At 37.2% G+C, this 576,716-nt stretch overlaps 2 protein-coding genes across 2 annotated transcripts; one reads left to right on the top strand and one right to left on the bottom strand.

The window, feature by feature from the left end:
- Positions 1-141,873: 141,873 nt before the first annotated feature.
- LOC145674290 (glycosyltransferase 25 family member-like) lies at positions 141,874-390,652 on the bottom strand. The gene is made up of 5 exons (XM_081744144.1): positions 390,559-390,652; positions 313,731-313,788; positions 301,005-301,132; positions 186,541-186,744; positions 141,874-149,299 (listed from the first exon to the last, which is right to left on the bottom strand). The coding sequence occupies exons 1-5, from the start codon at positions 390,591-390,593 to the stop codon at positions 149,140-149,142; spliced, it is 585 nt and encodes a 194-aa protein (XP_081600270.1). The 5' UTR covers positions 390,594-390,652; the 3' UTR covers positions 141,874-149,139.
- Positions 390,653-444,037: 53,385 nt separating this feature from the next.
- LOC145674125 (uncharacterized) lies at positions 444,038-444,556 on the top strand. Its single transcript, XM_081743953.1, has one exon. It carries the CDS (start codon positions 444,038-444,040, stop codon positions 444,554-444,556), a length of 519 nt encoding a protein of 172 aa, XP_081600079.1.
- Positions 444,557-576,716: the final 132,160 nt, after the last annotated feature.

Here is a 576,716-nt window from a genome sequence, read left to right on the forward strand (position 1 = left end):
ATCCGGAATTTTTCCGAATTCCGGAATTTTCCGAATTCCGGAATTTTTCCGAATTCCGGAAAGTAAATTTTCCGATTCCGGAAAACAAAATTTCCGGAATCCGGATTCCGGAAAATTTTGGCCATCCCTACTATTTACTTTCAATGTTGCGTACGCAAAAGAGTACATAAATGTAATGAGACTAAAGGCCGGTAGAACATTATCATAATCGAAAGTAATTACATGTCAGTAATTGTTCCTAATGTACCGGTAAAAAGCCCTAACAATTCAAGTTCAATTACGATTAAACGCTTGTACTTCAATTAAAACATTCATTACTTCAACGAGAGTACTAAGAGTAATTTAGTATTCGATACTTCAATGAAAGTAATTAGAGTATATACTTAGAGTATTATCTGTCAGAAAAGTAAATGTACCTATATTTCGAGGCTGGCATTCCTGCGCTCCATCTGTGGAGAGTATGAGAATTAAATCAATTAAATGTTTACTGAGGGGCAACAAGAAAAGTCTAATCTGCATAAGACATTGCAGAGGGGCACAAGCTGTGAATACGAATAGTGCATAGTGTAAATAAAGGACGACGCCCAAAGAGAAAGCCAGAAACAGTTGCTAAACGGAAAAAAGGAGTAAAAATTGTCGAAGTGAGAACATAAAAGACAAACACAAGAAATACGCCGACAACTAAACGTTTACTACGCCATGGTCTTGGTGTAGTGGGTAAGGTGCCGGCTTACAAATGGAAAGGACGCCAGTTCGAATCCCCGGCAAGGACATTTTTATAAATTTTTGTTAACAATACATACAGCTCATGAGAGATGCTAAAAGAGGTCGTATTTAGTCTTTCGTAGCAATTATTATTGGTAATGCTTAGTACTGATAATACTGGTCAATACGTTTTGCAGCACAGGTGCGAGAAGGGAGAAGGGAGCAAAACACTTTTTCTCTCTTTCTCTGTGTGTCTATTTATCTATCTATCTGTATATATATATATATATATATATATAACGCTATTTGAAAATACCATAACCACGCTAATTTTCAGCGGATTGAGCCGAAACTTGGCACAAACATTAACTGTTGAAATATCTTGATGAGTTCGTTAACCAGAATAATCAGTTGAAAATGTTCAAAATGGCGGCCCTTCAAACTCTTAAAAAGTTCCAAGGGAACCAAATTTCTCCCATAAATAGGTATTCATAAAGTTTGAGTAACTTTTCCTCTTTTACTGAAATATTTGTGTGCAGGGACTTATCCTCTTTTATTGAAATATTGGACCCGATTAATCGCCTAAAAAAATTCACGCCCTTTCGCGACGGTCAGGCTATCTTTTGCAGTAGGGGGGATATTTTCCTATCGGAAAAAGATGATTGTTAGTGATGATATGAAATTACACATTGAAAGTGAAGTAACTTGTGAAACGTGTTATTTGAAAGAATAGTATAATAAATGTGCTTTCCCCTAACACAGAGAACTGTAAATCATGTATTTCGAGTTCAGGAGCGTGAATGGCGAGGAGTGTTATTTGATTTGGTTTTTAGTAACACATTGCATTGCAAATAAAGGTAGGCAACATTAGTGGTAAGTAAAACAACAACAATAATAATAATAATAATAATAATAATAATAATAATAATAATAATAATAAGTAATGATAATAATAATTAATAATAATAATAATAATAATAATAATAATAATAATAATAATAATAATAATAATAATAATAATAATAATAGGAGTTGTCTGTGGCAAGGCAATATCTTCCTCAATTCTTCTTCAAACGTAGTGATTGTAACGCCATATCTCCCTTACAAACAAAATATTACCAATTTATATAGAGAACGGGAAATTGTATAGGGATGGGAGCAACGTTGGACAGTATGCACTCATAGTACTCAGAAAAATAAGCAATTTCGATGCAAAATGAACGAAGAGTCATGTCATGGGGAGTCATGGGGCCACGACAGAGCCCTCTTTAGGCAAAATGTCGATAACTTATATCGAGAGAACAGGAGATGTTAGTGGAATGGTACCAACGTTGGACACCGTGGACCCATAAGGCGCATGGAAAAAATTAGGGGGCGGGCGCTAGCCAGCCTTACTTATTTCCACATAATAATATAAAATTATATTGTCGAAATACACACACGAGTTAGCTAGTAATACTTCATATTATTATTATTATCATCAGCGTCTTTTCATTACGTGAGCATGTTTGACATGAAACCAAAGAGAAGATCCATCATTCGTAGAAAGAATAAGAATAGCCAGTTACTTTAACTGTGAAGGGAATACGAAAAGAGTGACTACCTGTAGGGAAAAGAAACAATACTTACTCTCAAATGGATAAAAAATCAAGCCGAGATAGATTCGAACACGCATGGACGGCGCGAATAGCCAGTGCTTTATCCACTCTTTTTTAACTGACTCACCGAACGTGTTTGAGTAATTTACTTATTGCTAATTTTACTTGTTTCACTCGTTTAACTTGCTTTTTCTAATAACTTATAACGAAGGAACACGAACACAGAAACTTCGAGGACAGTTAAAAATCATAAATGCTCTCCCACCGGGAACCGAAAACGGGACACTATATACCAAAGGCGCACGTGCCAGCCACTAGACCAGCGGGGAGGACACCTGTCACCCCCTGTGTCGTTAAGGATTACGACCACTGTATTGCCAGCTATCACCTCTGTAGGTTGTAAACTATGATTACATGTTCCTTCTTTGCTGGAAGAATTAAACCTAAATTCTATTTAATACATGAGGTATTTAGACCTCCATGCTCTTCATATAATGTAATAAATGGGTCATGCTGGGAATAAGAAAAAGAACATTGTCTGGACAAAACGGAAACTATTGCCATCAGATATATTTATCTACGAGGCATGCGCAGTAGTATAATTCAGAATAGTTGCTGTTTAGTTCAGTAAACGAAGAAAGGGGTATAAAAAAGCAAACATGTCGCGATCAACGAGATCGACCAGAGTTGACAGAGGCGGAAGCAGATGTGTAATAATACAACAACTTGGTTAAATTGATAATTCCTTCTGTATCATGTAGTAGATCATATCACAACTTTACGGGAGAGCGGAGAAAGACTTACTAACGCTATCATATAATAAGCTTTAGTAACAAGATCATATAGACACAAATGGATGAAACTGTGAGCACCACAACTTGGATTTTACGAAATCCGTTTAGATATTCAGTGGTTTGCAGGGTTGTATAAGACACAAAAAGATAAGACACAATACAATTCTTCATATCTCAGCTTCCAGTAGCTAGATACATGCAATTTCTGGTTAGATACTGAAACTCGTGTCGGATTTTAATACATGACGTATTGGAGGATACAAAATGCTTTGCATTACTTGTTTGTTTGTAAACAGATACTTGCTTATTGTTCTGAAAGGTTGTGTATAAACTAGGGATGGCCAATTCCGGAATTTTTACTTTCCGGACTCCCGAAAGTAAAACCGGACAAATTCCGGAATTCGGAAAATAGCGATTTTGGTATAATTCCGGAATTTGGAAAAATCCAGAATTTAGAAATTTGTGACTTCGTTAACATTCCGGAATTCGAAATCCGGAGTTTTTCTCAATTCCGGAATTTTCTAAATTCCGGATTCTTTCCGAGTTCCGCAATTCTTCTGAATTCCATAATTTTCTAAAAACCGGAAAGTGAAAATTCCGTTTCCAAAAAAATCAATTTATTTTGGTTAATATGAATCATGGCGGAAATAAGTCTTTGACCAGGTAATGGCGACTGCTTTGAAAGAAATGGAGAGTATGAGTATTCAATCTGTCATATCTGCAGTTTCGTGTGGAGTAAAAAAAACTTGTGAACCATCGGTTTAAGAACAACTCAAGTTATTAATGTAAACTTTGCCGACATCATGAAAGAAATACGAAAGACATTTTGAATCAAAGAAATATAACATACAAGTTTGCAAGCGGAGACAAAGAAACCTAACGTAACCAGACTAAAGACGAGACGTTTACCGCGTAGTGATCGCGGTTCAGTAGTCAAGGTGCTTGTGGGAATCCACGTCGCATTTTTTTTACTTTAGGGTTTTTGATGTCGATTGATCGGCGATGACATACGTTTTATTATATTCAGATGTTTGAATACTCGGATGTTTCAATACTTGCACTATCAAATCTTCAGGAATAATAATAGTAATAATTATAAATTAATAATAATTATTATTATTTCGTAGAAGATTAAAAGCTAGGAGATAATTATCGCTCAGGTCATACCGTTACAAGCAGAAACGTGACATTTGGAAAGAATATTTCGGTTTGGTTTAATGATGCCCACTAGAAGAGGAATTTCTCATCTCGTTTCTAAAACAAAGAAAATAACATGAGAATTAACATTTTACATTCGAGACGGGACAAGGCTTACCCAAAATTTTCATCTCGCTTTGGAGATGAGAATCAAGACGAGACGAAAATTATCGTAAACATTTCCCGTCTTGTCTCGATTCCCGAAATAGTGTATGTCCATTCTTTAAGTAACAATTGTAGACTGAATCGCATAGGCTATTGCGTTGCATTGTATTTCAGAGCTCATTGAATTATGGTCGATGTAGGTATTTTTGTAGCAAAGCTTTTATATTTACCTCTGCATATCCTAAAATTTAGTATATTACATGCCTTACTGTTGCGTGATATTCAGTTATTTTTATTATAGTTATTTTCCTTAAAACATACAGTAGAATACAGTATGAAACTTCAGTGGAACGCTCTAGTTTAAAATGTTGGTAGTTGCAGAGGTGTGTCTTGAATTTACAGAATCCTTTTCCCGGAATCTCTAATTTAAGTAAGTTTTGCCTAATTTTAGGGCAAGTTTAAAACTTTTAATGCCATTATTATTATTATTATTATTATTATTATTATTATTATTATTATTATTATTATTATTATTGTTATTATTATTATATCAACACCGTGTATAATCTTTAAAAGATATGTGGTTTGTATCTGAATAGTAAAAGCTAATTGACTGTCGATCTCGGTCGTCGAGAAGTCTTCAGGAGGCAAGGACATAGGTCACGTTTTGGGTTTGAGTTCCGAAGGGGCAAGCATTCGAGCTCGAGCCAAAAATTGTTAAAAGTTATAGGCTTCAGCCAAACATGTTCAAAACAGCTGGGACCGGGTTTAGGATTCTCAACGGCTCGAGGGGCTCATTCACTACCGAACCGAACCGAGAAGTGAGCCGAGCCAACAGCTCACCCAACCGAGCTGATGTGAGCTATCGGCTTAGTTGAGCTGAGTCGAACCGTGCCGATGAACTAGTTTCAATTTAGCTGGCTCGAAGCGGTTCACATAAGCCGAGTAGGTGACCCATCCCAACCGGGAAAGTTCGAGCCATCGGCTCAATTGAGCCGAGTCGATGGCTCGTTCCAACTGATCGAACAGTCATCCCAACCGAGCCGACTCGAGCTGTTCGCTTGGTTGATATGAGCCGAGCCGGTTTATATCACTACCCGGGTGGGTCTTTTGCTTGGGCTCAAGTATTCGACCGTGCAGGTCTCAGCCTTGATTTTAAGAACTACAGTATATACTTATATTGGTGATTACGACATTTGCGTCTGTCTAATAATAATAAAAAACTCTTGACCTCTCGTTATCTACACGAGACGAGATACACTAAAAGTATTCCACATTACTGCTTACATTTCTAATGGCTTTCTCTTTCCAGTATAATCAGGCCATTATTTCAAAACGAGTTAAAAGGAGCTGAACGAGCGAGCGAGCCATTATCAAACTCGACTCAACTCGAAACTCGACCTCGGAAACAGCGACTTGGCTCGGAACTCAACTCAAGAAAAATACCTTTGACTCGACTCGAACTGAACTCGAGTCGATTCGAATTTTGGCTCGACTCGTGCACATCCGTATTTGTATTTGTATTTTGTTTCCACTTCAATTTCTGCTCTTTTTTTCTCCGTTTGCCTGCTGTTTCTGGATTTCTCTGTTGATGTCGTCCTTTATTTACACCATACATTATTCTTATTCCCTGCTTGTGACCCGCTTCAATGTCTTATTCAGTTTAGACATTTCTCCTTACCTTGACTACACATGTGATATATTTAATTCTCACTTTCAGCGCAGGACCGATGAAAAATTATTATTATTATTATTATTATTATTATTATTATTATTATTATTATTATTATTATTATTATTATTATTATACTATTGAACTTGCACGGCGAAATTACTCTATAATACGATATCATTTCTGTAATTTTACTCCATTGTATATTATTTAGTTTATTAATGGGCACTAAATTGTCTCCATATCATCGAATAAATTAACTTCGGCATGCACTTTGGTGGAAATATCATTACAGGAACATTACCGGTTCGTTCCAAACATCAGGGCTGAACTTAATATTCAGCTTATGATGTTGCATGAGGAAATAATGTAGAAGTGAAGTGCTGGACTTGTGAGTAATACGGATAATCAATATAGCTTCAAATCCTTTTCAAGTTATTTTATTTTCAAATCAATCGTGAAGAATCAAAGAGTTACTTCTCATACTAAATGAGCAATCCTTAAGACAGTGGACGCGAACACTTGTATCATGATAGAGACGATTTACGCATGTTAATTGGGAAAAGGCAAGGAAATTACTAGGACATTCGAAACACTTCGTTCATCTGCAGTATGCACTTTTTAAATTATCGTTCTAAGGGAAAAAACACTATACCATTTGTTATTGTTAAACTAACTTTGGCTAGCGCAATCGGTGAAATATGATGGTCTCTGTAATAGGCATATTTTTGAAGAAGTTTGCCTATTGTGGAGACTCACATATGTGAAATTCGGAAAAATTTCGTTTTATCGATCACCGCCCTATGATTCATAACCCAGATTAGATATACTTGCTTCCTCATTTTCATTGTATCACTTCTCTAATAAATGTCAGTGGAATTTTTACCAAGTTTTCACTTAACATTTCAAACGGGTAATATGCTCTCTTTTACCACCTCTCACGTGCAGTATGTATTATTAAAACATCATTCTATTTGTAGTGGATTCGAACTTACGTCCTTTGTATTTTCAATCTAGCGTGTTAGCCACTACATTCCTACGTTCTAACCATCTAGAATGTGAGAATTAAATCAATACAGAGAAAGCGGAGAAAAAGAAAGTAGAAATTGTCGAAGTGGGAACAAAATACAAATGCTAACGTATATTCCAAGAACTAAACATTTACCAAGCAACGATCTTCGTGCAGTGGTTAAGGCGCTAGATTACAAATCCAAAGGACGGCGGTTCGAATTTCTCCAAGAAGTATATATTTTTTTTAGGTTTTAAAAATAATGCATAGAGCACATGAGAGATGGTGAAAGAGAACGTATTATCCGCTTAATACGTTAAGTGAAAAAGAGTTAAAAATTTCGGTGAAATTTATTAGAGAAGTAAAACAATGAAAACGAGGAAGCAGGTATATTTAATCAGGGGTATGTATCAAAGGGTGGTAATCTAAAAACTGCAAATTTTCCCGAATTTCGCACGTGTGAGTCTCTACGATAGGCAAATTTCTTAGAAACGTGCCTAGCGCAGAGACCATCTTGCCAGAAATGCCGTAAAATTTCTATGCAATTTTGCCCTTTTGTCTATCATCACATCGGAAACGGAAATAGGGAGAGAACGAGAGAGATGTTCCCGGAACTCAGAGTGAGGTGCTTCCATTCAAATCAACGAGTTGACAAATAGGCGCTTACATAATGAGAATGCGGAATACATACAACTATAAAACATCAAAGTGATAATTGCAAGCATTATCACCTAAAGTTTCGGAACCGTGGCGGCCCTTGAAACATGATCCGATGTCGGACATCGAGAAATAATTTGATAATGAAATGAAAACAGAACTTTAGAAAATAAATTATTATGATGCATAGACACAACATGATTGCCTGTTACTTCTTCTCATGTTAAATTGTCTCATTTTAGCGATGCGAGACGAAGCCTGTGTCTCGTCTCGTGGCTATCCCAGTGTCATCTCATGTTTCCGAAACGAGACAAATTGTTATTTCGTCTCCTTTCCTCTAATTTTCTTTCGTAAACCTCATAACAATAGAAGTATAATTGGAATCCATGTGACTTCGAAATGTAACGAAGTTTACAAGTTAGAATTGATAATCGGACAAGAGAGGGCTATGGAATGCTTTCAAGACATTTAAAACGCGACGAGTCCAGACAAGGACCTGTCACGTCTCGTCTAGGAAAACGAGACGAGACAGACGCTTTGTCTCATCTCGTCTCGGATTTAACAAAACCTATATTGTCTCCCCCATGCTGAATTGGAAACTTCTCACCAGAATTGAAGTGGGTCTTGTGTCAAGTGAGACATGTGGGTCAAGATGTGTAAGTCGGTTAGTGGGTCGTGGGTCAACAAGATGCTACCCACTGCAATCCATCACCCATCGTGACCCACCATAAACCATGACCTACAGACTCATTATGACCCAATGATACACTCTGCTTAGTACATTGTATATAGCATCCTCTGAACAGTGGTGAATATGTCTACATTTTACGTTTAGGGTCTCTATTTTCTTTCTTACTTTCTTTCTTTCTTTTTTTCTTTTTATTTTGCTATTTGTTTCTAGTTACTTACCTGAGATGACTATATCTTACAATGAAAAACAGACTTGGTTAAATGAACTTTCGCGAGGTAGTAGTGCATATTTAAAGTGTTAATATTACAAACTGGGAGAGCGCAATAACCAGAAATAGCCTAGAAAATGCATCTTAAAATTTCGACTCGCCGTATATATGATACGACGCCTAAAATTCCCAAGTGACGGTGTGCTAGAGAGTGGAGCATTCATGATTCACGCGTAAAGGATAGCGAGTTCGATTCCAGCTCGAGTCAACTTGTTTTTGCTTTTACCAATAAAGTAGTCATCTATAACTACAAGTAAAATATTAATTCACGATATTTTTAAAATGCATGAAACAATAGGAATTTTAAAATCAGTTGTAAAACTTTTCAATGTTTCATATGAACTAGATACAAATATAACCTATTTCGTAAAGTCGTTAAATGAAAAATTTTCTTGACGATTCGTGTCTATATCTGTGGACAGAGTGCGAATTGCAAGGGGGAATATTCAGAAATCCCCTTTGGCTATAGCATACATCCAGTATTCCCTAGTGTATTTCTTCCTCATCCCCCTTGAAATTGGCAAACTCTCCACAGATATAGACACGAAACTTCGGACACAATGACTGTGGTAACCGTAATACTATTAGTGATATCAATATATCTATGAATTATGTTATATTTTGTATCTAGTTCACATAAAATATTGAAAAGTTTTACAACTGATTTGAAAATTCTTATCGTTTAGAATATATGAACATATATTGAATTAATATTTTACTTGTACAGATGGCCATCAGAAAAATGGAAACACCTGTAGTTGGCAACACGTCAGATGTATGGGTTGACAGTGGTGTCTTGGCGCCCGCAGCTCCGGACCGCTGGTGGTAGTGTGTTAGGTCGGTCTCCATACTACGTCAAGTGCAGTGGAACAGCAGTGTCCAGTGGCTGCAGCAGACGGAGGTAGTGTAAAATGGGAGACCTCTCAAATTTTCAAAGAGGGCAAATTGTTGGTACGCGGTTATGTGGAGTGAGTGTGACGGCAGTGGCTACTGTGTTAGGTGTGTCGTGTGGGACAGTGTCGAAAGTGATGACGGCCAACACAACACACGGGAAAACCACATCGGGGAAGCGGAACAGTGGGCGGAATAAAATCATGAGTGACAGGTCACGCCGGGTATTAAAGCGCATTGTCACGCAGAGCCGTCGTGCAACTGCGGAGCAAGTGACGGAGGAGCTCAATCAGCACCTCCCCCACCCTGTTTCGACAATCACAGTCCGCCGCGAATTACATGAAATGAACTTACGTGGTCGTGTTGCACGGGCCAATCCGCTCATCAGGGACCATAACGCTTTCGCACGCCACAAATGGTGCCGCGACCATGCAACTTGGACCGTTGAGGACTGGAAACGTGTGATATGGTCGGATGAGTCATCCTTCACCCTATTCCCAACCACGGGCCGTGTTTATGTGTGGAGAACGCCCAAAGAAGCTTATGATCTGCAGTGTCTCCGCCCAACTGTGAAACATGGCGGCGACTCGGTGATGCTGTGGGCCGCAATATCATGGTTTCCATTGGATCATGTGGTCACACTTAGTGGACGAATCACTGCCAACGATTATGTCGCAATTTTAGGAGACTAGTTGTATCCTATGGTCCGGATGTTGTTCCCGGACAGTGACGCCATCTTCCAGGATGATAATGAACCCATTCCCACAGCTGGCGTTGTTGCAGCGTAGTTTAAGGAACATCGGGATGAAGTTGAACACCTCCCCTGGCCCGCCCAATCCCCAGATCTCAACATAATTGAACATCTGTGGTCCGTCTGGGAAACACGACTCCGGCGACGATTTCCACCTCCAACTTCTCTCAAAAAACTGGCCGATGCCCTGCACGAGGAATGGTGTAAAATTCCACTTGCTATTATTCACGACCTCTGTGCCTCCATCCCACGTCGCATCAAGGCTGTTCTGAAGGCGAAAGGTGGCCCGACACCATATTTTTCTGGTAAGTTGCAATTTCGTTAAGGTGTTTCCATTTTTCTGATCACCATCTGTAGTTTTAAATGATTATTGCTAAAAAGCAAAAACAAGTTGACCCGATTGGGAATCTAACGCTGGATCCTTTACACGAGAGTCGTAAATGCTCCACACTCTGCCACACCGCCACTTGACAATTTTAGGAGTCATACCATATATACGGCGAGTCGAAACTTTGAGACGCTTTTTGAAAGCTATTTCTGGCTATTGCGCTCTCCCAGTTTAAATGTGCACTACTACATCGGGAAAAATGGCCCCTAAGTTCATTTAACAAAGTCTGCGTTGTCCTTGTTAGATATACTCATCTCAGTTAAGTAAACAGAAACAAATGCAGAAGAAGAAGAAGAAGAAGAAGAAGAAGAAGAAGAAAATGGAGATCCTACAAGTACAATTGAGACAAATTCACCACTCTTCAGAGGATACTATATACAATGCACTAAGCAGAGTGTATCGTTGGGTCGTAGTCGGTATGTAGGTTATGGTGGGTCACGGCGGATGGTGGAATGCAATGGGTCACGTCCTGTTGACCCACAGCCCACGATCTACTTCATCTCTGGTGAGAGGCTTCCAATCCAGCATGGGCGAGACAATATAGGTTTTGTTAAATCCGAGACGAGACTAGACAAAGCGTCTGTCTCGTCTCGTTTTCCTAGACGAGACGTGATAGTTCCTTGTATGGACTCGTCGCGTTTTAAATGTCTTGAAAGCATTCCATAGCCCTCTCTTGTCCGATTATCAATTCTAACTAGTAAACTTCGTTACATTTCGAAGCCGCATGACTTCCAGTTATAATTATATTATTATGAGGTTTACGAAAGAAAATTAGACGAAACGAGACGAGATAACAATTTGTCTAGTTTCAGAAACACGAGATGACACCGGGATAGCCGCGAAACCAGTGGCGGATCTAGAAGGTAAAAACTGGGGGGCTGCCTGAATTTAAACTATGATAAGTATATCATGACCTTACTATAAATTTTCAAAACTATATAAATAATAGCTTAAACTATTTTCGTCAATCTGAAAGTGAGGGGTCCTTGGCCCCTCGCCCCCTAGCTAGATCCACCACTGCAAAGACGAAACACAGGCTTTTTCTAGCCTCTCTAAAACGAGACAGTTTCACATGACGAGACGAAACAGGCTACCATGTTGTGTCTAGCGCATCATAACCATTCTTTTTATAAAATTCTGTTTCCATCTCATTATCAAGTTATTTCTCGATATCCGACCTCGGATCATCTTCCTTTCATTGACTGTCATTGTTTCCTTCACTAACTTGTGTTCATAATTGTAATTTTAAAAAATCATTCTATTTTCTACGGTTTTCAGTCCACGGTCAGTCTACGGTTTTCATCCTACCACTTGTGAAGTGTAATTAACATATGATAGGTTATAATGGTGTTGTGAATGTGTATATTTAGACAATCGATATTATGCGGGGTTAATTGCACTCATCTATTACTACTTAACTGTCTATGTATGGTATATTTATCAGTGTTGTGTTCTACGTTTTCCTTCGTAGAACAAAGTTGTTTGAAGGCCCTGGATTAAGTGTAATGGAACTGTATAATAGTCTAGGCATGTAACGTTGATGGGAAAATGAAAGTTAAAACTACAGCATGAAGTGTGGAAAGAGGGATATTTCTTTTTTTCTTTTGAAATGTCTGTAATGCATTGCTTGTTCCGTTTACTGTATCGCTATCCTCGGTGCTTCCTTTAGGCGTTATTCAGCGTGCCTCGGCGACTAGCCTCTGCATAGCAAAATCACGAGTGTAATTTGCATGACTCACTGTGTAAAGCAGTGTTGCAATAACTTCGCTTTGTCGTTAACAAAAATAGTGCTTTTGCTGTCTTGAATATCAATAAAACTGGTTGTGGAAAAAAATAACTGAATACGAATCTGCTAAAAGTCTACTTATATAGTTTAATATTGTAGTCTCAATATGGTCCCTCATCCCAAGACTTGTGTTTGTTTTCACAGGACACATTTGGGGAGAGGGGGAGTTGTGTAAGTCACAATATTTTGGCATTCGGGATATTAGTGATATGTTGTTGGGATCTTGGAACCTTAGGTGATAACGCTTGCAATTATTACTTTGATGTTTTATGGCTGTTTGTATTCGGCATTCTTATTATGTAAGCGTCTATTTATCATCTCGTTGATTTGAATGGAAGCAGCACGCTCTCAGTTCCGGGAGCATCTCTCTCTCTCTCTCTCTCTCTCTCTCTCTCTCTCTCTCTTTCTCTGCAATAGGCACATTTCTGAAGAAATTTGTCTATCGTAGAGACTCACATGGGCGAAATTCGGGAAAATCTCCAGTTAATCCGGTCACCACCCTCTCATACAACCCCTGATTAAATATACTTGCTTCCTCATTTTCATTGTCTCACTTCTCTAATAAATTTCACCGAAATTTTTAACTCGTGTTTACTTAACATATTAAATGAGTAATACGCGCTCTTTTGCCACCTTTCATGAGCTGAATGCATTATTTAAAAAAATATATATATACTACTTGGAACAGATTCGAACCACCGTTCTTTGGATTTGTAATCTAGCGTTTTAACCACTACACCAAGATCATTGCTTGTTAAACGCTTAGTTGTTGGCATATTTGATGTATTTGTATTTTATGTTCCCACTTCGACAATTTTTACTCCATTTTCTACGTTTAGCAGGTGTTTCTGGCTTTCTCTTTTGGTGTCAACCTTTATTTATACTATGCACTATTCGTATTCACAACTTGTGCCCCTCTGCAATGTCTTATTCAGATTAGACTTTTCTTCTTGTCCCTCAGTAAACGTTTGATTGATTTAATTCTCATATTCTCCATGGATGGAGCGTAGGAATGCCAGAGTCAAAAAACAGGTGTACATTTACTTTCCTGACAGATAATACCTACAGTGTAAGTACCTTCAAGGTCAAAAACGGGGTACGGATGCAGATATATCTACTTATTCCTTGTTCAGCGTAAGCTCTAAACTCCGATAAACAAAATATTTGTATCATTCCGCTTATCACAAACACGAAGGCTACTGATGTATCACTCCCACTCCCCACCCCAAGGGGAGGAACAAATTATACGCGTGCATTTTGACAATACTATCTCGTGTTGTCCAGATACTTACAGAAGCAGCAGAAAAGAAAGGAAAAGGACTCAAAAGATTAAAAAAAAATAATTTCGTTGGTAAACAATTGTTGCTTAGGGAGTAAAGGTTTACTTTGTTGGTGTTCCACAACAAGACTCGCGGAATCGGGATTCATGCCAGCCGTCTTTCAGGTTTGGAAGCAATACACGCGTCCGCAGTTGAATTGGCGCCATAATTACTGCGCATGCTTAGTATTTATTTCTATTGTTTCATTAGCCACACTAAATTGCAGTTTTATTAGATAATCATTATTATATTTTTGTCATTTATAATAACGTAGCAGTTTTATATCGAGCTTCAGAGTGAAAGTAATAACCAAATCATATGAACTATTTTGCGGAGGAGTACAAGCGTCGGTAGGCCAACAGCAAATCAGCGAGATTTAATTTCACCTGGGTTTGTTTATCGTAGTTTACAGCTTAGGCCGAAGAGGGTTTAGGTCCCATAGTTTTGGAGTTACAGACCTTTAATCCTGTACCGACCAGAGTGTATTTGATGTCACAAACTACGTCATAACACTCAGTCTTGGGAAGCAACGTAACGCAAGTAACGCGCTACTTGTAAAGGCTAACATACACTAGCGTATTTTCAGCGCGTATTTTCAGTCCGTAAAATGATATCGTAAATTTCGGTCCGTAAGTTGGTCCATACACCTAGCGTAAAAATAGGCGCGTAAAAGAAGAAGAAAAAGAAGCGGTCATTTTTCGCTCTTCCTCTTGCCTGTTGTTTGAGCACGCGGTCGTTTTCCAGTTTGCTCAAGTTGTTTGAAGAGGACGCATATATCTTCTAAGTGCAGGTCCTACAAACATTATGCTATTAAGGAAACGAATAAAAAGAAAGAACAACAGAATAGATTTGGATTGGAAGTAATATTCAAATGTAGGAGTACTTTTTGTTTCCTTTTTGTAGTATCGGAATGTGAAATTCCCATAGAATGTTTTAAGAAAGTTAAATCAGATTTTTTAAAAAAAAGGAAAAAGGGAAAACAAAAGCTAAATGCATGATTTTGCGAAAGCAGTATTCAATTTAATAAATTTTCTCACTAAATTTGTTAGACTTCTCGAACAAATAAATAAATCTACTCTCTTGGCGTAACATATATCATGGAACCAGGGCCTACCATCCAGCTTGTGCCACTCATGCCTTTAGGGCAGGGTGCGAATCCCGGCCGGAATTTCCTTGTATTTTGTTTTAATTCCTTCCAAAAGCAACAAATTAAAACATTGATAGCTCACAAAGCAATCAACAATCTCCTGTTAGGAACTATTTTATTCCCCTTCAAATATACACAACCTAATTTGCTCACTGCTTTTGGGTAATATATGCTCAGCACATCTGCTGCTCTTGTAGAATCTAGTCCTTAATGAAAGGGTCAAGTAAAAGAAGGAAAGTCAACCGTCTCCAAGTACAAACAAACCAAGTTTTAATTTCGAAGTGTGACTTGACAAGCCATTTAAAAGTTACGAAGAGTATCTAGAATAATTAAAATTTAATATTTAGAAAACGAATTAACACTTGATCTCATAACCAAATGAAAAAAATATCAATTGTATTGTTGTAATTTACTAATATGAAAGGTGGCAACTAATTCACTCTCCTGTTTTCTTTCACGATCTTTGAAGCATAGCATTTGTTCTAACAGTGACGATATTAATGCACCATGCTACATTACATTGGATAGTACATTTGCTCATAATAATAAGTTGCTTGGAAGTTAAAATATCTTTTTAAGATAAAAAATACTTTACGTTAAATACAACTAATTTTTAAATATATAAGTGCTTGTATTATCTCTTATCCGTTTAGCAACTGTAGAATAGATTGCTTTATATTTAGAATAGTTCTCATCAGAGTCGTAACTAAGTTGGGGGGCCAGCGGGGCGGTTGCCCCGGGTGCTGATAGCAAGAGGGTGTCGAAGGAGCAAGAAGAAAGCAAAGCATTGGAAATGAAAATAGATTTGTTAAAAATTTTCTTGTTCGCTACGCCCGCAATCCAAATGTTTCAATAAGTCAGAACAAGTTTTTACTTATTACTTTTTTTTTTAAAAAAAAAGCTATTATTTCTTAATGACGATGTGACATACATGCTGCAAAGTAATGACTTACAGTGTAAACAAGAGCGTTTTCAAAATCAGAAACGGTCACAGTCTTGAATACGTACGAATTACGCATTTTGATGATGATGAGTTTGGTTAGTTAATCACGTTTTTCTACCCAATCGTTTTAATCACGACGGTGAGAATAAAGGTATGAAAAATGAAAGGAGGAAGAGACACAGAAGTTGGTGTTCGCGCTGGAATATTAAAAATGAAGGTAAACAAGGGGAATAATAACGTTCTTGAATTTGAAACAGTTGTAGAATAGGGGCTTAATGGGTCAGAACTTTACCCCACGAATTTCGTCTTTTTCAAAGACTGATCGCTACCAGTGTTTTTTTTAATTATTATTATTTCATTGACATATGAAATGCTTTCAATTTAAAGTAATTTATTGGGATTATTTCTGCATTAACTACTTGTATCGCCAGGATTCTTTTTTGTGCTTACGTATCTAATTCTATGATATTCTTTTATTAACCTTAAATTCACCTTAAATTCAAAATTTTCAGTCATTAAGAAATTAATTAAGTACTATAATTTTGAGCATACCCTATGTGATCAAAAGTATCCGGATACCCGGATGAAAATGACTTCATGTTCCTAGCGCCCTCCATCGGTACTGCTGAAATTCAATATGGTGTTGGCCCACCTTTAGCCTTGATGACAGCTTCCACTCTCCAGACATACTTTCAATCAGGTGCTGGAAGGTTTCTTGGGGATAGGCAGCCAGCCCATTCTTCACGGAGTGCTCAACTGAGGAGAGGTATCGATGTAGGTTGGTGAGGCCTGGCACAGTCGGCGTTCCAAAACATTCCAAGGGTGTTCTATAAGATTCAAGTCAGGACTCTGTGCAGGCCAGTCCATCACAGGGATGTTGTGGTCGTGTAACCACTCCGCCACAGGCCATGCAGTATGAACAGGTACTCGATCGTGTTGAAAGGTGCAATCGCCATCCCCGAATTGCTCTTCAACAGTGCGAAGCAAGAAGGTGCTTAAAACATCAATGTAGGCCTGCGCTGTGAGAGTGCCACGCAAAACAACAAGGGGTGCAAGCCCACTCCAAGAAAAACACGACTACACAATAACATCACCACCTCCGAATTTTACTCTTGGTACTACACATGCTGACAGATGACGTTTACCGGGCATTCGCCATACCCACACCCTGCCATCGGTTCGCCACGTTGTGTATCGTGATTCGTCACTCCACACAACATTTTTCCACTGTTCAATCGTCCAATGTTTACTCTCCTTACACCAAGCGAGGTATTTACCTGCATGATGTGTGGCTTATGAGCAGCCACTCGACCATGAAATCCAAGTTTTTTCTCACCTCACGCCTAACTGTCATAGTACTTGGAGTGGATCCTGATGCAGTTTGGAATTCCTGTGTGGTGGTCTGGATAGATGTCTGTCTATTCTCTCTTCAACTCTCTTCAACTGTCGACGGTCTCTGTCAGTCAACAGACGAGGTCGGCCTGTATGCTTTTGTGCTGTACGTGTCCCTTCACGTTTCTACTCCACCATCACATCAGACACATTGGACCTAGGGATGTTTAGGAGTGTGGAAATCTCGCGTACAGACTTCTGATACAAGTTACACCCAATCACTTGACCACGTTCGAAGTCCGTGAGTCCCGCGGAGCGCTCCATTTTGCTTTCTCACGATGTCTAATGACTACTGAGGTCGCTGATAATGAGTACCTGGCAGTAGGTGGCAGCACAATGTACCTAATATGAAAAACGTATGTTTCGGGGGGTGTCCGGATACTTTTGATCACGTAGTGTATGTAGTAGCCAAACTACATTTTGGATTTCAAGTACAAACATTAAACATATTATTTACCTCCATCGATCAATATTAAGAAATTCCCAAAGAAGGTCCCTTCAGAGCTTCCGTTACATTTCACAAAATATTTTTTACCGTAAAACAATCTAAATTAAAATCTTCTTTATGTGTTCACATACAGAATATCATAAAATTACAAAAGTTTACAATTATTACTGGAAATTGATGCTGTTACCCGTTTCGAACATTTTTTAAATCACATAATTTCTAACATATTATAATTTCATTTCTTATATATAGTATGAAACGTAAATAGTTGTAAATTTTCATAATAGTTCTCAAAGTGGATTTGTGTACAGCAAAGGCAGTTTTGTAAGTTTAATAAAAAGTCCAAATAAGCCTCTTGAAAACAGCTTTTATTTGTAAAAGAATAGAGAATGATCACTTTTGGCTGTTGCAATAATCTGTGCAAGCAGCATAATAAAAATTCAACTTAGCAGAACGACAACAGCTGTTTCTTTTATTTGTAAAAAAAAGAAAAAAAGGAAAGTTTGATAAGGTGAGTGTAGGGGCGCCGAATTCTACTTCGCCCCTGACGCCGAGATCTCTACCAACGGCTCTGTTTTTCATCCACCTTCTAAACATTTGTATTGTTTACTAACACTTATCGATTCGACTGTGATATTACTCATTGTTGTAAATATATATATATATATATATATATATATATATATATATATATATATATATATATATATATATATATATATTTATAAATTTCCGAACTTTTAATATTCCCCTTCACCGGACGCAAATTCTTATTAACTAATACACTGAGAAAAGTCCGTTATTCGGACAGTGGTATATTGTACAAATATACAGAATGATTATGTTTACTACAGAAATCTGCACGGAACATACGTAATCCATATGCTACAGACTTTCCCCGCTTAAATGTTACATAATTCCGTTGCAGGATGTATAACATCTAACAGTCTTCCATATATCACATACGTATACGTATGTTACATACGTCAGTTGTATGCTACATGCGTATAGCTGTATGTAAGATCCTGACCACCTATATACAGTTCTTTCGTTCGTACAGAAAGTACGTTTATTCGAAACATGTATGCGGAAAGTATGTAAAATATAAAATGTACTTTTTTCAGTTATACATTTGCTGTACGTTAAGTCCTAAAACTACATGATTTACACATGTAACCTACGTTTTTACGTACGCCACATACATTTTTCTCAGTGTATAATTTCACAATACGCCTTCTGTCCGCCTCTAATCTTAATGTATAAGATATAAGAAATTTACAGCATTCAATGTAGGGTCTACTGAAAACCTTGTGACACAGTAAGCAGACACTTTTAATCGATGAAACCAACCTTTAAATTAAAAAAAAAAAAAGATTGATTCTAATGACTGGACCAAACCACATGTTCAAATTAAATACAACAAATTTGGTGTTTTTTTTTAAAAAAAAAGGTCATTTATTTAATTGTAAACAAATTAATTTAAGTTGTTGGCCAATGTAATGACTATTAGTGAATATTCTACGTTTGAACGCATCGTTTGATGATTAACAGTTAATGAAAATATAATGAAATTAATTGTAGATCTGAAGTGAAGTAATTCAAATAAAACCGTATAGATCTAATTAAATACTACTAAAATTATTCCTCAACAATTTCTTAAAATTCACTTAAATTGGGAATATTATTAACAAGTTTGCTGTCCATCGGCGATTAGGGGCGTGGAGGTAATTGCTGCCCCCACTTTTTTGGCTTTACACTATAGCCTAATTACATGCCCCCTTACTATTAGTAGTGTTTTGTCCCCCTTTCTAGTGTTCATACCCAATTGCCGTCACTGGTACTTTCCATTACAAGCGAATAGACCTGTTTTTTTTTTTTTTTTTTTTTTGCGCAACTACAATTGATTACGGAAAGTAAGATAAATTTAACGCTTTATTAAAATTATTATAGTTATTTAGTATACTAAATACTAAATTTGTCTAAAAGAAAGATGTTTGGACGTGTATGTTATAAGAGAACATAAAAAACTGAAAATAATAAAATGTGAGGTTGTTACGAATGATTGTAGCTGTTTCATGAATTTGGCGTAGCTATGATATTTGGCATATTATCACAAAGCTTTACCATAATATAGACCTTAATTAATTTAATTTCGAACTTATAGTAGTCAAATTCCGTTCAAACATTAGCTATTCACAACTCTCTATTCTCCAATTCAACTCAGATTAGGTTATTTTCAAACAAAGTTAAACTATTTTGAACGACTGGTTTGTTTAAATTTTACTACATGTTGGTACAAACATCCAACTGCTTATTAAAATTAACTGAGAGCTACCCAATCTTAGTTTAGATTTTTTTCAAAAGAAGTTTAAACTGTTAACTCATTAAAGACACTTTGAACCAAATCAATTCGTTCGTTTAAATTATTTATTATTATTATTATTATTATTATTATTATTATTATTATTATTATTATTATTATTATTATTATTATTATTATTATTATTATTATTATTATTATTATTACATTTGTTTCACAACTTATGAACCAATGATTTGAAGCAATCTAAGTCGGAAGAGTTTCCATTTACTGGTTCAGAAAATAAACAGATTTGTTTTATTTTAAATTTTCATTTCTCTCAGTGTAAAGAGCCCGTCGTATTGTATGTTTTTAATACTCATAGTTCTTATATTCATTACATAAGGCATATTTCACTGTAAGAAAGCGTAGTTATAAGGAATTAAGCAGAAAGTAAAAAGAAAAATGTAAACAAACTTGTATGTTTAACAAACTGAAAATAATTAAATATCAATTAATTTCGAAGCTCTAGTAGTAAAAATGACACTAAAATAATAACGTATGGCAAGATAGCCCTTCCCCCCACTTTAGAAAATTGAAAGAATGACTAGGTCATTCGTTTGTACTACGTTTGTACCGAAAATATTTTCGTTTGTACCATTTTCCTTATAGGGGTATCTGAGAGGTAAATTGGGGGGGGGGGTATCTTGGCGCCAAGATAGCCCCCCGGTATCACAGCACAAAAAATTGGAATACACCATTCGAAAGCAAATCGTTTGTACCGTTTGTACCGAAAAGAGTTTTGTTTGTACCCTGATAGTTTTGGAGAAAGAGGGGATGATATTTGGGGCGGGGGGCTATCTTGGCGCCAAGATATCCCCCCCGTATCACAGCACAAAAAATTGGAATATACCATTCGAAAGCAAATCGTTTGTACCGTTTGTACCGAAAAAAGTTTTGTTTGTACCCTGATAGTTTTCGAGAAACAGGGGATGATATTTTGGGCGGGGGGCTATCTTCGCGCCAAGATAGCCCCAACCCCCGTATCACAGCACAAAAATTTGAAATACACCATTAGAAAGCAAATCGTTTGTACCGTTTGTACCGAAAAAAGTTTTGTTTGTACCCCGATAGTTTTCGAAAAACAGGGGATGACATTTTGGGGGGGGCTATCTTGGCGGCAAGATAGCCCCCCCGTATCACAGCATAAAAAATTCGAATACACCATTCGAAAGCATATCGTTTGTACCGTTTGTACCGAAAAGAGTTTTGTTTGTACCCTGATAGTTTTCGAGAAAGAGGGGATGATATTTGGGGGGGTATCTTGGCGCCAAGATAGCCCCCCGTATCACAGCACAAGAAATTGGAATACACCATTCGAAAGCAAATCGTTTGTACCGTTTGTACCGAAAAAAGTTTTGTTTGTACCCTGATAGTTTTCGAGAAAGAGGGGATGACATTTGGGGGGGCTATCTTGGCGCCAAGATAGCCCCCTCGTATCACAGCACAAAAATTTGGAATACACAATTTGAAAGCAAATCGTTTGTACCGTTTGTACCGAAAAAAGTTTTGTTTGTACCCCGATAGTTTTCGAGAAAGAGGGGATGACATTTGGGGCGGGGGGCTATCTAGGCGCCAAGATTGCCCCCCCCCCGTATCACAGCACAAAAAATTGGAATACACAATTTGAAAGCAAATCGTTTGTACCGTTTGTACCGAAAAAAGTTTTGTTTGTACCCTGATAATTTTCAAGAAAGAGTGGATGGCGTTTGGGAGGCTATCTTGTACGCAAGATTGGCCCCCTAACATGTACTTTTTCCATGCCCATTAATAAGTATTATGTGTCTATTCATGTGAATTTATGTGAATTTAGATCTCTTGATGTACATATCCAAATGAAAAGAAGGACTTGTTGGGAATAACGCAACGTTAAAACTGAATCGGCGAGTGGGAAAACAGTGTGAGTTCAAAATAAGCCATTTTCAGTTAAAGACGAAAATAACACTAAAGTTGTAGAACTACAAGTTGTAATGAAGAGCAGTACAATTTGGAAGACCTCGCACGTTATAACAGAATGCTATAATGTCGACTGTACATTTGTGGCATTAACAAACGAAAGTTCTTTCTTCAAACATCTCAAAATGCGTTTTGTGCACTAGTAGTGTTTTTCCGCTCAACGATTCAATTAAATTTAATCTATTTGTGCCGTTTTCCGGAAATAAATACCGTAAAAAGCATAACAAAGTGTGTACAAATTCAGAAAGAAACTGGATTTACAGAAATAATCTTAAACAAAGAAAACTAAAAGATGAAATGCTTGCTCACCTAAACTGCGTCCTTCCACGTTTCAGCTTTACACCAACTAAAAAAATTAGCTGTTTATATCTGTCACATTAACGGCTCGAGAAGTTTGCCGCTTTCATAGACAATAGACGAAAGCAAATAGGCCATTGCTGAATAATACGTATTTACTTAAGGAAAAGGGCAGAAATAGAGAAAATTTAATTGAATCGGTGAGTGGAAAACTACTATAGTCCACAAAACGCATTTTGAGATATTTGAAAAAATAACTTTCGTTAGTTAATGCCACAAATGTACAGTCGACATTATAGCATTCTGTTATAACGTGCAAAATCTTGCAAATTGCACTGCTCTTCATTACAACTTGTAGTACTACATCTTTAGTGTTATTTTTGCCTTTACTTCAAAATGGTTTATTTTGGACTCACACTGTTTTCCCACTCGCCGATTCAATTCTAACGTTGTATTACTGAAAAGTTAATTTTTTTATTTTGATATGCAGAACCAGGATTTTAAATACACATCAATTCACGTGGATAAACAAATGATACTTATTAATGGACATGGAAAAAGTACACTTTAGGGGGCCTATCTTGCGTACAAGATAGTCCCCAAATTTCATCCCCTGTTTCTCGAGAACTATCAAGGTACAAACAAAACTTTTTTCGGATCAAACGGTACAAACGATTTGCTTTCGAATCGTGTATTCCAATTTTTTGTGCTGTGATACGGGGGGCTATCTTGGCGCCAAGATAGCCCCCCGCCCCAAATATCATCCCCTTTTCTCAAAAACTATCAGGGTACAAACAAAACTTTTTCGGTACAAACGGTACAAACGATTTGCTTTCAAATTGTGTATTCCAATTTTTTGTGCTGTGATACGGGGGGGCTATCTTGGCGCCAAGATAGCCCCCCCAAATGCCATTCCCTGTTTTTCGAAAACTATCGGGGTACAAACAAAACTTTTTTCGGTACAAACGGTACAAACGATTTGCTTTCGAATGGTGTATTCAAATTTTTGTGCTGTGATACGGGGGGGCTATTTTGGCGCCAAGATAGCCCCCCAAATGTCATCCCCTCTTTCTCAAAAACTATCAGGGTACAAACAAAACTTTTTTCGGTACAAACGATTTGCTTTCGAATGGTGTATTCCAATTTTTGTGCTGTGATACGGGGGGGCTATCTTGGCGCGAAGATAGCCCCCCCAAATGTCATCCCCTGTTTTTCGGAAACTATCGGGGTACAAACAAAACTTTTTTCGGTACAAACGGTACAAACGATTTGCTTTCGAATGGTGTATTTCAAATTTTTGTGCTGTGACACGGGAGGGGGCTATCTTGGCGCCAAGATAGCCCCCCCCAAATGTCATCCCCTGTTTCTCGAAAACTATCAGGGTACAAACAAAACTTTTTTCGGTACAAACGGTACAAACGATTTGCTTTCGAATGGTGTATTCCAATTTTTTGTGCTGTGATACGGGGAGGCTATCTTGGCGCCAAGATAGCCCCCCCCCAGTCGACCTCTCAAGTAACCCTATAAGGAAAATGGTACAAACGAAAATATTTTCGGTACAAACGGTACAAACGTAGTACAAACGAATGACCTAGTCATTGTTTCAATTTTCTAAAGTGGGGGGGCTATCTTGCCAAACGTAAATAATACACTATTAAGTAAGAAGAAAAATAGTACACTATTAAGTCAATTATTATATAAATTCTCCTGACATGATGGACATGCTACTTATAAAGATAGTAAAACGATTAAGTTGAGTTGATTTTGAGTTTAACGTCCCTTTCACTAGCGAGGCTATATGAGACGAGACCTACTGATTAAAGTGGAATCCGAACCACATTAACTCCCACCGGGAAGCAAACTTGGCTCTCCCACGCCAAAGACACGTATGCTAACCGTTTAGCGACAAAGGAGCTCAGTAAAACTATTGAGTTGTTCGTGAAAGAAATTATTTAAGTGTCAGATATTCATTGTTATTTAATATTTTGTGATAATAGACCTTAAGTTAACGTTTATCTGGGAAGAATTGATAGTAACCACACCACAAAGGTTGAGAAATGCTTTAATGGCACACTACAAGTTAACATGAACTATTATGAGTGTAGTCTTATTTCCTGCAAATGGGTGTCATTTGAGTTTTGGCGTTAGGTATGTTCTGTTTTGAGTCTACATAGCTTTTCAAATAAGTGTTGGCACAGTCCCCATCATGACGAGATATAATAAAATGTTGAAAAATATTCAACATAGCTGGTACCCTGGATTGAACTTGAACTTTTAAGGCTGGAAACCAAGCACACTAAAACAAGTGGTACAATGATTGTGCTATTTACACTTAGTATGTGAGCACTAATGGCGAAATAGGATTATTAGGTCTATTAAATTTAAATATATGTACAATCTGAGGTTTGAAATAATTCACAAAAAAAGAAACACTAGCCTATTTATTGTGGTTTATCACATTTTCTTTTTCACGAGTAATCTTAAGATCACGTGAAAAAAAAATAATGACTTTCTGAACCTATTTTGTTACAAGTTCTTGTAAAATTGAGAAGGTACTTAAAATAACAATCAGCAGCTGGTCGAAATAGAAAAAAAAATTCAGCAAATTTCGATAGTCAAACGCAATTTTTTGCTCAGTTTTATCAGGCAGATATCGAGATAGTATCTTGTTGAAGTATCTTGGGACTAATTGTCAAATATTAAATTTAATGTTAAATTCGTAGTCGAAAGACATCATGTTCAATTGGATTGGGTTTGACTTGAGCGACCTCTTAGACATCGAGGCTATATGAGAAGTGAGATCCAAACTGCGTGAGCTTCTGCCGAGAATCGAACAGGATGTCCTGCGCCGGAGAAGCTTACGCTGACCATATAACCACGGAGGAGCTCTCATCATTTGCGAATTCTGATTCTGAAGTATTGGATTTAAATATCTTTTTCTCTATGCACTGAAAATTAATTATGAATTTTAATTAGGAAATAAGGTCTCGTTTTGTGCAATAGAAAATATTAATTTAGCCGAAATCATGTATTGTATAGAAAGACTGAAACTAGATTGGAATGATGATTTCTGGTGAGTCTACCAGCAAACCTCAGCAACGATTCGCGAGGTCAACACAAGAACAGGTTTTCTCTTCTGAAAACAATAAGACCAGACCAGGGAGAAGGCCGTGGAAAGGGCAAGAGACTACCTGCTGCTCGAAAACCCTTTCATCTGAGCCGTTTTTACGCGCCGTATTTACGCTCGAAGTTAAAAGCAGCCAGACTTTTCCAGCGTATGAAAATTCGGTACGTAAACGTACGCCAGGTCCCATACACTAACGTATTGACAGCTGCTAACAAGACTAGCGCATGAAATTTTATGGCTACGGCGGAAAAATACGTCAGTGTATGGCTGGTATAACGCGTTACTTTTTAAGTAAGGTTTCCTAGTAACGCGTTACATTTTTTCCAAAGTAACTGTAATGGTAACGCGTTACAAATTTTTAAGTAACGTACCTAGTTTGCGTTACTTTTTCGCGTTACATTTCGGATGAGTAACTACAATATATGTACAGGGTTTTCATAAAGTATGGACGGATTTAATTCGCTTATAATTTACATAAAAATGCTCATATTGAAATCAAATAAAGTGCAAACGGTAGCGGAGGGATTAAATTTTTACCTATAATCTGCACCAGCTCAGTTCATTCACCGCCACACCTCCAACTGGGCGCCATTTACGTCCACACATTCGCGTAGGACCGTCTAGGTATCGACTTCTGTGGGCTGTTGATGATGCTTTCCCTTACCCTGCTCGCTGTTGCAGGCGATGTTGGCGGCCTCCCACTTCGAGGACGGTCCAGGACGCTTCCTGTCTCCAAGAACTTAGCATGCCACTTTCGGATTGCACTCTCAGTCGGTGCCGGCTTTTTGAACTATTTGGTGAACTTTCGACACACCAGAATTGGCCTCGCCCTCCCTCTCCCTCTCTCAACGTGTTCAGAGTTGCCGCTTATCTAACAGTGTTGCCAACTAAAAATTTAATCCTTCCGCTACCGTTTACACTTTATTTGATTTCATTATGAGCATTTTTTATGAAAATGCTAAGCAAATTAAATCCGTCCAGACTTTATGAAAACCCTGTATATATTTTTTTCGGAAACAAATGTTTCTTTCCTGTAAGTGAATTTCTCAGAATGGAACAATGGAGCATGAACGATGTCAGTGATCGACAATTCCTGCACTATTCGCCTTTTCCCGTTTCGCCTTATGACCTCTAGCAATGAAATTAGCATGAAAAACCTGTTATCACTTTTCATCTTAATGCAAGACGGAACGGAAAATCTCGATGTGCATTTTCCCGTTTCGCCTTACGAACTTTACGTTGGTAGGCTTGCAAATACATTCATAGATACAATTTGATTTGTTTATTTACTTAACAAAATATAGTGCCACTTGCTGCTTTTGGAAGATGAGGACAGCCTCAGGGAAATCACGTGTACTGATTGCAAGCACCTGGAAGATTTTGCATTAGATTTTGACAGCTCCAAATCAATACATTCAGTGAGTGAACTACGAGTGCAATGGTACTGGTAGTCTATTTTACTTTGAATGGTGTTGAAGATGGAGAACGAAAATATTATATCGTTCGAACATTTGAAAGAATACTTTTACTTAAAAGCTGAAGATGATGGTGAACAGCAGTGGCGTATTTAGGGGTGGGGCTTCCGGGCTTAAGCCCCCCCCCCCGAAATCTTACTTACTATAGTAAAGTATATAAAATATCTTGCAGAATTTTCACATTTTCAGGTAAAGCCCCACCGAAACAAAATCGTAAGTACGCCACTGCTGACCAGAATTTAAAAGTAAAGGGGTACCCCGGAGGGAAATATTTATCAACAATTAGGGTGCCATAATGAACGACATTCAATAAGGGTTTAATATGAATAAACGGTGTTCTGATGAGCAAGCCTACTTTATTGATGTAATGTTGATGGTATGTAATATTAGGGTTCTTTTAGATCAGTTTGCATATCCTAAAGTCCCGTTGATTATAGAGTTTGGAACAACTAGCTTTAAAAAGCATGTATCGATTTTAGAGTTATTGGCAGTTTTGATTCACCCCCAGTTCATGTGTTCTCATCTCGTCAGTTGTAGTGTAATGTTTCTCTATATCCTGTATTTTTAATTTTACATAGCAACATTGTTATTATTATATAATTAGTTTAACAGAATAATAATAAGCAACCACTTTTTCTAACGCATAGGGATGGGCACGGGTCAAGCTAAAACTCGACTCGAATCAGAGTCGAGTTTCGAGTCGAGTCAAAAGTAATATTCTCGAGTCGAGTTTCGAGTCGAGTCGAGTTTGATAAGTGGAACGCTCGTTTTAACTCGTTTTGAAATCATGGGTTGATTACACTGGAAAGCGAAAGCCATGAGAAATGTAAGCTAGTGTTGCTCACGAGAGGGGACAATGTTCGCATCTCGTCTCGTCTCGATAGCGATACTACAAGAGATTTTTTTATAACAAGCTTAGCTCGGCTCGGCTTAACTAAGGGCTCTAGCCGACTCGGTTGGGTGAGTTGTTGGCTCAGCTCACTTCTCGGTTTGAGTCGATACTGAATGAGCTGTGAGCCGATCTGCTCGAGTCGTTGACAATTCTAAACCCGGGCCGAGCAGTTTTGAAGATATTTGGCCAGTGCCCTATAACTTTTAACAACTTTTGGCTCGAGTCCGAATACTCAACCTAGACCCTCAACCCAAATTCAGAAGCTCGTGAACAATGTCCTTTACTCCTAGACTTCACGACTACCGAGGTTGGCAATCAACTACTTTTTTAGTATTCATATATAAACCGACTATCTTTCATGTTTATACGCAGTGTTATAATAATAATAATAATAATAATAATAATAATAATAATAATAATAATAATAATAATAATAATAATAGCGGTAGTAATAGCAGTACGTACGGGAAACTAAAGTAATAAGATTTTCTCCACACATTCAAAGCTTCGGACCTAAAAGTAACGCGTTAGTAACGCGTTACTTTCGAAGTAAAGTAACAGTTACTTTTTTGAGGCAAGTAAAGCGTTACTAACGCGTTACATTTCAAGAGAAAGTAAAGTAACTTGTAACGCGTTACTTTTTTACAAGTAACTTACCCAACACTGATAACATTTCAGGTAATGTTAGCGGTGTATTCGCTGCGATTCTTCGTTAATTCTTGAGCGTACGGATTTGTTTTCAAGAGTCAGCGCCTCTACTGGACTACTAATGAACTATTGACACATGTGGAGTGTCATTTTTTGGAGATCCTTCACCCTGTAGAGCGATCAGCAGTATTATGAACTTGAGTTGTATTGATGTTATAAACATGTAGCGGAAGGAAAGAAAATTTGCTGTTGCAGGTATGTATCTAAAGAACACGAATTCGTAATTTGTGCTTTGATAAAATAAATAGCATTTGAGAAATTGATTGAAATAAGATTTGCAATTTACAAGTCACATTGAACGTTAAGATCATCTTTTCCTTCGCTGTTGCAGGGTGTGTTCATCTTTTCACTTCAGTTTGTACGGAAAATCCAATGTTACCAAGTCTTGACGATAAGATAAATATTTTAGCTGAAGAAAACTCAATTGCGGTACGTGATTTGAAAGTCACATCAACTGTCTGTGTCTTGTTTCAATATTTTGTGAATAAATATGGGTATAGTATGTATGGAGTTAACAATAATGTACATAATTCACTATTCTAAATGCTCAGGTTTTTGTAACACTAATGCAAAAGTTTTGAACAATAGATTTATTGTAACATATTAGTTGTTCGCGTGGATTTAGTTTCATTGAAATTGAAGCATTATTTTTTTTTAAAGTAATACTTCTTTATTTTAGAAATCAAAATACAAGGTTACTGTCCAGAAAGATAAAGTAGAAATGTAATGTTTTTTTTTTCAATTCTTTTGATTTACATTGTATATAGAGAGAATATTTTTGTGTATATCGATTGATTTCGTACAGTTTAGAACTCTCTTTCTTAAGGCCAACATACACTAGCGTATTTTCAGCGCGCATTTTCGGTCCGTAAAATGATGTCGTAAATTTCGGTCCGTAAGTTGGCCCATACACCTACCGTAAAAATAGGCGCGTAAAAGAAGAAGAAAAAGAAGCGGTCATTTTTCGCTCTTCCTCTTGCCTGTTGTTTGAGCACATGGTCGTTTTCCAGTTTACTCAAGTTGCTTGAACAAGATGGATCTATCTGAGGCCATGGTTTTAAGTGCAGGTGCTATAAACATTGTGTTGTTAAGTAAAAAAAATAAAAAGAAAGCATAGAAGAAACAGACTGGGAAGCACGCCGAAGAGGATTAAGAATTCACATTTATCTATATTACGTCCAAGCAGTTCAATCCACTTGGCCTAGTTTTGGTACAATCTTAGATCATTGTACTTAGTGATCTGAGATCACTAAATATTTATATAAATCGTACTTCGAAGGAGGAGGACACAGGACAGGGAAAAAGTTATATTCAATTTTTTACGATGTAAATTGCAAACATTTAAATTTCTAAACAGACACAATGATGATTTAATACAATCTGAACGAGCTTGATGTGTGGTTTCCTCTTACCTTCCGAAATAAGCCTATTGTTTGGAACTGCAGTTTACAAAGAATAAGGGAGTAAAGGAGTGTTCCGATAGTTGAATAATTGATTGATTTTTTTGTTATACAATGTTTTAGACTGTTGACTTTGGTGGTTAAAAAGTGGGCTACTGAATGATAAATTCAATTTAAAGAAAATATGATTTACTAATGGTTGCAGCTTTCGTTTTTTTTTTTTCTTACAAAATTAACCAAGAATATAGTAGTAACAAATAGAATAAATTATACCCTCACGGGATACCAATTTTTATTGTTATCCACAGCTCAAAATAGGCCAGAAAGGAAAAACAAGGCTTATACAACTACCTCCAGCCCCAAGGGCGTCGTTAAGGGGGGTAAGGGGGGAGCCTCCCCCCTCAAAGTTACCAATTTCTTGACAAGTTGGCAACTTGAAGAATGCCGTTTTGTTCAATTGACTTATTTGGTTTAACATTTTTTTAGATACCCAGTTGCTGTAACTTATCAGTTCTTTTATAGATTTGGCATAAATTTTGTGTAGTTTCCTATCTTGAAATAAATTGATATATTCGTTTAAAGCTCCTTTACTTGTTGCATGTGATCACACTTCACTTTTGTTCATTTGATATTCTTAAACATTTTGAAGAATCTTCAATAAAAAAATCGAGAAATTGTACCACTGACAAAAGCACAATAGAGGTGGCGTACAAAATTAAAACAAAGACAGATAGAAGAAGCTTTTCGGTGGCAGTTATATTGGAAACAAAAGCATTTGATACAAGAGCGTATACAAGACAACAGGCATATTGTGGAGATTAATGAAACTAATAAGAATTGATATTAATAAAACAAGAACAAGGCAGTGACTGGTTAGTATAAACTTTTTTTTTCAGTTCTGTTTTGCAGTAAGACTTTCTATTCACAGGGCTTTTCGAGTAGGGAGAACTGAACAGAAGTGTGTTTTGGGAATGGTATAGCCAGTGCCTTGTATAAGGGGGAGAGCGGGGCGACAGCCCCGGGCGCCGAAGTAAGGGGGCGCAAAATTAGGATAGAAAAAGAAGAGAACGAAAGAAAAAAGAAAGAAATGAAAAATTAGAGGAATATTACTAGTATGTACTTAAATCCTCTTTCTGCTTTAGGAGGTGGTCCTATAATGTTACTCATGTTAGGAAAATATATGGGCACATATAAAAAATGGAAGGGAAAAAGTAACAAAAATTGCTCAAAATCAAGGAAAATCAGGGTTTATTTCTGAAAATTTACTTACGCTTCGTGTCAACCATGGTGGCGCTTCGCAGTTGGTATGTCGATCTCACTCATATGTACGGGGGCGCCATCGTGTACTCTCGCCCCGAGGAAAATATATGCGCACATGTATAAAATGGAAGGAAGGTTTAGTTTTGAAAATTTTCTTACGCTTCGCGCAAACCATGATGGCGCTTCGCGGTTGCTATTCCGACCTCACTCATATTGTACGTGGGCGCCGTCGTATACTCTCGCCCCAGGCGCTGATTTCCATGGCACAGCACTGGGGGGGCACAGTAGGTTTCTCAGGCGTTCGATGGGGGGAAGCTATAATGGATGAGTCGAGTAATTTTGTAAACCTAAGTGCATGATTCCAAAAGTCACATTCTGGAGGGCCAAACAATACGTCTGCTGGGTGAAAGCATAGACCGGCGTGTCTTTCACTTCATTTTCATACAAATGAGTTGTCATTCCTACCTTATTTTTAATCCCGTAGTTGCTTCTTTCGGAAAGTTAAACAAAAATTGAAGTTCTTCCTTTCTTTATAGTACGTATTTATAAGTCAAAGCATTACGTAACCATTGCATGTTACGTAGTTCACAGGGCCGCAACTATGGGGAAGAAAGCAATTCACGTGCCCCGGGTGCGTGACTGGTGGGGCGCCTAAAAGGGAGGTTAAATATTAGTATTTTTCCTGCCGGTATTTAATACTTTTCATCAGAATGCGAAATCATGATATCGAAGTGGGAGGAGACTGGAGGACAGAAAAAAAGCTCTGCGCACTTCTCGTAAGGATTGGCTGGCGGGGATTACCTAAACTATGATAACCATGAGTTGTCAAATTAACAGTTGTGCATCATGGGTGATGATAATGATCCTGAATTGAGCTGTGAAATTGGACTCGAAACCGGGGGGTTATTCGTATTCATATCTCAGATGGGGCATGAAATGGGACGAATATGAAAATAAGGTTGCTGTAAAGTTTTCCACAGGGTTGGTAAGTGTGGCATTTTTTTTTATCAAGACTTGGCAATTTCAAGTTTCATTTATTCCCCCCCCCCCAATCTTGTAACGCTCGCTACGCCGCTGTCCAGCCCCATTCTTTAGAAATAGTTTGATCCTTGTTACCTCAGCTTTTGTAAGTTGAAGGAATCCTCCCCGCTGCTTCCACCTACCTTTTTTTTATTTCAAAGTTTATCTTGCCATTTAGTTTTTATCTAGTTGTTAAAAATCATTTAAATATTTATTTATTGAAAGGTTGGGTGTTAGCGGACTTGGGTAATTTCATCACCGGAATTTTCGTCACCGGTAATTTTGTCACCAAATTATTAGCATGTAGGTTATTTCGTCACCGGAAATTTCGACATAGTAATTTCGTCACTTGTAATTTTGTCACCAAAATATTAGCATGCAGGAAATTTTGTCATGGTCATTTTTTCATCTTTGTTGAACTAAGTAGAGACAAAGTAAACGACCGAAACAGCTGATCTTAATCAAAGTTGGAAAACAATTCAGTTAGTGTTCGACTCTGGAAAATCAAAGTTTCGGATACTCGAAGCAAGAACAAACAGCAGTAAAATAACATAATGTCAGTTTCAGCAAATGTTAAAAGCACAGGCAAAATGGGCCAGTAATGGATTTATATATCACTATTTACAAATATAAGTTTTGGCAATATTAAAATTTCAGAACAGAAAATTAGCAAACAAAATATAACTTGTATTAATGCAATAAATGGTTTACATGTTCACTCTACTATAGAAAACAACAAGGATTTTTTTGAAACATTTAGTTCCAGTGTTATACGTTAAGCACAAAGACTAGAGCCGTTTCTAAAAGATCTGAAACACTCTTCTAGTTTGCTGTTTGGGTGGTTGCCCCACAGCATCTTGATGAAGCACAGCTGAAACCGTTGCTTCAACTTGTTGAATTTCATGAATAAGCTTCCAAATAGTTGCGTGGGACATTCCTACTAGATGATGAAACTTCTAGTTCTACAATTCACAAATATTAATTATCCTAGAATTGCTGCTAAAGGTAGCCTGGTGAACGTTCCAATTGTCTGGGGGATATAGACGGGGCACATTACGCAAACAAATATTCCCAGACCGAGCTTTAACAGGGCGATACGTGTTTGACACGTAAGTGCTATCAAAATAGTCCAGAAGTTCCAGCTCTTCCTACGAAGTCACTTGTATTAATCAATGCACATCTGCTATTGGAAGAAATGCAAATCTGTTTATTTTCTCGCAAAATAGACGAAAATTTTCATTGCTTTTGTACTGTTCTAAGAGTCCAAGCTCTTGGACCTTCCTCCATGTTGACTGAGGCAGGTGAAAAAAGTAACGCTATAAACGAGTTGAATCTCCAAAAGTTGCATTTACAGCCAGCATTTACGCTATATCAAAATCCATTACCATAGTTACAGGTCCGGATATTCAGTAAATTCACTGCACTGATGCACCACCGCACGAAACAGTTCTTCATATGAATTTTGTGTCTTGGTCTACATTAGGGCGTATACCTAGTAAAGGAAGTCTCACCTCAAATAACATACACTTTTTTTTTGGCGCCATTGAAAAGTTGGCGTTCACCATCCATGTTTCACTTTTTAATAGCTTCATAAGGCTATATTTAAAGGAAACATCCGGAAATATTTATACGTTTTTCTTCCTTTATAGAAATTTGGTCTCCACATATATCCAATAACAATTTGCCCATGTTTACTCAGAGTTGAAATGTAATATAATTCTTTTAATAGCTCCTAAAAAAATGCCACTCTTTTCAAATGACTCTGTTAACTTGGAAGGTCCAAGAGTTTCGGAAGGTCCAAGAGTTTCGGCTCAGAGAACGGTACTAGAACGATGAAAATTTTCGTCTATTCTGCGGGAAAATTAACAGATTGGCGTATCTTCCCATATTTGTTTATTATTTTCTGTTCTGAAATTTTGATATTCGCGAAATTTAATATTTCTAAATAGTGAATAATGAAACCATTAGTGCCCCATGTTGCCTGTGCTTTTAACATTTGCTCAAGCAGACATTATTTTCTTCTACTGGTGTTTGTTCTTGCTTCGAGTAACAGAAACTTCAATTTTGCAGAGTTCAACACCAACTGAATTGTTTTCTAAGTTTTATTAAAATAACGTAAGCTGTTTGATCATTTGCTTTGTCTCTATTTAATTCAACAAAGGTGAAGAAATAAACGTGACAAAATTTCCTATATGACAATATTTCTGTGATAGAATTACTGGAAACTTTTATCTCTTGTCTCAAATACAATATCTAAAATATGTAACTCTTTATTTAATAATAATAATATATTTTGATTATGCTGCATAGTTTTGGCAGTTGAAGATTAAAGAAAACAATTTCAAAAACTTTTTCGAGTTCATTCATTGTACTTGTATTATGTTCTAAAAGACACTGATGATGAAATTATCGTGACATTATTTTCGGTGACGAAATTACCTATATGGTAATATTTTGGTGACAAAATTACCGGTGACGAAATTACCGTGACGAATTTTCCGGTGACAAAATTACCGTCGCCCGGTGTTAGCATGCGGGGTCAGGTTAAATTCAGTTCTACTCTGGTTTTCGTTTATTGCCAGTTTATCACTGTTTATTTTCATGTTTTCTTTAAATGTAGTCTTTAGTAATTTACTGTATTAAAAAAATGTTTTAAACTTAATGACTTTTTTCTTCGTTCTTGCTGTCGGGTATGTGACATGAGGGTAAAATCCACCCGAACTTGAGGGTTTCCACATATACATACAAATCAATTGAGTAGTAGTAAGGGCGAACTCAACATCGGATAATTTTCTTTAAATTCGAGTGATAAATTTCTAAACTTAATACATTTATCAGATTTCCAAGGGAAGGTTTTCGAATTTTCTTCCTATCCCCCAAAATAAAGGAAGTTCACTGATAGATGAAAATAAAAAGACAAACGCGATTTTATCGAAAATGACTAACGATTCTTCTCGTACATCAATATTTCATTACCACTTTTACTATTTGGCATAAGTTATTTCTGTGGTAAAAATACAAAAAGGTTAGTTTACTCTTGCCTATGAGTTTTTTCGAGATATTTTCTCAAACACGAGTCAGTTAATTTTGTTCGTAATTGATAAATAAATGGTTTATTAATAACCGGACAATATGACGTAACTAATTTTCCCTGAAAAGATCCACAACGGGTAGTTTACTCTTGAGGGAGAATTTTTTTCGAATTTCTGAAAAACGCCTTAGGTGATAGTTCATATTTCATAAATAAATGTTTAATTAATAGCCTGCAATATGGAAACATCCACACGAAGCAGTCTTGAAGATGAGTTTCTACTATGTTCAATATGTAATGTCTATGAAAAATATACACTATTAAGTAGCAGATTGCGTCAATTATGTCAATTCTCCTAATAATGATGCATATACTACTTACAAACATGGTAAAACGATTGAGTTGTTCGTGAAATAAATTATTTAAATGAGGGATCCTATGGTACAATTTGTACCATATGCACTTTTCATGGTACATTGCGTTATTTCTCTTCTATTTGAGCTTTTTCGTCCGGTTTTTTTTTTTTTGTTTTCCAAGTCCAGAGGCCTTGCAGAAGACATTACGTATGGTTTCAGACCGTCCTGCGTCCAGACATAGGAGGTGATGACGTCATAAGTCAAAAATTTATTTTCTCATTTTGTAAGCGTATGTTCAATATTTTTTGACGGGCTTATTTTTCTACGTAGAAGATTGAAATTTTGCACAAACATTCAGTCCACGGAGTAGTATGTACCAGATTTTTTGTTCTGATGTCAGTGCTAAAACAGGGGGGAACCAGAGGGGCAAAGGGGTATAAATAGGGATTTTTTAACCCCAAAAATCCCGTTTTTCGTCATTTTCCCGCCTTACATACATGATAGGACCACGTGAGTCATATCGTCTGAAAGGCAGTTCCATTCTGAAGAGAACGACGGTCGAATTATTATTCTAGGGTAATTAGGGCCGTCTCAGTGAATTTTTATCCAAATATACTTCTGTATAGGGTAAAAGTGGGGCATGGTAGGGAAATTTTTTCTGGCGGGTCTATTTTTTCACGTAGAAGATTGAAATTTTGCACAAACATTCAATCCACCGAGTAGTATTTACCAGAAGTTTTTTTCCGATTTCTGCGTAAAAACAGGGGGTCCAGAGGGGCAAAAGTTGAAAAAAGGGAAAATTTGCCCCAAAAAATCCCTTTTATCAGGAATTTCCCGCCTTAGATACATGATGGAGACATGTGAATGGTACCGCCTGAATGACAGTTCTATTCTGAAGAGAATGATTGGCGGATTATAGTCCTAGGGTAATTAGGGATGTCTCAGGATTTTTTTCCCTGAGATCATAGTGTTTTATGGTACTTTGGGGCATTGTGGGAATTTTTGATAAAAATTCTCCCGCCCTTACTATTCAAGATAGAAACTTGAAATTTGGCACACACATTCAGTATACCAAGTACTATTTATCAGATTTTTTTGATGGCTACGATCACACAGGGGGGGTCCAGGGGGGGCCAAAGTTCGAGAAAAAAATTTTCCCTACGAAATTTTCACTTTGACATTTTTTCCCGCTTCTGGTATATGGTATGAGCATGCAAGTGATACCATTCGAAAGCCAGCTCTATTCTGAAGAGAATGAGGTATGAAACATGATCCTAGGATAAATAGTGACGATACAGTAGCTGCTTGACTGAAAGTCTAAAAAATAGCCCAAAAAGCCAGGATCCGGAAAGGGTTATGTCAATTCTCCTAATAATGATGCATATACTACTTACAAACATGGTAAAACGATTGAGTTGTTCGTGAAATAAATTATTTAAATGGCAAGTATTGAGTGTTACATATTTTATGGCAATATACCTTAAGTTGACATTTATCTAGGAAGGTTTGATAGTACTCCCAACACTGAGATTGAGAAATGCTTTAATAAGTTAATTATATTTATAAGTGTATTTCCTGTAAATGGGTGTAATTTTCAATTCTGATCTTAGTTATGATCTCTTTTGGGCTTACATCTATTGTACTTTTCAGGTAAGTGTTCGTAAACATATCCCCATCATGATGAGATATAATACAATGTTGAAAAATATTCAACATGGCCGGCACCTCGAATTGAACCAGAACTTTTACGGCTGGGAAGCAACCATACAGAAAAAAAAACTGTACAGCGATTTGCTATTTGACAGTATATAAGCATTAATGATGAAATAGGATTATTATTAGATTTAAATATTTGCACAAACTGAGGTTTGGAACAATATACGAAGAAAGAAACATTATATATCGTGGTTTATTGAAGTTTTTTACGAGTAATATCAAGATCGCGTGAAAAAATAGTTACTTTCTGAACCTATTTCGCTATAAATTCTTGTAAAGTTGAGAAAGTATTTAAAATAACAAGCAGCACATTGTCAAAATAGCAAGAATCGTCATCGAATTTCGATATTCAAACTCAATTATTTGCTCCGTGTTATCACGAAAACATCGGATAGTATCTTGTTCAAGGTCAGGATTACTACTATTTAAACTTACAGATACAGCACTAGGCCATTTTACTCTGAAACATTTTAACAATTTGATAACAATTTAATAACAATTTGAGGTCAAGATGGTACAAGGCAACAGCGACATTACAAAAATAGCTTATTTATAGATGATCTGAAATTATACTCACTTGAAAAAACGTCTACAGTTTCTGGTAACTGATTATAGGTACTGATCTAATTTTGTTTAGAAGAGACCTTTGGATAATATTAACTCTCACAGCTCGAGTGTAAAAGAGATCACTAGACCGTGTTGTTCTCGCGGGTACGCGAAAATTGATCTGACTTAACAACTGTCCATATGATATGTGGCCATTTATAATTTTTTGGAAAAATATTAGGTCAGAAATTTTGTTTCTCACTAGGGGAAGTTTGATATTGAGGGATTTTAAAACGTTATTTTTTGGAAGTGTTCGGAGGTGAGGTACTCGGTAGGATACAATGGCTAAAAAGAAGTTAATTACGGAATTTAATTTTTTAAATGAGTAGGGCAGGCCATAGACCAGATAGAAGAACAATGCTCAATAGTGGGAGCAACATATGATTTATAGATAATTTTCAATTCGGCAAGAATTGGCCAAATGCTATTGACAGTCATGCTTTTTTTTTTAAAAAAAAAAATCATAACAGAGGGCCACAGCGGCTCAGTGCTAAAGCACTTATCTCTGGTGCGTGGGGTCCCTGGTTCAATCCCCGTGCAAATAAGTTTGTGTGCTCAACATCATGTCCGTAGGTTTTTTCAGGGTACTCTCGTTTCCTCCCAAATTTCATTCCACCAATTCTCTCATCATCATTCACTTGCCTTAATTGTATTCTTTAGTCTAAATGGCGTAATCGTGGGAAGTTAAACTCAAAGATTTCATTTCAGTATCACAACATGGGTAACTCTGAAGGTGTGACTTCATCTTTATGTGCGCCTTTACCTGTGTGAAAAAAAAAAAAAAACTAATGTCCAAATATTAAATTAAATCTTAAATTCCTAGTCGAAAGGCATGAGGTTCGATAAGTTTAGCGAGCCTATATGAGAAGTAGAACCCGAACTGCATGAGCTCCCGCCTAGTATCGAACAGGGCGCCCCGCACAGAGGACGGGTACGCTGACTATATAACCACGGAGAAGCTCTCATAATTTGCGAATTCAGATTAGGAAGTATTGGATTTAAATACCCTTTTCTCTGTACACTCAAAATTAATTATGAATTTTAATTAGGAAATAATGTCTCGTTTTGTGCAATAGGAAATATTAGTTTAGCCGAAATCGTATCTTGTATGGAAAGACTGAAACTAGATTGGAATGATGATTTCTGGTGAGTCTACCAGCAAACCTCAGCAACGATTCGCGAGGACAACACAAGAACAGGTTTTCTCTTCTGAAAACAATAAGACCAGACCAGGGAGAAGGCCGTGGAAAGGGCAAGAGACCACCTGCTGCTCGAAAACCCTTTCATCTGAGCCGTTTTTACGCGCCGTATTTACGCTCGAAGTTAAAAGCAGCCAGACTTTTCCAGCGTATAAAAATTCGGTACGTAAACGTACGCCAGGCCCCATACACTAACGTATTGACAGCTGCTAACAAGACTAGCGCAAGAAATTTTATGGCTACGGCTGAAAAATACGTCAGTGTATGGCTCGTATTTACAGGACTGTGACATGGATCCTAAATATAGAAAGAAAAATATTGCCTGTACAAAGTGATGATTCCGATCTTTCATAAGATAATAGTGACGCTGACCCTGATTATAGTCCGACCTAAGATGTAATTAGGTACGATTCTTTGCTGTTTACTGTATTTTACAATAATTGTCTTATCTATTTTGCTACATGCCTCCTTTCTCTAACTTCTTTATTCTGATGTAAGTCCCTCCTCACATTTTGGTAAAGAGCTCTTCAAATATTCATGTTTATGTTACTTGCTTTGTTTTAAAATTTATTCACACATCCAATATCGCAGTGTATTCGAGCTACAGTAATACGTTTCTTGCATTTTATTATATTTTATCACTCTCATTACACTTATCAGATCTAAATTGATTGGGTAAAACTTTTTTGTTCTTCCGATACACTATTTATCATACAAGTAAACACAGCGCCGTAACTTAGATTTTTTTGGGGGGGGCAAGCATTAATACGCGTATTTGGGCCCATTAGAAAAGTTGTTTTTCTAATTCTTGAGCCCCCCTTTTCATCTTTATCTTACTCTTTATGGGCCTCCGGGGCCTATGGGTCCTCCCACACTGCAAGATCTGCGGGGCATTAGTTCCATACATGGCAAATAAATTGAGGGGACATATTGATAAATCTCAAAGCCATACGAATAAATATTATTTCTAGGGCTTCTAATAGAAGCATTTTTATAACTAAAATGGGCCCACGACAAACTTTTGTTTTATTTAGCTTTTGTATGCTGGTTTGTTGCCCCCTGCCCCCCACAGGTTAAGGTCCTGAACAAACATCTCTGATCTAGGCTAACATGTATGGATTGCTTTTATTTATATAATATGATAAATACTCATCGATCGGGCTGCCTATTAGCAACAATTGAAAATTAGGAATCTGTTGTAATCTAGTTGTATGTCGTATGCTTCTCTCTAAACTGAAGTGTGCTTTCTATGAACAAATTCATACTCTTTATATTCTAATGAAAAGTATAACCAGTTGTTCACTTATTATTGCAGATTCCGATAGCCAAAGTAATGATTTAGACTAGTCCATCTCAAACATCAATTCACATGCCAAAACATCCCTGCATTAATGAATATCATTCTAACACCCAGGAACATCAACCCAGCAGCCAAGAATATCAATTCAGCAACCAGATAAATAGAGCAGCTCAGTGTGCTGAGTCAACAAGAAGTCCTATTTGGCGAAGCAATTCTGGAAAATGTTTCTGAAATATATATCTTAGAAAATGTTCCTGGAACATTTTTGAAGTATATTCCTTCTACAAATGTACACACCTGCTCACAAAAAGCTGGAAACTCGTTCAGAAACTAAGTCCGAAAACGTGATCCTAGATCCGTCACAGTTCCCGCAGATCTATACAAAGGGAATTGCATTTTCCCTCCGTTCTTTATATAGACACTAGTTGCAAACCATATTATTTCTTTTTTTTAATATATGGGAACATTGTTATAAATATAAGTTTCTACTTTGAAGTACTATATACATATGTACTATACATAAGTACTATATATATATATATATATATATATATATATATATATATATATATATATATATATATATATATGTGTGTGTGTGTGTGTGTGTGTGTGTGTGTGTTGTGTGTCACACAACTCTAAGACTTTTTTCGTGAAAAATGCTCAACTAAGAAAACGTGACGTATGCCTTGTCGCAGCAGACGAGTTTCTCCACTTAAGCCTACGAGTAACGAAATCACCCACAAACAGCTGCAATTCATTCATTAGTCATCGCTTATCGTGGTCAGAATGTTCGCGAGCAGCTTACTGCTCTTGTTGAATACGGTGGTATGAGTGTGAGACAAGCTAGCGAACGTCTTCGTGTGCCCTGTTCTACAGCTTGTACTTGGTGGAAGAAATACTCAGAAACAGGTAACGTGTCTAGAATACCTGGCACTGGCCTTCAAAGGGTTTTAACCCCGCAACAAGATCGGGCCCTAGTTGATGTAAGCCGTCGCCATCCTTTCATGCCATCCCGGCAGTTAGTGATAGCGTCTCGTTTTCCTGGCTCCTTCCTCACCGCTCGGCGACACCTTAAAGATACACCAAGGCTTTACGCATATCGAGCCGCGTGTAAGGAACAATTGACGGATAGTCATAAAGTTGGTGAATTACACCGTATAGAAGGCCGATTGAACAGCCAGAAGTATCTGGAAATTGTGCAGTATGGCTTGCTCCCCGCTGCGAGAAATTTATTTGAATACGGCATTGTAGAAGTTCAACAATATCACAGCTCAATACATGATTCCCATCTAGTTCAAGCCTGGTTTCAAGAGGAACCCAATGTTGAGCTAGTCGACTGGGTTCCAAGAGGATCTGACTTGAACCCATTGGAAAATCTATGGGTGGAAGTTACAAGAACTCTACTCGAAAATTGGCCTGATCCCCCACCAAGGACAGCTGACGCATTTTGGGAACTAGATTCTGACGCATGGGAAGAAATAGCACAGAGACATCAATACGTCGCTAGCTTGGTTAACTCATTACCAAGAAGATTAAGATGCGTCATCGAAGCTAACGGCGATTATACGACATATTAATACCTGAATAAAGATTTGTCTTCATAGCCAGGTGACCTTCGAGCTCTTTCAAGAGCTCACTAAGTTTTTCCATTTTTCCTTTAATATCGCTTTCATTGGGACGTTTGCGTTTCGTCGGAATGTTCAATATATATTTATTTCTGCTCCTTTGTTTACCCTACACAGATATTCCAGTGATTAGCACGTGTGCCTTTGGTGTACGGGGTACCGGGTTCTATTCCCGCTGGGAGAGGCTTGTGTTTTTATTTATCTGTGATAATTCTGTGTTCGTGCCCCAGTTGGTAAAAAGGGACTGCTAAAACTATAAAACCGAGTAAAACAATTAAAAATAAAAAATCAGTTACTGAGGAACGTTCGGTAAGTTAGTTTTGTTTTAATATCTAATGCCTAGCACGTTCGTTGTTGGGTCTTATAGTCGCGGGTTCGATTCCCGTTAAGGGTCCATTAAAATTTTACTTGAACTAGAATTTATTTGCATGAATCACCCGTCTTCTTTAGCCTAAAGGACTTAAACGTTGAGAAAAGTATATGTTAAAAATGAAATAAATAATAAGACAGTAATAATGCTATTAATCTGTATCTGTCTACATAAGATATAAATGAAAAAGACGTCGTCTATCAGAACAAGAAATGGCTTAACCGTTTGAAATGATTTTTATTAGTTAACACTTCCACCTATCTCTGACTCATGGGCACCCGAAGGGGGCAAGGTGGGCCGCCCTCTGACTCACGAAATGTATACAAACAGGAATACCAAACATAATATATAGCAACCATGAAAATAGCCCCTCCTAGAATATTTTAGGGTGCCATGCGCGGACTGGCTTCTTGTCACGCCATTTTTATTAAAATGAGTACCCTAACAGAGAGGAGTTAAAATTTATGCCAAAAATAGAATATCTCGCATTTGTGAGATGAAACTTGACCCCATACCGTTAACGTCGCCAATATCTAGTGGCCCACTTGCCGGTAAATATCGATCGTCGATATAGCGACGCATGAAATGAAAATGAAATCTTTGAGTTTTACGTCCCACGCTTATGCCGGTTAGGCTAAAGGAGACGGTGATGAGTAATGAATGAAATGGTGGAATGAAGAAAGTGGGAGGAAACGGGAGAACCCCGAGAAAACCCACGCACGCGGTCTTTGTCCACCACAGAGTTCACTTGGCGGGGGCTGGGATCGAACCCGGGACCCCAAGCACCAGAGGTGAACGCTCTACCACTGAGTCACCGCGGCCACTGATATAGCAACGCATCGAAAGATTGCCGCTAGTGTGTCCTTGGCGGCAGGATTTCGTCGAGCCGAAACAGACATCTAGAGTAGGTGTGTTGCAGTTACCACCACGTAGCGGCGATGACATCCTTCGGTCCATCTTTCTGTTCGTCGCGGAGAATCGGCGAAGGGACCGAAACGACATATCGTCAGTCATGTGCATGCATTTATTATTATATATTTGCTTTTACTGACGAATGTTCCTAAAGTGAGTTCCGGGGTCAAGAGTAACCCATGCTGCTATATCACAAGGTTGCTGTTTCGCGTCATTCTGGGAGAACTTTATATATATTTTGTAAGTGCTTTTTAGACTCATCTCAATGTAAATCAATCACGCATATAGGCTATTTATCATATTGTGGTGGAGTAATTTTGTAATTCATTGGCATTTCGTCACGTCTCTGCCACCGGTGGCCCACTGGTGGTATAATTTTCAAAACGAAAGTGGGGCCACCGCGGATCATTGCAGTGGAGCCATCAATTTTTGGCGAGAGGTCGCTAGTTACCCATCGATGGTCCACCGACGCTTACGGCAAGGGGTAATTTTAAATAAAATTTAATTAGAAATCACTATAGTTGTTAAGTAGTAGAAAATGGATCGATCTGGGCCAACCTAGCTCATACTAGGACAACTCACAAGCCCCTGGGAAATTGACCACCGTACACCGTGAGCCCACGGTCTTTTACGACCTCCATTCTAGGGGTAAATTTATTCCCTTTTATGAGCACTTTTTAGGGGGTGTACTCGTTCTCTTTTACGACCTCCATTTTAGGGGGTGAACTCGTTCCCTTTTATGAGCATATTTTTCAACCCCTACGAACACATAACAGAAGAGCAGATAACACATAAGACTCGTTCTCTTTTATGAGCACTTTTTCAACATAGCAGACAATGAACATAGCAAAGGGGTACGAACACATAACATAACAAGGGTGTACTCGTTCTCTTTTATGAGCATATTTTTCAACCCCTATTTTAACATAGGAGATAACACATAAGATTACGAACACATAGAAGAGAAGATAACACATAAGACTCGTTCTCTTTTATGAGCACTTTTTCAACATAGCAGACAATGAACATAGCAAAGGGGTACGAACACATAACATAACAAGGGTGTACTCGTTCTCTTTTATGAGCATATTTTTCAACCCCTATTTTAACATAGGAGATAACACATAAGATTACGAACACATAGAAGAGAAGATAACACATAAGAGTACGTAACACACAGCAGATTAGATAACACATAAGAGTACATAACATAACAAGGGTGTACTCGTTCTCTTTTATGAGCATATTTTTCAACCCCTATTTTAACATAGGAGATAACACATAAGATTACGAACACACAGCAGAACATAAGACTACCTAATATAACAATGGTGTATTCATTCCCTTTTATGAGCATATTTTTCAACCCTTATTTTAACATAGTAGAAATTACACTGAGACTATGAACACACAGCAGAACAGATAATACATAAGAGTACATAACATAACAAGGGTGAACTCGTTCTGTTTTATGAGCATATTTTCCAACCCCTATTCTGAACATAGCAGATAACACATAGAAGAGCAGATAACACATAGCACTATTTTAACATAGTAGGTAACATAAGATTACGAACACATATAAGAGCAGAAGACTACATAACATAGCTGGCCTCCATTATAGGGGTGAACTCGTTCTCTTTTATGAGCATATTTTTCAACCCCTATTTTAACATAACAGAAATGACATAAGAATACATAACTCATTCCAACCCTTATTTTAACATAACGAGCAAAGATTACAATCGAACACCCACGGTCTACAGATAATCATTTTAGAGGGTGTATTCATTCATTCTCTTTGATGACCATTTTTCCACCCCTAATGAAATTACATAGGAGAGCAGATAATACATAAGATTCGTTCCCTTTTATTAAACCTTTTTAGGGGGTGAACTCGTTCCCTTTTATGATTACTTTTTCCACCCCTATTTGAACATTTTAACATAGCAGTAATGACATAAGCATGTCCTCAAACTACTGACCATCGTGAACAAAGGTCAAACTCGAAAACGAAACAACATATCGAGGTGCTGTTTCCACATTTAGCAATTGGTCATCAAAAAAGTACTGACCATTAAGGTCAAAAATTAAAACTCGAAAACAGAGCCACATTTAGTAATTGGTCATCAGGTACTACATGTCCCAAAATTAGTGGCCATCGAGGTCAAAGGTCAACATACTTAAAACCCAATAACTCGAAAACGGAGCCACATACTCAGGTGCTGTTTCCACATTGAGTAATAGGTCACCAGGTACCACAAGTTCCAAAATAGTGGCCATCGAGGTCAAAGGTCAACATACTTAACACCCAATAACTCGAAAACGGAGCCACATACTCAGGTGCTGTTTCCACATTGAGTAATAGGTCATCAGGTACCACAAGTTCCAAAATAGTGGCCATCGAGGTCAAAGGTCAACATACTTAAAACCTAATTACTCGAAAATGGATCCACATATTGAGGTGGTATTTCCACATTTAGCAATTGGTCATCAGGTACTACAAGTTCCAAAATAATGACCATCGAGGTCAAAGGTCAACATACTTAAAACCTAATATCTCGAAAACGGAGCCACATACTCAGGTGCTGTTTCCACATTGAGTAATAGGTCACCAGGTACCACAAGTTCCAAAATAGTGGCCATCGAGGTCAAAGGTCAACATACCTAAAACCAAATAACTCTTAAATGGATCCACATATTGAGGTGCTGTTTCCACATTTAGCAAGAGGTCATCAACTAGTACAAGTTCCAAAATAATGACCATCGAGGTTAAAGGTCAACATACTTAAAACCTAATAACTCAAAACCAGAACCACATATTGAGGTGCTGTTTCCACATTTAGTAATCGGTCACAAACTACTACAAGTTCCAAAATAATGATCATCGTGGTCAAAGGTCAACATACTTAAAATCTAATAACTCGAAAACGGATCCAAGTATTGAGGTGCTGTTTTCCAAATTTGGTAATTGGTCATCAACTAGTACAAGTTTCAGAAATAATGGTCATCGAGAATGGTCATCGAGGTCAAAGGTCAAAATACTTAAAACCAAATAACTCTTAAATGGATCGACATACTGAGGTGCTGTTTCCACATTTAGCAAGAGGTCATCAACTACTACAAGTTCCAAAATAATGACCATCGAGGTCAAAGGTCAAAACTCGAAAACGGAGCCAAATATCGAAGTGGTGTTTCCACATCTAGTAATTGGTCATCAGGTACTACATGTTCCAAAATAATATTCATCGAGGTCAAAGGTCAAGAAACCACATATTGAGATAACGTTTCCTCATTTAGTAAATTTGTGTGATCTATTCAATTTTGTACAAAGCAGAAAAAAAAGTGAAGAAGGAATAAATTTGAGAACATAATTTTAACTAGCGCAGAATTTCTGTACCTTTTTGGGCTATTCAAAAGAAAGCAAATATATGCCATATTAACAAGCTGAGAATTATTTAAGCAAAACAACGAAAGCGAACATGGACCATTTTACTCAAATTTGGATGGAGTATTTATATTTGTATGAACCAGGAAAAAATGAAGAAGGTCCGTTTTGACTAGTTCAATATTTCTGTACAATTTTGTACTATCCAAATAATCACAAGAAAATCAAAGAAGGGTCATTTTAACTAGATCAGCATTTTATACCTTTTTGTGCTATTCAAATAATAGAGGCAACAAATTTCAGTGGTCTATTTTATTTCTGTACCAATCATAAGAAAAGCAAAGATGTGCCATTCTCAGACTTTTATACCATTTTGTACTACTCCAATAAACGAAGGAATACCAACCAGAAAAAAAAGAAGTGAAGATCAGGTGGATTATTTTCTTTTGTACCAACTGGAAAAGAGAAGAAGAGCTACTTTAACTAGCCCATTATGTACTGTTTAAACAAACGAAAATTGACCATTATGTAACTTTTGAAATACTGAAATGTTCTATTTTTGTATCAATCAGAAAAACCCGAAGAAGGATCATTTTAACAAGTTCATAATTTCTGTGACGAAAGAATAATTTTGATGTTCTACTTTTTATACCAACGAGAAAAAAATGAACTAGCTGAATATACGAAATAATAAATTTAAGTGACCTATTCAATTTTGTACTACTCAAATAAACAATGGAGTATTTAGTTTTGCACCATTTTGGAGTATTCAAATAAACAAAGGAATTATAACTTGTGTCAACTCTAAAATTAATTAAACGAAGTAATGCATTTGAAAAACCGAAGTTGAGTATTTTATACCATTTTGTATTATTTCAACAAACAAAGGAATAAGCAAAAGCAAAGGATCATTTTATATCATTTTAAACTAGTCTAATAAACGAAGGCATAAATATGAGTGAGCTATTTAATTTTGTAGCTGAGTATTTTAACGAAAGAACAAAATTGTACTAACCAGAAAAAACCGAAAAAGGCCCATTTTAACTAACTGAGAATTTCTGTACGTTTTTGTAAATTTGAGTGGCCTGTTTTTTGTACTAACCAGAAAAATCGAAGGAGGTCCAATTTAGCTAACTCAGAATTTTATACCGTTTTGTACTACTCAAATAAACGAAAGAAGAAACGAAAAAAGACCAATTTAACTAGCAGCTCAGAATTTATATACGTTTTGTTTAGGTGTCCTACTTTTTGTACCAGCGTGAAATGCCTTTTTAACCAGCTCAGTAGTATTCAAATAAACAAAAAAACCGAAGAAGGATCATTTTAACTAGCTCAGAATTTCTGTACTTTTGTGCCATTCAAACAAATGAAAAAACTAAATTTGAATGGAGTATTATTTTTTGTGCCAAGCAGAAAAAGGAAAGAATTTGTATTGACCAGAAAAGGCGAAGAAGGATTTAAAGAAACGAAGGAATAAATTTGAGTGATCTATTCAATTTTATACCAATCAGAAGAAAAGCAAAGAAGAGCCATTTTAACTAGCTGAGTATTTTTGTGATACACAAATCAACAAATGAATAAATTTGAGTGACCTATTCAATTTGGTATCAATAAGAAATACCATTTTAAATAACTCAGCATCTTATATCTTTTTGTGCTATTTAAATAAACGAAGAAAGCGAAGGAGGTTCAATTTAGCTAACTCAGAATTTTATACCATTTTGTACTAATCAAATAAACGAAGGAATAAATTTTTATGACCTAATCAGTTTTGAAAACAAGCAGGAAAAAAAGAATTAACATTTTGTACTAATCAAATAACCATATTAACTAACTCAAAGAAACGAAAGAATAAATTTTGAGTGGCTTAAGCAAAGAAGGTCAATTTGTACCTTTTGTGCTATTAAAACTGAGTGATCTATTCAATTTTATACCAAGTAGAAAAAATTTTGTTTGCAATTTAAAAAAACGGAGAAGGTCTATTTTATGTACATTTTGTACTACTCAAATTCTACTTTCTGTACCAACCAGAGAAAAAGAAAGAAATACCATATTCTGCTACTCAAACAAACGACGGAATAAGCTCAGAATTTCTATACCTTTTTGTGTTATTCAAATAAACGAAGGAATAAATTTGTGTGACCTATTCACTTTTGTACCAACCATGAAGGTCCATTATAACAAGCTCGGTATGTTTATACCATTTTGTATTAGTCTATTTCATTTTGATCCAGTCAAATTGATCCAGTTAACAGTTCAAGTTCTTCTATTCTTACACAATCAAATGCATATGCTACAGTGGGCTCAGTGTTCATTTACAGAATTAAATAATTGTTTATCTTTCTCTAAAAACATTTCTACTATTTTGTTGATATAATAATCACACTCTGTAATGTATTCATATACCAGATTAAATTTTTTCTCCAAAGTATAAGTGTTCTTAATATTACAACCTTTAAAATGCTTCTTTATATAAAGTTTATAGATTTTCTCTCTCATTTCACATTTAATTAAGATCGTCCACACCTTTTGCAATAATTCGTAATCATACTGCAGCAAACAGTTGTGATCTTTTTCATTCTCATTATGTTTAGAACATGCTTCACATAATAATACTGAATTTGGTGTATACTCATTAAATAATTGTATAACACATGTATGACTAATACTTTCACTAGTACACTCGCACTTATTAGCTTCCAGTTCAAAACAGGTAATATTTGAAACACTGTCATCATCACTTTCCGGGAGTATTTCATCATTATATCTATTATAGCGCCTAAAATAATACACTTCTTCTATTTCTTGTGTTGGATATATGATTCTCACTTTATCACGTAATTCATCTGGCAAATCGGGGTCAGACGGGTGAATTAACAGTATAGGTTTTTCGTTTTCACGCTGAATTTCTTTTTCTCTAGGTGAAACATAAACAATTTCCATGCTCTTCAGCAAAAACAAATTAAGTGTCATACATTTATTTATATACCTGGAACAAAAGCATTCTATGCATTCTCAGTGTTTAATAATATGTTTCAAGGCAATACAACATAATGATGTATGTTCTATTATTTTCCAAATATACTCCAAAAACTTATATTCCATTATAATTAAATACATGAATGCAAAAATATATATTTGAAGTTTCATGTAATTTACCTTAGACGAGGAAAAAGTTTTAAAAAATAATTGAATCGCTGAGCAATACGCAGTACCTTACAAGTAGACCTCACCACTTCGCCGTTGCGTTAGCAAAAGGAAACAACTACTGTCCTAGTGTAGAGTTGAATATAAGATATTGACAAAAATTTTAGCTGCTAATGAGCACTAGAAATATGGGAAAACGAAATAGAAACACGAATGTGGGAAAGCCAAGTACAATATAATTTGATAGTTGCAAGACCGATATTTTTTCGAAATAGATGGAGGAACAATAGTTATGACTTCAACTATGTAAATCGAGTTAGGAGGGATGTTTTTATGGCATTCCAGATCATGGCCGCCATCTTGAAATCCGCCATATTGGATCGACGTCAACTTTTTCAAATGGAAAGAGGGCCATGTGAGGTATCAAACAACAATGATTTTTTCCACCCAATCTCATACACTAATTAGTTTGTCCATATCTGGAACGGTTTACAACTTACAGTTCTTTCAATGTGGAAAAATTCGTTGTTTGTAGCAGATAACAGATAACTATAGTGACAATGAATATAGCTCCAGAGATAGCATTCTTACTGGACAAAATTACGGCAATGCAAGAAATGAAAGTCCTCAGCATTCATAAAATGGTCCACACAGAATTTTGCAGAGTACCATGAGCACCTAATGAAAAATGAAGCATCAGAAATATCACAAAAGTTCATGCCGGGAATATTGAAAACGTGCTTCTTCGGCACTTCGAACCTTTCGATCGGCTCATCAATATATACTGATTTACAAAATGCTTATTGAATCATTCCTGTTAAGCGAGGAGACTGAAATTGATTGTACGCAAGGGAATGCAGAGTGACAATAGTATCTCTGTCATGCAGTTTTCAATGGAAATGTTCGTCCTTTATTTTATAATCAAATATAGTACGCAAATGTTTTGTATTGTCTAAAAAAAAATACATTCAAAGGTTGAAATATGCCGGTGGTACCTTTTGGAATTTGTCACACTTCCACTGATTTCCCAGGTGGAGCTATTGTACTTCGCACCTCTTCATTATTAAATAATTCTCAGGTATCCAGCATAAGTGAATTCCTGCTCCCTGTATTCGACTAATAGCAATTCACATACCGTTCCGCTTCCACACTAGCTTCTTGATTGTTTATCTCATGATGTGCCACCTCTGGAATATTCAGAGTGTATTCCATTTCGAATTCCAATTCTTCATCCGCTAGGAATCTAATTATGTCATCTGCGATTACTCTTTCCTGTTCTGATATATTTGTTGCATTGTGCTTGAACCGTAATGTCTGTGACTGCTGCAGGAGGTACATAGCAATGTTTTCCTTATTTAACGCCATGGTGTGTCGTTTTTTGTCTATAATTGTTGCCTGCACACACTCTCCCTAACACACACACACGCACGCACCTCACAGAATTACAGGCTTAATGCAATAAACGAAATAACTATTTCTCAAGCACTTCCAAGTTCATGGGTAGAACTCACAGTGAAAATAATATATTTCCTGCACTTGTCTCCTTACAAAGAGTTTGTCGCTGTAGAATGGTACACGATGCACGTAAGCTTCTACATTATACAGTAGCTGCTATGACCAGGAATGCCATTGGAAACCAATATTGCTATTCTCTTCATCGTGCTGCCCCAACTGCTTATAGTTTCAGTTTGAATGTACAAACGCACACACGAAGTGGCGAGGTCAGAACCACTTTATGAATGCTGAGGACTTTCATTACTTGCATTGCCGTAACTTTGTTCTGTAAGAATCCTGTCTCTGGAGCTATGTTCATTGCCACTGTAGTTATCTGTTATCTGCTACAAAAACAACGAATTTTTCCACATTGAAAGAACTGTAAGTTGTAAACCGTTCCAGATATGGACAAACTAATTAGTGTATGAGATTGGGTGGAAAAAATCATTGTTGTTTGATACCTCACATGGCCCTCTTTCCATTTGAAAAAGTTGACGTCGATCCAATATGGCAGATTTCAAGATGGCGGCCATGATCTGGAATGCCATAAAAACATCCCTCCTAACTCGATTTACATAGTTGAAGTCATAACTATTGTTCCTCCATCTATTTCGAAAAAATATCGGTCTTGCAACTATCAAATTATATTGTACTTGGCTTTCCCACATTCGTGTTTCTATTTCGATTTCTCATATTTCTAGTGCTCATTAGCAGCTAAAATTTTTGTCAATATCTTATATTCAACTCTACACTAGGACAGTAGTTGTTTCCTTTTGCTAACGCAACGGCGAAGTGGTGAGGTCTACTTGTTAGGACTCTCATTATACTAGCAATACAAACGTTAGGTAACGCATTCGTAACGTTGTTTAAATATCTGCAGCACTCTTAATAGATGGTATGAAACATGGAACTTTTCATTTCCTTGATGAGCTGATTCTTCTGCTGTGATTCAAAATTTTCAAGTATGCTGTTTCTTCTTTTCTTCTTTAGTACGCAAATTGCTATGTAGTCTGTTCTACACAATTATGACTCAACTCTGGTTTGTTAAATCTCAGGTTCAATATTTTATGAGCCTTTCTTATTGACGGGAGAGTCAATATAAATTGTTCTCTGGATGACACAAAAATATACAAAATGTAAAACCACAAAGGTATAAAATTCTGAGCTGTTTTCTTCTGATTGTTACAAAAATGAAATAGAGTAATACAAAATGGTATAAACATACCGAGCTTGTTATAATGGACCTTCATGGTTGGTATAAAAGTGAATAGGTCACACAAATTTATTCCTTCGTTTATTTGAATAACACAAAAAGGTATAGAAATTCTGAGCTTATTCCGTCGTTTGTTTGAGTAGCAGAATATGGTATTTCTTTCTTTTTCTCTGGTTGGTACAGAAAGTAGAATTTGAGTAGTACAAAATGTACATAAAATAGACCTTCTCCGTTTTTTTTTTAATTGCAAACAATTTTTTTTCTACTTGGTATAAAATTGAATAGATCACTCTGTTTTATAGCACAAAAGGTACAAATTGACCTTCTTTGCTTAAGCCACTCAAAATTTATTCTTTCGTTTCTTTGAGTTAGTTAATATGGTTATTTGATTAGTACAAAATGTTAATTCTTTTCTTTTCCTGCTTGTTTTCAAAACTGATTAGGTCATAAAAATTTATTCCTTCGTTTATTTGATTAGTACAAAATGGTATAAAATTCTGAGTTAGCTAAATTGAACCTCCTTCGCTTTCTTCGTTTATTTAAATAGCACAAAAAGGTATAAGATGCTGAGTTATTTAAAATGGTATTTCTTATTGATACCAAATTGAATAGGTCACTCAAATTTATTCATTTGTTGATTTGTGTATCACAAAAATACTCAGCTAGTTAAAATGGCTCTTCTTTGCTTTTCTTCTGATTGGTATAAAATTGAATAGATCACTCAAATTTATTCCTTCGTTTCTTTAAATCCTTCTTCGCCTTTTCTGGTCAATACAAATTCTTTCCTTTTTCTGCTTGGCACAAAAAATAATACTCCATTCAAATTTAGTTTTTTCATTTGTTTGAATGGCACAAAAGTACAGAAATTCTGAGCTAGTTAAAATGATCCTTCTTCGGTTTTTTTGTTTATTTGAATACTACTGAGCTGGTTAAAAAGGCATTTCACGCTGGTACAAAAAGTAGGACACCTAAACAAAACGTATATAAATTCTGAGCTGCTAGTTAAATTGGTATTTTTTCGTTTTTTCTTTCGTTTATTTGAGTAGTACAAAATGGTATAAAATTCTGAGTTAGCTAAATTGGACCTCCTTCGATTTTTCTGGTTAGTACAAAAAACAGGCCACTCAAATTTACAAAAACGTACAGAAATTCTCAGTCAGTTAAAATGGGCCTTCTTCGGTTTTTTCTGGTTAGTACAATTTTGTTCTTTCGTTAAAATACTCAGCTACAAAATTAAATAGCTCACTCATATTTATGCCTTCGTTTATTAGACTAGTTTAAAATGATATAAAATGATCCTTTGCTTTTGCTTATTCCTTTGTTTGTTGAAATAATACAAAATGGTATAAAATACTCAACTTCGGTTTTTCAAATGCATTACTTCGTTTAATTAATTTTAGAGTTGACACAAGTTATAATTCCTTTGTTTATTTGAATACTCCAAAATGGTGCAAAACTAAATACTCCATTGTTTATTTGAGTAGTACAAAATTGAATAGGTCACTTAAATTTATTATTTCGTATATTCAGCTAGTTCATTTTTTTCTCGTTGGTATAAAAAGTAGAACATCAAAATTATTCTTTCGTCACAGAAATTATGAACTTGTTAAAATGATCCTTCTTCGGGTTTTTCTGATTGATACAAAAATAGAACATTTCAGTATTTCAAAAGTTACATAATGGTCAATTTTCGTTTGTTTAAACAGTACATAATGGGCTAGTTAAAGTAGCTCTTCTTCTCTTTTCCAGTTGGTACAAAAGAAAATAATCCACCTGATCTTCACTTCTTTTTTTTCTGGTTGGTATTCCTTCGTTTATTGGAGTAGTACAAAATGGTATAAAAGTCTGAGAATGGCACATCTTTGCTTTTCTTATGATTGGTACAGAAATAAAATAGACCACTGAAATTTGTTGCCTCTATTATTTGAATAGCACAAAAAGGTATAAAATGCTGATCTAGTTAAAATGACCCTTCTTTGATTTTCTTGTGATTATTTGGATAGTACAAAATTGTACAGAAATATTGAACTAGTCAAAACGGACCTTCTTCATTTTTTCCTGGTTCATACAAATATAAATACTCCATCCAAATTTGAGTAAAATGGTCCATGTTCGCTTTCTTCGTTTTGCTTAAATAATTCTCAGCTAAATATGGCATATCTTTGCTTTCTTTTGAATAGCCCAAAAAGGTACAGAAATTCTGCGCTAGTTAAAATTATGTTCTCAAATTTATTCTTTCTTCACTTTTTTTCTGCTTTGTACAAAATTGAATAGATCACACAAATTTACTAAATGAGGAAACGTTATCTCAATATGTGGTTTCTTGACCTTTGACCTCGATGATCATTATTTTGGAACATGTAGTACCTGATGACCAATTACTAGATGTGGAAACACCACTTCGATATTTGGCTCCATTTTCGAGTTTTGACCTTTGACCTCGATGGTCATTATTTTGGAACTTGTAGTAGTTGATGACCTCTTGCTAAATGTGGAAACAGCACCTCAGTATGTCGATCCATTTAAGAGTTATTTGGTTTTAGGTATTTTGACCTTTGATCTCGATGAGCATTCTCGATGACCATTATTTCTGAAACTTGTACTAGTTGATGACCAATTACCAAATTTGGAAAACAGCACCTCAATACTTGGATCCGTTTTCGAGTTATTAGATTTTAAGTATGTTGACCTTTGACCACGATGATCATTATTTTGGAACTTGTAGTAGTTTGTGACCGATTACTAAATGTGGAAACAGCACCTGAGTATGTGGCTCTGGTTTTGAGTTATTAGGTTTTAAATATGCTGACCTTTAACCTTGATGGTCATTATTTTGGAACTTGTACTAGTTGATGACCTCTTGCTAAATGTGGAAACAGCACCTCAATATGTGGATCCATTTAAGAGTTATTTGGTTTTAAGTATGTTGACCTTTGACCTCGATGGCCACTATTTTGGAACTTGTGGTACCTGATGACCTATTACTCAATGTGGAAACAGCACCTGAGTATGTGGCTCCGTTTTCGAGTTATTGGGTGTTAAGTATGTTGACCTTTGACCTCGATGGCCACTATTTTGGAACTTGTGGTACCTGATGACCTATTACTCAATGTGGAAACAGCACCTGAGTATGTGGCTCCGTTTTCGAGTTATTGGGTTTTAAGTATGTTGACCTTTGACCTCGATGGCCACTAATTTTGGGACATGTAGTACCTGATGACCAATTACTAAATGTGGCTCTGTTTTCGAGTTTTAATTTTTGACCTTGATGGTCAGTACTTTTTTGATGACCAATTGCTAAATGTGGAAACAGCACCTCGATATGTTGTTTCGTTTTCGAGTTTGACCTTTGTTCACGATGGTCAGTAGTTTGAGGACATGCTTATGTCATTTCTGCTATGTTAAAATGTTCAAATAGGGGTGGAAAAAGTAATCATAAAAGGGAACGAGTTCATCCCCTAAAAAGTGTTAATAAAAGGGATCGAATCTTATGTATTATCTGCTCTCCTATGTAATTTCATTAGGGGTGGAAAAAATGGTCATCAAAGAGAATGAATGAATACACCCTCTAAAATGATTATCTGTAGACCGTGGGTGTTCGATTGTAATCTTTGCTCGTTATGTTAAAATAAGGGTTGGAATGAGTTATGTATTCTTATGTCATTTCTGTTATGTTAAAATAGGGGTTGAAAAATATGCTCATAAAAAAGAACGAGTTCACCCCTATAATGGAGGCCTGCTATGTTATGTAGTCTTCTGCTCTTATATGTGTTCGTAATCTTATGTTACCTACTATGTTAAAATAGTGCTATGTGTTATCTGCTCTTCTATGTGTTATCTGCTATGTTCAGAATAGGGGTTGGAAAATATGCTCATAAAACAGAACGAGTTCACCCTTGTTATGTTATGTACTCTTATGTATTATCTGTTCTGCTGTGTGTTCATAGTCTCAGTGTAATTTCTACTATGTTAAAATAAGGGTTGAAAAATATGCTCATAAAAGGGAATGAATACACCATTGTTATATTAGGTAGTCTTATGTTCTGCTGTGTGTTCGTAATCTTATGTGTTATCTCCTATGTTAAAATAGGGGTTGAAAAATATGCTCATAAAAGAGAACGAGTACACCCTTGTTATGTTATGTACTCTTATGTGTTATCTAATCTGCTGTGTGTTACGTACTCTTATGTGTTATCTTCTCTTCTATGTGTTCGTAATCTTATGTGTTATCTCCTATGTTAAAATAGGGGTTGAAAAATATGCTCATAAAAGAGAACGAGTACACCCTTGTTATGTTATGTGTTCGTACCCCTTTGCTATGTTCATTGTCTGCTATGTTGAAAAAGTGCTCATAAAAGAGAACGAGTCTTATGTGTTATCTTCTCTTCTATGTGTTCGTAATCTTATGTGTTATCTCCTATGTTAAAATAGGGGTTGAAAAATATGCTCATAAAAGAGAACGAGTACACCCTTGTTATGTTATGTGTTCGTACCCCTTTGCTATGTTCATTGTCTGCTATGTTGAAAAAGTGCTCATAAAAGAGAACGAGTCTTATGTGTTATCTGCTCTTCTGTTATGTGTTCGTAGGGGTTGAAAAATATGCTCATAAAAGGGAACGAGTTCACCCCCTAAAATGGAGGTCGTAAAAGAGAACGAGTACACCCCCTAAAAAGTGCTCATAAAAGGGAATAAATTCACCCCTAAATTGGAGGTCGTAAAAGACCGTGGGCTCACGGTGTACGGTGGTCAATTTCCCAGGGGCTCGTGAGTTGTTCTAGTATGTTCCAGATTGATCCGTTTTCTACTATTTTGCTATAAAAACTAGTTTTTGAACTTGGACTGTGTAATATTGGTTTTTTGAGGCAAACATTTCCTAAGTTCAACTTCAAGTATCTTCGGAAAACAATAAACCAAAGATGATAGGTTCGAACATACAATCCTACGTTCACAATCGAAAACATTCTGTAAATCTGTATTCTCCTCTTTTAAGCGTAATAAGATATGTTGATCCGTTATTAACTGTACTGTAGAAACAATTCATCTTTGCAATACTTAAGGATAAAGTATTTCGAAATTATGTATACATGGGAACACATGGTAGTTGCCCCCATCCAGCTATAATCAAAGCCCTCAATTTCCTTCGTACAGTTCAAACCGATTTTCCTGCAAACTTTACACAACGACAATTAGTCTACTTGTCTACGTGTCGAACTGCTGAGCCAAAGGACGAGGGATCGAATCTCAGAGATGGGCATGAACATTTTTATTATTTGCAGAATTATGCATTTCCCCCATAATAAAATGAGCATTCAAACAGTTTGTGCTTCCGTGGAAAGGTAAGAATTTATTTCAAGTTAAACTTGTGAGCAGTAAGCAAAACGAATTGGGCTCACGGTTGTCCGAATACCTGACGATTTGAGTAAATCATACGACACGCCTTTAGTATGGAGTTAAAGAGCGTTCTGATACGTATAAAGAAATCTCACTGACCTAAAATCCATTACGAAATAGGACCTACCAGAAGCTTCAACACCACGTCTGCATCACTTCAGTGAACGCTGTATCGAAAGTTCCTATATAAATTCCACTCACTTGACGTCTAGTCAGTTGACCGTACTTGGTTTGTTAGCTAACTATATTGAAGGGGTATAGGCGAAAAATATGCAAATCCATTTTTCAGTTTTGTCAGGAAACGACGAAAATGTGACGCCCTTATGTTTTAGAATTGTTGAACTTTTTTTTGGGGGGGGGGCTAGATTTCACTCATCTGCTGTAAGTAGTGACTACTGCTGTTAACCATTGCTTTCTTTCATTTTTATTTACACATCCTATCCTCTTTCAAGTTCGGTTCCACATGCCATTCCATTTAGTTTCATATATTCTGTTCGATTAAATACACCTTTCTCAATCTCTTATAATATGTTCAAATTAACAAAACGGTTCTCTTGCTTTCTTTCTAATAATGATGATTTAGCTTTCAAGAGAGTTAATTTTAAATAAACTTGCAACCAATTTGTTAATCACTACGAGCATTGAGTTTTTCCTCTACGAAGGTTAAGTGGGTAATAAAACAGTTCAAGCCAATATCTTACTTCAATTTATATCGTAGATTACAATTATCGTTAAAAGAAATTGAATATTTGCATCCAAATTGTTTTTATCTAGGTAGGATGGATAGGGATGCGCACGAGACAAAATTTGAGACCGTCTCGTCTCGACAATATGCTGTAAAAGTGATGTCTCAACTCGACAAATGTATATTTTTCTATTGCAAGAGCTGTGTCTCGACTCGAATTGTGTCAGGAAAATTCTGTCTCGACTCGACTCTGCTCATTCTTAAGGATGGATAGTTTGAAGAGCCCAGTATTACAAATCTGGCGGGGTAACCAATTACACCATTACGCAACATCTATTTAAGATACAACCATTATTATACACTTCATTTTCACAAGCTTCTTCTTATAATAACTATATCGATTTCCTACTTAAATTCAATTATAGATAATTGTTTCTTATGTAGCAGCTAATATTCATGCTATACAGTATAAAACAAGTACACATTCAATGTAAATAAATAAAAATGAAAGGTATTACAGATTACTGGCATTGCGATTTTATCCGATTTTAACCAGTATATATTTTCTAAATAATTGTTCAAATTGCATTATAAGAATCCAGATTATGAGGTACCCTAAGTTTTTGTAATGCAAAAAAAAATAATACAAACATATATATATATATATATATATATATATATATATATATATATATATAGGTGTATTTTAGGAGACTTCCGGGCTTGATCCCCCCGAAATTTTATGTTTATTCAAATAAAATATTGTAAAGTGAACGAAATAACTTGTAGAATGTTCACATTTCCATGAACGAAGTTAGCAAAGCCTCCCGAAATATATATATGAATAATTTTCATTTTGGACGTGTGGTTTTAGGTATTCAACTGTGTTCACATTTCTAATTTTAGCGTTTTCGTATATGGATTATGGACATGGCGAGCTAGTAAATGTGGCAGGGATTTGAAAAGTGACAGTTCATCAGATAATGTGTTTACAATCACTTCACAGTAGAAATTTATATTTATAAAAATTTTCTCATATAATTAAAAAAAAGGAAGAAAAACTTCAAATTTCCGCACGGAGGCTTGAACCGTCGCCCTTTGCTTCAGAAATGTCAGTAGCAGTACTAAACCCGCTTGACCACAGACGCAACTTAGAATAGTGTGTGTTATAATATTGATAATACAATCGCTCCAAGCACAGGTTCCTACTTGGAGTTTTAAATATCCATTTTCTGTCGTTTTCAGCAATTTCTAGTTAAGATAATGGTTGATTTTGCATATTGGAATTGTGCATGAAGTGTGCAATCAATATTAATCTCCGAAATAAGTAGTATGATTTTGTTTTTTTACATTTTCACATCGCTCGGATGACAGACAGTACGGTTTGCAGCTAGTGTCTATATAAAGAACGGCGGGAACATGCAATTCCCTGTGTATAGATCTGCGGGAATTGTGACGGATCTAGGCTCACTTTTTCGGACTTAGTTTCTGAACGAGTTTCCAGCTTTTTGTGAACAGGTGTGTACAAAGAAGTATTGTCCTGAGTCTCTCTACTTTTATATTTTGTTGTTTCAGCATATAATATTTGTACTTTTTCAAGCATAAATGAAAATTTATGAAACGTGTCCGTATATGTAGATTTTACCTGTATATGTAACTTTACCGTCCGATGTGATTTTCAATACGCATAGCTATTTTTGCAAAGTATGCATTCATTTTTTTCCAAAATTCTAATTTTTTAGTTTCTAGGGAAGAAACTATATCCTAGAAACACGAAAAAGTTTTTTTGAGCGATGTTAAATAATTCGGCCGGTAGAGGATTAAAGTTCATTTTTTCATGTTTTTGGCAGCCTATGACACCGAAAGAAGCATTTGTGCACTCAGGTTGATCTATAATTTTTGTTTTATCTTGGTGTCAGAAATCACCTCCCAAGCGTTGTCGTTGTTGTTTTGAAATACTCTGTATATAAAGAGAACAGGTTGCTAAAAACTTATATATTCTTTTTTAAACTGTATAAAAAGTAATTTACCTTCCTGTCGTCTGGATTTTGATACTTGTTATTGACAGTCCAGTAACTCAGATTCTGCCAATATAATGGAATTTACTAGAATTATTACAGAAATATAGAGAATCAATATCACAACCAGTGATTGTTTAGGGGAGTGGCTGGTTTTACTTGTGTCAGTAACGCTTGGATATATTTGCCATTTCACTCGCTCTGTTTCAGCTGACGAAGGTTTTATTATTTACTTCAGTGACTGGATATACATTTCATTCTCAAGCAACCGCACATAATTTCCCATTTGCTAGTTTGTGGAGATTTAATCTTCTTGGCAAGGGACAGATAATTTTCTTACTTAATCACATTGTTACTTACAGTAATATTTTTTACAGATGTTATGTTTCTTGCGAGCTGCCACCGATTCAAACCAAGAACAACTCAGCCCAAGCATGTGGAAACGAACAATTTAATAATAACATTTTTGACAAAAAATATAAGCCGTTACAATACGTACCGAAAGTTTGTGTTAGTAATTCTTTCCCTTTATTTTGTCAGTGATGCTCGCAAGTTAATATATAGGCAGCGAAGAAATAACACTACCAAGCTCCGGGAGGTGATTCCTTATACCAACTGGAAGAAAAATCTAAAAAAAAGTAGCATGGTGCCTCAGTGGTAAAGCGCTTTACTCTTTTACAGGAGTGTATGGTGAACAACATCGTATCTGTGGGTTTTCTCGGGGTACTTCCATTTCCTCCCACAAGTTCATTTCATTTATTATTCTATCATCACTTGCCTTAATCATTCGTCTCCCTTAGCCTAATGGACATAATCGTGGGACGTTGAACTGAACAATTTAATTTCAATACTTTTTTTAAAAAAAATAAAGTAGATCGGAAAACATCTTTCCGAATGAAAGAAGTATAGACAGCCGAAAATGGGAAATATCAAGATTTAAAACATCATAGCTTGGAAACTATGGAACCAATTGTAAGCGGTTTAAGGAAGTACATAGGAATAAGTATGCACTCTATTCAAATATTCACATTTCAGAATTCTCCGGGTCGACGCAAGAAATCCTAAAAGTGTATTCTCGTACGAAAACGTCTTTATATGATTCGCTTTACTGGTATCGAAGAATTGCAAATTCTGGATTAGATAGACCACATAATAATGTCTGTGTAGTCTATTCCTTGACTCGCTTCTGATAGGTTCCATAATTTTCAAGCTAGGCCGTTTTAAAACGTGATATTTCACATTTAGGGCGGTTTATAACTGAAAGTGGGCGTGTCACGGCCCTGTTTATTAGAACCAAGGTTGCTATAAAATAGAGGATCTGTCCATATGTATTTTCATCTTATTAACTCAATGAAGCCAAAAAAGGAACCGAGCATCAGGATGTCTGATTGTCTACCTTCGTTTCCGCCATGAATGTAGGCTCAATACAGTGCGATCTTCCTGGACATAGAGAAACTGTAACGTATGGCTTCACGATTTTTTGTGTAGGCAGATTCTATATTTTATAACATCGTTGATTGCAACTTTTTTCCTTGTCAGTTCATATTAGGAAACTCCTCCTGTTTTTTTTTCGCAAACCTGCCATATTGCTGTTGATTTTGGTTGACGGCGCATGGTGTTCTAGAGCGACACCTACCAAAGTAAAAATAAACTTACGTGGTTTCAGAACAAAAATTTTAAACAAGAACGCCACGTGATTCATTCAGTTACGTTTCGCTTCAAAATTTCTACATTTGAATGCGTTATTCGGCATAGTAGTTATAATTGCTTTTTCTCATTCTTTGCGTTGCTTTTCGAACTGCAAATTTTGCGAAGACCGATACGGAATCAGCCCGCATGTTTCTGATTTTTCTGTGTTCCCGTTTTCTTTGCTTCTTATTCAACCAGGTGTTTCCTAATCATTCTTTGTTATTACTTTCCTTTAAGGTTAGTGTGAAGGGACAAGTTTGCCGATAGATGTCACTACAGTCTTCCTATCTCTCCAATGTATTTTTTACCTTTCACGAAAACTTACAATTTGTTTTATAAATTTCAACCTAGAGACTTCAAATTTTTAGAGAAGGAACTTCATAACCTATTAAAGGGAACAATCCGTGCCGACTTTTTATTTAGAATTTTCTTCCTTTGAGAAACAGTTTCATAGTTAAAGATTTGGATATCCATTTGAACAATCAAGCCATTTCAACAATGCGGAAAATTCTAAATAAAAATCGGCACGGATTATTGCCTTCGGTAGATCATGAAGTTCCTTTTCTAAAAATTTGAAGTCTGTAAGTTGAAATTTGTAAGAGAAATCGTGAATTTTCGTGAAAGATAAAAACTACATGGGAGAGATACGAAGACTGGAGAGCCATCTATCGGCAAACTTGTCCCTTTAAACCAACCTTAATCTAGGGCGCATAACACAGACAACTTTAAGCAAGTATTTCATTTTAATAAGAAGTTGGAACACACTAAAGAGGAAATTAACGTTCTAAACTTGAAGGGCCTCATGCAGAGTCGTTCTAACGCTTGATTAGTGTCATACTAAAGTATTCGACTAACATGTTTCTTGCAGTAGTAAGTCATTTAGTATGACGCTAATTATACACCAAAACTACTCTGCATAAGTTGGTAAGTTTTTAAGTGTTTTACAATTTCTGGTAATCCCAATATCCTAATTCTAACTGCACTCCGTTGTTGTTGTATTCAAAGCCATTACCGTGATTAATTGCAATTGAGTAAATGAGTCAGCTTCATCTCATACAATCGATATCCTGCAAGAAAACACACAAAACGAAAGAGATAGTCTCTTAGAAAATGACATATTTAACACAAAAATGTTTTATTGCAAATGCTATTTCACTAATGAAGCTCCTTACTCAGAATATATGCATTACAGAACGTACTGCTGTGTCTGCTTACTGTTCTATTCTGACAGATCTGAGTGTTCTTCCACAAAGTTCTACTCTATCTACCGTAAAGTAGCTACGTTTGGTCAATAAACGAATGGATATTTTTATTTTTTAAGGGTCTAAGGAGAGAAAAATCCCGTTATATAAATAAAGCTGTTTTTCAATGAAAATCTTAAAAGTTTAGATACTTTTAATTGGAATAGAAACTCAAAAGCTTATTATTCCAGTAGGTTTCTGAAACTACAAATAAAAATATTGCCAAGTACTAAAAAGACTGTTTTTAAGGGGTTCAGTGGAGTTTACAAAGCTTGACTCCGTGCATTTTAAATGGAAGTATTCTCACATTCCAAAACATTGAAATTAAAATTTTGTTAGCTTTTAGGTTTGCGGTGTAACCAACAGAAAAAGTTCGAAACGTGTAACGGCTAAAAAAAAAAAAAAAAAAAAAAAGTATGGTTATATTGTTCCATCACGATATCACCTAGTATCCATATTCCAAAGGGACATATGACTAGCACGAACTAAATTAATTTCGAAAATAAAAAAGTTATCATAAATAAATAAAATTAAATCGTAAAATCCGTAAATAAGTTATAACGAAATAAAATATACTAATACAGTAAGGTGACCGATGATGGTCACTCTGTGTATGATGGACACCCCCCTTGATATTTCCGCACACTCACAAAAGGTGGCAGTACTAATACTGTGTGGAAGTACGTGATGACACGCTAAGAAAGCTATCCAATTCGCTGGAAATTTTGGTAAGTAGTGTTAATGTAGTTGTGTCATAAGGTGTAAAAAATTTAAAGAGTATGTTATAAAATGACACATGAAAACATTGCGTGGTTGTAGACGTAATTTGTGTTCAACACTATTCTCCCATTTGCATCATCTTCACTGCAGTCTTGGGAAGTAACGTAACGCAAGTAACGCGTTACTTTTTAAGTAACGATTCCTAGTAACGCGTTACATTTTTTCCAAAGTAACTGTAACGGTAACGCGATACAAATTTTAAAGTAAAGTACCTAGTTTGCATTATTTTTCTGCGTTACATTTCGGATGAGTAACTATAATATATGAACATTTTTTCGGAAACAAGTGTTTCTTTCCTGTACTATATTTCTTAGAATGGAGCAATGGAGCATGAACTGTCAGTCAGCGACATACAGAGAAACAGATAAGATCTTACTAGTTAGTGCCACTTCCTACTTTTTGGAAGATGAGTGCAGCCTTATTTAAATCACGTGTACTGAAAGCAAGCACCTGGAAGATATTTTCATAGATTTTGACAGCTCCAAATCAATACATTCAGTAGTGAACTGCGAATACAATGGTAGTCTACTTTACTTTGGTTGGTGTTGTTTTTATAAAGATGGAGAACGAAAATATTTTACCATTCGAACATTTGAAAAAAAAAAGTAAAGCGTCTGAAGTGCCTGGCAGGAAATATTTATCAACAGCCAGAAGTTCGTCCGCAAATTTGAGGAAGCATCTAAAGTTAAGTTTATATATATATATATATATATATATATATAGTGTTACGCGTGCTCAAATATTGTATATACTTTACTTATAAATATTGTATATACTTTACAAATATTGCATATACTTTACTTATATATACTTTATTGTTGTATAGTGCTATTCTATTTATACTTGAGGAGAGACTAGAAGTTGCAATTTTTTCGGGAAAAATGTTTCAATTGCAACAAAGTAAGAAAAAAGGTAAGATATCATTTTCTCAAGATATTAAATAAAGAAATATATACTGAATGTTGGTGAAGTAGGAGATGTAATATGTTGATTGGTTATCGTGACAACGATATAGTGATTTTATGCGATATACTCTGTCAACTTGAGTAAGTAAGTTTTAAATTAGTCAGCGAAACGTCAAAACCTCGATATAAAAGATATTGTAAACTGTTTTGTAGGATATTATTATCTTTATAAACACACACACAATATATATTAAGATGGATCTCGCAGAGATAGGAATACAAAGTAGAAACTGGATGCAATTAGCTAAGGATAGAAGTCAGTGGAGAGCTTTTGTGAACGCGGCACTGAACCTCCGGGTTCCATAGGCCATAGAGTTAGTTAGTTTAGTTAGTTATATATATATATATACTTTTCAAAATATCTTTTTACTTGGCAAAAACATTTTTAGACCTATAATCTGCTACAGCATTTAACTAGTGCAACACACACTGTAAAAAAAATCCTACACTTTTTGGATCAAAAGATCCAATATATTTCAATCAAAATTTTTCTTGTACGCTTTATATCTGGAGAATTACATGTAGTGTAGTCAAGTCTAAACTATCAGTTTACTCAGTATGACGTGCTTATTCCGTAGAAAATACGAAAACTTGATTTAGGGGCCATTCACAAATTTTGTGGCTCCTGATACAAAAACTACTTATTGGCCAAGACCGCAATCTTTTGATTCATTTTTTTAGATCATTTCCAAATTCTTGTTGTACGCATAAACTGCAACGACCTTTGATCACCATGTATATATGCGTGCAGCAGGAGTGTAAATTGTGTTCAAAATGTGTGAGAAATGTGCAGAAACTTCCAAGGGTGCAAGTCATGCACATTACCCACACGTTTTGTTCTCCTTTCGAACCCCCCCTCCCCCTCTTGCTCACATATATACACGTAAAAGAAGTGATCAAAAGTAGTTGCAGCTTACGCATACGAAAAGTGTACAACAGTTTTTTACATTGCAATATAGCATTTCAATAATAGTTCATTGCTTATAGTCGCTATTACGTGGATATATTTGATGAGTGCCATAATTAACAATATACAGTAAGGAGTTAATATGAATAAACTGTGACTGATGAGCAGGCCTACTTTATTACTAGAAAGTAACTGTCCGCATGAAAGGATATAGCAACGCTACTATTATCAACTTATAGTTCTAAACATTTACGATGATTGGGGAAAATCAGAATGTGCAATAATAATAATAATAATAATAATAATAATAATAATAATAATAATAATAATAATAATATATAGTTGTAGAGAGAATTGAAATAATAAGTTTTTTTGAATACATATTCAAAGTTCTGGACTAAAAAGTAACGCGTTACTTGCGTTACTTTCGAAGTAGGGTAACAGTTACTTTTCTGGGACAAGTAACGCCTTACATTTTAAGGGAAAGTAATGTAACTTGTAACGCGTTGCATTTTTAAAGTAACTTACCCAACACTGCCTTGCTGTTACCAGAAGTTCAACAAGACTGAAAAGCATGGTGTTGTAGTCACGTGTGTACACCCTGTGACGTCAAGTGTGAGGGTGATTCTACAGGGTGAGGTGAGGGTGAAGTATCGCGATGATGGTTCCAGCGAATGGTCTGTATGATGGTCAGCGTGGCTGTCATAGGACAAGGTTGCCATGTGAAAGTTTGCAGGTACCAATGACGAACTTCATTAATATAAAGTGTGTGTGTGTGTGTGTGTGTGTGTGTGTGTGTGTGTGTATGGAAATATATGTACGAGCTGCAAGAATTTAATTCCCGAAATGCATTGTACTAGTTGTCATTTGGAACTATAAGTTCGAGGCCCCTGTTGTGCGTCAATACATGGGACTAGACAGTGATCCTAATAGCAACAAGCGGCCTTATGCAGAGTCGTTTTGATGTATGGTTAGCGTCATATTAAAAGCCTGACTACTGCAGGAAACATAGTAAATCTCTTTAGTATGACACTAATCACGCGTCAGAACGACTCTGCATAAGGCTCAAGAAGTTTCGTAACTCAGTTGCTGAAATACTTTTAGGGTATACTTGAAATTCTTTCTTGACGTTAGTCTTGAAGGAACAAAAACCTGTCATTATTGCAGATTTGTTATTGCAGATTTAAATCCTACTTCCCAGAACATTCCAAATCGAAGGGAAATAAGCTGTGTGAAGAAGCATGATGATGTCTATGTATTTGTGGCCAGAATTTCTCTCCCAGTGATAAGTCTAATTAATTCGCATCGCGGCTACAGATAGACTAATAGAGACTAAGTATGTGATTCATATCTATTGTTGTCCCAACAGTCAGCTAACAAGTAATTATCAACCTTATATTAACGCATGGAGATTCTAACAAAGGACGATCTCCCTCTATGCAAACGTTCAGGGAATTAAATTGATATAACTCGAACTGTTTTCTTAATTCTTCAGACATTACAACAATATTGACCTTTATTTATTGTTCATATTTCCAGTATATGATAATATGTTCCAACGAATCGGAACTACCAACAGGCAAAGGATTGAATGAAGACAATCTTAGTCAAGTATTGTCATAGGTAATAAATGGCCATTGTTCGGAGAAGAGAGCATCTATCATGTATAAGGTACCAAGAAGTATGCTGAAAAGAAAATTACAGCTGATTCGTAAAAATAAATAAATAAATAAACTATTGATCCCAATACAGCAGTTTTGAAGCCAAAGATGGGAAAATATCCCACATTAAGCGTGTAGTTTGAGTCGGAATTGGCACGACATCTACAGGGTTTGGAAGAAAAGGGATTTGGTTTGATGTCTAAAGACGTAAATCTGCTTGCTATCACGTTTGTTCAGAAATTAGTATAAAGCATACATTCGATACGACCAAGGAAACTGCTGGTAGAGAATGATTCAACGCGTTCCTTGGCCGAGATCCGGAATTATCTAGACGACAAGCATAAGGGTTATCTAGAACAAGGGATAAAAACATGGACAGGGATGTTGTTAATTCATTCTATGAAAATATTGAAGGTGATATTTTCGTCATTAAGTCCGCAATTAAAGGAGATCAAACACATATTTATAACGTCGACGCAACCCCAGTGGCGTCTCATGACAAAATTTTTCGGTAGTTCACAGCCATTAGAAACTTGTAATTCTAGAATTCTTTCAGTATTCTAAATAAGAAGAATTATCCATCTATCAATGAAAGTACCCATATATATATAGCCTATATATAGTATCCATTCATAAACAAATGATCCATTTCATTCGTATATACGCATATGAAATCACTTCTCATGTTCTTCTGGGCAATCAACTTGTCAATACAATAACTCTTCTTAAGTTTAATTTTTACAATGTTTTTCTCTGTTGATACTATAGCTAATGTACTGAAACTATTTTGAGCTACGACACTCCTTTAAATGTTTTTATATTCTTTAATATGGTAAAAACAACTTTCAATTTCTGAAGTCAATATTGGATTATTTACTATGATTTTCACGAATTTTGTTGTATGTCATTTTCTTTCCACAGACTCACTATCAGTTTCACGACAATATACTAAATGATATCTCCATTAGACTGCAAAGTCTGCTATCTCGTGTATTTGAATTGCTAGGTATGCTGTTTTGTGGACTGTTAACAGTATACACGAAACATGCAATGTATCAAATTATTATGATAGTTGCTGAGACACCTTTACGAACGCTCTGCCCATGTACTTTTATTCTCTGAAATCCAATAAACATATGCTACTATGAGACATGCACTTCGAAAGGTTAACCTTCAAATTTTAGTTGCCATGCAGTGTCTTGACTTTTTCGCGCTAAGAATCAGCAGCGCGCATGAAATTAATTGCTAATATTGACCACAACAAAGTACAAAAAAGTTTGGCAGAAGATAGGTTATCGGCTGTTGTATACCGTACGCGATGTGCTCACAATAGAACACTTGTGATATGTTTGAAGAAAACTTGGTACAGCTTACCTTACTTAGTACATGTCTCACAATAACGGTTTAATAGGTTTTACGGAATAAATTTCTAAACCCGAGTCCATCATTTTGACTTGACCTGTATACTCATTAGATTAAGCGTTTTTAAATCAGAATAAAAAGCGCAATTAGAAGTTTATCCAAGTGTGGGCAAGTTTTTCCATGGTTAAGACCGGTAGTTCTTTACATCGAAACACTGTACACGAAAATTTAATTATTTTTGCATGAATTATAATAATGTTTTATTTTACTTTTGTTGATAAAGAACGTTATAAGATATTCGTAATATAAGTGTTTAACATTTTTAAATTTATACTTTTTTAAAGGTAAATTATAGACTTTCAGTAAACAGCTACAGCATCATCCATTTTTATCCTATTGTCTTGGTTTGTACCTACTTTTATTTAGAATAAAGGAGCCTTTGAAACGATATCATTCCCATTTCCCTATTATGTCCCTGAAGAGGGAAATTTTGAGAGAAATCGAGATTTTTTATTTTCTTTTTCAAATTTTGAGTCCCTCTGGATCCCACTTGGGTTCACACACAGATCTCAAAAGTCAACTGAAAAATAGTAAGGAGTGTACGAAATGTGTGTACAAAATTTCAAGCTTCTATCTTGAATAATAAGGGCGGGAACATATTTACCAGTGAGCTAAGAACATCAGCACCATGCTCCAGATGACCCCAAAAGAACCGGATGTAATATAAAAATTTTCTGATTCATCTCTATTTATCCTAGGGTCATGTTTTGAACATCATTCTCTTCAGAATAGAATATTCTTTTCAACGGTACCACTCACATGTCCCTATCGTGTCCCTAAGGAAGGAAGTTTGTAGGGAAATAGGGATTTTTATAAAAAATATCCCCTTTTTACTTTTTGCCCCTCTGGCCCCCCTTGTGTTAACGCAGAGATCTGAAAAAAAATCTGGAAAATACTAAGGGGTATACTAAATGTGTGCACAAAATTTCAGGCTTCTATCTTAAACAGTAAGGTAAAAAAATATTTACCAATGTGCTACGAATATCCTCATAATACCCTAGATTCCCGTATAAAGCAGGAAATTTCCTGAGACCCCTATTTATCTTAGGATCATGGTTTGTACGTCATTCTCTTCAGAATAGAAAATGCTTTCAAACGGTATGATTCACTTGTCTCTATCATGTACCTGAGGCGGGAAAATCGCGAAGAAAGGGATTTTTGTTAAAAAAAATCCTTTTTTACTTTTTGCCCCTCTAACTCCCAGTGTTCACACAGAGATTTGAAATAAATCTGAAAAATACTGATCGGTGCACTGGATGTAGGTGCAAAATTTCAATCTTCTAGGTACAAAAACAAGCCCGCCCAAAATAATAAAAATAGGCCTAACATTTTTTTAAGTTATGACGTCATCACATCCTAGGTCTTGACACAAAAAGGCGTGAAACCATACGTAACGTGTTCTACAATGCCTCCTGGCTTGAAAAAGCAATCAAAAAGAAAACGAAGTAAAAATCTTTATTGATACTTTTTTAATTGAATAATGAAGAAACTACCCTAGTACCTAAAAATAGGCATCAAAAATTTAAAATGATTAGTGATGATACATGCTTATCAGACAATGCTAATTTTATTCTACAAATCCACAATTCTAAGAAAACAATGTTCTTTTTGAAATTAGTACAACTTAAAATTATGTTCTATAACAATATATTTGCATGCGATGTATTCACAGTTTCAACACATTATTTTAAAGTTCCATTAATGCAGAGTAAATAGTTCAACCACAGCTTCACAATTTCAGCCAAGTTGGTTGCATTTACCCGTGTTGACACAATCTGTGTTTAATTTTTCATGGGACAGGACTATCTTAACACGGACATTTGTTACGCAGTCACGTCCAGCATTTGTGTGTTAAAACACTCGCGAGCAAGAATCAAGAACGCCTGTTTAATAAACATTCGACGATCATATTATGAAGGTGAAAATCCATATCTGTGGACGACAATATATATTCACCGCTGTGTTGGATTCCCTTGTGATTTGTGCAGCCACTGAACACGATTATTATAAGGATACGGAAATTGATCAGTTTCCAAAGGGGTCGTGTCATAAATACAGGAATAGTCAAACTTTCGATTTTGTTTTGATTAGTTCAACAGCCTGCATTTAAATGATATCACACAATTGCTACCCTCCCTCTGTCTTATAAATCTGTACCTTCTCTACTCCATACCTACTCCCTCCAACTTTCTGCCATTGTCCAATTCGTTGGATATTTTCACCGATAGATGTCACGAGAAACAAAATATCAGGATTGCTAGCACAAGCAGGTCTTTCGATTTTTTTGTACTTTCTTTGCGCAATACCAAATTCTGAACTGAAACTGGATTAAAGTACACAGGCAAATGAAGGAAATAACTGGGAAAGTCACAAAGGTAACTTTTAGACTTCCATATTATACGAGGGACATCATTTTGAGAGGTCAAAGGCAATTGAGACCCCACTTAGTTTCAGGAACGCGTTTTTTAAAAATAAATTGTATAATTAACGTAACTCACTCTATGACCAGGTAACCCAGAGATTCAATGCCGCATTCACGAAAGCTCACAATTCTGCCTTCTCACGAAAGCTCACTTCTGTCCTTGGCCAACTGGATCCAGTTTCTACTTTGTATTCCTATTTCTGCAAGATCCATCTCAATACTGTTCTCCATTTGCGCCTAGGTCTTCCTAATGGTCGTTTTCCGATTGGACATCCAGTTAAACCTTTCAAATTGTTCCTACTTTCTTCCATTATGGCTACATGACCTGCCCATCTGACCCTTCTAGGCTTCATGACCGCAACATGTTTGGTAAACAGTATAAAGTATTCAGTTCCTCGTTATGAAGTTTCTGCCATTTTCCATTCCCTTTCCTCTTTGGTCCGAATATCAGTTTCATGATTTTGTTCCCAAAATCAGGCCTGGTCTCGTTTCAAAGGAGCTGGCTCGAGCCGATGGCTCACCTGAGCCCAGTCGGTGGCTCATTCAAACTGAGCCGGCTCAAGCCATCGGCTCAATTGAACCGAGTCGATGGCTCATTCCACACAAGCTGGCTCGAGATTTTCGCTGAGCTGAACCGACCCGAGCCGATTGATATCACTACCCGGATTGGGCTTCTGCTTCGAATCAAAAATTCGACCGTGCAGGTCTCAGCCTTGGTGGAAAGAACTACAGTATATATTTATATTCATGCTCATCACATTTGAGGTTGTCCGTTATAAAAGTTTATTGTCGTCTCGTTATCAAGAGGAGACGAGATGCGAATAGTGTCCCCTGTCGTGAACATTAGAAGTATCCCACATAATTGGTTACATTTCTAATGATTTTGCTTTGCAGTGTAATCAGGACAGTAGTAAGTGCATGACTTGATCCCGTTTTGGACTTTGACCACGACCTTTATGACGTCATAGGTCAAAGGTCAACAACCTGGGCCGGGTCAATGACCTAGGGGTACTTAGGATCACCACCTCTAGATTTTAGCAGGGGTACCTTGGCCAACCCTCTAAATTTTGGCAGGGGTACATAGGACCACCCCCTTAAATTTTGGAAATTGCCAAATCTAAAAATTGGGTGTTTTAGCATAGGACCATGGTATGTACCTCTATTAGTATTGGGGGTCTATCTCGTTCCCATTCATGGGTAAAAAATTGCCAAAAAGTTAAATTTCGGGGGTTTTTGACCTAATTTATCCCCTTTGATGAGGTGTTATTACCTTATATAGTTATATGGGCGTATACAGGGGTCCATTCCCTTTAATAAGACATGGGCATATTGGTGCACCGCTTTAAAAGTTTGGGGGGATACCTTGGCCCACCCCTTCCATTTTGGAAATTGCCAAATCTAAACATTTGGTATCATAGTATAGGACCCTAATATAGATCACTATAAATTTGGGTTTTCCATCTCGTTCCCGTTTAGGGGTACAAAATTGCCAAAAATATAAACGTAAGCAATACGTAGTACCACGTCTTTGGTTTTTGATATAATTTATCCTCTTTGATGAGGTCCTATTAAGTTATATGGTTATATGGTCATGTATAGGGGTCCATTTCACATCATAAGACATACGTACATTGGTGAACCCCTTTAAATTTTTGAGAGGGGTACAGAATTTTGTAGAAATTCTTACAAAAATTCTAAGTCCAAATTAATAACGAACTCTTGCTACGTTTTCTTATGCAATCCAGAAATACATGTCTCGATCCATTAGTAATTTCTTGTCTTCAATCCAACTCCCTCCCTCTTCCACCTCTCCTTGTCAAAAGCAGCGTGTGCGACGTAATAAACTCTTTCCATTCAGACGAAAAAAAAGCAGGAATCAAGTTTACAATGTTATACCTCTAAAATAGCCTTTTTCATTCGTTTGTTCTGAAATATCTTTAAAGAGCTTATTTTTTTAAAAAGTCATACAATCTTCCCATGGCTTTATTAATAACTTTAGGTTCATTCTTTCCCTTCTTTAAAGACTGCAAGCTAGTAAGATGCTCCCTAAGAAATCTATGGAAATTGCCAATAACGGCAGTAAGTTTTGTGCTTCCTAAAGTCTGTAATGCACGCACAGAGCTCGAGAATATCTACTGACAGAAATGAATGTTATTCAATGATTCATTTAATTTCTTTTCAGTAATTGCAAGCAAATGTTCCAAGAGCGTCATTTGGGCAAGACAGGAGGGTGTAATTTCCCCTCCCTTGAGCTTCATAAATACATATTGTTTGAGCAAATGTATCGTAATACACTAATAAAAAAGTGAAATTTTTTTGTCGGCGAAGACTCTCCCCCCCCCAAAAAAAAAATCTACAATGACACTGCTTTTAGCAACAAACCTATAGAGTTACGATAGCACATTGCTAGAGAGCTTACATTTGGTTTCAAGAGTCGAAGGTTTGATCTCAAGGCATATGAGTTCCTGGGCGACATTGAGAGAGACAGACAGAGAGAGAGATTGAAATATGGAGACGGAGAGGAATGATTTATATACACAGATTTAGAACTAGGGAGAAATGATCGCACAGCATTCGTATTATGACGAAAATTGTGATTTTGTGATACAGAAGAAGGGAAGGTTTCGTACTGCGAAGATCACATTAGGCAGTTGTCGAAATAAGGTGGAGAACTCTTTTGAGAGCATCAGATGATTACGAATGGAGAGAAAGATCTTCAGAACTGAGGAGTTAAGAATTTAAAAAATCTGAAGCTTCCGAGACGGGTTTCGAACCGCGAAGCTTGTAGTTATCGAACCATGACTTTATCCATTCTGCTACGGAGAACTCTGTACTCATGCATACAACGATAATAAAACATCCACTGGTTCTTTATAAATTATGATGTTACTTTGCTATTGAGCCTTTAAAATGATGAACTCACCTACCATAATCCTTCCATTTTATTTTTTATATCTTGTTTATATATAGTTGTCCTGCCAACCATGTATTAACAATCTCATTATTTAAAAACACTTGAATATCTTTTTACATTAACATTATAATTGGCATATCTTTTCTTTTTCTTCTTCTAATAGTACAAACAACCAGCCAGCCTAGTAAATATTTAAAATATCTTATAACCCAGAATTACAAGACAGTACAGATTTACAATACGAATATAGAACGTGCCGTTGTATATTATGGCGTCCGACGGACTTTTCTTTTTATTCATTAACTTTATAAAAAAGAAAAAGAATTCTGGACCGTTTACATATACCTGTTTATCATTCGAGTTTTCGAATGCACCTCGTATATTTACAAATTACAATTCATATATAAATATACATAAATATCATATTTAACTCTATAACAATATTATTATCATATTTATTTTAAACTTTATCATCATTTTCATTTATTTATACATTTCAACGACAATAAGGCACATTCGAAATTATATTTACAAGTTATTTAGGTCCTTTTTCGGGTTCATTAAATGCTGGTTACAAGCTACTAATTATTTATTTAGCCATCATGAAGAAGGTTTTGAAAAAGATGTATGGGATATTCATATAGTCGTTCTTTGAACGCAAAAATGATCGGATATAAGATGTAGTTAAACAAAATATAAATGAAGATTGAAATATCGATAATAATCAGGACATAGCATAAGAATTAATGTCTTATTAACATCATAACATGAATAATGTGATTGATATAGCATTTAGACAATCAAAAAAATCAAGTAAGGTATGAATAACAGACGAACTCATAATGATACTTGAAGCAAAACAAATTGAGTACGGTCCCCTCAGTCGCCGTAACTTTAATCTAAGTTACATGTCCAACAAATTCCTTATAGAAAACAAAACTTATTAATTTCAATATATATCTTCGCATTACAAATATGCTTTTAAATATACTTCAATAACATGAAACACGAATACTATTAATATTGCGTTTTCCAATCATAGTAAAACACATAAATAATATGGAGCACAAATATTAAAGAAAGCACATAACACTAAGACATATGGTGATATAAAGTGAATAATTACGATCATAGACATGAAGTTCAAGATTAAATAACATAAAATAAGATACAATAAACCGATTCACATATCCATAAAGTATGTTCATTTTTCCTCAACGCGGATTCAATCCATTTCACACCAACACAATCTATCCCAGGTCACGATGTCTCATAGCTTCAATTAGATCACATTGTATTCCACATTCTTGGGTACTTTCTTGGCGATTATGCATTGTTACAGCACTCAGATTCCTATGTGTGTCATTACTGCCATCTGTAAATCGATTTTGCATAAATAGGCGACGATTGTTGTTCCTGCCGAAATTCCGGTTGTTATTTCTGAAATTCCTATTTACGTTTCCAGGATTCGGTTGTGCCTGATTACCGTTAGCATTGTAATCGTTCATTCTACTATTAAAAGTGTTTTCTGGTTGTATACTTAAGTTACGAATAGGAACTTGTCGTTTATGATTACGACCAGAATTGCCCTGACCTCTGTCTTGTTCTCTATAGTTTTGTACTACAAATTGGCTTTCATAATTCTGGACGAGCATTATTAGATGTTTAAAGTTAACACATTGCGCAGACATTAGTAGCTGTTGTAATTTGAAAGGCAATAATATCCTTATAGAAGCAATAATTCGTGATTCTGGATGACCCGAATTTAACGCTCTTAGCTCGTTAAACGTCGAAACTACAAATTCTGTAATACTTCTATGTAACTTGGGGTTGAAGGGCTTCGTTCTTAGCAAAGCATCTATATTTGCTATCATAAAGTCATTTTCATAGTTAGCTAACAAAGCGGTTTTAAATCAGAATAGGTACGGAGATTATTCCTAATGGCCTTAAACCAGGTTAGACACGGTGGCAATAATATATGGGGTAGTAGCTTTAAATATTGAGATTCGTCTACGCCCATTAGTTCACACTCGTTGTCGAACTTTTCGAGAAATCCCCTCATAGTTATGTCTTCAGGTACACCACTAAATTTTGTAAGTGATTTTACATCACTTAATTTTAACGATTTACCTGTGCTTGTTCTCAAGTATCTGTAGTATTTACGCTTCTGATGGGATGATCGCCTCATTCTTCTCTCTCCTTCTGTACTATCTTCTTTACAGCTCGAGGATTGGTTATCTTCGAGAATTGTTCTGGGATGACATGTAGATTCCCAATCGACAGATGTAGGATGTACAGGATTCATGTGCCCATCATCTTGCACTGCACCTTCTTGAATACACTTTTCTTTAAGAAAATCCGCTTCATCCCGTAACTGTTTGATTTGATTTGCCTGCTCATTTACCGTCGATTCTATAATATCTACTGTGTCCTGAACTTCTGAGCATCTCTGTACTATTTTCTCCATATTTTCGTCATAATGTCCGAATTTAGCAGCAATATGCTGATTTACTTGGTTCAATTGTTCCTGAATTTGTTCCCATTTGTTGTCGTTGCATCGCTGCAATTGTTCCAATTTTTGATCAAAACGCTGATTCATTTTTGTAAACTGTTCAGTTTGGTGATCCTTAATTTGTCGGGACATTTCTTGTAACATCTCCAACATGGAAGAATTCGTTGCTGGAGTGTCCATCGTTCCATTATCCGTGACACTCATGGTGTTTCTGTATATAACACGGCCACTTCTTAAAATTGTATAGTTAGTATTGGGCTCAATATTGATCGTTTTTTTTACTATTCTTCAAAAAAGCGATACTAATTACAGTGAAACCTGTCAACTTGGCCACCACTCTAAGTTGGCCACCTGCTTATCTTGGCCTAGTTCGTCTTGAACGTGCATTTTCCCATAAGACATTCGCTACTTACTACTCTATAAGTTGGCCACCTGTCTATCTTGGAAGTTGGCCACACTGAAGCAATGTTTACCCTATGATGATAATGATAAATTTACCTGTGTATCTTGGCCACGCAAAATACAGTTTTGTTATTTTTCTTAACCCTTTCGAATTCCCACATGAGAAGCAGATGTTCTGTATTTGTGACTGGACACAAAGAAGCATAGATTTGCACATTTTGTTCTTGGAGGTCAATGGCCAGAACACTGCCCTCATAAAGGGGTGGTGAAGGAAGGTGTGAATAAGAAAAAGCACGTACAGGAATTCATGAAATGGTTATACGTATTTGTTTACCCTGTCTGTTTTGCTAAAATCATTAGCTATATCAACTCCTCTCATCAGTGGGGAGCTTTAGTAATTCCGGAAAATTCTCATGGTTAAAACTAACCATCTTAATTGTCAACTATTGGCACCTGTCGGCTTGTCAAAAGATAGCGGAGTTTTGAGGTATGAATTCCCTGAAGATTTTCTCAAAACAGCTTTTGCTCCGAGGGAAACACATCTAGCTCATTAACAAGAGATAGTTAACTACAATATTAGAATGTGCATATCTGCCAAAAAGAATAAAACAAATACGTCTAGAATGAACCACTATTCAGTAACAACTAAAAAGAAGTCATATAAATTGCATATGAATTTCTCAATTTATCTTAGCTTTTCTTGTTTTCAATCTGAATAACTCAGTGTGTTATAATATCAATTTCGATAAACTGCGGACATACGCTTCTATTTTATGGTTGTTTGTGTTATTGTGTTTTCAACCCGAATAATCCAATGTACCAGACTAGTTTTCAGGAAGAGAAAAGTATGCACATACATTAAACATACTATAGTAATATTTTCTAGCACTGTATATTTTTATGATTACTCTATATACATTATTTATAAGTAGCTGTCGTGCCACTGATTATAAAAATTTTACAATCAAATAATACTAGAAATCCTATTCTAAAAATACACAAATCACACTTATTTTCTGTAAGTTGGCCATCTGTCTAAGTTGGCCACTTTTCGATGGAACCGATGGTGGCCAACATAGACAGGTTTCACTGTATTTTTCACTTTCGGGTTCCGGCACCATTTACAACGATAATAATAATCATCCACTGGTTCTTTATAAATTATGTTATTTTACTAATGAGCCTTTAAAATGACGAACTCATCTACCATACTCCTTCCATTTTATTTTTATATCTTGTTTATATATAGTTGTTCTGCCAACCATGTATTAACAATCTCATTATTTAAAAACACTTGAATATCTTTTTACATTAACATTATAATTAACATATCTTTTCTTTTTCTTCTTCTAATAGTACAAACAACAAGCCAGCCTAGTAAATATTTAAAATATCTTATAACCCAGAATTACAAGACAGTACAGATTTACAATAAGAATATACAACGTACCGTTGTATGCACATACGTTTCCTTTAGCTACGTTGAAAGCTAACTTAATGAAATATTCCAAAAGTTGACTTTGAGGATGCGCCGTTCTGATAGGATATCAACCTCTTGTAACTTAGTTACAATATGCATAATGAACTTCTTCTTGTTCAGAACACTTTTTAGGGCAGTAAAATTTGTTACTATTGTGTTAAGTAGGATACATTTGACAGAACCATCTGATAAAGTGGTGTCAAACCCTGTGCGTCATCGTCTGTTAGGTGAATGGTTAATGTAAGTTATTCCTACGTGTATGGTCCGAGCTTCGAATCAAGACCATTCTTATTGATTATTTTCTTTGAGCTACGCTCATACTGTGCATTCCACAAGTTCAATTTTCAAGTAATGTAGTCACAGCTAGTTTAATTCGAAATTATTTTCAAATATGATATTTGTTAATACATGCGTTTCTTTAACTTGCGATGTTTCAAATTTGATATTAAATCTTACAACCTGAATGTATCTCATTTCCCTACGGCATATCATCAAGAATTTTTGCACAACGACGACAGTCAGGCGTTAATACAAAATTCAATTCTTACTGGAATGTATACATATATATATATATATATATATATATATATATATATATATATATATATATATATATATATATATATATATATATATATATATATATATATATATATTAGAAAGTTTGACTCAGATAAAAACGTAGAGTGCATCATTGACTCTTGGAGGAGTTTCAAACGAAGTTACTATACGTATAATTTACCATCTCAACAATCTACTGTGAGGGCTAAGACACTAAAACCATTCCAGGGAGGGAAAAGGGTTATAAGTAAAAAAAAAAAAGTAATAGAATACGAAAAATATTGGTGTCAAATTCATAGTTTTCTGATTCGAAGAGATGAATAGGGGCTACCAGATGGCACTCCTCACTTGTTTGTAGCCTTGTATAAATGAGAAATTGTTTTAAAAGTATATTTTACATTCAAGTATGATTGTTTAAAAAAAAGCCTGTCCTTCAACATTATGTTTTATAATTATTTTCTACTGTATTTCTTATTTATAATAACATATTTTCTCTATATATTGTATTCTATGTTATACGTTTCTAAATTACATATTACGTCTTTCATTTGAAGAGGAGCTTATGGCAATTCAGAGCAGCAGGGACATACTTAGAATACAGGCCTTGGCAATCCAGAGCTCCTGCCCCACGAAATAACTACTTTTCTGTAAATTATATCTAATTTTAGATATGATAATAGACATTTTAGTAAAACATGCCCTCAAAAAGCCTTGTCTACGCCCCTGAAAAGCAGTGAAAATTTTAGAAAGTGAGCAGTTAATAATGTTTCCCCAGAAGTTATATCTCCGATTTTTCCGAGTGTGATATCAGTATCTGTGCATTATCACTTTTCACCCGCAGTGTATTGAAACGTACTAAAAAGAAACTGTTCTGAATTCTTCACTGGTTCCCCCTATTACCTCATGGCAATAGGGTCAACCTTGGACATATTCACATCTAAAATATCAGCTTTTATGTCAGAGATCACGAAAACTATCCATTCGACACAAATAAAGGTTATTTTCGATTCCTTTTGCCTGTCACTCTCCCATTGTCAACTCTATGCCAACCAAGGCTTAATTTTGACTTACACAGCATCCACAGTGTCACTATTCATCTTTGCACATGAATTCGACACTAATATCGTTCGTATTTGACGTCTTTTACATGTCATCTTCACCTCTTGGTAGGGGTTTCAATGTCTCGCCCCCATAACTATGAAGAAATTTCAAACAGCGTAAGTATAATTATAAATTACCATTTGAAAAATAAGTGTACATGTGATCTTTTTCGGAGAGAAAATCGTTAACTACTTTTCGATATCAATGTATTGCCTTTTTTTAAGTAAGGTCCTATATTCAAACACAAATCATGTCTTTCAAAGCTCTAATGGAAAACGAAACGAATCGTCGTAAACATGTTACGATTTTGAAGACAAAAAGAGCAAAATATTGATTGCACAAACGTATAATGGAATCATTTGCATGCAAATTTATAACTTAAAAACGTGTTGGCTTGATAGATGAGGCGTTAGTGAACGGGTTTTCTGCTGGTGGTCCTACGTTCGAATCTCGTGCATTCTTTTTGCGTTTTTCTTTTAGCTACACTGAGTTTGTGCATTCCAGATCTTCAAGCATGAACCAAATTTAATACCAGTAAGTGAATTAAAAGTAGCTGACATTATTTTCAAGTACGAGACGTTATTACATGCTTTTCATTAGCTTACAGTACTCAATCCGCATCGGGCACTTTTTTTACTTTAGGACTTGTGATTGCGATTGATCGACGATGACACACGTTTTATTATATTCAGATATTTCAATACTCGGATGTTTCAATACTTGAACTATCAAGTCTTCAGGGATAATAATAGTAATAGTAATACATATTATTATTATCTCGTAGAAGATTAAAAGCTAGGAGCTAATTATCGCTTCGGTCATACCGTTACAAGCAGAAACGTGACATTTGGCAAGAATATTTCTGTTTTGTTTAATGTTGTCCACGAGAAGAGAAATTTCTCATATTGTTTCTAAAAAAAAAATAACATTAGAATTACCATTTTACATTCGAGACGGGATAAGGGTAACTCGTATTATCATGGTTTTTAGAGATGAAAATCGAGACGAGATGAAAAGTATCGTAAACATTTCTTGTCTTGTTACGATTCTCGAAATAGTGCATGTCCATTGTTTAAGTAACAATTGCTCTGTAGACGGAATCTTATAATCTTTTTCTTTCTTTGTATTTTACAGCTCATTGAATTATGGTCTATGTAGGTATTTTTTTTAGCAAAGCTTTTATACTTACCTCTGCATATCCTAAAAATTAGTATATTATATGCCTTACTGTTGAGTGATATTCAATTATTTCTATTACAGTTATTTTTCTTATAACATACAGTAGAACACTTTCTACATGAAACGTTAGTTTAAAGCTTTTGTCTAAAATGTGGGTAGTTGCAGAGGTGTATCTTCAAGGTACGGAAACCCTTCTCCAAAATCCCTACGTTTAAGTAAGTTTCCCAAATTTTAGACTTACTTTAAAACTTTTAATACCATTATTATTATTATTATTATTATTATTATTATTATTATTATTATTATTATTATTATTATTATTATTATTATTATTATTATTACTGTATATTTGAGACCTAAATATTACGTCTTATTCCAATGCAAATAAGCATACTGAAGTTAAGAAAAATCAAAAGAAGTTTTTTGGACACTATAAGGATGAATTGCCTTATAAGAGATACTTTGTCAAAAGAAGGTGTCAGCTACTGGACAATATGAAAATCGAATCTTCAATTGCCTTAACAGAAACTAGGTAGGTTTTGTCTTCATCACGATACATAGTAACGCACTTTCTTTGCGTAAAAGACATTGGATTATGTTTGCGTTATGTTGATATTTTAACAATATATATATATACAGAAAAATAGTTCGTATTTACGAATTTTGGTTGACCGAATATATGGAACGTGTTGAAGATGACGAACGGAAATATTATTATTATTTTTAGTAAGAGTGGAAGAACGTAGAAACAATTTCACAATGTCGTTTCAGACTAATTTATGACTCATACTAGACCTTAAGGATGACCGTTTTGTATTCATGAATTGTTTGCGAAACACGCCGTTTTCAGACAGTAGGAATCGAGAGTGTAGACTGTGACGTCATGTTAGTTTTCCCCCTGTGAAGGGAGTCGTTTCAACTCTAACTTGTAAGAACGAGAGAAATTGACTATGTTTTATGTTATTCATCAGAAATATCAACTTTGTAAATTATAAATTATTTCTGAGTTTCGTCGGCGGGACTCGAACCGCAGACCCCTGACCCACGAAACGACTGCTCAAGCCACTACCCTAAGACTGCTCTTCTAAGTAAGAGTCAAGAAACACTCGTATATATAATAAATTGCAAACGTTTACGATTGCAATGTTTTATTAACGATGAAACACTGATTTCAGTCATGATAAAATACTATAGTCCAGAGAATTTAAGTTTATTTTTTTAAAAGAAAGACCGAAAGTATCTCCGTAACTTACCTCTATTATATTCGGTTATTTTCGTGTTACATTTATTTCGAGTAACGTTGAACGACAGGGACACGAACACAAATACGTCGAGGACATTTAATATTTCAAAGGTTCTCCCATGGGGAGACCCCCCTACAGAACTATCTGATGGCTGGGGTGCCTGGTTCGTTCCCAAGGCAAGTAAGCTTGAGACGGACAACGTTGTGCTAGTGGATTTTTCTCGGGACACTCCCACTATTTCATTCCACCAACTCATCCATCATAATTCACTTGCTTTAATCATAGTCTTCCTCAACCTAACAAGCATAATCGTGGGACATTAAACGTAAAGATTATATTTTCTAGCTGTTAACCCAAACCAATCCGAATCGAGAAACAGTTGCATATTATTGCTCATTAACGTGTTTTCACAAAAAAATATGTAGAAAAGAAACGGGGAATCGTAATTCCATTCGAAAGTGAAACAGCAGACTCATAGTTCCTTCACCTAAAACGAAACACGATTACGATTCCCCGTTTTTTTCCTACATATTTTTTGTGAAAACATTTTAATGAGCAATAATATGCAACTGCTTTTTGATTCGGATTGGTTTGGGTTAACAGCTAGAAAATGTAATCTTTACGTCTAATGTCCCATGATTATGCATGTTAGGTTGACGAAGACTATGATTAAAGGAAGTGAATTATGATGGACGAATTAGTAGAATGAGAAAGTGGGAGTGTCCCGTGGATTCCCACGAGCACGATGTTGTCCGTCTCAAGCTTACTTGCCATGGGAACGAACCAGGCACCCCAGCCATCAGATAGTTCTGTAGGGGATCTCAGTTTCGATTCCCGATGGGAGAACCTTTCAAATATTAAATGTCCTCGACGTATTTGTGTTCGTGCCCCTGTCGTTCAACGTTACTCGAAATAAATGTAACACGAAAATAACCGAATATAATAGAGGTAAGTTACGGAGATACTTTCGGTCTTTCTTTTAAAAAAATAAACTTAAATTCTCTGGACTATAGTATTTTATCATGACTGAAATCAGTGTTTCATCGTTAATAAAACATTGCAATCGTAAACGTTTGCAATTTGTTATATATACGAGTGTTTCTTGACTCTTACTTAGAAGAGCAGTCTTAGGGTAGTGGCTTGAGCAGTCGTTTCGTGGGTCAGGGGTCCACGGTTCGAGTCACGCCGACAAAATTCAGAAATAATTTATAATTTACAAAGTTGATATTTCTGATGAATAACATAAAACATAGTCAATTTCTCTCGTTCTTACAAGTTAGAGTTGAAACGGCTTCCTTCACAAAGGGAAAACTAACATGACGTCACAGTCTACACTCTCGATTCCTACTGTCTGAAAACGGCGTGTTTCGCAAATAATTCATGAATACAAAACGGTCATCCTTAAGGTCTAGTATGAGTCATAAATTTGTCTGAAACGACATTGTGAAATTGTTTCTACGTTCTTCCACTCTTACTAAAAATAATAATAATATTTCCGTTCGTCATTTTCAAACACGTTCCATATATTCACTCAACCAAAATTGGTAAATGCGAAAAATTTTTGGTATATCTATTTTGTTAAAATATCAATATAACGCGAACATAATCCAATGTCTTTTACCCAAAGAAAGGGCGTTACTATGTATCGTGATGAAGATAAATCCTACTTAGTTTCTGTTAAGGCATCCGAAAGTCCGATTATGATATTTTTCAGTAGCTGACACCTTCTTTCCCTCCCCTCTTTTCCTTAAAAAGCATCTCTTATAAGGCAATTCATCCTTATAGACGGTCCAACAAATTTCTTTGATTTTTCTTAACTTCAGTATGATTATTTGCATTGGAATAAGACGTAATATTTAGGTCTCAAATATTCAGTAATAATAATAATAATAATAATAATAATAATAATAATAATAATAATAATAATAATAATAATAATAATAATAATAATAATAATAACAGTAATAATAATAATAATAATAATAATAATAATAATAATAATAATAATAATAATAATGGTATTAAAACTTTTAAAGTAGGTCTAAAATTTGGAAAAACTTTCTTAAATATAGGGATTTCGGAGAAGAGTTTCCGTACCTTCTAGATACACCTCTGCAACTAACCCACATTTTAAACAAAACTTTTGAACTAACGTTTCATGTAGAAAGTGTTCTACTGTATGTTTTAAGAAAAATAACTGTAATAGAAATAATTGAATATCACTCAACAGTAAGGCATATAATATACTAATTTTTAGGTTATGCAGAGGTAAGTATAAAAGCTTTGCTAAAAAAAAAAATACCTACATAGACCATAATTCAATGAGCTGTAAAATACAAAGTAACAAAAAGATTATAAGATTCCGTCTACAGAGCAATTGTTACTTAAAAAATGGACATGCACTGTTTCGAGAATCGTAACAAGACGAGAAATGTTTACGATACTTTTCATCTCATCTCGATTCTCATCTCTAAGGCGACGTGATAATATCAGTTATCCTTATCCCGTCTCGAATGTAAAATGTTAATTCTCATGTTATTTTGTTTGTTTTAGAAACAAGATGAGAAATTTCTTTTCTCGTGGGCAACATTAAACAAAACAGAAATATTCTTGCCAAATGTCACGTTTCTGCTTTTAACGGCATGACCGAAGCGATAATTAGTTCCTAGCTTTTAATCTTCTACGAGATAATAATAAGTATTATTATTACTATTATTGTCCCTGAAGACTTGATAGTTCAAGTATTGAAACATCCGAGTATTGAAATATCTGAAATAATGAAACGTGTGTCATCGTCGATCAATCGCCATCAAAAATCCTAAAGTAAAGAAGTGCCCGATTCGGATTCGAACCACAAACCTCAAGATTACTTACCGAGTGCCTTGACCATTTAACTACGATCACCACGCCGTAAATAAATCGTCTTTAGTCTTGTAACGTTATGTTTCTTTGCCTCCGTTTGCAAAGTTTTATGTTGTATTTCTTCGTTTCAAAACGTCTTTCGTATTTCTTTTGATGATGATATAAGTTGATAATCTTCGTCAAAGTTTATATTAATAACTTGAGTTGTTCTCAAACTTTGGTTCACAAGTTTGTTTCTTCTCCACACGAAACTACAGATATGACATTTAATTCTCATATTTTGCACTTGCTTTCAAAGCAGTCACCATTAAGTGGTAAAGCAATTTTTCCGTCAGGATTCATGAATTTTATAACAAAACACGTTAAGAAATGAGTTAAATGAAGGAGAGTTGGTATCAAAGTTGAGTTTTGTAAGCTAATGAAAAGCATGTAATAACCTCTCGTATTTGAAAATAATGTCAGCTACTTTTAATTCACTAACTGGTATTACAATTGGTTCAAGCTTGAAGATCCGGAATGCCCAATGGACGAGATTCGAAGGTAGGACCACCAGCAGAAGAATCCCGTTTACTAACCCCTCATCTAACAAGCCAACGCGTCTTATGAGTTATAAACCTCTACCAAGAGGAGAAGATGACATGTAAAATACGTCAAATACGAACGATATTAGTGTCGAATTCGTGTGCAAAGATCAATAGTGACACTGTGGAAGCTGTGTAAGTCAAAATCAAGCCTTGGTTCCCATAGAGTTGACAATGGGAGGGTGACAGGCAAAAAGAAATGAAAATATCCTACATTTCTGTCGAATGGATATTTTCATTTCGGAATCAATGAAATAAAACGTGATATTTCAGATGTGGATATGTCCAAGGTTGACCCTATTGGCATGAGGTCATAGGGGGAACCAGTGAAGAATGCAGAACTGTTCCTTTTTAGTGCGTTTCAATACACTGCGAGTGAAAATGATAATGCACAAATACTGATATCACACTCGGAATTATCGGAGATATAACTTCTGGGGAAACATTACTAACTGCTCACTTTCTAAAATTTTCACTGCTTTTCAGGGGCGTAGACAAGGCTTTTTGAGGGCATGTTTTACTAAAATGTCTATTATCATATCTAAAATTAGATATAATTTACAGAAAAGTAGTTATTTCGTGGGGCAGGAGCTCTGGATTGCCAAGGCCTGTATTCTAAGTATGTCCCTGCTGCTCTGAATTGTCATAAGCTCCTCTTCAAATGAAAGACGTAAAATGTAATTAAGAAACGTATAACATAGAATACAATATATAGAGAAAATATGTTATTATAAATAAGAAATACAGTAGAAAATAATTATAAAACATAATGTTGAAGGACAGGCTTTTTTTTAAACAATCATACTTGAATGTAAAATATACTTTTAAAACAATTTCTCATTTATACAAGGCTACAAACAAGTGAGGAGTGCCATCTGGTAGCCCCTATTCATCTCTTCGAATCAGAAAACTATGAATTTGACACCAATATTTTTCGTATCCTATTACTTTTTTTTTTTTTTTTTACTTATAACCCCTTTCTCTCCCTGGAATGGTTTCAGTGTCTTAGCCCCCACAGTAGATTGTTGTGATGGTAATTTATACGTATAGTAAATTCGTTTGAAATTCCTCCAAGAGTCAATGATGCACTGTACGTTTTTTTTCTGAGTCTAACTTTCTAAATATATATATATATATATATATATATATATATATATATATATATATTAAGGTGTTCCTTATATACAAGAAAATTTTTGTTATTAAATTATTCCGAGTCTTACCCCCTAAATATGTTCTCTCTTATGAAAAACGTAAGTAAACAAAATTTTAACTTCTTTATACAATTTTAAACCGTGCCGCATCGATCCTGAAATTGGGAAGTCCTTGTGAGGTTTAGATAGGTATGTGAACACTGGACACTTTTGCAGAATCGTGTTATTTATAACCTAATTAACAGAAAAACACCGCTTAAAACACTTGTTGCCTCCATTCATTCGCGCTAAAATGTTAGCATTGTCCTAGAAGCAGAGAATAAAACAAAGCAAATAATAGGTAAGCGAATCCCGAAATTTCGAAAAAACTGACGATAGATGTTTCACGTTGATAACCGCGTTGATAACCACGTAGATAGCCCCGTTGCATGTAGTATAGATTGTTCAGGTACCAATCTTGATACGACTGAAACTGTGATTGAATGCCGAACATAAAAAGGGTGTATACCCTAATGTTGCTTATGAGTATCACCTGTAAAACTCACTGTATATTAGTGATTCCAAAATGACTATTACCGGTAATACTCATGGCAGCAAAGTGGTTGTTCTTGTTTTAGTATTAGAAGGGTTTCCTTATAATGTTGTCGTAGTGGTAAAAGGTTTAATTGTGTAAAATAAAAGTTTACATTACATATAATTGGTCCACTGAGTTAGTGATCTTTTATACAATATTGAAATGGCCAACAAGGAGCCAACAGCAGGACCAAGCACAAGAACGCTGAGTACTCAGACATTACGGAGGTTTGGCTAATCGGAAAACCAATTAGCTCGATTGGTGGTAGGAAACTTCCTTCCAAAGGCGATGTCCTTCGACGTTTGTTTTTCTAATTCGAAAATACGGCCATATACTGAGAGACGCCAACACCTATTTGGTCAACGAGGTGCTGAAATTCTGGGAGATGGCTCGAGTACACACCATGCCATCATATAACACAATCCCGAAGGTTCCGAAGGAAAATGAGAAGTGGCAAACTCTTCAGAAAAGCAAATCCCGACGATCGGCATCACAGGTAAAAATGGAAACAGATTTTAAAGCGGATTTGGAAAATCCCTTTGATATTGCACATGCAAATGCCTTACAAATGATTAGAATTAAAGAGGATAGAAAGTTTCTGTTGGACCAGAGAGAGGAAGGAAGGAGAGGATACATAGCGGGAATTGACAAGAAGTTGGCTGACCAGGAAGACCGAAATAAAGAAAGAGAAGAGAAGTATCAACGATTCAAAGAAAGGAAACAGAAAGGGGAAGAAAGTAGTAAGGGGCTGAACACCTTAGCTGAACTAGATTCCTCCAGTAGCAGTACTGAAGACGGCGATGAGGAGAAAGGAACAGCGCTTTTTGAACTGAAAAGGAAAAAAACGAGGAACGAAATTCATTGTTACACCGGCTTTGGGAGCTGCCTTGGATCGTACGAAAGTGAGTGATCGCGGTGCTGTCCATATACTGTCTGCTGCTGCTTGCAGCCTTGGCCAAGACGTCGACGAACTGGCACTTAATCGAAGCACAATACTCAGGAAGAGGATGCAAAATCGCAATACAACAGCTGACGTTATGAAAGAATCTTTCTCCCAGGATATCCCCCTCATTGTACACTTTGATGGAAAGATCTTACCAGCTGTAACTGGCAACGATAAAATTGACTGCATTGCAGTACTTGTGTCTAGGGGAGAAGTAAACAAATTACTTGGTGCTCCTAGTATTCCTTCCGGTACAGGTTTTGGCTTAGCAATGGCAAATGCAGTGATGGGATGCTTGAAAGAGTGGAATTTAATTGACAAAGTACGAGGATTGTGCTTCGATACAACCGTCAGCAATACTGGAAAAAAGAGCGGAGCTTGCACTCTGATAGAAAATAAGTTAGGAAGGGAGTTCTCCATCTAGTATGCAGACACCACATCATGGAGATCATCGCAAGTGCGGTCTTCACCGAATGTCATAACTACTCATCAGGCCCCAACATCGCAATCTTCCAACGTTTCCAGCAGGCGTGGAAGAATATAAATTATGAAGCTTATCTACCGATCGAGGAAGAAGTTAATGAGAAAGAGCTCATAATTGATTTTTGCCAGAATCAGCTCATCAACACCCAACCTCGTGACGACTACCGGGAGATGCTTGAACTGGCAATAATATACCTGGGAGGTTCTCATAGAGGAATACGGTTCTATAAGCCGGGAGCACTCCACCAGCCAAGGTGGATGGCGAGAGTCATCGGTCTCACTTCTCTATGAATAAGAGAGAGCTCACGGCTATGCAAAGCTTCGCTTTGTTTTCCGTCAGAGTGTACATTCGCGCATTGTTCCAGGCCCCTCTTGCTGCAGCTGCTCCTTCCAATGATCTCTCGCTTTTGAAGCAACGTATTTCATATGAGGACAAGCATATTTCTAAAGTAGCTGCCACAGCCTTCTCCCATCACATGTGGTACTTAAGTGAAGTACTGGTCTCTCTCGCGTTCTTTGATCCGAATATAATTGTCTTGTTGAAAAGACAGATGGTTCAAGCATTACCTGAGAATGAGAGCTCAGGGGATGTGATGAAGAGGATCAACGTTGAACCAGAATTACAAAACTTAGGCGAAAAGACGGTCGCTAACTTTGTTACAAAAGCATCTCGTCGCTTTTCCGAAATTTTGGAGATTCCAAGCGATTTTCGTGCATTCGACCCGGAAGAATGGGAAACCAGACCTGATTATAATGCTGGTAGTTAGTTTGTACAAAAGCTAAAAGTTGTGAACGACTTCGCGGAACGGGGAGTTGCGTTGATGCAGGAGTTCAACTGCATACTAACAAAGGATAAAGAGCAAAAACAATACGTGCTGCAAGTTGTGGAAGAACACCGACGCAAGTTTCCGGACGCGAAGAAGCCTCGACGGGATAAGGTGGGTCAATAATGAACATTGAACAATGCAGTCATTACACATTACACAATATTGTATTTTCTTATAGCTTCAAATAAATACCACAGTAAGAATATTTTCCATTTTATTGTAGGCAGCGCATTTCCTCTTATTTCACCGAGCGTAATATTGGACAGTAATGATAAATTTCAAGGTCTGCTTGGCACGGTTTAAAATTTTCCAACCTTTCTTAAATTTTGCGTGTAGACGGTTTTCATCACAGAGAATAAAAGGATGAGGTAAGAGTTTAACATTTCATATATTATTTTTAAGGACCACCCTAATATATATATATATATATATATATATATATATATATATATATATATATATATATATATATATATATATATATACATTCCAGTAAGAACTGAATTTTGTATTAACGCCTGACTGTCGTCGTTGTGCAAAAATTCTTGATGATATGCCGCAGGGAAATGAGTTACATTAAGGCTATAAGATTTAATATCAAATTTGAAACATCGCAAGTTAAAGAAACGCATATAATAACAAATATTATATTTGAAAATAATTTCGAATTAAACTAGCTGTGACTACATTACTTCAAAATTGAACTTGTGGAATGCACAGTATGAGCGTAGCTCAAAGAAAATAATCAATAAGAATGGTCTTGATTCGAAGCTCGGACCATACACGTAGGAGTAACTTACATTAACCATTCACCTAACAGACAATGACGCACAGAGTTTGGCACTACTTTATTAGATGGTTCTTTCAAATGTAACCTAATTAACACAATATTAACAAGTTTTACTGCCCTGAAAAGTGCTCTGAACAAGAAGAAGTTCATCATGCATATTGTAACTAAGTTACAAGAGGTTGATATCCTATCAGAACGGCGCATCCTCAAAGTCAACTTTTGGAATATTCCATTAAGTTAGCTTACAACGTAACTAAAGGAAACGTATGTGCCTGACTAGAGAGTTCTCCGTAGCAGAATGGATAAAGCGATGGTTCGATAACTACAAGCTTCGCGGTTTGAAACCCGTCTCGGAAGGTTCAGATTTTTTAAATTCTTAATTCCTCAGTTCTCAAGATCTTTCTCTCCATTCGTAATCATCTGATGCTCTCAAAAGTGTTCTCCACCTTATTTCGACAACTGCCTAATGTGATCTTCGCAGTTCAAAACTTTCCCTTCTTCTGTTTTACAAAATCAAAATTTTCGTCATAATACGAATGCTGTCCGATCATTTCTCCCTAGTTCTAAATCTGTGTATATAAATCATTCCTCTCCGTCTCCATATTTCAATCTCTCTCTCTGTCTGTCTCTCTCAATGTCGCCCAGGAACTCATATGCCTTGAGATCAAACTTTCGACTCTTGAAACCAATGCAACCTCTCTAGCAATGTGCTATCGTAACTCTATAGGTTTTTTGCTAAAAGCAGCGTCATTTTAGATTTTATTCGGGGGGTGGGGGAGTCTCCGCCGACAAACATTTTTCACTTTTTTATTAGTGTATTACTATATATTTGCTCAAACAATATGTATTTATGAAGCTCAAGGGAGGGGAAATTACACCCTCCTGTCTTGCCCAAATGACGCTCTTGGAACATTTGCTTGCAATTACTGAAAAGAAATGAAACGAATCATTGAATAACACTCATTTCTGTCAGTAGATATTCTCGAGCTCTGTGCGTGCATTACAGACTTTAGGAAGCACAAAACTTACTGCCGTTATTGGCAATTTCCATAGATTTCTTAGGGAGCATCTTACTAGCTTGCAGTCTTTAAAGAAGGGAAAGAATGAAACTAAAGTTATTAATGAAGCTATGGGAAGATTGTATGACTTTTTAAAAAAAAAATAGGCTCTTTAAAGACATTTCAGAACAAACGAATGAAAAGGCTATTTGAGAGGTATAACATTGTAAACTTGATTCCTGTTTTTTTCGTCTAAATGGAAAGAGTGTACTACGTCACAGACACTGCTTTAGACAAGGAGAGGTGGTGGAGGGAGGGAGTTGGATTGAAGACAAGAAATAACTAATCGATCGAGACATGTATTTCTGGATTGGATAAGAAAATGTGGCAAGAGTTTGTTATTAATTTGGACTTAGAATTTTTGTAACAATTTCTAAGCCGCAGACTGTACATCGTGTTGCTTACGTTTATATTTCGTCCATAGGCGGGAATAGTCAAAACCAATGACGTAATTTCATTTTGACAATTCTCAAATTATCCTACAAAGTTTAAATGTACTAATGTCCTGGACTCCTAGTCCCATCATAGGTCAATAACAGATCACGTGACCATACTCATATTTGACAATGATTTACAAAAAGAATGAGATACCACCCAATTTTAAGAACAATTACCAATCATTAATTTAACAATAAGAAATGTTCCCCTCCCAAAATTTAAGATTGGTACACAAATACACCGGTGTGTTATGAAAAAGTAATAAATCCTGTACTCATTCAATAATAAAGCCCTATCAAAGAAGGTAAAATAGGTCAATAATCTTTAAAATATGTATATTTGGCCATAAGAGAGACACCAACATTTACAATGGGTCCTAGAAAACGTTTACCGAATTTTGTTAACGAGGAACTACATTATTTATATGGTTTACCCAACATTGTTAGGGTCATCAAGTCTAGGACGCTTAGGTGGGCGGGTCATGCAGCTAGAATGGAAGAAAGTAGAAACGCTTTCAAAGTCTTGACTGGAAGACCAATCGGAAAAAGGACCATTAGGAAGACCCATGCGCAGATGGGAGGACAATATTAAGATGGATCTCGCAAAGATTGGAATGCAAAGTAGAAACTGGATGCAGTTAGCTAAGGATAGAAGTCAGTGGAGACCTTTAGTGAACGCGGTATTGAACCCCCGGGTTCCATAGGCCATAGAGTAAGTTAGTTAGTTAGATAATTCCTAAATTTAAAAGGAAACATAAACATATAAAGGTAATAAACCTCTGTACATATCCATATAACGTCCTAAATCCTTATAAAAGGGAATAAATTCAGTCAATAACCTCCGAAATTTGATTTTTGGTAGTTCTTTACCCATGAAAGAGAACTAGGTGGACCATCCAAATTTATAGTGGTACATATTGAGGTCCTGTACTATGATACCAAGTGCTTATATTGAACAATTTCTAAAATTGAGTGGATGAGCCAAGGTACCCCTCCCAAATTTTAAAGGGTGCATGAATGTACCCATGCCTTATGATAGGAAATTGACCCCTATACATGACCATATAACCATATAAGGTAATGGGACCTCATTAAAGGGGATAAATTAAGCCAAAAACCAAACACATGGTACAACATATTGCTTATGTTTACATTTTGGCAATTTTTTACCCATGAAAGGGAACAAGGTGGACCACCCAAATTTATCATGATAAATATTAAGGTCCTGTGCTATAATACTGAATGCTTAAATTGGTAAATTTCCAAATTTAAAGGGGTGGTCAATATACCCCTCCCACAAATTTAAGGGGGTGCACCAATGTACCTATGTCTTGTGACAGGAAATGAACCCCTATACATAACCATATAACCATATAACGTAATAGGACCTCATCAAAGGGTATAAAATGGACCCAAAACAAAACACGTGGTACAACGTATTGCTTACGTTTATATTTTGGGAATTTTGCATCCCTAACAGGGAACAAGGTGGACTCCCCAAATTTATCATGATACATATTAAGGTCTTATACTATTATACAAAATGTTTAAATTGTTCAATTTCCAAAATTTAAGGGGTGGGCCAATGTACCCCTCTCAAAAATTTAAAGGAGTGCACTAATGTACCCATGTCTTATGATAGCAAATGGACCCCTATACATGATCATATAACCATATAAGGTAATAGGACCTCATCAAAGGGGATAAATTATATCAAAAACCAAAGACGTGGTACTACGTATTGCTTACGTTTATATTTTTGGCAATTTTGTACCCCTAAACGGGAACGAGATGGACCACCCAAATTTATAGTTATCTATATTAGGGTCCTACACTATGATACCAAATGTTTAGATTTGGCAATTTCCAAAATTGAAGGGGTGGGCCAAGGTACCCCTCCCAAATTTTTAAAGCGGTGCACCAATATACCCAAGTCATATAAAATGAAATGGACCCCTGTATACGCCCATATAACTATATAAGGTAATAACACCTCATCAAAGGGGATACATTAGGTCAAAAAAAACCGAAATTTAACTTTTTGGCATTTTTTTACCCATGAATGAGAACGAGATAGACCCCCAATACTAATAGAGGTACATACCATGGTCCTATGCTAAAACACCCAATTTTTAGATTTGGCAATTTCCAAAATTTAAGGGGGTGGTCCTATGTACACCTGCCAAAATCTAGAGGTGGCGATCCTAAGTACCCCTAGGTCATTGACCCCGGGCCAAGGTCATTGACCTTTGACCTATGACGTCATAAAGTCGGGGTCAAAGTCCAAAACGCGATCAAGTCATGCACTTACTACAGTACACGATTTCAAAACTATCTAAAATGAGCTGAACGAGCGAGCCGTTTATCAAACTCGACTCGAAACTCGACCTCAAAAATAGTGACTCCGCTCGGAACTCGACTCGAGAAAATTACCTTTGACTCGACTCGTGCCCATCGCTAAACACTACTGAATTATACGATCCATAAGTGTGGGTAATGTTACTCAAAGGATAGGTCCATCTGTCTCCCGAAAGGTAAGATCAACAACGGTCAGAGATAGCGGGAAGGTGTTTTCTTGGAATCGATAGCCGTGTGCAACTACAAAGTTTAAACGAGCGTTCACTTAAACGCGTTCAACATTAAACTTTCAAGCTTAAACGTGGTTCCCGGACTTTGGTTGCACCATTGAAATTCAAAGTTCAGTACACCTCGTATAAGTGAACTTCGGTCAATTTGTAAAATCAACTCTGATTGGTTGTCGTCTTTTGTCTCCAACCTCCGTTTAACAAAGTAACACATGAAGAAAGTTGAGTTGAGTTGATTTTAGTTTAGCGTCCCTTTCAGCAGCGAGGCTATATGAGACGTAGACCTACTGATTAACGTGGAATCCGAACCACATGAGCTCCCGCCAGGAATCGAACCCGGGCCTCCCACGCCAAAGGCGTGTACGCTAACCGCTTAGCCACGGAGGAGCTCACATGAAGAAAGCATACCGCGTGCCGGGGTTTTCGACTTTTGAGATTGTGTGCATCTCGAATGAATACAACATCAAATAATGAACTAATAAATTCTATCTAAAATAAAATAAGCGAGTGATACTTGGTGTTGCAATATTGGTAGTAGTTTTTAGATTAGATTGTAGCATATAGTTTTACTATATGAATCCATAGTATAAGTAGTAGTACTAGTAGTAGTAGGAAAGGTTAGAGGTCACGCAGGGGTTTTTTGGGTTCTGTTCTCGGTGCAGTTTTACTATACGGATACACAGATTGCAAAATGTATAGAGATATGGGCAAGTCTTTAATTTTCCCATTTTATGTCGAGAACAGAACCCAACTAACCCCTGCGGGGCTTGCCTCGTTCCTCCTCTTCCTCCTCCTCCTACTACTACTTATACTATGGATATGTATAGTAAAACTGCACGTTTTTCTCAGCACGTCTATTAAAATGGACAAATTAATAGACGTCTGCAATTTTTTCCGTATATTTTACAATCTCTGGATCCGTATGGTAAAACTGCATTATAAAGATTACACTAAACTTATAACAAAGAACAAATATAATGTGGATCTATGTGGACCAGTGGTGATTTCAGGAATTGGCGGGGGGAACTTCTCCGCGAGAACCATGAAATTCCCTCGGGACCATATATCCTGTCATGCTCAATGTGGATTTCCATTATTTTCGTTACTAGTATATTTCATTCCCAGTATATTGAAATTCACCACCACTACAAAATGAAAAAATATAAAAAAATTAAAAAAAAAACTGGAATCCACTGATGTGGAAAATTTGATTCAACAGTTATACATATTTCATCGTGAAAATAATATTCTAATGACTTTTACATCCTTTTCCCTGTTGGCGTTTGCCTACAATTCCCAGTTAGCATAGGTAAAGCTGAGGAGCGCTCCATTTATTCTTTCCACTTATGATTTAACGTCTTCTGCATTCTTAGTTTCTCACCTGTCCATCAGCTGCGTACACGTTCATAATAGTCTTGCAAATTTATATATATGTTATAAATACAATAAGTGCAAAAACCTGGGGGGCGCGGTGGCTCATTGGTAGAGCGTTCACCTCCAGTGCTTGAGGTCCCTGGTTCGATCCCAGCTCGCGCCGTGTGAACTTTGTGGTGGACAAGCACCGTGCTCATGGGTTTTCTCGGGGTTCTCCCACTTTCTTCATTTCACTCGTTTCTCATCACAACCGGCATAAACGTGGGACGTTAAACTTTCTTTTCATTTCATTTTCAAGTGCAAAAAACCACGCACAAATCTGTGCTAAGTGGCCAACAAAAACTAAGTTTCTATCTGTTTCGAATCGAAGCAGGGCACAATTTCAGGGATCGCTCGTGATTTTGTACACGAAAGCAGGCACATTAGCGATGGTGGTATGTGCATCAGGAAATTCAAGTATGGAAAATATTAACCTCCTGTTTTGTGCTGCAAATTCTCAAAATACATTCGTTAGACATCTAAGTAATCTGTGATTATAGAAACAGCGTTAAAATGTATGGTGCATAATTGTGCAATTGTAATGAAAACTAGCTTATAGTGATCACCTTTTTTGTATATCTCGTTTTTGTATATCTCCCCCTCTCCTAAGTTGTGCCTTCAAAGTGAAATTATAAGAAACATCCCAGGTCCGAACGTAATCTATGTTGAAAATTTGATAGGGTACGTTAAATCCAAAAAGTACAGGAATTACGCATGTAACCCACCTTTTTATTTACGCCACCTTCATTTTTTTCTCAGTGTACCTACTTTCGGAAAAGTAAACTGAAATCTTGCATTTCTAAGGCCTATCAATTCCATATGCTATAAAATGAAGAAGTCTATATGGTCTTTTCCGTCAATTCTACAGCTAGCACCCAGTAATACCGGCGTGATATACTAGACATCAGCTAGCTGGGGACTTTGGCCCGATACTCCTGGATTTGCTCGGCCTCACACTTCTCGTATAAATATATGTTTGTGACTTAATAACTCTTGAACCAGCCGATCTGTATCAAATTTTCAACATAGATGACGTTCGGGCCAGGGATAATTTTTATAATTTCACTTTGAAGGCACAACTTAGGGGAGGGGGAGATATACAAAAATGATCGAAAATGACCTATATTAGTGTCAAATCTATAGTTTTCGGCGTCGCCGAGATGAACATTGACACTTCCGATGCCGTTTAACTAAGCTCCATTAGTACTTCTAAGGGGAATGGTAACATGTAAAAGTAATCGAAAATTACCGGTATTAGTGTTGAATTCATAGTTTTTGGGGTCCCTAAGTTGATTTGTGACAGTTTCGGTGCTCTTTATGTCCAAAGTGAAAAGTATTTTCCCCGTGCGAAAACGAGCATTTTGCCAGTCCCTAATATGTCTCGAATCTTAAGGGATTTCGTGATTTGGTAACGTTATTGTAACAATTACAACCCCCAATATTTTTCTTTCCTTCTAAGTTAAATGTTAAGAAAAACACGGAAACATTTATTTAATTACCATGTCTATAATTTTCAGAAATTTCGGGATATGGCCATCTTATTGTAACAACTATGACCACCATCCTTTTTTCCTCCCATATTTTTCTTCCTTTTGAAGAGAAACAGCAAAGAAGGTTTAAACACATTTTTAATTATATATCTATTAAAATGCTACAAGAGCAATAAAAACGCTTTTTTAAGGCTAGCCTGCAGGCTAGCAGCCTGTGAGAGGGTTACGCCCTCTTTTAGGAAGGAGATATGGGAAGGATTGGCGGGATTAGATTTTATTATGGGTGGTCTAAGGGATGCTCTCTCTCTCTCTCTCTCTCTCTCTCTCTATATATATATATATATATATATATATATATATATATATATATATATATATATATACCGGGTGAGGCATTAAAAACTGTCTTTGGAAATATCTGGAAAACCACAAATCTGATTTTTAAAAAGTTGTAACAAAAGTTGTTCGTCTCGAAAGGGGACATCCAATGATACCACACTCGACCCCCTACCCCCACCCCCGGGGGCGGGAGGGGGTCAACTTTGAAATCTTAAATAGGAACCACCATTTTTTATTGCACATTCTGATTCTCCGTGAAAAAATACGTAACTTTTGTTTCGAACATTTTTTTGTTGCGTGATAGATGGCGCTGTAATCGACAAAAATCAAAATGGCTTACAAACACGAAAAATGAGGCATTTAAAACTGTTTTTCAGAATATCAGGAAAACTGCAAATCGGATTTTAAAAAAAGTTGTAATAAAAGTTGTTCGTCTCAAAGGGGGACATCCAATGATACCACACTCGACCCCCTACCCCCACCCCCGGGGCGGGAGGGGGTCAACTTTAAATCTTAAATAGGAACCACCATTTTTTATTGCATATTCTGATTCTCCGTGAAAAAATACGTAACCTTTGTTTCGAACATTTTTTTCGTTGCGTGATAGATGGCGCTGTAATCGACAAAAATCAAAATGGCTTACAAACACGAAAAATGAGGCATTTAAAACTGTTTTTCAGAATATCTGGAAAACCACAAATGGAATTTTGAAAAAGTTGTAATAAAAGTTGTTCGTCTCAAAGGGGGACATCCAATGATACCACACTCGACCCCCTACCCCAAGCCCTGGGGGCGGGAGGAGGTCAACATTGAAATGCTAAATAATAACTCCGTTTTTTATTCCTGATTCCCATTCTCCATGTAAAAAAACATAACTTGTTTTTAAAAAAAGAATCTTTTCCTTGCGTGATAGATAGCGCAGTGATCTTCAAACATCAAAATGGGTAAAAACTGTTAGGGATGGGCCAAGTCGAACTATGAGTTCTGAGCCGAGTCATTGTTTATGAACTCGAGTTCCGAGTCGAATCGGGTTTGATAAATAGCTCACTCATTCAGCTCATTTTAACTCGTTTTGAAATGATGGCCATATGAGACTGCAAAGTGAAAGTCATGTAAGATGTAAGCAGTAATGTGGAATACTTCTTGTGCTGCTCACGAGAGGGGACACTGGTCGCTTCTAGTCTCGTCTCGATAACAAGACGACAAGCGATTTTTATAACGACCTTAGTTCGCCTCGGCTCAACTGAGCCGATGTCTCGAGCCAGCTCGCTTGAGGTGAGCCATCGGCTCGGTTGGGATGAGTCATTTCCTCTGGTTTGTTGAATTGAGTCTAGAACTCGAGCAGGGTCGGTTGGGTGAACTGTTAGCTCGGCTTATTGTTCGGTTCGGCTCGTTAGTGAATGAGATGCGAGCCGAGCTGTTTGAGCTGTTGATAGGCCTAAGCCCGGTCCGAGCAGTTTTGAGCTTGTTTAGCCGGCGCCTTATAACTTTTAAGTTTTTGGCTCGAGCCGGAATACTTCCTCCTCTGGATCTCAAACCCCGATGTCCATTCTTCCTAAGCTTAACGACTACCGAGGTCGGAAGACAACTAGTTTCTAGTATTGAGACACAAACCGCCCATCTTTCATATTTATATACGGTGTTGTAATAATAATAATAATAATAATAATAATAATAATAATTATTATTATTATTATTATTATTATTATTATTATTATTATTATTATTATTATTATTAGTAGTAGTAGTAGTAGTAGTAGTAGTAGTAGTAGTAGTAGTAGTAGTAGTAGTAGTAGTAGTAGTAATATTATTATATGCAATAGTATCATTGATAATAATTGAACCACTGATTGGAAAAAGGGAATAAGTACAATTTTTTGCGATTTTAACCTGAGATAGCAGATGTGTTCCTTTAAGATAGTTGCATCGTTGAGTAGAAAATTGGAATGTTTGGGCAACTCTATGTGACCAATGTAGAAGACAAAATCTTTCGCTGATTAGAAAAAGGGAATAACTACGTTTCTTATTTTCTTCTTCCAGTCACTACAGGACACCACCACAACTGTGAGACTGTGTGTATGTAGACAACCACCAGAGCCCTCTGCTTTCGTTAGGATACTTCGCCTTCTTTTTGCATTGCACAATCTATGGAGAACTTTTTGCCCAAATCAGTTACAGATTTACATATTTTCAGTGATACAAGTGGTGGTCAAAACTGCAATCATTCAATGACATGAATGCTTTTCAGCCTGTCCATATCATAACGGTTCCCACTATACACCAATATCTGCCTGTCAGAGGTCACAGTTTTTACCATGTGACCGAAATTTTGCTGTAATCAAACCAGAACTCAAACGACACAATCGCATTTATTTACCAGCACAGCATAACCACATGATTACGAATGCAACAAATACTGATCCTCCATTTCAGGTTTACGAAATTGTCAATGAAGAAATCTTAGATTTTAAACATTGGTGGTAACCGCTTTAGAAATCTTCAGGTAGCATTGTGGACAAAACAGTGAAATTCCAAGTAAGTAAATAGAGACACTGTTTACAAAGCAGAATCTCCAGGTTATGTCCAAGCTCATAAGTTTATCAATGGACTAAGAACTGATATTTTTCGATTACTCAAAAGTAATGTCACAAACGTTGCGCTGCCAACGTCAAAGGCATACGATTGGCAAGTCTCGATCAATCAGAAAAAGATCAACGATTCTTCACAAATCATCAAATACATACCTGACCAATACAAACAGTTTTATAGGATGATTTGTTCATGGAAAACCACTGATCAAGAAACTGTAGAAGACGAAGATGCAGACGGATAGGACCCTATGTAAACCCATTCTATTGTGGCAAGGTATTTTGCTACGTATTTTGTTCAGTTGTCTATTGTATTACTTTTCTTGCTGTACGAATAACATGTGCTGTACAGAAAAACGAACGGTGACAATAAAAGTGTTAGAAGCCTAATATGCGTGATATTTCGAATACATATATCCAAGATTAACATACAACATTGCATTCAACATGTACATTTTCATAGCTTTCTATCATAAACTGCACATTACATACCCTACACACAATTACAATTGCACCCAACTTTAATTGATTGGAAAAAGGGAATATTTTTTCCATTTTTAAGCTTTTCTAACCAATTCCAGGGCTGCAATACAAGATTCTTCTTGTTGTCTTAGTGTTTGTTAGTTGTTTTGCTACAAGTAATCAATTATACACTTTTTGCAACAAATACAAACAACGCCTCTAGAAGGTTTTTTAGCGTTATTGAAAACTTAGGTCTGATGCACTTATTCCCTTTTTCCAATCAGTGATTCAATTATATTGTCTATGTAGGATACTTGAAGAGAGTACTTGAAACTACACACAGGATTTGGCTCGTTTTCTGTCGACGCGACTCGAAACTCGACCCGAATTCGAGTCGAATTGGAGGGAATTTTTCTAGTCAAGCTCAAATGTTTGTTTCGAGTAGAGCTCAAAGAAATCTATTTCTAGTCCAGTTGAGTTTCACAGAAAACTCTCTCGAACTTGCTCATGCCCATCCCTAAACGCCGTTGACAAGTGATAAGAAAATGTTCGAAATGGTGACTATTTTCTGCGATACATTCTTTATCATTCAAATTACAGACTAAGAAGCAAAGACTGCGATCGTGCGTCGCAATCCATGGTCAGACTCTCGCTGTACATGTAACACTTGCAATGTGCGTTGCAGAAAACGGGCACCATTTCGAACATTTGTTTCAGTAAACAATGGAGATGTGTGAGAAACAAGGAGACTCTCCTAAAACAAGCACCACGATTGTGAGAGGCAAGACTCGCCTTGAAACAAGCACCTCGATGGTCAGGGTCCATGACATTTGGGGGCGAGACGTTTAAGTATGGCCACTTGGGCGCAAAATGTTTGGACACAAAACCTTTTATATAAATAGGTTTCCTACTTACATATACTGTATTTCATAACTAGAATCCGGATGTTTAGGAAATAAAATATGAAAATAGGCAATTTCAAAAAACTTCCACAACAATTTTGCAAAAACTAAAAATAACATCTTGAACACAACAAAGTTCCTGCACGTCATGCACAACGTATCTGTACCAGTAAAAATAAATAAATAAATAAATAAATGCAGCAGATTCTCGACTATCCGCATCTCTAGTATCAGATCTCCGTACCAGGCCCGTATTCAGGGGGTCTAGGGGGCTTGTTCTCCTGTAAATTTTTCCTGTCCCACTAAAATTTTCACGGTAGGCTTGCAAATGAACTATAATTTGGTTGGATCAGGTCCCTCCTAACTTCAGCCGGGTCCCCCTACATTTTTGGGCTGGCTACCGGCCTGCTCCGTACTATGCGATTTAGTTTTGGAAGAAATAAATTAAGATATATATGTAATAAGGACATGTAATTTGTGTAAAAAAAAAAACTTTTTTCTTAACGTTTAGTTATTTTAAAAATGTGACCTAAAATGTATACAACACTGCACATATTTTCATTTTTGCATTTTCTTTTTCCATAATAAATTATTAAAACGAATGTTACAAAACATAGGGAATGTTTATTAAGTAATGAATAAGAGCTGTTTTTGGAATAAAAATTAAGTTTTTAATGCTATGGGTGGGTGTTTCAGGAAGTGAGTATTTATTGAATGCTTTTTTGTTACTCGATCTGCCCATTAGGCCGGATAGTTGAGACTATTGTATTAACAGAAAGTTATTTCAGATTTCATAAAAATAGGCACTAGCTATTCATTAAAATAGGAGGGTTGGTCCAAATAAGATTTACTGTAGGCAGCCTGTGACACCCCAAACTAAACTTCTGTCGTTTATAATATATCTAACATAAAGGAACGATATTGATCGAGTTGGCAGTTTATTGATGCACTTCGAAGGACAGAAAAAAGCAGAACTTAGTGTACGAGGCAATGCTTCGAGAAGAAACCCTCCCATGGAAAGAAGAAAATATATTCGGGCAGATGAAAAATTCGTACTGTTGTACAGAAATTTTGAAACTGTTGATATTGTAGAATACCGTAAGACACTTTACACATCAGGGGTTACTTTGCACAAAATATGATGAGTTTCACAGTTCTCTGTCGGCAAAAAATGAACAGAAAACAGAAAGTTTCAACTGGTACCGTAAGATAGAACATCTAACTGTATTTTGGCTATACTGTTGGCGGTTAACATCAGTTCCAATTCCAAGAGGGTTCATTGTTGTAGAGGTATGGAAAGCAGTCACTGTAAAGGCCGCCAAAATTTGAAAGATATCACGTACAAGATTTTCCGTCAAAGTTAAGTCAGTTTCGTAGAATACTACCATGTATAATGGAACTTTGATGCAATAGTTGAAATTGAAATGTGAAACGTTTTAAAGTCATAAAAAAAGTAAAACTGGGAGAAGGGAGTTTCAGTCTGGACTCGGGGTTACTTTGCACCGGTCCAAAATACCGCTTAGATAGGAAATTATTACTACTGGGACCTCCTGCATTCTAAATTTAGGTAAATTTCCTATTTAGGAAGATGCTGGAATGAATTTCTTGTTGGAAAATAAATTATGAACAATGACGGATTCAGAAAAGTAGTTTGAGAGAGGCTTTACTCACAAATATTTCGTTTTTTTTTTAAATTACTAGGATATCAGCTTATACGCATAGGAATGACTAACATTAGATTTTTTAAATAAGAAATCGTGCAATTTGGGTGGGTTTCAGCAGCCTGAAAGTCCCAAATCCCGTAAATCTCCCACTAATTACGGTTAGGATGATATTCTTGGACATAAGGAATAACGTAGGCAAATCACTTCACTGGATTTTTTTCTGTTCCTGAGTTGGCATTTTTGTGGGACATATGCTAAACTATTAGAATGTGGTTCCTGTGCCGGTAGCAGAACATACATAATTTCTTTACAAATATCGATAATTCAAACTAAGTACTGATACCAGTACCATCATTCTAATATAAATATTTGTAGACTGCATGCAGGTTTGTGTAGAAAGTAAAATGTATAAATACTGAAAGCCAAACATTGCACAAAAACGTTATGTTCGTATGTCGAACATACTTTTTTGTATGTTGTGCAAATTAACCTCAGCTATATTTCAATAACTATGGTTATACTGAATGTTTACTAATGAACTTGCACTAATGTTTTCCTTATAGGTATTATATGTTTAAAATACAGTGTTCTAAATCATTACGTTTGTAAGTTACATGCGATTTTCTTTAAACTGGCTTAAATCTTGTGCCAGTCTTACGGTACTTGCTGGGTTTGGCCCATAATTGCGTCATGTAATGATAATGTCATGGTAAATGTAACATAAGATTTTTTTCCTTCTGTATTAGTCATATACAAAAATTTACTAGAACAAAACTACGCTTAAGCATTTAATGCAACTGACACTTTCAGTGACTGTTTACCATAGAGCATACTGTAATAACGTAAGGAAAATTTAGTTTTTGAAGATTTATTTTCTAGAAAATTGATGACAAACTTCATCTTCCTGAATTTCTTAAGTTGTGCAGTTCTTTTTTATGACAGAGTATTTGTGATAGTAGTGCCTATTTTCAAGGCTTTTACTGCGAAAACATCCGGGTTCTCGTTATGAAATACATTATAATTATAACCCATTTAAGTAGATTAACCTATTTAGATACACGGCTTTGAGCTAAAACATCTTGCGCCGAAACGGCGTTACGCCCAAACGTCCTGCTCCGGATGGTGAGGGGCAAGGGAACTCATATTAAAAAAGCATCCCGAAGGGAACAAATTATTACTACATCCACGTCGTTGTTCCTGAAAAACGCTAAAACTAGATTTTAATACATCGATAAAAACAAACCTTAAGTGTTTCCAAATTTAAGTGACATCTGTGACAGAAATTACACTAACAATGTGGACATAGTAATGTATTAAGTTCTGGAGGATCAGGTGTTTTTGCTATAAAACACCGGTTTATCATTACAGATTTTAGAAGAACTGCCTTTCTAATATGAGATTGTAGAGGGAGAATCAACTATAGTGTAATTTGGTAGTATTTCCGAAAATATCACAAGTATTAACTTTTCTAATCTGATGTGTATTTTGTAACTTACTTTAATTTTGCCGAGTGCTTGTAACCCATCTTTATTTTGTACATTACAGTGACATCTATCACGCAACGAAAAAAATGTTCAATACAAAACTTACGTATTTCTTCACGGAGAATCAGAATATGCAATAAAAAATGGTGGTTCCTATTCAAGATTTCAAAGTTGACCCTCTCCCGCCCCCCGGGATGGGGGTAGGGTCGAGTGTGGTATCATTGGATGTCCCCCTTTGAGACGAACAACTTTTATTACAACTTTTTTAAACTCCGATTTGTGGTTCTCCAGATATTTCCAAAAACAGTTTTAAATGCCTCACCCGGTATATACAGGGTGTCAAAATAAGTGTTACAAGCCAATATCTCGCGAACTATACATCATATAAGAAAAATATTAAGAGACAATGTAGAATACAGAGGGGCCTCAGAAATGAGTCAAACATTAGGTTTCCCCCGCCCCCCATTTTTGGGGGAGGAGGGTGAACGTGAAATTTTCAAATGGGAACATAGGTCGAGTGATACCCCGTTCGAAAGAGCTTGAAAAATTGAACAATTTTTGTAGGAAACAAGTTTTGATATGGGGCACCGTTTTCAAGATGGGCCCCAAAAATGGTCCTGTATCCGATAAAGTTGAGTTGATTTTAGTTTAGCGTCCCTTTCAGCAGCGAGGCTATATGAGACGTGGACCTACTGATTAACGTGGAATCCGAACCACATGAGCTACCGCCGGGAATCGAACCCGGGTCTCCCACGCCAAAGGCGCGTACGCTAACCGCTTAGCCACGGAGGAGCTCCTGTATCCGATAAAATTTCCAGTACTTATAAATAAGTGTTACAAGCCAATATATCGCGAACTATACATCATATGAGAAAAATATTAAGAGACAATGTACAATACAGAGGGGTCTCAGAAATGAGTCAAACATTAGGTTTCCCCCGCCCCCCATTTTTGGGGGAGGAGGGTGAACGTGAAATTTTCGAATGGGAACATAGGTCGAGTGATATATCGTTCGAAAGAGCTTGAAAAATTGAACAATTTTTGTAGGAAACAATTTTTGATATGGGGCACCGTTTTCAAGATAGACCCCAATATTGGTCCTGTAGCAGATAAAATTTCCAGTGCTTGTAAATCCGAAACGTATGAGTAGGAAACGATTAAACAAAAAATGAAAAACGAAAACGTCATAGGCAATGTGGAATGATGTTGTCGTGGTGTCCCCAGGGCTCTAATCATGGGACCCCGGGACCAATTTCAAAATTTCAAATGGGAATATACCTGTAGGTTGAGTGATACCTTGTTTGATAGATCGTGGAAAGCCAAACAGCTTCGTACAAGATTTGTTTTCATTTTGGGCAAGCCTGTTTCAAAATGGCCGCCAAAATTGTTCCACATTCAGATAGAAAGTGCAGTGTTCAAATTTAGTATTAGACGCCAATATCAAGCGAACTACGCATCAAATAAGAAAAGTGTTAAGAGTCAATGTACAATACAGAAAGCCTGAAATTTGTGTTAAAGTTCCCTCGCCCCGCTTTTGTATGGAGGGGTGTACATGGAATTTTCAAATCGCAACATAGGAGGAGTGATACCTCTTTGATAGATCGTGAAATACCAAATAGCTTACTACAAAAGTTGTTTTGATTTCAGGCAAGCCTTTCACAACAGCATTACCATAACCTAATATCCTGTAAAGTAGTAGAATAACGTTTAGTAATTCTACGGGTATGTGCGATGTTAAAAATTGTAATTTCAATCACTGTAAAACAAATAATTTCAACACTTACCATATTACAAATGATGCTCGATATGTCCTCCATCCTGCTCCACACACTTCCGTAAGCGGCGGCATAGGGATGTTCGTACATCATGTAGCATCTCTGGAGTGATAGATGCACACACACCTTGGATACGCGCCTTCATATCATCAGTAGTTATTGGTACGTTGGACATTACCCGATCCTTAACATAACCCCAGAGGAAAAAATCAAGTGGGGTTAGGTCAGGAGATCGTGGAGGCCAGTGAATAGGACCTCGACGCCCAATCCATTTATTCGCCATACGGTGGTCCAATAAGGCTCTGACCTGGCGTGCGTTGTGTGCCGGAGCACCATCATGTTGATACCACATTCTTATACGTTTAGCGAAAGGAATGTTCTCTAGCAACTCCGGGTATAATACATCACTGATAAATGCGGCATAGGTATCACCAGTAAGACGTCCATAAAAAAAATATGGCCCAATGATATGGTTACCAAGGACGCCACACCATACATTAAGAGACCACCGGTGCTGATGAGCAACTTGTCTCTGCCATAGTGGATTTTCCCTAGCCCAATAATGCATATTATGTCGGTTTACGTGTCCTGTGTTTGTAAATGTAGCTTCATTGCTAAACAAGATGGTGGATATGAAGTTGCGCTGTCTGTTTTCCATACCTTCCAACCATAGACAAAATTGCAATCTGGCATGAAAATCATTGCCAGATAGTTCCTGATGTAAGATGATATGATACGGATGAAACATGTACTCGTGCAAAATACGCACTACAGATCTTTGGCTAACTCCACTGGGCTCAGCAAGGTGTCTCGTGGTAACATGTGGGTCTACATGCACTGCTGCCAATATTCCTGTTGCACGTTCTTCATTGGTTGTAGAGCGGTAACGACCCCTACCTCGTTCCCGGACAAGATTGTTGCCGCAAACGTCTCTCCAATCACAGAAATGCCATGTGAGATGTTTGTTGGCGTTGGGGATAGCGCACTGCATACATTAGTGCCGCGTTATGATAGTTTCTTCTACATTCGCCCAAGACCAGCAACACATCTACACAATGATCAAACACCGCCATTGCTCTATTCAAACGCTACCCAAACTAATAATATTAATGCGACAGTGTTCTTGTACGGAAAACTTATCACCAAAGTTGATATCCAGTTCTTTCTACGCTTTTGAACCATTCAACACACAACTACAGCCCCTACCTACAATATCCACACTGCCGCTTCCCTTTAAGTCACTAACACTCTCACTAACAGCTAGGCAATGTAACATCAATGATGATTTTACGTTGAACACTACTACTCAACAAGAAAAAAATAATACCATACTTTTCACACTGCATGAACAAACAACACACAGGTACAGTCAAATGTTCTCAGTAGAACAATGAAAATCACATTCCCCGTCCCCTGTGTGATCGGCTCTATTGACACTTGTGTATACCAGCCATTATTAAAGAGGTAGAGTACTAGCTATTGTTACGTTTCTAATGTCTATTTTCGGGTTTCCGGCACCAATTTATAATACGTTAAAATGTCTATTTTCTGGAGTTGAGACACCACTAATTTTACTACATTTATTTCTACGTAGTATCTAGATTGTATCCCGGTTCTTAAACTACGTGGCAAACACAATTTACAATTTTCTTAAATTGGTTTTAATACTTAATCTTGAGAAGCGTTTATATTCCACATTGACATATTTAACAAGATGTCTGCACACTTACACTTACATTTATTACGTTTCCATAGCGATTACATTAATAGTTGACGATCAAATATAAGCTAAAGATATTTCTTTGTAACTTTCTATTCTTTGTATAAAACGGTTCAAATAATTCGCCTTTGATCTTTTTTTTTTATAAGATGGTACAGATTGTTAATGCAATATACAACGTTATCGTTGTACTATGTTCCGAAGGCCATCGGTTCCATTCCCCAGGCAATGACGTTGACGGGCTTTCCTTACTCTAACTGGGCACATGTTGACATGTTGCCTACAAGTAGGGCCTAATAGGTACCTTCCTATCCCTTTCTCATAGGATTGTAGTGATTGAGAAACGACGTCTCTTTGCGCATACGTATTAGTATTATTCATCGTCTTATTATTTTCATTCATATTATTATTATTATTACTAGTTTTATTATTACTTTTCGTATTCTTCTTCTTCTTCTTCTTCTTCTTCTTCTTATTATTATTATTATTATTATTATTATTATTATTATTATTATTATTATTATTATTACCTATTATTATTATTATTATTATTATTATTATTATTATTATTATTACGTTAACCCTTATAGGTCGATTTTCCCCCGAACATTTTACTTGTTATTCACTTACAGTGTGATGATGGAACCTCGTGTTCGACATATTTTTAGGCCTGTTTGTATTGTACATTGACTCTTAAAACTTTTTATTTGATGCAATAATTCGCGGGATAATGGCTTGTAACACTCAGTTTGAAGGCTGCACTTTCTATCTGAATGTGGAACAATTTCCGACGGCCATTTTGAAACAGGCTTGCCCGAAATCAAAATTTTTTTTTAATAAGCTGTTTGGTTTTCCATAATCTATCAAACAAGGTATCACTCGACCTATATTCAGATTTGAAATTTTAAAATTGGTCCCGGGGCCCCATGATGGGGCCCTGGGGCACCACGACAACACCATTCCACGTTGCCTATGGCGTTTACCTTTTTCATTTTTTGTTTCATGTTTTTCTACTTAGCCGTTTCCGATTTATAAGTACTGGAAATTTTATCTGCTACAGGACCAATTTTGGGGTCTATCTTGAAAACGGTGCCCCATATAAAAAATTGTTTCCTACAAAAATTGTTCAATTTTTCAAGCTCTTTCGAACTAGGTATCACTTGACCTATGTTCCCATTTGAAAATTTCACTTTCACCCCCTCCCCCAAAAATGGGGGGCGGGGGAAGCCTTATGTTTGACTCATTTCTGAGACCCCTCTGTATTGTACATTGTCTCTTAATATTTTTCTCATATGATGATAGTTCGCGATATATTGGCTTGTAACACTTATTTATAAGTACTGGAAATTTTATCGGATACAGGACCATTTTTGGGGCCCATCTTGAAAACGGTGCCCCATATCAAAAATTGTTTCCTACAAAAAATGTTCAATTTTTCAAGCTCTTTCGAACGAGGTATCACTCGACCTATGTTCCCATTTGAAAATTTCACGTTCACCCTCCTCCCCCAAAAATGGGGGGGCGGGGGAAACCTAATGTTTGACTCATTTCTGAGGCCCCTCTGATTTGTACATTGTCTCTTATTACTTTTCTTATATGATGTATAGTTCGCGAGATATTGGCTTGTAACACTTATTTTGACTCATCCTGTATATATATATATATATATATATATATATATATATATATATATATATATATATTCTTTATTGTAATAAAGGACTTAAAGAACTTTGCGTCCTTTAACATGTTAAAGGAAAAGGAAGCAGGGAATTACACTTAATAACATTAAAAGAATACAATCATATACAAGAGAAGTGGCATGATAAACAAATAGGTGAGATAGAAAGTTCACAATAATATAGTAAAATGTATAGCACAAAGTGGACATGTAACACAAAAATTATAGAAGGGAGATGTAATGAGAATGCAGGATGAGGTGAAATGCGGTGCATAGGATGAACACGTGGGATATGTTAAATAGACGAATGAGACTACCTTCTGGTCTAGGGGCTACTCTAGACCATAATGGAGGACGGATGAAGCCCAAGTTATGACAATGGGGAGTTAGTGTGCAGAAAATGATGAAAAGATATGAGGAAGATGAGCATGAGTGATGTAAGCGTACAGAAAGAGAAGTTGTGGATTGTTTGGTGGTAAGGAGAGTTGATAAAGAGTAAGTAGTAAGGAAAGGAGAGTGTGATAGTATCGTATAGTGGAAGGATGAAGAGCAGTGTAATGCATGGTGTCGTGTAGAAGGGGATGTAGTGTTTGAAAACGGTTGCTGATGTACGTCTGGTGGAGCTTTTCAATGTGAAATTCAAGGGTTGGAAAGCTGATGAGGTGATAGAAATATTGGGTCGGACTTGGAAGCTTTATGCGATGGGCTATGCAAAAGGCGTGTTTTTCCAGGATGAGTAATTTTTGGTAATACGTGAGTGGTGCAGACATCCAAGCGGTGAAACCATATATTAATACTGGGCGAAGAAAGACCTTATATGTATTTAAAATGGTATGTGGTTTTAGGCCCCATGTTGTGCCAGTCAGTGGTTTAAGTAAATTTAAGCGGTTGTAAGATTTCTTAGTGACTTGTTGCAGATGTTTGCTCCAGGTTAGGTGTGGATCAAAAGTAATGCCAAGATACGTAACTGTTTTGCTAGGATAAAGTGATACAGAATCTAATGTTAATGAAAGACGACGTGGACTGCGTCTCACACGAGTGGTCTGTTTGGGAGGTAGGAAGATGATTGTTTGAGGTTTGGCGGCGTTGATGGTGAGGCGCCAGTGTGTAAACCAAGCGTGGAAACTGGCAATAGCTGTTTGAAATTTAACGTTGATTTATTGAATGGTGGTTCCTAATGCTAGAAAGGCTGTGTCGTCAGCATACTGAAAACTGTAGACTGGTCAGGAAGCTGTGGGATGTCGGCAACGTAGAGAAGATAGAGTAACACCTGAGAGTAAGAAAATTGGATGAGAGATACTGGAGTGGATAGATATGTACGTGATTCGGCCTGCAAGGAAGTGGACGACCAGTCTGATGAATTCGATCGGGAGCCTGAGTTTGTGTAATTTGTAAATAAGGCCGTGGTGCCATACCTCACCAAAGGCCTTTTCCAGATCAATTAGTACTATACATGATGGTTCGATGGAATTGCAATGTTGCGTGATGATACTGGTGAGACGTAATAATTGATCATTGATGGAAAAAGATGGTCTAAATCCTGCTTGGGTGTCTGGAAGAAGGTGCCTATCTGTGAGATAGAGATGAAGCCTTTTGACGAGGATACGTTCGAATATCTTAATAAAGGTAGAGATAAGTTGTATTGGCCTGTAGGAGCTGACATCTTGAGGAGGTTTATTTGGCTTAAGAAACATTAACGTTTTGGACATTTTCCAGGGCAGTGGAAAGAAGCCAGTTCGTAAGACGAATGTATATGCAGATACTAAGAGAAGAAGCAATGTGGGAGGGCACTCTTTGATGTGATGTCATCTGAACCTGGGGAACGTTGCGTTTCTTTTCTAGAACGGAATGAATATCATATAATGTGATGGGGGCTGATATGGGCGTATCGTTAGGTAAGGGATGTTGAATGTTTGGTTGTAATGAAGGACCAGGGAGGTTTACACGATCTGCTGCGTGTGGAGCAGCTTCGAGAGTATTTGGAGTGAAGATCTGCTGGAGGTGATTGGCGAAAGTATTAGCTTTATCAGTGGGAGCCGGCTGGTTGTTAATGAGAATAGGATAGAAGGTTTTTGTAAGTTTGCCGCATAAGGCATTGAAGCGTTTCCAGTAGTTTGTTGGGTGAGATATGTCAGCTAATGTGTTACAGGTTTCGACCCAACAGCGAAATTTGAAGGCATTGATATAATTGTGAACTATACTATGGAGTTGTTGATGATAGCGAAGTGACTCGGGATTGTGGATGCGATGATAATCGCGAAGGAATTGTCGAGAGCGGTGAATCATGGTGAGCTATTGTGGTGGAAGTTGGGGTTGGTAAGGAGTGGAATGACTGACTGGAATAGTAAGTGCGCTAGCTGCTTGGATTGCAGTGGTGATTGTGTCAACTGTGGTGTTTAACTCGTCCTCTGTGGTTGGAGCAGTGAGGTGTTGAGTATGTTGTGAGAGATAAGAACGATATTGTGGCCATTCGGCTTTATCGAATCTCAGGCTAGGGCGAGGTTATGGGCGTTCTCGGTTTAATGGGTGGCGTGTACGGTAGGGAAGTTTAATGCTGTGCGTGATCGCTGCCCAGAGGGTCGAGAACATCAATGTGGAAATTAGATGCAAGAGTGACTGATGTGATAACAACATCAGGAGTAATATTGGAGATGGGCCTTGTGGCTTTTGTTAGAGCGTAAAGAATACCAGTGGTATTAGTGGTAATAAAGGTGTGAAAATTGTCACGATCTTGTGCACTTCTACTGTGGAGATTTAAATCTGCCATGATGATGTGATGGAATAGCATGACATGGACGGACATAGATGGTAGCAAGGTTGATGATGATATAGTTGAAATATAAGGTGGTGAAATATAAGGTTCAGGTATTGCATAAGTGGTATAATGATGTTGACGATAAGGTAAATGAGGGCGGAATCCTATAGCCGCGCCGCCATTGGCACGTTGGGTCGGAAAAGAATTGTCATGACGGATGATAGTGTAGCCTGGAAGACGACAGGATGATTTTGGCATGAAGAACGTTTCGTTTAACATAAATACCATTATATGTTCTTTTAAGAGCAGCTGTTCGAAGAGCAGTGTGTTTCGCTCGTATGAGCGAATATTGAGAAAGAGGAATGTTAAGTCCATGATCAGATGTTATAGTCTTGGCGATCTTTTTGCGGGGTATGGAAATGAACTGTGATGCCAGAGTATGTTGCAGTGAAATTGGCGTTAAAGGTTAGCTTGGCTGTGTATATGATTTAATGTAGAATATGGGGGCGTTGGAATGGGTGAATGTTTTTCAGTGTTAGCGTCAGAAAGGTGAGAAGCTGCTTGATGATGATAGGAGCATCATGATCGTGAGGAGAGTCAGTAGCTGTAGTGGAAGTGCGTAATGGTACAAGAAGTTCGGGATGATCCACTGGAGATGCAGGCTTTGCTTTACATTTATAACTGTACGTTGGATGTTTGTCTTGGCATGTGGCGCAGGTAGGTGGTTGGTGTAGATTCGTCCAGGCACATGTGGTGTGCAGTCCAGCGCAGTATCCATATTTGGTGTTATTCTTGCAGTATGCGGTGAGATGGGTGTTCTATTCCTGGCATCGCTCACATAGAATTGGAAGAGAATCATTAGAACGGGATGGTTCAACATGTTTACGGTTGTAGATGTATGCTTCGTTCGTCAGTAGATCATCGATTGTAGCTTGGTGGGTAGTAAGCACTCTCATCATATAAGTTGGTCTCTTGTCATTGCGAATCCGCAGTACTTTTGCAATTGTGTGCCCTTCGAGCCTTAGTTCTACTTGGATTTCGTCTTCGGTGCAACTGGGTTGACCACTGATAGAAGCGGGGTCCGATGAGGAGGTGGTGGTTGTTTCCTTCTGCTGTCGTTGAGTGATTGTAGGTGTGCATTTGGCCCAAAGATGTCGATCGGGACTTTGTTCTTGATGGTGTTCAGCAGATTGGCGTCGTTGGTCTTCAGGATGATTCCATTGCGGGTATGCACTGAGTTATTGCTGCTCGAGGAAGATATCTTCGGAAGTGGAGGGCTGTGGAGAGTTTGACATCGTAGTTTGGCAGAAACATCGAGTAAATAGTAGAAGCAGGAAGGTCGGTGTTCTTGGTGCTGGTATCCTGGCTGGCATCGATGGCGTCCATATTTTCTGTGAATCTGGTAGAGTGAAGATGATGCTTCTTTTTTGGGTGGTGAATCTATCAGACGTTCAGCGTAGCTTGACCCAGCAGCTGGTGATCGCGATCGGACGGAATTCGTGGACAAAGTTGATGCAGTTGAGTCTCCAGAACTGTGCATTGCTTGTTATGGCTACTTGTAGATGGTTGGCTGGATGTCGGCCGAGGTCTTGCCTTCGCGGGGCGCTCAGCCGGTCCGGGAACAGTAGCCGGTAATACTTCATGTCGTCCTTTATCTTCGCTTATCTTTAGCCCTATTAGCGGTGCGTGGGTCAGGCATAGCAAGATATTTCCTGGGGCCAGAGCTCAAAATGTGAATGATGAAGTGTTTGGTGAGTGTAGATGCAAAGATGAATAGATAAGAGTACCCGTTTGGATAGTAATCAAGGTGAGATATTCCTTCTATCAGACTTGTAGTGCTATTCGCCCTTGGCTAAGATAAGTCTGACGGATAGTACTCTACATTCCGACGCGAGATAAAACCCAGGATGAGGAGCAGGTAGGTATTCAAAAGACAGCTGTACTGAAGTATGGTACGTCACAGCTGGTACGATCGATTAAAAGATCGATCGGAAGTCCAATAAAAACGATATTTTATCATGCAAAACCCGTATAAGTGAATACCTTCTCTTGGGAGTGAATTTAAGTGTAGAGAGTAATTAAGGATAAAGTGAAAGGGCAAAGAGGTTTTATTTCATTTATTTGCTATCTTTATTCATCCATTACATGGGGATCTTTATTCATCAATTGATTAATAATCGTCATTCATCGTATGTTAACTATTTGTCATGATGTATGTATGAAAAGATGCAGTGCAAATCAGACGCCGCAACATAGTGAAATTGGTTAGTTAGACAGATGAAGGGTTATCTTCTTGTGCAGGGGCGACTCGGCACATAATGAGAGACAGTATGATGCCCTTGTTATTGCGAATTAAGGTGCAAAAGATGGATAGATGTTGGGTGATAAATCTGGTGGTTGATATGGTAATAGAAAGTCGTCTATGTAATAAAAACACCTGAGCTCCAACCTTTAACTTTTGATTTCAAACCTTTCATTTAGGGTTATTTGTGATTTCCGTTTAACAAGGGTAAATATTTTAAATAAATTATTGTGTACTTTAAATAAATTATTTAAATAGATATTTACCTTTGTTATGTAATATATGTAATGTATTGTAATGTTATGTAATGAATGTAATGTAATGTTATGTGTATGTAATGTATTTGCTTATTAAATACTGCATGCAAGAAGAAAGAAAACACTGATCAGACATGAATTAGAAACTCCAACCGGAAGTAGGCTCAAATCTTGCAAACGGTGAGAGATATTGAGAAAAAATGAACAAAAAATCTCTCCTTTATGATACCACTTGACGATTTTTTTTAATGAAGACGTCTTTCACTTGTGTCTGTAAAGGGACATGTATAGATGTTGTGAGGAATGAGAAGGAAATTTAGGTACATATGCGAATGATGCGCTGTGTAGAGAGCGCAGGTTCTGCTAGTCTATCTCTTAAAATGCTACAAAAGCAATAAAAACGTTTTTTGTTTTTTTGTCTTTTTTTGCTAGACGGAGACTAGCACCCTGTTAGAGGGCTACACTCTCTTTGAGGGGGAGAGTTATAGAGGATTAATGGAGAGAGGAGTAAAGGGCAGATGGGCTAAGTGATTTCATTTATTTATTTATTTATCATCGAATATCTGGATATTATGACCTTTGCGATCATAATCATAAATTTAAGGAGAGATGAAACTACTTAACTATATAAGTATAAATTGACGCTAGACATTTTTATAAACACACAGAATGAGTGAAAAGTGAAATAACACTTGTAGTGAGTGAATATAGAAAGAAAGTGATCATAAATATATAAGGAAATTAATACGTAGAGAACATATGCATATATACTTAAACTCCAAAAAACAACTATGTATATGATTTGGTGATTGAGAAATCCTTATAGATTAAACTGCTAATAATTAGAAGTTATATTAAAAGAGAATGAAGGTGAATAATGGGATGAGGTGCGATACACGAGACAAACACAAGGGAAATTCGTATGACTAATGAGGTTATCTTCTGCCTAGGGGCTGCTCTAGGCTGATGAAGACGTGGCGAGCCCTGTTAAAGACAGAAGGTCTTACTGTGCAGAAAATGATGGGAATACGTGCGATAGATGGGCATGAATTTGATAGTCTTCCAGTAAGAGTAAATCCGGATGATCAGGTGGCAGCGTATAGCAGTAGAGAATGAAGAGCAGATTAAGTGGGGAGTAGGCATAGCGGGGACGGACAGGACGAAGAGCATGATAGTGCATAGTATCGAGGAGTAATGGCTGATGAGAAGTGTATCTAACAGTGATGAACTTCTGCCTAAGAGATTCAGGATGATACGAGATGTCGGGGAAGGTGATGAGATTATACAACTCACGGGTTGGGCTTGGTAATTGAATACGATGTGCGATGCGGAATGCATGGCGCTCTAGGATGCGTAACTTTTCATAGTATGTTGGAAGGGCGGAAATCCACGCAGTGAACCCGTACGCAAGCACTGGTCGCATGAACGCTTTATATGTATTCAGAACTGTTTTAGGTTGTAGCCCCCAGGTTGTGCCAGTCAGGCGCTTTAGAAGGTTCAGGCACTGATAAGCTTTGGCAGCTACTTTCTTGAGGTGGGGTTACCATGTGAGGTGAGAATCATAGAGAATACCCAGATAAGTAACGGATCGAGTTTGAATGATTGGTGTGTCATTAACTGTGACTGAAAGCAGCGATGGGTTGCGGTGTACTCTAGTGCGCTTTCGTGGGGGGTATAAAGGTAACGTCCTGTGTTTTTGCTGCATTGATTGAAAGACGCCACTTCGGGCACCAATGAGTAAACTTGTTGATGGCTTCTTGGAGATCTCAAGTGATCTAACGGATAGTATTTCCTAAGGCTAGAAAAGCAGTATCATCAGCATACTGAAATAAGTATACATCAAGAGGAAGTGGAGGGAAATCGGCGACAAAAATGATATATAACAGCGGAGATAGAGCAGAACCTTGTGGTACTCCTGACAGAAGGAAGATGGGATGAGAAAGCTGATTATTGATGCTGACGTAGGAGAGACGACATACAAGAAAGTGATAGATAAAGCGAATACATGTAATGGAAAATGCAAAATGGAGAAGCTTATGGAGAAGTGACAGGTGCCAGACTTTATCAAAGGCTTTCTTAAGGTCGAATAAAAGCAGACAAGAAGGTTTGACACAGTTATAATGATTCGTGATGAGACTGGTGAGGCGAAGGAGTTGATCATTGATAGAGAATGCAGGGCGGAAGCCTGCTTGGTGAATAGGAAAGATATTTTTAGATTCTAGGTACGGGTGCAATCTTTTAACGATGATGCGTTCGAGAATTTTGCTAAAAGTGGATGTCAGTTGGATAGGTCTATAGGAATATGTGGCGGTAGGTGGCTTGTTTGGCTTCAGGAACATAAGTGTTTTAGAAGTTTTCCAATCCGTTGGGAAGAATCCGCTACGGAGAATGAAAGTATAAATAAGGGCGAGATGCGTCAGAAGTACAGGAGGACTTTCCTTAATGTGCCGATATGTAATATTGTCAAAACCTGGGGCAGAGTTTCGTTTGCGGTTAACAACAGTGATAACTTCGGTTGTGGAAATGGGTGTTGTAAGCGGATGATTTGGAAGATTATGGTTGATATTGGGCTGTAAATGAGGAGAGTCAAGAGGTAGGTAGGCAACAGGATGCGGAGCTGTGAGATAGGAAAGTGGTGTAGGTGTGAAAATTTCCTGCAAGTAATCTGCAAAGACGTTGGCTTTTTCCTGATCACTTTGAAGTGGTGTGTTATTATGGAGTAGAGGATAATGAGGTTTTGTATGTTTACCGCAGAGTGCGTTAACGTTTCCAGAATTTAGAATGGTGGTTGGTTTCATTGAGGTTATTACAAGTTTTTACCCAGTTTCTCAGCTTATATGCTTTGAGGTAATTACGAACAGAGCGTTGCAGTTGATGATGGTGATGAAGGGTTTCTGGGTTTCTAGTACGAACATATTCGCGATATAGCTGTCGAGACCGGCGAATCATAGTTAAGTATTGAGGCGGTAGTTGTGGTTTGTATGGAATAGAAGCTGAACAGGGAATATAGAGTTCGGATGCATGAGAAATAGTAGAGCTGATTGTAGTTATGCGGTTGTATAGCTGCTCTTCCGTAGACGGTGGTGCGTGATTTTGAAGTGAACGGGTAATATGTTCACGATATTTGTTCCAGTCGGCTTTGTCGTAACGAAGTGATGTACGAGGAGGTGGTGCATTGACAGGCTTGTTGGCGGTTTGTGGTGATAAGTAATTTTGAGAGGTGCGTGATCGCTGCCAATGAGATCAAGAACTTCGACTGTGCAGTGGGAGGCTATGGTATTAGAAGTGATAACGTGAGACGTTGTTTGAGAAATGGGACGGGACGGTGTGGGTAAATCATGTATAATTCCTATTGTATGCGAAGAAATAAATTGTGGGAACGTAGAGCGTTCATTATCTGTTCGACTATGGAGATTGATATCTGCCATGATTAAATAGTGCTTATAGCTATGTGAGATGTGTTGGAAAAAGGCAAGGAGAATCTGATGTCCAGGACGGATATAGATGGTGATGACACTGATTGCGATATTGGGAAAATACAATGTTGTGATAACATGCTCTAGAAGATTGGGAAGTGGACAGGTATGGCGTCGAAATGGTAAAGCGTGGTAGAAGCCAATAGCTGCTCCACCATTAGCTCGGTGAGCAAGAAGCTGGCTGCCACAACAAAGTATGTTGTGACGGGGTATGTGGATAGTATCAATAGGTTTTAAGAAGGTTTCGTTCAGAAGGAAGGCGTTCACCTTTTCTTCCAGCAGAAGCGTGTCAAAGAGCAGCTTGTTTATGGATAAAGGATCGAATGTTCAGAAATAAGAACACAATACCCATGATATGAAGTATGCGGAGGTAGTTAGAAGTCAGGCGGAAGATTTGTTGTGTGACAGTAGACATCGGTGTTAGAGTATGCAGCATTAAAGGAAGCATGGAAGATGATTCGGGCGGCATGAGTAATTTGTTGTAAGATATGTGGGCGTTTATCAATAGTGTTTATCAATAGTGACTGGTGTGGATTCCACTGGAAAATCTGTGTTGGTGGATGAATCGTGTGTTCGTAATGGAGCTACTAATTCAGGATGGGAAGTTTCTGGTGGAGGTTTTCCTTTGCACTTGTAGCTATAAGTATGATGTTTTTCATTGCAAGTAGCGCACCGAGGTGGTAGGTTTAGATTAGTACATGAACGAGTAGGATGAGTGCCACTACAGTAGCCACAGACGGCAGATTACGACAGTTTGCAGTTGTATGTTGGTTGTAAGCTTGGCATTACTCGCAATGAATTGGTAACGGGGGTGAAAAACGAGAGGGTTCGACTCGATGCCGTTGCTTATACATAAAAGCACCATTTGCAAGTAAGGTATCGATTGTTTCCTGAGATGAAGTTAATATCCGCACCATATATGTGGGTCCTTGATCATTGCGAATGCGAAGTGCTGTCGTGATGGTAAGTCCCTCTGCCCGCAACTCTTCTGAAATTTCCTAGTCTGTGTACGACGGATCAAATCTCCTGATAACCACGGATAAAAGGGGAGGCTTCTTAGGCGGTGGAGGTTGCTTGCGCCGAGATGAACCAAGAGTTTCCATTGTAGCGTTCTTTCCAAAGATTTCAAAAGAGGCTTTGTTGCGTACAGTGATGGCAAACTTTGGGTCAGTCGATTTCAGAATAATTACGTTGCGAGTCTTAACTACTCTACTGACGTTGACGCTTTTTAGATATTTGCGTAGCTGTAGAGCTACAAACTTAACATTGTCGAACATGAGGTCAAAATTCTGGAGTAAAAATGAATGTAGCTGATTTTCGGATGTTGGAGTGATTATAGGTGATTGTGAAGATGTATGCGCAGTTTCCAGATCCATAGCATTGGATGCTGACAATGATGTTTCTGATAAATGCTGTATCTTAGCCGGTGGTGAATTTCTTACACGCTCAGCGTAATTCTCAGTGTGATGTGGTGATCTTGATCGGCTGGAGGCGTTCAAGATGGTGGAGGCATTGGAGCGCTCTGAGGCTTTCCGATGTCTATTGCCCTCCTTCCGCTTTTCCACTTTCGTGGCATGAGACGGTGGAGCGAGAAAGACTGGGGGTAATCCTCCGTGACGACCATCCATCGAAGCCCCAGTAATCTGAAGAGGATCCGCCATGGAGATCAACAGTTGGACCAAAGCCCGAACTTAAGGTACCAAAGAAGTGTACAATGATGTGATGAGAGATGATGAAGGTGAGGTGACCCGTTTGGATAGCCACCATGGTAGGAGGAAGTTTCCGGACAGACTCGTAGCACTGCACACCCTGGCTTGATCAGTCTGTAGAGGAGGGCTCGTAGGAATGACACAGAGAAGTCTCCGGGATATGGAGTAAAAAGGTTTCCAAAAGACACGATAGCCACGCTATTGCGGTTGTCGCTAGCAGAAAGGCTTGCGACCGAAAGTATCAAATGAATAAAAACGCCAGAGATCCAACCTCCAACTTTGATTTTAACCCTTTGATTTACGTTTATTTGTGATTTCACGTTTAAGAAAGACAAATATTTTAAATCAATATTGCACTTTAAATAAATAATTTAAATAGATATTTTTCATAAAGTTTATCTTATTAAAGTTACTGTTCAAAGCCATTATATTTGAATAAGACTTCTCCAAAATCAATGCAAATGAATTGTTCTGCTATCTTTGGAGTTCTTTTAAACTATACGTCTGTGTTCGTTTATATGTTTGTGGCCAATTCTTTCGACAATAAAATCTCGAAAAAGATGAAGTTTTCACTGATCGATTCCAAATTTTGCGTAGATTGTCCAGTTCTAATTAAATATTTAAAAAAACATGTCCATTATTTCATTATTACATTTTTACAGGTACACTGGAAGTATTGAATTTAAAAAAATAACTAAAGCATCATATCCTATACATTATACATTCCTACACCACATGATTGCATAAAGGGGTTGCATATCTTTTAGGTGTTTGTTTCATGGGCAAATTATAATGAAAAACGAAGGATAACCATTTCTCCAGATATAGGAAAAAGTAATCGAAAAAATCTTCCTTTTACGGTATCTCTTGCCGATTTTTATCAAGACGTCTTTGACTTGTGTCTGTAAAGAGACATGTATACGTGTGAGGAATAAGAAAGAGTTTCATGCTCATATGTGAACGATGCGCTGTGTAGAGAGCGCAGGTTCAGCTAGTCTATATATTAAAATGCTAGGTTTATATATTTGTCTCCAAAGAAAAGTTTATATGTTTGTCTCCAATCCTTTCGACAATGAGATCTCGAAAACCACAAGTGCTAGAAACGTGACGTTTTCACTGAACGATTCCAAGTTCTGTGTAGAATGTCCAGTTCTAATTGAATATTTGAAAAAAAAAAACGTGGCTGTTATTATTTTATTACACTGGAAATATTGAAATTAAAAAGACTGAAGCATCATATCCTATGAGTTATACATTGCAACACAACATAGTTGTATGTAGAGGTTGTATATCTCTCAGGCGTTTGTTTCGTGGCCAGGTGATAATTACAAACGAAGGATAACCTTTCTCCACGCTAAGATGAATCTTTCTTGTTTGGAGTGTTCTGTCCAATGTACACCATATATCACTGGCATTATAATTACTTGTATATGTAATGTATTTGCTTATGCAAGAAGAAAGAAACCACTGATCATACGTGAATTTGAAACTCCAACCGGAAGTAGGCTCATTGTTGAAAATGGTGCGAGATATTGAAAAAAATCTCCTCTTCATGGTACCCCTTGCCGATTTTTATCAAGTGGTCTTTCACTTTGCCTGTAATGGGACATGTATAGATGTTGTGAGAATGACAAGGAGACTCATGCTCATATGTGAATGATACGCTGTGTAGAGATCGCAGGTTCTACTAGTCTATATATTAAAATACTAGGTTTATATGTTTGTCTCCAAACTTTTCGACAATGAGATCTTGAAAACCACAAGTGCTAGAAACTTGCCGTTTTTGCTCGTCAATTCCAAATTTTGTGTAGATTATCCAATCCTAATTGAATATTTAAAAGTTGTGGCCGTTATTTCTTCATTGCGTTTGTTTTATGGGAACACCGAAAGTTTTGAATTTTTTTTAAAAAAGTAAAGCATCATATCCTATTTGCCACACATTCCAACACAACACAGTTGTATATATATATATAAGGCGTTTGTTTCATGGCCAAATTATAATGAAGAACGAAGGATAACCATTTCCTCAGGCTAAGATAAATCTTTATTGTTTGGAGTGATTTGCCCAATGAACACCATAGACCTATACCACTTACATTATAATTAATTGTGCGTATAATGTATTTACTTATTACATAATACATGCAAGAAGAAAGAAACACTGATCATACATGAATTAGAAATTCCAACCGGAAGGCTCAATCTTGCGAGATATTGAAAATATAATTTTAAAAATATCTCCCTTTTATCGTACCTCTTGCCAATTTTTAACACACTTTTCACTTGTGTCTGTAAATGGACATCGACAGATGCTGTGAGGAATGACAAGGAGATACATGCTCATGTGAATGATGCGATGTGTAGAGATCACAGGTTCAGCTAGTTTTAAATTAAAAGCCTATGTACAAATTTTCATGTCTCTAACCTTAAGGTTCAAGATGTAGTATCTTATTTTAACCATTGCAATAAATATTGTTTTTATTCCTTCCCGCCCTTTTCTCCACTTATACAGAAAATATCTAAAACCGCTTAAACACGACTTTGTTTTAAATGAAAAGTCTAAATAACAAATTTCATGTGTTTAACCTTAGAGGATTTCAAGATACGGTTATCCTGTAATAACAATCGTAACCTCACCGTTTTTTTCTTCTCTTCTAGGAAAAATATCAAAAAGGGTTAAACAAGTGTCTAATTATTTTAATGGTAAACTTACAGATGGAATGTACTTTGCCACGGTGTGGTTTGCCAAGACTCAATTTGGTGTTGTTTGCCACGATTTTGCCACAGTATTCGCATTCTAATTTTATCAGATATCATTATTGTGAAGATTCACACACACCTAAAGTGAAAGGAAGGGTTGCCAGGCAACTCTGTTTTTGATCCCTTGGAATAAGTGGTAAGAGTTCTCGCTTTTAGGACGAGAGAGGTCTCATTAGACTCGCTGCTGAAAGAGAACATTAAGCTCCAAATAAATAAACACGAAACATAATTATATCACAATAGCTTAGTAAATTGATATAACTGCATTTTCTCCAGATTTTATATACTTAAGAAAACTGAAATATTTCAGTTCATGTTGTGGCATGAATAGGAAAAAATTTCAAAATGTCAACTGTAACACAAGTATTATATACGTTAACTTACGAAGCTGAAAGTTGATGTCATATAGTCCTTCCGCTATTTCTAACTCCTTTCTAATATCCCGCAACAGACTTTCTATAGAGATAATGAACTATAGAGTAGAATTTATGCACCCAGAAGCATGAAATAAAGTAACGACTTTAGACCACATCTCATTTGGCTCATACTCCTAGACGGCTCTTATCTCCTATAGTTTTCCTCTGCATTCTGTACAAACTCCACGTCGTCCATAGGGTGACCCAAAAGTAATGGCAAAAAATCAAACCGCAGATTCCTGGAACCAAAACAAGAAAAACAGTTTATATGACACATAGTCCAGAAGTGGACAAGGGCGGAGCTAGACAACTTTGAATGTGGGGGAAAAGGAACTTCACACCTGCCAGTGGTATAATGATAGGAGCTAAGAAGGGGGCTCACAAATACATAAACTCATAACAGCTTGGCATGTTAAATGCATGTTACATAACTGCGACAGAGATTTTCCATACGTCATTTAGGGATCCAACGAATGCCTGTACGGAACGGGTAATGAAACGGTGCAGTAAACAGGGAAACCATACAGAAAAAAGTTGGTATCCGTGGCATGATTGCACGCACATTTACAATGGGAGTCAAAGCAAACATCACTTAGCAAGGTTGCATAATCTCAGGGGCAATGGAAAATAGTATACCAGATAGAAACTTGCAAACAGAGGACAGAAATACGAACAAGTGTAACCAGTCATGTCGTATAATGAAATAACAGGCAGAATACAAAACAACATATTGTATTTATAACGTAGTATCTTACACATAGTAGCACTACAAACTACTATGTCATACGTGCTATCTTACTTTTAGGACACCCTATATAATAGGTGAGTTAGCTTCTCTTATCCTAAAACAACTAATTTTAATGCCATTAGCAAAAAATCCCCACTTGAACGAATGTGTAGATGTCATTTTAAAATCAAGTGGAAGACGCTGAATCTAATGAAAATATGTCTAAATATATCCATACATGAGATCACGAGAAAAATTACCTTTGAAGTTGATCTCAAATGGTTTGTGATCTAAAAAATCTAAATTTACAAACACGGTGTATCCGAAGAAATTATTACACAATTCTCTCGCAGGACTTAACAGTTGATCTAGTTATAAGGGATTATGTCAGGGATTATGACAAGCTTTTACGTATAAGTAAAAACAACGAGAGGAAATTTAAAGAGTTGGTTTACTTTTCGAATTGTTTAGAGTGCACTGCATTGTTTTTGGTGGGATTGGTTGGAATAGCCATTAAGATGTAAGAGATCTCAAAAGGTGTCTTTTATTATTAAAATGTTTTACTCATTTTATTCATAGAGTCTTAGGAAGTCTAAAAGGTAGAAATAGCTGGCGAAAATGTTACACGTTTAAGTATTATAAAGTAAAATATATTGCTTTTCTTAGTAATTAGATTTTAATTAAACTAAGTACAGGAAGCAGAGCTTTTGAAAAAGGGGATATTACATTTTGATTTTCAATAATTAATTACATATTAATGTATTTTTCTTGGAAATATTCCTGTTGTCTCGTTATTTAATATGTTTTGTGTCAAATTCAAGTCAAAATTACGATAAGTTTAATTTTCACTCACAGTAAAGGGAAAATATATTTGAAGAACAGTTTCACTGGCTTGTACTTTTTCCACAGCAAAGTTATTCGAACACTAATAACGCTAGAGGTAAATATATTTTACGAAAGGGAATCGTATCATCTTCCATCATCTCAACGTAAATGAATCGGTCGCTCATAGGACAGGTAACAGTTCTTGTCGCTAATAGGACTTTCGCTTTGTTACGCTGTGCTCATGTGACTTTTCCGAAGTAAGCATGGACAGTCGCATAGGGTAAGGTGATCCCAGTCGAGAAATCACCCCACGTTCTGTTTTATTAAATTTTGCAGCTGAATCAGTGAGAAACAAATAAGAGTTCACTAAATTTATCGGAATATTCCAGAACCCATATAACATAAAACTTTTTTCACCACAAAAATTAATTGCTTGCCGCAAAAATATCAAATTATAATAAATCGAGTATTTCACTAAGTTCTCCATTCAGGTTAAATGATAAGCTCTTATGAATAAATATGTCTTTATCAGTGGCGTAGCAGCTGCCCCCGCGCCCCCCGCAGTGCGGGGGCTCCGACTTATAGGGGGCCCCGAAGTCTTGCGATGAATAAAGATTTAAAGAAGTAGAACTTCAATCTTACTTCTATCGGCTTTACAACTAGGGCCCCTTCTCTATACTATGCGGGGGGCCCGCAAAAGTGTGCTACGCCACTATTTAAACAAATGTATGTACAATAACTTCACAAAACTTTATCAATTGAACTTTTATCCACCACAAACATATGTATCAAATGCGACTTACCGCCTTCCACTTTACCGTCCAAAGAATCACAGAAAAACTAATAGTCCTCCTATTCAGCATTAATAATTCGTACCTTCCGTATATTTAGTAATCCAATTCATATTAAACAAGCGGAGTGAAATAACGCAACTTCATTACAACATCTGCTCAATTCGTCGTAACAATTTGGCTTTACTCTTAGTATGCAATTCTACAATTGATATCATGTTCCACCCTTGATATCACGAAATTCAGTATGAAGCGGCGTCTTACGTATTTCACATACCTGTTGGTTTAGTTCGTCAACCAACCACTTGGCGGCGCTAATTAGCTAGTGAAACAAAAATACTCAAGAGCGCAACTTTAATACAATTCACAATTACTCTTTTTATTTAAGGAAAGTTACGACACGTAACACGCTTCATTCATTCATTCGCTGTAATTCATTTTTACATGGTCTAAATTCTCCCTTCAAACATCCGAGAGAATTAAGAATTCAAAACTTAGAGAAATGTAATCTCCCCGTCTATTTCTGGTATAAGCTTTATTATCTCAATTCGTACGCAGAGCTCCCTTGTGGCTATGTGGATAACGTATGCGTCTGTGGTGTTAGAAAACCGGGTTCGATTACCGGCAGAAACTCATGTGGTTTGGATTCCATGTTAAGCTGTATGTCCAGGTCTCATATAGTCTGCTACTGAACGAGATGCTTAACTCAAATCAACTCCAATTCGTGCACATTCCAGCTTGTCTCAGGAAAACTATAAAATAATTTACCAGCAATGTATTTTAATAATATATAGTTTGTAATAATATGTTCGGGCTTGAAAAGTTAAGTAACAATACAAATGTTACTAAATGTTTGTGCTACCAATAGACTCAATTTCCTTTCTCTCACCAAATTAAAAGATTGCTAAATCCATATATTTAAATCTATTGTTTTAAATCTCTAGTCAAGTTGAGAATTATTATATATATACAGGGTGTTTTAAAACAACACCGACAACGTTTGGGAAGTGATTCCTGACACTAAGATAGGGGGTCTAAGACAAAAAGTATAGACCAACCTGGGTGCACTAATGCTTCCTTTCGGAAAATGAAAAAAAAATCTTTAAAGATCCATAGCTCCAAAACTATGGGACCTACCGTTGTCGAGTTAAGACTTCGTTTAAAAATGAAATGAAATCTTTGAGTTTTACATCCCACGGTTATGCCGGTTAGGCTAAAGGAGACGGTGATCATGATAATTGAATGAAATGGTGGAATGAAGAAAGTGGGAGAAAACGGGAGAATCCCGAGAAAACCCACGCACACCGTGTTTGTCCACCACAAGGTTCACTTGGCGGTGGCTGGGATCGAATCCGGGACCCCAAGCACCAGAGGAGTACGCTCTACCACTGAGCCACCGCGGCCCCAGACTTCGTTTAAGAACTAGTATGTGCCCTATCCAAATATCCAGGTTTCAGAACATTAAGGCACTCACACATTTTTTATACAGCGAATTTGGCTGCGGGCATATAATTTGAAGTACTCACCAACTGCTTTATAAAAAATCGTTGCGGAAGTACCGAAGGATTCTGAAACATAGATATTTGGATAGGGCACGTACTAGTTCCTAAATAAAATCTTGACCCGACTACGGTAGGTTCCATAATATTAGAGCTATGGATCTTGAGTGTTCATTTTTCATGTTTTCGGCAGCTATAACTCCGAAAGGAAACATTTGTGCACCCAGGTTGATCTATTCTTTTCGTCTTATCTTGGTGTCAGGAATTACCTCCCAAACGTTGTCGGTGTTGTTTTGAAGCAACCTGTATATATCATACGCTCTTCTGAAGGTCTCGGTCCCATTTGTCGGGATTGCCTTGATGTCCTGATATATTATAGGTAGTTCTGATGATATACCTAGATTCGTTGTTGGCTATACATTCGAAGATACACAAATTGTACGTTATATCAATTAGGGAGTTTCTAACTACACAAATGATTACCTCAAGTGCTTGCACTCAACTTGAATAAATTTAACTGTGGCGTTAACAGCACGTCTGGCAAGATAGCCCCCCGACTTTAGAAAATTCAAACAATGACTTGTTCATTCGTTTGTACTACGTTTGTACCGTTTCTACCGAAAATATTTTGGTTTGTACCATTTTCCTTATAGGGTTAATTGAGAGGCCAAGTTAAGGCTATCTTGGCGCCAAGATAGGCCCCGTAACATGTACCTTTTCCATGCTCATTAATAAGTATTATGTGTTCAATCATTTGAATTTATGTGTATTTAGAACTCTGTTTAGTCAGCTAAACTGCGTCCTTCGACGTTTCAGTTTTACACCAACTGAAGAAATCAACTATTTATATCTGTCACATTAGTGGCTCAAGACATTCGCCGCTTTCATAGACAAAAGCGGAAAGCAAGTAAGCCATTGGTCAATAATACGGTATTTACTTACGGAAAAGTTCAGAAATAGAGAAGATTTAATTGAATCGGTGAGAGGAAAAACACTACTAGTGCACAAAACGCCTTTTGAGATATTTGAAGAAAGGTACTTTCGTTTGTTAATGCCACAAATGTACAGTCGACATTATAGCATTCTACTATAACGTGGGAGGTCTTGCAAATTGTACTGCTCTTCATTACAATTTGAAGTTTTACATCCTTAGTGTTATTTTTGCCTTTACCTCCAAATGGCTTAGTTTGGACTCACACTGTTTTCCCACTCGCCGATTCAATTTTAACATTGAGTTATTCCCATTTTAAAAAAATGGATATGCAAAACCAGAGTTCTAAATGCACATAAATTCACATGAATATACACATAATACTTATTAATGGGCATGGAAAAAGTACACATTACGGGGCCTATCTTCCGTACAAGATAGCCCCGCAAATGTCATACCCTCTTTCTCAAAAACTATCATGGTACAAACAAAACATTTATCGGTACAAACTGTACAAACGATTTGCTTTCGAATGGTGTATTTCAATTTTTTGTGCTTTGATACATGTCAAATGTCATCCCCTCTTTCTCGAAAACTATCAGGGTACGACAAAACTTTTTTCGGTACAAACGGTACAAACGGTACAAACGATTTGCTTTTGAATGGTGTATTTCAATTGCTTGTACTGTAATACGGGGGGCTATCTTGGCGCCAAGATAGCCCACCCAGTTGACCCCTCAATTAACCCTATAAGGAAAATGGTACAAACAAAAATATTTTCGGTACAAACGGTACAAACGTTGTACAAACGAATGACCTAGTCATTGTTTGAATTTTCTAAAGTCGGGGGGCTATCTTAACAGCCGAAAGAGCAGTAACCCAATAACATGCTTGGAATCATTTGTATTGTGTGTGTTCTGTTTATAAATATAATAGATGTGATTGTTATAATAAGGTCATCTGGCAACCCTGAGCTTATCAGTCGATTTTGCATAAATCTCCAAAACTATGATATAAGATAAATCAGAGAGAACAATTAAGTGGCAAACAACACCAAACTTGAGTCGTGGCAAACGACACCGTGGCAAACAACACGTAATCAACCTATATAGCGAATTTCATGTCTCTACCCTTCACAATATATTTTACGATAACAATTGCTACATCCATTCCCCCCTTCCTCATCGAATTTCCAAAAATATCCTTCCTTCGTGGTACGTTACTTTACAAATCCCATTAAATGCCAAAATTTCAAGTTTCTCGCTTAAGAGGTTTGACTTCGGCGTTGATCAGTTAGTCAGTTACTTAGGGTGGCGAGCACCAACCAAGAGTAAGTGGAACTAAAGTAGTAAGTTACTAAGAGAGAAGGAAATCGGCGACTTCCAGTCGAGAGAACTGAACTAAAGGAGTAAATTACTACAGGAGTAAATTTTTCATTTACTCCTGTAGTAAACTTATTTACTCCATAACTGGTGGAGAGCACCATCAAAGAGTACGCTACTACATTAGTAACTTAAGGAGTAAATAAGGCCAAAATTTACTCCTAAGCAGTAGTAGGAGTAAAGTTAGAGAGTAAGGTGTGTTCTTTGGTTTCTGTGTATTAAATATCGAATTCTATGGATTATCTGGACTACGAAGAATATGTGGAGATGTAGGAAGAAGTAGGCAACCCAAGAATGAGGATTTTAATGGATAGAAGAAAATCATTTGCGATGTATAGCGACCATAATTTCAAAGAGCGCTTTCGGTTTCGTAAGGAATCTTTTGAGTCGCTGCTTGGTATGCTGGAGCCATTACTGCATCATAATTCTGATAGGAACCGTGCTTTGTCTCCTAGGCTGCAACTTCTTTATGGATTGCGAATCTTTCTCACTGGTACTTATCAAATCGTAGTAGGGGATCTCATTAACATCCATCGTACTACTGCTGGAAAAGCTTTTAACGGTGTGATAAAAATTTTAATTGCCTTAAAGCCACTGTATGTGTCCATGCCACAGAACAAAGAAAATATATATCAAGGTACAAAAGGAAATTTAACGAATTGGTGGATTCCGGAATGTCATAGGGCCATAGATTATGTACACCCATGTCCAAAATTATTGTCGCATGTCTATAAATATGTTATTCTAGGAATATAATTTGATAACGAATTCACCCGATATTTCTTATGATGTTCGTGTGTGTATAATCGTAAATAAGAACAATAAAACGAAAATAAAATTTTCTTGTCCACTTACCAACATTTTGTTTTACTCATTATAATTTTCGTATTTATATTTTTTTCCCTATGAAATTACCACAAATATACATTTCCCGATTATACACGTACTATCAGTATTAAAAGTACCCTGCAAAATCATTATCAAATTATATTCTTACAAGAAGACAGTTATAGATATGCCACAATAATTTTGGACATGAGTGTACAGTACATATACCCATACTTTGTCCTTCTGGAGCAAGCAGAGCTATACAGAAAATCAAGAATTTCTTTTCTAGTAATACACAAATCATTTCTGATGCCAATATGAAGATTTTGAACTTGGTAAGCCGTGACTGGGTTTCACGTATGATGCATGCATTTGGGACATTGGTAATATAGTTCTGTAGAATTTGAAAATGGACAGTATGATGGGTTGTTTGTTGGAGATAGCGGATATGCTCTCTCCAAACATCTTATGTCTCCTGAGTTTCGACCTCAGACAGGAGCCGAAGAGCGTTACAATAGAGTCCATATTGCTACAAGATGTATAATAGAACGTTCATTCGGTGTTTGCAAGAAACATTTCCAAATTTTCACTGAAACAATGCGATATGAAAAAAAAAACTAATGTGGAAATGTTATTGTGGCTGCTCCAGATCTGCACAACTCTGGAATAGAAGTTGGAGATGTGTTTCACCCTGTTGCTGTGCATGTGAATGACATCGACCAATATGCATTTCAGCCAGAAGAAGATGGTGCAGGCAAGCTGTCAGGTCTATTATACTTAATTATTTTAATTAATGTTGTACCTAATTTGCTAGTAGAATAAGAAGTTATTGTAAAGACTTTTCCCTCTTAAATGAATATAAGACACTGGATCGTCACTACTGCAGTGAAATGTGACCCATTTTATTTATGTATAATTTTATAGTTATGGTTCTCTGTTTTTTTTTTTTTTTAATAGGGATTAACATTTTCATTTTATTTCTTACTTCAGTACGCAAAGTTATACAATAAAGATGTTTTGATTATTTCTAAGAAAAACAAGATGTCTACTCTTATAATTTTGTTAATACAAATAAATATTAGTATGTGGTAATTAGAAAAATTAAATGTACTGATGCTGAAATAATAAACATTACGTCATGTGAAAAACAAGACCATATTGGAAAAAATATCAATCAAATAAAATATATTTCGTACACTTTACCATCTGGCAAGGAACTGGATGAGATGTTTATACTCTGAGAAGAATTGTTTTATATATAACAGTTCCTGGACAATAGTTTTTCTTTTGACGTTATAGTTACATAATTATTTCTGATTTAATATTTCTTGTTTCCGACCATGAATCGACATTAATATGTTCTTAACTTTCAAATACTATCGTAACAGTGTAATGTAATAAAATTATATTTTGAATGAAAATAAATATTTCGTACATATAAAACATATTCATATTCATTTACAAAAACATAAATTTCTCGAGCACATTGCCTGAAGAACCGGAACCTAAAATTTGCTCCATTTCGTTGTTGAACTTATTCATAACTTCCATTTTAAGGTTGTTTTTTATGATTTCTCTCTGTCTTTTTAATTAACAACGTTTTTGCATTATATTTCTCTCGTATTAAACGCATTTTGAACGAAAGAAGCTCATCTGCTTTTCCCAACAACTTCCTGTTCTTCACTACAAGAGCATGTTCTCTGCCTTTTTTCATAGGCGCATCTTTTTATAAGCTTCAGCTCCCGATAGCAAACGAAATACACGTACCAGTAGTGTGTAGAAATGGCTTACTTCTTTAGTAAAAAGGCGTTACTACTTTAGTTACAACTAAAGAAGTAAATATAAATTGAGCTCTCCAATAGTTACTAAAAGAGTATATTACTATGGAAGTAACTTACTAAAGTAGTCCAGACTAAAGAAGTAAGAGTTACTAAAAGAGTAATTTATACTAGTTTGGTGCTCGCCACCCTTAGGACATCTTTTATACATAAGTAGAAGTTATTTATACATATACAATATAAGTATACCATATATAATAAACATGAATATTGGTTTGTCCTTCACATCCTATATTTTAAACTTTGTTACTGTGGCAAAACAATTAGCTGCAAAATGATACGCCATATTCTTTATTCTCTTCGTCTTTCCATCTGTGACGGAAGGTTTAGATAAGGTAGCCAATTCTATGAAATACCGTAAGACGGGGTTCAGTGTTTCTTCCAGACATGTTTTCGGGAGGGGGCACTACCCCCTCCGTAGTTCTTAAAGTGTCCCGCGGAGGAGACAAAAATAATTCGTCTATAATACTGTATAATATTAAATAGAATAGTACCAGCAGTGCCCCCCAGAATACTAAGTGTGCCCCCGGAACATTGTTTCTGAAAGAAACACTGACGGGATTACTTTGCACCAGATTTAAGGAATTTTAAAGAAAATTACATGTAGCTTAGAAATGTAACGATTTGGAACACTGTATTTTAAATATATAATAGCTATACATATAAGAAAACATTCGTACAAGTGCGTAACTAAACATTCAGTATGGCCATAGTTATTGAAATATAAACTTTGGTGCAAAGTAACCAAATAGGTGATGATACTTTGCACAACATACAAAAAAGTATGTTCAACATACCAACATAATGTTTGAAATGAAATGAAATCTTTGAGTTTTACGTCCCACGGTTATGCCGGTTAGGCTAAAGGAGACGGTGATGATGAGAGATGAGTGAAATGGTGGAATGAAGATAGTGGGAGGAAACGGGAGAACCCCAAGAAAACCCACGAGCACGGTGTTTGTCCACCACAAAGTTCACTTGGCGGGGGCTGGGATCGAACCCGGGACCCCAAGCACCAGAGGTGAACGCTCTACCACTGAGCCACCGCCTGAGACCTGATCCTAGCCTTGTATAGAGGAGTTTTGACTGCTATCCACTAGTATTTCATCCATTGTGGTTCATTTTCAAGCCTCTGACAATACTGTCACTTGTTCACCCCCAGTAAATTATAAAAAGAAATTTCATTCCAAAAATATTAACTGAGGAAATTTCTTTCATCCCCCAGGATTTCGTACTTTGATGCAATATATTAAATGCAAACATTTTAAGCGTTCATAGTAATTTGGCACGTCTCTATGCAATAAATGATTAGATTAGCGAGACAATAGTTTCTTTTAATTACATACAGAGGTGAATACATACACATACACACTTTATCTTTCTGAGATTTGTAATCATCTGCATTGTTTACGATTAGCCGACACGAAACTGACAACTTGTCTGCAGAAAATAGCGACATAAAACGTTCAAGAATAAGAAACCTAGTAATCGATTGTGCATTCAAGCTTTGACTAACTTTGACCTTATTTTACCTCTGCCACGAGCGCATTTCATAATTAAGTAGGCCTTGAAACCTAAAGAATTTATAATAGCTGAGAATTCATTAGTAAATTGCATCCAAAGAATTTGTTACTTTTTTGACGTCGCACAAAAGTCCGGATGTCGTTGGTCGCACGGAAGTTTCTCCTTTGTTCTTCCACTTCCTGTTTATTACAGAAAACTGCACGTGTCTACGAAGGATAATTTCGGTATTCATCGCTGAGAAGTTTTGCTCTAGCCATACGGTTGTTGGATTTCCTGACTGTGAATAGTTAGGAATTTAGTCCAGTGCGTGAAGCTGCATGTGTAGCTGATTGCACAAAGGCTCAGACAATCCGAGTCTTTTTGCTGTCAACAGAGAATATTGAACTTCTATTACACAGAAGTTGCTGAAAGCTTGATTGCCCGTATTTCCCCTCATGTAATTTCTCTTTGAGCATCTCTCGTGAGGTATCCCATATTCAATTCTCTTGATAATCACACACTTCCTGTCACACGATATATTATAACAGATTTACTAGCGTACTGGGAAATAAGAGATAAAATCTGTCTGAATTCTCGGCATCAATTATACGTACCGGTAGATTACAATTATTCAATATATTTATTCATTATGACATTCAAGAACTTGCATGCGTGGCCTTGGATTCAATTAAAGATCAAGACCTTTAGGTGTTTCATAAAGAATCGTAGGGCAATTTGAATTATATTTGAAGGACAAAAGCTTTTGCAAATTTTGATCAAGGAACCCAAATATAATGGTGTTGTTGAAACTTATGCGCTGGTAATTTATCATTCAATTTGGTGTCAATCATTAGGCCGCCCGCACCTTGACCAGAAGACATGCCATCTGAATTAAAGTACAGTACTGTGTCCAATACAACAAAGGCTCGTATCGCATATTCACTCAAGGACGTGCTACACAAAGGTTGTGATTGAGGCACGCGGTCCTTGCACTCAGTCCTCTCTCCCTACTCCTTCTCTTGCCTACCTCTGCCTCGCGTTGGCTGTCTTGCTTATAGTTAATGTACGGTCAGTCTTATAGACACCACTACGTTCTGGAGTTTGTTACTGCAAATAATATATAAAGTGGCTTTTTTTTTTCCTTTTTGAAAGAACAATGCCGTATTCACCATGAATTTGTTATGACAGCAACTTCAACGCTTTTACTTATACGAGGTGTGTTTAAAAAAAGGCCGAACTTTTCCTATAAAATCTGGATTGCTCATTTTACATTTTAAGCATTGTCCTCCTCAAAGTAGTCCCCTACTGGCAATACATCGCTCTCAATGCTCTTCCGTTTTGGTAAAGCCTCCTGGAACATACTTTCTAGAATGGCGCGCAGGTCTCTTGTCTCATTGTCCTTAATCTCCTTCATGGTTTGGAAACGATGTCTTTTCAAAATGATTGTAAGTTTTAGAAACAGCAAAAAGTCTGTTGAAGCTAGTTCCAGAGAATAGAGTGGATGGAGCATACCTGGAGTCTGATGCTTTGCCAGATAACTGCCGACGAATTTTGCACTGACACAACGCATCTGAAGTTTTTCAGACAAAATTTGATGGCTTAATCCAATGATGACGGTTACTTCGTTAGCACTTCTCGAACAGTTATTTGACGACTTCCACGAAACACATCACGACCTTTCTCGGCATTGTTGTCATCTATTGATGTGGAAGGTCGTCCTCCCCGACCGACATTCTGCCCTTTTCAAAATGCTTAAACCACTCATAGCACTGCGTTCGACTCATACATTCCTCCTCGTATGCTTTGCTGAACAATTGACACGAATTTGTAACATTTTTGCCAAATTTGTAGAAAATTTTCACACATATACGTTGTTTTCCAAGCCATTTATTCTCACTTTGTCACTAATCCGACGAACAGTTTGTGCATGTGAACACTTCAGCGGCCGTAGGTCAGCGAGTAAAAGTTATAGCGAAACAAGGCAAATCGCAGTTCGCTGTCGAAGTCTGCTGCTAGGTACACTCAGTAGCTACAGCGCACGCCTTGTGCCTGTTGACGCGCAATTTCAAAAGTTCGGGTTTTTTAAACACACCTTGTACATCTTCCGACATAGCCCCATTGTCTGTAGAGGACTTTTTCTTTCAGTATCAACTGCAGAATTATAAAATCGGAGCACCCACGAGTCTAGATATATGCTAAGGTTAAACTGGATGAGACGCTGCCCTACTACATCAACATAGAGTTGAGTTGATTTTGAGTTTAACGTCCCGTTCAGCAGCGAGGCTATATGAGACGTGGACCTACTGATTAACGTGGAATCCGAACCACATGAGCTCCCGCCGGGAATCGAACCCGGGACTCCCACGCCAAAGGCGCGTACGCTAACCGCTTAGCCACGGAGGAGCTCTACATCAACATAGAAATTGTCCTTACAAGCAGAGATGACCTAAATGAAGATACTATAAGACTTACCTAAAAATCTTCTAGCAATCCTTTTCATATTCACTGGATGATATTGCAATGATGGCCAACGATACTTTGAATGAAGTAATATGCCCAGGACATTATTTTTCTCTATGCAACATACTCCCGAAAACTACGTGTAAGGAAAACTACTTTCACTTACGTGGAATGCATATGTTAACTTTTTAGTTTATTCTTGATGGTGAGTTTCTCTTAAAGACGATTTTCTGAAAAACGGCCCAGGCATTTTTTTCATATTTCGTAAATAAGAATCTCATCAATAACTGATAATATGGAATAACGCTCTTGTCTTGGAGAAATGTACAAGGATAGCTTATTCTTCGGGGTGAGTTTCTTTGGACAATATTCTCAAAAGCTACTCAGGCGATTTTGATAATACGTATTTCATAATTTAATATTTCATTAACAACTTGATGACATAATTAATTTGTCTCGAATATTCTATGAGTAATAGTTTATTCTTGGGGGTAAGTTTTTTTTTGGGGGGGGCTACTTTCTCAAACAATTCAGGTGATTTTGTTCATGTTTTATAAATATTTCATTAATATTCGTATAATGTTGCTTAAACTTCTTTCGTCAGAACATCTTTAAGGGTTAGTTTACTCTTAGGGTGAGTTTTGTAAATACGACTCGTCCTATTTTGCTGTTATTTTATTTAAAAAGTGACTAATAACGCTAACAAATTGCATAAGTCATTTATTATGGAAAAATATACAAAGATAAGTTTATTTTTGGAATGAGTTTTCTTTGAGCAAAGTTTTCCGAAAACGCCTTATAATTTGTTCGTATTTCAGAAGAAAATGATTCATTATTAATTGCAGTACAATATGATTAATTTACGGAATTGGAGACAGAAAGTTTAATGCGGTGGCCCGTACCTTTTATTTATTTCTTTTGTTTTCTTTTTATTTCTTTGCCCACAAACCAACATACGGTTACACAAATATTACTGCTGAAGTCCAAGTATGGTTACGGCCTTTTCGTATTTTGAAATAATTAAATGGGAACAAAATAGTTTTAAATCCGTAAATTCCCTGCATACTAGTGACATCTATTAGTGTAACTGTTTATTGTTAAAAATTAAGGTGATGTGCTGAGACATTTGCAGTTACATGTATATATCAATCGGGTGTTCTAAAAATGTCGTTCATGGACTACAGAGCACTAGTCTAGAAGTCAAAATTTCCCGACAAGGTTTCTCAAAAGTAATGGTGAAAAATAAAACCACAGATTCCTGGCACCAAAACAAGAAAATAGGTTTATATGACTATAGTTCGGAAATGGACAGGGGCGGAATAGACAGCTTTGAATGTGGGGGGAAAGGAACTTCACACTTAGTGACAGGAACTTGTCCATTTACAAAAGCGCATTTAAGATGTGTGTGGAAAGTTACACAACACACAGGGAATGATGGAATGCATTCGAATCTCACGATTAGCACGTTGCATAGATGTGGGGGGGGGAGCGTAGCAAAGTTGCATATAAACACTTTGAACATCTTCTGTAGGTACGTTTATTGTTAGCATGTATGACCTAGTAGTTTGTAGTGCTACTCTGCGCAAGATACTACGTTACAACTGCAGTACGTCGTTGCGGATTCTGCCTTTTATTTCGGCACAACTAGTTACACTTGTTCTTATTTCTACCCTCTCTCTGCAAGTTTCTATTTGGCATACCACTTTCAATTTGAACCTTGAGATTATGCAACCATGGTAAGTGATCTTTGTTTTGACTACCAATGCACATGTGCGGTCAATTGTGCCATGGATAAAACTTTTTTCGGTATGGTTTCCATCTTTACTGGACCATTCCATTACCCCTGCCGTACAGACATTCGGTAAATCCCTAATGATGTATGAAGAATCTCTGTCGCAATCATGTAACATGAGTTAACATGTCAAGTCCATATGATTTTTATGTCTTTCTGAAGCCCTTCCTAGCTCCTATCATTATTCCATTAGCAGGTGCAAAGTCCCTTTCCCCTCACATTTGAAGCTGTCTAGCTCCACCCCTATCCATTTCCAGACTATATGTCATGTAAACATTTTTTTTTTATTTTGGTGTCAGGAGTCCTTGGTTTCATTTTCCACCATTACTTTTGGGCACCCTGTATATATGAACACCCAAGTATACCCGAATGCAAGTTTGAAATTTCAAAACGGAGCGGTGACATATCGCATACTAAGTATCATCGACGTGGGCACAGAAATTAAAAAGTGTAATAGCTTATTTCAAGTCTTATATGGTTTGAACGTTATGAACAGTCAAAATTTTAAAACCGTCTACCAACGGCATGCTACAACACATGTTCTTGTGCTGGCCATCCTGTCTAATACACGAAATCGCAACATGGACTGCTGATGACTAGAAACTTGTGATACGGTCAGATCAAAGTTCATCTTAGTTCAAAGCACGGACCGAGTTTATACATGGCGGATGCCTAAGAAAGAGTATTATCCATTGTAATTTTGCCCATCGGTGCTACAATGCGGCGGCTCTGTGATGCTGTGGGCCGCAATATCATGGTTTCAAGCTGGTTCTGTGCTGACGCTTACCGGCACCCGTGATTGTGTCACCATTTCAGGACAGTGTTTCTTCCAGACATGTTTTTTGAGGGACACTGTCCCCCGGAGCTCTGAGAGTGCCTTCCGGAGGAGACAAAAATAATAAAATGATAAATATAATAGTATCATGTGAAAATAATATGTGCCCCTTCGAATACTAACTATGGCCCCGGGACATTTGTTTCTGAAAGAAACACTGTTTCATGGTACCATGTACATACGTCTTTATGCCGTAAACGTCGGCAACACAAAGTGGCCCACTTGCCGATAAATGTCGATCGTCGATATAGCGACGCGTCGAAGGATTGCCGCTAGTGTGCCACTGGTGGCAGGGTTTCGTCGAGTCGGTGTTTGAAGTTACCACCGCGCAACAGCGAGAGCTTCAGTTTGGTCTGCGCTCCTTAGATTCGGCGCGAAGAATCGCAAAAGGACCAACACGAACTATCGCCAGTCATGTCCACCCCGTTATTATTATTATTATTATTATTATTATTATTATTATTATTATTATTATTATTATATATATTTTTTCCTGACGAATTGTTCCTAAAGTGAGCTCCAGGGGTCAAGAGTAACTCCTGAATCAACATCGTGAAGTGAAAAATATTGAGATGAGTGTGTATAATTGTATGAGTTTAAATGGCAACTGTCGCCGATCATTAGAAAGTGAATACGGGAGAAGTATGAGAGAAAGTAATAAGACACGCGTCATTATGTTATAAAATTACATGGCGAACACATTTTATCCGATCCCAAACAGTTATCGTCGAATATACATGATTAAAGGAGCACTCTGGTTGGCCAAATTGAAAATACCTCAACGATTTATACCTCTACAAGCTATATTTTTTTTAATCGCCTCCGTGGCGAATTCGGAAGAATTCGCGCCTAGTAATCGTAAGGTTGATGGTCCGCGCCCATCCCGGGGTATTTTTTAAATTTCTTTTCTTAGTGCTTTCTAGACTCACCTTAATGTAAACAAATCACGCATATATTCGATTTAACATATTTTTGGGGAATAATTTTATGATTCAATGGCGTTTCGTCGCTGGTGGTATAATTTTCAAAACGGAAGTGGGGCCACCACGGATCGTCGCTGTGCGGCCACCAATTTTTGGCGAGGTGTCGCTAGTTGCCCATTGGTGGTCCACCGACAATTACGGCATGGGAATCCTATAGTCCAGAGGTTGTTTCCGGGCAATGACCCATGTTCGAGGATGATAACGTGCTTGTTCACTTAGCTGGAGCTCTTGCGGTTTCACGAACATTGAGATGAAGTTAAACAACTCCTCTGATCCACTAAATCCTCGGACCTGAACATGATTCCAATACCTGTGATCTGCGCTGTAGACACAAATCCAGCGCAGAAGTCCTCCTCCATCCTCTTTCACAGAACTGAGTAATGTACTGCTCGCGAAATGGTGTGAAATTACAACATTCACGCCCTCTGTGACTCTATTTTACGTCGCATCAGAGTTGTTCTGAGGACGAAATGTGGTCCAACGCTACATTAATCTGGTAAATTGTACTTTTTAGGTCCTTCCCTTAAATTATATGTAGTCCCAGTCATTTTACAGCAATAACTCAGTTCTTGCCAAACCAAGCCACAATATTATCCTCCATACTTATTGGGTTTGTTTCCCGATGACAAATTTGACACCAATGGTAAGATTTGAAACGCTGTATTCATTATTTTGACTGAGAAGCCGGTAACATATGGCAATGGTTACTTCTTTAAATTTGCCTAAAATTAATAATTATTGGGAATTAAAAGCAACAAAGGATGAAAAATAAAATTTATATTCCTATTTTAGATATAAACAATTTATTTCTCACATAACACAAAATATATATATTGCATCATACGTCGCTGGGAGATTTATATCATATTAGAACTCATACAATTGTATAAAATGTATTTAACAATATCACAATACAAAGCACATTAAGTTTTTTTCTTGTCTATGTAAATTGTTCTATGGCACAATTCATTACGTATAATGCAAAGACAGATTTTAAAGTGGTTGCTAGTATTGTCACATGAAACAGAAAACACAAACTATACTGAAGAGAAAATAAACACTTTTGTTTATTAAACTGAACATTAACGTACCTATCAGACATAAGAAGCCATGTGTTTTCAATCTCCGTTTAATTGTGAAATAAAGAATGTACTTTTGAGCAAATAATATAAATCGAATAAAGCACTTGTTTAAAAAAAAAGTGCATCTTTTTCAATACTTTTGGAAACGACAAACTAGGTTTCTATATTAGAGTTTTATAACTATGCTTATTAATACTGTATTTTTCAAACCTTGATCTTTTTTTATCTGTATATTTATCTGGTAAACCTCATCTGTACCCTGAAATGTAATACAATCAGAAACTTGCTCCCGAATTCCAATTAACTCACAATTTCATTAATGGAAAAAACATTAGAAAAAATAGTTTCTATGAATAGCCTACAAACTAAAGTTATCGAAAACCAATCTAAACATACTACAGACAAAGCTTTGATATGTTTAAAATCTAATTTTTACTAATTAACCTTATTATCTGCAAGCCACGAACGGAACCCACAACTTGTTTATTTCAAATGTCCTGAGGGAAAAGAATGAAAATTGATATGGATCCAATAAATGAAAAAAAAAGTGTAATTAAAACAGGACTCGGAAAATGAATCTCCGTAATCACGTACTTGAACGAAGATAGGAGCATAACATTAATCTCGATAAACGCGTTAATGTAGTAAAAATTCGTCGAAATGGAAGCAAAAACCGATTGTGAACACGTAATGAATGAATGATCCTAGATATCAATAATGGCAGTTTAATTTTCGTTCTTGCTATTTAAGTTTGACTATTTGACCTTTTGTTTTAACATGGGTTGATCAGACTTCCTTTTCCTTTTAACAGGGATGGTCTTAATTTTTGTAATTGGTTTTATTAAATCAAACAATGTTAACGAAACAGTAATATTCTGTTCTTTTGAACTGCAAATTTTAAAACAAAAACAGCTAAAAAGAAACTGACTTCACTTTACATTTTCAGTAACTGTTTTCTCTCAAATCCTTTCAACCTTAAGAATTTCCTTATCTATAGCTGTTTACATGTTCATTTTCGTACATAAATTTGTAGAGAAAATTTTTAGCACGTTTTTATATTAGTGTCATTTATCAAAGAAGAGTAGAATTAAGTATTAGAAAACCTCGTCGACAATTGTGCCAAATTGCACTAACGTCAGTTCACTTCTTATGAAAGGAACACGATTATCACGCCTTGTTGTTTCACATCTCATATAAAAGTTTATTTTAATAATGGAACAGGTGTAAACAAGAACGTGTCACATAGATAGTGTTCATAGGCTTCCACGAGGTTCTCCTGTTCTCTCTCACATATTCCATCAAACATATTATAATCGTTTATCTCCATGAATCAGCTTTTAGCCTACAAGGAGGTAAATTAGAAAATTCATCTGATTGCATTCAAGAACATGCCACAATAAAATTTCCTTGCAAAACTGATTTGTCTGATTCTAATGGGAATACTTTAGAATTGGTCTAATTACATGCATTCTACGGGATCATTCACATCTGTTTGTTATGGTGACTTTTTCCTGTCCTACGACAATGATCACTCGTCAGAAATAGTGAATCGTTGGCAAAAGAGAGGTCGTAGCGTTACGCTATCACCATACTCGACATATTTCCTTCTCAACGATACGATCTGACATCACGTGAAAGATTATACAAGATGTATTTGAGATCCTGTAAAAGACCTTTCCAGTAATATCAAGTTGGAAACATGGATCAATATAGGTTTAAATGGACGAACTTATATAATAGAATTGCGCCACATACTTTCGTTAAAATCTTTCTTGCAACTTTCGTTTTGCATCTTCCTTGTGTTCTTTCCTCGCCGACTTCCCGGGAAACTATCTCACGTTGAATGGTCAACAACTGCGCGACAATAATGGTTATCGTCTTTGTGATTCTAAAGCAAAATTATTGTGATGGATTGTCTCTGAAAAATAATGCCTCAAAAACTAGCCAATCCAGTAGATTTTGCATTGAACTGAACTCGTAAGTTTTAATAGCTCGTTTATGGTCGATTTTGAAGAACTATAGCCTACAGTGTAAAGCTGTTCCAGTGTTTAAACGACCATAATTTTGGGTAGTAATATAGTATTTCACTCAGGTTTCATATTTTTCTTTCTACCTATATATTTTTGTTCTTGCTAATTTTAATGCAACTTCATACATTTATTTATTATTATTCTACGGTCTGACCTAACATAACTTTTGTCACAGAGCTATGACAATTTCTTGCTGCCTCACTCCTCCAAACGATGTATTAAAATTGTTTTTAATCACGAATATGAAAGTACGTTGTTTTAACTTTGGGATGACTTTTCGTTAAAGAAAAGTTTGTACGACGTACTTAGTTTACATATTTATAAAATAACTTCTATATTATTATAATAATATCTAGTAAACATTATTCTAAAAAGTAAGTAAATTAAATACGTCGTAGAAACTTTTCTGTAAAGCAGTGTCATTCCAAAGCTAAAACAATGTACGTTCATGTAGATTATGTGACCATGTGTAAACATCAACAAAAGAAAACAGCACATTTATACACTGATTACTTGTAACACACGTTATTTACTTTTGTCGACGGATCAACACGTTCAGGTCGTCACTTTTTAACTATTTGGATATGAAATTGGGAACTTGGTAGTGTTATACAGCCAAATTCGTACTCATTATGAATACAAAATCGCTTAATACTTGGACTGGATATCGCAAGATTGAAAAGAATCCAAACAAACTTCAAAATCCTCATGATTTTTAAATTTCTTCTTCGACTTAGAAAAATGATGCTAAAATGTAGTACCTTGATATCGAAATGGAAGAATGTTACATTGCCTTCAAAACAAGGCTCGTTGTTGCAACTAGTGTGCAAGCTGTGAACAGAACTGCATTCTAAGGAAATTTACACTGTTCCTAAAAGTGTTACAACAGAATTGGTCCATTGATTATTTAGTTATAACGGGTCGATCATAAGTTATAGTCAAAACTACCGAAAGTTTAAGTAGTCTATTTCAATATGACAATTTTTCAAAACCTCTGTACATTGAGTGAAAAAACTATTTACATTTAATTGTTAAAAAGAATTACGTTTAATTTTTATACAACAAATATTTGTGAGAATATCCTAATTTCGAACTAAGAAAACACATGACTTCTGGTTGTACTTCACTGTAAAATCAAACACTATGTGACATATAGTGACAAAATTATGCATACTGTTATAGGCAAGTTGTATTAACACATACGAGACAAGCATTTGATAACAGAAGACACGGGGAGATATATTGGAAGATGTACAAAAATTAAATTTCATTACATTAATATGACTTCATATGACACACGTTAACTTTTCAAATGAATGTAAATGCCCATTTATGCTTACCTAAGACACTTTGTAATACACCTTACGGTATATTCTCAAAAAATAAAAACACTAAAATACACTAGAAATGTTTGTTTCTTACTTAAATGATACGCTTCTAAATAATAATAATAATGAGTCTCAAAATATTTTTACAATAAATAGTAACTATCATACTATTTCTGTCTTCAGAGAGACTTAAGTTGACTAAATAAATATGACAACAGTTTATTTTTCTATTATTATTGCTGTTGTAATTATTTTCAATTTTAATTATGTATTTGATAATACCAAATATTACTTTTGGATTATTGCCATCAATATTTATCATTATTAACTGTATGAGATACAAAGTGCCATGATAAACTCAAAGATAATACTTTTTTCCATACAGAGAGAGATAGTGTGTATTTCACTTTTATTGCACTATTAAATTAAATGTTAAACTATATGTTATTTACTATTATAATATTGGAAAAATTGTAATTTTTAAACCCGCATATTTTATGTTGAAGCATTACATGAAACATTCTTTCCCGAAAGTGCAATAATATGAACAGGTAGCATCTGAATAAATTTTTTATGGTATAAAAGCAATTAATATTTAATAAATGTCTTCCTTAGTATAGTCACACTATTATAATATTTGTTAATAGAATGACAAATTTACGATTTTCCATCAAGTTCACAGTCACAAAACAAATAAATACTATAAAAATGCCTTCCAGATATTTCTGTAACATTAATATATTGACGTCTCTCTGAAATCAGTGAATGAAACTTCAACTAATGAAACATTTACTTGATCTGCTAATGACGATAAATTACATGAAATGTTAATAACAAATATGAATATTTATATTAAAAGTTAATATGAAAACAATCTACTGATATTGATACATGTAAAACAACTGAAATAATTTATGGCACTACATTTATGACTTAATAAAATATTATGAACATCTTATCAAAGCGACCTTTGGTACTAAAACATTACTTGGCACAATAATTGTGACTAAATCAGAAACCGTAACAGGTTGTACTACAAAATTGTAGAATTATAATTAGTTCAATATTAACATATAAGGAATGTATATTGCTCATAAGCAGGGAACTTCCAATATTATTTTAGACTAAGTTTCACATATATTGGAAATTTCTACAATGAAGGAAGACAATCTGAATTTCAAGTAAATCATGTATACTTGATGTAAGACAACACATAATCTATTTAGATTAAAAAAATGGATAAGAATTACCATCATATACCTTTATTTTATTCTTTTCTCCAATAAAAATAGTTCAACAGAAGATCTCAAGATACTATTTGTTGATATCATAACCGATTAAGATATTACTATTAATTATGTAATACAGGGGTTGCTAAACTGTAAATCACGTCACGATGTGAGCCACCTTTAAAGTCCATAAATTCCCTTGCAATGCATGTTTAATTTTTAATTTAGTGTTAGTATTTAGTTAATTACACTTAATGAAATACTGAAACTGAAATCATAAAATATAGAACAAAATGTTTAGAAATGAACAAATCATACATCATGTGCAACAAAAATATATTTATCTTTTTCAACAATTTCTTCATAGTTCTATTCTAATTTTGTATTTTCGCAGTTAAAATAATGGATATTTGTAATATAAATAACAGTTTTTTCACTAAACATTGCCACAAATTCGAATTTGGTCAATTCTTTTAATTTTCTACACAGTAAATCATGTTAATTTTGAAAGTTCAAAATTTTAGAAACTCCTGATGTAATGAATTCGATTTTTTGTTTAATACACTATATAAACTTGAACAGGTCAACAAGATAAAACTATATTAAGAGTCTATATTTTTATCACATCATTTTTTTTAAAGTACCACATGTAAATTTTAAAAATAAAATCCAAATTACAACAGGTAATTACAAGCTCGTTATAAAAAGTGATATGAGTTGGTTGCAAGAAAGTACAAACAGAGTTTTATTGCTTGATCTTGCTTTTTATTGCAGAATTGAAACTTGAGCAGGAAATTCAATTTAATGACGAAACAAAACAATGAAAGTTGTTTGGGTAATAATTTAAAGAGACTGTTATTTCACAATGTATATTAAAGTATCATTTGCAACTTTTAAAATCAATAGTAGAAAAAGTTATAAAAAATTCGAGATTAACTACAATGTAAGTAAAATTAAAAGTATGCTCAGAGAAATCTATTAAGATATCAAGATAAATTAAGATAATAAAAGCAATGAAATATTAAGAAAGGAAATTAAGATTTTTAGTTTTACGTCTTCCATATATGAAATGAGAGGACGAAGGCAAGAAGCAAACTATGATCAAGTGAAAGAAAATGAAAATACTCTGAAAACTCAACTCAACAATAGAATATTTGTCAATCATTATGCTTATATGCTCTATTATTAAATATAGGATGTATTTAACATGTTAAAGATATAAAATTTTATAAAGAAACTTTGGTTTATTGGTAGCGCATGATCGTAAACAAATGTTACATATCTTTATTTTTTCAAGCAAGTTGGAGTTGATTTAACAGAACATTCATCTATCTTAAAAGTGTCATCTAATGTTCTTTTGATTGTGTAATGTGGAAACTTTCTGATGAAGAATTTCATAATTTAATTAAATTACGTCTGTGAGTTAAAATTTGCAAAATGTTAAAGAGACAATTTTATCGGAAATACGGTGTATTCTCATACTCTGACTATTAGTGCGTTTGTAATGAAACATATATAGAACATTATAATCTATTCTACTTACATTATAGAAGCAAAAATATAGTTGTGGGCGTATATGTTCTGTGTACTGTAGTAAAACACATTCTCAAAACAACGATTTTTTTAAAAATATTACGTAATGTTAAAGTATATAGTGACACTAATGGTTAGGAGATCAGTAGTTATGTGCAAGTCCCATAATTCAAAAGGAAAGATGTTACACGAAAAGTAGTATCATAAAATCTTCAGTAAAAGTAGATATATTATACTGACTGTATAGAAACAAAATTGAGTAAATGTAGTATTTTTAGAACAAAAATTATCTGTAAGTATTAAAGTCTCAGTGATACTGTTAGAATACATTGTGAACTGATTTCTAAGTATCCAGTTTTAATAACATAAGATTGTTCTGATTGCCATCTTTCTTGCAAATAAAAAGTTTTCTGTTTTATATATACTTTTTAATTTAAAATTTAAACGAACACCACCAGAATCTCTTTATTCTTACGGTGGATCTCTACATGTTATCATGATAAAATTCTCATGTATGAGAAATATTTTCTTTGTACAGATTGCAGAATACGGAAGTAAAACTATCGATTTTAAGATGATGTGAAAAAATATGTTTGTTTACTCATGAAGAATGTATGCGCATTTATAAAATCAAACTACAAATATTTCTCATACATATACTACAGGTATAAACTTACCCTACCTGCAAAGGAAGTTTTATTGCACAGAAGGACGATCTTAAGATCTTCGCAAGTACAATATCTAAGTAACGGTTAAGTAGTTTAAACATATCACGACGTAACAAGCACCATGATTTACATTTTCTCTCGTGGGTGGATGGACGAGCGACAAACACCGAATACTTGGGAATATTTAAGCAATGTAAGTCAAAGCTCTTCTTTTTCACTTGCTGCATTCAACACTTTCGCATCCTCTGTGTCGCTGATATAGCCCTCTTCGCCTGTGTAGTGCGTTGGGTATATAAGCAATGGAGCAGCTGAAAGGGCCACCAAATTCCTTTGAGGAAAATAACCTTTCCATTTGGTCCTAAAAGAATAAATAAAACAAATACGCGTGAATATACATATTGAAAATCAATATGTTTGTGACTCTAAATCTCCTGAACCGCCCGACTGATCTCGAACATATTTGTAACATGGATGAAGTTCGAGGCTGGTCCGGTTTTAGGTTATTCACTTTGATGGTAGAACTGAGGGGATTGGGAGATGGAAAAAGGTGTTTAGAGAAATAAATAAAACTTATTAAGGGGGCAGACTACTAAATATTTTTGAAAAACTAATAACTTTTCTTTTGTCCGTTTTTAGGAAGTGGAAAAAGGTAATAAAATGTAACTTACCACAATAATAGATAATGATATTCTACACCCAAAAATATGAATCCGAAAAATTTTCAGTGTTGCCATCTATAGAAATTACAGTGTGACCAGAATTTGAATTACTCAAAAATCTAGGTAAAGGCAGCGACTAGAAAAATGACGGTAATTGATGACTTATCATGCTGTCTATGTTCCTTGTTTACAACTTTTTAAATAATGTTTCTATTTATTTTGTAATAACTTATTTATTTTATAATAATTTATGTAAGTTTTATAAAATAAATAGAAATATTATTTAAAAAGTAGTAAACAAGAAACCTAGACAGCATGATAAGTAATCAATTACCGTCGAGTTCATTTTTCTAGTCGCTGCTTTTACCTAGATTTTTGAGTAATTCAAATTCTGGTCACACTGTAATTTCTACGAATGGCAACACTGAAAATTCTACAGATTCATATTTACGGGTGTAGAATAACATTATCTATTATTGTGGTAAGTTACATTTTATTACCTCTTTCTACTCACGAAAAACGAGCAAAAGAAAAATTATTTGTTTTTCAAAAATATTTAGTAGTCTGCCGCCTTAACTCCTGAATCTTTCTACCGATCTTGATCAGATTTTCAACTTATATAAGGTTCAGGCCTCAGATTGATTTTATGATTTAAATTTGATGGAGGAGCGTAGGGGACAAGAAGGAGGGGGAGATATATACAAATCAATTTACGAGTATATAAGACTGAAAGTGACTATTTTTGTAACTTAATAACTCTTGAACTACTTGACCGATCTCAATCAAATTTTCAAGATACATGAGGTTTAGGTCTGGAAATATTTTTTTTATTTTACTTTAACGGTAGATCCTAGGGGAGGGGGAGGAGAGGGGGCGTATAATAAAACTAATAAAACCTAATAACTTTTGAACCATCCAACCAATCTCGATCAAATTTTCAACATATATGAAGGTCGGGTCTTGGGCGTTTTTAATCGTTTCACTTTGACGAGCCAACGTAGGGGAGGGGGATATATATATATATATATATATATATATATATATATATATATATATATATATATATATATATATATATATAAAATAAAAATGACTGCTTTTGTGACTTCATCACTCTTGAACCACCCGACCGATCTCAACCAAATTTTCAACATACATGAGTTTAGTGGCAGGGATTACTTTAGGCTATTCAGTTTGACGATGCAACGTAGAAGAGGGGGAGATGGAAAGAAATTTAAAAATGATCAAAAATGACCGATATTAGAGTTGAATTCATAGTTTTCGGGGTCAATGAAAGAAACAGTGACACTTCTGATGCTGTTTCAATCCAAATTTAGCCCTGATGGTTGGGTTGGGAAGGGTACAACGTAGCGGAGGGGATAAACATTTAAAAATGATCGAAAATGACTAATATTAGTGTCGAATCCATAGTTTTAGGAGTAGCTGAGATTATCAGTGACAATTCAGATGCCGTGTGCCGCAGCGCGGAGGAGGAGGAGGGGGAACTATATATACACAAGGGGAGGGGGAGGGGAGAAAAATTTAAAAATGATCAAAAATGACCGATATTAGTGTTGAATCCATAGCTTTCGGGGTCGATGAGAGAAACTGTGACACCTCTGATGCTTTTTCAGTCCAAGTTTAGCCTGATAATTGGAGAAGGGGAGGGTACAACGTAGGGGAGGGGGATAAACATTTATAAATGATCGAAAATGGCTCCTATTAGTGTCGAATCCATAGTTTTAGGAGTAGCTGAGATTAACAGTGACAATTCTGATGACGTGTGCCGCAGCACGGAGGAGGGGGAAGGGGAGCTATATATAATAATAATCGAAAATGATCAATATTAGTGTCTAATCCGTAGTTTTCGGGATCATTCAGATGAACAGTGACATTTTCGATCCGGTTTAAATCCAAAATCAGCCCCGCCACTTGAGGGAAGGGTATATATATATATATATATATATATATATATATATATATATATATATATATATATATATATATATATATATATATATATATATAAATGATCGAAAATGGCCACTATCAATGTCGAATTTATAGTTTTCTGGGTCGCTTAGATGAACAGTGATAGTTTCGATCCCGTTTAAATCCAAATTTAACACCGCAAATTGGGCGAGGGGAGGAAGAGATATTTTAAAACGATAGAAAATGACCGATGTTAGTGCTGAATACACATTTTTCGGGCGCTGAGATGAACGGTAACATTTCCGATGCCATGGACCGCAACATGGGGAAAGGGGGTATATATTTCATACAGAAATGCTTCTTTCATTCTCACCTTATTTGTTGCTATCTACGCGAACTTTTGAATTGATGACTAAATTGATAGAAATCATAGGAAATAATGAAAAGAAACTTGTTTTGTGTAAATGGAGAGAAAACCAAAGCATAACATGTGTGAACGATACACTTCTTTGTTACATACAGGGTGCTCCAGAACGTTCAGTGCTTATAAATCACAAACGGATGGAGATAAAGGAGGGAAAAAGTGACATAGGAAAATATAAGAGTGAACATCAAATGGAACACTCAGCTTGTCTCACAGGGCACTGGGGGTCGCTCAAAAGTGTTAAATGGCAAGAAATGTAATATCTTACATCATTAAAAAAATAATGGAAAAGCAAATACCCTTTTGTAGGAAAAAAAAATCTATTAGAGCACCACTTATGAAATGGCTATCATTTAACTGTGAGTCATACCTGACTCTTCAAGAATTCATAATTCAATGAAGACCATTATATAAATGATGTCCCACACGAAAACCTTTTTCTACAAAAGTTGTTGGTTTATTCATAATGTTTACAATGACGACATAAAAATATATACCTTGCTATTAAAAAATTTCGGTTGAGACCCCGTGGTCCAAAGATAGATAGGCAGGCAGAGCTCTCCCTCTAGTATTCGGTGTGCCCTGTGATATCATCCTATCTCACTTTTTGTTTCATTCTTTTATCTTGCATGTTTGTCTAAAATACAGACACTGAACTTTTTGTCTGAAACTGCAGGTATGACTCATGACAGTCAATTCTTAAAGAAAAGAAAATATTTTACACACAGAAGACTAAGAAATAAAGTACTAGGCATGCAAGAAAAGTATAAGCAATATGTTTTCCTCTGTTCCTGTCTTAGAGTTAAGGATCAGCAAAACCTTTATATATATATATATATATATATATATATATATATATATATATATATATATATATATATATATATAGAAACCGGAAACCGGTTTGTAGAAAAACCTAAAACCGACGTTGCGGATTGTTCCAAAACCAATTTGATTTTTCTCCCAAACAGGTTTGACAGAAAACCGAACTGGTTCGGAAAAACAGTTTTGAAAGTTTTTGCAACCGTTTTCTGTTCCTACCACTAATTAGAATACTTTTCACTCGAAACAGAAGAACCTAGTAGGCTAAAAGTGGGGGAGATGGACAATAGGGTGGAGTGAAAAGAGGCCAAAAATTTTTATTTTCGAAATTCGATTTTGGATAGGGGGCAAAAGTTGCATCATATCGTAGTACTTTACCATGCAAAATTTCAATTCTCTAAAATAATTTTTAGTCGGAGCGCAATGGGTCTTAAGTTTGACAGATTTTATAAATGAGTGAAAAGAGCCCAAATTTTAATTTTTCTAAAATTCGAATTCGGATATAGGGCAAAAGTTGCATCATATTGTAGTACTTTACCAACGGAAATTTCAATTCTCTAAAATATTCTTTAGCAGGGGTGCAATGGACCTGAAGTTTGATAGGTTCTGTAAATAAATGCACGTTTATTATTCATTTGTGTAATTATTAGGCAGCTCTTCACTTGAAGGAGACTATAATTTGAAGGTGTTAAGATTCGTTGTCGTGTCCAGGTGGATTTCTAAAGCTATCGAAGTTCATATTTTATGTTACAGGCTACATCAGTATTAGATTGAATGTTTCATAAATTTCATTCACGTCTTCAAGCAAAATACTGCGACTTAATCTGAAAAGTAGTCATGTATTTTCTTAGGTCAAATTTGGAACAAATAAAGAAATCTCTCGTGGCTCATATACTGACGAAGAACCTTCACTCAGTATTTTCACTAATCTTTTCACTGCTTGCGTATAACATGGAAACTCAGAGGGATATCAACACTTGTACTTTCTCAAGAACAAATTTCTCGCAATGTATCATCTGTAATATGAGACAGTATTGGCGGTTGTATTATTACACCCATTTTAGTTTATCATTTCTGTGTAATTACTAGCTTCGAAGTTTAACACTGGCACTTGGAAGGAACGAGTTTCACAACGTTTACATTGTTTTCTGGATTTGAGGATTTTATCGGCAGCAAGGATTCGCGTAGCTGATCTGTAGTCACCAATCATGGCAATAAGAATATTTTCAGAATTCGCATAGAATGCATTTCTGGAAATTACTTTATTGACAAAAGTCTTGTATGGTTCTTACAAACATCTCGAAAGTCTTATGGTCAAGAACAAATGTTTAGCTCCGTATTTGGAAGAGGTTTCAGTTTTATGCTGAACCACACTGGTGCATATACTTTTACTACGAACTTTACGAGAGTTTAGAGCTTCTCCCAAGAATTTGGTGTATATATACATAGACGCAAAAGTCTGCAAGCCATTGTTAACCAGCGAGTATGCGCAAGTTTCCTGGGTTTCTTATCTGCTATGTTTTTATCACAGCCTCCTCTTATGACAGATTGACATATTTCATACAAATATCTTTGATCATAACTGAGATGACGCACGTTTAGGTATGCAGGGAGTTCTGAAGAAATCTTTCCGACGCTGCACACTGGATTCGTCTCTCAATTCACCAATGATCTACCAATAGCACCAGACAAAGTACCAGTAGATACATAATCGAATTCTTTCAGTAAATGACGAAGTAGTAGTTCAATGATGTGCAATAAACGTATGCATCACTGTAAGGACCTCTCTAAATGGTTTCCGAGCACTCTAATCATCATCCTTTTGATCCAGCATTAGTATTAGTACCATCGCAGCCGATAGCTACCATATCTCATAGGTTCACATTATTTTCTTGTAATTCCCGGCAGATGGAATTAGCAGTATTCTTTGCTAATGTTGAAACGATCAAAGAAGCATGGCTGAGAAATTTATTACCCGGTTCTTCAAGCACACAATAATGTTCTTTCTTCTTCACATCTCTATGACTTCCTGAGCTGGACATTATGAGTGTTTTGTCTTTCTTCTCATCAAAATAGATGGTACGAGGTTTCTCTTTATTAACAGTCACTTTAGTTCTTACACTTTTACGATTTTTCGCAACCTCTCTTTGTATTTTACTTCTATCAATTATGTTTTGCAGCTGCTTTGGACTCACAATATTAAAAAAACTTCCAAAACTTCAGTAGCAATAGCTGTAATTTTTCTTCTAGTCATGTCGGTTTTCTCCTTCACTTTTACTAATGTCGAGAGTAATTTTCTCATTTCCGTGCATCTAATCTGTGATTGCTTTCTTGTCTTTAAAGGATACTTCGAACTAAAATCAGGATCTTCTCCAGCTTTGGCGTGTTCTTTATTGCCTTCGTTTCTTGTTTCCAAAGATAACGAGGAGTCTAAAGATTCAATAATGTAACTGGTACTGTTTTGGTTGAAAGTTTGACCACAAGTTGCTTTTTAGCTTTCCTTTCTTCTCTTTTCTTTGTCCAAGTAACATCAATGCCACCGATTACCATTTTTCTACTTATCCTTTGGTCTATAAAACACTCTCTCCGATTCAGGCATTTTTAGTGTTCTGTACAACGACCCACCGTGAAATCTAAACACTTACAAGCTACTACATCAAATGATTTATTGCCCTTCTTCTTCAATTCTTGTAATTTATTTCTTCTTTCATTCTCCCTCTTACTGCCAATTTTAAAAATATTTTCAGTTTCCTGTGGTAACTGTTGATCACTATTGATACACGGCCGAGAGAAACAACAGGAATTGAAACACGTTACCAAATGTCTTCCACCTTTTCTGCTACCTTCGTGGAAACCAAATTCTCAGCTGGTTCTTTACTTCCGCCCCCTTCAGCTGCTGACACGTAAATAAATAACATGCCATAACGTCTTAAGTTGGAAGCGTTCTCCAGTCGCGACTTTTGGCACTACGAAACATCTCTTGTGCTTTTGACATATTCTACCTGGTTGATTTTGCCACCTTTCTTCTTTATAGCACAAAACAAAAACACCAGATACTAGGCTGTAATACAGTGGTAGATAATAAACCCATCAGTAACTACAAAAGCGCAAATCTAATCAAATCACTAACGTAGCAACACGGCCGCTAACCAGACACGTGTCCCGAGCACAGGTACAACGCACTAATAACAATCATCAAGCTGCCAAACAATTGCACAATACTTTAGCAGCTGCGCGAGCGCGCGCCCTGATTTCGTTTTGTACCCTCTTATCTCCACTCACCAAATTATTATACTAGTGACTTAATACAGCTAACAAGTTCGTTATACCAGAAAAAAACTGTTACTAAGTAGCCAAAAAAAAAAAACTTCTTTATGGCAAACTAGCGAATTGCTTATAGTTGATCACTTTTCGTCTAATTATTCCCAAATTTCAGGGCCATTGCGCCCCGGCTGAAAATAACTTTAGTGAATTAAAAGTTCTTGTTGTTATGTACTGATACAGGATGCATCTTTTGCACTCTATCTACACTAAAACTTACAGTCTTCTTCCAGCGAAGATCTGCCAAATAGTTACGTAGTAAATGGAAATTGATTTACACAACCTCAAACTTAAGGCTCCTTGCGCCCCGGCTAAAAATTATTTCAGAGAGCTGAAATTTTCTATGGTAAAGTATTATAATATGATGCAACTTTTGCCCCCTATCCAAATTCGCATTTCGAAAAAAAATTTTTTCGCTCCACCCTAATGGACAATCTATAAGGGAGATAATCAATCGCTCTCCCTTGCACAGCAGTATTACGATTATAGTGTAACTCGGTAGGCGGAAAGCTTTTGGTGCAACAGTCAATTGTTGCGGACAGACGGTGCCTAGTGTCTAAAAATACAAAAGAAATCAGTGATGTCACAGCTGTTGATTATTTTGTGGTTGGAGAGAGAAGTAAACAGAAGTGTGATGTTCTTTGCGAGATAGTTATTGGAAATATGTTGTTTCAAATAAGAAGCATTATTATGTTTTATGTATACGATACAACTTTTTCTTACCTTCTCCTGTTTTTGTCACATATTATGATATTACGTTTAGGAGAGATGGCCCATAATGCTCCGGAAGAGTTGACTAATATTTTTCAAGGCATACTTTGACAATACTTCTATACCTTAATTATCTTTGTAGTGAATTTTTGTATAGGGTGCACCAAAATTAAAAGAAAATAAATTCGCAATGTATATGCAGAAAATAATCATAGCATCGTGATCAGGAAGTGTATGAATTTCATTTGTAGTTGTGTTGCCGGAGTTCCCTTTATAGGGAAATGGTTTTATTTCGCTACATTAAACAAATTATGGTGAAGTGGTAAGATTATCATTAGATAAAATTTAATTTCGAAGAAGAAATGTAACATTAAATTGTTAGCTTGAAGCAAGGACTATTAAGTTTCAGAAAGGATTCCAGTAGTGACTTCTTCAGAAAAACGAGTAACTAATGTGAGTCTTGTTACGCTCTAATGAAGAAGGACATTTCTTCCTTCAGGCTCCATCATGAAGCAAGAATTCGAGAATGGGATGCTTCCAGAAGCAGTTGTCTACGTGTCAGACAAGCACGTAGCCAGATTTTTTTCGGGGGGACAACCAAGTTAAAAAGAATGGATTCATGAATTAACTGCACAAAGAGCTTTGTTCTGCATTAAAAACAGTGTATTTTCTACATATAAACCATACATTTACCAATTAGAATCTAATATGTATAAGACATTGTATTTACTAAAAGAATATAATGCTGTAAAAATGTAAAAAAAAAATGTTGATTTTTTTTGCACTTGAAGTCTCAGGTAACTCCCTGATATTTAGTGTTATTCAAAAAATGACAATAGTAGTAGAGTTAAAGAAGTATTTTCCTCTCTCCACTGCTAGCCATCACATCAATCACCTTTTCAACATCAGGCGATAACTGGGAATTAATGGATAACAGCGAAAGTCCTGTAAGCCGTTCACCACCCATCTTGTTTCGGAGATATGATTTGATTCTTTTCAATGAAGAAAAGGATCTTTCTACTGATGCTGTTGAAACGGGCAAGCATGCGAAAATTCGGAGTAGCTTGCTGATTGATGGAAAGAAGGCACACACATCCAATACATCCAATACATCCATTATATCAGGAAGCTCGTTTGTTTCTGCTCGCCACTTTTCACACCATAGGCTGTACTCTGCTTTGATGACAGGTTCAAAAACAAAAGTTACCCAATAAAATTCAATATTTGAAAGGTCTTGCAGCTTTCTTTCATCAGCAATTTTTGGAAGCAGAATCCCTAGAGAAGATAATATATCTTTGTTAACAAAAAATCTTTCCTTGTGTCCAGAGATTAAATCATCCAAATATGGTAAAAATGTTGATCTTCTAAAAATACTCTTCTGGAGAACAGCTTGGTGGATTTGACCTTCTCATTTGTTCGCCAATCACCCGAGGGGCCTGGATTTCACTTCCGAATATTTCCTTTGCTAATTTGCAACAAGATTTGAAAATATCAGTGAACTGTGAGTCAGCATTTTCTTGCACTTATTCCAGCTTCTTTATTACTTGTTCAGCATTTTGAACAGCAGATGCCAAATCATGCTTTCGGATTTTGAAGATAGGCCGACAATGATAGAGTAAAACTAAAAATCTGCTCATACGTTTTCATTGACACCAAAAAAATAACCTTTCTCTACGGCAGTCAAAAGTGTCGACGCAGTTTTTGCCACAGTTCGGTGTAGGGTTGCCAACTCTGGAAAATAAAAAAACGGCACCCCTATGATATAGTCTAAGTGTGAAGTATCTCTGTTTGGACCAGGGGAGGCAGGAGGGGCAATTGCTCCCCCCTCCGAAGAGTTTGAGGAATACGTATACTTCAATCTACTAATATACTATACTTTGTCTACTAATATACTAGTACAAAACGTGAAAGTCTTATGTCGGTGGTGCACTTGCCCCCCTTCAAGCGAAGTCTGTAATGACGCCCGTGGTTCGGACCCATCCCTGGGAAGAAAATGTACTATCGTGAACAAAATTGCATTAGCACCTGTATTCAGTATAATCCTTTGTACATTCACTAATAATCTTAATAGATACATTGTGCTATAAACGAGAAACTGAAATCGGCGTTGATCATTTTATTATATTTATCAGTAACTGATACTTGTTTAAAATTATCGAAACAGATGAACAAAAGTATATTAATCTTTACGTGGCAATTTTGGATTTGGAAGATGAAATTTATTCTTTAAACTTACGCTTTAACTACAGGAATTTTTTTTAAAAAAAGTCATTTTTCACTCTCAATAAATGTATAAAATTCGTTACAAGTCATTTTCAAATTTTCCCTGATACAGTCTCTATCATCTCTTGGTGAAAGATGACAGTTTTGGATTTACAGAATGAAAGTTACTTTTTAAATCCATACTTCGGACTAGATACATATTTGAAAAATCGGTCATAAAGGGGTTTGTAAGAAGTTTGACCGGTCACCGGCTTTAATCAAAATAACAGCAATATATCCGGCAAGGAAATAGTGAAAATACGGCCAATTGGCGACCCTAGTTCGGTGCGACATAGATAAGTCTCTTAAGGTCACAAGTATTGGTTCAAACAGCTCGCAGAATACATTCAATGAGTCGTGACGTTGTATAAATCTTGTCTCTCACATACTGACGAGTCGGTTTTTCTTGCTCTGGTGTAAGTTTTTCTATATTTACTTTCAGTTTTTCCTTCGTTAAGCATTGTTGCTAAAGAGACTGCACACTTCCTTCACAATACCGATGGCATTTCTCACGTCAAAAACTGATAAAGACTGAGAAAGCACCAAATTCAGTCGGTGAGAAGCACAATGGACGTAGGTAGCTTTTGGAAACAGCGCTTTTATTCTAGCTTGCACACCAATAATTTTCCCTCTCATGTTGCCTGATCCATAATATCCCTATCCAACAAGATAGTTCAGATTTAATCCCAGATATTTGCACTTATTCAAAATTGTCTCACTGATGGCTTCAGCACTCAAATCATATAGTTAAAAAAAAAAAATAAATCCTGTCTCAATGTGCTTTCGTAAGTGTAACGAACACACAAGGAAAATTATTCTTTTCCACTGACGTCCAATGTTTCATCTCATAAAATGGCGAAATATTTGTTTTGATTTACTCGATTCACTATTTCTTGTTGTGTGAGCTTTCCACAAACTTCTATTATCTCACTTTGAATTTCAGGACTTAAGTAAGTTGCATTATTGGGACTGTTTATTACATGTTTTCGCAAAGTTTCATCATAAGATGCTCTAAATCGCAACACTGCCTGAAATTTCCCAACCTTATGAAGCGGTTTTTCTAGAGACAAGGGACCACTGTCTTTGTCACCTCGTAAAGGCAACTCTAGTTCTCCACAGAAAATGAGTTTCCACTAAAGCTCTCGAAGCCGCTCTGTTTTGTTCTTTTTCCTTTCTTCTTTGTTCACTCAGATACGCAGAAACTTCCTCCATTTATGATGTCATGATCTTTAGAAAATTTTCTACTGCCAATCTTGAAAACTGATGGAATTTCGACGTAGAATCTTCTCTAAATCTTTCAGTTGCGTCTTTCCAATTGTCGAAAGGTTTTGATACCAAACTTCCAACTTTCTGATGTAGGTCTTATCCTGCATATTCTGACGAGAATATAACACAGTGTTTACAGTAGGCTCCACATTTCACAGGAAAAAATACTTGCCATTCCCATTCTGTCATCCAGTCTCTCTGAAAACGCAAGTTCCTTTTTCCATAACAACGAGTCGGGAAAATGAAAGATATATCTAGTACAAGCACATTAGTCAACACAGTTTTTCTTTGTTGTTCTGTCAGTGGGGGATTTATTGGATTCGAATTAAAGACATAGTCCGAAACTTCGACGATGTCTGGGAAATTAACACTCACAACAGCTTCTGTACTTTTACTTGTCGTTGCGTACACTTCACACTGTTTCTCAGATACAGTTTTCTCTATTACCACGTCGGCTTCACTCACAGACACATATTTTACCGTTGAATGACTAACAACGACTTTATCAACCACAACAGCCTCTGTTCCTCTTTCTTTCCTACTGTCTTCACTTTCATCTGTAGCTATTTTCTTCGACACTGGTTTAAAAAAAAACTATATATTCTCTTCATTTTATAGGCAGGTAATGCACAGACACAGAGGACGTACGCTCTTCTTACAAAAATTTGCTTCACTTCTTCCTTTGAATCACTAGTGAAGAGCTAAGGGAACCGCATTTTATACTCCTTCAAACAAACTTTTTACTAGAGCTAGCTCTTGTATTTCCAGGAATGTTCGAGAAAAGTCTCAATGTGTTGTTTGCGCCATATAGCGGCTCCGTTCGTCTACCAGTTATTAATTGCTGTGATTTACATTTCTCGTTACTGCATGAGAGTTCAGAGGGCGCCGATCCGAGTATTCAACAAAGAAATAAAAAAGTACCCATTGTTAAGGCACAAGTTACGTCACGATTTGGACGTAGGAAACAGCATTTCTTATTCGCCTTTGAAATAAACTATCTGACTAAAATTTTACATCCTATTATTATTATCTAATTGTATTATATTGTTATTAGAAAAGACAGAATTCATTACAAAACATATTGTAATGACTTTTGGGTTATTTATTTTGAGAAAATAATTTTAAACATCATTTTTAAGTGGTAAAACACTTTGGATTCCTAAAATTTGTTAATGAAGATGGCAATGAATTAGTTAATATTTTCATTCTTATAATAATAGTAATAATAATAATAATAATAATAATAATAATAATAATAATAATAATAATAATAATAATAATAATAATAATAATAATAATTATTATTATTATTATTATTATTATTATTATTATTATTATTATTATTATTATTAAATATTATTATTATTATATACTAAATACATTCCTGAAGAAATAATAGGAAATATCCACTTGTCCAGTTGTACACAATACCAACAGGAGTAGACTTGGACGGGCACATTCCTTTAAGTACACTAATAATTTGTCATTCCCTACAACTATCGCTTTATTCCCTTTAAAGTTCATGTCACTAGCGAAACGAAACCCTGTTGAAGTCCAAACTTAGTTTTCAGCTCTTTCTTCTTTTACAAAAGAAGCCGTCTATTTTTAAAAACGGGAAACAAAAATTTCGACGATAAAAGCAGTATAATTTTCTTTCGATAGTTGATGAGACTATTTTTACAATTTGCCGCTCGTCTTTCTACTAATAAAGGATATTCTATTTTACTTGCAAAAAAGAAGAAAAAACTACACTATTCGTGGTTCTGCTAGACTTCCTCGTAACTAGTAATTTATCAAATATTCTCGCTAAAATAATAATAATAATAATAATAATAATGATAAAAATAAACATTATTTTATGTGGAAAATGATTCTCTTATATATGGAGAACCATATTTATTTTTACGTTTTTCAAGCATCTTTTGGCCAGGGCGTGATCGGGAAAAGGGAAGGAATCGCCCATAGTCTTATTCAAGCTAATATTCTAGACCATGTCTAGTATGTTGGTATGCTAGATAGTAACTCAAAGTAGGCCATAGGTGGTACTGAAAACTGACCATTAAATGTCTAAGTTTAATATTTTGAATGTATCTGTGTATTTTTTTCTTAATTTATCTTGCCCTACTTCCTTTTTTCAGTGTTTCACCTCTTCTCATTTTTTATCTTTATGAAAATTTCGGGAGGGTGACATGTCACACCTGTCCCCCCTGGCTACGTGCCTGGTGTCAGAGGTCAGCATACATTAATGCAACTCTATTCTCTACGTAACTAAGAATGCATTTTGCTCCTCGAAAGCTAGAAAGAAAACCAATTCTTTTATTAAATTGCATGTATCGCACTGGAACTCAGTAGAATGCTCGAATTTGTGGAGATGAATAGGATTGATTTGCATGCTGAGCCATACAACAAACTGTCTTCAGCCATTAGACAAAATAATTTTAGTAATTGAAAAGCTATTTTAACACTGCTGCAACAATGTGGATGAAGAATAGCCCTGGCTGCAGAGTAACAAGGTTGTAGTTTGGAGAATTTGAATGTCTTGGGAAAATCAACTATACCACAAAATGACATTACTGGATTTCTATATACTCTGCAATTCCCACATAATTCCAGATTACGTTTTCTGTCTGCAAATCAAGTTGCAACTAGACCTTCAACTGCAGAAGCTATGCTGGATAGGTTTAACAGGCTTGAAGATGAGCACGAGGACCTTACTTAAAATTACGCTTCAGTTGGTCTAAGAAATTATAGACCACAAAATTAATGTGCATTTGAGTTTAATGTGCAGCTGACCCCTATAAAACTTTGGAAGGCGATTTCACCGCTACCACCTTTATCCAGACATCTTACGAACAAAAGACAAAAGCTTCACATCGCCGTTTTAACTTCTCTAAAGAAAAGTAAATGCTAGCAGTATACGTAGACTTATGGCCGTCCTAAGCACATTTTGAATAAGCTGGTTCTTTTATCATCCAGCGGCAGTTACAGCTCCGAGGAAAGCGTTGCGTTTGATGACCTCTCCAGTAACAATGAGTTTGTGGATCTTAGTAATGAATGTGTTGATTGTGGCGAACACTATGAAAACACAAAAAAAGACGATTGGATTCAATGTGTGCGCTGTAAACGGTGGCTTCATGAAATCTGCAATACATTCATTGATGTTTGTTCGTGTTCTGGGAAAGTGGTAACAAGGAAAAGTTAAACGAATACTTTGCTGACGGAAGTAATTGTCTTTAAAACTTATTTACGGATTATTCATTTTTGGTCGTGTAGTCTTAAGCTTCCTAGCTCGACTTCTTTAATAATTCGATATATCCTTTTGTAAAACTTAAACTTTATAACTACTCTTATGTTTATAGAAGTAATAAATTATTGCCCCTTGTTCAAAACGTAAATATCCATAATTCAAATTTCAGAAATATTATAACCAACTATTCCGGTATATTATGCCCATCTCTCCCAGGCATCTCGGGAAAGATGGCAAATATCATATATTTAAAAGTTTGATCGTTTTCCCAACTGGACGTTTAAAAAAAAAATCAAAAACGCACTTCGTTATGGAAATTATATATTCTAGGACATCATTATTCCAATTACCACAAAAGTTTTACATAAATATCTGTACTGCATCACAAGACACTCTGATATACAGGGTAAACATTTTAACTTGATACAACCTTGTAACTTTTAAACTAGTAAATGCAAAACGCCGAAATTTTGTACCATGCAATTATTAACGAGGGGACATTGTTTAACATACTTTTCAATACCAACACATTAACAGCGTTGCCAGCTCGACATTCTTTTACCTTTTCAAATGGCATTACGTCAGGTTATTACATATTTCAAATTTATATGTAAAATGAAAACTTACAATTCTATGTTGCAAAGTAAGTACGCAACAACATCTCAAATACTGAACGAAGTTTTGGAGGTCTACAATAGTAATTACGAAAGTTACACGGACGGTGTAACGGACATTCCAAGTACCTAAATGTCGAATACTACGTTCATCATGTGACGTATTTCGAACAATTAGAAACATAGTTACAAGAAATTGAAAATTTGACTTTTTTGGAAGTTATTTCGTAAAAGTGTCTAGATAAGTATCGCATCCAATTGTGTAGATGGTTTTCAGTAGACATGAAGAAGATCATAATACAGTTTAGAACAATTTGATACTCCAGAAATACATATATATATATATATATATATATATATATATATATATATATATATATATATATATAAGATGGTTATATTTGATAATATTGCTTAGAATGGCGTATTTGTGGGAACTTTTTAAACACTTTCTGATTTACTTTGCTCGTACGACATCATAACAACATTGTTAGGTATGTTTAATTTGGTTTTATTCTTTTTTCGGTTTAAGTGCAACAAGTTTTCGAAATTGCATAATTTTAAGCAGTGTTGCGAAGTTTACCAATATTTACCATATCTTCGGAACGGATTGAGGTATCAAGTTGCTGTAAATGACATTCAATCCCACCTATCCTTGTTCCTACTCATTCGAAATCTGTCATATCATGATCATGCTATTAGACACTAAAGTACTTTAGATGCACATTGCCCCAGAGATAGAGTGGGCCATTGGTCAAATGGGTAAAGATTTGTGTGGGTCAGTGGGTCGTATGTCAAGAGGATGTAATCCAAAGCGACCCACTGACCCACTACAACCCACTGATCCACTCTTCTCAGTGCATTGTAAACAGCATCTCCCGAACTACTACGGGAATTTGTCTACGTTTTACTCTTAAGGCCTCTATTTTCTTCCTTTTTCATTTATTTCTACTTACTTACCTAAGATGAGTATGCCTAAATGAAAAAAGAACTTCAGGCACTTTTTGATATTGATATTTGTAATTGTATTAATAGGACTTACTACATGGCTTTCGAGTTAAAGCCTGGGCATTTTTTGAGAAGCTAACTACTGGAAAAAAATATTTTTGAATCACCTGTAATATATAAATTATTATATAAGAAAAATCAATGTAAGTATATGTGCGTGATCATCACGGCCAAATGACGAAGCGAAATGAGGTGACGCGGAACGTAAAAGTGAAATATTTCATTTCCAAATGAAGTGAGTTTTGGAATATATAATTAGGCCCCAACCCCAACTAGTATGTTATCATATGGCTTTCATTATAATGCATATACTAAGTAGGAGTCCGAATTTTTGAGAAAACTTGAGTATCTCACGAGCAGTGTTCGAAGTGGAAAAAAGCAGAAGTGCTGTGTTTTATTACGATTTTGACTTGACATACCGGCTATCTAAGTGTTGAAATACAGTGAGGGTATGTTGCCTAAAAGATTGCATTTCTATTTGTATAATGACTGAAAACAACTGGAGACTTCTCATTAGTTACTGTAGGGAAGGAAGAATGGAAAGACTTTGATCCATCGCCGACAACTTTCTGGGAAAAAAATATCCTCTTATGCTGTATTATAGAGAATTATACACGAAAATCATCAAAAACTGAGCTTTTATATTAAAAAATTTCTGCAGAAATGTTTCTGGAACCTCCTCTCGACTGAGGGGAATCCCAAACCTCCGGGAAAATCGCTCCCACAGCAGATAACTCCTAAATACGCTCACGCTCAAATCATGACATTTGTATGAATTAGGACGAGAAGACACACACCTACATACGAAAGAAACAATTTAATATGACACATCAAAATATAAAATAGATAAATTTCTTTGAAGACACCTCGTTTTGAAAACAAAAGGCAAGAATTTTTTTTAAAAAATGTCGGTGTTGTCAACTTAGAAATTATTTCTACATAAGAAATAAAATATTTTTACCTGCGAAGCTATTCGTCAATTACTGTGTAAAACTGGATTTGTTAAAGGTATTTAGCATATATTCTCCCATGACAGTATGTCTTGATCACTGAAAAACCAGAGGCGGTATGGTATATCACAGCATACCGTCTCACTTCGACCAATGCTCACGAGCCTTTCAACTTAGGGTGCTGAAATTCAATATATTAACTTAAAATTACCTTTTATGGGGGAGGGCACTTTCTATATATGGGAAATTACTAGTGGGTTGATATGTAATAAAAATCAGAAACTATCGATATTATTGTCGGATCCATAGATAGCGACAATCTTGGAACCGTACAAGTTTAGTCCCCTTCGGCAGAGATGGTAAGTAAAATAATGAAATTGACCGAGATTAAGCCGAATGTGTGTGTGTATGTGTGTGTGTGTCAGAGAAGAAACTGAACTGTGTCTCCCCCACCATAACACAGCTACGGACCTGCTGGATATCACAACTAAACCCAAGAATGGGTTCCAACTGATACCAAACCAAGCTCAGCTGACGCATGAGTCAAAATAGCCGAGAGTGATCAGCAATGTCTTGACGTTTTTACCTCTGGCATAGGAACAACTTCAAATGTGACACTGGGGATTACTTATTCGGAAACTAGCGCGTCTTTGAACTGTCCCCGTACCACAAAGTCTGAGGGACTCGTCGTTCATCACAGATACGCGCCCCCCCAAAGTAAACAATTTGTGCTTCTGGGCCGGTTCTCGTCATTTCTTGTGAGGATCCTGCTTTATCTCTCTGGTTTCGTTGGTAGTGTGCGGCATAGAATTACGCAACAGAGTCAAGAGATGAGGATAGATCCAAATATTTCCAACAGAAGCCTCTCGAGTGGCGTACGGTGACCCGAGAAATTACAACAACACTGTCGAGACGGTCGATCGGTTTTTCGACTCCTATTCGAATACACCTCACCTAGAGACATTGAGACTAACATATTCGTAACCTACAGAGCCTAGTGGGTCCCAGCATGCCCATATTGAACGTGGTACTCACCGGTCAAGAACGTAGGGAGTCAAGAATGCATTGAGTTGAGATACCCTTTGAATATTTGTGATACTGTAGCAACCTTAGTTGGGAACACCAATAAACAGTGGAATTTTAACTAACTAACTCACTAACTCTATGGCCTATGGAACCTGGAGGTTCAATGCCGCGTTCACAAAAGCTCTCCACTGACTTCTAAACTTAGCCAATTGGATCCAGTTTCTACTTTCCATTCCTATCTCTGCGAGATCCATCTTAATATTGTCCTCCCATCTGCGCCTAGGTCTACCTAATGGTCGTTTTCCGATTGGTCTTCCAGTCAAGACTTTGAAAGCGTTTCTACTTTCTTCCACCCTAGCTACATGACCCGCCCACCTAAGCCTCCTAGACTTGACGACCCTAACAATGTTGTGTAAACCATATAAATTATGTAGTTCCTCGTTATGAAGTTTCCGCCATTCCCCATTCGCGTTCCTCTTGGGTCCGAAGATTCGTCTCCGGATTTTGTTCTCAAATACTTTCAGTCTATGTTCTTCCCTCAGAGTAAGTGACCATGTTTCGCAACTATACAGAACAACAGGCATGATTATCGTTTTGTATATTTTAAGTTCCAAATTCCTCGACAGAATTCGCGACGACAAGATATTTTGAACCGAATAGTAACACGAATTCCCTGCTTTGAGTCGACATTTAATTTCTTTGTGAATATGACTTTCATATGCCATAACGTGGTGAATACCGTTCAACTGTAAGCCCTGGTTGCTATCTTTGATTTTACTTATAGCGTATTCCAGGACGAAGTTAAATAATAATGGCGACAACGCATCCCCTTGTTTCAGGCCATTTTCGACGTGAAAGATCGTGGACAAAGTTTTCCTACCCGGACTTTACTCTGGAATTCATTTAAACATATCTTAATCTAATTAGCTTTCTTCGTATTCCAAGTTCTGTTAGAACGTTGTATAATGTTTCTCTACTAACCGATTCGTGCGCTTTCTAAAATCAATAAATAGTTGATGTACCGGGGTATTGTATTCCAACTTTTTTCGAGTATTTGGCGAATGGTAAATATTTGGTCGATAGTTGATCGATTTCGTCTAAATCCGCGCTGATAATCTTCAATAATTTCATCTGCGTATGGGGTCAGTCTTGCTAATAGAATATTTGAAAGGATTTTATAGGATGTTGACAGAAGAGAAATACGTCGATAATTATTACAGTCAGTTTTGATGTCTTCTTGTGGATTGGAACAATGATGGATTCTTTCCACTCTTGTGGCAATTCTTCCTTGTTCCAGATAAAGAGAATGAGTTTGTGTATCTTGTTCCACAATTTTTCGCCTCCAGATAAAATTAACTCAGCCGGAATTTCATCTACACCCGGAGATTTGTGTTTCTTTAATTTCTTTATAGCGGTTTCTAATTCTATTTGCTTGGGTTCTGGAATATACGGTTCTGCGGTGTGTATCTCCTTTTCTCCGCGCACACTAGTTTTTGGTTGCTTGTTAAGCAAATCGTCAAAGAAATCTTTCCATCTATTTAAGATGCTATCCGTATCAGTGAGAACTGTACCGTCAGATTTCTTTAATATATAAGCACGAGGTTGATAGCCTTTTTTAAATTCGTTGATTCCCTTATACATGTCTCGGATGTCTTTTACTATTATCTTCAAGTCCCTTAATTTTAGCTTTCAGAAAATTGCGTTTCTTTGTTCTAAAAGTTTTGGAAGTTTCCCGCCTGATATCTGCGAAATTTTGTGTAGTTATTTCATTCGGATTTTGTAGTCAGAGTAATTTTGCCTGTTTTCTCTGCTCTGGTAGTTTTAAGCATTCCTGGTCGAACAATGGTTTGTTCCTATGTATTTCCGCGTGTTCCGATTTTTCTATTGCTGAAATTTTAATGCTGTCTCTAATTTCAATCCAGGTATCCTGAACACTAGTGCACTCCGAATCTTCTAAAGCCGAGAATCTATTCGAAACTTCAATCTGGTATTTCTCTCTTACCTGACTCTCTTCTAATTTCTTTAAATTGAATCTGTCCGTTTTTGGACAATGAATATTACCTTTATTCAACGAAAACCTCTCGTATTATCGCTAGGTAGTGGTCAGTGTCACAATCAGCCCCTCTAAATGACCGGACATCAATTATGCTAGATTGCCTTCTTCTACCTATTAAAACATAATCAATTTGATTATGTGTTTTTCCGTCTTGTGATCTCGAAGTGTATTTATGAACGTCGCGATGTGGGAATTTTGTACTCTTCACGATTAGGTTTTTGGATGTTTCAAAGTTCACGAGTCTAACACCGTTGTCATTACTTTCCTTATGCAGACTTTCGTTCCCTATAATCGGTTTGAAAATATCCTCTCGTCCTACCCTCGCATTGAAATCCCCTAATAGAATTTTCATATGGTATTGCGGGAGTTGGTCAAATATCCGTTCCACTTCTTCGTAAAAACTGTCTTTTATATCGTCATCATTATCTTCAGTTGGGGCATGTACGTTTAAAACAATAATATCACACCACCGTCCCTTAAGAGTAATAAAAGAAAGTCTGTCAGTAACAAATTCAATCCGTTTAATTGCTGGTAATATACTTTATGAACGAAAAACCCTGTTCCTAACTGGTGATTTTTATTTCCTTCCCACCTAACTTCCTGAACTCCTGCTAGATCCATCCTGCATTTATCTAACTCACTCGTTACGGATTTTAACGCTCCTGCCCTATAAAGACTCCTAATATTTCATGTTCCAAATCCCATGTCCATTTTATTTTGCTGAGGTCGTGACAAGTTATATGTCGTTGTCCGAGGCTTTGTGAATATTTCTGAACAAGTGTTTTTTTTTTCTTTTTTTTTTACAGGATGAGGTTGTTAGCCCTACCCAAACCCCCAAGCTGGAGGACCACTCCTAGTCGGCTGTCCGCGACTGCTTATTCAGTATATTCGCAGCTAACCTCTATATCTAGGGGCCTTCTCCTCGATCCGCAACCTGAGGACGCGCCATGCCGTGGTGACAGGAACCCACGTTACACGGGAGGAATTTTAATGTTTTGCTTTTAGAAATATGCAATAACCTTATGTAGTACCATTGGAAAAATATAAGTTTATGTTGGGTCGACAACATTGGTAGCATAGTACGTCAAACAATGCCTCCTTGCCGATATTTGCATAGTACAAAACTTCAGCGGTCTGTACCTAATAGTTTAAAAGTTACGAAAGCGTATCAAGATAAATTGTCCATATATATATATATATATATATATATATATATATATATATATATATATATATATATATATATATAGGGTGTTTCAAAATTAATATCAGAGTTTTTGGCGTTGTAGCATTTATTAAAATTAGCTTACAATTATAAATAATAAATCAAATGAAAGAGCAACTCAAACAGTTTTGTTTGCACACATGCGCATGCACTATTTCCTCAGTCTGCCATTAGAAAGCTATATGTAGCAAAGATGGCAACTAGTGAGCAGAAAGCTTTTTGTGTTTCACAAAGACTGAATCTGTAGTTATAGTGCAACCATCTGTGCGGAGAATTTTAAGGAGTCACTTACAAGTACGTCCTTATCGTTTGCAGTTGCTACAAGCTCTAAAGCGTACAGACTACGGTTTACGTGCCAACTTTGCAAATATTGCTGCATAACGATCGAGATTTTCTAGATCTTGAGTTATGAATCGACATTTCACCTAAGTGGCGATGTGAACAATCATAATGTTCGTATCTGGGGCCAGCAAATCACCACGAGATGGTACTGTTGCAGACTCCTATAAATTGAGTATGTTTTGTGCCATATCCCGACGGAAAGTTTATGGGCCTTTCTTGTCCATTGACTCGATGTGTGCCGTGTGACGAATGGTGCTCACATTGAACACTTGTAGAGAAAACTGTTTGAGTTGCTCTTTCATTTGATGTACTATTTATAACTGTACGTTAAGTAATAATAAATACTACAAAGTCATAAAAGTCCGATATTCATTTTGAAACACCCTGTATGTACGGGTCGAATTGAGAAGTCGGTTAAGCATTCGAAAAGGTGTGAGTGATATTAGTTAACAGACTAAACACCTTAAAAGGTTTCTGAATATTCGAGTCATTGAGTTTTATTGGTGATTTTTCTTCCTTTCTTGTTTTTATTGAACATGTATTTAAATCAGAAGACTACTTTGTATGTACAAAATTAAAAATATACATAATTAAGAACGTCTCTACGTAGAAGGCAAACGAAAATGATGAACTAGATAAAAACTTGTGCTTTCTTAAAACAAGAGACAAACGAGAACGTAAAAAACAGAAGCTGGTTGGAACAACTCAACTGTTCAAATTGTATTTTATTCAGCCCGTCAGCTCAGAAGAACAGTGAAATGGAAAGAATATCTATTGAAACTCTTCTACGTTTCTGCATTCTAATGAACAACGGAAGGAAAGTCCAGTTTTCTAGACGTTTGATTCTAGAACACTCAAGGGACGTTTGCTTTCAAACTTTAAAGCAGAAAGTCATGCAATCTGGCGTGCCCAGCTCCTCTTACCGTGAATTTTCGCCAATTCACAATTGACAATACGTCTATGCGATGACCAATTGAAGTGAAGCATACGTGACTTGAGATCTATTGAAAATATTTTCACATTATAAAGGGCGACATACGAGGTGCAAGTAAAGGATAATGTTGTTGATGATCAAATAGCACAAAGGGATAGATTATACATACATACATACATATACATACATACATACATACATACATACATACATATATTTATATACTAGCGTCAATTATCCGCTTCGCTGGGTTGAAATAAGAAAAATAACATGTTCCGTTAGTTAGTCACTTTTTATTATTACTGAAGCGTTCTCTGATACCGGTCATTTTCGATAATTTTTTATATATCTCCCTCCTCCTCCTCATTCAAATTGCGAGGCTGAATTTGGATTTAGACATCAGAAATCTCACTGTTCATCTCAATGACCCCAAAAACTATGGATTCGACCAAATATCGGACATTTTTGATCATTTTTATACATCTTCCCTTCCTCAAGTTGCGGGGCTTAGTTTGGTTTTAAACAGTGTCGGAAGTGTCACTATTCATCTCAGCAACCCAGAAAACTACGTATTCGGCACTAATATTGGTCATTTTCGATCATTTTAAAGTATCTTCCCCTCCCTAAGATGCACCGTCAATGTGAAATGATAAAAACACTCCCAGGCCCGAACCTCATCTATGCTGAAAATTTGATAGAGACCGGTCGGGTGGTTGAAGAGTTATTAAGTCATAAATAGAGACGGGCACGAGTCGAGTCAAAGGTAATTTATTCGAGTCAAGTTCCGAGGCAAATCATTGTTTCTGAAGTCGAGTTTCGAGTCGAGTCGAGTTTGATACATTGCTATCTCGTTCAGCTCGTTTTAACTCGTTATGATTTCATGGTCTGATTAGACCAGAAAGCGAAAGTCATGAGAAATATAAACAGTAATGTGGAATATTTTTAGTGTTGCTCACGAGAGGGTACACTGCTCACAAATCGTCTCGTCTCGATAACGAGCTAATTTTGGCTCCGCTCAACTAAGCCGATAGCTCGAGCCGGCTCGTTTGGGGTGAGTCATTGCTCGAACCGGCTCGGTTGGGATGAGCCATCTGCTCGGTTCCGCTCAACTGAGCCAAAGGCTCGAGGCGGCTTGGTTGGGTAAGCTGTCGGCTTGGCTCACTTCTCGGTTCGGCTCGTTAGTGAATGAGCTGTGAACCGAGCTGCTCGAACCCTTGACAACCTTAAACCCGAGCCGAGCAGTTTTGAATATGTTTGGTCGGCGACTTATAATTTTTAACAAGTTTTGGCTCAAGCACGAACACTCCCCCACCGGAACTGAAACCCAAAACCTCATGAACTATGTCCTTGCCTCCTAGACTTCACGACTACCGACATCGGTAGTCAACTAATTTTTAGTATTCGGATACAAACCGCCTATCTTTGATGTTTATACATAGTGCGGTTATAATAATAATAATAATAATAATAATAATAATAATAATAATAATAATAATAATAATAATAATAATAATATACAGTAGTAGTAGATACGTAAAGCGAGTACTTGAAATTACCTACAGGATTTGACTCGACTCGACTCGAAACTCCACCACAATTCGAATCGAGTTGGAGGAAAATTTTTGAGCCGATTTCTCGAGTCGGGCTCGAAGATGTCTGTTTCGAGTTGAGTCGAGTTTCAAAGAAAACTCGTTCGAATTCGCTCGTGCCCATTCCTAGTCAGAAACATAGTCACTTTCATTTTTATTTGTATAGAACATATACTGAACCTAGAGCTCTGTAATCTAACAACTCTCAAAAAAGATTAACCGAACTAAAGTTTAGCATTTTTAATGTCTTGAACTTAAAACTGTAACTTTTCATTTAGTATTTTTATTGTGTAATACAGGATGGAACATGAATGACTTGAGAGAAATGCTTTGGAATAAATTATACATATAACAACTACGAAACTACGGATTTTTTACAAGCTGTATTGTAACATTAAGCTACGTTACTTAAATTAAATATTCAAAGTATCTTCCATGATTTTCAATGCACGAATGGCATCTCTGAAGCACAAAAGAAAATATTAAATCAGTAATGTTGTTGAATGATCAAATTCAGCAATCATATACTCTATTACATGCTCTAGATCCGTAAGATAAGGATTGCTTGTCGAGATAAAACTACAGCGTACTGAAAACGCTGCACATTTAACTCAGTTACATCTTGGTACTAGTCATGTAGCCACTGCTTTCGAAGTACGAATACAAGTTCAACCTTTGATAACGTTTTCTTCATTGTAAACTTGCTTAATTACAAACGTAACAAGATTTAAGTCATTTATAAAATCACTTCTTACAACGTATTATTCACTAACCACTCCATAATATTGAATACATTAATTAACTACTGCTATTCTAGTCAGTTGTACACCATGTGCGTGGGTTTTCTCGGGGTTCTCCCGTTTCCTCCTACTTTCCTCATTCTACCATTTCCTTCATTTCTCATCATCACTGTCTCCTTTAGCCTAGCCGGCGTAATTATGGGACGTAAAACTTAAGGACAGGGATGGAAAATGAGCCGGTTCTTGTGAAAACGCTCCGGACAGGTTCCTCTCTTTAACATGGGTTCTTGGTGTCTGAACAGGTTCAAAATTGGGTCACAACTGGTTCCTCTTCTATTCCTACTTAAAGATTTCATTCTTTTCTAGTCGCTAGAGAACTGGTGTCAAGTGACACAAAGTGAGTAAAAAGAATTTTAGGAATGATCCAAAAAAAAAAAAAAAAAATGGATCAAAGGATTGCAATCTTGGTCAGTAATTAGTTTTGGAATCAGAGCCACACATTTTTTGAACGGCTCCTAAATCGAGTTTTGTTATTTTCTCGGAAATAACTACATCATACTGAGTTAAGTGATAGTTTGCGTTTGGTTACACTATACGTAGTTCTCCAGATATAAGGCGTACAAGAAAATTTTTGATTGAACTATCTTGGAACAGGGACCACAAAATTTTTGAACGGGCACTAAATCGAGTTTTCGTACTTTTTACGAAATAAGCACATCATACTGATTTAAGCGATAGTTTGGGTTTGGCTACACTATATGTAGTTTTCCACATATAAGGCGCACAAACAATTACAGAACGAAATATATTGGATCTTGGATCAAGGACCACAAACTTTTTGAATGGTCCCTAAATCGAGTTTTCGTATTTTCTATGGAAAAAGCACATACTGAGTTAAGTGATAATTTGGATTTGGCTATACTATGTGTAGTTTTCCAGAGAAAAGGTCTACAAGAAACGTTTTGACTGAAACATTGTTAGATCCAAAGATAAACAAAACTTTTGAACCGCGCAATCTATCTCATTCAAATTTGCCACATAAATGAGGTTCGTGTCTATGATGTATTTTTTTTTTTTTAATTTCAGTTTGACGCTGCAACTTAGGGGAGGGGAAGATACTTGAAACTAATCGAAAATAGCCGATAGTAGCGTCGAATATATAGTTTTCTGGATGAAGAATGACACTTCCGATGCTGTTTAAATCCAAATTCAGCCCCAAAACTTGGGGGAAGGGAGATACATAGGGATGGGCACGAGCGAGTTCGAGAGAATTTTCTTTGAAATTCGACTCGACTCACAACAGACATGTTTGAGCTCGACTCGAGAATTCGACTTGAAAAATTTCCTCCAACTCGACTCGAATTCGGATCGATTTTCAAGTCGAGTAGAGTCAAAACTAGCCAATTCTAGCTAAATCCTGTGTGTAGTTCCAAGTACTCTCTTCAAGTATCCTACATAGGTAATATAATTATCAATGATACTACTACTACAACAACTTATTATTATTATTATTATTATTATTATTATTATTATTATTATTATTATTATTATTATTACTATAACAACACCGAAATCATGAAAGATAGGCGGTTTGTATCTGAATACTAAAAACTAGTTGACTTCAATCTCGGTCATCGAGAAGTTTTATCGGTCATGAGGTTCTGGGTTTGAGTTCCGGAGGAGCAAGTAATCGAGTTCGAGCCAAAAATTGTTAAAAGTTATAGGCGGCGTCCAAATATGTTTTAAACTGCTCGGCCGGGTTTAGGGCTGTCAACAGCCCGAGCAGCTCGGTTTACAGCTCATTCACTACCGACCCTAACCGAAAAGTATCTCGAGCGAACAGTTCATCCAACCGAACCGATGGCTCACCCGAGCTGATTACTCACCCCAACCGAGCCCGTTAGAGCCGTCGATTCAGTTGAGCTGAGTCGAGCCAAGTCGATGGACTCACTTCAACGGAGCTGGCTCGAGCTGATGGCTCACATGAGTTGAGTTTGTAGCTCATCCCAACCGAACAGGCTCGAGTCATCAGCTTAATTGAGCTGAGCCGGTGGCTCGTCCCAAACCAAGCCGGCTTAAACCATCAGATCAATTGAACCGAGCCGATAGCTCTTCATTCCAATGGAGCAGGATCGAGCTCTTCGCTCAGTTGAACCGAGCCGAGGCGCTTGACATCACTACCCAGGTTAGACTTCTACTTAGGCTCAAAAATTCGACCTTGCAGGTCTCAGCCTTGATGATAAGAACTACAGTTTATGTACACTTATATTGAAGCTCACGACATTTGAGGCTGTCTCGTTATGAATATCTTTTTGCTGTCTCGTTTCCGAGACGAGACGAGATACACAAAAAGTACTCTACGAGATGTACTAAAAGTACGAGACTAGAAGCACCCCTACTAAAAGTATTCCATATTACTTCTTACATTTCTCATGGCTCTCGCTTTCTAGTCTAATCAGGCCATGATTTCAAAACGAGTTAAAACGAGCTGAACGAGCGAGCCATTTATCAAACTCGACTCGACTCAAAACTCGACCTCAAAACAGTAACTCGACTCGATAAAGTTACCTTTGACTCGACTCGAAACTCGAGTTGAATTCGAGTCGAGTTGAGTTTTAGCTCGACTCGTGCCCATTCCTAGAGATACATAAAATGATCGAAAATGACCAATATTAATATCAATTACATAATTTTCGGGGTCGCTGAGACAAACAGTGACACTTCCAATTCATTTTAAATCCAAATTTAGCCTTTTATGTCCAAAATGAAGCGTATACTCCCCGTGTGAAGAACGGGTATTCTGCTAGTTCATTATAAGCTTACTCAATTACAAAAGTAACAGGGTTTTAAATCCTTTATAAAATAACTTCCTACAACGTATTAATCATTAACCACTCCATAACATATTGTTTACGTCAATTAGCTAATGCTACTATCGTTATTTATGAACTGGTCTCAAGTGACTAATTGCCAAAGCGGACAAGGTCAGTAAAAAATATTACCACTTTTACGAGTTCGTATTGTGTATTTCACAAATCAAGTTAATATTATCAATTATTGTTATTACTATACTACAGTTACTATTATTATAATCAAATGAAGTATCCAAGCGGTAGAAGAAAAGAGGAGTATACGAGAGAGTATCTCGAAAACAAGAGATACAGTGATTGGACACAATATGAAACATTGAGGAATTCTCCTAATAGCTTATGGAGAGAAAAGTAGAAGAAAAGCACCTAGAGGGAAGTCGCGATTGAAATATACGGACCAAGTAATATAAGATGTGGGGAAGACAAGTACATGGAAGTGAAAAGTGTGGCTCAGGATATGGAAGTGTGGAAAGCTGTGCTAAACAATAATACCAGATGTAGGGAAGAAAAGAACATGAAAGTGAATTGTGTGGCTCAGGATATGGAAGAATGGAAAGCTGTGTTAAACAATAATACAAGATGTAGGGAAGACAAGTACATGGAAGTGAAAAGTGTGGCTCAGGATATGGAAGAATGGAAAACTGTCAAACAATAATACAAGATGAAGGGGTGAAATGTACATGGAAATGAAAGTGTGGCTCAGGATAGGGAAGAGCTGAAAGCTGTGTCAAACAATAATACAAAATGTAGAGAAGATAAAGTACATGAAAATGAAAAGCGTGGCTCAGAATAGGGAATAGTAGAAAGCTGTCAAACCAATTGAAAGAATGCTGACCGTGAGAAGAATTTATTACTATGGTCACTAATGAAAATAAGTACACAAATTATACATGCTTTATCAATAAATTTCGAACAAATTAACCACTTGCAATAGTTTTGCACTATTATTCAGAAAACTATGTTCTCCCAGTATCACAAAAAACTGAATTAATTTCATCGACTCGATCCAAAGTTAACAAAAGAATACAATAATATAACTAAGTTTGCTAGTAACAGCAGTATATACAAACACACCAATCCTTCAATATTGACACCACAGTTTGCAATGCAGACATGCAACTACTTTATCATTTAATTCATTGGTTCCTGACACATTTCTGTAGGTGGAGCACCAATAATAACATACACTGATTACTGCAACTGATTATAGCCAGCTATTACGGCATACATGTGTTTCTAGATTTATCATTTTAAGAAGTCCAAGGAACTTAAGTCAGATTACCTTGACGGCATTGGGACCGACTATACGAGTACTTCAAGGCTCATTAGATTTTTGCGTTGGAATTAATTTTCGAATTACACTTTAATTTCAAGAGAAAAAAAAATATGTAATTTGAGTTTTACCATTGAGTATGATCAATTTAATTATAAACCTACGATACAATTTTAAAATTGTGATGATAATCGAACAAGTTCCCTTCAACTGCATATGCTATAATAAGTAATCCATATTAACAAGCGAGTATAATTTTCTAGAATTATTTCTTTAAACAACTTGGAATTTGATGCCGTTATTTTGTTACTTTTCAAACATAAATACATCTTACGGGATCGATGGAACTCGGCCTCGACGGCATCGACGGAACTCCAAAATTCGATCATGGCCATTTTTGGAAAGGTAGCAGATCTTCACAAGCTTAGGAAGCATAGAAATATTATGGTGTACAGACCTTTGAGCTTTCATGGAGTTCCTGAGCTAATAGCCACTTAAGTGGCGATATTAACTTAATGAAAAAGTAAGTCCAAACTTGAAATTTAATGCCCAATGAGTCAGGAACCAACAATCCACACAACATAGTATTCGATATTCCTAATGAGATCACTAAAAGCTTTCACCATTTCAAATATGGTTGACTGAAGACCTTTCTTTCCGGAGTTATCATTTATCAAAATTGGAGTTTCTGGCCCAATTTTTACACAAAAAATCACTTAATTTTTTATTTAGATGAGACAGAAAGAACTTATCCGATACTAACTAAATTTAAGATGGTGGTGGATCTTTCTAAGCTTAGTACATATGTGAAATATTATGGTATGCAGATTTTTGGTTGTCTGGTAAGTCCAAATCTCAAATTTGATTCAAAATAACTCGGAGACCATAACTCTGCAGAACGTAATATTTTACATGCCTATTGAAATCATCAAGGCCTACCTCTATTATTTCAAATTTGGGCAAGTGCTTCTTTGGTTCCCGAGCTACAGGTATTAAAGTTTAAGTTTTGATTTAGTAAACCTGTCAAATGTTAAGTAAAAGACATGGATATTAAACGGCGTGACAGACATCTTGGCATTTAAAGGCGGTGCTCCAAGTTCCCTTTAAATGCTGCTAGCAAATCAGAGGCCAGCGGTATTGCCACGTTTATTTTGTACACATACACGTCTATCCCATGTCAACTGATCGCGCTGTAGTTTGTCTGCTTAGCCTAGAGACCTGCACGGGTCGGGCCCGGCCCGAGGCACGAAGTCCGGCCTGGCCCGCGGGCCGGGCTTGGGCGGGCCGACACTGTTATTTCTTTGGGCCGGGCCGGGCTTGGGCTGGCCGACACTGATTTCGCTTGAGGTCGGGCCGGGCTGGGACCGATCTATTGCAATTCTTTAATAATTAGTGACTTTCGTTAAACGATAATTGGAATAAAGCCAAACGTTGAAGAAGTGTCTCCGTGAAAAATGTTACAAAGAATGCAATAGCTATTTACAGTTTGTGTTAGGGATGGTATCGAGACGAGACGAGACGAGACTTTGTACAGTCTCGGTCTCGTCTCGGTTCATAAATAACGGTATCGGTCTCGGTCTCGTCTCGAGCAAAAACTCACCGTCTCGGTCTCGGTCAACAGATGCTTGTCTCGATCTCGGTCTCGGTCTCGAGTACCAAGTCTCGGTCTCGTCTCGAAAGTCTCGAAATAAATAGTGTTAAATTAAAATAGTGAAAGTATTATTCTCGTACAGTCTGTCGTTCCCGCTTATTTTTTCCTTTCATTTTGACTTAGAATTATGATATGGTGTACCTCTTCATAGCTAATTTGCTAGTGCTAATGCTTTCCATGCGCGTATTCCAGGTTCAATGATCAGTGGGTATATCACCCTAAAACCCTAATAGAACCCATATTTCACTTTCAGCAATAGACTTTGTCTCATATAGCGTCAGAACTGCCTATACAATTAAACTCTATTAAATTAACTCCAGTACTATACAGTAGTTTATTTCCTTCCTTTGAATCAGAATTGTTCAATACCTCCTAACGGATAACGTAACACATAGCAGCACGAATGTATTTAATCGTACCGAAATTGAAACTTTACAATTTCTCATTTATTATTCAATACATTCTGCTTTGACTGTCATTTTAAAAACAGAATATAACGTTCATTATCTTAACAAATAGGGTAAATTATTACTACAATATATGTATTTTGTTTGAAATTGATGAAATGCTTTATTACCATTTCACATCTCCGTGTTTAATTGACACTTTATAACACGAACGTCCTGAACCTTGTGGTGGGAGCTATTACACTCATCTTTGCTATGTGAGGTCTCGAGTTGGATCACAAAACAAGTTAGATTCAAAGTCCGATGTTTCGCATAATTCGCGTCTCATTTTAAGTGCATTCTGTTTATTATACAAGTTCATAAGGTCGTAATGCATTACGTAAGCACATATCCAGTGTCGTAACATAGAATAATCTTATTCCTGGGCTCTCAACGGTGCATGCAATCTTTATTTGAGAACACTAATCTTGCTTTCCTTAAGTTGAAATTTTATATTGATTAAAAATTACTTGCGAAACATGGACATACATATTATATAAGTATATAGGTAATTCGAGTTATCTGTATCTATTTTTTTTCACTCGCCAAAACAAGTGATTCTTAACTTTCTAGTTTTCTTTTGTATCACTCTTCGTAGTTTTGCTGCAACATGATGGATTGAATAGTCAAAAATACTTTTTTCGTTCTACGACTTTCATTAAATTTTGGATCCATTTTTACCCTACCTTACCTAGTAAAAGTTATGTATATAGTCTTAGTTGAGGAACCAGTTTTTCGCTTCTGTAAAATTACGAAATTATGACTTGGTTTAGTTTACCTCCGAGGTTTAGATATAATAAAATCATCATCACCATCATAATCAACCATTATCAATCCATTGCTGGATGAAGGTCTTTCCAAGTCTTGACAACTATCTAACTTGGGCAATTCTTTTCCAGGTTACTCCTCAGTGGCTCTTGATTTCGTCACACCTTCTTGTATGCGGGGGTTTCCTAGGCTGTTTTTGTCTTGTGGTGTCCAGTCTAGAATTGTTTTCGTCCGTCGATCATAATTTCTTCTTACAATACGTCCAGCACATTTTCCAGCTCATATTAAATTATTTCATTAGCATCATCAGTATTCATTTCTATATATTTGGGCTACAAATAGTTTGAATTCGCTACTTTCGGAGTACAGACACGCTACTTTTTAATCTTCGAATCTGGCAACACTGACTGAATGATTTAAATCAACATAATATGAGAATCCCCATTTGGTCTAGCGGCTAGCACTCTTGATTTCTGTTCGCGTGGTCTCGAGTTCGATTTCCGGTAGGGGTAAAGTTGAACGACCGAAGTGGTTCGGATTCCACTTATAATCATTAGCTCCACGTCTTCTTTAGCCTCACTAGCATAACTGTGGGACGTTAAACTAAAACAAAACAAAACAAAAGTGAACACTGTGTATTACTAACTGTAAGTCCTTGAATAATTTCATATAGCTATGTGGTATGGGTCGAGTTTGATGTGATCGGTTGTCAAATTAAAGCAAGTGAAATGTAATTAGTGTGTAATTAGAACTTTTAATTAAACACGGTCTTAATCTGAAGTGTACAGCAGGCCTAAGGCTTAGGGGAAACAACTAGTGTTACTGAAAATGTATCAGTTACATTTAATTTCAGTTACAATTTACATTTACATGTATTGCTGGAACGAAGACTTAAACATTAACATTATAAGTAGCCCAAAGACTATGAAAAACGTCTTCTCTTGAAAGCATTCTTGCACCATAAAACAAACTACGAGTAATTTTAAAATATCTTGCAGTTCATCTACGTTATTTGTACATATTTAGAATAATATTTAGCAATTTATTTAAGTGGGCAACGCTGCTTAAAATAATGTAACTGCGACTTGTTGTAATTAAAACCACCAAAAACTATTGTTGTAATGTTATAGAAGCAAAGGAAAGCAATAATCATTATAAAAATTTAATACAAATACGTCATTTTAAGCAGTATAACAATCACTATCACTAGCGCTACCAATGTGTTTGGTATCTCTGAAACGATGTGAAGTAATAGTTGTTGTAAATGGCGTTATAAAGATTTAAGTCTTTTGGAAGCATCTGCATGATGAGACGTGATATGTCAGCGCGTTTTCGAAGTAAAGTCTTTAGAAACATTTAAATTTTTCGTTTCTTGTAACTTTGTTCCCTCATTCATTCGAAATATATTATACCATGATCACAGTATTTGAAGCTAAGATACAGTTGATGCGCATTGCACCGTCCATGCCATTTGAGTTATTAGAGATTTCCAAAATGTTGATGTTAATGATACTGTGTTGTCCTTTGTTACACTAAATAATGTATGGGCTATTGTGGTTTTGTTAAATAAGTAAATTAGAAATATGTAATACTTTACGTAGCGCAATTTGAGAAAATACAACTTTATTTTGCTTTTAGCAACATTGTTTATCTAGTGATATTGCAGAGTATCTAGAAGAATTTCCCAACTTGGTACAAAATTTCAGCATTTTTAATATATATATATATATATATATATATATATATATATATATATATATATATATATATATATATATATTTCGCAGATCATACGGGAGGGCTATAGGGACTATAGCCCCCCTTAACGCTCAGGTATACACTGGATAAAATGAGTTTCAATCCTAATTTCTGTACACTGGATAAAGCGGCAAACCATGGTTTAGCCCTTCCCTTGATCATATACTGGGTCCACGGATATATGTATATATTTAATCTTTCCACGGAGATATTCGAAAACGGTTGAACATAAATGAACCGAAGAAAAACTCAAATAGGAAATGCCATGGGACACACCGAATGGTGGTGTCGCGGCGCCTCCCGGGGCCACCCTTCATGGGGTACCAGAGCCAAACTTTAAAATTTTAAATGGAAACATGGGGCTAGTAATACCTCGTTCCATAGATCTTTAAAAAGTAAAAAGCTTTGTGGTAAAAGATTTTTCATATTGGTCACCGTATTCAAGATGGCCACCATGATATGGTGTCTGTATCTGATAAAACGTCCAGTACCACTAATATGAAAACAGTTGGAGGTAAACGAACAGTCATGAAGTGAAAGAGGAAATTCATGGGGCGCGTCGATTAATGTTCTCGCAGTGCTCCACGGCTGCCTTTCAAGGGGGCCAAACTTAGAAATTTTGAACCGAAATATGGGTCAAGTGATACGTTGTTGGATAAATTTTGAAACACTAAACAGTATTGTATCAAAAGTTTTTCATATGGGTCACCGTTTTCAAAATGGCCGCCAAGACATGGTGCCTGTATCAGATAAAACGTCCAGTACCACTAGCCCCCTAATATAAAAATAGTTGGAGATAAATGAACAGAATAAAACTCGTATAGGAAAGAGGGTATTTATCATTCCACGGCTCGAGTATAATGCAACGGAGAAAAAGATTATTAAAGTATAATTAACATTATGCAAAAGAAAAATTATCTTTCCGATCTCTGTCCGTAAGTGGGTGAAGCGGGAATGAATGGTAAAATCTCAAATGAGAACCTCACTTTTATTTGCAATAGATATGGTTTGTCTGAAGCACTTGTGTGTACAAATGACTGGTACTATAATGAATAAAAATAAAGTGAAATAAGGTGAAAAAATAAGGCGAAATTCAAGTTTAACAACATTTTGCCCGCCCCTTCGCCCTTGATAATTTAACGCAATGCGTGCAAGATTTTTGGGACATATCTGCATCAGTATGTACCGTTTCGTTACTAAGGATCACAACTGAAATTACCGTTGAAAGTTATTCGGAATGTAACTGTGCACATCTCAGTGAAACTCATATTCTATCACATGCAAGAAGACATAGAAGGAAAAGAAGCGAACCAATATCATGTGCAGACGACTGTTGAACAAAACCAACGTTTGTAAACATTGTCCTAAAATTGCATTGTTCGACAAATTGGTTTCGCATTTCAGTTGATTCATTTTTGCATCAAACCATTGCCTGCAATCAAAATGGAAGGTACCATTTAACAAGAATTTTACATACTTTATCCCATTACAGAGACATTTATCTCTTATTAAAACACATTTCAAATACCTTTGTTTCGTAGATACAATTTGCAAAAACTAAGGCTCTCATTTGCAATTTCACCGATCCTTCCCGCTTCACTCACTAACGGAGTGAGGTTAAGATAAATTTCTAGGAGTTAAATTTCTTCCTTTCCATTATGGCACCTTCACTCTAATCATCTTTTCGACTGTTGCAACATTCCCGAGCTATAGAATGATAAATACCCTCTGTGATTTCCTATTCGAATATTTGTTCTGGTGCTTTCATATTAGTGATACTGGACGTTTTACCTGATGCAGGTACCATGTCTTGGTGGTCATTTTGAAAACGGTGACCCATATGAACAATCTTTTGCAACAGCTCTATTCAGTTTTTAAAGATATGTTGAACGAGGTATCACTCACCCCATGTTTCCATTTACAATTTTGAGGTTGCGCCCTGGGCCCCCATGAAGGGTGGGCCTCCGCGACAATATCAATCGATGTGCCACATGACATTTTCTATTTGAGTTTTTGTTCGGTTCATTTATGTTCAACCGTTTTTATATTAGTGGTACAAAACGTTTTAACTGTATCTCATAGAGACAACATGTCTTGTCGGCCATTTTGAATACAGTGCCCGATATGAAAGATCTTTTGCCACAACGCTTTTTAGTTTTTCAAGATCTATCGAACGAGGTACCCCTCACCCCTTGCTTCCATTTAAAATTAAAGTTGGGCTCGGGAACCTATGCAGGGCGGACCTGGGTGGCACCGCGACCATATATATATATATATATATATATAGAGAGAGAGAGAGAGAGAGAGAGAGAATTCTATTTGCATCAACAGTGGATTTAGTTTCTGGAGAGGCTTGAGGAACCAGTAAGAAACATTTGCGTTGTACGTGCAATGCAAAAAAATTATCACAAATTTATTTCGGGAGGGGTTTGAGCCCGATAACCACCCCCTAAATACGCCAATGTACATCAGTCGACCGCTCTCATATTATCTAACACAGCAACGAAACAAATTTTGAGTGAAGGCAATTTTAGTATCTATCAATATCAATATTCGAGACGAGACCGAGACTTTCGAGACTGACCTAAGTCTCGTCTCGGTCTCGTCTCGATTTATAGAGGTCTGTCTCGGTCTCGGTCTCGTCTCGGTTTTTAAAAGTCCGTCTCGGTCTCGGTCTCGTCTCGATAATTCGAGACGAGACCGAGACGAGACCGAGACTGGTCTCGGTCTCGGTACCATCCCTAGTTTGTGTTGCTTAGCGACTCCACTTTCACTATAGAGGATTGCAGGCATTATGCGGTAAATTGAGCTCTGACCTTGACCTTCACTGAACTCAAAATATAAAAAGAAGAGGTGGGAATGTTTTGCCTGTCGCTAAACAATATTGCCATCTTTACTTTATGCTAAAAATCAATTAAGTTAATTTTTGTTTCAGGGAATGGAGTTTTTGTTTTCTCGATGACAGGCAAAGTGCTAGGAGGCAATGATACAATTCGGGAGGTAAGCGTCAGGTTGTGAACAAAGTTTAGAAAATGTTTCTGAGGGTTAGGTCAAATTTAGTACTAAATTTTGAGAAAGATTGGGGCTCGAGCTATTTTTTAAAAAAAAATATCGGGTCGAGGTCGGGCCAAAAAATTTTAAAATTTATCGGACCCGGGCCGGGCTTGGGCCAAGAATTTTGAAGCACTTATTGGGCCGGGCCGGGCTCGGGCCGAAAATCTCCAAAACTTTTTGGGCCCGGGCTGGGCCGGGCCTAGGTACGTTCGGGCTGGATTGGGCTCGGGCCGAAAAATTCGGCCCGTGCAGGTCTCTAGCTTAGCCATAGCCACACCCCTTAGCACTCGGCAACACCGCGTCAGAGCTTGTGTTTTATTAGTTTAGCTGAAATGCCAAGATGTTTGTCACAAGCTTTTTTTATTATTTTTTTTAATAATTAAGATTTGCTTAAAATCACTAAATGGCCTTTTTTCGCTATAGAGAAATTACTAATCCCTTCTCATTTTTCACGTTTTCAACCTTTCTCTCGAATTATAATTGCTGGAAAATAAGTCTACTCGGTTTTGCTAAAAACACTTCACAAAATGTAGAAGAAACATGCGTTGTTCACTATAAAATCCTCAGAAATATAATGGAATTCCCAGAAGAGATACGTGAGTACTAACATTGAGACATGCTACATCTGTAACTATCTTAAAATATACTTACTCAGGATGTTTATCAAAGAGGATAGGAAGATACTCATCAACGGGAACCATATTTTGTAGCGGTTGGGCCGCTACAAGTTTTCGAGCACCACTTGCAGAAAGCAAATAGCCGATGGTCCAATATGAATAGCTGGCCCATACAAGTTGCTGGGAGCCTTGTAACCATGGTTCATCTGCTTCTTCCAATCGCTTTCTGCCTAAATATCTGCAAGAAAAGAAAATTACTCAACAAAGTTAGTAATCACAATTATGATATATGCTAGGGACAAAGTCTGACTGCCGTGTATGTAGAAACAGTAACAATGTTTGTGGCACTGTCAAACACTGTCGTATTCATTTTTTGGGGTAATGTAAGTGATATGAAATCTTTAACGTCCCGCAATTATACCCCACAGGCTAAGAAAGATGGATAATTAAGGTAAATGAATAATGATGGAAGAATTGGTCCAACGAAAATGTAGAAGGAAAGAGGAGTATCGGAGAAAACCGCTAAAACATGTTTCCCACCACAAACCAAGGATCAAACCAGGGACCCCACACACCAGAGATAAGCGCTGTGCCACTGAATCACAAGGGAGCTCACAAGAAGAGAAAGATTTTCGAGAATCAATACGAGATAAGTAATAGTTCTGCGAGAAACGGCACAAGACAAAATTTACAAGACGTGACGAGAAAATCTAATCGACGCTACCCTCGCCACATAATGGTGAGTTCAAATACTGCATTACAATCCACGCTATCAAAGAGTAAAATGTGTTCGACATAAAATGCCTATCGTTATTAAAGACGAACGTCTCAGTTCTTTCCTACATAAATGTGCAATTACATTGCAATCAAGAAAGAATATCCCCGTAGTGGTTTTACCACATCGAAGAATGGTGTCACCACAACGTGGTCAAAAGTAATAAAAATGCACCGCCAGATCAAAGCAGATATTTCCACAGTCGCAAGAAGAAAATGACCTAAGCGTAAAGTAAAGCGTATGAGTTTCAAAAACTTCGTCTTCTTGTAAGTCACCTGGACAAACAGCCACCGTGAATATAATGATTCATAAAACCAAATCTTTTGAGGTAGCAAATTTTGAATTAATCCAATGCATAACATAAAATACTCAGGAGACCTGCCAACCTAAGCCTCCTAGACTTGACGACCCTAAAAATGTTGGGTAAACGGTATAAATTATGTAGTTCCCCGTTATAAAGTTTCCGCCATTCCCCATTCCCGTTCCTCTTGGGTCCGAATATTCGTCTCAAGATCTTGTTCTCAAACATTTTCAGTCTATGTTCTTCCCTTTCTTCTTACATACAAAAAAAAGATATATAAAATGTTTGTCATCTCCCTGGAAATGTAATGGATTCAAAACAAAAACCAGTTGAGAATGCTCCAAGAGCATTGCCAGAACGAAATTAAAAAAGAATGGAGAGATGGAGCGGGAAGGATAACTGTCATTGTTATTACATGTAAAAGTAAATCTTGTCCACACCTTGTTCTGTTTCTCGCAAAAATTTGCAAAATATAATCTCTCTATGACTTACAGTTCCCGAGATATGGCTCCTTAGATCTCCCGAAATTCGAAATTTTTTGGTCAATATCTGGGGAACGGTAGCCAGTTCATCAGTGGCCAGCGGTTAATATTTGGTACCAAAACGTTTACCATTATCTTAGGTATTGATCAACACCAATATGATCTCTCTGTGACTTACGTTCCCGAGATATAGCTCCTTAAATCTATCGAAATCAGAACAATTTTTGGCCAATATCATGGGAACGATAAATCATAGAGTGACTGTATTTGTGTTAATCAATACCTAAGAGGATGGTAAATACTTTGGTACCAATACTAATTGGTGGCTACTGGCCAAACCAGTGACCAGTTGAACAGTGGCCATTGGTTACTATTTGGTACCAAAGTATTTACCATGCTCTTCGGTATTGATGAACACGAGTAACTATAACTTATATTTCCCGAGATATGGCTCCTTAAATCTCTGGACATTGGCCATTTTTGGCCAAAATCACCAGAACGGTAAGTCATAGAGACATATTGGTGTTAATCAATACCTAAGGGGATAGTAAACATTTTGGTACAGATATTAATTTGGTCGCCACTGGCCAAACCAATGGCTAATTGGGCAGTAGCCGCCGGTCACTATTTGGTACCAAAATATTTACCACCTCTTAGGTATTGATCAACACCAATATGATTTCTCTATGACTTATTGTTCCCGAGATATGGCTCCTTAAATCTCTGGAAATCGGTCATTTTTGGCCAATATCTCGGGAACGGTAAGAGTGACGCGAAAAAATTAATAACTTTTTCAGATAGTTTTTGATGCTCTATTGAATGCAGGATTCAAAATTGAAAAAAAATGCAAATTACAAACAGACAGACAAAGAGACTTCAGTAGCGAACTTTCTACGTTAGTTTTTGATGCTCTATCGAATGCAGGGTTCAAAATTGAAAAAAAAACGCAAATAGCATACAGACATTCAGACACACAGACATAGAGAATTCAGTAATGATATTTTTAAATTCGTCGACTAGTAAAATCCAATTACTCGAAGAAGCAATGCGATACAGAAGTTGATTCGTTTACATTGAGCCGAATTCGAATGTTGTCTACGATCTGCACGCCACCTCTACTGACTATCGCCTGGCATCGGTGTTTCCATTGCAGGAGCATGGCTATTGCATCCCACTTCTCTTTACAGGGTTTCCACTGGCCAGAGACGGTGCGGATTTGATGATGGGACAGGAGCGGCTTGTTGAGTCCGAAAGCACAATAGACCATTGGGTTAGCATATGGAGTCTTGACAGGGATATCGAGAAGGGAATTACCAAAATTTCAGTTTCATGTTTCATACGGCGATAGAATTCCAGCAATGTTTTCACCCTGTCGCTGGAGGCCTTGTCTTGCTGCAGTTCAATCTGGCTCACGTCCTGTACGTACAATGTTGGGATTTCATGCTGGTATATTTCAGTCAGCAGATGAGTTCGGTAGTACGCACCATTGATTTTGACATTTCGCTCCACTTTTCGGAGAAGTAGTTCGCTCCTGTTAGGGGAAATCAACCACAACCATGAACCCCCTTTCGGGAAAAGCTCTGCGCAATAGCGTAGGGACATGCTTCATCCCTTGGCGTTAATAGGTCTACATACAACAAAATGACAGGAATATTACCATAGTCTGTGAAGTAAATCTACGCCTCATCAAGATTAACAACAAATTCCCACCGATCACCCGTGATATGATGTTCATATATCCTCCTGCAATTCACTGTTCCCTCAGCTACATGACACGGTTTCAGGGCGTGCATACTGCTCTTGGAAATGACCGTGAGGTGTAAATCCCCGTGAATGGCGTGGTTGATTGCCGATTACGATGTGCAGTATTTGCTGGCAATTGCACACTGTGTGGAGTGATTTTCGGATGTCACCATACGGTGAACCACAATCAATAGCGGCGGAGTCGTCTTCAGAAGAGGCCGTTTCTAGCTCCTTGAGCCGGTTTGGTGGGCCCAGAACTCTGTTCCGCATTTTTCCGTACAATGCAATTCACACTGACACGACCTACACGAAAATTATGCACTTGACACATTCTACGATGCGCGAAGCCGTGAACGTAAAATCGGAAAGGGCTTCAATGAACCCATCCCAGAATCTGTTCTGTTTCGATGGAATCAGACTATGCTCAGCTCAGTGACTAAAGAGATACATGCTTCGAAGCAATCTCACTGTGATAGATTGCACATGCACGGTACAGTTGTATACTGACTTCGTTTCAATATAAATGAAGCAACCTCTGCAATATCGATATCTTAACGTATTTTTAAACGCTCCTTTCATGAAAAGATATTTAAAACTAAATGAAATTGTATAGAGGAACATGCCATGCACATATTTGAAATCAATCTTCTGTAAAAGTTGAAAACTCCTGATTTTCCACCTTTCGTCACTAGTTTTCAAATATGTCGAAACACAAGGACCTTACACAGAACAACAATGATATCTCTAGAACAAACTGATTTAAAGATATAATTATATTTAAATTTATTGACCTAACCTCGTATAAAGTCTTTGGTTCGAAGACAGAAGTTTTTTTTTTAAAAAAAACGTTACTTCATACTTGCATTAAAGGTATGAAATAGCTTGATCTTAGAGATATTTGCATGTTGAAGGAACGCTATTACTAGAATTAAAGAGAACATCCTTTAACGCGAGTGCTTGATTTGACTTTCAAACAACTTAAATATATAGGAAAAAAGAGTTGAAAAGACTTCCATTTTGCCTTGATCAGCAAAAAGTAATTTGCATACACAATTAGGAAAGCGAATCTTAAAGTGCAGTTGCCTGCATTCAAATATATCGGTAACGAAAACTGAAAGTAGCACACGATTAGGGATATAAAACTTAGCTTAATAGAATTTCCTATGCCCAGGATAACTTCAACTTCTGCTATCGTGCTGTGATCTCGTAAGCCTTGCTTCGCAGCTTAACTGTTACGTGGAGAAACATTTATGAAAGAGAAAAAAATAACAAAAAAAAAAAAAAAACATAATGTCACATATAGAAAAAAACTACTTTATTATGACCGATCTTGTGGCCGACTAAAGACTATAGATTAAATTGTGCTGAATAAAATGCTACAAGGAGTATCCCAAAAGTCATGAAACATATAAAGGTAACCAAGAAAACTCTGTCGTTTTTTCACCCACCATCTTCGAACATCGATATGTCACCTAAGACGTATCTGGAAGATCAAAAGTAGCCCCCATCGGCATTGCGAACCTTCTTCCAACGTTCTGGAAGGCCAAGGTTTGAATCTCGGTAGAAATTGGTGTGCCGTGAAGCGAAGAAGGTATTAAGTGCATTTTGCACTTCTACTAGGAATTTGAACTGTCATCCTCTAAGGCGATTGCTCAAGGAATGGAACAGGTGATAATCGGATGGTGCAATGTCCGGGTGTATGGCGGATCAATAGTGTTTCCCATCCAAGGTATAGAATTGTGTCCCAGGTCATTCTAGCCACGTGGGCTTAGCGTTGACCTGTAACAGAAGGATCCCTTTGCGATTCAGAAAGTGCTGGCTCCAGAGTTTTGAGTTTTCCTGGTACACGGCTTAACTGCTGACACTACACAGTTGTATTGATGCTCTGATCAGCTAGTAGCAGTTCAGAATACACGATGCCGCGAGCAGTCCACCAAACACACAGGATGGCCTTCTGGTGCAGTGCTGGTTTCGGCTGCTTTGGAACCGGTTCATGGAATGCTAACCAATGATGACGGCGCCGTGGAGGTTCGTACATAACCCACTTCTCATTACATGTCAACATCCTGTCCAGAAATGGCTTCTTCCTCACACGAAACAGCAAAGAAACATAGATGTCTGCTCGCGTTTCCTTCTGGCCCGGAGTCAAATCATGTGGACCCATCGACTCAACTTGTAGTGCTTCCCAAGTTTATGGAGGTGCTTCTGAATGTTTTTTCCACTCACACTGAATTGTAGTCCCAGTTCCTCACATATTTGGACACTGTTCGTCTTAATTCTGCATGAAGATCTTCATTTTGTACATGTATTGGTCTTTCGGCACGTGGTGCGTCCTCGAGTGTTTCGTCACCGTCCTTAAACTTGTTAAACCACCGATGCGCTGAACGCGTAATCACGACACCCTTATCAAAGGCCTGGCATATCTTTCGCCCTGCTGTAACGGTGTTTGACCTCAGTTTGAACTCGTACAGTATACATGCCCTTATGACGCTCTGTGGAGGTCCCATGTTCACTCTGTCCTTACGCAAGTTCACAGTGTAACTGAACTGTCACAACCAGGTAGTATATTGGATATACCCACACCAACAACCGAGCTTCGTTTTATCTCCATTCGCATTCAACTGACGGTGTGAGGGTCAATTAAACACAGACTTCCACAAAAAGCAACATAACTTTCTTGGTTACCTTTATAGATGCATCAACCTCCCTACTGAACATCAGGTCTGAGCTACTCGACCCTTCCGGTGAATTTACAGAAAATAAGGAACATAAGAAACTTAAATATGTCGATGTAGTTTGCCACACCTCTAGCCACACACCAAGGCCTCATTGCTTCCACACCAAAAGGTGTGGAAGCCAGAGGTAGACACACCAGATATTAGATTGCTTGTTTATAGTGTATTTTCTGGTTAGAGTCAATTCTGATGCGTAAGTTTTGAAAAAATCGAGAAAAAATGATTTTCTGACGATAAAATGTGTCGTTTGTCACCAATAATAATTGATAGTTTGCATTCGGCTGGGAAAGATTTTTATTGATTTATTTATTGTATATATTAAAACATACGCTATTAACTAACAGGTATTATTTGTTTTTTCTCTTCTTCTAACGATGACGCCCATACTCTTAACAGTGACACCCACTTTCAGTTTTACGTCCCACGATTATGCCGGCTATGTTTAAATGTTAGAGCGATGATGAGAAATGAATGGAATTGTGGAATGAAGAGAATTGGGGAAAACGGGAGAACTCAGACACACGGTGATTGTGCACCATAAAACTCACTTGGCGCGAGCTGAGATCGAACCTGAGACTCCACGTACCAAGGGTGAACGCTGTACCACTGAGTCACCGAGTTCCCCTTTCCCACTTACGATACGTATTTCAACCAAAGAAAAATGACAGAAAACCAAACAAACGCAAGTGCTAAGGACGTTCGAAAATTCATTTCAAACGGTCCTTACATTCTGCATTTTATGAATACAGAAAATAGGAAATCAACATGCATGGCAGTGTATGGCATCCAATTTCCGCGAAGAAATTTAAAACTGGCTTGCGCTGCCGTAAAGCATATTACACACGAACAGGAGTTTTGGGTAAAATCGCCGATTTCGAGGTTCTGTAAAAACGATTCTGTTAAAGGTAGAAACATGAAATTTAGAATTTAAGCAGATATCCAAGAGATGCACTTATATACCAAATCTCACATTCCTATCTTCAACCATATTTGAATACTAGACCTCTAAAGTATATAGTTTTCAGGCTCATTTACTCACTGAGTCACTCATCAAACTGATTAGGTACTTCCTGATGAGATAGAGACGTGAAACTTTACATAAAGGTACCCAATAATGACTTGAGTATGAAAAAAAATCCGTAATGTGAGGAATGTTCTATGCGAACTTTTTTTGGGCAAAAAACTGTCCTTAGCCAGGAAAAGAATCATTTCACTCACTCACTCATCACATTCATTAGGTACTTCCCAATGAGACAGAGACATGAAACTCTGCACAAAAGTACCTTATAATGAGTTGAGTATGGAAAAATTCCGGAATGTGAGGAATGTGCTATGGGAATTTTTATGGGCAAAACACTGTTCTTAGCCAAGCAAGAAATCGTTTCACTCACTCATTCATCAAAATATTAGGTACTTCCAAATGAGATAGAGACGTGAAACTTTGCATAGATATACCATATAATAACTCGAGTACAGAAAAGGTCCGAAATGTGAGGAATGTGCTATGGGATTTTTTGGAGTGAAAAACTGTCCTTAGCCAAGCAGAAATCGGTTCATTCACTCACTCATCAAATTGATTAGGTACTTCCCAATGAGATAAAGACGTGAAACTCTGCATAAAGGTACCTTATAATGACTTAATTGTGAATAAATTCCGAAATGTGATGAATGTGCTACGGGAATTTTTTTATAGGCGGGAAATTGTCCTTATCAAAACAGAAAACAGTTCATTCACTCACTCATCACATTTATTTGCTAGTTCCCAATGAGATAGTGACGTGAAGCTTTGCATAAAGGTGCAATGACTTGAGTATGGAAAAGGTCTGAAATTTAAGTAATGAGCTGAAGGAAATTGTTTATGGGTGAAAGGTGGCCTTAGCCAAGCAGAAATCGGTTCACTCACTGACTGACACACTCATAGCATTGATTAGGCACTTCCAAGTGAGATAGGGGCATGAATCTGTGCATAAAGGTACTTTATAATGACTTGAGTATGGAAAACGTTTGAAATTTAAGGAAGTGCTATGGATGAAAGCTGTCCTTAGTCAAGCAGAAATCGGTTCACTCACTCACTCATCACATTGATGTGGTACTTCCCAATGAGATAAGATGTGAAACTCTGCATAAAGGTACCTTATAATGACCTGAGTAGGGAAAAAGTCCAAAATGTGAGGAATGTGCTATGGAAAATTTCTTATAGGCGAAAAATTGTCCGTAACCATTAGGTACTTCCCAATGAGATGAAGATGTGAATGTCTACACAAAGGTAGCTCATAATGTCTTGAATATGAAAAATGTCCGAAATTTAAGGAATGTGCTACGGAATTTTTTATGGGCGAAAACTGTCCTTACCCAAACAGGGATCGGCTCATTTACTCACTCATCACTGATTAGGTGCTTCCAAATGAGACAGAGATTTGAAACTCTGCATAATGGTACCTACCTTACGTAATGACTTGTGTAAGTAAAAGGTTGCAAATTTAAGGAATGTACTATGGGAATTTTTATGGGTGAAAAACTGTCCATAGCCATTAAAAACTTCTTAATGAGATAAAGATGTGAAACTCTCCATGAAGGTACCCTATAATGTTTGAAAATGAAATTTGAGGAATTTGCTATGGAAAATTTTTCATTGGCAAAGAAACTGACCTTACAATCAGAAATCGGGAACGATTCCGTTATTCAACACATTATGTGCATAATGTTGTCAATCGTCCGAGTGGTCGAGTGGGTGCCCTACTCGCTGGCCTATTGGCTATCACATGCGGTCCCGTGTTCGATTCCCAGTGGAAGAGCCTTTGGAATCTTAACTCTCCTCGATGTTTCTGTGTTCGTGTCCCTGTCGTTCTAGGTTAATAGAAAAACGAGCTAAGGTCACTGAGAAAAATCCGTTATCCGTACAGCGGTATATTGTACAAATATACGGGATCCTTATGTTTACTACAGAAATCAATACTTAACATATGTTATCTATATGCTACATCCGTACTGCACTCTTTCCCACTTAGATGTTACACAATGTCATTGCAGGGTGTCTGACATCTAAAAATCTTCCGTACAATTTTCCATCAGCTATAAGTTACATACGTCCATCTGTATGTGAGATCCTGACCGCCTACATGGAGTTCTTTGGTTCGTGCGGAAAGTACGTTTATTCGAAACACTTATGCGGAAAGTATGTATAAAATATACCGTAAGACGGGGTTAATTTGCACATCATCGGTTACTTTGCACAAAATATGAAAAGAGCTTCACAGTCCTCTGTCGACAAAACCATGAACAGTAAAGAGGAAGTCTGAACTGCCACCATACGATAAAATATCTAACTGTATTTTGGCTATAATGTTCGCGGTTAAGATCAGTTCTAATTACCGGGAGGATTCATTGTTGTAGAGGTATGGAAATCAGTCACTGTAAGGGCCGCCAAAATTTGACAGCTATCACATACAAGAATTTCCGTCAAAGTTAAGTCAGTTTCTTAGAATACTACTATGTATAATAGGACTTTAATGCAATAGTTGAAATTGAAATTTGAAACGTTTTCAAGTCATAAAAAGAAGTAAAACTGGGAGAAGGTGGTTTCAGCCTCTACTCAGGATTACATTGCACAGGTCCAATATACCGCTTAGATAGGAAATTATTACTACTGGAACCTCCTGCATTCTAAATTTAGGCAAATTTCATATTTAGGTAGATGTCGGAAGGAATTTCTTGTTGAAAAATAAATTATGAACAGTGGCGAATCCAGGAAAGTAGTTTGAGAGGGGCTTCACTCACAAAGGCTTCGTTTCTTTTAGAAATCACTAGACTTTTGGCAGCTTGCAGCTTATACACATAGGAATGACTAACATTACATTTTTTAAAAAAGAAATCATGCAATCTGGGTGGGCTTCAGCCTGAAAGTCCCGAAACCCGTAAATCTTCCACTGATTACGATTGGGATGATATACTTTGACATAACGAATAACCAAAGCAAATCAGTTCACGGTGTTTTTTTTTTTTTTTCCTGAGTAAGCATTTTTGTGGGACATATCCTAAACTATAAGAATGTGTTTCTTGTGCCGGTACCAGAAAATACATAATTTTCTTTACAAATATCGATATTTTAAACTAAGTACTGATACCGGTACTATCATTCTAATACCAATATTTGTAGACTGCATGCAGTTTTGCGTAGAAAGTAAACTGTATTAATACTGAAGGGAAAACATTGCACAGAAACGTTATGTTCGTATGTTGAACATACTTTTTCGTGTGGTATGCAAAGTAACCCCATAGGTGGGGTTACTTTGCACCAAAGTTTATATTTCAATAACTATAGTCATACTGAATGTTCACTACAGAGCTTGCAGTAATGTTTTCCTTATATATTTAGCTATTATATGTTTAAAATACAGTTTTCTAAATCATTACGTTTGTAAGTTACATGCGATTTTCTTTAAAATTGCTTAAAATTTGAGTAAAGTAACCCCGTCTTACGGTACATTTTCAGTTATACGTTCAGTGTACGTTCAAAAACTATAGGATTGACACATGTAACGTACGTTTTTAAGTACGCCAGATACATTTTTTCTCATTGTGCGAGTAAAATAAGTGAAAGCTAGTAATAAGTAGTTAAGCAAGTTAATGAGACACGTTCTGTGAATCGGTTAACTTCTAAAAATGTGGGGTAACACACGTACACTCATGTCCAAAATTATTGTCGCATGTCTATAAACATGTTATTGTAGGTATATAATTTGACAATGAATTCGCCAGGTATTTCTTATAATGTTAGTATGTGTATAATCGGCAAAGACATGTATGTGGCATATTTCGTGTCAAAAGAGCAATAAATAAGGACAATAAAGCGAAAATAAAACTTTCTTGTCCATTTAGCAACATTCTATTTTACTCATTATAATTTTCGTATTTATAATTCTTTTCCTATGAAATTTACCACAAATATACATTTCCCGATTATACACATAGTATCAGTATTGAAAGTATCCTGCAAAACCTTTATCAAATTATATTCTTACAAGAAGACAGTTATAGATATGCGACAATCATTTTGGACATGAGTGTAGATACCTCCGTAAATTTCGTGATTGGAAACCCAGACAAGGAAAGCCAATAATTTTTTTTCTTTTTTTCGGTGAAGATTTTCCCTTTATTGCAGTCATTGGTATTAAATCGATATTGAAATTAATTTGATAAGTAAGAGAATATAGAGGTGAGGATATTTAGAATTAATGAAGTTTTCGAAGAAATGAGAAATTTAATTGTTCGAGTTTATGTGAGACCAGCAAGAAAATGTAACCGATTTCGTAAACATATTGGTACAACGAGTGATATTATGGTTACCACAGTCGTTAAGTAAAAATGTTCTTGATGCTTCGTGTCTCTATCTGTGAACAGTGTGCGAATCTCTTATGTATCAGCCTTTTCATCAACAGTGAATTTCGTGCCTTTGCCCTTCATATTTCCTGAATTTGCCCAGCTGGGGGTTCGCCCCCACACCCCCGCCTTTGCTCGGCCTACTTCCTCACACATCTTAAGCTCACAATTCTACCGAATTCCAAGTTTCTTTTCCTATTTCAACTATCTAAAAGATAAGATTTTGTATCCCAGAAAAAAGCCTATTTAAATAGCATGGGGATTTCTTCATCTCCCTTTAGACTCCTTAAATATTATAAATATTTGCTTTTGGCAATTTTTTGTCGGTTAGTCCCGAAAAGTTACAATCATGTCAAATTTAATCATTGTAGCCCTATAATTTTGGGGTATCGTATAATTTTGGGGTGTAATAGGTGTCTTTATTTTTAGTGATTTACGTAGGTAATACTAACGAAAACATACAAGCATATCAAATTTCAAGTTTTTATTCCAATTCGAAGTTCCTAAAACATGAGATTAGGTCCAAAAAAAGACCAATTTAAATAATATGGGAAAATTCTTCATCCCCCCTTCATCATTTCAGCTTTCTACGTCAGCCGGAAGCACACCTTTAATTTATGTCAGTTCGTGTAGTTTTATATACAGTTAAGATATGTTAGTGGAAAATATAATTAAGATTACAAGCTATTTGAAAGATGTATATCATTGGAAGGAAAACCCGAGGCAGTATGAAACTGCGCAACATGATTGTCATGTAATGAACTCCGTAATTTCGCAATGTGGAAAGGTAAAGAACAACTATGTATATTGAAACACCAGCCATGTCTAGTGATGTAGCAGCGAGGATTCAGCATCAAGGGTTTTGGGCCCTGTTGACACTCTTCGTATTTAGGTAATGAAAAATGAGATGTTAGCAATCGTGATTTTGTAGTTCGGGTAAATGAATTAGAATGTCGTTTGGACATAACTCTCTGACAATATTTAACAAAACAAATTCCCCTTGCTGTTCTAGTTACTAGCATGTGCGCCTTTCTTGTACAGGGTCCTGGGTCCGATTCCCGGTGGGAGAGCCCTTGGGAACTAATGTTGCATGTGACACATTATGACTCTTTTAAAAATGTACAATTCTAAATTTAAATCCAACAATATGCCACAATTGAGAATACCAATATACGATATTGACATGGTGAACTACAAAAAGAAGTGAAATATGAACAAAAACACCAGAGGTGCAAAAAGTCCAGCCAAGTTCGTCAGCCTCAAAAAGTGTTGAGATGAGGATGGAAGAGCCAAGTTCCTTGGCCACTGCATCCGAAACGAACACTGGAACTTGGCGCGAGGTGTCAAGGAATATGATGTTAAGGAATCTTAGGGATAGTGGTGGTGGGCGTGATGGGTTTAGGGCCACCACCAACCTTAGGAATATTAACTTCGCTAAGGCGCTAAGGCACATATACGGTATACTGCAGTAAGATTGGTGGTTCGAAACCAAGACAAGGAAAACTTATATTCCTCCACGAAGTGTCAAGGAAAATGATGTTGGCGAGCCTTAGGGATGGTGTTCGTGAGCGGGGTGGATTTGGGGACCACCACTAGCCTTAGAGCTGAAATGTCCCGGCCGTGAAACTAGGAACATACATCTTTTTGTATTCGAATATGTTAGACACTTCGCGCCAAGTTCCAATGTTGGTTTCAAATGCAGTGCCCAAGGAACTTGGCTCATCCATCTTCATCTCAACACTTTTTAAGGCCGACGAACTTGGCTGCACTTTTTGCACCTCTGGTCTTTTTGTTCATATTGAGATATTACAGAAAATGCCCTCATTCCCCCTCAGAAATGGAATTTTGAAAAATGTTGAGACATGTCCACTAATTTTATTGAATAATTTATATGTTGAGTTTCATCTCCCTACTATCAGGACCTCGTCAGGCACTTTTTATTCGCAAATAATTTGAATCTCCCTTCCCATTGTTAGGATTCTATTTCGATTGGTTGGTTGGTTAATTTCAAGTTTAGCGTTTCTTTCAGCACCGAAGCTGAAATACACCTTATAAGTTACAACAGTCGAAGAGAAATAACTGAAATCAGGAGCATGACCGGAGAAACACTATGGCGAGTCACGGAAACTATGCAAGGACCTTCTAGTGGCGTGATTAAAAGAGAGGGCACTGTCAGCATCTGATCTAATTCTAGTGAAAGTAACACAATCCACCGTACCTATTGTGTAAATTATATTACTATCTATCTACACGTCACATTTTAAATGTATTAAAGCTCATTCTATGGGAGTTACCTTGCACTGTAGAAATTTACCCCTTTCCTCTTTAGAAGCAGAATTTTCTAAAACGCTGAGGCAATGTGCTCTCTCATTTGTAACAAAGCGTTTATACGCTAAGACTCGCGCCAACTAACTTGACTGAGCTTGAGCTCATTAAGTCCCGAGCCCACCGTCTTCAATGAGCCTTTGCTCATGTTCGCTCAGGTTCATGCTCTGGTTCGCTATTCATTTATACTGGCTCAGGCTCAACTGTTGAGTTCCCGCCGAAGTAAGATAGTGTGTTGACCTCGGAAGTTTGGACATAAAAAGAGTGCCTGACCGCCGAGTACCATATTTTTTTAATCACAAGAAGAGAACAATTTAGTAATAATTTTAATTAATAAAATAACGAAATAATTACAATAATATATAAATAATATATATACGTATACAACATGCTCAGTCCGAAGGATGGTTAAGGGACAATGTCAAAGAAGGCCCATTTACGTAGCGCAGATAAGAGGGGGACACTGGGTTATTTTTCCTGTGGTTTAAAAATACATGAGAAGTTGGAATAAAAAGATGGATTGAGAATTAAAATTCGAAACGATACACGTATTCAAGAGTCGAGTAGTCACGCTACCTTACTTGCTGTTTACTCACATACATCGACTAAAATTACGCCGATATAAACCTGTCTGATATTATTCCTTTTTATAAAGCGAAAACATCCTAGCCTGTTAGTAACACTAGCACGCAAACTGCAAACACTTAAGAATTACTGGTTGCATAAACATGTAGGAATAAAAACTATTTATATATTCCTAATCCTTATTATAAAAATGAAATCTTTCAGTTTAACGTATCACGATTTGCCCTTTATGGTAAGGGAGACGGATTATTAAAGCAAGTGAATGATAGAAGAATCTGTGGAATGAGGATGTGGGAGGAAACAGCAGTACCCTAAGTAAACCCATGAAGATTATGTGGTCCACAACAAACTTACTTGGTCTGGGATCGAACCAAGGACCCCATGCACCAAAGGTAAGCATGCTCTACTGCTGAATCACCGTGTCTCCTAACTGGGAACTTGAGAACACAGTAAGTTTAAGATTAGTCTCCCTGTTGGCATTTCTTATAACCGAAATTGGTAGGGTCACGGTGGTTCAGCGCTAGAGCACTTACCTCTGGTGCATGGGGTCCTTGGTTCGATTCCAGACCAAGTAAGTTTGTGGAGGACAACATCATGTCCATGGGACTTCCGTTTCCTCCCACGTTCTCATTCCACAAGTCTTATTATAAACGCAAGACGCCGCAATTTGTCAGTCATTATGATTCCTAATAGTTCACAATGAGGCCAATAGTTATCGCTAGCTCTACCGTCTCCTACCTGACGCCAAGAGAAGTCGTTAGTGTGCAGGCAATTTGCAGGCGAGCCAAAGGCTTGGGGGAATAACTAGTAGTAAATAAACCAAATCTTTGGCAGAAGTAATTCAGATGCTGTTGACGGAAATTCCACTAATTATTTTCTAAATTCAAAATTCTCTTAGAGATATCGCATATTAGCTGCAGATAAACAAAAGACTTTTAAGCTGCCTAGATAGTAGTATTAATAAAGATATGAAATGGGAACAGAAAGTAAAAGCAATACAGTAGGCGTTCTATGGTTCGACACATTCTGTAATCCAGCACCGATCGAGCTAGGCGATGTTTTTTAAGATGGATTCGCGAACTTTTAAGGTAAATTCAATGATAGTGTATCGTTCCCGTGGCATGCCCTGAGAGGCCGCCTTGAAGTGAAACCACCCCGGTCGTGACTCAACGGCCCCGATCCTTCGGCTTTCCCTGTAGTACTCGAAGCAGCAGGAAGATGACCATCCTTGCAATCCATTATAGGAAATGGCGTAGAAAACAGTAGCGGAACGCACGGGACGGCATGGTATGTGTGAATAGTCGCAGCCGTGGCACGAACGGAGAATGCCATGAGCATGGCGCCTTAAGTGATTCAACTTTTACCCTTTGACACCAGGTCGCGCCACTGCGCTGTGCGTGGTTTTATTTCGCTTAGTTTTCATTTCAATAGTGTCTAGTTTTCTAGCAACTTAAGATATCATGTTTACACAACATTACAACTGGCTACATACAGTATATCATAGTATAAAGTGTTCTTGAAGTCCAACACGAGTTCTTCCAGTCCTAATAAAATTCAAAATGTACGTAAACACGTAAACTTGTATATGTTTGAGTCGTTTGCATTTTTATTGAGATTAATTTATTATTCATATTTCCGTTAAAACTACATTGACATTCGATAATTCGACACAGTTGTGGGTCCGAACGTGTTGAATTAAAGAACTTCTACTGTAGTAGGGATCTATTTTAAGGATTGAGAACGGAAGATTGTGTGTTCTGTGATAACAACGCATATTCACGCCAATATTCATAGCGTCACCAATTTTTTGGCGGCGATGTGGCCATTGCAGCGTTGTGTGAATGAAGCTTAAGCTAGTTTTTTTCTGGTCAGCCATTTTTCTTTCCAAAAAAAGCTACGATTTAATCATTTTTCTTATGCAACAACAACGCCAGGAGCTGTAACGGCCGAAGACCTAAATAATAATAATAATAATAATAATAATAATAATAATAATAATAATAATCATAACGTTCCTAAGAAGTTTCTATGTGGTGTTTTTCAATAGCGCTGGTATACTATTCTTATATCAAGAAAGTAAATGAACTTTTATACATGCATCATTAGCAGTTCTCATTATGAAAATTAATATGTCTAGCTTCTTTTCCCTCGGAACTTTCCTTGTTTCTCACCGTAAGGTTTTTTTCAACACCTTTTATCTTCCGCTCTATTTCAGCTTTAATTACTGAAACCACGAAGATCAGAGCAAACAGGAGATTGCTTAACTAGGATGCATAACCACAAGGGGATTCTCTTTTTTTCCTTCATATTTTCCGCTTAATAATACAATAAGATTCCGCAAGCATAACATAAACCACAATACAAAATTTAAAAACAACACCGGAAATTGTTTCTCACAAGCAAGACCTAAGAGTTCCTGGAAAATTCAGCATTCACTGTTTGTTTCTTTCCTTTCGTTTCAAAAATAATTTCCCAACTTTGCAACAAGCTTATACACAAACTACGAGGGTCGTTCCGAAATTAATGCCTCCTATTTTTTTTATGTTGACTTTTTGTGTCCGTGCCAGATGCCGTTGGTGTAGGGATGCATGCGAGACGAGACGAGACGAGAAATGGAAAGGTCTCGTCTCGCGTCTCGTCTCGTCTCGCAAATGTGAAGTCTCGTCTCGCGTCTCGCATAAAATTTTGAGTCTCGTCTCGCGTCTCGCGCGAGACTTTCTCGCATAGTCTCGCAGTCTCGCATATATTCTGGGTCAAAATTTTGCAATGTGTTATTCTATGGCTGTTAATGAATGATGATGTGATATTCTGTCCGAAAGCAGGTATTTGACCTAAAAGTCCCTTGCCAAGGTAAATCCATGGTGGTTTGCCATTGCTTTCCATGGGATGAATGTTCATAACATCCTAAGGAGACGGAACCTAGAGTTCAACATGGTATCCGAATTTGTGTCCTCTCCGCTCCAAATTAAAAGAAATGTTGTGCTGGAATTTGATTGCTGGACCATTAATTTTCGTCAAATTAATAGCATAATTTACAGCAAAACCAACAAAATGGTTACTGGATCCAATATTGTTTTCCAGCTTAGAGGTCTCCAGCAATATTTTCCAGTATGCCATTCGGGCACATTTTTGCCCCGAAAGAAAGTCGCTAATGTAATTAGGATATAAAGAATATAACGTTTCCGTATATGTTTTTCTGAACTCATTGAACGAAACCCGGATCCTTTTACTATATCTATATGTTTTTTTTTTAAGTTAGCTAGCTATGGTGTAGCTAGCACCCATTGCGAGGGCTACACCCTCTATTTGGGAAAGAGATTTAACATATTTGTGGCGGAAAAAATATTTTCTGTTGGGCAAAGAGACATTTATGAACTGTATTAAACCGCCATAAGTTTTATTTATTTATTTATTTTATTATACTTGAGGAGGTTCTGTTAGTGACAAGCGGGTTTACTGTGCATGATATGAAGGTGAGATATGGGCCGGTACGTGTGATGTGCTGAGGATACTGATGATGTTATAGTCCGGATGATTTGGAGGTACGGTATATTTATATAATGCGAAAAGCAGTGAGAGAGGTGTAGACGTGTGGTGATGGCTGTGAGTGTAGGGAGCGTCGCTGTAAAGGGTTTCAAAAAATAAAGCGTGTTCACTGTCATACCGTTGAGTTATATATTTAATACGAAGATCTTCAATTTGATAAAGTAGGTGAGGAAATGTGATGCGGTCGTACATTCACGGGTTGGACTTGGTAATTTAATGCGGTAGGCTAGGCGGAGAGCATGTCGTTCCATTATTAACAGCTTTTCGTAATGTTTTGCGCTTGCTGATATCCAGGAGGTAAAACCATATGTAAGTACGGGACGGAGGAAGACCTTGTAGGTGTTGATGAGCGTAGAAGAATGGAGACCCCACGTTGTACCTATGAGACATTTAAGTAAATTTAATCTATTTTTGGCTTTGCTTACAACGGTAGCGAGGTGTGGACGCCATGTAAGATGATGATCAAATGTTATACCCAAGTATTTCACTGTCTTTGAGTGCTGTATGGCAGCATCATTGACGGTAAGGGCAAGACGAGCTGGGTTTCGATGAACTCGTGATCGACGTTTCGGTGGAATAAAGACTATAGCCTGAGTTTTGGTAGCGTTTATTGTTAAGCGCCACGTCCGACACCAATCGCTAAACCGACGGATAGCTTCATTCATCGCAGTGTTTATTTGGGAGATAGTCTTTGTTAACGCCAGGAAAGCCGTGTCATCGGCGTACTGAAATGTATGAATATTTTGCGGTAAGGACGGCATGTCAGCGACATAAAGCAGATACAGCAGTGGGGACAAGGCAGAGCCTTGCGGAACGCCGCTATGAAGGAAAACAGGATAAGAGACACTGCCATTGATGTAAATGTAAGCCAGGCGGTTTGAAAGAAAATTAAAAATGAAGCGGATGTACGTGATTGAAAGACGGAAAGACAGAAGCTTGAATAAAAGTCCCAGGTGCCATACTTTATCAAATGCCTTTTCGAGATCGAATAAAACTAAACAGGCAGGCTTGGAAGAATTGTAATGATTAGTGATCATGTTGGTGAGGCGAAGTAACTGATCGTTAATACTATATCCTGGTCGGAAACCAGCTTGATGTAAAGGTAGCAAATTTTTCGCTGTTAAGTGAGTGTGAAGTCTTTTGACAAGGATGCGTTCCAATATTTTGCTGAAAGTCGGAGTTAATTGTATGGGCCTGTAAGATGATACGGAATTTAGTGGTTTGTGTGGCTTAGCAAACATGAGTGTTTTGGAAGTCTTCCACTGAGGGGGAAGATAACCTGTGCGGAGAATAAACGTAAATATAGTTGCTAAAAGGTGTAGTAAGGCAAGAGGCGCTTCTTTGACATGACGATAAGTGATTGAGTCCAGACCAGGGGCAGTGTTGCGTTTGCGAGCCGTGACGGAGTTTATATCTGTTACAGTGATAGGCGTAGTAAGAGGATGTTCGGGTAAAACATGAGATGTGCTGGGTTGAAGTTCTGGTGAATTTATGTTAAAGGTATGTGTGGGATGCCTGCGAGGAATGGCTGCTTCAGACGGAGTGAAAATAGATTGTAGATAGGTTGCGAAGGCGTCTGCTTTTTCTTTATCTGTGTGAAGAGGATTTTCATTCTCTAGAAGAGGATAGGTAGTGTGGGTCTTGCGACCAGTGAGCATGTTGAAACGGTTCCCGTATCTGGATGGGTGTGCATCGTCTGCCAAATTATTGCAAGCTTTTATCCATTGACGGAGTTTATATGCTTTAACATAATTGTGAACTGTGCGTTGAAATTGACGATGTAAGTGCAATGACTCTAGATTTCCTGTACGTTTGTAATCTTTGTAGAGCGATCGTGAACGTCTGATAAGTGGTAAATAATGGGGTGGGAGCGTTGGGTGATAACTATGGGATGTACTAGTCGGTATAAAACGGCTGGTAGCGTCATGGAGTGCTGTAGTTATTCTATCCAAAGAGTTATGAAGATCTTCCTCCGTTTCTGATAAAGTTGAGTTTGCAAAAATGCTACTGAGGTAATTTCGATATCCTGGCCAGTCGGCTTTGTCGAAGCGCAACGTGGTACGAGTGACAGGAGGTAAGTGGGGTGCTGGACGGTGTGAAGAAGTGAGTGATAATTTAACGGGAACATGATCACTACCAAGCGGATCGAGTACTGTGAGAGTACACCGTGCAGAGATACTGGCTGAAGTAATGACAACGTCTGGAGTGTTATCCGAGATCGGTCGGGTAGAATGAGGCAGGGTATGGAATGTGCCGGATGTTTCGGTTGCAATGAAATCTATAAATTCTTCCTTTTGGCGGGCTGTTCGACTGTGAAAATTTATGTCTGCCATAATGATGTAGGTGCGGAACGTGTCTGAGATATACTGAAAAAAAAATTAGAGGTATGGCATGACCAGGGCGGATGTAAATGGTAGCCAAAGTGACATATATATCTTTGTAGTATAGAGTGGTAATGATGTATTCCGGGATGTTTGGTATTGACAGTAAATGTTGGCGATAGGCGATTGATGGAGAAAACCCAAGGGCGACTCCGCCATTTGCACGGCACATGGGTATGGTTGTGTCATGTCTGAGCAGTGTGTATCGTGAAAATTTGCAGCTTTGTTTAGGCTTCAGATGGGTTTCGTTAAGGAGAAATGCATTGACTTGTTCTTCTAGTAGCAGTTGTTCAAACAGTGGTTTATGTGATTGAAGAGACCGGATATTCAGAAACAGAAATATTAAAGCCATAATGGTCGGTATACAGTAAGTGAGGTGTTTAAGAGCTAGGTGGAACCGCAGTAGCATGGAAATATGCATACGGACCTGAATATGTAGCATTTAATGTGACGTTAAGAGTTGCCTGAGCTGCAAGTTGGATTTGTTGGAGTACATATTGTCTTTGAAATGGATGAATGTTTTGCAGACCTACGGTCAAAAATGCAAGAAGTTGTTCGATCGTGATAGGTTGATATACTGAAGTGATAGGCGGAGATTCAGATTTAGTTTCGGGCGTTCTGATAGGCACCACAAGTTCAGGTTTAGTCACGTCCACAGGTGGCATGGCTTTGCATTTGTAACTGAACGTTGGTTGTTGTTCAGGACATGTGGTACATTTAGGCGGTTGGTGGGTATTTGGACAGACCTTAGTGAAGTGAGACCCAGAGCAAAAGCCACACGTTGGTTGATTGGGACATTTTGATGTTGGATGCGAATTATATTTTTGACACTTTTCGCATCGGAGCGGGAGAGGTTGTGGAGTGCGAGATGCCTCGACCCGGTGTCGACGTTTGAAGATAAATGCCCCTGAAGTTAGAAGTTCATCGATAGTTTCTTGGTGTGAAGTAAGAACACGCATCATATATGTCGGGCCCATATTTTTCTTAATGCGGATGCATTTCGTAATGACATGGCCTTCCTGTTTGAGCTCATCGGCAACTTCTTCGTCTGTGATCGACGGGTCCACACCACGTATAACTACAGACAAGGTAGGCAATTTTCGTGGTGGTGGTGGCTGTTTGGCTCTTTTGTCGGCTAATCGTGTCATAGTGGCTGTTTTGCCAAAGACTTCATAGCTGCAGCGGTTCAGAATTTTATAGGCCAGTTTCTCATCTGTGGATTTTATGATGATGTCATTGCGAGTAGGTATTAGTTCAGAAATTGACGTACGAGGTACGTACTTACAGAATTGCTGGAGCAGAATTTTGAGATTGGCGAATTTAGGATCAAACTGTTGAAGGAGAAAGTTGTATACTGGCGGACGTTGCGGCGTTTGTAATGGGGGGAATTGCCGGTCGTCTCCTAGATCTATCTGAAGTTCAGATTCAGAATCGCTAATGGTGTGTGCTTTCTTTGATGGCTGGGACAGAGTTTGTCGTGAAACAGCTGGCGAACGTGAGCGAGATCGGGATCCAGATGGAGATCGACTAGTGCCTTGAGCACGTTTGTGGCTTTCCCTGCGTTGTCTGTCAAGAGCAGCAGCGTCAGCTGGACCTGGGATGATCTGTGGTAATCCGCAATGCTGATATGAGGGTTGTGTTGGAGAAGCCATGGTACTGTGTTAGGAAAACACAAAAGGAATTCGTTAGCCGATAGATATGCCAAGGTCGTCAACTGTGTACAGGTATCTCAGCCTCCGAAGAGGAGAGTATCAAATAAATCGAGAAGCCAAAAACAATAGCAAGGGTCGTCAACTATTAGGATCAATTTAGTTTGTTTGCCTCCGTGGAGGCTTATAATCAATTCGACGGTTGTTTCCTTGGACCTCAAGAAGGCAAGTAATCCAACCGTATACAGAAGATCGCAATTAAAATTCAAACAATGGGGATGGAATACCTAAGTGACTTGGTTATTTTTCTCCGCCAGCTACGGATACCCTATTTTTTTTTTACCTGGTTAGTGATTCCAGGTGGCCAGTTCGTCTATATCTATACGTAAATTTCTTCGTCTTTATTTAACCGGATTTCAACCATGTCTTTGCCTGCTTCTAGTCCGAGGAATGCTCTAACGTCACAATATCCAAAATTTACATGGATTGTTCCCTTAGAATAGGTTTGAACTTTCTTTTCAGAAAGTTTAAACTCTCTAACATTAAATTTGTGGAAGCAGCAGAGAAAATATAAAAATACGTTACTTGTGTAGGAGAATAGTGCTACCATCTATTGTCGCCTATCTCCCTTTACACCAACCACCGAGGAATAACATTACTTGTGTCAACGGACTTGTGGATAACGCAATATGTTAACAATTGCGAGAATCCAAATATCCAACAAATTATACTTGATACGAAAAAAGCTGGGGGCCGCGGTGGCTCAGTGGTAGAGCGTTCACCTCTGGTGCTTGGGGTCCTGTGTTCGATCCCAACCCCCGCCAAGTGAACTTTGTGGTGGACAAACACCGTGTGCATGGGTTTCCTCGGGGTTCTCCCGTTTCGTCTCACTTTCTTCATTCCACTATTTCAATCATTACTCATCATCACCGTCTCATTTAGCCTAACCGGCATAACCGGGGTTCGTAAAACTCAAAGATTTCATTTCATTTTATTTACCAAAAAAGGTTTCTGGATCAATTTTCAGATCATACAGTTGAACTAACTGTAGTGTTGCCAGAATTCGCATTTTATCAACTTTCCCTTTCAACTTATATAGTGTTGCCAGATCTAGAAAATAAATTTACTGACAGATATAGGGCCATTCCTACCATCTCCCACCAAACCTATAGGGCCATCCTACCAAACCAGTGTTTCAATTAAACTTCCGAACTAGAGGGGGATGTTTTTGATAAATATATGGAAAGAAAATACTTATTTCATGTAAAAATATCATGTTATTTCTGCGAGCCGGGTCGGGGATAAACTTTGACGAAAGGGGATTTCCCCGCCATCCCCCATCATTAATCGCTAGTAGTAATGTGAAAAAGACAGAAACAACAGAAATATCACATTTCTAAGCAATAGGGAGTCTTATTCGCTTTTCAGACCAAAAACAGAAGTTGATGTATTCGTGCGCGCCCGCGTGTGTGTGTTTGTGTCGCAAAATAAAGTCCTAAATCGATGCTGTAATAAATTTCCAATTTACAAAGTTTTTCTTTTTTAATGATGTTTAGAAATTAAAGAAGGCTTTAATTCTGAAAATTAACCTTGAATAATAATAAATCTCATAAAATGTATATTGCCCCAATCACCTTTTTGTTCCTGGAGGCATTAGGGCTCAACCTAGAAAAGTCAATAAATATAAAATCACTAAATATGCAATTAAATGTAATTCATAAATGTTGCGAGACTGCGAGAAGTCTCGCGAGATTTCTCGTGCGAGACCTAACCGAATCTCGTCTCGCGTCTCGCGTGCATCCCTACGTTGGTGTAGTGCTGTATGAGACTGTATGAGACGTAGACCAACAGCTTGACATGAGCTCCCGCCGGGAACCGAACCTGGGTCTCCTGCGCCAAAGGCGTCTACGCTTTCCACATCGCCATGAGGGAGCTCACCAATAGAAGAAATTGGAAAATTATGCACATTGTAAGACATGGAGGAATCACACCATTTACTGCAGATGTAATGGGAGACTGAAAAATATCCAGAGGAAGGGAGAGACTGAAATATAGGATCTAATAATACAAGATGTACACTATTAAAAATTCAGGTGGATTCGCTGACAAATCACCGTAAATTTTATTGATATTTTACTAGAACGGATATTTCAGGTCAACTTTCAGTACTTTAGAACAATTATTCAGCATTTGATAAATGTTATTTTGTGATGTCTGAAATTGATAACATTTCTAGTAACCGAATGCTTATTAAGTTATAACAAAGAAAATATATTTAAAAAAATATTGTTTATTATTTCCTTTGGATTAACCGTAAGACAACTTGATGAATTACTAAATACTTTTAGTGTTTAATAACTTGTTGTCTCGTGGATATTCTAAAATTATTCATAAAACAAATGTAACCCATTTCGGCTACTGCAGCTTCTGCGCATGTCATCCTAAATCAAGTATATAAAAAATAAATAATATTTTTCGCACCATTTATGCAATTGGAGTGCCTATTTTTAATACAAATAAATTACTGTAAATTTTCCAGTGAAAACGTGGTGTTCCAAATGGCCAGATATCTCACCGGAAAATGTCCGGTAATTTTTATGACTGTAGGGGCGAAGATTAAAGATAAACAAAAATCCGGATCATGATAGAGAAGAGTTTGAAGGCTGGACCAAACCAATGGAGAGATTTCCGACCCAAGGAGAAGTTTTCTGCTGTGGTCAATAATAGAGGTGGTACTCTAGTCAAGAATTCGACTCGGGACAACGTTCATGAAAAACAAGCGTGCTAACAACACAGTTACCAAGAAATCATCTTTTCAGAACAGTGACATCAAACTTGAAAATGTCCTTCTGACTAACAGCAGCTTTGGTTTATATATACTTAAGTTATTCAACCCAAATTTCATTCTAAAGATGAAGAAAACAGAGGGAATAGCAAAACATATCAACTCTACTTTAAACTGTAATATCTCGGATGATGTTAATGACAATTGAGGCGTCATATAAAAGACTGGGCTACGAAACAAAGCATTTAACAATGATATCCTGTAATTTTTATACTTATTTTGACTATCTTGTAATCTGATTTATGTTTGTGCTGCACGCATTTACAAGTAGATTCAAAATCCGCTGTATTCCTCCCACTTTTAATAGTGAAGAAAACTGGTATCCCAAATTTAATAAATTTAAAAAAATAAGGGCATGATTTTTTTTCTAATTGACATTAATGCAAAGGGGTAAGTTTTTTTATTTATTTTTTTAAAGAAAGCATTACAGCTTATCGCTAGCTGTTTCAAACTGTTGTAACACCATTATTTGTTCTTAGAGCAAGACTTAAAAATGATAGTACTGGCGCTAATAGCAATTGTTTTAACCTTACCCAATGAGGAACAGAGTTATTAACCAAACACATCCCAATGGTCGGAACGTATGGTCACTAAAACTTCTGCCGTTCTTCTGGGGATTTAGTTCTGGTGTTGGTTCACTATCACCACACAACACTGAAATGTTTGTTTCATTCTACAGAATGCTGTTAAGTGCAGGCATAAGCACATAGGATAGAGATCATCATCCTCTGCGGAGTTAGCGGTGAAAATTCGTGTCTGGTCTTCTGATGGTGAAATCCTCTGTTGGAGGTCACGTTATTTTCTGTCCCTTTTTGCTGATCTAATGAGAGATAGCTTGTGAGTCAAACTCATAAGAGCTCAAATGAAGAATAAGCCATGTCAGTTGCGGTGGATAGTTTGAGAATAGTCGAGTCTTGTCTTCTGCAAAGCGTCTTCGGTAACCGTAAGCAAGATCATAACAGCACAGGAAATCAAACAGACATGAACGACAAACAGAGATTGTGTTCTCTAAGCGGCCAAATATTTTGAAAAATTGAAAGTGTTGATAGTATTGGAAAATTCTTTCTTGCATCTTCTATTGCATATTCTTGCATCTTCGTCCGTCTTCACTTAACCTGCAAAACTGTCTTTTTCAAACATTGTGTTTGCGAACGACTGGCGAGCACGGGGTCAATTGAATTGTAACGATAACTGAATGTCTTGAGGAAGGTCTAGAGAAAAACGGACACTGAAATACAGGGTTATTATAAATGATGGACCTATTTTTAAGGATGTATTTATTAACGTGCAAATCCAAAATGAACAATCTTTATACCAATGGAAAGTAGAAGTTTCAAATTTTCTTGCAATACATTATAGATGTTCAATGTGTCCACCGTCTGCTGCACGGCAAACATCTATGAGGTAGCTGAACTCTTCCCACACACGAGCAAGTGTACCTACTGTTACTGAGTGATACGGTTCCGCAGATCGTCCAGAGTTATTGGTAGAGGTGGGACGTAAACAGCTTCCTTAACAAAACCCCATAAGAAGTATCACATGGGGTGAGATCAGGAGATCTTGGTAGCCAGAAGTGTAGAGCCAGGTCTTCATTTCCCCTGCGATCTATCCAGCGCGAATGGCGGCCTATTGACGCGCGAACTCTACCGGTCGCTTCGGGAACCATCATTGCCCACCAAAACTTTTAATCTTCCTCTTTCCATTGGTATAAAGATTGTTCATTTTGGATTTGTATCTTAAATACTACGAATTTTTAAAAATGGGTCCATCATTTATAAAAACCCTGTAGTTTACGTATCATTTACGAGAATAAAGATTTAACCTTGAGAAAAACTTGGAAACTTGAACTTTTGACCCGGATCCTTTTGAGCGGGGCCGTTTTGATCCGGGCTCTTCTAGCATGGAGCCTTAAATAAACAATAAAAAAGAACTCTTCGCGCTGGAATGTTTCCGAGAGTTCACATATTTCAACATCCATAATTATTAAAGTATGTAAGATTAGAAATAATATAATTATCTCTAATCTCTATAATATAGTAATATTAACATAATTATTAAACTATGTTAACCACTAGTTCAAACATAAATGAGGCCTACATGTGAAATACACGTTAGAAACATAAGAATTATTGTAATTAACTTGCAAGCTTCTGACTATAGTATAATTTTATTCCTTCCCCTCAGTAAGCTTTAATTAGGGGAAATTTCTTCAAAAAATATTAAGTAGGCGGAATTCCCCCTCATCCCACAGGGTTTCCACCCTGGCCATAAGTCAACAAGTCCCAGAATGGCGTCGAATTAAAACATATTTAAGTTCCGATACTAGGAATTCAAAACGTAAAAATTTTTCGGTTTCGTAAACAGATCCGGTATGTAAAAACATATTTCGATTCTGTTCCCAGAAGCCAAAATATTTTTGATTATATTACCATTACCAATCCTGTGTTCAAAAATTACTGTGAAAATGGAGAAGAAATAGACGAATATTAGTAAAAGAGAGAAATATGTATAATAGGTATAAACAAGAGAACAGGAAAATTTAGTGTAATGAAAAAAGTTATTGCTGGATGTTTGTAATCTCCAACTTTACTGCAAGTAGCCTTGAATAACATACTTTCTTATCAGTTCACCCCACAGTAAGCATAGCAGAAATCATCTATATAACGATTTTGTTTTAACTAATAATAGTTAAATGCGATAGGGAGACCCAAAAATAACCCAAATTTCCTAACAAAAGCATGGATTTTATTTTTGTTTTTGAATACAACTATTTCTCAAACACAACTTTAATCATCCTCAAGTACTCTCCATTAGTACTAATGCACTTGCCCATGGTGGAAAGACTAGAAGCTGGTTGCATGCCCATGTCGCCTGGAGTGCCGTCGTGGGTGTGACGTCATCTGAGTGGCAACGGACAACGGAAAAAGGCGCGGCTTGAAGTGGCAAATGAAAACTCTTTTGTGTTCGGTTAAGTGATATCAAGAATGCCTAACTGTGGTGTACGGTTCCAGTAATCACTACAGAAAAACTAAAGAAAATGATATAAAATACTTTAGATTTCCTCAAAAAAAGGGGGAATGTCTTCAGAAATAGATTTTAGCTTGCAGGTACAGGACAAAATAAACTTAAAATATGGCGAGTTTTATATTAAAATAATAAATAAATGCAATGTTAAATGTAAATTCTGTAAACTCGATTTCATAATGTAGTTTCTTTTTAGTATTAGTAGTATGTAATAGTAATATATACAGTGACTTGTGTTCACTCTGCAAATAAAAATCCAATAGTACGATTTAAAAAGACTAACTTCGAGGTACGATAAGGATTCGGAATTATGGGAGGAAGCGACAGAGATGATGCACGATGTTCTAGGGGACATTGCTCCCGTCAAGTTACGCTTATGGGGAACATTGAACACGTTAAAAGTAGTTCAGATCTCATTTCATTCTGGAGGTCCACATCCCCTGTAGTAACGGTGCTGTTGCACTTCAAATTAAAAATGAAATCTTTAAGTTTTACGTCCCACGGTTATGCCGCTTAGGCTAAAGGAGACGGTGATAATGAGAAATGAGGGAAATGGTGGAATGAAGAAAGTGGGAGGAAACGGGAGAACCCCGAGAAAACCCACAAGCACGGTGTTTGTATACCACAAAGTCCACACGGCGCGAGGTGTGATCGAACCAGGGATCCCAAGCACCGGAGGTGAACGCTCTACCACTGAGCCACCGCGCCCCCCACTTCAAATTAACTAACTAACGAATGGAAGGTTCGTAATAATGATTAATGGTTACAAAAGAAAAAAATATATATTGGACCAAGAGACTAAAGTATTCATCTCCCATATTACGAGTGACATTGTCAGGGCATTTTTACACTCAGATTATGAAATTTTTGTTCATTTTAATCATAAGTTTTGATAATTGTGTATACATAATTAGGAGGCCCCCCTCCAGACTGCAGTTAAGAATGACTGCAGTAAATACATAAATATGGTAGATTCTCAAATAATCAAGGTAGCACGGTGGCTCAGTGGAAAAAACGCTCACCTCTGGTGCAAGGTAAGGATGGGCACGAGTAACTCGACTCGAATTCGACTCGAGTTACGAGCCGAGTCACAGTTTTTGAAGTCGAGTTTCGAGTCGAGTCGAGATTGATAAATGGCTCGCTCTATAAGCTCATTTTAGCTCGTTTTGAAATCATGGCCTGATTAGATTGTAAAGCGAAATCCATGAGAAATGTAAGCAGTAATGTGGAATACTTCCAGTGTTGCTCACGACAGGGCACACTACTCGCATCTTGTCTCTTCTCGATAACGAGAAGACAATAGATTTTTTTAACGAGACAGCCTCAAATGTTGTGATCACCAATATAAGTATATACTGTAGTTCTTACCATCAAGGCTGAGACCTGCACGATCGAAGTTTTGAGCCCAAGCAGAAGTGCAACCCGGGTAGTGATGTCAACCGGCTCAGCTTAACAACTTTTGGTTTGAGCCCGAATACTTACTCGTCCGGAACTCAAACCATGAACTTCGTGAATGATGTCCTTGTCTCCTGAAGATTTCTCTCTGTTGTAATAATAATAATAATAATAATAATAATAATAATAATAATAATAATAATAATAACATTAATAATAATACACACAGGAGTTAGCTGAACTCGAGTCGAGTTGGAGGAAATTTTGCAAGCCGAGTTGTCAAGTCGAGCTCAAAGATGTTTGTTTTGAGTTGAGTCGAGTTTCAAAGAAAACTCGCTCGAACTCGCTTGTGCTTATCCCTAGTGCAAGGTCTACTCGTTCGCTTCCCGGTCAAGCGAGTTTGTGGTGGACATCAAGCCAGTGCGTTTCTTGGGGTACTCCCGCATCCTCATTCCACTAAATTTTCCCATAACCAGTGAAATTTGACATACAACAGTGAAATTTGATAATAATAATGTAATAATATACAACTTGGATATTAAAGTTCATGGTTAGTTTTCTTGGCTTGTACATATGTTTAACTTACACGTGTTTTCGTTCTAATCCAAACTTTCAACATACGGGTATCAGTCTCCTTGATATTCGTAAATAACTATAAAGATGGTCCTAAATATCCCAAATAAGTGCAGATAACGATCACTAAAGTTGATATTCGGCTATTTGAGAACATGACTAATTGATATATCACATGACTACCTTTCAATTACCCCCCAAAATCATAAATTTCAAAATGGCGGCGGAGGTTCGTGATCTACTCTGCCTATTCTGCTTTCAAAAATATGTGAAACTATCACCGTTTGCATTGTCTATCTTTTACTATTTTCACGATTGAACAGTTTATTTGATGTATTTCAATAACATAGGGTAGCCCCTCTCCCACTAACTTTGACCCCCTCCGTTTCCTTTGGCGCTCAGCTGCTATAACTTTGCACATACACATACTTTTACATCCTCCATCAGGCGCACTATGTCTCATCACGCAACTCGATTCATCCATTTGGGCCCTTTACTTGATAGATGACGTCATGCGCCAGAGCGACAAGAATTTAGCACCGTATTCCATCCACCTTGTAATGTTTCCAGCACACAATTGTCCAAACGTTCATTCCATTGTTGGATGCACCTTGCAAATTCGGCCTTTTTGATACCTGCTAGCACCGTCGTGACACTGTGTTTCACTTCGTCGACATCGGCAAAATGCCTGCCTTTCGATGGAACAGGAAGAAGTCCGCGAGAGCGTAACGTGGCGAATAGGGTGAGTAAATCGTCCCTGACTGCGTCTTTCATTGCACGATTAGGCTTCCACGTGACGATCCTTTTGCTTTTCGGTGAGAAGTCTGGGCACAAATTCAGAAGCCAGTCGTCGCATTTACAAATCGTCGTCCAAAACACGCTGAATGGAGCTCCAGAATAACCCGGATAAGCCTTCGAGTTGGTTGATTGTTCTGTGTCGATCTTTGCTGATGAGGTCACCGATTTTGGCAATGTTGTTCTCGGTTTGCGTAGTTGAAGGACGACCGAAATAGGGATTCAATGGTAATTTCCTCCCTTTTAAACCGAGCAAACCATTCGTACGCTTGTGTTTTACAGAGAGCATGTTTTTTGTAAGCTGTTTGCATAATCACAACAGTTTCTGCTGCGTTCTTGCCAAGTAAAAAACAAAACTTTACAATCGCATGTTGTTCGTGAGAATCAGCCATTTTTTCGCGTCAGGAGCGCACTACAGACACTCACACAAAACTGAGAGAGAAACCACACACGTCGTCGTTGGTTGACCTCACTTGGCACACTGACTCAGAAGTGGTCTTCCCACAATGACCTAGCTGCGAAACCTGGTACTACAAGTACACGACGCGCAGAAGTATTATGATTCCTATTATTTTTAGATCTACCTTCGTGCAACTTCTTTTTAACTTTAATGGACAGATCTTACGTATTATTAGCGACAGAATTCAATACTTAGCAGATATTTACAATACAATCAATAAATTTATTTTAGTTGGCTATAAGAATCCTCAGTTTTACAATTTTTTACGCTTGTGGGATTAAGAAAAAGCCTACTAGCTTCAGAAGGAATAGGAGTACAATATGATTCTCGTTTGATTTTTGCAGAGATCATACGGGTCCCGGACCCCGGGGATTCTTTGGTCACATGGGTCATGGCTTTTGAATGGGTCACCCAGGTCTGGGTATTCACCCGTCAGATCCTGTGGCCTGGAAGTAGCCATATGTAACATCAGCTCCAGAGCATTACTACACAATGTTATACTGGATAAATGATGTCCATTAATAGAGATAGGATATTCGCGTGTTCGATTTCCGATATGACATTTCATAAACAAGGTATCACGTTTTGACTATTTCAAGCATAATTTCATGTTTATTCAAAGTTCCCATGCTGAGAAATAACACAGTCGTTTCGAACACACATTACACAAAAAGATTTAACAAAATACTGTTTGTATTCAGCGGCATCTCTCATATTCTACACGACAAGTTTTACAGGCTTACTTGAATACACTTTGACAGCCCTAATGACAAGATATGAGTAGCTTTTCTTTTCTGCGATTCTCACACATATTTTGATAGACCTTGCACTTATCTTTCAGTGTAGTATTTTGAAACATTTGATTGATTGATTGCTGTTAATGGGGAGTCATTAACAAGGGACTCTTTGTCGCCGTCACAAGATTTGACACACATGTGTTTGCTAGAATTAACTAGTAGCCCCATAATAAACTTTGCAACTGTAAGACAATACTTCGCTGTCTCCCAGTCTCGAATCTTCAGCTCACGGATCACAAAATCACTGGATTGTAGAACATTTTAAACTCAGTCTTCATTTGATATAGCATTTGTGCTTTTTAAAAAGAAGATACGAAGCAATCATATTAGGTATGCATTAACTGCAAAATTGGAGCGAAATGATCGACGTTTAATGATTATTTATATAATTTATTAGCGCATCAATTGTTTCCATGAACGAATAGAACATACAAATAGTTGAGTTTGGCATATCAGAGGAAAGCTTTGAAAAACGCGTTTGCAAAACAAAACGAAAACAGCTTCATCCTATTTCTAATGCTGAAAATTCTACGTTCCATTGTTTACAATGAGAATTTGCGCGCCAAATGATTTTTCCAATATTAAATCTATACGTATACAGTTCTTTGGTGATTATTCCTCAGTGGTGTGTCCAATGGGGGGAAATGAGACCCTTACGACACTCAGCACGCGCTTTCGACTAATCATGTCAAATTTGGTTATGAACAGTTCAGGCATGTCGGAGGAGTACGTGGATAAACGAACGCCTACGTGAAGTAAACAGGAACTTCGCTCGAACAATTGACTTAAGTTTAGACATAATGGGCCTTATGCAGAGTCGTTTTGACTCGCGATTAATGCCATACTAACGTTCGACTAACATAAGTCTCCTGCAGTAGTCAGACGTTTACTATGATGCTAATCATATGTCAAAACGACTCTGCATAAAGATGAATATTTCCAATAAATCAATCATTGAACACACAAGTTGGGTGGCTAGTATATCTGTCCATATTGACAGAAAGAAAAGTTAATCTAACAAGTAAAACTTTCGAAAACTTTTTTAAACGTGCACACACAGAGAAAAAATTGTTTCTAGCCGAATTTTGGCAAGAAGCTCTTTCACCACGCGTTTCTATGGACAATAAACCTCACAACTGCTGAGAAAAAAACGCTGAACTATATTTAGACAGGTCATTCTGTGTTTCCAGGAAACAAATCTTAATGAAGTTTAGTGACGTAATTTAATCTTTTACTCTGTGGAACATTTTTATACTCTTCGGTAAAACTAGCTAATGACCCAGCAACAATGGTAGAAAATGAATGCTGGTATTTATACAAGAATTTGTTGGGAGACACATAGTCGTGTGTGTGTTGCGTTGTGCTATTAGACTCACAGTGTTATTACTTCTTCGTGTTCAGTCCCATTCAATCTAGATCAATATTGAAGCTTGAATCGTCAAAAGGGATATTGAAAGGAATATTGCATTTGCTCATAGCAGCAGTGATGGTCGATTTCTCTCTCCCCCTCTCTCTCTCTCCCTCTCATTTGTAATGAGACAGGGCACCATGAGAGCTCTTTTGGCCAGCTTCATATCCACTCACGTTAATCGACGCCAGTACCTCAGTTTGTGAAAAGAGGAGCTTGAGGCACAACCAATAAGATAAAACAAAAAGAAAAATAATGAAGGCAATAGACCCACTTTCACCAGGTTCACAAATTCATTTATGCACGTATTGTTGATCCACACGAAGGCCACGAAATGCAAGCTAATGATAAATCTAAGTCTGTGTTCCTAAATGATTTCACATAATTACCGTAGGTAACTCTCCCCTCGAGATTTTTAAGTAAAATTTAAGGCACCATTTGAGCACTCATTCGTGCATCTGAACATTGATACAGACTGCTCCCACATTTTCACCAAAAAATAAAATAAAATGAAATAATAAAAAAGCGAGAATACTAAAAGGACTGCTTTCCTTCATATGAATATCCACTAAAACTGCGATTCGGTAGGAGGGTAGTTAAACGGGCCCTCGGATTTTCGGTTCAAATTTGATCACAGTCTATTCTTGAGGTCCCAAATAGTGTTACCAGGAAATTTCAGAACGCGGAAACATCAAAAAGTTGCCCAAAATTACGACAGAATTTACCATATATGGGCAGGGTAGATAAACGGGCCCTCGGATTTTCGGGTCAAATTTGATCACAATCTGTTCTTGAGGTCCCAAATAGTGTTTCCAGAAAATTTCAGACCGCATAAACGTTAAACCGTTGCCCAAACTTATGACAGAATTTACCATCTGTGGGCACTGTAGGCAGAAAGTCCCGCGATTCAAGTTTGATCACAGTGTGTTCTTGAGGTCACAAATAGTGTTTCCAGAAAATTTCAGACCGCGGAAATTTCAAAAAGGTACTCAAAAAGGCCTGCGAATTTTTAGTTTAAATTTGATCACAATTTGAAGTTCCAAATAGTGCTTTGAGAAACTTTCAGATCGCGGAAACGCCAAAAAGTTGCCCAAAATTACTAAAATATTTACTATCTATGGACAGAGTACACAACATTGCCCATGGATTTTCCGTTCAAATTTGACCATAAAGTTAGGTGCAAAGTGTAAATCAGGTTTCAGTCATGGACGCCCGAAGGGCAGGGCAGGACTGGATTTGCTATATTACGTATACGAAAATGTATACGTAATATAGGAAATCACGTATATTAACTTCCAGAAATACGAGACATAATATAGGAACCATGGAGATGGGCCCTACCTAGAAAATTTTCTTCGGGCGCCCCTGGTTTCAATTAATGTTTTCAGAAGCATTTAAGTGAACACGTTTAAAATTTGCAAAGTTCCTTCAAATTACAGTTTTTGCTCTGTAATTGCACAAAGTTTCACTTGTCGTATTACAAGGTTAAGTCAATAAGTATCCACAGTCAATTTTAATATTTATTATCACAAGAACACATCGTTTTTATTCATATTATTTTTCAACATAGTCACCATGGTTTACAATGTTCGAAGTCCACGGTTGCAAAGCTTTCTGATATCCTCGGCAGGAATGGTTTTTGGTTTAGCAGGAAACAAGGGTGCCAACTTGGAATCAAAACTCGAATCCTGACGGTTGGAAGAGAACAGAAAGATTCGTACAGCGTAGACGACGCGGAATTCGACAACAAGCAAGAAAACTTTTTTGTGTTCTTTTGATGTTAGGAATCACCTCCCGAAGTATGTTCACATCTGTCTGTTCCGTTCTAATCGTCAGGATTAGAGTTTCGATTCCAAGTTGGCACCCATAGCAGAAAGCCATAAGTGCACCACTTGCTTCATCTGTTGATCGGAGCTGAATCGACAGACTCTGAGAGCGTCTTTAAGTGAACCAAGCAGATGGTAATCCGCGGGGCCGAGATAGAGACTGTATGTAGGATGCTCCTGCACCACGAAACGCCTGAATATTTGAGCGGTATGGACAACAGTTTGTGGATGAACATTGTCATGCAACAGGCGAATGCCTTGCAACAACAGATCTCTACATATATTACGAATTGCAGGCTTTAACTTGCTTACCAGCATGTCACTGTACCTTTCACTGTTTATCGTTGGCCCTTTTTCAGGCAATGCTTCAGGATTGGACTTTGTGAATCCCAAACCACTGTGAGAATCACTTTCCCTACAGGAGGCTGACTTTTCAATTTCTTCTTGACGGGAGATCCGGGGTGCTTCCAATCCATACTCTGGCGTTTGCTCTGTGTTTCAAAGTCATGACTCCACTTTTCACCTCCAGTGATGATTCACCTAAAAATGCTTCACTTTCGTTAGCATAATGGTCCAGTAAGTGCTGACGGATTCTCTCACGGTTTCGCTTGTACTCTTCATCGAGTTCTTTTCGGAACCCATCTAGCACAGACTTTGTGAAAGTTGAGACTGTTATGCATGTCATCATTCACAGAACCATGACTAATCTGCATATGGGTTGCCACTTCATTAACAATCACTCGTCTCTTAATCAGAATCAAGACACAGATTCGTTTAAAAATGTCAACAGTTGTTGGCGTAGCTGGACTCCCTGCTCTTTCTTCATCTTTCATGCTTGTTCGAACCTTTTGAACTCCACTGGTAAACCCTTCGCTGTGGCAACACAATATCTCCGTATTGAGCTGAAAGTCTTCTTTTACTTTCCGCTCTAGATACATCTTCAGATCACACACACAACCACAAACACTCAAGAAAAACAGATGACAGAACGCCAGATATTTTTTTCTTTGGTGCAAACGGAGAGTAGCGCGGTCATCTTTACTTCGCAACAGCGCAAAGCGGACTGATATGATAACGCTGTAACCTACTACAGAAGAAGCCAACGGTGACACCTTAACGTCTGGTAAACACACAATGTCGTAGAGCCAACTTGGAAAGAAACAGAAAAATATTGCATCACTTATTGTCTTACCCTCGTAACTAGGATCAATGTTTCTTATCACACTTTGCATTTTGACCATCAATTTTTTTTAAAGAAAAACACACAATAAGAACAAATTACATCAAAAGAATCGCAGGTTCCCTTCATTATCATTCGCCCGATGCAAAAAGAGGCATACTTATGGCCGCCCGTAGCGGGAGGTGTGGAGGCAGTTGCTCCTCGTAGATTTCTGAAAGGCGTTCAGTTCTTAGAAGTACGTATCAAGAGATACTTACTTATATGTACTGATATTATAGTTCTATAGTTTACTGTAGTTAATAAGGATACGTACGTAAATAACAATTCTTTTATAGTTGTATTATTTGCACACGTGTTTCAAAGTGCGTATACCAGTCTTTTATTCCCCTTGGAAAATATCCTATTCCCATCCCTACGAATACATAAAATAGATTATAATCAAAATTTCCTTCTTTCTCTCTTTTATTTTTTTTTTGAAGGTTTTATGGTCTGATTTTTTCCCCAAAACACTATAACTGTAAGACTTAAACAGCACATTGTGGTCAAATTGCGAGCGAATGATTGCGAGGCCCTTTACTTACTCAAACGTAAGCGGTAAATTCTACCTTACTTTTTTCAAACTTCTTCACGACAATTTTTGAGATTCCTGAGTTCTGAAATTATCGGGTAAACCCTTTTTGAGACCGCAGGAATACATTGTAATCGAATTTAACTTAAAAACCTAACCTTGGAACTTTTCATCCATTATCTACACTGCCCATATATGGTAAATTATATCGTAATTTTGGGCAACTTTTTGATGTTTTCATGGTCTGAAATTTCCTGGTAACACAATTTGGGACCTCAAGAACTGATTGTGATCAAATTTGAACCGAAATCCAAGGGCTCGTTTATCTACCCTGCCCATATATGGTAAATTCTATCCCCATATATGGTGAAAATTCAGGGTAATTTTGGGCATTTTTTAAGTTTCCGCAGTCTAAAATGTTCTGGAAACACTATTTGGGACCTCAGGAATAGATTGTGATCAAATTTGAACCGAGAATCCGAGGCTCATTTATTTACCCTGCCCATACCCTAACAGCATAAGATGTGCTAGGCATGTGCCATTTAGGTATCCCAGCTACTTTTTAGGTACCAGACACTTGGCACCTATGATATTCATGTGCTAAGTATGTACTTCAGCTGCCTACAGTTTTAGGTACTAGTTATACCTAATTAATATTTGCATTTATGTACCACAAATATAGCATTTATAAACCTGGCTCAGTTTCGCACTCTAACAGTCATTTGTTTTTATGTCGTCACTTGGAACATATATCTGTCATGTTCTAGGTACATCCTTTTCGTACATACTGTTTCACATACCAAAACAGCACACCACCTCCGGTGCTTGGGGTCCCTGGTTCGATCCCAGCTCGCGCCGTGTGGACTTTGTGGTGGACAAACACTGTGCTCGTGGGTTTTCTCGGGGTACTCCCGTTTCCTCCCACTTAATTCATTCCACCGTTTCACTCATTTCTCATTATCACCGTCTCCTTTAGCCTAACCTGCATAATCGTGGGACGTTAAACTTAAAGATTTCATTTCATTTCAAAACAGCACAAGATGTGCTAAGTATGAGCCGTTTAGATGGTCTAAATTCATCTCCCAAAATTTGGTGCATTTGTTGCTTCTTTTTCTAAGCGATTGTGTACTAGAAGCAAAAACGCATCAACTTTATTAGATGGCAACTGTCACCGATCATTTGAAAGTGAATATGGAAGAACCATGAAATAAAGTAAATAGACACTCGTCATTTTGTTATAAAATGACATGGCGAGCAGATTTTATCTGATCCCAAACGTTATCGTCGAGTATACGCAGCTAAAGGAGCACTCTGATTAGCCAAACTCAAAAGAACTCAACAGTTTATCCCTCTACAAACGACGTTCTCTTCATAGCCTCTGCGGACAAGTCGGAAGAGTACGCGGCTAGTGATCAAAAGTTTGGTGATTCGAGCCCACCCTGGGATACATTTTTTACTTTTTTAAAGTTTTTTTTAGACTCAAAACTGTAAACACATTACACATATAGGCAATTTAACATATTTTGGGTGAGTAATTTTGTGGTTCATTGACGCTTGCGAAATGGGGAACATACCTAAAACATACTGGGCACGTTTCCGAGGTACTTGTCAGACATGTGCCTAGGGGCGGACATAGGCTGTGACTATCACTTGCCATCCATGTGATTTCTCTCTCTGAGGTACATAAGGCACATACTGGGCGTATTGCAATATACCTGAGGGAACACGATAGGCATATGCTTGCTATGTAATTGTGCTGTTAGGGTATATGGTAAATTCTACCGTAATTTTGGGCAAAGTTTTGACGTTTGCGCGGTCTGAAATTTTCTGGAAACACTATTTGGCACCTCAGGAATAGATTGTGATCAAATATGAGCCGAAAATCTGAGAGTCCGTTTATCTACCCTGCCGATATGTGGTAAATTCTATTGTAATTTTGCGCAACGTTTTGACGTTTTCGCGGTCCGAAATTTTCTGGACACACTATTTGGGACCTCAAAATCAGATTGTGATCAAATTTGACTCAAAAATCCGAGGGCTTATTTATCTACCCTGCCCATATATGGTAAATTCTATCGTAATATTGGGTAATGTTTTGATGTTTCCGCGGTCTCAAATTTCCTGGTAACGCTATTTGGGACCTCAAGAAGAGATTGTGATCAAATTTGAACCGAAAATCCGAGGGCCCGTTTATCTACCCTGCCCATACAAGGTAAATTCTATCGTAATTTTGGGCAACTTTTTGACGTTTCCGCGGTCTGAAGTTTTGTGGAAACACTATTTGCGACATCAACAACAGATTGTGATCAAATTTGAACCGAAAATTCGAAGGTCCGTTTATTTACCCTCCTACCTGTGATTCTTAACTTATGTTACGAGTCCAATTATATGTCGAATCGTCGATGAGTGCAGTAAATGATTCATGTTACTCCATACTGTATGATGCAGAGAAAGACGATACAGTTTCAGATAACCTGCCTACAGGCCCGTTTTTACATATTGTGCACCTCTGTGCTGTAAATAATTTGTCGTCCCTTCGAAAAACGACCAATATTAGAGTTGAATCCATAGTTTTTGGGGTTGCTGAGATAAATAGTGAGAGTTTAAATTCAATTCAACTTCAAGGTCATACTCCAGGGAGCGAGATTTTAAAATAAATCGAAAACGACAGATATTAGTGTTGAATTCATAGCTTTCGAGGTCGCTGAGTTTTCATGATTCTCAAGTTCATCCTCACCCTTAAAAATAATCTAATAAGCTAGCTAATTGGTAAGTACTCTAATTAGAAGTGAATTAAACACATGAACATATTTTTTCGCGCTTGTGCGGGGCTCTTCCGGTTGCTAGTTTTAAATATTATTTTATTGTGAATCTTGAAAAATTCCAAAATTTTGCCGCCCTCTATATTCTGCCGCTCTGTGCTCGAGTACAAAATAGCTGTTACCTAAATACGGTCCAGGCTGCATATGGTAATGATGAAATTTCTCGGATGAATTTAATTGAATTTTTCGGACATATAAGCTAGTAAATTATGCGCATAAGTACGAGTATATACTTCCTAACTGTATATAAAACTACATGAACTCACTGACATAAAATAACAGGCACTTTTGGTTGACGTGGGAAGTTGAAATTTGGCATGATTTGTAGCTTTTCGGGACTTACAGAAAAACTGTCAAAAGTGAATATTTTTAATTTTTAGGGGGTCTAAAGGTCGAATGAAAAATCTCCATGCTATTGAAATAAGCGATTCCTTGGGATACAATATCATATTTTTAGGTAGTTGAAATACGAAAATAAATTTGAAATTTGGTAAAATTGTGGGTTTAAGAGGTGCAAGGCCGTAAGCCGAGCAAACGCGTGAGTCTGGGGCGGATTCCCTAGATAGCCAAAGGCTAGTAAAATTGAAAAACCGATTGTCAATATATAAGATATATTTAAATGTTGGAAAAGCAGAGAATATATTGTTTGCTTATGTATCTTCATTCTTGTGTTCTAATGTCGTTACCCCTCCCCCTCTAAAAAATTTGACCCTAATCCAATTATCATTTCTGGTTCTCAATGGCAACATTTAGCTCACCATTTCCTTCAAATAGTCGCGACAATTTCTCCCAATAGCACTATTTTCAACTGGCTTATGCTTTGCTTGTTGGGTTATATAATAATTTACTTAGCTAATCGTTCCTTTGACATGGGGCAACATTTGCTTCACTATTCTCACCTACCCATATTTTCCTGCGAAAAGATTTCTCTACTAGCAAATAACTTCCTTTCCAATTTTTCAACGCTTGAGGCAGACAAAATGGGCTAGCCAAGCAAGCTTACGCGCAAACTAACTTAAGCGATTGGCAACTCTGGTCAGAGATCCGCACGAGACAATCGTTCGGATAATCAGAGGCTGTCCCGTCTCGAAAAATTTCAGGTATGTGTTTGTATTGGAAGAGCTCTGCCTTGTCTACAATCTCGTCATGAAGATTCTGTTTCGTCTCGTTCGCAACAATTAGACTGTTCAAATTCACGTAAAAATTAAATGAAACGAAATATTCATTTTTATGTCCCATGGTTATGCCTTGTAAGCTATAGGAGATGGTGATGATGAGAAGTGAACGAAATGATGGAATAAACAACGTAGGAGGAAGCGGGACAACCCCGAGAAAACCCACGCACACGGTGCTTGGCCATCACAAAGCTCACTTCGTACTATCTGGGATCGAACCAAGAACCTCATGCACCAAGATGGACACTCTACTACTGAGCCACCGCGGCCCCAGCGGTGAAAGCAACACAAAACTGTAAGACATGGAAAGTACAGTCACCAGAAAAGGTAATTTCTCATCTGATTGCTATAATTCCATTAGATGAAAACCAATACTTTTTGTGACATCACAAATACCTGGACAACTGCAACCCAACTTACACCTAACATTTCAACCAGAAGACGACAGTTGATAAGCCTGTGGAGCAGTGAAACAGGGATTTGCTGTACAGATGATGCACCAAAAATTTTCCATTTTAAGATTAATCTTTGTAGTTTGGAGTGTGCTGTTCAATGAGTGCCATATATTTATCACATCATAACTTATCTGTATAATGTAATAATTCATTACATACAGCACGTTAGAAGAAAGAAAAAAGAAAACACTGATTACACATGAGTTCGAAAATGGTCAAAAATAATTGAAAAGTAACTAGATGTTACACAAAAACTGTTAGGTATAAAGGTAACCAAGAAAATTCTGTCGCTTTTTCACCCACCATCTTCGAACATTGATATTTCATCTAGGACGTACCTGAAAGATCAAAAATAGTCCCCATCAGCATCGACGACATTCCGCCAACGTTCTGGAAGACCATGGATTCCATCGCGGTAGAAATTGGTGGGCCGTGAACCAAAGAAAGTATCAAATGCATTTTGGACCTCTAGTAGGGATTTGAACTGGCGTCCTCTAAGGTGATCCTTCAAGGAATGGAACAGCTGATAATCGAACGGTGCAATATCCGAGGAGTATGGTGGATTCAATAGTATTTCCCATCCGAGGCGTAGAATGGTGTCCCGGGTCATCATAGCCACGTAGGGCTTAGTGTTGTCCTGTAACGGGAGAACCCCTTTGAGATTCAGAAGTGCCGGTACAAAGTTTTGAGTTTTTCTTGAACACGGCTCAACTGCTGACAGTACACAGTTGCATTGATGCTCTGACCAGCTGTAGCAATTCCCGATGTACGATGCTGGAGCAACCTACCAAACACACAGGAAGACCTTCTTCAGGTGCAGTGCTGGTTTCGATTCTTTTAGAACTAGTTCATGGGATGCTAACCAATGATGATAGCACCGTGGAGCTTCGTACAGGACCCACTTCTCATCACATGTCATCAACCTATCAAGAAATGGCTCCTTCCTCAGACGAGACAGCAAAGAAACATAGGTGTCTACACGCCTTGCTTTCTGGCCCGGAGGCAAATCATGTGGGAGTCATCGACCCAACTTATAGTGTTTCCCAAGTTGATGGAGGTGCTGCCGAATGGTTTGTCCACTCACACTGAATTATATTCCCAGTTCGTCACAAATCTGACTACTATTCACCACAATTGCTGCCTGAAGATCTAAATTTTGTACATGTGTTGGTCTTCCGGCACGTGGTACGTCTTCGGGTATTTCATCACCGTTCTTAATCTTGTTAAACCACCGCTGCACTGTCCGTGTAGTCACGACCCCCTCACCAAAGGCCTGGCATATGTTCCGCCCCGCTGGAGCGGCGTTTGACCCCAGTTTGAACTCGTACAGCATACGCGCCCTTATGATGCTGTGTGGAGATTCCATGTTCACTCTGTCCTTACGCAAGTTCATGGTGTAACTGAATTGCCACAACCATATAGTATTTTGGATATACCCCACCAACAACTGATCTTCGCCTTATCTCCATTCGCATTCAACTCTCAGTGTGAGGGCCAAAAGAACATAGACTACCAGAAAAAGCCATAGAACTTTCCTGGTTACCTTTATAGTTGAAAACCTGCCATACATTAAGACTAGTTTATAGATTAAGGCATGTATGAAGAAACGAGCACATTATTTGAGTTATTCATCGTTTTCTTTTTCAACACCCAAAAGGTCAAATAGAACATTCGTAATGCAGAAAGTGGCTCGGAACGTTCGTGAAGCTGAGTGTGAAGTTTACGAAGATAAAACGATGGTATATGAAGACTTCTGTGCGAGAAGAGTATATCTTCAATTGTATATTTGGTTCAAGATAAAAACAGTGGACAAACGCCGTGTGTGGGGTTTCCTCGGGGTTCTCCCGTTTCCTCCCGCTTTCTTCATTGCACCATTCCATTCATTTCTCATCATCACCGTCTCCTTTAGACTATCCGGCATAACTGCAGGACGTAAAACTTGAAGATTTCATTTCATTTTTATTCAAGATTGAAACAAAAAGCAAAGTTAAAACTCAACTTGTTTTATTTTAGCCACCAAACGTTTTGCAAGGAGAAATGCTATTATAGGGGTAAAACCTTTCTTTTCAAAAAGTTTCGAGGCTAGAGTACAAGTATTGATTTTAAACATTTTTTTAAATCCTGAACCAAATATACAATTTGAGCTGTCCCCTTCTTGCTCCGAGATCTTCATATGTTATTTTGAATTTTTCTTTTAATTGTATCTAAAGGCGTGCAGGTGCAGGAATATTTCTTAAGTTTCGAGATATTTTAAAGTAAAGTATGTTTAGTAAACGTACTTACCTTACGAGATTTACATCAAGAACTTGTAGCGGAGTGGCAACTGACATACCCGCGTTGGAGTCCGTCGTGTCAAATAATTTTCTTCACTAAATGATATTGTTTAAGTAACTTTTATGCTAATGCTATTACTGGTTTAGTCTATATTATTATTATTATTATTATTATTATTATTATTATTATTATTATTAATATTAAAATTATTATTATTATTATTATTATTATTATTATTATTATTATTATTATTATTATTATTATTATTATTATTATTATTATTATTAATGATCCTTTCAAACACTATTAGTTCACGGATCGAAATTATTTCAGATAAATTATTGTGGCGTTAAGTAAATGTGATTTGTGCAAAAACTATATTTATACGTTGCAAGAGTTGTAACTTCCAATTATTCACCGCACACTCGTAAATGAAGTATTATTGTTATTATTTCTTATAAGAGTAGCCAGTTTCCCACTGTAGTGTTAACAGCTCCTCTATTCACAGTAATACTTTAAGGTTACTTAGAAATGAAATGAAATGAATTCTTTAACTTTTACGTCCCATGATTATGGAGGCTAGGTTAAACGAGACGGTGATGATGAGAAAGGAATGATATGGTGGAATGAAGAAAGTGGGAGAAAACGGGACAAGCCCGAGAAAACCCATGCACACGGTGTTTGTCCACCACAAAGTTCACTTGGCACGAGCTGGATAGAACCAGGTACTCCATGCACCAGAGGTGAACGCTCTAATACTGCTAGTTAGTTAAATAGTCGAAAACCCGTTAAACGAATATTCATTAAACCATCTGCAATGATATCTGTCATTCATATCACTTTCCGAATCAAAGATATAACTATCATATTCATGGATGCGAAACAATATGCATACACAGAACATCGAGAAGTTTCGCACATAATTATTTTAAAAATATCCAACACAATACACAATTTTCCTCCAAATGGGGTTTTATTTGCCTTGTCTCATCAAACAATAGGGTTCTTCAATCTATTATGTAAATGTTTACTGTGTATTCCAATCAGGTCATATGATATCTCACAACACAGAGTAATTATTAATGGTCAAGTTGTGGGCCGTGGCACAAATAATTACAGTACTAGGTTTTACTTGTAAATGCATCTTCCCGTGCAATGCATTATTAATCTACATATCACTCAGTTCTAGAACATGTAAGCTGTAGGAAATTAACCAACTGATATTCGTTAAAGACTTTTTCGATGTTACTTCTAAACATTGAATCAAAGCGAAACCAGACGGCCAATTGCCATTCAGAATTTATTTCTTTGGATTAAATTACGAGGGTGATTCAGAAAGTAATGCCTCCAAACCCACTACTTGGCCAATAGTACAGCAAACATTTTGAACTGTTTATCATTAATGCACTGATATTTATGTTATAGAATGTCACTTGTTTCTCCTTCCTATCTCTTTTCATTCGAGGGTAATGGAGCAATCCATGGCAACCAGTGGTGACGTCTGGTTGAAACAGAGAGCTGTCATTGAATTCCTGACTGCGCAAGGTTGTGTGCCCAGGAACATTCATCGCCGGCGACGAGTCGTGGAACATTGATCCAAAAACAAAGCGTCAGTCGATTGAGTACTGCCACACTTCCTCTCCGCCAAAAAATTCAGTTGTCCCATCTGCTGGCAAAGTATCGCTGACATTTTGCCTCATCCTGCCTATAATCCGGATCTTGCGTCTGCGACCTTTGGCTGTTCCCCAAACTTAAGGATCGCCTTAAGGGCCAACGCTACAGTTATGACGCGGAGATGGAAGCAACAGCTTGGCAATGGTATCGTCAGCAGCCAGCACAATTCTTCGTCGATGGCATGAAATACCTTGTTTCGCGTTGGCGTAAGTGTGTTGCCCGTATTGGAAAGTATGCTGAAAACTGTTGACACCAATTGTAGCTGGTATTGCAGGTTTTTCACTGATATGTGTGTCGGTGCTATCTGTCAAACACAAATAAAGGTATCACCTTGGAGGAATTACTTTCTGAATCACCCTCGTATTTTAAAGATAAATGGATTTTAAAAAAATATATATTTTAGTATGGTGTTTAAACAGTTCTCATTGACTGCAGTGAAACAAAGAAATGTTTCTACGACATGTTACATGATGTTACCCTAACGGGAAACTACTTATCACAGCTATAAATGGTAATGTATATACAGTGGTGAAGAGTACTATGAGGCTCTGAGGCCGGGCCTACCCTGTTTTCTACCGTATATTTTCTTTATCTTTGTTTTTTTATAAAATAAAGTCAATACTTCAACATTTTGTTTTTCCTCGGTAACAAAATAGTAGGTAGGAAATACTCAGAGTACCCTTAGTCTGAGCCTCACCAGCTCGCTAGACAGGTTTACGGACTATGCTGCTCAGGGAGCGAAGCTATTTTCGCTTGGGATTGCACGCATTATTGGGAAGGTGTGAAGGCTTGCCTCTGGGAGTTTAGTTTTAACGTTGAAGAAATATTTCAATGCTAATATGTTATAAAATGATTTGCTTAACAGAGAGTAAAAAGTTTCTGGTAGAATTATGTATTTCTGTTAGTGGTAACTTGTTTAATTTAAGTATATACTCTCAGGAGTTATTCAGAGTAGTTGCTTTTTTCTCCTACATGGGGCCTGCTCCATAATACAAGTGGCATATAGAATATAAGTCTGACACATTAAACATATGTATAAATTTACAAACCCTACCGGAGAGGATAAAATAATTACATTCGTGTGTAATTTTAGATGAATTTTGATTTCATAGAATCAGTGGATTATTTACGATTTTGTTTCGGGGGACTTTGCTTATTTCGGTAGGAGCTTTGATAACTTTATTCCTGGAAATGTGAAAATTCTGTAATATGTATAAAACAATAAAAAGTTGCGATAAAATTTCGGTGAGTGCTTAAGCCCGGAAGCAACCCCCTTAAATATGCCATTCCATAGAATACAATATTAAATATCTTGCGTTGATTCAAATAAAGTTCCTTCTGAGAATTAACATTTCTAGTGAAGTCATTATCAGGTGATGCATTAATTAAATACAGTATTGTACCGGTACTTACTTTAAAGTGAGAGATGCAAGTAATAAACGCTTATCCAAGAAATTTAACAGCTAACTGTAAGAATGTATTTTATTTTTCTTTCCCTCCATTTTCAAATATGGAGGAAATGAAAATAGTAATTGAGGAGAAAATTCCCCCTCATCCCCCCTGCAAATCTCAGACAGAATAAAATATGAACTGCACTTCAAAATGTTTATAGTGGAGCTAAATGGGAATATTCCATTAATACATATTGTGTGTTTTCCTCATGTAAATATTTGTTGAAAATAATAATAATAATAAAATAATAATAATAATAATAATAATATACTACTTTCTGTCTACTTTTGCTTACATATTCATTCTTTTTGTTAAATTAAACAACAACAAAAAACTACTATGTATAAATGAACATAAATTCAATTCTAAACAGTGTTAGAAATGCAGCTAAGAAAATTCTTTAAAATTAATATATTTGGTAGTTTTTTTTTATTTAACTCAATAAGGAGAATATAATTCTGAGAGTAATTTTAAACATTTTATAATACATTAAATGTTATTTGTGTTGCTAGTTTGTCGGGTCTACCTACCCTACTTGTAGGATTACTGTTCGCCACTGTGTATACATCATATTAATGCATATTGAAAAAAAAAATGACTTGAGTAAATTAATTTAAGAAATTAATATTTTTTCTGAAAACTAAAGGAAAAAATGCATATTCACTCGTTAATAACATCATTACTCATTATCTTCCATACCTGACCTTATAAATTTCAGCCGCGATTTGTTTCTCCAAAAGACTTCCAAACGGTTTACCTTTAGAAAGTCTGAGGCTATCATATACAGAAGGTTGTTCGGTTTGTATGCGACGAATTTGCAAACTGTACTTACGCTACGAAAAGCTGTGCCACCGCTACTGATTGTGTTTTATGGTACCCTCCAAAATTGTGAACTATCACCCAACATCGCAATTTCCACAGCAGTAAATTACGTTGGAACACAAGTATAGAAATTTCATCCCAATCTTACATACAAGTTTTCCATACGCATGAGTTCGACGTTGTAGACATCGTTTTAACATTTCAAATGTGCAGAAATCAATTGGGATGGCGTCAGAGCTTTTGACAGGAATTTCAAGAAAAGGACTAACATAGATTCAACTTTTCTGCTTGATGTCGTGTTGGATGGACGCTATGTCCACGCGGATTTTCACCTGTTTCTTGTTGGCATCATTCAAGCGAGGGAAGTCTTTCAAAAAGCTTGGTATTACGATGAATCGCTGAAAGAAGGCAGCATTTATCTTCACGATCGGCAGCTTTCCGTCTCCGATTTTTACATCCCTTGAGTGTCTTTTATGTTCATCTTATCGGCAGGTGAGCAATGGCACCTGAAGAGGCTGTTAACGCGCGGAGATTATGTCTAACAGTGAAGTGCATCAGATTTAATCTCTGGGACATATCACGTTGAGATACTGGATTATTATGGCCTTCCAATCGTCAAATTGTACGAAGCACCTCAGGCAACATTTTCACAGGTAACCGGCAACACGGATCCCTGTTGTTGTCGAGTGTTTCTGCATTGTCCCCAGTTGCGTTTGTTTCTCCAAGATATCTTTAGCTGTGTTTCTCAGGTGGTTTAACATTTTCTGGACATTCTTCACTTCAATCTCAGCAGGATTCTACTTGGAAACACTCCCTAAAATGCAGCTCTATTTAATTCCGCTAGATAGTGTTGCTAATTGGAAGCAAAAATATTCAAAGCAACTACAGTTGTGTCACATAAGCACATAGGGTGTGTCGTTACATTTTAGAATTTAAAAATCATGAAACATTAATTAAAATCAATTTTGAGACTTTGTTCTAGTTAACGCCTCCAGACGGTGCAACAATGCTCAGTAATACATAGAGTCACTACAGTGAGGAAACACATAGACTTATACTATTATGCTTTATATTACTACTACTAATAAAATAATAATAAATCAATCAAGTGTGTCACGAGGTCGTGGGGGTTCAATACAGTGTGTCGTCAGTTAGAAATTGTTCGTAACCACTATCCTATACTACACAAGTAAATTATGATTTAAAAGAAAAGTCCATTCTTTGATATGTAATGTTCATTCCTTTGATGAAAATTAAATCTTTACTTTAGTACGATATGACAAAATTCAATTAGCATTCCTAAATGTTAAATGTTACGATGGTCGTTCAGCAAGTCCTTACAAAAAATCTTTTAAAATATCATTTTTTCTCAACATAATCTCCTTTCTGCTTGACACACTTTCTCCAGCATATCTCCAACCTTTTTAAGCTGTCCAAAAAATAGGTTTTTTGAAAGGTCCTCAAAATTGGCATCTGCTTGGGCGATAATCTTGTCGTTCCTCGTGAATCATTTTAAGCCGAACCATTTTTTTTTTTAAGTTTGGCAATCAAAAGAAGTCATGGAAGCCAAATATTATGAATACGGAAGATATAGTAATAATTCGAATTTTGATTCCATAATTTTCGCCATTGAAACTTGTCTTGATCGAAGACAATTTGTTTCTTTGTCAAATTAGGACGTTTTCTCTTGACTTCTTCTCCCAACCAGAGCAATAATGACGCACTGTATTATCGTTATCTATTTATCGCTTGTCCTTTCTTAAACTAATCGACGTAGATGATTCTACGTGCATCTTCCCAAAAATAATGTGACCATCACCTTGTGCACTGAGAAAAATCCATTATCCGGACAGCGGTATATTGTACAAATACAAGGATTCGTTATGTTTACTAAGGAAATCTGTACGGAGCGTACTTTATCCATATACTACACAGGTACTGCCTTTTACCCGCTTAGATGTTACATCATGTCGCTGCAGGATGTCTGACATCTAACAATTTTCCGTATTTTACATACGTATACGTATGTTAAATACTTCAGCTATACGTTATATACGTCCATCTGTGTGTAAGATCCAGACCGCCTATAGACACTCTTTCTTTCGCCATGGCTGACGTCATTGAACTACCGTCTTTTGCTTGCGAAACGAGGTTGTTTACAAACGGAACAGAAGAGAGGAAGGAAACAAAAGCCTGGGTAAGTACAATAGTTAACTATTACTTTAGTTAAATATTCCATTAATTATATATTCTTTTAGTGTAACTTGCTTTAATATAGTACTAAGTAAGTAATGTAGTTTATGACTACAATTCTTACTATTGTAACTCGTAAATGATTGAGGAGAATGGAATGGGTGAATCTGAATTTTGAAAAAACTTTGAATATTAATGTTTTGGAACATATTATGTTTCAAGGTAGCAAAATGAATGTTATGTGTTTATTCATTCCATTTTATATGTGACGATTTATTACTTGGTGCAGATTTACTACAGGACTGCTTAACATAATTGCTAATAAACCGTTTTCAGCGCGGAAATTTCCTTGTGTAGTGAAGATTTAGGATTTAGATTTCTGGGCTTTCGGCATCAATGGCCTTGTTACCCCATATGAGGGATGACTTTCCTCGGCGAGTACACTATCCGGGGAAAGGAAGGGAAGAAAGGATTGGGGAAGGAAGAAAACGGCCTGGGACCTATATGTTAGGTACCACTCCGGCATTTGCCTGCTGTGAATGAGGAAAACCCAAGGAAACCTCATTCAGGATGGCTGGACTTAAAATCTTTTGATACTTTTTCGACCGAGTTCTCCCCCGGGATCGAACCCGGAACCGTTCGCACCGAAGGCGAGAGCGCTAGCGACTACCCTACGCGGGGCCACTTGTGTAGTCTAGAAAACTCATTTTTACTAGGATATTTGCAATTTTTTTGTTTGTTTTGCTTTTAGTTTAACGCCCCATGATTGTACATCAATGTAAGAGAGAAGGTGACAATGAGATACATGATAATGGTGGAATCAAGAAAATGTAAGGAAACTGGAAAGTCTTAAGAATAACCACACCTACAGTGTTCACCAAAAGGCTATTTGTCGGGAGCAGGAATCGAACCAGGGACCTAACGCGTCAGAGGTAAGCGCTCTACTACAAAGCTTTCTTTTGTTTAAAGAACTTGTTTACATTGAAATATATATATTTTACGAAGATACTGACATATTTTACAGCCTCACTGAAATTTAAAAAAAAAGTAGTCAGGGAGAGTTTACTTGTCAGATTTTTATTTTTTAATTTAATTTATTTTTATTTTTATTTATTTTTGCTTTGTTATGTTCCCTAGTTAATTAATGTTTGGGTTACTGAAAATTAAAACCTTTTTAGTATTATTGTTATGTCATCACTTTGGAACCAAAAAAGTTAGATTTTTGTTCTTGTGTTTTCATATAGGAAGTTGGTAAGTTTAAGCCTTAGCATTGGTTTGGTTTCTAGAACGTAATTGAAGGTCATGTTGAGTTGAGTCTTGGCGGGTTTAGAGTTCGTGAAGTGTCAGGCACTGCTTGTGCCCCTGTCTTCTGTCTGTGATGTTTCGTGGCTTTGGGCTGTGAGGTATTTATGTTGAGGAGTACCAACGCAGGCCGCGTGATATACAGGTAGCTACAACACAGCTTCAACAGCTACGAGTGCCAGGTGTTCATCTTTCGTTACGGCGTGACTAATGCAGTATAGTACTAGGTTCAAATTCTATGGGTGGTAAAAATGGTCGTGGTGTGGTAAGAAATACAACGTAATTGTTATTAGTTTATTAGTGTTTCTTCATAGTATAGTTTCACTATTTCTAGAAGGAATTAAGTATTAACGAAATAATAAATAAGCAAAAGCACACTTTGATTGGCGTTAACTATTTCTCATACTCCATTGAGAATGTTTTGATCCTCAGTTGCGCAAACATCCAGTGTGCGTTTTTTTGTTTGCTTACACTGCCTTATAGATGACCTCCCTCGTGGCTAAGTGGTTAGTGAACACGCCTTTGGCGTGGGACACCCGGGTTCGATTCCCGGCCGGGGGCCGCGGTGGCTCAGTGGTAGAAGGTTCACCTCTGGTGCTTGGGGTCCCGGGTTCGATCCCAGCCCCGCCAAGTGAACCTTGTGGTGGACAAACACCGTGTGCGTGGGTTTTCTCGGGGTTCTCCCGTTTCCTCCCACTTTCTTCATTCCACTATTTAATTCATTACTCATCACCGTCTCCATTAGCCTAACCGGCATAACCGTAGGACATAAAACTCAAAGATTTCATTTCATTTTTTCGATTCCCGGCCGGAGCTTATGTGGTTCGGATTCCACGTTAATCTGTAGGTCCACGTCTCATACAGCCTTGCTGCTGAAAGGAACGTTAAAATCAAATCAGCACTGTTTTACAGATGCAATTGTTCGATTCCGAGTTCGAATGAAGCTTTTTACGGGCAGGGGGCGACTTTTATATATACAATCCAAGGATTTTAGTTATTAGTCAGTGATGCAATATATAGACCTATATATATTACAAAATTGAAAGTGACTATGTTTGTGACTCTTAATCTCTTAAGAGCTGCGGTGGCTCAGTGGTAGAGCGTTCACCTCCGGTACTTGGGGTCCCGGGTTCGATCCCAGCCCCCGTCAAATGAACTTTGTGATGGACAAACACCTTGTGCGTGGGTTTCCTCGGGGTTCTCCCGTTTCCTTCCACTTTCTTCATTCCACCATTTCATTCATTGCTTATCATCAGCGTCTCCTTTAGCCTAACCGGCATAACTGTGGGACGTAAAACTCAAAGGTTTCATTTCATTTTTTCTTAATCTCTTTGGAATCTTGTACTTAGGTTCACAGCGGAAGCGACGAAATAACTCGACTCATCCATTGTAGCTCTCTTCGCAACCAGTTTCCAAAATGTTGGCAATAAGTTTGCGAAACGGGATATGACGACTCCAATTTTGGGTGAAAAGTCGCTATAAAAAATAATAGAGAAATTCATTGTCTATAAGCATTGTTTTAAAGTTGTAGATGTAAACTAAACAATATGTTCTACTCACTGGCGCAAATCCGTGGGGGGGGGATGACGGATACATGTCCCCTCCAATCTTGGAACTGAGGGGGACTTCTCCCCAATAATCCGATTTGAAATGTGTTTTTGGGAGAAATTTGATTATTTTTGTCCGATTGCTACAAAGGAACGTGAGATAAAATAGATGTCCCCCAGAATAAGCCTCAAATCTGCAGCCTCCCAACGCTGAAGACAACTCTGATCCTCCACAACATTGTTTTTCAACTTCATAAGTATTTTGGACATCGCCAAAAAAAGTATGGTAACGGTCTTACCCCCCCCCCCCCCCCCCAATGTTGAAGACAGATTTGCGCCGCTGGTTCTACTCACATCTTTGTAAATAGGGCGCAACCAATCCTTTAATTCAGGGATCATTTCAGATTGTTTCGGGTACTTTTGTTCATATTGTGGTCAAAATAGTTCCGAAATAATTAACACTACAGTACTTACGTTAAGCAATTTTTTTGTAAAAGAAAAAGTGCAGAATAATTAAAAGACCCCAAAGGACAAATATAACAAACATCTTCTTCGCCTTTATTCACGCAATCTATAGCTAATCTTGTTGCTATCGGTAATGATGTATTACGTGTGTTTCTCAACGGAAACTCTGCGAACTAAAGGACATCAAGTTTGTAGTTGTTCTTCGTTAGAGGGCAAGGGTAACATAACAATGCAGGATTGTGGGGCAGTGAGTATGCTGTATTTCCAAACTCTTCATCAGTTGCGCTGATTAAAACAAACAGAAAAAAAGAACGTAAAAACTGTTTTGAACTAATAATGCTTCTCTACAGATGAATATTTTGTTTGGAGCAAAAAGTCGCTAAATGTGTAAGTAGGTAAATCGTCATTTAAAAATCACCCAAAAAAGTCTCCAATCGGAAAAAAATATTTTTTGTCGCTATCGTAGGGCGACCATACGTCCCGTTTTAGTGGCGTGTCCCGGCCGTCCCGTCAGTAGATGGAAAAAGTAGTATTCGTCCCGTTCTATATAAATGAAAGAAGTAAATAACAAACCCAGTATCTTTACTCCTTTTAAAAGTATTAATAATTAATAATAACAAAGAGGCAAAAATTGAACTGAAATTCCCTATATTAAACATACTCTATAGTTCGCAGTACTGCTCGAAAGGCAGCAGAGGTTTTAGCAGTTGGTTGTGTGTTGAACAAATTTCAACGTGTCTTTCCTTTTTCATAAGTACCCGCTCTGTAACAAAGATAGAGAGGAGGAAATCTGATATCAAGGCACTGATAAGAACAAAGGTAGATCTAAAAGTCTAGGGTTGCAAGAACCTGTCCCGTTTTTAACTGAAAATTTTATGGTCAACCTACGCTATCGTTGAGGTCGAATTCCCCTTATTTAGCGACTTTACCCAAAATTGGCAACATTGACCCCCACCGAACAACCAGGGTTGAATTCAGGGGGTAGCCCGGGGGGGAATCTCCCCCCCGAAGAAAATTCATCCCCCCCGGAGAAACTCCCAAAATTTCAGTCACAAAATGTAGAAATTACTTCACCCAATTATTTGCTTTTCTGTCCGTGTACGTGCAGACGAAATCTGATCTCTCAATATACATATAAATGACGCAGACCCATTCTATATAAATGTTAAAATGTAACATCTAAGATAGAATACCAAATAGTGAATAAAACTTGTATTTCTTAACGCTATGACTGAGTTTGGCAGAACATGAAATTGTTAACTGTTGAAGAAAGGTTTGTATTTTAGTAGGTACTATACTCTCGCCCTATATTATATATTAGTAGGTAGCACTAGCACAGGTTGAGATACGAAAGGAAAAATAGGGAAGATCTTTCGATCATTCCATATAATCTCTCATGTCAGCAGACTTCAGTTCTTGAAAATATACAGTTCCTACATTATTTGAAATAGGGCGCCTAAATCCCATTTCTCGCATCGGAAGTAACAGACGTAAATGTGTTTTACGATTGTTAAAGTAAACACATCTTTCTTTAATTAAAAATAATTCAGTTAAAGGGTGAGATTCACTGGGCGTCATTTAGAGGGATCAGGGAGGAACAGTTATCCCTCCTTGATTAGAGACTTATATAGAATTTATCAATATGATAATAGTATATAAGTGAAAGATTGCTGTTGAAGGTGGCCAAGATCCTGCTCAGTGCCGTTCCATGGGGGAGGGGCAAGCGGGGCGACGGCCCCGGGCGCCGAAGTAAGGGGTGAAAAATTCGGGAGGGAAAAAGAAAAGAAAAGAAGGAAAGAAAAACAGAGGAATGAAATACATGTGGACATATATAAAATGAAAGGAAAAAAGTAATGAAAAGTGCTCAAAATCAAGGAAAAGCAGGGTTTACTTTTTAAAATTTTCCCACCTTTGGCGGCTGGTCTGTCGACCTCACTCATATATACGGGGATGCCGTCGTATACTCTCGCGCCAAGCGCTGATTTTCCACGACACGGCACTAATCCTACTGAAGATTTCGTCAACTAAACTATTGATGTATATGCAGTGAAGAAACCAAGGCTAATATGTTTGATTTAGAATCAGAAGTGTGAGAAAGAATGATAACTTTTTATTAAGATATTCCTAAGTATGTTTGTTTTAGGAGAAAAAATATTTCAGTTAATTTAAATCTTTTTAAAAATTTTTACATTAGTAACAAACAGTAATTACTGAATATAGGAAATAATAAAAATAGTTACTGTAAATAGCAGTTAAAGTTTAGTGTAAACTATTTTTGCCAGTCTTTATTTAATGTTTTAGATGAAATCAAACGATTGTTTTCTTAAAATTATAATCTCATTGAATATTTATCAGCAATTAGTCTCAATATTAGGTAAGATGTGTATGTGAATGGAATTGTTAAATATGCTGCTTTCTTGAAAAAAAATACAGAAAAATAACCCTCCCCCGAGCAGTTGACATTCCCCCCCGGGTGTAAATGTCTGAATTCAACACTGCGAACAACACCCCGTTATCTTTAGCCTAGCCAGCATAATAGTGGGACGTAAAACTTAAAGATTTCATTTCGAACAACACTCCCAGAAACCTATTGTTATACCATTCCCAAAACACCCTTTTGTACAGTTCTCCCTATTCGAAAAAAACATTGTAAATAGCAGTGTTCATACATAAATATGGAACTCAATTTCCCTGAATTTTCCAGGTTTTCCAGGTATTAATTTTTCAATTTCCAGGTCTAGTGGAAGAAACTAATAGTACGAGAACACATAAATTTTAAGAATACTATATTTATATATTTGAGAATGGCCACCCTTCTCCCCAATGAACGATTGCAATTAAATATTGAGTCACAAGAAAATAAATAATTAAAATAAATAAAATTTAAGTTGAAAAATATGAAGTTGAGAAACCTACTAAGGGAATTATATAATACTTTTGTTCCATACTTGAATACATTCAAAATATACAAAAATATTGGCTTGGGGAAGAAAAAAGGGCCCGCGAGATTTTAACTGATTCTTATAGTACTCGACAACAGAAATAAATTACTGAAAGAATTTTCAAAATCGGCGCAGGTAAACATGCAGAAAATCGCATTTTCATGTACCGGTTCAAAATGGGGAAGAAAAGACGACCGCGAGATTTTAATTGATTCTTGTACACGACGAGAGAAATCGACTAGTGAAGGAATTGTCAAAATCGGCGCAGGCAAGCATGAAGAAAATCGCATTTTCATGTATCAGTTCAAAATGGGGAAGAAAAAAGGGCCCGCGAGATTTTAACTGTTTCTTGTAGTACTCGACGAGAGAAATCGATTAGTGAAGGAATTTTCAAAATCGGCGCAGGCAAACATGGAGAAAATGGCATTTTCATGTACCGGTTCAAAATGGGGAAGGAAAAAGGTTCCGCGAGATTTTAACTGATTCTTGTAGTACTCGTCGAGAGAAATCGATTAGTGAAGGAATTTTCAAAATCGGCGCAGGCAAACATAGAGAAAATCTCGTTTTTATGTTCCGGTTCAAAATGGGGAATGAAAAAGAACCGCGAGATTTTAACTGATTCTTGTAGTACTCGACGAGAGAAATCGACTAGTGAAGAATTGTCAAAATCGGCGCAGGCAAGCATGAAGAAAATCGCATTTTCATGTATCAGTTCAAAATGGGGAAGAAAAAAGGGCCCGCGAGATTTTAACTGTTTCTTGTAGTACTCGACGAGAGAAATCGATTAGTGAAGGAATTTTCAAAATCGGCGCAGGCAAACATGGAGAAAATGGCATTTTCATGTACCGGTTCAAAATGGGGAAGGAAAAAGGTTCCGCGAGTTTGAACCGCTACGATGTATGTTCACGAAAGTCCCCGTCTTCTCAAATTTAGTTAATTACTGTGACACTGAAACATGTGACACAGAGTCACATTGTGGATGACTGCAATCGGCAACCACTGCACATATACTCCTCCCGCCCCACAGTTTGATTATTTCGATCCATTCCTCACGTGCTAACGGCATGGTTCAACATCTGCAAGAAAGAGGTAAATGTAACGTTCAATTGGCAATAGCTTTTCACCAAATTAAGCTGCATGAAATCTGATTGCATATTTGACATACTGAGAAAATTCTAGTCCGTGGCCATATGTATCACATATCCCATCAATTCATAAAAATTTTGAACACAAAATTACGGTCGTCCGTGTGACGTACTCCCAAAAGGCCTAATGTGTATCACCCACCTCACATTCAATGAAACCACATCCGTGTAGAATTTAGAAAGGAACTTCTTATGATGTATACAGGATGTCTCAAACGTTCCCTGACATAGGATAACTCTGTTATTATCAGAGTTACAACAAAATGTAAGAGGAAAAACATCTCGAAATATGACGTTTTCAATCTAAAGTGAACACTTTTTAAAAAAAATCGGACGAGATGTTTGTGCTGTATACTCTTTATGCACCCAATTTTAAATGAAAATGCAACGTTGTCATTTACCTGGACCCACAACATAAGTGAATGAAGTTACTGTTTGAAACGGGGGCTGGCCATCGACATGTTAGCGTAAAAGACAGTAACTTCACTCACTTACGTTGTGGGTCCAGGTCAGTGTTGGGTAAGTTACTTGTAAAAATGTAACGCGTTACAAGTTACTTTACTTTCTTTTAAAATGTAACGCGTTAGTAACGCGTTACTTGCCTCAAAAAAGTAACTGTTACTTTACTTTGAAAGTAAAGCGTTACTAACGCGTTACTTTTAGGTCCGAAACTTTGAATATGTGAAAAAAATCTTATTACTTCAGTTTTCCGTACTACTATTACTACCGCTATTGTTGCTATTATTATTATTATTATTATTATTATTATTATTATTATTATTATTATTATTATTATTATTATTATTATTATTATTATTGCACGTTCTGAATCGATTTATGTAAATGCAAGGACAATTTTTTACTTGACAACTATATGAACATTTTAATGTAATGTAACATTGACTAAAATGCCATACTGCGTTACTCGTAGGGATGGGCACGAGTGAATTCGAGCAAGTTTTTCTTTGAAACTCGATTCGACTAGAAACAGACATCTTTGAGATCGACCCAAGAACTCAGCGAATTCGGGTCGAGTTTCGAGTACTCTCTTCAAGTATCTTCCATAGACAATATAATTATTATCAATGGTACTACTACTACTACAACTTCTTCTTCTTCTTCTTCTTATTATTATTATTATAACAATAACACTGTATAAACATGAAAGATAGGCGGTTTATATATGAATACTAAAAAATTAGTTGATTGCCAACCTCGCTAGTCATGAAGTCTAGAAGTCAAGGACATTGTTCACGAGCTTCTGAATTTGGGTTGAGGGTCTGGGTTGAGTATTCGGGCTCGAGCCAAACATTGTTAAAAGTTATAGGGCACTGGCTAAATATCTTTAAAACTGCTCGGCCCGGGTTTAGAATTGTCAACGACTCGAGCAGATTGGCTCACAGCTCATTCACTATCGACCCAAACCGAGAAGTGAGCTGAGCCAATAGCTCACCCAACCTAGTCGGCTAGAGCCCTTCGCTCAGTTGAGTCGAACCGAGCAGATGGCCCATCTCAACCAAGCCAGCTCGAGCCGATGGTTCACTCCAAGCAAGCCGGCTCGAGCCCTCGGCTCAGTTAAGCCGTTCCGAGCCGAGCTTGTTATAAAAAAAATCTCTTGTAGTCTCGCTATCGAGACGAGACGAGATGCGACCAGTGTCCCCTCTCTTGAGCAACACTAAAAGTATTCCATATTACTGCTTAGCTTACATTTCTCGTGGCTTTCGCTTTCCAGTATAATCAGGCCATGATTTGAAAACGAGTTAAAACGAGCGAGCCATTTATCAAACTCGACTCGACTCGAAACTCTACGCCAAAAACAGTGAATCGGCTCGGAACTCGACTCGAGAATATTACTTTTGACTCGACTTGGATTCGAGTCGAGTTTTAGCTTGACTCGAGCCCATCCCTATTCGTTAGAAAAAATGGTTGCTTATTATTATTCTCCTAAACTAATTATATAATAACAATGTTGCTATGTAAAATTAAAAATACAGAATATAGAGAAACATTACACTACAACTGACAAAATGAGAACACATGAACTGGGGGTGAATCAAATTTGCCAATAACTCTAAAATCGATACATGCTTTTTAAAGCTAGTTGTTCCAAACTCTATAATCAACGGGACTTTAGAATATGCAAACTGATCTAAAAGAACTCTAATATTATATACCATCAACATTACATTAATAAAGTACACCTGCTCATCAGAACACAGCTTATTCATATTAACCCCTTACTGAATGTCGTTAATTATTGCACCTTAGTTGTTGATAAATATTTCCCGCCGGGGCACCACTTTACTTTTAAATTCTGTTCACCATCATCTTCAGCTTTTAAGAAAAAATAGTCTTTCAAATGTTCGAACGATAAAATATTTTCGTTCTCCATCTTTATAAAAACAACACCAATCAAAGTAAAATAGACTACCAGTAGCATTGCACTCGTAGTTCACTCACTGAATGTATTGAATTGGATCTGTCAAAATCTGAGACAAAATCTTCCAGGAGATACACGTGATTTCTCTGAGGCTGTCCTCATCTTCCAAAACAGCAAGTGGCACTATATTTTGTTATGTAAATAAACAAATCAAATTGTATCTTTGAGAGTATTTGCAAGCGTACCAACATAAAGTTCGTAAGGCGAAACGGGAAAAATGCACATCGAGATTTCCCGTTCCTAATTACATTAAGATGAAAAGTGATAACAGGTTTTATATGCAAATTTCATTGCTAGAGGTCATAAGACGAAACGGGAAAAGGCGAACAGTGCAGGAATTGTCGGTCACTGACATCGTTCATGCTCTATTGTTCCATTCTGAGAAATTCACTTACAGGAAAGAAACATTTGTTCCCGAAAAAATATATACATATATTGTAGTTACTCATCCGAAATGTAACGCGAAAAAAGTAACGCAAACTAGGTACGTTACTTAAAAATATGTAACGCGTTACCGTTACAGTTACTTTGGAGAAAATGTAACGCGTTACTAGGAAACGTTACTTAAAAAGTAACGCGTTACAAGTAACGCGTTACTTGCGTTACGTTACTTCCCAAGACTGGTCCAGGTAAATGGCAATGTTGCATTTTCATTTCACATTGGACGCATAGCGAGTGTACAGCGCAAACGGGTCATCCGATTTTAAAAATTCCTTCACTTTAGAATGAAAACATTATATTTGGAGACGCTTTCCAAAGTAGTATAATTTAGTTTGTTTAAATTTACAATTTAATACAAGTAGATTCGGATTTATATGCGTAGGATTTTGTATGCATCTAACTAATGAATTCTTTATTTTCATGCTTAACTTAGTGACTTGGCTTTGGACTGCAACTGATTATTGTAACCCATTATTGCTTGAGAAGAAACAAGATATCCGAATCTTCATTTGGAGAAATCAAACGTCTATTGGAAAGCTGGGGATTACAATCATTAATTTCTACATTTCAAGGTGCGTAAATTATATATTATGTGTTTGTTGTTAAATTACTATTACTATTATTGGGTTTAGAATCAATCAAGCACTTCATGATATTTTATGGGGATCAAGATGGGTGCCGGATAGATAAGTATTTGAGCGTCAGGCTCTTATTTCTTTTCAATTTAATATTTAATCAATGATTATTTTTCTCCCTCATTATTCCACCAAATCGTATTCCAAGATCATATATCCATTTTTGATCGATATATCCATATTTTTGATCTCTTTCATATTTCTATATTTTCGATTTTTGATATTGTTTATATTTCGATATTGCTGTATTTTTCGATATTTCGAACAAGTTTCAATAGTTTGTCAATATCGATTATCTATATCTAAATTCGGATATCCCAAAGCCCTATCGAACCCCATCCGAAATGAAGTTTTTGGCTATGGACCTGATTAGGGATGCGCACGAGACAAGACGAGACAGAATTTTTGTTACGAAATTCGAGACGAGATAGAGCTCTTCCAATAGAAACGGATCCAGTTTTCGAGACGAGACATAACTTTCGCGGCACCTTTTCGAGAGGAGACAATCTCAAATCTTTTCTCTTGCGCATCCCTACACTTGATCATGAGGTATCAAAAAAAAAAAAAAAGTTAATGAGAAATACCGGTAACATGTAAATACAATATAGGTAGCTAAAACATTTTTGTTTTCATTCTTCAGTAATGCATTATTATTAATCTCAGGGGGGCGCGGTGGCTCAGTGGTAGAGTGTTAACCTCCGGTGTTTGGGGTCCCTGGTTCGATCCCAACTCGCGCCGTGTGGACTTTGTAGTGGACAAACACCGTGCTCGTGGGTTTTCTCGGGGTTCTCCCGTTTCCTCCCACTTTCTTCATTCCACCATTTCACTCATTTCTCATTATCTCCGTCTCCTGTAGCCTAACCGGCATAATCGTGGGACGTTAAACTTAAAGATTTCATTTTTTATTAATCTCTGTATTTTATAGTGTATTCTCAAGCTTAAGGTGATGTATAATTAAATTTTGAATTCAGTTAACTTATTTTGTTTCTCAGATTGTTTTTAAAATGTATGTACAAACGTTTATTTTCATTCTTGAGAGTTTAAAGTGACGTATAGTTATTAAACATAGTATTTAATATTGTACTCTTAACGTGGAAGTGATATACAGTTAACTTTTGAATTCAGTTAACATTTTTCTCTCTGAAATTGCTTTAAAAAGTATGTAAAAACGTTTTTATTTTATTTCTTGAGTGCTAAAAGTGATGCAAAGTTATTAAGCTTACTACTTTATATTGTATTCTTAACCCTAAACTGATACACAGTGCGTTTTTGAATAAATTATGTCAAGTTATTTGAGTGACGAACACTGGTAGAAAATCCTGACTACTACTGGAACATTTTGATTTTAAGGTGACGACTACTGGTGCAAGGATTTTAAAATATTGTTTTTCCTCCAACGGCTATTCCTTTTTTAATTCTAACTACATGGTCATTATAGGAAGGATCAGTGAGTCTTTCCAACTATGGTACAGCTCCGACAGATTCACGATGCTCAGAGAAGAGACAAAATAGTATGTTTTCAACCTTAAAGTGAGAACCACTGGCGTTTTTACCCTGCTATGCAAAAGTAAGTGAGTACTCCAATGGAGTTCCAATGCGGTACTTAATTTCTGCGTTTTAGATATATGGAAATACATGTCTCTAAAATGTAAAGAACTGATTTTTTTTTATACTGAAAACTGCAACTCGGTAAGCCTTATGGATACCGAGGTATGGGAAAATAAACTATAGGTATGTGGGGCTTGCATACTTGACGCTACAATTCGGAAATTGAATTAAAATATGACTAACGGCTATCAAGATGTTGTCAAATAAAGGGAGGACCAACACAGTTAAGGGGTTTTCGTGTTAGATGCTAAAATTTCCGAAATCGGTCATGGAAAGTTAATAAACACCAGTAGCAATTTCATCTTAAAGTAATTAGATATCTTCATGGAGTGTTAGAACATCATGGAGTCTACCAAAATTAAATTTTAAAAGCTTTTGAAAATATAATCTGACATTTGTAAACAGTATTTGAAATATGTGTTTACCCAAAACTTCCAGCTAGTACATCTAACATCTGGAGAAACACTGTGAAATAAAAGCGTACGAGATCTTGAAATTTCGGAAACAATTATTGGTGGCAACAAAATTAAATAAGATGGTACTTCTATGGGTTAAATGAGTACCTCAGTACAATTTCGATCGAAAGATTAGTTCAGTCCTAGGTTTTCTTCAGGCAATTCCAAGGGTTCATCGAGCTGTGCAAAAGAATGAAAATTCGCTGTCAATATCTAAGATAGTAACCAAGATATAATGAATTATATATTTTATGACGTAAAAATAGAGATCTTTACGGATTTGTACTTTTGGCTCTTTCCTATAAGAAAAAAATTCAGAAAACTACTGTATATACCGTAATAGACAATTCAGTGGGCGGGGACACAGTAGCTTAGTGGTAGGGTATTTAACTAATCTTTTTTTGCAGAAACTATTGGAGTATTCACTTAACCTGTAGAGATACGATCATACTTAACTCCCTATTTAATTTTAAAATTAAATAAAAGGAAATATTTCAGTGTAGCGACCCACGATTATGCATTTTAGTCTCAGGGAGATTATGATTAAAGCAAGTGAATGTTGTTGACAGAATTGATGGAATGCAAAGGTGGGAGGAAAGAGAGTACCCCGAGAAAACCCACGAATACGATGTGCACTACAAACTGACTTGACCGTGGATCGAACCAAGAACCCAATACACTAGAGGTAAGCACTCTACCCCTAAGCCATCGTGCCCTCGCCCATTTAATTGTCTATTAAGGTATATACGGTTGTTTTCTGAAATTTCTTCTTCTTACAGCAAATACTCAAAAGTACAAATCCATGTGGGTCTCTATTTTTACGACGTCATAAAATGCATAATTCCTTATATCTCGCTTGCTATATTAGATATTGACAAAAAATGTTCACTTTATTTCAGAGCCCGATGAACGCTTGGAATTGTCCAAAGAAAATTTAGAGCTGAATTAATCTTTCGATCGAAATTGTACTGACGAGTCTGAGGTACTCACTTAATCCATATAAGTACCATCTTATTTAACTTTTGTTAGGATCAATAATTGTTTTCTGAAATTTCAAGATCTAATACGCTTTTATTGTATGGTGTCTCTCTAGCTGCTAGATGTACTAGCTGGAACTTTTAGGTAAATACATATTTCTAATACTCTTTACAAATGTCAAAATATATTTTACAAAACTTTTAAAATTTAATCTTGGTAGACCCCATGATGTTCTTAAACTCCATGGAAATACCTAATTATTTTAAGATGAAATTGCTACTGATGCTTATTAACTTTACATGACCGGTTTCGGAAATTTTACCACCTAACACGAAAACCCCATAACTATATGGATCCTCCCTTTATTTGACAATATCTTGATAGTCATATTTTAATTAATTTTCTAAATTGTACTGTCTAATATGCAAGCTCCACGTACCTATGGTGTCGCTTTTTATTTCACCATATTTCGGTAACTGTTAGGCGTACCGACTTGCGGTTTCGGTAAACACACACCTCTAACGTTCTTTAAAACGTTATTAAGACATATTTTAGAATATTTAGAAATGAGAGTTCTGGGAATATCATGGTACCCGAAAACCCCCATCAGGGCGTGTGTGTAGTGTATTCAATTGAAACTACTTTTGAGGTTGTTGTAAGCCCTCGTAATTACGTTTCCGAAACTGCACCATCTAGTACGCAAACTCCACAGTTCTGTAGTGTCGCTCTTTATTTTCCCATATCTCGATATCCATAAGGCTTACCGAGTTGAGGTTTTCGGTAAACAGATGTCAGTTCCTTACATTTTAGAGACATATATTTTCATATATCTAAAAAATACAGACATTATGTACCCCATGGTAGCCCGAACACCATTGAGGTACCCACTTACTTTTGAATGGTAATACATTTTGAGTTGTTGTTCAGCATCAATAAACACTTCATAGTTTTTCTACGTGCACCCCAAAAGTCCATACCTGACCGAACAGATTTTGTCCATTTAATCTCAAAAATGTTAAGATACTTTGTATTGTTAAGTACAACCAAATTAAGCACACTGAATATAACATTTTAAATATTTTCTGATTTTTGTTGCAGGTATTTCGTGCATCAAACCAGGATTCTGCTTGAAAGACAGTCAAAAGAAGCAGTGTAGGTTGTGGCTAAAAGTACGCCCTTTCTGACGACAGACTCAGTTGTACTTACATTATTTTGTACGAATATATAACCCTAATAAAGATACTGTACTACAAATTATTTCTTTCTTCCATAAATTATAATAAAATATTATCTCTGTTTAAAGAAAATGATTGTTAATGTTAAGTCATTTTAATTCTTTTTCTCTGTAATAAGAACATTATCCCTAGCAATATTTTTTATCTTTGTCCTATTGCGATTGGATGAAGTAAAATTCTATACGAAGCACTATTATTTCAGACATGCATTAATAACTAATGTATTGTTCTGTATGTAAGACAATGTGTATACTGAACATGTCTAGCGAAGGTGTTGTTTTAATACAGAATCTGTAACTCAGCTTTTCAGTAGTCAACTTTATTGGGAATCCGAAGAAAGAAGTTAAAAAAAAAATGTTGGACTTACCAGCGTGTGTGTGTTCGAATTCTGGACTAATCCAAATTATCCAGAGAAATCATTATATATTTCTTTGTTGCTATTTCAGATGTATCCTTTATCCAAGTCGTATGAAACGGAGACTTCATACATCGCTATACTTTGTATGAACTATGTTCCGTATTTACTTAATCACTTTGTAACTTTCTCTAGTGTTGACAAGGCCGCAGGTGTCAATCGAATAGTTTAGTGTTTCACTCATGTCACCTTGTGACTAAGGTACGTCCTGTCGGTATATATATGGTACTGGGTTCAATTAGCGATAAAATACATTTTTAGCGTTAAACAAATGCAAAAATCTACACGAAATGAGATACCGTGATCTCTGACTTACGGATAACACCAAGCAACTAATGGTACTGAGTGTGATTGAGTTTACTAATTACTATTTGGCTAAAATCAGTGTTCCTTTATCTATAGTTCTTTTCGTGCTTTGAATTGCAAAGTTTGAAATAACCGTTTTAAATTGTGTATATATATCTTCCGAGTAATTCTGAGAATCATTGCTCTTTCTTTAAGCAATGTATGAGACTGTTAAATTGCTCTTTCCTTAAAATGTTGCACTAAGAAGGATGCATCCAGGAAAGTCCAAATTTGCAGAATGTCTATAGCAGGGAAGAATAAATATGTTTAGTCGATGGCTGCACAACGCCTCCGCTGTCACCACGTTGTCACACAGCGAATACAGCGAACGTTTAAGAGTATTCTGCACTTACTATTAGGTATCGGCCTGGGAACTTTGGCGCATCTACCCAGTCTCCTTCTTGGTGTTTCATTTTTAATGGCGAGTACTGAGTAGGAATCATATTGTAAGCGAATACGTTTCCGGCTGACACCACACTTTTAATTATTGCGACATTTAAAAAAAAAAGACATACCTGTTAATTAAAATGTACAGAGAAGTTATTTCTGGAAAATTCTATTCAGGCCTCTTGTGGTAACAACTGCACTTTAGTAGAAGATACTATTAAGGAAAAGAATGAGGTAAAATAATCTTTATATCGTACAAGCAATGGATGATAACAGCTTAATAAATGATTGTACGTAAATCTTGTTTGAGTTTGAATATAGGATTGTATAAGGCTGTGCATTTTGCATTATTATTGAGGTGCTGCAACTAACTAACTGCAAACCATATGATAAATTCTTACAGTAATATATCACATATTGATTTACTCTGTATGGAAACGAAAATAGTTTAATATATGGTTAACCTCCTGTGCCCATAATTTTAAAATTAACGCTTGTGTCACTTTTCAACACTTGACTTTGCAGTAGCTTTCCAACGAATTAGCAGGAAGCCCAAACTTATAGGACACCCTGCAGGTAAATACATTTCTTTGGACAGTTTCACTGCTCCAAACTAAGATTTGAAAAGTGTAGTATTGTTAATTTTATTATTATTGGCACAAAGGAGATCAACCATATTTTAAGCTATTTTTGTTTTCATACAGAGTAAAACAATATTTGACAACATTACAGTAAGAATGTATCATGCACTTTGCAGTATGTTGCAGCACTTTAATAATGGTGCACTATACGTACACTCTAGATCCTGCATATGTCCGATCCATACATTACAAGAAGGCAATACGTATTCGATACAGGTAAAATCTGTATATTTCATATGGACAACCTATTAGCTATATACATCCAATCTATACATTACATATGGCCAACCTGTACGCGACATACGTATAATCTATATGCTGCATGCAGACAGTCTGTAAGCTACATATATGCACTCTGTATGGTGCATACGGATATTCTGTATGCTGTATCTGGACAAGCTGTGTGCGACATAAGGAAAATCTGTATAATACATACGTACAATACGTATACTGTATCTAGTCGTACGTATGGGGCACAAGTACAATATAGATGCTGTCTCGGGGTTGAACGCAAGAAACATACGTACAGAACGTATATTGCATACTTCTTGAAATCATGCTCCGTCCTGATAGTCAGTGTATGTCGTCATTATTAACCCACATGCTACATACGACCCTGACGTCACAAAGCTAGATATTACCTCCGTATATACTTGTTACTGCAGATAACGTCACACGAATGACGTCATTGCACTTGTGCAGACAGTACGTATAATACATACTTTTTCAGCTATACGTTTGCTGCAGGATGTTATATACGGTTGTACGTTAAGTCCAGAAACTACAGGAATTACGAATGTAACCTACGTTTTTAAGTATGCCGCCTACATTTTTTTTTTCTCAGTGTGGGCGGATTTCATCGTCTTCATCATCTTCGGAGCTGGATCGTCTTTAGAAACCCACTGTTTCGATTGTTTCTATGTCTCTGTAGTATAGTAGTGTATCCACGTCTTGCCCACTGTTATTTATCGACACAGAAACTCGTCGGGATTGCGCCAAACCAGCCTCCAAATCGATCACACGACTACGTTTCTTATCACTAAGAGGAAACGCGGCACCCATCTTGCCGAGATTGTTTTCAAACCCAAGTTTTCGTTCAAAATTGAAAACACTGTACCTAGGCCTTTGGCCTCAACTATTTCGCGCACTTTGATTCGTCGACCACTCAAAAAACCGTATCGTGGATTTTGTCAATTATTTCGGAAGAAGTCACTTCCAGTGGACGTCTCGAACGATGTTCATCATTGGAGGATGTATGGCCACGTGTAAACTCATTTACGCAATTGTAAACAGTCAAAAACATAGGAGCAAATGTACCATAAAGTTCATCCAACACGGCTTTGATCTCTTCTGGCGTTAAACCTTTTAAATCGAGTGTTCAGTAACCGCACGAAACTCATTTCTTTCCATTTTTTTCTAAATAAACGCAAGTTTGTTTCTTCAATCGAATATGAAAATGAAATCACATGACGTGACGAATATAAATAAGACTTTAACAACAGTTAAATGAGAAATGACGCTCACTAAACGTAAAACTTTTCCGATACTAGGAATATCATCTTTCGGATTTTCTAAGGACTTGTTGAACAACCCTACTATAATTTCGTGATATTTACTTGATCAACTTCCACGAACTCAAAGAACTCACTCTAGAGTCTCCCACGCACACATCCTATTAACCGTAACGTATATGCTGAAATGCATGAAAGCTCAGGACAATAATGGAGGGATAATATTAACAATAGAAAATTTCTGATGATGCAATTAATTACTTCTTTAATATTCATCGCAACAAGTCAAATGATTGTTTCTGTATTAAAGTTTAGTGTCCCTCTTAAGCATCAAAGTTATAGGAGACATAAACATACGGTTTACGGTGGAATCAAAACCATTCAACGCTCTTCCAACGGGGATCAAACCCGGGACCACGTGTACCAAAAGTACGCACGCTATCCACTAGACGAGCGAAGAGGGCTAACAAGTCAATTGAATTTATTATTGTGCGTGCTTGGAATTAATTATTTATACAAATGTACATATTTTTTTGAACGAAGTTTCCCTTGTACTTATATATCACCTTGCTCAAATATATACAAAATGTAATGTAAATTGTTTTCCTGTGTCTTCGTTCCTAACTCTAATGTGCAATTATTGTTTCCTCTTATGTCTCTCCCCTTTGTAAGAGATTACACGCATTATGCAATACCTCAAGGCTGGCATTATGTTTGGATATTAGGATTGCTTGTGAAAACACAGGAAAGGATTAAACGGATTGTACGGCTTTTCAATTCCACTACTGAGCTAGTTACGCACGTGCGGTAGTCGACTTTATTCTCTATCAGAGAGATGTGAATTCTTCTGGAAGATGTGCACCGGAGCTCTACAATTTCATATGTATTTGTTACCTCACAAATTGAAACTAATTCAATGAGACCCCTCGCTAAGCCCAACCCTGCATTTTTAAACTTAAAAACAATTAAGAATACAAAAATATTTTAAAAAATTACGTGAGGAAGAATACACAAAATGCTATTAAATAAACTAATCCATGTAGGCTATAAGCCTAAGTCTATCAAAATACTTATATGTCAAAATAAAATTTTGTTACTAATCATCATAGGTATTCTGCCATTATTCTCAGGTCATTTGCTGCAACTGCAAAGCTTCCATGCTCCATAGTCTTCCGCTAACCTCTTCGTCCTCAAGTACGATTTTTTTTTCGATATCGCCCTTTAATTATAGACTCCTTCGCCCTCTCTCTCTCTCTCTTTCCTGCCACCATACCCTCTAAAACGTCCCTCATGATACAGTTCCTTCTTAGCCAATGTCCCAACTAGTTTCTCTTCCTCTTCTTAATAATATCTAAAACTGCTATTTTTGCTCCAACCCGGGTTCGATTCCCGGTGGGATCTCATGTGGTTCGGATTCTACGTTAATCAGTAGGTCCACGTCTCATATAGCCTCGCTGCTGAACGGGACGTTAAACCCAAAATCAACTCAACTCATTTTGCTCCTATCATTTCTAACACTCTCGCATTCCTTTTCCGCTCGACCAAGCTAATTCATTCATTCTTCTCCATTCCCACATTTCGAAAGCTTCCAGTCATTTTTCATCATTTTTGCGTAATGTCCATGTTTCTCACATATACAGTACAATACTCCACACTAAGCACATTATGAGTCTTTTCCTCAACTCTTTATTCAAGGTCCTACAAAATAGTACTTTCTTCCTCCTAAACGCTTCTTTCGTCATTCCTATCTTTGCTTTCATTTCACGTTCACCACCGAAATTAATCACTTATTCTATTTTCGCCCCTTCTACTTTTATATTTGATACCGACACCTTGGTTTCAATCACCATGGTGGGCCGCGGTGGCTCAGTGGTAGAGCGTTCACCTCTGGTGCATGGGGTTACGGGTTCAAACCCTGCTCCCACCAAGTGAACTTTGTGGTGGACAAACATCGGTTTTCTCGTGGTTCTCCCGTTTCCTCCAACTTTCTTCATTCCACCATTTCATTCATTTCTTATAATCACCATCTCCTTTAGCCTAACCGAAATAATCGTGGGACGTAAAACTCAAAAATTTCATTTCCAGTCACCATGGTTTTTGTCTCTGCAACATTTATTTTCATCCCATATTCTTCACCCCTTCTTCAAGTGTTCTAATATCTTATTGATTTCCTCTTCAGATTCTGCAACAGCCACCATATCATCTGCAAACCGCATACACCCAATCACTTTAAATCCTACTGAAATGCCGTCTTCATTTTATAGACTCTTTTCGGATCAAAAGATCCAATATATTTCAGGCAAAAATTTTCTTGAAAGCCCTGTATCTCGAGAACTACATATAGTGTAGCCAGACCAAAATTAACAATTTACTCAGAATGATGTGCTTATTTCGTTAAAGAAAAAGAAAAAAACGAAAAATCGATTTGGGGACGGTTCAAAAATTTTGTGGCCCGTGATTCACAAAATTCAATATATTTCATACAATCAAACATTTTCTTATATGCCCCCATGTTTTGAGAACTACATATAGTGTAGCCAAACCAAAACTAACAATTTACTCAGTATGACATGCTGATTACGTAAAAATATGAAAACTAGATTTAGGGATCGTTCAAAAATTTTGTGGCCCTTTGATCCACAAAATCCAATACATGTCATTCAATCAAATATTTTCTTGTACGTCGCATATTTTGAGAACTACATATAGTGTATCGAAACCAAAACTAACAATATATTTAGTATGATATACTTATTCCGTTTAAAAATACGAAAACTCGATTTGGCACCGTTCAAAATAATTATGGCCCCTGATCCACAAAACTCAATAAATTTCATACAATCAAACAATTTACTCAGTATGATGTGCTGATTCCGTAAAAAAAAAAAAAAAATAAAATAAAAAAAAATAAAAAAATAAGAACACTCAATTTAGGGGCCGTTCAAAAATTTTGTGGTCGCTGATCCACAAAACTCAATATATTTAATACAATCAAGCATTTTCTTGTACGCCCCATGTTTTGAGAACTACATATAGTGTAGCCAAACCAAAACTAGCAATTTTCTCAGTTTGATGTGCTTATTCAAAAAAAAAAAAAAAAAAAAAAAAAAACTCGATTTAAAAATTGTATGACCCCTGATCGACAAAATCCAATATATTTCATTCAATCGAACATTTTCTTGTACGCTTTATATCTGAGGAACTACATATAGTGTAGCCAAACCCAAACAATCACTTAACTCAGTATGATGTGCTTATTCCGTAAAAAAAAAATACGGAAACTCGATTTTGGGGCCGTTCCAAACTTTCGTGGTCCCTAATCCAAAAACTAATTAATGGCCAAGTTCGCAATCTTTTGATGCATTTTTTGGATCATTCCTAAAATTCTTGGCCAAGATAGCAATCTTTTGATCCTTTTTTTTTTCATTTCAAAAATTCTTCTTCCTATCTCTTCTAGATAGAGATTAAATAATGTAGACGAGAAACATCATCCCTGTCGAACTCCCCTGCTAATTGTACTACCTTGTGTCATAGTCTCTCCTATTCTAACATTTACTTGTTGGTTCATATATAAGTTTCTTATGAGTCTTCGGTCTTTCCAGTCCAACTCAACCTTCTTTAGAACTTTCAACTACAATTCCCAGTTCATGTGGGCAAAAGCTTTCCCTAGATCACTGAATATCGCATAAACCTTTTTCCCTTTATCTACAAACCTTTCACCGATAACTGTTAATAATCCAATGGCATCTTTTGTGTCTTGTTGATAAAAATTGATACACTTATTTTATAACATGTCGTACCAACATCAAGAAAGAAACAATAGCTATTCAAGTTCAGCTCTTCCAACAACTCACTGAAGGCTAGTTTCTGTCAATCTTCTTCTAGACCTAGAAGGAATGGGTGGATACACGATGCCTCCATCATCGTCCTCTGTAGAACAAACCATTCAAGGTAATATACAAAATTTGAAACAGAGTGACGAAGACAGACGAAGCTGACCAAAACTAGCATTCGGAAACTTTCGGGAAATGAGAGTGACAGTGGAAATAAAAAGAGTCTTAAATAGAATCAAACCAGAAGTCGCATTAAATAACCTTTGCTGACGGAAAAGAAAGGTAAGAGTAGCAAATAGGGTGTTATTATCGAGATTATTCATACACAAATAAGATATCTTTCTCTCATGGTTTCATTATGAAAAGAGCTGTTTCCGTACAAAAGCATATAATGGTATAATTTATTGTAGGTATATTCTGTTATGCAATACTAATGTTTTGTATTAGCACGCAGACATTTACTGTCCAGAGTGAAATGGGTAACTTGAGTTTGTTTGAGTTTAACGTCCCACGATTAGGCCCGTTAAGCTAAGCATCATCAAAACAAGTGAATGATGATGGAAGAATTGGTGGAATGAGAATTTGGAAGGAAACGGGAGTGCCTCGAGAAAACCCACGAGCACAATGTTGTCCACCACAAACTTACTTAGTCGGGGATCAGAACCAGAAGCCTCATGCACCACAGGTAAGATCTCTACCACTGAGCCACGTGCTGCCCGTAACTTGAGTTTATGCTTGATTTAGTGACTCCATAGTAAATACTAGGGATGGTAAAAAATCTGAAATCCGGAAGTATTATTTTGCGAAACCGGAATTTACACTTTCCGGAAACGTGGAAAACTGCAGATGTGTAAGCACATGCTCTTCAACATAGCTGAGCGAAAGATAACGCAGGGCAATGACTTTATAGCAGAAATCAACGAATAGATGTCAGAACTCCTCATATAGACAACAGCATTACAACACATGGAAATTTTAAATGATTACATATCGTTTTAAAGATTTGAATGTGTTGATTCTGTATGGGTCATTCCATTCAAGATCTCCTAACTAAACTATCCATAGCTTATGGACACGAGGTTTAATGCCGCGTTCACAAAAGCTCCCCATTGACTTCTACCCTTAGTCAACTGGACGCACTTTCTATTTCTGCGAGATCCAACTTAATATTTTCTCTCATCTGCGCCCATCTTCCTAATGATTGTTTTCCGATTGCATTTGGAGTTAAAAGGATGGGTCATGATAAGGGCCATTTTCTGCCTATCAATGGATTGTTATGAAAGTTGATACCCGTAATCTACTCCATATTACGCGTGAAAAGCTGTTTAGATTATGTTGAGGTCATTTCCGATTGTTCCTGTACAGCATCCGGAAGTTACCACTTACTCCAAACTTCGAAAACTCAAGGTGGGTGCGTGATAAATTATTTTGCGTGGAAAGCGGCAACATGACGGGAAAATTCGCAATAAGGTTTTGTTCCACTGATAAAAACACATTAATAACCAAATAGCAAGACCATACGTTTATTTGTTACCTTATGAGAGCAATTTGTTTAGGAAAAAGCCTGTTCGGTGAACCTGTATTTTGACATCAATATTCGTTTTCGGAGTTGTTTTAACAATAGAGCGGACCCATAGAACAACACCGCAACTATGTCAAACTGTAGTATGATATATCTACTTGAAGATGCTACAAACTCAGGTTGTTCTGGAAATGCGCTATATACTAAAAAAAAACTTTGCACTTTAAGTCGCTTGTATAATGTTAATCCATAGTGAAGCAAAAATCGTCAATTGTGGAAAAAACAAATTATCAAAGGTAAATATATGAAGACATCGAGGTTAAACATAAACCTGAAGAATACATAATCGTCTTCTGCAAAGTCAGTCCAGTCATCATCCACCTTACTCTGGGCATCTTCGACGTAATCCTCATGAGATGCAGGGTAATGGAATGCGGTTGGGTCGAGTCTGCGAAACGCAAGGTACCACAAAACTGAAGCTACATGAGCACAGCAGCCTATCACCCTGACACCGGCCTTGAAACTAATACTATCCCAGGATATCAGCAACATCGTACTTTATCCGCCGAGTGTAGGTGCGGGAATCTGTGTGGCGAGATTGGATTTTAACACGAACGACATCATCGTCTTGCTGATTAAGAAATAATTCATAGGCGCCTCCAGTGCTCACATCTCTCTAGTATAGATTTTTACTTGTTTGAGCTTGTATACGCCGAGAGTTAGTTCACGCAGCATCTCTTCGGGCAATGGAGGAAAGTTCGGGAGATCTACCACATCCATCGAAGACCGTTTCATTTTGCTGTACTTGCTGTCCCAACCTTTATTGTTTACCGTTGGTTGGAGTACTTCTCTTTCTGAAGAACAGCCTACATCTTTCATGCAATATGGTCGTCGTGGGAGGTGTCAAGTATGAGTGGAGGCCGAAATGTATTGCAAAGCTCACAAACAATTCGCACATAGTCCCCAATAAATGGAATTTGAGTATTAGGCATAATGTGTTCCAGGGCCTTCCATCTCTTCATTCTGGAATTGGCGGATTCGACAACCCATCTTATTTTTGTTATCGTACAAGACTGGTTGGCTTCCAGTTTTGTATGCTGCTTCTGCGTCTTTGGAAAGAAGCTTGGCATTTGACTATGGAATCCGAGGTTTTCCAGTAGGTGGAGTGAGTCTATGAAACCCCGGTCTACGTCGAATGCATCGTCTTCTTTTAACCAGGCACACATCTCTTCAACATCGGCACGGAGCATTTTGTCCGTAATCACGGCATCGGAATTTTTAGCCCATTAAGGACCCACATAGATATCACATACCCATCACTACCGACGACGATCATAAGTTGCTTTTGCCTGAGCGGTAAGTACAATCAACTGTGGACTGTTTGGGCAGATAATGCATTTGTTGTAAGCAGAAGAGGTCCTCTTCAGGGAAGTGTTATCGTTATTGGGCTTCTTACTTACTTCTGATTTGCTCCTGGAACAAACTCTGGATCCCGATCCATGCCTTTCATGAAACGTCGTTCGGTAAACAGTTTACTGTGACCTTCCGCTGGTTTGTTTCTGATCGGTGTTGAGGGTGGATCTGATGGTTGATCATATGTTGATGTTGAGGGTTGGCTTGATGGTTTGTCTTTGGCGTTGCGATACAGATTGATGGCTTCTTTTGGGCCGAGGATGCAAGCTAGTCGGACGTTGTATCCTGTGCAGTCGTTTTTAGTTGTTTTGGGTTTCTCTGGTATTTCCTTGTAACAGCGAAGGCACACAAATTCTTTCGTTCCACTTCCCGCTGTATCTGTTTGGGTAACATGTCTGCTTAGTGTCGCGTTCTTGAAATGCTTACTGCACAGTACACATTTCACTGTCTTCGATTTTAGGGGCATTGTGCCTAACAGTATTATACCCACACACGTTGAATGACAGCGTTAATTGAGTTGAGTTGATTGTAGTTTAGCGTCCGTTTCAGCAGCGAGGCTATATGAGACGTGGAACTACTGATTAACGTGGAATCCGAACCACATGAGCTCCCGCCGGGAATCGAACCCGGGTCTCCCACGCCAAAGGCGCGTACGCTAACCGCTGAGCCACGGAGGAGCTCAATGACAACGTTAAGTGATAGTTCCACTATCCACGCATTTACACTCAAACACATATTGACTTCGAAGGGGGCCTTTTGTTGACTAATAAAGTCTATACAAAACAGAAATTAACAAGGTAATTGCTATTTACACTATCGAAACTATATAATTAACTTTAGTACACGCTAGACTATATTCTTATACAGCACACTGACATTATCTGCCATTATTCCCATCTTCCTTTTGACTCCTGATTTGGACTAAGACTAACCCAGTACAATGGCACATAAGTGTGTTCAACACACTCTGTTATATACCTCACGGGCACGCTTGAAATAACATATTCATCCACAATATTCTTAACAACAACTATAAATTTATCGAACGTTCCCTATTTGTGATATTTATAATACTACTGTGAGCTTACAGAGAGAAAGTCTCCCTCCTCCCAAACAGCACGAGCAGAAAAGAATATCAAAGCGGCGTTATGGATGGATTGCGTTACGTCGAAAATGTCCAGAGTGAGATGGATGATGACTGGACTGACTATGCAGAAGATGATTAAGCATTCTTCAGGATGATATTTAACTCCGATGTCTTCACATATTTTAATTTCATAGTTTATTGTTTGCACAAATGATTTCTTTCTCTCTCTCTCTCTTTTTTTTTTTTTTTTTTTGCTACACTGTAAATTAATAACATACATGCAACTTAAAGTGCAGTTTTTTTTTTTTTTTAGTATATAGCGCATTTCCAGAACAACCTGAGTTTGTAGTATGTTCAAGTAGATATATCAAACTACAGTTTGACATAGTTGCGGTGTTGTTCTACGAGTCCGCTCTATTGTTAAAACAACTCCGAATATTGATGTCAAAATACAGGTTCACCGAACAGGCTTTTTCCTAAACAAATTGCTCTCATAATGTAACAAATAAACCTATGGTCTTGCTATTTGGTTATTAATGTGTTTTTATCAGTGGAACAAAATCTTATTGGAAATTTTCCCGTCATGTTGCCGCTTTCCACGCAAAATAATTTATCACGCACCCACCTTGAGTTTTCGAAGTTTGGAGTAAGTGGTAACTTCCGGATGCTGTACAGGGAGAATCGGAAATAATCTCAACATAATCTAAACGGCCTTTCACGCGTAATATGGAGTAGATTACAGGTATCAACTTTCATAACAATCCATTGATAGGCAGAAAATGACCCTTATCATGACCCATCCTTTTGAAAGTGTTCCTACTTTCTTCCATTCTGGTTACATTACCCGGTCACTTGGGTCTCCTTGGCCCTAACAATATTTGGTAAACGGTATAAATTATGCAGTTCCTCGTTATTAACTTTCCGTCAGTCACCATTCCCGTTATTCTTGTGTCTCTTCCTCAAATACTGTCAGTCTGCGTTCTTTCCTTAGAGTAAGCTACCATGTTTCGCAAAAATACAGGACAACAGGCATGATTACCGTTAAACTTCACATTCCTTGACAACATTCGCGACGACAAAAGATTTTGAACCTTCGTAGGACCAAGCCCTCAGCACATTCTGAGATACCATTTTTGAACTGTTATTATTCACAAAGGAAACAGGAGAGAAAGTTTTGTCCCGTGGAAATAAATATTTTATAAACTTATTGACACAAAATAAAATTATTGAGTATGAGGTCACACATATTCACGATTAAAATGTCTAATTTCGAAACAATGGCACTTTGTAACCCCCCTCGGTCCTGCGAGGGTTAACTTCCAGGAATTTCCATACCGTCATGTCTTGATTTTATTTAATATCCCCAGTTCTAATATACAGGTTATTACAGAGTTGTAAAACTGTTCAAGTTCTCGAAAGTGAATGCCTCTTCAGTATAAAATTATGCACTACAGATTTTGCGAAAAGTTTGAAGTAACCAATTTTTTTAGATAGACGCTTCGTTTTCAGTATGAGGAGATTTCCGTGGGTGCTCAACACAGAGGTGAGGTCCAAACGTACGCATTTTGCAAGATACGGGTACTTATTGGGGAGAGGGTAAAGGGTAATAGCGTCCTACAATTTGCAAATTGTCTTCGTTTCACACACCGAATCGTTAGACTGATAAACGTGCATTTGCCACCTCTATTTGACTGTGTTACCATTCAAATATCACTTTCCTGTGTGGCCACCTTCAAATTAATGAATGACATTTGTCTCCCAAACGCTTTACTGGACGTGCTAAATTCAATGAAAAACATCTTAGTATTCACAATTAATCTCGTCGTAATGTACAGTGTAATGTCGACCAAAGTTCAACAGCTAACAAACGCAGTAACGTACAAAAATGACAGAAAAATGCATTGAACAATAGGCACATTGCACAGTGTTACTATTTAGAAATTGTATACTGTAAACAGTTGACTTGTATTACAAGGAATTTCATAAAATATACAATATAAATAACGCTGTATTGAAGAATTACTACTACATCAGATTTGATTGAATAAAAATTGCATACTGTAAACAGTTCGCGTTTCGGTAAAAAAAAAAAAAAAAAAAGAAAAAAGAAAAGAAAAAGAAAAAAAAGAAAGAAAAGAAACAAAAAAATCCTTAAATTACGAAACGAAATGTTAGTAGTATTGAACAATTAGTTTACCAGTCATGACTCCAAAGAAATATTGTATTTTAAACCGCTCTATGATTCTGAAAAACGATTTATAAACATATAAAACAAAAATAATAATAATAGTTAAAAAAATTGTTAGAAGAACTGTTACGTTATTTGTAACGAAACTTACAGTACGATGTCATGCTTAAAAAAGGAAACTTTCTGAAAAAACGTGATATTTGAGTAATACTTGATAGACCATATAGTCGAATAGGGATAGCCAATATATTTTATCACCCTAACGACCCGATGTGCTAAATGGAAGGCAATTTGCAAGTTGTAAGACGTCATTACCCTTTACCCTCCCCAATAGGTGTCCTTATCTTGCAAAATGCGTATATTTTGACCTGACTAATGTGCTGAACACCCAAGAAAATCCCCCAATTTCAAAAATGAAGCTTCTATCTAAAAAAAAAAAGACGGTTACTTTAAACGTTTACCAAAATGTGTGCGTAATTCAAACACACTTGCGATCAAGGATTTCTTCGGTTGACTAATTGTTTCATATGTAAAAAGGATCGATTGAGCACAGTATCGATATGAAGTCGGAGTAACACCCCGTGATGTTTCCTAATTAGTATGTATATTATGCCACACTAGAACTTAATCTCAAACAAATATTAATTTCTTAAAAAGAATCGATACTTTTGAGATCAAACCTACCCTAGCCTATATCTGAGGAAATTTGTTCTTTTCCACATGCCGTGTAGAACGGAGTAACAAAAATCTGCTCCAATGCATTTCGTAGTACCATCTTCACATATTTATAACATTATTAACAAAAATGGTAAATTAACCATTCAGAATTGCTAATTTTAGACTACTTAACATTATGAATGCCTAGAGGCAATGTTTTCTTTGCTGGCTGTTCTTAACAGGAAAAAGAGAAAAAGAAGAGAAAAGAAAAAGGAATGAAGAAATAAAGAGAGAGGTGGCCAGGTTCATTTCCAGCTTCGTGGAACGTCAAAAAAAAAAGTCCATTTCCAGATAAATAGTACGAGAGAATGAGCTTCAGAAATCACAGCTGGATCTTGTATAATAGAAATTCTCATACCTAAGTTATATAGACCGAGTTAACTGCTACAGACAAAAGTTTTTTTCTTTTTTTTCAGAACTCACATTGCTATATTTTTTGTACTAGGGAGGATTTATTATTTTTTAATATCCATCTCTACGGGTATTTCAACTCATTTTTGAGCTCATCGTTCTTCACTGCTATTTGCTCGCGGTTTTATATCATAATCCAGATTTTTCTTAACCCGTTTACGAATTCCGGATTTTTTTTTCGAGTTTCACACTGTTCTGAATACCGTTATGTTCTGTTATGAAAAAATAAAAAAAAACTTAACTCCTTAACCACTCGACCGATCTTGATCAAATTTTCAACATACATGAGGTTCAGGTCTGGGATCGTTTCTGTGATTTATATTTGACGGAGCAACGTAGGGGAGGAGAAGGAAGGGGAGATGTATAAAAATCAATTTATATAAAACTGAAATTGACTATTTTTAAACTTAATAACTCTTGAACTACTTGACTGATCTCAATCAAACTTTTAAGATACATGAGGTTCGGATATAGAAACATTTTGTAATTTTACCTTAACGGCAGATCCTAGGGGAAGGGGGGGAGGAGGACATATAAATAAAAACTAATAACTTTTGAACCACCCAACCAATATCGATCAAATTTTCAACATACGAGGTTTGGGGCAAAAGTCATGGCAACTATTTTTTTTTCTTGAAGATACCAGTCCGGTTGGAAAATGTGAGATATACAGACGAAAGGACAAGATGTTAACTACATGTGTGGAAATGAATAGCACTGAAATATTGTAACATACTAATTTATTACGGTAGTGTACAGTGCAATATGGTCTTCACGGTGCAAAAGAATGACAACACAGTACGCATACAGTTGACATGACAAATCTGGTCCTAAAGACCCTCAAAGTAGTCCCCTGCTACTTGTACCACACGCTGCCAACGATGTGGGAGGCGCTGAATACCTTCCTCCTCAGCATTTGCCGCACCGTATGTGAATCGGGTAAATTGTTCGGGCATAGCATTAGCAATGTCCTCGCGTATTGCAAACCGCCTACCACGTAGTGGTCCCTTAATCTTTCGAATGAGATCAAAGTTACATGACGAAATGTTAGGAGAGTACGGTGGATGTTCCAATTCTTCCTATCCCCAACATCGCAGAAAGCTCCCCTACACACTCTGCTGTATGTGATTTTGCATTATCGTGCAGGATTATTGCACTGTCCACAAGATCCGGACGTTCCTCCAGAACGCCACGTCGTACCTGTCGCACCAGGAAGTCCCTGTAGTACTGTGCGGTCACTGTTCTGCCATGTGGAACAAAGTGCAAACAATGACACCTCTGACTTCATACGCGACGATCACCATCAACTTGACTGGGGAAGTATTCTGACGAAACTTCTGCCTACTTGGTGATCCAACATGTCGCCACTCCGCGGACTGACGTTTCAGTTCTGGTTCGTATGCCCTGGCCTAAAATTCATCGATGACGATTATTCGTGACAAGAATTTATCGCCGTTCTGTTGCCAGTGTGCAAGGTGGTCGGAGCATATTGCATAGCACATCTACCTTTGAACCTCCATCAGTGCATGCGGTACCCACCGCGATGCGATTTTGCGTAGTTGCAGCTCATTAAGCAATATCCTGTGGACGGTGCGTTTCTCGATGCCACTTGCCTCCGCCAACTCCAGTAGCGTCCTTCGTCTCTCTTCATCCAGGAGCTCCTCGATGACGGCACGTGCCACGTCGGTCCGCACACTGACAGGTCGTCCCGAACGTTGCTCATCACTGGTTGACACGCGTCCTCACTGAAACTTTCCTACCCACCGTGCTACTGGCCGGTATGGTAGGGCATTATTCCCAAGGGCTTCCACGAATTCACTGTGACATTCCATCGCATTTCTCCCTCTGAGAACGGCTATTTTGATGAAAGCGCGCTGCTCAACACGGGTTACTTCCATCTCGCACGACACTCACCAACTGACTAATTTCACAGCCCTCGCTGTGCTACCACCAGCTATCACAGAGCCACCTGTTGTTCTGTATACACACTATGCCTGCAGAACTTCCACACGACACATGTAAGTTTGTGATCCGCGCACATATCTGGAAGAAAAAAAATAGTTGCCATGACTTTTGTTCCAACCCTCGTATATGTGGGTTCGGCCTTGGGTGTTTTCTATCATTTCACTTTGAAGAACCAACGTAGGGGAGGGAGAGGAGGAGATATATATGTAAAAAAACAAAATGACTGCCTTTGTGTCTTTATCACTGTTGAAACACCCGAACGATACAATCAAATTCTCAGCATACATGAGCTTCAGGGCAGGGATTACTTTAGGCTATTCACTTTGAGGATACAACGTCCCTAACAGATCAAGATGTGCTAGGCATGTGCCATTTAGGTTTCCCAGCTACTTTTTAGGTACCCGATACTTGGTACGTATGATATTCATGTGTTAAGTATGTACTTCAGATACCTACAATTTTAGGTACTTTTTACACATAATTGATATTTGCAATTATGTACCAGAAATATAGCGTTTATATACCTGGTTGTTTCGCACTCTAACAGTCATTTGTTTTTATGTCGTCACTTAGGACATATATCTGTCATGCTCTAGGTACGTCCTTTAGGTACAGTCCGCGGCATAAAATTTGTTACAAAAATTCTAAGTCCAAATAAATAACAAACTCTTGCCCAGTTTTCTTATGCATTCCCGCAATACATGTATCAATCGATTAGTTGCTTCTAGTATTTATTCCAACTCCTCCCTGTCCTCCACCTCTTCTTGTCTAAAGCAGTGTGTGTGACGTAGTACACTCTTTCCATTCAGCTGAAAAAGAAACAGGAATCAAGTTTACAACGTTATAGCTTTAAAACAGTCTTTTCCATTCGTTTGTTCTGAAATATTTTTAAGAGCCTAAATTAAAGGAAAGTCACACAATCTTCCCAGAGCTTCATAAATATCTTTATTTTCATTCTTTTCTTTCTTTAAAGAGTACAAGCTAGTAAGATGCTCCCTAACAAATCTATGGAGATTGCCAAGAGCTCTAAAATATCTACGGACAGAAACGAGTTTTATTCGATGATTCATTTAATTTGTTTTCAGTAAGTGCAAGCAAATTTTTCAGGGGCGTCATTTGGGCAGGACAGGAGGGTGTAATTCCCCCTCTCTTGAGCTTCATAAATACGTATTTTTTGATCAAATGTATAGTAATACACTAATAAAAAGTGAAAATCTTGTGTCACCAGAGAATCTCTTCCTCCCCCCCCCCCCCGAAAGAAAGTCTAATGGACACTGGTTTTAACGACAAACCTATATAGTTACGATAGCACATTGCTAAAGAGCTTACATTTGGTTTCAAGAGTCAAGGTTTGATTTCAAGCCATATGACTGCCTGGGTGACATTGAGAGAGAGAGAGAGAGAGAGAGAGAGAGAGAGAGAGAGGGGGATGATTTGTACACACAGATTTAGAATTCGGGAAAAAATGATCGGACAGCATTCGTATTATGACGAAAATTCTGATTTTGTGAAAGATAAGAAGGGAAGTTTTCGAACTGCGAGGATCACATTAGGCAGTTGTCGAATTAATGTGGAGAACTCTTTTTAGAGCATCAGATGATTACGAAAGGAGAGAAAGATCTTCAGAACTGAGGAATTAAGATTTTTAAAAATCTGATTTCGGCGACGGGTTTCGAACCACGAACCTTGTGGTTATCGAACCATTACTTTATCCATTCTACTACGGAGAATTCTATTACTAGTTCACATACGTTTCCCTTAGCTGCGTTGAAAGCTACCTTAAGGGGATATTCCAAAAGTTGACTCGGTGGATGCGCCGTTCAGATAGGACGTAAACCTCTTGTAACTTAGTTACAATGTGCAAAATGAACTTCCTCTTCTTCAGGACACTTTTTAAAGCTTTAAAATTTGTTACTATTGTTTTAATTAAGTTACATTTGATAGAACCATCTGATAAAGTAGTGCCAAGCCCTGTGCGTTATTGTCTGTTAGGTGAATGGTTAATGTAAGTTACTTTTACGTGGATGGTCCGAGCTTCCAATCAAGACCATTCTTATTGATTATTTTATTTGAGCTACGCTCATACTGTATATTCCACAAGTTCAATTTTGAAGTAATGTAGTCACAGCTAGTTTAATTCGAAAGAATTTTCCAATGTTATATTTGTTACTAAATTTACATGGCACTCCTCACTTGTTTGTAGCCCTGCATAAATGGAAAATTGTTTTAAAAGTATATTTTACTTTCAAGTATTATTGATTTTTTTTAAATTGTCCTTCAAATTTATTTTATAATTATTTTCTATTTCTTAATTATAACATATTTTCTATTTATATTGTATTCTATGTTACACGTTTATTATTTACATTTTATGTCTTACCTTTGAAGAGGAGCTCTTGACATTTCAGAGCAGCAGGGACATACACAGGATGCAGGCCTTTGCAATCAACAGCTTTTGCCCCCACGAAATCACAACTTTTTTTTGGTAAATTATATCTAATTTTAGAGATGATGATAGCAGGGGCGGATTCAGGGGATCACATCCCCCAGAATAGGGAACTTTTTATACTTTTTTATTTTAAAAATAAAACATATCCTAAGTATTTTTCATCTTTGTATTATAAACGTAAATTAAAACCTAAAGTAGATAGGTCTTACTTTCTTAAGAAAGTTAATTCTACAGAAGAACTGTTTCTCATTTTCTATTTTTTCTTTTCTTTCTTTTCTTTTCTTTCTTTCTTTATTTTTTCTTTTCTTTTTTTGCAATCCGCTCTTACCTTGATTTGACTTCGAACGACCGCCCCTCCCAAACAATCATCCTGGATCCGCCCCTGGATGATAGACATTTTAGTAAAATATGCCCTAAATCGCTGAAATAAATTCCTGTCAAGCTTTCGATCGCTGAAATAAATTTCTGTCTACGGCCCTGCAAAACAGTGACGATTTGAGGGAGTGATCAGTTAGTAATGCCTCCCTGGAGCAACGACACTTCCCCAGAAGTCATATCTCCGATAATTCAGAATGTGATTTGTGCATTATCACTTTTCACTCTCAGTGTCTTAAAACGCACCAAAAAGGAACTGTTCTGAAGTATTTACTGGTTCTCTGTTTCACCCCATTTCAATATGGCCAACCTTGGACATATACATATCTGAAATATCACCTTTTATGTCAGTGATCCCGAAAACTATCCACTCGACACAAATATAGGATATTTTCGATTCTTTATTCCTGTCACCCTCCCATTGTCAACTCGAAGCCAACCAAGGCTTATTTTGGACTTACGCAGCATCCACAGTGTCACTTTTCATCTTTGCATATGAATTCGACACTAATTTCGTTCGTATTTGACTACTTTTACATGTCACCTTCACCTCTTGGTAGGGATTTTTTCAGTATCTCGCCCCCACAACTATGGAGAAATTTCAACCAACTAAGTATAATTATAAATTATCATCTGAAACACAGCAGTACGGGTGATCTTTTTCGCAGAGGAATTCGTTAACTACTGTTTCAATATTAATGTATTGGCTTTTTTTGCTCTGCATGCTGGAGATTGCCAAAGAGCTAAACTTCATTCTGTACTATTGTGCTATGAATATAGTGGTTTAATTCACTGAATACTCGCTTAGATGATGCTCTCGTCACAGGAAAAGTGAGATAAAGTTATAAAAGAAAAACGAAACGAAATATTTAAGTTTTACGTCCCACGTTATGCCGACTACGCTAATGGAGACAGTGATGGTGAGAAACGAATGAAATCGTTTAATGAAGAAAGTTGGAGGAAACTGGAAAAACCCGAGAAAACTCATGCACACGGTGTTTGTCCATAATAAAGTTCATTCAGCGCGAGCTGGGATCTAACCAACAACTCCATGCACCATAGGTAAAGTTATAAAAGAATAGGCGTCTAAACAAATACGGAACACTACTATCAATGAGAGTTGTATAAGATTAGATTTTTATTTATTTCATTCTAAGTTGAAATTTCAATCAATCTTGATCTTCATTACTGTTCGAAATCCGGACCAACCAGTATTCCCTACTAGGGTAAAGATTAATTGATCGCCAACAGAAATCCAAAATCCTCTGTATAACCCCACGTTCCATTATTCCATATACACAATTAAGAGTCCAGCGTAACCTACCAGTTAATAAGTTTTCTTCTTCTTGTTGTTATTATTATTTTTAACACCTCAAAAATATAGGCTCATAATTGAACCACTGATTGGAAAAACGGAATAAGTACATAAAAATATTTTTCCCCTTTTAAGCTTTTCTCACCAATTGCAGTGCTACAATACAAGATTATTCTTCTTGTCTTAGAGTTTGTCAGTTCTTTTGCTACAATTAATCAGTTATACACTTGTTGAAATAAATACAAATATGCCTCGGGAAGGTTTTTTAGCCTTTCTGAAAACTTAGGTCTGATGTACTTATTCCCTTTTGCTGGAAATAGTTGCTGCAAGGACGTGATAAATCTTTTCGGTAGACTTCACAGTCTATAGCTCCTTCACAACTTCCTTTTCATCTAAGGCTAAGTAGTTACATTTTAGACATTGAGGAAAAAGTGTGAAATTAATAAAACCCTTCAAAGTGGAGTTACGAATCTTCAATGGACCCCATTTTGCTGTTGGCCTCGCTCAACGCACTCCCGTATCTGTTCAGGTTGCACGATGGAGTTTCTCCCTTTTAGAAATACTTTCTAAGACAGTTCCAATTTTTTACAGCTGTTTCAATTGAGTTGTATTTGCTAGAACTGTCGGTTAAAGGAAACAAAATATCCTATACTCAAACACAAATCATCTCTCTAGAAGCTCGAATGGAAAACGAAACGAATCGTCGTAAACATGTTACGTTCTTGAAGAGGAAAACAGCAAAACATTGATTGCACAAAAGTATAATGGTATCATTTGCTTGCAAATTTAAAATTTATAGAAGTTGATAGCTTGTTAGGTGAGGGGTTAGTGAACAGGATTTTTGTACTGGTGGTCCAGGGTTCGAATCTCGTCCGTTCTTTTTACGTTTTGTTTCTTTAAGCTACACTGAGTTTGTTCATTCCAATTCTTTAAGCTTGAATTAAATCTAATACCAGTTAGTGAATTAAAAGTAGCTAACATTATTTTCAAATACGAGACGTTATTACATGCTTGTCACTAGCTCACAATACTCAACTTTGATATAAACTCTTGCAGCCTTCATTTAACTCATTTCTTGACGTGTTTTGTTACAAAACTCATGAATCGTGGCGAACAAAATTGCTTTACCAGATAATGGTGACTGCTTTGAAACCAAATGACAAGTATGAGAATTAAACGTATCATATCTGTAGTTTGGTGTGGAGGAGAAACCAAATAGCGAACGAAAGGTTTAAGAACAACCACGTTATTAATATAAACTATGCCAAAGATTATTGACTTATATGATTTTAAAAAAATCGAAAGAAATTTTGAAAGAACGAAAAATACTAACTTAGAATTTTGTAACTGGAGGCAAGGAAATCTAATTTAAACATACTAAAACATACCATTTAGCGCATATAGAGCGTGGATCTGTGCTCAAGGCGCTAGCTAATAATCTGGAGGTTCTCAAGTCGGAACCATGTGTGAATATTTTGTTTAAATTTAGAAGTTTTGGTGATCATTAGTCGGCGATGACACACGTTTAATTGTCTTAAGGTATTTGAATATTTTGATCTTCCAATATTTGAATGATCAAATCTTCAATAATAATAATAATAATAATAATAATAATAATAATAATAATAATAATAATAATAATAATAATAATAATAATAATAATAGTTATTATTATTATTATTATTATTATTATTATTATTATTATTATTATTATTATTATCAAAGTAATTCAATAACACGTTAATATCTTTAATTATTTCTAGATAACTACTCGAACTTAAGACGTCCTCGAATCTAAGTCGCACCCCTATTTCGCTGGGCTAAATTAAAGAAAAATAGTAATATGTTATGGTTTTACTATTACTAAAGCACTCTTTGATATTGGTCATTTTCGAAGATTTTATGTATCCCTTTCCCCTCTCCATGTTGGGGGCACGGTATGACAAAAATTATCCCAGGCCCGAATGTCATGTACGTTGAAAATGTGATCGAAATCTGTTGGATGGTTCAAAAGTTGTTCTATTTATTTTTATATATTAATCTCCCCTTCTCTTATCCTCTCCTATGTTCTACCGTCAAAGTGAAAATATTAAAACACAAGTTTCTAGGCCCGAACGTCGTCTATGTTGAAAATTAGATCGAGATCGGTCAGGTGGTTCAAGAGTTGTTAAGTTTTATTCATTTTTATAGATATCTCCACTCCCCTCCTCCTAACCCTACGTTCTACCATCAAAGGGATATGATAAAAACCACCCCAGGTCCGAACCTCATCTATGTTGATAATTTGATTAAGATCAGTTCCTTGGTTTAAGCGTGATGAAGTCACCAAGACAGCATGTTTATTTTTATTTTTTACATAGTCCCCCTTCCCCTCCCCTACATTGTGCCGTCAAGGCAAAAAATGAAAACATCCCAGGTCCGAACCTTATCTATATTGAATGTTTGATTGATTGGGATCAGTCGGATTGTTCAAGAGTTATTAAGTTTTATTCATTTTCATATATTTACCCTCCCCTCCTCTTCCGCAAGTTCTAATATCAAAATGAAATAACAAAAAGCTTCCCAGGTTCGAATTTCATCTACGTTCAAAATGTGATTGAGAACGATCGGGTAGTTCAAGAGTTATTCACCTCCGAACATTGTCACTTTTATTTTTATATTTATAGCTGTTATGTATCTTCCCCCTCCTCTCCAACCTCTACGTTATTCCGTCAAAGTGAAATGGTAAAATCCATCCCTCGCGTTAATCGAGACGGGGACATATAGCCTCATTGCTGACGTCCCCATTAACCCCCCTACTCATAACCTTTAGTGTGTTTAAGTTAGTTCTTTTTTTTTTGTCTTCAGTTGCAAATTTCTAAGTTATTTTTCTGTTTCAAAATTCTCGCATTTCTTGTATGATAATACAAGTCAATAATCTTTGACTTGTTTTATATTAATAATCTGAGTTGTTCTTAAACCTTTGGTTTCCAATTTTGTTTTGTCTCTACACCAAACTACAGATATGACAAATTTAATTCTCATACTTTACATTTGATTTCAAAGCGGTCGCCATGAACTGCTTAAAAGCACCTTTTCCGTCACGAAACACCCAGCAGAGGGCGTACGATATCGTCTACAGCAATGAGAGGAAACTCCGCCTTGTTACGTGACGTCACATGAAGCACATTCCGTTCAAACACCTAAGCAAAGCTATCATTTTGCTTCTGGTGTGAAAATGGCTCACTACGAAGCTTCTGTTAAAAGCAGCGTGATTGCTTTAATTGAGCATGCGGGCATGAACTATAGCGAGGCAGGCGCGAGATATGGCGTTAACCGTGCTACAGCACGGAGGTGGTGGAGGAGATATGAGGAAACAGGAGATGTAAGACGTAAAAGAGGAAGTGGGCGACAAAGAGTTTCCTCTGCCGAAGAAGACCAGAGTATAATTGCCCAATGCCGTGAGTACCCTTTCATGTCTGCCCGACAGTTACGAAAGGAAACCAATTTCCCAGGAGATGTTACGACTGTCCGTCGTAGACTCAAAATCCTTTGGTTTCAGATCATACAGGGCAGCTGTTAAGGAGCGACTAACAGAAGACCACATGGTTGACCGTCTGGCGTTTGCACAGTTAAATATTGCACGTGTGTGGGACGAGGTCGGTTTCACAGACGAAAAAATATTTTCCAGTGCACACTTCGGGCCGAAGCGTTGGAAAAAGGTATGCCTCTGAATACGTTTCCCGTTCTGGTCGAATGGGACATGTAACTGTCCACTGTTGGGCATGGATATGCAAGGCTGCAAATTTCGGAGGAATCTACAGGATTCCTGGTGGCCTAAACGCCCACAAGTATGTGGAACATCTGGATGAAACGCTTCCGGAAATAAAAGCTCATGTAGGTGACGGCATATTATATTTGCAACAGGACAATAGCTCGATACATAATTCAAATGTGGTTCAGACATGGTTGCAGAGGCAACCTGATGTCGAAATAGTTGACTGGGTTCCTCATGGAGCAGATCTGAACCCTATTGAAAATATTTGGGCCCCTGTTGCAAGAACAATGCGGGAAACCTGGTCGAACAATCCTCCACGAACATCTAATGATCTTTGGGAGCGTGTTGAAGATCCGTGGTCGATCTGTTGCACCCAACGCTATATCTCTCGCCTGGTGGATTCAATGCCACGGCGTATGGCAGCTGTAATCGAGTCCCAAGGGGACTATACACACTATTAATAAATGCTCGCCCACAACACCATCAACCCTCTCGAGGGCTACCTAATTCGACCCACTTATTAACAAAATGTTATGAAATACATTACGCGACACCAGTGAATGTAAGTGTCTCAGTATGTTCTGCATTAATAAAGAGGCTAACGTGCGAGACTTGGAGGCCGAGTGGTATTATGCTTGCTATGTAAACCAAAACCGCCTGTAACAGTGGTTCGAATCTAGTGAAGAAGACCCCTACTTTTTATCACCAGGGATATTTGCAATATGCCTTCTGTTATTTCCGCCTTCGTACGGTCTATTATATGACACATAATGTGGACCGCCATAAGTTTTTACTTAGTAAACAATTTATAAATATATGAACAAATACCTAGGTATATTAGAGTAACAATGGAATATAGTACTTTCGTCCGACTGACGTCGCTCTGCAAATGTTCATTGTATTACACCGGAAGATGAATTAAATAAAGACTGGAAAATTTGATACAAAAATTGATACGTAATACGTTAAAGACAAAATATGTAATTATAATCTCATATTTGAAACTAATTTCGACTACAATTAATTCTCTACCTGCTTTCATAAATAATCCAAACCAAACTTCGAGGTTTGGAATGCACAAACTAAGTGTAGCTAAGAGAAAAAAAGTAACAAAAAGAGTAACCAGCGTAAGAATTCCTTTTACTAACCCTTCATCTATCAAACCATGACGTGAACATGACTTTTGTAAGTTATAAATTTGTATCCAAGAAACACCATTAAGCGTATGTGCAACCACTGTTTTTCTCTTTTTCTCTTATGTATTTGCTCTTTAGGACGATTCGTTTCGTTTTCCATTAGAGTTTCGAAAGAGATTATTTGTGTTTGAGTGTAGGATCTTTAGTTTCCTTTAACCGACACTTCTAGCAAATACAACTTAATTCACACAGCAATTAAAAAAACTCGTACTGCCTTAGAAAGTATTCCTAAAAAGCAGAAGCTGTATCATGCATCCTGAACAGTGACGTAACTAACGGCAGTGCGTTGAGGGAACCCAGAGTAAGACGGGGCCCATTGAAAATTCGTAATTCCACTATTTTTCCTCGATGTCTAAAATGAGAGTACTTTAGCCTTACATGAAAAAGAAATTGTGGAGGGGACTGCGAAGTCTACTGAAAAGATTTATCACGTCCTTGCAGCAACAACTTTAAGTTTTCGAACAGTAATGAAGAACAAGATTGATTGAAATTTTAACTTAGAATGAAATAACTAAAAATCTAACCTTATATAACTCTCATTGATAGTAGTGTACCGTATTTGTTTAGACGCCTATTCTTTTATAACTTTACCTATGGTGCATGGGGTCCTTGGTTCGATCCCAGCTCACGCCGAATGAAATTTTTTATGGACAAACACCGTGTGCATGACTGTCCTCGGGTTTCTCCCGTTTTCTCCCATTTTTTCATTAAACAATTTCATTTATTTCTCACCATTACTCTCTCTATTAGCATAGTCGGCATAATCGTGGGACGTAAAAATTAGATATTTCATTTCATTTTTCTTTTATAACTGTATCTCACTTTTTCTGTGACGAGAGCAACATCTAAGCGAGTATTCAGTAAATTAAACCACTAAAACCTATATTCATTGCACAATAGTGCAGATGAAGTTTAGACCTTTGGCAATCTTCAGCATGGACAGCAAAAAACGCCAATACATTGATATTGAAACAGTAGTTAACGAATTCCTCTGCGGAAAAGATCACCCGTACTGTTGTGTTTCAGATGATAATTTATAATTATACTTAGTTGGTTGAAATTTCTCCATAGTTGTGGGGGCGAGATACTGAAAAAATCCCTACCAAGAGGTGAAGGTGACATGTAAAAGTAGTCAAATACGAACGAAATTAGTGTCGAATTCATATGCAAAGATGAAAAGTGACACTGTGGATGCTGCGTAAGTCCAAAATAAGCCTTGGTTGGCTTCGAGTTGACAATGGGAGGGTGACAGGAATAAAGAATCGAAAATATCCTATATTTGTGTCGAGTGGATAGTTTTCGGGATCACTGACATAAAAGGTGATATTTCAGATATGTATATGTCCAAGGTTGGCCATATTGAAATGGGGTGAAACAGAGAACCAGTAAATACTTCAGAACAGTTCCTTTTTGGTGCGTTTCAAGACACTGAGAGCGAAAAGTGATAATGCACAAATCACATTCTGAATTATCGGAGATATGACTTCTGGGGAAGTGTCGTTGCTCTAGGGAGGCATTACTAACTGATCACTCCCTCAAATCACCATCTATAAAATTAGATATATATACAGAAAAAGTAGTGATTTCGTTGGGGCAAAAGCATTGGATTGCCAAGGCCTGCATCCTGTGTATGTCCCTGCTGCTCTGAATTGTCAAAAGCTCCTCTTCAAAGGTAAGACATAAAATGTAAATAATAAACGTGTAACATAGAATACAATATAAATAGAAAATATGATATAATTAAGAATTAGAAAATAATTATAAAATAAATTTGAAGGACAATTTAAAAAAAATCAATAATACTTGAAAGTAAAATATACTTTTAAAACAATTTTCCATTTATGCAGGGCTACAAACAAGTGAGGAGTGCCATGTAAATTTAGTAACAAATATAATATTGGAAAATTCTTTCGAATTAAACTAGCTGTGACTACATTACTTCAAAATTGAACTTGTGGAATATACAGTATGAGCGTAGCTCAAATAAAATAATCAATAAGAATGGTCTTGATTGGAAGCTCGGACCATCCACGTAAAAGTAACTTACATTAACCGTTCACCTAACAGACAATGACGCACAGGACTTGGCACTACTTTATCAGATGGTTCTATCAAATGTAACTTAATTAAAACAATAGTAACAAATTTTAAAGCTTTAAAAGGTGTCCTGAAGAAGAGGAAGTTCATTTTGCACATTGTAACTAAGTTACAAGAGGTTTACGTCCTAACTGAACGGCGCATCTATCGAGTCAACTTTTGGAATATCCCCTTTTTCCTTTGGAATATCAACTTTTGGAATATATGGTTGAAGGTAGCTTTCAACGCAGCTAAGGGAAACGTATGTGAACTAGTAATAGAATCCTCCGTAGCAGAATGGATAAAGTCATGGTTCGATAACCACAAGTTTCGTGGTTCGAAACCCGTCGACAAAACCAGATTTTTAAAAATCTTAATTCCTCAGTTCTGAAGATCTTTCTCTCCTTTCGTAATCATCTGATGCTCTAAAAAGAGTTCCCCACATTAATTCGACAACTGCCTAATGTGATCCTTGCAGTTCGAAAACTTCCCTTCTTATCTTTCACAAAATCAGAATTTTCGTCATAATACGAATGCTGTCCGATCATTTTTTCCCCAATTCTAAATCTGTGTATACAAATCATCCATCTCTCTCTCTCTCTCTCTCTCAATGTCACCCAGGAAGTCATATGGCTTGAGATCAAACCTTCGACTCTTGAAACCAAATGTAAGCTCTTTAGCAATGTGCTATCGTAACTATATAGGTTTGTTGTTAAAACCAGTGGCTTTTAGATTTTATTCGGGGAGGGGGGGGGAAGGAAGAGATTCTCCGGCGATATAAGATTTTCACTTTTTACTAGGGTATTACTACACATTTGATCAAAAAATACGTATTTATGAAGCTCAAGAGAGGGGGAATTACATCTTCCTGTCCTGCACAAATCAAGCCTGTGCCCTGAAACATTTGCTTGCACTTACTGAAAAGAAATTAAATGAATCATTGAATAAAACTCGTTTTTGTCCGTAGATATTTTAGAGCTCTTGGCAATTTCCATAGATTTGTTAGGGAGCATCTTACTAGCTTGCACTCTTTAAAGAAAGAAAAGAATGAAAATAAAGATATTTATGAAGCTCTGGGAAGATTGTGTGACTTTCCTTTAATTTAGGCTCTTAAAAATATTTCGGAACAAACGAATGGAAAAGACTGTTTTAAAGCTATAACGTTGTAAACTTGATTCCTGTTTCTTTTTCAGCTGAATGAAAAGAGTGTACTACGTCACACAAACTGCTTTAGACAAGGAGAGGTGGAGGACGGGGAGGAGTTGGAATAAATACTAGAAGCAACTAATCGATTGATACATGTATTGCGGGAATGCATAAGAAAACTGGGCAAGAGTTTGTTATTCATTTAGACTTAGAATTTTTGTAACAAATTTTATGCCGCGGACTGTACATATTGTTTCAGATACCCTAACAGCACAAGATGTGCTAGGCATTCGTCATTTAGATGTTCTAGATTCATCTCCCACATCTGATGTATTTGTTGCTTCTTTTTCTAAGCGATTATGTACTAGAAGCAATAAACGCATCAACTTTATTAGATTGCAACTGTCACCGATCATTTGAAAGTGAATATGGAAGAACCATGAAATAAAGTAAACACACACTCGTCAATTTGTTATAAAATTACAAGGCGTAATTAAGATTACTCCTTCAAGGGGGCCCAGGGGCCAACTTCAAATTTTCAAATAGGAACATGTATTGAATCATACCTTATTCAATAGTACTTGAAAAACGAAACAACTTTTGTAGGAAACAATTTTCGATTTGGGGCACCGTTTTCAAAATGGCCGCAAAAAGTCCTGTATCAGTTTGAAGTTGGCACCTTGGGCCCCCATCACGGAGTTTCCTGAGGGTCACCACAACAACACCATGTGATGCGCCCTATGACATTTTCCTATCTCAGTTTTTGTTTCATCTTTTTATTCTCAGCCGTTTCGGATTTATAAGCACTGGACGTTTTATCTGAAACACCCTGTATATATATATATATATATATATATATATATATATATATATATATATATATATATATATATATATATATATATATATATATATATATATATATATATATATATCCCAAGTCGCGGGCTGATTTTGGATTTAAACCGGATCGGAAATGTCACTATTCATCTGAATGATCCCGAAAACTATGGATAATTCACTAATATTGGCCATTTTCGATCATTATTATATATAGCTCTTCCTCCTCCATCCTGCGGCACACGGCATCATAATTGTCACTGTTAATCTTAGCTACTCTCAAAACTATGGATATATATATAGTATATAAACGATCGAAATTGGCCACTATCAATGTCAAATGAACGTCGCTTAGATAAACAGCAATACTTTCGATCCTGTTTAAATTCAAATTTCAAATTCAACCCCGCAACTTGGGGGAGGGGGAGGAAGAGATATTTAAAAATCAACGAAAATGACCAATATTAGTATTGAATGCACATGTTTTGGGTTCATCTCGGCGACACTTCCGATGCCATGGTCCGCAACATTGGGCAGGGGGAATATATATGGTCAAAAATGATCGATATTAGTGTTGAATCTATCTATAGTTTTTGCGGTCGCCGAGTTGAACAGTGCCACTAATTGAATTACGAAAAAAAAAATAGTTATTTTTGCAGTATTAGAATATGAATCGTTTTATTTACAAGTAAGAGAAAAATTGTTACTACATCATAACGTTCCCAAACATGAACAAAAACTGCGTAAACGTGCTTGCTGCGATAAACAATAAAAAATTAATGGCAATAAAATACATGAGATACAAAGATGTGCATTTAAATTATTTATTTCAACCAAACGAAACGGGTAATATATGCTAGTACCTATATATATTTTATGTTCTTCCTAGACTTACAATATGTTCTTACTCCTGCACATAATTTCACTGTTATTGCGCTGTTCAGGTTGTTGTATGTGTAAAAAAAATCAGATTTAGGTAGTTAATGAATTCTGCCAGGATGACGTCGAGACAGACAGTCATGAATAATGTTATGAAGAGACAGACAATCCATAGTTCTTTGGGATTATTTTTTCTTTTCTTCTTAATGCAGGTCGCACGTATCATGGAACATTGCACTATAGGGGATGTGTTATTATTGTCAAAATGCATTATAATTATGGTGAAATTTATGCGGGAACAGTTCATCATTTGAGTAGTATTTTGGATTGCAAGAATGCACCGTATCAATCAACCGTTCAAAGACTAATTAAGACAGGTGCAGGAACGTATTCAGTTTAGACATGAAACGTTTTGGATTGTTCAGCCAAAAACAATACCGTAGATTGAGAATGTTATACTTAGACAGCAGAAATCTCGATTTATCAGCGAGAGCACGACCGAGCGCATGCTCACGAAAGATCTTTTTTATCTGTATCCGTACAAGATCCAACTGACTGAACACTACCAGTCAGCAGACCATATGTAATTTGTGAATTCATTGGATGTGTATTAACAAACCATGACATCGTCAACAATTTCTCAAGGAGGACTATCTTCACTGCGATAATGAGGCGTATTTTCATCCTAGCGGGTGCATGAGTGATAAAAATTGCAGGATATGGAGCACCGACAATCTTCTCATTGCTAATGAAACACCAGTGCCTGCTCAATAAACCACTGTTGAAGCGAAGTATGGACAGGAAGAATGAACGTGTCATACTTCCTCGAAAATGAAACAGAACATTCATTACCCGTAAATGAATTATGTTACCACAGCATGATAACGAAGTTCTTCTGGTCCCAATTGGACAGCATAGATCTGGAAGACTGTGGTTCCAGCAAGATGGAGCAACCTATCACACTGCACGTGAAATAACTGTAGTGTTGCAGAACAGATTTCCTGGACGCACAATATCATGCAATGGTGACCACATCGGAACCGGTGATTGTCTTGTAGGCAAGGTTTTCTTCGAGGCAGGTACAGAACTGTGCTATAAGGTTTTGATCTGAGTGCCCGTCAGTTGCACCGGATTTAAATCCTAGTAGTGGTACGGAACCATCATTAAAATAGGTCCTGTCCTTTATAGCCTGGATGTTGCATAAGGTTGAAAATGCAACTCTCCAAAAGCCGTAATGGCGACTACAATAAGTACTGCCATTTTGCGATTTGACCTGTGTGACTTCTTCGGGAATTTGTGAAATCTCGTGCTTACGTTAACAAATCAAAACCAATTGATGTGCTTAAGAAGATTTGATATATCGTTCGCGAAATTAATTCACTATATAAATGTTTTGTTAGTAACCTCACAGTATGACATAATTAATTTATTCTGAAAATATTCACACGGAATAGTTTACTGTTGACGGTGAGTTTCTAGGGGTCGTTTCCTTAAAAAAGTACTCAGGCGATTTTGCTCATATTTCGTGAATATTGCATTACTAAACTAATAATATAGCATTAAACATTTATGTTGAAAAAGTACACAAAGTATTTTTTATTCTTGAGATGTTTTTTCTCGGGCGATTTTCTTAAAAGCTACTCAGGCGATTATGATTATATATTATTAATAACCTCATAATATGGCATAACTCATCTCTCCTGAAAAAAACTGACAAGAAATATTTTAGTTTAGGTTTGAATTTTTGGACGATTTTCTCAAAGGCAACTAATGCAATTTTATTCATACTGCATAAATGAATATTTCATCAATAACCTGATACTGTCGCACTACTAATTTCTTCTAAAAAAAAATCCGCAAGTGGTAGTTTATTCTTAAAAGTTTTTTTTTAAGGCTATTTTCTCAAAAACGTCTCAGTCAATTATGTTAATATTTGTTAATAAATGAATCATCAATAACATCAAAATATACTTTATGTAATTTCTCATGAAGAAATCAAAGGACTCACTTCTCATCACATGTCAACATCCTGTCCAGACATGGCTCCTTCCTCAGACAAGACAGCAAAGAAACACAGGTGTTTGCTCGCGTTTCCTTCTGGTCCGGAGGCAAATCATGTGGGACCCATCGACCCAACTTCTGGTGCTTCCTAAGTTGATGGAGGTGCTGCCGAATGGTTTCTCTACTCACACTGAATTTCAGTTCCAGTTCCTCACATGTCGGGCCACTATTCGTCTCAATTGCTTCCTGAAGATCTTCATTTTGACATGTGTTGGTCTTCTAGTACGTGGTGCGTCCTCGAGTGTTTCGTTATTGTCCTTAAACTTGTTAAACAACCGCTGCTCTGTCCGCGTAGCCACGACACCTGCACCAAAGACCTGGTATATCTTCCGATCCGCTGTAATGGCGTTTGAGCCCAGTTTGAACTCGTACAGCATATACACCCTTATGACGCTCAGTGGAGGTCTCGTGTTCACCATGTCCTTACGCAAGTTCATGGTGTAATTGAACTGCCACAACCAGCTAGTACGTTGGATATATCCACAGCACCAACTGACCTTCGGCTTATCTCCATTCGCATTCAACTCACGGGTGAGGGCCAATTGAACACAGACCTCCACAAAAAGCGACAGGTCTTTCTTGGTTACCTTTATAGTATGCACTTAAATCCTCTTCTTTATTTAGGAAGTGGTCCTATAATGTTAATCATGTTAGAAAACCTTGGTGGCGCTTTGCGGTTGGTCTGTTGACCTCACTGATATGTACGGGGCGCCGTCGTATACTCTCGCCCCGGGCTCTGATTTTCCACGGCACGGCACTGCTAGTGAGCACATCGTAAGTAGCTACTTATGAAACGTATAATCAGCTTGAAATCGTTATCGACTGCAGACAAAAGAAGTGGTGATGAGAAGATCAGAAATCTTAAGAAACTAATGAAAGACGGATGACATGTTTTCCATTGGGTTATTCGTGTTAGAAGACAAACCTTCATAAGCAGCCACCTCTTCAGTAAGCACTAGTATACAGTCGGTTTTACTGATTTATTTTTTTAATTCTTTTTTAAGAAATAATATATCCACGAGATTTTTTGCAGGAGAGGGCAAAGATTGTCCTGTGGTTTTGTATTTTTAATGCAGCTATAATAAGAGAAAGGATATGCAAAGAAGTCGCACTGAGGCTGATTTATTTGATATCGTCTCGGTATTCGCGGTAGTATCGCGTGACCTAATGAAAAATAAAGCCAGCAACTTTTACTTAGTGGGATGTTCAAAATAAAAGAAGATATGCACCCAGAATAGTGATATACATTTACACACAAACTCAAGAACAATATTTTTACGCCCAGGTGTGTGTGTAGGGAAATTTGGGTAACTGTTAGGGATGTGCAGAATACTTCCTGGACATCATATCTATTTTTACAACAGAAATTGCAAACGAAAAAAAAAACTATTCCAGCATTAAATTCAGAAAATATTTGCTTATGCTCGGAAACTTAATATTCACTAACTTGTTAGGGAGAAGTCATACCTTTCCTTCTGAAGTCCGTGGATGAACTTGTATTGCAATATGTTGTTGTGTGTAGTTGACAACCGAGAGTATCAGAGCCATTTTAGCGGTACCATAGACACTTGGCTGTGGGCCCCGCGAGCAGAATGGCAGGTATTAATTACATTTATTGGGAGCAAAATTTAGTCATAATAACCACAGCACACTTGCTTGCTCTGGGCCTAATAATTAAAACGGCACTGGAGAGTAGATTAGACTGGGCAGTAAAGTAGACGGCACTAGCACGGGGCCCCTTTAGACGCGGGACCCGATTGGAAGCAATCAGTTCAATCGGCTTAAGGCCGGTGTAACCGGCAAAAGGTACCTCCGCAAATAAATACCTCCCGTTATAATATGCCTAGACAAAAAAGTACCTCCCAATAAAATACGTTCTCTTTTGATAAACAAGATAATACTCATCTATGGAATTCATACTTCCCATCGATATCAAAACAAATACACATTGTCGATGCATCAAAGGTGGAATAATGTTAACACACTACATAATACTCTACAGGAGGGTAATTATTGCCTAGGCAATTTATACCCCCTCCCATATTTCATTAAATACAAGCTGTCGGTACATCAAAGGCGGCTTAATGTTAACACACTACATAATACTCTACAGGGGGGTATTTATTGGTTAAGCAATTTATACCTCCCTCAAATATTTCATTAAATACAAATTGTCCGTACATCAAACGTGAAATTTTCTACGTGGTTGCATCTGCAGCGTCGTTATGGTAATCTCGTCCTACTTCCATTTATAAACCGATATTTGGTGAACTCTCTACCATAAAACTCAGTAATACGAAGTGAAGAGAGTGTTATTGTCTCCTTCCGTAAGTGCATGTTAAAATTTCAATACGCATCTTCTGCATCCATTTTGAAAATAAAGAAATTATACTGGAGACTTTGTCCAAATGGAATTTATCATTTACGCGTAGATGCAATAGGTATAGCAGCATGTGTACTCCGCATAATTTTATCAAGGTATCACATTAGAAATTACACTGGCCAGCATCTTTTTCTCTATCTCAAGAACTCCAATAAGTGAATCTAATAGTATTGACAGAGGTGATTTCAATCTGGTTTTAGTTTTTTCCTGTCACTCACAGTTTTGATGAGACCGGCAAAAGAAATGTATACTGCAGTTCATGTAACTTATGAACGCAAGAATGTGGTTTTGCACTGTAAACATGTTGCAAACGTACCTCTAAAATGTTTGGATGTATGATTTGCGCCTGTATTTGGCGTCAAGAATATCCCTGTGCAAAGTCCAGGTATAATCAGCTAACATGGGGGGTCCATTTTATCTGGTAACGTTTCTCCATTTCCTCAATAGCCTGATGAAACGCCTCACCATGCTCATGACTCACAGCTCTAAGGTTTGGGGGGAAGAAGTCAATTTTAAGGCTTCGAGGTCAGACACAACGTCGTGGTAATTGTCGGACCTATGATTCTTCAAAAAATCTCTGCATATATTTTCTAAATGTCAGGCATGCGTTTTCCTCGAGCTCATTAAGTTCGTCAATGAACTACCCGTTATGGAACAGTTCCCTGATCTGATGGCCTACAAAAATGCTCTTTTTGATTTTAGCATCACTCAATTCTGCGAAATTTAGTTCTCATATATATTTGCTTTTGACGAAGTTCTTCATCAAACAGAGTTTTATGTGTAGAGGGGGTAGAACAATTTTTGCGGATCAACTAAAGGAAGGTACGTGACGTTATTTTCCCCTGGTGTCAGTGAAGTTTGTTTCTGCCATAGTGATTCTGTCTATCCCGACTCTCCCATTCGCAAAGAAAGATATTGCAATACAACTTGGTACACAAATTACCTCTAACCTACAATATTTTTCAATATACATCACATTTTGGTACGCGTAGCCAGGGTAGCTCCATAGATGCAACTTCACCAATAGCCCTTATCGGATCCCATGGTACAATTTGTACCATACGGGTGTTTCATGGTACATTGCGTTATTTCTCTTCTATTTGAACTTTTTCGTCCGTTTTTTTTTTTTTTTTGTTTTCCAACTCCAGAGGCCTTGTAGAAGACATTACGTATAGCTTCAGACCGTCCTGCGTCCAGACATAAGAGGTGATGACGTCATAAGTCAAAAATTTATTTTCTCATTTTCTAAGCCTGTGTTTAATATTTTTCGGCGGGCTTATTTTTCTACGTAGAAGACTGAAATTTTGCACAAACATTCAGTCCACCGAGTAGTATTTACCAGATTTTTTTGTTCCGATGTCAGTGCTAAAACAGGGGGGAACCAGAGGGGCAAAGGGGTAAAAAAGGGATATTTTACCCCAAAAATCCCGTTTTTTCAGGATTTTCCCGCCTCACATACATGATAGGACCACGTGAATCATACCGTCTGAAAGGCAGTTCCATTCTGAAGAGATCGACGGTCGAATTATTATTCTAGGGTAATTAGGGCCGTCTCAGTGAATTTTTATCCAAATATACTTATGTATAGGGTAAAAGTGGGGCATGGTAGGGAATTTTTTCTGGCGGGCCTATTTTTTCACGTAGAAGATTGAAATTTTGCACAAACATTCAGTCCACCGAGTAGTATTTACCAGAAGTTTTTTTTTCGATTTCTGCGTAAAAACAGGGGGGGGTCCAGAGAGGCAAAATTTGAAAAAAGGGAAATTTTGCCCCCAAAAATCCTTTTTTTTCAGGAATTTCCCGCCTTAGATACATGATGGAGACATGTGAATGGTACCGCCTGAAAGACAGTTCTATTCTGAAGAGAATGATTGGCGAATTATAGTCCTAGAGTAATTAGGGATTCTGAGGAATTTTTTTCCCTGAGATCATAGTGTTTTATGGTAATTTGGGGCATTGTGGGAATTTTTGATACAAATTCTCTCGCCCTTACTATTCAAGATAGAAACTTGAAATTTGGCACACACATTCAGTATACCAAGTACTATTTATCAGATTTTTCTAGATGGCTACGATCACACAGGGGGGTCCAGGGGGGGCAAATTTCGGGAAAAAAATTCCCTCCGAAATTTTCACTTTGACATTTTTTCCCGCTTCTGGTATATGGTATGGGCATGCAAGTGATATCATTTGAAAGCCAGCTCTATTCTGAAGAGAACGAGGTATGGACCATGATCCTAGTATAAATAGTGACGATGCAGTAGCTGCTTGACTGAAAGTCTAAAAAATAGCCCAAAATGCCAGGATCCTAAAGGGGATAGGCATTTTTTGAAACAGATTTCCCGCATTATCCTTAATTTTCCTTTTTATGTACATCATACATATGCACATGATACCCTTGGAAAGCTTGTTTCATTCTAAAGAAAATGACGTACGAACTATGATAGTCTGATGGATAGTCTTGCAGCAGTAGCTACTTTCTTATAAACTTGGAACGGGTTTACAGGGCTAGTTGTATTGTATACAGTATATATTGTATATACATATATTGACTCTGACAAACTGTGGGTGATGGATAAATTTCAAGTGTGGATTAAGCTTCAGCAAGTAAAACTAATCAAAGTTAGTTAATTTCAGCTCTGAGACAAAACTTTTGTTCACCAGTGTTATTTGAAATTATAAAATCCGATATCTGAAAACAAAACCAATACATAAATAATACATTGTAGGACAAAACTCAACTGACAGTCTCGTGGCACTAGAGATGGAAAGACTATTAAAAAAAAAAAAACTTAAAAAAATAAAAACGAATTTTTTTACATAGCTTTTCCGCCCGAGATTTTTTTTTGAACATTCTCAATTTTAATCAAAGAATAACACTGCATTCCACCTTTTCTTTCCTTTTCCATTATAATATTAAAAAAGTACTTAAATAGTGCATTCTGAGGAGGTAAAAATGTGAGAAGGTCATTAATTAAGGAAAATCGGTCACTTTATAGGAAAGAAAAAGGGCAAATCCGTGGATTTAATGGGTTTTGTAGGTCGGACCAATTGTTTGTACAGTTATTACGATAGTGTTCTACAACGAAAACGTTTTAGTGAAAATTCAATGGTACAGTATTAGCAACAACTATTGTGAAAATGTAGTAGTTAAACATGAAAATGTGTAGTGAAATAAAACTATCATTATAATTTACGCAAAAAATAGAATTTCAGCCTTGTTGGCGCTAAAGACATCCTTTATGTAGGAAAGTACGAGGAACAACTGTATCTTTCTATATACTTATCATTTATTGATCTACATACAGAATATTTATCAAGGTCGTTAAAATCCAAGCGGGAGAAGGATGAAAATGCTATACCGAAGTTCGTATTTCAAATATATTGCAATATTCCCTCATATTTAGAAACAACACCACCAACAACAAGTGCTTTAACACAAGGATCACAAAGTAGCCGACGCATGCCACCTCCGAAGAAATACGAGAAGGACACGAAGAGTCACGAAGAGGACCCCTTCATCCACGCTCCGCCTCCAAAACTGGATATAAAAGAGGACGCAGAAGGATAGAAGACATCAGTGTCCAACTGATCAATTTCTACCTTTCTCTCCAAGCTGCCCTAGGAGGGAGAGACTCCCTAATCTTAAATCTGCGCTGCAACGTTCAAGAGGTTCCTTACTAATCTCCGTGCTGCTCTCGGTAGGAGGTCCACCTTACAGAGAAACCATTATTTACATACATCACTTTTTGTAATTCAGTGTTTAAACTGTATGAAGACATTTTATAATAAAGGAGGCGAGGGATAAACCCGTGTATCACTTCTCTACCATACATTACAATACTGACACGATATAAACAAAGAAAGAATAAAAACTGTAAATAATGAACTTTTACTGCTGTTACACTAATATCGTACCCAAAATGTATGTTTATATATATATTTTTTTATTTTGTGAACCGGACTTACATTAGGTTCTAATAGAATATCTGAAGCTCAGAATAAAGTGTTTCCTGAACGGAGAACGAGACGTGAGCGAAATTCTACATCAAAGAGTTTTTTTTTGAGTTTTACGTCCCACGCTTATGCTCTACATCAAAGAGTTTGTATCTGCTTCTTGGTTTATGATACGTATTTCTTGTCTGCCAATTTGAATTTAGGTAACTCGTATAACAGACATGACAAGATGTATAACTTTCAGAAACTTCATGAGGTGGGTGGTTAGTCAGCCAGTATGATTGCTATGATATGCTGGATTGCGTAACTAGCACTTGCTGGCCACCACTGAAATAACTGTTCGGAATCCAATAGATAGCTCAGACTGAATATAAAATTCAATGCTGCAAAAGTACTTTTTCAATTACGGAACCCACTAAAGGTGAACAAAAGTGGTACTCGAATAAGAAAATCGTAAAAAATAAAAAAAGAAAAATTTCCGTTTTGTCAAATTGCCATATTTTTATAGAAGAAAAACGCCATCCGCAAAATGTCGGATTTATTGCATCTCTACCTGACTTGTGAACTGGGAGTTCACATCGCACATAGATGATGTTTGCAGTGGAGCAACTTAAAAAAACACAAGTGACCACCATTGCCACCATGCTGAAGTCGGCCATCTTGAGTGTGAATTTATTTTTTAATAGAAAGGTCGGCATGGGACACGTTTCATATGCATTTTTTTTTTTTTTTTTGCAGGAGTGCAATTCTGCCATCGCTTTACCCTATCACTATCTGTTCACTAATTATGGTTTGTATTATCTTTACAGATGTCTTTGCCTGAACAATCTTAATGACGATTAAAGAAAGCTGCAATGAAAGGCTGTGGTTCTGAGGAGATTCATCAGCCACCATGCAGTCCAGAGTTAGCACTATTGCCGTGGCAACAACAGCCATGTCGATTGGAGCATTGTCATGCAGAATGCACGCTCTACACACAGCTACTGATTCAAACTACTGCCCCAACAAAGTGATGCAGCTAGACAGTCAAACTTACACATTATTGCTTCCATAGATGGCACTATATGTCATGAACGGCTTATTAGATTCATGCCGGAAACTTTCGGAAATACCCTCGTACTTATCTGAGAGTAATACCTAGCTAGATTATAGAATGTGTTGCATTAAATATATCTATTGGTTTATCCAAGTGTATTTGGTACCTATTACTAAAACATCTTATAAACTACAGTTCGAATACGAAGAATTCCTCGGCCTCAATTACATGGAAATGTAGGCGTTAATTCCTCATTGTTCTTTCTACAACTCAGGAGAGGTTCTTGGGACTAAGCTAACACAACCTTCAGACTTCGATGATCAATCTTTGAATTCCACTAGAGAATGGAAAGGACGCATTAATCCAAGACAAGCCACTTAGAATTCCCTCCACTCACATCGCGTGATTTAAGAGTGTCACTAAGACGTCACGCGAAAGAAAAACGGCAAACGCGAACGCCTTTGTGAAAAGCGCTTGCAAACTTATGCATAAAAATCGCCAGTCAGAAAATCGATCACCTAAGACAAACTAAAGATGGTTTTACCGTCTTTTTCTTGGTTTTTCATAGTGTTCCAAAGTCAAGCATATAAGCAAAAGGCAGCAATAAAAATGAAAGACATTCATTTGGCAACTGGACCAAATCACGAAAATAAAATTTTAAGAAAGGTATGATAATTAATTTGATATTATTGTTAACAAAACGTTTGAAATATATTAGATACTAGGTGAAATACTCCTTCTTCGCATGGGAGAATAGATTTACAAAAATATTTGAATCTCTCGTACCCTTAGGATACCCATTTCAATGAACATATAATGATAAAAATTTCTAATGTCACACCTTTTCTTCTCTTCTTCTCACTTCCCATGATGATGGGGGCTGAACTTACAATTAAACGGAATGGGGAGTGCCACTATTCATTTCAGCGACCCCAAAACCAATGGATTGGACACTAATATAAACTGAAACCAAACGACTTGGTCAGGAATACCAAATTTGTTTGGTCAGTGCATTTGGTTACTTTATTTGTACAGTTTAACCAAAATTTAGTCAGATATATCAAATGTGTTTTGTCGTTAACACTATATCCTTTTGGTCAGAACATTTGGTTGATTAATTTTATTATGTAAACCAAATCTTAAGTTATTTGGTTTTCCTGACCAAAATATTCAGTTACAAGGTCACGTCAACAATGATGGATTTCTGTGTAATCAGGAAATGCAAACGGCAGCTTGACTAGCGGAACGGTTAGTGCATTAGGGAGCAGTAATTTGTATTTGTTATTTTCATGGCCGTACATTTGGCGTAACAAATAGACCTCTATACAGATGATGGGGGCCAGGTCCAGTGACGACGCTAGAACAGGGTGAAAAATTGTAGGGGGAGGGATTGGGGCAATTCCTATTCTGCCACTAGAAACTTCCGGGAAAAGGTAAATAAAGTTACAAAAATGCCAGAAGTTTGTAAAATAATTGGTGGATTCACAGCTTACTGATACGCAGAATTTAAAATTTACGAAGAAATATGAAATACATAGCACGTCCAGAAAGTAAGTTCCGTTCAATTTATCTCCGCTGCAGCGCTGCGATCGCAGCTCCGCACATGCGCGGTAGACGCTCTGTATCAAGGAGAAGAAACGTGCGCCATTTGGAGATCGCTGTCAGTCACGTACGCTTTGTTGTGCTTGTTTACAATGTCGGTGTTGATTGAAAATTCCGCCGCTTGTGAAATCAGAGCGGTGATTAGGCTGGGATGTGTTTGACCATCCTCCGTACAGCCCTGACCTCGCTCCTAGCGACTTTCGTCTGTTCTTACATCTCAAGTCTTTCCTTGGCGGTCAACACTTCAACAATGACGACGAGCTGAAAGAAACTGTTTCCAACTGGTTGAAGACACAGGCGGCAAACTTCTATGAAGAAGGTATACAAAACATTGTGCCACGCTATGACAAATGCCTGCGAAATTTTGGCAGTTATGTGAAAAAGTAGTTTAGGAGTTGTAGAATTTTGTGCAACAAATAATTTTTCTGTATCTGTACACAATTTAATTTTATTACCAAACGGAACTTACTTTCTGGACGTGCCTCGTAGACTATAATTTTGAAAACGCATTTCATAAGGAATCCAAATATGTGAACCCTTGCTTATGAGATCGATATTTCTTGAGAAATACGTTAACAAAAGTTGCATTACTCAAGCATGTAAATTGTATCAGAAACAGCCGTATGTATTCCGAAGTTGGTTGTCCGCTTGGTTTTCGACGAAAAGTGTAATAAAAGCTACGAAAATTTAAAAATCTCAAATTTTAAGTTCACTTTTGGGGCCGCCATCTGCGGCATTTAACACGGACTGAGTATAATACAGTGAGGACATATGGCATAAAACCTGCAATGAATAAAACGAACCAACTTGTAAGAGGTTGTCACCTAAAAACAAAAATCCTATCTATCTGAATTAGGACAGAAGCCCAACAGGGAAAGCAGCGAGGGGTTGCGTGTGTAGGGAGCAGGCGAGTCAGCGACGGTGGCTATACGCATAAACGAGTATAGCAGAAAAATACTTTATATAACATAAAATGCATGCCTTGTGTGTTGTGCAGTTTTACGACACTTGTATGATCAGTTTGTACACTTCATAGTACTTTATACCATTATGTTTTTCTTATAGAGTATTATCTGTATTATAGTACTATCTGTATTATTTTCAGTATAGTTCTTGTAACCAAAGTATTTGGTAATTGCTACCAAATGTTCTGGTAAATCAAGTTTGGTAAAGGACATTTGGTTGAATTCACTGAATGCAGATTTAGTATTTACAAAAAAAAAAAAAGTTTAGTTCCAAGAACCGAACCTGGATTATTTTAACTAAATATTTTGGTATTCCGAACCAAATCTTACATATTTGGTCAGGAGTACCAAAGGCATGTTTGCTACTTGTAACCAAATACTAGGCTGTGCCAACCAAACAAATCATAACCAAATGATTTCGTGCTGGTGACCAAACGTTTGGTTGATGGTATATTAACCAAACGATTTGATCACCAGCACGATTTTTTTTTCTCCGATCTGACCAAACCTTTTTTCAGTGTAGGTTATCCAGGGGAGTCATTCTGCACCTAGACATAGTTGTTATATGTCAACTAATTTGAATCACAGCCCGGACGCTGACATCACGCATATATCCATATATAGCTCAGAATTTAATGATCATTCCTAGTTGTGCGGACAATTGAGTATATGCTCATAATGGACTTGCCCATTTAACTCATATAATTGCAGATACTGCGACAAGTTGGTAATGTCTTAATTTATTAAATAAAACTAGAGACATCAGGTTTAGTTAAATATCCGAAACTGGTGCTGTGGTCATTTGGCTATCTTTAGGACAATGTCTAATTATACTCAAATCAAGAAGCGTAATTTTAACAGAAAAAAAAAAAAGATGAGCAATTATGGTCGTATATATAAGCAGTGTGTTTATCAAGTCATGGACAAACTCTGTACTCACCAAATTTGTTCTACGAGGATGACGGAGTAGATCTTGCTTCTTCTTTGATCACTGATACACTATCGAGTTCTCTATTAATTCAGTCCACCTATCTTATCTTCCTAGTGTTTTGGTGGCGTTTTTATTCTTCCGCTTACCTTAACACTGCAAGAATTTCCTGATTGTTCAAAGTAGCAAGTGTTTATATTATTAAGTCAAAACATTGCCACATAACATAGGTCTTATTTTTTTTATTAGAAGGAATGTTCTATCTGCACGTAGCTTTTATGTTACTAAATGATTTCCTTAATTGTTCTGAAGATATGTGAACGACCTATAGCACAAATCTTGGAGTCTTATTTTCCACTTAAAACATGAATAATTTACTAAGTATTGAGATCATAGTTAATTAATTTTTTCCCTTCCGTCAATTAATTTCTGTCATGTTACAATACACTTCCTTACCGTGCCGCGATTGCACAAGCTTCTTTGGTTGATTATGAGTTCACAACACTTCCGTATCCACTTTATTCGGCAGAACTAGTCCCATCGGATTTCATATGTTCTCTGCATTAAAAAATTCACTTTGTGGACGTCACTTCACGACGAGCGATGAGATAATTATGAATGTTGTTAGGTAGTACGAGGCTCACAAGGAGACTTACGGAAGTGTCACTCACCGATATGAATGAAACTTTGCACACTTGTGGAACATCGAAAAATAATTGACCTGTATTTTTTTGTTTCGGCAATGGGGAAGATATAAGGATAGAAACCATCCTTTGAACGTTAGGGGTGATCTCCAAGCATAGACAGAAAACAATCATTTAATATAGAAGAAAACATACTGCCAGGGGGATTTTAGGAAAGCTGATTCAGAATCTGACGTCAAATTACAGAATTCAAAATGGCGGATCCAATATAATGATTACCATTACTAAATGTCTTCTGGTTTGAAATTCTCTGCAGTAAGCCAAGAACAATTATAGTTGGCAGGGGTTACTACGGAAGGTAGCAGATCAATTTCAAACCCCTTTATTTTAACGGAATGCTTGATTAAAGTTAGTATCGGCCTCTCCCTATTTGGGGTGCTAGTGTATAGTTACTCCCCTTGCCTCTCACTATGTCAGAACTTCATATATCTTCAATTGTTATAATTATGAATTTATTGAGAAAACGCTTCACAGTAATGATATTTCGTAAAAAAAAAAAAAAAGTGTGTGATGCATAAACATTGTTTACACTAAGCTCACCTTATTGCAGCAATAACTGCAACAAATCGCGAAATGTAACACAATATTCTTCCAAATAACTGCTTTTGTATCACGCATATCTAATAAGATTTGCAGATCTGGGAGAAGAAAACTGATTATGAATCAATGATTTGGATCTAAATTATATTATCTGGATTTAAATTATATTATTACGGAGATGTAAATTTGTTACAGTTATAAATGACAATATCAGTAAAATGTCTCAAGAAGTTTTTCCACGACCTAAAAATGAACACATCAAGAGTCTGAATCCTACCAGTTGTTAGTGCAGAAGGGTTTCTATTTTGAGGTACATTTTTGTTCGTAAATAGGTTGAAAAGTTGATGAATTGTGACCACTCCATGAATCTAATATCAAAATGGACTTTACATTAGACATTGGGAGAAAAACCTCTTGAAACCATGATCTCACAAGACCTAATGTTAATTTTCCCGAATTTGATGCTTTCACAAGGACATTTTCAGATTAAAAGAGGTTGTTTTGGACTGTAGAGTCAAATGTTTCTTTTTTCCTGCAAAATAATTAACAACGATGATAACAACACCATTTTCAGAAATGAAAGGATGTATTGTAGCTGTGAGACATAGATCTATTGCTTGTGCCACGCTTTCTATTGTTTGTGTCCCTGTAAACGCTATAGTGAGACGTGCAGAGACTCACTTTAATCAAGCATCAGATTAAAATATGTACAGAAAGGGTTTCAAATTGGTTTGAAACATCCTCGCAGTAATCTCTGCCAACTAAAATTGTTCTTGACTAACTGCAGAGAATTTGAAACCAGAAGACATTTTGTAATTGTAATCACTATATTGGATCCGCCATTTTTAATTTTGTAATTTTTATGTCAGATTCTGAATCTGCTGACCCAAAATCCCCCTGGTAGTTTGTTTTCTTCTATATTAAATTATTGTTTCTGTCTATGCTTGGAGACCACCCCTAACGTTCAAAGGGTGGTTCCCACCCTTAAAACTACACCATTGCTGAAACAAAAAAAAAATCGTATTGATTATTTTTTGATGTTTTACAAGTGTTCAAAGTTCCATTGAAATCGGTGAGTGACACTTCCGTAAGTCTCCTTGTCAGTAAGACAAGACTAATTCCAACACCGAATGCCAAGTCCATTGATACAGGAGGTAAACATATAGATAAATTCTGATATATCAATCCACCTGTAATACCGGTTCTCATCCTCCCCTTGTACACTTCTTTGTTTTAAAAATAATGACCGCTTTCCAGGGACTAAGTCCTAAAATATGAACCTGCAGAAACTCATTTTCAAGTTGAAATGTTGATCCGTGAATGGATACGTAATTTATTTGTTAAGATGTGTAAAACATTCTTTATTCATAACGGGAAAATTCAAGGATCAAACACTGCGGCTGACTATTCTGACAGAGTTTATTCGGAACAACTTGCTTAGCCTTATCAGTAATATGTCGAGACTAGGGATGGTCAAAATTTTCCGGAATCGAAAATTTCACTTTCCAGATTACTGAAAACTTCTGGAACTCAGAAAAATCCGGAATTCGAAAAAATCCGATGTCGGAAAAATTCCAGAATTCGGAATTGGCCATTCCTAGTCGAGGCAGAACCTTTAAATACTGAGTTTAGACATATTAAACGTTCTTTACCATTGCTCTTGGCTGTACATTCGGATGTGAAAGTTGTAAGAATATATATATATATATATATATATATATATATATATATATATATATATATATATATATATATATAACTCTATGGCCTGTGGAACCCGGAGATTCAATGCCGCGTTCACAAAAGCTCTCCACTGACTATCCTTAGCTACCTGCATCCAGTTTCTACTTTGTATTCCAATCTCTGCGAGATCCATCTTAATATTGTCCTCCCATCTGCGCCTAGGTCTTCCTAATGGTCGTTTTCCGATTGGTCTTCCTGTCAAGACTTTGACAGCGTTTCTACTTTCTTCCATTCTAGCTACCTGACCCGCCCATCTAAGCCTCCTAGACTTCACGACCCTAACTATGTTGGGTAAACCATATAAATTATGTAGTTCCTCGTGATGAAGTTTCCGCCATTCCCCATTCCCGTTCCTCTTGGGTCCGAATATTCGTCTCAGGATCTTGTTCTCAAATACTTTCAGTCTATGTTCTTCCCTCAGAGTAAGTGACCATGTTTTGCAGCCATATAAAACAACAGGCATGATTACCGTTTTGTATGTTTTAAGCTTCAAATTTCTCGACAGAATTCGCGACGACAAGAGATTTTGAACCGAATAGTAACACGAATTCCCTGCTTTTAGTCGACATTTAATTTCTCCGTGAATATGATTTTCCTCTGTTAATATTGATCCTAGGTATTTGAAACTATCCACTTTTTCAAAAGTATTATTTAATATTTTAACGCATCCATAGTTTGCTGTATTCCGGTCCCGACGCACTTCCATGTATTTAGTTTTATCTGCATTTACTTCTAAACCATGTCCCTGCAAGCGTTTAATAAGATCTCTGCATTTCTTTCTATTGTTCTCCTATCATCACCTATTAAATTTACGTCATCAGCATATGCCATAACCTGGTGAATACCGTTCAATTCTAGGCCCTGGTTGCTATCTTTGATTTTCCTTATAGCGTATTCCAGAACGAAGTTAAATAATAATGGCGATAACGCATCTTCTTGTTTCAGGCCATTTTCGACGTGAAAGCTCGTGGACAAAAATTTTCCTACACGGACTTTACTTTGGGATTCATTTAAACATATCTTAATTAATCTAATTAGCTTTCTCGGTATTCCAAGTTCGTTGTATAATGTTATTCTCCTAACCGAGTTGTACCCCTTTCTAAAATCAATAAATAGTTGATGTACCGGGGTATTGTATTCCCACTTTTTTTCGAGTATTTGGCGAACAGTAAATATTTGGTCGATAGTTGATAGATTCCGTCTAAATCCGCATTGATAATCTCCAATAATTTCATCTGCGTATGGGGTCAGTCTTGCTAATAGAATATTTGAAAGAATTTTATAGGATGTTGACAAAAGAGAGATGCCTCGATAATTATTACAGTCAGTTTTGTCGCCTTTCTTGTGAATTGGAACAATGATTGATTCTTTCCACTCTTGTGGCAATTCTTCCTTATTCCAGATAAGGAGAATGAGTTTGTGTATCTTGTTCCACAATTTTTCGCCTCCAGCTAAAATTAACTCAGCCGGAATTTCATCTACACCCGGAGATTTGTGTTTCTTTAATTTCTTTATAGCAGTTTCTACTTCTATTCGGTTGGGTTCTGGAATATACGGTTCTGCGGTATCTCCTTTTCTCCACGCACACTAGTTTTTGGTTGAGTGTTAAGCAAATCGTCAAAGAAATCTTTCCATCTATTTAAGATGCTATCCGTGTCAGCTATATGTTGCTGCAGATGAGTTCGAATATCTTTGTGTATTTAGGTTATGTTTGATGTAAAATCAGATATATATCTGATTTTACATCAAACATAACCTAAATACACAAAGATATTCGAACTCATTTGCAGCAACATATAGTTATAAAAGTTATTTTCTCTAAAGCATCTATTACGTTTCGACTTCGCAAATATACAACAAGTATCCTTTACATGGCCTTCTATTAATATCTTGGGGAATAGTGTACTTGTAGGATGTTGCAAAAGATCAGGACCATACGTCAGCTTTGTTATGAGCAAAAGATACGAAAATGCATATAGAAGAGAGTTGTTGGAAATAGATGGTTTTCAATTTAAAATTGTGGAATTTTTCAATCCACCAACCGTTTGCGTTACAGAATGGTAAGGTGTTCTACGTTAAATAAAAAGGAAACATTCTAAAGTAACGCAGGACTACGCAAAGATGACACGTAGAACGTGCACATTGTGCAAAGAAACATAGAACACCTCGAATCTGCTTCCCAACAATGCTGTACTTTTGAAATGGTAAAGGACTAATGAAACAGCCTGTTGAACAGGCAACGTTCCTTTCTTACTTAACATAGGGCACCTTACCAGTATGCAGTCAAAACAGCTCGTGGAATTAGAAAAACATCTAACATCTTAAACCAAAACCTACCTGTTTCCATCAACTTTCCTGTTTTCCATTCCTTCGCACTTTTATACTCATAACGAAGATGGTCTATGGCTCCGAACTTTTCATATACCCAGTATGTATAACGAACATAATTTGGTTAAGTCCATTCATTCCAAACTTTCAACGTAATAGGGTATATAGTTTAGTTTAAGAGCATAATAAATACTTTAAAGCAGTTATTAAGTGACATTAACTACATGCAACATGTAAACAACTCTTACAATATACATAAATTCTATTACAAGGATGATTCGAAAAGTAAGGTAACATGAGCTCTTTCTTCATGCCAAGGGCAGATACGTATATATGTACAGTGGTAGGGCAGTGGTACACATTAATTTTAAATACAGTTACCATGCTTGTTCAACCATTTGTTCTAACAGTATATAGAAACATTAATTCGAGCATAGGCGAAATCTCCGTCAACTTCCTGAAGCTACGTCATGATGGTTTTCGGAACTTCTGCATCGAATGTGAATCACCTATCACCCGTGTCCTTTTCTAATGGTACGAAGACCATTCCAGGTGGAAATGATGTGTTTCCATGTTTGGCCGATCCGCTTGCTGACTTTGAACATCTGCAATGCCGTTATCAGACTCAATGCATCATATTTAGACATGGTAGCGTAACGTAACATAACATTAGCGGTGTACACTGGCAATGAATTTCTGCTGGTGTAAACGCAAAAATCTTATCTAATTACACACTTCCATGTTTCTGTTCGCGCGGTCATTTTCCAAACCAATATTGCATGAGTCTGATGTAACATATGTGCCATCTAACGGCTGTATGAGGAATCTTTTTCACCTGCTGCGTTCTTGTGACAAATTTGAACAAATGGGGAATATAACACTTGTAAGAGGTCCTGTTACCTTACTTTTGGAAACATCTTCGCGATATTTAGAAATAATAATTATACATACATGAGATCCCAGTTCAAATTTGCACGTTGAACTTCATCCATGATGCTAAGCACCTTCTGTCTGAAGAAAGGTTCAAACCTTACATCATCTTCCAAGACCATCACAGACTGGAAACCTTTCTCCACCACCTCAAAAAAGGAACAAATACTACTAGAACACCCACAAGATGAACTTACTGTGCAAATATATACTAGCTACCAGAAAAGTGCAAGGGTTTAGTAAAGTATAGTGCCACGAACCACACATTTAATTACATCAGATTGTCAGGACCTTGGACTCTAGAGAAGAGAAAGACCAGTGTAGAAAAAACATAATCAGACTGCACTGAGAAGTTCGAAAATAATATTTCTTTAGATCAGTGAAAGACATTCTTAATGAAATTCGGCTCAATAATAAGTACCGGCTCATATAATATTATTATCAATTACTAAAACTTCGCTGTAAGTTCCAACAAGTATTCTATTGAACTAACCTCTAATGACAGAAGGATACAGATAGAATGAACTTCAACACACGAGGCACTGGAACTTACAGAAATTTACCATACTGTTTTAGATCTTTATTCATATGGTTATTTTTATAGATTCTGGTCCGTTCCTATCCGAACAACTTGCAGACAACGAAATTGTAAACTGGGTTTCACAAGGAAATAAAATTGTACGCATATATGCATCAGTATCTCTAGCTGATGTGTAACAGAGCAAAAATGTTGCAGTGGGCATAATCCCGAAAAAAAAAAAACTTTTAGGAAGGATACGACGTGGTTTTTCACATGCGAACATTAGCATTTCCAGCATGGTAGACTACTATCGGAACAATTGAATCAGTGAGTAGAAAAAGGAGAATATTCCCCAACACGTTACTTTTGAAAAACGAAAAGTAAAACTGCTAACCGGAAATACCGTTGCTTACGTAAAAATATATGTATGGGACATTTGCAGCGTATGTTAAGACCTTTCATTTCCCAAACGTCATGGGATTGGATATTTAGTTATAGAGAAATTGCTATCGTGGAATGTTATCCTTTATTTTTGGAATGTTCTCCTTTTTCTACTCACTGATTCAATTATTTTATGCTAGGACAAGCCATTGTTCATGTTATAATAAAACGTTATGCACAGAAACCTCTTCCACAACACAAACGCCACTAAATCATACTCAAAGAAGGCGTAGATGTAACTCACAAGACTTGCGCTGAAAGGTTCGGGATATGTCGGCCTGTGAGAATTCATTAACACTAAGTATTATGGCCAAGCAATCATATGTGTCCTAATCAACAGTTAATTGTCCAATCCATTACAAATATAGCTGCAAAATCTCTCCAAACACAACGTGCAAGAGTTAGCACCACGTCACACTGTGAAGCGAAAGATTGAATACAGAAGTCTGTATGAACATCACCTGGCTGGTGATCGCTCGAATTTGTTGTGACAATGGACTAAGCATGGATCTACCTAAGTGGCTGTGGGAAAATTTGGGTCGTCAGCTATAGAGGTGTTGATGAAAACGACCGATGTAACTTTGTGCATTAATACAAAGGAATTTTCGAACTCTATCCTCATTATATAGTTAGCGTACGTGTCTTTGGTGCGGAAGAACAAGTCTGATTCCTGGGAGGAACTGATATGATTAATATCCCAAGTTAATCTGCATGTCTACGCCTGGCCCAGCGTAGCGCAGTCGAAAAGGATCTCGTCTTTAGTGAAAGCGGTCCCGGATTCGATTTCCGATATGTATATTCGTTCGGAAAGACGTACAGGCTTTTGAAGCCAGCCTTCCTGATTGAGATTATTCTGGACAGTAAGGTTGTGGGTTTTCGTCATTTAGGGCAGGAAAATGTCGGGGACGATATATAACACAATGGTTCAAGGTTGCTTCCTTTCTTCCCCGTTCCTTTCTTCCTCCTCATATCTTCGGGCAGTGTGATCTCCGAGGGACGTCGTTCATCATACATGAGGGGCTAACATGGTCCTAGATGCCAAAAACCCAGAAATCTCATTCCTAATCCTCATCCTGTAGGTCCATGTTTCATACAACCTCGGTGCTGAAAAGGATACTGAACTCCAAATCAATCAACCTATCAATGCAAAGAAAGTTTCTCGAAAAGCTTCTTGTTGTTACTGGGTTTTGCTACAGACGGAAGGTCAAGATTCGTAAGGTTGAAAGAATTGCCAAAATGAATGCTGCTTAATCTTATTACCAACAGAATACGCTATTCTTATTGTCTTATCCCTGTTTACATAGAGCAAATATCAGCATTGTATGGCGATTACACACACCGTGTGGAACTTCATCAGGACAAACTTCAAGTCACATGGCCTAAACATAATTGTCTTTCTATCGATGCATCGCAGCTGCAACTGGTATCCACGCATTCCCTTCGAGGATATTCCCGTTAATAGTACAGATGCTGTGCTTTCGGAAGAAAATGAAATATTTGAAGTTTATGTCCCATGATTATACCATGTAAGCTAAAGGAGTTGGTGATGATGAGAATGGATGAAATGGTGGAATGAAGGAAGTTGGAGAACACAGAAGAAGCGCAAGAAAATGCACGCCCATGTATTTGTCCTACACAAAGCTTACTTGATGCGAGCTGGAATCGAAGCAGGAACTACACGCAAAGGGTTATATAAGGCAAAATACCCAATACTATATAACCCCGCCCCCCTCCTTTAAGAGCAACTGAACATTGTTATTTTTCTCCAAACTGTAATTATAGATGAAATTACAGTGAGTTATGTCAAATTATCAACTGAACGATAAAGAGATGGTGCTGGTATGTAACAGCAAGCATATTTATCATTATGGGAGATTATTTCTTTTTCATCAATTACCTAAATCATTATGTATATCCATGAAAAACAGATGGTACTTTTCCCCCTTAAGTTCAATTTATTGATGTGCTTTCTTACATTGTATAGCATGCGAATGTATGTACAAATACTAACTTCAGTACTACAAAGTAAGTAAATAAATATTCTATGAGAACACGAAAATTAGCTATTATAGGTCTTAATTTTCTTCAAGTGAATTGAACAACGTTGATATCGTTTGATAAAGTATTTGCTTTTCTTCTGCACTTACGGGTTTGCCTTGTTTATGTTTAACAGAATAACTCGGAGCAGCAGGTAACCTGCTGGCTTCCTTGGGCGACATCTTTAAATTGTGGCGCGCACTTCGTGTGTTTTGTCATTTGTTGTAACAGTTTTCTCTTACAAATTCGATTTTGGTTCAAGATTTCGATCCCATATAGATACATACTTTGAGTCGAATCCTAAATGTTCTTACTGTGCCTTAACAATACATTAATTACCATAATACATTGCATTTGTTGTGTACTATTTGCTCATGGAAGAATAAGCTGTTATTAGTCTCATTTTCAATGTTGCTACCTAATAGTTATTTTTCAGTTTTTCACAAAGAATGGTTGTCAAACAGTTGTGTCATTTCATGAAAATGGGCTAAGAAAATGAAAAAGAGAAATCAAGTGAGCTCGCTGTTCTTATTGAAGATAATTAGTTCCTTATAGTATTTCAGATCTTCGTTTGACCTTTCATTAGAGATGAGGAAATAGTCATTAAAAAAAGAGAAAGAGAGAGAGGGGGGATAGACAGAAGTTAAAGAGGATAAAACCTGCTTTAGTGATTCATTACGAAGTAATATGAGGCTAATTTTTTCAGTTATAATTTGTATATCACCTTTTTAAAATGCGATCAGAATAAATTTTATTTAAAAGATGCATAAACCGAATATTCGGTGCCAGAAATGAAATAACGTACACAGGAATCTTCAACATTTAAGAATTTTCATAATATTGGATAGGAATGTTCATAACTTTTGAGTCTTATCTTTTCTGGCTGCAGTGAAATTAAGAGGAGGTACTATGTGCATGTTAAATAATGTGTCTTTATTCCTATGTAGAATCTAAATAGTTTCTTGGAATTTGTTGAATAAGATGTCGATAGAGTCTTCACACTCTCATGACTGATATTAGTTTGTGGCATAACTTTTCTGTTAGATATTAAATGAAAGGATAAGTCACGAGGATTCAAAATATATTTTATAAGTATTTTATTACATATAACAAAGGAAATAAAATAATAAATTCTCTATTCAATAAATAAGTAAACTCAGTAGTTTTCAAGTTCTTGCAGAATGAACAATTGCTTGTTCCAAACACTCGCTCGCCTATAATGGAAACGTACAAGGAGCTCAATTTTGAAATGAAATGAAATGAAATTTTTCGAGTTTTACGTCCCATGATTATGTAAGTTAGGCTAAAGGAGGCGGCGATGATGAAAACATGAATGAAATGTTGGAATGAAGAAAGTGGGAGGAAACTGAAGGACCCAGAGGAAACCCACGCACACGGTGTTTGTCTACCACAAGGTTCACTTGGCGCGAACTGGGATCAAACCAGGAACCCCATGTACCAGAGGTGAACGGTCTACCACTGAGCTACTGCGACCCCCCAAGAGCTCAATTTTGAATAGAAGTCGTGAGTACAACTGCACATGTTTCTAGATCTGATAATAACTCCTTTGTGTCTATATGATCCCCGTACTCGTCGTCGGGAGGGAGACCCACGTTCAATTTCCGGAGGAAATTCATGTAGTTCGGATCACTCGTTCGGCTGTAGGTCCAAATCTCATAGAACCTTGTTGTCGAAGGGGACGATAAACTTTAATCCTTCCATCCAACCATAGATCTACTAGTAGGAACACTAAGTCATCATGTAATAATGGTTCTGAATCCTAACATTTTAGGTAGATTCTCAGCTAGAGGAAATGTTAGGAGTGGGGATAGTAAGTTTTAGTTGTAATTTACACTGGTAGAAGAAATTCAACGTTCTGCCCTTCTTCCTCCTGGTGCGTGTCTGCGTTTACATAGTAGTTCAAAGATTCAGGAGAGCAGTGCATACGCCACTGCAAACGAGAGAAAATGGTTCCTGATTCTCCTGTTACAAGCCCATCCCATTTTATTTTTAATCTCATTGTTTTACCCCCTTCAGTTTGTTTATTCATTTCTTAGCACAAATTTCCATATAACATTTTTTGTTTAATTAGTTGGCAACATTTCTGCATTGCAGGCTGCATTGTTTACAAGGGGTGCAAAGCTTCGTGAAAATCAGATTAGTACAAGGAGTAGATAGATAACCGAGAATACGTTGGGATGCGTCTGGGAAGAATTAAATTACCATGTTGTGTTATCCAGCGTGCTCATATCACAACATTTATAACGTCGAGGAAAACTTACTTTCATTTCTCCTTTCCGATCAATTTTTCTCTTTTGTGTCGTTTCAGTACAAAATATATCTGCTCTAGTTTTGCACAATTCTTTTTGAATAACTTTGTGTAAGAATCAAAAATTCTAATAACGTATAGGAAGTATTTTCTAAATATGTCATTACAGACTGATATTTGTTCTAACATTTGTTCGTCTAATAAGTTCTAGGTAAAAACTAACATTATATGAAACTAATGTTGTCAACACTGATAGAATACAGATAATACAAGGAAATAATATGTCTTGCACCATGTAAATATATACATACACATAATACTATATACACAAAAGGCAAGTTAAATACAGTCACAGAAGCATACAAATAGAGATAATCGCCATTTCACACAAAACATATAAAGGAGGTGCATTTTAGTACATTTTCACTTTCAATATTCGTCGATTTGCTACGTAAAGGAAACAACAATAATCATATCACTTCACCTTGTCGCGTAAACAAACCGTTCTTGGCTCACGAAACGTTGATAACAGACTATAAAGCACTCAGTCAGAGATAATAGGCCTTATGCAGAGTCGTTTTGAAGCATAATTAGTGTCATACTATAGAATTCGACTAACATAACTCTCCTGCAGTAGTCAGACCTTTAGTATGACGCTAATCATATGTCAAAACGACTCTGCATAAGGCGGAAACAGTCCAATAGTGCAGGATGCAAGGCCAACCTGATTGGTCGCTCACACAACACTAAAGACACCTCCATGTTTGCCGTTATTGGAGCAGCATTCTCATATTAGCATGGAGCAGCATTTATTTGCCATGTTAGAGATGAACACAAAGCATAGGCAGCTCATATATACGCATAATTATTATTATTCGATCATGCATATACTTTTTGTAGTCCAAGTTCAAAAGAAATGCTAAGTCAAACATCGGAAGAAGCTTTAACGGTAAAATATGCTACACGGAACGCGGTTTCACCTGCCAATGAGTTAAAAGTAAATCCTTTGTCTATTTCTTTTACGATAATGATAACAGAAGTTGCAAGAAAACATATTTTATGCAGGATATCAATAAAATATAAGGTTAAAGTCAATTATTGTTATGCGATTCCAGGTAATCACTAACACTGACAAAAGACGCATAATTGATTTTTTTCTTTGTACATAAGACAATTATACACAGAGAAAATTTGGTTGAGTCAGATAGAAAACATTTGGACATCTGGTAAAGTAACTTCAGTTCTGAATCCATCAGATAAGAGACTTTAGTTATTATTATCGAAGGTAAACAAACTAAGAGACTCATTCCGTAACGGTTTGTGTCAACGAAACACAAAAATGCGTTTCAGTTTGATATAATATGCATAGCAGTTATAATTGATTTTTGCACGTTTTGCGTTGCGTTACATTCCGCATTTCTTCCGAAATCCTAAAGGTCAAACGAATTTCGCCAAACTAAAAGATTTGGTCACCAATGACGATCTGGAAACCGGAAATTTCACACTCACAAGGGAAGGTTGCGGGGTTTTACTCTAACTTTATATGGATACTATTCTCAGTCGACTCCTTTTGACATATCAATTAGGTAACCGGGGAAATTCTCTATCGCAAGCAACATTAATTCGAATTCTTGTGGATGCAAGTCCAATTAGCTAAACAAAATAATATTTGCGCAGATGCAAATTACGAAATTACTGAAAGCTATAGTACTTGTGTCAAAGCCTCATTGCACATTTCTGATAACACTGTCAAGCTGGTGATTATATATCTATAATTTGAGGGCGTACCGCTATTTTTTTAAAATAATAAGTCATATTTAAAAGGTGCGAGCGTCTTGTTAACTATGCAAAAGTGAAATGGATATTTAAAAAGCAAAATCTTTAAAAAGAGAGAAATAATGTCTCACTTAAAACTTATTTATATGAGCTCGTAGATACTTATTTTATCCCCACGAAACATTGATAGCGTTTTCCTATAGCTAGTTTCACAAACGGGACGAACCTTTGTTCATAGATATAAAAACAATAGCTTTATTACTACATACCTATACTTATTCCACTCATCGCCAGTTTTTCTGACATGTTTCAAAGGATATCTGAGAACATTATTCTTTCATTGAGGTTTAGAAAGCTATCGATATCAATGACGTCTATAAAATCCCAAGAGGAGAGTGCACCTTAACCCTTTCCGGATCCTGGCTTCTTGGGCTATTTTTTAGACTTTCAGTCAAGCAGCTACTGTATCGACACTATTTATCCTAGGATCATGGTTCATACCTCATTCTCTTCAGAATAAAACTGGCTTTCAAATGGTACCACTTACATGCTCATACCATATACCAGAAGCGGGAAAAAATGTCAAAGTGATAGTTTCTGAGGGAAATTTTTTCCTGGAAATTTGGCCCCCCGGACCCCCCTGTGCCAACGTAGCCATCTAAAAAAATCTGAGAAATAGTACTTGGTATACTGAATGTGTGTGCCAAATTTCAAGTTTATCTTGAATAGTAAGGGAGGGAGAAATTTTATCAAAATTTCCCACCATGCCCCAAATTACCACAAAACACTATGATCTCAGGGAAAAAAATTCCTGAGACATCCCTAATTACCCTAGGGTCATGTGTCGCCCATATTATCTTCTGAATAGAACTGCCTTTCAGGCGGTACCATTCACATGTCTCCATCATGTATCTAAGGCGGGAAATTGCTGAAAAAATGGATTTTTTGGTCTAAATTTCCCCTTTTTCAACTTTTAGCCCCTCTGGACCCCGCCTGTTTTAACGCAGAAATCTGAAAGAAAATCCGATAAATACTACTCGGTGGACTGAATGTTTGTGCACAATTTCAATCTTCTAGGTGCAAAAATGAGCCCGCCAGAAAAAAATTCAAAAATTTCCCCATGTTACCCTATACAGAAGTATATTTTGAAAAAAATCACTGAGACGTCCCTAATTACCCTAGAATAATAAATCGACCATCATTCTCTTCAGAATGGAACTGCCTTTCAGACGGTATGACTCACGTGTCTCCATCATGTATGTGAGGCGGGAAAATGACGAGAAACGGGATTTTGGGGGTAAAAATATCCCTTTTTTCACCCCTTTGCCCCTCTGGTTCCCCCCTGTTTTAGCACTGACATTGAAACAAAAAATCTGGTAAATACTACTCGGTGGACTGAATGTTTGTGCAAAATTTCAATCTTCTACGTGGAAAAATAAGCCCGGTAAAAAATATTGAACATAGGCTTAGAAAATGAGAAAATAAATTTTTGACTTATGACGTCATCACCTCCTATGTCTGGACGCAGGAAGGTCTGAAACCATACGTAATGTTTTCTACAAAGCCTCTGGACTTGGAAAAAAAAACCGGACGAAAAAGCTCAAATAGAAGAGAAATAACGCAATGTACCATGAAAAACGCGTATGGTACAAAATTGTACCATAGGATCCCCAAAGGGTTAATCCTCCTATGAAACTGAAAGAGATAGATTAAATCATTTCTAGTTTTCGTGTTGAAATGTCCATCGAGGAGAAATAAAAGCAGGTAATGAGTAATGCTTTTGTATTATATTGGGTGTCATTTTGTACCACTGAAAACTAACAAACTAACTCTATGACCTACGGAACCCAGAGGTTCAATGCCGCTTTTACAAACGCTCACCATTGACTTCTTTTCTCAGCCAACTGCATCCAGTTTCTATTTTATATTCCTATTTCTGTGAGATCCATCTCAATATTGTCCTCCACCTGCGCCTAGGTGGTCCTAATGGTCGTTTTACGATTGGACTTCCAGTTAAAAATTTAAAAGCGTTCCTACTTTCTTCCATTCTGGTTACATGACCAGCCTACCTGAGCCTCATAGATTTGATGACATTAACAATATTTGGTAAACGGTATAAATTATGAAGTTCCTCGTTATGGAGTTTCCGCCATTCCCCACTTCCGTTTTTCTTGGGTCCGAATATTCATCTTAGGATCTTGTTCTCGAATATTTTCAGCCTACATTTTCCCCTCAAAGTAAACAACCATGTTTCGCAACCATGCAGAACAACAGTCACGATTATCATTTTATATATTTTAAACCAGTGGCCGAAGTGAGACGGTATGCGGTGGTATGCCATACAGCCTCTGGTTTTTCAGTGAGATATACCGTCAATGGAGAGTAGATGCTAAATATCTTTACCATCTCCATTTTTATACGCAGTAATTGACGGATAGCTTTGCACGCAGAAAGATATTATTTCTTATGTATAAATAATTTCTAAGTTGACAACACTGACATTTTTTATTATATTTTTCCTACTTTTTATAGGTCTCTTCAAAGTAGTTCATCTAAAGTGCTTTCAAAACTAGAAACAAACTGACAGCTCAAAAACACATGCAAATTTGTTTTCAAGAAGGGAATCTACGTCACATAGTTATTGCGGTCACTCAGCGAGGGTCAAATCATAAACGTCATTTTAGCAACAGTGGATGGAGGGTTTCCTTGGCAACAGACTTTAACATTCCAATGTTGCCGCTGGTAAACACGTGTTTTCAGAAGGAAAGAAGCTTCGTTCATTTGTGAGTGGAAGTGATTTAAAGAACACACACAGAATCTTCCCACCATGCCAAACTGGGACGATAAACATATCCTTTCATCCATCCAAACAAACCAATATTTAGAGATTTTCGTTAAGACTTAGAAGACAGTTCCAGCTGAGGACTCACCGGGGTGTGCAAGACGTGGCAACAGCGTACCACGTGCTTCTCCAAATGTCAATTTGTTTCTATTTTGAAAACACTATAGTTTATATTTTGATATGCCATATTGAATTATTTCTTTATTATATATGTATGTGTCTTCTTGCCTTATTGCATGTAAATGTCGTGATTTGAGCATGGGCGGAGTTAGGAGTTTTCTGTTGTGGGGAATGGATCTTCCGGGTGTTTGGAATACCTCTCAGTCCGTCAGTTTTCTCGCATGAAATTCTTACCATAAAAACTCGGTTTTTGAGCATTTTCTTCTATAATTCTCTATAATACAACATAAGGGGATATTTTATTTTATTTTACTTTTGGACAGAATTGTTGGCGGGGAATCAAAGTATCTCGATGTCCCTTCTCCCCGTAACTACAGAGGAACTCTCCAATGGTTTTTAGTCATTATGCAAACAGAAATGTAATCTTTTAGGCAACATGCCCTCACTGTATTTCAACATTTAGATAAACGGTATGTCGAGTCTAAATCAAAATAAAACATACCACGTCTGCTTTTTTTCCCACTTCATACACTGTTTTAAACTTCATATTCCTCGACAGCATTCGTGACAACAAAAGATTTTGAACTGAATAACAACACGAATTCCCTGCTTTTGGTCGATATTTAATTTCTTCGCGAATATGGTTTACGTCTGTTAATATTGATCCTAGATAATTGAAAGCATCCATTCTATCAAAAGTATTATTTGATATTGTAACGCATCTATTATTTCCAGTACTACAATCCTCAAGAACTTCCATGTATTTAATTTTCTCTGCGTTTTGTATCATTATTTGCAAAATTCTGCGTGCAGTAAAGCAACGCAAAATTTAAAAAAATAATAATTATATAACCAGTATGGAGATTATTGCAAACTAAATCGCAAAAAAAAAAAGTGTTGCGTTGACGCAAACCGTTATGGAATGTGTCCGATTGTTATACCTTTTAAAACTGAGAAAACATATTCTTAAACTGAGGATGAAACAAAATTATGGCATGTTTATATAATTATAGTTTACTTTCAACCAAGCAACCCTATGTAACGTAAAGCAAGAAGGTAAATAAGGTTACCCACAGCTTTCAGGGCTTCACTCCGAGACAACTTCCACTTCAACAGTCCTGACGTATATAAGGTAAATATTAATTTCGGTTACAATATCAATTGAAATTGTAAGGTATACATTAATTACTTACAAGGCTTTTGCTTCACGTGTAAAACAAATAAAATCTTGTAAGCGATTAATTTATATGTTACGATTTCTATTGGTGTTATATATAAAATTAATATCTAGCCAAAAAGGAAAAAAAAGGCGATAACTGGTGCATGTTTTAAATACGAAAAAGGAAACATGACGATATACCTAGCGATATTCCCGTGTTATTAAAATGTTTAACATGAATATTAATGATCTGTCAGGCAAGAATTGAATGTGTGTGCTTAAATACAGATGTAACACGACAGCAATTGATAGCCATGAAACTGCATATCATTAGAGCTCTGTGTGTGGGGGAGGGGGTTTAATTTTGTGCAGTATGATATGTTTAGTTTGGGATACATGGATTAAAAGATCAAATATTAAACATTTCAACACAAAGCGGGAAATAATTAATTCTGTAGACCTTTCCTCTTCCTGTAGATTTTTTTTTTTTTTTTTTTTTGTGGAAAGCCAAACTTTGAAGATGAAATATTAAAACAGTATTTGAATATTCACAGAGTCATTAATTAAAACGTGTTGATCCAAAATGTTGATAGTAGAGATTCTTAAATAATATGGGCAAAATAGATTGTGTAAAATATTTAAAATTGTATCTGACTTCGTTATATGCATAGTTCAAATCTTTCCAATTTACTGTAGTATGCAGCAACGTAACAATACTTATGATGAATTAGTACTCATGACCTTCGATAGTGTTGCCAACGAATTTAGGTAGCACACAACCAATTTGATCAACATTCGGCAAAAACTATAGTAATGTTAGTTCAATAAGAAAAAATGTACAAAAGCTTAAATAGTACGACGAGCTTTCAAGTTAATACGGGACTTTTTTTTACAGGTTTAAAATCGAATCCCATGGTGAGGGTAATGTAAGCAGTAGGAACGGGCAACTGTGTCATCTTTCTAGTAGACGAATCATTTCGCGCACCAGCCTATTATTCAAGATTGCGGATAACAGTGCGAACGCGTACAGGGAATACAGCATGGTGAAGAAGGATATAAAATTGGCTTAAATTTACAGAAAATTTCAACCATAACACAATGACGAGACATTCAGACGTAGTAAGAGAAAAGCATAAGCGGTTCAAGGATAGCTGTGGGTATGTCACTGACGATCTCGGTTGTGGAGGATTCCAGCCCACAGCAGTCATTTTAACGGGCTGCATCTTCAAAAATCTTCAATCAAAAGAAATAAAATTCTGTGAACCTTTCTTATTAGTAAACAAAAAAACTCTTGCCAAAATATCATGAAGGTCAATGTTGGTGCATGTAGTGAGTGGTTGAATTTATGGAAAACAAGGTAAATGTGTTTCTTATTTAAAGAAATGAAGTGTGTCAATGAAACTTAAATTACCTGAATGTTGAGTTTCGATTTACTCACGAGCGTTCCAGTAGATTTCTGATATGAAATGCACTTCAACTATATTAATCAGTTGTCGGTTTTATGTAATGACGTAGTTCATAGAAATCACAGTATATGTGATAAAAATAAATATTAAGGGTTAGGCACTTACGTAAAGACTTACCTCTTTCCATACAAAATAATGACTAAGGAAACACCCAATTTCTCCCATTGTAAGTGGCCTGAAAATTGAAGAAGAAAAGGAATTACAAACAAGTAATACATATACTTAAAACATGCTTTTAAAAGTATAACATCAACAAACATTATGAAAGATTCCATACTATATTTTAATCGTAGAAACTTGTCTCTAATGTACGTACTTGTCAACAATTGAGCTATGCAACTCAAGTGCAAATCTTGCATGTTTTTAAAATGTAGTTAATTTATATAGTGAATAATGTATAACTAAACAATACTTTTTACTTTTTACTTTTAACTTTGTATTTTCGGACAGTTTCAAGTGAATCAACGCAACATATATTGGTGGCAAATCCTCCAATATCGCAACAAGATCTGCAGAATTACACATATATCCGATCGTTGTGGAGCATATTGACAAATGCACATAGTATAGACTGACGCAGGTCAATGAACAGCAAGATACAGTATAGAATGCATTTTTTGTAGAATGTATTTTTAAAAGAGATTTTCTGCCAGCAAAATGAAGCGGCAACATACAGTGGGTGTTATTGTTAATCTCTTTCATTATGACGCATCAGTTCAGTATTCAAGAATTTTGGGTCTGATGAACGCAATTATATATTCTCGAAACTGTCTGTCTTCTTGCCTACTCTGTTTGTGTGTTTGAAAAAAACAAAACAAAACAAAACAAAACAAAACAAATTTTGTTGCACTGGATAATGACGATTTCTGCATGATGTCCGTATTATTATTTTCCCTTTTTTGCATTAATTTCTACCTTATAGAACTTAACGTGAACGGAATTTCTGCCTATCTATCTCGTGGTTCTCTAAGTAATGCTCAACTACTCATTCTTTCTTGCTCCAAATAGAAGACTATCCTTGTAGGTCATGTCTTTATTGTCAGGTTGGTTGTCTAACTGTTAGGCGTACAGTGAAACAATTCTCCTGAAAGAAAGGGCTACTATTCCTTATACGTCCAACCTCCACGTACTTTAGTCGTTGTGGGTAGAAACCACCCATATTTAAACGAAATTTTACATCACGTGATCTTACACATTTCTAAAAACACAAATCAAAAATTGTATATACCAGCTATGATACGTACATTATTCACTCTCCCCTATTCTACGGGATTAAACAATTCATTCCCGGTGAGGAATTACGAAACGCTATTACGAATAAATTAGTATTACGAACACGGTAAAAGGTTAATTCCTCTCAGATGTGTAACTAAATCCTCATGGTGTAATATCTCTCTGTACTGATTCATTTTAATCTTCCCTACTTCTTCCTACATGTGTGATTTTCTCTCGAACATTCTCTTAGAACATCGCTGATTTATTACCGCCTTTCTCCTATCAAGTGTCATGTTTTTATCTATATTGTACTGTTTAACGTCGTCTATATTTGGTTATGACATAACTTCCTGTGGACAAGCCTCAGGAATTCTACTAATCATATTACGCTGTTGAGAGATTTGTTAAATTCTCCTATGAAATTAAAGCGTAAACGATCAACAGCACTCGGTATTTCTTGATAGACCATGATAAAACACACGAAACTTAATTTTAGGTACAAGCCGTATCGTTTTCGTCACATTAATGAACTCGTTGTTGCAGATATGTATGTCCGTAAAGCCGCTTATGGTATGCTTCTTGCAGCATGCAGAACCAAACATTCCCACGATAACGTTCTGTTCTCAGACAAATGTGCTATCTATTGGAGTATGCAATACGCAACCTGGTCTTTAGAGTAAGGAAAACTCATGCTTTTATGAAGAACTGTAGTATAGGAAACAAAAGGGATTACGCCCACCTTGTGGCAACCCTGTATATTTGTTCGAAATGATATGTTACTTTAATTTTTGATTATTACCTGCGTTATTATTAAAATGAGTTTCAATAAGCGGGAATAAATAATATATGTCAGCATGTGTCTCCTACACAGGGTGGCCCGAAAGTAGGTATACAGTCCTGTACTGATCGCTCATGACATTTTATATAATTTACTTATTGTTATCCATACATGTATTGATTTAGTTTCTTACTTATCTGTTATTAATTTACTTTCACTTATACCTTAAGCTCGGAGCAAATCAAAGCAAATAAATTCATTCGTATTAATAAATTAAAATGTCATACGTGATCGATACTGGCCTGTATTCCTACCTTTGGAACGCCCTGTATTTCCCATGCATTTTCTAAAGATTGATAACGTTCAAAATAATTCAATCAAATTCAAGAGATGAAATATTCAAACTTTCACAGAAACAACTTGAATAAATAATGAGAAGATAATCCGTGTACTTATTTAATACAGGTTGTTTCAAAATGAATACTGGAGTTTTAAGGCTTTGTAGTATTTATTACAATAAACTTAAAATCATAAATAATACATCCAATGAGAGTGCAACCCAAATAGCTTTCTACGCACGCAGGCGCATGAACTGTTTCCTCTGTCTGCTGTTAGAGAGCGCTAGTAGCGAAAATGGCAACTAGTGAGGAGGAAGCCTTTTTGTGTTTTGCAAAGACTAAATTTGTAGTTACAGTATAACCGTCTGTGGGAGTATTTTAAGAAGATGCTTATAACTACGCCCTTATCGTTTGCAGTTGCTGCAAGCCTACAGGCTACAGTTTACCTGCCAAGTTTACAAATGAAATGTTGCTGCATGACGATGAAGATTTTCTGGATAGTGTCGTCTTCAGTGATGAATCGACATTTCACGTAAGTGCCGATGAGAACACTCATAATGCTTGCATCTGGGGGTCAGCAAATCCCTACGATATGGTACAGTTGCAACGAGACTCCCCTAAATTGAACGTGTTCTGTGCCATATCCCATTGGAAAGTTAGTGGGCCTCTTTTGCCTATCGACTCGATGTGCGCCGTGTGACGAATGGTACTCACGTTGAACACTTGTAGCAAAAACTCCTTGAGTAGCTCTTTCATTTGATGAATTATTTATAATTGTACGTTAAAAGTAATAAATACTACAAAGTCTTAAAACCCCGATATTTATTTTCAAACACCCTGTATTTTGTTCTTTTTGTTATTTTGTTATTGGAAGCATGTTTTCGAACAGTAAAATTAGCGTTCTTCACAACGAAAGAAGAAAAATGTCAGAGAACTGCACGGATTATCCGCTGATAATTTACTCAACTGAAAATTTAGATAAACTTAGAGTATTTCATCTCTTTAACTCGATTTGAATTGTTTTGAATACTGTGGACAAACAGGTTGCGAACCTCTCGAGTTGCAAACAAATTGGTTTACGAACAAGTTTTGTGATCAATTTTTCCCTAGTCTTAAGAACAGTTTTGTGAAGTGCACTGAGAAAAATCCGCTATCCGGATAACAGTATATTGTACGGAATACCTATGTTTACTACGGAAATCTGTTGGGAACATGATATCCATATGTTACATACGTACTGTCATTTTCCCACTTAGATGTTACATCATGCCACTGCAGGAGGTCTGACATCTAACAGTCTTCCGCATATTACATACGTATACCTATGTTATATACATCAGTGATATGTTATATACATTCATCTGTATGTGATACCCTGACCGCCTATATACAGTTCTTTCTTCCATATGGAAAGTCCGTATAGATAGAACACTTATACGGAAAATACATATAGAACATACGTTTTCAGTTATACATTTGCTGAAGGATGTTATATAGCAGCGTTTCCTAACCGGTGTGCCGCGGCACACTGGTGTGCCGTGAATGGGCCGCTGCTGTGCCGCGAGGGAATCGAAACAAAATTACTAATTCTATAGCAATCAAATTGCAAGACATAGGGAAAAATGTATATTTGTATTTCCCATTACTAAGAAAATCCACTATGAATCTGCAATTTTATGTTTCATACCGTGTTACTTTTCTGTACATTTTTTTAATGTTGAAAAAAGTATTTATCATTGTTATGACCATTATTGCTTCTTCATTGTTGCAGACTATTTCGTAACTTGAAAATTTAAAATATCATTCAATCCTCTCGTCAAATTACCTACATTTGTGTTTTAAAAGTAGAAGATTTGTTTGTTCGTTCATCATTTAGCGATCTTCCTTCTTAGTGAAAGGTTGGATACAGTTTTCGAAAAAGAAAGCATATTTTTAAAAACCTGAGTCCAACATTTCACTGCAATTGTATTTCATTGCATTGCAATATATATTAAATTTCCATCTTGGTTTAAATTGCACTTAATTCTGAAGCTACGGAGAAAATTTTAAAAAGCTCCAGACTTCCATAAAAACTTAAAGTGTGCATGCGTTCAATGTTATGACCTCTAGGCAGGAGGGATTTAACATGCAATGCCTTCCAAACGGTACAAGATACGGTTACATTTACTACACCAATGAATTTCCGAGAAAATTGTACATGAATTTGATGTATTACTTGCACCTATTCCTATTTGAAAAAACGAAAACTGAATCCAATATGGAGGATTCAATGTGACGACAGGGGTGGGTAACATATGTTAGAGAAGTAGTACTTGATTCAATTTGTTTTGCATATGCCCAAATTCATGTCCAGTTACATCTAAAGAAACTAAAAGCAATTTTGTGTCCGAGCAATATAGTAGTATACAATTGAATTCTGATATATGAAAGCCCGTAAATACGCAAATTACCGGTATCGGCCGCTAAAATTATTACAATACACTTGGGCTGCGGAGAACTTTTCATTTGAATTAATTTTACACGAATCCCAAGGGGACAATTCGCGAATATACCGTGTTGGACAAAATCAAACTCCTTTGCATACAGCATCATGCATATACGATACGTTAAAACTGGGTGATAGTACAACCGCAATTAACTCATATGGGAGTCATCGTCCTACTTTATAAAATTTCCCAAGTTGTAGGGAATGTTAGTGAATAGTCTCTCCACTACAATTCAATGTTGTGATGGACAAATCCGTGTAGGAGATTTTCTCGAGGCTCTACTGTTTCCTCCCACCTTTTTATTCCACCATTCTATTTATTTCTTGCCATCACCGTCCCCTGTAGCCTAGCCGGCATAATTTTGGGACGTAAAACTCAAAGATTCCATATATATATGAAATATTTCCTATTACAATGCAATGCTTGCTCAACGATTACCTCCCAGATGCGTACATTCCCAGATCCGTACCTGTCAAAATCCTTCCCAGATCCGTAAAAGTGCCATGGGGATGATATGACATTTTTTGACATTGATAAAAGATTTCCCACTTAATTGCATTTTTAATAACTGACACTGTTTCTGTGCATTTTTAATAACGTTTGGGCAAAGGAGGATATGGAATTGCATGCTCAAAGAAATACGAAAAGAGAATAACAATAATGTTATTAATACAAACATACACACATACATACATTCTTTCCATTTAGTTTTTCTTAAGGTAGTACCAAGAGAACTGGTACTAACGTAAACGGCCAACTCCTCGCGTTGAATTGAAAATCCTCGAAATATGTTGGATATGAATCCACAAATCACATCAAAGGGATACAGATGTTGGCTCTTATAAAGAACCTTTCTTGAACTAGTATCTGGATCTTCTATGACCTTGGTCCGTCTGCAGCAATCCGCCTATCGTTGTTACCATCACCTATATGTAATTTTTTTTATCAATATATATACTCGATTTACAGTTTATGAGTAAGCCTATATGAAAGTGCAAGCAAACGTCTTCTAACTTCTTTTGCAACATTAAAACTACACAAAATGTTCTTTACTTCTTTTACCTTGCGAGCTGAGACACTTTTGGTTGTAAGCATAATCGCTTGTTCTAGCTTCTAGCTTGAGAAATCGGACTAATTAGATGACATGAGGATCTGGCTTGTTTAGCAGAGTATTTAATCTATTATTCCAACCCTTTGCGGGATTATTTGTTCTATGGCGTTTTTCATAGCAGTTCCACGTGCTTACTAGGACTGTAGAAGTTTCTACCACTGCTCAACAAAATAGTCATAGGACTGCTCAAGCATAGGGGAGGAGTGGGTATCCTCTTGAATACACAGCCAATTACTGTCGACCATTTCTAACGGAAGACAAGCTAATGACTCACACATTCGAATGTGAAGTCTTATATCATTTTTGTAGTCTGTAACCAAGCCCAAATTCTGTACCTTACGCCAAAGACACTAGTCAAAATGAAAATTGCATCCACTTATGGAAGTTAAAGGAAAAATTGTTCTAAAAGAATTTATTAATGCTGCAGGATTCCAATTCGAGACTTATTTCTTTATTAGTGAAAAAAAATCTTTCATATATATGCTTTCTATTATTCGGGAGAAGGCCAAAACCACTGCAATCACATTAGCTTCCTCCACTGAACTTCCAATATTTGCATAAATTACACAAATTTGGGAGAAAAGTTTGCTACAGCTCTTAAACGTGTCATCAATAAAAAAGGTCGTACAAGTTTGTGGAATTTCTCTTCCTTCTTTCGCTAGCAAAAGTTATTATCCTCTCCTCTTCTCCATCGTCAAATAGCAAGTAATTGGAACTACCATCCATCTTTGGAAGACTATCTGATAAAACCATATCTTTCGCGAGTGACCAATTGGTTTTTGATCCTCTTAATTCTTTGTCTTTCTCGACGTATATAACTTTTGACAGACGTGAACGGAGGCACTTTTATCAATAATTCAAAACCATGCCCGTATAAATCAAAAGTTTCTTCCCTGTGTTTCCGAAACAGGTACATCATCTTCACGAACACCTTCCTTGGCAGTGTATAGTGACATCTTCGCTCAGTCAAAACTGTATCACCGCACCCGTACAATCATTATTAGATACACCAAGAACATTTTCACCCTGTGCCTGCATTCGGTTCCGACACAATTACTTTATTTCGTTAATATATAACCAACTTCTTACATTTTCCTTATTAATCCTTTGTAATCTATTGATATCCACCATATGTAGCCGACGGTTTTTTTTTACTTGTCTCTATAATCTCGAACAAATGACATCTGTCCATCGTTTCTGCGAATCCACAACACGGTGAAAGTAAAGACAAGCATAGATTCGTTGTAATAATAATAATAATAATAATAATAATTATAATAATAATAATAATAATAATAATAATAATAATAATAATAATAATAATAATAATAATAATAATATAATGACGGAATCACTCTCCTTCCACAATCTGGTAATTCTGTTAGGCTCTCCGGGTCCAGGGGACAATTCCACAAACTTTCCAGCTGTTGGGCTTTTCGGGACAGGAGATCCAAAAATACACGAATTTATTTTGGCTGCTACTTGAAATGAAACCCTTAGTTTCCATATCCCCTCTGCTCGAAAACTAACAAAAATTCACAAAAACAGTGCCAGTTATTGAACCTGTACGGAAGTGGGAATTCTTATCTCGCTTTCAAATCATGACATTTCATTGCATCTGGCAATTGTACGGGAAAGATTTTGACATGTACGGAAGTGAGAATGTACGCAAGTGGAAGGACACCTCTTCAACACCTAATTTGCGATACCATTATGAGCCTCAATAGATGCCTTGATTGCATCGAAGTCAATGGGTTGTGAATGTCCGTATGTGGTATGCTCTGAAGGGATTTACCGCTGCTGTTAAAGAGTTAAATCACCGTTGTACTATAATTTTCTCTATAACTTTGGCTTTGAACACTTTCTGATGTACTTTACCTATATTGGAAGACTAATCAAAATTGGGTTCTGCGAGATATTTTATATTCCTTACTAGGTCCTGTAAATATAGTATCTACGTAAGATAGGAGCGACAATATGCTCAACGTAATCCAGAGAATTGTCCTAATATTTTCTTCTTGTGTTCTCTTCGAAACTTGTTAGGTTATTTGTATTTTTAAGGTCCGTTATATGATCTGGACATCAAAGAAGTACGTAGTGTGAAATATATTTCCGTTTATAAAGTTAACCAAGAAAGATCTGTCGCTTTTTCACCCACCATCTTCGAACATCCATATGGCGGTTTGGGTACAAAACCTCGCGGACCCTAATCTCGCCTGGCCAAAACCTCGCTGAGCAAAACCTCGCGGGCCGAAACGTCGTATGTCGAAAATCTCGCCGCCCAAAACCTCGAGGGCCAAAACCTCCCTGTCGAAAACCTCGCCGGCCAAAATCTCTCCCGGCAAAAACCTCGCGTCCCAAAATCTCGTCATACCGGAAATCTCACCTGGTCAAAACCTCGCGGTCCTAATCTTAGGACACAGAGACTCGCCTGGTCTAAACTACGCGGAACGTAATCTCACCTGGGAAGAAATGTCGTGAGTATGAAACGTCGTCACGACGATTTCTTCGATGTAGAATGCTCTGTATATTGTTATATGTAAAATATATATTTTGTAATAGCATATAATTGAATTAAAATAATGAGAAGAAAAATTCTAACGCGTGCTTTGAATCTCTATCCTATATAAACATGAAAATGACTATGTTTGTGACATCATACCCCTTGAGCTACTCGATCAATCTCTATGAAATTTTCTGCATAGATGAGGTTGAGGCCTGGAATGAATTTTATAATTTCACTTTGATGGCACAACGAAGGGGAGGTGGAGATATATAAAAATAAATAAAACTTAATAACGCTTGAACCAGGAGACCAATCTCGATCTAATTTGCTACACAGATCAGGTTAGAGCCTGGGACGATTTTTATTATTTCACTTCGACGGGAAGAGAAAGGGGAAGGGGAAGACATATAGAAATACATAAAAATGAAAGTGGTTGCGTTTGTGATTTAATAATTCTTGCACTATCCGACCAGTCTCGATGAAATTTTCAACATATATGGGGTTTGATCCTGGGATGGTTTTTATTTCACTTTGACGGTGACCTTAGGAAATTTAAACAAAATCGAATAATATTTACGAAAGTATGAAATAATATCTGAGTTTTTACGTCCCTCGATTATGTCTTGTAAGTTAAAGGAGACGTAGATGGTCTGGATGAAGGAAATGATGGAATGAAGAAAGTGGGAGGAAACGGGAATACATCGAAAAATGAAATAAAATCTTTTGTTTTACGTCCCACGCTTATGTCAGTTAGGCTAAAAGAGACGGTGATGATGAGAAATGAATGAAATAGTGGAATGAACAAAGTGGGAGGAAACGGGAGAACCCCGAGAAAACCAACGAGCGCGGTGTTTGTCCACCACAAAGTCCACACGGCGCGAGCTGGGATCGAACCAGGAACCCCAAGCACCGGAGGTGAACGCTCTACCACTGAGCCACCGCGCTCCCGGGAATACACTAAGAAAGCCACACACACGATATTTTTATCTTCTTCTTCTTCTTCTTCTTCTTCTTATTATTATTATTATTATTATTATTATTATTATTATTATTATTTGTAATATGAAATTGCATATTAAGAAACTCATTGAGTAAATTTTAAGAAAAGGTTTCATTCCATGAGGTTTCGGCCAAGCGAGATTTTGGTCCGCGAGGTTTTGACCAGGCGAGATTTTGGCCCACGAGATTTTGGGCCGCGAGGTTTTGGGCACGTGATGTTTTGGCACGGAGAGATTTTCGCCCGCGAGATTTTGGCCAGGCGAGATTTTGTCCGGCGAGGTTTTGGCCACGCGAGATTTTGGGCGGCGTGGTTTTGGCCACGCGAGGTTTTAGCCCGTGAGATTTTGAGCGGCGATATTTCGGCCGCGAGATTTTGTCCGTATCACCGATATGGCACCTAAGACGTACTTGAAAGATAAAAAATAGTCCTCATCAGCATCGACAACCTTCTGCCAACGTTCTGGAAGGCCATAGATTCCATCGCAGTAGAAATTGTTGTGCCGTGAAGCGAAGAAAGCATCAAGTGAATTTTGCACCTCTACTAGGCGTCTTCTAAGGTGATTGTTGAAGGAATGGAACACATGATAACCGTACAGTGTAATGTCCGGGGAGTATAGTGGATACAATAATATTTACCATCCAAGGCGTAGAATGGTGTCCCGGGTCATCCTAGCCATGTGGGGTTAGCGTTGTACTGTAACATGAGGTCCCCTTGCAATTCAGAAGTGCTGGCTCCAGAGTTTTGACTTTTTCTTAAACATGGCTTAACTGCTGACAGTACGCAGTTGCATTGATGCTCTGAATAATTGGTAACAGTTCCCGATACACGATGCCGCGAGCAGTCCACCAAACACACAGGATGACCTTCTTTTGGTGCAGCACTTGCTTCGGCTGTTTTGGAACCGGTTCATGGAATGCTAACCAACAATGATTGCGCCGTGGAGCTTAGTACAGGATCCACTTCTCATCACATGTCAACACCCTGTCCAGAAATGGCTCCCTCCTCAGACGAGTCAGCGAAGAAATACAGGTGTTTGCTCGCGTTCCCCATGCCGTAAGCACTGCTGGACCAGCGATGGGCAACTAGCGATACCTCGCTAAAAATTGGCGGCCCCGCAGTGATGATTTGCGGTGGCCCCACTTCCGTTCTAAAAACTATACCTCCGGCGGCCCAACAGTGGCAGAGACACGACGAAACGCCAATGAACCAGGAAGTTACTCTCCAAAATATGTTAAAGCGCCTATATGCGTGATTTGTTTAAATTAAGATGAATCTAAAGAGCACTAAGAAAAAATTAAAAAGTACCCCGGGATGGGCGCGAACCACCAACCTTATGATTACTAGGTGCGTGCTTGTTCTTCCGACTTCACCAAGCAGACGATGAAGAAAACCTCGCATGTAGAGGGGTAAGTCGTTGAGTTTTTTTTTTTTTTTTTAATTTGGGCAGAGTGCCTCTTTAGCCGTGTATATTCACAAATAACCGTTTCGGATCTGATAAAATGCGTTCGTCATATAGTTTTATAAGAAAACAACACGCGTCTATTTATTTCATAGTTCTCCATATTCACTTTCTAATGATCGGCGACAATTGTCATCTAAATTCATACAATTATACGCACTCATCTCAAGATTTTTCACTTCATGATATAGAGGCAGAGGCTACTATCGACCCTGGGAGCTCTCTTGAGGAATAATTCGCCAGGAAGAAGTAATATATAATAATAACCGCATGCATATGACTGGCGATAGTTCGTGTTGGTCTTTTCGCGATTCTTCGCGAGAAATCGAAGAAACGCAGACCAAAGTGACTTTCTCGCTGCTACGCAGTGGTAACTTCAATACCTCGATTCTAGATATCTGTTTCGACTCGACGAAACCCTGACGCCAGTGGCACATTAGCGGCAATTCTTGGACACGTCGCTACATCGACGATCCACATTTGCCGGCAAGTGGGCTACTAGGTGTTGAGGACGTTAACGGCATTAGGTTGCCTTCTGGCCCGGAGTCAAATCACGTGGGATTCATCGACCCAACTTGAGTGCTCCTAAGTTGATGGAGGTGCTGACGAATGGTTTCTCCACTCACACTGAATTGTAGTCAAGTTTCTAGGATGCCTGGACACTGTTCGCCTCATCTGCTGCCTCAAGGTCTTCATTTTGTACACGTATTTGTCTTCCGGTACGTGGTGCGTTTTCGAGTGTTTTGTCACCGCCCTTAAGCTTGTTAATCTACCGCTGCACTGTCCGCGTAGTCACGACACTCTGACGAGTGGCCTGGCATATCTTCCGCTCAGCTGCAGCCCTGTTTGGACTCGTACAGCATAGACGCCCTTATGACGATCTGTGGAGGTTCCATGTTGAGTATGTCCTTACATAAGTTCACGGTGTAACTGAACTACCACAGTCAGGTGGTATGTTAGATATACCCACACCAACAACTAACCTTCGCCTTATCTCCATTCGCATTCAACTCACAGTGTGAGGGATAATGGAACACAGACCTCCACAAAAATTGACAGAACTTTCTTGGTTACCTTAGATATATATTCGTTACTATTGACGTATTAAGGCAGGCAATGTTACGCGTAGCTTTGATCAACCATTATATCCAGTATAAAATCTACTTATAAATAGCATAAGATTTTTAGAAAGCAAGACTTGCAAGACCCTTGCAAACAAGACCAACACTTGGTGTGCACGACCAAGACCAAGGGCTCCAGTACATGACCAAGACTGGATGTGTGAGACCAAGAAAACCCGGTCTTGGATCTATTCATCACTAAAAGCATTTGTCATGCGAAAGGGGAAGTGCAATGGATGCACCACAGCACAACAACACGTTGCTTACAGAAATTTCGTGGAGGTTATAAAAGTGTCGAAGATCAACCAAGGTCCAGCTGTGCCAATGTAACATGTTCTGAGGTAATAGGACACGCCATTGAGGAAAATTCATCCACCTGCACACGAAGACTGTCAACCAACTCACACAGTCTCAGTCCACTGTAGTGCGTCACCACCATGAACTTGAGAAAACCGTCAGTATCTGCCGCATTGTGCCCCATGAGTTGACTTCAGCACAGTCCAGAGGAGACTGGATGAGTGGCGACAAATGCTGAAAGATTAGCGTGATGTGCATTTGCTACAATGGATTTTCACATGCGATGAGAAATGGGTGTTCTTCCGAAATAGGAATGTAGAAAAACAGTGGCTGAGCAAAGGTCAACTTTCACAAACGGTCGTCGAATGGGCGTTTCGAGCACAAAGTCGTGCTTTGTGTGTAGTAGAACTACGAGGGAATAATGAATTTGAGTTCGTCCTAATGGTTCATCACCCTGCTGCAATAGGATAAAACAAAACTCTACTTCGCTCGAAAAGCGCAAAAAAGAAAAAAAGCCAGGAACTTGATGACATCTGACGCCACACCAGGTATATAGTCCTAGCCTTCCTCTGTCGGATTACTATCTGTTTCGGTCCATGACGCACTTCCTGAAATTACGATGCTTCACCAACCAGCAGGAGGTGAAAACAGCAGTGACTGACTCCTTGCGTCTCAGGACAAGACGTGGTATTGACGTGGAATTGAGAAACTGGTAGAAAGGTGGGTGCAGATAGGGCACATGAAGAGCTATACTTTGAATGGTAACCTGCTCTCATTGTACTGTAATAAATATAGGCATGTTATGTACCAGAATATTGCAAAACTTATGACTCATCCTTTCATTAATAGAAATTAGGTGACACATAATTGCACACAAGTTAATGAACAAATATAGTATACTGAGATAACTCAGTTTGAAGGCACAGAGGCACAGAAGTGAATGAACTAATACAGAATTCTAACAGAACAACTCAACTCCCGAAGGCAGAAAAAATCCATGTCTCATTACATAAAATGATGTTTATGGGTCTTTCCCGTATCTCGAAGTTCCCATATTAACAGAGTAAAGCTTCTACCACTCTATGAGACTGCGGCTGTTGAACACATTGAAAGGTCTGTTAATATGGTCCCGTCAATTGAACTCATGCCATGATTGACACGACAGTTATAAAGCCGTGTAATTAGCCATACTATATACACAAGGAGAAATATACAGTGTTTATAATAATGGTGATGAGTTGCAAGGATTATCGACAAAACTGAAAGGGATGTGCTGTGATTGGCCACCTGTTGCAGACGGATCAATGATAGCGGGGTTCGTGAATAATGCATAGCAGCTAGTCCAGTCTAGTCAATATCCTCTTCTAGGCTGAATGTGGTCACTGGAGTATCTGGTGAAAGCCACCTTCTCCAACGGAAGCGGGAAACTGTCTCCTCGGCTCGTACATAAACAAAAAATCGGTTGAGAGTCGTTCTCCTTTAGCGACAGATCGTCGTAGGTGGAGCTCTGAGCGCGCTCAGAGCAGGCGGAAGGGCAAATCCATCGCAACTCTCCAGTGCACTCCAATCGTTAGATGACGACAAACACACACACACAATAGAAGCACAGTATCCCTCAGGCAAAAATACATCCGGCTACGCAACAAAGGCGTCCATTTTAAAATGAAAGCCTCTAATAATGGAACGAAGAACTTAATAACAAAGCTAGAAAAGGTATAAAAGAATCACATAATGGTCCTTTAAAAAATGTCCAATCAAGCCTCTGATGCGATTTCAATTTCAATATGTGGAATATAATTTACCTATTATTTATTTACTTATTTTAGCATGAAGCATATTTTGAGATCCGATCCATTTCACCTAAAACCTTCTACGAGAAATCCATCGCAATGACCCAGTAATATTAATGGTACAATCTCGAAACTGTAATTACAATATCGATTATTGGGTAAACATAATACTGTTGTCTCTAACAGTTAAATATTGCGTTGTGATTTTCCTCTCCAAGCTTTTTTGCGCAACAAAGTCAATTGTTGCACTAGCAAAATTTGTTGTTCTAACATTAAAATTAGTTTTCCATCAGCAAAAGACATTTTACAAAGACAAAATTTAGTTCTTATAACAACAGAAACAACTCTTCCAACCATAAAACTGCTGTTCCCAGCAAAAAAACAAGTTCTTACAACAACAAAACCAATTTTCCCAGTAGCGAAATTGGCATTTTTAACAACAAAAATGTATTTTGTAGAATATTTTCAATTTGACATTTCCCTAACCTAGGACAAAAAAATTACCTCTGTATATAATTTTCTAAGATTTTTTTTTTTTAAATTGTAAAATAATATCCAATTTGGTAGAACTACCTCAAAGCAATTAGATTACCTCCTTGGTTACTATTTTATTTTGGTCACTGCTCGTCATATTTGAGGGGCTCGGGCGTAACGATAAGCTCCACTTCTAGTGAAATTGGTTATTATGGGTTGTCATGAAACGACAGAAGAGTATGTAGAGTATGTAGATAGTTTTCTTTTAGAAACATAGCTACAGAAGTCAGGGGAAACTAGTTTGGTATGCGCCACTGCATTGAATTGTATGGGAATGGCCAACCGTCTTTTCCAGTTTACTTGAAAATTATAATATGTGGCATAGCATTATGTTTGCCCGAGCCGCCCATTTCTCCCTCAGAAGAGTAATTGTGAGCCTCAGTGCAATAGTTGTCTGAGCAACATCGACATTCTAGATTTACAAGATAAATAAATAAAAAGAAATAAAATATAGAACGAAATATATATATCAACAGTGCAGCAAACAAGTTGAGAGTTATGTTTTACGTGCTAGCTGCCAAACATAATGTGAAATTAGTTTTCAAAAGATAGAAGGTAGAACAATTTATACATGGACATTATTTCTTTTACAACTTTTGTTACAAAAGTTTTTGTTATAAAAATATAACAGAGTTATTATAATTATGGTCTTAAGATCAAGATAATATTTCCTAAATAGTTAGGGTAAATATTTGTTTCAAGGCCTAGGCAACCTAGTGGAAGATTCCCAGAAACTTTCACGCAAGCTGAGGGGAAACGGGTTAAGAATCTCAGTGTTTCAGGAAAAACAAAGATAGGTTGGAGTCCGGCAAAGCTTTAGGCAAGCAGAGCGGGGAGAAAACCCCTGAAGCTCTATGAAAGCTAAGAATTTTTTACAACGCTTCGTGCAAGGAGAGTGGCAAGAGGCCCGAAAGCTCCAGGCAAGCTAGGGGTTAGGTTGAGATCTCTTAGAGCTCCAGAACAAGCCAAGAAAGGGATGCCAACCAGCCGAGATTGGTGTCGATTGAGGCGATGAGCTCTACAACATAATTTTCAGAAAAGAACATAAAACTTTAAGATTTTTTTTCTCAATTTTAAATTACTGCTGGCTAAACCACAATTGCACCCAGGTGCACAATTGTTACGTTGAAACAATGGGATTAGCTGAGAATCATACCACATTGAAAATTTTGAAATTTATACGAGTGATCCGTCAGTTCAGTGATGCCAAAATACTTATGATGGTGATCCTGGCGATACTTGGTCTGAGAGTCACAGACATATAGGGGCAAAAACAATTTTACAGAACAAACACAAAGCAGATAATTTGCGATTCAGTCATTGAAGTACTGACTACAAATTAACATTGTATATCTTGGAAAGGTCACATGTATACAATGTAATCACATTTTATGCAACTAAAAAGAGAACACCCCATTTTGAATTTAAAATACTTGAAGAAACCATGTATACAGTATAAACGCTAAGTGGGAGGCTAGGCCAAACACAATGATAAGCACCATTTCAGCTGAAATTGAGTTATTAGATAGAACGGATTGGGATCGAACGACAGAACAGTACGTAGAAAGTTTAATTTCAGAAATGTACCTGCAGATGGCAGAAGTTTATTTGATATGTATCACTGCATTGCATTGCATGGGATTGTTGAACTTACTCTTCCAGCTACTCGAAAGTTAGAAAACGTTACATACCACTGTGTTCCCCCGAGTCGATCAAATGCCTTGATACATCACTAGGATTAGAAGTTTATTAATTCGGTAAAAAAATAAACGAAACAAAATTACTACTTTAATAGTTATCCTTTGATGCTCAAGCTTATGCTGATAACAAAGTATTTTTCATATGATCCAATTGGGAACAGGTCAAAACTCCCACAGCCAAAACCCCCGCACTCAAGAAATGTCAAAACGCCCACACAAACGGTCATAACCCCCACACAAATGGACAAATCTCCCAAATACACGAACGGTCATAACCCCCACAGCCAAAACTCCTACACTCAAGAAATGTCAAAACACCCACACAATCGGTCATAACTCCCACACAAACGGACAAATCTCCCAAATGCGCGAACGGTCATAACTCCCACAGCCAAACTCCCACACTGGTAATCGGTCATAACCTCCAACGGTAATAACTCCCACACAAATGGAAAAATCTCCCAAATGCAGAAATTGTCACAACTGCCACACAAATGGACAAAATCCCCACACAATCGGACAAATCTCCCACACTCTGAAATGATCCTGGTTGCATGTCTTGCCCTTGTACCTTTTAGTAACATTTTTTATTTCACTTAAACTGATGTTGCAACTATTCTTCTTGCACTGTTTTCTAATGACAGAAACACTAAAGTGGGCGTCATAAAGAGCCGCAACAAAGAAGTGGAATCATGATCATTTCAGAGTGTGGGGGATTTGTCCAATTGTGTGGGGTTTCCTCCATTTGTGTGGTAGTTGTGACAATTTCTGCATGTGGGAGTTTTGACCATTTGTGTGGGAGTTTTGTCCATTTATGTGGGGATTATGACCGTTGCTATGTGAGGCTGTTTTGTCCATTTGTGTGGGAGTTATGACCGATTGTGTAGGCGTTTTGACATTTCTTGAGTGTGGGAGTTTTGGCTGTGGGGGTTTTGACCGCTCGTGCGTTTGGGAGATTTGTCCATTTGTGTGGGAGTTATGACCGATCGTGTGGGCGTTTTGGCTGTGGGGGTTTTGACCTAGACCCATCCAATTAAATAAAATAGGTCCGATTTATTTGTACCTGTGGGTTTTCTCGTGGTACTCCCATTCCCTCCCACTTTCTTATTCCACCAATTCTTCCATCATCATTCACTTGCCTTAATCATCCTCTCCCTTAGTCTCAAGGGCATAATAATAGGACGTTGAACTGAAAGATTTCATTTCATTTTCCGATTTATTTATTCGTTTCATTTCACATACTAAATCACTCTAACAATGGCATATTGATATAAACAAATTCAACTGTTTCTCAAAAGAGGTTGTTAGTGGAAGGTCAAACGATCTTTGGAGATAATGTTTCATTATATAATCCCTCTCCACGAGAAAAAAATAATCCTGCGACGTAGGATTTATCTTTCAATGTTGCAACAGTGAATTTAATGCAAACAATGCTGAACTGAAAGGAAAGATAGTGAAGTTGTATGACGCCATGAACACTACCAACCTTCGAAACCCAACAAAAACACTAGTTCGACACCCGGTTGATTTTGTTCGTCATTTTCGCAAGCCCATTCGGAAGATTACTGGTAATAAATAACCATGTTCTAATTATTTTTATTCAAGCCCGGAGAGCTCCCTTGTGGCTAAGCTGGTAGCGTACGCGCCTTTGGTGTGGGAGACCCGGGTTTGATTCACGGCGTGAGCTTATGTGGTTCTGATTCCACGTAAAACTATATTTCCACGTCTCTTCGCTGCTGAAAGGGGCGCTAAACTAAATATAAGTCGTCCATTTCCAAAGCAGCTCTTGTCCATTTCCAGAAAATCCCAGAAAACCGAGAAAAACTGTAGGATCGATTCGTTTTTTAGAACTGAAAATATTTGAGGATGTTCAAATTTTTCACATGAATACACTGAAGCATTCCCAGTTCTACAAAACATGCAGATCCTACATTAAAAAAAAATCTGGGATTTTATGTAAATGGACAAGAGCCATTTTGGAAACAGACGACTCATATCAAATCTTCAAAACCCGGACATAATAATAATAATTGTTAGAAACAGAAATAAATTAACCATTCTTCCTGTATGAGCTACTGTATTCTGGCTCCTTTATTCTACTAAAAACCACAGACTACTACAAAAGCCAAGTTTTCACCTCCTGTTAATACAGTTTCTCGCCTCCTGTTACAAACTTAACATCCTCCTACCTTTGATTAATACATTAATCAACAATATATATATATATATATTACCTATACATTCTCAACCTAAAATTTCTTAGGGAATTTCACTTGTCTACCACTTCTTGTGGTTACAATCTTTTCAACTTTAGGTGTACTTGCAATCTTTTTAACTTTCTCTGCAGATAATTCCTCACAGGAAGTTACTTCCAAAGGAAACACACATTGAATGGGTCGAATTATCTCTCTAATGAAGTTTTCAAGCGAACAACTATGTACTGTCAGTTTCTGTATCCAACATAAGGCTGTAAACGAATCCGTCCAAAAGTATTCTTTGATCTTTTCAAGTCCCATAGCTGTTTTCACAAAATCCGCTAAACGAGCTCCTGTGAAACATGTTAATAATTCTAATCTCGGTATAGTAATACCCTTCAGTGGTGCGATTCTCGATTTGGCTTGCAGTAATTGTAGAGAAACTAACTTCAGTTCTCAGAAACACTACTGCAGCATAAGACATTTTAGATGAATTACAGAATAAGTGCAAACTAGAAGCTTCGGTGTCTACAAACGAAATATACCTAGGTATTCTCACAGTCTTAAAAGTCAGTTCTTCTAACCATTTAAGAAATTGTTTGCTTTTTTCTTCGGGTTACTTAGTATCCCAACTCAACTTTTCTTTCCACGTTTCTTGTAACAAGAGTTTTGGGAAAAGAGTAACAGGACAGCTGAAACCAATGGGATCAAACACACGTTGCGCAAGAGAAAAACAATTATTCTTGTTACTTGTTCTGGAGGTTTCTCACTTAATCTCAGATCACGAAATAAAACATCAATCTTGCTTGTCCCACAATAAACCTAGAACAGATATTGGTTAACATATTTCTCCATCTTTACCAATCCAGTATGCTCCCACCCTCTTAAGTTAAATTTTCCTTCCGTCAGGATGTTCGTTGCTTTCTTAATAATCTCTTTCAATTCATTTTCAAAATCAACAGATGTTACACAATTATCAACATACATATAAGTTTTAAGCTTTTCATTACACTACTATAAGGATAACTGTATTGTTTCAAGTGATGATCTATCACAGCATCCAAAGGAAAAGGACTACAGTTAACTTCAAAAACCACCCTGCGGTGTCGAAACAGTTTAATAACCTGTTCATTATAATCTTGCCACAACAAGAAACGCAGGTAATCGCGATTAGTTGGATTAATAGAAAAGCTCTTCTTACGTCTGAAATAACACCTATTCTTTTCTTGCTAAAATTCATGAGAATGGCAGGAATAAGTTCCAACACATTAGATCCCTCCGCTAGACAATCATTTAAGGAACGAGATCACTTTCCTTTACAAGAAGCACCAAAAACAGGTCTAACACTAGTAGTAGAGTTTGCTTTAAAAACCCCCAATGAGGGACATAATGCCCACGATTATCTAATTCTTAATCTGGGGCTTCTTACATAATTTCTTCATTTTTCCAGTCTTCAAAAATTGCACTATATTCATCAAACTTTCGATTTGTTATTACAAGGAGCATTCATTTAATTCGTAGTCACCCTGTACAAATATGGAAAACTGTTCACCTACCTTCAAAGTAATCAGCTCTGGCGGCGACGCACTTTGTCCACCGTGACACGAGCCGCTGCGTGTCTTTCTGGTAGAAAGCTTCGAGCTGCCGGCGAAGCCACGACGTCACCTCCTCTATGATCTCATCATCCGAATGGAAACGATGCCCACGTAGAGCTTTTTCAGTTTTCCAAACAGGTAAAAATCGCAGGGGGAGAGGTATGGGCTGTAAGGCGAGTGACGGAGTACCTCCCACTTAGACTTCGTCCAAGTCTCCTGCATCACATTGGCCATATGCGTCCGCGCATTGTCATGAAGCATTCATTTAATTCGCCGACAGTTTCACTAGGCGTTTGCGGAGATTTGCAACGTCTCTCCGTACCTTGCGGCGTTCACTGTCTGTCCGTGCTCCAAAAATTCCGTGTGCAATAGTCCTCGAATGTCGAAGAACAGAGGTCATGATCTTTCCCGCTGTGGTTCGAATCAATTTGGACTTCTTTGAAGGGGGACAGGTGGGTTGACGCCACTGCGAACTTTGGCGTTCGCTTTTCGGTCCGTAGTGATGGCACTACGTTTCGTCCTGTATAATGATTATCTCCAGGAATGCCTCACCCTGAGCTTCGAATCTGTCTAGATGCGACTGGTACACCTCCCTCCATTCTTTCCTTTTTTTAGCCTCAGTAAGGCTGTGGGGCACCCATTGGGCACAAATCTTGTGAAAATTAAGCGTCCTGGTAATTATTGAGTGGGTCAATCCGACGCTGATGCCCATTTCCGTCGCCACCTCCTTCACCGTAGTTCTCCGGTTCTCACGGATGATCTCGTCCACACGCGCAGTAATCTGTGGCGTCATCACTACGGGCTACCCGGACGATCGTCGTCTTTAAGCGTCTTTGGACACTCAGCAAACCGTCTGCGCCATTTGATGACTGTTTGCAGTGACAATGCGTGCTGTCCGTAAACACAAACCATTCGTCTGTGCATTGCCCGTGCGCCGACACCTTTGGCGGTAAGAAACCGTATATAACGGCACGCTGCTCCACTTTTCCACTTTCTTCATTCCACAATTTCATTCATTGCTCATCATCACCGTCTCCTTTATCCTAACAGGCATAACTGTTGGACGTAAAATTAAAAAAATATATATATATATTTCATTTTCTTATCGGCCTCCATTTTCCGCGAACCAGTTCGTTTGTTTTTCGACTGAGAACACACTACCGTGTATTTGGAAGACACTGACTCACAGCTGTCCCTCTTTGCAGCTCCACCTTCTTTTTCCGTTCATTCGATAACTACCGTGCCGTAATCTATCGAGCCTTTAAAGAACCCGCTACATGCCGGTATAAGCCTCGTTACATGTTTCGAATGGTTTCTATACATTTCACGGGTGACTACGAGTTAAATGAATGCTCCTTATAATTTGTCAGTTGTTTTTCCTAGTTGCTTCTCCGAAAAATCTCGGTTATCAGGAAGATCACTGCAGCCATCTAGCAAATGTAAACATGTCTCATATTTCCCTCTTTGATAACAGTTGAAATTTTCTCAAAATGATCTAAAACTGCTGCATCTATTTCACTTTTTCTCAGTGTTCTACAGGGGTCAGAGATTCCAGTGGCTTCTGAATTCCATAGATCTGCTAAACGTGTATTTTGATTTAAAGGAGTAAGAGTCACCATAGAATGAACAGTGCCAATCATATGCTCGACCTATTTTCCGATTACTACCCAACCTAGCGTGGTTTGAATAGCAGTCAGATCACAATCTAAGTGACGCAGAAATTCCAGTACAAAGTTTGCCCATAACATCAGCACCTAGCAATATTTCGATTTTTGGAGAACCGACACCACCAATATCCGAGACACTTATATTGTTTGCCTTCAACTCTTCAAGCCAAGGACTTGGTTTTAGTTTTGGTATGGGATTACAAATAACAGTTTGATCCAGAACCTGTATTTCAACTGCACCATTACCTGCCTTGCTTTTCAACATAATATTGTAACATTTATGTTCTGTTTTCTTCGAAGAACCACCTCCGAATAACACATGAATTACTTGTTCAGTTCACTAGCGTATAACACATCTCTTTAGCAGTACTAGACAAAAATGTAGGACCGCTGGAACCTGAATCAATGAGCGCCCTTACAATGAGGCTTTTACCATTAGCCTCTAGAACTACCGGCACAGTTTGTAACACAGCATCAAACACAACACAGCACCTTGCGTGTAACACTGATTAGATAGGGTAACTTTAGGTTCCTCTTCCTCCTTTTCCGGTACGTTAGTATCCTTATGTTTGAGCAGTAACTCCGCGCACATAATCACCCAATGCTTTTGTTTATAAATAACACACGGCATCTTTGGTTTACACGCCTTTGAAAAATGCCCAACTTTTAAGCAAACAAAACGCGCTGTTTTCTTTTTCACGAGTTCTTGTTTCTTGTCCAAAGGAAGCTTTGAAGCATGAAAGCATTCCCTACTTTCATGATGCTTATCACCAAAAATAATAATAATAATAATAATAATAATAATAAAAATAATAATAATAATAATAATAATAATAATAATAATAATAATAATAATTCCATTTACCCACAAACAATTCACTCGCGGCCATAACGTGCTCTCCTTCTTTCTCCCTTCTCTCCCTCTTCTTAGAATCTTCCATTAATATGAATCACGTTTTTGCGAGTGATATTCTTTCCCCACCTTCAACTTCCGCTCTCAAAAACGCCAACAACTGGTTTAATTTGTTACCGTATGTTCTTTCTTTCTCATCCTCGCTACTTATTGTGACACTGGAACATCTCAATCACACATTAAAATATCCTCTGGTATGCAAGATTCAACCATTGGAAATAACATTGCAGCATACTTATCGGTATTCATTCGTATGAATTCTATTGCTCTCAAGTACGATTCAAGTTTATCATACAACTGTGACGTATGAACCTTGTAATTTGCACTTGTAGCATTTTTAATAACTAATTCAAGCAGTTCTCTCACATAAAATTTTATTAGTAACTCTCCTCTACCAAACCTATTTCTGAAACATTCAATAACCTTAGAATAATTCTCTGCTGTGGGCGGAAAACTATCCTCTATTTCACGAGCTCTGGATCCTTTCACCGTGGCTTGTATCAAGTACTGAAACTTTTCCTCTATTTCATCTCCTTATTCTCATAAATTATCTTAAACTGCCTCCAGAAACTCAACCAGTTTCTAACTTCACACACAATTTTATTAGTTCAATTTTTGACAGCTTCAACTTCCTTCTTCAAGTAGGCGAAAACACCACTGACACTTCACTACCTTTGTTTGACACTGCATTAGCACTAAAAACATTTCAACCTCGATACGAGCGGTGTCCATCTTTTCTCTATACTCTTCTGCCTTACCGAATCCCTGTTCAAAGTCCTTCTCTGATTTCGTAAAATCTTGCAAAATCAATTCATTCACCTTCCCGGTTAATTCTTCTAATTCACCGGATAACCTTTCTAATATCACGAACTTTTTTCCTTACAGATTTTTCTGAAATAGTTTCCTCTTTAAGCAAGGCATTGTGCGCACGGGTGAAATACGTCCGTACTACTTTACGTGTTTGTACCAAGGATTCCATATTTGCTTTCTCCCGTGCTCACACAAAATAACTGGAACAATAGTTTATACCTTCTTGGAAATTTCTATCACGTCGGGGTCCCCAAAATGTTAGGAATAGAAATCAATTAATTTTTTTTTCTTCCTGTATGTGCTGCTACGTTTTGGCTTCTTTGTTCCACTAAAAACCACAGATTACCACAAAAGCTAAGTTTTCACCTCTTCTTAAAACAGTTTTACGCCTCTTGTTACAAACTGAACAATAACAATAATAATAAAATTTTGATACATTTTCCAGGAAGTAAATAAGGACTAGGAATGGGCAAAAGTCAAGCTCAAACTCGACTCGAATTCAACTCGAGTTTCGAGACGAGTCAAAGGTAATTTTCTCGAATCGAGTTCCGAGCCGAGTCACTGTTTTTAAGGTCGAGTTTCGACTCGAGTGGAGTTTGATAAATGGCTCGCTCCTTCAGCTCGTTTTAACTCATTGTGAAACCATGGCCTGATTATACTGGAAAGCGAAAGTCATGAGAAATGTAATCAGCAATGTGAAATACTTTTAGTCTTTCTCACGAACGGGGACACTGTTCGCATCTCGTCTCGTCTCCACAACCAGAAAACAATAGATTTTCTTAACGAGACAGCCTCAAATGTCGTGAGACCCAATATAAGTATATAACTGTAGTTCTTACAATCAAGGCTGAGACTTGCACGGTCGAATTTTTGGACCCAAGCAGAAGCCCAACCGGGGTAGTTATGTCAACGGCTGGGCTCGGTTCAACTGAGCAAACAGCTCGAGCAGATTCGGTTGGAATGAGCCACCGACTCTGTCAGGTGAGACATTGGCTCGGTTGAAATGAATCCATCGGCTCGGTTCAACTCGGCTCAAGTGAGTCAATGGCTCGACCCTGCTCGGTTAGGGTGAGCCATCAGGTCGTTTCGGTTCGGCTTAGGTGAGGCATCGGCTTGAGCCGGTTAGGCTGGGTGAGCTATTGGCTCGGTTCACTTCTCGGTTCGGCTCGATAGTGAATGAGCTGTGAGCCGAGCCGCTCGAATCGTTGACAATCGTAAACCCGGGCCGAAGAGTTTTGAACATGTTTGACCGACGCCCTATTACTTTTAACAATTTTTGGCCCGAGCCGGAATACTTGCTCTTCCGGAACTCTAACCTCGAAACCTCTTGAATTTCACGACTACCGAGGTTGACAGTCAACTACCTTTCAATATACAAACTGCCTATAATTCATGTTTATACATTGTGTAATAATAATAATAATAATAATAATAATATAATCTGTAGTAGTAATAGTACCCTTGACAATAATTATATTGTCTGTGTAGATACACGGAGAGAGGATAATAGATCCTTGAAACTACAAACAAGATTTGGCTTAAATTGGCTCGACTCGACTCGAAACTCGACCTGAATTCGAGTCGAGTTGAAAGATGTATGTTTTGAGTCGAGTCGAGTTTCGAAGAAAACTCGCTCGTGCTCATCCCTAAAAGAAGGGACATGGTCGGGAACAAGAAGACGTTTGGTAATCCTTCTTGGTCGGGAACAAGAAGACGTTTGGTAATCCTTCTTATATATGCGTATTTTGGAAATTAAAAGGTTATTATCAATCTTATCATCGAGCAATGAAGGCCAAAACTAAATATACGTTTAGAAATTTAAAGATGGAAAATATCTACGATCTTCTGTGATTAAAGTAGTCCACGAGAGTATTCCAATGAACTCTGTACCTGGAACCTTGAGAATATAAAGTAGGTGGTTCTGAACAGAGATGACCACGATCAATAGATTCAGGAATGGTAAACCAAAAACTCAACGATATCATTTCCGTTCCTTTCCCAGCAATCTACAAAACTGTACACGATCTGAGTTTCAATAAGCAAAATTTAAACATTGCTGGTAGTCTGAAGTGGGATGGTTATGATTGATTACGTTCTTCCCCCCCCAAACATTCCTAACACCCTCTCATTCGTTTTCCGCTCGATCCAACTAATTCTGTCCATTCTTCTCTACAGGCACATTTCGAAAGTTTGCAATCGTTTTTCATGATTTTTGCGTAATGTACATGTTTCTCATCCACACAGTAAAATACTCCATACCATGTGTTCCTGTTTCGCAGAAAGGGGTTCGAACTGTTTTTTTTTTCACTCCCAGTGTTCCCATGTTTCGAAGAACAGAAAAAATAATCCAATACGTGTATTCCTGTTTCACAGAATGATATATTTTATTTTTTACATAATTTTGTGGAAAGCCTGTACTGTACCAGAAGTACGCCGATATTTATATTACATGTTGAGAAATTGATTCCATTCTAAATTGCAATCACTAGGGCCCAGAAGTTGAGGAAAAATCCTCTTTTTTACGAGTGCCCGAAGACGAGGATTGACATAATATATGTTCATTTTGGGTCATTGTAGCTCAGAAAATAGTGGGTTTTATTTGTTCTTTTTTGCTTTTTTTGGCGTTTTTTCTTTGTTTATTGGTCTTTTTTTTTAAAGCTTTTCATAGTTCTTAACGTCTTCTTTTGCACTTCATCTTTCGACAATAAATTTACTGGTCATTAACTCGAATCACCATCACTTCTTAAACATTTTTTCTTTAGTAAAGAAAATTCAAAAGATAAGACATTCTTCAACTACTGGACTGGTAAGACCAGATCTGCGGCAACCACAAGTCAGATAAGGAGGCGTAACAATGTCCTACAGCAACGGAGGTGAAGATGGTGAAGTTTTCTTATTTTAGTTTGTACCTCAGCTTGTGGGAGAAACAGGCCTGTATCCAGGGGGGGTCTAGGAGGACTGCCGCCGTCAGATTTTGGCTACCCCCCTAAAATTTTCACGGTAGGCTGGCAAATGAACTATAATATGGTTGCATCGGTCCCCCCTAACTTCAGCTGTCCTCTGCTACATTTTTGGGCTGGCTACAGGCCTGGGAAGAAAAACAGACCGTTAACCTACCAGAAGCTTGTATTTCTTGAGCAATATATTCATTAAATATGTAATTCTGATTAAATTAGGTCTTATTTTTACGTCCTTTTTTCAGTTTCTAGGTCTTTTTTTAAGATATTTTAAGTCTTTTTATAGGTCCTTTTTAGGTAATTTTTAGGTCTTCAACTTTCCAGCCCTAGTAATCACATATACAGATTGTAACAAACAAATTATTCCATAAACTATTGAGAAAGTCAAGATTGACAGTTGAGAGTAATCCTGTAACATACTGTACCACTACTTTCTATATGGTTTAAATTTCACCAATCTACGCTACCAGTAAATGGCACAGCATGCAAAACTTACTTTCATCCTTCAGTTTTGCACATCAGTTCATTTTTATTTTATTTTTTTTATTTATTTTATTTATTATTATTATTATTATTATTATTATTATTATTATTATTATTATTATTATTATTATTATTATTTTGTAGTAGCTATACAGTGACGTAACAAGACAAGATTGGAAGTGATTTGCCGTTTTATCCATAAAAGTTAAGCCTACAATCTTAGAAAGAGTATCCAATGCTTTCGATCTTAGTCCCATCTCTCTATTTTACACCCTGCAGAAAATATTTTCTTGTAGAATAGAATGAAGAAATGGGACGAAGATTGAGGTGATTTAAGGTTTTGTGTATGAAAACTTTAGCCCAAATGGGACTGTGTCCCATTCCATCAGTTTACCCCATTACAGAAATTATTTTTAGTACACTGTATAAAAGTATTGTTTATAAAAATCTTTTTAGGTTATTTGGACATCTACAATTCTTTCGTATGTTTTATATCAACGATAAAAAGTAAATAAACTCGAGTGTATTTTTGTTGATGACACCCTGTAGATAGTGAATTTGGTAAACCGTGGAAAATTCTCTTACCGTTGTATGCATTGATAATTCTCATTACTTTGTACCACACAGTGTTGGTGAATGTTGAGTAAGACGAGAATGTGGGTTGGCTAATGATCTACATGACAGTCCATGGACAACGCTGTTTCCATACTAAACACCACTCAGCATCAAATCTTCTATTACTCAATTGGTAACGCAAATTCAGGTTCTTGATAACAGAAACCAGAGGAAATCGCATCAAATTCCAGACAACTTAGAAACATCTAGATGTGCTCTCAATTGCTGTACCTCAAGCAATCAAGTACGGAAGCCACAGAACTTCAACTTCATTATTCAATTACCATATATTTCTCCTGCGCACTGCAATTCCAAATCATCTCTTTTGATTTCCAAAGCTGCATATCAAGGGTTCCCAAAGCAAGATATGGTAATCCAGGAATCCGATAATTACTACACAAAATTCTTCCATTGACACGAATGAGAACAGATCCCTGCAGCATTCTTAAAATACTTCATATGTACTAGTTAACACTTCGTTACGTTGGTATGTAACCGATCATTAAAGTTCCAAAACTTTTTTACTAACTTGACGGTCTACAGAATGAAATAATTAAAAGAAAGTTGTAAATGGATAAAAAGTCACAGTTTGAAACATGATCGTTCAATACTGATAGAAATTATTCACGAGTACTAAAGTTCTCTTTTGCTCTTATAGTTACTACATATACATTATTCAAACTAGCTGTTGGACCGGAGCCTTTAACCCGCTGTACTACCATGAGCAAAATAAATGACGCGTCTCTTTATTTTGAAGTTTTTTGAAAATATCTCCGTTTTCTTTATATGTTCGAAATTTCGGAAGGTTTCCCCAGCAGGACAGGTTAATAACAAACCCGTTTTTAATATTTGTGTTAGATATTAGCTTAAAATAAAGAAATTAGAAGCAAAAAACATTAAATCGACAGAAATCTCGAGAATTACCAACTCTGCTAAAGTGGGAAATTTCAAGAACGCGAGGGAATTCTGCAGTTCAACACGAAGCAGCGACATCTATGTCATTGAGAGAAGCGTGGATTAGATACACAAACGAAAATTTTAACGAAATATTTCTAATATGTCTTATTATATGCATTATCAGCGAACTCCAAATATATGAATCTATGCTAAGTATTAACGTACAGATAGTGCAAATAGTGGAAATTACCTATGGAAAAAGACGAATTGTTAGCCCAATCGTAATGAAAAATCGTCTTTACTGTAGAACAGGTTCAGCTTACGCAAGAGAGCAAATAGCTCAGTTAGATAAAGCAACGAGTTTGTATACCGAAGGTAGACGGTTCGAATCCCGTGGAAGTACTGTTGTCATTTTTATCACTAAGGTTATTTTATTTATTTTTTATTTGGGAAAGAATCAAATTGTAACATATGTGTAAAACTCATGACGATACCAAAAAAAAAAAAAAAAAAGAGAGAGAGAGAAAATATCGTCGCATTTGCATTAGTGTGTCTAATTTTTGTTTGCAAACAAATTCGTAATTATTTCCCCTGTGCTCACTGATGCATAACGAATGTTTTCCAGTAAATGTTAATTCTAATTTGGAGAATTTTATAGTTTCACAATGTTTCTCAGTACATAGTCTTCTATCTACGTGTTTGGTTATTTTGATAACAGATTTCCCTATTAAATGTTTAATTTTCTCTATAAATATTTGTCTTAAATTGAAATTGTTTTGAATTTACTACATAAGCAAAGTTGCCCGAAGGAGGAGAGCTCAAGTAATAGATATTCTACGTAAAAGCAACCTATTGTAGAATGATGATGCTTCTTACCTTCAGCACATAATCTTAACGTTAGAGAGTCACAGAGAGAAAAATTCTGTTTTTCCTCCCTTATCACCACTGATCTTAAAGCTCTACCTATAATGATTCGTGTCACATAATTTCGGCTCTCCAAAGACATTCATATTTATTATTATTATTATTATTATTATTATTATTATTATTCCTGAATATGCCACCCTTACATAATGTTGTAAGACATCTTAGTTTAAAGTGCTTTCTTTAGTAATAATTTGAGCAACCACGTTACTAAATTTAAAATGTATGATTGGGCACGACGTTTTATTTCCCCTCCTCTCTTTTCAGCACGCTCCAACAGAAGGTATATAATTTCTGAGAAGCAGGGCAGACAAAATGAATAAGAAATATATTTAGAGCATCCTTTCCTCCTTCGTGAATGTAATATCACGTAGCATTTTTTATTCTACTGAAGACGACCCTAGGCCGTTATGGTTAGGTAACAAAAGAAATACCTAATATATTTATAGCGCCCCTTAACTGTAATATTACCTCTTCTTTATTTGTTCGAGGCTTCCCTACACAACCAAGGGTGACAAAAAGAATAGGAAAAGTGTCTAAAGATTACAAAAGACTTCATATTTTGTCAGAAACAAGGCAGTATATACACAACATTGCTTTCGTTAACAAGTGTTTCACCCTTGAGTCGCTTATAAAATTCGGCAGAATAACTTTTGCCGATCATTGTTCTAGAGGGATTTGTCCAGGATGGTGGAGCTAATAACGATGAATATGTTTATTTACATCACTGTTAAAGAAATAGCAAACTTTCTGAAAGGAACTTACTTAGGAAACAGATCTTCCTTCTACTTAGCCAGAGCCCACTCTGAAAAATTGCATCTGGCGTTCTGAGTGAAAGTTCTATGGGACTATTAGAAAAATATATTCCCGTTTTCATGCTGATGGTAGAATTTCTTAAACAGTTATTGAATTACATTCGAAGGGTAGGCGTAAATAGCGCCCCCGCAACAATGTGGCGTGGGGACCGCACAAGCTGCAAGGCCAAAAAATATACAGAAAGTACGCAGGGGCGGAGCAGGCCAAATTTTCACACGGGCAAAGTGACTTTTTGGCGCCCTTCCCCTAGTAGTAGCCTATATTTTACATGTTATCATAGTGTTTTTAATAGTTTAAACCAGGAGCGTCATTTCAGATTTTGCTTTGGGGGGGGGGGGAGACCTCTTGATATAAGTAAAATTTCGCTTTTTTCACTGATATACTACTATTCTAATGATAAAATCTATATACATCTCAAACTCACGGGGGGCAAATGCCCCTCCCTGCCCTCCCTAAATGACGCCCCTGTTTTAAACCGATTTTCAAAAAGAAATCCATTACCTAGGAAAACTTCACAAAGAATATGGCCCGCTATAAACAATACCAACTCCATCCCCCCCCTGGTCTAGTGGCTAGCACGCCTGCCTTCTGTGGTACCGGGTCCAATTCCCGGTGGATTACTGTTGAACGATAAAAGTGGTTCGGATTCCACTATAATTATTATCCACATCTCCCTTGCCCATTAAGGCATAACCGTGGAACGCTAAACTCAAGCAAACAAACAAACAATACTTAATTCCCGGCACTCTTTATTCTACATGCCATCTCTCAATTTTTCGATACAGCCCTCTTAGTACTATGAAACTCTCTTCTTCCATAGTGAAATGGAAAAAGATCATATAATTGCCACTACTTTACAAGAATATAAACCAAAAACGTCAGTAGAAAGCACATTATAAAATTTACTTTTTGAGGCTCGTTTTGGCGCCCCTCTTTCTCTGGCGCCCCGGGCAGTCGCCCGGCCCTTGAAAGTACGGACGCATAACTAAGGACTGCGGAGGAGAGGTTAACCTTCATGTTATGCCACTGGTTTGACGTGTTTGAAATGTTCAGTAAGTGATCGGTTAGTGAAATAATTTCGACGGTTACTGATGTTTAAAGTTTAGCAAAGACAAAGCTACCTAATCAAATACATTTGATATCGCGATGTCACAATTTGATTTTTCCTCACATAAAAAAGATAAAAACAATAGTAATAAAAACCCTTACTCGTACTGGGCTCCTAACTAACTAACAACCTAATTCTTACAGACTAGTTGCTCTGTCCAACTGAGTTTCGATTTCTTACGCGAAAGAAGTCTGTTATATTAAGAGGCATGCTTTTCATTATCAAAACTGTTCGAAGTAATACGAACATGGCTTAAGAACAGAGACGGAACTGAATTACCACTCGATTGACCTTGAGGGCAAATCACCAAAGCGTAGCTATAAACGTAAGTTCAGCATACATTTCTCTGGAGTTGTGTTCAGTATTCCTATCTGCCACTCATGCTTGTTCGTAGGAGTAATATGTTACAAACCTAACCTTTCGATAGAGCACAATGACAGAGAACCAAAATTAATGAATTCTTGCCCTTGTGAACTTGGGATACCACCATGTGCAATAAAACTGTCGCGTCTCCTTGAAGTGATATTTTAACGAAAATAACTCGTTTTCCTTTATATATCCGAAGTTTTTGAGGGTTTCAAAATGAGGAAACGTTACTGACAAACAAGGACGCATTTAGGGGTGGGTCCAGGTGGTCCGGACTCCCCTCTGAAATCCCAACTTTTCTGTAAATTTAGCCTAAATTTAAGGATTATCTTTTAAATTTTATTATAATTTATCCTAATATTAAAGTCGGACTTCTCCCGAAATAAACTACTGCATACGTGCCTGATGACAATTTTCAATATATTCGTTAAATAATAAAGTAAAATAACTAAATTAGGAGCAAAAAGCTTCAACACGGGCTAACTTTTGTCCACTGCCAATATTGTTAGAAGGGATATTAATAGCAAAAACTGCTAGGCAATGCTGAACCTTGGAACTTCACTCCGAACAGCAAGCCTATTATTGAGAACTACATATGAAACATTTTATCAAAACTTATCTAGCTTTTACCTGGCATGAAATTATTATATACACCAAAATTCACTCTCCTAAAATGTGTATCTAAACATTGCTCTACGTATCTACGAAGCAATGAAAATTATTTATCGAAATATGTGAGCAGGGAATTCTAACAGCCAGCCATTTTATTTAAATCGTAGTAAACCCTGTAACCGGGCGTTAACGTGAAGAAAAGCTTGGTCCATTGGTAAAGTGTTGGAAGAATATAAACTCAATGTTCGTAGGTTCGAATCTATCCACTCACCATAACATTTTGTTCTTATGTGTAACGATGAAATAAGAAAGAAAAAATGTATAACCGTTAAGACAAAACTTCAACCAAGTCTGAAGAGAACAATACTAAAATAGTAACACAATGACGTCAACCAAAAATCTATATATATAAAAGAGAACGTACAAATCCTTTGTCCGCTCATCACGCTAATACGGCTGAACCAATTTCTTTTATTTTGGGGGGGTTATTAGGATTTGGACCCTAGATGGTTTTTATCATATCACTTTAATTTTCAATTACCAGTGTCTTGAGATAATTGACCATTCAGGTGTCCATTACGTACAAATCCTTTGTTAGTTCATCATAGGTATAAAAATAAACGTATTTATATGCAACCCGCATGACCGTGTCACTCGGCGGGTTAACATAAATGACAGGCGTTATAATGGTTTTTATCATATCACTTGAAAGCGAAAAAGTAAAAATTATCTAAGTAACAAAGTTTATTGCGTTCGGGGGTGACCGCAGCGAAGCGGGGCGGGTTAACATAAATGAGAGGCGATATAATGTTAACATTTACTGCAATCTTCTATGGTTTTTATCATATCACTTGAAAGCGAAAAAGTAAAAATTATCTAAGTAACAAAGTTTATTGCGTTCCGGGGTGACCGCAGCGAAGCGGGGTGAACGCTGCTAGTTATTTCATGTAGCGTTTGGACGAAATTACAGCTGTTAACAATTGCAGAAATAAAAACAGGCTGATAGCTGTAATGCAGTCTAGACTTCTGAATGCATTTACTTCCTCAAAACTTCCGTCTCGTCATTGGTATGCCGTTAATCATTGTAAAACGTTTCAATTGGAAGTGAAATGACACAAACTAAAACAGTTTTAAATCAATAAATGTCTATGTGTAAAAGTAGGTGTCTTCTATCTGTAGTTCTGAGTTCCTTTTACTTTGAAGTGACAAATGAGAGAAGAAAGTATGGTGTTCGGAAAAAAAAATCAAATTTGAGATTTCAACGAATGTACACGTATTATAGCCCCTAACACCGAAAAATTCTTTTTCGATACATGTCTATCTGTTCGTCCGTCCGTTCGCTACACTTTTCTGTGCACTCGCCTAGAAGCCATACCGTTCAACTTATCTGCACCAAATTTTAGTTTAAGATTTTCATAGTATTTCCTATAGTTTTTTTATTTCCCTCCTACTCCCAAAACAAGGGTAGTTTCCTGTACGATGAAAATAGAAAAAAGATATTTTCTCATAACTGGCTCTAACGATCTTGTTTTCTTTCTTTTTTTATAAATCAATATTTAATTAGCAACCCTATTTTGTGGTATAAGGCATTTATCTGAGAAAAATCTACAAGGGGTAGAGTTTTTTCTCAGCGATTTTCTCAAAATGGACTCAAATGTTTTCGTTCATATTTCATAAATAAAGATTTCATTAATAACTTATCAATATGGCATAACTCGTTTGTCCTAAAAAATGCGAGGGGTAGTTTATTCTTGGTGGAGTGTTGTCTGGGCGATTTTCTCAAAAACTACTCAAAAGAGTTTATTCATATTTCAAAAATAAATATTTCGTTAATAACCGAACAATATGGCAAAACTCGTTTGTCCTGAAAAAATATGCGAGGGGTAGTTTACTCTTGGGGGTGTTTTTCCTCCACGGTTTTCTCAAAAATGAGTCAAGCAATTTTGTTCGTACTCAGAAATAAATATTTCATTAAAAACTTAGTAATATGGAATAACTCGCTTACCCTGAAAGAATCCTCAAGAGATAGTTTATTCGGGGAGTTATTTTTCCCTCACGATTTTCTCAAAAATTACTCGGACAATTTTATTGATAATTCATAAATAAGCATTTCATTAATAACCCTATATTTTAGTATAAGTCATTTCTATGAAAAACAATTACAACGGATAGTTTATTTTTGGGGTCAAGGTTATTTCCCCGACAATTTTCTCGAACGACAGGCGATTTTGTTCAAATTTCGCAAATAAATATTTCATTAATAACCAAAAGTATATCTTAACTCATTGTTTGAAACAATTCACAAGAGGTAGGTTACTCCTGACGTGTTCTTTTTGAACGACTTTCCCAAAGTGACTCATTTGATTTTTTTCATATTTCATAAACAATGATTGCATTAATTGGTCTATTATATGTCTAATGAAAATGTGCTCAAAGTGTGAGTTAGTTTTGTAGTATGGATTTTCTTCAATCGAAGTTTCTTATTCGATAATCTGACATTCGATGTATTTGAATAATACGATAATTTTATTCGTATTATCCAAATACACACTTCAGTAACAACTGCGGCCTAACACAGTTAAGAAATTGAATTGAAAAAGTTTAGTGCGGTGGCCCTGTAATTTAATATTTTTTGAGAAACTCCCTAGCTTTTTGTGGTAAACTCAGGCTTTTCTTTTTCGAGCGACAAAAGAGAGAAGAAAATATAGTGATTGTGAAAATAATATCAAATTCAGATTTCAACGGATTTACATGTTTCATGGCGTCTACATACCGAAAGTGTGACTTTTCGACACCCGTCCTTCCGGTCCGTCCGTTCGGCACACTTTTATATGCACTCGCCTAGAGGCCATACCGTTCAACTTATCTACACCAAATTTTAAACTTAGGGTTTACTTAGTATTCTTACAGGAGCTTTTCCATTTTTTCCTACCACCTAAAATAAGTGTGGTTTACAAACAGCCGAAAATCGAAAAACGCCATTTTCTCAAAAATGGTTTTAACAATTTTGTTTATTTTTCATTAATCAATATTTAATTAACAACCCTATATTGCAGTATCAGATATTTCTCTTAGAAAAATTTACGAGGGGTAGTTTATTCTTGGAGGTGACTTTTTCTCGACGATTTTCTCAGAAAAGACCCTGGCGAATTTTGTACACACTTCATAAATAAATATTTGACCTTACAACATGGTATAAGTCAATTGACCTGAAAAATATATGAGTAGTAGTTTATTCTTGGACTTGAATTTATTCCCAGTGAGTTTCTCAAACACGACCAGTTGGCAACCCTGTATCTCGACAACGAAGCTGAATTCGAAAACTGCAAGAGGACCATTTGTCTCCTTTTGATGTCACGAATCACCTCCCGAAGTTTGTGGACATCTTTCAGGTTCACCCTTAATGAAGCTTCTTTTCGAAAAGTTAACTATTAACTTTAGGCATTGTTTATCTTTTTTTTTTTAAATCACATATGTCGTTATTAATTTTAAGGCAGAGAACTACTTCTGAGAGAATAGATCTTGAAAAATAATTTTAAAACTTAGACTTTTGTTTTCGAGACATTCCAGACAAGACGAGACATTTTACAAGCTATCTCGTGTCCAAAACATTTGCCTCGTATCATCTTGGATGTCACAAAGCGCGTCTTGTCTCTTTCTCGAGACATGTCTTATCTCGTGCGCATTCGTTAACACTTGGGAAGGATTATCTTTCTACTCAAAGCATTGTTTTTATAATGGTTGCATATTTATGATAATTGCTGTCCACATAAATTACAGTCCTTTCAGTTGAATTAATTTTTATTATTATTATTATTGAAATTGCAATATCTAGTTTAACGTTGGACGATTATGCACCAACGCTAAGGGAGAATGATGATGAATGAAATGGTGAAATGAAGAAAGTGGGAGGAAAATGGAAAATCTCAAGAAAACACATACCCATGCACACGGTATTTGTCCACCTCAAATTTCACTTGGCACGAAGTGGAATCGAGCCACGGACCCCCTGCACCAAAGGTCCCTGCAATGCTTTATTATTATTATTATTATTATTAATATTAATATTAATAATAATAATAATAATAATAATAATAATAATAATAATAATAATAATAATAATAATAATAATTGAAGCGAGCTTAACGAGTTTCAACCGTACGACTCAACCAACGTTTGGGTGCCTGTTCGTTCGTCTGCTCCTCTCATAAAAGACATTTCATTTTAATGAAACTAGTAAGTGCCTTCTTTTAGCTCTGCGAAGTAACTATTGCTTGGAATATGAATCTGCAAAACATAAGAGGTAAAATTAACCAAATGGTGCAAGTTTCTACTTATATATACAAAACAATTTTGCAATATCAACTACGTGAATCTTGTCCCATAAAGAAGCCGAAACCCCTACACCGAAGAGCCCTCCGAGATTTGATCATTGTCCACACGGACCGAAATTGTCATTTGAAGCCAAGACTTTAATATGAAGCCAATAATTTCTTTAAAATAGACGGAAAATTCGGAAGTTATAAGCATTTTCATATTTTTGCCTTTTCCCATAAGGGAGCCGTAGCCCCCTATACTGAAGAGCCCCCCCCTCCCCCGGAGATTTGATCATTGTCCACTCGGACTGAATTTTTCATTTGGAACCAACACTTTAATACGAAGCAAAATATTTCTTTAAAATAGACGAAAAATTCGAAAGTTATAAACATGTTAATAATTTTGCCTTTTCTCATAAGGGGGCCGTATTAGCCTACACTGAAGAGCCCCACGAGATTTGATCATTGACCACTTGGACTGAAATTCTCATTTGAAACCAAAACTTTAATATGAAGCCAAAAATTAAACTTTTACATCAATTTAAACTGACTGGGTTCCGGTTCCCCCCACTATTGTTTAGTTTAGTTAAGTGGTAATTTGTGACAACTTCACATCATCAAAAGAATGTTTCACTTCCCCTCCCCTCCCCCAGGAGTTCGTGCTGGATCCACCACTGGAATCAATAGACACTCTTCCTATTCTTTTTGTCACCCTTGATTGTGTAGGGGCTCCCTCGTACAAATAAAGAAGCGGTAATATTACAATCAAGGGACGCTATATATTAGGTATTTTTTTAGTTACCTACCCCTAACCGCACAGGGCCATCTTTCGTAGAATAAAAAATATTACGTGATATTCCAATCATGAAAGGGGAGAGGATGCTGTAAATATATTTCTTATTCATTTTGTCTGTCCTGCTTATCAAAGATTACTTTCTGTTGGAAGGGTACTGAAATGAGAGGGGCAAAATAAAAAGTCGTACCTCCTCCTACATGGTTGCTCAAATAAGTACTAAAGAAAGCATTTTAAACTAAGATATTTAAGATTTAAACTAGGAAACTAAGATATCCTTACATTATGTAAGGATGGCATATTCAGGATTATTATTATTATTATTATTATTATTATTATTATTATTATTATTATTATTATTATTATTATTATTATTATTTGAATGTTTTTGGAGCACCGAAATTTTGTGAGACGAACAATGATATGTAGAGGTTTAAGATGGGTGGTCATAGAGGAAGAAAAACCAGGATTTTTCTCTGTCTGACTCTCTAACGTAAAGATTATGTGCTGAAGGTAAGAAGCATCATCATTCTACAATAGGTTGCTTTTACGTAGAATATCAATTATTTGAGTTCTCCTCCTTCGGTCTACTTACCTTATGTAGTAAATTCAAAACAATTTCAATTCAATACAAATACATTGTAAAACTTTTCCGTAATTAAACATCTAGAGAAAATTAAACATTTAATAGGGAAATCTGTTATCAAAATATCCAAACACGTAGATAGAAGACTATCTAGTGAGAAATATTGTGAAACTTTATAAAATTCTCCAAATTAGAATTAACATTTACTGGGAAACATTCGTTATGCGCCAGCGAGCATATGGTGAGCACAGGGGAAATAATTACGAAACTGTTTGCAAACAAAATTAGGGACGCTAATGCAAGTACGACAACGGCATTTTTTCTTTTTTTGGTATCATCATGAGTTTTACACATACGTTACAATTTGATTCTTTCCCACATAAAAAAATAAATAAAATAACCGTAGTGTAGTGATAAAAATGGTAACGGCACTTCCAAGGGATCGAACCCGCTACCTTCAGCATACAGACTCGTTGCTTTAACTAACTGAGCTATTTGTTTTTTACGTGAACTGAGCCTGTTCCGGTAAAGATGATATTTCATTACGATCGTCCTACCAATTCGTCCTTTTCCATAGATAATTTCCACTATTTGCTCTATCTTTATGTTAATACTTAGCATATATTCATATATTTGGAGTTTGCAGATAATGCATATAATAAGATATACTAGAAATATTCATTAAAAGTTTAGTTTGTAGATTTAATCCACATTTCTCTCAATGACATAGATGTCGCTGCTTCGTGTTGAAAAGCAGAATTCCCTCGTGTTCTTGAAAATTTCCCACTTTAGCAGAGTTGGTAATTCTCGAGATTTCTGTCGATTTAATGTTTTTTGCTTCTAATTTCTTTATTTTAAGCTAATATCTAACACAAATATTAAAAATGGGTTTGTTATTAACCTGTCCTGCTGGGGAAACCTTCCGAAATTTCGAACATATAAAGAAAACGGAGATATTTTCAAAAAACTTCAAAATAAAGAGACGCGTCATTTATTTTGCTCATGGTAGTACAATATAGGTTAAAATTGTGTTTGAATAAACATTCTAATCCTTTACATGTAACATTTATTTTTAGAGTTTTCCCGCCAACCAACATGCTCTTACATAATTACCTATGTCGGCAATATAAGCTATGTTTATTATTCAAGATGAAGCAATGCACAATTTTACTACACATAACACTTAAAGAAACAACACTTACTATAAACAATTATGACAATTTGAATTTCAATTCACCATTACTAGGAACAAATTTATTATTACAAAATAATTTTAATACAGTTTTGTAAAATATAAAGGTGACACGGATTTATGGTCCGCACCTGTATATACCTTACAAGAGGTTGAAATAAATACAGTATACTACGGTTATCCGAGCCTCCGGGTTATCCGAGGTGGTTATTCCTTTAAATATTTATTTTTATTTTCATCTAGAGCGTATTAAAACTTCCTTTTAAGAACATAAACTAATATGTGATTTTCTGAATTTTATAGTATTCCCAGTGGGAGGCACTCGGTCAGAAAAGTGTAAAACGCTTTTTCAGGCCAGCCACCCTGAATGAGGTTTTCCTGGGTTTTCCTCATTCACACCAGGCAAATGCCGGGGTGGTACCTAACTTATACGTCCTAGGTTGCTTCCTTCCTTACTCCTTTCTTCCTTCCCTTTCCCCGGATAGAGTGCTCGCCGAGGGATGTCATCCCTCAAAACGTGACGGGCTAAATGGTCTTAGATGCCGAAAGCCCATAAATCTAAATCCTAAATCCTTTGAATTTTATAGTGAAATTCATTGAATTTCATACTATAATAACTGGATACAAACATACAGTATTAATGTTATGCTCTAATACAAAATTGTACTCGGCATAAGAAAGAAAAATAAACTAGATTTAGTTCCACCTCATTGAAGACAAACAAGTATTCTCTACGTTGCTAGGGTCGTCTGCCGACCAACCGGCAGGAAAAAACGAACATGCATGTTTATAGCACCGGAGCTTTCCGTTTCCGATCGGACTCTTTCGCTCATCCTCGAGCCCCTTTCGACTTTCTAGTGTTTGTAATTAGTTTTTTCTGAAGTTAAGTTTGTTCTTGAACAATTTTATTTAATGTAAAATTCTTAAAACTGTTCTTTTTTTTTTAAAAAAAAAAAGGATTTTTAACCCTTTATTTGGCAGTGTTGCTTACAAGCAACATGGCATTCTATTGCGTTATCCGCACAAACTATAACTTCAGCGATTATTTAATTGGCGTTATTGCTTTCATACAATATTCATATATGTACATGATTTGCGGATCATTTGTTTAGATATTTCTAATCTTCGTCAACAGGGAACAGTCAAATTTAGTATTGTAGAAGCTTTATCCCCTACGTTCCGCGGAAGTTCTTTTTATTTATTTTATTTTTTATTTTTATTATTATTATTATTATTATTATTATTATTATTTTATTTTATTATTATTATTATTATTTTGTTCTGTAGGAAGATATTTCATCTAAACTGCTGCTAATTACTGAAAATATTCTTATGGCATTTGACCATAATAGGACAATGCTCATAGTAACACATACGACCTATGTTATGGCAATGTTGCTTTGAAATAAACACCCAGTATTTTGTAATCTAAGTACAAAAATACTTTAAAACTTACGAAATTACGATCAGGAAGACATGGTTCTACCATAAAAGCAAACTCAATATTTTAATGGTAATGCGATCAATGCTTGCCAATTAATGGGTTAAAATCATTTTCCTATAGACTTAACACGCGATATATTGATAATATAGACGTTTTAAGTTCATTTACTTGTTTAGAAACGTCTACTTATAAAATAACTTTAAAATGCATTTCATCTCTGTATTATCCGAGGTAGCCCTAGTCCCGATGAGCTCGTATAATCGGGAATATACTGTAAATAAATAACGGTCAGATGTAAATATGGTTACTGCCCTTGCTTTAATAATGTAATAAATAGGAAAGCACATTCATATTCACTATTATCACTATTAATTTCTAAATAATTAAATTAAAATAATACAATTTAGGTTGCACTTACATCGTCAAAATATATTACTATAGAAGTACACAAATACGAGGAAGGATCAGGAACTAAAGTTACGAGATTGATATTGTTTCGTCTGTTATATAAGAATGAGGAGGGTGTGGTAATTTTAAAACATGGAGTTGGCAACTGTGCACTGTTTCAACCACCCGCCATCTACGGCGGTAAATATAAATGGCGACTCGTTTGGAAAACTGGTCTCCCGAAGAAGTCCGCCCACTTATTCGAATTCTGTGGGCGAAACATGTAGCCGCGGCTGAAATTGACTGGTAGCTGGTAGAAGATTACAGAGAGACTTTAATGTCTCGTCATCATGTCGCAGAATGCTGTTAAAGTTTGCGTCTGGTAGAGAAAAGGCATGTCCGCATACAGCTCAGAAGACCACCATGTTGTTGAAGCAGATCTGCTGGGATATAATCGATCACCCTCCCTACATCCCGGACATCCTTCCAAGTGACTTTCATCTGTTGCCGTACTTGAAGGAGCACCTAGGAGGCCGTCGCTTCACTTGAGATGAGGAGTTGAAACACTTTGTGGCAACGTGGCTGAATACATAAGGACAGGATTTTTACCAGAAAGGAATCTTCAAATTCAACCCACGATGCGACAAAAGCGTCTCAATCGATCTAGAGACTAGATCGAAAAACAATCTATTTGTTGGCTGTATTGGTTGTATGAAATAATATACAGTGAAACCTGTCAACTTGGCCACCTGCTTATCTTGGCCTAGTTCGTCTTGAACCTGCATTTTCCCATAAGACATTCGTTACTTACTACTCTATAAGTTGGCCACCTGTCTATCTTGGAAGTTGGCCACACTGAAGCAATGTTTACCCTATGCAGATAATGATAAATTTAACTGTGTATCTTGGCCACGCAAAATACGGTTTTGTTATTTTTCTTAACTCTTTCGAATTCCCATATGAGAAGCAGATGTTCTGTATTTGTGACTGGACACAAAGAAGCATAGATTCGCACGATTTGTTCTTGTAGGTCAATGGCCAGAACACTACCCTCATAAAGGGGTGGTGAAGGAAGGTGTGAATAAGAAAAAGCACGTACAGGAATTCAGGAAATAGTTGTATGTATTTGTTTACCCTGTCTGTTTTGGTAAAATCATTAGCTATATCAACTGTCTCATCAGTGGGGAGCTTTAGTAATTCCGAAAAATTCTCAAGGTTAAAACTAACCATCTCAATTGTCAACTATTGGCACCTGTCGGCTTATCAAAAGGTAGCGGAGTTTTTGAGATATGAATTCCCTGAAGATTTTCTCAAAACATCTTTTGCTCCAAGGGAAACACTTCTAGCTCATTAACAAGAGGTAGTTAACTACAATATTAGAATGTGCATATCTACCAAAAAGAATAAAACAAATACGTCTAGAATGAACCACCATTCAGTAACAACTAAAAAGAAGTCATATAAATTGCATATGAATTTCTCAATTTATAACTTAGCTTTTCTTGTTTTCAATCTGAATAACAGTGTGTTATAATATCAATTTCAATAAACTGCGTACATACGCTTCTATTTCATCGTTGTTTGTGTTATTGCGTTTTCAATCCGAATAATCCAATGTACCAGACTAATTTTCAGTAAGAGAAAGGTATGCACATATATTAAACATACTATAGTAATATTTTCTAGTACTGTATATTTTTATGATTACTCTATATACATTATTTATAAGTAGTTGTCGTGCCACTGATTATTAAAATTTTACAATCAAGTAATACTAGAAATCCTATTCTAAAATACACAAACCACACTTATTTTCTGTAAGTTGGCCACCTGTCTAAGTTTGCCACTTTTCGATCGAACCGATGATGGCCAACATAGACAGGTTTCACTGTATACACATTTCACTGAATGCTTTGTAACCTTACTTTCTGATTGTCCCTCCTATTAAAGCTCAAATCTGAAGATAGTTACGGCACTTTTCATATTTTGAAAAAATGAAAACAATACATTTTTTAAACTGAAATTAAATCGTCATAATAAATCAGTAAATTGCCTGCACATTAGCGCCACCTATTGGTGACATGCAGCGATACCCATTAGCGTGACTGGTTACTATTAGGAATTAGCGTGACGCAAGAACTAGAAGTCTGAGAAGTTTCCGTTTTAGAATTCGGATGGAAGAATCGTTATCTCGAAAGTTATGGACTTTCTTGAAAATCAAACACAATTATGGTCACATTATTCTAAAATAGTTAGACGCCAAGTTAACACAGGGTGACCCAATAAAATCTCTTACGTTTCAAAAGGTTACTAAAAGAAAGGATATTGGAGATGGACACTTCTTTATACACAAGTATAACATGGTATTGAAAAACAGTTTGTAATTACTCTATTCTATTTTGTGTTGAAATTACACAGCAATTGACAATATAATTAGAGTAACACGCAATAAAACCACTCACAAGTAAACCTTACGTTTGGGTGAATCGAGTTGCTGACTGAGACACATATGAGAAAGTAGCACTAAATGTGATCAGTATTTCGGTGAAGTTTTAGGTGCGAAGCTCCAGGGGTTTAGGAGATACAGCTACCAAAACATCACATGGAAGTACAGAATAGTCTTCATACAGTTGGAGGTAAAAGCTCTGTAAGACCTCTTGTAACGACAAAAGGTGAATAACAAATGTATGGGTACATATTAGGACTAGGGGGAAGTCATATAGTAAGGATATACCTGACGGCGGCCATCTTGAAATCCGCCATTTTGAATTAAGGTTAAGTTTTTAAAATAGGAATGGGGTCATGTGATACATGGTTTAAGGCGCAAATTTAATCAGAATAACAATGGTCACGTTAATTTTGATTTACGCGCAACTGGTAAAAAGTTACAGGGAAATTAAATATTGTTGCAGCATAGGTATTAGTCCTTTACCCCACCTTGTAAATTTTGTGTTAATGATGATAATTAAATAAAAATCAGGTGCATGAATAATAGGTCTATGGTAAGAGTTGCCTTGATGGCGGCCATGTTCAAATCTGCCATTTTGAAGCAGACAAAAGTTTTAAACAAAACGCATAACAGTGATACCTTATTAATAGCAAATTTTACCATAACTCCAACGGTATAACCATTCTTGCTGTATCATTAACCAGCACAAAGTTAAATGGATCGCTCCTTACGACTACTGCTTTGACGGAATTGTTAACGACAAATGTGTCAAGTGTAACTCGATTGCCTTTGTCAGGTGTGCTCACTGTGAGCAGAGCATTTGTGCAAGTCATGCACTCTTTTCTGAACTACATATTGATTGTACTAATTGAGGACTTTTCTGGAAGAAAGACCCAAGTTCAATTATGACTCAGTTCCACCTTGATCATTTTTCCTTAAATTAGAAACTTGTTTATGCGATAACAAATGCTGGTTAATGATAAAGCAAAAATGGTTATACCGTTGGATTTATGGTAAAATTTGCTATTAATAAGGTGTCAATGTTATGCGTTTTCTTAAAACTTCTGTCTGCTTCAAAATGGCGAATTTGAACATGGCCGTCATCAAGGCAACTCTTACCATAGACCTAATATTTATCCATCTGCTTTGTATTTAATTATTATCATTAACCCAAAATTTACAAGGTGGGGTAAAGGACTAATACCTATGCTGCAACAATATTTAATTTCCCTGTAACTTTTTACCAGTTGCGCGTAAATCAAAATTAACGTGACCATTGTTATTCTTATTAAATTTACGCCTTAAATAATGTATCACATGACCCTATTCCTATTTTAAAAACTTAACCTTAATTCAAAATGGCGGATTTCAAGATGGCCGCCGTCAGGTATACCCTTACTATATGACTTCCCCCTAGTCCTAATATGTACCCATATATTTGTTAATTACCTTTTGTCGTTAAAAGAGGTCTCACAGAGCTTTTACCTCCAACTGTATGAAGACTATTCTGTACTTCCATGTGATGTTCTGGTAGCTGTATCTCCGAAACCCCTGGAGCTTCGCACCTACAACTTCACTGAAATACTGACCACATTTAGTACTACTTTCTCATATGTGTCTCAGTCAGCAACTCGATTCACCCAAACGTAAGGTTTACTTGTCAGTATTTGATCGGCGATAACGCTTTCAGTGGAAGGGCAAGAGGAGTGGGGTAATCGTTTGTGCTCACCTCGCCTACAGTTTTCAGTCGCCAATATGGTTTGGTCAGGAGGTCACTGCCCGTACGCAGTCGAAAAGTTTTTTTTTTTTTTTTTTAACAGCATTTCTGTTATTACAGTACAAATATCTTTCCGCTTAAAGTTTGCTATTCCACATAGTGAAAATGTTCCTGATCGGAAGACTGCCTTCCACTGAGTCGAGAACTTCCCATCAATAGGTTCACCGTTGGAATATCGAGGCTGTCAGAAAGTGTACTTTGCAGTCTCCAGGACGTTCTGCAAGGAAGTATGCTGCAGCTGTTGGGCTTCCTAAAGAAAGTGTAACAACAGAACAAATAACAGCAAAGTAATTACAAAAATGAAATGAAGTATTCCAGTTTAACGTCCTATGGATTATGCCTTTTAGGCTAAGGGAGACGGAGATTAAAGCAAATGAATGATGATGGAACGAATTGGTCGAATGAGAAAGTGGGAGGAAACGGGAGTACCCCGAGTAAACCCACGAACACGATTTTGTCCAACACAAACTTACTTGGCCGAGATCGAACCCCATACACCAGAGGTAAGCACTCTACCACTAAGCCACCGTGCACCCACATATTCGACTTGGGTGTGCAGTAGACAGGGTACATATTGAAACTTTTTGATGGTATACTAAATATCTAATCATTTTAATAATTATTATTATCGTTAAGAATCTAGAACTACAGTAAGTGTTTATAAATATAAGCACTTTGTGCAAAATATTCCATCCCAATGCCATCAAAAGTTGTTTCTATTGATGGATTTATAGTTAAATAGCTTTGCTTGTTTCAGGTGCAAACTAAGAATAGAGGTACATATAGATATTGATTACTATCTTTTACATGAAAGAAAATCTTAATGCCTCAGAATTCTTATTTTATTGGTGATTTTCCACTTGCATAATCGGATTTGTTTCATAAATAAAAAACACAAGAGTTCTGTAACATTTTTAAAGTTTTGCGTTTATTTCAGCAGCTAGGTTATATAAGTCGTGGACTTAAAGCTTAACGTGCTATCTGAACCACATAATCTCTCGCCGGGAATGAAATTCTGGTTTTCCACGCCAAACACGCGTGCGCTAACCATTTAACCAATAAACATTCTAGTGTATTTATTATTTTATTATAAAATATAATAATAATACACTACAATGCATTCCACTATGTTTATCTTTTTAAATTTTTATTGTGTATTAGAATTCTGTGAATAGTTTTCATATCTGAGCATCAAATATTAATTCCCGAGACTTATAAGCTTTCTACGTGACAACCAGTGGCGCCGATTTCTGTATAATTTTGGTGAAGCACATTCAGGTATGAGTGTTTCGATGTCAAAAATTGAAGTATATATGCAAACAAATATATGCATGGGGCTTTCTCCAAAGATCTGGAACGTATCCCCATCTACCACTCGAATAATTCTATGATATGTCCGTTGAAATGAACATATGAATATGGACATTTATCCACAATTGATTTTACGGTGTTACTATAAACACTGCTTTTTATTTACTTTGTTAGAAGCAATGTTGAATGAAAACAAAACATTGTATCAAATATCGTATGCTCCCAAAATCAGCACACAATTCAACATGGTACATGTTCAACTTTCAGGTTGATGCAATCATTTAGGAGTTAGAATTTAGATTTCTGGACTTTCGGCATCTATGGCCATATTTCCCGTCACGTTTAGGGGATGAGGTCCCTCAGCGAACACACTATCTGAGGAAAGGTAAGGAAGGAAGAATTGGGGAAGAAAGGAAGTGGTTTGGGACCTACACGTTAGATACCACCCTGGCATTTGCCTGCTGTGAATGATGAAAACATAGGAAAACTTTATTCAGGGTGACTGGGGCGTTTTACACTTTTTCGACCGAGTGCCCTCACCGGGAATCGAAAGCGGGACCGCTCACACCGAAAGCGAGATCATTAGCGACTACGCTACACGGGACCACTAATACAATCCTTGATACTGTATATGAATTAAAATATGATCGCATGTAAACGGCCTAAATTAAATTGTAATGTAAAAATTATATTAATTTCTAAATAGGGCTAGATGTAGTCTATAATATACTAAAATGCTGAAGATCTGGAGGATTTCCTTTTCTTTTTTCTTTACTATTTTCCAAATAGTATGTAGAAACCCTGTGAATTGTATGAAATAAGAAAACAATAAACACTGGTAAATAAAGAAAGAAAAAGAAAAGAAAATAGCACGTTAGTATCTTTCAATCAAAATGTTAGTTAATGTGTCAAACTTTCGAAAGCGGTTTACAAATACTTTTAGCAATCAACGAACCTTCACAAGATTTTCAAATGCGTTAGATGTTCCCCTTCCAGCAAGAAAGACAATACATTTCTTCGAACACCACAGTCTATGGTTGTTTCACATACCAGAAAGAAAACATGTCTCAAGAAGAAAGTGTCTGTCGTTCACGATTCTGAGAGCGATCGATAGATCTCGTAAAATCATATAAGATACCGATGTTAACCCCCAAAACGCAGTTTGTAAGATTCGCCTATTGGTTAATCGAACGACTATATACAATATATAGAATAATACTTTCAAAACAAGAATTGTAGAAACTATGTATGCTTCTCTCATTCTTTCGTTCTTTTAGAAAATACTCATTACATTCGTACAACTACAGAAAATATATAAAAATACATATTTACAAAGAAATATGAGCACAACAAAAACAATAAAACGGTTACTAGGGTTGAACACAATTCCTTTACGTCACAAAAGTTCCTATGGAATTACATTTGTAAAGAGAGGTATCATTTGTGAAAGAGACTCCACTAGATGTTGGTTTCAATTGATCAAACACCTGGCTAAAATATCCCGCTAACATTACAACTAGTCCGATACTTTCAGTTAATTATCATGTAGCGTGATTTGAAACGTAACACACAAGGTTTCACATAGTTCAGTTCGATTAATCGCATCGACTCAGTGTTTTGTTGCAACATATTTTTACGTAACATAGGAACTCTTTTTGTGCTTTTATTTTACTACAATAAAAGAGAAGAGGAACTTAAATTTATACGATTAATTAAGGAGTACTTTTCCTTCTTGTGTTTTTCGGTTTGATTCCCAGTGATTTTTCAGGTAGTGGCCAATAGTGATGTCATCGGTCACTGGGTCGCGACGAGAGATGGAGTGAGTCAGTGGGTCGTAGGGCATGATTTGTGAGTGGATCAGTGTGTCATGAGTCAACAGGGTGTGACCCACTTAGACCCACTGTCCTCTTATGATCCACCGACCCACTGTGACCCATCGACTCACTCTGCTTAGTTCATAGTAGACCGCACCTTCTGAAAACTGGTGAATTTGTCTACGTTTTACTTTGAAGGCCTCCATTTTTCTCCCTTTTTCATTTGTTTTTAATTACTTACCTGAGATAAGTATATCTAGCAGTAAGTGAAAAAAGAACTTCAGGCACTTTTGGATATTGATACTTGTAAATGTAACCATAGCAATAGGACTTACTATTTGGCCTTCGAGACACCAATTTTACATGTTTTCCTTTTTTTTCTTTCTTTCTTTCTTTATATTGGCCTACATTACCTAAATTAAGACTTGCAAATTTCATCCCATTTTCCACTGAAAAGCATCTGCAATTAGACAAGAAAATAATTATGTATGACAATTAAACTGAAGTTCATCGTAATGTGGCCCATGACAAACACTTTATCTAAGGCGGGGGCGGATCCAGGTGGGCTGATCGGGGCGATCGCCCCCCCCCCAGGAGAGGAAGCTTTCTTATTTTATATATATAAATAAAACCCATCCCAAAGTTTGGAGCCCTTAAAAGTAGCAGTATGACAACCCACCGCCCCCCCAGAAGTCTGTCCTGGATCCACCCCTGATCTAAGGTAGCCGACATCAGCTCCACATCATTACTACAGAATTTTATAATGCATTACCGATGTCCAATACTCGAGTTTGGATATTCACGTGTTTAACTTGTAGTGTAACATTTCATAATCAAGATATTATGTCTTGAAAATATCACATATCGTTTCATGTTTATACGTCTTCCTATACTGAAAAAAATGCAGTGGTTTTGTATACAGCCTATACAAAAAGATTTAACAAAACACAATTGAGGCTCAGTGGCATCTCTCATATTCTACACGGCAAGTTTTTTCAGATCCACTCGATTACACTTTGACAGTCCTAATAACAAAACCGAGTAGCTTTCCTTTTCTGTGATTCTTACACACTTACACTTTTGATAATCTTGCAATTATCTTTCAGTACAATAATTTGAAACAAAAACGTACTCGCACAAAAAGAGAAAGAAAATTATAGCTTTAGTGAGAAGAAGGTGAAATGAGGATGTCCGGTTAGTATCTCATGTATAAGCCCCTCCCTTTTCCGTTCAGAGACCTCGTTCCGCATTAATGTGCGATCCTTTGCAATACTACGTATTCTTAACATATTACCCAATTCTAGTACGCCTTATCCCGGGTTCGACTCCCGGCGGGGTCACTCGGTCGAAAAAGTGTAACATGCTTTTTTAGGCTAGCCACCCTGAATGAGGTTTTCCTCATTCACACCAGGCAAATGCCGGGGTGGTACCTAACTTAAAGGTCCCAGGCCGCTTCTTTCTTCTTTCGCTTTCCCCGGATTGTGTGCTCGCCGAGGGACGTCATCCCTCAAATCGTGACGAGCTAAATGGCGTTAGATGCTGAAAGCCCAGAAATCTAAATCCTAAATCCTAATCTAGTACGCCTTATTGTTACTATCATCTCCTGTAAGTTATGTAACCCCTCTGAGTGAATTAAACTGTCCTGCCATACTAAATGGGTATACAATATCAATTTGCCACTAATAACTTAATGATCCCTGCTGGGAAGTCGTTCGATTTATGCTTATTGTTACCCACTTTTACTTTCAGGATAGTCGGAAATCTCCCTCTTCACTAAGAGAATTCCTTGTACACGCTTCTATTCAACATGGTTTTGGTATGTTTAAAACTAAATGTATCACATCCTGTACAATTCCCCATATCGTTTTCTCTGGCGTCGTTCCCGTTTGCATTATGGCTCCTACAAGTCCATTTTTATGATATTTAGGCGGCTTATGTGTCGAAAAGGACGCAGTCTGGATCATTTTTGTACAAATACTTTCTGACTTATTTTCAAGCATTGATTCACCCCTCAAGTGTTGTAAACGGCATATTACATATGCACAAGATGTCAAGGAACTAGACCGACAAACTGAAACAAGTGATTCCTCACATCAAAATAAGGGGACAAAATCATATGTACCTGGGGTCAGAAGTGCGCAGTTTCAAAGCAAGAGTTATCCAAATCCATGGAAAAATGAATTTTGGAGGCCAATATCTTCAAAACTATTAGCCACTAAGCTGAGGTGGCATGTTATTTTCTTAGACTTGAAATTTACTCTAGCCAAAAATGCATGATTCTTAATCGTTCAGTGGCGGCGCACGGGAATCCCTACAGGAAATTGGGGTCCGGGATATTCCGTTAGGAAAAATGGGTCCGATTCATGACAGATGGAACGATGTCGCAGCAAGTAACAAAAAGACGTTGACAGTCCACACATATTTTGAACAGAATCAAGATAACGATGAATTTTTGGTGTTGCGCATTGTTGTATAACTACAGCAGGAATTCAATGTAGTGAATAAAATGAAATTAAACAAAACCATTCCATGGCCCATAACCATGGCATGTGTGCTAAAGGATTCAGACATAAATAGTACTTAAATAAATTGGAAAAATTAACGCAAAGAGGATTTGGAAGAAAATGAGAGTATCCCCCACAAAAAAGACATCGAAAAAAAGAACAACTGATACACTGTTCTTAAACTCAATTGGTTGTGGATATAAAGTGGTCCCTTGCCATATAGGTGCACAATACCACTGGGTCGCCAAATATCCTTTTCCCCCTCCTCTCACGCAGTGAACAACAGATTGTTGACAACGTATGGGTGATGAAACCTAAAAGCAACAATACTTGTTATGTAACACAAAGAGGGGAAAGTCGTGTTGAGAAGGCAGATATCTCGAGAAGAGTTGGAAACTTATCCTCGGAGATTTGTTTTAAACAAATTTATATTACACAATATTGCCTCAGACTAAGAGAAGCGGATAATTAAAGAAATACGAAAGGAATCTCGCGGAAACCCATAAATATCCCTGCAAACATACCTGCTCATTTGGGTGACCAACACGAAAAGTTTTTTGATTGTATGGGTAACGTTGTTAGGAAAGAGGACACATAGTATTGCCAGGCAGTCACAATTGTGAGTTCCATTGAATGGATCAGAGACGACCAGCAATTACACAGTGTCATTGAACAGCACACGGACACATCTAGAAACAATAGTAAAGTCTACACTGAAAGTAACCCTTCCCTTCACCTCCCACTTCCCTCTTTGATGTAAGAACATGAGATTATCACAGGGACAGCGAGAACAAGTTACAAGTAAATTTAAATCTCATTGTTTATGGTTGCACTCACATTCGCCATAACGAATGAATGATAACCCTTGTCGATTTGTAATCAAGGGATCCTGGGTTCAATTCCTAGGGGTAGGAATTGATTCAAAGCCAACGGTAGGTCATGATCTTATTTGTACTGGTACTGCTACCGAGAAAGGTTATAAAACCAGAACACGACGAATGCAGTAAACAACATATTAAAATCGAGTTAGAAATTGACCCCTTGCCTCGCCATGTTGTTCATGTTGAATGCAGCTGTCACTGGGCATACAGAAATGACAGATGATAAGTGTGAAAGTCCTATAATTGGCCTTTTGTATTGTGATAACATGTAATATGAACACATGAACATACACATAGCCACATAGATTATTTCAAGGTAAAGGGGAGTAATTGTGCCGGCTGCCACGCCCCTTCTTTTCTGACTATCGTGCACAGGCATAATTTTGCATTTTCCTTGCAGGCAAGACCCCCAACGACATACGTGTTTCACGTTTTTGATTGGTATATTAGTACACAACTGATGAAAGTATCTCTATTTCTGAAACGACAGGGACAACAGCGATACTACAAGTCACGTGATGACGAAGGAACAACAGCGCCACCGCCTTACCTGGAGCACCTACATAACCGAGAGAATTTCTGCGACAAGCATCAGTCTGCGACTAGTTACCCCTCCTCTAACTTGCACGGAGCTCTAGGAGATACCTAATACAAATACTCTAGTTTGCTCGGAACTCTAGACTTCCTCTTTTCCCTCTCAGTTTGCTCGGAGCTTCGTTGGGATTCCAACGTCAGTCACCTAGCTTGCTTCGGAGCTGTGACTCACAACCCCTCTGCTTTCGTGAAGCATTGGTAATCCTAAAATCCACTCCACCTAGCTTGTTTTGGAGCTCTATGGAGATCCTACTTTAGGCTGCTTGGGCTTTGGGTCACCTCTTTTTACCCAGTATAGGGAATGAACATTATAGTGATATTTGTAATATACTGTTTATAGTGGATTTTGTAATAAAAGCCGGTAGTGGGAAAAACGATTCCGGACTGTAATTTGCTCTGACTATTCTCACGCAGGCAGAACTTTACAATATAAATAGGACTGCAACCTCAATCCTCTCTTCCACGAAGACTTTCCAAAAATGCTCCCAATAGTCGTAACTTACGTCACAAATCCTGGGTTAAATTCTAAAGTTTGTCGTCAATTTCTAGCGAACTTTTGAAAATTTACCGGGAAGAAGTGGGTAATTTGCCCGTTTCTGTGCTTGATAATATGTAACGAAAACGGAAGTTCTATTTTCTTTTATAAGCGGTTATACACATGCAACTATTTGGCAAACAGAGGGAACTACCTGGCGCAAGGTTTCTGCATGGTTCTATCGTGGAAAAAATAACGAGCATTTGTATTCTGAACATGAAGGCTAATGTACAGAGACGCTGCCCTAGATGTGAGCTAACAGTAATACAGTTTGTGAAACAATACGGTGATAGTGACGAAAATCTTTTGAAACTGTGTGAAAGTCATGGATTAATAAATCTAACAACAAATTGAATGTGGAGAAACTTACAGTTTTCAATGTAACCATAAGTCACATGGTGAAATTGGCGAAGGGCAACAACGAAGGGAATATTTTTTTTGAGCATGCTCATTTATATGTGGCCTGACCTAACCTTGCGCTTTGGTCGAAAACCAGGCAGACGACCAATTTCGGAATAAATGTCCAAATCACGTGTATTGTCCAATTTTGAAGTTTCTAGCTTAAGCAGCTTGGACTGGTCGTTCATCAATTATTTACTTAGTAAGTAATTTGTAGAGATATTTTTATTTGTATATTTTTATTTGGATACTTTTATTTGTAGAGATATTATCCTATTTGTGTATCCTATTTGCTCTGTTTCATTCTTTAACTAGCTGAATATACCCATTCATCGCATGGGTGCTGTATTTGGAAGTCAACGCCTATGGGAGTATCACCATTCATTTCAGTGACCGCGAAAACTGGATTTGACACTAATATCAGCCATTTCGAGCTATTTTTACATGTCTCGGTATTCGTCCTCGCTCCCCCGATGACTTCCGGCCCCCATACAATGGTAGCTGAATTTGCAAGTCATAGCTAATGAAGGTATCACAATTGATCTAAGTGACCGCGAAAACTATGGATTTGACACTAATATCGGTCATTTTGGATTACTTTTACACGTCTCGGTATCCCCCACTGGTGACCCGCGGACCGCAGGCGGATAGGGTGAATTTGGAAGTTAGTGCGATCGCAGCTTCACTATTGATTTCAGCGACAGCGAAGACTATAAATTCGACAAGAATATCAGTCATTTTCTACTACTTTTATATGTCTCGGAAAAACGCTAACCCTGAGACCCCCTGATTCGAATTTTGGCAAAAACGCTTCGCCTTGGTTTGGCGCCTCGACCAAGATTCCGAGACCAAAATTTGATGGCTCCCGGTCCATTCGTCTGCTCCTCACGCCGTACACAGACAGACAAACACACAAACAAACTCTTTATTTTATTTACATTAGATTCAAGCTTATATGACGTGTTATAATTCCGTTGAGTAGCTTTCGAAGAAATCAACGTATTACACAGAATGACGAAGATACATGCAATACAAAAACATTGTAAACTCGTATGAAGCGAAAGAGAAACCAGCAACAAAAATAGATAAATAAGTAAATAAAATGAAATAAAGCACCGACCGTATGGAACACATCGTCGGGTGACACATGAGCAGAGTAGCACAAAGAAAATTACCGTCGCCGGAAATACAAACACTGTCGGTTGTCGATCAGGCTTTCTTGCATCAATTAACTATGAAGTGCCTCTGACATTAATTGCATTCCTGTAAGCGCAAATTAAAGGGCAAATAACAACATTCACCACATGTTTATTCCATCGTCAAGTTTTGATTCAATGCAGATTTATAATCAAACCAAATGACGTACACAAACAAAATAGAATTTTGGAACTTTAGTATGTTATTGTTATTTTCTCTGAAAGCATAACTGAGTGTTACACGTTGTATTAACCTATAGGAAAGCATAGTAAACTACTGATTTGAATTTGTTATTTAGACCTCAATACACTTGAATTAAATACACTTGAAACGAACTAATTCCAGAAATTCTAAATCAAATGTATCGAATGTGTTTGCAATGTATTTTTTTTCGTCTGTTCCAGCTGAGAATTATACTATTTAATAACGTTCCTAAAATGCAAACGATCATAATTTTATTTCTTAAAAATAAGGTAAATATATTTAATATTTTACAGAAGGCACTATTCAATAATTTTACTGGTAGACCTCTTGATTATTTTATCCACCTTATTGTACTTTAGGCGTATGTTGAACACACCAGCCATCATACTTTACGGAATTGTTCAAAATACATTACAGAAACATTACTGGTTATATTGATGTGAATTACTTTAAACGTAATGGGTGTTCACGTTTGTTACAGATCAGTGGCGTATGGTGCTGTTTCCGAACAAGGAACGGGTCATGAATAGTAGGGTAAGAGCTTCCATATCGCACTTTCTGCAATATCAAGTGCATTGCTGCAGGGTGTTGTCATCCGATGTATGCACTTGAAACTAATTTCAGTCCTGACTGTAGTTCCTCTCTTTGGTGAAGTTCGTGAGTGGCGTGTGGTATCTATTGTGTTTTTTTATCGCCCTTGATTTCGTAATTTTTGGAAGAGTTTCTTAAACCTGCAGTGACCTGGTGAGTAACTTTCTGTTCGATTCACTATGTTCTTATTCTGAGCAGTAGTTTTTAGCTATATTTTCAATGGTTTGTAGATTACCATGAAAGAAGCTAGGAGGAGGGGAAAATGAATGCAAAATTGCGTCGTTTCTGAATTATGAGTTGCCTAAATTGCACTGCTGTTAAGAATGTTTGTTTATAGGTAAATCCTTTTTAATGTTCTCGTTACAGTCAAAATGAAACCACATGGAATGAAACCGAAGAGGGAGTATGGGAATTGGACGGTGGGAGATATGGATAAAGCTATCAAAGAACATAGAGAAGAAAAAGTTGAGCTAAATCAAATTCTGGAGAAATACCAAATTCCCAAGAAGACCTTCCTTAGGCATTCATAGAGGGAAACAGCATTACCCATGCAAGAAGAACAGGAACTTGAAGAAGTTATTCTAAATTTTGAATCATCACTGATGAGTTTCACAAGGAGTGATGTGAGAAAACTTGTATACCGAATTTTAGAACGTAATCCTCGTATAAAGAATCCTTTTTGATCACAATAGCAAAATGGCAGGTACAAAATGGTATTATTGTTTTATAAAGAGACATCCACATTTAAATTTAAGACAACCTGAAAATCTATCTGTTGCTAGAGTCAAAGGGTTTTGCAAGTAAAACGTGACTATCTTTTTTAATACATTAGAAAAGATTGTTGATGAGAACAATTTAAATGCAATATAAGTTTACAATGTAGAAGACTGTGGACTTTCAACAATGCAAAAAAAGTCTCCGAAAATAGTAGGTGAATGAGGGAAACCTAGGATTGGTCAATTTACTTCTGGGAAAAGAGGAGTAAATACAACTGTTGTTTGTTGTTGCGATGTTAGTGGTCACTTCGTTTCTCCGATGATAATATTTAAGCGGCAACGGAATTTCATTAACTTTAAGAGGGACGCACCGGGTAGCTGTACTTTCGAAGTTTCCGAAACTGGGCACATAAACTCAGAGAACTGGTTGCAGCATTTTATCAGAATTGTGAAACCTTCGGTTAGTGATAACATTTTGTTGATATTTGACGGCCATACAACACATTCAAAGAACCTTGTAACCATAAAGCTTGCTAAGATGTTATTCTTTTGTAGCTCCCAGGTCACATTACCCACAGACTTCCAGGTTAGGTGACATATCAATGTACGAAGGTGGTGGGTGAAAAAGCAACAAAACTTTTCTTGGTTACCTTTAAATTTAAGACCTTGTATACAGAACCTATCTACACAAGATTGATTTTCTTTGAAATTTCACTTAATTTCTTTACGGTTTCCTGACAAAAATATTTATTATTCGTGACAAAAAAAAAAAAAAACACTGAGTAGAAATAAAAGAGAGAGGGAATGAAATCCAAATGGAATAAAAGCATTGTTTCTCGTCAAATTTTCCATCCTCTATGTCTTTTAAAACACTTATTAAAGCATATAAAAATATACTTGTTAAAGCATATAAATCGCAGTAAATTGTGTAATCTGCTGTCACAAAAAAAGTATCCTATTTTTCGATTGGTATAAGGAAGAGATACTATACTATTTTTCGATCGGTATGAAAAAAAAAACATTTCTCCTTACTATTTTACCATAAATTATTAATTGTCAATAAAATTTGTTACTTTTAAATGAATGAAGCGAGATAATTTTACTATGATGTTTTAAAATCTGGTCATTTGGGGGGGCAGGAAACCATTTGGGGGTCCCGGCCCCGATGGGCCCCTCCTTGGCTACACCCCTGCATTACAGGAACATTAATTAAATTTTTATTTATGAAATACGAACAAAATCGCCTGGGTTGTTTTTGAGAAAATAGCCTTGAAAACTAACTCACTTCCAAGAGTAAACTACCTATTCAGATTTTTTCGTAAGAAGTAATTTATGCAGCATTATATTTATATTTATGAAATGTGAACAAAAGGTCTGAGTCGTTTTTGTGAAAATCGTCCGAAAAAAAAAACTCATCTCCAAGCATAAACTATTAATCGTAGATTTTTCAGTGACAAATAAATGATGGCATACTAATAGGTAATTAATGCAATATTTATTTGTGAGAAAAAACAATATCGCCCAAGTCGTTTTTAATAACATAATCTGAAAAAATTCCAAGATGAAACTACCCCTCGTAGATTTTTCAAAATAAAAAAAGTTATGCCATATTGGAAGGTTCTTAATCAAATATTTATTTAGTTGTGAGTATTGTGGGAGTGTAAAGATATAATGAATTACAAACCACTTGAGTGGAACTAAACAATCAACGCGGAGTTCTACGTTTAACAACTGCACTGACTCAAAGAAGTAATTCAGCCAAAAAGACCGAATAGGCGAAATTAAAGTCATTGTAGACCACAATTCAAGAATTGGATTGGGAAATTCTGCCGCATCACCCATACTCTCCAAACTAAGAGGAATCATATTTTCATTTGTTTCGATCGCTTTCGAACGTTTTCGCTGTGTATGATTCAATAATGGCGTAACAAAGCCTTTCAAACAGGGCAGCAAAATTTCTATTACTGAGGCATCAAGAAACTTATTAAAAGATGCGAAGAAGTCGTAAAGAACAACGCAGAATATATCACATTATCTACATGGCTGCAGACCTAACCAAGGCTACAGCAAATTTGATAGTTTCTCGATTGCAAGCTTGTTTCAGACTTGACAATAATGCATAATATAGGGCTAGCCTTGAAATTCTTTTAAATTGACACACCTGTCAAACACGACTTAAAATTTAAACTTGGCAAAACCATACACAGAGAGAACTTGTAAGCCTAAGTAAGTCTAACACGTAAGTATTCTTGCACAACCTTCATTCTTACATCTGGTTTAATCATACACACGTTTATATGTCAAAACAATCTGGACTCCAAACATAACTTGAAATTTACACTTGGCAAAGACATACACAGAAATAATTTCTAAGGTTAAGTCAATCAAGGCACATTAAGGGCAAACTTACAAGGAGGGTGTCCGAAGTGTGAATCTCAAATTTCAAAAATGTTTGTACAGATCGTTAAGGGGGTTCATGGAATAAAGATCGGCACAACAAATTTCGGCGGAACCCCATATTTGGGTGGGGCAGTGCCCCATTTGCGATTTTCTTCTTTCGTAGTAAAAAATACCCTTTTGATTTGAAAATTGACTTCTTGTTGTCGACAATCGTTATCATTCGTCATCATTTGCGTAAATATACTTCAATTGTGGGTCAGGGATCCTTGTGTGTGAGGGGGTCCCTAGTGGCGGATGTAGAAGGTAAAAACTGGGGGAATCCGACCCCAGGCTATGATACTATATCATGAGTTTACTATAAACTTTCAAGAATATATAAATAACAGTTTCAATTATTTTTGTCACTAAAAAAACTGGGGGATGCCCCCATGGTCCCGGGCTAGATCCACCAATGGAGGTCCCCTTCACAAGTGTGATACATATTTCCCCTTCATTTTGACGAGCTGAATTCAAATATGTCATTAAAAGTTTTTTGAGGGGCACTGTACGGCACAGGTCTCTACCTAGTTTCTGGGATGCCGAATCACAAGTTGAAAGATAACTGAAGGGCTTGAAATGGAACTGAAGGGCTGAAGTTCGGCAGAATTCCTGCTTACTTTATGTATTGTATGTTTTACAGAAATAAAACTGCTCGGAAAAGTGTTCCGTGCAAAGACTTTTGCAGCACCAACTACATTTCTGGAGTGTTATATCTCTCGCACTCATTGCATATGATAGTGTCGTTTAAGGAAAATGATTAACAAAATCTGGCGACCTCACATCTACATATCCGGATTTATACCAATATATATGAACACAACATGATACCTTAGCGATGATAGTTGTTCATAAACTAGCGATTGCAATTTTATAATGTTGTTACGTTGGTGAAGTTGTATATCAATTTGGTGTAAAATTACGAAATTCTTATTTTCCGTACAAAATTCCGTATTTTCCATATTCTAAAGCCCCAAATATCCAATGGTTGTACAGCCCAAGTTGTTCCCTGTGGAATCTGTTTACATAACGTTTTTTTTTTCGTCCAGAATGTGTTGCTGCGTCTCTCTCTTGTTAAAAGATGACCATGAATCTAGGAGGAAGACACTTTTGTCCAATATGTTAGGAACCAAAACGTCACGGATCCACTCCTCCAAATGCAGCTTACCCATCTTTCCAGATTTTGATGCAGAAACCTTAACATTTTGGGGATGGAATAAAGTTTTCTTGACCTGAGCTCCAAATTTTCCTGTCGGTTCTGGGAATACAATCTATAATGGCCCAACTAATTTTCCACTGGCAGACATAAGAGGTATTATTGTATAGCTATGAGATAAGGCATTTTTGGATTGTGCAGAAGCTTCTACTTTTTTTTTTTTTGACCTTGTATGCCTAACATACAATTACAGTGCAGTTCCATTGCAAAACCACTTTGATAGGAATTGTAAGTATTGTCTATATCGAATTCCGGTAACGTATCCCTGACTTTTAACTGGAAAAATATGGCCGAAGTTTCTATTTGTTCTGAAGTGTCAACGTCTGCTCGAGACACGAATTTTGTTATTTCTCGCTACATAATATTATGTTACCGTTTAAAACGAGTGTATCAACTTTTGGAGCCCTTAAAGTTTTCAAGATTAATTTCTTTCGCTTTTTCAATTGCCCATTTTCGAACATCCATGTCATGTACAAGCATGAAATCTCATTTGGTTTCAATCCATACAGCAAGCACTGATTCTGCCAAACTTCTATTTCAAGCCCTTCAGTTCTCTTTCAACTTGTGATTTAGCATCCCAGAAACTAGGTAGAGACCTGTGTCGCACATGTGCTCCACAAAGAACTTTTAATAACGTATTTGAATTCAGCTCGTCAAAATGAAGAGGGAACAAGTGAGGCGGATCCACTTGTGAGGCGGACCCCCGCACACACAGGGATTCTTGACCCACAATTGAAGTATGTAAATGAAGACGAATGATAACGATTGACGACAACAAAAAATCAATTTTCAAATCAAAAGGCCGTTTTTTACTACGAAAGCCGAAAATCGCAAATGGGGCACTGCCCCACCCAAATATGGGGTTCCGCCGAAATTTGTTGTGCCGATCTTTATTCTATGGGCCCCCCTAACGATCTGCAAAAACATTTTTGAAATCTGAGATTTACAGTTCGGACACCCTCCTTGTTAGACTTACTGTAGAAGTGCTTGCTTACTGGGATCGACCAAACGGCTATGCACTAAAATAAAATTATACTAATAGTTTTAAATGAATAGCGAGCATATGAGTACTAAACTGACAAATTTTCAGAACACATAACAGTACAACTCAACATACAGATGGTGATCAGAATAATGGAAACACTTGTAGTTGGCAACACGTCAGATGTATGGGTTGGCAGTGGTGTCGTGGCGCCCGCAGCGCCGGACCGCTGGTGGTGGTGTGTTAGGTCGGTCTCCATACTATGTCAGGCGCAGTGGAACAGCAGTGTCCAGTGGCTGCAGCAGACGGAGGTAGTGTAAAATGGGAGACACCTCAGATTTTCAAAGAGGGCAAATTGTTGGTGGGCGGTTATGTGGAGTGAGTGTGACGGCAGTGGCTACTGTGTTAGGTGTGTCGCGTGGGACAGTGTCGAAGGTGATGACGGCCTACACAACACACGGGAAAACCACATCGGGGAAGCGGAACAATGGGCGGAAGAAAATCATGAGTGACAGGTCACGCCGGGTATTAAAGCGCATTGTCACGCAGAACCGTCGTGCCAATGCGGAGCAAGTGACGGAGGAACTTAATCAGCACCTCCCCCACCCTGTTCCGACAATCACAGTCCGCCGCAAATTACATGACATGAACTTACGGGGTCGTGTTGCACGGGCCAAACCGCTCATCAGGGACCATAACGATTTCGCACGCCGCAAATGGTGCCGGGACCATGCAACTTGGACCGTTGAGGACTGGAAACGTGTGATATGGTGGGATGAGTCATCCTTCACCCTATTCCCAACCACGGGCCGTGTTTATGTGTAGAGAACGCCCAAAGAAGCTTATGATTTGCAGTGTCTCCGCCCAACTGTGAAACATGGCGGCGGCTCGGTGATGCTGTGGGCCGCCATATCATGGTTTTCATTGGGTCCTGTGGTCACACTTAGTGGACGAATCACTGCCAACGATTATGTCGCAATTTTAGGAGACCACTTGCATCCTATGGTCCGGGTGTTGTTCCCGGACAATGACGTCATCTTCCAGGATTATAATGCACCCATTCACACAGCTGGCGTTGTTGCAGCGTGGTTTGAGGAACATCGGGAAGAAGTCAACACCTCCCCTGGCCCGCCCAATCCCCAGATCTCAACATAATTGAGCATCTGTGGTCCGTCTTGGAAACACGACTCCGGCGACGATTTCCACCTCCATCCTCTCTCACACAACTGGCCGATGCCCTGCATGAGGAATGGTTTAAAATTCCACTTGCTACCAATCACGACCTCTATGCCTTCATCCCACGTCGCATCAAGGCTGTTCTGAAGGCGAAAGGTGGCCCGACACCATATTAATCTGGTAAGTTGCAATTTCGTTCAGGTGTTTCCATTTTTCTGATCACCATCTGTACATCTAACGGTTCTAATAAGGTCGTTTTTTTTTAATTTAGTGACTCTTTTCAGCATGGGCGGAGTATGAGACATGAACCTACAGTTTAAGGTAATATCCAAACCACCGTAATGTGTTCAAATCTCAATGCCCTCCCACCAGTAAACAAATCCGGGACCCCGTGCACCAAGGACCTGCACACTAGCCGCTAAATCAGCGTGGAGGGGGTTATATGTCGTGACGTCTTTTGTACTAAATTGAGAGATGAAGTTCATCTGAGAGGTTCTTTTGATAGATATACAGTGACTAGCAGAATTATTCGGACACTATAGTGTTTGAACAAAAGATGGGATTTATTTCAAAGAAAAAGCAAATGCAAATAATATGCTATCATTTTCTCTGACATCCAACAAACATAAACAATTTTACACTTCGAAAATAAAATAACTTAACAAGCAATGTAAAGTAGCGAGATCAAAACAAACACAATACGAATTCGGGTGTTGCAAAATTATTCGGACACCTGGCCAGATATGACACTTATCGAGTAAAAATATAAAACTCAATATCTAGTAGACAGTCCTTTCTGCTTAAGAACTGCGTGCAGTTTATTTGGCATACAATTCACAAGTTTGCGAGTGTATGCAACAATAGTCTTGGCCCATTCTTGACGAAGCACATCTTTCAGTTGCACCTTCGAGGCTATGCATATTTTTCGAACTTGCTTCTCTAGTTTATCACACATTTCGAATTTGCTTGTCTAGTTTAAAAACATTTCTAACTTGTTTCTCTAGTTTATAACACATTTCGAACTTGTTTCTCTAGTTTATCCCACAAATGTTCAATGGGGTTCATATCTGGAGACTGGAAAGAGGAATGGAATGTCTTTGGGCAATTGTATAGTAACCACAGATTTACAATATGAGCTGTGTTTCGAGAAGAATTTCAATGTATTTAATATCCACATTTTTCTGCCTTCTTCTTTAAATTATCTTTGAGAATTTGCATGTAGAAGTGTTGTTCAATGAACACCAACTCATATACTCCAGACGCTGACATGCAGCCCTATACCATTACGCTCCCTCCTTTGTATTTTACTGACGGCTGCAAATTTTGTTCCTCCAGCTCGGTATTGTTTCTTCTCCACACCATTAACTTCCCATCAGAACAGAACATATTGAACTTACTTTCATCAGAAAAAATCACGTAGTTCCACCAGTTGGTACCCATATACTGGTATTATTACGCAAAACTAGTCTTTTCTTCCTCTTTGTTTTGTTGATATAAGGCTTTCTGCATGCTACGCGGCCATGAAAACTAGTTCTTCTCAGGACTCTTCCAATTGTATCGGGACTCACGTCGATCTCCATTTATTCTCCAACCTCGGCAGCGACGTTTGAAGCTGATTGATTCGTTTTTACTGATCCTTTCGTTGATCCTTGATTCGTTGATCCTTTTTTTCGGACTATTGCGGATTTCCGTCTCTCCGAAAATGTCTTTGGACGTCTCGTGTTAGGGACGAAATCAACTCTATCCTCAACCTTGTATCCCTTGATAATATCACATACTGTACTCTTTTCATTTGCGACATCTCTGCAATTTTTCTGCAGCTTTTATCTTTTTCATAATGAAAAATTGCTAATTGCAGCTTTTCAAATGTCGTGTTCTTTCCTCTTTGACCCGTTCTTCGTGTTGACAACGAATTGTTGTATCTAACTGCCATGATAACGACTACAGTACTTAACACAACCCTCAGCACTAACGCCACGTCTCATAGTGCTCACATTATTTCACAAATGTCGTACTGTCCGAATAATTTTGCTGGGGAAAATTTGGGTATGATTTGCATTGCGATTAATTATATCCGTTCTGTTGACAGCAACTACACGCTTCATTGTGTTTTTCAGGTATGCGTATATAGCTCCTTTTTCTTATGTATTGTTGTGTACAAAATATGTTTTCATTTCGGAGCCATAGCCCGTTATATGTATTTCATTGGATCTGTCCGAATAATTCTGCTAGTCACTGTAGCTACCAGTGCCATCAGGTGTTAATTTTCAGAAGTACGCTATGAGCTAATGGTAATATGAACGGTGCGGCTTCATACTATAGCCCTTAATAGCAAGGGTAAAAGCTCGTAACAACAAGTGTTGAACGTATAATCGACGAATTGATAAAGCTGTCGAATACTGCTGTCAAGAGGAATATGTACGAATGGAGTTATGCATTATAGTCATTGGAAACAAAGGAATTGCGAAATATATTTGTATATTAGTACACCGAGTAGTATAATTTCTAATGAGAAGGCTAGTAATGTGTGTAACTTGGAGATTTCCTTACTGAATATTGAATGTTCAAATGGAGTTCAGCTGAAACACGCTTCCTAACGAAGTTAATCCAAGCACACTTTTATCTCATAACAGTTTGTGAACGTTATTTTTAAAGGGTTCTAATTCAAATTATATAGTTTAATAAAAGTAGTTTGGAGGCACAAAGAAGTACATGCTTTACTTTTGGTTATTACTTTATTGATGTTTCTCTTGTACAGTTTTGAAAAATAATCAATTCCGCATTGTTGTTGTAGATCATTATCTGATACCATTCTAGTCGCCATGTAATAATGTGAACAAATCCGAATTCCTGTGCAGTGGCAAATAATAGGAATCAGTTCTTCAGCAGAAACTTGTGAAAGTTGGTGAACAATATGTTCCATGAGCTTTTGCGTTATTGATATAGAGTAAATGCACCAAAACTAATTTATCATATTATTTTTAGCCCTAAATTCGAATAAAAGATAAAGAATAAAAATGTATCTGCATTTTTATATGTTAGGAGCCGTGGTGGCTCAGGGGTAGAACGTTCACCTCTGCTGCATTGTATTTCTGGTTCGATCGCGCTAAGTGAACTTCGTGGTGGACAAACATCGTGTGCGTGGGTTTCTTCCGGCTTCTCCCGTTTCCTCCCATTTTCTTCATTCCACCATTTCATTCTTTTCTCATTATCAGCGTCTCCTTTCGCCTAGCCGGCATAACCGTGGGAAGCAAAACTCAAAAGATTTTTATAAATTAATTTATAATAATGGTATGGCATTTTTATTTGCCAAAATATATGATGATTTATAAAACATAATACGTATTGACATACAAAGACCTATTTGTTTACATGTTTGAAGAGTTGCATGTCTGGAAAGCGAACTCCAAAACCGACATATCTTGAAATAAAAATGAAGTGTTTCAGTTTTACGTTCCACGCTTATTTCGCGTAGACTAAAGGAGACGGTTATAATGAAAAATGAATGAAACAGTAGAAAGAAAAAAAGTGGGAGGAAACGGGAGAACTCCAAGAAAAGCCACGCAAATGTTACTTGAAAATGAAATCTTTGAATTTAACGTTCCACGATTATGCTCTTTTAGGCTGACACACACAATTAAGGCAAGTGGATGATGATGGAAGAATTAGCGGAATGAGAAATGGGAAGAAACGGGAGTACCCGGAGAAAACCCACGGACACGATGTTGTCCACCACAAACTTACTTGGCCAGGAATCGAATCAGGAATCCCACGCACCAGAGATAAGTGCTCTACAATTGAGCCACCGCACCTCCAAGGTTAGCCAAATATTGTCATGGAAAATAAAAGAAATTGAAGTAAGTGAAATCAATTGTGAAACTTGATTGCATTGGTCTACCATCAACTTGCAAATTGTCACAGATATCAAGGTCTTACTCTGCACTGGTAAACTCAGTGTATATCAATGCTTTAGGAGATATGCATTGACACATTCCTCTCTGCTATTGTCTTGCAAAAAGAGCCTTTCACAAAACAAGTTCCGTATCATTTCTCTTTCTGGCCCAGTAGACATTAGACCCTCATCATATGATGCATCATTGATTTCTGTTCCAAAGTATACTTCTTCTTTTATCTTGAGGTAACTTTACGTGATGGCCCTTGGTAACGCCAAATTTTCCATTGTTGCCACATTATATCACCAGAAAGCATCATCTAATATTGCACTTGCACTATGCAGTCCCATATATCAGAACGAAGTTAAGTATTTTGGTTATAGACCAGTAAACGTGTGCCAGTTTACATGACTCCCTGTTAAAGAATCGCAATTAACAAAAACATCAAATTGGTTTATCTTCCACAAACTTTAAACAAGTGGTCCCCAGCCTGGGGGGCGTGAAGAACGAGCAGGGTAACCACAAGCTATTTAGAAATAACCTACATTAGGAATTACAAATATTAGTAATGGAACATTTTTGATCCACTTCATTTTTTCTCTTGCAGAGCTCATATTTGATTCCTACCCATTTGAGAGTTTATGACTTTCATGCAATTCGATAGAACTACGCCAGCAATTAAAATTTGTTTGTTTTGTCTGCTAGTGTCGGAGATAATTCATGATTATACTAGAACCATGGCTGGGTTGTTTTTGACCCAAGGTATAATCCAAGTGAAGATCCAAGGTATAATCCAAATTTTATCCACTTGGACAGTTCAGAATCTTGCTTAGTATAATTTTCACGCCTATTATTTTTATCCTCCAGTAAACTCATTCCAATCTCCCCTCTTTATGTTTCCAGGTTTATTTCTCCGTATAAGACCAATGTTCAGAATTTTCTTCACTCGTCAATTACACTGATACTGTAGTTGCACTTGCTACCAGTTACCTTTTGATAGATGCAATATTTATTGGATATAGTTGCATGTGTTATGGCTGTAGAGAACAAACATTTGATGATACATGCAACTCTTGAATCTCAGTGATATTTATGAGTTAAAATCAGAATGTGAGAGTTAGAACTTGATAATCTGTGGTCAGAGAAGTGGGAAATAAAGCTTTGACTTAAAAAAGCATGATAAGTGAGGGTTTCAGACAGATTACGAAATTTTTTAAATTTTACTTGACATCCAGAAAATGAGAAAGACTGCGATTTGTTAAATTTGCCTATGCTTCTGAGATGTATAATAATCTCAGTTCAAACAATCGAAGTTGGTACATACGTGGTGTATAGGAGGTCTATATATATATATATATATATATATATATATATATATATATATATATATATATATATATATATATATATTATAGCGCAACAAGTATGGGAAAAAATATATTGAATGTCAGTGAATAATAATAAAATATATGATCAATACATTTCCATAAAACATGAATCACATACAAGTAGTGAACGCTTTCTTGATCATGTAGTAAAAAGCTTGTTGATCTATTTACGAAAAAAAAAATAGCTGTCACTTGTGACAGTTTCTTTACTTTTCTGTCTCTAGCCGAAAGTCTAACAATGAGGGGCGTAAGCGATATCAGGTAAAATAATGCACTCGGAACAAAACAAGTAACAAGTGTTATGCCCGAATATACTTAGAATACACATAAAAAGAACCTTTGTCACATGTTAGTTTTATAATACTAAAAAGTAACTTTTGCAAAGAAAGAACTTAGAAATGGCATGGCATGAGAAATGTTTGCATGTAAGTGAGCGGCACAGTGGCTCAGTGATAGAGAAGGTAGGTCAACTAAACACCACACCTCAAAGAACTACAGGAAAAACTAACTGGTTTCAACCATTTTAACTATACCTACTGCAAACATGAATATGTATTTTGACGAAAGCCGCTTACTACAAAAAGGAGATCAGGTCACGTATTGCCACAGCCAAAGGAGCATTCAACGAGAAAAGATCACTCTTAACCCCTTCAGTGTGGGTGGCGAGTTAACTCGTGTCTTCAAAATGCACCTGCTGTACGGATGGCGTATATATACGCTTTCATTTTGCTTTGGTTATTTTGTATTGCGTATGGCGAATATACTTGCCCATAGTATGAGTACTGTTATCCCGACAATATTTAGCGAGTTTGCGCTCAGCCGGTTTCAATTGTTGCTTAATTAAAAGAAGAGGAAAAAGAAAGAAATTAAAATAGAGTTTGTGCTTCGTCAAATACAGTTTTCATTCTATGTTTTGTTTGAGAGCAGGCAGCACAGTAATGGCGTCAAAACGATATTTCAACGATGCTGACATCAAAGAAGAGTTATTAATTAGTGATTCTGATGTAAGATATTTTGAAACAGATTTAGAGTCAACAGGTTTGGAGTCGGAGGAAAGTGGTGATGGCGCTTTTAGTGATAATGACAAAGAACTTACACTTTTTACAGCGGTTTGCATCTGAATATTACGCACTGAAGGGGTTAAGTAGCAGGCTTAATACTGGACTAAGGAAGATGTTGGTCAAATGCTATCAGGGTGGCCTAAAAAGTAGATATACAGTCAAGTACTGATCAACTCATTGCTTTTCATATCATTTCTTATTGTTATACATCAGGTAGACTTAGTTTCTTTATTATTTGTTCTTCATGTCCTTTTACTATATCTTAAGCTCGGAACAGCCGAAGAAAGTAAACCTATAAGCTAGAATGTTATACTGGATCAATGCAGGGGTATACACCTACTTTTGGGCCACCCTGTATTATGGAGTATTGGACTGTATTGTTCAGAGACTTGGACATAGAGAAGAAATATTTTGAGAGCTTCAAAATATCATGTTAGAGGAACATGGAGAAGATAAAATGAACAGAGAGAATAAGAAATGAAGTTGTTTTTAAAAGGATAGGAAAGAAGAGAACGCTTTTAGCCAGCATCTTTCGTAGGACGGCTAATTGGATTGGAAACATGTTGTGAAGAAATTGTCTTCTTCATACCGCCATACAAAGAAAGATGGAAGGAGAGCAAAGAATAGAAGAAGAACACAACTGATCGTTAATTTGAGGAATAGAATACAATGTTGGAAGTTTAAAAGAGGAGGCTGGAGATCGAGAAACGTGGCAAAAATATTTCCAGGCCGAAACATAGAAAACCATTTAGTCCCATGACCTGCGAAAAAGCAGATACTTAATAATAATGGCACAAACATGAGAATTTATTTCCTGCAATCAATTAAGCATCCCAAGAATATGTTCCATCTCCACACTTCTACTAAAATCAGAAGTGATATAAATCCACTACAACTTCCGGTTTCAATATTCATCTACATCGAGCAAAAACGATAAGAGATAACAAGAAACGATTTCGTTTGGAATCTATTTTCTACTTTAACAATACGTACCATACTCTCTTAGCCAGTATGGTAAGACTAATACTATTTAGCCCAGAAGTTGCGGAAATGAACCATTTGATCACTATATAACACAAACGATAATAGCGAGAAGGGGATCTCTGCTGTCAATAAAGGGTACCAAGAATATTTCAATCTCTACTAAGACTGGAAGTACTAGAAATTACTACCGCTTCCAGTTTCAATATAAATTAAGAAAATATAACGCCATATAAACTAAACTCCTTGCCGTGGTGTAAGCGCGACACTGTTACTTTTCATGTATACTAGTAATACTTTGAATTTTGACATAGCTTGTGCTTACCTTTTTCCATTGCTGTTACATCATCCACTGGCTGTGGTCTGCATGTCACGTAAAATAGTAGCCTTAGGCGTTGGAGACCCGGGTTCGATTCCCAGCGCAAGCTGATTTGGTTCGAATCCCACGTTAAACTGTAGGTCCACGTCTCAGACAGCCTTGCTTCTGAAAGGGACGTTAAACCGAATATCAAATCAAATCACGTAAAATAGACTGAAGAGAAAGAAATGCCGGGATAGTCCCCAACATAACGGTTCCAAGCCGCTTCGTTCCTTCCCATTTCTTTCTTTCTCTCCATTTTTCCGGATAGTGTTATCGTCGAGGGACGTTATCCCTCATACGTGACGTGCTAAGATGGCCATAGATGCCAAAAGCATAGAAATCTAATTTCTTAATCCTAATTAGTTCTACTATTTAAAAGACAATTGAGTAAAATATTTACGTATGATGTAATCTCCTATTCTGTGAAAATTATATTTACGATTCAATTTATTTAAATCATATAGTGTTGAGTATACCATAATGAGACAGTAACCAGATGAGTTCTACTAGAAAGAAAAATAACAAAAATAAGTGTAAACAATGTCAATATTATGCCAATGTTATTAATGATAAGCATTTACCAAAAGCAATCACATGATGCTTGCTGCATTCAGTTTTATCACTCAAGCACGATCATAGTTTCAAAGTAATTTTCAGAAAACAGGTTTCACATCCCCATTTCCGTCTGAAAGCGGATACTACGCTGGAATGTAATGCGTGTCCGCAGCGCAACTCGACACAGTGGAAGCTCACCACCTGCAACCGTCAATTGCAGTTTCGAACAATCCTTTGCAATGCACCCGTGCAGAACAATCCATACTGTGACTGGGCTCTCGTAATTTGAAACTCTTGGCTAGTAAAATGAAATGAATTCGTTTCAAAAGACTTTGTTTTTGACTTGCAATGAATATATGTAGCGTTGAAGGGAAAATCCACTGTTTATGTGACATAATGGCTTCAATATCAAAATTCAGGAAATTCACATATTCCATTAGCAAACTCCTTACATATAAATAAATCTATTATCTCACAAAATTAAAAGAAAAGACACTAGTCAGAAGAATTCGTATATATGCTATAGAAACAAATGTAATTTGCTATGCAAATAAGCCACGAAAAAAAATCTGCTATGCCTAATAAAACAAACCAGGAAAAAAGTGAGTTTTCTTTCCCATTATACGATATTACGATAGACTTCCAAAGAATGGGCATTTGCTATTGAAACTGGAAGTGAAATTCGCCATTACATACGGAGGTGGAACGTATTCTTAGATCATTGTGTTCATAAAATGAAAGGTAGGGACCATCACACTAAACTTTCTTACTCCAATTTCTTAAACTAAACCATGTTACTACTGCATTTATTACTGAAATACTTATTTATGAAATACGAACAAAATTATGTTTTCGGAAAGCTCGCTCAAAGTAAACTCACCCGTAAAAGTAAAGTATTGTTTGTGGAATTTTTAATGAGAAATGACTATACTATATTCAGAGTATTTATAAAATATTTGTTCATATCAACTGAATCGGATGAATTGTGTTTAACAAAATTGTAAAAAGTAAACTACCCTTGTGGATATTTTCGTGAAAAGCGATTTGTGCAATATTGTAGGGTTATTAATAAAATATGAACAATGTCGCCTGTCTTTTTTGATAAAATCATCCAAAAACAAACTTATCTCCAACAGTAAGCTATCCTGGAGAATTTATTCATAATATTGTAAAGCTATTAATAAAATATGTATTTATGAATTATGAAGAAACTCGTCTGAGTAGTTTTTGAGAAAATCGTCCGAAAAATTTACACAAAATAAACCACCCCTTTTGGATTTCTTCGGGACGAATGAGTTATGTCATATTATTAGGTTATCAATGAAATATTTATTTGTTGAATATGAACAGAATTATTTGTCATTTTTTAAAAAAGTCGCCCGAGAAAAAATCACCTTAAAACATAAAGTACGCCTTCTGTATATTTCAGGACAAATGAGCTACGATACTGTCAAGATATTAATGAAATATTTATTTATGGAACATGAGGAAAATTGTGTCATTTTTGAGAATATCGTTAGAAAAAAGTCACCCCAAGAATAAACTACCCCTTCTGGATTTTTGCTAGAAAAATGACACACTATGTTATAAGGTTCTTAATGAAACATTGACTTATGAAATATGAATAAAAGAGTTAGAGTTGTTTTAGGGAAAATTTCAAATTTTGATTTTTCATGCTTCAGTAAACTACTTTTATTTTTGGTGTAGGAAGGAAATTCGAAAAACATCCCTAGGAAATCTTATAAAACTTAAATGTTGAATTAGGTCTCAATACGGTTAACGACATGGCCTCTACGTGAATGAAAATCACGGACGGAACAGACGGAAGACCAGACATCCTAAAATCCGTCTTCCGACACGACACATACACACCATGAAATGCGTCAACCTTACGTACACTAAGGTGGATTAAATATTGTCCACACTTTTATTAGGATAATAATTTTTATGCATTTTTTAGTATCATGTCATAATTCAGGTTTTGTGCCTAAAGTAATATAGATTTTATTCTCTCATTCAATACTTTTAACTTCTAGAAAATAACTCTAAATTTTAAAGAAAAGTTTTCGTGGTGGACATAAAGTACCCTCCTACGTGACAGGCTAAATGGCCATAGATGCCGAAAGCCCAGAAATATAAACAATACACCCTTAAAAGTGCCCCCCTTAATGTAACGTGCTGCCATAATGTACATGAGGTTATTTCCAGTTAACGCTTATGATTCTGACACTAGGCGTCGCTACGGGTACAGGCGACGCAAAGCGTCGTACACCTAAACGGAAAAGACCTCTTGGCTACAGATTGATGATATTAAAAGTGAAATTATGGGTTACGCGTAACACCACACACCAAGGGAGGGTTTAAAAATGTCCACCACATAAAATCATTATTTCCTGTTCCAGAAAATGTAATATTCTTCTCTATTTTCTGCCTTCAGTTGTCTTAGTGTATAGTTAGTGAAAAATAGAGAAGAATATTACAGTTCATGGGACAGATAATGTTTTATGTGGTGGACATTATTTAACGCTCGCTTGGTGTGCGGTGTTATGCGTAACATTTTGGTGTACGTAGGGTTAATCCTTTGAAATCCCAAACTCTATTTTTATTTCATGACCACCACCATATTTTCTTCTCTCCTATTGTAGGTTGAAAGTAAAAATATCGCTATATTTTACTGTTTTGCTCTGTGACAGTGACAGTCATACCCAACTTGCCAATATACGATGTAGAAGTAAGATAGAGGTCTGCATGGGCCGGAATTTTAGTCCGAGCCCGGCCCGGCCCACGAATTTAGAATGTGAGGCCCGACCCGAGTCCGAAATATGTTTCAACATTTAGGTCCGAACCCGACCCGAGCTCATGTGATAACCAAATGAGCCCGAACTAAACCCGAACCGTTTACAATTTTTATGGACATCCTTAGGAAAGATGAGTCAGGAACAATTACAGCAGAAGACCCTTAAGTTTGACAACCCAAATCTTTGTTGTGTTTCAGGTTACATAATTGGCAGGTACTCTTCCTAGTTACATAGAAATAAGGACAAATACAGCGCATGGACAAAAACCGCGCAGGACAAAAACAGCGCATGCAAATACCGCGTAGATATAAACAGCGGATAAACATAAACAGCGCAACGACAAAACAGAGCATGCAAATACCGCGTGGACAAAAACAGCGCATAAACAAAAATCGCGCAAGGACAAAAACAGCGCATGTAAATACCGCGTGAGCGAAAACAGCCCATGAACATTTTGTCATGGACCATAGATTAACATTTTGCTCTAAGCTTGCTCCCGCTCGAGCTCACTCCTTTCAACTCGATCACTTACCTCAATATGGCTCGCGCTCTCCTCTCTCGACTGGGCTCGTACTCATTTGGGCTTGAACTCACTCGAGCTCGCACTCAATTCTCTCGAGTGGGCTTGCACTCAATAATCTTCAGTGGACTTGCGTTCATCCGGACTCGCGCTCACTTCTCTCAACTGAGCTCGTGCTCACTCAAGCTCACGCTAACTTCCCTCAACTGGACTCGCGCTCGGAATCACTTCTCTCAGCTTAGCTCGCGCTCACTCGGGCTCGCGATCACTTCCAGAAACTGGACTCGCACTCAATTCTCTCTAATGGCTCGCTTTCACTGAGTTCGGGTTCAATCGGAGTCGCGCTCACTTATCAAAAGTGCAAACAAGTATACGTCAGAGGTTCCTAAAGGATATGGAAAGTTGCAACGAAACTTCGTGTAGGGACAATTTGCAAAACAATAAACGAAACGTTTTATTTTGTGCGGAAAAACAGTGTTGGGGCCAAGGGCCTCTCCGAAAAAAAAAGTAAATATTATCGTAATATTGCAAAAAGGAGTGGACCGAAGCAAATGAAATTGTGTGTAGACATTATATATGTAAAATAAAGCCCTTCGTCTTTCTCAAATGTACCTATCCGATTTGCTTGAAATTTAGCACATCAACAGCAAGGCGGAAATAAATCGAAACGCTCTTTTCTCTATGCGGAAAAACACTGTAAGGTTTGAAGGCGCCTCCTAAAATACCATAAAATACGCTATACTGTTTTTGTTTACTGCTGATCTGCTGAATTTGAAGAAATCTGATGGGGATACATGTGAAACACGGAAGGTGATATTTTACATATACAATATCTACACACAATTTCGTTCGCTTAGGTGTACTCCTTCCGCCACTCAACTCCTCGGTCCAACGATTTTTTTCTTTTCATAAAATACGAAACACGCATTCCCTCATCTTACCTTTACAATATCTGTGCCCAAAGTTATTGGCTTCGGTCCATTTCTTGCCTATCGGACGTCGAACTTCAAAATTTTGGGTGAGGTTTTTGCCCCTAAAACCTTTTTCAGCAGAAAATAAACACGTATTCGTTTATTTGATGTGTAGTACCTACCTGCCAAATTTTATCAAAATCGGAGTGTTACACTTGGGAAGTGTTATTTGGAAATCACGCGTTACGTAAAATATAACAAATAGAGCATCCAAGATGTGAATGCGAAGAAATAGGCACACCAGAACACCACGTATTATGGTGACCATTACTGGAAGAACGGCTAGAGGGAAGAGATCAAATAAAAAGGGCAGAAATAAACGAAATTATAGCTAATGAGTAGGACTATAGGACATTAAGCAAAATAACAAATGAGTAATCAGAAGTAATAAGAGGACAATGTAATAGGACAAATGATTAAAATTGTAAACAAAGTGGAGAAATGCCGAAATAGGAATAATGATGTTTATAACAGTGTAGCTGAATGAATGGAAGAGTTACTATGGATCTTTCTGGGCCGGAGAACTCTTCAGGAACGTCAGTATTCCGGGTGTCCTAGAAAGAAACTGTATGCTTCCAATCAATATATCCCAGGGTAAAACCGGATACGAAGTCCGGATATATCGAGACACTGTGTGTGTGTGTGTGTGTGTGAGTGTCGGGAACGGTGTCGAAAAGTGTGTTTTGTGTATACAGTAAATTTATAAATACCCTTAACGAAGGAATGTCTCGGAACCGAAGCATCAGTATCCGCATTACCGTATTCAAATGCGCGTTCTTGTCCATGCGGTACTTGCATGCGCTGCTTTAGTCCTTGCGCGGTTTCTGGCCATGCGCTGTTTTTGTCCAGGCGGTATTTGCATGCGCTGCTCTTGTCCATGCGCTGTATTTGTCCTTGAGCTGTTTTGACCGAATACCTTATTAAGTCCAAAAGCTACAAGATTTACAAATGTAACATACGATTTTACATACGCTACATACATTTTTTTCTCAATGTAGAACATGTTTCGCTTGCATGCCCCATAACCTTATCGTCCGTTCTAAATAACGGCTCAACGAACTTCACAGGAACAACGTTGTTAATAGCTTTCATAGATGGTCCTTCGCCTGCTTTCACGTTTCGTCTTTCGTAATTATACAATGTATTCACGCCGCTCAAGTGCTTGAACTGGTTCACCACTGTGTTTCGCCCTTCGCCTTCTGCAAGCACGTTCCCCTATTTTCTTATCGGTGGTCTAATATTCAAGGAATTTTTGCAAATATTCATCATCTACTACACTTCCCTTATTCTTCTTCTGGTGTGACGGCATATATTTAAACCTGACGTTCTAGGTTCTGCACCTTGGACGAATAAGAAGTCTATTATGGGTCCTGCATAAGGATTTATTTCATCGTCCCTGAAATCTATATCACCAACACTACCGCGAAAACTAGAATATTTATTTCCTCAATAACAACCATATCTTGCTGCAGTAATCCGTTTTCCTGATCGAAAATGTTCTTTTCTGTCGGTGTGAAAGCTCTATCATTGAATCCGTGATCCTTAAGAACGCGCTAACGATTGCCCAAGAATTCTTTTTTTTAATATTCAGAAGAAATAAATAAAAAGTTTTATTATGACTCCCCAAATCACACAGGCACATAACAGAAATAGACATATCAAGCAGATAGCGAAGTTCACTTTCGTCTACGTATCAGTGTTGCGTTTTCCAGTAGTCAGTCTACTGGGATAATCGATCTCAGCACCTTCCCTGTTGACCGTCTGCCTCTTCTCTCCTACTAACTTTCTCCCCTTTCCTCATATGTTCACACCGTACTTGTATCTGTATATCCGATTTTCACTTCGTACACTTTACTTGTCAGTCCAAGGCTAGCTGTCATGAATGGTTTTTAAACTAATGTTGCATTGCTTGTCTAACTATTTTATAAGTGTCCAGAAGGAACGCTGAATTTTGGTAATGCTGATGCAGGTTGGGGACGGATTAGACAGAGTAAAACAAAAACACTGATATGTAATACATTTATGCGCATATTTAAAGAAACCGCATACATGGATAAACATACCTCCAAACTATGAATGTATTCAATATCTGAGAAAATATAAGTGGGTAAGAGTGTGTGTTTCACAATGTAGGCTCTATAAACTACTTAAGTACAAATACGGTACAATATGCGTTATAATGACATTCTTTTGTTAAATGGAAAGATGGCCTTAAGCTCTTCCATAATATCTTCGCAGAAATCGATTTTTCAACAGAAACCAACATGATGGAGCAAGATGAGCTAAACACCGAAAAGAAGAGATGTCCAAAACTGAATTTGTTGCAGGAAAAATGAAGATCGGAGTTAATGCGGGTGCTGCCACCGAGGCCGCCTATCAAATTGTCCGAAAGTTATACGTCTTGCCATGTGTTTTTGGGTGGCATTCATTCAAACTGATAGGCAAGAAAAAGGTAGCATGAAACAAGAAGTACAGTAGATAAAAACAATATTTGTTTTGGTATTAAATTTCGTTTACATGTCGTTCTCTGATCGAGAAACAGTTTACTATGAGTTTGGCAAACACTCTTCATAACCAGCAACAACTAAATCACGAAAACCAAGGAAAAACATACAGGAACGTACCTTTTGTGATAGGGATCTGAAAATTCCGGCATCATCTGAATTCCTAGATCATTGAGAACATTCTCGTTTAGATTTCTGCAAAGAAAGAAAGAAACAAAAATGACTTCTTCAGACATTATTTATCATTACATTCTGTTAAAAAATGTAGTTTATTTCTAATAAAAGTGTAAACCTAGTAAAACTTACGCATAGTCGCAAAAAATAGTTTTTCATTTCATTTGTAAGTTAGAAAACAAAGGTCTGCACGCCATGATATTTCAGAAGCGTATATAGCAGGTCAACGTCTATCACCAAATCAAGTTTCAGACTGATCGGATGAGTTCGGTTCAAATCGTACGACAGAGTCCTTGGTCATTGAAATTCATGGCGAAAACCACATAAACTATGAAAAATAGATAACAGTGACACTTGAAATACTAAATTAACCTGAACTAGCTTATCAGCAACACGTACAAACAACACACTAATTGCAAACTCACTAGTGTTCAATCTACTAGAGGAATCACTCGCATGCATTTCTCTTCAAGTACACTGTAGATTAGTCACTTCCAACTCTACGTTTGCATGTATGACGTACGTGTATCAAAATGAGGATAGAAGAGAAGGAGATGGCGTATCGCGAAGAGCAAGTGTTGGCAGTATTCGTATAGTTATGGATCCACGAATGCCTGCAAAACTAGAAATTACACTATCGATGTTCTTTCTTGTTTGTCAACACTATCTCTTATCAACGCCAGGTTACCCGAAAGCTCTGTCTCCTTTCATTAAGCAGAAAAGCAAACTGTGACATCATAGACCATTCAGTTGGAAACATCAACTGTAGATCCGTGACATCTCGGAGTACTGTATGTTACGTTGTAAACAAGAAAATTCGTTTAGTGAGTTCTTCCTCCTTGTAAGGTATTGAAAACACATTCGAAAAAACAGCAAACATAAATACTCATTTCACTGTCGATTCCAATTTCTAATATTTTCAAATTCTCAAATAAACGCTGATAATGAGATTGCATGATATAGAGAGTGAAACCCATGTTTTCAGAAAATAAGAGAATTTTCAATTTTCTTGCCTTCTCAAAACAACAGTTAATTGAATGTCCACACATTTATATATTTTATGAATCTTTGTTCTATTCTGCGTGTTTTGCATCTTGTTTCACGTTTCTAGACTAATTAGGCAGCAAACTAGCTAGCAATAAGTTTAACTGTGTGGCGCTCTGTATTTTTCTAAGAATTAAACTGGACCGAACGTATTCTTGCTGGGCCCAAAGCCAAGTTGTGCTAATCATATTGCAATAATGTAATTAGAACACTATTACAACATCCCAGCGAATATATTTATACACATTTTTTGTGCTTTGTATATATAGCTTTCCGGGTATACAGTTACAAGGGAGAAGAACAAGTAATTTTTTTAATATGTGAATTTTCCATTTTTTACCGCCAGAATTGATGATTTCTTTGATGTCCACAAAAAACAGTGGGAGTACAACATACTGAATCAAGACCTGAGTAATGACTCAGATCCCACTTTAATAATGTGACACTTTTTTTTAACCTCGTAAAAAAATTCCCCGAATCTTTGATGTTTTAAAAGCATATATATGCATGAAAATTAATCTTCATTGAATAATCAAATACGATATTCGTTATAATTAAACCCAGATTATTTTATTTAAAAAGAAAGGAAGAAATATAGCTCACCAGGAGTAAGACCTCTTAAATCACACAAAAGGACAATCATAATTTAAAAAATAGCATCACGTCCTTCTCGTAGAAATGTGAAATTATTTCTACTCATAGTGAATTCTCTCTCATATCCTACGTGATACCGTGCAAATCTACCATGTTGGAAGAACAATGAGCTCCACATGATGGAGATTAAGTGATGGCCATCGCTCCTGCCCACACTTTTATGAGCCAGCATTCTTTGTAGTTCAATCAATACTCACTAAGCAAGCGGTGCCAAACAATGTGTTGAGTGGAGCATGCAGTTTCATTTCAAATCCATAGGAACAATGCATAATGATAGTTACGTGATTATTGCGACACCTTGATCATTTGTAAAGCATCTTTTTTTTATGACGAATCAAGAGAGTACGACAGTGCATGAGAGGTCCTGCTGTGAGATTTTGATATCACCGGAAAGTAGATATTTGCCAAACATCCAACTTAAACTTAAGCACAATTTGCAAGGAGTCTGGTTTACCAGCAAAATTCCTTTATATACAGATTATACTTTCCGTCCGTCCGTCCGGGAGACAAAATATCTCACGAACTAGTTGATTGATCACCATTGATTTTGAGCAGGATGTAGAGGGCCAGAAGTTAAGAAACTAATTCTCTTATCGAGAAGACACTCAGACAGAAACGGTAGAAACCATCCACTTCCAGTTTTAATGTTGATCACTATACAAAATCCATAATATAAGAATCCAGCAATAACCGGAATCGTACTCCTGCGTATCGTATACCTGTAGTACGAGGTATGGATTAATTCAAAATTTGGAGCGAAGCGATCGACCTTCATTGATTGTTCATAGAATTTTTAGTACACCAATATTTTCGTGAACGAACATGACATGCAAACAGTTGAATATGGCATGTAAGCAAAAAGCATAATACCTTTCAAAAATTGTGATCGCAGAACAAAACGAAAACGGGCTTCCGCTCTATTTGTAAAATAAACACACTGCTGAACAAGACTGCACTTATTTAATATAAAAACACATTTGCACGTGACGTTTCGATCTTCTAGCCAAGATCCTCATCAGACGTACACATCAGATGAGGATCTTGGCTAGAAGATCGAAACGTCACATGTAAATGTGTTTTTATATTAAATAAGTGCAGTCTTGTTCAGCAGTGTGTTTATTTTTCTGATTTTATTCGCAAGACGTTGACTATGATTGTGTCAGCTCTATTTGTAATGCTGAAAATTCTATTTTCCATTGTTTACAATGAGAATTCGCGCGTAAAATGCTTTTTCCATGTTAAGTAAATATCGTTTTGAAAAAGAGTACTAAAGCAGGTTTGTTCAAGCGAAATTTATTTTTGCATGAGAAAGCACACCTTAAACTACTTTTTGACATAGCTCCCACCAATGTTCAAGCACTTACCAGAGCAGGCGATGAACTTGTCTTAGGCTTCCTAAACGAAACATCCCGCCAGTGTCCGGCAAGTACGCACCGTTTCCTTTGAACGCCACTGAAGCGCTACTTTCGGCGCTCCGCGCATGCGCACGAGTTTTACTGATCCATTGCCTCTCCACCGGCACCAGTACTGCTGAGTTGTCGCTAGTGTACCGTGTCCTGTGATCGTTTATATTTTTTAAAACAATTGCTGAACCCGCCGACTGTGATATCCGCTCTGTTATCCGGTTTCTGAATACAAGGAACGTTGCCGGCAGAAATTCATCGTCAAATCGGAGATACGGTGAAAATGCAATGAGTAAGGGAATGGTGTGAAAGTGGGTGAGGCAGCGGTAAGCGCTTTGAAAGTGACCACTACGCAATAAACGCTCTTGAGTCATGGGGTTCTTCACTGGTGGGATGTTCCTTGGATTAAGTTTTGGACAAATTGGTCACCTGCTTTGACAAGTGTTTAAACATTGATGGAAATTATGTTGCAAAATAATTTAACGTGTGCTTTTTCATGTAAAAATTAATTTGGCTTGGACAAACTGTTTTAGTATTTTTTTTTTCAAAACGGTACTTACTTTTCGAACACGCCTTGTATGTATTATATTTTCATAATATTACAGTTATTGAGCTATATCACATTAATCATACAGTATATTGTCATCTGCTGGCATCACAATGAAAAACTTGAAAAGTGTATAACTCAGTGTCAGTTCTATCTCAACATTAACAGATGCTTTCTTATATTTTCCCGAAAACTACGCATTAGGGCTTACACCCACCCGTATAATTGTGTTCAGCTCAACGAGATCTATTGATTGGTATGTGTTTAATCTTTTGAGAAATGTTGCCAAGACAAAGATTCAAAATATCATTAGAATGCGCCCTAAAATTTCAGTAGATATCTGAAAAATTAGTAAAACATCGTTGAATAACAAATGTATTCGTATATGCATATTAATGTGATTTCTGAGCTATTTATTAAAAAAAACTTTCACGATAATGTTTAAATTCATTATACCAACTTGTATATTTTATCGTAAACTAAACACCATACACCATTTCTGTTAACGAATAGAGTACCCTCGTGGCTAAGCCGTTAGCAAACGCGCCTTTGGCGTGGTAGGACCAAGTTCGATTTCCGGTAAGAGATCATGTAGTTCGAACCTAACGTTAAACTGCGGTTCCAAGTTCATGTAACCTCTCTGCTGAACAGGACGCTAAAACCAAATCAAATCAAAGTTAATAAAATTTTAGGATAATGCTTTAAGATATGGAGGTTTTCTATTTACCTTTGTTATCCCTATCACACCTCTATCCTACTCTTTTTATCATTATTCCTATTACTTGTTTATTCTTTTTCTTTTCCCTCTCCTTCTCCTGATTGCCGTATATGTAACTTTTACCCCTTTTCCTAATTGAACTTGTAGCTGGAAACGAGTAACAGTTGGAATTTGAAAACGGTCTTTTGCTATGTGCTGTTTGTTTTTCCATGTTTTCGTTTCGACACCAGGCAATTTGACTGCAAAAAAAAAAGAAACACGTTCCAAAGAGAATTATAGAGGTAGTTAGTGAGTGCTTCATATTATGTGGCCATAACTAAACTGCCTGTACAAAAATTGTTGCGGGAGTACCTTAGGATTCTGAAACATGTGTTTTTGGATAGAGCGCCTATTAGTTCCCAAGTAAAGTCTTGACCCGACTACGGTAGGTCCTATAGTTTTGGAGCTATGGACCTTCAAAGTTCATTTTTTTATGTTTTTGGCAGCCTATAACTCCGGAAGGAAGCATTTGTGCACCCAGGTTGGTCTATACTTCTTTTCTTATCTTGGTGTCAGGAATCACCTCCCAAACGTTGTCGGTGTTGTTTCGAAACACCCTGTATTTGTTAAAATTTGCATCTTAGTAATTTGTGATCTGCTCTTATTTTGATTAAATACTATATATATATCCCTCCCCTTCCCGAAGTTGCACCGTCAAAGTAAAATGATAAAAACCATCCCAAGCTCGAGCTTTATCTACAGACGTGCTCAAATTATCAGTTTCTGAATATTTTACTGTTCTTACAATATTACGTGAGAACATATGTTCGAACTTAGTCCAAATTACTACCTTGTAACTCTGTCCTAATTTCTAGTGGGTGTGGCATACGCTTTTCAATATCAATAAAACAAATGCGTAGACGACATTCAAATATAATTACTATACAGTGTGTACAGGACCGGATCCAGGATTTTCTGAGGAGCGGGGTGCCCCCTAAAAATCACGCTCTTCTATCAAACTAATCAAACTACTTTTAATTCTGAAAGCACGCTTATCTGTGTAAACAGTGCTTCACCAATAACGATTTACCTTCTATATGTTAATGGAGTGCAATTGATTAGCACGCAGCGCTTATCTTCGATTTGTCTGTCAATCATTCTATGACCTACAAGCCCTTACTACATTGCGAACTTTCTAGACTTCCGTTTTTCACGCTTCGTTCATTGGCAGAATAATTTCAAAAGTGAAAGAAGTCACCTAAAAAGTTTGAGAAGGAAAAATTGAAGTAGTTTCTGCAATATTCACATTTCCGTTTCTGTATATCAAAAATAGTCCAATGTGAGAATTTGATTCAGTTGGAGATATGAAACGCAGTATTTAATTTCTTAATTAAAAAATAAGAGAATACGTATTTAAGTGTTTGAAAAATTGCACATTTGAGGAGGGAAAGTGAACAATTCTACAATATTCAAATTTCCGATCCTTTAATTTAGTAAAAGTCAAATCTGATGCTTAGTTTAAGTTGGAGATGTCAAATTCGGTTAACACGTTCCGCATTAAAGTTCAGCACTTTGAAAACACTCCTCTTTTAGAGGGAAAAATAAGAAATTTCTACAATATTGAATTTATGGTTTTATATTCAATAAGCCTTATTATTCTCCCCGTGCAAAGAACGGGTACTTCTACTAGTTAATATATGTAGCTTCCTTCCTGTATAATTGGAGAAAAAGTAACGATGTTTTGCAAAACGTAATCATACGTTTTTCTCCTCAAGATATTGTCTATATAGGAGTATGTATAACCATATTCTTACTTTCTAAATAGAATTAAAGAAATATCTTTATTAAACAAATATATTTGGAAAGGAAAATCACACCGCTAAAAAATAAACTTTTATTACTTGAAATTAATTAGAAAAACATGCAAATTTTGCTGCCTTAATTTGAAGTGATTAAATATTGTTTTTACTAGATGTGGCTCCCTCTTTAGACGCCACTGCAATTATGCCGTTTTTTATACATATTATGAATTGATCTTATGAATTGTTTTCGTATGCAGCATTTTAAACGCATATTAGGCTGGTCGCACACTGACCAGAAGACAAAACCGCCGAGTCCAGGCACAGAAATATGAGCATTGTAACAAACCGTCTTACCGTACTTTTATTCAAGCACGTGCTAGACAGACACCTGATACACACAGTCAATGCACTCAGGCCTATCTCTCTGCATCCTCTCCTGCCTTCTTCTGCCTCGACTTGGCTCATCTTCGTCTTGTTAGTATGTTTAAGGCTAGCCGCACATTAAGGCAGATCACAAATTACTAAGATGCACATTTTAATATATACAGGGTGTTTCGAAACAACGCTGACAGCGTTTGGGAGGTGATTCCTGACACCTAGATAAAACAGAATGTATAGAACAACCTGGGTGCACAAATGATTCCTTTCGGAATAATTGGCTGCCTAAAACATGAAAAAATTAACTTTAAAGGTCCACAGCTCCAAAACTATAGGGCCTACCGTAGTCGGGCCAAGACTTCACTAAGGAACTAGTATGTGCCCTATCCAAATATCCAAGTTTCAGAATTATGTGGCACTGCTGCTACAGTTTTTATAAAGGTAGTTGCTAAGTACTTTAAATTATATGCCGGTATCCAAACTCTCTCTATAAAAATTGTTGCGTGAGTACCTTAAGGTTCTGAAATATGTATTTTTGGATAGCGCACGTATTAGTTCCTACGTGAAGTCTTGACATGACTACGGTAGGTCCCATGGTTTTGGAGCTATGGACCTTACAAATTCATTTTTTTTTTCATGTTTTCGGCAGCCTATAACTCCGAAAGGAAGCATTTGTGCACCCAGGTTGGTCTATAATTTTTGTCTTATCTTGGTGTCAGAAATCACCTCCCAAACGCTGTCAGCGTTGTTTCAAAACACCCTGTATATGTTAAAATTTGAATCTTATTAATTTGTGATCTGCTTTTATTTATAAAACTGCCCTTGTATGAAGCAATTTTCCTATTCTTTGAAAAAAAATCGGCTTCTACTTGCTCATATTTCAACATAATATAGAGACACAGAAAGAGAGAAAAAAAATCTTATTTATGAATCAGATTTCTTAGTGTTATGAGGCAGTTAAGAGTCTAAAGCATATTGTATCTTGGTAAGCATTTGGATGCTTTTTCTTCAATTTGTTGCCAAAAAAAATGTTTTAAGAAGAATAAGTTAGGAGGAATGGCGTCTGCATAAGAGAGAGTGGAGTGAGTATAAATTGAGCCTTGAGGTGGAAGAAGAACTTTTATCTTGAACGTACAGGGTAATTCGTTTCACTCAAATTATAAGACGTTTCTCGCGGTTATCAGGTAGAAAGTATATGCTAAAACTTTCATAAACGTGACGCATATTTTAATTTAAACTTTTACATTAAAGTAACGAAGATCAATAGAAACGTTGAATTTTTTTTTTTTTTACTTTTCACGACCATTATATAGAAATATCCAGCGAAGCTGTATCTTTCCTAACGGACTCAAAGGGATAATTGATACATTTTTTCTGCTTATCTACTAACACAGATAAGCGAGATACCCAGTGGCGACTACAGAGTTCTATAAGAGTGAAGTTAGACACACTACCTGGGTGCTTTATTCTCTGGGATTAGTTAACCACCCCCGCCTCTCACCCCACTCCGGAGCTAAGATAAATAAGAAGTGCCTTCTCATGCTTGATTTCAAAGTAACATCACATAGATAAGTCAATTTAAAACGTATTCAAGAATATCCATTTGTCCCCTTAATGCTTGTGAAAAACGAAAATATGAAAACATATTTCAAGTGCTATTAAATTCTGAAATGATAGAGTCAGCGACAAGAGTTCTTTCCGTTTGGCAAAACTCATTTTGAGAATAATAGTGGAACGTACACAATTTCACGAGATTCAAGGCTAGAACGTACAGAAAATTACATTATTTGTAGTTTACTGAAAACTGCACTCAAATTGTCCTTCCATTTTGAAGTCATTTACGAAACTAATTTCATCAAAATAACTTTTTTTGCTGACTGTACAATACATTAAGAAAGTATTTTTCCTTTATAGTAATTTGTATATTGGCATGGCAAAGCAAACATAATATTTCATAAATTCACTGCCGGGTTCTCTCACCTCCAAACTAGGAACAGATATATCTTTCCCTCGGTATTATTTGTAGTCGAGGACATCTAGTTGGAAAGTGTACAAAATACTCTCCTGGTGTATTTGACCATTTAGGCGTAAAAGTCTAATAAATGTACAAGACGTGACATGAAGGAATAGTAGCAAATCTTGTACTTTCGGCGTTACTGTGTGACCGAAGGCCAAAAGGGCTTCAATCCTGCGTGGAGCAGAAGTGTATCAGCCAGAACGAGTATAACAGGCAACCAGGTAAGCAGTTGTGCATAAGAAAATGAGGCTAATTCGTGAACTGATAGTAAAGTTACATAAAGGAGGACAGTCTCTTCGACAAATAGCGAAATACGTTTTAAAAAAAACACATTCTACGGTGCAGTATGTAATAAAGTCATCTCGGCAGTTAGTGATAGCGTCTCGTTTTCCTGGCTCCTTCCTCACCGCTCGATGACGCCTTAAAGATGCAGGGCTTCACGCATATCGATCCGCGTGTAAGGAACAATTGACGGATAGTCATAAAGTTGATCGACTAGCATTTGCTGAGGAAAATATTGGTCGTAACTGGAATCATGTAATCTTCACAGACGAAAATATATTCTCTTCAGCAAATGATGGTCCTCGACTTGTGTATAGACCCACAGGAAAACGTTATGATCCACAGTACATGCACAGAACATTGAATGGGGCATGTTACTATTCACTGCTGGAGATGGCTGTGTAAGGATACAGTTGGTGAATTACACCGTATAGAAGGCCGATTGAACAGCCAGAAGTATCTGGATATTGTGCAGTATGGCTTGCTCCCCGCTGCGAGAAATTTATTTGAATACGGCATTGTAGAAGTTCAACAAGATCATAGCTCATTACACGATTCCCATCTAGTTCAAGCCTGGTTTCAAGAGGAACCCAATGTTGAGCTAGTTGATTGGGTTCCAAGAGGATCTGACTTGAACCTAATGCGAAATCTATGGGCGGAAGTTACAAGAAGTCTACACGAAAATTGGCATGATCCCCCAAAAAGGACAGCTGACGCACTTTGGGAGCTAGTTTCTGACACGTGGGAAGAAATAGCACAGGGACATCAATATGTCGCTAGCTTGATTAACTCATTACCAAGAAGATTAAGATGCGTCATCGAAGCTAACGGCGATTATACGAGATATTAATACCTGAATAAAGATTTGTCTTCATACCCAGGTGACCTTCGAGAGCTCACTAAGTTTTTACATTTTTCCTTTGATATTGCTTTCATTGGGACGTTTGCGTTTCGTCGGAATGTGCAATATATACATTTATTCCTGCTCCTTTGTTTATCCTAGACAGATAGTCCAGTGGTTAGCACGTATGCCTTTGGTGTACGGGGTACCGGGTTCTATTCCCGCTGGGAGAGGCTTATGTTTTTACCTATCTGTGATAATTCTGTGTTCGTGCCCCTGTTGTTAAACAGGTACTGCTAAAACTATAAAACCGAATACAACAATTACAAATAAAAAAATCTGTTACTGATGAACGTTCGGTAAGTCAGTTTTGTTTTAATATCTAATGCCTAGTACGTTCGTCGTTGGGTCTTATAGTCGCGGGTTCGATCCCCGTTAAGGGCCCATTAAAATTTTACTTGAACTAGAATCTATTTGCATGAATCACCCATCTTCTTTAGCCTAAAGGACTTAAACGTTGAGAAAAGTATATGGTAAAAATGAAATAAATAATAAGACAGTAATAATGCTATTAATCTGTATCTGTCTACATAGGATATAAATGAAAAAGACGTCGTCTATCAGAACAAGAAATGGCTTAACCGTTTGAAACTATTTTTATTAGTTAACACTTTCACCTACCTCTGACTCATGGACACCCGAAGGGGGTAGGGTGGGCCGCCCTCGGACTCACGAAATGTATACAAACAGAAATACCAAACATAATATATAGAAACCATGAAGATAGCCCTTCGTAGAACATTTCAGGGTGCGATGCGCGGACTGGCTTGTTGTCACGCCATTTTTATTAAGATGCGTATCCTAACAGAGGAGAGGAGTTAAAATTTATGCCAAAAATAGAATATCTCACATTTGTGAGATGTAACTTGACCCCACGCCAATATCTAGTGGCCCACTTGCCGGTAAATGTTGATCGTCGATATAGCGACACATCGAAAGACTGCCGCTAGTGTGTCCCTGGCGGCAAGGTTTCGTCGAGTCGAAACAGACATCTAAAGCAGGGATGTTGCAGTTACCACCAGCTGGCGGCGATGACTTCTTTTCGGTCCGTCTTTGTATTCGTCGCGGAGAATCGGCGAAGGGACCGAAACGACTTATCGGCAGTCATGTGCATGCGTTTATTATTATATATTTGTTTTTCCTGACGAATGTTCCTAAAGTGAGCTCCGGGGTCAAGAGTAATCCGTGCTTCTATATCACAAGGTTGCTGTTTCGCGCCATTCCGGGAGAACTTTATATCTTTTTTTATAAGTGCTTTTTAGACTCATCTCAATGTAAATGAATCATGCATATAGCCTATTTAACATATTTTGGTGGAGTAATTTTGTAATTCATTGGCATTTCGTCGTGTCCCTGCCACCGGTGGCCCACTGGTGGTATAATTTTCAAAACGGAAGTGGGGCCACTGCGGATCGTTGTAGTAGAGCCATCAATTTTTGACGAGAGGTCGCTAGTTACCCATCGGTGGTCCACCGACGCTTACGGCACGGGGTAACTCTAAATTAAATTTAATTAGGAAATCACTACAGTTGCTATAAGAACTAGTTTTTGAACTTGGACTGTGTAATATTGGTCTTTTGAAGCAAACCTTTTCTAAGTTCAACTTCGAGTATCTTCGGGAAACAGTCAACCAAAGAGGATAGGTTCGAACCCACAATCCAACGTTCACAATCGAAAACATTCTGTAAATCTGTATTTTCCTCTTTTAAGTGTAATAAGATATGTTGATCCGTTATTAACTGTACTGTAGAAACAATTCATCACTGTAATACTTAAGGATAAAGTATTTCGAAATTATGTATACATGGGAGCACATGGTAGTTGCCTCAATCCAGCTATAACCAATGCCCTCAATTTCCTTCCTGCAGTTAAAACCGATTTTCCTGCAAGCTATTACACAACGCCAATTAGTCTAGTTGTCTACGTGTTGAACTGCTGAGCCAAAGGACGAGGGATCGAATCCAGGAGATGGACATGTAAATGTGTATTACTTGCAGAAATATACATTTCACCCATAATAAAATGAGCATTAAAACAGTGCGTTTCCGTGGAAATGTAAGAATTTATTTCAAGTTACACTTGTGAGCAGTGAAGCAAAACGAATTGGGCTCATGGTTGTCCGAATACCTGGCGATTTGAATAAATCATACGACACGCCTTTAGTATGGAGTTAAAGAGCTTTCTGATACGTATAAAGAAATCTCACTGACCTAAAATCCATTACGAAATAGGATCTACCAGAAGCTTCAACACTACATCTGCGTCACTTCGGTGAATGCTGTATCGAAACTTCGTATATAAATTTCACTCACTTGACGTCTAGTCAGTAGACCGTACTTGGTTTGTTAGCTAACTATATTGAAGGAGTATAGACGAACAATATGCAAAATCCATTTTTCAATTTTGTCAGGAAACGAAGAAAATGTGACGCCCTTATTTTTTAGAATTGTTGAACTTTTTGGGGGGGGGCGTAGATTTCACTCATCTGCTATAAGTAGTGACTACTGCTGTTAAAAATTGCTTTCTTTCATTTTTCATTTACACATCCTATCCTCTTTCAAGTTCGGTTCCACATGCCATTCCATTTAGTTTCATACATTTTGTTCGATTAAATACACATTCCTCAATCTCCTATAATATGTCCAAATTAACAAAACGGTTCTCTTGCTTTCTTTCCAATAATGATGATATAGATTTCAAGAGAGTTAATTTTAAATAAACTTGCAACCAATTTGTTACTTACTACGAGCATTGAGTTCTTTCTCATTGTGTGTTAATATATATTCTTCAGTGTTTACATTTTAATAATAATAAATATTTATGCAGCAATTAGATATAACTGCAGTATACGAAGGTTAAGTGGGTAATAAAGCAGTTCAAGCCAATATCTTACTTCAATCTCTATCGTAGATTACAATTATACTTATAACAAATTGAATATTCGCATCCAAAATTGATTTTATCTAGGTAGGATGGATAGGGATGCGCACGAGACAAGATTTGAGGCCGTCTCGTCTCGACAATATGCTGCAAAAGTGATGTCTTCACTCGACAAATGTATATTTTTTTATTGGAAGAGCTGTGTCTCGACTCGAATTTTGTCACGAAAATTCTGTCTCGACTCGACTCTGCGCATCCCTAAGGATGGACAGTTTGAAGAGCTCAGTATTCCAAAGCTGGCGGGGTAACCAATTACACCATTACGCAACATCTATTCCAGATATAAAAATTATTATACACTTCATTTTCACAAGCTTCTTCTTAAAATAACTATATCGATTTCCTACTTAAATTCAATTATAGATAATTGTTTCTTATGTAGCAGCTAATATTCATGCTATACAGTATAAAACAAGTACACATTCAATGTAAATAAATACAAATGCAAGATATTACATATTACTGGCATTGCGATTTTAAACCGATTTTAAGCGGTACATATTTTCTAAATAATTGTTCAAATTGCTTTATAAGAATCCAGATTATGAGGTACCCTAATTTTGTTGTAATGCAAAAAAATGCAAGCATATATATACCAATATATATATATATATATATATATATATATATATATATATATATATATATATATATAGGTGTATTTTAGGGGACTTCCGGGCTTGATCCCATTCCCCGAAATTTTATGTTTATTCAAATAAAATATTGTAAAGTGAATGAAATATCTTGTAGAATGTTCACATTTCCAAGAATGAAGTTAGCAAAGCCCCCCGAAATATATATATATATGAATAATTTTCATGTTGGACGTGTGGTTTTAGGTATTAACTGTGTTCACATTTCTCATTTTAGCGTTTTCGTATATGAATTATGGACATGGCGGGCTAGTAAATGTGACAGAGATTTGAAAAGTGACAGTTCGTTGGATAATGTGTTTCCAATCACTTCACAGTAGAAATTTATATTTATAAAAAAGTTCTCATATATATTTAAAAAAAAGAAGAAAAACTTTAACTTTCCGCACGGAGGCTCGAACCGTCGCCCTTTTTTTTTCAGAAATGTCAGTAGCAGCACTAAACCCGCTTGACCACAGACGCAAATTACAGGAGATTGTGTTACAATATTGATAATAGAATCACTCCAAGCACAGGTTCCTATTTGGTGATTTAACTATACATTTTCTGTTGTTTTCAGCAATTTCTACTTAAGATAATGGTTGATTTTGCAAATTGGAACTGCTCATGAGGTGTGCAATCAATATTAATCTCAGAAATAAGTAGTTTGATTTTGTTTTTACATTTTCACATCGCTCGGATGACAGTGCGGTTTGCAGCTAGTGTCCATATAAAGAACGGCGGGAACATGCAATTCTCTGTGTATAGATCTGCGGGAATTGTGACGGATCTAGGCTTACTTTTTTGGACTTAGTTTGTGAACGAGTTTCCAGCTTTTTGTGGACAGGTGTGTACCGATAATTATTGGTGACCACTGGCCAACTGGCCATTGTCCAAACAAGAGGCCAGTTGGTCAGTGTCCACCGGTTACTGTTTGATACTAAATATTTAGCATCCGATTAGGCATTGACCAACATCAATATCATCTCTCTACAACTCACGGTACCCGAACTGTGGCTCCTTAAATATCTAGAAATTAGCCATTTTTAAAAAAAAATATCACGAGAACGGTATGTCATAGGAAGATGATATTGGTGTTAATAAATATCTAAGAGGATGGTAAACATTTTGGCACCAATATTAATTGGTGGCCACTGGCCAAACCAGTGGCCAGTTTGAAAGTGTCCACCGGCAACACTTTGGTACCAAAATATTTACCATCGTTTTAGATATTGATCAACACCTACATGATCTCTTTATGACTTACGGTTCCTGAGCTCTGGCTCCTTAAATATCTACAAATTGACCATTTTTGGCCAATATCACGGGAACGGTAAGTCATAGGAAGATGATATTGGTGTTAATCAATACCTAAGAGTATAGTAAACATTTTTGTACCGATAATTATTGGTGGCCAGTGGGCAACTCGTCATTGGCCAAACCAGTGGCCACCGGTTACTATTTGATACCAGAATATTTACCATCCTCATACGTATTGATCAACATCAGTATCATCTCTCTACAACTTATGGTACCCGAGCTGTGGCTCCTTATATATCTAGGAATTGGCCATTTTTGGCCAATATCACGGGAACTGTAAGACATAGAGAGATGATATTATGTTACTCAATACCTAAGAAAGTGGTACACGTGGGCACTGGCCAATTGGCCACTGACCAAACCAGTGGTCAGTTGGACAGTGGCCACCGGCTACTCTTTGATACCAAAATATTTACCATGCTTTTAGATATTGATCAACACCAATATGATATCTCTATGACTTACGGTTCCGGAGATATTGGTCCTTAAATCTCTAGAAATCGGCCATTTTCGGGGCAATATATCGGGAACGGTAAGAGTGACGCGAAAAATTTAATTACTTTCACTAATAAATTTTGATGCTCGATCGAATGCAGGGTTCAAAATTGAAAAAGAAAAAACGCAAATAACAGACAGACAGAAAGACAAGCAAAAACACACACAGAGAGACATAGAGAATTCAGTAGCGAACTTTTTAAGTTCGTTGACCAGATCATGAACACATTCAATGAGGTTTAAAGAATCATTTTAGCTTCGGTGAAGCAAGGAAAGCATCTTTAACTGTGCTTTTAAGATATTAAAATGTATGTACTTTGAATACATTTAGATTAAAATTGGATATATGTGAACAGATTTTCTATTAGCATGATTAATCAGCAACTGTTAAATACCCAACAGCACACAGAAAATATAGTCCTCAAATGTTTTGATCGTGGTGTTTAATAGCAAGTCGTAGGCTTCAAAGTATTTTCCACGGTAATATTCTTTTGATGCTGAACATGATCAGTGTCGTATTTTGCCGTATCAAACTTTTTAAGGATTCTTCTCTGCCGTAATGTAGGACTCAAAGTTACATCTTCTGCGTTCTCCAAAACTTTATCTTAAACTTCAACAAAGTCGGTAATTTGGACTGCTTCGTTACTTTTGCTCATCTATTCATCACTTCTGCTTCGACACAGATTTATTACTTTTCTGTAATTGTTTGCAAGAATGTTCTGCCAAGGAAAATGTAAAAATATATGCTATTAGGCACTTACTTGTTATTGTCTTGTTTGATTCTCTGTTTCTCGTACTCGTTCGTTCGTGAGATATGCACCAGAGTGACGTTAGAAATAACGAGAAGGTATTTCACCAGCGAAGAAAATCTATAATTTTTTAGCATTCTCCATTTTCTTTTTCAAAGCAGAAAGTTCTCTAATCAACCCAAATAAAGTGCAGGAATGAAGAGCAGAAGCTTGTGGAATAAGCAAGAACTCTGTTCTACTATACTTGATTCTAGGGTGCCGAAAAGCAAGTTTCTTTTTATCTCGTTCGCTTATGTATCTGTTCGTTGTCACTCACTCGATAAACACTGAGTTCAACAGGGTTGGGTGAGAAGCAGAGAAGCGACAAAGCGAAAATAAAACAGTACTGTCAATACTCCTGTTATTATACCCTACTTTATTTGACAGAATGGTATCTCTACAGTGTTTGCGTGGTAGTTGAAAGCGGAAGAAAGAAGGAAAAACCTTAAAGATGATGGATGAAAAACAAAAGCAGCACACACAGTCTTTGAAAATAGAACGTTATTTTTATTATTACATCGTTTTCAATAATTGATTCCACGGAAGAACTAAGAATGGTTATTCATTACTTGATTTTTATCATTTTTAATATGTCGTGAATTTTTTAAGTAATACTTCCCTAAATACTGACAGGGCTATAGCCTGGCCAGCCCAGGCAGTTCCGCCGTCTCTGGTTGTAGACAAAGGATGAGCATCCAAAGACCGCATTTTAGCCATCGCAAATGTCGGCTTCAACGTCGCACAAGCAGTGATAAGTGTTGGAGTTTCCATAAGGAATGCTCAGCGATGGGTATAGCGATATCGGGAAACTGGAGAATCTGCTAGACGTTCAGCTAGTAGGAGAAACCTGTTAAACGTTTATTTACTAGTTATAATATTCCCTTAATTGTTTGGTAACTAACCTAAATCAACAGGGTTCCGTTTTTTTGCTATTCGTTTACTTCACAATACACAATACATAATGCGTTATAACAAACTATCTTTCAAAAGATGATCGCCATTTGTCTCTCTTCTGTCTCAACTCTTTCTCTTCTTTTTTAGATGAGTGCATGTGCACAAAACCGTAACTCTTTCTGCCCTGAACATCCTCCTCCCCTTCAAAAAGACAACTATTGTCCGTATCCCCATCTATCAGAAGGTCTTATTCTTTGTGATTTTCTCCCATATCTTTGACCAATTGCCTCTCTTTGTTGCTCTTTACCTTCATTTTTTTTTGACTTTCATGAACAAACACAGGCTCCTGTGTTTCTCTTTCATTCTGATATTTTGTCTCCAACCTTCGGTCTACTTCTCTACGAACTCTATTCTTGTACTCGTTACTTCCTGATTTCACCTCGCACTTATTATCTGAGTCTTTTATTACTTTATTTTCTGTACTTGATTTCCCATATTCAATCATTATCAGATGTCTCTAAACCCTTCTGATGGAATCATCTACTTTAAGCTCCAAAACATTATTTCCCCTGTATCGTACAAAATAAGCCTTAATAAATTTTGGCAAGACAGCCCTATAATTTCACACCCATATAAGTGTTCCTTTTTTCAAGCCTAGTTCTCTGTGCTCTATACAGTCTTGCTCTTTAGCATTATTGACAATTACCGCTGGAGAAACATTGTACCAAGTACGAGGCAAAAGGGAAGCAGGCGAATTATTGATGACTTTAGTAGGAATGTGCAGAAGAGCATAATTAATCTCAGCTAACCAGTAAACCACACTTTGGATGGAGACTCTACAACCATTTTCTAAATATATTTTCTTTGTTATTTTTTTAAAGTCTGCACCACTCTCTCTGCACTGCCATTACCTTCTGGAGAGTAGGGTGGAGTAAAAACTAACTTAATGCTTCTCTCCTTACAATATTCTTGAAATTCATTACTCCTAAATGGTGGCCCATTGTCCGATACCAAAGTATTAGGAAACTCCACCAAACCGAACAGCTCTTCCAGACAAATTAAAGTGGTAGAATCGTTCGTCGAATTTACTTTCCAACCTTTAATCCAGTGAGTAAAGGTATTTACCATAATAAGGAAGATGAAACCAAATATTTGAAAGTGGTCTACATGAATTCTATCAAAAATTTTTTTTTCTGAATTGGGCTAAGAACTATAGTTAGTTTTGGGAGAGCAGTTAGCCATTGTGAAACAAACTTCACAACTCTTAAGGTAACTACGTAATTCATTATTCATGTCGGGCCACCATACTTCATTATTCGCCAATTCCAGTGTGACAAAAACTCCCAGGTGGCCCATATGTAATCTCTCCTTATATGAAGGTCTTAATTTTTTTAGGGAGTACAATCTTTCCAAAATAAACAATCATTACTCAACTCTAGTTGAAATCTTCTCTTATGGATCTGCTGATATTCCTTGAAGTCAAGCAACCAGGTAGTCTCTTAGGCCAGCAGTGTAACACCAACTTTTTAACTTTTTCAATCATGGGGTCCTTCTTAGATTGCTCTTCTACCTCTGATTTATCCAAAATAGTCAACGAAATCTCACTTATATAATCAGGAGCTAGTAGCTCCTCCTCAGTAGGTAACTCTAAGGGAAACCTGGACAAAAAATCAGCTACCTTTACAGACTTGTTATAAACAATATCAAAGTCATAATTGGCTAAAAAAGAAACCACTTTTGAAGTCGAGGGGAAGCTCCATCGGAAGGAACCTTTAGACCAAAGATCCACTTAACTGGTTGGGAATCCGTATTAGCTTTGAAGTTTCTACCGAATAAGAACTTGAGAAATTTTTGAACAGCAAATACCACCGCTAAAGCCTCTCTTTCAAATTGAGAATATTTTTCTCTGCTTCAGACAGGGTAGCCGAGGCACACGCCACTGTTCTCAACTGTCCATCTATATCATTATACAATACCGCTCCAACTCCATCTGGCGAGGCATCAGTCATAAGTACCACTTTCGCTGTTTCATCAAAGGGTTGCAAAATTCGGTCTTTATGCAGCATGTCTTTAGCCAATATAAATTCTTTTTCTTGTTCACTAGTCCATTCCCAGGATACTCCGTTTTTTAGAAACTTGCACAGCGCTTGAATGCGTGATAGTAATTAAGGTAAATGTCTGTGATAGAAGTTGAGCATACCAAGAAAGGACTGTAGTTGTATTATATTTTTAGGAAAAGGAGTCTCCAGTATAGGCTGCAGCTTGTCTTGTACTGGGAGAATACCGTTGGGGGAAATATCATAACCTAGATATTTTATGGCATCTACAAAGAAAATACTTTTTTTTCTTGTTCACATGTATATTGAAATCAATGAATCTATTTAATACTTGCACAGTTCTTTGATAACACTCCTCAATTGAACTTCTTCAAAAGACAGCCTGTGTTGTAAGGACAATCCCCAAGGTTTATTTATCGCTAGATATTTCTGCGATTCTTTCTGAACTTCCAATTGTAAATAGGCTTTCCTCAAGTCTAACAATACATACTGTTTTGCATGAGAATTTGTTAAGTAAGTCCTCTATTTTAGGAAGAGGGTAGCTAACCTTCTCCGTGAATAAATTCAGCGTACGCTTGAAATCTAAACATAGTCTAACAGACCCATTCTTTTTTTTTTAACTATCACCATTGGTGTAGCCCAATCTGACTGTGAAATCTTCTTTAGCTCACCAACATTACATAAAAAAACTCAACTCTATTTTGACTTGTTCCCGTAATGAATAAGGTACTTCGTATGCCTTTCTAAATATCGGCGTGACTCCTTGTCTTAAGGGAATGGATACTTTATAACCTTTATAGATTCATCGAATACTTCCTTAAACTGATGCAAAATCTTATATCTTAGTACATTAATCGACTGACTTTGAACAGATTGAATCTGTTTCAATTCACTTGTACTATCGTAAATAGAAGTCAACTGACTTCTCCATTCCGGAACCATTAGATCTAGCCAATTCCTACCCAGAATTGATTGAAACGAGTCATGCTGAACTACCATTATAGTCAAATACTCTTTATATTCTTAGTGTTGCACTTTTACTATACACCTACCGAATATTTGGCGAACCATGAGCATTATTCAGTCTCCCTTTAAGTGGTTCTATCAATGTTCCCTCTAATATTGAGTCAGTATCACCAATTGCTGAAACTGCTGCTCCCATATCAATAAGAAATTTTACTATTTGCTCATTGCACTTTAATGAAAGATACATAGGATCTCTGGACATCATCATGGCCTGGTCGGCTAAAAGAAACGTGGTTCAAAATTACCTCTTGCGCCAACTGTTAAATGTTTATTTACTAGTTATAACATTCCCTTAGTTACTTGGTAACTAACGTAAATCAACAGGCTTCCGTTTTTGCTATTTGTTTACTTCACAATATATAATACATAATTGCTTAGTAACAAACTTTCCTTCGAAAGAAAATTGCCATTTGTCTCTCTTCTTTCTCAACTCTTTCTCTTCTTTTTTAGATGAGTGCGTGTGCACAAAACCATAACTCTCTTTGCCATCAACAAAACGTGTAGCAACACAAGAGCAAAATAATCGGCTCACTGCTGTTGCACAGCAGAGACCACACACGACTTCCCGGCTACTCAGACAGGTAGCGAATTTCAAAGCCTAACGATCTACTGCTAGAAGACGGCTAAGGACAACAGATGTTCATGCTTTTCGTGCTGCAAGAAAGGAAGCCCTCTCTCACGATCATATTCGACTGCATCTTGAATTTGCAGAGACGAAAAGGCATCGAAATTGAAACGATGTGATGTTCGTAGATGAATGCATGTTTGTCCCTGAAAGTGCATGACCAATCGTCGTGTGTAGACCAAAAGGAACCAGGCATGACCCCACGATATGTCTACCACAGACGGCATTGTGGGCGTGTTTCTGTGTCATCCTGGGGTTTCTTGATATCAAAGGGTTTATGAGTACTCCCTCAGATAGAGGGATGTCTAACGGGTGAACAGTATGTGCACATTCTTCGGAATGCCATGCTGCCATTCACCCGTCCATATGTCTCGGGCAGTTCAGAATTGGTTGGCGCAGCAGGGCAATCTGGATGTTCTGGATTGGTTCCCGCGTGGTGCCGACATGATCCGATCAAGAACATGTGGGCGGAACTTAAAAGAATTATGAAGGAACATTGGCCTAATCCGCTACCCACCACGGAAACAATTGCGGAATTTATTCTCTAATGCCTGGGAGGAAGTTTCTGAGAGCGAGCGTTACCTTCGGACTCTCATTGAAGGGATGCCGAGAAGGATCCAGGCAGTTATTAATGCCAAGGCACATTGGACATCCTATTATTCGGATAATCAAAACAGCCCTTTTCAGGGCTAACAAATATACTCCAGAAGATTTCTAACTTGATCTGAATGCAGAGGTTTCAATCACTATATAGAAGAAACCATGTTTTTATTTTAAAACTCTCAGCTATATGGAAGATTAAAACTGAAAACGCCTTGATTTGAAGTTTGGCGCCTTTCCCCTAATCCATGGCATCTCCGTCAAGATTTACTGCACAGAAGTATATTCTACTTTCCTGTGTCTGGGAAGACCACATTGGAAAAGCTTGAAAGTAACATTCTTGAACGAAAGGCTACAGTCATGTAAAAGCAGGCATTACGAAAAACTAAACCTCCGTTTTAGTTTAGCCCTTTATCACTTTTTTCTCCTTAGTTCCTTCTCAAATCAGTAGTAAATATAAAAAAAGCTGCGCACTGTTTTACTTTACTGTTATTATTCAATACAATATTTCACAATTTAGGTATGTTATAATGTTTTTGTAGTTTCTGTTGTCTCTTCATCTTCAACGTTTAGATCTATTCTGGACTTTAAAGTAAGTAATACGCAATAACAAATTATAACAATCTCAGTGTGATATTGCGCGGTACAATCAGCAATGTATTTAGTATTCTTAATCCAAAGATCGTTGTTTCGAATCCTGGTATGGGATGCTTTTAAGAACGTATTGTGAATAGCTTCTTTCAACTTTGGGAGTAATTCTCTGTTAATTTTGGTGAAATCACAACGATGATTAATAATAATAATAATAATAATAATAATAATAATAATAATAATAATAATAATAATAATAATAATAATAATAATAATGTTTTTCATTACTATTATTTGCATGAAACAACATAATCTTCTTTATTGTTTTTATTAATCACTCAGAATTAGAACATATCAAACGCACATGTGGACATGGGTTACATTTGAATCATAGGTCCCATTCTTTATAATTTGTCTGTTACATGAACATAATTGCGAAGAATTACATTGTAAATTTCTTACAGTGTATGTTCTGTATGCTAACAAACTTTAAATATGGGCAAATTCTGAAAGATCTGTTTAATTACCCCATACCGTAAACGTCGCCAACAACTAGTCGCCCACTGGCCGGAAAATGTAGATCGTTGATATAGAGATGTGCCGAAGGATTGCCTCTAGTGTGCCAAGGCGGCAGGGTTCGTCGGGTCAAAACAGATAACTAGAGTCGCGGTGTTGAAGTTACCACCGCGTAACAGCGAGGACTTCATTTTGGTCCACGCTCCTTCGATTCGTCGCGTAGAATTGCAAAGGGACCAACACGAAATATCACGAAATTACATCATGAAGTAAAAAAATCTTGATATGAGTGCGTATAATTGTATGAATTTAAGTGGAAACTGTCGCCGATCATTAGAAAGTGAATATGAGAGAACTATGAAATAAAGTAAACAGACACACGTCATTTTGTAATAAAATTACATGGCGAGTGCACTTTTTCTGATCCCAAGTTGCTATCGTCCAATATACACGATTGAAGGAGCTCTGATTGGCCAAATTAAGAAGACCTCAACGATTTATCCCTCTACAGGCGAGATTTTTCTTCGTCGCCTCCGTGGCAAAGTCGGAAGAACACGCGTTTAGTAATCATAAAGTTGGTGGTTCGCGCCAACCCCAGAGTACGTGTTTTCAGTGCTTTTAGACAACTTTAGTGCAAACAAATCACGCTTACATGCGATTTAACATATTTTGGGGGAGTAATTTTCTGATTCATTGGCGTTTCGCTGCTTCTCTGACGCTGGTGGTATAATTTGCAAAACGTATGTGAGGCCACCGCGAATCTTCGCTGCGTGGACGCCAATTTTTGGTAAGATGTCGCTACTTCGCTATCTGTGGTCCACCGACGCTTACAGCGTGTGGTGGTTTTCAATGATCAAATATATTTCCAATGTAATTAATGGAAATAAAACAGTCGAAGCTTATAGTTAGAACAGTGCAAAATTATAGTGTAGCAATTTTGACAGCTCCAAAGAAGAACGTATTCTTGTTATTGTAAAAACTACTGTTTTCACAAGTCATCTCGATCAAAAAACATTCGTTTGGAATTAGAAGTAGTGGAAATATACAAGTTAAGCATCAAATTTTGCATCCAATATTACACCATTTGCCACACTCAATGTTCTGTGAAAATATATCGTTAATCGTTATGAAACATTAATATGAGATATGTGATATGATACGTAATTAAATTTCAGAAGCAACCCCATGCTGTAAGCGTCGGTAGACCACCGATGGAAAACTAGCGACATCTCGAAAAATATTGCCGGATCCGCAGCGACCTTCCGCGATGGCGCCATTTCTGTTTACCACCAGTCGTCAATTAGCGGCAGAGACACCGTGAAACGCCAATCAACCAAAAAGTTATTCTACCCAAAATATGTTAAATTGCCTATATGCGTGATTTGTTTACATTAAGGAGAGTTTAAAAACATTATAAAACAAGGAAACATATATTATCTCTTATCTCCTTTACCTCTATTCTCAATTGTTTGTGAGTTTGAAATAAGGCATAATTACAGACGAACATCTACTGGCAATATTTATAAAAATATATTAAATTATAATATTAAAAAAAATAGAAATGGAGTAGAAGTCAATCCAACCCTCTTACTCGTAAATCGAAACACTACGTACTGTACCACGAAATCAACATGAAATACGAAGCACAAAGAATTTACAGGGTGTGTGTGGGTATCATAACGTCTTCAATTGAAAAGAACGTAACAATTACTCGTTCCTTCCAGCTCGACGGCATTACAGACACCTAGGTACAGTACCTTCTACAATAGTTCTCGGCATTTGTTGATCTACATCACTAAAGAGAATGGTTTGTTTTACGAAAAGGTACTATAAACAATGTCGAATGGATTGGGTAAGACTCCAACTGCCAACAGTACAAAGTGAACACTCAGAAAGAAAGGAGTAACCTGCTTAACAATACGCTAACAAGAACACGATTGCTAGAGAGTGATTTTGAAGGTGTTGGTGTGACGCGTAGAATACCTATGCTTAATGCTTGTCTATGTACAGCAAGCAAGAAGTGAGTTAACAATAGGAGAGTTATATCTCTCTCTGCAGATCTCTAACCTGTGATACTTGTCTCCGCGAACAATTAAGCTTGCCACAATTGCAGATTGCAAACTCAGAACATCTGAAAGCAGTAACGATGAGCACGAGTCGAGTTTGAGGTAATTTACCCGATTCGAGTTGCGAGCCAATTCATTGTTTTTGATGTTAAATTTGGAGTCGAATCGAGTTTGATATTTACCTCGTCCATGCAGCTCGTTTTCACTGCTTTTGAAATCAGTGATCACATGTAGAGATGCAAGGGCTCGGAAAAAAACCGGCTTTTTGAAAAAAAACTCGTTTTTTTCTGCTTCGCTTGGGAAATTTTGGGCTTTTTTCGAAATTTTGCTTTAAATTGATAAAGCAGACTTTGTTTTGCTTCTCTACAGCACAAGAACTTATTTGATCAGTGGTTGATGTAAATAATAATATAGAACCTCTAAAATAAACCACGAATTTCGAAAAGATTTTTTAAAATTCTTAACATATTTAAATTATGAATTCTAAAGGATTAACCACAATATATATATATATATATATATATATATATATATATATATATATATATATATATAATATTTTTTTAACTTCTTATACACAAAAATAAGTACTTTTTTAAAAGACAATACACAAATAACTAGCAAAATTGTATGTAGTGGTTTTACTTAAAAATATCACACACCCTCTTTCTGAAATAAAAAAATAAAACATTAGAGAAATACATTTATATGATAATCTTTAAAGCTGCACATCAAGAGCTTGGTTTCGGGTGGTTCTGTACATTCTTGAATTTTTTTTAAGTTTTAACTTTCATATACATTATATGAATATTCGAACAAATTTTTCATTCATTGATCACATACGTAATAATGTTACCACCTATCAGGTGCTAGTAATCTGAAAAATCGGTAAAGTTCCGAATTCTATAATGCACTGACTGTTCCTTAAGCTTGTTCAGAATCGGGAAAGTTTCAAATTTTCTGTTAATGGATCATTTGTGTAATAGACTATTCATCTGATCGAGCGGTCTCCTAGACTCATAAACACCATCACGGTTTACCCAGCCCTGAAGGTTCCTGAATTTTTAACGACAGGAATTTAACATATCATTACGAAACTTTTTTTTAAATAAAAAGATATAAACTATGGAATACATTTAAGAAAAGTGGAAAGAATCAATCACTGTCCCAATTCACAAGAATAGCGACAAAATTGAATGTAATAACACTGGTCCGAATGAAAATCCTTCCATGAGGGTGAAAGGGTGTACCGGATAGATTTCGATACGTTGATTACGAATATCTCATCGAGAAAGTTCCAACACTTAAGATTTTTTTTTTTTTTTTTTTGGCGAGGTGCTGTTTCCATAGTTGACAGAAAAATCGTATTTAATATGTGTTTTCCGTGTTTGTAGTGCATAATTCTGAATTTTTATCTTAATCCAAGAACTGTTACTACGCTATGTCCCAGGAACTTTCGTTCTTTTAGCTCACGGCCCCCCGGAAACGTACCCCCTCCCCTTGGGTTGCAAAGATTTATTGTCGTTCCACACTGCATACACTAAAACCTAGGCGTCATTGACGGAGAAAGTTTCCGTAATCAACTTGCGATCATTCGTCGGCTCCCTTTTGTCTAGACGACAGACATATTGTTGAAAAAAGGGGCCAAGACATACACCACGTTGTCGCGTGAAACAAATATTTCAGTTTCTAGTTGACCTTCGTGTTAGAAGGTGATGTTACGCTGTGTCTGTGTATACCGTAGGTGAAAAATATTTCTGCGTGAAATATTGACGTTTGTGTTAAACGAACATGCCGAGAACTTGCAACAATTCGACAGATTCATTCTGCTACATATGTGGGGAAGTGATTTTCAAGGGACAAAGTAGGCCATTGTCACCATTCCTGAAGACAGCCTACCATCTGTACTTCGGGTGTAAAATCGGCGTTTGGGCTCCGAAACAAAGTTATAACTCGTGTGCGCGTAATCTCACAGGATGGTTGAAAGGTATACATAAATCGATGCCTTTCGCCGTACCTATGGTTTGGCGCGAGCCCCGTGATCATGTTTCAGACTGTTACTTCTGTCTGACTAATATAAAAGGTTTCTCAACAAACATGAAGCATAAAATACAGTATCCTAACTTGGATTCCGCGAGGAGACCTGTGAAACATGATGTTTGTCTGCCTGTACCCGTACCACCAGACTCATACACCCTGTGCAGTGTTTCATCCGATGAAGAACCTGCTGCTTGTGAGGATGTTGCACAATCTTCGAGTACACAGTAAGATCCCAATTACACTCCAGTGCCTGACACTAATGAACCACATGTGATAAGTCAGGAAGAGCTGAATGATCTGATCAGAGACTTAAACCTTCCCAAGTCTAAGGTCCTGTTGCTTGCATCACGACTTCAACAATGGAATCTACTAAACCACGATGTGAATATACCTATGTATAGGAAAAGAGAGGTGAGCCAAGTTCCTAATTTTACAAAGGATGGTGATTTGGTGTATTGCAGTGACATTCCATCGCTTATGGGACAACTGAAGTTGAACTACAATACTGAAGATTGGAGGCTATTCGTAGATTCCTCTAGTATAAGTCTCAAGGCAGTGTTACTACACAATGGCAATTGAAAGCCAGCCATCCCTATTGCTCATGCTGTACATATGAAAGAAACATACGAGAACATGCGAAACCTATAGCAGAAAATAAAGTACGAACAGTTCCAGTGGTCTGTATGCGCTGACCTTAAGGTTATTTCCATCCTCACCGGTTTACAAGAAGGTTACACAAAGCACTACTGCTTCTTGTGTCATTGGGATAGTCGAGCCAAAGATCAGTACACCATTACAAAATGGCCGCTAAGGAAGCAACTGGTCCCAGGGGAGATGAACGTGGCTAATGAACGTCTTGTGGATCCGGAGAAAATATTCTTACTACCCCTTCATATCAAATTAGGGCTCATAAAGGTCTTCGTCAAGGCCCTGAACCGGGATGGTGAAGCATTTAATCATCTCAGAAAACTATTTCCAAGACTCAGCGAGGCCAAGGTGAGAGAAGGTGTTTTTACGGGACATCAAATCAGAGACGTCTTTTTAAGAATACTACATTTTCTTCTAAGCTTAATGAAGTGGAAAGTGAGGCTTGGGAGGCCTTTCGAGAAGTGTGCAGTAACTTTCTAGGGAATCATAAGTCACCTGATTACAAAGACATTGTGGGCAGGTTAACTACTTCATTTCGTAACATGGGATGTAATATGTCCCTAAAGTTACACTTCTTGCATTGCCACCTGGACTTCTTCCCTGAAATGTACAGCTTGGGGGAGGTCTTTGACGAACACGGGGAAAGGTTTCACCAGCAAATGGCTACCATGGAGAGGCGCTACCATGGTGAATGCAGTGTGAATATGTTGGCAGACTTCTGTTGGAATGTGACACGCAAGACACCCTGTAGTAATTACAAGAGGAGTAGGAAAACCAATTGACACTTAAGTGTTAAACTTTAACTTTTTATGCAATTATATCTGCATAATTTACGTTGATATTTAAATTATAACGTGCAAATTATTATGGGTGGAGAACAGCATCTTTAGGCGAATATTGAAACACCCCCTCCTCCCTGAAAACTGGTACGTCCTGGAGAAAAACGTGTTACGGATTCGAACTCAGGAGTTCGAAATCAACAGGAATCACCTATTTTCGTTCGTGGGAGCGAAAAAGAAGTTTCATTTTGCCGACCAGTGTAATTGTTGAGGCATTTCTCTTAACATTCTATTAACAAGACTGATTCCATACGCACATGGAATTATTGGAGATTATCAGTGTGGATTTAGGAAAATCGATCAACTATTGACCGGATATTTACTATTCGATAAATACTCGAAAAGAAATGGGAATATATTACCCAGTATATCAGCTGTTTATTTAAAAAGGCTTACGACTAGCATAGGAGGGAAACATTGTACGATATTCTTACAGAATTCGGAATACCGAAAAAACTAGTTAGATTAATTAAAATGTGTTTAAATGAATCCCAAGGTAAAGTCCGAGCAGAAAAATTCTTGTCCATGAGCTTCCACTTCGAGAATGGCCTGAAACAAGGAGATGCGTTATCGCCATTATTGTTCAGCTTTAACCAGGCCCTAAAGCTGAATTGTATTCACCAGATCACGGCGTATCCTGATGATCTAAATTTAATAGGGGATGATAGGAGAACAATAGAAAGAAATGCAGAGTCCTTATTAAACGCTTGCAGCGACATTGGTTTAGAAGTAAATGCAGAGAAAACTAAATACATAGAAGTTCACAGGGATCATAATATGACAAATTATGGATGCGTTAAAATATCAAATAATACTTTCGTCAAAGTGGATAGTTTCAAATATCTGGGATCAATATCACCAGACCAAAATCATATACACAAAGAAATTAAATGTCGACTGAAATAAGGAAATTCGTGTCATTATTCAGTTCAAAGTATTTTGATGTCGCGAATTCTGTCGAGGAATTTAAAGCTTAAAATATATAAAACGATAATCATACCTGTTGTGTTTTATGGTTGTGAAACATGGTCGCTTGAGGGAAGAACGCAGAATAAAAGTATTTGAAAATAAAATCCTGAGACGAATATTCGGACCCAAGAGGAACGAGAATGAGGGAAACTTCATAACGAAGAACTGCATAATTTATACGGTTTACCAAACATCGTTACAGTCATCAAGTCTAGAAGGCTCAGGTGGGCAGGTCATACAGCCAGAATGAAAGAAGGTAGGAACGTTTTCAAAGTTTTAATTGGAAATCAAATCGGAAAACGTCCATTAGGAAGACTTAGGCGCAGATAAGAAGACAATATTAATATGGATGTCGCAGAAATAGGAATACAAAGTAAAAACTGGACCCAGTTGGTAAGGATTGAAGTCAGTGGAGAGCTTTTGTGAACGCGGTATTGAACCTTCGGCCATAGGCCATAGAGAGAGCGAATATATTTAAGTTAACCACAACTGCACAACAACCGTGAGTGAGTGGTTAGCTTTTGCGCTTCTATGGGGAAGACCGGGATTCAACCCCGCATTCGACCATTTTGACAAAAGTTTTTCCAAATTGTATCTGTGAATGTAGAGATAATGCGTGTACTGTGAGTTCTGGCCGACTTCCTTTCTTATCGTTTTTAAATCGTTGTTATTACTAATTACCAGCAATGACGGATTTGCAAAGGGGGTTAGGTTGGGGATGTCTTACGGGTGAAGCTTGTATCCCGAAATTACAGAATATCTAAAACAAACGAAATAATTGTTATGCCTTTATTCATAAACTTCAAGCTCTTCTCAAATAAAAATTAGGTATTTTTAGAAAAGCTAAACATTAATAAGAAAAACCCCTCCCAAAATACTTTTCTAAATCAGCCACTGATTATCAGCATAAAATGGTTTTCAAGGTTGTATCCGGAAGGTTATTGCCGAATACAGAAACAAAACGAAATATTAGTTATGCTTGCACTCATAAGCTCCCAATAAAAATTAGGAAATTTTAGAAAAAACAAACATTAAGCAGAGAAACACGTCTCAAAATACTTTTCTGAATCCGCTAGTGATTACTTCTATAAAACTGTATTCAAGGTTGTATCCGGAAGATTATTGCTAAATGATTGCACATCTATAGTGTAACAAAAATGTGGTAGTACGCTCTGAATAAATATACTGACAAACGTACGCTCTAACGGATATATTGAAAAACATAAGTTTAACTTTTGTGCTAGAAGCTAGAGTAGGCCTACTAATCTCTAGGAAATAAAACATGGATGACTAAAAAGAAATGATGTAGAAAAGAAAAAAATGTCGATAACTCAGAAGTTAAAATAAAGTTAAATATCTTCTACAATTGCCCTCAAATACTACGTACTTTATGTTTAATTCATAAAACATGTGTTCCATCCATCATGATGGTGAATTCCAGAGCGAAATATAGCATTTAGGTCATGAAATCATATTTAACTTTAGAGTATACTATAAGAAAGCTATTTAAGTAGAAAAATCATGAAAATGAAAAAAGCCAAAATTTCAAAAATTCTCGTTTTTCCCCCCAAAAAAGCCGGCTTTTTATGTTCAAAAAACATCGATTCAAAAAAGGCGGCCTTTTGCGTCTCTAATCACATGATTATTTGGAGAACGAAAGCTATGAGAAACGTAAGCAGTAATGTGGAACAGTTTTAATATTGTTCACGAGAGGGGACAATTCTAGCATCTCATCTTATCTTCATAACGAGAGGAGAATAAATTTTTATGACAAGACAGCCTCGTCAAAACTTGTCTCCTGTGCGGGAATATCAGTATTTACTTACGTTAGTATCAAGGCAGAGATATAGCCCAAGCCGAAGTCCAACCCTAGCGGAACAGGTTTGAACCTGTATGGCCGGCGCATGATAATTTTTAACCATTTTTGGCAAGCCTGAATACATGCTTCTTCGGAACTCAAACCGGAAACCTCGTTAATGACAACTTTGTCTCCGAGACTTCGGTGAGCATTCAATCAGTAAACAAATACTGTACTTCTTAGTATTCAAAGAAAAAAAACCAGCCCATCTTTCATGTTTATACGCCGTGTTATAATGGAAAAGAAGAAAGATACGAGGATATATAAAAGAGACACTATCGAAGATAAAAAAGACTGAAAGGGAATTTTCTTCTTCTTCTTCTTATATTATTATTATTATTATTATTATTATTATTATTATTTATTATTATTATTATTATTATTATTGGTATAATTGCATGCAGTGGACATTCAAGTCCCGTATGATTCTTTGTATTCTTGTGCCTCACGTCCTCATGTCTTCTTTTTAGCCTACTTAAAACTACACCCAGAATTTGACTCGCTTTGAATAGGCTCGATTTCAGTTGGAAAAAATATTTCGAGTCGAGTCAAGTTTCAAATAAAACTCGTTACAACTTGCTTACGCTTATCCCTAAAAAGCAGGATCCCAGCCAGAATTAGCCCGGGATAAAGGACATACATTTAAAAGAAATGACAATCTTAGCAAAATACAGAAGTATTTCAGTCTGAGAGAAAAAAAGGAATGACATCTCTAATTTGTAGTTCTATTAGTCTTGTAGCTCTCAATCCGTGGCTAAAGTATTGATAGAAATATGGACAACGAATAATGATTATTTTGTAGAATATTCTACTTTAATATCACAGGAAATTCATCTTCCAGTCTGCTTGATTGCGAAAAATTATAGAGTATACTGCTATACTATGTAAAGTATGTATCCTTTCGCAGACACGTAGCCAGGATTTTGTAATGGGTGGGGATCCGTGACATGAGATACTGTGATTATCAGACCAGGGGCTCTGTCATTCTAAACTATTTTAATGACGACATATATTGGTCCGTTTAGCCATGATTTCGTAATGGGGGAGGGGCTATGCGTGACATGAAGTAGTGTGGTTATCACAAGAGATGCTCGATCAATCTAAGCTGTTTTACTGGCAACATATATTGGTTTGCTAGGACAATAAAATGAGGATATGTTGGTAAGTATTCTAATAACAAACTATTAAGAAATCTCGATAAAAGAATACATAAAAAAAACTATTGAAAAAGATTTTACAATATCTACGCTCCTTACTCTGTTCATTCAAATACAACAATTTTCCTTTCATTATGACCTCAACTATTATATAAAATATATATATATATATCCACTATTATAAAAAGTACATATCCAGTAATGTCTTATAAAATATTTTACAATCTCCGCGTTCCTTTCTCTGTTGAATCAAATGTTAAAATAAATTTCTTTCCGTCAACTTCTATCTGCTAAAATGACAATTTAAAGGACCAGTAGAAAACCGTTCCTGAAATAACATGTTTGATACTGCACAGAACCGATGACGAAAAATTATGATAAGAAAATGTTCACACTATTACAGAACGGCATTACGTTTTCGAAAGCTTAAAAATTCTTTGATAGTAGCAGAAATTCTGAAAATTCCGTAACTTTTCTAAAAATTTCAAACTATCTGACTTTTCCAGGATATCCTGCTCATTCATCACCATGCATTTCAAGTAATTCGGGTTATGCTTTGCTCATGAGTCTGGAGTGGTGAGGAAACAATGAGGACACATGTCGACAATGTTATGCTCAAGTTTGCGTATCATTGGCTACAGCTTATGTAACTTATCATTTGAAACACACAGTAAAATACTCGTCAATAACTTCTCAACGCTGATTCTTCATTTTCACGTTCCTTTTTTGTTTCATAATTCCTTATTTTTTTTAATTTCTGGCTTTGAAGAGGGGGGTCCGGATCTCTCGGACCCTCCCTCCCTTTGCTACGTGCCTGTACTGTCGCTGATTTGTGACGACAATCAGAAACAGAAATAACAGGTAAAAAAAAAACTACAGTAATAGTTTTCTATTAAGGGGAAGTATATCTACTTTTATTTTAACAACCTTTAGGTTTAAAATTTTATTCGGTTTCACACCCTTCCCCCTCTTGGAGACAAAAATGGAATAATAAATTTAAAGTTTGATAATTGATTCCATTATATTTCAAGCATCATTTCTCGGATCTAGGCCTGTGCGATATATCGATATATCGATATCGTCATATATCTACATTCGATATAGCAAATATATCGACATCGATATATCATCCTGAATTTTTGGTATTGATATTGCGCGAGGGTAAGATATAGGGGGTCCCTAAGACTTGCGATGGATGAAGAAATAAAACTTACTTTTACAATAATGTCTTCTAGTGATAATTTCATTATTACCACAAATTGCAATGTAAATAAATGCACTTGCAAATTTCAATATCATATAGTATAATTTCTTAGCCGCCATAACTTTTCTGTTCCCGAAAAAAAAAGGAAACAAAAGAGCCCCTGTCTAAAGCAACTGCTTCGAACCTTGACCTACAATTTATCATAACAAAGTTTTTCTATTCCTCCCTCTCGGAGATTTCCATCCGTTTTGGTCTTTGGGGCCGCTCATTGACAAACTGTGCACACATGACCGTTATATGCAGACATGCTCTTAGGCAGAGTCAAAGATTTTGAAAAGGAAACGAATTTTTTAATAATAATAATAATAATAATAATAATAATAATAATAATAATAATAATAATAATAATAATAATAATAATAATAATAATAATAATTATTATTATTATTATTATTATTATTATTATTATTATTATTATTATTATTATAGCGATTGTGTTTACAACTATGGTCCTTTCGCTTTATCTTGCATGGGAGGCCCAAAAGTCTGGTACGCCGGTAGTGTCTCATTCTGTGTTTCTCTCTCTTTCCGTTTCGTGTGGATGTTTGTTTTCTTGTGCTGTTAGCCTTTTATATTAAATCTGTACTTTATGTAACTTGTTTCCTTTTCTACGAAATCCTTGGTTTTTGGAAAAAGGAGAGAAATGCTTTCCTCTGATATCTATTTCTTACCATTCATCTTGTTTGAACTCCTTAAGTAAAATCATTTTGAATTTTTTTTTCATCCATTGCCTTCACAATAATAAAATCATCATTCTCAACAATTTATTTTATTCTCTTGTTTGCAGTTTGCCACACTGATATACTTGTAACAAAATTGAAGTTCGGTCCAACGAATTTCTAATGCTCAAACACCCCAACGATCCATTTTGTGGGTTGCCTTCTATTGCAGGAAAGGGAGAATTGCAAGTGGCAATGCACTTTTGGAGCCGTGTATACATAAATTTAATAGGCCACTTCTTACTAAGATAAAAAGATAGAACACACACACACACACACACACATATATATATATATATATATATATATATATATATATATATATATATATATATATATATATATATATATATATATAAATATAGGGTGTTAATAAACTATACCAACAAGCTATAACAAGTGATCCCTAACATCAAAGTAACCGAAGAAGTTTACAAGGAACAGTGGAGAAAAGTATATATTTTCAGAGCTAAGGCTGTCCAAAATCTTGACAAAGCTAAATTTCAGCACGTGCTACTTCGAATTCGAGAAGCTATCGAGTGGCAGTCCTTATCACCGTAAAGAAAGTCGCATATAAGCAACCGAAGAATACATATTTTATCAATGTGCAATGGGAAAGAAGACATTCCTTAGAAAGTATAATTCCCAGACATGCTCTTAACAGAATTTTCAGATATTCTCTGAATTACAGTTGGCTCGAAAGTAGGCAAAAGCAAATCTTGACAGCAATGAATACGGAATGTTTCGCTGGAACGTGGGAAACGTTAGGGCCCGCCAGCTCCACTGTTCCATATGTTTGAAAGAACGCGTGATGCAATGTTTTGTTTCACGCTTATACGTGACAAAAAGTGAAACACACCGTGACAAAATACATGGCTTCATTTCAAAAATTGTTGATTGTTAGATAATTACAAAATTACAAAACTAAGCAAAGCTGATATATGGTGTTCATTGGGCAAACACTCCAAACAATAAAGATTCAACTTAGAGTGGAGAAATGGTTATCCTTCGTTTCTCATTATCATTTGGCCATGAAACAAACACCTGAGAGGTATGCAATCCTCATTTACAATTATGTGGTGTTGGAATGTATAATATGTAGGATATAATGTTAGTTTTTTTTTTCAAATTTCAATACTTCCAGTGTATCCGTAAAAATGTAATAAAGCAATAATGCCATGCTTTTTTAAATATTGAATTAGAACTGGACAATTTACATAAAATTTGCAATCGATCAGTGAAAACCATTTTTCTAGAGCCAATAGTTTCCGAGATCTGATTGTCGAAAGGATTGGCCACAAACATATAAACATCCACAAACCTATAGTTTAAAAGAATTCCAAAGGTGGCAGTACAATTCATTTGCATTGATTTTGGAGTACGCTTATTAAAATACAAAGGCTTTGAACAATAGCTTTAAAACATAAACTTTACAAAAAATATATATTTAAATAATAATACACATACATACTTTAAAATATTGTCTTTGTTAAACACGAAATCACAAATAACCGTAAGTGAAAGTTTTGAAACCCAAAGTTAGAGGTTGGGGTTCAGGCGTTTTTGTAGCTTTGTAGCATTTTAATGGATAGATAGCCGATTACACCTATTGCAAATTATTATTATTATATAAATTAAATTAGTTTAGGTTAAATTAGAAGACTTATATTACCAAAAGAGTATAACTGAGGGCTTTTTAAAAATAGCAAATGATTAAAGTCGTGTTTCGTTCTTTCGTATTTGCATTTAACGGAAGTACCCGATGCGTTTGCAAATTTGATATCAGGGGCAACGGAAAATAAAGGTCTTCATTTACTTGACTACGTACTCGAAAATTACATCAAAGAAAGTAGCAGATACGTACCCGAAATTGTGTTATCATAATGAGACTGTGAAATGCTATATTTCAAATTGAAATTGAAACTACTTGGGAATTTGAAATTTGGCAGGGGATAGGTGCTCACTAGAAAGAAATTTTAGGGACGTGTAATAAAATTACATTATATATATATATATATATATATATATATATATATATATATATATATATATATATATATATATATATATATATAATGTTGCTCATGTCATTTATTTTGTGCTTGATGTCAATGTGGTGTGGTGTCAATGTTGTCAATCAACTTTTACATTATTATTATTATTATTATTATTATTATTATTATTATTATTATTATTATTATTTAAAATAACATAATTTTTTTGCTTCCTTTTATTTAGGTTTCCACCCCGAAGATGGGTTTTAAAACCCTGAGCAGTTCCTCGGCCGACGAATGGGGCTGAAGCATTTGACAAACACTACAATAAACAGTTCCACTCGCCGTCCCCAGATATTCATCAGTTGTTTTCATCCGTTCTAAAGAAACAGAAACAAAATTGAATTACGATCAACTGCGAAAGAAGAAGTCAGTGCACAAACGAAGGACGAACTGGAAAGACATGACTTCATAGTGGGAAAATCTTGTAAATTTAAGTTGTAGATACGTACAATGTGAGCCTAGCCGTATTAAATTTCTGAGATCTGTATGGTTAAAATTACAACCAGAGGAACGTTGAAAGCTTAATGGTAACCTCAATAATGACTTAGTGAATTATGTAGATTGGTATGAAAATTGTACCTTGACTCGCTACAGTTACTTGTCAAATTATATTCATTTAATCTTTAAGAGAATTGCTATCTTCTTTCTTTCTCTTTTCGTTTAAACAATGTTTTGCGCACAGATCTTAAGGCTAACAAACTAGCAACGCTGAATGAAATATGTGTGAAAAACAGGTCACTTAGATTTGTACGCAATTGGAGGTCTAGAATACGCAATGCGATTGCGCCGATTATAAACATATATTCATATGTGTTTCGTCTTTCTTACTTGTTGATAGACTGAAATTATATAATTACCTTAAGATTGATATTTTTGTATAGATCTAAGCGACCCTGATCAAGAGAACACCCTGGTACATCTGGCTATCAGCCGAGAACTATACTTGATCTTTTTGATACTTCTTTTGGGTAAACAGACTATTTCCTTTAAAAGATCATTTACCTTATCTTTATAGTTCTATTATATGTTGTCTTAAATTTTATGTTTTTGCACCCAATGACAGATCCCATCTTCTCTTACACTTAATAATAACCATTTTTGCATTTCAAAACTATGTTGATTTTTTACTAGGAGCCGGAATCTTAGTAAGGAACCGGAAAATTGTAAATAAAAATTGCATGTATGTAACTAAGTGATCAAACCTTAGAGAATAAGCAATTTATATCACAACTTTGAGGTAACCTTTTTTTCTTGATCCCATGGACAGATATGTTTAATAAGCGTTCACTGGATTCCGCGTCTTCAAGTTAGTGTAAAAAGCACAGTTAAAAACTTATTTAGGTGTAAGCAGCTTTAACATTGTCATAAGCGTTAGTTTTTTTTAATAATTCGATCAAAGGGTTTCAAAGACATTTTTCAGTCTTTCAGTTTGTTATATCTATCTATCTATCTATCTATCTATCTATATATATATATATATCTATCTATATATATATATATATATATATATATATATATATATATATATATATATATATATATATATAAAGGAATGAATAAAAATGTTTTGACTGAGATTTATTTTCCCTTCTTATTTATTCTTTATTTATTTTTTTATTTATTCACATATAAGGATTTTTCATGTTTTTGAACTTCGAGAGTATTTTTCTTCTTACAGAAGAAGCAAATTATTACATAGTGGTTTAAAACATCTCAAACACGAATTTTTAAAACTTTTTTTTTCTTAGCAAAAAAGGAAAATCTCTTGAAAACCATGTACTCATTAATTTTAATATGACATCACCAACAGATATTGTTGACAAACAGGAAAAACAAACAAACACACCACGTCAACACAATCTGTACGCACATGAATGAAATTGACGTCTCACTTTACTAATCCACGTAATCCGTATTGACACAGAACCTATGGATTCTGGTAAAACAAAACCATAGAAACTATTCACCGACATCGTGCGCGAAATGCCTCATTGGACTAAAATTACTCTAACCAGAGCTACACGAAATAACACTTTGATACACGAGCTATTGATTAATGTCGCCATAAAACTTATAACTCGCATTTACGATAATCAGAAAATCACTTTTTCATTGAAGTAGAATACTGCACGTTGTCTCACATTTCATTTAAATGTGGTCAAAAAAAATGTAATCAATTATAATATAGGAAAAATTAATAAATAACAGTAAAAAATAACAACGAAATTAGTGAGAATTAGCAGGTTATTGATTGGATAAGATATACACTGGAAGGCACATTTATTACCCTACCAAAAAATCAAGCCCTCACATGGGCAAGCTGTATTTCTATATCGGAAAACCGCCTTTTCTATATGTATGGACTATGAAGCGTGCAAATTCTTTGAAATCTCGAATTCGCTATTTTTTCACGATCACCATACTTCCTTCTTTCCTTTCGTTGTTCGAAAATGCTTCTGTGACATAGCTGATAATATAAAATTTCCTAATTGATAAACTCGAGTGTAAATGTCCTATCCTGAACCTCCAATCACTTTATACCATGAAATGTTTCTAATACCGGGATGGTAGAGCAGAGAATATACGAAATCTTTGATTTTTTGCTACTTTTTATTACAGACAATATGATACAGTTATAATAAAATTTCCAAGTGCAATACTACCTAGGTAGTTATTAAAAATATTGTCCGAAGACGTAGTTGAGTCTTTAACCCCTTTCTGCATGACTTTTTTTCTTGTAGCGGAAAAAATATCCAGTATTGGAAATCCTCATATGGGAACTTGAAAAATGAATTAAAATTTGAATTTTAAATTTTTCACTTAATTCCGACGAGAAATAAGTAAGTGCCATATATGACACACTTACAACTCACAAAGAACATGCCAAATGACTCCAAAATCTCTTATTCATACACGTCAATATCTCACACAGCAGACAAAACAGACATTTGATGCCTTTGATAAATCACACACACACACACAAAAAAACTAAAGTGAAACAAGGGTATGTGCCATATATGGCACGGCATGCGGTAAAGGGTTAATTCCTGTCTTCTCTAACTTGTGTTGTTCTAGTTAGTTTTTTCGTAAGAACGCTTCATGGCACAATGCAGCCGAACAGAGTGGGTCGACGTAAAGTTCACTCCAAGACCAAGCAGCCGAAGATAATAAAGGATATAGGAGGCACTCCACAACCCAGAGCAGCCAAACAGAGTAGAACAGGTGGTAAGCGGTCAAATTTGGGATAGACTGATCTAGAAGTGCCTGTTGATTCTCATTTTACATAGTAGTTTGTAGGCTCTCTTCGGTCTTCGGCTATAGAATGACTTCATACTTCGTTGACATGTGACACAAAGTAAACTGTAGTCTTCTTTTGTTGATAGGTAGCATATGGCTGGCAAGCGTCACATGGCTGGGCACATTACATAAGCTTTTAAAATGAATAACTTGCGTGCAGCATCTAGAATTGATTGATGACCGCTCATATATTTGTCCCAATGTATGGGTAAATACCAATGACACGACATTCCATGCTACTAGCAAATCATTTTGATTTATGATTGTACAAATTATTATTGATACTAAAGAGCAACAAATATTGTTTGACTGATTGTTCTAAATGTCACAAATGTAACGGTGTAGATACTTTGGTTCATAGAATCAGAAACTGTATTGAATCCCAGAGGATATGATTATAATCGTGTCAGCCTTTGTTTGTCATAGCTCCGAGAATAATATAAGTATCAACATAATTTTAAGGCCAAATTATCGTTTTTATCCAGGTACTAACAACACAGTATGAATTGGTATATTGGAACCACCATTAAATATAGTTTTGCTACCGACTTAAAATCAGAGGAAGTCTTTAATGTAAACTTTTTACAACATTAATACCTAAAATTATCGACGGATGTCCGAAGCAGGAAGCTTGCAGGAGCTTGCTTGGAATTATAGAAAGATCTTTTTTTTTTTTTTTTTTTTAATCTTTCCAATATACATGTCAGATTCTAGGATGTTTATTTGTATCGAACTACTGCTATCCTGCGTCAAATGCTCCGCATTTGTTGTAATTGATTCTTATGCGCAATAAATATTTAGAATGTTCACACCTGGTGTGTGAGGTTCCTAATTCCATCCCAGTTTGCGCCAAGTGAATTTTCTGGTGAACAAAAAGCAAGTCTGTGGGTTTTCTTTATCGTTTTTGCTCTGGTACTTATCCATATAGTATCGAAAAGGAAGAAAGAAACACATTTAAATGTTTGAGTTCTCACTGAATCCACATTAATTCAGTTTCGAACAATGTTTTCTCTATGAAAGGTAAATGATTTACACAAAATTTACATCTAGGAACGAACATCTCATATAAAGATGGATGTTACTTAAACGGGTAAGCCATCTCCGCTAGTTTAGTGGCTAGCTCGTGCGCCTGTGGTCCCAAGTACGATTAGTTGTGGGACAGCATTAAAATTTCAACACATTTTGGTGTTTCGGATTCCACTTTAAACTGAAGGTCCACGTCTTGTATAGCTACGATGTTGAAGGAATTCTAAACGTCAGCAGACAACAAAAATAACAGAAGCGGATACCAACACTCTTGAGTGAACTGCATTTTGATTTTCTTTCAGTATTGCTAATCTACAGAGTTTCTTAATAATCCTATTTATAAAAGAAAACATACCAGTGCATCACGTTAATTCCTAACAGTTAATAATGACGCTAATAGATGTCGCCAGATAATTTGTAGATTTTAAATAAGAGGTCGATTTAATTGCAAGTTTAAAAACTGAATTCTTGCAATTTATTTATTTCAAAATAGAACAAGAGTCCTGACCATAGTTACATTTGAGCATAAATATTTGCATATTTCTACAGTAATGCACTTATAAAAATCCGTTAAGTTGAGTTGATTTTAGTTTAGCGTCCCGTTCAGCAGCGAGGCTATATGTGACGTGGACCTACTGATTAACGTGGGATCCGAACCACATGAGCTCCTGCCGGGAATTGAACCCGGGTCTCCCACGCCAAAGGTTTAAAAATCCGTTATCCGGACATCGTTATGTTCTACAAATATACGATATCCATATGTTTACTACGGAAATCTGTATTGAAACACTTTGTCCGCATGCTACATACGTACTGCCTTTTCACGCTTAGATGTTACATTGTGTCGTTGTATGATGTCTGACATCCAACAGTCTTCCGTATATTACATACGTATACATATGTTACATACGTCAGCTATATGTTATATACGTCCACCTGTATGTAAGATCTTGACCGCCTATATACAGTTCTTTCTTTCATACAGAAAGTACGCATAGATGGAACACTTATAGGCAAGCAGGGCAAGAGTAAACACTTTTGTAAATCAAAGAATTGCGGTGGAATGGTGACAGTGAAAAACACAGTATGTTCTCTATCTGAAAGCCTGTTATCTCTAATAATATATACAGTTTAATTGCGGCAAATCAAGCAGAGTATACAGAGGAATAACATAGTTTTGACGAAGGAAAAATTTTGTACTCTTGCCCCATATGGTGTGGTAAGAGTAAACAATGCTTGGAGCAACGATGTACAGTCGAATCAAAACATAGAAACGTAGGCAGAAACACCAAAAAATACATTGAATCATAGATATATATGTACTGGTTACATGGAACTAAGGAAGTTATAAAATACCAAAAAAATTAGTGTCAAATGGAACTGCCAACAAATGTTACAGTATTGTATATCATACATGTTATAATTACAAAATATGAAAATAGGAGAAATCAGTTCAACATTCATCACGAAGCACAAAAAAGTTACTTGCGGTGCACACAGTGGTCTCACACGTACACAGACTTTCTTTGATTAAGATTGGAACATTATTCGTGAGACCACTCGCATATGATACAGAAAATCCTCATTTCACCGTTTGGCGTATCTGAAAACAATTTCCCACTGAATTGGCTGGGAGTATCCATGAGTGTGGATGACTTTGATGCTAATTTCTAGCTTCTTTTGTGTTCCCGTGCGACATGTCATATGCTTAACAAATCGGGCGGCGAAATTCTAAATGATAATGCAAACGTTTTGTTAGTAGTCTATAGCAGCCAACTTCTGTCTTACCTCTGCAAATGTTTTTTACTCAATGTTACGTGTTGGCTCCAGGGGCGTCATTTAGGGAGGGCAGGGAGGGGCAATTGCCCCCCTCTGAGTATGAGATTTATATAGATCTTATCAATAAAATGGTAGTAAATCTGTGAAAAATGCGAAATTTTACTTATATCATGGGGTCTTGCCCCCTCCAAACAAAACCTGAAATGACGCTCCTGGTTGGCTCCTACATTTTCTTTACCCAACTTTAAAACAAGCGGCAAGTGTGAACGTTCACACTTGCCCCGTACACACTTGCCCCACTTCAGGTATCTTCCAATAATTGCCTGTCATCTCCCGCCAGAGCACTTTCTTCTTTTGCGTACTACTGATAAGAAATACGAACTTATACAGCTTTTCCAGAAAATATTTCCAATCCTGCACCTTCAGCTGAAATTACGTTATAAACTGTGATACTTACCTACGAATCTTTTACTTCTTTCCTTTTGCAACAAAGTTTCTACTCTGCTGTTCTTCACACTGCACGCACACGGCTCCCCTCCTTTTCCGTTCCTACATGTGCCATGCCCAACTAATTTTCAACATTCGTTTGTTTACCGACGTTGCCACTTCTTCGTCAATAGCATTTTCACTCTTGCCCCAGCGTTCACTCTTGCCCTCGTTGCCCATATACGGAAATTATTATAAAATATATATTTTCATTTATACGTTTGCTGCAAGACGTTACATAGGGTTATATGTTAAGTTAAAAAACTACAGGGTTTACGCATGTAACCTATGTTTTACGTACGCAACATACGTTTTTCCCAGTGTATATTGTAACAATTAAATTGCAACTTTAACTGTATTGCTTTAAACTAATTATTTCAAAATGTGCAGTGATAAAACTGAATATGAACGTGCTCTCTTATTTGTTACAACAAGGACTGTAACTTTATTTAGGTTTGAGCATGTTGTTGCATAACCACATGTTGTTTGGTAGGAAAAATCAAAATATAAGAAAAAAGAAACTACTTAGGAAACTACTACAAACTGAAACTACCTATGTACTTAGGAATGTAAAGAATTAGAGCTTTTAATAAACAGGATCTTAACCTAAAGTGTACAGCGTGCCGAAGACTCGAGAGTAACAACTAGTTTTCTTCTGAATATATATATATATATATATATATATATATATATATATATATATATATATATATATATATATATATATTTGCAGGAAGTTCTGTTTATTTATTCGCAATAATTTATTTGCAGCTTAACACCACTTTTACGCATTATACGAAAGCAAGTCACGTGGACTCAAGCTACCACACGAGATCGAACTTATGTCTTCATTCCGAAAATCGAGAACCTTCCACTTGGCTAGAAGTAAGCTTGTAGTTACTGTAAATAATTTATTTAACCAAATCTTTTTACCGTATCAGTGAACTTCAACAGAAATACATTACTTTATAACGTACTTGCATTCTCAAATTAGAACATTCTCAAATTAATAATTCAGTGAAATAATTTTCTCAGAACAAATGCATGAACAATCAATGATATCACAGAAATAGATTTCCCAGAGACAGTAAGAGGCCACAGGTTGTTGCTTTGTTACAACTTCTCGCACTTTGATTAAACAAATGCCAACGCCCACTCTTACGAGCAAATGGGCAAGTTAACGTGGAAATAGGCTAATTGACAATTATCTGAAACCATTAACACAGTCTTCTACGATCATGAATGATGTAAGAATCTTCCCAAACACTCTAGAACAGTGTGATGTGGGTCAATGCATAAGGGAAAACGCAGGCAATGCATTAGGTACGTATATGGCAAGGGGTTATTTATAAGGCTTGAGAATTTCTTGATGTCACAAAATTAATTTCTAAAACAGAGCTATGTACTCAATAAATACATTGTAACTTTCATTGCATTAATTCGCAAAGAAATATACATGGAAGGCTATGGGACTGGAAACTCCAAGGTCTCATACATTTTTGATACTCAACAAATAAGATAGGAAAGCTGGGTAGAGTTATCGCGCTTAAATATATCTAAACCATTAACCTTTAAAAGTTTTTGCACAGTATACAATTAGTGCAATATGTAATATCTGAATACTGAAAATGTATGCGTTCAAGGTTAATAGGGGTAGTTGGGGTAAGTGGGGACAAGTGCGATTTCTAAAATCTGATAAATGAAAACAGTTTATCCAAATTTGAAGAGTGTGGACATGATGACATTCGTCTGGTAGAATGGTTTTAACTCTTATGAAGATTATAAAAGAATACCCCTATTCTAAAAATGTGTGCATGTTTTAGCATGCGATCAACTTTCGTAGATCTTGAAGCGTTTGGCTATCCTGGGGTAATTTGGAGCATCTGGAGTAACCACTGTACAGTTAAGAAGAGATGATAAGGTACTTATAAAAAATTGAATGTACTGTGTTATGTTTGTCAGAATATGTAGGATTGAGGTGTCCCCACTTACCCCATATTTTTTGTACAGTGGGGTAAGTGGGGACAAAACATTTATACTTGTAGGGTAAGTTGGTACACGGACACAGATGCAGGTATTTCGAAAATACGTCGAAGATGATGAAGACAGTGCAATGCCTGGTTTAGAGCAAGTGGAAGAAAATGAGTATTATGCAGCTGGTTACGTGAAATATTGGTATATTGGCAGGGTCATAAAGTCAGCAAAAATGTATAGAATGAAGTTCCTTGAACGAATTGACATTAAATTTCGTTTCCCATTTCGAGAAGATGTAGATACTGTACACAAAAGGGCTATTTTATATGGCCCTGTTAAGTTTGACAGTGTGATGCCTTTCGTAATTAATTCTCCTATTGTAGCTATTATTGATAAATACCTATCGTTTCTGTAAAGTAAAACTGTAGACTACAAACCTAGTTCATACAGTCAATGTTTTGTGTAGACTCTATTTGCATCCTATAAACTATAAGTAGTTTTGAATTAGATGCCTTACAATGCTCAGTAATAGTCATCACTTTTTAATTCAGAGACATATGAATCTACATGGGCTTCAGGGTGTAGCTTACATTTATTCTTATTTGTCCATTTTTAGAACTGTTAGGCACCAGTAGATGTGTTAGTATTCACTATTTGGTTATCATAGTTCAGAGATGTACCTCATCAGGAGCTTTTTTTTTTTTTTGATCAAAAGATCCAATATATTTCAGAGAGATTTTAAAACATTAGAGCATTTCTTTCCTTTTTCTAGTATTAAGTTAATCCAATAATCGAGATTTGAAAGCAATTAGATATAACCATAAGTAATTACATAAGAATTGTAAAATAACAATGATTATTTAAAAAACTGTTATAATGAAAATTTCAAATGAAACAGTAAATATCTATTCTTCGGTACTTTGTTCCCATGATGTTCGGCAGGTACTACTAAATCTTCTGCTTTCAAAGGCTCCAACCTGTCATGTTATGTCACTGTCTTGACGTACAGTACAACATTCATGCTGTTTTTATATATATATATATATAAACTTATGGACTGTGAGCTGTCTCTTCACACTCCTTGCTCGGTTGCTACATAAATTGATGCACCAATGATGTTTGTTTTTTCTCCTAACCTCCCTTCTCCGCAATTACAGAAGAAAGACTTCTTCTAGCTCTTTACTAGTGGGTAATAAGTCCCCCAGTCCATGTTCTTCAACAATCTCGTCCATTCTGGGTTACAGAAAATTTTTCAACATTGAAACATAACGTGTGGAATTCACTGTCACGGACACTCCTTCCTCAAGAAAGTTCGTTGTGTAGCGATCAGAGATCTGTTGTTTTCATAATAAGCGCGAACGGCAAAACCACGATGTGCACCTGTCCAGACCATATTAGCTACTGAAATGGGGTCAACGACTGAACAAAGGCAGACGATGTGCAACTGCCTACCCCGACCACAGCTCTCGCGGTAATCAATAGAAACTGCTTAGTCGGTTCTGCCGCACCCTGTAGTGTAGCCAAACCAAACCTACCACCTAACACAGTATGATGTGCTTATTCCGCAAAAAATAAGAAACCTTGATTTAGGGTCCATTCAACATTTTTGTGGTCCCTCATCCAAAAAATCCAATATATTTCATTCAGTCAAATATTTTCTTGTACGCCTTATATCTCAAGAACAACATACAGTGCAACCAAACCAAAACTACCACTTAACTCACGGGGAAACGGTCCCAAGTGTAAACAACCAATTTGACTGGGATCCGGATATGTGTTACGGGAGACCAAAGTAGGAGACACGTATTTTGTCGTTTGGGCCCATTTCCGAAATATGGGGGCCCAAAGTGGCCCTACATGCCATAACTAGGATGCGAATGGCGTTACAGGTACAGAATGTTGGCTTGGGTTGGAATATGTTGCAATATATCCAAAAGTATGAGACTTGTGTTTGTTGTTAGGTCCCACAAAAAGGAATGTCGAATATAATGGGTCCTATATTGCTAAATTTTCAATAAGGCCATGAAGTTGGCGTATGTGGTACCCATACAATTCTGAACAGATGTTCAGCTGGCACTAGAAGTCGAGGGGGGGATCTACTGACCACGAAAGTGTCAATGGAGCGAAAGAATGTTTGCGCTTTTCGCTTGTATTTCTATGGCTAGGATGTGTGGAATCCAGGCGGAACACTCTTGTGCAAGAAGGTGAACATTAATATTTTATCAATACGACGTGTGTTGTCAGGAAACCCGGCAGAGTGGCGGAAGTAAGTTTGCCGGCCTGTCAGGTTAGGTGTGAAAAAAAAAACTACATCTCTTCGACTTGGGCTTATAATAGCCATATCCGGACCCCAACCAAATCGGTTGTATATAAGTAACGTCATTCGCTTCCTAGTTATAACATGTAGAATCACTTTGGGGCCCCGTATTTTGGAAATTTCTCCGTATGGGCCAAAACGCCAAAATACGTGTCTCCTAATTTGGTCTCCCGTAACACATATCCGGATCCCAGCCAAATCGGTTGTGTACAAGTAACGTCATTCGCTTCCTAGTTATAGCATGTAGGGCCATTTTCGGGCCCCGTATTCCGGAAATTTCTGCGTAGGGGCCAAAACGCCAAAATACGTGTCTTCCTACTTTGGTCTCCCGTAAAACATATCCGAACCCCAGCCAAATCGGTTGTGTACATGTAACGTCGTTCGCTTCCTAGTTATAGCATGTAGGGATACTTTGGCCTCCGTATTTCGGGAATTTCAGCGTATGGGCCCAAACGCCAAAATACGTGTCTCCTACTTTTTTCTCCCGTAAGCTAGGGATGGTACCGAGACCGAGACTAGTCTCGGTCTCGTCTCGGTATCGTCTCGAATTATCGAGACGAGACCGAGACGGACTTTTATATACCGAGACGAGACCGAGACGTACTTTTAAATACCGAGACGAGACCGAGACCGAGACAGACCTCTATAAATCGAGACGAGACCGAGACGAAACCGAGACGAGACTTAGGTGAGTCTCGAAAGTCTCGGTCTCGTCTCGAATATTGATATTGATAGATACTAAAATTGCCTTCACTCAAAATTTGTTTCGTTGCTGTGATAATATGATAACGGTTGACTGATGTACATTGGCGTATTTAGGGGGTGGTTATCGGGCTTAAACCCCTACCGAAATAAATTTGTGATAATTTTTTGCATTGCACGTATAACGCAAATATTTCTTACTCGTTCCTCAAGCCTCTCCGGAAACAAAATCCACTGCTGATGCAAATAGAATTCTCTCTCTCTCACTCTCTCTCTCTCTCTCTCTCTCTCTCTCTCTCTCTATATATATATATATATATATATATATATATATATATATATATATATATATATTTATGGTCGCGGTGCCACCCAGTTCCGCCCTGCATAGGTTCCCAGGGGCACAACTTCAATTTTAAATGGAAGCAAGAGGTGAGTGGTACCTCGTTCGATAGACCTTGAAAAAGTAAAAAGCGTTGTGGCAAAAAATCTTTCATATCGGGCACTGTATTCAAAATGGCCGCCAAGACATGTTGCCTCTATCAGATACAGTAAAACATACAGTACCACTAATATGAATACGGTTGAACATAAATGAACTGAACAAAAATTCAAGTAGAAAACGTCATGTGGCACATCGTTTGATATTGTCGCGGAGGCTCCCAGATCCACCCTTCATGGCGCCCCAGGGCGCAACCTCAAAATTTTAAATGAAAACATGGGGTGAGTGATACCTCGTTCAACATATCTTTAAAAACTAAATAGTCCTGTTGCAAAAGATCGTTCATATGGGTCACCGTTTTCAAAATGACCACCAAAACATGGTACCTGTATCAGGTAAAACGTCCAATATCACTAATATGAAAACACCGAACAAATATTCGAATAGGAAATCGCAGAAGGTATTTATCATTCTGTAGCTCGGGAATGTTGCAACAGGCGAAAAGATGATTAGAGTGAAAGTGCCATAATGGAAAGGAAGAAATCTAACTCCTAGAAATTTACCCTAACCTCACTCCGTAAGTGAGTGAAGCGGGAAGGATCGGTGAAATTGCAAATGAGAGCCTTAGTTTTTGCAAATTGTATCTACGAAACAAAGTTATTTGAAATGTGTTTTTATAAGAGATAAATGTCTCTGTAATGGGATAAAGTAACTAAAATTCTTGTTAAATGGTACCTTCCATTTTGATTGCGAACAATGGTTTGATGCAAAAATGAATCAACTGAAATGCGAAACCAATTTGTCGAACAATGAAATTTTAGAACAATGTTTACAAAAGTTGGTTTCGTTCAACAGTCGTCTGCATGATATTGGTTCTCTTCTTTTCCTTCTATGTCTTCTTGCATGTGAAAGAATATGAATTTCACTGAGATGTCCACAGTTACATTCCGAATAACTTTCAACAGTAATTTCAGTTGCGATCCTTAGTAACGAAACGGTACATACTGATGCAGATATGTCCCAAAAATCTTTCACGCATCGCGTTAAATTATCAGGGGCGAAGGGGCGGCAAAATGTTGTTAAACTTGAATTTCACCTTATTTCACTTTATTTTTATTCATTATAGTACCAGTCATTTGTACACATAAGTGCTTCAGACAAACCATATCTATTGCAAATAAAAGTGAGGTTCTCATTTGAGATTTTTCCATTCATTCCCGCTTCACCCACTTACGGACAGAGATCGGAAAGATAATTTTCTATCATTTCCCCTTTTGCATCATGTTAATTATACTTTAATAATATTTTTCTCCGTTGCATTATACTCGAGCCGTGGAATGATAAATACCCTCCTCTGTGGTTTCATATACGAGTTTTATTCTGTTCATTTATCTCTAACTATTTTCATGTAAGGAGTCTAGTGGTACTGGACGTTTTATCTGATACAGGCACCATGTCTTGGCGGCCATTTTGAAAACGGTGACCCATATGAAAAACCTTTTGATACAATACTGTTTAGTGTTTCAAAATTTATCCAACAACGTATCACTTCACCCATATTTCGGTTCAAAATTTCTAAGTTTGGCCCCGTTGAAAGGCAGCCGTGGGAGTACTGCGAGAACATTACTCGACGCGCCCCATGCCTTTCCTGTTTCACTTTCTGACTGTTCGTTTATCTCGAACTGTTTTCATATTAGTGGTACTGGACGTTTTACCAGATACAGGCACCATGTCTTGGCGGCCATCTTGAATACGGTGATCAATATGAAAAAAATTTTGCCACAACGCTTTTTATTTTTTAAAGATCTATGGAACGAGGTATTACTCTCCCCATGTTTCCGTTTAAAATTTTAAAGTTTGGCCCTGGTACCTCATGAAGGGCGGCCCCGGGAAGCGCCGCGAAAACACCATTCGGTGTGCCCCATGGCATTTCCTCATGGGGCACATATATGTATATATATATATATATATATATATATATAGCCGCGGACCCAGTATATGATCAAGGGAGGGGCTAAGCCATGGTTTGCTGCTATATATGTATATATATATATATATATATATATATATATATATATATATATATATATATATATATATTTAAAATGCTGAAATTTTGTACCAAGTTGGGAAATTCTTCTAGATACTGTGCAATATCATTAGATAAACAATGTTGCTAAAAGCAAAATAAAGTTGTATTTTCTCAAATTGCGCTACGTAAAGTATTACATATTTCTAATTTAGTTATTTAACAAAATCACCATAGCCCATACATTATATAGTGTTTGTTTTATGGTGCAAGAATGCTTTCAAGAGATGTTTCTCATAGTCTTTGGGCTACTTGTAATGTTAATGTTTAAGTCTTCGTTCCAGCAATACATGTAAATGGAAATTAAATGTAACTGATACATTTTCAGTAACAGTAGTTGTTCCCCTTAAGCCTTAGGCCTGGTGTACACTTTAGATTAAGACCGTGCTTAATTAAAAGTTTTAATTGCACACTAATTACATTTCACTTGCTTTAGTTTGACCACCGATCACCTCAAACTCGATCCATACCAAATAGCTATATGCAATTATTCAAGGACTTACAGTTAGTAATACACAGTGTTTACTTTTCTTTTGTTTTGTTTTAGTTTAACGTCCCACAGTTATGCTAGAGCGGCTAAAGGAGACGTGGAGCTAATGATTATAGTGGAATCCGAACCACTTCGGTCGTTCAACTTTACCTCTACCGGAAATCGAACTCGAGACCACGCGAATCGAAATGAAGAGTGCTAGTCGCTAGACCAAATGGGGGTTCTCACATTATGTTGATTTAAATAATTCAGTCAATGTTGTCAGATCCGAAGATTAAAAAGTAGCGTGTCTATTCTCCAAAAATAGCGAATTCGAACTATTTGTAGCCCAAATAATGAATACTGATGATGTTAATGAAATTATTTAATATGAGCTGGAAAATGTGCTGGACGTATTGCAAGAAGAAATTATGATCGACGGACGAAAACAATTCTAGACTGGACACCACAAGACAAAAACAGCCTAGGAAACCTCCGCATACAAGAAGGTGTGACGAAATCAAGAGCCACTGAGGAGTAACCTGGAAAAGTATTGCCCAAGTTAAATAGTTGTGAAAACTTGGAAAGACCGTCATCCAGCAAAGGATTGATAATGGTTGATTATGATGATTTTGATGATTTTATTATATCTCAACCTCGGAGGTAAACTAAACCAAGTCATAATTTCGTAATTTTACATAAGCGAAAAACTGGTTCCTCAACTAAGACTATATATATATATATATATAACTTTTACTGGGTAAGGTAGGGTAAAAATGGATCCAAATTTTAATGAGAGTCATAGAGCGAAAAAAGTATTTTTGACTATTCAATCCACCATGTTGCAGGAAAACTACGAAAATTAATATAAAATAAAACTAGAAAGTTAAGAATCACTTCTTTTGGCGAGTGAGAAAAAAATAGATACAGATAACTCGAATTACCTATATACTTATATAATATGTATGTCCATATTTCGCAAGTAATTTTTAATCAATATAAAATTTCAACGTAATGAACGCAAGATTAGTTTTCTCGAATAAAGATTGCATACACCGTTGAGAGCTCAGGAATAAGATTAATCTATGTTACGGCACTGGATATGTGCTTACGTATGCATTACGACCTTATGAACTTGTATAAGAAACAGAATGCACTTAAAATGAGACGCGAATTATGCGAAACATCGGACTTTGAATCTAACTTGTTTTGTGATCCAACTCGAGACCTCACATAGCAAAGATGAGTGTAGTAGCTCCAACCACAAGGTTCAGGACGTTCGTGTTATAAAGTGTCAATTAAACACGGAGATGTGAAATGGTAATAAAGCATTTCATCAATTTCAAACAAAATACGTATATTGTAGTAATAATTTACCCTATTTGTTAAGATAATGAAAGTTATATTCTGTTTTTAAAATGACAACCAAAGCAGAATGTATTGAATAATAAATGATAAATTGTAAAGTTTCAATTTCGGTACGATTAAATACATTCGTGCTGCTATGTGTTGCGTTATCCGTTAGGAGGTATTGAACAATTCTGATTCAAAGGAAGGAAATAAACTACTGTGTAGTACTGGAGTTAATTTAATAGAGTTTAATTGTATATGCAGTACTGAGGCTATATGAGACAAAGTCTATTGCTGAAAGTGAAATATGGATTCCATTAGGGTTTTAGGGTGATATACCCACTGATCATTGAACCTGGAATACGCGCATAGAAAGCATTAGCACAAGCAAGTTAGCTATGAAGAGGTACCATATCATAATTTTAATTCAAAATGAAAGGAAAAAATAAGCGGAAACGACAGACTGTACGAGAATAATACTTTCACTATTTGAATTTCACACTATTTATTTCGAGACTTTCGAGACGAGACCGAGACTTGGTACTCGAGACCGAGACCGAGATAAGCATCTGTTGACCGAGACGAGACAGAGACCGAGACCGTTATTTATCAACCGAGACGAGACCGAGACTGTACAAAGTCTCGTCTCGTCTCGTCTCGATACCATCCCTACCCGTAACACATATTCAGACTCCAGCCAACTCGGTACAAGTAACGTCATTCGCTTCCTAGTTATAGCATGTAGGGCTACTTTGTGGCCCCGTATTTCCGAAATTTCTGCGTATGAGCCCAAACGACCAAATACGTGTCTTCCTACTTTGGTCTCCCGTAACACATATCCGGACCCCAGCCAAGTCGGTTGTTTATAACTAACGTCATTCGCTTCCTAGTTATAGCATGTAGGGCCACTTTGGGACCCCGTATTTCGAAAATTTCTGCGTATGGGCCCAAACGACAAAATACGTGTCTCCTACTTTGGTCTCCCGTAACACTTAACCGGACCCCAGCCAAATCTGTTGTTTACACTTGGGACCGTTTCCTCGTCAGTATGATGTCCTTATTCCGGAAAAATACGAAATCTTGATTTAGGGTCCACTTAAAACTTTTCTGGCCCCTGATCCAAAAAGTCCAATACATTTCATTCAATTACAAATCTCCTGGTACGCCTTATATCTGGAGAACTATATATAGTGCAGCAAAACCAAAACTACCACTTTACTCAGTATAATGTGCTTATTAAGAAAAAAAAATATGAAATCTCGATTTAGGGGCCGTTCAAAATTTTTGTGGGCCTGAAGCAAAAAATCCAATGTTTTTCATTCAATTATAAATTTTCTGGTAGGCCTTGGATCTGGAAAACTACATATACTGTAGCGAAACCAAAACTACCACTGAACTCAGTATGATGTGCTTATTCTGCTTGAGCCAATCTGTGTATTTCGCTATCCTTACAGACGAAACAAAAGGTAGGGCCTATTAGTAAAAAAAGAATAGTTGTCCATTGTTATTCGATATTATTACAAGGACAGTATATAAAAGGTTTTTAGGATACCATTTATGTTCTTCCTTAAAAACATCAGATCTTGTGAATTACATTAAAAGTACATTGTCTGAGTGTGGCATCGACATAAACAACTGCATTGCACAAGTTATGATGGTGAATCAGTGATGGGTGGGCATCTAGGAGATGTGCAAACTCTCTTACGTGAAGAAATTCCTGAAACTTTGTATGTTCACTGTTACAACCACAAAGTAATTTTGGTTATAATAGACGTGTGCCAGGGTTTAGAGACAGTTGACGCTTTCTTCACTGTTATCCAGCAGTTGTATATCTTTATATCTCATTCTACTGTCCATTCAGTTTTCATTAAACTACAGAAATGGCATGCTTCCAAGGTTATAGAGCTAAAACAAATCTGCGACACAAGATGGATTGGTCAGATTTCATCACGTATAGCTGTACAGAAAACACTCCCTATCATTTTGATAACCTTGCATCAAATGGATGGAGAGAAGGACTCAGAAAAGAAATTGGAAGCTCAGTCACTAATTGAAAGACTAGATTTTATTTTCATCTTTTGCCTTCATTTGTTCTGCGATGTTCTTGACAGCTTGAAGATCCTATCAGATTATCTGCAAAAGCCATACTGTGATCTAGCACCAACAATTACGCTTGTTGAAGCTTAAGTTTCCCATTTCAGTGATCTAAGAAAAAATGAGTGTGGATCATCTGATGAAATATACAAAATCAAGAGCATTTGCGGAATACAATGGCATTTGTGTTTCGGGTACAGAGTGCCCTGCTGATCGGAAACTCCCCAGGAAGTTAGCAACCATTATTACGGAGCTGAGAAGCAGAGAAAAATGTGAATACTGACAACGATCTGGAAACAATAATTTATTTTCCCATATTAGATAGAATTCTTAGTTAACTAAACCCAGTTTCAGTGATAATGGCTTGATTCTGAAACGAGTAAGTGTTTTGAATCCCGATACTGACTGTCTTTTAAAAACCTGTAATCCTTTAGCCGTTAGCGGCACACTACAAATGCGACATTGAGGCTTTGGAAATGGAGATCAAATTGCTTCCGAAAAGGAAAACCAAATCAAAGTTTCCACCTTGTCGAAACTACTGCTTATGCTGGAATCCTGTAAGCTCGCCTTCAGTGAAATTCACAAACTGTGCATAATCGCTCCATCAACATTAGGGTGCGAACGGACTTTGTCTTTTCTAAGAATCAAGTCATATTTGAGAAACACGATTGGTGATATTAAGCCAAATTCACTTGCCGTTCTTTTAACTGAAAAACAAATTTCTAAAGTTATGGATTTGCAAAAAGTTGTAAAAGAATTCGCTGATGTACATAAAAAGTTAAAAACAGAATTTTGTTGTAGCTATGATCCATTCCAATTTTGTTAGATATGTTGTTATGTTTTACTTCCTATATTTGCCATTACAATGAATAGAACCTTTCAGAGTAGTAACATTATTGTTCCTTTGCATGTAATTGCTTTCATAATACTGTTACATGCCTTTATAAAATTTATATTCCTTACTTCTTGTTCAAGTAGTGCATTTTTATAGCGTATAGGCTGTAGATACATGCTACTAACATTTACAATTCACTTTACTATATTTGTGTGATTCGCTTCTTTCAATATTTGTTGTAAATTTATGTTCCTGTTTTGTGCTTACATTAAAGTGTGTCCAGAAACGTGCCAATGTTCATTTGCTACCCACAAGCATAAAGCTGTGCAGTCAGAAATAAATTGGATTGGTAGAAGCTCAGAATTAAATATTATTATTATTATTATTATTATTATTATTAATAATAATAATAATAATAATAATAATAATAATAATAAAAGCAAACCAAGTGTGGTTGCCTCGCCTCTCCAAGATTTCTCTTGCCTCCCCTCTTGCCCCTACTATTACGAGCCTATTGCCGCCACTGATGACAATGAAAGTAATTGTGCCTGCATTTTTTTGTAACGATCTGTACTCCAATTCTAAACCTAAGGAGAAGTGGGTTCAATGTGAATTGTGTGGACACTGGGCTCATACGAAATATGCAGGTATCAGTAAGCACGAAGCACATTTCAGATGTGACATTTCTCTCATGTTACCTTCTTGAGTGCACTTTGTTGCTGTATAAGCCTCTTACCTCAGATAGTTTATGTATGTCATTTTACCACATTTCAACATGTCATTTTAACCTCATGGCTTTTCCACCTTTCAAAATGTAGCACTAAATTTATTCATTTAATGTCATTAAACCTTAACACATAGATTCTATGTATCTAACTATAATTTTATGTTGACGGTTCTATTATTGTATGAACAAACTTTGGAGCTCTGTGGTATTTATTAATAAAGTTATATTCATTTTAGAAAATATGTGTCATTTTCACCGAGTCTCCCCTAACATGAACAGTAATCACACAGTGGAACCTGAGAGTACATTCTACATATACATCTTTAGACATTCTTGCGACTGATCTTTGTTGTGAATATAAGATGAGATAGTAAAGCACCCTGCTCGACACTGCCGTGCCGTGGAAAATCAACGCCAGAGGCGATATTATACTACAACGCCCCCATACCATGGTTGGGTGCTGACTGCCACAGCCAATTATTGGTGCTGATATCCACGACTGGCGCTGATTGCCAATATCAAGGTGCTGACTGCCACGATGACGTGCTGACTGCCACGAGCCTGAGAGAAAGTTGCTAGACGTAACATTACCGGACGCCAAGAAGCATGAAAGAAACTAGATGATCCTTAGGATCGTGTTGTTCAGACCAACACGTAACAAAGGTAAACAGCTCTCTGTATGTACACTCATGTCCAAAATTATTATCACATGATTATAAATATGTTGTTCTAGTAATATAATTTGATAACGAATTCGCCCGGTATTTCTTATAATGTTAGTATGTGTATAATCGGAAAAGACAAGTATGTGGTAAATTTCATGTCAAAAGAGCAGTAAATAAGAACAATAAAACGAAAATAAAATTTTCTTGTCCATTTAGTTACATTTTATTTTACTCATTATGATTTTCGTATTTATAATTCTTTCCCTATGAAATTTATCACAAATATAAATTTCCTGATTATACACATAATATAATATTAAAAATACTCTGCAAAATTATCAAATCATATTCTTACAAGAAGACAGTTATAGATATGCGACAATAATTTTGGACATGAGTGTACTTTCAGATTTGTCAGGGAGCGGTGCGTACAAAATTGGTACGATTTATGTATTCTCACTTGAACTCCCTATGTCAGCATGAACTATGTACAGCTGTGCAAATTGTTTCGAGCAGCTCTTGAAAGTTCCATCAAAAAAGCACTGCTGGCTGTCCCTCACAAGGGAAGTTCAGGAGAAAGCACTCGCCTGCAGAGAAACTAAGCATGCCATTTGAAGTCCCAATTCAGGCTGATTATAACAAGCTAATAAAATTCCTGTACGGTTGAGAACGGTTCGAGATATTCAACTTGGAAGTTTATATGAGAAAATGAGGATATACGCATTTATACGCGTTAAGTACAACATAATTAGTAACGTATATTGACATACGAATTGAAAGCTATCGAAAGTAACAGAAAAAAAAAGTGTTTCGCAATAACTAACGGGTTTGTTAGATACAATTAGTCATTACATTGCTCACAATAATCATAGGTTAGAGATGAAAATTGATTACTGTTGTTCTTCTGTTTTATGAAGAAATGACGCAATCAAAAAACTCCCTTGCACCATGAACATTTTATATGTGCAATTGTGTTGCATCCGTCACGAGAACAGTTTCGCAGAACCAGAGCAAAAAGCAAATTCGACAAGTGATTCAAAAGTTATAGGCCTATAATTTGTTCGTAACCTGCCTTGCAGAACGCAAACTGAAACAATCCAATGTATCGTGGTGATCGGAAGTGATTTGTATGGACACGAACTTTATTGATTGTTTCGTTGGTACAATATAACGTCCAGATGAAGAAGATTCATACTATGTACAAATCTCCTGCCATAATCTTTGATTGATCGGAATCAAAACACATCAAATGGTTGCATAAATCGTGTAAAATTCTTTGGTATCTTCTCAAGCATTAGGTCTTTGCCATCCGTCATGCAACTTGTAATGGACAATTTGTCTGTGAATGGACCCCAGTGATCAAGCAAAGTAAGTTCAAACCATCAGGCTTCGCCATGGGTGAGAATACTTAACGCATTGAAACGTGCATCCACTCATTTTCTCATATAAATTTCCAAGCTGAATATCTCGAACAGTTCTCAACGTACAGGAGTTTTATTACCTGTTGTAATCAGCATGAATTGGTCCTTCAAATGACATGCTTATTTCTCTGCAGGCAAGTGCTTCTCCCAAACTTCCCTTGTCAGCTGGCTTCAGACCATCATATCCCTTAAATAATACAATAAAACAATTAATATAAACAATGAAATGTGCAAATTGTACATACATATAACAGAAAAGACAATCCCTTTATAAACATCCAAGTGTATGTCGTTCCACTTACGAGGAAGGTCCATAAACCATGAGAGTTGAATTTTGATGAAAATTTGTGACAAGATTCAGTTTAAGTTGCTAAGTAACGTAGTAATAGTCACTCGATGCGCAAATGCTTCGTTGAGCTGCTACACCGACGCCATCTTGAAATCCAGTAGGCAATGTCCAAGAATACCCTTTTGGCACAAAAATGAAAAAGCTTTTGATAAATCTGACCAAGATTATTGTAAACCAAGGTAGAGCATCTATATGTGGGAGTACTTCCAGTGCATGATCGTCATCTTGAAATGGGCCATATTGAATCGCCGTCAAATATGATAAAGGGCAAGGGGGTCATGTGGGGTATCAAATGGCACTGGAATTTTCACCTGAATCCATTTCCGCAACCAAAGTTTACATATCTGTTTTCACTTCAGAGTTAAGAGCTCTCTTACCCACAGGAACATATAAAAACTGTGCGAGTTAGACTTGTGTTATGAAAAATGGTCGTGCGAGCACTTGCGGGATTTTAACTAATGCAGTAGTTAATACAGTACAATAGCCACTATACTAATCAGATCTTGAGACTAGTAAGAGAAATCGTTAATTAAATTGAAATGTCTGTAGTGAAAAATGGAATAGCAGCATGCTACAAGTTATACCTATTTCAAAGTGTGATGGAATAGACTGCTGGTCGATGAAACACATGCCTAGTAGTACTGACGAGCAGAAAATACCAAAGGGATTATTCGGATATATATTAGAAGATTGATATAAACTGGTGCATATTAGTTGAACGACCAAAATGGTTCAGATTCCACTAAAATCAGTAGGTCCATGTCTACTTTAGCGTAGCAGGTATAAGTGTGGGACGTTGAACTGTATCAAATCGAAAATCTATTTTAGGCAATTTTACATGGTCCATTATAGTGTGTTAAGTTTCATTGAACAGTGAAGAGGATTTAAATTATCAATTCACAGCCAATTCTTAGAAGGAGATACACCTGGAAACTTATAATTCACTTTTCTTGTGTCTGTTCTGCTATTAGTGATAAGAGAATGCATACACACCTGCTAAGAATAGATGGCAATAAAGATTATTACAAGATTCAATACCAAATTGGAATCCATAAAACAAACCTCTTTCTTGCTTTTTTCCTTCAATATTAAATAATTAAATATCTGCATCTTTCCACCTTTAACGATTGCTTATAATAAGGGCAAAACTAGTTTTCATATCAAAACTGTGATAAATAACTAATTGTAGCAGGTGTTCACTTCTTCCGTGTACAAGTTATATGGCATAATTTTCATAAAGAAAATGCATTCTGTTGTGTATCATCAATTTTGTGCGCCAGTTCTAAAGGACATGCGTGCATATGCATGGCAGAAATTTGGGTACGTAACAGGAGCAATAGTTGGCTCATTTACAAATGTTCTGAAGACTAGTAGAAAATTGTGTCTGTGGTCATGAAGATTGTGACGAAAGCGCATTTGTTAAGCGTTTGCACTGCTCCATGATGCTGTGTGCTAATCATTAAGTTTTGGATCTCACAACTGTAGAGCAAAAGTTTAGTAGGTTAATATTTGCTTATGTGCACCAGTTTATATTATTTTTCTAATATTTTTTCTATTAATTTTCTAATAACTTCAAGACATATTCTTGTAAAGTCATATGTGCCGTTGCACCTAACTTATATTACAACATATAAATGCTATGCATAATCGCAACACACACAGATTCATAAATATAGCGCACTTTGAAATAGGTATAATTTGTTACAGTGCTGCTATACCATTTTTCACTACAGACATTTCAATTTAATTAACGATTTCTCTTACTAGTCTCAAGATCTGATTGGTATAGTGGCTATTGTACTGTATTAACTACTGCATTAGTTAAAATCCCGCAAGTGCTCGTACGACCGTGTTTCATAACACAAGTCTAACTCGCACAGTTTTTATATGTTCCTGTGGGTAAGAGAGCTCTTAACTCTGAAGTGTAAACAGATATGTAAACTTTGGCTACGGAAATGGATTCACGAGTAAATTCCAGTGCCATTTGATACCCCACATGACCCCCTTGCCCTTTATCATATTTGACGGCGATTCAATATGGCGCATTTCAAGATGACGATCATGCACTGGAAGTACTCCCACATATAGATGCTCTACCTTGATTTACAATAATCTTGGTCAGATTTATCAAAAGCTTTTTTATTTTTGTGCCAAAAGGGTATTCTTGGACATTGCCTACTGGATTTCAAGATGGCGTTGGTGTAACAGCTCAACGAAGCGTTTGCGCATCGAGTGACTATTACTACATTACATCGAACTGAATCTTGTCACTAATTTTCATCAAAATTCAACTCTCACGGTTTATGGACCTTCCTCGTTAGTGAGCAACTTTGTAACTTATAGGATGCCACATAGATTTGCTGTGATGATTACTAAATTAATCCCTACTAAATTAATTAATAATCATAAATTTAGTATGAGGGATTAATTCCTCTCTTTCCAAATACAGTTTATCCCAGGCTCGTGGCAGTCAGGACGCCGTCGTGGCAGTCAGCACCTTCATATTTGCAATCAGCGACAGTCGTGGCAGTCAGCACCAATAATTGGCTGTGGCAGTCAGCATCCGTGGCAATCAGCGTTTATCCCATACGAGTGAGGTCGACAGACCAGCTGCGAAGCGCCAACACAGTTGGCGCGAATCATGAGAAAATTTTCAAAAATAAACCCTGCTTTTTCTTGATTTTGAGCACTTTTTATTACTTTTTTCCTTTCATTTTATATATATGCACATACATTTTCCTAACATGAGTAGCATTTTCCTCTTTCTTTTTTTTCCTTCTTTTTTCCTTTTTCCACCCGAATTTTGCATCCACTTACTTCGGGGCCCGAGGCCGTCGCCCCGCTCCCTCCTCCTCGGCACGGCACTGCTGCTCACATAAACAATTAAAGTTCTATTTCCATTCTGAACTTCAGAAATAATGAAGTTTACTACAGTTAAACTCAGTTTCATTACTCAAATATTTGATAACTATCGAACACAAATACTCATTCATTCATTGTGCATTCTTTTTCTGCACTAGTCAAACATGTCAACTCTTCCTACTTGAAATAAGATGAGGCCTCGAAGGGAGAATACAGTAGATACTCTTTAATCAGTCATTCTACGGTTCAGCGAATTCTGCAATCCAGCACTGGTCTAGCCACTCCCATTTTTGCGGGTGGATTTGGGTGCTTCTTGCCCTTAATTGGTGCAACGACATTGCTTAAATGTTTCTAAAGATTAGATCGTTGATAATCTCAGTATTCTATGACTTACTAACGAGGAGCAGAAAGTGCTGAAATTGCGCAAATTTCCAACCTGACGTTGCCAACAACAGGATTCAGGAAATTGTGTGAAATTCTGCACCGAAATAAATGTATAAATGCAATTCCTGTATATACTTGTATTGCATTCTAATATTTACAAAGCAGAATATATATTTACATAACATTTCACGTTTACAACTTGAATCCATGGAACTTAAATCCTACAGGTTTTAAAAATCTCATACGTGCCTTCTCATGGTTTATCTTGAATTCCTAAACTTCGCGTGCTTCCTCATGACGAACCCGCTCCTTTTGACTTCTGTTGGTCTTTGGTCCTTTGAAATTCTTTCACTATGCAAATATAAGTATCATTTATAGAAAGTTACTAAGACAGTTACTAAGATATTTGCCAAAACTGTAAACAAATCCTTATCTCTGATACGTCGAACGCCTGTCCACGATATTTAAAGAGAACTTTTTATTTCATGTAAGTGTGTTTTCCTTGAGTTTTCCAAAAACTATTTTCTTACAGCTTTAATCTTACAGGCAATCTTACAGTTAAACATAATACAGAAAATTCACAGGGACATGTTCCTCCATCCCCTCACTAACGATGCCCGTGCACACATATAACAGAGATAGCTGAAAATGATATTGTCATCCATCTTTGAATCTTTGTATATTTTCCCTAACACAACTTGCGTTTTGGTGACTGTTTTTATAACTCGAAATGCTTATGGTAATGATGACAACGTCGCACAATATTTTTGCGCAATTTCTAATTCTGTTGCCTGCTCATGAAGGCTTCATCTGTGTCAACAGATAAGGGAGTGAAAGTTTGCGCAATTTCAGTGCACTCCCTTAATCACCTGGTTGCGCCACTGCGCTCTCCGTGGTTTTAGTTAGCTCAGTTTTCATTTTAGTACAGTGTTTTCTGTTTTCTAGCGAGTTGTATATCACGCTTGCACAGTATTGCAATGTGCTTTATATACACAATGTGCTGTACTGTAAAATGCTCTGGAAGTCCAGCACGGGTTTTTCAAGTGCTAATAAAATTAACAAGCGTCAGCATGCGACTCAAAATATACAGTACAGACTTGAGATAATTAATCGTTTCTGAAAAGGTTAAACTGGAAATTTATGTGTAGTTTCAACACTGGTTCTTCGACTATTCTTGATATTAAAAAAAATAATAAATAAATAAAAATAAAATAAATGACAAATACTTTGCACAATAGGAAATTTGTACTGTCTGCACTAATTTGTAATTGGGTAAAGACTTAAAATACATATTTTAATCATTTGCATTTTTATCTAGCGTAATTTATCTTTGGTATTCTCGTTGAAACTACATCAACGTTCGATAATCCGTCAAAATCACTAGTTCGGCATGGCTGTGGACCCACACATGAAAGATTTGTACACTCATGTCCAAAATGATTGTCGCATATCTGTAACTGATTTCTTGTAAGAATATAATTTGATAATGAGTTTGTAGGGTATTTTAATACTGATACTATCTGTATAATCGGGAAATATATATATGTGTGGTAAATTTCATAGTAAAAAAATATAAATACGTAAATTTGAATGAGTAAAGCAAAATATTGCTAAATGGACAAGAAACTTTTATTTTCGTTTTATTGTTCTTATTTATTGCTCTTTTGACATGAAATTTGCCACATACATGTCTTTGCCGATTATACACATACTAACATTATAAGAAATATCGGAAGAATTTGTTATCATGTATATTTCTGCAACAACATATTTATAGACATGCGACAATTATTTTGGACATGAGTGTACCTATGAGACACGCTACCTTCACGTCTTGTTGCCTGACATGACATCACATGTAACCACAACACATATTGCATTCTAGTTCTCACAGTGGAATGGATTTTATGCTTTTCAATTTAAATAATCTTTTATGAAACCAGAGAAGGCTTTTCAGAATTAAAAAAAATGGTTACTTATAACCAAATGGTTACTCTAGTTACTGAGTCACATATTACAAAGTGTTAACACGTGGTAAGCCGTATACAGTTCTTCAAGCATCACTGCACGATAGATCTAAATAATTTGAATATACCAATATATTATGTTGGTTTAGATAACAGGTTCTCAACCTTCTTTACTTGGTGCCTCTAGTCCTGCATACTTCATTCTCCCTTTTTCCTGTTCGTTGGTCACAAGTGGTGTTTGTGTGATCCCTTCTGTGATTTAAGATGCAGCATTCAATTTTCAAATTTTCAATAATAATAATACCATGAATTTACATTTGTTTCTAGCAAGAATACTGCATAGCACTGTAATGCACTATTGCTTTTTGTCAATTTTGTTCCTAATAAAACAGCTCTTAACAATTATTTCGTTTGTGTACGGCATTAAATTTAATGCATCTTTGTTCCAGCAATCAACACCCAAGAAAATTGTAGTGGACAACATCGTGTCCATGGGTTTTCTCTGGATACTCCCGTTTCCTTCCACACTCTTATTCTACCAATAACTCAATCATAATTCAGTTGATTTGATCATCGTCTCTCTTACGTCATCGTCTTTCTTTGTTGCAACATTCGTATTATTTTTAACTTAACCAACCATAAGAAGCAGCACAATTTAGTATGTATTATTCGCTCCTTGTGAAGTACCTATATAGCAACAATGTAAATGGTTATTTCAAGTGATCTTTATCTATACCTCTACAGTTTATTTCTGAGAGTAGCTTACTCTTTCTTGTTTGTTCTTCACGTTTCCCAGAAGGACAAATCTGCAGGTTGGGAGCAACTTTTTTGACAATTTCATAATACGTTATAACACATCAGAATGTGTGTCACGAAAATTGCCTGTTATTTATTATTATTAAGTATTCTGCCTTCTGGCAGGTCCTGAGACTAATGTGTGTGTGTGTGTTTTTTTTAAATTTTAAGTTTGGGCTTGGGAATGTTTCTTAACTAGCAGGCTTAATGTTGGACTCAGGAAGAAGTTGGTCAAGTGGTATATATCGAGCATTGGACTGTATGGTTCAGAGTCTTGGACATTACGGAACTTAGAGAAGAAATACGAGGTGTGGCAATTAAATAACGAGACTAGTGTCATAAATGTGATGGATTTCAAAGAAAGTTACAATTGAGTGTTATCCCCTTCAATATACTCCCCTCCTCTATCTACACACCGCTGCATGCGTGCCTTTAGTTGTTCAAAGCAATGCTGTAGGTCATCAGACATCACCCTGTTCAACAACTCTGCCGTTTTTCGTTTCACCTCTTCCACAGACTGAAAATGTGTTCCCTTCAACGCACTTTTCACCTTCGGGAATAGATAAAAGTCACAGGGAGCCAGGTCTGGGGAATACGAAGGATGGTCGAGCACATGAATGCGCTTGGCTGCTAAAAACTGCTTCACAGAAAGGGCATTATGGGCAGGCGCATTGTATTGGTGGAGTATCCATGCATCGTTCTACCACAAATCCGGTCTCTTCTTCCTTATTCTTTCCCTCAGCTTGATTAGAACTTCTTTGTAGTAGGTCTGATTCACCGTTTGACCCTGAGGCACCCATTCAGTCATGATGATACCCCTGATATCGAAAAAAAAACGATGAGTATTGCCTTCACTTTCGACTTGCTCATTCGTGCTTTTTTAATTCTTGGCGATGTGGGAGTCTTCCAGTCCATGGATTGACGCTTAGTCTCGGGGTCATACTGGAAAATCCATGTTTCATCGCATGTGATGACACGTGTTAGCAAGTCTGGTTCTTTGAGTCGTTCCATGACGCCACAGCAAATGGTCTTTCGAATGTCTTTTTGTTCCTGAGAGAGGTTTTTCGGAACAATTTTTGCACAACCTTTTGTCATGTTTAAATTGTCATGCAAAATTGATCTTACTGCTCTTTGTTAATGTTCGTCATGTTTGCGATCATTCGAATGCTCAGACGTCTGTCTTTCCACACAAGTTCATTAATTTTTTGAACATTTTCGTCCGTTCTTGAACTCAAAGGGCGGCCAGGTCGTTCATCATCTTAAACCTCCTCTATACCTTCTGAAAATCGTTTGTGCCATTCGAAAACTCGCGCACGTGACATAGCATTATCACCATACACCTCTTTTAATATTGCACAACATTCCGTTGGTGTTTTGTTTAATTTCACCAGAAGTTTGATGTTAATGCGCTGCTCAACCTTACTGTTCACCATGATTCCGGCAGTACTACAGAACATTGTCCTCTTCATGCAAGCCTGCAAACAAAAGGAAAGCTTTCAGAATCATGAAACAAATAGTGGCTGCTCATGAGCGTTCATGATCAACAACATATTATTAGCTACCTACCCCCCCTCCATGATTCTTCGCGACAGGATGTATGCATTCTCGTTATTTAATTGCCAAATCTCGTATTTAGAGAGCTTCGAAATGTGGTGTTGGAGGAAGATGGAGAAGATAAAATGGACAGACAGAGTAACAAAAGAAGACGTTTAAAAACGTATAGGAGAGAAGAGAACGCCTCTAGCCAACATCCTTCGTAGGAAGGCCAATTGGATTGTATACATCTTGCGGAGAAGTTGTATTCTTCATTTCACCATAGAAGGAAAGATGGAAGGAATGCGATAAATAGGAAGAAGGACACAAGTGATCGATGATTTGAAAAATATAAGAAACTATTGGGATTAAAAAGAGGAAGTTGAAGATCGAAAAACATGGAAGAAACTGCGTGTATCGGGCTTAAGTGGGTTAACAAATTAAAATGTTAGAATTCTGAATGAGAGGTGGTTTCTCACGTTTAAAATTTCATTTTCTTTTTTCAAGAATCAGCACCAAGAGATTCTGACGTTTAATTCTACGTCAAACGGATGTCGATATAACTGTTTATTGGCTTTTAGAGACTGATGGAAGAAACATGTCATTCCATCCAGTTGCTTTGCTCAACTGAAACTAGAGATGTCAAAGACACTGATGATTTCAACCAAACAATACCAAGTTCTTCTTAACTGGCATCTAAGAGAGCAAACATTCAACACATTATCGCAAATGCTGTGTTCTTTTCGGAAGGAAACCGTCAAGGCTGTGAACAGAATCAAATTAAAATAAACAAATCGGCAGATTTACAATGAACGCTTTTTTCCTCTCTGATTAGACTGGCAGATTAAGGCCAAGCAAAAATACTTTTTTCATTCATCAACTCTTTTGCGTCACTACAGAGGTTCTTAAAGTTAATCTGCAACAGGATAAAAGGAGCTCTTATTGTGATTACTACGAAGAAAAGTGTACGAAAGTAATGAGATTAGCCGTGTCTGCAAATAGTGCATAAACTACGCCGATTCATGTGGAATTCTCAAAAAATAAACCGTGTTTAAGATGACCCTAAATTTCTGAGGTAAAGTTAATACATAATATTAGCAATATGGTTTATTAATTTATACTACAACCAGAAAAGGTACACTAAGAAAAATCCGTTATCCGGACAGCGGTATATTGTACAAGTATACAGAATCTATATGTTTACTACGGAAATCTGAACGGAGCGTGCGTTATTCATATGCTATATACGTACTGTCGTTTTCCCGCTTAAATGCTGTATCATGCCGCTGCAGGATGTCTGTCATGTCGCTGCTGCAGTCTTGTGTATGTTACATACGTCAGCTATATGCTATATACGTCCATCTGTGTGTGAGATCCTGCCCGCCTATAAACACAGTTCTTTCTTTCGTACGGAAAGTACGTTTATTCGGAACATTTATACGGAAAGTATCTATTATATAACATACGTTCTCAGTTGTACGTTTGCTGCCAGGCCGTTACCCACAGTTGTAAGTTAAATCCAAAAGCTACAGGATTTAAGTATGTAACCTACGTTTGTACGTACGGAACATACGTTTCTTTTTCTCTGTGTAGAGTTCATAATACTGTAGTCCTTTTAAGATGACAAATAAGGTTCGGAACATCTTAAAAGTGTTACAAATTCAGTCATTTTCTCACCAAATCAGGTTGATTTTCGTGTTTATAACGGACAAAATTCACATCTGGTGGTTAGTGAGCGATTTTCAATCACAGAGTTGTAACGCGTGGAATTGAACTAAGAAGGTCCAAAGTATCGATGAGGAATCGTGGCACCAAATCATGGTGCTCGTCTTAACATCATATTAGTGTATTAATTAAACGAAAAGAATCTTATTAATGTAGAACTTGCTAAATATAATTAATTAAATTTAACTAATTAATTAAATTTAACTAATAAGTTTCAATGGAACAATAGACTATTTCTAGGCGAGGGAGCTTAATCTTTGTTCAATAAACTTAGGTAGGCTTTATGTTCTGATCGAGTGGGAAATTTGCATGGTTTAATGCCAAAATTACATAGTCTTTTGAGATCATTCTTGTGTTCTTTGTCGCTTTTTTTGGGGGGGGGGGGATTGCACATTCATGTATAATATGATACGGATAAGAAAGCAGTGTTCATTTAACACGTTCCTTCATAAAACAAATTGTATTTTTTAAAATTTAGTATCCTTGGATTCCGAACCACTGTAATGCGTTCAAATTTCAAGGATCTTCCACGGCAAACGAACCTACGGCGCGCGCGTGTACTAGTCACTTGAGCAGCGAGGAGAGCTTCATAAGAATTGAAGACCATGCTGCTTGGGTAAGCAGCAAGAGATACTCCTCCAGTAACTCTTTACTCAAACTGGAACTGGTTCAAATTAGTCATTTCCGGTTTAAACGTTTATCGCTATAGAACGGCAACGGTTACAGAGAGCGTGAGGCGCTTTTCTTGCAAACGATTCAATGCCTCAAGACAACATATGACTATCCACAAAACTAAAAAACCGGAAGTGGTTCAAATTTAATATTACTTCCGGTTTCGACATCGATTTGTATAAAGCAAAAGTGGTAAAAGATATAGAGATGCAACTTTTCGCAATCGATTCAGTGTCCCAAGAATAGGTTCCATTTCATATGTTAACCCTCCGTTCAAACTGAAAGTGATCCAAATTAACCATTTCCAGTTTTAATATTTACTATCATAGAACAAAAAATGTAATAGATAGGAACAATCAGTTTTCGGCAATCAATTCAGGTTCCCAACAGAACATATCCTCACAACATTTACCAGTCTGCAGTAACCAAGAATAGTTAAAATTTACTGCTACTTATGGTTTCAATGCTGATTACCATAGAGTCAAACCTAAGAGAAATGTTTTTTTCAATCGATTCACCGTCCAAAAATAGGTTTTATTTCCTTTGTAAACCCTCTTTCAAACCGGAAGTGGCTTAATTAAACCATTTCCAGTTTCAACATTTATCACCCTAGAACAAATGGCAACATATAGTTAAAAAGGGATTTTTGCAACCAATACAGTGTCTCAAAAATATCTCATCGTAACCCAAAACACTTTCGAAATCAGATGTGGTTGAAATATACCAGTAGGCCTACTTTCCGTTTCAAATTTAACCTAAGTAAAGGAAAAACTGTAAGAGATATCGAAAAGCGCTTTTCTGAAATTCACTCAGCTTTAAAATAATATATTCCATCTCCTGCTTTAATCCTCTATTTCAAACGGAGTGGTTGAAATTTGCAATATCCTGTTTCAACAACAAAAACAAGAAGGACGTAATTGCAAATTGTTAAGCACCTTTGGTTTTGGTAGAGTTTTGTGGATAGTCATGATTATCTTGAGACGCTGAATCGTTTGCAAAAAAAAAAAAAAAAAAAAAAAAAAAATCTTACTATCTGTTACCGTTTTCGTTCCATGCTGACAGGGCCGGATTAAAGGGGGACTGTAGCTCCGGGCCTCCAGGTTGACACCGGTCTTTACTCTGATCAAAATCTCAACTGATCATCTAAAACGAATCATGAAGATACAATCATCATCATAAAATAAAATATGACCAAAAGTATGAAACATATCCCCTTTACTTTCGTCTTGCACTTTCACAGAAAAGTATTAGGTGAAGTCAGCAGGGGCCATATATATATTTTTTTTCTAGTCCCGGGCCTCCAGATGATTTAATCCGGTCCTGCATGCAGATAAACGTTGAAACAGCAAAATGCTACTTTTAACCCCTTCCAGATTGAATGTGTAGAACAAAGCTACTCTTGGGATTCTGAAGAGATTGAAAAAAAGATCTCAAACCGCATGTTGATTGCATTTACCGTTTTTGCTCTACGAAAATCAGTATTGTACCGGACGTAATAGTACATTTGTTCCCCTTTTGGTATTGGTATCATCTTGTGGATAGTCACGTTAGGTTCTCTTGAGACGCTAAATCGTTTGCAAAAATTGCTTCTAGCTATCTGTTACCGTTTTCGTTCCATGGTGATAAACGTTGAAACCGAAAATTGTTCGTTTTAACCACTTCCTGTTTCAATAGAGGGTTAACGGAGTAAAATAGAGCTATTCTTCGGACGATGAATCAATTGCTAAAGCCATATGTTGATAGAATGTACTTTTTCGGAAGTAATAGTAAATTTGAACCATTTTCGGCTTTGGTAGAGTATTGTAGATAGTCATGACATGCTTTCTTGAGACGTTGAATTGTTTGCACGAAACCGCTTCTTGCTATCTGTTACCGTTTTCGTTCTATGTCGATAAACGTTGAAACCGGAAATGGCTCCGTTTAGCCACTTTCGATTTGAATCAGGGTTAACGGAGCACAAAGGACTTTTTCTTGGGACGCTAAATCGATTAAAACACACACACACACACACACACACATGTTGATAGCATTTACCGTATTTGCCCTGCGGAAATAATAGTAAATTTGAACCACTTCCTGTTTCAGTAGAGTGTTGTGGATACTTATGATGTGTTTCCTTGGGACGCTGCATCGTTTGCAGAAAACCACTCCTCGTTATGTTACCGTTTTCGTTCTATGCGATAAACATTAAAGCCGGAAATGGCTAATATGAGTCACTTCCGGTTTGAAGTCACGGCGAAACTGAACCTATCCTTGGGACGCGAAATTGATTCCAAGAAATCCATCTCGAATTTTTTTTAATCTGATGCATGGCGACAGACGGACGGACAAACAAAGCCGTCATATAACGCTTCCGACACTTATACATATCATAGTTTCGAAGTTAATAAAAGTACAAAAAATATATTTAAAAAAACACTTGATACACAATATATTTTTGCGGTATAATTTGTTTAAGATTATATCACTTCAATATTTAAGCAACATAAAATTATACAGGGTGTGGCAAATAAAAGTTGCGCGGAGAACAGAGTTCCAGGGTACAAAGAAACACAGCAATGGATAGGAAATAATTCCCTAACATGCTTATAGCAAATGTTGAAAATGACGACCATTCATCTCTTGGCAATTTTGGGCCCAGGTCAGCAAGTTGCAGAAGGCAGATCGAAGCTGGGCTGCTGGCATTGCTGCAATCTCATCAGAGATGTTCTGCTGCAGGTCTTGAAAATATGAGGGTTATTGTGATACTCCTTAGACTTGAAGTTTCCCCACAAAAATAATCGCACACGTACAAATCAGGTGACCGGGGTGGCCAGCTAGGTAACTTTCCACAACGAACACCCTCTGCTGTACTGTGAGTACCATCTTCACCTATGCACTGCTCAACTCACACTGACACAGCTCGGACTAAGATCTGAACCGGTAGTGTGCGTACACGTGGTGTGCGCGTCACGTGGTGTGGTTCCATGCATACATTCACGTCCAATCGTATCCACTCGTTCGGGCCATTTTATTTACCCCACCCTGTATATTTAAATTTACGACAATAAAAAAATATGGTTAGCGTATGCGCTTTTGGCACAGCAGACCAATGGTTTTGATTCCTGGTGGGATCTTTGTCACTTGGATTCCATGTTAAGCTCTAAGTCCACGTCTCATGTAGCCTCGCTGCTGAAAGGGATCTAAACTCAAAAATCCAAATTCATATTAAGATTGGTAACTTTTTTTCTAATATGGAGATAATACTTTCTGTCTAAAGTACAAAAATGACACTATAGATTAGGAACTATACAAAGCCATAGTAGGTTGATTGATTTGTAGTTTAACTGCCATTTTCAGAACCACAGCTGTATGAGATGTAGGCTACGTCTCACAGTGAGACCGAAAACAGATGAGCTTGCACCGGGAATAATCGAAAGAAGATCGACCACTCCAAACAAGGCACGTTTGCTAACATGCACGAGGGCGTCTCAGGGCTGAAGTAATGAATTACACTTGATATTCATATCTCCAACGAGTTTATTCCTTAAGATTTACGTTATTAAACCTTTGCACTTGCTGGCATAAACTGACAGAACATGGATCGAGTCTCGTCCCGTTCTCTTTTCGTAGCCGCATAAAATGTTCATTTTCTAGACATGTGATCCCGAATCCAATCCCCAATGTACAAATTCAGTATTGTTTGGATACAACTTTCTACAGCAGCGCAATCTTATGTAGTCTTGGTAATGAAAATAGAACATTATATTGAAATCAATAAATAAATCTTAACCCCAGGCGCCACATTTTTTTTCCATTATCATTGCATTTATGATTCTCGACTTATTAGCCTATGGAGCGTAACCTTTGGGCGTAAAACTCAATAAAACAAAGAATAAACGTATTGGACAATCAATGGTATTAATTTTGGCAACCATGCAATAAATATAGAAGACTGGCTGTTTGTAGTCTTGCTTGTCTCTTCCTGATAAAGCAAGTAGCTATGACTGGGAGCGAAAAATCTTTCCTCGAGCTGTACCTTGACAGACATGTACTATAGAATGGGAGACAATGGTTGGTGTGTGGGTTAGGAGAATGAAACGTGGGATAAGCGACGTTGGTGTGTGGTAAAGGATCGTGGCTAAGCAAACGCACTAGAGACCAAGCAAGTGAATGGGTGACATAAACATATCATTCTCTACTTGAAGAAAGTAGACAAGATGTGGCAACACCGCAATCTCATTTACTAACACAGAGCTTCCTCGTGGCTAAGGGGTTAGCATACACACCTTTGGCGTGGGAGACCCGGGTTCGATTCCCGGCGGGAGCTCATGTGGTTCGGATTCCACGTTAATCAGTAGATCCACGTCTCATATAGCCTCGCTGCTGAACGTGACGTTAAAATCAACTCAACTCGCATTCACTAACAGTATTAAGGTGGAATCAGGGCGCCGTTTTCAAAAGCCATAAACACTGTCCATTAGCATAGTAAGACACGACAAACAACTGTGTCTTAAAACTTACACACCAGGATGTGTAATACAGACTTAGAAAAGAATGAATGCCCAAGGAGCAATGACGGCTAAAATGTCTTCGAATTAAGACTAGCCACACTATCCAACCATTAATCAAACGTTGTGCTCGTTGGTACATCAGGCATTTCTGGGGGAAAATATCTGCTTGCAAGAGAAAGATAAATATAGGTTTTAATTGTGGTAAAAACTATAGTGTGGTTTAGTACCATTAATGAATATTACACCAACACAATAAAATATCATTATACTATGTTCTATGAATAGTGATAATACCACAGCAGATATATTTTGCATACGAGAAGCAGACTTAAGATAAATTGTATGTGTTAAAATACATTTAATAAATACATATTATCCTCTTGTGTTACGATTTATGTTTATTACAGCGCAGTTCCACAAACTGTAATTAAAATAGTCCTTGTTACACTGTCATTGCTGTACATATTTATTTGCTGCTGCGATTGTACACAAATTGCACCTCGCCTATACGGAGAGATTAATTGTTGGAGGAGTGTATAACTAGTTTAGGGAATTGCCTTCAAACTTTGCATTGCAGAAAAGATTCAAATAAAAAATCAAAAACAATAACCATCCCTTGGGCTCACACTAAATACAAACCTCATCGTCCGCTAACAAGTTCCGGCGATATGTGAAACTTCCGGGGATTTAAAGCGCTCACACAGCTTTTGGTATCGGATACTGGCACAAACTTCACAGCAATTCCCAGCGGCTATATAATATGAAACACTATTCACATCACAGCTGTTAATGAACTGGGCTTTGGTGGTAGCCACTACTAGTTCAAAATGAAGTGTCAAATTACTGTTGATCGTTACGTATAGATATATTCGACGGAACTTTTAAACACATCGACTTAAAGAATATAAAACGATATACCACACAGAAAGTAAGACAAAGATTGCTTCGTTGCGAGACCACTTGGTAATTCTATATAGCTTTAAGGCATTCACTATAAGTAGATGTTATCCTTCTTTCCACGTGAATCCTGAAACTGGCTTATTAAGGTCCCATATCACTTAATGCTTAATTAAATCATCGCTGTCGAAAATATATTCCTAAGAATGAGAATAGTTCTATCACGAAGTAGTTATCTATAAAGGAAATGTTACCAACTAATATGTATTTCAACTATGTTGTGGACTTTTCATGCAAAATAATTTATGCCGTATTGTAAGATCGTTAATGAAGTACTTATTTATGAAATAAGAACCAATCGAATTGAGTAGTTCTTGAGAAAGTTGACAAAGAATACCTCCGAAAGTGAATTACTTTTTGTGGACATTCTCATGACTAATTATTGCCATTTTATAGGATTGTTATGACACGTTTATTTATGAAATATGAAGCAAAACTGCCTGTCTTCAAGAAAATGGTAAAATAAACTTAACCCCAAAAGTAAATTTCACTTTATCATTTTTTTAAATGAAAAATGAGTTATTCCACATTTTCAGATTGTTAATTAAACATTTATTTATGAAATAGAACATTTTCCTGAGTCATGCTTGAGAAAATCGTTGGAAAATTACTCACTTCTAAGAGTAAACTACTCACTTCTAAGAGTATGAAGTTTCTGAGGACAAATAAGTTATGCCACATTTCTCAGATTGCTAATACAACTTTTATTTTTGAAATCGACTGAGTCTTGATTGGAAAAATGATCCAGAAAAACTTACTTTAAAAGTAAACAGCACCTTCTGGATTTTTCAACGATTTATACTGTATTATAGGGTTGTTAAGGAAATATTGATTTGTGAAAAATAAACAAAATCCTTAGAGCCGTTTTTGAGAAATATCACATTTGTTTATATTCACCCTTCAATAAACTACGGTCACTTTTGGGACAGGAAGACACTTTGGAAACCTTCCCTGGATGATCTTGTAAAAATTTTAAGTTTGGTTTCAAAGCTTTAACTGGAAGTCCAATCGGAAAATGACCATTAGGAAGACCCAAGCGCCGATGGGAGGACAATATTAAGATGCATCTTGCAGAAATACGAATACAAAGTAGATACTAGATCCAGTTGACTAGGGACAGAAGTCAATAGAGAGCTTTGGTGAACGCAGAATTGAACCTCTGGGTTCCACATAACATAGTGTTAGTTACTTGAAATTTGGTGTTGAAACTGAATGGTATGGCCTGTCCAGAAACGGATGATCAGACGGGTTGACATTCACATTAACTTCGTACTTTCTATTGATAAAATAAATGTGAAAATACGTGCAACATAAAGCAGGAGTGCTCTACCTTAAATTCAGTTTATCCACAATGAATGTAATTAGATTTGGTTATCGCAAGGAAACAGATGAATGTGTGTACAAGCAATTGTGTAATCCCTTAGCCCTTGAACAGGAGCGAAATGAAACAATTTGGAAGCAATAGAAGTTCAGAGCTTCTTGTTAGAAGGGAAGGTTAAGTTCCTTCTACTAAAATAGTTCTGAACACCCTTACAGAAATGTTTGGTTCTTGAATAAAGAAAAAAGCGTGAGAGAAGGCATCAGGAAGTTTGGTCTGATTTTACATGTAAGCAGAGTATTGTCATACTCAGTTAACTTACAGACAGTTATAATAAATACTCAGTAACCTAAAAATCCATTACATTATGGTATTGACTAATTGATTCGAGTTTAACGTCCCTTCCCAGTATCAAGGCTACATCATGCGGGACCTACGGCCCGCAGCAAGCATCTCCATCAGCCACTGAATTCACGCCACATATGCACAGTGATTTTCATAAAACATTATTACAAAGGTGTTCTGCAAATTTTCCAATTTGGGTGCAGCAGACAGGGTGCAAGATGCAGCAGACCCAAGGAACATCTTATGACAATTTTTAATTTTGTTTGATGATTGCTCATTTCCGACAAGCCTGTAGAAAAGACCTAGGGAATTAGTATGTTAGATCAACCTTTCCACTTCTGCTGCCGTCTCACTGACAGCCGAAGAATTCACTGGCATCATTGTAGGCACCACCACGTTGTCGGTGAGTGACTATACAATAGAAAGTGTGCTTCTATGACATATAACATAAGTTTTAAACATGTTTTTGAATCTTCATCATCATCTTCCCTCTATCACGGTTAGAAAAAAAGCAGAATGCACTGATTTTTCTGCTTTGTGGTGGTACGTTAGCAGTGTAAAGATTAATAACGCTACCATTGAGTGATCCATACGGCACTAGAAACTGAACGAGCAAATTTATGGTGTAGGTTGAATACAAATAATTTTATATGCGACGGAGTATATTTTGACGTCATAGTAACTGTCAACCAGAAAATCCGATACTGGTTCCGAACAATCATCCATGAACGTTTTCTGCATTGCACCAAAGTTATAATATGGTGTTGTAACAAACACGAACGAAATCAAACCGTATTTCTTCGATGATGACACAGAAAAATGTACAATATCACGGCTGAACGTTATACTGACATGATTGCGAAACATGTCTTGTGTCTGCGTATGCAGCACGTGGCGATCTATAGTTTTAGCAAAATAGTGCTATTGCACATATTACAGTCATTAGCAGATCCCTTCTACATAAATTGTTGGCGCACATTGCCTTACTTTACACTTCGAAGGTGCACCATAGCCAGAACGTTTCCCCCATCTTAGTGTACCAGATTACTTCTTCTCAGTACATCTGCAGCATGTTCAAAATCCGCTGCAGCAAGCATAGAATAGCTGGAAACAACGTAATCGAAAGACAATAAATCTTATACAGTAGAAGACAGTAATATGGCGAAATGTGACCCAGTCAAAAATTAAGAAGTCTGGCTCGGGGCACACTTCCCCTGTCAAAAATTAGGGGACGTGGTTCAACGCACCTCTGCCAAAAAAATAGAGGTAGTAGTGGCCCAACGTGTCTCTGTCAAAAATTGGAAAAGTAGGTGAATCAGCACACCTCCGTCAAAAGTTAGAAGGTGCTCCTCCAACAAACATTGTCAAAAAATTGGTGGACTGAAAGTCATTCACTGCATACAAGACTGAATTTAAAGTGATGGTGGACATCTCAACATTCAAGTAAATTCCGAGAAGTGGCATATGTGTTCAACCCATGTGATATATAGATGCTTCTAACGCACTCTGCTACATAATAATCGATTTCATAATAAATTTATTTTTAATGACGTAGTGCAGTGTATTATTTCAAAATGAGTAAGCGAAACAGCTAATTATACTGTACACAGGTGTAACCTGCATCATGAAGAAAAACAGCTGTGCAGGACTGAGGTAGTTGCTGCGGTTACATTCAGCAATGATTAAATTACCAAACCGCGTAACTTCAGTGACTGCCTTTGTACTCTAACTTTAATGTATGTGTTCTCCTAGTACCGATTTTTAAGTATATTGGTCTTTTTTTCTAGCTTCATGTATTTCTATGATCGGCATGCCAAAATTAATCAGTGAATAATTAAACGTAAAATAAAATTACATGCATAGCATAAACTAACATCAAAATATTCCATAAATGGACTGTGGAACACACACTGATCGGATCCCACGTTAACATGTAGTTCTATGCCCCACTTATTTCACCAAGTGATCGAAATGAATGGCAAATCAAGAAATCAATAAATATGCACGAAGCAAAGATTTCCAAACATTTAAATTCTTTATGAAAGAAATGACAAGTAAATTTGTCATCACCGCCTTATCCAAATTACTTAATTCCCGAAGTATGAAGGGTTTCAAAAAGTTTCCAGCCTCATATTGAAATATCATGCTACTGTTGACAAGGCGTTCATAGTATTTAATGCTATCTGTGGAATAAATTGTGTCAGTTTTCAGTGGCTAGGTCAGTGGTCGTCAAACTTATGACGCTTCTGAGCTACTTGCTTTACGGGGGCTTAATTTGAAAAGTATTTTCAAAGAAAGCTGTGTCGTCAAAGCGAGATTCTTGGGACGTTTCTCATAGGTAGAACAGGTCCTGGGACCGGACGACACCCGGCTGATTTTAAGAGAAATAAAAATGAGGATTTTAGCTTTTTTGGAGAGAGAGAGAGTGAGGGTAGGTGAGAGGTGAGGAAGAGAAAGGAAGAAATCTGACGTCACAGTACCTGTAGCTTCATCTTCTCTGCTGGGCTTCCTCCTGTTGTTCGTCTGGTGTTCAATATGTCGAAAACCGAATTATAGACTGTTCGGTTTGTTTTCCAAGTTACTCCCGAAGTGCCCGATTGACTGCCGTGAACTCCCCGGACCGACTGCGATGACTGTCTTTTGATAACTTCGCGACTAAATCCAAAAAGGACCTCGATAACCGACTCCAAAGTCTCCAAGCAACTTCAAAGGCTGCGTGTGACTTCAAAGGCTCCGTGTGACTCTCTGTTTCCAGGATGGAGGGAGTATTTAAAGACAAAGATCTCCTGTTAATCCTGCTGACTCTAGGCACGTGTAGATGAGATGTTTTCGTCCCAACAGGTACTCATGACGTCAGAGATGGACAGATAGTTGGGAAAGGAGCTCTCTCAGCTTTATTACATAAAATACACATTGACATAATACATTATATAACATAAACAAACACTTTCACGATTTAACTACGAATGCACAAAATTACGGAAGAGAAACGTTGACTAAATTCTCAGACAGTGGCGGCGGTTGGACGTTAAAAGTGGGGGGGGGCAAGACATGATCTGAATATTTGCATATAAATGTTAGTTTTCCTGCTTGTTTCTAATATTTTGTTTGACAAAAGGTTGTATAACTAATAGGATACTATCTTTTTCAGTTAAAATACCGTATATAACATTTCATATTTTATTAAGTAAATTGACAAGAGCAACGCCAGTAGGTATGCAACCTTTGTACTCTTAAACAAGGAAAGTGTAAAAAGAGATTTGATTCCTTGCTCATGAACATCTTAAAATTCTGTCTGAAAAACTGTGTGATCAGATTATTGAATAACAAATTTGCAAAACAAATAAATAGAAAGGATAATATTAATCATAGTAATAAATAATGATTAGGGGCACGAGTTTTACGCACTAAGAATTTGAAAATTTCGCGTTTCGTTTTTCATATTTCGCGTTTTGTCGCATTTCCAAATAACTTCTGCATTTTTTTAGCTCTTGAGAAAAAGATATTCCACGACATTTTTATAATTGTTCCTTCTATTCATAGATCACTACAAAAATAAACCAATAATAACCTAAAAACAAAATACACTGAATATTGCACTTGACATTGTAAATTTCACTTATAGGAAATTATATTTTTTTAAAATCAAATGAAAGAAAATCACTAACTAAACTTACTATGAGTAGGAAAGTTTTGCTGTCTTCTGAAAACACATGAGCACAAGTTACATTTAAGCATTAAACATAAGCATGTTACATGTTTACACATTTTCCTCCTTCATTGTTGTACGTTTGTCACTTATCACCAGTCCATAGTTAGGGAAAGAAAACTCTCACAATTGGCATTGCTTGTTGGAAACCACATATGTAAGTGCGTTTACAACAAACTTCAAACAATCATCACTTCAGGACTTTTGTCCATTCAAAATATTCATTACACTGTACTTTCCAGACGAATCACTTGTGAAGAGTTCATAGGGTACTTTGTAAAACTCCAAATGCGGTACTTCATAATCAGATGCTTTCATTTTCTTAAATGAAGGCCAAGCTTTTTAAAAAAAAACTTTTTTAACGTAACAATGTCTGGTTCACTGCCACATGCAATTACAGAAGGATCAAATAGCGTTCCCAAAGCATCATATACTTCTATAGTTTTGGAGTCATCTCTTTGCGAAGAAAGCTTCAAGGATGATCTTTATGCACATTTTTTAAAAGTCACATTCAACACCAACCCCTTTCCACTTCGTAACAAACGTAAGTGTGATTTAGTTTTTCCACCAAAGAGGTCCTGCAACATGTTCTCTATCCGAATTACCCAAAATGCACCGTTCATGCCACGTTCTACCGTTCCGACAGCGGAAAACTGGCGTTTCCAAATTAATGAAAACGTATGTTTAAAATTTCGCATTATATCGCGAACTGTTAGAAATTTCGTACAAAACTGCCAATTTCGCGTTATATCGCGCAACAGAAAACAACGAAAATACACATAGAATATCACAAAACGTCAAGAAACTGAAAATTACTTAATTTTGACGCATTTCATTTTGTCGCGCAATGCGAAAAACTCTTGCCTCTAATAATGATGTTTGTTTTGCAAAAGTCATATTGAAATGGGGATTAATGAACAACTTAATTTTTAATTCCACACATGCTATTAAACGTAGAAAATGAAAGACAGTAAATACTACAAGCATATGCTACGACATTTAAAGAACTATTTGCTTTTGTAACTTTCCGAAACATGTTCGTTGCCATTAGGTGCAGTTTTAATTTTCTTGGAGCACATCAAAACACAACAATACTTAGAATCACCCCATACTCCAGTTATACAAAATAACACTAAAACCTAGAATTATGTTGAATTCACTAAATTTAATTGTATATACACTCGTACACCTCTAACACACCACTTCATTCATACATTACACTACAAAACAATGGAAAAGGTAGAAGTTGTTTCTTATTACGCTTTCCCCCCTTTATTTAGAAAGAAAAGACATTTTAGGAACTGTCAATTTTTGTGCAATTAAAAAATAACTTGTGAAATAATTTTTTTCTTTTGCGAAATGCTGTCTGAATTAGTTTCAAAGCGGCTTACTAATATATCGAGCCCTTGTAAGAAGTGAAAGTATGCTGAAATTGTGCTCCAATAGGTTAATTTTGGGATTATTTTCTGTGGCAATTAAAACGCAATTCCTGTAGTTTTCTTTACTCCACGGGAAGACAACCAATACCTACTCAAGGAACGGCAAATATATGGCACAATTTTTTTTATGAACCAGTAATACATACAAAAATTTTACATTTCTAAATGAAACTATATACATTAATGGGTTACTTCAAAAAAGTGGGGGGGCAACTGCCCCCCTTTGCCCCCCTAATCGCCGCCCATGTTCTCAGACATACATGAATTTCATTAGACATCCGAATAACTAGCGTTCTTCGACACACAAGAAATAGTTTTATGTAATTAGGAAGGAAAAACAAAAGAATAGTCTCACAACACCGAAGATAAGTCTTAAAGAATAAATGATTTTGTGGGAGATCAACGAAAGTCTATAAATAATTAATATTAGTCTCTTCACACTTGTAGCGTTTTTAAATCCTACTGTGAGCTACCAACCAAAAGAACTACATATTTTTTTTTTTTAAAATCTTACATTTGTTTATTGCCTATAAACTTACATTTCTAGTAAAAATGAAATCAAACTATCCAAGTTAGCCGAAATCAAATATACACACGAAATACGTAACATGCACAACCCACGCGTATACAATCAACTGTGAAATGAGGCTGACAATGGCAGTCGCGTGAGAGAAACAAGCAGTTGTCGTCAGCGCTCCCTGTCGTTAGCACCAGTTCAGTAGAGGAATCAATGTTATCCAAACGAAGTGTTAACGCAATCTACCGAAAAGTCTCCGCGAGTTATTAGTAGCTCGCTATCGAGGGTTTGGCGATCGCTGGTCTAGCTGCATAAGTTCCTCGGAGGCAGTCATTTGAATCAGTTGCTGTGGGTTGACCTTGCATGCTGTACGACAATGCTCGAGTTTACACTGTCAAAGCTCAGTAAAAGATTATGGCTTCGAGAGAATTCAGTACTCACCCTACAGCTCAGATTTAGCTCTGCACGCTAGGCAACAATAGTCATGTTGACTAGAGCATTGCCAGACCTTAACTCACAGCGGCTGATTCAAATGACTGTCTCCGGCTAATTGACACAGCTAGATAGTTGAAAGTGATACATTATTTCTCCTATAGATGGCACTATATGTCAAGAACGGTTTATTACCAGTAGCACGATATTTCAGTGTCAGGCTGAAAACTTTTTGGAAATACCTTCGTACACGTGGTTAAGATACCCTGAATATTTGTTCACGTCTCGTATGCTAAATGCTGAGAACATATGTTAAATCTAATAAAGAACGTGAATTTTTATGCGTAAAGTGTCAGCTCGTCTAATAATTTGACACGAAATTTTCTAAGAGATATTAATTGGCATATGACCTCTGCATACGGCCAACCGTATTTTCTGAAATTGTCAGCATCATCCTTCTACACCTGCAGCTTGAAACTGAAGAACATTTCGATTCAAGTCAGTGAAATCATGTTTGTTTTGTTCGCTTCCCGAAATCATATCCCAGAAGGTTGTACTATCTTAAATGTTTTGAATAATTCTGTGTAATTTTTAAAGGTAACGTGTGCATATATGACTTTATATGTGACCATAGGAAAAAGACAACAAACCATTATGACTAATCACTACTTTTTGAACGAAGTACTGACGTACCGGTCGGGAGGCACAACACAACAGGCTAGCAGTGACAGAGATATCTCTGAATCTGACAGTGTGGTGTTTGTGCGTAGAATGGTGAAGGCCAGCAATATATCAGAATTTGATAGGAGCCAGAGTATGGTAAGCTGACGGCTGGGAACGAACTTCTCGGAAACACCGCAACTTGTCGGATGTATGCGAGCTGCAGTGGTTATTATCTTCCAAAGGTCGAAAAGGTCGTGAAAACAGCACCAAATGGCAAGGATGGGGCAGCAACAGCTTATTAAAGATGTCAGACGTCTCGTGGACTGTCGAAGTTGATAAAACAGAATAGGACTCAAACTTCGACACAATTAATAGTGAACATTAATAGTGGACAAAGCAGCGAATGTTTGAGCATATAGTTCACCGTACACTGTTACATATGGGCCTCCGCAACCGATGCTCCACACATGTATGGCATTATCGATTACGACCGAAATGGGCACGTTCTTATCGCCACTGGAACTCCGAGTAATGGCACAACGTTACATGATCGAACGAACCATGACACTGCCTTCATCATATCGATGGTTGAGTCAGAATTTGTTGCCTTCCACGGGTACAGCTGCTAGAGACGCGGACAGTAGAACAACAACAGCACGGTGATCGTTCCATTATGGAGAACCATCACATAGTAATCCATGAGCCTAGTAGTGCGTGTGGAAGGCATCATGCCTGCCACTACACATCGTGGAGTCATGTACATCCATTCATGAAGGTTGTTTAAAGTTTCCAGCTTGCAATAACATATTTCTGCAGCCCAACACTCCTTATAACAAGTCCAACGTTACGCTGCAGTAGTTCAAGGACCAATGTAGTGAATTTTAATTGTCGGCATGGCACCAAAACTCATCCAATCTTAATCCAACTGAACATTTTTCTGACGTCTTTGAACGTCAGATATGAACTCGTCGCCCCTCTGCGGAATTTAAGTGATTTGTGTGCGCAGATGTTCCTGCGCTATGCCTCCACCCACGTACGGAGGCCTCATTTCTTCCGTGCCAAATCGCATTGCTGCTCTACTGGGAGATAACGGTGAGCACACCAGATACTAAGTAAGTGGCATTAATATGTATTGGCTGGTGGATGTATTTTTCTATACATGTAAATTACAATTCTTTCCAGCAAAACGAAGACTCAATTATTGGCAGAGAGCGGCATACCTTTCAGGGGAATAATTTTTTTTTTCGACTTTCTTGAAAATTACTTGTCAGGATTTGCCATCAAGCATGATATTTCGTTCAACTCCATCCAATCCATCGAGTGATATTTCGACAATATTTTAGGTAAAATGTAAGAGGTAAGTACCACATATTGTTATCTTGCTGGTGTGATAAGAAAGCCTAAAAACAGCTTCACCTCAGTAAGTGATATGGTTATGTAGTATGGGGAAAATAAAAGGGGTCCGGAGAACAGAGTTCCAGGGGACAAAGAAACATAGCAAAGGAAAGGAAATAGTTTGCTAGCCTGCTTATAGCAGATGTTAGAACTGACCACCATTCATCTCTTGAATGAACACATGAATGAAAATGACCAGTTGTTTGGACACGTTTGGGAATGTTTTTTGCCTTGTTCAAAACAGATCCTCTCTGACACCATTTTCATACTAATCGTTGCATTGCACTATTTGCTGGTACTTTAACACAATGAAATTCAAATAAAGAAACTGGCCACACTCTTTCCACTAATTTGTTTTCACGTACCTTTCCACAACGAACACTCTCTGCTGCACTGTGAGTACCATCTTCACCTGTGCACTGCTCAACTCACATTGATTCGATTCCCGGCGGGAGCTCATGTGGTTCGGATTCCACGTTAATCAGTAGGTCCACGTCTCATATAGCCTCGCTGCTGAACGGGACGTAAAACTCAAAACCAATCAATCAATCAATCAACTCACATTGACATAGCACGCACTAAGATCTGAACCGGTGCTGCTGGTGTGCGTGTCACGTGGTGTGGTTCCATGCGTACATTCACCTCCAATCGTATCCACATGTCCGGACCACTTTTATTTGCCCCACCTGTAGTAATTTTTAGGTTTACAAAGAAAGTTAGTTTTTCTTCATTTTCTTGAAAAAAAAAAACGCAAGAGATTTTAGACTTACGTATATCATTGTGTTGAGTTCAATAATATCTATCTACTGGTATTTGTTTCATATTTGGATATTTTTTTCTTTAAACGCAAAAATAAGAGACGCAACAGCTTGCCACATTGTCTCGCAAGAGATCTACAATTCGTCATGCAATTAGACTGTCAATTGATGGAGAAAGGAACATTACACGATTCAACTTCACTACGACCGAACTTAGGAAACAAGATTATGAGATAGATCTCTTAGCAACCATACCAGCAAGGTTTCAATGGCCGTCAATTTTCCTGCAGTTCTCAGTACTGTTTCCTCTACATTCTATTCGACACACTTAATCTACTTTGGGAATTAGCATATTGATGTGTTTGCTGAAAGCTCCGACTACAGCATTATCTACTTGCTATGGAAATGGTTTAAATGAACAAATAACACATTTCCCATGAGATTATCTCAAAAGAGCAATCACAAATAAAAGACTATTGGTCTTAAATACAATACAACTGCTTCCGTTAATTTCGAACATTACAGACATGATTTGTGATTTTCCACACATGAATCTTGGAAAAAATTTAGACGTCAGTTGTTATTCGTTACGTACTTTGTTAGCCAGTTGGCGTAAAAGATTAGTTCTCGTTTCACACTCAGGAGGAGTCAAATTCGGATTACACAGGCAACCATTCTAACGGTGATTTCGTCAATCACAATCAAATGAAAGAAAAAAAGTTCTCTAATAAACATGGATTAAAAAGCGTAGCTTTCAAAGCTTTAAATCGCCGAAAATGCGACACACTACGTTTCAAAACGGTCTGGTTTGAAAATTTTGGGACCTCTCGCAAGCGGTTAAAGGAATTGCACAGCAACTATAGTGATCATGATGACTCGTGAAGCTTCAACTATGCTTACCAATTCCACCACCCAATAGAACGCGAGGATGTGTCCAAGTCATCAACCCCCACCCATGAAATTTTGCCAGTGTCGTTTCTCGTGCTATTCAGAGAACATCTCCTGAGGGTACAAAGTTGTCAAATAGACGTTAAATTTCAGTTTGTTGCTATTGTTAACGTTCGTAGTATTGTTCTTCAAGATTTTTTTTCGTCGCTCGTTTGTCATACCATTAATTTTGGCAACATAGTTGGTGCACTTTTTCTCAAGTGTCCGTCCGGAAGGCAGCTCCACGAATCATACCGAATTTTCCCGATGCATCACACGTGAGAGAAACGAGTTCTGTGATTCGTGTAGAGCCTAGGCTTCACGAGTCGTCGTGGTCACTACAGTAAGCGTTCTATCTAAATATATGCATTCCACAACCCTCGGAATGGCATGAAGTAAGTTGGGGCATGAATATACATTTTTAAATACTAATTGAGTACTCATTGCATGGATACCAGATTGTAAAATTAGAGTGAATAAATACTAATTGCTGCTATTTAGAGTGAATACTACTTTCTGTTCAATTTCCTGAGCCGTTTCGGAGAAGTCCCACAGTTTTCAAGCCACGGCGTTTTGAAAGGTAATGAATGGTTCGTATTTTCGGCGGTTTATAATTCTGAAAGGAGTTGTCCGATCCACGTTTATTAGAACTTACTTTCACTTGATATAAGAAATAGCTCCTAAATTTATGGGAATGAGCTCAGTAGCACCCTGTATAACCTCCGTTTGACTCCCTTACTAAGTTTTCTCTCTCCCTACATGAATGTATACAATAAGCATTTTTTATAACTTGTACACTGAGAAATTAACATCATATTTCACAGCCGATGAGATAACTTAGTCATGCAGCTATCATTACTGTAAAGATGGGCAAACAACAGTAGACTGGAGCAAAATATGGGCGTCAGGTGTCCAACGAATCAGTTCAAGATGTTTCGCAAGTGCAACTCCATCACTGTTGCTATAGAACACAATCAATTTCATATTCTGTTAACTTTACTTACAATGCAGTTTCCTGCCCGCGAAAAATATATCAAGGTAAATTTTTAGTATCAGAAATAAGAAATCTTACCTGTATTACGAAAAGTACTAGTGTTCATATATATTGATGTACTACCAGAAATGTCTACTCTTTCCAAGTGAATAATAGGTTTATGGAAAAATATTTGAGCTTCCTCTCCTACTTAGGATATGCACATCATTGAAATTGCAAAAATATAAAGGTAACCAAGAAAGTACTCTCGCTTTTTCATACACCATCTTCGAACATCTGTACGTCACTTAAGACATACCTCGAAAATCAAAAACAGTCCCCATCGGCATCGACGACCTTCTGCCAACGTACTGGAAGGCCATGGATTCCATCACGGCAGAACTCCGTGAATTGAACAAGCTATCAAGTGCATTTTGCACCTCTACTACGGATTTGAACTGGCGTCCTTTAACGTGATCGTCCAAGGAATAGAACAGGTGATAATCGGACGTCGCAATATGCAGGAAGTATGGTGGATACAATAGTGTTTCCCATCCAAAGCGTAGAATGGTGTCCCCAGTCATTCCATCCATGTGGGGCTTTGCGTTGTTCTGTAATAGGATATCTATCCCCTTTGCGATTCAGAAGTGCTGGCTCCAGTGTTTTAAGTTTCTCTTTAACACGGTTCAACTGCTGACAGTACACAGCTGCATTGATATTCTGATCAGCTGGTAGCAGTCAGATACACGATGCCGCGAGCAGGAAACCAAACACACAGGAGGACTTTTTTTTGTGCAGTGCTGGTTTCGGCTGTTTTGGAACCAGTTCATGAGATGCTAACCAATGATGACGGCAACGTGGAGCTTCATACAGGACCCACTTCTCATCACATGTCAGCACCCTGTCCAGATGTGGCTCCTTCCTCACCTTGCCTTCTGGCCCGGAGTTAAATCATGTGGGACCCATCTTCCCAACTTGTAGTGCGTCCCAAGTTGATGGAGGTGCTGCCGAATAGTTTGTCCACTCACTCTGAATTGCTTTCCCAGTTCCTCACATGTCTAGCCACTGTTCGCCTCAATTGCTACCTAAAGACCTTTATTTTGTACATGTGTTGATCTTCCGGCACGTAGTGCGTCTTTGAGTGTTTCGTCATCGTCCTTAAACTTGTTAAACCACTACTGCACTGTCCGCGTAGTCACGACACCTTCACCCAAGGCATGGCACATCTTGCGCCCCGCTGCAGTGGCGTTTGACCCCAGCTTGAACTCATACAGCATACACGCCCTTATAACGCTCTGTGGAGGTCCCATGTTCATTCTGTCCTTACGCAAGTTCGCGGTGCAACTGAACTGCCAGGACCACGTAGAATGTTGGATATACCCACATCAACAACTGACATCGCCTTATCTCTATTCGGACTGAACTCATGGTGTTAGGACCAATCAAACACAAACGTCCACAAAAAACGAAATAACTTTCTTGGTTACTTTTATAAACTCCATAATTTATTCTATTTTTGGCAGAAATGATGAATCCCCTGTTCCCTTACGATACAGCCTTTAATAAAAGTTACATAAAAAAAAAAACAGCTTGAGATACGTACTAAGTTCAAACCCTTTCAAACTGTTCAACCGTCTCCCTGTGACGCAATCGCAAACTTCAGGAAATATCGATTGCAATATTAAGAAATAAATTATAGAAAATGCTCTCTCTTCCCCCTTTAAAGTGGAAATGTTCAAAAATGGGTAGAGACGTGTCTCTTTATTTTTAATGATATGTGTATATACAGAGTTTCATCTTCCTAACTTGATGAGCTCATGACACACTGATTTTTTGGATAAAATTTTGAGCCCCCTCTACCCGTTCCCTTAGGAGACGTTTCTTAATTGCTGCCATCACTGTAAGCGCTATACAATTCGAACGATTTTCAGAATCTCTCATGTAGTACAGCATTCAGTTTCTGCAGCGAGAACAGAGAACGATATAAGATCCGAAGTCTCAGTTACAGAATTGACGACAGATGTACAATAATGTTGAGCTCTGGAAATTGGGTAGACTAGGGTAGGTACTGTCGATGTTCATGAAACCATGCCTCAACAGCTCCATCAACGTGAATTGTCCCACTATTGTCTTAGAAAACTGCATCATTGGTTGGAAACGTCTGGACCGTAGAATTTGGTCAGCTAAACAGTCCGCAATTTCACCGCCACTAGTTTGCCCTACGAACTACGGAACATCAGGAAATTACGGTACCACCGCGTGACAGTGTGACCACTATGTTTCACGGTAGGAATAAAACAGTTCAGAGCACAAACTTCTTTGTGAATCAACTATACATAAGTACGATCTGTTGTTGGAATTAAAGTGAAAGAAGAATTATCGAACTATGATCTGCGTTTCTAATTATTGGCAATCCACTTTTTGTGTTTTCGGCATCATTTTATTTCTGTTAAGTTTATGCAGCGATCAACGGATTGAAACTTGCAACCTGGCAGCATGCGCTTAGATTATGGAACTCGGGTTAGACTGTGAGTATCGCAATAGGCTGTTCTATGTGCTGAATGAGTTCCGCAGTCACATTACCGAACTCGCTTCACCGCCATTGGTAACAATCTTCCTGAATGCTCGAAAACCTCTGTAACTGAGGCTTATTTTGTGTGCAGTATTACTCCTTATAGATGTTGTTTAGCCATGAGTTTTGCAAGCCATCATTACAAGGATATCGTTTCTCACGACACACCAAACACACTGGGCCCATTGTATATACTAGCGCCAACGAATAGTGCACAACCAATTTTGGCTTCTTTGAGTTTCGGAAATTCTCCCGTCTTGTATTATCATCAACGTTTAGTTTCAACACAAGTAACCGTGCTACTCTGCCAGACGTACTACAAATATTCATCTAACATTCCACTAATGGTGGCTAGATGCTGCACACACGTCCTCGATTTTAGCATTTTATATGCCTTGAAATTTATAGGAGTCTCCATTCCAAATGTTAGCGGCAAAATGTTTTGAATGTCATGATCTGCAAACTTGTTTTCATTGTCAGAAGATAGAGGATATAATCAGGTTTGAAATATTAAAAAAATCCCCTTGGTGTGTATAAAATAATTACGAATTACTGCCTCTTAAAAAATATTTGTGTCAAGATTAATTTAGGCTATTCCCGGAACCAAGAAAGATAATAATCCTCTAATCCTGCATTTATCCACCTAGTGTTTTAAGTGGCTTGTCGATTTCCGTGAAAAGCGTTAACTTTAACACATTTCTGCCAACTCATTCGTAGGTTTTAATGAGACTGTCTTCGTCAGATGTACAGCACAAACTTCTCCTCGAAAACACGCGACAACTTAGGAACAAAGTTACTTCATGTTAACCAGTTCAACACAAAACCGCAAAGGTGCTTCGTTTCCCTGTTGCGGTCAAACAGTTTGAAGAGGTAAGTCTACGAAGACACTTGTCACAAAATTCTCAATTCAATGTTACGCACCCAAGGACACACTTCTTTCAAATACACACATACATGCATTATATATAGAATTTAACTGAAAGAAGAAACCTGATCTTCAGAAGTTCACACACACACACACACACACACACACACACACACACACATATATATATATATATATATATATATATATATATATATATATATATATATATATATATATATATATATATATATGCAGGATGTTTCAAAACAACACCGACAACGTTTGGAAGGTGATTCCTGACACCAAGATAAGACGAAAAATATAGACCAATATATACTAACCTGGGTGCACAAATGCTTCCTTTCGGAGTTATGGGTTGCCGAAAACATAAAAAGAAAATGAACTTTAAAGATCCATAGCTCCAAAATTATGGCACCTACCGTATTCGGGTCAAGACTTCACTGAAGAACTAATTTGTGCACTATCCAAAAATACATGTTTCAGAATCCTAAGGCACCCACGCAACAATTTTTATAGAGTGAGTTTTTCTACGGGCATAAAATTTGAAGTACTCACAGCTACTTCTATAAAAGTTGTTGTGGAAGTGGCGTGGGATTCTGAACCTTGGATATTTGGATAGAGTGCATACTAGTTCGTAAGTAAAGTCTTCAATCGACTACGGTAGGTCCCATAGTTTTGGAGCTGTGGACCTTTAAAGTTTAGATTTTCATGTTTTTGGCAGCCTGCAACTCCGAAAGGAAGCATTTGTGCATCAAGGTTGGTCTATACTTTTTGTCTTATCTTGGTGTCAGGAATAACCTCCCAAACGTTGTCGTCGTTATTTTGAAACACCCTGTATATAGATTTAGTAAATTAATGCAATATGCGAATACGGAAGCAAAAATATTGGATATTTGCGAGGGATGGTCGAAAAAAGTTAAATAGCCTATTATGGATTGTGTGTGAGGCACATCTGGAAGATCAACAGATTTGATGATAGAGGGCGCTCAACAAAGGTCCTCTATGTAATCACAGTTTTTGTTCAACCGCTTATCACAACGGCAGATCAAGTTTTCTATATCATTTGCCCAGAAATCTGCGTCAAATTCTCAGCCACCGTGAGGCAGCGACAGGTCTTTTGACATAATCATACCAAATAATGGTGGCCAGCTATATTTTGCTTTAGAACAGCGGAAAGGTGAAAGTCACTGGGGCTAGGTCAGGGCTGTAGAAGGAATGCTCTAGTCGTTTCAAGCGTAACGTCAGTGATTGGTACTATGTCCATCGCTGTGTTCAGGATTGTCATTAACAATATTCGTCCGTCTTTCTTTGAAAACACGACACCACTTCCCTGCTTTGAAATTCAGCCCTCCTCATACAACTGTACAGTCTGTCTATGAATGTCAGCAGCTGTAATGTGTCTGGTCCACATGATCCACACAACTGACCTCACTTCTACTCTTCACCAATTTTCCAGACGAGTCACCATTTTTAATGTCCGATTTTCGGGTATACATTATCAGAATCCGAAGTCTTCAAACCTGCACCAAGACAGACATGTTGACAATCTACAAATCAATTTCCGTTAACTTACAGTGAATAACATAAAACTTTTAGGCTTTGTAACTTTTTTAATCATCCCTCGTAGTATTTAACTCTCGCCAACTACTATTTTAAAGGAATATTTGAATGCAAGATGAATGGAACCATGTTCTGAAAAACAGAATCACGTTCGCACAAGATATTGGTACTATTACAAAGTAAGATTTACGTTACGGATTACTTCGTGTCTATCACTTAGCATACGAACTTTTGGCACATAAAACCTGATTTCGATTCCCGGTGCGAGTCCATGCAGTTCAGATCCCACATTAAGAGCCTGCCTTACTAAAAATAATTTAAAAAATACCATTTTTATTTTGCTTGTTTATTCATCAGTGAAAGGAGATAATGAAAAGCAAGTCACCACAATGCTATTCAACAACAAAAAATATGAACCTAAGAATGTTTAGTGTTATCATTCATAGAAATTACAGTGTTGCCAAAAAACAATTTTCCTAAAATCTAAGTTAAGGCAGCAAGTAGAGGAAAAAACTCAACTGCATTTGGTTACATTTTATACTGTTTTGGTTTCCTGTGAACTACTTTTTAAATAATAGTTGTATTTAGTTTGTAATAAACAAAATAGTTTTAACATACAGTTATTAAAACTAAATAATAATGTTTTCTCGGGGTTCTCCCGTTTCCTCCCACTTTCTTCATTCCACCATTTCATTCATTACTCATCATCACCGTCTCCTTTAGCCTAACCGACATAACCGTGGGACGTAAAACTCAAAAATCTCATTTCATTTCTTCTTTCTCTCATTCGTTTTGATGATACGGAATCCAGAGATGAAAGAGAACAACTAGATAAACTTCCACCACTTCGAGATGTGGCAGATATATTTACAACTAACTCTAAAACTATGTATGAAGCGCCACCTTTCGGTACAATTGATGAGCAACTGGTAAAATTTCCAGGCATATGCCCCTTTAAGGTATACATGCCTAACAAACTGGGGGAATATGGCATAAAAGTATGGATGCTTTGTGATGTTACAACGTTCTACTGCTGTAACCTGCAAGTATATTTGGGCCGGACCTGGCGATCAGCCTGAAGTGAATCAAGGACCCCGTGTTGTGAAAGATCTTGTGAATTTTTGGGAGATTTCTCGTCGCAATGTAACTACGGACAACTTTTTCATAGATATTTCTTTGGCAGAAGGATCTTTAGGATGGAATGTGACTCAGGTGGGAACCATACGAAAAAAACCGCAAAGATCTTCCTAAGTGTATAGTCAATGTGAAGGAGAGAGTGCTTTATTCATCTGATTTCCTATTCACCAAGGACCTGGCATTGGTCTCATATGTACCGAAAAAATAAATAATTGTGTCATTCTCCTCTCAAGCATGCATCATGAACACAGCATTACTGATGAAACTAACGACTTCAAACCAGAAATTATAGTGGATTACAACAGGACAAGAGTGGCGTTGACATTCTAGATAAGCGTTTTGTAGAATACACTTTCCGTAGGGGAACAAGAAGGTGGCCAATGGCTTTGTTTCTCAACTGGGTATATATAGCATCCTATAATGCTTTGGTCATTTGCAAAGATAATTTGCAAAAAGATATCAACTTGAAATCTCTGAAACATGCGCGCAAATATTTTCTAGAGGAACTGGGCAGACAGTTGATTGCACCGCAGTTAAAACGCCGTGCTTTACATATCGAAACTATGCCACCAAGGCTACAAGGATTCCACAGTCCAGGCTATCAGACTTACTGGAAAGGACGTAAGAAAATTAAAGTATCAAGCCGACTCTGAGGATGAAAGAGTTCTGACAAAACGAGGTAGGTATAGTCTGTGCTCTAGATCAGTAAATGACACGAACTATTCTCAGAAGTGCAACAAATGCACCAAGGTTGTGTGTAAATGTCATACTTCATGTGTAATTTTATGTCTTTATTGCAACAACGATGAGAAGCAAAACTGAAAATAGTTACAGTGCATTGCTACCATACTTTTTTCCCGCGAGATTTTTGCTGTAATTTGGCTTTCACATAAGTGCAAAAAGTGCAGGAAGTTCTGGACAAACACCATACCTCACGTGTTATTCTGTAGTGTGTTATAGTGTCTTGATACCCAGAACGATGAAAGGGAAAACGGAAGGTGGTTGTGATGCATTAGTAACATTGTTCTTAGAAAATATTAGTGTTTTCGTATTTTTTCACGTGAAGTTTTGTGCTAATTTAATTCCATTGACAACATTCCTGTAAGTTGTTAAAATTATATTTTCCTCTTTAAAATAAATGTTCATTGCTTTTATTATAACAATAGAATATCATTTGATCTCTTTGTTGGCCTTAGAATCACAGAAACCTATGGGGTCAAATTGATCCCATCTTGGGCATTTAAGTAAAATGTATATCTTGGTACTCCAAGGGTTAACATACGGCCTCGCGTAGCGTAATTACTAACACTCTCGTCTTTTGTGCCAGCGGTCACGCGTTCGATTCCAAGTGGGGACAATCGGTAGAAAAAGTGTCAAATCTTTTTCAGGCCAGCGATATTGAGTGAGATTTTCCTTTTTTTCATTAACACCAGAGAGATATCGGGACGGTATCTAACATATGGTTCTAGGCTGCTTCCTCTCCAATTCCCCGCAGGGTGATCGCCGAGCGAAGTTATCCATCATACGTGATAAGCTACCATGGCAATAGAAGCCGAGAGCTCAGAATCTAATTCCTAATTAGCATACGCTATAAATTTCCTAAACAAAAACTTTTTTATGTACAATGGTATTTCTGGTAAGCGATTTTGGTTTTCAGTTTGCAAAAGAAAGGTGTTGTGGAATGCTCTTTTGCCACTCACTGATTCAATTGTTAATTGTGTCTTTGATCGTACAACATATTTCTAAACAATCTATTTGAAACAAACATTTTTTTTTATTTGAACAGATGTAACCGGATCATATTTAAGCAATAAGCAAGAACATGAGAACTGGCACATTTTACTCCAATGTACTTTCGTTCACCAAGTCGCTAGACGTAATAACTCCCTCACATTTCTTGCGGCAGCGTTTTCTCCATTTACCATCTTGACATTAACGAAGTTCGTTTCTGTTAGTTTTAAATTTCTACAAAATGATAGAAACATTTACGGATATAAAAGATCCTAATAAGTTGTTGATTTTGATGAAAATGCCAATAGACAAATTAGACAATATAAACTTTGCTGAAATTGCAGCACAGACCCCTATTCATTTTTATCATATCTGTAACATTAAGTAATATACATTTTGCTTGACATCCAATCTCTACCTATCAGAAATATCACCAGTCAGTATTAAGAGGCCGCGATAGCTCAGTCGCAGTGTGCTCACCGCTGAGGCGGGGAATCCCTGGTTCACTCCAAACTCCCACCAAGTGGGCTTTGTGGTGGACAAACACCGTGTGTTTTTTTTTATCAGGGTTCTCCCGTTTATTTCCACTTTCGTCACTCCATCATTATCATACATATCATCACCGTCTTCTTTAGCCTCAGTGCATAATCGTTAGGCCTTAAAAAGACTCACGGTGGAGTAGATGAACACAGGGCTCTACCATATGTTCAACACGTGCATTTGCACGGGGTCAAAATCTGTCATAACTATTTTATTTAAAACAAATATTTCTTGTTAGAAAGAGACTTTATGATGATGGAAGTTAAATTTACTAAGCTGACCTATTTGAATATTCGTTCATAAATCATGTTTAGGTCGCATTAGTTTAAGGTCACATGGACAGTGCTAAAGCAAATGGTCAAACAAATCTCAGCATGAACTGCTTGATTGTTATGAAATACAAGAACTCCAATTTCCGAATAGTAACGACACCTGTTTCTTTTACTTAGCTATCACAGTTTTGATATGAAAACTAGTCTTGTCTTTCTCACAAACAAGTCCCTTATCATTGAAGGTGGAAACTAATTTTTCTTTAATGTTTTAACAGATGTAGAAATCAAGAAATAAAGATAAAAGAGGTAGTAGCACTGGAAGTGCTAACTGATAGACCCTATATTGAGATTGAAGTTCGGTATTGAATTATATAAAAGAGTATTACTATCTTTCATCTGCAGGTGTGCTTGCTTTATCTTTCACGAACATATTAGATTATTATTTAAAGAAAACAAAACAGACAGAAAGAGATTGTATTTGTAGTGTTTAGGCGTTTCTGAGTGCGAGTGCTGTTTTTTCCCCTTCGTTGTTCATGATGAGGTAGCATACTAAAAATCGTGGCTTTTAAGACTTATTCTTTCTGGAGAAAGGGGACAGGTGACAAATTATAACATTGCGCGGAGCGGTAAATTGCCTAGAGCCAACACTAGATGAACAGGCAATTAAGACAAACACAATGCTTATTATTAATAAATATATCAATAAGTATTGATCTCAAGCCTAAGCCAAGAAACTAATCTGTCAACAGCTTTCCTTCGCAATTGACAAAAGAAAACAGCAAACATTATTTTAAAAAAATGGATTATAATAGATTACGCAAAAACCGTTCCGCCAGCGCGACAAAATTGTTTTCTCTTTTATAGCGTTTATTACGAAAAAAAAATATATAGTTCATGGAAGCTTGTCTGAAACTTGTTTGGCGAGGACTTCCCAGTTCTTGTTTTCATTCTTCTTAAGTAAGTCAAGGTTCGAGACTGACATGACAAAGGCTGTCTGGATGATTTATTTATGTAAAACGCTGCCATTACACACTGATAGATACTTTCCATCGACTTACGGAGTAGGGTCTATATAGGTTTTGAAAACAAGCAAAGAACATATTTACAATGAACTTAAACACTATTGCTAAAAATGTAATATTAATAAAGGGTCCAGCGCACTATCACCCATGCCTTCAACTAAATCATGCCATACTGCAGATAAAGAAAATATTTATTTTAAGAAACAATGAGGGAAGTTACGAGTTGTCGGGAAACTTCTACAAAATTAAACTACACTTTGTGTTTGTTTTTCCATGAGATATGACATAGCATATTCAAGCGATGTCAATGTAACATTTATTTATGTAAAAGGGACAAGTACAATTGAAATAATCTCGAGAAAATTGTGTGAAGAAAACTCACTCCAGGAGCAAATTACACCTTCTGGAATTTTTCATTAAAAATGGCTTGTGTCATATTTTATGGTTGTTAATGATACATTTACTGGGTGTATCAAAATTTACGCAAGAAGTAATTTTGATAGAAAAAACAGGTTTATAATTGTAAATTGTATTTTTCATTGGTTCATAAATTATGCATAGTTATATATAGAATAGCATTTCGCGTAAATGGGCTCCACTGCTTTGCTGGCACATGCGCACACTTTTGTTAAAATCTTCCATGACCGTTTTGCGTAAATGTGAGTGAATTGCGTGCGTAGTCCTGCCCCCCCCCGACCATCACACAATTCTTCGAAAACAATTTCAATCGTTTGTACTTCGTTTGCTCCCATTTGCTCCGCAGTAGCTCCGTTTGCTCCCTTACCGTTCCCGAGAAAATGGAACCTTAAAGTGGGGAGGCCAGAACAACGTCGTCCTAGCCCCCCCACCCAACTAAAAATAATAGCTGAGGGGAACGGATGGTGGCATTCGTTTGTACTTCGTTTGCTCCCATTTGCTCCGCAGTAGCTCCGTTTGCTCCCTTACCGTTCCCGAGAAAATAGAAATTTAAAGTGGGGGGGCCAGAACAACATGGTCCCAGCCCCCCCACCCAATAGCAGAGAGGAACGGATGGTGGCATTCGTTTGTACATCGTTTGCTCCCATTTGCTGAGCAGTAGCTCCGTTTGCTCCCTTACCGCTCCCGAGAAAATGGAACCATAAAGAGGGGGGGCAGAACAACGTCGTCCCAGCCCCCCACCCAACTAAAAATAATAGCCGAGGGGAACGAACGGATGGTGGCATTCGTTTGTACTTCGTTTGCTCCCATTTGCTCCGCAGTAGCTCCGTTTGCTCCCTTACCGTTCCCGAGAAAATATAAATTTAAAGTGGGGTGCCAGAACAACATGGTCCCAGCCCCCCCCCACCCAATAGCAGAGAGGAACGGATGGTGACATTCGTTTGTACTTCGTTTGCTTCCATTTGCTCCGCAGTAGCTCCGTTTGCTCCCTTACCGTTCCCGAGAAAATAGAAATTTAAACTGAGGGACCAGAAAAAGGTGGTACAAGACCCTCGAATTAAAAACAGTCACCGAGAGGAACAGATGGTCGCATTCGTTTGTACTTCGTTTGCTCCCATTTGCTGAGCAGTTGCTCCGTTTGCTCCCTTACCGCTCTCGAGAAAATGGAACCTTAAAGTGGGGGGGCCAGAACAATGTAGTACCAGCCCCCCACCCAACTAAAAATAATAGCTGAGGGGAACGGATGGTGGCATTGGTTTGTACTTCGTTTGCTCCCATTTGCTCCGCAGTAGCTCCGTTTGCTCCCTTACCGTCCCCGAGAAAATGGAACCTAAAAGTGGGGGGACCAGAAAAACGTCGTCCCAGCCTCCCACCCAACTAAAAGTAATCTCTGAGGGGAACGGATGGTGGCATTGGTTTGTACATCGTTTGCTCCTATTTGCTCCGCAGTTTCTTCGTTTGCTCCCTTACCGTTCCCGAGAAAATAGAAATTTAAACTGAGGGACCAGAAAAAGGTGGTCCAAGACCCTCGAATTAAAAACAGTAACCGAGAGGAACAGATGGTCGCATTCGTTTGTACTTCGTTTGCTCCCACTTGCTCCGCAGTAGCTCCGTTTGCTCTCTTACAGTTCCCGAGGAAATGGAAATGGAACCTTAAAGTGAACGGGCCAGAACAACGTCGTCCCAGCCCCCCACCCAACTAAAAATAATCACTGAGGGGAATGGATGGTGACATTCGATTGTACTTCGCTTGCTCCCATTAGCTCCGCAGTTTCTACGTTTGCTCCCCTACCGTTCCCGAGAAAATAGAAATTTAAAGTAGGGGGCCAAAATAACATGGTCCCAGCCCCCAATCAATAGCAGATAGGAACGGATTGTGGCATTCTAAGAAATTTAAACTGAGGGGCCAGAAAAAGGTTGTCCCAGACACTTGAATTAAAACAGTCACAGAGAGGAACAGAAGGTCGCATTCGTTTGTCCTTCGTTTCCTCCCATTTGCTCCGCAGTTTCTACGTTTGCTCCTTTACCGTTCCCGAGAAAATAGAAATTTAAAGTGTGGGGCCAGAACAACATGCTCCCATTCCCCCACCCAACTAAAAATAATCGCTGAAGGGAACGGATGGTAGCATTCGTTTGTAATTCGTTTGCTCCCATTTGCTCCGCAGTTCCTAAGTTTGCATCCTTACCGTTCTCAAGAAAATGGAACTTTAAACTGTGAGGGACCAGAAAATAGGATCCCGGAAACTTCCAGGGGCCAGAAAAAAGTGATCCCAGCCCCTCAAATTTAAAAAAAAATCACGGAGAGGAACAGATGGTTGCAATCGATTATACTTCCTTTGCTCTCATTTGCTCTGCAATTTGTCCGGTTGCTCCCCAGACGTTCGCGAAAAAATAGAATTTTAGACTGGAAGAATCAGAACAACATGGTACTACCCCCACTCAATGGTAGAGAGGAACGGATGGTGGCATTCGCTTCTACTTCATTTGCTTCAATTTTCTCCGCAGTTTCTCAATTTGCTCCCCTGCCGTTCCCGAGAAAATGTAACATTAAACTGGTGGTCCAGGAAAGCGTAGTCCCAGCACCTCGAATTGAAAATAATTTCAATGAGGAACGGATCGCGGCATTCGTTTGTACTTGGTTTGCTTCGCGGTAGCTACGTTTACTCACCATTCCCGAGGACATGGAACTTTAAAGTGGAGACTAGAACAAAATTATCCCAGCATCCCACTCAAATAAACATAATAACATAGGGGAGCGGATCGTGGCATTATTTTGTACTTCTTTCGCTTCGATTTGCTTCACAGTTGCTTGGGTTGCTTCCCTAACGTACTCGAGCAAGCAGAACTTAAACACGTGATCTCAGCCACCGTCCCGACGTATATAATCGCAGAGGGGAGTGGATGTTGGCTATATCTCGTTTATTCACATTTGCTCCACAATTGCTCTGAGTACTCGTCTACCACGATTGATGTTAAGAAAGAGGAATTTTGAAGTTGTTGGTGTGGAAATGTGATCCCAGTCCTCAACCTCCTAAAAAAATGTAGTAAAAATATTTTTTTGCGTGATTTGCCGCGAATTACTCTGGAATTGTTTCACTTTCTTCCTTACTGTTCCCCGATTTTTAGGGGGTTGAGGACTGGGGTTGAATTTCCACGCCAACCGCTTCAAAATTCCTCTTTCTTAACATCAATCAATTAACCCCAGTCCTCAACCCCCTAAAAATCGGGGAACAGTAAGGAAGAAAGTGAAACAATTCCAGAGTAATTCGCGGCAAATCACACAAAAAATATTTTTACTACATTTTTTTAGGAGGTTGAGGACTGGGATCACATTTCCACACCAACCGCTTCAAAATTCCTCTTTCTTAACATCAATCGTGGTAGACGAGTACTCAGAGCAATTGTGGAGCAAATATGAATAAACGAGATATAGCCAACATCCACTCCCCTCTGCGATTATATACGTCGGGACGGTGGCTGAGATCACGTGTTTAAGTTCTGCTTACTCGAGAACGTTAGGGAAGCAACCCAAGCAACTGTGAAGCAAATCGAAGCGAAAGAAGTACAAAATAATGCCACGATCCGCTCCCCTATGTTATTATATTTATTTGAGTGGGATGCAGGGAGAATTTTGTTCTAGTCTCCACTTTAAAGTTCCATTTCCTTGGGAATGGTGAGTAAACGTAGCTACCGCGAAGCAAAGCAAGTACAAACAAATGCCGCCATCCGTTCCTCATTGAAATTATTTTCAATTCGAGGTGCTGCGACTACGCTTTCCTGAACCACCAGTTTAATATTCCATTTTCTCGGGAACGGCAGGGGAGCAAATTGAGAAACTGCGGAGAAAATTGAAGCAAATGAAGTAGAAGCGAATCCCAACATCCGTTCCTCTCTACCATTGAGTGGAGGGCAAAAACCATGTTGTTCTGGAACCCCCAGTTTAAAATTCTACTTTCTCGCGAACGGTAGAGGAGCAAACGGAGCTACTGCGGAGCAAATGGGGGCAAACGAAGTACAAACGAATGCGACCATCTGTTCCTCTCTGTGACTGTTTTTAATTCGAGGGTCTGGGACCACCTATTTCTGGCCCCTCAGTTTAAATTTCTATTCTCCTGGGAATGGTAAGGGAGCAAACGGAGCTACTGCGGAGCAAATGGGAGCAAAAGAAGTACAAACGAATGTCACCATCCGTTCCTCTCTGCTATTGGGTGGGGGACCATGTTGTTCTGCCCCCCCCCCCTTTAAATTTATATTTTCTCGGGAACGGTAAGATAGCAAACGGAGCTACTGTGGAGCAAATGGGAGCAAACGAAGTACAAACGAATGCGACTATCTGTTCCTCTCTGTGACTGTTTTTAATTCGAGGGTCTTGTACCACCTTTTTCTGGCCCCTCAGTTTAAATTTCTCTTTTCTCGGGAACGGTAAGGGAGCAAACGGAGCTACTGCGGAGCAAATGGGAGCAAACGAAGTACAAACGAATGTCAACATCCGTTCCTCTCTGCTATTGGGTGGGGGACCATGTTGTTCTGCCCCCCCTTTAAATTTATATTTTCTCGGGAACGGTAAGGGAGCAAACGGAGCTACTGCGGAGCAAATCGGAGCAAACGAAGTACAAACGAATGTCACCATCCGTTCCTCTGTGTGACTGTTTTTAATTCGAGGGTCTTGTACCACCTTTTTCTGGCCCCTCAGTTTAAATTTCTCTTTTCTCGGGAACGGTAAGGGAGCAAACGGAGCTACTGCGGAGCAAATGGGAGCAAACGAAGTACAAACGAATGTCACCATCCGTTCCTCTCTGCTATTGGGTGGGGGACCATGTTGTTCTGTCCCCCCCCTTTAAATTTATATTTTCTCGGGAACGGTAAGGGAGAAAACGGAGCTACTGCGGAGCAAATGGGAGCAAACGAAGTACAAACGAATGCGACCATCTGTTCCTCTCTGTGACTGTTTTTAATTCGAGGGTCTTGTACCACCTTTTTCTGGCCCCTCAGTTTAAATTTCTATTTTCTCGGGAACGGTAAGTGAGCAAACGGAGCTACTGCGGAGCAAATGGGAGCAAACGAAGTACAAACCAATGCCACCATCCTTTCCCCTCAACTATTATTTTTAGTTGGGTGGGGGGCTGGTACGACGTTGTTCTGCCCCCCCACTTTAAGGTTCCATTTTCTCGGGAGCGGTAAGGGAGCAAACGGAGCTACTGCAGGGCAAATGGGAGCAAACGAAGTACAAACGAATGCGACCATCTGTTCCTCTCTGTGACAGTTTTTAATTCGAGGGTCATGTACCACCTTTTTCTGGCCCCTCAGTTTAAATTTCTATTTTCTCGGGAACGGTAAGGGAGCAAACAGAGCTACTGCGGAACAAATGGGAGCAAACGAAGTACAAACGAATGTCACCAACTGTTTCTCTCTGCTACTGGGTGGGGGGCTGGGACCATGTTGTTCTGGCCCCCCACTTTAAATTTATATTTTCTCGGGAACGGTAAGGGAGCAAACGGAGCTACTGCGGAGCAAATGGGAGCAAACGAAGTACAAACGAATGCCACCATCCGTTCCCCTCAGCTATTATTTTTAGTTGGGGGGGGGGCTGGGACGACGTTGTTCTGGCCCTCCCACTTTAAGGTTCCATTTTCTCGGGAACGGTAAGGGAGCAAACGGAGCTACTGCGGAGCAAATGGGGGCAAACGAAGTACAAACGAATGCGACCATCTGTTCCTCTCTGTGACTGTTTTTAATTCGAGGGTCTGGGACCACCTATTTCTGGCCCCTCAGTTTAAATTTCTATTTTCCTGGGAATGGTAAGGGAGCAAACGGAGCTACTGCGGAGCAAATGGGAGCAAAAGAAGTACAAACGAATGTCACCATCCGTTCCTCTCTGCTATTGGGTGGGGGACCATGTTGTTCTGCCCCCCCCTTTAAATTTATATTTTCTCGGGAACGGTAAGAGAGCAAACGGAGCTACTGTGGAGCAAATGGGAGCAAACGAAGTACAAACGAATGCGACTATCTGTTCCTCTCTGTGACTGTTTTTAATTCGAGGGTCTTGTACCACCTTTTTCTGGCCCCTCAGTTTAAATTTCTCTTTTCTCGGGAACGGTAAGGGAGCAAACGGAGCTACTGCGGAGAAAATGGGAGCAAACGAAGTACAAACGAATGTCAACATCCGTTCCTCTCTGCTATTGGGTGGGGGACCATGTTGTTCTGCCCCCCCTTTAAATTTATATTTTCTCGGGAACGGTAAGGGAGCAAACGGAGCTACTGCGGAGCAAATCGGAGCAAACGAAGTACAAACGAATGTCACCATCCGTTCCTCTGTGTGACTGTTTTTAATTCGAGGGTCTTGTACCACCTTTTTCTGGCCCCTCAGTTTAAATTTCTCTTTTCTCGGGAACGGTAAGGGAGCAAACGGAGCTACTGCGGAGCAAATGGGAGCAAACGAAGTACAAACGAATGTCACCATCCGTTCCTCTCTGCTATTGGGTGGGGGACCATGTTGTTCTGTCCCCCCCCTTTAAATTTATATTTTCTCGGGAACGGTAAGGGAGAAAACGGAGCTACTGCGGAGCAAATGGGAGCAAACGAAGTACAAACGAATGCGACCATCTGTTCCTCTCTGTGACTGTTTTTAATTCGAGGGTCTTGTACCACCTTTTTCTGGCCCCTCAGTTTAAATTTCTATTTTCTCGGGAACGGTAAGTGAGCAAACGGAGCTACTGCGGAGCAAATGGGAGCAAACGAAGTACAAACCAATGCCACCATCCTTTCCCCTCAACTATTATTTTTAGTTGGGTGGGGGGCTGGTACGACGTTGTTCTGCCCCCCCACTTTAAGGTTCCATTTTCTCGGGAGCGGTAAGGGAGCAAACGGAGCTACTGCAGGGCAAATGGGAGCAAACGAAGTACAAACGAATGCGACCATCTGTTCCTCTCTGTGACAGTTTTTAATTCGAGGGTCTTGTACCACCTTTTTCTGGCCCCTCAGTTTAAATTTCTATTTTCTCGGGAACGGTAAGGGAGCAAACAGAGCTACTGCGGAACAAATGGGAGCAAACGAAGTACAAACGAATGTCACCAACTGTTTCTCTCTGCTACTGGGTGGGGGGCTGGGACCATGTTGTTCTGGCCCCCCACTTTAAATTTATATTTTCTCGGGAACGGTAAGGGAGCAAACGGAGCTACTGCGGAGCAAATGGGAGCAAACGAAGTACAAACGAATGCCACCATCCGTTCCCCTCAGCTATTATTTTTAGTTGGGGGGGGGCTGGGACGACGTTGTTCTGGCCCTCCCACTTTAAGGTTCCATTTTCTCGGGAACGGTAAGGGAGCAAACGGAGCTACTGCGGAGCAAATGGGAGCAAACGAAGTACAAACGATTGAAATTGTTTTCGAAGAATTGCGTGATGGTGGGGGGGGGGCAAGACTACGCACGCGAGTGAATTTCGTTGATGCGGCGCTCAGTTTTCTCCTTCAATGAGTGGGTGAGCTTATTGGCATAAAGCTTAGACTTCAGAAAACCCCAGATAAAATAAAGTCCAACGGCTTTATATTGCATTATCCGGGCGGCCAATTCTAATCACCAAAACAGGAAATTCCACGACCAGGAAACGGCTCATGCAATAATTGAACTGTTTCTCAATTTGTCTGGCATGTAGCATACTGTTTTGATGTTTTGTGTTGAGCTTGTTGAAGTATGGCCACAGAGGTTGATATCACAAATTGGTCCAGTCTACCTGAATTATTTAAATTAATCTCTTCACAGTTGATGAAGTGAAATCACTATTCCAGCCATATTTTGTACGAAAATTGCGAATTGTAGCAGCCAGACCTTCACTATTTTTAAAATATTACTCAAGAATGAAATTATTTTTAAAATATTGCTCAACAATGAAAACGTGTTGTTTTTTTCATGTAGTGCCCCATTTTTTAATAACCGTGAACTGTCAGCTGTCACGCTGCTCTATTTTTTGACAACCTTTTACCGCACAAGTGGCGCAAAGTTCAGATCTTGCATGATTTTTGGGACATGTATGATCTTGCATTATTCGTGAAATACCATCTAAATTTCTTAAGTCATTTCTGAAAAAATCATTGTAGAAAAAGTCTTCCTAAGAGTAAGCTACCCCTTGTAATACTTTTCACGACAAATGACTTATAGTACATTGTAGTGTTGTTAATGAAGTATTTATAAAAAACGAACAAAATTGCTTCAGTCATTTTTGAGAAAGTCGTCTTGAAAAAACTCAGCCAAACAATAAACTACATTTTATGATTTTTTTTTTTTTTTTAGAGAAATTAGAGTTGTTAATGAAACGTTGGTTTACGAAAAATACACAAAATGTGAATCATTTTTCAGAAAATCTTATTTTTCTTGAAATTTTTCCCCTCAGGTAAATCACTTTTATTTTTAGGGATAGGAAGAAAATTCACAAACTCCCAGAGAACCTTATAGAGCTCTAGAATTACGAGAGTCATCCAAAAAAAATGAATATCGTTTAGTTATACAGAATGAAAAACACAATATTTATTGAAAAAATCCAGTCTGTTCCATACCTGAAACTTCCCTTACTCGTCTATATAATCACCACCTTCACTTAATCATTTGTCGAATCTGATCACGAGCTTCAGAATTCCCATGTTATACTCTGCCGCCAGTTCATTATGTCAGATTGTCACTGCATTCTCCAACTCTTCAGCACTTCCAAAATGTTTAGCTCCCAGAAACTCAATTAGCTAAAGGAAAAGGTGGAAATGGCTAGAAGCAAAGTCCGGCCTATAGGGTGGATAATCAAAAATCCCCCGCGGTCGAACCCTTGTTCGAATGCAGTCACCAGTTGGGTAAATGAACTGGCGGCAGAAGTGTATAACAAGGGAATCCTGAAGCTTGTGAACAAATACGACAAATTTAAATGAATATGCTATTAAACATGCGGAAGAAGTTTCAAGCATGTAACATATTTTTTTAAATAAATAATTGTGTTTTTCATTTTGTATAACTAAACGGTCTTTATTTTCTAGATGACCCTCATAGGTCCAGGTACAATGCGCAGTATGGCCTCTAAGCTAGTGTACATACATCAGTGAAGATACTGGACAGACATCAAGAAAATCAGTATGTAAGAGTCATGATACGTGTAAATGAGTTGAATCCTCGAATTCGACTTCTTATCACGATCATCACACTTTCTTTTTGCCTATCGTCGTTCGAAAGTGAACAGAAATTAAAATATAGATGAAGAAATGGTCGAGATAGTGTCTAGTACATAAGTTTCCCGTAAGCGGGTAGAGCAGTGCCCTTCTTCTACGTCGGTACTAAATAACTTTATTTCGACCCGTGATTCCCCAGTAAGTTGATGTGCGCGCGCTTCTCGAAATGAAAATCTCACTCTCTCTGACCTGAGCACGTGATCTCTGTTTAAAGAAGAAGAATGGCATACGCCTATTTTACGAGAGGCCGAATCTAGAGTGTCTCCTAGTTGTGCCTACTGGTAGAGGCAACTTCCATAGTCTACCAAAATCTCCAGTATATGGTAGCCAGGTGTTTAGCCAAGCCCACGTTTTCCTTCGCATCAAGGTACCGAATCCCACGGTGTGACATCAGCCCGGCAGATTACAACCCAATCCGGAAACCCCTGAAATCCCAGGGAGCTAGGTCCCAGCTACTCTCACTTCAAGACGTTCAAGCTCGCGCAGAGGTATTGCGAACACATTGAGGTACCATGTGCTCTTCCCGCACACAATGGTACGCGTAAGTCACCATTTGAGGTAAGGGCGGGAAGTCACTACTCCTTGTATAAAGGTAAACAAGAAAGTTCTGTCCCTTTTTGTGGAGGTCTGAGATCAATTGGCCCTCACACCGTGAATTGAATGCGAATGGAGATAAGATGAAGGTGAGTTGTTGGAGTTGGTATGTCCTACATACTAACTGGTTCTGGCATTCTAGTTACAACGTGAACTTGCTTAAGGACAGAGTGAACACGGGACATCAACAGAGCGTCATAAAGGCGTGATGATGTACGAGACGTGAGTACTGGGGTTAAACGCCGCTACAGCAGGGCAGAAAACATGCCAGGACTTCGGTGAGGGTGTCGTGACTACTCGGACAGTGCAGCGGTGGTTTAACAAACTTAAGGGCGGTGACGGAACACTCGATGACGCACCACGTGCCGGAAGACCAACACATGTACAAAATGTAGATCTTCAAGCAGCAATTCTGGTGAACAGTAGTCAGATTTGTGAGGAACTGGGAATATAATTCAGTGTGAGTGGACAAACCATTCGGCAGCACCTCCATCAACGTGCGAAACACTATAAGTTGGGTCGATGACTCCCACATGATTTGCCTCCGGGCCAGAAAGCAAGGCGAGTAGACACCTATGTTTCTTTGCTGTCTCGTCTGAGGAAGGAGCCATTTCTTGATAGGTTGATGACATGTGATGAGAAGTGGGTCCTGTACGAAGCTTCACGTTGCCGTCATCATTGGTTAGAATCCCATGAACCGGTTCCAAAACAACCGAAACCAGCATTGTTCCAGAAGAAGGTCACCCAGTGCGTTTGGTAGACTGCTCGCGGTATCGTGCATCGAGAACTCCTATCGGCAGGTCAGAGCATCAATAAAACTGAGTACTGTCAGCAGTTGAGCCGTGTTCAAGAAAAACTCAAAACTATAGAGCCAGCACTTCTGAATCGCAAAGTGGTCGTCCTCTTACACGACAACGCTAAATCCCACGTGGTCAGGATGACCCAGGATACCATTCTACGCTTTGGGTGGGAAACACTGTTGCATCCGCCATACTCCCGGACATTGTATCATCTGATTATCAGCTGTTCCATTCCTTGGATAATCACCTTAAAGGACACCAGTTCAAATCGCTAGTAAAGGTGCAAAATGCACTTGATACCTTCTTCGCTTCATGGCCCACCAAGTTCCACCGCGATGGAATCCATGGGCTTCCAGAACGTTGGTAGAAGGTCGTCGATGCCAACGGGAACTATTTTCGATCTTTCAGGTACGTCTTAGGTGACATATTGATGTTCGAAGATGGTGGGTGAAATAGCGACAGGACTTTCTTTATTACCTTTATAGTAGGGCAGTTCGAATCCTCCCATAGTTAGGTAACCCAAACTGCCTCTCTTTTTGCAGTGTTGAGGTTCTACGTACATTATGAGACGCAATGCCAAGTGTTAGTCATCCATTTGAGAGGATAGCCGAGCTCTGAATTCCAGCGGTAGATCTTCGTGAATATTACAGCGTGGCTCATAATTTTGAGTATGATGTTTCAAAGACAGCGGTAAAGAAATTGCAACATAACCTGGACATAAAACGAAAAAAAAAAAACATTACTTCCATACCTTTCCTTTCAATAATTTTAATGTCTCTTCTCCATGACATGGTCTACCAATGCACCATCAAAATCGATACATGCCCGGAGACGAAGAGCAACGTAGTCACAAGTAGTCTGACAGACCCGTGCTAGTATTCTGTTGAACTACTCTGTGATAGCTTCTCGTAGTTCAACCAAATTGCGTATGTGATGCTGATACACTCCTTTAAAACACCCCACGACAAAAAGTCAGGTGGTGGAAAATCTGGAGATGATGCTGGCCACGTCACAGACTCACGTCGACTTATCCAGCGGTTCGGAAATTTTTTGTTCAGCCACTTTCGCAGTGGTGTGGCAAATGTGTCGGTGCTCCATCTTCTAAGTCCAGTGACCATTATCCCCACTCTCAGGCTACAAAATGTTGCCACATCGAATTTTTTTGTCGAGAATTTCAAATACTACAGTCAGTCAAACATCATATAGATAGTTATGCGCCGCCTTGTATATGATTCACGGAAGTAAAATGTGTGTTGTTTGCACTTCTATCCACACAACATAAACAGATTGAACTTTGGCACATACCTAATATAACAACGTGCAAAGATAAAACATACATTTATCGATAACTGAACAAAACCCCATGCTAGAAGATACATTTTTGCGCGTATTTTCCGATAAATTCGATTAAAACGCGTTTTATGACATTATCTGTAAGTCAATAATTGCCACTAATTGAATTTGGATTGCTAGTTTAGCTTCCCTTTCGGAAGCGAGACTATACAAGACGTGGACCAACAGCTTGATGTGGGATTTCAACAATACGAACTCCGCCGGGAATCGAACCCGGGTCTCCTACATAAAAGGTAGATTGCCAATAATAAATAACATTGCTTATTATATTATTTATTTATGAATTGTATACGCATAAAGATTTATGTATGTAATGTGTACGTAAAAATACACTGCTAAGTAATAGATTGTATCTATTATTTCTCTCAATAGTGATACAGAAAATCCTAACAGTGATGACCATACTACTTATTAACATTGTATGGAAATAATGTTATCGTAATACAGTATGCGCTAAAACAAACAGTACTGAAATTCGAGTACGGATGGCACGCAGGTGCAATGTGGTATGAGCTGCGAGCTCCACATGTGTACTTATTTGTGCATGGACTAGCGTAGTGTGCAGTTAGTGCAAAGATATGTCAGTTACAACAGAGCACTGTTTGCTCTCATACGGTGTGGGGTAACATTTCACTGATGGAGAAGAGCACGGACGTCTACTGTATTGATCTGTATTGATTGTATGGCATATCAAGATCAAGATTTCATCAACAACATATGGTTCAGTGATGAAAGCTGTGTGCACCTTGATCGCTACATCAATCGACAGGTGATTATTGATCCATGTTTGCATGATTTTCGTGGTTTCTGCCGCACAAAAAGACTGTCGTTGCAACAACAATGGGTGCAGCAAGATGGAGCTACTACCTACACTGCAAGTGAGTCACTTGTCCTTCTGCCCACGAGAATTTGGACATCGCTTGATTTCCCATGGAATGGATTTTCCACATATTTCCCACTCCCCTGACCTCACGGTTCGAGATGCCTACATACGGGGTATGCTGAGGAAGGAATTTTCCGAACAGATAGCCCCTACCACTATGTCAGATTTAAGAGAAAAGATTCGGTCATTTGCTTTGCCGTTTTAGCAACCCGTGTTAGAAACCTGCGGTACTTTCACAACAAATTTTATAGAGGTAGTTAGTGAGTACTTCAAATTATATGCCCGCAGCAAAACTCCCTCTATAAAAATTGTTGGGTGAGTGACGCAGGATTCTGAAACATGTATTTTCAAATAGCGCACATATTAGTTCCTTAGTAAAATCTTGACCCGATTACGGGAGGTCTCATAGTTTTGAAACTATGGACATTTAAAGTTCATTTTTGCATGTCTTCGGCAGCTCATAACTCCGAAAGGAAGCATTTGTGCACTGAGATTCGTCTATACTTTTTGTATTAGGTGTCAGGAATCGCCTCTGTGATGTGGAAGTGGTGTGGTGATACGATAAAGGTGGTTGGGTCACCTAGAGGTGATAATCACCAATTAATATACAAATAATTTATCTATACCTATTAAGAAGTCTTGCACCTGACTTCCCTCTGAAGCCGCCACTACCACTGTACCACAATGTTGCAGCATAGAAAGATATACTGGTCTCAGGATTTCTCTGCTTATTCTGAGAAGAACAACTCTAGTTATTATATCAGGAAGCTAATAGTAAAGGAGGTAGAGGTGTGGGATTCGAGTCTAGAAAAAAAAAATACATTAGCCTCAGCGCAATAATTTAAAATGGTGCAATAATTAAACCCTCCTTTACAGTCATAGCTAGAGATCGATTACGGTTCATTTTTGGCGTTCCTTTCCCTAGCCCCAACTGGGAAAGTGTCAACAGTTCTACAGGTATGATACCTCACATCTCCAGCCTGAAAAGAAAAGACAAGTAAATACTGTATTTGCAGTTGGTGTTACTTACCCTACTGGAAAATTGAGACTTTGAAATCATGGCGAACAAATCCTTTTATTGTCGGTAGAGTACTAATAAATGAGTAATATTGGTATAATGATACCAGATCCTGGTTACACTCACACACTTCTTTTGAAATTTTTATACTTAAATCAACACTCTATATTTCATATATATATATATATATTCTATCTCTTGTAAACTTTTAATATGTATGCATAATTCAACGTGATTAACTTTTGATTTCGACAATCACTATAAATAACACTGTTTATGTATCTGTTTTAGATTAGTACCACTGTTTATATGCTAGCACCGTTCATCGTTGACACTGCATAACTGCAGTCACAGTTCCACTGTTACGTGTGAAACGTACAGGAGACTCTTCGCTGTAAAGAACCATAATGGACTCTTAAATAGTTCTGTTGACGTTGAAGAAGAAGGTCCTTCACTCTCACTAACTATTTATTAGTCACTTAATCCACTACTTCCTTAGGATGTAGGACACTGATTTTGTCTCTTACCTATGGTTACGCAGTTCAGCCTGTCTCATCTCGGATCATGTACTTCTTCACCAAATAGCACGGTGAATTATCATATATTTAAGCACTTGAAATACGAATTCTGCTACTTTACATGAACGAAAAGAAACTGAACCCATCTTCCCCTCCGAAGACAGCTTCTTCGTTTTGATACGAGACACCCATATCGAGATGAAACTGCATACTGCTACTTGTGAAAACAAGCACTTATAAACAAAATAGTTCTGTAATCATAAATTATATGTGGGGCTCCTCCGTGGCTAAGCGGTTAGCATACGCACCTTTGGCGCGGGAGACCCGGGTTCGATTCCCGGCGGGAGCCCATGTGGTTCGGATTCCACGTTAATCAGTAGGTCCACGTCTCATATTGCCTCGCTGCTGAAAGAGACGTTAAACTCAATCAATAAATAATAAATAAATTATATGTATAATAATAATAACTTTGGTTGAGAGTTGGTTGAGCATAATGGTGTAAACAACTGATATGAAGAACACTGTTCAGAAATAATATATCCCAACTCTCAAACTCCTACACTCCCGCTATGAGCAATTGGCTCATAATATCTGGAAACACGAATCGCCGTGACGTGTTCCATCCAACCTAAAACTGAACTACCCCCTCTTTTTGGCTCCCTTGCCAATATCCACCACCCTACACAAATAGCTGTCGAAACTCTCCCCAATGGTCTGTGCTATTCAAATAGCAAAGAGCCCAAGGCGATGTTCGTGGTGGGTGGCCACAGTGCACTTTCAGACAATGAGCTACCCAAAACATGCTGAAATAATTTTAAATATTTCCTAATTTGATTAATTAATATTTGATATCACGACGCTATTATTAACTTTAGACTGTCTGTAACAAAACCATATCAGTCACTTCATCAAACATTCAAGATTTGATAGTTTAAATCGCAATTAATCACAACACTATGTGATTTTTTTCTGAGACTGCAATGACATCTAGTAGGTGCTGCCGCCCCCATAGGGTGGTGGTTTGAGGAGGTAATTATCTGTCTTCTGCCTAGAGGAGAACAGGTTATTTACTTAACAATATATAAAGATACAGAGCATATACCATATAGAACAAGAAAGCAGAAAATAAATTAAGACATAATAGCATATATGGACATATAGCAGCATAAACCATAGTATGACAACTCTTTTAATTTACACAATCTTCATTTTTCCAGACTATGAGTCTCGTCGTCCGCAAATCTCTACCTGTCAACCCCCTCAGAGGGGAAGAGGTGAGGTACGTTGCAAATGCAGTAATGATAGAAAAATTTACAGAGAACCAAATGATATAAAATTAGTCAAAATAAATAACACACATTCAAACTAGCATGGCATTATGGGTAAAGAAGCAATAGGTCTGCTCGCTGACGAGCCGTGATGGTTAGCCTACAACGCTTGAACTATTGAAGTTGTGAAATTCTTGTGAAAGGTGTGAAAACCTACTCCATTCAACTACCAACATCGGCAGAGTTTCGCTAAAAATTTTATGAGAATTGAAACAATATGAGAGATCCATGTTGAACACAGTGATCCCAACTAGCATTCCATTTGCAGACTTGAGTTGCTGTATCTTAAACACAGTATTGTTTCTTTCTTCCTAGTATTATACTAGGAAGCCTCCTTATATCGAGGCAGCAACAGTGGACTAACAGATGTCCGGTAAGAATGCTGTTTCTATACACACACACACACACAAAACACTCTCCGTTCATGGTCTCCTGTTCATCAAAGTTCTGCATCATATTAAATACATAAATATAAGTTTTTTTTTTTCATGCAGATAACACCCAGTATTACAGCTGTAATTGATATGTTAATAACTATGCTTCTAAGGAGAGATGTCTCACACAATGCTAGTAGTAATTTAATTTCGTTTCTTCAATACTAAAATATACAATTTACATTTTATCCTACGAATACTATCGTATTTTGCTCTCTGATACCTAATTATGAAATTAAGTATTGGTCAACATAAATTAAATACATCAGACACAATTTAAATTTTGATATGCAAATATGCACTCATCTGCATTTTGATATGCAGATGGAGAGCTGAGGGCACTCGGCTCCCTATACATCCCAAACGTTGTCAGTGTTGTTTTGAAACACCCTATATATATATACAGAGCGTCTCAAGGTAACTGTGTTGTTATCAGAGTTACAACAAAATGTGAGAGGGAAAGACGTCTCCAAATATGATGTTTTCAATCTAAAGTAAAGGATGTTTTTTTTTTTTTTTTAATCGGACGAGCTGTTTGGGCTGTACACTCTTTATGCGCTCAATGTTAAATGAAAATGTAACGTAGCAATTTGCCAGGATCCAAAAAAATAAGTGAATGAAGTTACTGTCTTTTACGCTAACACGTTAATGGCCAGTGCCTATTTCAAACAGTAACTTCATTCACTTCTGTTGTGGGTCCAAATAAATGGGAACGTTGCATTTTCACTTAACATTGGGCGCATAAAGAGTGTACAGCCCAAACAGCTCGTCCGATTAAAACAGCCTCTCACTTAAGGTTGAAAACATGACATTTGGAAATGGTTTTTCCTCTTACATTTTGTTGTTTTTGTTGTAACTCTGAAAATAGCAGATTTACCCTATGTACCCAGAGGACTTTTGAGACACCCTATATATATGTATATATATACTTTTACTTCGTATTCCATCTAACACGCACACACACACACACACGTCTACAGCCTCTGCGTTTTCTTTCCACACCGGTGCTTAGCATATCTCGTAGTGACACTTCGAATTGGGAGAAACATTGGTTGCTATGCAAAATTCCCTGCTTACGTCACAAGATAAACCCTTATATTAGATGCTTTTTGTGACAAAAAGTCAGAAAGGAACTAAAAATTCCAAATGGCATTCAACACACGAAGAAAATATTGCAATTTTCTTATTCTAGCTAGCACGAGTAATCTTTTCTTGGCACTTTAATTTTCATAACATACCCTTTCTTTTTTTTTAATGACAGCGACTACTCGTTATCTAGTACGGTATTATATATATATATATAATGCACTTCCTTAAATTGGTGTCACGTTCTTGTTAAGGAGAAAATATTCCCTGTTTAATTTTTATAAGTTGATTTTTTTTCCGAGCCAAGGTAAACTCTATGCAATCTGGTTACAAGATTTGAATTTGAAAATTGATTTTAATGACCTGTGGTGCTGCAATTCTTACAGAAAACTGTTCAGTTGATGATGTAAGATTGGTGACTTCAACTTTCGCGTACTCAAGATCCCTCTAATAACTTCTGGCATTAGAATTTACAGGTGTTAACTCAAGACAAAGAATAAGCGAATCTTGAATTCAAAATTTGCCTGATGCAAAATTATGATGGCACTACTGATAAGAAATGACACAAAAATTTGTAGTTTCTAAATTATCTACCTATTAATATGCTAGGAAAGCTATAAAAACGCTTTTTTGCTAGCCCAAAGCTAGCCACACACAAGGGCTACGCCCTCGGCTCGGGAAGAGGTAATCAGGAAAATGGAATATGGACTACATTTGTTGGGATAAGTAATATTTGTCCATTTATTTATTTATTTATTAACATTTATTTTTCATTGGATTTTATGATCTTGTGATCATAAACATTCGCATAAGGTAGATATGGAATAATTATGAGGTATGAAGGTAATGAGTACGTGCAATACATATCACAACACATAGGTGAGGTTATAAGAACAAGTGAGGTCATCTTCTCGCCCCGGAGCAACGCGGGGCATTGATGTAGAACAGTTGGTGCCCTGTTAGTACAGCAGGATTACTGTGGATGATGTGATGGAAAGATGAAATGTGAATGAATATCGAGATGAAATGCATCGAGAAGAGGAATGTCGGGATGATTCGGAGGGACAGTGTAGCGATAGAGAGTGAACAGCAGATAGAGAGAGGGGTGGGGCGTAATGGTGGGAGAGTAAGGTAGTCGGTTGCAGTATGTACTGTGTCCATGAGTAGAGTGTGGTTCATTGTCAGTCCATCAGTGATATATTTTAAGCGAAGATGTTCTATGTGGGAAAGAAGTGTGGGAAAAGTAATGCGACTATAGAGATCAGCAGTGGGGCTAGGTAAGGATATACGGTAAGTGATTCTGAAGGCATGACGTTCTAAAATTTGTAGCTTTTTTAAAAAGAAGGTTGCTGCAGGTATCCAGGCTGTGACTCCGTAAGTCGGTACTGGTCGGAGAAAGACCTTACACGTAGTAGGAACTGTAGAAGCTTTGAGACCCCAAGCAACGGAGTAGGTTAATTCGATTATAGGCTTTGGACAAAATAGATTTTAAGTGAGGTCTCCAGGTGAGATGTTTGTCCAAGAGAAGTCCTGTGTTGGAAGTGTGAATTTGTGTTCCTTGAACATAAACATTCAGCAGTGTTGGGTTGCGTTGGACCCTAGTGCGTTTGTCAGGAGGCACAAAAACAATTGCTTGAGTTTTGTGGGTGTTGATCTTGAACCACCATTTGGAACACCAGAAATTATTTTAACACTAAATTCATATTCATTATCTTGTCTAATTTTGCTCATGGTTCTAGTCGCCTTAGACTAGTGGTGGAGTCGCCCCCATTTAGTATGTGCTTTATTGCTATAAATTTGGTATTGTTATCCCGCACCTCTTAGGTGCCTCTCGTTTCTATCCCGACAGTTAAGTGATGTCGGAACAGTAAAAAGACTGGATGAGATAATGCGTTGTTAATGGAGATGTAGGCTATGCGTCCAGTGATAAAATTGAATATACATCGTATGTAGGTGAGAGGCAGTTTATATTTAGTAAGTTTGTAGACCAGGCCGTGGTGCCAAACAGTGTCAAAGGCTTTCTCTAAGTCAAAGAGAACCAGACAAGAAGGTTTCATGGAAAGAAATTGGTTGTAAATATGGTTGACAAGGCGAAGTAGCTGATAATTTATACTGAATTGAGGGTGAAATCCGTCTTGATAAAGAGGTAATAGGCGATGATCTTTGCAGTAAGCGTGGAGGCGAGTAGCTAGAATTCGTTCGAAGATTTTGTTGAGTGTACTGGTTAACTGAATGGCGCGGTAGGAAGAAACAAGACTGGTAGGTTTCTTAGGTTTCGGAAACATTAAAGTTTTGAACATTTTCCATCTGATAGGAAGAAACCTGTGCGGAGTATAAATGTGAACAGTATAGCCAGGAAATGAAGGACACGGTAAGGGGCCTCTTTAATATGCCGGTATGAGATATTGTCCTTGCCAGGTGCACTGTTGCGTTTTCGTTTGATGACATTTAGAATGTTATCGACTGTAATCGGCGATGTAAGTTCTTGATTATTACCCAATGTGTGGCTGAGTGCGGGCTGGATGTTTGGAGATTGAAAATCAAGTCGATCAACGGGGTGTCGAGGATAAGGATGTGTTAAAGGCGGTGTGAATATATCCTGCAGATAAGTAGCGAAAGCATTTTCCTTGTCTGTATCAGTTTGAAGCGGTTGATTATGAAGATTAGGATATGTGATGATACTACGTTTGCCGTTTACTTGATTGAACCTTTTCCAGTACCGCGTTGGATGGGAAGTATCAGCTAGCGTATTACAAGTTTTAACTCACTGCCGATGTTTATATGTTGTGATGTAATTGGTGACGATGCGTTGCATGTATCGGTGGTGAACTAATGATTCTCGGTTCCCCGAACGCTCGTAGTCGCGATAGAACTGACGAGATCTACGTATGAGCGGAAGGTAGTGCGGATGTACTCTCGGACTGTAGGGATTTGAACTGGATGTAGGAATGAAGGTATTGGATGTCTGACTGATTGTACTGGTTAGGGGATTAAGAGAATTTTACATGTCGTCTTCTGTTGTGGCTTCGGTAATGTTAGAAAGTTTTGCACTTAAGAAATTTCGGTATCCGATCCAGTCTGCTTTGTTTTAGTTCAGAGATTTGCGTGTTAAACTTTTGTGATTGGAGGTATTAGGATGCGAGCGGTTATGGTAAGCTTGATTGGCAAATGATCACTGCCTATTGGATCCAGCACTTCTACAGTACAGGAAGACAGTAAGACTGTAGAAGTAATTACAACATCAGGTGTGGTTTGAGATGATGGCCGGTGCGCTTAGGTAGCTGATGAAGAGTACCGGTGGTATGAGTTGTAAGGAAGTATACAAAAAGTCTGTCGTTGCTGAGGTGTTCTGCTATGGATATTGATGTTGGCCATTATGATATAACATGGGAAGTTATTTGAAATATACTGAAAGAAATCTATCGGAATAAGACGACCAGGTCGAATGTAAATTGTAGCAAGCGTGATATACAACGTTTTGAAATATAGAATTGTTATTAGGTACTCTGGAATGTTTTCTGTGGAAGTTCGAAATGACGACACGGTCTTGAAGGTGAAAAACCCATTGCTACTCCGCCGTTAGCACGTCTAGCTGGCATAGTACTGTCTTTTCTTATGACGGAATATCCAGATATTTTACAGGAGGTTTGAGATGTAAGGTGAGTCTCATTGAGAAGGAAACCTGAAGTGCGGTGTTCTTTTAGTAGAAGTGCGAGGAGTGGTTTGTGCTGGATGAGAGAACTGATGTTAACAAATATAAAGGATAATGCCATGATGATACGTAAGAAAAATAAGATGGAGTTAGACTTCAGTTTCAAGTGGACTGACATGAAAGTATACTTTATGTCCGCTGTAGGTAGCATGGAAGTTTATATGAAAGATTGCATGTGTTGAGTATTGGAACTGTTGTAGGATGTGAGGGCGGTGAAAAGAATGCATATTTTGAAGTGTGAGTGTGATAAAAGCAAGTTGTTCAATAGTGACGGCCTGGTGTTTGTCAGTAGGTTTGGAAGAAGACGGAATGGACTTGGTGTGATGCTGCAAAGGAACAGTCATTTCAGCTTTGGTTGGTTCCGGAGGAGGACGCTGCTTCCACTTGTAACTGAATGCTGGATGCTGCTCATGACAGGTTGAACAGGTTGGAGGTTGTGCAAGGTTTTGACATTGTCGCGTATTGTGTGGTCCGGAGCAGTACCCACAGATTGGCTGGTTCGGACATTTATCAGTTGAGTGAGCATTATATTTCTGACATCTTACACAGCGTAAGGGAAGGGGTGGCTGAGATCTAGAAGGCTCGACTCTATGGCGTTTACAATATGTGTATGCCCCATTTGACAGAAGATCGTCAATGGTCCCTTGAGAGTGTGTAAGCACTCTCACCATATATGTTAAGCCGTTATTGTTACGAATGCGAATGCATTTTGATATGGTATAGCCTTCTATAGCGCGTCTCACTCTTAGATTGCAGTACAGAGTAAATGGAGCGTGCTGTTGCCACATTTCTTCCGCCGTATGTTTTCTTCTGAAGAAATAATAAGAAAGACTGAAAGAGTGCCTGACTCTGTAAATAAAGCCTTTCTCAAATTCATATATTTTCATCGCTTTTGCCATTCCATTTGTCCAAATTCAATTGGAACGTCATATTGAAGGGTACGAAACAACAGTCTAATAATTGTGTTAGGTAGGGGGTTTCCTTTTATGATGGTTTATAAATCGTTGCAATAAAATTTTAATGGGAGCAATACGAAATCGAGAGAATATACGAAACGAATAGAAACATATGATTGAAATAAATGGCAGGCTAAACTGTTTCACACAGAAATTTCCTGTACCGATTGTGCGGCAAGCTAAGAAATAGCAATGGGTAAAATACTGCTACTGAACCTTGATAAAGTGTTGTAGTAGGGGTGATCGTAATATGTGACGAGAACACATGACGTATAAAAACACTCATTTGTCTGTGTACGCGAAATATTCGCAAAACTAATTTCGTTTCTCAAACAAAAGTTACATTGTAAAGTATATTGTGAAGGCGGCTGCTCCCCACTTCCGATGTTTAGATCTGATTTTCCCCGCGAAACAACAGTATGATATTTAACAAATACCAGGAGGTCTAAATGGAACATCGCACTCTAATAGAAATTATAAGTGCATTTGTGAATATTAACGAAAGATTTGTAAATTTAAAATTAAAAAAGAAGAAAAGAACGCCTTTTACCTTTTAATCACTTCCGCTGCTTCCGCTTAAAGGTGAAATCCCATCCATGTATTCAGTTTGTAGTTGAAAAACCGAATAGCATGTGTGGAATAAACCCGGAATGTAAACTTGAATTAAAAGCAAGGATTGGAATAGCGAAAGAAACCTTTAGGAGGAAAGAAAGTCTGTTTTGTGCAACCTTGAATAAAGAGCTGAGAAAAAGACTCATAAAATTTTTCGTGTGGAGTATTGTACTATAAAGGTCAGAAACATGGTCGTTATTCAAAAAATGATTTAAAACGACTGGAAGCTTTCGCAATGACAGTGTGGATTAGAATGGAAAGAATTAGCTGGGTCGAACGAAAAACGAATAATAGTATTAGAAATGGTGTGGGTCAAAAGAACAATTTTAGATATAATTAAGAAAAGGAAGAGAAACTTATTGGGACATTGGCTAAGAAGGAACTGTATCATTAGGACCGTGCTAGAGGGTATGGTGACAGGTAAAAGAGGGAGGGGAGAAAGGGAACTATAATTACTGGACGATATCAAAATAGAAAAATCACACGTGAAGACGAAGAGGTTAACGTAAGACCGTGGATCATGGAAGCTTCTCAGTGGCAGCAAGTGACCTGCCATAAATGGCAGAACACCTATGATGATGATGATGATGATGACAAAATGTAATGGTGAATAGACACTGAACCTCCCTGGTTTCTATACTCACTTCCGACATCTTAGACACACAATGTCAGTCTGGAAACAGAAGAAGAATGAAAAGAAACCCTATTATATCTGTTCTTAACAAACGCACAAGTTTTGACTCTAAATCACGTATAGTGACAGCCAACAAGGTACAGATCATTCGACGAGGAAACAAAACCAAACAAAATTATCAAACTCTCCGAAAATTCATTTTGTTTCATGCTTCCTAAAGAAACATCGGGGAAAAGAACAAAGAGTCTTTTCATTCTGCTTTGTGAGCTCATGAAGTTATTTGATGTTAATGTTTTCCTCATCTTCTTCTGCGTATTCAAAGTAAATAAGAGAAGTGGTATTACAAACGAAACCAACTTTTATTGTCACAATTGTTAGCATTCGAATCAACATTAGGGACCACGTGCGAACTGTAAATGAATCGATTACAAAAACAAATAACATTTTATCACTAGGAGTGAGGAGTTTTATTATTAACAGATATTGGTCTGCTTTTTTCCCTTCCATAGATATTGATCTTCTGAAGAAACAGTTTGTTATGTTTGAGTACCAACTGCATTTTTGTGATTTATGTTATTGCTAACTGAATTACTATCCTGATTCAAGTGTTTACTGTGCTTACTATTTATCCGCAGTTGAAATTTGTCTTTCTTGGAAGAGAGAAAATAAAAACTATGTGCTCCCGATGTCTGAATGTCGGGAATGTGTGTGTGTAACTCAAGGAAAATGAGCGAAGTAAGTGAAACGTAAGATTGAGTGGAGTTGACGCTATGTTTCTCGTAGGTGTGGTCCAGGATTCGATTTTACGATCATGCTTCCGTTAAGCAGTAGATTCGTGCTCGCATAACATCAAGTGTGAATACTCATCGGTATAGCACAACACTTCACATCAATAGCTTTAAAACAAACATTATAAGGAAAATAGCATTGGCAAGGATTGCCACTGCCTTTCTTCTGATCAGATGTGGGCGCTTTGGAAAGTTGACTCTTAACACTAACGGTCATGAAAGCTAAATAAAGAAATACATCGACCTGCATTTTGTTTTAAAAATAACTTCAATCCCTTCTGAATATTTTTCTCGCTTTGTACCCCCATCTAAGGTGAAAAATAAAAAAAAAAAGTTTATCACTAGTCAACTTCTTAGATATTGCATTGCAATAGTATATGCACTTTCTCTTACATTTTATTTTTTATTTTAAAATTCAAGAAGTTTTTTTTTGAATGCAAACTTTTTCAGCATTAGTACCAAATATGGTGTTAATAGCTGTATAAGTTTCAACGTGTATCTCTTATAGTTCCGAACGTATGACGTGATATGTTTAACGCGACGTTAGAATTTGCCATTAGCAAGATTTCACTATTTCAATTTATTTCAATACTTGAAAATTCTTCTTGACATGAGAAAAACACATTATTTGATAGAGAATACAATGTTCTACAAAAACCTGTCCATATCTAGTAAATAAAACTATTTCTAAAATTCAGGCCAAGTTTGGCAACAATGGTCATAAGGAAAAGCATTACCATTTACTCCTGTACTGTAATCTAAGGGTGAGATGCTCTATAGTGTTAAGTTCGTCAGTGACTTCTTGGTCAGTAATATCAGTATCTACGCCTCGAATTACAACTGAGAGCTAAGGCTCTTTAGGTGGTGGGGGCCGTTGTTTTAGCGGTTTTTCTGCGAGCCTAGTGAGTGTAGTGCCTTTCCCAAAGATTTCGAATCCATGTTTGTTGAGCAGGGTAGTTCGAAAGTTCGGGAGTCCGTAAAATAGTGTCGTTGCGTGTAGGTATGATTTGAGTTATGTTAGCGCGTGGCATGTATTTAACTAGTTGCTTGTACAGATGGTGTACCTGTGACTACTTTGGATCAAAGTTAGTAAGCAGAAACTGATAAATTTGTGGACGAGTTGTCTCTGTTAATTCGGGAAAATTCTCGAGGTCCAATACAAGAACTGATTCACTTGCAGTGTCTGACAAGTCATCTTGATGAATTTTCTTTGGTGGCAGTGACTTATGATTGTCAGTATAGGGTTTCCCGATTAACGACCTAGCAGGACTGGTGTCACGACTCGTACTCGGATTGTTGACACCTTTTCGCTTTGCTCCTGAAGCAGTAGCAGAAGGGGCAGCTACAACCATAGGTAGGTCTTGATGATGCCCTAGGTTCCGTGAGGTATTAAGGGACATGATACTGATCTTTGGCCCGAAGGCCGAAAACAAAGCAGTGTGAGCCTAACTGTGTGACGACAAAATGATAATATGAACAAATGTTAGATTACCCGTTTGGATAGTAGTCTAGGTAGAGTAGCTCCCGTTGCCTTTACAGTAGAACCAGACGCCCTTGGCTGGATCAGTCTGACTTCAAAGTTCTCTTGAGAGGGAACGACAGTACCCAGAATGAGGAAAAGGAAGGTAGCGAACAAAAGACAGCTTTCAGACGTATGTACGTCAACAGCCGGTGAGATCGATTAGAGTATCGATCTAAGTATGTGTATAAAAACGCTTTTTTAAATTTTTTACGGTCTACCCGTCTAAAGGGTTGCGCCCTTTCTTCGGGGAAATGTTGCATTGATATTGTGGACGCTATACCAATTTTGGTTGGTCTAAGGGTTTCTTCTCTTTATTCATTGTTTTAAAGATATTAACATATATATACATTAGAAATAAGCTTGAACTGGTGACATACATAAATAACAAAATAATAATAACAGAAAGATGTGCATGGAGGCGATTAGTAATATGAAACAAGAAAATAACAAAATTAGTGCAGTGCATAAAGGTTCAGTGCGTGAATATAACAACAAATATGAAAAACATTAAAATGGAACAACATTCGTAGCAAAAACATAACAGGAATAATAGAACTCATAGGAATAATTATTTGAAATGATGATGAAATGAGGATGAATTGTTCTGGACGCCACAACACGAGGTTCTGTTAGTGAACAGATGCGATTATCTTCTGTTCCTGGGGGTATTCAGGAACTGATGTAGACAGGAGAGGCCCATGTTAGTAGGTATTTACTGTGCATATCATGGATATATGGAAGATGACAGATGACGTGGATGATATACTATAGCTTCCTCACCCTCAAATACCTCACACTCAATGATATGACGGCGAGGGTGGACGAGGGCGAAGGCCAACTGCCACTGCCAGGGCAAGGGTGCGCGAGGGCGAGAAGTTCCCAGTACGAGAGCGAGGGCGATGGACAACCATCCTCGCGAGGGCGAGGGCTAACTTTCACTGTAAGGGCGAGGGTGCGCGAGGGCGAGAACAAGTTTCCAGCACGAGGGTGATGGCTAACTGTAACTGCGAGGGCGAGGGTGCGCGAGTGAGATGGACAAAATCGTTCGCGAGGGCGAGGGCCAATTGCCACTGCGAGGACGAGGGTGAGTGAGGTCGGACTAAAATGAACATGTATGACAGACAAGATATTCTTCACCACAAATTAGGCCGGAGATCGAACCAGGAATCCCATGCACCAAAGGAAAGCACTCTATCCCTAAGCTACCGGTATCGCCTTTTCGAGACGAGATATATCTTGTCCCGTGGGCTACATTAGATGCAAAATTAGTGATCGCAGTCAAGGAGTGATCACATCCAGAAATTCATGAAATTACAAGGCACTTGGTAATAAATGTACTCAGCACAAGAACATTATTACTAGCACCGTGATACAGGAGAAACAATACTATTACGACATATTTCCTTACCGCGGAAAGAATAGCCCGTTTATTTTCTCAAGGAAATTTTTGTTAGAAGTACACACAGCATTTACAGCATAGCTAATCAGCCGTCTTATCATTCACCTTCTTATGTTTCAACCTTAATAACAGATTTGTTCTAAATTAAATTAGATACTTTCTTATAGGTGCAACAACATTTACAGCATAGCTAATAAAGCATTTCAGCAACCACCTTCTTATATCTTAACGCTTAATAACAAATTTGTTTTAAATTAAATTACTTTGTTTGCGAAAACTTTACGAAGTGTAAACCTCAAACTTCATACTGCCACTCCGAACACAAGACCTACACAACCTAATATTTTATACACATACTGAACTTCTAAAAATCTCCCATCACGCTAAATTTTGTCAAAATCGAATGAATTTTATTGATCACAAAGAGAACTATCCAAACCCAAAATTTCATATTCCGCAATTCAAGAACCGAGGGCCTGCACTTCACAATATGTCATATGAGTAATAAGCTTATCAATATCTACAACCATGCCAAATATGTTCAAAATTGGACGAGTTTCATCGACGACGTATTGGCGTAATAAGTGTATTTGTTTAAAATTACCCCTAGTACTACAACCAGAAGGATGCGAGTATCTTAATCTAAACTAAATTATACATTAGTATGATTTATGTTTGTAAAATTTTGTCTTTTGGGGTAGTGTTAAAAATAACACACGTAAATTCGGACTTTACCCAATCACCTTTTATTATAACAGTTTCTTCTCATATACAGTAGTACGACAGATAAAATATAAGTTCCTCTAGATATCTTGGCGGATTGCTGGTAAATTTGTAAGAGCCCAATGACCAAATATTTTAGGGGGACAGGAACCAAGGCTCTTGCAGGCAAAGTGTAGGTACAGCTCACAGATGACGAGAGAACCCTAGCAGAAATAGTGTGACGTAGGTATGGGCTCGTCCACTTTTCGCGCGGGGGTTTCAAATAACACCACAGAATAGCACACAGATAACTACCCGGAGTAGCAGACGACATCTAAGTATAGACCACACCTCAAAAGCCGAAAATGGACTTGACCGTGCCATTGACCTTTCCCCGCTTCCCCTGTTTTAGGGTTCTTCTCGTCATCTGTGTGCTGTAGGTACATCTCAGAGACCAGGCGTCCTAGGAAGTGGAGGTGATGATGAATCGGTGGACACTGATGCCTTTCTGACGTGTTCTGGCTCGTTTCATCCAGAAATGTTGCTGACTGCTTGAATCTTCGTCAGTTACCGATCGTTGGCGATGGTTGACGACATCTTTTTCGTGGTTGTGGTCTAAAGTGTGTTTACAGCCAGCACGTGGTGTTGGGAGCACGTGCAGAACCTTCCAAAATTCACTTTATAGAAACCACTTGAGAGAATGCCAAATTAATTTTAATAGCACAGTGGTTCCCAACCTGTTTTGATTGACGACTCAGTTTACCGAATATGATATCATGACACATTTGTCTCATTTTCTATTAATAATAATGCATATCACATACTGACTCTTGCATGTAGATCTGAACGTTGTTGCCACCGAAGAAGGCATAGACTGCTACAGTCTTTCTCAAAGTTGATTGTAACTAATTACGGAATGCTTCATGATCTTTAAATTAAAAAAAATCACAACACACTCAATGGACTGCAAAACACGCCAGTTGGAAATTACGGCAATAGCATACGAAGGTAGAAAATTAAGAGTTCAAAGTGCGTGAGGAAGTTTATTCAAAGTAAATCTTTCTGGATTTAATAACATAGTTAATGTTAATGGATCGATATTGGGTCGATGCATAAGTTCGTGCGGTTCTTATATTTTATATTTTATTTTTATTCTGCTGTTCTGTTAATTGAAATACAAATACAATATTGACATAACATTAACATATTCTACAAGTGTAACAATACATTGCATACATTTTACTGTCACTTAAATTAATTCACAATCACTCGGTGATGCATTCACCTCCACTCTCCTTCTTCCAACATTCAGGTAGCAGTTCAATGCCTCGCCTGTAGAATTGTTTTGGTTTCGATTGGAAGAAATCTGTTAGCCATTGGTCAAGAGAAGCTTTTCTGTGCTGTTCTTTCAGCAATTGCTTCATTCCCATACACTGAACAAATTGTTCTCGAAGGTTCTGCTGCACTGGATCCTTGGTTAAATTCGAAGAGTAAAATGTGACGGAAATGATCTCTTTCCTCAACTTGACATTCTATACTAGTTTGTCTGAAATTATGCAATAATAGGTTCACAATCAAGAGAACCTGTGTTTCACAACACACAAACTCCAAACTACGGTAAATAATCGCTTCACGCCCCATTGTTGCTAACCCAAAGGAAAACCGCACGAACTTATGCATCGGCCCAATACATTTAATGTATTTCATAGACAAATGCACACGCACTTTTACTGCTTGAACATCATCTACAGTCTGTAAATGATTATGTATTTAAGATCTTGTGTTTCGGGGATATTTTTTAGACTTTTAGTCAAGCAGCTACTGTATCGTCACTATTTATCGTAGGATCATGATTCATACCTCATTCTCTCTACAATAAAGCAGGCTTTCAAATGGTGCCACTTATATGCCCATACCATATACTAGGAGAAGGAAAAATTAAGGGGGAAAGGGAAATTTCGGAGAATGTTTTTATCACACTTAGGGCCCCTTTGGAGCGGCCCTGTGTGAACGTAGAGATCTGAAAAACTCATAAATACTTCTTGGTAAAATGAATGTGTGTACCAAATTTCAAGCTTCTATTTTGAATAGTAAAGGCGGGAAAAAATTACCAAGAATCCCCACAATTACCGCAAAAGACCCTGATTTCAGGTAAAAAAAAAATCCTGAGACATCCATATTCATTCTAGAACCATGGTTTGCACATCATTCTCTTCAGAATAGAACTGACTTTCAAAGGGTACCATTCACATGTCCCCAGCATCTATATGAGGCGGGAAAATCGCGAAGAAAGGTTTTTTTTTGGTTAAAATATCCCTTTTTCAACCTTTTGCCTCTCTGGACACATCTGTTTTAACGCAGAGATCTGGAAAAATCTGATAAATATTACTTGGTGGACTGAATATTTGTGTAAAATTTCAATCTTCTAGGTGCAAAAGTAAGCCCGCCCAAAAATAAACCCACAATACCCCATATTCCCGTATAGAAAAGTATTGGGTAAAAATTCCCTGATACATCCCTAATTACCCTAGGATCATGGTTCGCACATCATTCTCCTCAGAATAGAACTGCGAGGCGTAAAAATAGTGAAAAAGGGGAATTTTTGGTAAAAATATTTCTTTCTTAAGCTTTTTCCCCTCTGGATCCTCCTTGTGCTAACGCAGAGATCTGAAAAAAATCTGATAAATACTACTCGGTGGACTGAATGCATGTGCAAAATTTCAATCTTCTAGGTGCAAAAGTAAGCCGGCCAAAAAATAATGAAAATAGACCTAACAAACGAAAATATATATTTTTTTTTTAAATTATGACGTCATCGCCTATGTCTGGACGCAGGAAGGTGTAAAACCATACAACGTGTACTACAATGCCTCTAGACTTGAAAAGAATCGGACGAAAAACCTCAAATAGGAGAATTATAACGCAGAGTACCATAAAACACCCGTATGGTACAAATCGTACCATAAGATTTTAAAAGAGATAAACATGGTAGACACATGATTCATTTAATTGCCTTAGCGAAATCCGGCAACTTTTACATGCGCGAAAATTAGTTCAAACTTCTTGTGACCTGAGATGTTTCTGAAATTCTCCACAAAAACAATGAGTTCCATTCTTCTTTCTGCGGCGATGAACCTCAAAGTTTTGTTATCTTGGAGTTTTTTTTATTAAAGTTTACTTAACTCCAATCTCTTCGTACATTGGCCTTGTTTGAAGTAGAGATTATAACGACAATCCTGCGGCGAGGACCACCAAAATTATGTATAACGACAATCGCAATATTTTATATGACGACACTTATACAAAGGTCCTCAGTCATATTTATATTTAGAACAAGCTATGAAAATCACATAGAACAGTCTATATGGCATTTAATTTTCCTTCTTTTTATTGTGGCATCAATTACTAAAATAAATACACACCTTTAAAGATTATGTGTATATCCTCCTTTTAAGATGGATCCGGAATTATATCATTTATTTACAATTCGTTGTTATGACAACCTAAAGACAAAAACTCATCAAATCACAATCTCGACATAATGATCTTAGAATCAATTTGAAAATTATTATTCTTCTTCGAACTGGTTAGTGCCTATTTTAAAATCACACATTGCCCGGAAATATAAGAAAAGATATTTAAAAATTATACAGAAAATACAAGATATCGTTACGAGATCATCTTCGTATTTGTCTTTCTAGACCACTGAAACCTAAGTTCGGGAGGAATGACTGGATTGAATCTCAGTATAGTGTCCTGTTAATGAGCGAGATTATATAAAACGTGAACCTACAGCTTAATGTGGAATCCAAACCACATGAGTTCCCGCCGGGAATCGAATCTGGACCTCCACGCTAAAGGCGCGCGCGCTATTCACACAGCCACGAGGGAGCTTCTAGCTCTGTTCTGTGAGAAGTTACACTCGCTTAAAGATTGTCCTACAAATTTTGACAGCTTCCATGTTGATGACGTCATATATCCTAAACGTACAACTGAATTCCCTGAGTTTTTTTTTTTTTTTTTTGTGAGCAATACCTCGTAAGTACTTTTACATATTCCAGCAAGTTTTGTTTTCTATATCTAGACTGAACCCAAATCACGGCTAATTTCACTGTATTAAATATATTTGTTCTAAGTAAAGGATAAAAGCATCACTTTAGCTTATATATGCAGAATATTTTTTTTTTCGGCAATTAGAGAATTTCAATTAAGCGTTTTTTTAAAAATACTTTTAAAAATACATCCAAGTAACGTTGTAAACAATTTCTATTTCCTTGAAAATTCTAGAAGAGAAAAAAAGTAATAGGTACATTTTCTTCACAACAGATTCAAGCACAATTTGTTTCCTGCATAAAGTTGAGAAGCAAACTTCAACTGCAACGTAAATTAATCACCTGCCACATCTATTGTTAAAATATTTGGGTTCAAATAAGCTATCGCTCTTTTTATATATTACGTAGCTAAAAGCCCAAAAAAAGAAAAAAAAACAGCTGAGAGACGAGATTCGAATGGAAATGTGAGAGCAGACCACCAGCCTCTCTAGAAACGTTCACAAACATGTTTATGTTAAGGAAAAACAAACAGGAGTAGAAAAACTGTACTCCAATAAGAAGTATATCTTCCTCGAAAACTCTACTTTGTGCAATTGTTTTGTAAGATATTTAGCAAAAGTGGATATAGCTAGATAAAGGGAGTCTATTCGCTTCTCTTTGACTTATATTCCTTTGCACTAGTACACCCGCTATTTTGATTCGAAAAAAAAATATTTTACGAGGATTGATTCAAAACTAATGCCTCCTAATGTTTTTAGATTTACAAGTAACATCAGAGGTGGGGTGTTGCAAGTATAATACTAGAGTTTGAACGACGTGACAGATATCCATGAACATTTGTCGCCGTAAAGCCGATGCACTAGAGTGTTCTGCAACCAGTGTGTGACATAGAACTTTTACTGACTTGAGTGTTGTAAGACATCAATTGTCTTATCATCATCATTATTTTGTCCCAGTTACTGTGTTTCATATGTTTATACAGTATTTCTTTACTGTACGTCATTTCCCGTCGAGTGTTTCCGTCGGTTGTTGAAGAAACCAAAAGGCAAGGAACTTTCACGATCGATACAATGTTTCGAAAAAAAAAAGTATCATCATCATAGGAATTCTGCCATTATTGGCAGGTCACTTGCCGCAACTGAGAAGCTTCCATGTTTCATGGTCTTACGCTAAAGTCTTCGTCTTTACGTATGATTTTTTTATATCGTCCATTAATTGTAGTCTCCCTCGCCACACCTTCTCTTTCCTGCCACCATACCTTCTAGCACTAGGGATGGCCAGACGGATCCGGATCTCGGATATCCGGATCCTATAAGATCCGGATCCATTAAGATCCGGATCTCGGATCCGGATCCGAATTTTCGGATCTTGGATCCGGATCCGGAATTTCGGATCTTGGATCCGGATCCGAAGTTTCGGATCTTGGATCCGGATCCGGAGTTTCGAATCTTGGATCCGGATCCGAAGTTTTGGATCTTGGATCCGGATCCGGAATTTCAGATCTTGGATCCGGATCCGAAGTTTCGGATATTGGATCCGGATCCGGATATCCGGCTCCTGGATCCACACCCGAAATTTCGAAGTTCAGATTCGGACTCCTGTTTTGAATATTTTAGGCCTTAGATTGAGACCCAGAACTAAAATATCCATATGTATAAAATTTACTAGGTGAATTTTATCTAACTCAGTGCGAAGACAATTCAATCTAAATGACAAAAGATTACATCAAAATCTCATTTTCACATTTTTCGGGGTTAGACCACTGTTGCGCACACTCCATCATTTAGTCTGTAGTATATCTTTAAACGTACTACAAGTATGCCATTTTCATCTCAAGTCAGAAGTTGTATAGATCTGCCTTGTGTTATATATTAATCAAGTTAGGATTAAAATTCGATTGTTTGTGAGACTTATGATAATATTTTCAGAATGAGTTAAAACGTTGAAAAACTGCATAGTAATGCTGCATATTTTCTTTGTGCCACATTGGAAATTAATGTAGTCTCTCTTATACAGTCGGCTTTTATGATTAATCCAATAACCTGAACTCCTGCAGAATTACGCTAAAATCATGGATGTCTTTGAATTTTCGTCATCATTTCTATTTTTTTATTCGAGCAAAATAAATATCATAAGCGGTATTTTACATAATGCATATAGACGCAGACGCAGATCATTGGGCTCTTACAAATTTACCAGCAAACCGCCAAGATATCTAGAGGAACTTATATTTTATCTGTCGTACTACTGTATATGAGAAGAAACTGTTATAATAAAAGGTGATTGGGAAAAGTCCGAATTTCCGTGTGTTATTTTTAACACTACCCCAAAATACAAAATTTTACAAACATAAATCATACTAACCTATAATTTAGTTTAGATTAAGATACTCGCATCCTTCTGGTTGTAGTACTAGGGGTAATTTTAAACAAATACACCTATTACGCCAATACGTCGTCGATGAAACTCGTCCAATTTTGAACATATTTGGCATGGTTGTAGATATTGATAAGCTTATTACTCATATGACATATTGTGAAGTGCAGGCCCTCGGTTCTTGAATTGCGGAATATGAAATTTTGGGTTTGGATAGTTCTCTTTGTGATCAATAAAATTCATTCGATTTTGACAAAATTTAGCGTGATGGGAGATTTTTAGAAGTTCAGTATGTGTATAAAATATTAGGTTGTGTAGGTCTTGTGTTCGGAGTGGCAGTATGAAGTTTGAGGTTTACACTTCGTAAAGTTTTCGCAAACAAAGTAATTTAATTTAAAACAAATTTGTTATTAAGCGTTAAGATTTTTTTTTTGAGTTTTACGTCCCACGGTTATGCCGGTTAGGCTAAAAGAGACGGTGATTATAAGAAATAAATGAAATGGTGGAATGAAGAAAGTGGGAGGAAACGGGAAAACCCCGAGAAAACCCACGAGCACGGTGTTTGTCCACCTCAAAGTCCAAACGGCGCGAGCTGGGATCGAATCAGGGACCCCAAGCACCGGAGGTGAAAGCTCTACCACTGAGCCACCGCGCCCCCCTTAAAGATTCGTTATGTTTGCAGGCGTATGATGTGCGAGGCCGTAGACCGAGCAAATGTGTGGGCTGGGGGGAAAGCCCCCATGTACTCGCACTGAAATTCGGTATATCTCGGGATACCGGAATGTTATTACATACAACTTGACATTTGAACTGAGATTTGGTATGGTTGTAGGTTTACGAGGTACGACGTCATAGGCCGATCAAATGAGATATCAGAAGGTCTAAGGGCAAATCCCCAGACATTTCTTTTTAAATTGATTATGATTAGAGGCTTTTGTGGTGCGAGGCCCTAGTAACGGGGGTCTAGTGGCGAAGCCCCCAACTAGCCGAGGTCTATTAAGTATATAAATGTATTTGCGTAATGACGGGAAATTGCATGTATGCCTGTGGACAAAATTGCATAAGTAGTCACGAGAAATGACAATCCTTTAAAATAAAAATTTTAAAAAGCCACCAAGATGTACTCTTGAATGAGTTGTATATTATGTTTACGCAGGGGCGAATCCAGAACGGACTCCTGGAGGGGGCGGATGGATTCTTAGGGGGCGGTTGGGGATGCTAGCAGTGAAAAATTACTTAGATGATCTGACTGCCACAAATTACTACTAAAGTACACTGTTAATGGTGGTGCTGGGTAGGGGCGAACGACTTTTCGCCCTCCCCCTGGATCCGCCTATGTGTTTACATGAATGATATAGCTCCTCATACAACCTATGCAGAGTTAATAGTAGTGGACTACTAATTAGAAAGATACGTGTTACTGCTCGAGGCTCCATATGGTACTTTGTATACACATACAGTACATTAATACATTGATTTTGATACATTAATTGCCATTTAGAACTTTATCTCTACTACAATTCTTAATTCTAACTGGAGTGGTACGGTCACAGAGAAACGTATTTTTAAAGAAAGAAAAAAAGCTCATCAAGAGCAAGGAAAGGAAGTTGCTCCTTAATTTGATTTGATCTATATTTTATGGGCTGCTCTATTAGCAATGGCCTAGCCCATCACGACTAGGAAATGGCCTCATTCAGTGACCACAATAACTCAGAAAGAATTAGAAAAGTAAGCAGCCTGATCCTAATGAAGAAGCTTGGGCTTGAGACTAAGGTTTCATCCCAGCATTTGACTAGTGTTACAGACAACAAAGGACAAATTTTTCCACTAGAATCGAATCTGACAATGAGATTGCTCTCACCAAAGTCGACAGTTTTACTCAATCAAATTTGGAGTAATTGTGACATATTAAGGCACGAAACCCAAATATCAACAGAATGAAGAGAACGCAAGGCTGTCACACGATCAGATACCCAAAGTGTCTTAAAATCTTATTTTAAGCATAGGAATGAAAATCACTTTGTCAATAATTTCGAAAAATTTGCTTATTCGGAATACCCGAATTTTCTGACACAGAGTTTCGGATCCGGATCTTTTTCCGGATCCGGATCCAAGATCCGGTTTTTCGGATCCAGATCCAAGATCCGTTTTTTTCGGATCCGGATCCAAGATCCGTTTTTTTCGGATCCGGATCCAAGATCCGTTTTTTCGGATCCGGATCCAAGATCCGCTTTTTCGGATCCAAAAATATCCGGATCTGGCCATCCCTATCTAGCACGTCCCGTACAGTTCCTTCTTAGTTAATGTCCCAACGAGTTTATCTTCCTCTTTATAATAATGTGTAAAATTGTTCTTTTTCCCGACCATTTCTAACACAGTTTCATTCGTTTTCCGCTCGACCAAGTTAATTCTTTCCATTCTTCTCCACACCCACAGCTCGAAAGTTTCCAGTAGATTTTCATCATTTTTGCGTAATGGCCATCTTTCTACCTCGTACAATATATTACTCCACACGAAGTATTTTATGAGTCTGTTTTCTGAACTCCTTATTCAAGGTTCCACAAAATAGCCTTTTCTTCCTCCTAAAGCCTTCATTCGCCATTCCTATCCCTCCTTTTATTCCAGGTTCTCACTTCATGTCGTTACTAAGAATACTACCCAGATGTCGAAAACAAGTCACAAGGAAGTTAATTACAAGGTAGCCTTGGGACACGGTAGTCAGTGGTGAACCTTTGACCTCTAGTGCGAAAGGTCCCTGTTTCGATCCCCGGCCACGTGAGTTTACGATGGACAACGTTATGTCCACGTGTTTCTCGAGATTTTACCGTTTTGTCCTACATTCCCATCCCACCCATTATTTTATAGTCATTCATTACCATTAGTAATCCATCTCCTTCAGCATAAATAGCATAATCTTGTGAAACTAAATATTTAATTTCATAAACTAGTCGAACTTATTGTAAAGGTCAAACAACGACTCACAAACGTTGTTAATGTATGCTTGTAAAGAGATGGCGGAAATAGTCTTGGATAGAGAAGCTACTAGTGAAATTTCAAAAATTATACTCTCTTTGCTGACACAATTAGACACAAACAAATTCATTTTGAAGTACATATTTTAGTGAACTGGACTTCTTGACGTTGACTGAAACTCAAACACCAAAGAGGGAAAGACTCAAATTGTCGGAAGAAACTAAACTTACATTGTTAACGATCCCTCACGAATCCCCTGTCTGTAAGCAGTAAAGCAAGTACAAGTATTAAATTCAACGTAAAAGTACAATTATTTACTTTAATAGTGACAAAAATGTGTGTTCTCGTATTTTTTAAAGTTGAATATATTCACATATGGAGGTTAAATCCATTGCACTTATCTGCTATAATAAATTTTAAAGCATGTTCACAAATTATGAATGAATGTGCGATTTGATTTCAGTTTTATAATAATTACTCGCCTTTAGCTCCGCCCCCAGACCCCGCGTTTCCTCGGCATACGGCCTCGCATCTTTTATGTATCAACCTTTGCATCGAGAGTAAATTTCGTGCATTTGCTCTTCATAATTCCTGGATTTGCCCAGTAGGGGGCTTCGCTCCCCACACTCGCGCATTAGCTAAGGCTACTGCGTCGCACCTCTTAAACCAACAATTATACCGAATTTTAAGTTTCGTTTCCTATTTCAACTATCTAAAAAAGATAAGATTTTGCATCCCAAGAACTCGCCCATTTAAATAACATGGGAATTTCTTCATCCCCCTTCAGATTCCTTGATAATTAAAAATATTCACCTTTGGCAATTTTCCTGTCAGCTAGTCCCAGAAAGCTACAATCATGCCAAATTTCATTATTCTAATCCTAACGGAAGTTTCTAAACATTTTGGGGTGTAGAAGACGTCCCATATAAATAACATTGGAAATATTTTCTTCAGTTCCCTATAAAGACACTCTAAATTTGATTTTTTAAATTTTTTTACTAATTTACTTAGATAATGTTAACAAAAACGTACAAGCATACCGAATTTCAAGTTTTTATTCCAATTCTAAGTACCTAAAACATGAGATTATACGTCCAAAAAATGACCCATTTAAATAACATAGGGAATTTTTTCATCCCCTCTTTACATCACCTAAAAATTAAAAATATTCACTTTTGGAAATTTTCCTGTCGCTTAGTCCCAGAAAGCCACAATCATGTCAATTTTCAACTTTCAACGTCAAACGGAAGTACCCCTTTAATTTATGTTAGTTTATGTGGTTTTATACATAGGATTAGGAAAGGTTAATTACGAATAGGCATTTGTATTAATTATGTCGTATAATAGCATATATTTAAGGAGAAAACATTTTGGTATGCCGCGTTGTCATTGATAATTTATGTCTTGCCGTAGTTTAAAACAAAAAAAAGTTGAGTTGAGTTGAGTTGATTTTAGTTTAGCGTCCCGTTCAGCAGCGAGGCTATATGAGACGTGGACCTACTGATTAACGTGGAATCCGAACCACATGAGCTCCCACCGGGAATCGAACCCGGGTCTCCCACGCCAAAGGCGCGTATGCTAACCGCTTAGCCACGAGGAGCTCAAAAGAAAAAAGAAAGAAAGAAAGAAGGAAAGAAAGAAAAAATGCGAAGCACTACACCAGAAGCAGTTTCACATGATAATGCCTAGTATAGATGTGTGTTTGAAGCAAAGGTTGAAAAAATGAAATAATTCACTCGAACACTAAATTCCAAATCAACCAACTAACCCCTTTCGGAACAGAGCACGAAAACCGAAGTGTTGTGGGTACAAATAAAGGCTCCATGCTTTCTTGACTTCGGCACTAGTGTCTTTCTATTTCAGGTGTGTCCCTCCTGGCGCTACAATCGATGTGCGTTTTCCCGTAAGTCCCTCGAAAGAGGAGGGACAAGTTGCTGCGGCCGAGATCTTTCAATTGTTTGATGCGGAAACGTTGCCACATTGAATTATTTCACGGACTTCGTTGTACTCTGTATTGTTAGCCATTCTAAGTAGCCTACGATCTTCACTCATCGAGACCAAACGACTGAGTGACAAATTGGCAACACAGCCGAGGTCATTCACTTCTTTTCCCTGCGCAAAAGGAGGGTTTCATCCGTCAGAGGTTGGCGGGGGTGGAGTCAAAGTATAGATCGCATAGTTTCCGAGGGCACAGGTGGAATAGACAGGCTATAATAAAGGTGCCGTAGTCAGTACAACATTTGTTGATTTCTTCAGGTTCCATTTTAAAGAGTTTGCGTGAACCTCAGAGCCACAGTGGAAGTGGAACATAGAAAAAAAATTCTCGACTCGACCGGGGACAAACCAAGGCTACCTAATTGGAAGGAAAACATCGTACTGAAGACCTACCGTGGATCTTTACGTGGATGTTAAACTACAGCTTCAATCCTCACCTATGGTTTGTCAACAAAGAAATATTAAACTCTAGTCAAACAAACAATCTCTTGTGTGAATAAGTGTTGTTCAAGTCCAATGTCAAACTATAGATGTACGTTTCAATCTGTATGTCTTCGGTACTGGGATGTTAAAATCCAAACCACCATCATCCCTGCTTTGAATACATGTGGTTCAAATATTATGTAAACCATAGATTTCCAGGTCTTACATAACCTCGTTGTTGAAAATCAGTCATTTCCAACTCACCACGCATGACATCAGAGCGTGGTCTTACAATCTGAGAAAGCAGAAGGATAGAGAGAAATGTAGGTTAAAGGATGACGTAGGAAAGCAAGTGTTTCCAGTGTACAAGAAATCATGGACCAACGAATAACATGCCAGCAAAACAGTTGACTAGGCATTTGATGTTCTGGTATTCCTGTTATCACTGACTTCAATCAACGTTAAAATTACCTGCTAGCTCCTTGTTCTCTAAGAAAGCGAGAAGCGAACTGTGACTTCAAGGAGCATTCAGTTTGAAATAACTGCTGAAAATGAGCGTTCACTCAAGACAAACAACATCGCCAGCGGAAACGAAATGATTAGAATACCACGCAAACTGTTGGTTAATGTCACATATCGCCTCTATCAGTGCTATAATGAACACTAAACCCCAACTAAAAGAACAGGTCCAGGGGCCCAGTTGATACCATGAGCCTTATTCAGTACCAGCCTCGCAGAAATTGAGGAGCGTAGCACAAAGCAGAACTTGTAAAGATCATTTATAACTGTTATGCCTACTACCTTAACAGGAGAATCACATAGCAGGCATATGCCTATCATGTTCCGTCAGGTACATGGGAATGTGTCCAGTATCTGCCTTATGTACCTCTGAGAGAGAAATCACATGGATGACAAGTGATAGTCACTCTATGTCCGCCCCGAGGTACATGCCTGACATGTTCCTGGGGAACGTGCCTAATATGTTCTAGTTATGTTCCCCATGCCGTAGGCGTCAATGAACCACAAAATTACTCCCCCAAAACATGTTAAATCGCCTATATGCGTAATGTGTTTACGTTAAGGTCAATTTCAAACACTTTAAATAAGCAAAAAAATCTACCCCATGGGTGCGAACCACCAACCTTTGGATTACTAGCCGCTTGCTCTACCGACTTGGCCACGGAGGAGATGAGGACAATGTCGCTTGTAGAGGGATAAATTGTTGAGGTCTTTTGAATTTTGCTAATCAGAGTGCTCCTTTAACCGCGTATATTCGACGATAACCGTTTGGAATCAGATAAATCTACTCGCAATGTAATTTTATAACAAAATGACGAGTGTCTATTTACTTTATTTCATGGTTCTTCCATATTCACTTTCAAATGATAGGCGACAGTTGCTGTCTAATAAAGTTGATGCGTAGACGCTTCTAGTACACAATCGCTTAGAAAAAGAAGCAACAAATGCATCAAATGTGGGAGATGAACTTACAACGCCTAAATGCACCATGCTTAGCACATCTTGTGCTGTGAGAGCATCTGAAACAGTATGCACCTAAAGGACGTAAATAGAAAATGACAGATATGTGTCCCAAATGACGACATAAAAACAAATTACTGTTACAGTGCGAAACTGAGCCAGGAATATAAATGCTATATTTGTGATACATAGTTGCGAATATCAATTAGGTGTAACAAGTACCTAAAACTGTAGGTAGCTGAAGTACATATTTAGCACATGCATATCATATATGCCAAGTGTCGGGTACCTAAAAAGTAGCTGGAACACCCATATGGCACATGCCTAGCACATCCTGTGCTGTTGGTGCATTGCAAACTGAAACGCAGATTTTGCGTTGCACTGACACAAACCGTGAAGGAATGGGGCCACAGTTCCTTATCAGACATTCTCGGTCAGTGATCGCCAAACCGTCGACCGCAAGCTAGCTTGTGGGGATATTTTCGGCAGGTCGCGTTAACGTTCCGGTGGGCTAACGTTGATTCTTCCACTGAGCTGTCCATAATGACAGGGAGCGCTGACTCTGAGAACAACTGCTCGTGTCTCCCGTGCAACTGTCATTGTCATGTCAGCCTCATCTCAAAGTTGACTGTATACGCTTAGGGTTGTGAACATGGCCGGTGTTTAGGGGGAGCAAAGGGGGACAGTTGCCCCGCACTTTTTTGAAGTAACCCATTAATGTATATAGTTTCATTTAGAAAAGTAAAGTTTTTGTATGTATTTACTGGTTCATAGAAAAAAATGATGCCATATATTTGCTGTTCAGTGAGCATGTATTGGTTGTCTTCCCGTGGAGTAAAGAAAACTACAGGAATTGCGTTTTAATTGCCACAGATTATAACCCCAAAATTAACCTATTGGAGCACAACAATTTCAGCATACTTTCACTTCTTACATGGGCTCGATATATTGGTCAGCCACTTTGAAACTAATTCAGAGAGCATTTCGCGAAAGAAAAAAAAAAAGTCTTTCACAAGTTATTTTTTAATTGCACAAAAATTGACAGTTCCTAAAATGTATTTTCTTCTTTCTAAAGTAAGGGGAAAAAGCGTAATAAGAAACAACTTCTATCTTTTCCATTGTTTTGTAGTGCAACATATGAGTGTAGTTGTGTGCTAGGGGTGTACGAGTGTATATACAATTAAATTTAGTGAATTCACCATAATTCTAGGTTTTAGTGTTATTTTGTGTAACTGGAGTATGGAGTGATTCTAACAAGTAAACCTTACGTTTGGGTGAATCGAGTTGCTGACTGAGACACATATGAGAAAGTAGTACTAAATGTGGTCAGTATTTCAGTGAAGTTTTAGGTGCGAAGCTCCAGGGGTTTAGAAGATACAGCTATCAGAACATCACATGGAAGTACAGAATAGTCTTCATACAGTTGGAGGTAAAAGCTTTGTAAGACCTCTTGTAACGACAAAAGGTGAATAACAAATATATGGGTACATATTAGGACTAGAGGGAAGTCATATAGTAAAGGTATGCCTGACAGCGGCCATCTTAAAATCCGCCATTTTGAATTAAGGTTAAGTTTTTAAAATGGGAATAGGGTCATGTGATACATGATTTAAGGCGCAAATTTAATCAGAAGAACAATGGTGAAGTTAATTTTGATTTACGCGCAGTTGGTAAAAAGTTACAGGGAAATTAAATATTGTTGCAGCATATGTATTAGTTCTTTACCCCACATTGTAAATTTTGTGTTAATGATAATAATTAAATAAAAAGCAGGTGGATAAATATTAGGTCTATGGTAAGAGTTGCCTTGATGGCGGCCATGTTCAAATCCGCCATTTTGAATCAAACAAAAGTTTTAAACAAAACGCATAACATTGACACCTTATTAATAGCAAATTTTACCATAACCATTTTTGCTTTATCATTAACCAGCACAAAATTAAATGGATCGCTCCTTACGACTACTGCTTTGACGAAATTGTTAACGACAAATGTGTCAAGTGTAACTCGATTGTCTTTGTCAGGTGTGCTCACTGTGAGCAGAGCATTTGTGCAAGTCATGCACTCTTTTCTGAACTACATATTGATTGTACTAATTGAGGACTTTTCTGGAAGAAAGACCCAAGTTCAATTATGACTCAATTCCACTTTGGTCATTTTTCCTTAAATTAGCAACTTGTTTATGCGATAACAAATGCTGGTAAATGATAAAGCAAAAATGGTTATACCGTTGGATTTATGGTAAAATTTGCTATTAATAAGGTGTCAATGTTATGCGTTTTGTTTAAAACTTTTGTCTGATTCAAAATGGCGGATTTGAACATGGCCGCCATCAAGACAACTCTTACCATAGACCTAATATTTATTCACCTGCCTTTTTATTTAATTATTATCATTAACACAAAATTTACAATGTGGGGTAAAGGACTAATACATATGCTGCAACAATATTTAATTTCCCTGTAACTTTTTACCAACTGCGCGTAAATCAAAACTAACGTTACCATTGTTCTTCTGATTAAATTTGCGCCTTAAATCATGTATCACATGACCCTATTCCCATTTTAAAAACTTAACCTTAATTCAAAATGGCGGATTTCAAGATGGCCGCCGTCAGGCATACCTTTACTATATGACTTCCCTCTATTCCTAATATGTACCCATATATTTGTTATTCACCTTTTGTCGTTACAAGAGGTCTTACAGAGTTTTTACCTCCAACTGTATGAAGACTATTCTGTACTTCCATGTGATGTTCTGATAGCTGTATCTTCTAAACCCCTGGAGCTTCGCACCTAAAACTTCACTGAAATACTGACCACATTTAGTACTACTTTCTCATATGTGTCTCAGTCAGCAACTCGATTCACCCAAACGTAAGGTTTACTTGTAAGTATTGTTGTGTTTTGATGAGCTCCCTGAAAGTGAAAACTGCACCTAATGGCAACGAACATGTTTCGGGAAGTTGCGAAAGCAAATATTTCTTTAAATGTCGTAGCATATGCTTGTAGTATTTACTATCTTTCATTTTCTAAGAGTAATAACATACATTTAATAGCATGTATGGAATTAAAAATTAAGTTGTTCATTAATCCCTGTTTCAATATGACTTTTGCAAAACAAGCATCATTATTTATTACTATGATTAATATTATCCTTTCTATTTATTTGTTTTGCATATTTGTTATTCAAAAAGGTGATCACACAGTTTTCCAGACAGAATTTTAAGATGTTCATGAGCAAGGAATCAAATCTCTTCTTACACTTTTGTTGTTTAAGAGTACAAAGGACTACTACCTACTGGCGTTGCTCTTGCTCTTATATATTTACTTAATAAAATATGAAATACTATATATGGTATTTTAATTGAAAAAGATAGTATCCTATTAGCTATACAACCTTTTGTCAAACAAAATATTAGAAACAAGCAGGAAAACTAAGATGTATATGCAAATATTCAGACCATTTCTTGTCCCCCCCACTTTTAACGTCCAACCGCCGCCACTGGGTTGTGCACGTTATGTTTTTCGTGTGTATATTATACATTTACTAAACGTTATGTTTTTCGTGTGTATATTATACATTTACTAAACGTTATGTTTTTCGTGTGTATATTAGACATTTGCTAAACGTTATGTTTTTCGCGTGTATATTAGACATTTGCTAAACGTTATGTTTTTCGTGTGTATATTAGACATTTACTAAACGTTATGTTTTTCGCGTGTATATTAGACATTTACTAAACGTTATGTTTTTCGCGTGTATATTAGACATTTACTAAACGTTATGTTTTTCGCGTGTATATTAGACATTTACTAAACGTTATGTTTTTCGCGTGTATATTAGACATTTGCTAAACGTTATGTTTTTCGTGTGTATATTAGACATTTACTAAACGTTATGTTTTTCGCGTGTATATTAGACATTTGCTAAACGTTATGTTTTTCGTGTGTATATTAGACATTTACTAAACGTTATGTTTTTCGTGTGTATATTAGACATTTACTAAACGTTATGTTTTTCGCGTGTATATTAGACATTTGCTAAACGTTATGTTTTTCGTGTGTATATTAGACATTTACTAAACGTTATGTTTTTCGTGTGTATATTAGACATTTGCTAAACGTTATGTTTTTCGTGTGTATATTAGACATTTACTAAACGTTATGTTTTTCGCGTGTATATTAGACATTTGCTAAACGTTATGTTTTTCGCGTGTATATTAGACATTTACTAAACGTTATGTTTTTCGTGTGTATATTAGACATTTGCTAACAATGATACTTTGATTTCGTATTTACTAGAAATGTGAGTTTATAGGCAATAAACTAACGTAAGATTTTTAAAAAGTTTGTAGTTCTTTTGGTTGGTAGCTCACAGTGGGGTTTGAAAACGGTACGGTAACTCACAAGCTTCGAAAGTTTGGCGACCACTGCTCTAGATAAAGAAGCAAAGGAGATGACTAGCGTAACTAACTCATATCAAGGAGTCATTACATAAGTACATATTTGTTTATCGTTTCGAAGTATTCAAAAATGAAATTGGATCTTATTGATTGTACGAAGGAAAAGAAGTTATATCAATATGTCTTCCTTTCCATTCAAATCAAACAAACTGAAAGCAAGATTTGAAATCTTCTCTCTCCAGGACACCGATTTCAATTCAAAGAACTTTGTAATAAGAAGAGTCTTGTCTAAAGCTCTGAAACAAAAGACAAATGGTTCAAGACACTTATTTACATTCTCCCTAAAAGCAATCTCTGGTGTGTTGCACCTCTCTGAATCTGCTCTAAAGTGCGTTTATCACCTTGGAAAGAAATCTTTTTTTTTTTTTAATTAATTTTGCAGGAAGGTGTTTCAATGTAATTCATGATATCCAACTTCAGCTCCCTTTGAATTAATGAAAGGAAGATTTATCTGAATTTCGCTTGCAAAATGTTAATTCTGTAATTTTAATATGAAAGGTGAAATGATCGCCAGAAATCTACAGCATTAAAGCAGAATAAAAACTGTGCATTATTATTGACAACGAACTCAATACTTGTTAACGTCATAAATAATATTTTTCTTTTCTTATTTGTTTTCGAAAACTACTATAGTAACCGCAACGAGTCGTGAACTCTAGGCTTTACACCAATCACAGAACTACTTTGCCTCATGTGTGATGCATCGGAAGAATTCGGTAAGATTCGTTCGGTCTTCCTACTTGGCCACAGAGGCGATGAAGAGAACGTTGCTTGTAGATGGATAAATTGTTGAGGTCTTTTGAATTTGGCTAATCAGAGTGCTCCTTTAACAGCGTATATTCGACGATAATTGTTTGGGATCAGATAAAATCTGCTAGCCATGTAATTTTATAATAAAATGACGAGTGTCTATTTACTTTATTTCATGGTTCTTCCATATTCACTTTCAAATGATCGGCGACAGTTGCCATCTAATACAGTTGTTGCTTTTTTTGCTTCTAGTACACAATAGCTTAAAAAAGAAGCAACAAATGCATCAAATGTGGAAGATGAATTTAGAGCACCTAAATGGCGAATGCCTAGCACATCTTGTGCTGTTAGGGTATCTGAAACAATATGTATCTAAAGGACGTACCTAGAACATGACAGATATATGTCCCAAGTGACGACATAAAAAAAATGACTGTTATAGTGCGAAAGTGAGTCAGGTATATACATGCTATATTTGTGGTTCATAGTTGCAAGTGTCCATTAGATGGAACAGGTACCTAAAATTGTAGGTAGCTGAAGTACATACTTACCACATGGATATCATATGTGCCAAGTGTCAGGTACCTTAAAAGTAGCTGGGACACCTAAATGACACATGCTCAGCACATCTTGTGCTGTTAGGGAGACTGGCAAAATTTCATCGGTGGGCTTGACGACCGGGACACACCCTCGCATTCTATTGGGTGCTGAAATTGGAATTGGTAGATCTAGGTCAAGCATCACGAGTCCTTGCGATCACTATAGTATATATAACTTGGACACAGTGCCTTCAAATTTTGCTCGTTTCTAATATCTCGACACTATTAACAGTAATAACAATTTTTACAACTGTTTTTTTCTTTTTTTTTTTTTTTTAGAACTGAATGCTGCTTCTCGCCTTCTGAATAAACAACACGAAGGGAGGAGAAGTTGAGAGGTTATTTGACGTTGATAGAAAATGGTGTTCATAAGCAAATAAGAACATCGGTAGCGTAGCCGTTGTCCTCGCAAGCAAACTACTGTAATCGTGAATCTATGATTGCGCACAGAGTTGCTTATTCCATTCCCCTACTTCATATTCCTTCCCTTCTTTGTTCTACGAGGTGGATTCAAGTTATAGCAACTCCAATTTTATTTCTCAGGACTGGTAACTGACACAAAGGTGCTGTTTGTTTCGAAATACGCGAATGCTCGTTGTCAGTGCGTGATAGAGATGTGAACACTGTATGGCACACAGAACTCTAGCGGCAGCGGTGAGAGTGACGATTGTTTTCGATACCTACGATACTCGATTTTCTCCATTTGCGTGGGTGTGACACAGGCCCGTAGTTACGGGGGGGCTAGGGCGGGCTCAGCCCCCCCTAAATTTTTTGCAGCCCCCCTAACTAAAATCATAGTTCGAATTAACGGGGGATGCCGGGGAAATTCCCCTTCGGTAAAAATTTATGTCCGGCTCGTATCACAGAAGTAACAAATTTTCGCCTTCTACATTTACAGCAACAATACATAAGCATCCCCCTCTCGTTCGAAAGTTTAATTCGAACACTGACTGAAATGTTGGAAGAAATTGTATTTCCAAATGTATTCAACTTTACTTTTATTATCCTCATTTAAAGTATTGGCCTATTTATGCGCTACGCTTCTTTGAATTGCTAATATTTATTTGAGGGTGAGTCTGTATATTATATATATATATATATATATATATATATATATATATATATATATATATATATATATATATATATATATATATATATATAATGCTCCATGTGCAAACGACCTTCGCTGCAGGAGAAAAAAAATTTATGGTTATTCTATCGGCAAACATGTATTTGTGTTCAGAAACAACATACTTTTACCTTAATCTGCGGACGAAGAGTTTACTTCTTCCTGTTCTTTTTGGAATTTGCAACTGAAAACATCCTTTTGCTGTGAGTCATTGGCTTTCGGTTAATATGCGAGAGATTGAAAAGACAGCATCCCTCCACAGGGGGTCGCAACTGCTTCGCTCTAATAATCACACAGGTGTATGGGTTTGTTTTGTGTATATTGGACATGGAGAGAGAGAGGAGTGGGGGATTTTGACTACGTTTTATGTCACGTGATAACGGAGTAAGAAAAGTTTCCTTTTCTGAATTGTATTTACTCTTGTTGTGTTGTGAGTTGAACATGGTTGTAATTGAAAGTTGGTCGATGCTGGTTTCTGAAGATGCACCGAAGTTCACTTGAAGACAGGGGCGTCATTTAGGGGGGCAGGAGGGGGCAATTGACCCCCCCCCCAAGAGTGAGAAACACATACACTTTAATTAATTGTATACTAATATACTAGTACAAAACATGAAAGTCTTATGTCGGTGGTGCTCTTGTCCCCCCCAAGCGAAGTCTGAAATGACGCCCCTGCTTGAAGAATGAGAATTGTAGTGTAGCAGCAACTTGACTATTTGTTAAATAACTTAGAATAGAGTGACCAAATCGTCAACTATAAAAAACGGGACACCTTTCATTTCTGGATAGGTTGCTCCCCTAAATATATTTTTTAGCTTCTCCGTTCTCTCCCTCTCTCTTTTTGAATCTCTCACAAAAAAGAGCAAATTTACACTTTTTTCGTTTTAAAACCTATTAAAAAGGTTGTGGAATTAATTAGATAAGTAACTATCAGCAGCTAACAAAAAACGAAATATTTGAAAACATTACTAAAAATATATGAGCGCTCAAATCTATCCCCGACAGGATTTATAATTACTCTCAGCATCGAATTCCAACTTCTTTTATTCTCATTTTCTTACTTTAAAAGATTATTTCATTTACAGCTAGTTTTTCTTTTCACTTTCACTTTTATAGTTCTATACTTCTGGTCATCTTTCGTAAATGTAAGTATGTTACATTTTAGTCAAAATTACGGAAACACTGTACTGTACTGATGACAGCTCCTCAATCTTCCACCGCCCGAGACAGAGAGTAAAAACAGGTTACATTTGTTCTCCATAACACTTTCAGCCCCTTGCACTGTCGCCTGCGGAGTGGGGAAGCCTAGGAGGGAAAACGGTGCAGCCACCACATCCAATATTGCAAACGTCGTAATGACGTTGCTCAGCAATTAGACGTATTCCAATATAATGACCTAGCTTAGAAAAAATAATATAAATTAGGAAATTTTAGCGATTCGAAAGGTTTTTTGTACCCAGTGTACGTAAATATGGGACATTTTGGTGTCCCGGGAGAAGTTTTCGGGACACCGGGATTGGTAGTGAAAGAACGGGACAATCCCGTTTTTACGGGACGGTTGGTCACCCTAACTTAGAATAATATATCTTTAAACTAAAGATAAGTTCGATTCACTTAATCTTTATCGGGGGTAAATAATTAGATACTTATATTAAAATAATTTAATAATTGTTGCCAATTTTTGGTGCCTGAATCAAATGTTCAAGCAGATCATTAGACGTAAGCCTAATCATGCAAAGTTACTATTTTGTAAATGAATACCTTGCAATCTTCTGGTATGTAAACAAAAAATGCAGCGGACTAAACGGAGGTAGTAGTTGCACCTATAGGAAAAACAGAATGTTCAATTAAAAATTGAACCTTATTAGATGATAATATGTATAATGCTTTATAAATTTGAAATTTTACCTTTGACTTAAAACAGGGTGCGTTGGGGAGTTGAGCGTCTCTCTTCAGCAGGGAGACTGTAAAGAAACGGGACCTATAGCTTAAAGTAACATCCAAATCACTATCGGTTTGAATCCGGACTCCCAGTACGGTCCCGAAGGCGAGCGCTGTACCCATGAGGCTACGGGGTAGCCCACAAAAGTAACAATTTGTTAATGTAGTTTCATTTTGAAGAAGAGATATCTTCAATAGAAGTAAGTAAATAGCTCTTTAAATAATTAGTTCTTAACTTAAACATTTTAGTACCTACGGGAGCAACTGATCTCGAATTCTTATTTGTACAATGTAAAGAAGAATTTCATGTATACTTTGATATGAATTGTACTATACAAAGAAAATTTAATGAACTGTTACTTCTCTTATCAATTTCGTTTCGAAAAAGTAGGTAACTGCGCTAGAACAGGGAACTTTTTTGGAGTTATTTCTTATTTGAATGCTCGAGTACCAGATCATAACAGATTATTTTTACTTAAACATGACTTTAGTAGCAATCATCCTAAATGATTGTTGATAGTATGTTCCAAAGAGTCTAGAACAGTAGTTCTCAAACCGGAGTCCGCGGACCCCAGGGGTCCGCGTGACCTGGCTACGGGGTCCACGACGTCTAAAAATTGAAATGTGTTGTGATAAAATGGAACTCACAGCTGTTATGCAAAAAGTATTTTTTCAGTTACTAAAAAGAAAGCAATTAGAAATTATACATTTGTAAATTTGAATATTTTCTTTACTAAATTTCTGGCCTGAAGCCGGTCAACTTTATATAGAACTACTTCAGGTGAGAGGAATCCCTTCTTTGTTAGGGCATTTTTTCAAAAGGAGTTGTACATTAACTGCACCGTGCCGATCTTGTTTTGCTGAGTTACAAGGACATCACCAGAAACCTCGATCTGGACACAATTGTTTTAAGATTGGCAGCATCCAAAACAAGGAGACTTATACTGTGATAGTGTTGTTAGTGATTGTATAAATGTACAACTTGTTTCTATTATAGTGTGCCAACATGAGGAGTGTATATATGCGTGTTGTGTTTGTGTTTCCTAATCTTATGAAATTTATAAATTTGTAGATAGCAAAAACCCATAAACATATCATTATTTCTTTCGAACATCACCATAAAAAAGATCAAAAAATGTTTAGAAGTACAAGTGTAAAATAAAGCGCGTGATATTTAAAGAAATATAAAGTTTCATATCCAAGGAGATGTAAATAATAATACAGGTAAAATGTTAATTTCACTTTTCCAATATCCATATATTTGTTTAGGCCACATGTATTTCAAAATATTGATTTAAGATTCTGAGACCCTTCTCTGTAGAATATCTTTGAAGATAGTATTAAATCTCATTACTCTCTAGATGTTTTCAAGTTTCACAAATATTTTTTCAGTCATCAAAAATTAAAAAACGTATTTCCTGTACTAATTCTTTGGAAATTTTAATGATTGGTTCGTTCGGCCAACTATTTTTTTAACAAATATTTTTTTTTTATTTCCTTGAAGATGAGAAAACAGAAGAAATATTTTGTTGCCATAACAAAATAAAAAGGAGACACATAGTATTCTAGCTTCCAGGTACAGTTGTACTAACGCTATAGGGGAAAATTTTAATAATAATTCCTTCACGCTGTAGTTTTAGTTTTAAGAGCATAAGAAATTATTCATCATCACACACAGAGACAGACATTATATATATATATATATATATATATATATATATATATATATATATATATATATATATATATATATATATATATATTTATTGTATAATGTCTGTCTCTCTCTCTGTGTGTGCCCACCCTAATTTACATTTAGCCCCCCCTAAATTTGGAGGATGGCTACGGGCCTGGTGTGACATCGCTTGAAATTCATCGCCAGTTGAGCGAAACATGTGATGCTGGTGTCATGAATGTGTCTAATATTCGTTCGTGGATGCGGCAGTTCAAAGACGGCAGAACGCCAGGTGACAACACGTACAAACCGATCTGATGACCTGATCGAACCAATGAAGAAAGATGTTTTGGAGGATCGCCGAATGAGTGTGGAACACATGGCCTCCAATGTTGGCATTTCCGTGGGAAACGTGCAAAATGTCGTCAGACCGGCTTGTGCGAGGCCGAGTTTGTGTTGGTTTATTGTCACATGACGTTCTGCCTTCCTTGAACTGTCGCACCCACGAACGCACATTACCCACGCCCATGACACCATCATCACATGTCTCACCCAACTGCCGATGAATTTCAAGCAATATCATACCATGCGAATTGAGAAAACGAATCATTACACGCTGTTCTTGTAATGAAAACGTCGCCATTTTACAACCATCGTATCGGAACCAGTCATCACTCACCGCTGCTGCTAGAGTTCTGTGTGCCGTACAGTACTGCCATCTCTGTCACGTATTGAAAGCGAGTGCTCGCGTATTTTACAACAAACAGTACGTTTCTATCTGTTATTGTGCTGCCAAAATGTCTTGAGCCGTGGCAAAAATACGAAGTAAAGCTCACACCCTCACCCACCCACGCGTTGAGCCAAGAAGGGTTTAGCTGTTGCTAGGCGAGAGAAAGTGAGTGGAATTCCTTCATCCGATAGCAGCGCTTGCAGCGGAAGACTAGGGATCAAGTCAATGTGGTATATCTTTACCAGTCCTGAGAATAAATGGAGTGGTATAGCTTGAATACACCTCGTAGTATTCTTCTCTGGTATTCCTCTTCCTGTAAAACCGGGCTCCTACGTCATAGACCGACCAGTTAGAAATGACCACATTATACAGAAACATTCATATATTGGTGTGTGTTGCAAATTACAAATACCCAGTTTACATTATAAGTACTTATTATTACCGAAAAAAGAAACAACTTCACGAAAGAAGAAAAGTTTCTTTTCATATATGAAACCAGAACGATAATGCCGAATTTTCAAATGAAAAAAATAAGAGTTTACATGTCTATTTGAAATCTCTTCGCATTGATTACTCTAGAGATGGGTAAAACAAAATAAACAAGTTTTCTTTAATTCCAGCTCTGCACGAGACTGGATTTAAAAAAAAATAGAATATATACGCACTCAAGACCAATAAACTTTAATATTTCTCTCTCCCAAAGCCCTCTACGTACGGAATATGTCAGTGAGTCATGTAGAGTAAATAAAGCTTTCAAATGTTGGGAAAATTTACATTCAGTCTTGTGACTATATACCATAGAGGTTTATAACTTCTGTAATTTTTCGACTTTCAGCAGAAATTCGCTTACAAGGTCAAGGACCGGAGGGTAATGACAACACACAACTTCAAATCTCTAACATATACTCAACATCTGTGGAAATTTCTATTAAAACATGGATCTATATATAAGGCAGTGACGTAAGTGTAAGTCAGAGAAAAAAAGTTTATGAGGAATATTGTCTTACTTGTACAGTGGTCTTTAATATTAAAGTAGAATCAGAGAAATTGTGCACGTGGTACCGGGTTCGACTTCCGATAAAACAGCATTAAACACATTATCACTAACAGCACAATTACATAGCAGGCATATGCCTATTATGTTCCCTCAGGTACATGGGAATGTGTCCAGTATGCACCTTATGCACCTATGAGAGAAAAATCACGTGGAAGGCAAGTGATAGTCACAGTTTATGTCCGCCCCTAGGCACATGCCTGACATATACCTGAGGAACTTATCTAGTATGTTTTAGGTATGTTCTTCCCCATATCTTAAGCGAAAATTACTCCCCCAAAATATGTTAAATCACCTTTATGCGTAACTTGATTACATTAAGATGAGTCTAAGAAACACTTTTTAAAAGTTTTTAAAAATTACGTTGGCCCGGGGGTGGGCGCGAAACAACAACCCTTGGATTACTAGGCGCGTGCTCTTCTGACTCTGTCACGGAAGCGATGAAGAAAACGCCCCTTGTAGAGGGATAAATTCTTGGTGTCTTTTTAATTTGGCTAGTCAGAGTGCTCTTGTAACCCTCTATATTCGACGATAACCATTTGGGATCAGATAAAATCCACTCTCCATGTAGTTTTATAACAAAATGACGCGCGTCTCTTTACTTTATTTCATGGTTCTTCCATATTCACTTTCAAATGATAGGCGACAGTTGGCAAATATATATATATATATATATATATATATATATATATATATATATATATATATATATATTTATATTTATATACAGGGTGCGGCACGTAAAACCGGCCCGTAAAGTGAACACATAAAATGAAATGTAGTGTATTGAATATGATTAACTACAACACATAAATGAAATGTAATGTATTGAATATGACTACTCACCTTCACAGCAGCCTTCACAGTAGGTGCTGAAAGTGTCCTCCGCCCACTTCAACATACATGTGAGCACGATTGAGGAGATTCATATATACCCTTGTCAGTTCTTGTGTTGTAATGCTATTGGTGACATCCTGGATCCTGGTCTTGAGTTCTTCAATTGTGTGTGGATTTGTTTCGTATACTCTTCCCTTTAACAGTCCCCATAAGTAAAAGTCACACGTGGATAAGTCTGGTGACCGAGGAGGCCACAAGCCTTTGCTGATTGTCCTCTCTGGTGTAAACATCTCATGCACAAGGGACAATGATGCAGCTGATGTGTGGCATGTTGCACCGTCCTGCTGAAAGTAACATAACTGACGCTCCTCTTCGGTCAAGTGTGTATAAAACTCCTCCAGGATTCCCATATACACGTCACTATTCACTGAAGTCTCAAAGAATATGGACCCAATAACACGTGTGGCGGAAATGGCACACCAAACACCAATCTTCTCATCATGCAAGGGTACCTGGTGGATTGCGTGTGGATTTTCTGTCGACCAATACCGGTTGTTTTGGGAATTTACGTACCCAGACAAGTGGAACCACGCCTCGTCACTCATGATGAGCATTAGTGGATCCAAGAAACCACTGGCAACATTGCTCAACAGCCATGAACAGAAATGCAATCTCTTCTGCAGGTCAAGCTCCTTCAGTTCCTGCACAACACTTATCCGGTACGGTTTTAACTTCAGTCCCCTTAAAACACGTCTGCAACTTCTCTCACTCGCACGAACCTGTTGACTCAATCTCCTGGTTGACTTTCGAGGATTTCTTGTCATTATCTCCTCCACCTGCATCTTTAATTCAGGTGTGCAGACAGATGGTCGTCTGTTCCTGGGAGCATTTTGAACCGATCCTGTACGCCGCCATTTTTCAATCAATTCCTGAATGGTGCTTTTTGCTGGCACAGAACGTCCTGGAAATTTCTCCCGAAACAAATTCTTTGTTTTCACAAAAGATCCAGTGAGAATGAACCCTTCAACAATGGCAACACGCTCGGGTATCGAATACGGCATTATCACACACTGACACTCACCCGGTTTAAAACAAAGAGGCCTTTTTCTCAACTGGTTTCGACAAGTTTCACTGGCTGCGGCTGCACGTGACTGCTGCAGGTCACGTAAGTCGACCCGACCTCGACACGCCATCTCTTGGTAGGAAGGTAGATTATTTAAGTGTTGCCAAAAACACAATATACCAGAATATTACGACGGGCCGGTTTTACGTGCCGCACCCTGTATATATATATATACAATTCTTTATCCCTAACTACGTAAATAATTAACTGTTCACATATGTATGAAAAAAACATCTTAATTTTTATTCATCAATTATGTCATTTCTTTCTTCTAAATTCATCTCCCAAATTTGATGGATTTGTTGCGTCTTTATTTTAAGTGATTGTATACTAGAAGGATAGAAAGTGGAGCAGAAAGCGCATGAAACCGTTGCATGTTACTGCGCATGAGCAAATGCTAATAGCTGGTTGTCATTCGTGCGTCGGTGCAGATATCAATTATGTGTCATCTGAAAACGTATGCACCTAAAAGAAGTACCTCGAACATGAAAGATATATGTTCCAAGGGATGATATAAAAACAAATGATTATCACAGTGCGAAGATGAGCCAGGTATATAAATGCCACATTTGTGGTACATAGTAGCAAATATCAATTAGGTGTAACAAGCACCTAAAACTTTAGGGAGCTGAAGTACATACTTAGCACATTATTACCATATGTATCAAGTGTTAGGTACCTGAAACGTAGCTGGGACACCTAAATGGCACATGCCTAGCACATCTTGTGCTGTTAGGGATGATAATTCAAATCCCGCTTCAGTTGTCTCAGTGGTAGATCGCTTACCTCTGGTGCGTCGTGTCACTGGTTCGATCCTCGGCCAAGTAAGTTTGTGATGGACAACATAGTATACGTGGGTTTTCTCGGGGTGCTTCATTTCCTTGCACTTTCTCATTCCACCAATTCTTCCATCAACATTCACTTGCTTAAATCATCCGTTTCTAGTGATGAGTGCAAGAGTCTCGGTATTGCAGTTTGTGCAAAAGTCTTGTATGCAAGACCAAGACCATACCTGCAAGACCAAAACCAAAATCAAAACCCTTCCGCAAAAGTTTTGCAAAAGTACCAGTACTACTTGATTTTATATATACATATAAAGGTAACCAAGAAAGTTATTTCGCTTTTCGTGAAGGTCTGAGTTCAACTGGCCCTCACACCGTGAGTTGAACGTGAATGGAGATAAGACGAAAGTAAGTTGTTGGTGTGGGTATATCCAACATACTACGCAGGACCGGACAATATAAAATCAGAAATATCCAAGGATCAAATAGAGAAATGGGCATCATACTTATCGAGACTGCAACTTGTGTTTAAAACAGAGAAGGGTACCTAAAACCTGGAAGAAAGCCAATTTACTCATAATCAAAAATAATGACGATCCAAAACCGTATAGACCAATATGTCTCCTAAATACAATTGGCAAACTCTTCGAGAGAGTTATCGTACAAAGATTAAACAAATACAGAAATATAAAAAATGATAGACTACAACATGGTTTTCGGAAAGGAAGAAGTACTGAGATTGCAATAAGGAGACTTTGGAACTAATTGAAAGGGGTAAGAGGGAGAAATATAAGGTAGTAATATACGTAGATATAAGTGGCGCCTTCGATAACATATGGTGGACATCACTTTTTCAGCAGTTAAAAAAATGGGGGTACCAAAGTCCCTGTATGAATTGATGATAGATTACTGTATCGATATGAACATAACATACACAGCACCAAATAAAAATATAACTACATATAGTACAAAAGGATGCCCACAAGGAAGGTTGGTTATGCTGATGGAGTGGAGTGGTTGGTTATGCTGATGACATAGCGATAGTAGTGGAATGAAGAAAGTGGGAGGAAACGGGGAAACCCCGAGAAAACCCACGAGCACGGTGTTTGTCCACCACAAAGTCCACACGGCGTGAGCTGGGATCGAACCAGGGACCCCAAGCACAGGAGGTGAACGCTCTACCACTGAGTCACCGCGCCCCCAGATGTAACATGTACTTGTGTGCACTTCGTAACTAGGGAAGCTATAATAAATATCACGAGACGAACTCAAAAATGATGCATGGGGAAAAAACATCTGACACGATAAAATAAAGCTACAGAAGTTCCAAGAATTGACAGAACACATAGTGGGAAACATGTGGAATAGAAGAATTGAAAACAGAAATAATAATGAGAGAACAGAACACAAACTAGATTTACCTAAATAGAAAGAAAAAAAGACAGAATTCTATCCACAAATAATAAATAAAAGAAAATTCCTGGAATGAAAACCGGAATCATAGAAAGACGCTACTTTTGTTTTTGTGTTTAGTGTCAGTGCTAGTATCATATTGTTATTTGTGTGTCTTAAATGTGAGTGTTTGGTGCGATCTCAAGAAGTAAACAAAATAATATAAAAAGAAATAATAAAAGACAGGAAAAAACTCGAAAGAAATTTGTACTAAACAAATATTTGTTTCGTACTGTCTCTCTTGTCGCTATATTGTTATTAATGTATATTCTTTTTAGTTTATTTTCAGGTGGCGGCAGAGGAAGCAGCTCAATATGCTGCAATGAAATTTTAATGAATGACACATGAAAAAAAAATCATCTTATGTATACATGTATTATTCTTTTACAGGGTTGACCATTTTTTTGTAAAAATAATAATAAAAATTAAAATATAATAAAATAGAAACAAGGAAAATACATAAAAGGGCATGGTTTAAAGTATTAGATGCCATGCTAGAAAAATATGTCTCACCTTAACCCGCTGAGAAATAATAGCCGAAGAGAAGAGAGAGATAAACGAAAATAAAAGAGAGAAAATAAAGGCAGAGGCAAAGTTACGACTGCCCTATAATAAGACAAAAGGTAATTGGCAAACGGCAGGGGAATGTTGAGGTCTTAAATGTAATAATAATAATAATAATAATAATAATAATAATAATAATAATAATAATAATAATAATAATAATAATAATAATATCTCGTCTGAGTAAGGAGCCATTTTTGGATAGGGTGTTGACATGTGATGAGAAGTGGGTCCTGTACGAAGCTCCACTGAGCCGTCATTATCGGTTAGCATCCCATGAACCGGTTCCAAAACAGCCAAAATAAGCATTGCACCACAAGTGGGTCCTTCTGTGTGTTTGGTGGACTGCTCGTGACATCGTGCATCGGGAACTGGTAATAGCAGGTCAGAGCATCAATGCAACTGTGTACTGTCAGCAGTTGAGCCGTGTTCAAGAAAAACTCAAAACTCTGGAGCCGGCACTTCTGAATCGCACAGAGATCTTCCTGTTACAGGACAACAGTAAATCTTACGTGGCTAGGATGACCTGGGACGCCATTCTAAGCCTTAAATGGGAAAAAAGTATTGCATCTACCATACTCCCCGGATATTGCACCGTCCGATTATCACCTGTTCAATTCCTTGGATACTCACCTTAGAGGACGCCAGTTCAAATCCCTAGTAGAGGTGCAAAATGCACTTGATACTGTGAACGTCACATAAACTGTGTTGTAAGATGATTTACATATTTAATTTTTGCGTGAAATTATGAATATTATTTCAAGTTAATTAGGGATTTGCATATAAAGTTTATTGATATTTACATACTTATCAGCGGTAGCATATAACTTTTATTAGTATTTTTATGTATATATATGGTTTATTGGTTATGTAACGGAATAGTAATGAACAACAGGACAGGATTTCAAAGTGAAGCAATGAGAATTTGATATTAATGAATATTAACTTCGAAGAAGATAGCAAATTCTATATTTTAGATACGCTAGTTTGCCTGCACAGAGGCAGAAAAAGCCTCACAGAAAAAAAAGACTTAAAGAAAGCATGTGTGCTTAACGGAGCGTTGGACTCCCACGTCGTGGAAGATTTTTGGAATCAATGTAACCATCTTCATAAGGACAGAAAACCTATAAGCTTCAGGTCTTGCTTAGAGGGATAGCTAGTCTCATTTCTTAGTGTTATTATAGGTAGTAGCATACACTATCACTACCGAGACACAGATCCTACGAAGACAATGCTTTAAAAAGTCATAAAATTTTTAGCGTATCGATGTGAGAATACAGGATACAAAGAGATACTAGTTTTTTTAGACACCCCTTTTTAGCGTGTTAGACTCTTGAAGCGTCCTTTTGCCAACGGAACATTCTCAGAGAAAGAAAAGTTAACAATTTCAAAATTATGGACGAGTCCACTTGAGCTAGAGGGATAGCTGTCTAGAACGTTGTTTGTAATGGTTCCATGACTTCCGCTAGATGTCTCTGTCAAAATATAGTTATCGTCTGCTCCGCTGATATGATTTGAATGATAATATGTGTTATGTTACGTAAATAAACTTTCTGGGTGTTCCCGTAGTATTAGACATATGTAGCTCGATATATATATTTTGTTTTATAAAAATGGCTTGTACTAATACCAGTTTTAGGCCTAGTTAATGGTTATGGAAGGTATTCGGAGAGACTAACACATACCTCAGTTTTTTTTTTTTAAATTCTAGCCGAGAATGCAATACTGTTGCAAAGGAGAAGCGAACTTCCAATCAGTTCTACTATGTTTATTATCATGTGTCAGGCTACTTCAGCCTTATTTAGAGTCATTTTAATTTGTTTGTATTTTGTATAGCTCATTTAAATTGTTTAATTAACTTCTTTAATCAACTCAGAAAACACAATCCTTCAATGCATCCGTTTCTGTAATTTACCATATTTAATGTCACTTGTTCAAACAGTTCCTGGTGTCGCCGATAGGTGGCTTCACCTGTCAAGGTGTCTAAGTAAACATGTCAAGTGACGAAGTTTAAACAAGTTTGGTGTTTATTTTAATATTTTCTGTAAATACAGCACAGTGTGTGTGAGTGAAAAATACTAAACTGAAGCTTGATTATTAAACTATATAACACACATAGTGACATTCAACAATGCAATTGAAGTGATCTACAAAGTGGAAAAAAACATGAAAAAGTGTAGTAATTTGAGTTATTTAGGTCACTGGAAACTCACAGGTGAGGGATGCACCTTCACCCCTATTCCAGTGAAGCGGGATATATTGGTTTGGCCCAACCCAAAAGTTGAAAGAAACAATAAACCGCAAAAGAATATAACATTACTCGGGACAACCAGAAAGGACAGTTCTTCCTGAATCGCGATACAGTGAGCATCGAACACTAAAATTCGTAGTCGTGGTAACCGTCAGTTACGTGAAACTTTGTAACATTTAGCTATGTGTTAGCAATAATAGTTCGTTAAGTACAAAAATATACTTAGTGCGTGTGTGCTTTGAAATGGGCAGCAATAGTGAATTTACCTACGGTATTTCCTCGTTTACTCTGAACTAACATTCTCGTGGCGGAATGGGAGAGTAGGAAATACCGCTAATAATTACAAAAGGTGTTTTACAAAAAGTCTATAAAAGTGATATAAGACAAAGTGCTACATGTATCACAACTTACTAGTGGAAAAAAACAATGCTTTACCCTATATTTCGTAAAGTGCTTCGCACCAGTAGTAAATTTTGCCATTTTAACGTCACACGCCGGATCACTTGTTTACGTTACTAATAGTGAAATCTAAAGCTAGTAACATCATTATTAAAGAAAAACTCAATGCCTGATTCTGTGGGCAATCTTCAATGCTATCTTATAGCATAGTTTATTTAATCACCATTGAATACAAGAACTGAGCCATTTGCTTGTACTAAGTAGGCGGGTTTTGTGCAAGAGTACGTCAGTGTGTACGATGATAAGAGTCTAGTGAAAACTTTCGTCAAATAACAAACATATTCTCTAGTTGTATCGCACCAAGGACTACCCTTTTGAACCGCCACTGGTGTTACTAAAATCCAATGGCAAAAGAAGGATGACGGTTAACCGAGACTAGCAGCACCATAGGAGGGAAAGGAGCATGGTCCACAACATTGAAAGAAACTCAACCCGGAAGTGCATTCAATAGTAAAACCAGAGACACTTCAAGCAAGAAGAGCGCGGCGCCTTAACTTCAAAAGTGCACAAACGATAACAAATTCAGAGCTCAAAGTGTGATAGAGAAATATTAAAAAGAAATATTTTTTTCAGGTCTCATAGCGAGACCGCGCGCGCGAGTGCTCTTGTAATAATATTTTTGTGCATCTGGAATTACGGAAGTGGTGCATTAAAACAGGATTACCACTGGAATGTTGACTTCTTTATTGTTTGCAGTTTAGCCGCAAGGTAATGTGTTACCCTTTTGTCTATCTTGTTTGCTTTTCAGGCCAAAAGCTGGGTCTATCAATGGATCGTGATTACGATGAGTGTATTTTGGGTGTCTTTCGCATACAGAATGGGTGTTAAAACCATAGTAACCTGTAAATCAGAGTTTCATGCATAACAGGAATCTTGTTTATCTTTTTCAAAATTTTAAATTTATTCAATCTAAGACTCTACCGACTGACTAATTTTAGTAAATTAACTTTGTAGCAGGAGGTTACAGAAATTTAAAGTAATTATCAGTTTAAATATTAAAATTCCTCCCACATTTGCATTTTAAATATTAATTAGTTTAAAAATTTATTCATATTATGCAAACTCACCTTCCTCCCGCTCACAAAGAACTTGGCTGCCGTGCGCGTGGGGCACGACACACACACCATCCTGGATGTATGTTTGTTTTTAGAAATGTCCCTTGCTAAATTTTGCTTTTAATATTAAATGTGTGGCAAGAGAATTAAAGTAAAGTCTTGTTTTCTTTTTCATTTTCGCTGTTCAGTAAAGTATGTTGCCACAAGAAACGAAAGATACCCAACGTTTTTACGATATTTAGTGCAAGCCAGACGCGGGTAGCAGTAGATGTGTTTTTTCTTTCAGGTTGTCGCGCTGCCATCCAGAAAGTTTATTATTTATGTGTGTATTATTTTTGTGTCATATGCATTTATTTTGTTGAAGTGTTGCAAAATTTTAAACCTTTTTGGAGGGGAATAATATTTAGCGAACTCAGATTAGGCATATTAGAGCACATAGTTGTTTATTTAGAGTTCATAATCACTTAATGGTATTAACGCGGAGACAAGCTAGAGCGATGGAAGGCTTTGTAGGCGACAACATCATTGACGAACAATTTGCGCAAGTAATGGAATTTCCATCGGAGTCTCAGAACACAGGGAGCGATTCGGTAGGAAATGTAAACACCTCTCTCCAGGAAGTAGTTCCGCCTGGAGAAGGTACCGTTAGTAATGAGAGGGCTAATGAATCGGAGCAGGTTAGGGAACCGGTTCCTAGCACCTCAGCGCAAGTCACATCTGTAACTGACCCGTGTCTCGCGTCACTGTTTAGCATGTTGAAAGAAATATCAGGCAAATTAAAATCGCAGGAAAAGAAACAAAAGAAAACATTGTTAGAAATTTCAAGTAAATTAGAAACCCAAAAAAAGACGCATGAAAAAACGTTATCGGAATTAGCAAGTAGGCAGGAAAACGCTAGCAGAACCATGCTAGATAAGTTAAAGGCTGTTAAAAAGCAAATCACTGCCAGTTTCCGGCATAAGATGCTCCAGAATGTGACAGAGCTAGAGGCAAGGATCGATTCCTCAGCGGAAGCTCTGGAATCCAAGATAGCAGCATCCTGCCAAAAATTAAAGTCATCAGTTGAGGCAACCGAGAATAAAATCAGCGAATTGGAGGCACACACTAAAAACAGGATAGGCAAGATTTCTGAGGTCCTTGGTTCAGACCTCGCTCAGGTCTCTCGTGATGTCAACCATCTACGTGGTGACATGGAAAGGGTGGGGGAAAATGTAGCCGCCGTTTCTACAGAAATTGACAGAGTAAAAGCAACAGTGGATAGTTCAGTGGGCCATTTACAATCCAAGTTGCGTAGAGCAAAACTGAGATGGGAGGAACAGCTGGAACTGTTAAAAGAGTCGGTGAGAGAAAACGGTTCCAGCTGTCAAAACACAGCCTCTGTCTCACATGAGAGAATCGAAACCCCGGTCGCTGGACCGAGCCATGCGGGACAGTTCCCTGAGCTTCCCAGGCGTCAAAACTCAGACGAGCAGGCTGCCCCTCCCCCTCAAAACATCAACAACGTCAGTAATAGCAATGGTAGTGTGGCAACTTGCCAGGTAGCGTCGGCCTTAGGGCTACTACACCGAGATCTCTCTCTTCCTGTTTTTACAGGAGACGAATCAAAAATTCAGGCCCATAATTTTCTAGTAAAGCTAAATAATTATTTCGACTTAACGGGTGTACCAAAAAAGAGACGGTTAGCATTTTCCGCCCACTGCTTCCGTGGCATCTCACACCAGTGGATGCAGGTAACTTTAAAGAAATGCTCTAATTACCAAGATCTCGTTAGACATTTCAAGAACACCTATCTCAGCAAGGAAAAACTTGCTAATCTCCGCGCCTCCATTTTGACGTCACGTTTTGAGACACGGGAAAACAAAAAACCGACAGAATACTTGTTGGAGTTACTGCATACCAACAGTATTCTCGACCCCCCGTTACCTCCCCAGGTACTTTTGCGAGTTCTTCCACGTCAATTGCCATTCTCCATCTATAGATGTATTGTTTCGTCGAAACCTCGATCTATAGATGAGTTGTTAAACATTGTTGGTGAGCTTCAGTCCACTTACCAGCCACCAAGTAACAACATCAATAGGAGGGGAATAAATTCACTTACTGTAGAAGAAGAAAAAAAAATTCAGGACGATCTCCCCCCCCCCCACGAAACAGTAGGCCGAGTAACCCCACCAAAGACAGGAGGTTCCACAGGGACAATGGGCCTTATTACAATAGGGGTTCACGAAGAGGCAATGGAAATAAAAATAGCAATAATAATGGCAATTGGCGTTCGAGAAATTCCAGTGGTCAGGAGCGTGACACTGGAGATTCTCGAACGAAAAATCAAAACAATCAAGGACAACGACGTGAAAGGAATAGGGGTCGTGGCAACGCACAAACACGCAATAACAATAGAAACAGTGACTATGCGGCGGAGGTTAATGAGCTTCGAGTTCATAATGAAAGGACTAAACAGTCCTCGAGACAAGTCTCGTCTCGTGAAAATTCACGTGCAAACAGCCCTGGAACTAGTCAACGCCACTGAGAACTGTCCGCATGTTCTCAGAGCGGTGACTTGAATACTGGCGTACTGAATATTCAGGATCAACCGGCGAAATTTATTTCTGAGAATATGCGTAATTGTGTTATTGAATATAACAATGTTTTAAAAGAAGAAAAAGAAAAAAGTAGTAAAACATTTGTAAAGACTTTAGAGACACTTGAGAATGGAAATTGTGAAACTTGTAAACGTATAATTAGCACCACACATTTCGATCGTGAAGGAAATAACAACATTCGTCATCCCGAAATTATGTTATTACAGAAAAATGGGGACAAAATTAAAATTAACAGAAAGTTGTTTAACAAGACAAATGCAATCTTTAAAAACCTATTGGAAAGCTCGACCGAAAAGCTACCTAATAATAACCTAGTAACTCTTCCCGAGGTAGAAGTAGGTCTATTTAATAATAAGATTCTGACATTATTGAATAGTGGCGCAAATATCTCAGCTATCTCATTGCAATGTTGGGAAGAAATACGTAAGCGAGACCCCCCACCAGCGTTCATCAAGTCATCAAACATTAGAGTTAGTTCAGCGTTCGGCCGCGCCGTTGCTTCAATCATCGGTCAAGTATTGTTAAAACTTATGATTGCAAAAAAGAAGTACTATACTTCGGCAATAGTAGTGAAAGGGCTGAACCGTGAACTCATTTTGGGTTCACAGTTCTTTGTAGAAAGTAGAGCGATCTTAAACTATGAAAGAAACGTCCTTTTGCTTAACCATCCTCACCATATAAAAGTTTCTTTTCGAGACATTGAAATAGAGGAAGAAGACCTTTTCATAAGAAAATTATCCTGGGAGTTCAAAGAGAATGTGGTTGATTGTGAGAATCCCACACTTAGTAGTATGTGCGTGTCGAGGAGAGGACCGCTGACTACAGAGCAGTTCGAGCGAGCGTCAGCAGGAGGAGGCCACCAGCAAGAGTTGGCTACCCTGCGCAGCCAGTTGGACGATGGGAAGTTCCCAACTGCAGCCAAACTTGCAAATGTTGTTTACTCGCCACAGGAATGGGCGAAGGTTCGAACCCAGGCTACACCCGACGATATCAAAGATCATGTCAAAAAGTATACGAATTTGAGTGGAAAGGAAAAGCAAAAGTTGTACGACGTGCTCTACAAACATCGACGCATATTTAATGAGAAGCCCGGTACCATTAGTGACTACCAGCATTCCATTGAAGTGACCGATGATCGAACCATAAAGACAAAAATGTATCTTTACCCTCTGTGACCTAGATCCGCTGTTAATAATACTTTTAGTCGATAGATGACGTGGGGATTTGTACCGAAAAATACCACTTCGTTTAAGAGTCCGCTTGTTGAGTGCAAAAGAAGAATGGACCATTGCACCAATTTAATAGAAGCAATTAGCCAGTAACAATTCAGTTTCCTACACGATAGTATAACGTAGAAAAAATAAAAAAATCGTTTAAAAGCTTGAAGCCATGGTGTGCTTCGCTAGTGTGTGTGCCTCTCAACCACTAGGGTTGATGAGTCAAGAAAGTGTCAATAAAGTATATTAAAAAATTAAATCATAATAGCCTCTCACGAATGAATATCAATAGCGCATTTTCGTCGGTTAAGAGCAAAGTTCAGTACGCAGTATTCGAAATAGCATTGCCACAAAAGAAAGAATGATCCTGAGACTAGAGAAGTATTGATGAAGAAAAACGTGTTTCACCTGAAGAAATACGTGCAGCGTAAAGACACGCCTCCTCAGGACCCAGCTGACCTGATGACGTAGGAAAGGCAGGAGGTAAACACAGCACGTCATACAAAATGGAAAGCTAAAAAAGAAAGATACACTCCCAGACGCACCTCCTTACGTCTGGCTTTCAAAAGAGTTGTTGCGCGGAGTGTAATACTACAAATAAATAATGATATAACATAGAGAGATGAATTTCATATAAAATGATGAGTATAAAGTAATTATGACATGTTAGGGATTATTTTATTTGTTATTAGTGCTCAGTATACTATTTTATTAGTGTCAAAATATATTAATGTATTTACGAAAATCTTGTGTAAAGTTAGTATATACGGAATATGTATGTAATTTACGTAAAGTATATTAGTACCTCTTCTGAAAAAATGCAACGATAAAGCGATTAACGGTTGCATTTCCTTAGGAGGGGAATAAATGTGAACGTCACATAAACTGTGTTGTAAGATGATTTACATATTTAATTTTTGCGTGAAATTATGAATATTATTTCAAGTTAATTAGGGATTTGCATATAAAGTTTATTGATATTTACATACTTATCAGCGGTAGCATATAACTTTTATTAGTATTTTTATGTATATATATGGTTTATTGGTTATGTAACGGAATAGTAATGAACAACAGGACAGGATTTCAAAGTGAAGCAATGAGAATTTGATATTAATGAACATTAACTTCAAAGAAGATAGCAAATTCTATATTTTAGATACGCTAGTTTGCCTGCACAGAGGCAGAAAAAGCCTCACAGAAAAAAAAGACTTAAAGAAAGCATGTGTGCTTAACGGAGCGTTGGACTCCCACATCGTGGAAGATTTTTGAAATCAATGTAACCATCTTCATAAGAACAGAAAACCTATAAGCTTCAGGTCTTGCTTAGAGGGATAGCTAGTCTCATTTCTTAGTGTTATTATAGGTAGTAGCATACACTATCACTACCGAGACACAGATCCTACGAAGACAATGCTTTAAAAAGTCATAAAATTTTTAGCGTATCGATGTGAGAATACAGAATACAAAGAGATACTAGTTTTTTTAGACACACCCCTTTTTAGCGTGTTAGACTCTTGAAGCGTCCTTTTGCCAACGGAACATTCTCAGAGAAAGAAAAGTTAACAATTTCAAAATTATGGACGAGTCCACTTGAGCTAAAGGGATAGCTGTCTAGAACGTTGTTTGTAATGGTTCCATGACATCCGCTAGATGTCTCTGTCAAAATATAGTTATCGTCAGCTCCGCTGATATGATTTGAATAATAATATGTGTTATGTTACGTAAATAAACTTTCTGGGTGTTCCCGTAGTATTAGACATATGTAGCTCAATATATATATTTTGTTTTATAAAAATGGCTTGTACTAATACCAGTTTTAGGCCTAGTTAATGGTTATGGAAGGTATTCGGAAAGACTAACACATACCTCAGTTTTTTTTTAAAATCTAGCCGAGAATGCAATACTGTTGCAAAGGAGAAGCGAACTTCCAATCAGTTCTACTATGTTTATTATCATGTGTCAGGCTACTTCAGCCTTATTTAGAGTCATTTTAATTTGTTTGTATTTTGTATAGCTCATTTAAATTGTTTAATTAACTTCTTCAATCAACTCAGAAAACACAATCCTTCAATGCATCCGTTTCTGTAATTTACCATATTTAATGTCACTTGTTCAAACAGTTCCTGGTGTCGCCGATAGGTGGCTTCACCTGTCAAGGTGTCTAAGTAAACATGTCAAGTGACGAAGTTTAAATAAGTTTGGTGTTTATTTTAATATTTTCTGTAAATACAGCACAGTGTGTGTGAGTGAAAAATACTAAACTGAAGCTTGATTATTAAACTATATAACACACATAGTGACATTCAACAATGCAATTAAAGTGATCTACAAAGTGGAAAAAAACATGAAAAAGTGTAGTAATTTGAGTTATTTAGGTCACTGGAAACTCACAGGTGAGGGATGCACCTTCACCCCTATTCCAGTGAAGCGGGATATATTGGTTTGGCCCAACCCAAGAGTTAAAAGAAACAATAAACCGCAAAAGAATATAACATTACTCGGGACAACCAGAAAGGACAGTTCTTCCTGAATCGCAATACAGTGAGCATCGAACACTAAAATTCGTAGTCGTGGTAACCGTCAGTTACGTAAAACTTTGTAACATTTAGCTATGTGTTAGCAATAATAGTTCGTTAAGTACAAAAATATACTTAGTGCGTGTGTGCTTTGAAATGGGCAGCAATAGTGAATTTACCTACGGTATTTCCTCGTTTACTCTGAACTAACATTCTCGTGGCGGAATGGGAGAGTAGGAAATACCGCTAATAATTACAAAAGGTGTTTTACAAAAAGTCTATAAAAGTGATATAAGACAAAGTGCTACATGTATCACAACTTACTAGTGGAAAAAAACAATGCTTTACCCTATATTTCGTAAAGTGCTTCGCACCAGTAGTAAATTTTGCCATTTTAACGTCACACGCCGGATCACTTGTTTACGTTACTAATAGTGAAATCTAAAGCTAGTAACATCATTATTAAAGAAAAACTCAATGCCTGATTCTGTGGGCAATCTTCAATGCTATCTTATAGCATAGTTTATTTAATCACCATTGAATACAAGAACTGAGCCATTTGCTTGTACTAAGTAGGCGGGTTTTGTGCAAGAGTACGTCAGTGTGTACGATAATAAGAGTCTAGTAAAAACTTTCGTCAAATAACAAACATATTCTCTAGTTGTATCGCACCAAGAACTACCCTTTTGAACCGCCACTGGTGTTACTAAAATCCAATGGCAAAAGAAGGATAACGGTTAACCGAAACTAGCAGCACCATAGGAGGAAAAGGAGCATGGTCCACAACATTGAAAGAAACTCAACCCGGAAGTGCATTCAATAGTAAAACCAAAGACACTTCAAGCAAAAAGAGCGCGGCGCCTTAACTTCAAAAGTGCACAAACGATAACAAATTCAGAGCTCAAAGTGTGATAGAGAAATATTAAAAAGAAATATTTTTTTTTTCAGGTCTCATAGCGAAACCGCGCGCGCAAGTGCTCTTGTAATAATATTTTTGTGCATCTGGAATTACGGAAGTGGTGCATTAAAACAGGATTACCACTGGAATGTTGACTTCTTTATTGTTTGCAGTTTATCCGCAAGGTAATGTGTTACCCTTTTGTCTATCTTGTTTGCTTTTCAGGCCAAAAGCTGGGTCTATCAATGGATCGTAATTACGATGAGTGTATTTTGGGTGTCTTTCGCATACAGAATGGGTGTTAAAACCATAGTAACCTGTAAATCAGAGTTTCATGCATAACAGGAATCTTGTTTATCTTTTTCAAAATTTTAAATTTATTCAATCTAAGACTCTACCGACTGACTAATTTTAGTAAATTAACTTTGTAGCAGGAGGTTACAGAAATTTAAAGTAATTATCAGTTTAAATATTAAAATTCCTCCCACATTTGCATTTTAAATATTAATTAGTTTAAAAATTTATTCATATTATGCAAACTCACCTTCCTCCCGCTCACAATACCTTCTTCGCTTCACGGCCCACCAAGTTTTTCCGCGGTGGAATCTATGGCCTTCCAGAACGTTGGCAAAAGGACGTCAATGCTGATGGGGACAATTTTTGATCTTCCAGTTACGTCTTAGGTGACATATCAATATTCGAAGGTGGTGGGTGAAAAAAACGAGAGAACCTTCTTGGTTACCTTTATAGATACCACATGTTCAATTTATGATTTGCTACAGGTGTGCATATTATACAGATATGCAGATATTACCCCCATATTGGGGGAAAATTCTCAATTTGTATACCTGAGTTTAAGCTGCACTAACATTGTCACATGAAACATTATAACTGTGTTACTTCTACACAACAATAAAGGACAGTCTATTGTATGTTGTCTGAAATTTTCATGCTGAAGAGCCCTTTACACTTGGTAATACATAATCAAAAAGCTTAATATGTGCATATTCGACCAATTGACTAGATTAAAAATACAAAACCAGAGGAAAAACTTTGCCCTCTCCTGCGAAAAATCCCGTGGATGTATTTCTTCTTAATCAAGTCAGGAAAACCGAATGAATACTAGTGCTGTTATGAAATCTTTGAACCAACGAATTCATATCAATGTGCATTTCATTATGTGTTTACACATATAACCTTTTCATAAGAAATTATACGTAGGTGTTATGTTTTATTCATCATGTTAACACACAGTGCAAGTAGAGCCTATTATTTTAACCTTAAATTGCAAAATAACTTTCGAAACTCAATTCGTGTAAGGCCAAATTGACAAACAAGTTATGGTATTTATAGTTACTATGATACATTTAAGGCGTCATTCTCTTATATTTTCCACAATATAAGTATCGTTGGTAGCTTTTACTAAATTTTTCAAACACGTTTTAAAGTATAATTACTGTTGTATGCATGGCCGCCCGCACGGTGGGACAAGGGGTAAGTTCCTTCACCTATATTTTCGAAAAGTGTTCAATTCTTCAAAATACAAGTCAAAACCAAATAGATTGGCTTGCTGATACACTGTTGTATCTAACAGATTAATATGAAATACCATAGTACCATAGATATTTACTATATTTAATATATGCATAGTGGCTAGCCAGGATTTCATATTGGAATGGGTCTGGGGTCCTTCCCCGGAAACTTTTCGACAATGGAGAAACTAAAACCCAATTTTAGGGTTTCTTTTAACAACTTTAAAATTTTCGGGGGGTCCGGGTCCCTCACTGTTTGGTAATGTGGGGACTGAAAACGTAATTTTAGGTTTTACTTATCAACTTATGAAAATTTCGGGGGTTACTAAAACAAGTAGTATTGTGACTATATTCTTCTCAGATATGATATACTAATATTACTAATTATAGATTCACATATATATAATTTTATATTGAAATGTACCTTATGAATGTTTAGTCTATTAACTTTCACGCACTATTTAAGCGCACATTTTGATTGCCATTCATTCTAATTGCAAAATCTCTATTAAACTTTTGAAATGAAATGAAAATGATATATACATATTTCTTTTATTTGACGTCTCAGGATTTGTTCTTAGGAGATGGATGATTAATGAAAGGGAGTGATTATGAAATTAAATTTTGTGCGCTCTCCCACCGGGAATCGGGCTCGAGACTATGTACACCACAGGCGCACGCGCTAACCACTAGACCAGCGGAGAGAGCGCTTTTACAGACTTGAATGCAAGTTGGTTGTAAACCTGGGGCCCGCAAAATGCTCCCAATCGAGCCCCGCACCACCTGAGGCCGACCTGACTCTCATTTGTGACAGATGGGTGTAGCCTAATGGAAATGTGGCAACTTGGCAACTATACTTTTCTTTTTTTAATTGATTTCATCTTCCCATGATTATGTACCGTGGCTAAGGGAGACGGTGATGATGAGATGAATGATAATGGTGGTATGACGAAAGTGGAAGAAAACAGGGGAACTCAGAGAAAACTGACGCACACGATGTTTGTCCACCAGAAGGCCCCTTTAGCCTCCTTCAGCCGCTATGGGGTATCAAGAGTTTCACTATATGGCAACGTCGTAGATTAACTTGGAACCATTGGCATTGCTCTACGAATCCACCCAGCGGCTATATCAATTGCTGCGCGAATAAGTGGTGCTACTGTTAACGTCTATCGACCTTAAAAGCCATCTGGAAGTAACTATTTGATGGATTGGTAGATCTACTCGATGGTTGTTTATCTGCAACGTTGCCACATGATGGAGTTCGCGTCCTCAGACAAGGACCCGAAAGGTATATAATTATATATGTTTTTCGTTTTATTTTGACTTGTAGAATAGTGCTGTGCGGTCCGTGAGCGCCATTTTTATAAGATCCGTATGTGAATTGATATATTATACCTTTAGAGTGAATTTTCATACCTAGTTTTATATACAACCAAGAAAAGCAAATTTCTGTGGCGCTGAAACGTATGGCGTAGATTATTCACAATTGATAGCTTTTACTCTGTGGGACAGACTGTTTATTTATTTGTGTATTTTACTCGTATATGTAAACAATACATTGTTAAATAACAGATTACGTCAACCGTCAATTATTGTTTGTTCCCCGAACAGTACTAGTAGGAATTACTTGTAATACGGCTGCTTTCAATTTTTGTGAAAGATATACTTCGATTTCAAACATGCTTTTCATTTTCCTCTATATGAATTTCTTTTTTTCACAGAATATATATTTTCAATTCCAAACCTAAGTCCTTTCTTCACTTCTCACGTAAGAAAATCAATACTACAGGTAGAGTCTCTCAAAAGAATAGCAAAAAACCCGGATATTTTATTCTACTAGTAAATGTAAAAAAAAGAAGGAATGCGGGAAGATTTCTATACCACGAGGGGACAAGAAAGAAGAGAAAAACAGGAAGGATTTGATTTCACGAGGGAACGGCAGTTTCTCTTCTCCGATCCTACCTCCGGACGCTGTCGATTGAAGTTCCTTCATCACAGCGCCCTTGTATATTCACACATCCGCAGTTTCCAAAGATTTCTGAGGAGTTCACGAACGGGAGCGATATTTTATCCCATGTCGGTCCCGGAAGAAACCACAGAATGAGCTGGTGTTACCATAACGACACTCTCCCTTCTAAGATGATTGCCTCTGTGAGAAAGCACACAGATCAAGAAGAATCTGCTCCACCCACTTAGATAAGAATATTTATGTAATAGCGTCAGAGGGACCAAAATGCGAAGTTTCACCTTATCTGAACAGATTCTACTGATTTGCAACTTACTAAAGCAACAGATGAACAACTCCTTGAAATATCTACGGGATGGCTATAAAATCTGAAGCTACTGGGAAAATTTACGAACGACTCTAAGATTCTAAGATGTGTTCCACATGTTTACCGATATTCTCAACACACGCAAACCAAGCACAAAACAGTCACCCCTCCAGAACTAACACTGTTCCGCTCCTACCGTCATATATGCCGTTCCAGTTATAACACGTGGCCAAATATTCCATAATCACTGACGCACGATTCAGAGTACTAAAGTTTGGGGCACAATCGATAGCGAATGAAACGAATGTTGTGATGCAGCGTTGCCATATGGCAAAGGGGTGTGGCCAAGCAGACGCACTAGATTGAGAGCAGGTGACCGGGTAACATATACATCTCGTAAATGTGTACATAGAGGTGTGAACACCCCAGCTCTCTCATTTGCTAACATTACATAAACGAAACTCGAAGCTCCACCTTAAAGAGCTATAAACACTATCCCTTAGCGCATTTTTAAAGCAAGTAATAAATCTGTGTAATGAAGCTATTATTATACTGTATAAGGTGAAGGACACAATTGTTGGCGTGCGAGCTTCGCGGATAAAACGGAGGTTTTGATTTGTCATTACGGAGAAGCCTAAAAGAGAAAACTTCTGAAATAAAGTACATCAATTTGATGCAACTGTTGCAGCAATATGTCAAAAATCTTTCAACCGTCTTCAATAACATCAATGCTTGTCAATCATCCAATTAAAATATAAATAAACAAGAGAAACTTCATTAAATAAGCTTTAACATGAATGCATATACGTAGGTGTACAATTGAAATTATATCCCCTGTGCATCAAACTGAAATATTCTACACCATATAATATGTTGCACACAAAACTTTATTAAACTGCATTTCTCGTAGTCTCAATTAACATCAATACTGTAAGGATCCGTACACCTACACGTACTATAAGCCACATGTTTTCACTATAAACACGTGTTTTTACAACTATCAGAAAGAAACGAAGTGGACACGAAGGACTATGAAGTAAAACGAATACCCCGCTACAAGTTCTCCCTCCAGAAGGATGGCTATAAAAGAGGGCGACGAGAGCAAGGAACTATCAGTACCAGTGCTGATCGCTCACCTATCAAAACCTCCCGAGGCAGACATGGACTATGGAGACTTCCTTTAATACCCACTCCCGGGGCAGCTGTGAACTACGGAGTACCTATCTCGTCTAAGGCCGCTGTGGACTAAGAAAAATATCCTTTGTTCCCGAAGCCACATCGTGCGGCGAGCGAATTCGCACTTATTCTACACTGGATACATTTAAAGATTTCGAGAAAAGACTTATAGGTATTTGTTAAAAGTTTTATAAGACATTATTTTTAAATAATATAATGGTGAAGGTTAAAATTTTCTTATATATTATTTACACTCTACCTACAGAACATTGCAAATACACATTACTTTCGAAGTACGAAATACTTTGAGGAATACATTAGTCATAAATTATGCTTATTAATGGGCACCGAACATTGAACATTTTCTTATATTGAAAGATACTACATTACATGGGATTAGTGAGTGAATATTAACAACAGAAGGTAAGTGTACCCCTAATTGGACAATAGTAAACTAATTTACATGAGTTTCAGCAGTGTATAAATTAGTATCGGAAACATACGAAGTTCATGACAGGGCTCTAAGTCAAAAGATCTTATAATACTAATACGCACAGAATTAAGACTAAAATACTGTCTAATAATATCAACGAAATAGTGACTTTGCGCATAAAATTATTAAAATGATTCTAGTTTCTTCTTGTGGAACACAATGAAATTATGAATAAACTTCATCAAATAGTTAAAAAGAGATTTTAGTATTAGGCTATAACATCTTTGAGGCAAGCTTTGTTATTTCTTTGAAGAAGAAAAGTACAATATAGTTTCCTTACGTGTGTAGATGTCTCTCCTTCATATACAAATAAAAAATGAAAGGATTTTTTTTTAGTTTACTGTGGCACGAATATGCCTATTACGCTACGGCAGACAGGTGATTCAGGCAAGTGAATAATAATAGAAGAATTGGTAGGATAAGAAAGTAGGAGGAAAGGGGAGTACCAAGAGAAAACTCACAGATACGATGTTGTCCACCACAAACTTATTTGACCGGGGATCGAACCATCGATCATACACATCAAAGGTACAGTGAAACCTGTCTATGTTGGCCACCATCGGTTCCATTGAGAAGTGGCCATTTTAGACAGTGGCCAACTTACAGAAAATAAGTGTGATTGGTGTATTTTTAGAATAGGGCTTTTAGCATTACCTGAATTGTAAAATTTTAATAAGCAATGGCATGACAGCTACTTTTAAATAACGTATATAGAGTAATCATAACAATATACAGTACTAGAAATTATACTGCAGAGTGTTTACCTCTTGTTAATGAGCTACAAGTTTTTCTCTCGGAGTAAAAGATGTTTTGAGAAATTCTTAAGAGAATTCATATCCCAAAACCTCCGCTACCTTTCGACAAACAGTCAGGTGCCAACTGTTGACAACTGAGGTGATTAGCTTTAACCTTGAGAATTTTCCGGAATTACTAAAGCTCCCCACTGATAAAAGAAACCGATGTAGCTAACGGTTTTACCAAAATAGACAGGGTAAACAAATAAGTACAATCATTTCCTGAATTCCGGTACATGCTTTTTCTTATTCACATCTCCCTTGACTACCCCTTTATCAGGGTAGTGTTCTGGCCAATGACCTCCAAGAACAAATTGTGAGAATCTTTGCTTCTTTGCCTCCAGTCACAAATACAGAGCATCTACCTCTCATATGGGAATACGAAAGAGTTAAGAAAAATAACAAAACGGTATTTTGCGTGGCCAAGATACGCAGGTAAATGTATCACAATCATCATAGGGTAAACATTGCTTCAATGCGGCCAACTTCCTAGATAGATAAATGGCCAACTTAGAGAGATGGCCAAGTTGACAGGTTTTACTGTACATGTACAAATAAGTATTAACTTTTATCGTGACATACGGCGTTATTAATAACGACTTAATAATAATAATAATAATAATAATAATAATAATAATAATAATAATAATAATAATAATAATAATAATAATAATTGAAAGTATCCAAATGTGCACGGAACAAATCTTACTTCAATAAATTATATGGTATTCACATTAAATGTCATGATTCAAAATTTTACTACTTGTGACCGTCATCAAAAACGTCCGTTACACTATGGACAGCCATCAGAAATGCTACACGTTTCACTTTGAAATTAGCATTTTATTAATATTTCTGTAACGTTGGAAACAATGGTCCAATTCACCCACTCACACGTCAGGTGTGCCCATCCATCCCACTCCCGCCAAACAAAAATAAAAAACCACTGTGCGTAGCCTCACACTGAACGTGTATTGACGCGTGTGCTTATGAACAATGTTACCAGATACCTCTCCCTCTTTTATAGCATTCATTAGTTTCAACCAGAACACAGGTAGAACGTATTTATAATATTAGAACTAGATTCTCATCTTTACCTTAGGTAATAATTCTACTATTCGTGTACACTTATATCCAAAATTTGTGTCACATGTCTTTAGAGATTTCACACATATAAATAACTCTTTTTCATGAGAGGAAATGTCATGTGTGTTGCTGGAAATGTGCAGAGGAAGAGAACACATTTCCGAAAAATATATTTCAAGAAAAAAAAAATTAAAATACTGTAGTTATAATTAAAAGAACACATTTCTGAAACTTTCATCGCGAAACTCCAACTTGCTTTCCCGCGTGGCAAACGCGCAAGGAAATTTACAAAGAGATAGGAAATTATGATCATCATTACAAATGCGCATAATTGTGTCATAACGTTAATGATTATAATCTGACAGTCGCAATTTCCATAAGTATTCATTATTTTCTACATAAACAAGGGACTACATAAAAACACACACAGAATACGGGAAGCGATCACTACACTTTCTCATAATTTCAGTATACAGTACATACGTTTTGCAAGACATACTTTGTAAATCTGGTTTCGTGGAATGCGTGATTAGCGTTCAATCTGTTGTTTTCCCAATTCTGGATGATCATTAATTAGTTCAAATTCCAGCTTTTTTAACCTTGTTTGTGATATTTCGTTAAAAACTTCCTTTCATTTCAAATAATAATAATAATAATAATAATAATCGTTTCATGCTAGTCAATTTGAATATATGCTAAATCTATAATTGAAGCTTTCCTCTTAATAAAAATATTAAAATTATGAATCTTTATATACATAAAAATGGATGTGTGTGTGTGTGTCATTTGTATCGTTTTATGCGAAATTGTCTAATGTGTTTCGGAATGCAAATAAAATATTCTAAAAGGCATCATTTCACGTTAGTTTGTTTGAATGTAAATAGGTATAATCTTAAGATTGTGTTTAATGTATTTTCATAAAACGGAGTGTATGATTCATTGAAGTCTCCACTTTGATAAAATCGACTCGGAGGCGTCCTTGAAAAGCTCACTTAAGGAGAATGTCCAAATGTTGCATGAAATGAGTAGTAAGTGTAACATTTACTTGTGTGATGAAATGATTTCGTTGGCCCTCGAGTTTCGGAAATGTCATTTTGAAGGTGGATAGAGTGTCATGGAAGTTATCTCATTTTACAAGAGGAATTTTGTAAACATTTGTATAAGGATCACATTATTTTAAAAAGGGGTTTATATACAAAATTACATCTGCCTAATGTAAGATATCATATTGTAATATCTTCCATGGTTGTGTTTACAAAAACCTAACATGTGCTTCTATTTACAAACACTAATCATGTGCATCTTACTATGGATTACTATAGTTACAGATCAAGGAGACAGCACCGACCACTAATAACCTGACGACGAGAGAACAGCAGCGCCACCGCCTATATAACCAAGATAATTACAAGGAAACTCATCAGTCTGCGACTGGTCACAACTCCTTTAGCTTGCTCTGGAGCTCTAGGATACACCTAATCCAACGCATTTAGTTTGCTTCGGAACTCTAGGCTTCCCTTCTTCCCGTTTGGCTTGTTTCGGAGCTTTGTTGTGATTCCTAACCTCAGTCACCTAGCTTGCTTCGGAGCTCTGTGACTCTTAACCTCCTTACTTAGGGATGGGCACGAGCGAGTTTTCTTTCAAACTCGAGTCGACTCGAAACACACATCTTTGAGCTCCACTCGTGAACTCGGCTCGAAAAATTTCCTCCAACTCGACTCGAATTCTGGTCGAGTTTCGAGTCGAGTCGACCCAAAACGAGTCAATTCGAGCTAAACCTGTGTGTAGTTCAAGTATTCTCTTCAAGTATCCTACATAGACAATATAATTATCAATTTAATGATACTACTACTACTACAAATTATTATTATTATTATTATTATTATTATTATTATTATTATTATTATTATTATTATTATTATTATTATTATTATTATTAAACACTATGTATAACCATAAAAGGTAGGGGAGTTGTATCTGAATACTGAAAACTAGTTGACTGTCGACCTTGGCCGCCGCGAAGTCTTCACAATGCAAGGACATCGGTCACATGGTTCTAGGTTTGAGATCCATAGGAACAAGTATTCGGGCTCGAACCAAAAATTGTTAAGTCACCGCCGGCCAAACATGTTCAAAACTGCTCGGCCCGAGTTCAGGGTTGTCAACTCAGTGGCTCAGCTCACAGCTCATTCACTATCGAGCCGAACCAAGAAGTGACCCGAGCCAACAGCTCACAGGACCCAGCTCACTCAAACTGATGGCTCATCCGAGCCGAAACGAACCGAGCTTATTGCTCACCAAACCGAGCCAGTTCCATCCATCGACTCAGTTGAGCTGAGTCGAACCAAGCCGATTGGCTCGTTTCAATATAGCTAGCTCAAGCTCATGGTTCACATAAGCCGAGTCGATGGCTCATCCCAACCGAGCCAGTTCGAGCCATCGGCTCAATTGAGAAGAGTTGGTGGCTTGTCCCAACCGAGGCAATGTCTAATCCCAATCGAGCAGGCTCGAGCAGTTTGCTCATTTGAACCTAGCCGAGCCGGTTGACATCAATACCTGGGCTGGGCTTCTACTTGGGCTCAAAAATTCGACCGTGAAGGTCTCAGGCGTGATGTTAAGAACTACATACTTATATTGGTGCTCACAACATTTGTAGCTGTCTCCTTATATATATAAAGATTATTGTCGTCTCGTTATCGGGACAAGACACACTAAAAGTACCACACAAGATGCACTGAAATTACGAGACGAGATTCACCCCTCTCGCGAGCAACACTAAAAGTATTACACATTACTGCTTACATTTCTCATTGCTTTCGCTGTCCAGTCTAATAAAAAAATGATTTCAAAACGAGTTAAAACGAGCAGAAAGAGCGAGCCATTTATCAAACTCGACTCGACTCGAAACTCGATCTCAAAACAGTGACTCGTCTCGGAACTCGACTCGAAAAACCTATACGTTTGACCCGTGCCCATCCCTATCCACAGTGCTTACTTCAGGGCACTGGGATTCCAAATCTACTCAACCCAGCTTGCTTCGGAGCTCTGTGGAAATCATACTATAGGCCTCTATTTACGTTATATTAGAAAATTTACATGATTGTAGTATTTCTATAAAAATACTGTTTACAGTGTTTTCTCAAATAAAAAAAAAACAGGAGTAGGAGAAACGATTCCGGGCTGTAATTTGTTCTAGCTATATTCTACCAACACCTACACACGCATAACTTTACAATATTTTTGTCACAAATTTTAAATCCGCTCTTCTTCCTTCGAATACCCATTCTAACGAGAGTAAGATGATAAAACCCAACTCAAGCAACATCATTTCTATCTAAAATAATTTTAAATAGCTCTGTCAAATCCATGAAGAGTCGTTTTGAGAAATCGCAAGTTCTCCTTTCACAAGCTAAATTTTTGAAAACGCAAGGACATTTCTTCATTTATTTTAATGACGAGTTTATATATCTAGTTTCAAGTCCCAAATATGACGGATTCAACGATGCTCTATTTTTATCATGAATTTTGAATCACTGCCTCCCTTTAGGTACGGTGAAATCACGATTCCAGCCAAATAATAATAATAATTTGAAAAAAAATATATATATAGGGTGTTTGAAAAAACTCACTAGTATTAAGTATAAATGTAATTGGTAAATGAATGAAAACATACATCAATGAGTACATATCATGAAAGAGAATTCCTTCAAGTTTTGTTTAATGTTGGTACACTTCAACGTGGAATCCATTTGTACACTACCGGTTTCCATTTGTACACTACCGGTTTCCTTAAAAGACTTTAGCCAATGACGGATAGTTTGTGCTGTAGGTGGTTCACCACCATACTGGCGTCTAAAATTACGTTGCACTGTTATAACTGACTCAGTTTTCACAAGCCAGATAACACACTGCGCTTTCTGCTGCGGAGTACACCTTGTTGCTGAGTTGCTTTGCACTGCAAGCCTGCCTGGACTGAACTGAGGAAACAGGAAAAAAACAGCACTGGTTCCGTCTCAAAGTCAAGCAGACCTGCCAACTGCAGGGGAGCCAAACTTGGAGAGTTGATGAATCGAACACCACAAACTAGAATAGCGTATGTCACTATGTAGAGATTCTAGGACACATTGAAACTAGGGAGTTATTTTTCAAACACACTGTATATATGGTTCAGTCGTTTTCCTGCGATAAGGAGACTTGAAAAGGTATTATAGAAATCACCCATATACCCTTTCCGGTAGATGCTAAATATTTGAAAACTCTTGAGATATCTAATCGTTATTTTAATAAGGAAAAATGAAATGAAATCTTTAAGTTTTACGTCCCACAGTTATGCCGGTTAGGCTAAAGGAGACGGTGATGATGAGAGATGAGTGAAATGGTGGAATGAAGAAAGTGGGAGGAAACTGGAGAACCCCGAGAAAACCCACGAGCACAGTGTTTGTCCACCACAAAGTTCACTTGGCGGGGGCTGGGATCGAACCCGGGACCCCAAGCACCAGAGGTGAACGCTCTACCACTGAGCCACCGCCCCCCCCCCCCGTATTTTAATAAGGAGTTTATATACGAAGTTTCATTTTCCTAACACAGTCCACTTTATTCTCCCCCGTTAATTTAAGGCCCTCCACACATTGGTGGCAAAACAATTGCGTAACTCTTTCGTCTCTGTCTCCTACAGTCAGCAACTTCATGGAATCAAAACAGTTTCGTCGCTCTAACCTGGCGAACTGGTAACATCAACAGAAAAGTTGCTGGGCGTTTGACATCACAGTTTGGTGGGATATGAGGCATAATATGATGAACTTCAATTAACTTGCTATTACTTGTGTCAATGGTAAATTTCAGAAAAAAAAGAAATACCAGTTGCAGCCTGTACATAATAAGAAATTCCTCAAGAGAATATTTTACAAGCTATACAGTGAACGAAAAATACTAATTTCAGGCCAGCTGTACAATCTAAAGTAAGGCCACTAGTGACATTAACGTAATCAGGTATTATCCGTACATATTAGTTTAAATTACATGTAAAATAATCGGTAATCAGATCGCTTGACGACATTTAATAGGTTTGTCGCCGGTGTGCGAGCTGCCGTTTAAACTAAGCATTTTGAACTGTTACGCAACTGTTTCACCTCTGACCTGTCTTCCTGCTTGAAGATATCTCGGTAACATTTATGTTTTCGTCCTTGCAGTACACGCGCTCACACAATGCTCAATACATTTATCCAGGGTCACAAAACAGATGCGCGACAAAATGTATCCAGTGTACCGTGGGCCTTAGTACAAGATTGTACTTATTATTTGATTTTTCTTAACAGTGAGATAATACTAAGAATGTATTAACAGTAATGCATATTATCTTAACTGATGACGCACACACTACTTGCAAATTATCAAAAAATAAGCAGCCAACACATTTTTGTAGCTTGTTTCGTTGCAAGTACAAAAAAAAAAAAAGTTTCGATTTGGTTGTTGAGTTCAGTAAACAGGAATTTAAAGCTTTTAGTATTTCCTCCTGTTGTTTCTCTTAGAACAGATTTTCATTCTGGAATCGGAACGATATACGGGTTGCAAGGTCGCAAGAGGAAAGATATGGTCATGAAGGGAGGTGAAAAAGATAAATGAAATCAGGATCTAGTAGCAGAAAAATATATTCTTAGTTTGAGAGATATATTTTTATTTCGATACTTATCGTCAAATACAACAAAGAATATTAAACAAAATTTTACACAAAATAAAGAAAAATTTTAAAAACAACTGGATAAACGAGGAATTAAAGTCGTGAAAAACTGCGTAATCAAATACAAATTAAAATTAAGGGTAGTGTGAAACCTGAGCCTGGTGTGGATTCTCTGGACTTCACAAGCGATTAAGCAGCATTAATAGGAAAGCTTATTATAAACCGGAAATTACTTATAGAGGTCGCTGGCAAGAGGATGTGATAACGCGGGTGGGGCCGTGATAAGAAATTAGTTGAGAAAACCTGTGCCAGAGGAAACTACAGTTTTTTTTTTTTTTTTCTAGTTGGCGGTTCTGTTATCGTGGAAGTTTCTGTACCTATTGACTTGACTACAATTCTTTGCATCACTAAAGGAGAATGATTAAGTAACTTCTTGTCTCCAGAAGTTCAAATGTTCTGTCGGAAGCAGCATTTCAATTTTTCTTCTAATCTAGTTGGCGCGATATATTTTTATATATATATATATATATATATATAAATTCCAAATGATTTTGTTTTCTTCAGACCACTGGCGCAAATCCCGGTGGGAATGAGGGGGACATGTACCCTCCAATCTTGGAACTGGGGAGGACAGTCCCAACAATAATCTGATTTGAAATGTGATTTTAGGAAGATATGTGATGATTTGTGTCCGATTGCCACAAAGAAAGTGAGATGAAATTGATGTCCCTCCAGAATGAGCCTCAAATCTGCCCGCCTGCTAATGTTGAAGACAAGTCTGCTCCCCTGATCTTCCACAGCATTGATTTTCAACTTAATAAATATTTTGAACACTGCTTTAAAAAAAAAATTATGGAAACAGTCTTACCCGTGCCCCCAATGTTGAAGACAGATTTGCGCCGCTGCTCCACACAAGTCATGCTGTATATTTAATTTATATAATTACATATTCGTTTTGTAGTGAGTTTTCAATTTTCGAAATATAATAAAAACACAAAACTGAGATATTTCTTCAGTGTTTTCAAAAGCTCTTGTCTCTACGTCGCTCATAACTCATCAATGCCGAATGGCAAGATTTTTTGTCAAACGTTTTACCTGCCACTCTTAAAAACAAATGGACCCTCCTGCCCGTTCTTATCCACGTTTATTGTTGGATGTATTTTCTTTTGATTTGTGTAGTTTTGAGTAGATATTTATGGTATAATAAAGCGGGTGGCGGGGAAACACAACGTTGTGCATCAAAAGGCGATAAAATGTCTTCGAGTACATTAAAAAAACGTGAGTAGCAATGCATTTCTTATTCTTATTATGATGTAATAAATGAATAATGTTTAAAATATATTAAAGAACGTGTGCAAGTTGAAAGAGTATGCGTATAAATAAAGGTTTTATCTAAATATAATATTTAAAATAGTATGGCAGGAAATCCTGCCAGTCGGCATTTATGAGAATACATTTTTAAGTTTTCTACAAATTTCGTACCTTTTTTCTGATTTCATTCTCTGCTTCGTATGGTTGGTTACCTCTTGTTTTCCAATAAAATTAAAAAAAAACTCAATTGTCTGTATTGCAGTTGCTACGATATCATCACTCAATAGTGCTCAAAGTTGGATTCACGACACTGGCGAGGCCTGGGGACATTCAGTCAGCGAAACTTATTCTCATTTTCCCGGACATTCTCCTCTCGAAACATGTTAAGACTAAGTCTGAACAAGTTTCCAAATGTTCATCTGTCAATTTCCTACCAGTATAGGAATTGCTATAGGCTTCACGAAATTTTCCCTGAGGAATACTGTTTCCTTCTGAAATGCAAATACATATTCAAGAAATATATACTACGACTTTGAAGATAACCGTGAAATTAATGATCTATGAAAAGGTCAGGTGCATAGCTACTAAATTTGAGAACAAAGAACAGTATTTTAATGTATGAAGTCTTATTTAGTGCTAGATAACAATTTCAAATTTAAGAATGTTAGTTATTTCGTATTTTTTAAAATTACTGTTTACCTACAACAGAAACATTCCGTCAATTGTTACATATTTTATAACATTCTCGCCAGAAGAATTATGAACCAAATTCTCAATTATTCGTTTTCCGAAGAAGTACCCTCGCTTGGTCTAGGGGCCAGCACGCTTGTCTTCGATACGGGTGGTCCCGGGCACGATTCCCGATAGGGATACAATTGAACGGAACCCGTGGTTCAGGTTCCACTATAATCAGTAGGTCCATGTCTCCTTTAGCCACCACCCTGGCATAATTGTGGCAAGATAAACTTAAACAAACAAACTTTTCAAAGAAGAGTAATTAGTTTCACATTATCATGATTTTGTTGAAGTGTATCATTTCTAAACAGAATAGTCAGTTTTTTTTTTTTTTTTTTTTTAAGAAAGAACAGTAAAAAGTACTGAAATCTTCAAATGACAAGATATTCCATGTTTTATGTAGCTTGGTATTGATTTAATTTTTCCTTCTTTACAGGTTATATATGATATTTTGATGGAAGAGTCTGATAATGAGAACACGCAGTGCAGTGTAGCTATCTTGCCACCTGCTGAGGATATCCTGAAGGTGACACAGAATGAAGACTCAGATAAAACAGATTATGACAATGTAGAATTACCCGAACATCTACCAAAGCGTGTTCTAGAAACAGAAGGAATGGAAAGACAACAAAACAGTGACTGTCGCCAGTAACAAAATAAAGACAAATCCATTGGTCTAAGCCTCTAGGTGAAGCAAAAATAGAAATCCCTGTTTCAGAGCAAGTATCAATACATAATAAACATATGAGAGGAATGGATTGCAGTGACCAATATCAGGCGTACTATAGAGTTAGAATTCGATCAAAGAAATGGTGATGGCAGTTTTTCGCACGGTGCGTTAACTGTCAATGTATGGAGAGAAAACATCCCATACCGTAGGAGAGAAAACATCCCACTTCTCGATTTTGTTATGGAAGTATCCCAGCAACTTGCTTTGCAATATGGAACGCCAAGAACAATCTGCAGACCTCTGGGATCGACCAAGAAAGTGCTCAGCTCTATGAGATACGATGGTCTTCATCACTGGATTATTAAATCCAATCTAAAAAATTCGAGATGCAATGTTTATTGTGGATGAACAACATACAAGTGTTAAAAATATGTTGCTGCCCTCCACCCTGAATGCTTCAAGAGCTGCCATATTGCGTGAAGTGTAAACAAGAATTAAAGGTACGTGAACTTAAGTGGAAGGAAGCAAATAATATGTTTTAAAAAAATTACTTTCAAATGCATTTTACAGGGCAGAAAAATAATTTTACATAATCATGACGGTTCATGTAGAAAAGAAATAATGTTCACGTATTTGTCGGGTGGCAGGAAATCCTGCCAGACCTATTCAGTGTATTTTAGACATACTATAGTGTCAAAATCTCTTTTAATATGATCAGTGTAGCATAAAATCAAAGGAATAAAGTAAATTTCTACAAAACATAAGCTTTTATTGTTTCGACATTAATGCGTTAATAGGTAAAATCGTATTTTATAATAGCATTTATATACTAAGAAATTATGAACGTAAAGTAAATTCAAGTTGGCTCTTACCCCGAGAAAAAGTATCTCAGCATTCTGCTCTTTCAAGGACACTTACGGAAGTGTCACTCACCGATTTGAATGAAACTTTGCACACTTGTAGAACATAAAAAAATGATCGACACGTATTTTTTGTTTCGGCAGTGGTGAAGATTTAAGGGCGGAAAACACCCTTTGAACGTCAGGAATGCTCTCTAAGCATAGACCGAAAACAACCATTTCATTTAGAAGAAAACATACAGTCAGAGGGGGTTAGGTAGCTGATTCAGAATCTGACGTCACAATTACAAAATTCAGAATGGCGGATCCAATATAGTGATTACAATTACAAAATGTCTTCTGGTTTGAACTTCTCTGCAGTTAGCCAAGAACAATTATAGTTGACAGAGATTACTGCGAGGAGGTTGCAGACCAATTTGAAACCCCTTTCTATACTCATTTTAATGGCATGCTTGATTAAAGTGAGTCTTTGCACCTTAAACTATAGTGTTTACAGAGAGGCAAACTTTAGAAAGTACGGCACAGTCAACAAATTCATGACTCACAGCTAGAGATGCAAAAAAGCCGGCTTTTTGAATCGATGTTTTTTTTTCACATAAAAAGCCGGCTTTTTGGGGGAAAAAAAACGAGAATTTTGGAAATTTTGGCTTTTTTCATTTTCATGATTTTTCTATCTAAATAGCTTTCTTACAGTATATTCTATAATTAGATAAGAATTCCATGACCTAAATCCTATATTTCGCTCTGAAATTCACCATCAAGATGGATGGAGCACATGTTTTACGAATTAAAGCTAACGTGAAGAATATAGTATTTGAGGACAATTATAGAGGCTATTTACCTTTATTTTAACTTTTGAGTTATCGACATCTTTTTTCTTCTCTAGATCATTTTACTTTTTCATCCGTGTTTCATTTCTAAGAGCTTTTAGTACTCTAGCTTCTAGCGCAAAAGTTAAACTTGCCCGTTTTTCTATTTATCCGTCAAAGCGTACGTTTTTCAATATATCCGTCAAGCCGTACTTCCACATTTCTGTTATACTGTAGCTGTGAAGTGATTTAGCAATAATTTTCCGGACACAACCTTGAATACCAATTTATACAAATAATCAGTAGCGGATTTAGAAAAGTACTTTAGAAGGGTTTTTTTCTGATTGTTTTGTTTCCTAAAAAGTCCTAATTTCATTTGGGAGGTGCTTCAAGTTTATGAGTACAGGCATAACTAATATTTCGTTTCGTTTATATGTTTAGCAATAATCTTCCGGATACAACCTTAAAAATCATTTTATACTGAGAATCAGTGGCGGATTTAGAAAAGTATTTTGGGAAGGGTTTTTCTTACTAATGTTTAGTTTTTCTAAACATTCGTAATTTTTATTTGACGTGAGCTTAAAGTTTATGAATAAAGGCATAACTAATAGATATTTCGTTTGTTCCAGACATTCCGTAACTTTGGGGAACGGGCTTCAGTCCGAAAGACCGCCCCCCTAACCTTCGCTAAACCGTCACTGCTGGTAATTAGTAATAATAACGATTTAAAAACAATAAGAAAGGAAGTCGGCCAACTCACAGTACACGCACTATTTCTACATTCACAGATGGAATGAAGAAAAGCTTTGTCAGAATGGTCGAATGCTGGTTGAATCCCGGACTTACCGATAGAAGCGCAAAAGCTCCACTCAGTCATGTTTGTTGTGCAGTTGTATTTAGCTTAACTTAAATATATTCCGTAGTCCTTTTTTGGGGGGCGGGGAGTTCCGTAATGATATGTTGAATCCCTCTTGTTAAAAATTCAGAAAACTTGAGGATTGGGTAAACCGTGATGGTGGTTATATAAAACTTAACTGTAGAATTTCAAGAATATACAGAACCAAAAGCTCTAGATGTGCAGCCTTTAAAAGTGTAATATAAATCTAAGTATTTCTCTTATGTTTTATTTTAATTTTATTTTGTTTCAAAAAGAGGGTATGGAATATTTTGAAGTAAAAATACTACATACTATTTTGCTAGTTATTTGTGTATTTTTTAAAAGAAGTGTTTACTTTTAGGGTTGGCTGGTTTACACCAAATTTTTTTTTTTTTTTTTTAAATAAATGGTTTAAACGAAAAAAATAAAAAAGAATGAAAAATGCGAATCGTGTGAGCTTCATGGTGACGTTTCCAGATATCAAACCATCTGCAATAGTTTTATTTCCCTTTCACCTTTTAATCAAGGTGTCCCATGTTCAATTCTCGGTCGAGCCACAACCCTTCTTTCATGCGTAAAGCAAGTAGCGGTTCGGATGTCAGTTTAAACAAAATTCTTCTCCTTGATAACTTCTGTATTTCGTAAGGATGTTAAGCCTAAATATGCGAAACGAAAAAAAATTGTATATATCTGCATGCCTAAATGCCTGTTGTTTTATAAAAAAGTCAAGATTGCTTAAATATATTGATAGAAATTGGCAAAATTTATCGATTGTCTACGTAGCTTCCAACATTAGCTTGGATTGGACTTTCAATGATATCTACGTACTAAATTTGTAATTTAATACCTCAGTTTTAGCGTACTGATTGATACGTTGACCTTTAAATTTTACATGCAAAGCAGATTTTCCCGTTATTGTCTTACATTTCAAGTAATGATGGGATTTTCCCGATGGCTAGGGCGGGAGATTCTTAATTTAAGAAATTTACTGACCGGACTTCTTTAAGTTTATGGGAGTTCTTCCGGCATAACCCCGCTGTTGCATAATAACACCAAGGCGAAACAAACTTATTTCTGTGAATATGTAATATAAATCGACCATTCCATGCAAAAGTAAACCTTGTAGTGAAATTTTCATGTTGTTGGTATTTAACTGAAAATATGCCTTAAGTTAGCAAAGAATGTGTATCATTGACTGAAAAAAAAAATAAACGCAATTAAAATTTGTTTTGTCCAATTTTGGCAGTTTGAATTTACTGAACTGTCTGTGCATTGCCGAGAAATATTTCAGGCGTTTGTTTGCAACACTTATTTATCCATGTGACTGATCTTGAGAAAGTAACGCTTGGAGGAAAAAAGTCATTGTCTGTTGTGTATATGATGCAGTGTTCGGCAGTGGATTATCACTTCTGATTCTCCTAGAAATAGCTCAGCTCTTAAAAGTGTTTCGGATGTCCCGTCCGTAAGAAAAAAGGTAAAGAAGTTCTTTTTATGTTCTGTAGAGTAATAATAACGTTCTGAAAACACATATGTAAAGGAAGAAATGTAATTTCAATTTAATTTCAAAGTGTGATCAACCAGTGATTCATATTTAACAAATAAACGAATTAAGAAAATGTGTCCCGTCCGTAAGAAGTACTCAATATAGTTACTATTTGTTGTCATCACTGAAAGGGGGGCTACAATCCTCAGTAATGAAACTATACAAAAGGTTCGAGATTTCTACAGCCGTGACGACATAAGTAAGCAAGCTCCTGGAAAGCGCGATTTCAAGAGCGTTAAAACTGATAATGGAAAAATTAAAAAAAAAAAGCGATATCTTTTAATGACAGTAAAAGAAATATTTGCTTTGTTTCGTACAGAATATTCTGAAATTAAAGTAAAGAAAAGTAAGTTCTACGAATTGAGACCAACACACCTTATGCTTAGTTCTAAAATGTCACATAATGTTTGTGTCTGTAAGCTTCACGCGAACTTCAATTTCATTGTGAGTGAACTGGTCAAGGCAATACATGGTTTTCCTAAAACCGCCAAAGATCTTAAAGGCCTTTGCTGTGATGTGTCCAACGAAAATCGCATGACTGGAAACTGCCAGCTTTGTACAACAGATCTTTCAGCTTTTGTTGGTAGTGATTGTGATTTAAGTGAAGAAATTTTTTGGAAGCAGTGGGTTGATGTGAACGGACACCTAACTCGTTGTACTGTCCATAGGACTGTTCCAGATGCAGTAAATGTGATACGAGAAAGCTTGTTAAAATTTAAGACTCACTGCTTTGTTAAGATGACCCAAGAATCTTACTTTCAAATGAAAAAAGAGAACTTGAAGTGTGGTGAAGTTGTTCTGCAAGTAAATTTTGCAGAAAATTATTCCTGTGTGGCACAAGACGAAATACAGAGTGCACACTGGAACGAAACTCAAGTCACTATCTTTCCTGGTGTGGCCTGGATGAAGAATTCAAAGCAGTGCTATGCGATTATTAGTAACAATACGAGCCACGGCAAGTCCTGTGTGTGGGTCTTCTTGAAAACTTTAATTACTAACTTAAAGGCAAAACACAAAATTGAGCATATGAATGTTTTCTCAGATGGAACTTTTTTGCAACTTCTCACGGGAAAGGATCCGTGGACGGTGTAGGAGGCACACTCAAGAGAATGGTGTGGGAAAGGGTTAAGTCTCGACAGATGGAGGTTTCTACAGCAAGGGAATTTTTCAAATGCTGCACTGAGCTTTGTAAGCCCGACGGAATTTAGTTATTCTTCGTTGGTGAAGAAATTGTGAGTGAACACAGGGATATTCTCGAGAAAAGGTGGACCCGCGTTTGTTCTATGCCGCAAGTTCAGTCTCGACATTACTTTCGCCCTATTGATGAGCGTCAGATTGAAACCGGAAGAACTGTTCAATGTGAGACAAGTTGTTACGAAATGTGGAAGCACGCTGAGCTAGAATCTTCAGATTTAGATCCAAGTGAAGAGATTGAAGACCGTCCGAAAGGAGCGCGAGTGAAATTCAGTGATATTTACT

Source organism: Thermobia domestica, chromosome 17 (genome assembly GCF_964235325.1).
Source record: "Thermobia domestica chromosome 17, izTheDome1.hap1.1, whole genome shotgun sequence".
In the NCBI taxonomy this organism is placed as follows: Eukaryota; Metazoa; Arthropoda; class Insecta; order Zygentoma; family Lepismatidae; genus Thermobia; species Thermobia domestica.

Bases quoted from the DNA above. Each gene is read 5' to 3' on its own strand.
- LOC145674290 (XM_081744144.1), bottom strand. From the start codon at position 390,593: ATGATGCCGGAATTTTCAGATCCCTATCACAAAAG. The intron at 301,133-313,730 runs GTAAGTCTTTAC...TCCTTTTTTGAG, and splicing joins ATTATTTTGTATGGAAAGAG to GTGGTGGAGAAAGGTTTCCA. The intron at 149,300-186,540 runs GTAAGTATATTT...TTATTCTTTTAG, and splicing joins CTCTTTGATAAACATCCTGA to GACCAAATGGAAAGGTTATT.
- LOC145674125 (XM_081743953.1), top strand. From the start codon at position 444,038: ATGGGTGGGCATCTAGGAGATGTGCAAACTCTCTTACGTGAAGAAATT.